The sequence below is a fragment of the Capra hircus genome, chromosome 5 (assembly GCF_001704415.2).
Source record: "Capra hircus breed San Clemente chromosome 5, ASM170441v1, whole genome shotgun sequence".
NCBI classification, from domain to species: Eukaryota; Metazoa; Chordata; class Mammalia; order Artiodactyla; family Bovidae; genus Capra; species Capra hircus.
Genome location: NC_030812.1, coordinates 110,182,773 through 110,617,853, shown reverse-complemented (window position 1 = coordinate 110,617,853; position 435,081 = coordinate 110,182,773). Strand labels below are relative to the sequence as shown.

The 435,081-nt window shown below is 44.3% G+C and overlaps 4 protein-coding genes across 8 annotated transcripts; all 4 read right to left on the bottom strand.

Moving 5' to 3' along the window:
* ADSL (adenylosuccinate lyase) lies at positions 7,499-23,004 on the bottom strand. The gene is made up of 13 exons (XM_005681096.2): positions 22,780-23,004; positions 19,554-19,757; positions 17,907-17,951; positions 17,330-17,409; positions 14,362-14,533; positions 14,101-14,147; positions 13,187-13,277; positions 12,765-12,834; positions 12,473-12,620; positions 11,089-11,179; positions 10,183-10,272; positions 9,601-9,777; positions 7,499-7,724 (listed from the first exon to the last, which is right to left on the bottom strand). The coding sequence occupies exons 1-13, from the start codon at positions 22,948-22,950 to the stop codon at positions 7,638-7,640; spliced, it is 1,473 nt and encodes a 490-aa protein (XP_005681153.2). The 5' UTR covers positions 22,951-23,004; the 3' UTR covers positions 7,499-7,637.
* On the bottom strand, positions 28,961-290,191 carry TNRC6B (trinucleotide repeat containing 6B). Of its 5 annotated transcripts, none has more exons than XM_018048800.1 (25): positions 289,898-290,140; positions 223,453-223,526; positions 216,953-217,043; positions 196,338-196,405; positions 107,997-108,084; positions 102,796-102,817; positions 95,264-95,605; positions 90,567-92,915; positions 87,966-88,124; positions 84,378-84,553; positions 81,950-82,024; positions 80,754-80,799; positions 77,503-77,651; positions 71,797-71,922; positions 60,678-60,809; positions 60,342-60,437; positions 59,999-60,191; positions 53,685-53,819; positions 51,209-51,385; positions 49,750-49,896; positions 49,403-49,498; positions 46,148-46,372; positions 45,203-45,273; positions 42,293-42,432; positions 28,961-41,394 (listed from the first exon to the last, which is right to left on the bottom strand). In XM_018048800.1, exons 3-25 carry the CDS (start codon positions 216,995-216,997, stop codon positions 41,007-41,009), a joined length of 5,445 nt encoding a protein of 1,814 aa, XP_017904289.1. In that variant the 5' UTR covers positions 216,998-217,043; positions 223,453-223,526; positions 289,898-290,140; the 3' UTR covers positions 28,961-41,006. The 5 variants fall into 5 exon arrangements, with proteins under 5 accessions (XP_017904289.1, XP_017904288.1, XP_017904291.1 ...); XM_018048799.1 differs by lacking the exon at positions 289,898-290,140 and adding an exon at positions 289,760-289,889 and having other exon boundaries at positions 41,007-41,394; XM_018048802.1 differs by lacking the exon at positions 223,453-223,526 and having other exon boundaries at positions 41,007-41,394; positions 289,898-290,191.
* FAM83F (family with sequence similarity 83 member F) lies at positions 303,786-340,599 on the bottom strand. The gene is made up of 5 exons (XM_018048797.1): positions 340,077-340,599; positions 315,795-315,962; positions 315,174-315,295; positions 313,654-314,345; positions 303,786-305,575 (listed from the first exon to the last, which is right to left on the bottom strand). The coding sequence occupies exons 1-5, from the start codon at positions 340,563-340,565 to the stop codon at positions 305,526-305,528; spliced, it is 1,521 nt and encodes a 506-aa protein (XP_017904286.1). The 5' UTR covers positions 340,566-340,599; the 3' UTR covers positions 303,786-305,525.
* GRAP2 (GRB2-related adaptor protein 2) lies at positions 364,123-434,754 on the bottom strand. Its single transcript, XM_018048796.1, has 8 exons — positions 434,536-434,754; positions 387,057-387,148; positions 380,097-380,188; positions 376,930-377,049; positions 373,134-373,302; positions 370,879-371,073; positions 367,093-367,215; positions 364,123-366,473 (listed from the first exon to the last, which is right to left on the bottom strand). Exons 2-8 carry the CDS (start codon positions 387,132-387,134, stop codon positions 366,294-366,296), a joined length of 957 nt encoding a protein of 318 aa, XP_017904285.1. The 5' UTR covers positions 387,135-387,148; positions 434,536-434,754; the 3' UTR covers positions 364,123-366,293.

The following is a 435,081-nucleotide window of genomic DNA, read 5'->3' as shown; positions in this document are numbered from 1 at the left end:
TTGATGAAAGTGAAAGACGACAGCGAAAAAGTTGGCTTAAAGCTCAACATTCAGAAAACTAAGATCATGGCATCCGGTCCCATCACTTCATGGGAAATAGATGAGGAAACAGTGGAAACAGTGGCTGACTTTATTTTGGGGGGCTCCAAAATCACTGCAGATGGTGATTGCAGCCATGAAATGAAAAGATGCTTACTCCTTGGAAGGAAAGTTATGACCAACCTAGATAGCATATTCAAAAGCAGAGACATTACTTTGCCAACAAAGGTCCGTCTACTCAAGGCTGTAGTTTTTCCACTGGTCATGTATGGATGTGAGAGTTGGACTATAAAGAAAGCTGAGCACCGAAGAACTGATCCTTTTGAACTGTGGTGTTGGAGAAGACTCTTGAGAGTCCCTTGGACTGCAAGGAGATCCGACCAGTCCATCCTAAAGATCAATCCTGGGTGTTCATTGAAAGAACTGATGTTGAAGCTGAAACTCCAATACTTGGCCACCTGATGTGAAGAGCTGACTCATTTGAAAAGACCCTGATGCTGGGAAAGAGTGAGGGCAGGAGGAGAAGGGGACGACAGAGGAGGAGACGGCTAAATGGCATCACTGACTCAATGGACATGGGTTTGGGTGGACTCCGGGAGTTGGTGATGGACAGGGAGGCCTGGTGTACTGCAGTTAATGGGGTCGCAGAGTTGTACACGACTGAGCGACTGAACTGAACTGAAACCAGTCCTAGACCAGTCTGACCCACTCTTAACATAATTCACAAGCCTTGGAAGGAGCCACAAATCGTAACAAATTGGTTGAGGTCTTTTGGGCATAATACAGTGAGGGTGTAGTCAGAGGTCTGCATTTCAGTCTATGAACCACGCTAACTTTTGGCTCACCCATAAAATGAGAAGGTGAATCTATGGTTGTTGTGAGAACTACTTGCTGTTTGAGAAAATGTTAAAGTACAGTATGACTGAACAGTCCATGAAGGTAGCCGGGCCCATCTCCATTTGATATCTAGGTCCCAGCTGACATCAGGCTCTAGTTTTAAAAAAAATAAAACACTTCCCATGTTTTACAAAGGTCACCAAAAGCTACAACAGAATTACAGGAATATTTTTCTAGAAACTTCACCCTACTCGGAAGAGAAAGACTACAATTTAGCTTGAGAGCTGATTATTAACCTAAGCTCAAATTCCTAAGGGTATTTCAAGGTGGGAATGATGCAGTGAATTAATGGGAACCACACATGAAGTTTACAAAACACAAGGCATTCTCAGTCATGACCTCATAGTATTATGCTCACTTTACAAAGCACTTTCATGTTATTCACAACACTCCTGTGGTCAAAGTGGGGCAAATTTTATGCTTACAATTTTACAGAGAACTTGGCTAAAATCATGAGAAGTGATAAGTGGCTGAAGAACTGCAGAAACAAGAGGGTCAACTTTAAAGTTATATGTGGATTTTCAACCACACAGAGGTCAGTGTCCCATGTGGTTCAAGGGTCAACTGTCCTTGGCCCTGGCACTATCCTTGTTAAAGCTTTATGAAGCCCTGTCTGAGGGGTAACACTTTACCATAGTTTTAAACTTCTCAGTGCCCTAGAGCCATATCAATGAAAGGCTACATCATTTGTGGATGGAAACTTGACTTTTGAAGCATTCGTGGCTCCAGGTTCCCTCTCAACTTCATCTGCATCTCCTTTGATAGGAACTTATTATTTCCTAGGAAACTCCTATGGGGAAAGTCCTGTCCTTACAAGAGGGGTCTGCAGTAGCTTCCAAATACTCCTTTGAGCCCCTCCTGCCACACCAGCTTGCTCTGGGAGTCATTCACCTGGCCACAACTTCTGGCCCACTATGGAGGAGGAATGCCAACTACCACCACAATATAAGAGAACTTTCAGTACAAAATAAGGCATTAGAATCTGAAAGGGCAGCTCTAACTGACTTTTCTAAGGCCAGAGGACCTTGTTACACAAGAAGATATAGAGGGCCTCCTGTTTCGTGCCACCCAAAGGTCTCATTTGACCTTTTGTTCAATAGTCACCAACACATCATCTCATCCTCTGAAGTGCTCATGTTGAAATCGGGGCCAGAAATCCAGCTCAGTTCCTTCTTGAGTTTGTACATTTCATGATTGTACTTACCACCAGGGCAAATTACCACCCATACTTACCACTTAAACCACCCCCACTGCAACCCTCTCCAAAAAATTTGGCCTCTAAGAATCTTTCTGTACAGTACACAGCACTTAATAAAGTAAGCATAGGGTCACACCAGATCCAGAACTGATAATCCATATTTTGCTTTTACTTCTAGTTATGGTGGTGCTAGTGGTTAAGAACCCACCTGCCAATGCAGGAGACGTAAGAGATTAGGGTTCGATCCCTGGGTCGGGAAGATCCCCTGGAGGAGGAAATGGCAACCCACTCCAGTATTCATGCCTGGAGAATTTTATGGACAGAGGAGCCTGGTGGGCTATAGTCCATGGTGTCACAAAGAGTCGGACACAACTGAAGTGACAGCACACACACACATTCAGAAACAGCCAAATTTTGTGTCTTTATCTCTAATAATCATTCCAGTAGTTTTCATCTTTTTCCTTTTGGTTGCACCATGTGACTTGTGGGATCTTAGTTCCCCAACCAGGGATTGAACCTGGACCCTTAGCAGTGAGAGGGCAGAGTCCTAACTTACGGACCACTAGGGAATTATGAATTTCAGTATTTTTGAAATGTATCATGACTAAATATAATTTCTGCTCCAGATAGAGTCCTGGAACAAAAGAAGGTTATTAGATAAAAATTAAGGACTTTAATATATCAAAATTGGTTAATAACTGTAAAATGGTACATATGATATTAATAATAAGGGAAACCAATCAGTATATATGGAAACTTTCTCTATTTTATATGCAGTTTTCCTGTAAATCTAAAACTTTTCTAAAATTTAAATAAAAGCTGCATTCAAAAAAAATACACAGAAGCAAAAAGACAATATAAAACACCTAGGAATAAGTCTGATTAAGGAGGTGAAAGACCTGTTCTTGCAAAACTATGACGCTGCTGAAAGAAACGGAGGATGAAACAAACAGATGGAAGGATATACCATGTTCATGGATTGGAAGAATATTGTTAAAATGATCATACTTACCCAAGGGAATTTACAGATTCAATGTAATCCCTATCAAAATATCAGTGACATTTTCCACAGAACTAGAACAATTTGCATGGAAACACAAAACATCCTAAATAGCCAAAACAATCCTAGGAAAGAACTAAACTGGAGGTATCATACTGCCTAATTTCAAACGATACTGCACAGCTACAGTCATCAGGACAGAATAGTACTGACACAAAACCAGAGCCGTAGGCCAATGGACAGAACAGAGAGCCCAGAAATGGTCCACGCATATGGACAATTAACCTGCAACAAAGGAGGCAAGAATACAAATGGGGGAAAGCCGGCCTCTTCAATAGTGTTGGGAAAATGGGCTAGCTACATGCAAAAGCACGTGCACTGTTATGGGGAACATAAATTGGGGCAGTCACTATAGGACACAGTATGGAGTTTCCTCAAAAAATTAACAATAGAACTACCATATGATCTAGCAATTCCACTCCTAATTAGAAAAGATATATGCACCCCTATGCTCATCGCAGTATTATGTATAATGGCCCAAATATGGAAGCAACCCGAGAGCCCATCAATAGGTAGGTAATGATGATGTGGTAAAGACACACTGGGATATTACTCAGAATGAAATCTTGCCATTTGCAACAACATGGATGGATTTGGAGATTACTATACTGAGTGAAGTCAGTCAGCAGACAAATATTGTAGGGTTTCACTTATATTTGGAATCTAAAAACAAAAGAACATAATAATAGAAACAGAGTCACAGAGAATAATCAGGTGGTTGCCAGGAGGGAGGGGGTAAGGAGAGAGAAGTTAAGAGGTACAAACTTCCAGCTGCAAAATAAGTGAGTCATGGGTATGAAATGTACAGTGTGAGGAATATAGTTAATAAATGTGTAATATCTTTTATGGTGATAAATCGTAACTAGACATTGTGGCGATCACTTTGAAATGCATAAAAATATTAAGTCAATGTTGATCAACAGGAATTAACATAGTGTTGTAGGACAATTGTATTTCAAAAACAAACTCATAGGAAAAACATCAGACTTTTGGTTACCGGATGTAAGCAGTGGGAGCAAGGAGAACTGGTTGAAGGCAGTCAAAAGGTACAAACGTCTTCGGACTTCCCTGGTGGTCCAGTGGTTAAGACTGCACTTCCCCCGCATAGGGCACAGGTCCAACCCCTGGTCTGGGAAGTTCTACATGCCAACCAGTTCGCCCCTGCCCCCCCAAAATGTATAAACTTCCACTTATAAAGAAGACCGAGGGGTATATTGGAGAAATGTATAAACTTCCACTTACAAAGAAGACCGAGGGGTATATTGGAGAAGGAAATGGCAAACCACTCCAGTGTTCTTGCCTGGAGAATCTCAGGGATGGGGTCGCACAGTTGGACACGACCGAAGTGATTTAGCAGCGGCAGCAGCAGCAGCAGGGGTGTATTATACAACATGATAAATATAAACAACACTGTTTATGTGTGCACTTAGTCGTGTCTGACTCTTTGTAACCCCACAGACTGTGGCCCACCAGGCTCCTCTGTCCGTGGGATTTCCCAGGCAAGAATACTGGAGTGGGTTGCCATTTTCTTCTACAGGTGATCTTTCTGAACCAGGAATCAAAAATGAGTTTACTTCGTCTCCTGCACTAGCAGGTGAATTCTTTACCACTGCACCACCTGGGAGGCCATAATTAACACTGCTGTATGTTACATATGAAAGTTGTTAGGAGAGTAAATCCCAAGTGTTCTCACTAGAAAAATATTTTTAATTAAAAAAATTTTGTTTACTAAGCTTATTGTGAGGTCATTATGCTGTACACCTTAAAATTATACAGAGCTGTATGTCAATTATACCTCAATGAAATTGGAAGAAAATCCCCTTAAACTCATTATCCAAGAAACCACACTATTTCTTTATGTAGCATTCTAGTCTTTTTTTAAAAACTTTTTACTATCATTTTTTATGTTGACACGTTCTCCATTCTCTGATTGGTTCAAGTTTACGATGCACTCACCCCTGGTAGGCAGACCAAACCAACAGCAGCAGCGTCTCAGCCTGTTCCTCAACTAACCATCAAGAGGAAGGTTGGCAAGCTCTCCTGGGCTTGGAAAGGAAAATGACATTCTCAGAGTACTTTCTTCACGTCAGACCCTGGGTTTACATCACTATTCTGGAGGCATCTAACCTCTGTGCTTCCACTGCAGGGCCACCAGGCTCTCCTGGCTGTCATGAGATTTACCATCAGCCAGGGAAAGAGAAGGAAATGGCAACCCACTCCAGTATTCTTGCCTGGAGAATCCCATGGATGGAGGAGCTTGGTGCGCTACAGTACACGGGTCGCAGAGTTGGACACGACTGAGCGACTTCACTTTCACTTCAGGGAAAGAGGGCGGTGACTGCCCAGGTGTCTGACTGCAGCTGGCCTCATAACCTGTCCAGACCCTAATTTCTGGTGGTTCAGATCCTGGGGTTTCTTGCATCAGTGGTTAACTGAATTCAATCTAATCTTCAAGATGCCATGTTCTCTCCTCAGCCAACCTGCCACCCACCCAAATGTCTTTAATAAAAATGTTAAAATAAGAAATTGCACTTGAGAATATATCACAAGTATATAAAAATAAAACCAAAAGGGAATGAAAAAAAGGAAATCCACCCACTCCAACAGCCCAGAAAGGAAAACCAGCCAAACCACAGATCACTAGCAATCAGAATTGTCAGAACAAGACTGGCATTCTCTTTCCTTATTTGCTATGAGGAAATTTATTAACTAAAACCCATGGTGTCCAATATCCCCCCCTCCCCCGTGTGTGGTATGTACTAGAAGCTCTCAGATTACAGATGCTCTGATAGTACCTGCTTCCTCTCTGGCAGCCCGTATTGGAGAAGTCGATGGTGTGTCTGAACAGCACTCTGTGATTATTCACTTGGGTCACAGACCTAGTAGTTTCAAACATCCCTCCCAGACTCTCACAAGAGAGGACTAACAGAGAAATCAAATTGTTTCTGGAAGAACTGAAATGCCACATGGCTCCAGGTGGTCCATGCCTGCCAGTCACCCTGAACTGTACTTTAGATTTGACTTGAAGGATCACGTCTTGCTCTTCTTCCCAATAGGTCCAGCTCTTCACCTTGGGCTGCCTTTGATTTGATACACCTGGGGAGGATGCAGCCGCTCCACCCTCACAACACCCCCACTCCTGATCACTAGGTGACCTGAGGGGGAAGAGCGGGGAGAAGCACTAACTCAGAGCAGTTCCGAAGTCTGGGCCCAAACCTGCTTTAGACTCTCAACCACAGGTATGGACGGGTCTCAACTGGGTCTCTCTTCCTCATGACAATATTTGAAGCAATGGCAAGTTTTCTCTTACAAGGTCTGAGCCTTAACACTGCTTCACCACTCATATGTTCCTTGGAGGCTGGATCCCGTGTTTATCTCTGTTCCTCAGATGGGGTGTCTGACACTGAACGCAATGCCATGACCCAGGAACATGGAGACTAATGGCCTCGCCCGACACCACTACCATCAACATTCCCTAACACTCTGATCTCACTGGCAACCACTTCTGGTTCATATTGAGTTGAAGGTTAACTTGCTTACATTTACCTTAATTTTTTCCTTCTTCACTTTGGCCACAGCATATTAATCTATTTTCTTTGGGTGACATCTTAATTATCTTACCAAATAAATGCCTTGGTTAATTGTCCTACTTCTGTGTCATCTGCAAACCTGAGAAATAAGCTTTCTTCCTTTTCATCTCTGCTGGAAAAATATGCAGAATGAGGCAGGGCCCAGGACAGAAGCCTGCGGCATAACAACAGTGCTTTCCTTCCAGGGGGGTGATCGTCCACTCTCTCTCACCTCTGACAGCAGCTGGTTCAGTCAGCTGTCAGGATCAGAGACCGTCAAATGCTTCGATGAGATCAGTACACCCAGTTAGCATCTCCTTGACAGACAGCCCTACCCAAAGAGCAAATGAAGCTGGGCACGACTCCAGCTGAGTCAGCGTGAAGACCACATCAGTTTCTTTGACAATTCATCGCAGCTCTAAATTTCATTACTTATTCTCATCAAATACAACTGAAATGTAGGTAGGGGGCCATAATGAATCACTGAATCCAGATTATTTTCCAAGGCCCAGATAAAACTCACTTTCAGAAGAGAGGACCAAGAATTTGTTCACCATCTTGCAATCAAGTGAACATGTAAAAAGGATTAGACTAGTTGGAAAATGTGCCTTGAAAGAGCAGAGTGCAAGCTATGAGCTACATTTATTGTGCAAACTTGTGTAGCTGTGAAAAACAGTCCAACTACAATGCAGTTTATTTCTGCATTGCAAATGTGAGAAATGTGAAAGCACCATGGAAAGAAAAAAAGTGCTGTATTAATTTATGGTAACAGTTCCTGAAATAAAATATGGCACTAGAGTAATAGTTTTTATGACTCGGCAATAAAAGTTAACAGAGCCAACAGTGGTTTTTGTTTAATAATTCTCTTCCGACTCTACAGACATAATTCTGCCTTCACCTTCATCACACTTTCATATGGTTTTAACAGGGGACACACCTCCTCTTCTAAGAATCTCTGTACCTGTCAAAGAGGAAAGCAAATGCAAGACAGAAGAAAACGTTAAAATTTGAGAAATCTGAGAATCCTTTTTTCAATGTCACTTCATAACACAGACTTACTTGGACAAACTTTTATGCCACCGCTGAGCTTCTATTTTTCTCAACTCCCTGCAGAAATCTCTCCCTAAACACAGGCAGTTTGCCCCAGCAGGCTGCTGCTCACCCCGCCCCTCCGCCCAAACCAGCCAGCTGTATCCTTTCAGTTGGTCTCACCATTCTCCACCCATTACCAAAGCTAAAACCATCATGCTCCTTCCTTCCTCCCCCTTCAACCAGCTTCCAAGTGACTAACTTACCTTAACAGCCCTCGGACTGTGCCCTGTGTGCACCTATCTACCCCAGCCTCGGCTCAAAGCCCTCGTCACCAGCTGCTCACCCGCTGCAGCAGCCTCCTTATTGGTCTTCTCACCTCCAGTGTAAGTCCTTCAAATCCAGCACATCAGAGTGTCTCAAATATAAATGATAGGTTCCCATCCGTCTTCTACATTAATCCTAGCTACTCTGGGGGCACCTGACAATCTGGCAACTCTCTCCCATGTTGGACATCCATGCATCTGTCCTCTCTTCACCTCCTGGTGTTCCCTACAAGTAACTCCTACTTGTCCTTAAGATTCAGCTCAGATATCATGTCTTCTGAGAAGTCTTTTCCAACTTCTACTACCCTAGGATTGTCTCTTTTGTGATCCTAAAAAAGGTGTGCTTCCCTCAATTCTTGCATGAACTTGGTATCACACTGACCTATTTACAAGCGTTTACCGTTAAGTTTTGAGTTCCCTGAAGATAAGCATTATCTATTCATCTTTAAAGCACCAGAATTAAACACAGCACCCAAACACAATCTGAGCACCTAGTCTGCACTCAATAAATATTTTTGAATTGGCCCTTGTAATCTTCAAAAGGCCATGAGGAAAAGTGACAAATGTTTGCTGAATATTTACTATGCACCAAGCTAGGCCTTTCAGTCTATCCCATCGGCCAGTAAAAGCAGGAAGTCAAGACTGAACCCGGAGCTGCTACTGTGCTGTGCTTAGTTGCTCCGTCGTGTCCAACTCTTTGTGACCCCATGGACTGTAGCCTGGCAGGTTCCTCTGTCCATGGGGATTTTCCAGACAAGAATATTGGAGTGGGTTTGTATGCCCTCCTCCAGGGGATCTTCCCAACCCAGGGATGGAACCCAGGTCTCCCGCATTGCAAGTGGATTTTTTACTGTCTGAGCCACCAGGGAAGCCCAAGAATACTGGAGTGGGTAGCCTCTCCCTTCTCCAAGGGAACTTCTTGACCCAGGAATCCAACTGGGGTCTCCTGCATTGCAGGTGAAGTCTTCACCAACTGAGTTACCCAGGAAGCCTGAACCCGGAGCTACCTGACAGTAAAACCCAATCTTTGTCCATTACACCACAGGCTCCAGACCAAAGCAGAATTCAGAGAAATCCTCAGGGAGAAATGAACTTAAGGCATTCTCAAAATAACCAAATTTTTAAGTTTTAGATTGCCCTGTGGCTCAGCTGGTAAAGAATCGCCTGCAATGCAGGAGACCTGGGTTCAACCCCTGGGTTGGGAAGATCCCCTGGAGAAGGGAAAGGCTACCCCCTCCAGTATTTTGGCCTGGAGAACTCCATGGACTGTTTTGTCCATGGGGTTGCAAAGAATCGGACATAAATGAGCGACTTTCACCTTAAGTTTTAGGCAGCAACCTGCCCTGAATTCTAACTAGCCCCATTCTCATCATACCTCCTATGAAGCAGAAACAGATTGTACTCCAGGCTCTGCAGCCCAGCGGTGTAAACAGAGCGTGTTTGGGGAGGACTGCAGCCCCATGGAAACGTTCTGATGCTTACCTGCTGGGATGCACGGCCGGTGAAAGAAGAAGGATCCAGCAAATGGTCCAACTGGGAGTGGATTGGACTGAAGTAGGCATCAGCCTGGATGCGTTCGATGAGGTCATTGTCACCCCCTTCCTGCTTGACCACGGCAGCTGCCTGCTGCGAGAGCACTCTGATTTTCTCATGGCAATCCTGGGAAGACAGGAGGCACTGGGGTCTCACTAACAGCAGGCGTTTGAACGTCAATGCTGTTTATGGCTGGTGCTACAAAGGCCTCTTCTAAAGCTTCATGAACCATCTGCTCTTATGCCCTGCCCAGTTCCTGGCATTTCCCATGGAAACTAAGACCTAATTTCTTCACTGAAAGCAGACTTTTTCTACAAGTGATTGAGCAAGTCAATTTTTAATTAACTGATTTCACCACCATCACCCTCCAAAGATAAGCCTGTTCTACGACAGTCTGTTGTCACCGTTCTGCACCAATACCATGACTGAATGGAAGGACAGAAACACCTCCATCCACCCTTCTTCAGGGAGGAGAGCAGGACCAAAGGTGCAGTACTTTCAATTTATGCAGGAGCACAAGGGGCTACACACCTGGCGGTTACCCCCGGCTTTCACCATGGCCATAATGATGTTCTCTGTGGCCATGAAAGGCAGCTCCTGCCGGATGCGCCGCTCAATTACCTGGAAGAGTGAAGCGCCAAGAAGGATGCCTCAGGTTACAAAGTCATACACACAGTAAGACGTAAACTACGACCAAAATCACGCACAGTGGGGACGTGTTCCCCCATGTCCATGAAGAAAGAGGGTAGAAGAATTTGCCTTATTCTATACTGTATTTTTTAAAGTGAAAGTGAAGTCGCTCAGCCGTGTCCGACTCTTTGCGATCCCATGGACTGTAGTCTACTAGGCTTCTCTGTCCATGGGATTTTCCAGGCAAGAGTACTGGAGTAGATTGCCATTTCGTTCTCCAGGGGATCTTCCTGGCCCAGGGATCGAACCCAGGTCTCCTGCATTGCAGGCAGATGCTTTACCCTCTGAGCCACCAGGGAAGTCTTCTCATACTCCAGAGTATTATTTTGATTTTAAAAAGGGATACTGACTTCATCAGAAAAATTCCTCAAACCTCAAGTTTGCTCCAGTTCGGGGCCTGACTTCAGGAGCTGAGTACAGAATGGAAACAAACCTATCCGCCTCAGGTACCTACAAACAGGCCAGTGGAACAGTCTACCCCGCCAGCCACAGCAGAGCTGATGACTCAGGCTGGCAGACAGTTTTCAGCCAATTCAAAGTACTGCTTCCTCCCTGGTCTATAAACTGGTCTGCGAACTCCACAGACTTGTTCCTGAGAGCTTGTGTCACAACGTGGAGAGTAAGCTCTGGCTGGGAAGCGCTCCTCCAACACGTTCACTCCAGAGCACAAGGTCCCACTCTCTGCCACCCCCTCCACCCCCTCTCCAACCCCTCCTGAATGCTGTGCTTTTCAGAGAGGCCTCTTACTTTGGGGTATACCACCAATCCTTCAGAAATGTTCTGCAACGTATTCAGTACAGTATCTGCAGTGAGAAACGCCTCCGCCAAACAGATACGTCTAGAAAAACAAACAGCCAATTCAGTTATCGCTTAAAACAAATAACGATTTCCGTGAAACGCAGGGTGTGTCTCAAGGAGCTGCCCTACTGACGTCTCATGCCAGATGTGCCTCTTGGACAATTCCCTTCAACAGCCTCAATATCCTGATGACCCTTGAATCTACCACCTCTTGCCCAGACCACCTGCCTAGGCGCCAGGCCATACACCTATTTGGGGAGTTCCACCCGGCTCATCGGTAGGTCCGCAAGCCCAGGACCTAATGCAGATGCTTCTCCACTGCCTCCTGCTCTGCTCCTCACCCTACTCTTCCTCTCCTGTAGCTCCTGCCTCAGGAAAGGGCACCAGCACCCCATCACCATCTAAACCCCAACTCCAGCCAACTGCCCAGGCCAGTCCCCGTGACATCAATTTAGATCCACATCCTCTCCAGTCACACCGGCACCATGCCAGCATGGGTGTGGGTTTTTAAAGCAGTCTCCTAACTTGTTCTGACCAGCATCCTGTCTTATAACTGATTCTCCAAACTGTTGCAGGGTGTTTTAGTGGGCACAGCTGACTAGGTCACAGTTTGCTAAAATACAGCCGATGGCTGACTTCCGAATGAGTTCACATGTTTTATTTCCATAAATCCTGGATTATGAACACAATCCAGAGAGTTGGCTTTAACTACTGATCATTTCCTCTCAAGAAATTCCAGCAGAATACAAGCAAATGAGAGTGAATCTGCTTTCAATAAGTATATACATAAAGTAGAGAGTCACGTGCATGCTGGTATCTTATTAGTAACTACTTGGACCTAATCAAGAGGTCACTGTGCCAAAATACCACAGCTGACACCACCTGCCATCAGAACAACATCTACCCTCGTTTTCAGGGCCCAGAAGGCCCTTCATAAACCGGCTACTTTCCACGAGCAGTCCCACCTCATTTCTTGCCACGGACTTCATCCTCCAGGGCTACCTGACTCCAGTAACTAACTCTCCAAACCGTTCTTTCTCCTGCCTTTGTGCTTTATATGTGCTTCCAATTTCGTTTCACATGATAAATGCCTAGATTTCTTCAGTCTACGGCATTGCCTCCTTGTGAAGCTTCCCTCGACTCCTCCCAACCCTTGCCTTTGCCCCCGCAAGGATACCCTGTACATATTCTAACACACATGTTCCTGCCTCCCTGTTAAGACTCCAGGCTCCTACAGACAAGGAGGGAATACAGGGATGCCCTGTAGTCCTGTTGCTCCCAGGCCCTCTGTGCCCTCCGACAACTTGCTGTGTGTGCTGCCCCTTTCACTGACCGGTTGGCACTGTCATCGAGTGTGCGTTCAAACCACTGCACAGATGCCGTCTGCAAGGGGTCCAAGACGAGGGTCATCAGGTGCCGGGCCAGGCTGCAGCACCGCTCTGAGCGCATAGGGTTCCGCTTGTATGGCATTGCACTTGAGCCTGCCCGTGTAAAGGACAAGAAGCAAAGGCAGGAAGACCTCAGGGGACAGTGCGAGGCCGAGCAGGCTGCTGGCTGAACTGCTCACATGCGCCCACAAACCCGCTGCATCTTGCGGTGCTCCCAGGTCTCCACATGACACTCACCGATCTGCTGTTTTTCGAAGGGCTCCTCCATCTCCTTGAGGTTTGCCAGGAGTCGTATGTCCGTACAAATCTGAGGGAAGCGGGGGCACAAGTGTCACCCACATTATCAGTACTTGGGGGGTCCAGGCAGGGGCTAGACTGAAGGAGGTGAGCTCTTCAGGTGCTGCCACCGAGCTGACCGTCAGCACAGGAATGTTCTGGTGAAACACCGCTTAAGATATCACAAGCAGACCGTGGCAAGATGAACTTAAGGAGAATGCTGGAACCAATCCTTTTTCACACACTTTCACTTAAGAGGCTCCCCTGACGGACCCAAATTACTAACAGCGCTATCTGACACCTCTTGAGAGCACGATGAAGTCGGAGCCTGAGGCTGGGGGGTCAGTCTGTGGTGCCGACTACCCACCGCTGCCTCCACTTACCTTGTGCACCGATGCCCCCAAGCTGGCCAGCACAGAGAGCACCTCAATATCTACTTTTCGTGTATAGGTCTGCCCTGTGATGATAAAAGCCCTAGAAATAAACAGAAAAGAGCTTTAAGTGAAAATATTTCAAAATATAACTGTGTCAGACAAGTGAGCCAACGCAGACCCTAAGCAAAGGCTTGGTCTCACTGAGGTATTAAGTTGCACTCAGTCCAGGACTGCACTGAATAGTGGCTCCAGGAAGAAACTGCACTTCCCACCCCACTTTTACTAAACCCAAGCGGCCACCCTGACCCAAGGAGGAAACAGTCCAGCAAGCCTCTGTTCTGCTGCAGCCCAGTGAAGTGCCTGAAACAAGGAGCCAACGTGGGGCGGGGGCGGGGGGTGAGGGGTGAGGGACGACTTCCCTTGTGGTCCACTGGCTAAGACTCTGTGCTCCCAATCCAGGGGGCCAGGCTGGATCCCTGGTCAGGGAACCAGATCCCACATACCACAATTAAGAGTTCACACGACTCAAGTAAGACCCATCGCAGCCAAATAAATAAAGAAAGAAATATTTTACATAAAAACAACAACAAAAACAAGGAACCACAGGGGAGCCTGGGGGCCCCTGAAGCAAAAAGACAGACTGAGACCAACCTGTCAGAGGCCTTTAGTAAAAACAAAACCAAAACAACACAGGTAAGGCTATTCTCCTGAACTCACAACTAAACAGCTCCTTTTTTCTGAAAAATTATAAGGAATATAATAGAATCCAGGAAACAAAACCACACCAGAGATAGAAGGAAATGGGTGCAAAGACACAGAAAAGGGGAAAAAAAAAAAAAAAAAAGAACAGCTAAGGCCAAATCTGGAGGGACATTGCCTTTTATTACCTAACAGGGAGGCAGACACTTTCCCCACTCACCTACCTCTTGAATCCTGCCTTTTCTGTCACCATCTTGTCAAGCTGTTCTACCTTGGGAAGAAAAGACATCCCCATAGAAATCCAGGCATGTCTAGTATGAAAGCATCCTGACACGTCATCCTGCTCAGGTTTATGCCTTCAGTACCTTTCCAGTTGAGACTGTACCCACCCCAAGATCCATCGCTCCCACCATCCTGGGGGTCGGCTTTGTTTCTGGCGCGCCCACTGTTGGGTCTGTCTCACCCAGGTCACTCTCTAAGCACACCTTTTGGTCATCTCCCTCGAAGAGCTGCAGGAAGCTGGCCTGGGTGCCAGTGGTACCCTTCACGCCTCGGAAGCGCAGCTCATCCCGGACACGCTTCAGGTTCTGGAGATCCATGCACAGATCCTGAATCCAGAGACAGCAACGTTTCCCAACTGTGGTCAGCTGAGCAGGCCTGAACACAACCCAAGGAGAACACACAGAAGTCTCAAACCAATGACTTGTTTCATAAAACCTTCGCTGCTTCTTCTAATAATCACTTTTACCCCTGGGAAGGGAAAGAATTATAGTGAAGACATACAAGAGCTAAAAAACTTAAGCAAATACTAGTTAAGCAGATTCAATGTCATTTATAAACATTCAAAGGTTATAAAACTAAAGGGCCACTAGCATAGCTCTTGCTTCAGCATCAAGAGGCACTATAAGGGCAGAGACAATGTCTGCTTTGTTTGTCCCTAGATCTTGGCAAGAAATACACACATAACAAACACTTGCCAAGCATCTAATGTGTTGCTGGTATTGGAAATACAACAAAGAACAGAACAGACCAAGTCCCTGTCTAGTGGAGCTCATACTGTAGTGTAAAAAAGTAAACAAACAAGATAACCGCTCATTTAAAAAATGCTATCAGAAAGTAAAACGAGGACACTGGAGACTGTGGCTCTAGACCGGCAGGAAAGAAAGGAGTTTGGAAAGAGTCGAGACCCGATGAAGACTGAGCTGAGCTGCAGAGAACAACCTGGAAACACGCACAATCAGACGACTCTAACTGAACGGCTAATGGCTTTGTCTTCAGTCTAAATCAAAGCCAGCCCACAGCAGGTCTGTTTATAACATAAAACGCGATTATGAATAAACTATAGTAAAGCCAGAGTTCTAATAGATTACCTAGCCTTCTCTATTAGGCGAATGATGCTGACAGCTGGCAACAGGACGGTAGCTCACTAAGAATGTCTAAAGCAGACACAGAGTCCCAAATTGATCTTTAGGTAGTTTTCCTTAAATAGATTATTGGTATAATAAAGAAAAGAAATTTGCATAGACCTATTCACAGCAGCCTTACACATAACAGCAACAGAGTGGAAACAATCCAAATGTCCAGCAGATAAACAGATAAAAGGTGAACAGATAAAAGGTAGCATATCCATATAATGGTATGTTATTTGGCTGTAAAAGACATTAAGTAATGACACATGCTACAACATGGATGAACACTGAAAATGCTATGTTAAGTGAAATGAAGCCAGTCACAAGGAGATGAGTATTACATGATTCTACTTGACTGAAGTGTTCAAGAGACAAATCCACAAACAGAAAACAGATTTGTGGTTGCCAGGAGGGCAGGAATGGGGAGATGGGAGGGACTGCTAAAGGGTCTTTTGAGGGCAGGGTGATGGAAATATTCTGAAATTACACACTGGTAATGACTGCATAAACTCTCTAAATATACAAAAATTGGGTGAATTTTATGGTATATCAGTTGTATCTCAATAAAGCTGTTTCTTTTTAATTGCAGGTACTGATACATTCTGAGTCGAGATCTATGCATCAATACCATTTTCTGAATTCCTAACACCTGCTAACTGTGGCAGCAGACACCTCTCATTCCACCATCCCTAAAGGAATACCGGAATGGCTGTATTCCCTGAACACTCTCTAGCAGATGCTGAAGAAGAGTCACAACACAGGTGATGCCAGGTGTGGCGGGAGAAAGCACAGAGGGCAACCTTTGTCATGGCTCAGCCACACACACGGAGCAGCAACCCCCTCACATGAACAAATTCTCCTGGTTTCTGCAACCAATAATGTAGGCCCTAATTTTAAGGAAGGTTAAATTAAACTCAGTAGGCTTTCCTAAGTTACAGGAGATGATATCCTTGTTGCCATAGCAATACCTACCCCATCAAAACATAAGGCAGATGCCAATAAACCACGACTCAAATATCATCACTTGAAACCTGCCACTAGCAATCCAAAAATGACATCATCGGCTTTAAAAAAGGGTTTTACTTGGTAATCATAAAAATGCTTGCACGTTAAAAAAAAAAGCCAGAGTAGTCAGTATTTACATCTTGGTGCACCTTCCAATCTTTGTACAGTTTACATGCTGTCTTTTCCCCACATTGACCTACATGCATTCCCATGTCTTACTAATCTAACAAGCATCATTTTCCTGGCTGTGTATTATTTTAACCTATGTATATACTACAGTCTTATTTAATTATTCTCTTATTCTTGGACATTTATAGATTGTTTCCAAGGCTACCATCATAAATAATATTACAACAATGATCTTTGTACATACAGCTTTTTCCGTAATTTGGATTACTTGCATTAAATACTCAAGAATGGAATCACTGAATCAAGAACACTTTCTTGAGAGGCAGAGTGGAAACAGATCTAAGAAGGGAGCAATCAAGAGTGCCCCCTTCCTGGGGCACAAGGCTGGGAGAGCCCCTCTCCTTCCCACTCACACCACAGGAAGGTACCCACCTAAACTCTGGTCCTTCATAGTTACCCCAACTAGCTGTTTGTTATCCTGACCTGGAGAACCACCTGGGTTGATTCTACCAACCAGCACTGATTCCTGGAGTGGGAAAGGAAGGATCAGGCCCTGTGACCTAAATAGGATCTGCTTTCCAACTTCTTCCCTATCACTAAAAGATTTCCCTGTAGGCAAAGGGGATACCAGAAGTGTTAAGAGTATTAACAGCAACAACAAAAAGAGAATACTTTCTGAACACGTATCTGTAAACATAGTTTTCAGTGAAACGAACCATTAGATTTACTCTCTCAGCAGTACAGCTTTTAAGGTAGGTATAAGGTTCATTCCTCATAGGCATCCCAAGTGCTTATATTTTGAGTTTTCTTAACCTCAAGGTTACCATGGAGAAGGGAGGACTGAAAAAATAAATGGAAGCTGGATGCCCATAAATAAGCCCAATTCCCAAGAGGTAACCCTCTCACTTACTGGAAATGTGTGAAACCTAAGGTGGGGAGATCGGCTCGTTCCTTGGCAAAGTCGGCAAGCCGAGAGATCACCCTGGCAAGCTGCAAGGAAGACGGTGTGGGAGAAAGACAGTGAATTCAGGCTGAGCACTGCATAAACAGGAACTAAACTTGGAGACAAATTCATCTACAATTACACTTCAGCTCACAGAAGGCAGAGGCCACATTTTTTCATCTTTGTATCTTAAAGTACCAAACAACGTTCAAAAACTGAGCTGACTACCTAAAATGCCACAAATTATTTCTGCATAGTTTTAACACCACTGGCACGCTCATGAAGAAAAACAGACAAAATCATAATCTGACCCACACATTCCAGCAACATGCTGCTGGTTACACTTCCCTCACTTTAAAAGCACTAACTCATACAGTGTTTTAACTCAAGAAGAGACAATTAGTTCTAGAGATCAGATCTAGGATCATTCATCTGAGTACACAGTAACTTATTTAGATCTATTCTGTGCTGATTTATTCAAGGTGGTACTCATCTCCTGTCACAGGGAATCTTAGGACTGGCAGGAAATTTGTCAACTTCTTACCTTTGGCAAAAGCAGGTCAAATGCATTTCTGAGAATAATCAGGTCCTGCAAGGAAAAATGCAGTCATCTTACATTAATCAGCTTTGCCCAAACGTTATGACCTAACACTTTACGGCCGTCACATCTGGGTTTCTTAACTAGTTGCCTATCTTACTTTCAGCAATACACTGTGCAAGTCAGAAGCTGCTAACAGAACTCTTCTGATTACTGCCTTAAAAGCCTACCGACTGAGAGAGCAGTACTGCTAGGATCTATAAGCACAAAGCCTTTATACTTATAACGCCCTATTTATGGGGTATCTAACTTAACTGGAAAATGATAAGGGGCAGCCCTGTCATGAATATGACAAAGATGTCCACAGGGAAGACTCCACAGGGCACATTCCATTAGTCTCTGCTCCGTTTTCTTTCCATGTCTGTCATTGCTAACAACAAAAAAGGCATGAACTAAAGGATCTAGGTTTAGGAAATTTAACGCTGTTCTTGGGGGAGTGAGATGATCTAAGTGTTGCAAGCAACTCCAACACATGCTTGAGACGGTAACTGTTGAGCCCAACTACACGCTGGATACTTTAAAAAAAAGCATACTCCAAGTTAGAGGACTGCTCTTCTCTCATTATCTGACTAATTACACACAGATGCCTTTAATTATGTACCACTTTAGACAAAAAAAAGTTATGTGGGGGCAACTTAAAAACTACTGGCTTCTTTCTGAACTGGAAGTGTGTCTGGATTCTAACTTCTAGTCCCCCAGGTACTCTGTGACTAGGGCAGAGGTTTGGAGTCATTGTACCTAGGTCTGTAGCCTTTCCAGGTTGGGCAAGTTCTTCAGCCTCTTTAAGTTTCCTCATCTGTGGAGGTGGGGATTATAAAGCCAGAGCCAAAGACTTTATATTCTGAATCCATTTACATGAAATTTCAAGAAAAGACACAACTATAGACACAAAAGGCAGGTCTCAGCAGTTGTTTGGGACTGGAAGCAGGAGTGGGCACTGATGGCAAACAAGCAAGACAGACCGTCTTGGGGTGAGGGGTGTGTTCTAAAACTAGCGTGTGGTGAGGCTGAATGTTGCATAAATTTATTAAAGCTCACTGAACTATCCATGTAAAATGGGTGAATTTATGGTATTAAATTATACCTTAATAAAGTTATTTAAAAATGGAAACAACAGCATCTATTATGCCTGTTGTGATGAAAAAATGAATACATTTGAAGTGCTCATCTAGTAAACTCTTAGGCAAATGCCTGCTTGTTACTTTTTCATGTTTGACTATGAGACACTTTTGCTAGTTAAAGGATTTAAGAATTATAATGTAATTACCTTTTCTTTTCAGAAGTCACAGCGAAGAGTTATAAAGGACTTTGCAAAGAAAATCCCTTTGGAAAAGTACTTTAGCCACTAAAATGCTAAGCTCTCAAGCTATGTCCAGTATACTGATGTATATAGGCAGTATCTGTACATCATTTTATGGAGGTCATTAGGGGCTTACAGTTTAGACTGGAAGGATACCAAAAGCAGAAACTTCCTGAGCACTGAGATCCTAAGACCTATGGAGTCACTTCCTAAAATGGACAAAATCTATTAAAATGTATAAATGCATTATAAAGCCTGAGTCCTAGTGGACACAGAACAGCATGGGCTCCTACTGTATTGTCTCCCACATAGCAGGAGGTGGCGCCAAGATGGATAATGCCAGCAGCTTTGGGGCAGCAGCGGGCAAACGTGTGCACGTGGGCCATCACATCATGTCGTAACTGCTTCTCCTCTTCAGCTGCCATCTTGAAGTCGATGTTGTCCAGGTTAGATTTCATCTCCTGGATTTGTTCCTCTGTGACAGGCAAACCCAGTGTCTGCAGAACAGGCAAAATAAAATGAAATAACTTCTTATGTCACATTATTTGATGGGAATGACAATAAAAAACAACACTGATTCATGTTAGTGTTTATGCTCTACCTTCCAATTCTTAAACTAAAGCTTGGGGCAGTTAAACTAAAAGAACATGGGGAGGAAGAGACAACTATCTTTTTAAAAATTTTGGCTGCGCTGGGCCTCTGTTGTGGCATGTGGGCCCTTTCTGAGGGCACGGGCTCAGCAGTTGCAGTGCTTAAGCTTAGTTGCCCTGCTGCCTGTGGGATCTTACCTCCCTGACCAGGGATTGAACCTGCATCTCCTGCATTGGAAGGTGGATTCTTACCCACTGGACCACCACGGAAGTCCCCAGGAAGCTTTCTAAATGAATCATGGCAAGTCATATTCTAAGTAAACTCCAATATACACAACAGTGTAGTCCTGATTTCTATTCCTTCTGCCCCAACATCTCTGCTCACTCCCTCACAGGTTCTGGTCTCTGGGCTCAAATGCCATCTCCTCAGAGGCTTTCCTGACATCAATATGAAACACCCTTCTTTGGTGTCACTCACTATCCCTTTAACCTGGTTTTATTTAGAGCACTTACTGCCATATGACATTTTTACACATCTTTTAGCCTGTCTCTCCTCTCTAGAATGTATAGACTCCCTGAAAGGAGAGCTTTGTGGTATTTATTGCTTAGGCTCTTTAGTGCTCGGCTCTTAAGTGCCCAGAGTGTGGGATCCCGGCCACAGCTTTATATCTTATCTAGATGGATTTAGTCAGAGAAACCGAAATTAGCAACGCTGTTAGTAGCTCTGCCAACAAATTATGTGCAGCGAATTCAGTGCAACTGAAAGCAATTCCAGGAGATATTAATGAGAAAATAAACACATCAACATCTTACATTCATCCATCACTGAATAAAATCAGGCTGACAAAAAACAGCTGGCAGCCCACTGGTAGCTCAGAACCCTGGAGCCAAGTGCTAAGTATGTACACTGGTGAATTTTACCCAAACCTCACTTCAAAGTCCCAAGGCCTGGTCCTGAGAAGGAGCTCACATCTTAAGACCTATCTAGTCAGATGTGGCTATTTACATTTAAACTAGTGAAAATTCAGTTCCTTAGTCACACTACATCTGGCCAAGCTGCCTTGGATCTTTGAGCGAAGACATCGTAGGGCTCCTCCCAAAACAGAACAGCAGGGGGCAGCGTGGTCAAACTGCTACCTCCCCAAGCAACGCATCCTCAAAATCCAAGGCGGACGAATTTTTTGCGCTTGCCCTAGTTTCTCATTCCTCAAGTTTTTTTTTTTTTTTTTTTAAACTATTAAATTATTATGTACTTCATGCTGTTCATTTTGCCACCCTAGCTAATAGATAATACAGACCCAGGAGATATCAACATTGGATGCATTTCAGGCAATGTGTAGACCGGGCAGAGGCAAGGATACATACTGACTCTACGTCTCAATTCCAGCTTGAAGTTCTTACAAGCTATGGTGACTGGCACCAGCCTCATCTACACGGAATACCAAGTAAAACAGAAAACAGAGTAGATGCTGCTGCTGCTGCTAAGTCGCTGCAGTCCTGTCTGACTCTGTGCAACCCCGTAGGTAACAAACCACAACACTCTTCATGTCCTGATCTACTATTATTGTTATCCGAGCTCTGTGTTTATGAAATCTGCGCCTTCATTTTATCCTCTGTAAAACAGGAATCACATGCTTATAAAGAATTGTTTTGAGAATTAGTAAATTAATTTTTACGGTCTTCAAACTGCTGAGCACACATAGCAGGCACTGTAGAAATGTCTGCTAGCATTAAAAAAAATTTTTTTATTGGAGTACAGTTGATTTAAAAGAATGCGTTAGTTTCAGGTGAAAAGCAAAAATCAATCAGTTATCATATATCCATCCACTTTTTTAGATTCTTTTCCTATATAAGCCATTACAGAGTATTGTGTCTGCTAGTGTCATGTACTACTTTATTTCTTGAGCAAGGTGATAGGGTGTAAAATTTAGGAAGAAAGTTTCCTGTTCGGCGACCCTATACCTTGGTCCTAGGTAGGTACTCAGATTGTTTCTGAGGTTACTAAATGTCATTTCGGAGAGGACTGCCATCTTGCTTGTGTGGCATTTTCCTTGGAAACTTTATAGCTCTCTGGATCACTCTCATGCTTCCTTCAGCGCTTCTGTGAAGATCCTTCTGGGGCTATTTCTGAAACCGCTCGGCAGAATACCTCTACATGAAGCTCTCAGAACCCATAACTCGCATCTAATAACCCCCTACCCTGATTCTCTCTCCCCAGAGACAAAAAAAGGCAGTCTAGTGAAGAAGAAAAAATGGCCCAGGAAATGTGTATTTTGCAGTGACAGGTCTCTGACTACACAGAGGCATGTAGAGGGCGAGGTGGCTGGGCGTTCAGTTAGGCTTTGCATGGTCACGGGTTCACACCGGGTTCCTTTATTTATAGGAGAGTGCTAACTCGCTTCAGTCATTTCCGACTCTTGGCGACTCCATGGACTGTATAGCCCGCTAGGCTCCTCTCTCCATCGGATTCTCTAGGCAAGAATACTGGAGTGGGTTGTCATAATGGTTAGAAGTAAATATCTCACTGGCACATCATCGAGGCTTGGTCTTCTCTCCTATAACGTGGGAAACCGCGCCCTAGTTTGCAAAGTCTTTCTGGGTTAACCGGGCAAAGGTGTGCAGAAGCGAGCACAACCGCACAGAAGGAGCACTCGGCGGTGCACTCCTACAGGAACCGCCAAGACTTACTCCCGGAAACGGTAACTGCACTTCTCACCGCCCACCGTCCATCTCCAACCCTCCACCATTAAAACGTGTGAGGTAACAGGTGGCGACTGCTGGGCCTCCTGCCCTGGCCTTCCTGGGGCCGTTCCTCCGGAAAGGGAACACCTCGCCGAAAATAGCGGGGCAGCTGCCTGGGGAGGCTCAGCCCGCGCACTAAGTCCCAGCCTGGCACGTGCAGGGCGGGGCCCGCCTCCAGATGCGTTACCTGCTCGGCCTCCGCCAGCCATAGCCAGAGCTGCCGCCAGGTCCGGAATTTGTACTTGTCGCTAAACAGGAAGCACATCTCCGGGCTGGCATAACGGGAAGCAAGCGGCGAGCGATAGCTATCGTACCCACAGGCCGCCTCCCGCCCGCCACAGTCGCCCCCTGCGGCCATCCCGGACTCCGGAGCTCGCCGGAGCTGACTGGGTCAGCGAGGGCGGAAGCGGAAGTCTGTGGGCGGGACTTCTTCCATTTGGTTCCACCCCTGGGGTTTCCGGGAGACCAGAGCCTTCAGGGCTGCTGAGTTTAGGCTCTTCGCTGCTGAGGGTTAAAGCGTTTCTCTTCGTTTTACGAGAAACGTGGTCAGTGCTTCACAAGTTACCTCCGCAGCTCTGCGTTTCAGTTTTCTCATCCGAAAAAAGGTACATTAAGACCCGCCTTTAGGATTGCTCTGAGGACATCAAATTGATGTCCAAGACATTTGGAAAGCACTGTTTTTTTGCTATTATTTTTGTCTCCTCCCCTCCCCTACTCCTACCGCCTGCCGGGCCCCCAGCACGGTTCTGAGACAAGTACAAGACAGGGGAAATCGGCATTGAGTTCTCCGCCCTGGGACACGTCTTTCCCACTACATCTTACTCAAGGTCCAGGTCAGAAAATGTCACCGATGAACCCACTCTTCCCTCTGGTTGGCCACTAATAATAAACCCACTAATGTTTATGGTGGTCTCACCGGTGGCTCGGACGGTAAAGAATCTGCTTGCGATGCAGGAGACCTGGGTTCGATCCCTTGGTGGGGAAGATCCCCTGAAAAAGGGAATGGCTACCCCCGTCCAGTATTCTTGCCTGGAGAAGTCCATGGACAGAGGGAGCCTGGTGGGCTACAGTCCATGGGGTCGCAAAGAGTCCGAGGGTACTGAGGGACTAACACTTCACTTTCACTAGGTATCAGGCACTGTCCTGAGTGCTTTACACAAGTAATCTCATTAAATCCATGTGAGGGTCCTGAATTGTTCAGGTATTGTTAAATAATACAATACACTACTCTCCAGTGCGGCTACTATATTGCTTTGAAATTACCTTTTTTTGAGTGTCTCACTATAAGGGGATGTCCATTTTGAAGTTTCAGCTTGTTGGTTGAGGTGGCCCTTTTCCCAGTAACTAACTGTAAGACTTAAGGGATATTGAAAGTTCTGATTAAATCTCAAGATTTGTAAGATCTCATCTTTGACAATAACTTCTTGTCACCTTTCCATTTCTGCTTTTTTTTTCATGATTTACTACAAAAAGGATGGACCACCCTTGTAGTGTTCTCCCTTCCCACCTCAGATTTCATATAGGCCTCTCTCATAACTCTCACCAGAGTTCAGTGCTGTTGGCCTTTTCCATTGATGGCAAACTTGGTGTGGGCGGGGATCATGCCTGCCTTGGTCCCCGGTGTCCCTGGCAGGTGGATCCAGCACAGGACCTTACATAGCATAGGTGCTCAGTGAGTGAGTGCTGGGTGAATGAATGCTGTCCAGAGGCGCCTAGCCCACATAGAGAAAACAAGGCCCACAGTTACCAAGATCCAAGTTAGATCCTGACATCGCCCTTCCTCTTCCCCCAGTCTCTCACGTTCCTTCAGTGTCTTCATGCGATAGATCCTCCATGTCTCCACCTGGGCTTCAGAATTGTCAGAGTGGACCGCAACACCCATCCTGGAATGCGTTGGCCATGGAGAAGCCCATCACTCACCTGGGCTTATCACCCACATCTTCTTCACCTACCTCCCCACTGGAGCTGCGGAGTATTGGTTTCTGGGGGTGAGGACAGTTCTGGAAAGATGAAGACCACTCCCTGCAACTGACCACTCTTTGCGGAGTGCGTCAGGGCTGTCCCTGCTGGGCTCTGCCGAGTTTATTGCCCTTGCCTTCCATGGTGCCTCCTCCCAACCTCGGTCTCCCCTCGGTGTCCAGCCTCACCAGCTCTGCTTCACTCTGCTGTTGCCTCCTCCTAGAAGAGTTTCTGTTTCCAGCCTCTGTCTTCATTCAGGAAAGGATCTTGCTCTTTCAGTTATTTTATCTTGAATCTCTCCAGTTGTGCCTCCCTTTTGTGTGTGTGTGAAATGCACAGATCTCTTCCACTACAGAATCATCTTCACTTGCTCTTTTATGAAAATCTCTCTTACTGGCTGCCTCTTCACCCATCTTTCCAGAACTGCCCAGTTAGTAGCTCTGTGACTTGAGTGATAATCTTTTGGCACTTGGGTCTTCTTACCTGTAAAATATGCTCATAATCCCCAGGTGTACAGTGAGGAGCAAAGACAGGTGATACAGATTCTGACTTCCTACCTGGCTCAGTGTCTGGAGCTCCTGTATTCAACACATTTATTGTCCTCCCGACTTGACTCCTTAGTACTGATGCAGCTTCTGCTCTCTCATATTCTCTCAACTACCTTCATTCATCATCAGTCTCTTCTCTAATAAAGAAATAAAAAGGCCTTTTGCCATAATGTTTGCCTATTCGCATAGATCACTAATAAAGTCGATGTGGGGGTGGGGTTGGACATGCATGGAACAGGGTAGGCCATGTAAGAACTGGGAACAAGCTTCCCAATGTACATCTTTAAATCATTTTGATTTCGGAGTCAAAGTTTTCCATTTCCCTGTATTAAGTCATCCCCTGTGGCTGATTGAAATATTTAACCTTTTAGACAGCCCCTCCCTCCTGTTTTGAAAACTAAACTGTACTGATTCCTCTCTTTCTGACTGCTCTTTCTCTGATGATCCAACCTTCTCTCACTTCTGAAAAAGGAAGCAGTGGGAATTTCCTCAAGATTTCACCCATATTTCCTCCCCTTGGAAACTGTTCACATGTCTGCAAGTCTTACCTTCTGAGCCCACAGGTTTCTTCAGAGTTTTGGTTCTTAATCTTCAAAGGACAGCTAGACACTTGCAGCTGGTTGTCACTGTATCTAAAGGAGCATCTCTATAATTGGGAATTTTACATCTATCCTTTTATTTCAAGCTTTTAAAATACCTAGTTTCTTAAATTCTGTTACTCATGAGGATCGTTCATTTCAGTGGTGCCTAGTGTGTGCCAAGCATTGTACTAGGCACTGGGATACAGTGGTCGGCTGAGGAGGCTTGAGTGGAGAGGACAAGAGTGGAAAGAGAGGGAGGGAGATACCTTTAGAGGAGTAGATGGAAGGCAAACATGGGAACCTTGTAGGAAAGAAGGATATCTGGGATTTTCTTCTCAGCAATGGAAAACCACTAAAAGGTTTTAGGCTGGAGAATGACTTCATTAGATTTATGTGTTGAAAAACATCATCTCAGCTGTTATGTGTAGAATGGATTGGGGGCAGGGACCTGGAGTGAATGCCATGTGAGAAACAGGCTAATGCAGTGGACTAGGTGAGACCTACATGTAGGTGATCTAGCTTGGGCACAGGAAGTAATCAGCAGAGGAAATGAAGGAAAGGAAGAGATGGGTTAGTTATGGAGAGTGATGAAGGGAGTGGACTCAGTGATGCTCCTAGGTTTCTAGGTTTTGTTGCTGAAAGGGTAGCAATGCCATTCATCCTGGGGTGGGAGAAGGGCCAAGCAGGCAGGACTTTTCTTTTGGGTTTACCAAGTTTGCAAAGCCATTAATATACCCAGGTGTCTCAAAATGATGAGTAGACAATTATATATACACAAGTCTGGACCCCAACAGTAAGGGTTGGAAATATAAATTTAGAAGTCTTTAGCACACAGATGGTAACTAAAGCCATCGGGGTTTTAGATGCTCAAGCTGGAGAACACCACAGCAAAGAACTCTGCCCTTTTTTTTTTGGTGCTTACATTCCAGTGAAGGAGATGTGTAATGAAGTCTAAACAAGAACATTTAGAAAGTGCTTAAATTTTGTGAAGAAAACAGCATCGAGTAGCTTAGGGTAGGGATGGGGGTGACAGCTGATTATGTGAATACAGAATGGAGAATACAGAGTTAAAAGTAGCTGAGGAGGCAGCCTGGATGGCAAGGGGAGAATGGGCACATGTGTATGTATGGCAAAGTCCCTTTGCTGTTCACCTGGAACTGTCACAACATTGTTGATCAGCTACACTTCAATATAAAACAAAAAGTTTTTTTTTTTTAATGGTTAAAAAAAAAGAAAAAGCCAAGGTAGGGGTGAGGAAAGGATCTCAAGCACTGGTGAAACAAACACTTGACGGGAGCACCTCTCTGATTAGAGTTTGGAAGCAGGAATTTGTGAGAAATTCTTCCGATACCTCTGATCTTCTCCACACATCAAGTGGACACAGGTCAGGGTCTCATTGCTGGTTGGCTACGGTAGGTTGACAGGAGTCCTTGTTTGCTCTGCAGTGATTTTTTTTTTCCCCTCAAGAGATGCTGCTTTTGGTTGCTGGTAGAAAACAGAAAATAGGGTTTTTCCAAAGTAGGAATTTTAGCACCCTTATTAGTAAAAATATAGGCTATTATATTTAAACTGGTTTAAGAAGGATGTGGGAAAAGGGCTGATGGACTTGAAGGAAGTAAATAGGCCAGCATCCTGGAATGGCTGATGAGGCCAAACAAAGCCAAAGAGCAGCCCGGACCAGTTGGGGAGACAGGTCAAGATGCTGAAATCAGTGACTCAGGAGGGGAGCAATTTGGGGGTGAGCAGGGGGCTTCCCAGGTGGCTCAGTGGTAAAGAACCCACATGCCAATGCAGGAGACCTGGGTTCGGTCCGAGTCAGGAAGACCCCTTGAAAGGAATGGCAACCCACTGCAGTGTTCTTGCGGGAAATGCCATGGACAGAGAAGCCTGGGGGGCTGCAGTCCATGGGTTCATCAAGAGTTGGACACAACTCACGGAGTAAACAACAAGGGGAGCGTGTGGCCAGAGTGACTGGGAGAGTGCAGAAACCTGGCCATTAGGATGGATTTCCCAAGAGGATGCTAAAGTCACCTAAGGTGACAGCAGAGCTCAGAGCAGTGAGGAGGGCCAAGTCAGAGGCCAAAGTCTTGACAGCCATCTTCAATTCTACAACCCGCCCCCACACTTAGCAATTTATGCATTTTAAAAATAACCAAAATTTAAAATAAATTCGTTAGTGATAAAGCTCTTCATAGGTTTTGCAATGACCACCTCAGTTCCACAAAAACAATACTTTCTTGGCACAAGCAGGCCCGCAAGGTGTTTCTGACATCTAGTTCACCTCTCCTCCCCTCACATTTCCAGGTGTTTACATATTTTACGGTAAGAATTGAGTGCTATATGACCTACCCCTTTGTACAGCAGACTCGCTTAAGACCAACCACCTTTTCAGAATTCCAGGTGTCTGGAAGCCGAGGCATTTTGGCGTGGTAATTTTGGAATCCAGCCTTGGTTCCCTAGTATGGTGACTGAGACAGGTTTCGATTAAATGGTGAAGTCACATGGTGTCCTCAGGGCAGTGCCCAGCTAATAGGAAGCAATCAGTCAGTGCTACCTAGTTCGAGCTGATTGAATTCTGCTGAGTTGCCGTTTCCTCATGAAACAGGCTTTGCTATAGTACTATCTGTTTCACTCAGCATTCTGAGAAGTCAATCAGACACACCACCACCTGGGAATGAGACAGTGTATTTATTTCCTTCCATTCTTCCCCTTTGCTGTTCTAGCGGTATTGCACGATCACAGGTCTAACAAGTCTCCAGCAGCGAACAATAAATGAGACTGTTCAGATGGGAACAAGCTGGCCTTTAGCGTAAGGCTCTCCCATCCCTCAGTGGTGAGCGCGGCAAGCAGGGCAAAGGTGCAGGCAAGGTGGCTTCCTGTTCAGAGGTGGCACACGGGTACTTTCCCAGGCTGCGGCAGAGCCCCAAGCACGCCTTGTCCTTCCTTCAGCTCCCCTCAAGTGTCCTCCCTCCCAAAGGCACATGGGGCGAAAACGAGGCGACAAAAAGGCAGCAGAACCGAATTTCTCTCAGACTGTCTAAACCCAGCAGCGCAGCAGGTGGCAAGGAGCCTGAGCCCACCACCGACTGGTCAACCCGAGAACCCTGGCAACACAAACCACAACAAGGCGAGACAGACCAAGTGGAGGTCCTGTTCAGCTGCTGAATGTCAGTCAGCTTTTATGTGTGGACTAGGGTGATGGAGAAGAGTGGAAAAAAATATAAATATTCAACACATGAGCAAATTAAATGGGCAGAAGAAAACAGGAAACCACAATAAATGCTTAGCAGCCAAACACATTTATTAGTCTTTTTTCTTTTTTTTTTTTCCAGGAACCCAAAAATATTTTGTAGTTATAATGTAAGCAACTGAGTTGCACATAATACAATCATATCTTTCCAAAATAAAATAAAATAAAAAACTAAACAAAAACAAAAATAAGCTGTTTAAAAGCCCAAAAAAAAAAACCCTTCAGAAAACTCTTATATATGCATTACATCATCTCTCAGTTTTAATGAAATGACGACGACTTAATTCCTTATTACTCAACCTGTCACAATCCAATAAAAGACCACCCTTTAGTTTTTTTTGTTTTTGACTTTTTTTTTTGAAATCCAGCATGAGAAATACAGTACCTGCTATGGCAAAAAATACACATAAAATGCAACTTTTCAGCTTATTTGTACATTAGTAGAGTTTAACATTTTATTGTTTGTTTTTTAAGTGAACCAGTGATTTTAAGTACCACTATACTAAAAAAGTAAAATAAAATATAGAAAAGGGGGGCCCAGCCTGCCATGCAAGTGCACCTCTAAAGTGCCTAGTTTCTGTGTCCATGTAAAACCAGTCATATGAGGAGCAATTTCAACATATGGGAGTCTGATTAAACCTCTGTATTTAAGGAAAAAAAAAAAAAAGACAATGCCATATCCTCCCTTTTCTCCCCTCAAACTTCCTTAAATCCCAACATCCACTTTCTCTATCGCCCACTAGAAGAGAGAAAAGAAAGTCATCAAAACAATATTGTAAAAGCTATTTCAAGTATAAGAAAAAAACAAAACACTTCTAGGTAACTTGCAGAGAGCATCAAAATTGTGCAGCCATTTAGTCACGTTTACAGCTTTTGTTTCTGTGGACAGTGTTTCAGATGAGAGGGTTTTTGCTGTACCTTCCTGTTACCTGTTTGTGTGCAAAGTTGGAAAGCTGCCTTTTAAAGATCCAGCCTTTTTCTGATGCCCTCCTCTGCACTGTCTGTGAGAGGGGGCAAGGGGAGACACGTGGGAGGAGGGGGCACTGAGGGGCAGCGCCGCCCGCGCCACCAGGTGGTGCTTCCCCACCTCTCCTCTGCCCCCACCCCAGGCCTTCACTTCTCTCGTTCACCATCAGTGACCTAATTCTCACTGCAGAGATTCCCATTCTTCAGTTTCCTGATTTGGTAGGATGTATTTTACTATGTAAACATAGCCCCCTAGGATTATGGAACCCAAAAGCAGCATATATCTCTCCATCCACATGGAGAAAGATAAAATAGTCCAGAAACCTCTCCTCAGGTTGCTTCTCTGTCTGATTTTAGTTACTCGAAACAGGGAGGGCGTGGGGTGGGCACAGAGTAAGTCGTAAGCAAATAATGGGAGACTTAGGAGTGGGCACAGTTGAGCTGTTGCTTTTTTCCCTCCCAGAATTTTTTTTTTTTTAAAACCTGTTAAAAATGTTTCTGCACCTAAAGTCATACTGAGGTTAAGGCCAAGGGTGCAGAATCTTGTGCACGTGTCTCTGTGAGCACATTCACGGTGCATGCACCATTTTTGATATCTTCTGTGAGATCACTGGACACACTTTGGTCACTGGTGTGTGTGCAAAGGGTGGTGGGGGATGTGTCCCAGGATAGAAGTGCAGAGATCAGCAGAGCCCTTCGGGAGCGCCCCCTTGGGACATAAGGGCAGGAAAACCTCAGGAGGGACCAGAGGAAGAAATGGATAGAAAAAGGGCCATCACAGAGAAATAAAATCTGCAAGTTGACAGCGCCCAAATCAGAAGGTGGGTGGTGAATATGTGTGCATTTATTATCAAGTTTCTTCCCCTCAAAGGAAGTCGTCACTAGACAAAGATCAGGGAGCCCAACCTATAACAGGCTTCTTGACAGATACAGGGTTTATGTTTAGATGGGGGGAGCTAGGGAGGCTGTGAAGAAGCTATCTCTAATGATCTATTCTGATCCTGCCTCGTGAGTGGCCAAATCTAGGAACGCAGTAGCGGACAGATCCTTAAAAGCAGCACTTGTTTAAACTTGTTTCCCTCCACCTAATGTCAGCTTCAAGCCTCGTGGAGAGAGAACAATATGAGGGTGCGAGTGCCTTTCAGGAAGGCTGTCCGCACGTCTCGGAGGAGTTTCCTTCCAAATAAGAAATCAACTCATTTCCAGAGCATCAGTGACAAGGCTATGAATTCTACAGCACAGAACTGAAATGCCAGGGACTGACTCTCTTTATGATCTACAGTTACTCAAAGTGTGTGTGTGTGAACCAAGGAAGGTTGAGAGCTCAAGGTCTCAGGGAGAAAACGTTCTGGAGTCCCTGGAGGTGACAGATTCCAGAAGAGAGCAATCCAGACACTCCCCACCCTGGACCTAGAGCTGAAATGGATGGCCTCTATTTCAAACAGGGTTTAAACACTGGTCTGCTATCACTGTGTGTGGAAGGTGATAGAGAGAATGCCATCCCACAAACTCAAGTCCACTCCCCTGACCTGTTCTGCTCTTCTTAAATGTGAAAGAAAAAGAGCTGAAACTTCCTATGGCTTTAAAAAAAATGTGGAAAATATCATATTTTGGGGTTATTTTCACAGCAAAGAAAACATTGTAAAAGTTATCCTGCTATTTACACGTTCGTATTTTTCCAAGGATAACTCACTGATGGCCAGAAAAGAAGGGGAGTTAAAAGGTCTACACTGCAGGGGAAGTGGACCTGGAGGTATTGTTTTGTTAGCTGAAACTCAGAATTCTGTTTTTTTGTGTTTTGTTTTTTTTTTTTGTCTAAAGGCAATCTAATAGATTGGAACCCTGATAAGACCGTGCCCGTGCAGGCTCGCAGGGGCACGAGGAGACTGGTCAAGTCTGTTACTTGTTACAGTACTGTGAATGTCAACAGCAAAAGCTGCATGGAAACACTGTTTCTTGCTTTATTAGGACACTGTGTGTTGCCAAAAATGCCTAGACCAGAGCAATGCAGAGGCCACGACTCACTGCAGGCAAGATCAACGGAGGAATGCTGTCAGGACAAATAGGAGGCTGCAGGCTTTCAAACACCTCCCTGCTCACCAGCTACACACAGCATAGTAACTGCAGGGCGGCAGAGATGTCAGTATGGCGGAGTGGGAGGGGTTGGGAAAGAGAAGCCCCATTGGCCTGTCACGCAACCGTCCTCTTCTCCAGAGAGTTTCCTTACAATTAAATTCACTTAAAAACATCAAAGAAGAAAAATTAAAACAGAGCGAGGAGGTGGTTTCTGAAATTGACATAAAGATTAAGGTCAGCATGAGTGAGGCATGGTTTCCTGAGCTTGCAAGGGTTCTGAATTCAGCAAAGGGTGAGAACTTTTTCTCCAGAGAAAAGAGCAGTGGGGCAGGGTGGAGGGGCCTTCGGGGGCCTCATGCTGCACCAGGCTAACTAGCACTGCACAGCTAGGATGGAGATCCTGGGCCATGCTGGTTGGTAGGAGTGGCGCCCCCCAACCCCCAACCCCAGGAAGTGCTGGGCCGAGGCTCACAGGGCCCTGTATACCTCACTTTGCGGACCTTACGGCTTGGCTTCTCGCTCTCACTCCCCTTCCCTGCCAGCAGAGGGGTCACACCATGGACACAGAAACCGTAGAACAAGGATGCAAAGCTACGTCCGTCCCCTTTCTGCCCTCTCCCCCACCCCACGCCCCCCTTTGCAGAATGCATAGTTACAATTCACGTTACAAAATAAAGAAGCAATGATGACCACATATGGGACCCCTTTCTTTTTTTTGAAAAGAAAAAAAAAAATCCAACAACCTCTTCTTAAATTCAGTATCAAAATTCACATTTGCATAATAATACATTTCAAGGCCATGAGAGAGGACGGAGCTAGTGCAGAAGCATCGCCCCGGGTCTTCCTGAATGAAGCTGGAGGAATCTTGCGAGGGATTGCTTTCCCCTTTGGGGAGTTCTGAGGAATTATGGAAATGGCCCTTAGCATTCACTTGATATCTCTTTAGGAGGGAGTGGGGAGAAGAGGCGGAATTGTTTAAAACAAACGTGAAACAAAGGAGACGCTGTGGATTTCTAATGTTGAACTACAATGGTTCTGAAGAAATAAAACATGGTTTCTGATTTTTCACTTTTCTTTCTCAAACATGTCCAACTCATCCTTTCAAAAGCCTTTCCCTTGTGTGTAATATACCCTGTTCGCACAAACAGCAACATTATGTGATTTCCATTTGGGAAAAGAATTGCCTTCTCAGGACACAGACTCAAAGGGTGGCCACGCGCTGCCTGCACTGTGCGTGGCAGGAGCGAGAACATGCCTGCTCGACGTGCACAGATGTGCCACGAATCCGTGTCACCAGACTGCAATTCTCCAGTGCTTACAGGAAAACGAAAACTAAGACAGCCACAGCCACGCACGCACATATACACGGAGACTAGGCCATGCTGAGAGACACGTTCAACTGGCACTCCTGGACCAACCCGGTGTCCGTCATCTGTGCACCATCACCTCCTCGTTCCCTGTCCCAAGTCCCCGAACTCCTTCCCCATGACTCTGCAGTGTGCAACACTGATGCTACTGAAGACCCTCGGCCGCCACGGCGGTGGCCCAGAGAAATGCTGACTTTCCTACAGACTAAGGGGACCGTCTGTTTTATCCCAATGGGTAGGTTCTTCCTAAAACAGACGGTCTCTGAACTCACAAAGGCACATTCAGAAATACTACACTTAGGAAATTAACTCCTTGGACAAAATTTTAAAAGGAGGTGGTGTTTTAAACACATTATCTTTTAACTCAGCCCAAGATTTCTGGCGAGACGTGCCATGCTGAATGCATCACTTGGTGAAAACTACTACCTTTAAAAGGTATGTGATTTCTTTAAGGGTTCCAAAGGTTTTTTTTGCTGTTTTATATAAATACCCTATCCACCTTTTGCATTTTTGGTGGACACACCCAAGATACACTGTCTTCCTCTCCTTAAAGCTCAGCTGTCAGGCTGGTCCTGCAGCGAAGCGGCGGCTTGCCTCCCATCACCTCCCACGAGCCAGCTGCCGCTGCCCACCCAGGATTGTGCATGCCTTTCGGGAGCCCAAGGAGAAGGCCCTCCAGATGCAGTAAGAGGTCCAGGGAAGTGGGGGGCTGAAAGGGAAGGCAGGCACTCGGCTCCACAATCACACTAGAAGCCACTCCACAGTTACTCTTTAGCTGCTCACCAGCAGCAGTGAAGGAATTCCACTTTTTGAGGGGAAAAAAAAGACACAATCCCAGCTTGTTAATATTGGCTCAAAAGGGATCGATTCCAATTGGGAATTTACTTTCCAAGCAATGATTTATAGTTTGAAAATGAAATGGAGGCACAAAGTACTTTAGGGAAACACTATTTCTTTTCAATTTAAGACAGAACACTTGCCTCTTTTTGACCTTTCTCCTTCTGTGAACAAGTCAAGCATTTGTTACAAAGAAGAAACAACAGCTGAATTTTGCAGAGACTTTTTGCTCAGGGCAGTACCATTTTTCCTGGCATGCAGAGTTGTTAAAAACAAATTCAGATGCCCAGCTAGCTGAAGAGGAAACTATTTAAACTCTGTGAGGCAAACTGGCAATTTCTATCGCTTTTGCCATTTTGGTGGTGGCTGGAGGTTATTACAAGAGATTGCCAGTTTAAAAACCACTCAAATGATCAAATACTTGGGAATTACTCCAGATCTAGACCAAGTGACCATATATATGAGGATGGCATGGAGACCCAGTTGGTGGGGAGTAGAGCTGTTTCCCACCAGTGTTCCCTTTACCATCCTGTGGGTGTCCAAGGCCTCTTCCTCTGCTGGAGCGGGCAGGGTCATTGTTCAATTTTAATTATGTTATTACTGTGTTCAGAGATTCTTGAAGTTGATAATTATTCCAAATAAAGACTGTGTTGCCAGTACCTCCTTTGTCAAATTTCAGGTCAAGAAAACAATGCCATCATCAACAAATGGGGACCATCTCTGAAAATATACACACCTTTGGCACTGGCCATAAATCTACAGGCCTTATCACAGGGTGTGCACTAACTCTGGAAATAGAGGTAATATTCTATGTTCTGTAACAGACTGATGATGACCTTGATGACAGCTTATATACTTGCCTGTTTCTAGACTGTGTGGATACCCTGTACTTGTGGATAAGAAAGCAGAGAGTCTGTGGCACAGTCTGCAGCCCAGGGGGAGGGCAGCCCGTTTTCTAATTAACTGCTGAGGTCTAGAGATTGACAGTTCATTTATACACATGGGCGAGGCTATTTACATCTGCACTATCACACATAACCTTATTTGTACACTCGGGGGGGCGGAAACCAAGATTTCTCTTTGTAGTAACACTAACAAGTGTAGTTAATGCATATACATGAAGTATGGCAAAACACTGGAAGAAAGGTGATTTTTTTTTTTTTTTTTAAACCAGCTAAAAATGGATCTCTACTCCTAAGGATATAATAGAGAAGTAAAAGCAAAGAAAAAACCCAAACTCAGAACAATAACCTAGAGTGTTGCATGTTGCATTCGAACTCTGAGGATGGGGGCGAAGGGGACCTTTTCTGCATAAAGACTCAATTGTTCCCGAATCTGAGAGATGACTATTATAGCCAAATCTGCTGAAAACATCCTGTTTACATGGCAGAGAAAAGGCTAGGCCTAAACGTTCTGCTCAGCACACAGACATCTTCATTCTATTAAAGAGTCAAGATGGCAGTAGAGAGAAAAAAAATAGAATGATCACAGCATCAGAGGTCAATATGGAATCTGGCTGTTAACTTTACAAAAACTGCCCCCTCCCCCCACAAAAGTGGTGAAAGTGAATACTTGTAATTAGTTAATAGCCTGTGGAATTTTAGCTTCTGCTAGCTATATTAACAACAGCTCTCTCCCAAATTCTTAGAGATTTCTCTTTTTTTCTTTCTGCATATCCTTACACACCACATTCAACGCATAGGAACTTGGAAGAACCCATTGCTAATTTATGCTACATTCATGTCAGAAGAGGTGGGAAAGTTCTTAGAAAAGGAGTCATAGCAATCACAAATCAAGCTGCTAAAACAGACTGAATGGCAACTGAGGCGTAATGTTGACTGACTGGGGGACACTGATGAAAGACTGTGCTTTGGAACTTTAACCTGCAGAGCTAAGCTAACACCTGTGAATGCTGTAAATGAGGACGATCAAGGGCTGGGGACTGGGGAATCTGAGATGCCACATGGACCATCCATTTCGTCACAGTGACTCGGAGATCTGTACTTTTTCTTAAACACCTAAAATTAGGTCATGGCACTGGATCTCAATTGCCAGGGGAGGTCCCCAGTCTGATGGAAGACTTCCCTTCCCCTTCTAGTACTTCCTTCCTTTTGGCCACTCATGTGGTCAACAGAAACCAAGTTCATGATATTTGAGAGCTGGACACCCGGAACCTGGTAAAAACTGGAAAGCTCAAATGTACATGATCAAAATGTTCATAAAGTAAATCTGTGTAATGCGAGGTGACCAGCAAGCCCCTGAACCCATGCCAGAATGTGGTGGAAGAAAAGATGCTTCCATCGCATTTCTAAGTGTCCTGAAGCCATCTGACCTCCCAGCAGAGATGGCTCTTGCCAAGGAATACGGTGGAAAGAAAAGTTTTTCTCTTCCGTTGTATCCTCACAATGTATCCTGTTCTTAGGTCACTGCCAACCAGTAAAGCAAAGCTTCCAGCAATGCGATAAGGAAAGTGGGGCTTGGCGGGAAAGGGAAGAGACAAAGGACAAGAGCAGAAAAATAGGAACCCCTTCCTACTGGCTTGACACAAAGAGACGTTCCCAGTCACTGCAGCTGTCACTCAAGAAGCTGATGCACAGGGCCAGGAAGGCCCTTGGCATCCCACATAATCGAGATATAAAAGCGTACTCTTCATTTCCTTGATTTCTGTTGAATGAATTTGCATTTGGCCCACTGCCTCTGGGGCCCGTCCAGAACCACTCCGATCTCTGTAACGGGTGGGCATTTCACCGTCTGGAGGGACGAGACCACATGCACATACACACGCGCTCCCCCTGCTCAGGATGTCCGAGTGTGTGTACGAAGGCACTAAAGCGGTTTTAGAGAAATTGCAGGCAGCAACCCCACCCACTCCCTTTACCTGTCGAGCTGGAGTTTCTTTCCCCACCGGGAAGCTTAGATGTTTAAAAGCAGCTGTGGTCATGCTTGGGAATTCTAACCCCTGGCCCCAGGAGGGAATACAACAGGAGAATTCAACATCACCAAAAACTGACAGGAAATACTCCACATCTCTGGCTGAGGGATGGGGAAATTAAGCAGCAGATCTTCAAAACAGCAATTAAAATGAGCATAACAGTAGCTGGGAGCTAAAAAAAGTAAAATCACTTGTTCCTTATTAGATTCTTCTACTATTTTCTCCTCCCATAGCAAACGGAGGTAAGACACACATTCTTCATTAATAGAACAGTCCATAGATATTTTTCTTCTAGTAATGCCTACATTTAAAATTTGTTCCAAAAATTATTAACCTATATTTCCTAACTCTTTACATAGATTCTCAGCAATCCAACCGTAATATTTTACAGATTAGAGCTACTATTTTTTTTAAGCTGTTGTTTCTTTCTTCCTTTCTTTTGTTGCTGGAGTTGGGGGGACAGGGAGAAAGGTTCCTTTGAATAAAAATAAAAATTCCTCAGGGAGATTTTAGCTCAGTCTTAAATGGAAAGAAATAAAGTGATGGCAGTCCCATTTATATACACCAAACACTCTCCCATTAAATTATACATAATTTGAAATGAATCCATGATAGAGCTCTTATAAAGTTTAATCCTTCTCCCATATTTTTTAAGATAGTCAATTTACTTGTTGCTGCTAAATTGGTAATTTTTAAAAAATATTTCTTTCTATGTGTTTTAAAATGTGTGATCCCCAGTATGACAATAACTTTTGGAATCTTTACTTTTTACATTTTTTTAAGTAAAAATTGTTTAAACTTTCTGAAGTTTCAGGAACTTGTAAAAGTTTATTAACAGGAAAGAAACGGCCGTCTATCTAGGATAAGATACGGTTAAATAAACCATCTTCCAAAAACTGGCTTCCTACCCTAGAATTCCTGAGAATGCTTGCAAATTTTAAAGCAGGAAAATAAATGTTAAAAACAAAAACAAAAAACACTGTTAAATGCTCCCAGAGTTAGTCTTCATCTAAAATATATATTTATATGTATATATATACGCACTTTTTGGTCTTTTTTTAAGTTTTTAGTTTTTTTCCCTTTAAGCTTATGATGGAAGAACATTTTAGCTTCTCATGTTTATTTTTTTTTTTACATATTTCAAATCCCTCATTATGTCTTGTAAACAAGAGGGGCTCTAGCACCCGGCTTTCACCGTAGTATCGTAAGGAACTCAACTAACCCATAGTGCAGGTCAAGGAACCAACAGGCAGGAAGAGAGGAGGGTAGGGCAGGACACGGCAGGGGACCAAGAGCGGCAGTGGACAGTCACCACAGGCTCGTGTGAGCCTCCGGACACACACCCGGCCCAGGGACATTCAGAGTTAGCCTTCTGTGGGTATCTGAACACAGCTGCTCTTCAGCTGGAGGTCACCAGGCATGGCAGGGGTTTGCCCTCCCCCACGAAGAGAGCGGTCGGTGGGGGCTGGAAGGAGACGTTTTGTGCGTGGGCAGAAGTGGAAGGGGCGTGGTGGCGATGGAACCGGAGGGCACAGTTAGTTTTCTACAAGGCATCCAATGGGACCAAACCAACGCTGGGAACTCAAGTCTGACCACCTACCCACGAAGGGCTCAGAAAGACTTGAGTGAGCCAATGCTCACTTGAGTTAAGTGTGTCAATCTCTTTCAAGGCTAGGTTTATCAACAGAGTAAGCCGAGAGGACTACAGAATTCCCATTCTTTGTCTCACAAAACCGCTTAAATGCAAACAATTAGCTTTTGCCTTTTCCTATACACACCCACCCCCCACCCCCCACCCACAGACACAGCTATAAGTCAAACGCATTATTAGGCATTGTTGTATCCTTCACTAAAGATGCTGAAGAAAGAAAAACTCCCTTGTCCTCACTAGCAGCAAGTTACGGAGGACAGTAGAGGTCTGCTCCCACCAAGGGTTGGAATGGGCAGGTATTTGCTGGTACAGAATGTCGGCACTTTATGTTAAACAGTATAATGCAGACTGGGGTGTCCACACATGTGCTGGCACGTCACCGGCACACGACCCCCCCACCCCCCGCCAGCCATCTGCTTTGTACAAAGGGGTATCCACCCCTTCAGGTCTGCTCTAACTCTTCACAAAAAGCAGTTTGATACATTTTGATTCCAACATAAGTACATACACGTTGGTGATAACTGTGGATTAAAAGTTGCCCCCTATTCGGCCCAGAGTACTACTACATTGATGCTTAAAAAAAAAAAAAAAAAGTCTTTAAATACCGAAATAAAAAAAGCAACATTACAAGGAAAAAAAAAAAGAGGTCAAAACCAAAAAAAGGTGCAATACTTAAAAAGTCTTTGCTAAGTTATACCTGCCTAAGCAAAACCACATACACAGGAAATACACAACACAGAGAAACAAAAGGAAACGCTTGAAGTACACACTGGTTTAAGAACATTCGTTAAGTAAACGTTTCTGTCAGTGATGGCCCGGTGCTGTAACACGCCGCGGCCTGGCACAGGTAACGCTCAGCAAGAAGGGAGCAGAGAGGAGGAGCTGCAGATGCTTGCAGGAGGCTGCTCACAACCTTTTTTTTGTTTGTTTTCATAAAATAATAGAGAACCAAGAGAAATTTTAAATTCAGCATTACCTGACTTTCCGACCAATTTCTCATTCCTGATTACAAGAAAGGGGAAATAAGTTTTTTTTTTTTTGCATTTGAGACATCACAGCACTAAAAACTGTCTTATCATCTGTTCCCATTCAGACTAACAAAAAGGCCAGCATGAAATTGAATGGATATTCAGATGTGCCCAGTGGCCACTTACTTCCCAAAACAGAAATAAACACACAGTTGCTCCAAGAGGTACCTCCTGTTCTCCTGGCTTTGGGGACTTGGCAGTGCTCCACTCTACTGCTAGGTCAAAAGAAAAGCTATGGAAAACTCGCTCGGGCTACTTCGTAGATGTAAAGAACTCCCTGCTTTCGTCATTAAAAAAGCACTCTGTTCATCTCAATACAGCCCAACGGGGTGGCTTCAGCAGCAGCGGATCCCCGAGGTGCTCGTGCTCCTGTGTTCTCATAGTTAAAAAACAAAATAAAATAAAAATAAAAAGCAGATGGCCGGCCAGCCAGCCTGCGGACTGTCAGCAATGCAGCTTTCTGAGAACTCGGGGGTGGGGAGGAAGAGGAGGACACAGGCACACAACACACACACAGAGACCGAGAGAAGGATGCACGCGAATGCACATGAACACACGTGCACACACACACCAGAACGAGCATGCCTGGGCAGTTACATGTGCCAGAACACACTGGTATTTATCAACCAGCCAATCACAAAGTTTTTCCTTTTTTTTTTTTTTTAGGTTTTTTATGTTTTTGTTTTTAAAGTGAGGCTCCGTCAAGTCTTCCCTCCCCCACCCCAACAATGCTTTTGAATTCCCCTCCCTCCCAAACATGGTAGACCTAAGGACGGAAACACACCCAGTGCAAACAAAGTTAAAAAGCTATTTTTTTTTTCAGTATATATGTTTCTTAGCAACAACTTCCATATAACATGAAAAAAGTGAAAAACTAGAAACTAATTTTTTTAATTTTTTTGTGTGTTTAAATTTAAATGGTATGTGTACTTGCTTCACATTGTCTTTCTAGGTTGGCGTTCATGATTCAAGTATTTCAAGAGTGATATGTTCTCTTTTTGGATTCATATTCCAAACGAAAAAACTGAAGTTAGAAGGGAGGCAACTATGTGCTCAGACAGTCTGTCAATGACCCACCTTTTTTTTTTTCTCTCTCTCCGTTTTCTTTTTTCCTTTTAAAAATGTATTTATTGCAAGTTGAAAAAAAAAACGAAAAGGTCAAGTTAGTGCTGCTGCTGTTCCAAAAAAGGTCACGAGGTCAGAGTTGAAAGTTCTAAGTTCAGATTGAATCCGACCCTCCTCCCAGAAGGTCACCAGGTAGTAAAGGAGCAGGGCTGCCCATCCTATGAGGGTCTTCCACGGTCGGGACTCCCCACAAGCTAGAAGAGTAGTTGGGGGGGCCCCACAACGAAGCGCCGGCAAGATCGGCCCCGCTGCTGCCACCAGCACTGCTGCTCCACTGCCCGAGCCCTGTGGACCCACCGAAAAGATTCAGAGCAGGTCCGACGGGATCTGACTGCGTCTGGCCGGTCTCCAGGGACTGCCAGCCCGCGGCGGGCGCACTCGGGGTTGCTGCAGGTGTAGGGGGCTGAGCTTGTGCCAGAAAGCGGCTGACTTCGTCATCGGTGGCAAACTCAGCCAGGATGGTAGTGTTTCCCAACACACACCTGGAAAAAAAAGGGAGGGAGAAAGCTATGCATCTGAGGAAGGTCTTGAAGCAGGCATGGAGACGGAGTATCCTGAGTCCTCGCTACTCAAAGGAGCGCGTCTGTCACTGGCAGCTTCCACATCCCCAGGATTGGAGCATGTCTTTCAACCAGACCACCAGGTGACTGAGAAGTACTGATTTAGAGCAATCAAATATCACTCAATCTCAAGATACCCAAAGGCTACTGGACGACACGATGTAGCAACATCCCTTGGGATACAGAATCTGCTTGTCAAGTGAATACTGGGCCTCTTTTTTCCCTTGGAGGTAAAAGATCACAGCCCAAAGCACCAAGGTGACCCAGTTCCAGAAATCGGCAGCGCTGCTTCATCTCAGGGTGGGCTCACTGTCTAAGCCTCCCCATCACTTGCTTGTTCTCTGTGTACCTTTCTATCGTGGCACTTGCAGCCACGGGGAGTCAGCGCCTCCCTGTTCACCACCTTGATGGTGGCGGGAAGGAGGACGGTCAGAGTCTGATCCAGCCCCACCTACTGTAGGCAGAACTAAGACCATAATATTTCATCACCACCCACGAAGAGGCCAAAGCAAGCAGCGAGATTCTATTATGAAAAAGGACAGCACTTACAGTGTCTCATTTCTAAATAGTGGCTTTGTTTTATGGTATTAAAATGCACAAATCCGTTACTTTTGGAATTCTGATTCTCGGGTACACATATGACACCCGTGCTTACTTAGGCAGGTGAGATCAGCCACCTCAGTATGCAGGCAGCTGGTCATGTGACGCCGCCGCCTGTGTGCACGTCCTGTGCATCCCCGTTTCATCAAGCTCGTGCCTGGGTACTCACGTGAGCCTCCTCATGCGTGTCTGTCTCAGGGAAGGGAGGATGGGTACTCACATGTGCAGTGCAGTCTGGGCCTTGGCCGCCTCCTGTTTGGTGCTGTATCGGATCAGGGCAGTGCCCTGGGTTAGGTTCAGATGGAATGTCAGCAGTGGGCCATGCTGCATGCAGATGGTTCTCAAGGTTGACCCATCAATCTAAAGAGTAATGACAGTCATGAGATAAAAACTGGAGTGGCGTGGGAAAGGAAGTCAGGGGACCTTTCTTGTATTTGAGAGTGAGGAAGGGTTCCGGTTCGTAACTAACAGCCTCAGTCCTAAATCAGGTTTGGAGAGATGACGGAAGAACTGGAGATGGGAGTTGTACTGGACTCTCCTGAATATACTGCACTGAATACAGGGTCTTCAAAGCAAATCTCAAGACAGTCAAAGCACTGGGTTCAGATCTCCTGTGCCCATTTTGCAGATAAAGAAAATGATTGTATAAATACAGCTGAAAACAAAAAGCATACAATTCAACCTGTAGTCTATTTTCCTTAAGAGGTAAATGAGTGAACCTGTGTTGTTTGGTAGAGCCTTAAAACACAGAAATAAAATGGTTAACCAAATAAGAATTTAAGAAAACATGCAAGGTTCTGAGCAACATTATTAATGTAGTTTCTTCTTCCAATCTCACAAAAAGCTGAAGAGAAAGACACGAACAAGGAAGGCACTGCTAACCATCTGACAACAGAATGCTGATGGGTGCCCTCACTCAGACAACTCTGATGTCTTCCTCCTCCTACTCCGGCCATCCCAAGGACAGACTCCACTTCTGCCTACTTCTCTGTGCTCTCTGCTGCCCGCGGCCAAGATGACCGAAGGTTACAGGCACTCACCCTATCAGACTCTCAGCATGAGAATGTCCAGCGATTTGGGACAACTGCCCTTCCTCATCTATGACGTCAGAGAACAAAACTGTTGATTCACTCTGGTCGATGCATTTGTATTCAGATCTTCACTAGGTTTACTGGAGATGCTCAGTCCAACCTTTTGGTTCATTTTGGGGGAAGGGAAACAAATCACTACTCAAACAGCCGTAAAAAGTTGTGTTCCTGGCAGCAGTGGTGGAAGTACTCTGCGGTTTTACCATGGAAATCCTGTAGGATGAAAAACTGCCAGTCTCACCATAATTCTTAATAGAAAATGACTGAAGAAAAGCTCTCAGCATTTATAAATGACAACTGACTGTATCAGCATGTCAGTATGTGTCACAAGTGATTTCTCAAGATAGATGTCCTCTCAATAAGCTGTAGGTGATGACAATTTATCTTGGTCCCCAAAGATCTGACCCTGTAACTTTCTTTTAAGCTATGGTTGAGATTAATGTGTTATTAGATCTTTTGATTTTTAAAATGACTCAATGCTAATACAAACTCAGTCAAACCTTATATTCATTTATATACAAATATAAGTACCATTCCTCTTTTTAAATTTTATTTTTAAATTAAAAATTTAATTGTAATCAATTGGTCTAGTTGATTTACAGTATTATATTAGTTTTAAGTATGTAATAGTGATCCACAATTTATATAGATCACCCTTCACTTAAAAATATTGGCTATATTCCCTGTGTTGTACAATATATCCCTTCAGCTTATTTCTTTTATACATAGTAGTCTGTACTTTTACTATTTTTCATATAATAATACAGCCTCCTTTCAACACTGCCTCTCTCATCCTAACCATATTACACCCACCACACTGTGACGACTTAGAATAATGAGGCATATATAGTTCTGAGGATGGTTATATAAAATGTTCATACTTTAGTCAACTCTTAGCTAAATAAATAACCCAGGAACTTCAGCTGAGCTGATTAGATATGGAAATTAATCCAGACAGTTTCTCATGTTAACTGTATTTGGAAAACTGTCTATCTCAATGTGAATCTTAAAACACGAGCCCTCGACTTACCCCCACAAATAGGTTCACTGGGCAAATACAGAGGAGAATCTATATTTCCCCACAGAGGATCATAATGCATGTTAGCATATTAAAGGGTCTAAGAAGTCTTACAGTGAAGGTATCTGCTTCATTTTGTCTAATCAAGTATATATTTCAAACATATTAGACCAGAGACCTATTATCAGCCCATGGGAACAGTCTGGAAAATGCTGGCTTAGTAAGGTGTGAGTGAATCCATTTATGAATTAAATGTCAGACAATTCACTCAATGCATCAAGGGGAGGGAGGTCTAACTGACTTCTTTTTAACAAGGTGCTGTTAAAAGGTGGTGCTGGCAAGTCCAAATGAAGACCATGGACTCAGTTTCCAGGGGTTCATTTCACTGAGTACTCAACACCTGTTGCTACAAACGTGCCAGTCATCAGGCAACTCAAGTGAAAGGGAGGGTGATCTGGTGCAGATGAAGCCCCACCACTGTAACAACAACCCAGAGAGCACATCCTGGTGAGAGAGAATCAGTAATGCCATCGACACAGACGAGGACAGTGGATGGAAAAGCAAGAGCACACGTGTGACATTTCAGTCACGAAATCCACACTCCTACACAGAGCTTTATGGTGAGTCGTGTATGAATGAAGCACAGAGATGGTTGACAGGGAGCCTGAAGTCCTGTTGAATGAGCAATACAAAAACAGGTAACTTTTTTGCTTGGTTCCAGATTCTGACAGGCAGATCCACAAAGCAAGTTATCTCTGCTGAACAGAATTCATCAGATAATACCACCCTACACTCACTATTTATAAACTACCTGTGTTAACATCACCATGGAGGCAGGCATGAAGCTGAGCGGCCAACACCGTTTCCTCCCCGCCCCGGCTCAGAAGTGGGCTTTGGGCATTGGTTGGGGAGACTCACCAGGAAGTAAATGAACTCTCCCATCTGCTAAACCCCCACATCTCTGAGTGTCTCTCTCTTAATACAATCAAGTCCCAGCCAGAAAATCCCAAGAAAGCATGATTACCTGTGGAGTGAGATTGTGAAGAACCAGCCAGTAACTAGGACGAACTGAACCACCATCACTCCAGGTAGAGGCTGGAAGCAACCAGAAAGAAGGATCAGGAAGAACGAACAAAAAAATTAAGACGGCCACACGTGAGAAACATTTTCATAGAGCCTACAGACGTTTCTTCCCTCCTTTTACAAATCATCTTGTAGAACTTCCCTGGCAGTTCAGTGGTTTAAGAGTCCACCCTGCCATGCAGAGTTTGATCCCTGATGCTGGGAGGGATTGGGGACAGGAGGAGAAGCGGACGACAGAGGATGAGATGGGTGAATGGCATCATTGACTCGATGGACGTGAGTCTGAATGAACTCCGGGACTTGGTGATGGACAGGGAGGCCTGGTGTGCTGCGATTCATGGGGTCGCAAAGAGTCAGACATGACTGAGTGACTGAACTGAACTGAACTGATGGGAACTAAGATACCACATGCCCTGGGGCAACTACGCCCTTGTGCTACAACTAGAAAAAGCCCGCATGTGCAACTACGGAGCCCATACACCACAAGGAAAGATCCCGAATGACGCAACTAAGACCTGATGCAGCCAAATAAGTAAATATATTAAGAAAAAAAAAAAAATCTCCTTTCTGCTTCACTCTGACCTTCTTTATCCTGTCACTCAACAGTCAGTTCTCTTCTCCTAGACTGTGATCCTACACACTCTTATGCCTTATTTGCAAGACAACATTTTGCTCCCAAGGTTCTCATCTTTACTCCATCAAGACCTTGGGAGTTCTCGGGTCCCTGTGCCTTTATAGGCTGACTTCAGTTTTCCACTCAAGAGGTACTTTTTCCTCTACCGAACAACCATGATTTCCTCTCCTGTGAAGACGTCATGTCTTCAACTGTGTGTGAGCATGAGTCCCTTGTGCTGGAACAATGATGCTCCCTCGGGCAGCTCCTCACCGGAGGCGAGCCGTGAGTCCTGTGTCCCCCACCCCCTGACTGAGCGGGGTGCTGTGCTGCTCCAGGGAGATGATGGTTTGGGGTTGGTCAGACCGGGAGGCGGGCGGGGCAGCGGTGTAGTGTTCCTTGAGGAAATATGGTTTTTCCACATCTTGTTGGAGAGATGAGTGGGGTTGTGTCCTATGGGATCTGGGGACCATGTTGATTTGTAATCAGGAAACTTTGCTGTAAGAAGAGAACAGGAAGGAGGAAATGAGGTTAGATACATCAGTTTTGCCAACAAACACGTGTATATTTTACATATACACACAGATAAATACAGTTTTACAGTCTAAATAAGTAGATGTTTGAAGAGTAACAAAATAACATTGTTCTCTGAGCTTATCTAACATAAATTCTCAGTGACTATTACTCTGAATTGACATACGAACACATGAGCTAGAGTTAACTCTCAGACACTCAGTCTTGTCCAACTCTTTGCGACCCCATGGACTGCCAGGCTCCTCTGTCCATGGGATTTTCCTGGCAAACGTACTGGAATGGGTTGCCATTTCCTCCTCCGGGGGGGATCTTCCCGATCCAGGGACTGAACCTGGGTCTTCTGCATTGCAGGTGGACTCCTTACTGTCTGAGCTACCAGGGAAGCCCAAAGAGTTAATAAGATGACTAACTGCTGCTGCTAAGTCGCTTCAGTCGTGTCCGACTCTGTTCGACCCCACAGATGGCAGCCCACCAGGCTCCCCCGTCCCTGGGATTCTCCAGGCAAGAACACTGGAGTGGGTTGCCCCTTTCCTTCTCCAGTGCATGGAAGTGAACAGTGAAAGGGAAGTCGCTCAGTTGTGTGCAACTCTTCGTGACCCCATGGACTGCAGCCCACCAGGCTCCTCCGCTCATGGGATTCTCCAGGCAAGAACACTGGAGTGGGTTGCCATTGCCTTCTCTGAACTAACTCTCTACTGCTTCTTAACTAAATACAATCTGAAAAGGAAGATAAATTCAAGGAAATCACCCTTAAAGCCATTAGTCTTACAGATATCAAAGAATGTGAACCGGGGCAGAACTAAAGTATTTATCCTATAAATACTTATTGATTGAATGGAAACTATACTAAAAATTATACTTTTCTTGATCCAGAAGAGTAGATAGCAACATTCAAATGGATTTTAAAATTACAATCAACAAATATTCACTAAGCGCTTACTTCACTTTAAGACCCTGAATCAGTGCTATGGGTAATATAAACAGTTATTCTCAAGAACTTCAAGCTCAGATGGGAAGATGGAACAGATGAACACAGAGTTGTAACCCCAGGGAACATCATATTTGCTCAATACGTGGAGGAGAAAGACAATGCTGGGCTGTCAGCAAAGACAGTGCCAAGAAAAGTCTTGAAAGATTGACACAAATGGATGGGCTCAGCAAAACAGGAAAATACAAACCAAGGTTCAACTTAAACTCGCTCTGGACCGAATACATTTCCCTGCAATTGTGGCCAAACAATTCCTGGGGCAGAGAAGTACAGGAGGCCATATAGGACAACAGGGGCTGACCCAAGTTTTAGATACTATCAGTCTTGCAGCAGATTTAGTAAGTAGTGTTCAAATGAGGGTCAGAACCTGGGTGACAGCACAAAGAATGGAAGAGAAGAAATGGACGTGAGAGAGAAGAAAGCACTTGGGAGGCATTATCAGTGCCTGAATCCCGCGAGTGGGGGAGATGGGAAAGAGTAAGGAAGAGGCTAAAGGGAAGAGATGCTGCGACTAAGTGATGTACAACAGCACCTCTAGGCAATGAGAGGTTAGTTACGAAAGAAAGACAATTTGGGGGTGGGGAGGAGGTGTATGTTCAGTCTTAAACAAGTCCAGGTGATACCTGGGGTCACCTCTCAGGTGATCATCTGCTTGTAAAAAAGGGGCGTGGGCAGTTACAGGAATAACAGAGGTGAAAACGAAGTTTTACATGTAAAGGGAGAAGTCCTAGGTCTTCAGCCCTACACTGCTACCTCTTAAAAATTGGACACAGGGGGCTTCCCTGGCAGTCCAGTGGTTAAGACACTGAGCTTTCGCCACAGGGAGCGTGGGTTAAATCCCTAGCCAGGGAACTAAGATCCCACAAGCCACACGGTGCAGTCAAAAAGAAAAATGCAAAAACAAAACTATGAACTCTGGGTGAATGAAGTGCCACCGTAGGTTCATCAACTGTGACAAATGTACTGCTCTGGGCAAAGTCCTATGAAAGAATGATGCAGGGTGGGGTGCAGAAACATGGAACGTGGAGCTAGCTCCTTCACACACTCACTCAGACCTGCAACAGACTCTCTCAGCTCTCTGAGTCTCGGTTTCTTCATCTACAAAGTGGGATAACAGCAAGAACTTCCCCACAGATTTTGGTGAAGGTAAGGTAAGAATTTATGCTGAAGGCTTAGCATGCTGCATGGTCTGCAGGAGCATTCAATAAATGAAGTTACTGTACTGTCAGCACGACGCAGAAGTGGAAACGAAAAGAAGGCAATCTGTAAGGTCATTAACCTGCAGTGTCTTGGTAGCTAAGAATTTGTTTTACTTGCGTTTACTTGGACAAAGAGCAGAAGCCTTAATGACTTTAATGGCTTAAGGTCCAACTTTTGCAAGACCAACGTGCCAATTACTAATGACTGGTTTACCAATCTGTAAGGCGTTGTGCTAAGTAAGTGACTTCAAAGGCTTTTTTATATCCATTAAGTTTTCCATTCCCAACTATCTTCAAAAACAAAACAGAACACACACACACAAGGAACTCAGCAAATGTTGGAGAATTAACCAAGGTCCTCTTTTTTTCCCCCTTGGCCATGTGCCCTTAGCCTTTGTCTGTAAGTGGAAGAATTTTTAGAGAAAAGCAAGCTCTAATTGGCTGCCTTAGAAATAACAAGCTGAACTTAACTGGTTCTTCTCATGGCCCCTGATTTTCTTGGCAGACCGGTTAAAAGAAAAGCACTTGTGTCATCAGGATATAACCTCTGTCCTCACAACACCCACAGCTCCTTGCAATGTCACCATCTGCCTTGGTCCTAAATGGTATTTGTCTCATCCTGCCTCTGTGAGCCTGCAAGTTCCCCAGGGATGCGGCCTATATGAGAGATGTCTCTCCATCCACGCTGACCTGTGTTGTTCAGCCACTATAATTTATTCCTTAAGAAATAAACACCAATTTCCTTTGTACAATGCAACCTGATAGGAAAGTGCTAGCCAGAGGGGAAGAAATGAGTCACACGCCTACCTGAAGTGCTATGAACGTTGGTAAAGGAGTTGTCAGAGGCACTGTAGGGCCAGGCACCAGGTGAAGGCAGCGAGGTGTTGAGGGAAGAATTAGACCCTTTAGATGACAAAGAACGAGATGAAAAAACTGCAGATAAATATCAGTGGAACTAGTCAAATCTTGAAGTATTTTATTTGACCTTCGATAAAAGGAAGGATAATCTAAAAAATAAACGTGAAAAACAAAGCTACCTAGTCCTGCATTTCCTGGTGTAATTACTAGACACCAGAGAATGCAAATGAAGCCAGAGACTGCCAAACAGGAAAATACTGGGTGCTGGATAAACATGAGGGGTTTTACTTATTTACCTGTGGTGTTATCCCGCAGAAGTTGGTGGTCAGTATCTACAATGGGAGATGTGGCTGTACCCCCCAGCACACTTCCTGGAGTGACATACGGGTCAGATTCAGGGTCAATGTTTTGGATACCTTTCCATGGCACTCCTGGTTGGAATTCTGAAACAAGGAGAACAAATATTAGATTGAGGTAAGAAGTTGTTCAAAATATGGTCAAGTAATTTTTTGATACAACAAATCGGTCTAAGAAAAGTCTAAATTCTGAAGCTATTTTAGCTCAGATTTTCATCATTAAAAAAAAAAAAGTCAGCCTGAACACATGCTTTGCCAGCAGCTCTCCTGTGCTGCCACCACACGCTCACCTACTTCCTCTCTGTGCCTGTGAACTTGATGCCAGAGAGAGTGAGGGTCTGGGGAAGACCCTGCTCCTGCCCTCCCGCCTCCCAGGCCAATTCAGGCCTGAGGGCAGGGAGGCAGGCCTGAATAGTGTGGTGCTCAGGACAACTGTGGGGACATCAAGGTGAAAATTGGGAGAGTATCTGAGCTGGAGAGGAGATACTTCTGCTTTATCTCACTGGGAAACTGGCTCAGATGCACAAAAGAAAACACAGATGATTGCTACTCCTGGAATGACCAGGGAAAACCGACAGGAATCATTTGGCTTATCATCAGAAGGCCTAGAATATATGTGTTTACAATTTCTTTACATCATATTTAAAGCTTTATATCATATTTTATATATCATATATATCTTTATATATTTAAATCATATGACAGAATAAACTTTTATGTTCCAAATCATGAGGAAGAATGGTATGTAGTATACATGAATAATATGCATTAATAGAGACTATATGTATTCATAGCACAAATAATAGTATATAGAAAAAGGTTAAGGACACAGACTAAAACTCATTTTTATTTTTGGTTTAGTAAAAATTTCAAACTGTTCTACAATGAAAACAGATTACATGTATCAGAATAAAAGAGGAAAAACAGCAAATACTCTCACTGCTCTACAAGTCTACATCCCTAGAACCTGGTAATAAATACTTGGTGAATGAAAAACCAATCAATTCACTGGACATTTCAGAAGAAGTCAGGTTACAAGGCATCCTTTGCACAGATGAATGCCAAGTCCTGACTCCAAAGTCCCCTTCTTGCATCCTCAGACTGCACTCCCCTAACTCCCTTTGACCCGTCTGTGCCCATGCTGTATCTACCACTCAGTAACCTGTCTTGCAGGTGATCAGCATCCACCCTATCTTCCTGACTGAACTCTACAGAGCGAAGACCACCTCTCCCCACCCCATGAAAATCTGCTATCTTTCCAAAGAAAAGCAGAAAAATTTAACTAGATGAAAAAAATCAACGTGGGTGGCAAAAAGCAATCTGTTCAGAACCTGAAATTAACAATTACAAAACAAATGACACCCCAAACACAAAACGACCATTTTCTGGACGGTAGTACCTGGAGGCCAACTGGCATTGCTAGATTTACTTCCGATTTTATTTGTTGGTGGAGATTTGGCAGGTAACCAGCTATCACCAGCAGGACCCGTATGGCCACCCAGTGTGTCACCTGGGATGATGTCAAACTGGTTGTATGGTGACCCTCCTCGGGTCTTACCAGGGGCCACGATAGCGACTGAGAAAAAAGAGAGGTGATGAGTTCACAGCAGAAAGGACTCCTATGAACAGAACTTGCGAGCTTTCATTCAGAGGAACTCACAGTCTCCAGGATCTGGTCCTGGAACGAGGTGTTCACACTTGAGAGGCAGTGCATAATTAGGAAGTAGGATGACCATGACCATCCGTCTCACCTTCCTGGCTTCTCAGTCTGCACTTCTGCACACAGCACTGTTCTCATTTCTGAATGCCCCTTTCAGTTTAAAACTCCATGGTCTTATGAAATTAACTTGAGAAACTTTCATAAACTATGACTCATACCATCATCCCCACCACCTTTACACTAATGACTCAAGAATGAGGAGTGGGAAAAACACTAAACAATCTGCAGCACATAAAAGGGTTTTTAACTACATTTCTACTGACACCAACCCACTCAAGTCCTTAAGTGCCGATCAGGCCTAGCTTAGTGGAAGAAGCAGAGTAAACAGAGGGAGCTTGCTGGAGAGAAAAGCATCTGCAATTGCTTTAAATTCCAGAGCAGTGAGCCGGCGTTCCTGCCAACGGTCTCTGCCAGCACAAGACCAGCCATGAACTCTGCAGCGCTGAGCTCCTGGGCCCCACACACGAAGAACAGCAAATCCTTTGTAAAACTGCTCTCCTCAGAGCATTTCAGGGGTTTTGTTGGTGTCCCCCCTATGAATCTTATGTGCTTGGAGGCAAGAAAAAATAATTAAAAGCTTAGCAATTCCCTTAAACTAAAAAAAAATGAGCTTTAAATGAAAACTGTGGCCTCTGTGAGATAACATTCTACTTATTTCTCGAATGAATTTTACATGCCGTACTGTGTTGCCTGATGTATTCTAAGGATGCAGCTTATCAACAGATAAAATTGCTTCCAGGGTAAGGTATTAAAAGGTTCAGTGGTTAAGACCCTGTGCTTCCACTGCAGGGGGCATGAGTTCAACCCCTGGGTTGGGGAACTGAGATCCTGAATTCTACATGGCATGACCAAAAAAAAAAAAACCCCACCCAAAACCCTTTTTCTGTTTGTTATTGATTAAAGTAATCTGCTTGGTTTGGCCTAGCACAAGTATTCTGAAAACCATCTCCATGCTCCACTAAGGACTCATCTGCTTTCCTGGAGCCACTGGTAGGAATCTGACTCAAAGGCACGTTACAGTGAAGAAGCAGAAAACAAAAAGCTCAGTTACCTTGGGGATTGGCTCAGGAAATGGGGAAAACGTGACCTGTAAGTTCTCAAATGGCAAGCGAGTATTTTACCTTCAAGACCACTTCTCATGTGCATTTATAATCACACACCTATCATGTCTTTGGGGACAAGGGTCCTGATGAATCATAAGCCTAAGGAAGCAGCCAGAGGGTCCAACGCTAGAGATGCAGAGCTTGGATTATTCAGTTCAGAAACAGACTGGACATTTCAATAAACCATTCCTGATTCTGTAATATGAAATCAAATGACAATACTTAGGGATAGCAGGCAGACAGCTCCACGGGGCCACTTCACCAGCCTCCAGAAGTGCATGTGGAAGAGCAGGTTTAGAAAAGAACCCTGAAAGGCTCCAAGCTAATGGGGCTAAGGCTCCAGGAAGCTGCTGCAGGAGCCACTCCGACACCTATTTACACTTGGTTCTCATGGATACAGACGAGTCCAAGTAAATTACTGACAAGTGAAACAAACACTGACGCAAAGGCTGCAGGAAGGCCCCAAGACCTTTTATCCATTTCACAGGGAAATGGAGATGCTCTTACACAGAATTAAGAGAGATGAAGGGCTGACCCACTTTCACGACCAAAGCCTGCAAGACCTTCAAATGCTGTCTTGCAGACACTGCAATTCATAAAGAACAAGAAAGGTTGGTGCAAAGTCCAGACCTCATGTGCTGATCGATTAGTCATCTTCAGAGATCAAAGAGTTGAAACAGTCAACATGATACATATTTACTGTGATCTCTCTCGCAGCTCCGAAAACAGATTCTGTTCTCTCAAGCAATTTATTAGGGTTTTACCCTAAGGGGAGCTCAAGTTCACTGCTACTGCTCTTGATCCTACCGCAGGTGGGAAATTTTTCTTTCCTTAAGTACAACTAGCACTTTAAGTTTCTTACAGTTTGAAATACACATAACCCCAATCTTGCTCTCATAGGTGATCATGGCAGGGGTGGGGGTGGGGGATGCAATCAAGACTGTTTTAAGAAAAAGCTGAAGATCTGTGCTTCAGAACACGCTTATAGGACCCTGCGTCAAGGCTTCTGAGGATCAAAAGAGCTTCAGGTCACGAGGCTCTGTGTGTCTTACCATTTTTGTGCATATTGGCTTCCTGTGTGGCTACAGAGGGCACCTCCATCATGGAGGTCCACTGTTTAAAGCGAGACTCTGTTCCGGCCTCCTTCCCACCAACCATGCCGTAGTCCATGCCGCCGGAGCTGAAGCCTGAAATGGAGAAGCACATTTTAGGTCCTTTTTTTTTTTTAAATCAGTTTCTAGTATCAATAACCAAGAGATCTGAGGCAGAACCCATAAATGGCTTCATTCGTCACTAAAAGACCAATTCACATGAAGTTTTCTTCACTTAGAAACAGGTGTTTTGATTCAAAATGTTGGTCTGGGCTCCTGCCTGCTACAAAAGGGACAACTCTGTTCAGGTATGAAAACACGTATGATGTCATCTAATGAACATCTCAGGGCACATGTGCACTCACGTTATCTATTTAGCTCAGGTTTGTGGCAAACGGAGTGTGGGACCAGCAGTTCTCCAGCTGAGACAGATGTCCACACTACAAACCAACATGGTGCAACAGCTGCCCTAAAGTTATGGTAAGGTCTCTATGGGAGGAAAGGCTTTGCAGAAGGACAGCTGATCTAGGGCCTAGGGCAGGAAGGTGAGTCAAGAAAACCAAGTGCGAAGCTCTAACTGGTGACAATCATGGGTGCTTAGGGAATGACGAGGAGCCCAGTGTAACTCCAACGCCTGGCTGACTATGGATGCAGTGAGATGAGGAAAGAGGAAGAGCCGTAGCTTGTAGGGTCTTACATATGTTAGACCGAGAAGTCTAGAACTTTTTTGCCCCCCTCCCCAAAGATAGGAGATAAAAAGAATTTTTTAGCAAGTGAGATATAGAACTAAATTTATATTTTACAAAGAGAACTGACAGTCTGAGAACGGGACAGACTATGGGAGATCAATTTGAAAGAAGTTTTTATACAATGACGAAGACCCCATAGCTTGAACAAGCAACTGGTGAGAGATTCAGAGTGTGTCCTCAAGTGTTAGGCTGTTAGCAAGGGCTCTGGAAGTTAAGATTTTCCCACTGCAGAGGGCTGGACAGGTTAAAACCACACAGGAGAGGCTTGTTGATGGAGCCTCACAAGGTGCACCGTGGGTTTTAGGTTAGAATATATTAAATACTTTCCAAACTAATGCTCAAAAAAGTAAAATAAAGGACTAAAATAAATAGCTGAAACTGAGAGGGGAAGAATAATTAATAAAAAACAGAAAAGTGGGGGGACTTCCCTGGTGGCCCACTGGGAACGTGGAGTTCTCCATGTTCCCAATGCAGGGGGCCTAGGCTTGGTCCCCAGTCAGGGAACCAGATCCTAAACACTGCAACTAAAAGATTCCATATGCTACAACTAAAACCTGGCATAGCCAAATAAATAAATAAATATATTTTAAAAAGAAACAGAAAAAGGAGAACGAGCCACAGTCAGTGTAGCAATAACAGGCAAGCACGGGTAACCAAGAAGATCAGCAGGGCGCCCACCATGCCTCAGCATAGGTGTCCTGTGGAAGTTCCCTCTCCCCCTAGCGGACGTGTGGCTCCAACCAGCCCAGACTCCATACTGCATCCACTTTAACTCTCCTACTGTCTGAGGCTGTCTTGTTGGAACCCTGGGTAAAGCGGGCATCTTTCTCATTAGAAACTTGGAGATCTGATGCCACCCAGACATGGCAGCACCACAATTAAACAATAAGGTTTGGCAAGGGAAAAGGAATTAAAGATAAAGAAGGCAAAAGGAGATAAAAGTGCCTTGAAAGATTCAATCTACAAACCCAAAACTATGAGAGGAAAATCAATGCAACGTTTTATGTAACTCTGTGTCTTTCTTCAATGTCACATAGTAACTGGCTTCACGTGAGGATGGAATGTGCTTAACAAATCTGGATGAAGGGAATCCTGGGCTCTAAGGCTATCGTAGATGGCACTTCACTCATGACCTTTGTGTGGCTCATGAGCTATCACACCTCCAGATCCAAGAAAATACAGACTTGAACTTGCTATTTCATCAATGGACTTCCCTGGTGGCTCAGACAGTAAAGAATCCGCCCGTAATGTGGGAGACCTGGGTTCAATTCGTGGGTAGGGAAGATCCCCTGGAGGAGGGCATGGCAACCCCTGGAGGAGGGCATGGCAACCCCCTCAAGTATTCTTGCCTGGAGGTCCTCATGGACAGAGGAGCCTGGTAGGCTACAGTCCATGCGGCCACAAAGAGTCAGACATGACTGAGCAACTAAGCACATACTTTCTCAGTTCATCAAGTGGCCTCCATGTAATTCCCCAGCTCCCTGACACAGAACTTCTAATCAAACAAGCCATTTCATTCAGTCCAATAAGTATTTATGGAGAGCCTAATTTGTGCGAGGCTCTGTGTCAGGAGCTGAGGTGTAATCAGAGATAAGACATGCCCTTGGCTTTCCCAGGGCCTCATTTCACAGGACATGCCTTTTATCTGCTTCATCATTGCTACCTATATAAGCCCTTGACCACCTTCTCTGTCCTTGCCAGAATGACTTTCTTGGCCACACACTCTAATTCGTTGTCTATTCATCACTACCACTTGGCTCATGGCTTGGCTTAATCTCCCTGAGGAAACTCTCAAATTAACCTGTCCTTAATTTATCATTCCTGTACTCTGTCTACAGTTCTGTATTTTCCACTACTTTTTTTGTCGTAGATGAGAAAACAAATTCCTGGTTTCACAATCATTATAATAAGCACTAAGTTATAAAAGAAGTCATGCACAGCGGCCTCTTTAACACAACTGTTCCAATCCATGTCCACATGCATGTGCGTCACTGACACGTCATACCCCCAGGAAGGATACAGTTATTCTTCTGCTATTTTAATAATCTCTATAATTCATATCTCTACTTTTCACTGGATGTACCACACACAGAAATATTACATATTTTGATAAAGTTTAAAAAGTAAAATAAAAGTAAAATTTTATTGGAAGTGCATTTTCTAATAAGATGAATGGCTTTGTATCTAGATTATTCAGGTATTAGTGACTACGACTTGATCTAATTCACATTATTCTATTCCTATTTTTAAAATTTTTATAGACTTTATAAAGCACTAAGAAAGTTCATACAAATAAGTAGATGAGAAAAGTAGGAGCCTTGTAATCACATCAGTTATTTCTTTACATTACTTTTTGGATATATTTCCTTCTCCCAGCTCAATAAGATATCTAAAAATTATGTTTTAGTAATAAATACTAAAATAATAATACTAAATCATAATAAATACTAAAGCATCATAATAAATACTAAAACATAATTTTTAGATAGGTCATCATCACTTCAATTAGGTATATTTTCCATTTTGTTAAAAGCAGAAAATTAGAAACTACTTTACAAGAACAATCAGCTAAGGGTTAGTTAACAGTCATGAATGTCATTCAACTCTTTAATTCTGAGAAAATATATCAATAGACGCTTTATCAAAACATATTTAGAAAAAAACATACTATGAAATTTTTAATTATTCTTGCTAGTCTTTAGCCTACAGGTTATCTTTTTTCTTTCTTACTCTGCTATACTAGGCACTATTTATATTCATAATGTATACATTCATTTTATTACATCTTTTCCAAAAAAACTTTAATCTGTATAAATGCTTTACCTATATTTTCATCAAAACCTTACAGCTATAGGTTTAGTTTATTCAAAATAGGCAGCCAAATCAGACTTGTTTTCAGTCTCAGTTTTTCAATTCCAATAAATTGGTAATATGAATTAAGGAAAACTGTAACTGAAATAAACTGCAAAATGCATTGTGTAAGGCAGATTATAAGTGGCCATATCACAATAGGGCTTCCCTGGTGGCTCAGAGGTTAAAGCATCTGCCCCCAATGCGGGAGACCCAGGTTCAATCCCTGGGTTGGGAAGATCCCCTGGAGAAGGAAATGGCAACCCACTCCAGTATTCTTGCCTGGAGAATCCCATGGACTGAGGAGCCTGCTGGGCAGCAGTCCACGGGGGTCACAAAGAGTCGGACACGACTGAGTGACTTCACTTACTTACTTACTTATATCACAATTAATATAGACTTAATAAAACTAATGTATCCATTGTTTACTAAGTTATCAGATGAAAATGTTAAGTCAGTATATTCTTTTTCCTTAATTTGGATAATAATGCATAACTAAAATTTTAAGTTACTTATGAAATAGGAATATGGTATTAAAAAACCATGAAATGTATCTAGTAAATATATATGTATAAATACTGAACTTTGATCCTTTAGTCATTAGGAATAATTAAGTATAATAATCACAAACAATATGATTAATCTAATAAGACATAAAATTTTTCTATATATTCAATAAACAAGAGAACTATACATACACTGCTAAAAATGAACAGATTTACAGCCAACACATAATTTTCCTTTTTAATAGGGGGGTAGAAAATAGTAAAGACGTTATAAAGACTGTCAGTGAAATAAATACATTATGATTCTAGGTTTTTAACAACTAACTGACTGGTACATACCCCGTTCTAAAGGAAATCCACAGGCTTTACCTATTCGCCATGAAAACATCTGTTTCAAAGAGTCAGTCTCACTTAACCTATATTGCTCAGGCTGTTCCTAGGTGCTTTGCTTTCCAGCTAAGACAAGCCCTCAGGATGAGCACTGAGAAGGTCTGAAAAGAACTGTGTTCCTGAAACATGTCGAAAAGCCACTTGTGGCTTCCAGATAAGTTCTCTTCGCTTTATACAACTGGATTCCACTTCAAGAACTACACATCCTTTGACAAAAGGGGATGAAGAGAAGCACTACTGCCCCCACGTCACTCACATACACTGTCTAAATTCAGAACAACTCAACACACACCAGCACGTGTAGGCTCTTACATCAGGCTTCATCCCTAAGAGGACACGATTCAGAAGGTGAGGACTGGAAACCCAGGGATAAGGGCACCACTGATAGTCATCCTGGGAGGCTTCCTCTTTGTCTGGAGCTCCAGAGAACCACGCTCTGATAGGATAAGGGACGGCGGAGCGTCTGACTTTCTTTTATGTCGAATGGAATTTAAAAGTCAGTTCTCATGCAAATCATTTTTAAGAAAAAGTACAGGGGCTACCCTGGTGGTCCAGTGGCTTAAGAATCCACCTTACAATGCAAGGGACACTGGTTTGATCTCTGTTCCAGGATGATCCCAAATGACACAGAGCAACTAAGCCTGTGTGCCACAACTACTGAGTCTGCTCTAGAGCCCACCCACCACAACTACTTAAGCCCTAGAGGCCTTGCTTTGCAACGAGAAGCCACTGCGATCAGAGGCCCACACACTACGACAGAGAGTAGCCCCCGCTCGCTGCAGCTAGAGAAAGCCACGCGGCAGCAGTGAAGACCCTCCACAGCAAGAAATAAAACAAATAAATAAACGTGCAATTTTCTTTTTTTTTTCTTAAAGAAAAAGTATAGTTGGTAGAACTTAAGGATCTAGAAATTAATTCCCTTAAAACTATCCAGGATCAAGGAGTTCCTGGCCTCCCCAGTGGGCAGTGGACGTCTCACCCCAGCAGGCACCTCACAGAGCACAGACAGCAAGGCCATTTGTCCAAGGTCACTTTGTCACTTGAGTACAGCTTTCAAGTCTCCCTTAACCCTTGTTTCTGAGGTGGCAGAGAACAGTAAAGTCCTTACCAAAAGAAAATCTAAATGTTGTCAATCTGAGAAGAGATCCACTGTGGTGGGTGGTACTTTTTTAACTTTTGCATTTTATTTTTAAATACCGTTGCCTCGCTGGTTGGATTCTGCTTACAACATGTTCCCCAGTTCTTAAAGAGCTACAACTCGCCTGCCAACAAATTCCTGATGAATGTCAAAGGTATAACCTTACTTGTGCTAATTCTATTTAAATCAGATGAAATACTAACATCAGAAGAATTTTATTGGTTTGTCTGCTAATTTTAATTCATTTTTTTCAATGTAATTTTATCCATAGAGCTAGATGCCTCTCAACTTGTACGTAATTTACTCGATTATAACGTCAGACAAGTGCAGCGCTCACAGCAGGTACAAATGGGCTTTAAAAAGTTCCTGGTGGAAGGAGAGCTGATTGATTGCCACTCACAAGTAATAAAAGACTTCTTTGGACCCAGAGAAGGTGGAAGCTTGTTTCTACTGTCTGCTAACTGTGTGATGAGCTTCAGGAAACATATCAGCAAATCAGATATCTTACTTGCAAGAAAGGAATAAGAATATTTACTGACCCAGCATGGCTGGTATGAAAATAGTGTAATGGAGGTCTAACCCTTAGGCTGAGAATGTGACTGGCAGATTCTTCAACAGGCAGTTTGCATACTAACACCTTACCAGAACCATATCCAGGTATTGGCCCTTTGGTTTGAAGGTCTGGGAGCCCCACATTCAGAGCATTGGGTACCATGTTGTCCAGATGTGGCTTGGGCCCAACGGGATGAGATGGCGAATGCTTCATGCTGGGCTGCCTCTGCTGCTGCTGCTGTTGCTGCTGCTGCTGCTGGAGGGCGCTCACCATCCGAGCCAGCTGGAGGTGAGGAGGCCCAAGGGAAAACAGACACATAATAAGCCAACATCAACAGATACATGATAAGCCAACATCCGTTTCCGCCATCAGAGGTTAAGCAGAGATGTATTCCCACATCAAGCACTAGGGGGCCCTTCCAAGGCCATATACCTGCTGTTCCTGCTGCTGGCGAACGGCTTGAGAAAGCTTCCTCTGGTTTTGTAACAACTGCTGCTGTTGCTGCTGCTGCAGGAGAAGCTGACATGCCTACAAAGTAAGGGAGAGAGGACCCAAGTTTCCTAAGGTGGATTTACTAGGAAAACTGCAAGGGTTTGTGAGCCGAATCAGTGTCCATGAGGGAAGTACCACCAAGGTCCTGGCCCACTGGTCAAACTGAGTGTGCTTAAGAGTTGAGCTGACGTATCAACCCTTAAACACATGAAATGAAGCAAGTAATAATAATAATAATAAAACCTTTTGGCTATAGGAGGAAAATCTGCTACTTACCAACTGAAACTGGGGAATCTGTGGAAGCTGGCTCAGCATGGCAATTTGTTGAGGAGATAACTGGGGCCCCACGTTGAAAAGACCTGGATTCAGGCCACTGTTGGGAAACTGCTTAAGCATTGAGGCAGAAACCTAGTCAAGAAAAGGAACTTTCAGAATTTATCAAAATAAAAAAAATTTGTGTGTTGTGTGAAAAGAATCTCAATAAAGCTAAAGCAAGCACTGTTAACATTTTCCTTGAAAAATATTTATGAAAAACATTAAACAATTGGGAGAAATATACCAAAGCATTAACAGTGGTTATCTTTTGAGTGGTAAAGGTTATAGGAACTTTTTCATTCTCTTTTTAGACATTCCAACTTTTCTACAATGAAAATTATGAATTTTATAATCAGGAAAATATCTGCAAGAAAAAAAAATGAATGACAACATAACTTTCGTCTTAGAGGTTATTATTGGAAATGTGCTATAAAAACATTCACTGAGGAGGGAGGTGGGAGTGGGGAGGAGGGAGGAGTTCATGATGGGGAACACATGTACACCCATGGCTGATTCATGTGAATGTATGGCAAAATGCATCACAATACTGTAAAGTAATTAGCTTCCAAATAAAAACAAACAAACAAACCCCCAAAACAGTCACTGAACCCAATGAATCAGTGAGTACCATGGAGAACAAACTTAGTCCCTTAATATCAATAGCATTCTGGTCAAAAATTTAGTCCTACAGGCAAACTGCATGGGCCTGCCATTTCTAAGCAGTATGACTCAGAGCAAGGGACTTATTTAACTTTTCTGAGCCTCACTTTCCTTATCTGCAAAATCTGAGTAAGAATAAAATTAACTTCAGTGGCTGTTTGAGGATTTTATGAGTTAGTTCATGTCAACTGCTTAGAAATGCACTCCATACACGTTCCTATTATTCCACAGTGTGGTTCTTCAGATGTCCACAATGATTACACCTACCCCTTCATCTCATCCCAAGGCTAACTGGGGTCAGTTCTCTCACCTGTGTATCATTCAATTTCTCAACCCATTCATTTCTCATTTACAGAGAAGCCATTTTCTGAAGTTTTCTAATACTGCGTAGACCTCACCATCACTAACTCATCTTTTAAAAGCCATGCTCTCAACAGTTCCTAAGATCTCAGCTTCTCTGATCGTATCTGATCATCTCCCAATTCACACAGTCCATTAAAATCTACAATATTAAAATATGTTTTACTCTCCCATGCAATTTTTAAGCAGCTGGGTTTATAAACTATTAATTTATGTCTGAGCCTTAGGACCTTACATTTATCTTTATATGCCTGGCACACAGTAGATGCTTGATAAAACCTACAAGATGAATGAACCTCTCTTATATTTTAACTTATTAATGGTCACTTCACCAAGTTATTTTCTACCTGTTATTTCACTTATTGTCAGTTTATGTTTCCCATCTGGTCATTGATGCGAACACTGAACAGAGCTGAAGATAATCTAGTAGCATGCTATTAAAAGCGTCCTTCCGATCTGAAACTGATCAGTCCAGAAACAGTCAATCATTTCTAATCAACACAACTGTTTTAGCACTTAGCCTATATTTTTTTCATCTTATCTAAAACAAAGAGACAGCTTGTCAAGTGACTTGTCAAAATAGAGACACAACAACTTTATCATTCCTATAATCCAACGTTTTTTGACCAATCAGTGAAGAAAGTGGGTTATGTTCAAACATGTTAGCAAACTATGATTCTTGATTTTTAGTACATGTGCTCAGAAATCACATTTTTGATCATCTTGTCTAGAATCTCACTTAGAATCAGCACCAAGTTCATCAGTTCTTCAAGCCACTTTCCTTGTTCTTTCAAAAAAAAAAAATTAAAAAGAAATTGCTTCATTCTTCTTCCTTCCTGGCACAGGAGGAAAAGTTCTTTCCCATTTCTGATCTGAAGCTCCAAACAGAGGGGCCTCCACCTTTACCACAGCACTCTGGGGCCTCTTTCCCTTACTTCTTGGCAGCAAGCCCCTAGGGAGGACTGCCCTATTTCAGTTACTAAGGGGGTACCTAAAGAATTCAGTATTAGGAAGCTCGCATTCTCTAGTATCACCTTTCTTGGCAGCATAGGGAACATTCAGGCCCCTGGAGGCCTTCCCCCTTTTGTCTTAAAAATTCAGAATTTGGGCAGAAAAGAGGGAGGTGTCATTATTTAAACTCTCATCCTTGAAGACCCCCAGCATTCTTCAAAGATCACAGAGAGGGGTTCTGCGATTCTTTTCACAAATTCTTTCTCTGTTGAAGGATTTAACTAATCTTAACCCTTATTCTTAATAGAAAAGACATAAGCAGTAAAATTTTTATTTCCACTTAGTCAGCCTTATACAAAGAGTCCAAAGCAATGGTTCCTTTCCCAGTCACCACACTGCACCAAACCGAGCTCTGAGACACTTTCGACCTGCCTACTTTTTTGTAAGCCTCAGCTTATTTTGTGTTTTAACCCTCCAGCGTGACATTCACACACATTCACTCTTGCTTGCACACCCTTACTTTCTGTCTTTTAAAAATGCCCCTATAAAAACTGAGTCATCAGAAGACCCATGGGGTGGTCCCATCTTATCTTTCTTTAGCATCACAGTCAGATCCAAATTCTTCTGCTTCCTAATACTTTTGAGTCACTGGTCTCTGCTACATTCTCAAGAATACCTGCGTATCTTTTCTTTGACACTTTCCAGTCTAAAAACATCCAAGTTCAAATTTTCTATACTTGGCTCATCAACTTGTTTTCCTTCCAAGATCTCAGCACTTTCACTTAAACTATCAAGTCTCTCATTTTGGAAAGTATTTTGACTTAAAGTAATGGTTCTCCCAGATGCTTCCTTTCCATTCTCTATGAGATACTGAGTGTTGTCAAAACCTTGACACTACTATATGTAAAAAAAGATAAACAACAAGGACCTACTGTATAGCATGGGGAACTATCTTCAATACTTTGTAATAATCTATAGTGGAAAAAAATCTGAGAAAAGGACAGATATGTAGATACAGAAAACAGAACCACTTTGCTATATATCTGAAACTAACACAACACTGTAAATAAACAATATTTCAATTAAAAAGAGACTGAAAAAAAAAAAAAACCCAACTCTTTATTTGATTTTCTATTTAACAGTTAGACCCCTGCCAGACAGGAGCTCAAAGCAAGCATACCATGACTGTGCACTCTGCCTCGGCACCAGCTTAATGGCCAGCATGAGGGATCCTCCACAACTCCCGTCAAATAATAATTCTTCATCTCTCCTTTGAGTTCACCCAAATGGGCACTGCTGCTGCTGCTAAGTCGCTTCAGTCATGTGCGACTCTGTGCGACCCCATAGACGGCAGCTCACCAGGCTCCTCTGTCCCTGGGATTCTCCAGGCAAGAACACTGGAGTGGGTTGCCATTTCCTTCTCCAATGCATGAAAGTGAAAAGTGAAAGTGAAGTCGCTCAGTTGTGCCCGACTCTTTGCGACCCCATGGACTGCAGCCCACCAGGCTCTTCCGCCCATGGGATTTTCCAGGCAAGAGTACTGGAGTAGGGTGCCATGGCAAATGGGCACTAGCGTGACTTAACTTACTGTCTCTGATAGAGTAGCTCTAAGCTTATTGTATTAATAGGGTTTTTCCTTCTCTCAGGGGGAGGGGGATGTCTGGGGCAGGTAAGGAGACCATGAGTGGAGATATGGCCTACACTATTATACCATGCTGGGACGGATTGGGGGCAGGAGGAGAAGGGGACGACAGAGGATGATACGGCTGGATGGCATCACTGACTCGATGGACGTGAGTCTGCGTGAACTCCGGGAGTTGGTGATGGACAGGGAGGCCTGGTGTGCTGCGATTCATGGGATCGCAACGCAAAGAGTCGGACACGACTGAGGGACTGAACTGAACTATACAATATTCTAATCCAGAGTCTTAGACCACTATACCTCTGTGACTCATGAAACCATATTTACTACTTTCAGTGTGAATCTTAAATTCATTTGGTTTAGCAAATATACTAGGCTGAATCATGTTCCCCTAAAATTCACGAGCAATTGTGATCTGAGAATGTGGCCTTATTCAGAAGTAGAATCTTCGTAGACAAAATCAAGTTTCAGATGACAACATACTGGATTGTAAGAGGCCCTAACCCAGTGATTGGTGTCCTTAGAAGAAGAGGAAAAGACACAGAGATGGAGAAGAGAAAGTCTAGAGACACACAGGAAGAACGCCACATGAATGAGGCAGATAGGAGCAATGCATTTACAAGTCAAAACCACCGAGCCCTGCCAGCAGCCACCAGCAGCCGAGGGCATGGAATAGACTCTCCTCTGGAGCCACCAGTAGGAACCAACCAACCCTGATGACACCCTGACTTCAGATGCCTAGCCTCCTGAACTTAGGAGAGAATAAATGTGTGTTGTTTTAAGCCACCCAGTTTGTGGTCATTTGTTGCAGCAGTTTCTAGGAAAGAAACGAATACAGTAATTCTGCTGGTAGGCCTGTACCATCTGGTAAGTTAAGCAACAGTCTCGTGTGGCTATTTGAGCACTTGAAAAACATGGCTTACCTAAGTTGAGATGTGTTTTAGACTTTGTAAATTTTTTTAAAACATTTGGCTGCACAGCATGACTTGTGGGATCCTAGTTCCCTGACCAGGGATCAAACTCAGGCCCTGGCAGTGAAAGTACACAGTCCTAACCACTGGGCTGCCAGGGAATTCCCAAGATGTGTTTTAAGTATAAGATACATACCAGATTTCAAAGATGCGACTTTGAAAGTCTAAAGGCTTTAAAAAAAGAAAGTAAAAATTTTAATATAAAATGTTGATTACAGGTTGAAATGATAATAATTTAGATATACTGGACTAAAGAATATATATTGTTAAATTAATGTTACCAGTTTCTTCTTATGGTCCATGGAATTCTCCAGGCCAGAATACTGGAGTGGGTAGCCTATCCTTTCTCCAGTGGATCCTCCTGACCCACGAATCGAACCGGGGTCTCCTGCATTGCAGGTTCTTTACCAACTGAGCTATGAGGGAAGCCCTCAGGCTAAAGAATATATGTTGTCAAATTAATCTTACCAGTTTCTTATCTTTTAAATGTAGCTACTAAAAGCTTTAAATTCCATTATGTGGCTTGTGTTACCTTTCCACTCGAAGTGCTGCTTCAGGCTGTCTGCACTGATGACCATTGTTTCTAACTTCCTCTCCAAAACTTTCCTCTATGATTCACAGGGAAATCTCCTTTGCTTATTTTGTTTCCCAGCCTACTGGCTTCCAAAATAAAGAGCCATTGTCTGAATTGTTATTTCTCCTCCCTTCTCTCAGGTTTAAAAGATCTACTGGATAAATTGGCTGGTCTCTTGATCACCATTTCTCTTCAGTCTTGAGAATAGCTGACATCCCCCCAGCCATCTTACTATTCCTACTACTCACAATTAGCTAAAGAAACCACCACTCAAAGTAAAACATGCCCATGACCCAGAAATACCCCAGAGAAACTCACCTGAGGAGACAAACAGAGGAATATTTGCAGCAGCAATGCTCAAAATAGCAACAATCTGGAAACCACTCAATAGGTAAGTGAACGACGGTATATTCATACAGTAGAGTGCAATATGAACCACAATTGCCCAAATCAAAATCTTAGAAGCAATAAGAAGTTAAAAAATCAGAGAAGGTTATATACTGTATAACTTTATTACATAAAGTTCAAAAAAGGGAACATGAAACAATATAAAGACAGACACAAAAAGACTATAAAGAAAAGTAAAGAAATGCTAACGCAAAGTATTTTTATACTTTACTTTAAATGCCAGCATCTCATATGTTCTATATGTTGACAGTCATAAAGACTATCAAGGGACTTCCCTGGTGGCCCAGTGGTTAGGAATCTGCCTGCCAATGTGGGGGACACAGGTTTGATCCCTGGTCCAGGAAGGCTCCATATGCTGCAGGGCAACTACTGAGCCCATGTTCCACAACTACTGAAACCTTGCACCCTAGAGCTCGTGCTCCACAAAGAAAGAAGCCACTGCAATGAGAAGCCTGCTGCTCACCACAACTAGAGAGCGCCCACACATGCCAACAAAGCAACGTAAGAACAAATTAATTAAAATTTATAAATAAATTTAATTTATTAATGAATTGTTTTAATAAAATAAAATTTATAAATAAATAAACAAAAAATAAACAAAACAATAAATAAAATTTTTAAAAGTAAAAGATACATTGTTCATAATTTTTTTCTTTTCATTTGTAATTTTTAAGAAAAGACTATCAAGGACTTCCTGTCTAGCCTTGTTCAGCTTCTCTCTTCAGAGTCACGGTACTGTCCTCCTCCACTGAATATAAAAGGACTAGACAGATGCTTCACTGGGTTCCTGGGCAAGTGGCTATTCATACCTGGGTTGCAGAGTAATTAAAGTGCAGGTCTGCACATTTCCATATCAGGGAATTAATTTTTCTGGCTTAAAAGCCCTTCAATCTCCAGCTGGGTTGGAGCAAGTGAAGCTCGAGTTGGAGTCAATATGGCATTAAACAAAGAATTACAGGTGCAAAAAGACAGCAATTTAAAACCAAGATAAAAACCTCTAGAACAGGTTACTTTTGGAACATTTGAGAAACGGGAGGAATAAGACAAGGGAGAAAATCCATGGTCTGGAACACTTGTAAAAAATCTCCAAGATGAGTTTCGATGTTTTCTTCCCACATCTACATTAATTATTGACCATCCCTAGAAATCGGTTAGAATGGATGTGAAATTTGATAATATTCATCAATTTTAAATGTTTGTGTGCTTTGACCCAGAATTTTGTTCTGGGCAACTAAATTTAGAAATAATGTGGGCAAAGATTATGTATAAGGATTTCTCCATAGCATTAACTTACAACAGTGAAAAAATTAGAAATAATTTAACACCCAATAACGGGGAAAGGCAAACCAAAGCAAGCTTATTTGAAAGAACATTTGCCTTCTTCATTAAGAATGACTGATCCAAAGACTGTCTTAGGGATGAGAAAATATTATGACCCAGTGTTAACAAAAATAACAGGCTATCGTGACCATGAATGCAACTATGTGAAAAGTGTGCCTGAATATGAACAAAGTCTGATCTGGTGGTTGTGTAAATATAACTCTTGTCATTGCTTCCAGTGGGGTGGGAGGGTAGGTTCAGGAAGAATTTTTTCTGCACAATCCAAACTTTCAGTGTGGTTATTATATTCTCTTTACTTGATTTTTTTTTTAAAACCTACCCAACTGTTTCGTCTTTTAAAATATGTAAATGTCAGGAAAAACCCTGAAGATTCCATTGTTTAATATTTTGCCCTCCTTATCTAGATAGCATATTCAAAAGCAGAGATATTACTTTGCTAACTAAGGTCCGTCTAGTCAAGGCTATGGTTTTTCCTGTGGTCATGTATGGATGTGAGAGTTGGACTGTGAAGAAGGTTGACCGCCAAAGAATTGATGCTTCTGAACTGTGGTGTTGGAGAAGACTCTTGAGAGTCCCTTGGACTGCAAGGAGATCCAACCAGTCCATTCTGAAGGAGATCAACCCTGGGATTTCTTTGGAAGGAATGATGCTAAAGCTGAAACTCCAGTACTTTGGCCACCTCATGCCAAGAGTTGACTCACTGGAAAAGACCCTGATGCTGGGAGGGATTGGGGGCAGGAGAAGGGGACGACAGAGGATGAGATGGCTGAATGGCATCACTGACTCAATGGACCTGAGTCTGAGTGAACTCTGGGAGTTGGTGATGGACAGGGAGGCCTGGCGTGCTGTGATTCATGGGGTTGCAAAGAGTCGGACACGACTGAGCGACTGAACTGAACTGAACTGAAACACATTTTGCTAAATAAACACATTTCAAAAGTGTAGGGGAACACAAGTACTTTTCTTTTCCAAATAGAGCAGATTTGGTCATCAAGAGATTTGCAGGCCCCAAGTCTCTTAGACTAAGTTAACTGTGCTTGTCTAACAATTCCACTTTCTTGATCATTCTGAAATGCATCTTCCTGTGACTTGACATCTGCTTACTGAACTCAAAACACACACTCTGAAGGGTCTTTAGGACGCAGTAGTGAACAGAGCAGACACAGACCCTGCTACTTTGGAGCTTACTTCACTCCTGGGCTGGGGGTGGGAGGTGAGGGGTTAACAGTGGTCGTGTAATGTACACAGCCCGCGATAGCCTCCCTGAAAGTGTGGGGCTGAGGCAGAGCTCTGAAGGAAGTAGAGAAGGAGCCACGTGGCAATCTGGGAGAACAGCATTCCAGAAGGATGTACTGCACTGGGGGCTAGTTGGCTGGAGAGGCCTGAACCAACAGGAGAGCAGGTGTGGGAGGCAGGGAGGTAACCAAGAGCCTCAAAGATCACAGTGAAGAGTTGGCTTTGCAATCTCTGAGAGAGGAAGCCAGGAGAGCAGTGCCCTTAACCTTCCGTGCTGACAGCAATGTTCTACATCTGCACTGTCCGTATAGTAGTCGTTAACCTGGTGTGCCTATTTAAATTTATATCTATTAAAACTAAAAATTCAGTTCTTCCACTCCATGAGTTGCATTTTAAGCACTCACATGGCTAATGGCTACCCTGGACAGTGCAGTTTTAGAGCGTCAGTCTGAACTCTGGGTGGAAAATGGACTCGAGGCAGCAAGTAGGGGATGAAGCAGGGTGGGACCAGTCAGGAGACTGTGGCCATGGGAGGGAATGGCTGGACGCTGGATGACGTTTTGAAGGGAAGATTTGTTGCTGGACTGGTTGTGGGCTGTGAGGTCTTTGGCCAGAGCACCTGAAGGATGAAAGTGCCATGTTCCTGGAAGAAGAGGATGTTCTTGAGGGGAGAGTGGGATGAAGCTGAAGTTCTGTTTCAGGCATGTTCACTTCAGATGCCTATAAGGCATCCTAGTGAAGATGCCAGAAGTCTGTGGAGTTGCAAAGAGAGAACTAGGCTGAAGTCACAATTTTGGAACTGTCAGTATTCTAAACTCATTCCACTGGGTGAGATCACCTAGCAGTAGCTGTAGGTGGTGAGGAGAGGTTCAAATATTGAGATTGGGGTACTCTCATGCTTAAACATGGGGGAAGTGAGGAAGAGCTTGTAAAGCAGACAGAAGACAAGGCAGATGGAGAGCTAATACAGAGTGTGACCGAAAGCCAAGTGAGCAGTGTCAGAGAGGAGGACGTGATCAACTGGGTGAAAGGCTGATCATGAGGAAAAAGCAACTGGGGAACAGACCACTGGAATCCACAACACGGAGATCACAGGTGACCTTCACAAGAAGGTTTTGACTCCCTCAGCCACAGTCGTACCTAGATTCCTGCACTAGCTTCGTGGCTGAGCTCCTTTGCTTTAGTGATTCTGTCATTCACACGTGCCTTCTGTACCACCGTGCTATCTTGCCTAATACTTTAACATCTTTGGCAGGAGCAGCCAAACTCCAGTGAGCAGGTAAGAATCACCTGGGGGTAATCACCTTGGTCACCATCCCAAGACACAGTGTCTCAGTAGATGGAGGAAGACCCAGAAACTGTATTTTTAAACAGCAGCCAAAATAATGGTTACCAACCACGGTAACCAAAGGACAAAGTTCAAACTCCTTAGCAAGGCAAACAAAACTGTTCCAAATGTAGTCCCAAACTTTCTGACAAGCTCCTTCCTGTTCCCCTCTAGGCAGCACACCTCTGCTTACACAAGCCCAGATTAATAACCGTGCTTCCCCATACTGGCCGTGTTCTTCCAGATGTTACTACCCCTACATAAACTTCTCCTGTCTCCTGGAGGGCACCTTTTCTCCAGCCATGCCCAGGGAACTGACTCAGGTGTCAACGCCACTACCAGTGTGAGGCCCCACCCAGCTCCCCAACCCTGTTAAGCATTTCCATACATTAGCACATCATCTGCCAACTATGCTGCCACCATCGCCACCAACTCCAGGAGGCTGCCATGGTAGAGACGGCCTCTTCTTCATCTCGGCGCTGCCAATAGGCAGTTGACACTGGATCACCATGGCTGACTGCTGGCCTGACACCCAGGCACGCTGGCCAAGTGCTCTAAGAGTCAAAATGCTGCTGCTGTAAAGTGCTGGGAAAGTCAGGAACAGCTCGCTCTACCGGGGACTTGAAGGATGGATGGAACTCAGAGAGAGGGAAGGGGAGAAGAGGGACAAGTGGACTCCCAGACAGGACTGATGACGGAAGGGGCACAATCAACATTCCTTCTCTACTAAGACGGACAGAGACTCAGTGTTAAAAGCGACATCTGAAATCTACAAATTATGGTTCCAAATGAATATTTTTGACTTCTTTCTCAAAAGATGTATCAAAAAAAATAAATAAATAACCCAAACAGAACCTTATCCTTCACAACGTGTTGGCTGGATCTAGTAAGTACCTTACCCCCTTTGATACAACGAACAGACCCAAAGCTCTAAATCTTGATTCACACACTAAATCCTTACTCCAGCTTCTCAGCTTTTATTTTTCTCACAAAAGGGTATGACGGGCAGTATGTGGTAGACTGGCACAATTCTCTTACCTATAAACCCCCAAACAACTCAATGACCACCTCTTGCTAATGGAGGGCCCTAAAGGGTTCCCATGGTACCCAAAGGACTCTGTCCTATGCAAAGTTGCCCTGTGAACGAGTTTCTGCCACCTCACCAGTTCTAAACCCCCCAAGAGCACCCAGTCAGTATTTTAGTACGTATCTCCTCAAAAATTTTAAGAATAACCCAGAACCTGGTGCTTCCCTGAATCCTTGAGGGCAACCAACTACTGAGTATTGACGCATAAGAATTTATACGGTAGTTGTAATCATACAAACACAATTTAAAAAATCAATATAGTATTGGAAAAACATACAGGTGATCTAAAAGGCATTATAATTATAATGTTTTTCATGCAAAAACATATACTTTGTACGCATGATAAAACAAAGACAAAAAACAAGAAATGCCATCCTGTTCTAAAACTCTTGATCCTTGGCATCTGGATTTTTCACTTTAGATGGGTAACTGTTATTCCTTTTATGCCCACAAACCCAGTCAGCTGACAACTGGTAACCACCTGGACTTTACTTCTGAACTGTGGATCCATGAAGTTACTTACCTGGGGGGAAATGAACTGGGGAGGCACTTGCGCCCGGAGATTAGGAGAAGAGTTCAGTGGCTGCACGGGGGTGTGCACGCCTCTCGATTGTGCTGTGCTATTTCCAAACAAACCATGATTGCCACCCTGTGAACAGAAGAGCGGCAGTGAGGCCTTTTGTTAACACAAGGAAATGCACAAAGAAACAGTTCAGGTCTCCTATCCCTCAGAAGCAGCATCCTGTGTTCCAAGGAATCACAGAACGTTGGAACTGAAAAAAGTTCCTGACCTTGGGATAGTATTCAAATTCAATCATGGGCATACCATCACCACCCTGCAGCCTGATACAAACCAAAAGGGTTAAACTTAGTGAAATGTTAGAAAAAGCACTAATTTGTTGTTACTGAAAGGTAAAGGCAGTGTAACATTTATACAACTACTTCTTTAAGATTGGGTTTACAGAAATTATTCTCAAACTATATAATCTGAGACCCATTTTGAAAGGCACTTGAGTAAAAAATGCAGGACTGTGAATAATATCAGCTGTAAAACAATACCATGATATAACTTCTCTAAATTGGCTGATTTGATCACAAAATTAGTGCCATTCAACTGTGAGCGTGGCTCCCTGAGGACCCTACTCCCGATGTGAACACCCTTCCCTGTCTTGGGCTCTCCTTGGTCCCTTCTTTGGTAAAGGAGGAAATGTAAATCAGTCCGAGAGTGAGATAAAAGAGGAAGAAAGGGGAAAAGTGAAAAATCATTCCCGGGACACACAAAGCATTACTCACCTGTAACTTCTCATTGAAATGTATGAGTATTAGTCAAAAATTACAGCCATTCATTAGATGGACTATTATGTGGCTACTGAAATAATGGGACAGAAGTATATTTAGTTTCCTGATCTCTGAAAGCTAAGTTAAAGAAAAACAAGAAGGGCTGTATAAAAAAAAGTTTTAACTCTAAAAAACAAAAACCAGTAAAACAAGCTTAGGCCCCTGATTTCTGGAGGATCAACTCGCTGAGGCACTTCTAAGACTGTTCCAATTAGAGAGCTATAGAAAGCGGGGCTACATACGATGGCCCTTGAAATCATGTTCAGTAAGACCTGATGCTGCGTTGCCCCCATATGATGCAGTTTTCTACACCATCTTCACTCGGCCTCTGCAAGTGCCAGCTCAGAGGTCATCCTCATCAAGGACATCTTCCCCCTGACCTTTTTCCTCATTTTACATTCAAATTCATTGAGCCTACCTCTATGTTTTCAAAACACCTGAAATCTCTTTGACAGGCTCCACCATCAAATCATATTATAGTTATCTTCCACCCTGTCCTTCCACCACCAGCTTCAAATTTCCCTCTTTGTATTCCCAGAAACTCAATCAAGCCCTGGTCTGTAGGATGAGCGCATCATTTGCAAACATCCACGACCCACCAATTTCACACACTTGAAAACGAACATCCCACCGAACATCATTGGTGAAGACGGCTATACCACCACTTATACCCAGTCTCTGGGCTGAGGTTGCCACCACCATTCTTATCCCTGGAATTGTGGGGATTTAGGTAATTTTACAGAAGAATTTTATAATGGCATCATTAAGTTCTAGAGCACTAAACATATTTTGATGGCTTAATGATTCAAAACAGATTAAGGGATTGCTTCAGGGAAATTAATGAACTTAAAAGCATTAAAAATAAAAATGACTGTGAACATAAAGTAGAAATGGCAATTAAAATCTATGTATATCTCATAAAAGAAACCTGAAGATTCACCATGAATTTTTAATCTCCCAAAGGACTGTTTAAACATGAAAAGACCTTTAGTTCTAGAAACTTCAATATCTGCACCTCTCCTGTCGTACTAATCAAATCTGTCACTCTTGAGGTGAAATGGCTCAGCTCTAACTTTTCTGAGACCCTAGCAGTCAGGAGCTTAGCTCCTATAATGAAAACAGGAAACACTTATTTTGCTCAGACTATTCTGCTAAGATGGTTCTTATACTTTATTATCAAATAATGACTTAGTTAATAGATGTCAATTATTCATGGAGGGGAGGGTCTTTGGATGGTGGGGTTTCTGACAGCTAAACCCCAGACCTATGTTTTGTAAGGCTCCCAACCTGCTTTGTAGGGGTTATTTTAAATCTCAGCCTCTCTTTCTGGTAAGAGGTATTAGTTTTTTTTAGTTTTTGTAAAATCAATCCCTACTTTCCTATTCCTAGTAGAAAGAGCCCATTCTACTCCCACCAAAGGTTTTAGGTTTCCATGATCAAGTGTCTCGTAAGCCACACCAAGCACTCTGATGGATAATAACAAAGGTAAGTCAACATAAGTTTATATAAAAAAATACCTTCTCTTTCTTCTTAAAAACAAAACCCTTTTTAGATCATTTTTATTCATTATTAACTGTTAAATCTTTCTTTTTTGGGGGAGGGGGGCCACACGGCTTGTGTGATCTCAGTTCCCTAACCAAGGATTGAACCCAGGCCTCAATCATGAAAACCCAGAATTCTAACCACTAGGCAACCAGGAAACTCCCACCTTCTCTCTCTTTTTAATGAATTTATTTCCAGTACCTCTTGAAAAGAAACAAAGTCTGGCAACATAAGACCCATGTTTCTGCACAAAGTGAAGCACTGGGACCATTTTTTAATATGGAACCTTGGCATCATAAGTTGGTCACCTTCTTGGCTCAGAAGTAGCTATTTTGCACAGTAATGTATAGAATGGTAATCATACAAATTCAATCTTTTTAAAAACTATATTTTGAGATTAGGAAAACTGGCATCAAAAGCTTTATATAATATATATTTCTAAAAGTTCACTGCTGTGTGTGAGACTTTTATGATGACCTGAACCTACTAATTATTGGTGATATTTGCCCCAACTACAGTGGTTTAACTTAGAAAGGTATATAAATTAAAAACAAGGCTATTAAGCTGATCGAAATCTGTGATTTGAACAAAACTCTTAAATTTCAAATTATGCAGTATACTGCATACTTTTCATGAAACTCTTCATGAAAACAGTATTAAAAAAACATAACCTTATTTGGATAGAACATGTATATAGCAACTTGGTTTACAATGGACTTAAAAAACTGAAGAGGAATGACCTTTTTTAAGAGTCCAGTGCACAGCAAGTTTGGTCACTTACATTAAAGTTTATGTACTAAAAGTATCTGATAATCAGGTGGTCCTGGGAGGATATTTATAATCACCATTCACCAACAGTGTGAAGACTATGTTATATTTTCTATAACTCAACCCAAAGAGCCCTCCTCCCCACCAAAACTGATACAACTGCTCCTCTCTGTTTAGATAAACAATACAGAGCCACCACGTCCTCTGTGGAAATGTTAAGAAAAAGAGTGAAATATAAAGGAAGAAAACAAAAAATCACCTGTAACTCTCAACCCAGAGTTAACCAATTTGAACACATGGACATAATATGATCCATTTTTTAAAACGTGCTAAGGCAACAATCAGTGTAACGTGCTAAGGCAACAATCAGTGTATGAAAGATCTACATGGAGTCTGAGGACTATGGAGTAAGAAGTGTTTTATACCAGCTTTTCATTTATATATGAAAGTCATCATGGGAAAACAGAACGGCTACAACTGATAATTAAATGTCTTTCCATGATATCCAGAGGTGAAGGCCAGAAGGGCAGGTAAGTAGTCATGGAAATAAGGCTAGGAAAATACTGCTGGAGCCACTGTCACAAAAGAATTGTCCCCAGATTTCTGGTTTTCTCCACAAAAACTACAACAGAGCTACTGCAAGGTGACAGACAGAGGCCAGCTGCATCCGCTCAAGCCTGCAAAAGCAAAGAGGCATTACTACGCTGGTCGTGACAGGCCTGTTTCTTCTGCACAGCCTTCCTTGGAGGACTGGCAGATCCAGCTCTAGGAAAGGTGCTACTCTAGCCTGAATCAAACACTGGGCAGCATGCGGTCTTCTTAAAGCTTCATTATGTGAGATATAAATTACCTTTGTCTGAGCAATTTTATATCCGAAGACACTGCATTTCTAAGCTGCCATAACCCTCAAATATTTAATCTTATTAGTTCTGGTGCTATTTTTTAATTAGCAATTACATTAGATTGAAAAGACATCAAAGGTAGTACTTGCCATTCAATCTAATGTTCAAAATGGCAAATATGTCACTAAATTAGATAGAAGGTACCTGTACAGCCTCTTTAACATCTTCCTAAGCAAGCAACTCACTAACTTATGAAGCGTGAACTTATGACCAAAAATGGGAAGACAAAAGAAACAGATTTAAAATAAAATCCATGTTGAGAAACATGAAGAGAGATGGGTTCTATGGGCTGAAAGAGCTAAATAAAAAGCCTAGACTTAATATCATTCTGTGCATTCAGTAATCAACAAATTTCCCAAGACAGACAAATGATGCAATAAACTGCAGACCAGGGCCAAGGCGAGGCCACAGCCAAGCAGTTATAAATTTGAGAGGCCTCCTTACTTGTCTAGCAGCGAAGTTTTGGGGGTTGAGCCCTGTGCCGATTGCTCCAAGGCTGACGTTGGGTAGTGTGGAACCAGAGGGAGACAGCTTGTAGCTGGGAGAAGGGGAGAAAGGAGAGCAGGGAGCCTCATCCCCAAGGCACCCATCTTGATTGGAGAAAGGCAAAGTCAGCTGAAAAGTAGTAGCAGTTAGCCAATCGCAATGAGTGTTGGTTAGTGAAGCAACAGAATGCAAGAAGGGAAAAGAGAGACACCAGGAACAAACAAAGTTAGAGTGTATTAGCAGTAAACGAGGATAGAATTTGGATCTGATCATCACCATCATACTTTGCCCAACAGACACCATCTGTCATCCTCTCTGCTATAGATTCGTATCCTCTAAGTTAGTAACACATTCTGTCCATTGCACTATGATAAAAATTGCCAGACACTTTAGTTTCAGGGATCTAATATTGATGACTCTAACTATGTGGCTGCTGAAACAGAAGCCAAAGTCATCTTCTTATGAATATGTTTGCTGTCTGGACCAGCATCAGTGGTTTCAAAAACGTGCCAAATCTACAAATTTTGGTTTTAACTGCCTTCTGAAGACCAGGAATATCACAAGTTGGTATTCTGAAACAAGTAACGACCTCCTCCATTAGAAATGTTAAAAATCCCAACAGATAGGTATAAATGACTTGTTTAAAGCAGGTAGTTGAGAATCTGAACAGGATATGATCATAACTAAAAACAGATCATTAAGGAAATGGAGAAAGAAGACAACAGAGTTTTTTTTAGGAATAGCAAAGGAGAAAGTTTTGGGTCATCTTGACAAAACTAAAAGGCAAGGCCTTAGGAGACCTAGAGTATTTGCACAAGATTCAAAATTTAATTTGCAATTGAACAGTAGCAGGAAAAAGAATTCAGGATAACTCTGTCTCTAGAATTTCTTTTATATGTTTTCAGTGTGCATTTCCCACACTATAGTCAGACCACACCCCCCTCAAACTTCATAAACTCCCCCAAACTCAGACCTTGTTCACAGTACTTGCATTCTAAAGACAGATGGTTCTAGCTGCTGCCTAATCACCTGTCAACATCAACTATTTTCATGTCACCGTTCAAATGCAGGTGATGCTTGTGTTGTTTTTTTTCCCCCATGCAGTTCAGTAATTCTATGCTTCCTTCTGGAATTAAATATGAAAAGACAAATGGGAACCAAAGTGGTTATCTTAAACCAAGGATTCAACTCACCTTCTCAAAATAAGGCCCACTATCTGTGGTTCCCATGTCTTTGGAATTAGGTGGACGGAACCCAGATCGATCCTTCCTCATGATATCATTAAAATCCCCGAGATTCATTGCTCGCTTGTCCACATCAAATTTTTTATCTGGAAGGCTCCCTGAAAAGTAACACAGAAAGAATGAAAATGTTAATCCTCAATGTCTCCCTCATGACCAAGAGTGACCTGTCCCAACACCCTCTGTAGCGTGCAGGTATAGACCAGAAGAGTTCTCACTGTTCAGGCTGCTGATGGTCCTCCATGAAACATACAGAAAGTGAAGTTGCTCAGTTGTGTCCAGCTCTTTGCTACCCCATGGACTGTAGCTTACCAGGCTTCTCTGTCCATGGGATTTTTTAGGCAAGAGTACTGGAGTGGTTTGCCATTTCCTTCTCCAGGAGATCTTCCCAACCCAGGGATTGAACCCAGGTCTCCCACATTGTAGGCAGATGCTTTACCCTCTGAGCCACCAGGGAAGCCCATGGAAGCATACACGGATGCTTTAAAAAGAAAACAAAACAATCTCTCTAAAACCCTCAACATATATCAGCTGAAGCTGGTTTTCTATGGAAGACTCAAAGAGTCTTAGGGCTAACCTAGTCAAAATCTAATTAAAAAGATACTTAAACTAGTTATTGACATGTTTGATGAATATATCTTGCTTTTATATTCAAATGTCCTCAGTGAGAGGATGTGTATCTTGTTGCTTTTTTAGCATCTGCAAGACAAATAGTTCCAGCTGTGAAATGTAATTACTAGGACTACAAACAGCAAAGAGGCATGGTTGTTGCCCTGAAATTTAGAACTCTTGAATTGAACACGGGCAATGGTTGCTGGTACAATGTCATCTCCCAGATGCAATGACTATTCCACTTTCTTCCACATGTCTATGAATTTGCTGTTGTACAGTGACACGCAACTCATTTTTAAGTTATTCTCCTATTTAAGAGTATCACAGATCACAGGCTGTTTCTTTTATCTCCCAGGAGTGTTTTCTTTTCTTCCAGATTTGATTCTTTCTTAAGTTCTTCCAGGTGAGCAACAGCATCACTGCAAAGAGCCCCCAGATGAAGGGCTGATGCTGCACCTGCTCTATCTGCCAAGGGCAGTTGATCCCTAATATGACTCAATATGCCAGCAAATTTGGAAAACTCATCAGTGACCACAAGACTGGAAAAGGTCAGTTTTCATTCTAATCCCAAAGAAAGGCAATGCCAAAGAATGTTCAAACTATGGCACAATTGCACTCATCTCACACGCTAGCAAGGGCTTCCCTTGTGGCTCAGCTGGTAAAGAAACTGCCTGTAATGTGGGAGACCTGAGTCCAATCCCTGGGTTGAGACGATCCCCTGGTGAAGGGAAAGGCTACCCACTCCAGTATTCTAGCCTGGAGAATTCCATGGACTGTATAGTCCACGGGTTTGCAGAGTCAGACACAACTGAGTAACTTTCACTTTCACATACTAACAAAGTAATGCTCAAATTTCTTCAAGCCAGGCTTCAACAATACATGAACTGTGAATTTCCAGATGTTCAAGCTGGATTTAGAAAAGGCAGAATTGCCAACATCCTCTGGATCATTGAAAAAGCAAGAGAGTTCCAGAAAAACATCTACTTCTGCTTTAATGACTACACCAAAGCCTCTGACTGTGTGGATCACAACAGACTGTGGAACATTCTTGAAGAGATGGGAATACCAGACGACCTGATCTGCCTCCTGAGAAATCTGTATGCAGGTCAAGAAGTACCAGTTAGAACTGGACATGGAACAGACTGGTTCCAAATCGAGGAAGGATTATGTCAAGGCTGTATAGTGTCACCCTGCTTATTTAACTTCGATGCAGAGGACATCATGAGAAACGCTGGGCTGGAAGAAGCACAAGCTGGAATCAAGACTGCTGAGAGAAGTATCAACAACCTCAGATATGCAGATGACACCACCTTTATGGCAGAAAGCGAAAAAGAACTAAAAAGCCTCTTGATGAAAGTGAAAGAGGAGAGCGAAAAAGCTGGCTTAAAACTCAATGTTCAGAAAACTAACATCATGGTGTCCAGTCCCATCACTTCACGACAAATAGATGGGGAAATGGTGGAAACAGTGGCTGACTTTATTTTGGGGGGCTCCAGAATCAGTGCAGATGGTGACTGCAGCCATGAAATTAAAAGACTCTGGCTCCTTGGAAGAAAACCTATGACCAACCTAGATAGCATATTAAAAACCAGAGACATTACTTTGCCAACAAAGGTCCGTCTAGTCAAAGCTATGGTTTTTTCAGTAGTCACGTACGGATGTGACAGTTGGACCATAAAGAAAGCTGAGTGCTGAAGAACTGGTGCTTTTGAATTGTGGTACTGGAGAAGACTCTTGGAGAGTCCCTTGGACTGCAAGGAAATCCAATCAGTCCATCCTAAAGGAAATCAGTCCTGAATATTCACTGGAAGGACTGATGCTGAAGCGGAAACTCCAATACTTTGGCCGCTTTATGTGAAGAACTGACTCAATGGAAAAGACTCTGATGCTGGGAAAGATTGAAGGCGGGAGGAGAAGGGGACGACAGAGGATGAGATGGTTGGATGGCATCACCGACTTGATGGACCTGAGTTTGAGTAAGCTCTGGGAGCTGGTGATGGACAGGGAAGCATGGCATGCTGCAGTGCATGGGGTTGCAAAGAGTCGGACATGACTGAGCTGAACTGACTGAACTGATGACATCTCGGTGCAGACAGGCCTGGCCACCTGAGAATGACTCTGGCAGGGTCACAGACAGCTTGTGTTTGGCCACAATATTTTGTTTTTTTTATTTTTAAATCTGGATTAGTTCTCAATATTTAAAACTAAAAGCATAAAAGAATTTCTGGCCTCTCTTGAGAACAGTGGAGGATCCAGCAAAGCTGAGCATACACTCGTCCATGGCAACAAGTGCCAAGAGCAAAGGCCGACTCCTTCATGTGGTATACAGGTTCTCCACGGTGAACCAGTGGCTTTCAAGTCTCAACTGTTCACACCTGGCACACACCGCTCATTTACACTCATTTACACTTCTTGGTTCTTGTTGTCATTAGTTTTCAATCCCTACCTAGTGTCGAGCACAGTACCTTCCACAGTGCAAGTTGGAATATGAGTCTAGGAACTGCACCCATCCCAACTCAAAGCGAGCAGGGATCCCAAAAAAGGATCACAAATAACAACACATTCCACTCGTTTAGTGGGAGGATACACACCTACAGACAAATCCATTTTGCTACTTGGGTTATCTTCAGTTTGACTCTGGAAAAAAAAAAAAAGAATAGTGAGGGAAGATTAAAGTCTGGAATTAAACACTTTAATCAGAGAAGAAACAGCATTATTCATGCACGAACTACAGCTTACTCTAACTTTACATTTAGGACTATACCAGGTCCTTGGAAACAAATCTTCAACTGGAACGAAGACAGTAACATTTTTCATAAGAGTAATTTTCACTGCTGCTAGGGCCTCTATGGAGAAGGTGATGGCACCCTACTCCAGTACTCTTGCTTGGAAAATCCCATGGATGGAGGAGCCTGGTGGGCTGCAGTCCATGGGGTCTCTAAGACTCCGCCACGACTGAGCGACGTCACTTTCACTTTTCACTTTCATGCATTGGAGAAGGAAATGGCAACCCACTCCAGTGTTCTTGCCTGCAGAATTCCAGGGATGGCGGAACCTGGTGGGCTGCCATCTATGGGGTCATACAGAGTCAGACACGACTGAAGCAACTTAGCAGCAGCAGCAGCAACAGTGCCTCTATTCCTAAATTCAGTTTTCACATCAGATTAGCTTCAGTAAATCTATGGACAGAGTGATAGCTAAACAGCTGCTTGGAGAAATACACCCCTGTCCTCAAGTTCCAGCCAGCTCAGGATCAAATTTCATGAGTGGCAGCCAAATGATGACAACTTCTTCTCGTGACTTGTCAAGTCATCAAATCTTGCAATGTGCAGCCAAGTCATCTGTCTTTTGGCAACCAGGGACACGGCGTCCCCATATTGCTCCCCAAAGACCAAAAAATTAGAAGTTCTACAAAAATTGTCTATATAATTAATCACAAATGGTTTCCCTAGTCATTCTGCTATGGCTATTTTTTTTTTTTAATTATAATATTAAAGTGGGTACAGTAGTCAGCAAAAGTTATATACATTTTAAGTCCTTGGCTCTTTCTTCCCTAACCTTCTAAGGAAAGATACAAAGGCTACACATTTAAAAGCTGTAACCTTTAAATACTGGTATTTCATTAAGAAAAAAGGAACAGAGAAGAAACATTGCCTCATCCAAATCAGGAACGTTGCATAACCAGTTTCTAAATCTGTAATTTTGTACTATATATGGCAGTGGTCTTAAAATTTGTACTAAATGTAAAAGTTGGGATATAGTACACCTATGAAAAAAGAAAACTTACCAGCAATCCCATATTTGAAAACTGTTTGGCAAGAGGATTCATCCATGAATCACTGTTTCCTCCTTTGAGTGAGCACTACAGAAATGAAATATGTAACCTCAGAATCAAATAATTGATTTCAACTTCCTGAGTTGCAAAAAAGTACTGACTAAAAATGTAAAACCAGAGTTTACCTTTTTCAACCATAACTATTTCTCTTTAACTATAGTTATTTTGATAGATCTGTTAGTATAAAAAAGTAACAGGCCTTAGTTACATCAATGTTTTCATTCTTGTTCTATTCACTGCACTGAGTTAGAAGTAACTTGAAAAATAAATGGTCAGCTAGGGCTTTCACCCTATAAAGGGTCAACATCAGATTTTCTAAAATATAACGCTTGCAAGCTAGTACTTTCCCTCGCAGTTCCTCCTTGTAACCCAAGCCGGTTTCTATTAGGAGTCAAGAAAAAGTTTGATGCCAGTGCATGTTATTTGGAAAGGAGCCTATTTAAACTGGTCATTACTCTCTGTGTGGATACAAGGAGGAGCTCATCCACGCAGCACTTTCATCTGCTTGTTTCAGTGTTAAGGACATGGGGCTCTGTAGAAAGTGGAAAGAAGTCAGCAGAAGACACCATCACCAAGTTCACTGCAAAGGCAGGCAGGTGCGGGTTTTTGTTTGTTTCTTCAGGGGACAAACTAATTTCTCTGCTGAACAAGGAACCAATCATCAGCTCCACTTTTATTTCTATGGAGAAGGTGAGTGGGAACCTGGTAGGGGCTGGAGATGATGGGGCTTTGTGCACGTGTGCATTCTCCAGGTAAAAATTCTGTGTTCTGATGCTACTGCTCATGTCTATTTTATTTTTGAAAGTGTTAAGGTACCTCTACAGGTTTAAAGGTCAAAAAAGCCCTCCCTGGAGGGAGGAGTGGTAGTTACTGTTTAATGGGTACAAAGTTTCAGCTGGCAAGATGAGAAGGGCTTTGTGGACAGATGTCAGTGATGACAGCACCACCATGTGAATGCACGTAATGCTGCTGAACTGTACACTTATAATTGGTTAAGACGGTCGATTTTACATCATGGATCAGAAACATGCACCCGCGCACACACACACACACACACACGTCAGAAACATGCGCGCGCACACACACACATGCACACACGGGTCAGAATCATCAGTCATGGAACAGAAACATGCGCGCGTGCACACACCACACACACACACACACACACACACACACAGGTCAGAATCATCAGTCATGGAACAGAAACAGTTAATTCCCAATTAAACTCATTGAATCTTGGCAGTTCCCTCAGTGGGCTAGTACCTTTCACTTGGTTGCTTCCTCAGCAGTCTTCCTAGAATCCGGTCTCATTATTAATTTGTAAATAATAAAAAGAAAGCCACAGTAGACTAGACGGTGCAAATGTATTAAAAATGTTAGAAAGTTCACGGAATAATTTCTTTTGTGACTGAAGTAAGAAAATAAAAGTCCTTTATGGGGGAAAACTGTAAATGACTGCTTAAACAAAATGTCTCTAACAGAAACAACCTGCATTCTCAGGTTATAAAACAAAGTAATCGTATTCAGAACAAAATCCCATAGGTGAAGGGGATGAAGAAGGTACAGCCCTTGGTCAACTGAAGACCTTCTAAACTGGCGTCCAGTACCTGAAAACCAGTTTTAGTTATGAAGTCTTTCTTAGAGCGGCAAGGCTCCCGTGCTGAAATAGCATATGTGGCCGCCCAACTTTTTTCCCCTTGATGAATTTGTAGAATGAGAGGCTGGAATGAAAAAAGAGGGCTTCTACTGAGAGTCACTCAGGTTCGAGACTGAACCAAAGTCCTCATTAAACTATGAAAATCAAGAGAGAAACCAAGTTGCTCTCCAGTCCAGAAAATAAAAAGCACAGGACACGCCGGCACAGGTGAGAGGGACCACCTAGCCGCCAACGCAGGTGAGGCGCCGGCACCTCGCTCTGTTGAGAAAGGATTTGGGGCCTTGGAATTTCCCAAATCAGACAGAAATGAGTCATGGTGATTGCTGCTGGAGGAACCGTATTGCTGTGGTTTCCCTTCTACATATTCAGGGGGACCTACTTGAAGGACGGATCAGGCTTTAGAACACAAAAGCATAAAACATTTATAAAGGGTGTCCTGAAAGTTCCCAAAGAATTATTATAATATGGAAAATGAAGTAAGAAGAAAAATCTTGTTTCTTTGAAAATTTCACCTTATCTACAGAGAGAATTTTGTAGGTAAGAGACTTCAAGGTAAGGAAGATGAGGGGTAAAGAGGACGTAGTTAGGTGTTCTGAAGAAAGTATTTTCTCCATCACTGAGGACTGCAAGGACTTCAGCTATGTGGCTTCTTCCACTAAAACATTCTCAGTTCTGCCTTCTAAGAATGAATAAGCAAGTTCAGACACCTCTAAGGTGGCCTACCTTCATTTGTTTCTTTCCTCCTTGTCCCCAGCTTGCTGAGTTGTGGGAGGAAGTGCTTCCCTGAGAGCCGGCAGTGTTCCAGACTCCTCCATCATCCTCCTCTTCCCAGCTGGGATGGCGAGTTCCTGCCACTGGCCCATCATTCTCCCCCCAGCCATCTTGCATAGATTTGGAATCTTTAAGAAAAGAAAGAGCCAACTGTATGCAATGGCTATATATAACAAAACCCACAACGATCATTCCTTGTAAATGCAGCATTTTAGTGTATTTCTAATTGTATCCAGTATCTGTCTGTATGGCAAGGCAAATATTCTCCCAACTTTAGAGAGCAGAATGGAAACCCCAAAAGGGTCAAACATACACAGTAAGTTCATAAACCACAAATCAAGATTTCCTGGCTTCCAGTTCAATGATTTTTCCCCTTACACAGTGTTGACAGAAATCCCCCAACTGAAAAGAATCACTATTTACAAGAAATTTCACACTTAAATTAAGAGAAATCTGTTACTCTTAATGAGAATGTTGTACTGCACTTCTTAGTTTTACCCTCCTTGAAAGGAAATACGTGGTATACTTTGTAACGGATTTTACAAATATGGGGCAGGATAAAAAACAACTGTCAACCTTGTTTGGGGTGAAGAAAAGAATATGAAAGATGGACGGAAAAAAGAAAACTGTACTAGATTTTGAATATAAAAATTACAGTGAAAGAAGAGAAATTCAGAAATAGCCATGAAAATTTGGAAGTTACTAGATTTACACACTTGAAATGTACTGGAAACTAAGAAGATCCTAGGCAAAGACAATGTATAAGCAACGGCTTTTAAAGACGGGCAGAGGAGGGACTTCCTTGGTGGTCCAGTGGCTAGACTCCATGCTTCCAATGGAGGGGGCTTGGGTTTGATCCCTGGGGAATTAAATCCCACATGCCACAAATAAGAGTTCACATACTGTAACTAAGACCCGGTCCAGCTAAATAAATAATAAATAGTTAATAAATAAATAAAAGACAGGAGGAGGAAATGTAGGGGACAGAATGCGGAAGGGAGGACAAAGACAGGGAAACCAGTGCTCAACTGTGCAAGGAAGTAGGTCATCATCAGGCGCCAGAGTCAATTCCACCAACATCTCCCCTTAAACAAAGATCTTGAATTTGGACACTGGGATAAATCCTTAATCTCCTTCTGAAAATTCTGTATGGATACACTTTCTGGTAATGATAGAAGAAAGGAAATACACTATCCCACCTAGAAGCTCCATGATAAGGTATGAAAGCGTTATTCACTCAATCTGTGTCTGACTCTTTGTGACCCCATGAACTGTAACCTGCTGGGCTCCACTCTCCATGGGATTCTCCAGGCAAGATTACGGGAGTGGGTAGCCATTCCCTTCTCCAGGGGATCTTCCCGACCCAGGGACTGAACCTAGGTCTCCCACATTACAGGCAGATTCTTTGCCAGAATCTGAAAAGTCCAGAAGCTCCATCCAAACCTTCAATTTACAAAATGACAAGACATTTATGGAGAGAGTTACTTGATTCAGATGGCTTCACACGAAGAGTCTAGAGCCAGAAAAGTGGCTTTTCCAGGCCTTTCTGCTGCCAGGCTCCGGGACAAGGCCTATGATGCCATCTAGGCACCAATCAAGTATGCAGACAGCTAGGTAGTCAATTTCCTCATACAGTGGCATCATCTCCCAGCAACTCCCAAATGAACCTTGGCATGAACCCTCTATGGGGTTCACTAAGCACCCCCCTTTGCAGGGGCTCTGTGACTGAGCTGCAAAAGGCAGGGCCTGGGGGCTGTTCTCCCCGCTTCTGGATAACCAGGACCATTTCTCCTGCACAGGAGGTTACTCACTATTACATAAGGACAGGCTTTAAACATCCTCTGACAAGCAACAGGAATTAAAGACCCAACATAATTGGGTCTTTATTGACATATTGACCCTTTTAAAGAAGAAAGACATCCATGCAACCCTTCTTCGAGAGAAAGGAGCTGCACTTTTAACAAATGATTTCTTGTAGACAGATTAAAAAAATAGAGACCTTCAATACTGAAGTCATGGAGTCCACACAAGATTTAAGACATCTACAGTCTAGATAAGATCACAGGTTAAATTACCATGAGCATTGATTAGTAGGCTGTGACTATCTAGCCCCTTCCCCTGACTACTACATGTTCAAATTACCCAGAGTAGGGGGAAAAGTAACTACAGATTTAGCTATAGATATAGATGATCCCAGTGAGTAGAAGCCTTTTTTAAAATCTGGAGAAAAGTGATTTCTGTGATGGAAGAAAGATGATCCCGAAGTTGGGAAAGACACATAAAAATCTTCAAAGTACTGCTAAAGGGCCTCCTTGAGCCAAGGGTCTGGTTTATGCCTTTCAACAGCGTTCTGGATCTATTCCAAGTCTACAGAATGGTATTTCCCATGATAATAGAACCAGTTTTACAATGAAAATCAAGACAAGATCAAATTCTTTATCAAGCTATTTCTATGAAGTGAAGGAGATTTGTCATTTTCAAAATGCAGTCAAGTTACACAGGCACAAGAGTTTCCAGAATATAGAGAGCTAAGATGATACTCCATCCTATGGTATGGTCAGAATCATAAATATCATAAAATAAATTTGACAATGGAATTTATTCTTGTTCCAATTCAGAGAATTCAGTCTGACCACATTTTTTAATCAAAAGACAATCCCTTAACTCTGCAATATGGTAGAAAAGAGACGTTGGAATACTTCTTAAGAAAACTACAAAAAAGTGAAAACAGGCACTTGAAATTAAATTTTTCAACTGAGGATCATCCAATGGGACGTTCTGCAGCATCCGTTTATAAAGTTTTGCAAATTGAGTACACATTGCCAGCTGGATCAAGTACAGCTTAGATTGTCAGTGATTATGAATAAGTGTGACGTGCTTTGTTTAAAAAATTCAAATGAAGAAATTTTGTTGGGTTCAAGAAACCTTAAATGTCCTGTGTGGGTGGGACTATGAGAAGAGAGACAAAGGGGAAAGAAAGGAGCAGAAGGATGAAGTCACTGGGCAGCAGAGACCTAGTTCCATGTTAAATGCCAGGAATAATTATTATTTTTACCAACATGAGAGTAGAAATGCAAAATAGATATAGTGAGCAATATTTAACTTACTATGGGAGAAAAGGCACATCAAAATTTCAGTTCTGGCCAGACATTAAACTTAAGTTAAAACAAGGGATTTCCATGGTGGTCCAGTGGCTAAGACTCCATGCTCTCAATACAGGGGGCTTTGGTTTGATCCCTGGTTGGGGAACTAAGATCCCACGTGCCACAAGGAAGAGCATTCATGCCACAACTAAGACCCAGCATAGCTGAGTAAATATTTTTTTTTAAATGAAATCAATAATACTAACTTATGACTTTCAGTTCACTGTAAGCATTTTTACATATGCCAAGCCAAGTCTCCATCATTTGCTACTAACCATTTACTAAAGATCCAAGGTCCTGAACCTCGTTGAACTGATAACGTAACAACAGCCCTCCCCCAAACATGTGACTCTCCAAATTAACAGAGACTCCCTCAAAAAGAGTGCCGTATACTTACTAGGTTTCATGGCATTTGGAGCACTGGAGGGTGCAGTCCCCCAGCCTGTTGTTGACGCTCCCGTGTCATCCATCTCGCCCCACCCAGGACTGCTCTCGTTTGGCTCACCCCAAGCTGAAGTACCATTATCTGGAGCAGATGGTGTGCTTTTGCTCCAGACTGTAAAGAAAGGAGATGCATCTCAAAGAATGATTTATCAACCCTGTAGCATCCAGTGGGGGTGAAGGGAGGAGGAACAGGGCCTCCTGAATTCCATGGGTACAAACCGAAATGTGGACACCACCTACACGGAGGACACCTGGCACTGCCACTTTAACTTCTGGTCCAGTAATTCCACCGCCAGGAAATTATACCATACAGGTACTTGTAAAAGTAGCTGAAATTACATGTACAACAATGCTCATGGCATCACTGTCAGAAAACATCTGGAAGCAACCTAAGTGTCTATGAAAAAGGGACCAGTCGGACCAATTGTGAATTGCCCATCAAGTGAATACTATATACGAAGCAATGAAAAGACAGAAATGTATTAACATGAAAAGTTTTGAAGAACAACGAGGAAAGCATGGTGAAGAACAGTGTATATAGTACAATTTCCCCTACTGCACCAAAATATACCTATTTTGCTATAGGTATGAATAAAATTTCTGATTGGCACACAAAGTTCTAAAACCTGCAAGGAGAGACCCTAAGGGTTAAGATTCTTTTATTACCTTTTGCTTTTCTATATAGTTTGAAGGTTTTTACTATATGAAGAAATTCTTTTACATTTTCTAGGTAGAGAATTAATGAGCAAATATTCATTTCCTTCTTTTGTTTTCTTTTCAATATAGATTAAAAAAAAAACAGAACTAGTTAAAAGTAATCATTTCATAACTGGTTTCACTGAACATCAGACTTACTTTGGAGAGTGGAAAATTAAGTATTATGATTAATTTTAACTCAAATAATCCAAACAAATTAAGGGTTCAGTTCAGTTCAGTCGCTCAGTCGTGTCTGACTCTTTGCGACCCCATGAATTGCAGCATGCCAGGCCTCCCTGCCCATCACCAACTCCCGGAGTCTACTCAAACTCATGTCAATAGAGCCGGTGATGCCATCCAGCCATGTCATCCTCTGTTGTTCCCCTTCTCCTCCTGCCCCCAACCACTCCCAGCATCAGGGTCTTATCCAATGAGTCAACTCTTTGCATCAGGTGGCCAAAGTATTGGAGTTTCAGCTTCAGCATCAGTCCTTCCAATGAACACCGAGGACTGATCTCCTTGGGTGGACATCCTTGCAGTCCAAGGGACTCTCAAGAGCCTTCTCCAGCACCACAGTTCAAAAGCATCAATTCTTTGGCGCTCAGCTTTCTTCACAGTCCAACTCTCACATCCATACGTGACCATTGGAAAAACCATAGCCTTGACTAGACGGACCTTTGTTGGCAAAGTAACATCCCTGCTCTTGAATATGCTATCTAGGTTGGTCATAACTTTTCTTCCAAGGAGTAAGCATCTTTTAATTTCATGGATGCAAGGTGCATCCCTTTAATTTGCTGATTTACATGAGGGCATTCAAGTTGCCAATGCCAAACTAAGAACCATCACCAGGCACTACATTTTAAAAAATTGTTTAAAATCGCCTCCCTTTATAAGTTTTTATCAACACTACTTTTAATTTACTAGGCATGATGTTTCTTATCCAAAGAATGAGGGAAGCAAGTTTAATTCTGAACAACTGATTATCATGAGATAATCTCCACATGACGAAGTGCTCCACTTCCAGAGGTTAACTGTTAAAAATCATCTGGAAAGTGATGGAATACTTTGGCCACGTGATGTGAAGAGCTGACTCACTGGAAAAGATCCTGATGCCGGGAAGGACTGAGGGCAAAAGGAGAAGGGGGCGACAGAGGATGAAATGGTTGGATAGCATCACTGACTTATGGGCATGAATCTAAGCAAACTTCAGGACAGAGTGAAGGACAGGGAAGCCTGGCGTGCTGAGGTCCATGGGGTCGCAAAGAGTCAGACACAACTTAGTGACTGAACAATAACAACAATCTCCACATAATGAAGTTTGCCACTTCCAGAGGTTAACTGTTAAAAATCATCTGGAAAGTGATGGAAACCTTCCAGATGCCAGCTTGGCTCTAATGTTTTCTGATGGCCTCTGCAAGAACAAACACAGACGGCTTCCCATTGCTGGGGAAAGAGCAACACAGAAGATGTGTCCACAGGCAGAACAGGAATGGAAATTAGGTCTATTTCTGCTCCTATTTTAATTCTTTATTTTTAAATCTAGAGCAGTTTGTTTGGCAAGATTTAAATCTTTTCGATTCTGCAGACCGATACAATTACCAAAAAAATAAAAAATAAAATAGGGGGGAGACTAACCCAGGGATGCCACCTTTCCCTTTTGCCAAGAAAGAGCGTTACCATGTACCACCAGCATCTGTCGTCACCAATGTTTGATATAAAGAGAGCTTTTGTTGACAACAGCCTATAGTTAAAGCAGGAAAAAAGAACAAAGCTAAGTTCAATAAATACCTCAACAAAAATGGCTTGGTTTAGGATTGCTTTTCTTCAACAAAACCTGTAAGAAAAAGCCATCGCCTACCTGATGCTGATTTGCCGGTCATCGGGGTAGGCAGGTTTGCTTCTCGAGGTGCTGGGCCTCCTTGGGAATTCTTATCCCACAGATTCACATTCTTGTAGTTGTAACTGTTGGGGTCTCCCCATGCGGAAGTGCCATCGTCAATGTCCATCTTCCGACTGATCGACTGTGGGGATGGCTCTTCCCAACCGCTGGGTTCCTCATCCTTGGGGGTTACTGGCTGCGGCCCGCTGCTCCAGTTGGAACTGGAAGGTCGTCCGTTGCCTGGAGGTGGTGGGGCTGGGCCTCCCCAGGAGCCAGAGGCCTCGGGTTGTGGTGGTGGTAGCTGCTGCGGCGGCTGCTGCTGTTGGTGCTGTTTGTTCCAGGAACCGGGCTGTCTGCCTGTCTCCGTCCACGCCGGAGACCTTTTGCAATCTTCCCACCCGCCTTTGGAAGCCAGGCTTGCGTTCCCACCGCTCCCCCAAGTCCCGATTTCACTCTGCCCACCTTCGCCCCACCCGGACACAGGTTTACTTGCAGCATTTTCCCAATTGCTGGTTTTTGCCTGATCAACCTCCTCTCCCCAACCATTCTTTCCAGAAGTCCATCCTTGGTTGGGCTGGCGTCCACCTCCCCACCCCTGATCCTTGCTGGAGTTCTCATTCCAAGAGGAAGATGTCTTCTCGTCCGGTCGTCCCCCTCCCCAGTTGGAAGAGTTGTTTTTATAGTCATTCCAGCCTCCTGTGTTCTTGGGGTCTTTCCACTCTGCAGAGGCTGAGAGCTCTCCCCATCCAGACTTCATCTGATTGCTTTGGCTGGGCGCGTCTCCCCAGCCCCCTGAGCTCTTGGTCTGTGTGGCAGCGCTCTCCCACCCCTCAGTCCCTTTGTCAGACTTCCCCTCGGGCCTTGGCACCTCTTCAATGTCCCACACCGTGTCTTGCTTAATTTGAGTTTGGCCCCAGCCAGTGTTTGAGAGCACCCTGGGGTCCAAATCAGTTCGGCTCAAAAGAGTCTGCAAGACAGCCTGACAATCAGGATGTGTGGGCCGGTACGACCGACGGCCAGAATTGTGACTGTCACTACTTCCTGCTTTGTGGTTGCTTCCAGTGCTTTGACCTCCAACTTCACTTCCCGTGGAGCTGGAAGATCTTCCCCAACAGGGAGCCTGGGCATTGCCTTGGTTTTCAGGGAGGGGGTGGCCCTTCTGATTGTCCCATGCTCCAGTGCTAGAATTTGGTTGGTTTGGACCACTCCATTCTCCAATTTTCAACTCATCAGACCCAGTCGGCTGTTTCCATTCTCCCTGAGAGACCCCAGATGTCATTTTGTTCCCTTCACCCCATTTGTTGTCATTAGAGTCCTGAGGGCCAAAGTTCCAGGACCCACCCGTAGACCTGTTATTGTTGTCCCAAGAGTCACTTTTTGACCCGGTTGATTTCTGAACAGGAGCTCCCTTCCAGGAGTCCTCTCTCTCCTTTCCATTGTTCCCATTGTTTCCAGAATTGCTTTGTCCAGAGGCTGTGTCAGTTCCAGAAGGCCCCCTAGCTGCACCCCAAGATCCAACACTCCCAGTCTTTCGATCTCCAGTGCTTTGTGAAGGGGCATCAGTGCTCCTGGAGGCGTTCCCCAAGCCCATCCCAAAGGGCATTCCCTTATTCTCCATGGGGTTTGGTGAACTTGAGTTCAAGGAGTTAGTGTTTCCATTTTTTGGTCCATCAGTGTTATGAATTTGAGCCTGCTCTCTGCCAGAGACAACAAAATTAACACCCGCATTTTCCATCTTTGACTGCTGTTCCCTGGATGCCTGACCTACTGCGCTAACCTGTGCACTGGAATTACTAGTCTCCGTTTCCAATGCCCCTTTCCTAGAATTTCCTTCTTGGACCAGTGCTGGCCAGGCAGATGGGTTGCTATTTGGGTTAAAGTTGCTGAAGCCAGAGCCAGGTCCAATTCTCTCCTGACCACTCACATTCCTCCAGTTTCCTAGTCCATTGTTGCTCTCCGTAGTAGAATTGGAAGATTGAACAGATTTAGCCTTAGGGTCAGATTTCCAGACCCCAAGATTACATTCGTTCCCGGAACTTGCAGACTGGCACTGGCTCCCTTTTCCTTTGTTACTAGTGGTGCTTCCTGGCAGAGTGCTCTTCTCAGAGCCAGGGTTCGAGGCACTGTTGTTATCGGTGGTGTTTTCGGAAGAAGACTCAGTGTCTTTGCTGGCAATGCAAGGCCACTCTTCCATGTCAGACCCGTCTACAATCACCTTGTCCCAGATGTGAATGGGGTTGGGGGAGGCGCCGCTGTTGGAGGAGGCTCCCGGGCCCCAAGTGGAATTTGCATAATTTGAAGCAGCAGCAGCACCTCCAAGGGTTGACTCTGAGAAAGAGACGGTCTCATTAATCACAGTGGCACGTGCATCATCTCAACACCTCGAGCTCAAACCGCCCCAAAAGTGAGCTTATCACTTCCCCACAAACTAGTTCTCTGCCCACTTCCTGCCTTGCTTAACTGTGTCATGCCTGTCTGAGTTGTCTCTTCTGTCTTGCCTGGCTGGTGTATTTGCTAACTCTAACCCCCAGAGCCTCTCAAAGCTATCCTCGTGCTACTTCCAGGGACAGAAAAGGGACTTCCCGTATCCTGAGACAATGCAGTTAATAGCCTATCCTTGCTTTACAGCTACAACCCACTCTAAACACCCCTAGTGTTAATAAAGAACACCTCTGATTATATCACTGCTCTATGGAAAGCACTGGAGAGTTTCGTAGTACATTAAGAATAAAGCTAAACTCTTGGGCCTGAGGTCTGATCAAGATGCTCCACAACCTGGGACCCACTGACTTTTTCATTTTCCCTTCTCTGCTTTCTCTGATGATGCCCACACTCTACAAACTGCACCTTCTCACCTTGGCTCCATTCCCCACAGGCATCTACTGTTCTTCCCTTTGGAATTCACATGCTGAGATCTATCCATCTTCCTGGGTCTAGTGCAAGTGCCACTTCTTCTATGAAGTTTTTTTAAGCTTGCCACCTGAAAACAGCCTTTCTCTGCCTGGAGCTGTTTTGCTCCGTGTATCACACTCACCTCTTCCTTCCCTCACATGAATGCTCTCCAGGCAGAGACCTATCTTGCTAATGTTTGAATTCCATGTGGCAGCCAGGGCACGGCTGCTCAGTAAGCAGCTGCTGAATGATGAATGCCCACCCAGCTAGATGCCGGGGCAGACAAGCATGAATCAGTTTGTATGCCCAAGGAACTTGATAAAAAGAGTCTGGCTCAGAGCATATTTGATTGGCGTGGGAGGGAGGGGGAATGACCTGTTTTTAAGACCAATAATTTCCTTTAAACGTATTTCAGTTCTTTTTAACCAAACAGCTTTAAACCAATATGAAGTTAACAAAAAAAATATTACATAGCGCCATATAAAAGTAAGGAAGCGGAGAATTTCAAACTCTTGAGATCAGGGGCCTCCCAGGTTTTAAGAATGTAAACAGGAGAGTGACTCATGCTGGACCCACGTCTACGTCCAGGCCTGGCGAGACTCAGCTGCTGAAGTGCTCGACACTAACACCCCCTCACACTTCCCTTTGCAGCTGGTGACGAGGGGCCAGGAAGGAAGGGCCAGGAGGCCGTTCTCTGTCTGGGCTGGGCCTGTCCTGATGGCTACCAAAGGAAGCCTCATGAACAGGGCTTGTCTCTGTATGAAGGCCTATGTCACTGCCAGCTTTTTCTCCATCTTTACTTTGCACATAAGATGGTAAAAAAAATTCTCTAGGCAATTCTATGTTCAAATTAGAACTAGAATAAAGCATCCTACCATTAACAACCACCAATTCACTGTCCTTGTCAACACTTGATGGTCTTCAAGCTCTGAATTTTAATGTAATCTCAAAAAAATATTTGTAAGAATAAGTGGAAATCTTTTGACAAGTTTTTAAAAAATGGGGGATGATATTTGGAAGTTCTTGGCTGTTGGCTGTTTAGTTTAGTATTCATCTATTAAAAACTCTCAAAACTTCCAGGAGAGCCTTTCAGGTAAAGATTCCTTATACCTACATACAGTTTTTAACAGAGCCCCAAATCCAGGGCTCTCTACAAACACACACTGATCTTAGAAATCTACTCGAAGGATGGCATTATGTGGATTTCCCCCTAAGCTCTGCATTATAATCTAAGAGACCATTCTCTCTCTGTTCCCAGAGTTTCAGGAACATAAACACGCACGTCTTGAGATTCAGAACCAGCCTCGGCACTAATCTCACTTCTAGTCGCCCCAGTACACACCGGAAGAGGTACCTGCGGCTATGGGGGCTTGAACTGTAATGCTCTCGTCTAAGAAGGGAAAAAAGGGACGAAGAATGTGGACAAACAGCAGCGGGCCAAGAGCACACTCGCCAGACACTGAAATCCAGTTTCAGGAGAAAAATGCTGGTACACACCTCACACTGGGCTCCTCCTTCATCTCCTGAATAACCCGAAGAGTCTACAAGAAAAGTCACCCACTCCAGTGTTCTTGCCTGGAGAATCCCACGGACAGAGGGGCCTGACAGGTTACAGTCCATGGGGTCGCAAAGAGTTGGACATGACCGAGTGACTAACACTAACTAACTAAGTCTATATAATCAGCGCTTCTCGGGGACTCCAGACAGGCGACCCAGAGTGGTGCGCTGCTCCCCGCAGCCGCCCCGGCCCCCTCGCCCCGCTCACCTGCCCGAGGCGCGCTCACCTGGTGCGGCCCCACCCTCGCTCTGCAGCAGCGCTCCTGTCACTTGTGCGTTGTTGGGGTTTGCTCCGGGCGCCGTGGAGGGAGGAGGCCCTGCCCCGCCCCCGAGGAGCATGCAGGACGGTGGAGGGGGCTGCCCACGTTTTAGTAACACTTTGTGGTCCTGCTGGCAACGGAATCGCGGCGGCACCTCCCGAGGCATGTAGCGGGCGGCGCTTGGCGGTTGTCCGTTCGGCACTGCCACCCTTTTGGCATTGTTGCCACCATTGACTGGTGGCGATGGAGAGCTGCCAATCGGGCTGGCGGCCGTTGGTTGGCTTAAACTTGGTTTCGTCACTTCGGGCACTGAAAGAGAGAGATGAGGAAACAGCCTTTGAAATCCAGTGTATTTTTCTGAAGATTATTTTTTCAAAAAAGTGTCCATGAGATAGGTTCCAATAAGACAATGCTCCTTTCATCCTACTCTGAGGGACATGGTGTTTCCAGATCCCCCAGCATCTTCAGTTTACTGGAGATAGCTAAGGGTGGAGAGTGATGGTGACAAGGATTCAAATACTGCGGTATCACGGAATGACATTCCATTAACTAAGGAGGAGAAGGAAGTTAGCACCATTCACTCCCCTAAATCAATAGTGGAGCCCTCTGAAGAGCTGCCGAGCAGGTCTACGGTGCACACAGACCCCAGGCAAAACCCCTGGGGAAAGGTTCAAGGCTCTCAGCCCAACAGCCCTTTCTCTCCATCCACATTCTTAAAGAAACTTTACCCAAAGTCCCTGGACTAGGTATGCTCAGCCCCCTTCATGTGCACTCCTGGACCATGTTGTCTATCTCTGTGCCATTGAAAAAACTGTTTATATTGAGATTCTCCATTTGTAGATCCTTCTCCTCACCAGGTCAGAAAACCCTCAGTGGCAGGAACCCATCTTTCACCTTTTTTCTTAGGGCACGGCACAAAGTATACCCCTAAAGGGAAACCAGGCTTACAGAATCCCAAGATCAACATGGTTTTGATTTCTACGGCCAGCTGAACTTAAAGACACTTGCTTGGCATTCTGTGTAAACATTAGAAATGTTATAAATCTCTTTGCTTTTATTAAAAAAAATTAACTAGACTTTATGTGTATTTTTTTCAACTATTCATTTAAAATAAAAATTTCAAAATGTAGATATTTTCCCTGTTTAAATATTTACGGTTTTCCCTCCCTTGTAAAATGGCAAACAAGAAGGATGGGAACATGTGAGATGACTATGAAGCTCTGCTGGACCCTTCTGGCTTCCCTTCCACCCAGTGGAGAAAGTTCTTCTGGACTGGCAAATCCCTCGCTTCATCCTACCAAAAGACTCCACCCTTTCCAGGAAAATCTACCTGGCAGCACACTCTGGCAGCAATACAGAAACAATCAGCCTGGTAATTCCGATGACTCTGAGGCCAGACTCCCTGACCCCAGAGTCATGCGAGGGCCAGCCCTAGTGGCAGTATTGCTCTGACTGCTAAAATGATGCTGGGTCAGCAGGCTGTTCACTGAACTGGCTCCTTTATGAGAGAGATACAGCATCAGAAATCAGGGGGCCCAATCTACACCTGCTGGACACTGGGGAATATTATGAGTAACAGGAAGAAAAAGAGTAGGAGCCTGGAATAACTTCAGGGCTTAAACCCCTGGTCTAACCGTAGCCAATCATAAGGCAGTACTGTGCCTCCCAGGAAAGAAGAGAGGTGAGAGGATGAATGGATAAATAAATAAATGTATTTCTCAAGAAAATAAATAGGCCATTGCTTAATATTGTATTGACCCAAAAGTTCATTTGGGTTTTTCCATAACATCTTACAGAAAAACCTGAACTAACTTTTGGCTAACCCAGTATTATTAATATAGTGGACTTCGCATGACTTATAAAGACCAATGTGTAACTGACTGACAAATGGATGAATACAGATGAATTATTTAATGATTCATTTTCTATCTGTGTCTGGAAGATTCCATAGCACACGGCATTCCCAATCTCCTCTCTCCTTACTATGAGAATAAACAAGAAGCTGATGAAGGCCGGGGGAAATTCTTCCCAACTAGCTTTTAGGCCAGAAGGAATTATGCTTCTACAGGGCCGCCCTTCTATAAAAAGACTAGAATCTCCACTTTAAAGTAACCAGGTTTGTCACTCATTTCCCTAAAATAGAATCAGACATGGTAAGAAAAGCCTATAGAGCTGAGATCTGAACATCAGTTGGACCAACTCTGAATCACTCATAGCACAGTGGAAGAAATCTGGTAGACATCCTATACTGTATAAGATTCCCTGCAAAGCTCCCAGGGCTTTTTCCCACCATCACATCAGAGGAACAACAGCCCATAAGCAATAAAGTCATAATAAAATGGGGCCACCCCTTGACTATCCTTCCAACACAGTGCTCCCTCCTGGGAGATCAGTCATTCAAAACTTTAGGACACTGTCAGAAAAAGCCTCCCTGCAGTACAAGTTAAGAGCCAACTGTTTCAGGGCTTGAATGAGTTTCTACCCTGTTTTACTACACTCTAAGCACTAACTGGAGAGCAACGCAGGTGTTAGGCAGGATGCCCAAGCCAACTTGCATCCTGAAGTCCAACTAGAGACATCAGAATCCCTGCAGGTATCATGTCATACTCCAAAACATCAGGGGTAACCGAAGAGAGGGAATTAAGTCTGAATTAGTTTTCAGGTCCTCTCTTTTCTCTCTGAATCTTAATTTGTTTGCAGCTTGTCGTACGAATATTTCTGAAGATAAGCTGCTCAAAATAACGGCATAGTTTCTTATTTTCCAGAGAAAAGGTCTGTGGCTTAAACCTGATCTCTGCTTCAAAGGGGAATAAAGACACTGCGGAAAAAACTGGGTATCCTACTTTCTAATTTCCATTCATTTACCACCAAAAACCATTTACTTCCTCTAATGATTCAATATTCTCCCCTTCTCTGTTGCCATTATTTTATACCAATCTCATCTTACAGTATGAACTTCTAATTGCCTCTACTTCTGAAAAACTTCAATAAGATGCTTTTTCAGATAAAAGTTTTCTTAAGAAAATTCTGAGATGGGCAGGACCAATAAACTATTTCCTTTTTAAATACCTTGATGGTATCAAACATTAAAAAAACAAAACAAAACAAAACATTCCAGTAATGTTTTAAAAGTAATAGTTAAAATACAAACGTGTTCTACAGAAGACATTATTTTAGACTGAAGAATTTCTTGGTGAATAATAATCAATGCAATACAAAAAAATCTTAAAGACTGATGACACATAGAGTGGCGGATGCAAGCTCAACACTGTTCAGCAACCTCTAAGCACTGTCTCTGTTTCTTTACCTTGCACTCATTCCCCAAACTCAATACACACTGGCTTTTGCCCAAATCATCTCACTGGAAGCTTCTCTCCTCATTAAACCATTAGTGATTTTGTTCCCAGTTTAATGGGAACTGGTTGAATTTGGGGGGGGGGGGGCAGGGGTGGAGCCTGTCTTAAATATCAATAAATTAGACTAGTTGTTGATTGTTGTTTTAGTCTCTAAGTCATGTCCAACTCCTCTGTCCATGGAATTTCCCAGGCAAGAATACTGGGCTGGGTTGCCAATTCCTTCTCTAAGGGGTCTTTCCGACCCAAAGACTGAACCCCCATCTGCTGTATTGGCAAGCAGATTCTTTACCACTGAGCCACCAGGGAAGCTCAAATTAGAGTAGACCCAAGGTTAGTACATGCAGCCATGAAATTAAAAGACTCTGGCTCCTTGGAAGAAAAGCTATGACCAATCTAGACAGCATATTAAAAACCAGAGACATTACTTTGCCAACAAAGGTCCGTCTAGTCAAAGCTACGGTTTTTTCAGTAGTCATGTATGGATATGAAAGTTGGACCATAAAGAAAGCTGAGTGCCGAAGAGTCGATGCTTTTGAACTGTGGTATTGGAGAAGACTCTTGAGAGTCCCTTGGACTGCAAGGAGATCCAACCAGTCCACCCTAAAGGAAATCAGTCCTGAATATTCATTGGACGGACTGATGCTGAAGCGGAAACTCCAACAGTTTGGCCATCTGATGCGAAAAACTGACTCACTGGAAAAGACCCTGATGCTGAGAAAGATCGAAGGCAGGAGGAGAAAGGGACTAAAGAGGACGAGATGGTTGGATGGCATAACCGACTCGACGGACATGAGTCTGAGTAGGTTCCAGGAGTTGGTGATGGACAGGGAAGCCTGGCGTGCTGCGGTTCATGGGGTTGCCAAGAGTCGGATGCGACTGAACTGAACTGAAGGTTATTACAATGAGCACTATGTAGTCGCTGTAATAAGATTTCTGGAATAGACTCAAAGATAAGCGTTTAGGCCAGTGGAATAAAATGGTCCATCATCCCAGGTATGATGACGGGAAAACATTGTTTTTTCGTTGTGTCCCAGGTGGGTAAAGATTATGAATTTGCTTTGGACAACAATATTTAAAAATTTTAATTTATACTGAGCCAGAAGTTTTTCCCTGTTTCTTTGACTCACCAGCAGACATTTACCAAGGGAATGCTAAGTGTCAGGCACCAAAGTCCCTCAGATCTTTGAAGTTATCAGAGCTTCCCCATGTGGGAAGCCTTTCCTTGGGGGTTAAACATTCCCTCCCCTCTTCCAGTGTCTAGTCCTCCCAGAGGGGACACAGGTTTCAATTCCTTGAACGATCTGGCCCGAACTTCTCAAGGTCCATCCAACAGAGGTTGATCTCTGTTTCTTTCCATAGAGTGGTGCCCATTATAGGAACTGAAAATCCCTGCCGAGATACTGTATTTCTAGTAATGTAGTTTAAAGTTGTGTTTCTAGAAATCAATTATTTCATACTGGTAACTTCCATTAAGCCAACTGTCACCCTAAAACCTAATACCTTCCCAACAACACTAGATGGTTAAGTCCAAACCCTTCCATTACATAGTCTACCTCTTTAATCCTAATTGTATCCTTCATCCCTGTTAAATCTGGTCTATTACATCAACCCTACAAACGTGTCCAATTCCAAGACCAATACCCAACAAGCAAGATCAGTTGCTACCTAAGTACCTTTCAGTATCTGTTACCTGAGTAGCAGACCCAGCTCTAGCCCATGCCCATGACCTCCACTTGAAAGCCCCGTTCTGTTCTCTCCAAAAGCCTCACCCTTTTAAAAAAAAAAAAGATGGAAGATAGAAAATATATACCGAATCTACTTTTCCTCTGAAATATGGACAAATCTTACTTCAAGTCCTCTCTGTACAACCAGAGCCTTGACACCAACACAGTCTTTTCTTTTTTTCTCATAGGATCTGCTGGGGAAAGAGAGGTGGATTCAGAGTTCAGGGGAGGCTGCCCAAGGCAGGCATCATCTTTGGGAAGAGGAACAGGACCCAGAAACATCAGCTGAGGGAAGAGGAGTGGGATTCAGGCAGACTCCTGGGAACAAAGATGAAGATACGGCTGTAAAATGGGATAAAAAAAGGTAAAAAGATCAGGGTCTCCGTTCTCTTATGGTCTAACACATCTCAGGGATAATTTTTATTTTTATTCTCTGGTTTTAACAATTAAATCCATTATAAGACTCAAAACAGGTTCTCGGCTCACTTCAGAATTATTTTACTTTAATTTTTGAAGGGAATTTGGAAACTGTGAAACTGTACTCCATTTTATGGTAGGTATGAGAAAAACCCTAAACAGAGGGAAACTTTGGGTAGAAGTAAAAAAGAAAACTTAACTTTTAAGGCTTTGGCAGAGGAAAGAGGAATGTGATTCTAAGAACAGACCTGGTACAAATAAAAAAAGAAAGAAAAATCTAACGGATTTTCAGTTTTCCAATAGAAATACCACTTAACATACAGAGCAGCTTGTTTCAACAGCTCAACTGGTCCTTGGCTTCACAAGTATTAAAAATTGTGGCCAGGCCCAGGAACCCAACCACTGTGTTCCAGTAACCACAGAGTCTGGATTTTTTCAGGAAAATGCCATTTTTCTCATCTGTTGTCCCCATAAGTCATCAAAAAGTCCTATAAAAACACTTATATGCCAAAATCCTTTCCTAGACAGTAATGTTGGTTCAGAAAATATGGACACTGTTTCATGATCAATAACTCTATTTCTATATTAAAGTATAATTTATATTTCAAACAAGTATTTTACAGAGATACTTTCAAAATAATGCCTATTTCTCAGTTAGGAACTGACAAAGTACAAAGGGAGAATACTATTTAACTAATTAAAATAATTACAACTAGTAAGTTTTGCTCATTTTATAAATCAGTACAAAATTCTAGACTATTTTCTCCTTTGAAATGCCCTTCTTTCCCTTTTTTCTTTTTTTGGCAGCACCATGAGGTACGCATAATCTTAGTTCTTCAACCAGGGATCAAGCCTCTGTCCCCTGCAGTGGACGCATGCAGTCCTAACCACTGGACCACCAGGGAATTCCCTGAAATGCCTTTCGATTAGAAATATATGGCAGTAATGTCTACTCATCTGAGAATCTGTTTTCCTGAACTAAGTTTCATAAGAAACTAGTACTGCCCTTATTAGTCTTCCATCACTGTGTGACATGCTTAGTCCAACAGAACAAAACAGATCAATGAAGAAACCAGTCCTCAGTGAAGCTCTCATCAAGCCGTGGCTTCTCTATGACCCTATCTTCCCCCACGTCATCACAATTCCCTTCATCTAGGACAGTGGTTCTCAATCTGGGACATATACTGTGGTCATCTACAGAACTTCCCTAAGTACACCTATTATAGGTATGGCTTGGGACCATGAAGGTGTGGGAAGAGAACCGGGCTTGGGTGTTTTGACAGCTCTATGCAGATAATTCGAGTACATATGCTAGCAGAGAACATCATATTCAAATGGGCGAGGATAAGGGCTACAACACTGGTCTCAAGGAATGATGTCTCCCGTCCTTAACGGGACTGACGAAAGTAGGACCATCACCAGACAAGACTGCATAGTCAAACGTAACAGAGGAGAAAGAATTGAAAACACGCAGACCATTAGAGGTTGAGAATGACCTCAGGGATATCTGCTTCTGTTTACCAGATATCACTATTTTGTAAGAGGTAAAGTACATTATCTTTTCAGAAAGCATATTCCAGGCTCTAGCTCAGAAGACAGTGTGCCATCCTAAATATAACACTCGTTTCCAGACTCAATGCCTGTCATGGATCAAGATGGCTAACAACTCTGTAGTTGCAATCTGTAAAGTAGGGGCTAGTGTGCTGCTTTTGTTAAGAAAAATTCTGAAAAGGTTCTGTTCAAAATCATGACCTCCTTACTTTCAAAATGGGGAATTACTCTATCTACTCTCCTGCCTGCTAAAGAAACATGAGGCCAACTAGAAACACTAGTATAAGTACTTGTAGTTTGTCATTACTGCTCTTCAGTGACTGCAGACAACCAACCTTAATTACCCTACACCCACCCTCATGCATCAAGTGGACTGGAGGCTGAGTCAGCAAGTGTAAAATCTAAACACAAAAGAGCACAAATCGAAAAAGAAAGAAAAAGAAAATCTTACCTTTGGTTTTTTGTTCCGTGACCTGCAAAATAAACAGACATAGGTAAATGAGACTTGCTTTCTAAACCAGCATTATAAGATTACTGTAATTCTGGTACCTCAAATAATTCAAGCTGTCAGATACACAGGCAGAGCTAAAATTCAGAAAAAGTCAGCTCAGACATCCCTCTAAAGACAATGGCCATATGTCTGGCTGTAACTTATATGACCGTCATTATGAAAGAGTCCAAAAATTAAGACAAAAAGCATTCACTCTTAATAAATAATGAGGTCCCTGCACTGGGGATAGTGTTTCCCATTCTAACATCCAGAAAAGGAAATGGATGAGGCCCAGAAACAAAATTAACCACAGATACAAAAAGATTTCCCTCTGAGCATGGACCCAGACGCCTGACTTCAAATCCAGAAAGCAAAGTTTAAGGGCCCACGCTCAGAGGCATTGGAGCTCACAGTAGGAAAGTTGGATTCAAAACCAAGCTCTCCCACCTCCTGTCTGTGTGATCTCAGTTTTCTATTTATCTGTTGAATGAAGATAATAACAGCATCTCTCTGCAAAGGACTGCTGTAAAGATTAAGCCGCTTCCCTGGTGGCCCACTTCCCTGGTGGCTCAGTGGGTAAAGCGTCTGCCTACAATACAGGAGACCCAGCTTCGATCTCTGGGTCAGGAAGATCCCCTGGAGAAGGAAATGGCAACCCACTGCAGTACTCTTGCCTGGAAAATCCCATGGACTGAGAAGCCTGGTAGGCTACAGTCCGTGGGGTCGCAAAGAGTCGGACACGACTGAGCGACTTTCCCTTCCCTGGTGGCTCAGACGGTAAAGCGTCTGCCTGTAATGCGAGAGACCTGGGTTCGATTCCTGGGTCGGGAAGACCCCCTGGAGAAGGAAATGGCAATCCACTCCAGCACTCTTGCCTGGAAAATCCCATGGACGGAGGAGCCTGATAGGCTACAGTCCATGGGGTTGCAAAGAGTCGGACATGACTCAGCAACTTCACTTTTCAATGCTCAATAACTGTTTGCTATTATAATTATCAAAGTTTATAGAAAATTTAATGTGAAATAGAGCAGTAAGATTGAAATCATAATGTGGCTTCCCAGGTAGAGCACTGGTAAAGAATCTGCCTCCCAATGCAGGAGACATAAAAGACATGGGTTTGATCCCTAGAATGGGAAGAGCCCCTGGAGAAGGAAGTGGTAACCCACTCCAGTATTCTTGACTGGGAAATCCCAGGGTCAGAGGAGCCTGGCGGGCTACATCCATGGGGTTGCAAAGGGTCGGACATGACTGAGTGACTGAGCATACAGACACACATAAATTTGAACAAATATAGACTACTTTGTTGAAAGTATTCCTTTATATAGTAACTAATACATTTCTGGAAGTGATTAACCTAAAAGGTTGGGCATGCTAAATATAATAATGGGTTTTGAGAGAGTTTGGAAATGATGACTAGGAGCCACATGGAAAACTCTTCTGCTATTAAGAGGGGAAAATAAAGGAGGGCATCTAATTATCCATGCCCTATAATATTTAAACAAAACCACAAGAGGTCATGAATAAGAAAACATTCCAAAGGAAATGTACCAGAATTCCAACAGGGGTTAAATCACATTATTGAAATTATGGGTTATTTTGACCCTCTGTTCCCAATTGCTAATCTTCAAAAAAAATTTTTTTGTATTGGTCCTCCAACTTCTGGAACCAAAATATTCATATAGAAAAGAAGAGGTCTGATTATTTGTGGCTGGTAATCATACTAAGTTACTGCTCTGGATGTTCCTGAAAACATGCTCATCTTCGGAAGGTCTATCCTGTGGCTAACCAGCCCGCTTCAAAATGGATTCCAGCACACCACTGAATTAAACAATCCATCTGGATGACCTCCTGGAGTGTTTCTTACATTCTTGCATTAAAAGACAAGCTAATTTAGCTGCACTGAATTTGTGCTAGGCAGCCTCTTAAAATGAATGTTTCCCAGTACTAATTGTTACAGAGCTCAGTTCTACTGTATAATTTTTCTGTAACCCCACCTTATCCAAGAATGAACTGATTTGCAACCACATATCAATTCCTTACAGCAATTTATACCACAGTAAATAAATACTTCTTAGAATGCCATCTGGAAGATCAGTTATTACAGGAAGTCAATGTCTTCCCTAGCTGTAAGCAACAAACCCAACTAATGTCAAATATGTCTTAAAAATGTGGTTCTTTTAAAAGTGTTGTCCCCCAAGACGGTGGAAAGCTGGATGATCAAAGCATGGGTTTTGCTAATGCTAAACAATGATCCTTGAGCAGCATCAGCCTAATGAATGTGAGGCGAAATCCTTCTCAGACACCTCCCTCATAACTGGAAATCTAACACCCTTTACTCAGGGATGGTTCTAGAAAGAACAAACCACCATAACCACTGAGAACAATGGGAAAGCAGCTCATGTTTAATTTCTACGTATAAATAATTTAATTTAGCTAAATAAAAGTCAGTTCTCCATGAACATTATGTTGCTAGCATTCATTCTTGACCATTTACTTATTAAACAAACATTTTTTTGAGTAATGCTTTTGTCCTAGGCACTGTCCTAGTTACTGGAAATGTAAACATGAATAAAACCTCGAGAAACTTACAGCCAGGCTAATGGGGAAGATAGACATGAAGAGATGATTATAAAGCAATGGGGTAGCCCGCGAGAAAGATGTGGAAGCACTAAGAAGAGGCACCACACGTTCTCTGACTGAACGAGTGTGTGACCCCATTATAGGGCCCCTGGCACATTCTCTACAATTCTTTGCATCATAGCACAGTTTAAGCCTCTTAGTTGAGATGCTGTCTCTACAGTGAGGTTAAAAACCACTAAGACAGTCACATGCTGAGCTTTGTGCTTGCTCCTTAAAAGTGCTAAATCAGAATCTAATTCTGAAATTATACAATGGTTCAGGATGGTAAAACAATATCAAAGACCGCGTGTCAAGCCTAGACCCTATGCCAGCCAATCTAGAACATTTTTTAACAAATGTGACCAAATTTTTATTCTTCTTAATACCATGTGAAATTTCATTTACAGTGATATTTCTCTTGGCTGTAACTTTTAAGCCAGTTCTTAATGCAGATCAAGCACACAGGGTAGACAGTCCAGCTGTACATACGAAATTCTCTGCACAGATAATCCCAATTCACTCTAGAATGAACCCAGACCATCTTTTATTTTAAATCATTTTTCTGTTAGGGGGATCCACAACAAAAGTTTACAGATGCACATTATTATTAATCACTTCCAGCACTGATATTTCAGGTTAAAAGACATTGTTATCTATGTGAAAAACAAAGATGAACTGTACACAAGGCCCCAAACACTCTATTCGGCATTTTCCTGTTATCAGCCTTTGTTCAAGCTCCCCAGTAGAGAGCTTATAACCATGCCCTCCCACAGACTGCAAAATCCATTTCTTGTACCAATTTAGTAGATGAAATGGGAATGCCCTAAGGAAAGAAATCCTCACTGAGCTTCACTCTCCCATCACTCCCATAGGAAAGTCAGTATGTGTGGCTACAGGGGCAACACCTCTGACAACCCAGAGATGGTGGACCCACATATAACAACTTCAGTGACGTGGAAGGTGGCTTTGTCCACCAAGTATAAAACAAGCTTCTGGGTGGTGTTCTGACATTTTAATTCAGACTCCGTACTGTCATTTTAGACAGTTTCAACAAGTTCAGATTAGAAGGAGGTATCCTGACAGCATGAAGAGGCGATGGTGAGCCCGCCACTATTAACAGAGCCAGAAACACAATTAAAAGCAGACAAAACCTTAAAGAGTGCAGTAGTCTATTACGGCACCAAACAATAATGAATATTCCTTTTAATTAAACCTTGAAGATAAATTACATTTCACATGTTTAATGCAGCACGGTCACATGCAATCTAAGCCAGAAAATATTTCCAGTATTGTGTCTTATGCCGGCACTCCTATGAGATTTCAGTAATTCAGAGAACAGAATTAAGGGAAATGCTATCTAACAATGCAGGGGAAACTTGCAGTGTCCCTTGACCTTGAATGCCTTGAGTCTGCTATAAATCTAGAGTTCCCTCTGAACCCTGTTAACAGTTGCCCCCTTCCCTAAACCTAGCTTCAATAACCTGGCTCCATAGCAGGGACCCTCAAACCTGCCTCACAGTGAGGGTCTGCTTCCCAAGTGTGTCAGACAGTGGTAACAAGAACTGGAGGCGAAGTGACTCTGCCACGCACTTTGTGAAGGCAGCAAGCACCGCTGCCGAACCAGAGCCCGTCAGGTGAAGCTCTTGAAGCTAAAAGAGCAGTGAGGGCGGGTAGTCAGCTCAGACTATGGCAAGGGCACAGGGGACAGGGCAGGGAGGTCTAGCCACTCTGTTTCCCCCAGCCCTGACAGTTGACATCAGTCGGTCTTATGTCTTTTTTCCTTTTAGCATCTCTTTTTCCCTAGCAAATGCCTGAAAGCCATGAAATACTATCTCCTTCAGAGCACTAAGCAAGCCCACCAGACTGTCTTTTAATTAAAAAAAAATATGTATATATTTATTTGGCTGACCCAGGCCTTAGCTGCAACATGTGGGATTTTTAGTTGTGGCATGCAAACTCTTAGCTGCGGCATGCGGGACCTATGTCCCCTGACCAGGGATCGAGCCCAGGCCTTTGCATTGGAAGCACAGAGTCTTAGCCACTGAACCACCAGGGAAGTTGCGCTCCCCCTTCCCGACCAGATCCTCTTTGAGGGAGGATTCTTTATGGACTTTGAGGGAGATTTTTTTTAATGGAATTATAAAAAAGCAGACTCATATAAAATGACAATACAGGTGGACCAGAAGGACAATATCAAGGCAAACTCAAGCAAGCTTTGAAAAATCATTTCATAAACTTAAGAAAATGGAGACTAATTATGATACAAACAAGGAAACACAACAAGCATTTAAGTGTTGGTAACTCTCCTGCTTTTCTTGATATTACTCACTGTTGTTTTCAATAAAATCGGCTGCAGCATTACTTTAACATCTACTTTACGATAACCAGTGCAGGTTTTTAACTTTCTCCCACTTTCAAATCTTAAAACTCTCAAGTAAACTAATGCCTCAAGTGGCATTATTAAGATGTCAGGCATCCAGGCCAAAGCAATTCATTCTAGATTCGCGGCGGATGTAAAGACAGACTTAATTGATTAAACCCACCTTCTGAGTGGCTTCTTTTTTCTTTTTATCCTCTTTCTTCCTTTTCTTGTCTTCCATTAACTGTTCTTCCCTTTCTTGCTCCTTCTCTCTGTTAAAGTAATGTCATACCACAAGTTAAACACCTATGCTCACAGTCTATTTGTGCAGCAAATTAAATGCTTACAGATGGTGTGCAAGGCGACAAACATTTCATCTCTGACCGAGGAGAGCACAGTACTCCATTTAAGCTAGCAGGACACATAAAACCCATCATATTTACTTATCCTCCTTATTTTGGTCTGTAACCCCTTTTACAACATGATATTAAGTTTGGTTTTAAAGAAGTCCAGTAAAGTGAGTTTTTATAATACCTTTTCTAAACACACACATATGCATGATTATTGTATTTCCACTCAGCAAAGAACCTAATTTGAATATATGACAACATTCTGTTGGCTTCTGACAATACTCCTCACAAAGAATGCAGAATATATGACTTCAGTTACAGTATACAGGTATTTATCATAATTTAGGTGTTTTCCCATGACATCTTCAGAGCAGTGAATATAAAACCCTATGTTCTAAATTCTGTATTTTTCTTCTACATTATTAACACTGTATGTTTTACAAGTTTTCTACTTGTGTTTTTAAGGCTGTATTGAAGGTCCTGTAAATCCATGTATTCCCTGTTGGGTGATTTCACAGGATCATCAGGTTCTGCTCTCAAAATAAAAATAAGCATTCTAGTTGCAGAAATATGTACCAAATCTTAAGAAGCTAAGATCATGTAATTTATCCCTCACATTTGAAAAATAACTGCAAAATGCCAATACTTACTGTATTACATAAAATGTTCTTACACACAATCTAATATTCTAATATATATAGAAAATTGACAACTTCTATGTATCAACTGGGAAAAACGTATAAGCAACCACTGGCGTTAACTTCAAAACTCACGGCTGGAAACCTCAGGTGCCAAGCTTACTGAATTTCAGAGCTGGAAAAAGAGTTAGAAATCAAGCTCCCAATTCCAAACAACTGACGAGATGCCATCTGCAATACTTGTGGTTTTAGGGGATCCGACAACAAATCCATGGTTTCATAGATATCACTTAGATAAAGGCTAAGTTGAAAGTCAAACAAAGAAAAGCGTTAAATGTCTGCAGACATGGCAAAAACCACAATGATGGTTCCTGAAGGACTCAAGTTTGGGGACTGAAACTCCCTCAACCTACCCAGAAGGAACCAAGGGCCAGCACTGAGGCACACTCCCATGAGCAGGCAGTGACGCTTCACTTATAGAAAAGAAGAACTGAACACGCAAGCGAAGTGTTTTACCTATATATCAAGTTTTCAGTGGCCCTTTCTCCTATACTTCTGGGCATAAATATACAAAAGCCTAAAGTGCACAATTCACATTCCAACACAACGCCATGTTGCTGCTGTCCGCGTTGTTTAGTTGCTAAGTCATGTCCAACTCTTTTGCAGCCCAATGGACTGTAGCCCGCCAGGCTCCTCTTGTCCATGGGATTTCCCAGGCAAGAACACTGAAGTGGGTTGCCATTTCCTGCTCCTGGGGATCTTTCCAGCCCAGGGATCAAACACGCGACTCCTGAATTGCAGGCGGATTCTTTACCACTGAGTCAACCGGGAAGCCGAATATCCATGAAAACTTAAAAACTACAACCAAAGAAGAGATTTTATTATAATTCCCTTAGGCTTAAGGCTGCTTTCTTTGGAGTTGGATTATGTGTACATCAGCCTAAGTGTGAAGTTCCTGGTGAAAATCTACTTGCAGTCGTGTACTACTTTAAGAAAATGGATTTACAAAAATTGGCAAGATAGATGTTGACCATCTAAGGTAGGCTGGCTGCAGATCCTGTTATATTTGGCTCTTAGAGCCTCTTGCTTCCTCTGGCTGCAAATGGAAGGAGAAGATGGGGTTCCTCATGACCCAGTTACTGTAACTTGATTTCCATATTTTAAAGTATGACTGACTATAGAAAAAGAGCAACCATAGCCTGAATGAGTATCTGTTTGAATATTCAAGCTCTAAAAAGCATAATGTTGTAAAAGTTTATTTTAAAAAGGCAAGGTAAAACAAAGAAAAGCAGTTAGTCATTAATGAGACACATTCTCAAAAAAACAACTAACCTTTTCAAATATTTTTTCCTATAAACAGGTAATTCAGGGGAAGGGATTGAAACTTATGTTCACTACAAGCAGATTTATTTCCAAAACAAATATTTTTTGAAGCTTTCCAGGAGACAGACTGTGCTTTCACCCTGATCTTTTACTGTGCGTTGGTAGAATTGAGTCTTCTCTTTAAATCTCACTTTCTTAGGAAGAATTCATTTTCCCAAACCAAACCTGACTTAACCTTATCATTCACTTAATAATCAATCAAAAAGTGTGGGGGGTTCACCTTTCTTCTATTTCAGTTGTGCTGTATCCTGGCTGCACCTTAGAACCATCTGAGGAACTCTGAAATATCTCTATGCTGTGTCAGAGCCCAGCAAGGGTGAAGAGGGCACCTACCCATCTATGGTGGTAGTGATGGGAGATCAGTTACATGGGGGACTGACCAATAATACATTAAGGATGACCACAGTCAGGTTTCTCAGTATTGAAAAAAGGAGTTACCAAGATGGAAAAAGAAAACTCAAATGAACCCTGTGGAGTTGGATCAGTATTAGTTATTGGCATGAACTCATGATTTTTAATACACAGGGACAGACATAACAAAAAAAGTAGATGCAATTTTCTGCATCTGTATGTGCATATTCCTTCCTATAAGCAAACACACATACTTATTCCCTAGCTCTGTCACTGATAGGGCTTGGGAACAAGCAACATCCAAATATAGTAGCTAGGAACATACCTTGAACCCAGATTATGTCTTCTAAATACCATCCTGCACTAAGACAATCACAGTTTTTTGTTTTGTTTTGTTTTTTTGAGCAAGAACTAATTTGGGAGCTTGATGATGAAAAGCACAAAATGAGCTGAAATCCTTCTTTCCCAACAAGCAAGAAAATCTTTGACAAATGAAGGGACATGTCAAATGGTCACAGAAGCCTGAAGAGGGTCTTACAAGCTAAATCTGAGACAATATGACACTAAAAATATGTAATGACAGCAACAGATTATAAGCCATTGTATAAGATAGGAAAACGTGAGTCCCTACAGAAAGAAATAAGTGAACACCTTGAAAACACCAAGGAATGTAATATTCACATAATTTTAAAGCACCACATCATGAAACACTTATTAACTACAAAGGAGAAAATAATAATTATACAGAGGAGAAGCCGGGTGGATAGCACCTTAGTTAAGTAATCCACATGAAGATCATCAGTGATGGGACACACTGAAATTGTGAGTAACAACATGACAGGAGACTCTGAGAACACAATCCTCCGGTATGCACAGCCTGAATATCATCACAAAGAAACATCAAACAGTCCCATACTGGGAGGCATTTTAGAAAACCATGGGTTTAAAATCTGCAAAAATTTCAAGGTCACGAACACCAAGGGAAGATGGGGGAACTGTTCCAAATGGAAGGGAACTAAAGGGATACAACCACCAAACGCAAAGTGTGATCCTTCTGTTACAAAGGCCATACCGGAGCAAGTGTTAGAGCTTGGGCAGGGGCCAGAGAGTAAACCATTACCAGAGGCAACATTCCAGATCAATCATATAGGAATCTACGGGGTTTTTTTCAAAGCCCCCACCCCAAGTGGTTCTAACATGTAGATGGAGTTGAAAATCACTACTCTAAATTCTCGTGTTAAGCTTACCATTAGCCAGATGCAAGTGTAAACACCGTAATCTAGAATAAATCGAGAATGGTAAAAGCCAAAACTACTCCTAAAATGGCTAAGGTGAAGAAAATACAAGTGTTTTCTTCTTTTTTTTTAAATAAACAACTACTGGTTTCAAGAAGTATGTGCAAGGGACTTGTTTTTGAGAAAGGCCGTATTTGAATAAAGGGGGAGACTCCAATATTCATCTGAGCTGAAGCAGAGCAAGACTCCTGTCTGCAAGTTCAGGACATTAAAGAGTGACAATGCTGGCATTCCCCAAAACTGGCTGTTTCACACATCCAAAGTTCAGAGCTGGAATATCTAGATGACAATTCCCTAGAGCTGACATCCAAGGCCATTCACAGTGCAGGTCCTATTTCTACACTAACACTCACCTACTGTGCACACCTGATGCAAAAACCTTCCCCTTTTTTGGTGCTCAGTCACACCTTACCGTGTTGTCAAGTTCTAGCTCAGTATCTGTCTGCTTCAGTGAAGCCTTCCCTGACAACTTCAACCCATAAGAAACTCACCCTCATATGTACATCTCACCACCTCTGCCCTGCCTCTTGTCTGGCCCTGAGAAGGACAGGCAGTAAAGAGGGTTCCACCTTACACATGAGGGTTAGAAAAGGCCTCTCTGATAAGGGGGCCTAGGCATGGAGGCCCACTGAGGTTGAGGGAGATGCGGCTGTCTGTGCCAGAGGATTCCAGGCAGAGGGAACAGCAGTAGAAAGGAATGACACTGGTGTGTTTGGCAAGGAGGGTGGAGAAGGGAGAAGGCAGTGGATGCGATCGGAGGGGTAGCAGGGCCCTGCTGAACGTCACCGCACTTCTCAAACTCAAGGGGACACATTTGGGAACTGAATAAGGGATCAAACCGGGACTGGTGTACACACACAAACCGACACTTCCTTCACCTCTAATTCTGTCAATGAAAAGCCCATTTTCCTCCTCCCGCTTTCAGAGCTGCTGTTCCTGTCTTCACAGGGGCTGGCCTGCCCCGCTCAGAGCACTGGTCAGGGCAGAACAGGAAGCCGAGTAGGCCTGCGTTTGCCACAGTGAAGTCCACTGCTGCCCTTCCTCCTCTTCTTATCACCGAGCACAGATCCTCGGACACACGAGGTCCTCCACTGGATGTTACCAAACTGCATGATGATGGAGCGAGAGATGCTTTTCTATCTTTTCAATGGGACATGGTTCAAAAGAAAAAGCCTCAATTAAATTTAACTAGTTTTAACTCAACAAACAGACACTGAGTTACTATTATGTGCCAGGCACTGATCCAGGCATTAAGGATATAACAGTGGCCTTGGTGGCTGACAAGCTAGACACAGACAGACAGACAGACAGATGTACACACACAACATCATGAAGAAAATAAAGCTGAGAAAGGAGCTAGAGCACAACCAAGAGGGAAGGGGCAGGGAAGATGATAGGGTACTTTACACAAGATGTACATTCATGCAGGCCTCTCTGAGGCAGAGAGAGATTGGAATGAAGGAAATTATCTGGGAGAAGAGTGACCGACCAGGCAGAGAAAACATGAAGTTCAAAGATTCTGGGATGGGAGGGTGCTTGGCGTGAATCTGGGGTTTTATTTTTTGGGGGGAGGGTGCTTGGTGTGAATTTGGGGTTTTATTTTTTGGGGGGAGGGATACTCTTCTTCTTCCTCCCTCCTCCCACCGCCCCCCTTCCCCCACAGCAAAAACTCACACACATGCTTCAGTTTTCTGTGCTTATTTTATAACAGTCCTCACTCACACCAAAAAAAATTAGGCATTCTATTTCTTAAGAGCTTCCCTCTATTCCGTTCCTTTCATCTTTCCTTCCTTCCTATTTCAGTGCCTACTTGCCAAGCTCTGTGCTGGGGGCCAACAATTCCACAAGCAGTACTGCTTGCCTTCCTGGCGCTCTCAGTTCAAATTTTATTGTGGCTGCGCCTGGTCTTACTTATGGCATGTGGGATCCAGTTCCCTGACCAGGGATGGAACTCAGGCCTCCCGCATTGGGAGTGTGAAGTCTTGGCCACTGGCCCACCAGGAAATACTCCTAGGCTTAAATTTCTGAACAGCTATATCTCGCCTCACAACTCAGACAGCTCTGCCCTCCATCTTTACAGGTATTTAGCTGTTGTTGCTGTTGTCCAGTCGCTAAGTCATGTCTGACTCTTTACGACCTCACGGACTACAGTACACCAGGCTCTCTGTTGTTTACCATCTCCCCGAGTTTGTTCAAATTCATGTCCATTGAGTCGGTGATTACCAGGACATTGGGGTGCCTTTGGTATTTTGAAAGTACCAGAACTTTGGACAGGTGAATTCACAGCTTGTGATAAGCCAGGTGAGATCAACCTCTTTCCAAAAACTGGAATCATGGCCAGTGGTTCCTGAATTAATGTGCTCAAGCCCACTGAGCCTCAAGCATCAAGCAGAGGCAGGGCTGACAACTTCATACTTTGAAAGCAGCAGCCACCAATATACTGACCTGAGAGAAAAGAGTATCTGCCAGGTATGAATAACTGGCTACAACACCGTCAACATCTGATGACTTTCTGGTCAGTAAGTATTGCGGCACTTCTGGTCCCAGATCATAACCATATATAATCAAGGCCACCACTGCCTCCAAGTCGTTTCAGTTGTATGCGACCCCATAGACGGCAGCCCACCAGGCTCCCCCGTCCCTGGGATTCTCCAGGCAAGAACACTGGAGTGGGGTGCCATTGCCTTCTCCGATAATCAAGGCAGGCAGACCCAAATGGATATAACAGATCCACCCAACAGATGAAATGTGCCAGAAGCAAACCAACATTGTAAAAGAACAAGCTATCAACGACTTTGATGAATCACCAGGGAGTATGGTAAGTGACAAAAGCCAATCCCAAAGGTTACATACTGTATGAATCTATTTATAGAACACTGAAGCGACAAGTAGTTGTCAGGGGTTGCTGGGGGCTGAGGCAGGGTGATTATAAAAAAAAGGGTGGCACCAGTGGTCCTTAAGGAGACTTCTGCTTCTTGATGATAGTGGTGGTAGATAAGAGAACCTACATGTAATACAACTATAAAACTAAACACACACATACACAAATAAGCACAAGTAAAACTGGGGAAATTAAACAAGATCAGTGAGTTGTATCAATCAGTATCTTGGCTGTGATACTATACTATAGTTCCACCAGAAGAAACCACTGGCACAAACTGGGTAAAAGGTGCCTGGAATCTCAATATGTTTATTTTCTTACAAACGCATGTGAATCTACAATTATCTTAATAACAATTTTAATGGGGGGAAAAAAAAGAGCCTCAAATACTGATTCATCTTTTAGTTATCTTCTTAAAATTTTTAAGGACTTCTATTTTCAAACAAATATTTTAACAGCTCTTCATGAAAGTCACAGAAGAGTCGAAAAGAACTTTAGAAATCATTGTGGTCCTGATGTTCAAAAAATGTATTCCTCCAAATAGGCTAAAATCTACATTTCTCCCCAGTACGTCCAAATGAACTGTTTCAGTTTTATCAATCGAGGTTCCTTGCCTCTTCCGTACATTAGGTATGTGATAAATGTGGCACCGCAGGGTGTTTAAAATGTTCCTCTACCACGTGATCTGTAGCGTCACCCTTTTACTGAGGATGTTGGTGCTGTACCAGTAATAAAAGCTATCATTTCACTTTGTGGTGGAGGAATACGTCAACTCAGCCAACATCAACTCCAAGCCCCTTCTGGCCTATTTCCCAGACTCCTTTATAACTAGAGATTGCAATGTGACTTATGTTCTGCCAATAAGTTGCGCGTGTGCGTGACTTTACTAGGGAACTGACAGGGCACAGGGCACCCCTCTTCTCAGGGAGCAGACATGATGTGGTCCTGGAGCCGAAACCTCTAACAACGGTTTCCTGAATGTACAGGAAGAGGAAAAAGCTTCCGTGGGGCCCCCAGTCTGTGGTGTGACTCCCAAGGATCTGTGAGACAGTGTCACCATTTAATAAACCACTGGCAGCAGTGAACGTCCCGCTGTCTGGCACTACGAACTCTGTCCAACTCAGATTTACATAAGCTTACCACGGCACAGCTAACATACGGGACTTGTACAGACAGCTACTTCCTTAAAAGACAACTGGTAATCCTGGCAATTTATAAAATGCCAAGAAAATAACTAGACACAAAACCATTAACAGTCATAACCAATTAAGGATTAATGATACCACACACATATCTGGAGTGAGGACAATTAACAAAAGGAGTGCAATGAAAAGAGTTAAGCAAAGTGCTTGAAGTATCCATTTAGAGTGTTTTTAATTAAAAATGCACACAGAAAGACAGCATGTTGGAATAAATCCATTTCGGCAGAGGAAATTACATAGTAGGGTACTCCAAAGATCTGTGTTGGATTTGTTCTTAACGTTTTTTTCATTTGCTGGATCTGACTGAGGGAATTTAATGGGATGCTAATGTAATTTGCACATGATATTAAATTAGTAGTCAAGGCCAAACAACACTGAAGCATCGAAATCATTTTAACATTGAGTGGCTCATGGGAAGAAAATAGTAACATTAAACTAAGCAAAATAAAGGTAAATACATTTTTTATTAATTTAGAGGGATGCAGAAATTTCTCCTGCACTGAGTTGCATCATGTAATACGTGACAGGCAATTCTTCTGTACGGCGGCTTGAGAGTTCCTCTGGCTGCAAGGAGATCAAACCAGTCAATCCTAAAGGAAATCACCCTTGAATATTCATAGGAAGGACTGATACTGAAGCTCCAATACTTTGGCCACCTGACGCAAAGAGCTGACTCATTGGAAAAGACCCTGGTGCTGGGGAAGACTGAAGGCAAAAGGAGAACTGGCGGGGGGGCGGGGGGGGAGGATGGAATGTGAGCAAACTTCTGGAGACAGTGAAGGACACGGGGGCCTGTCATGCTGCAGTCCATGGGGTCGCAAAGAGTTGGACATGATTTTGCGACAGTACACTAACAACAAAATTAACACTGCTCCTTCTACATATGAGTTACCTTCCTACGTGTGGCTGTGTAAAGCAATGCTTCTCAACTTTTAATGGGAATCTTGTTAAAATGCAGAATCTTATTTAGTAGGTTTGGTGGGGACCTCCAATTCTCCTATTTTAACAAGCTCCTGGTCCTTGGACCTTACTTTGAACGGTACAGAAACAATGCACTTGGCTGTTTTTTCTAGGAAAATATGAAACTGTACTGATTTCTCCAAGGATAAATATTAACCTCATTAACATCAAGCTTATGCCCTGTTATTCCTATCTGTGTTTCAGTGCCAAATGACAGTGTAATCTTCATAAAGATATATTAAAAGTCAATTAGACAACTTGTGTAATACCAAATATGCATGAAATTTAATTGAAACATCAGGAATAGCTAGGACCACATCTGCGCAGGCAAACAAACCATGATGACAGCAAATGTAGGTATCAATAATCAAAGGGGGCCATCAACTACAGGGGAATGCAGATTTCAAGTACGTCAAGCACAAAAAGAATCTGCATTTCAGAATCAGTGAAATACGGCAACAATACTTCTGTGAACATAACCTCTGACTCCAAGTGTCTCACAAATCCCTCCACATCCCACAACTAAGGTACATGCAAGGAACAGGTTTATTTGGAATTACTCAAATCAGAAAAAGGAGGAAAAAACATTTAAAAGAATTTGTTTTCACTTTCAAAAATTCCATGTGGTAAAAGTTGTAATGAGTGATAGGGGAGGTTTTCCCCTGCAAAACCCTTCAGGGTTAGAATGGTGATTGAGAAACAGCTCATTTGAAATGACTCTTCTTATACTTTATATACTCTTGCCTCGCAGCCCAGCAGACTCTAACAAAGATCTTTATTCAGTCTTAGTGCAGCTGTATAGGAAGTTCCTTATATTGCTTCGGGAATTATCTCCTTATAGCTTCCACCCACTGGTCCTAAGCTTTCCTTTCCAGACTGCACAGAAGTCTTCTAAATCCATATTTGTAGTCACCCATCATGCATCCCAGAGGCGTTCTCAGTCTTCAAACAGTTCACCTGGTTTTCCAGCCCCTCATCATCATCCTCTAGACATATCCAGTGTGTCAACGAGCATCCAATTACTGGGTAAGGCAGGACCCAACAGAGTAGGCCTGCCACTTCCTCATACCAGATAATACCCTACTGTCAATATGGTCGCAGAGCCCATCTGCCTTCCCCAGTAATCACCTCTTTCTGAGTTACAGCCACTTCTCACCCCTATTTTTCACGGTATTGCTAAGTTACTGCTCCCTGATTGAGTAGAGGATCTTCCATGTATCTCTCCCAATGCCTTCTGTGCCTGACTGTCAGCCTAGCACTGCCACCCCCTACAGCTGGCCGGGGGAAGCCTGGCACAACATTTCCCAGAATCCCATTCTCTGTTTTAAGTTAGATACGGCCAATGAGAGCCTCCTGCTCTGGAAGACGGAAGTCACTATTCTCTGAAAATAGCTGTAAGCAGACACATAGGCAGCGGCAGACAGGACTTTCCATTTTCACAGCAGCTTCCAGATGAACTGGAGCCGCACTGGAGCTGCAGACGACCGCTGAGATCACGCTTCCCTAGGAACCTGGCATTCTAATCTCATCAATAACAACGGTCTCCTTGCATGCTACCCCCACCCACCCCCGACTTTCCAATGGTTGTGTGAGCTTTTAATTCCCTATAGAAAAACCTTTTCTTTTTGGAAAATACAATCAATTCTACCCAAAAAAGCTACCAGAATTAATAAATGACTTTAGCAAGGTTACAGGATATAAGTTCAATACATAAAACCAATTCTATTTCTGTATACTAACAATCAAAAACTGAAACTTTTAGAAATCCTACTTATAGTAGCATTGAAACCTATGAAATATTTAGGGGTAAACCTGATGATAAAGTCCTATCCTTGTACACGGAAAACTGTAAAATGTCGATAAGAGAAAAATTTTAAAACCTAAATAAGTGGAGAGAGACACTGTGTTCACAGACTGGAAGACAGCACTGTTTATATGTCAGTTCTCCCAAAATCGATTTATAGATTTGACACAATCCCTATCAAAATCTCGGCACGATTTTTAAGTAGAAACTGACAAGCTCTTTCTAAAATTCCTTAGGACCCAGAATAGGCAACAAGTGTCAAAAAGAACAGCTGGAGGACTCACAGCACCTGACACGCAGGCTTATCATAAAGATACAGTAATGAAGGCAGTGCAGTACTGACATCGACAGAAAGTTCAGTAGGATGAAACAGATGCCAGAGATAGAGCGATACAGAAACGGACAACTCATTTTCAAAAAGGTACAAAGGTAATTCAGCAGAGAAAGAATGGTCTGTTCTCCACAAACGGTGGGGCGGCAGCTGAACAGCCATACGTTAAAAAACAGAACAAAAACCCTCGACCCAGACCTCACACTACATACAAAAATCAGCTCAAAATGGATCACAGACCTGAACATAAAACTAAAAGAAAATCAGGAAAAGAAAATCTTTGTCAACTTGGGTTAGGAAAATTATTTCTTGGCCCTAACAACAAAAGGATGATCCACAAAAGAAAAAAAAAGATTGATAAATCTGATTATTGAGAATTAAGAACTTCTACTGTCCAAAAGATGCTGTTAAGAGAAAAAGAGCAGCAGACGGGGAGAACATATTCGCAAATCACTTATCTGATAAAGAATGCATCTCCAGATAGATAAAGAACCCTGGAAATCTAATAATATATTTACAAAACCCTATTTTTCAAATGGGCAAACTTTATGGCAGCTTGATTTTTTTTTAATTTTTTTAAAATTTTTTTTATTTTTTTTATTTATTCTTTTTTTCTGGCAGCTTGATTTTAAGAGCTGAAAACTGTAAATGACTCAACTGTGCATCAGCTGGTAAATGGATCAACAAATTGTGGTAGGGCATACAATGAAACGGTTCTCAGCAATAAGGGAACGATAACACAAAGTATGGATAAAACTCAAAATATTTATGTTGAATGAAAGAAGCCAGAAAAGAACTGTATGCTCCATTTGTATAATATTCTAGAAAACACAAACTAATCTGTAAGGGCAGAAAGCAGATCAGCAGTTAGCTGGGGGCTGGGAAGGGACAGGGCGGGGCCAAAAGGAAGACAGACAAGCGGGCACTAAGAGACTGGGGGGGACTTCCCTGGTGGTCCAGTGGCTAAGACGCTGCACTCTCGATGCAGGCGGCCAGGTTCAATCTCTGGTCAGGGAACCAGATCCCATGCCACAACTAGGAGTTCACACGCCACAACTAGGCCCCAGCGCAGCCAACACAGACATACACACACACACAGATGGAGGCTTTGGGAAATAGCGGGTACACTCTTCATCGTAAGCATACACAGTTCAAAACTGCATGTATTCTGAACACTTCAAATCTAAGCACTTCAATTCTAATTTAGTATTTCAATTACACCTCAATAAGGGGCTGAAAATAAAAATGAAAAAGAGAAGAAATTCTTTCCTCCATGGAATACCTGGAATGGCCTCTCTTTTCCTGGCAGAGTCCTGACTGTGCACTGGTACCTGTGAGCTCTAACAGCTGAAATTTCATCCAGGTTGGACATTCTAAGATGCCAAATCTTTAAATCGGAGCTTCTGCATTGATAACATTCCTGTGAGTGTAAAGTACCATTTTTAAATGCAATGAAGCCTCCTGTAAAAGAAATCTTAATAAGGTGAATGTTTGAACTTTTAAACTGTTACATTTCACTGCTTTAACTCTCTAGATTGCTATAAATTACCAGCCTGTTCCCTGGGATTTTCTCCTGATGTTTCCATTCAGCTGGTAACACCTATACTGTTGTTGTTGTTTAGTTGCTAAGTCGAGTCTGACTCTTTTCAACCCCACGAACTGTAGCATGCCAGGCTCCTCCGTCCAGGGGATTTCCCAGGCAAAAACACCGGAGTGGATAGCTATTTCCTTCTCCGGGGAATCTACCCAGCCCAGGGACTGAACCCACATGTCCTGCACTGGCAGGCAGGTGCACTACAACTGAACCACTAGGGAAGCCTCAGACCTTTATGATGTGTTTATACTGTAACTCTGAATCCAATCTTCTAATTTTTCAACTATTCTTTTGGTTTTGCTTGCCTCAAACTAAGGATCTTCAAGCTCAAAAGATCCCTGAGGTTTTCAAGACCTAAGATCTGGTGAATAAATCTTTGTTAACACCATCTTATGTTTTACTCCTGAAAGTACTTGCTAGGCTCCAAAAGACAGCCTGAAACTAGGAGTAGTTTACAAATATTCAATAGACTAAGAAGCAACATCCTGAGGAGAGCTTTTAATATTTATATCCTGGAACCACTAAAGACTATGTTTAAACCTTAAGGGCCAAACACACAAAGCCAGAGAAGCACTCTATCCTTAGTATTCAACAGTAAAGAAAGCGAAAAGAAACAAGGCATAGGAGTCCAAGCCAGGGTTCTGGAAGCCACAACAGAACAGCGAAGTATGGTTCCTCAGCAGAAAAGAAAGCAGCTTACCAATGAGAACCTGAAGTGCGGGGCACATGTCATCTAGAGAGGAATCATCAACTTATGAACAGTAGACAGTGGGGCTGTTTTCACAAGATGCTGAGGAGCTTTTGTTTTTACATTGTTTTTCTACCCTTCTTTGCCTGCTTCCATGCATGGGCCAACACAATTATACATTCAAGAGAAGTAATAATAATAACTGATCGTAGAAATCAAATAGATTGTTTGCAATTCAATCACAGTAAGTTAAAAACCCCTTTAGAAGGCAATTTTAAAGTAATAAAAGCATGACAAACCACCTTAAGATTGTGCTCTCCATGTTCATCCAGGAGGACTTGGTGGCTAGGACATCAAAATGCTTCAAGTGCACATGTCTACCCCCAGCAGGGCCTTGTCTCTGCAGATGCTCACTCAGCAGGCTTGGGCTGAGGTTCGGACTCCTGCAAGTGCACTCCCAGTGGTGGGGGCGGGGTGGTGGGGTGCGGGGTGGTGTCCGGAAGGTTGGAGAGATTCTTGGAGGTCTGTTGCCTCCCTACACAGGAGACGGGAGTGTGGGCCATTATCCACTCAGGCTCTGGACTCTCCTCTCTCACTGACCAAACCACTTTCTCAAGGCTGCCCGGGCACAGATAAGAAACAGGGCTAAATAGCGGGCATGAAAACCTTTAAAAGCATGACTCAGATCTAAAGGGGAGAAAAGAATGGAATTCAAACAACGATCCATGTGGTTCTCCTCCGACCAAGGTGGGAAAGGTCTTGTCATATCACAGGCCACCACAGAAAGTGACTTCTGCACGTCTTTCTAGATCTGTGCCTTAAGAGAAAGCCAAGCATTTTATTCAGAAATTAAGAGGAGGAGATTTGGGGCCTTACCGCAGAGATCACACAGTACCTTACTGCAAACAATGAGTGAGACAGGCAGGGTGCAAGCTTCCTGATTATACGGCACCACTACCACTTTATTAAGTCTATGCCTGTTATTCTAATTCTGGAAATCCTCTGAGAAAGGGTGCTATTTGTGACACTTATCTCGGTATTGAAAAATTAGCAAAGAAGGAAATCAACTCTGAATTCAGGATCCACAGGTTGACAGTCGCATCCTACTTCTCAATGCTCTTAATTTGTGCTCTATTTTCAGAATAGTAAAAATGGAAAGTCGTGTTTTTGTATGCCGGTTGTCATTTAAATTTAGCAAGTTGAATGATAAAAACTGAATTACCTTGAGGGAAATGTACATTTCTGAAAGACAAGCATGTTTGATGTTAATAAGTAACCAGCTACAGAGTACAGATAACTCCTGAACTTACATGACCCAGCTGTTCATCTAAAATCATACACAGGTGGGAAGATGACTCAAAATTTAAAATGACATTTATATACAGCCTTTTGGTAACAACTAAGCCAACATGTAACTGTGTTTGATGCTTCAAGACCACATACAGGATGCCTAATTCTAGATTATATTTAAGGCTCTATATACACAATTTTGTACCTAATTTCTACTTAGGTCATCTGAGGAAAATTTTTAGAGTCATCTACCATTGTAACCTTTAATAACACTACTCAAATCTACGGAATTTCAAATGTACACTTTTAACAATCTCAGTAATAGCCAAGTGTAAAACCATGGTTTTCTGAAAGAACACTTAAGTTTCTCTTAAACAAGAGATCGAGGTCTTTTTTCCCCTTGTAGTTAAGAATCTTGCTTTCTATATAAAATCTATATACTCTCTGAGTCTAGAGATCTGCAACCAACGCCGCAGCGGTTCTCTATTTTCCTGTGTGTGTTTCAGGACTGTTTCCAACATCTTCAAAGTTCTTTTGATTCCATCTCCCACAACCCCATATCCAAGTGCAATCAATTACAAGCAGAGCCCTCTACCAAGCTCAGGCAAAGAGAAAACACAAGCTTTGAAGTCTGACAGTTTTAAGACCAAATTACATGTATCTCGAGCCTCAGTTTCTACTCATGGCAGGAACTTGGGCAAATTATGTGGCTTCTAGGTTTCAGTTTCTGCATCTATAAAATGCGGATTATGCTGCCATGGAGAGTGGCTGTGCTGACTGGAGACAGTGCCTGAAAGCGCCTGACAGTACCCAGTCCATGGGCTGCAGCTTCTGCTTCTCTTCTGGCAGCAGCTCCCTCAGTCTTCTCCTCTCTGTCAAGCATCTATGATGCATAAACCCCAGAGGAGGGGCTTGGGTAACATACAAGGAGGTGAGACACAACATTCTGAGACACACTAAAGAGCCACCATGACTCTACTCAATTAGACCCATACCACACACCTCATGTGAAAATAAACTCTAGAGGACGGCAAGAGTTCAATATAAAGGAAAGAAGAAGTGCATATTCTTCATTAAAGCACTGAAGAAGCTGGCTGATTTCTCTTTTCATAATTACAGAGTAAACAAAGACTTTCTAATTTCTAACTATGATACAAACTCAAATCTCAAACAAATGACTGCTGTATCTATATAAAATACAGGTATTTATAAACTTTAAAACCATTATTATGATAAAACCCACCAGGAACATGACCAGTGTTTGCTGGGAAAAATATATTAGCAATTCATATCACAAAGAGTTAGGTTCCGTGATACATAAAGAGCTCCCACAAATCAGTAAGGAAAAGGTCAACGATCCAACAGAAAAGTAGGTGAAGGAAATGAACTCATTGTTGTTCACATCTAAAACATCTGGGAAGATAACCTACTGCATTCCCTGTAAGACAATAGCACTATTAAAACTGTCCTGGAACACTACTTCTCACTCACCAAACTGTCAAGGACAAAATGTGTAAAACTACAATGCTGTCCAAAGGTGCCACGGGAAAGGCATTCATGTATGTTGCTGGTGAGAACATAAACTAGTAAAATCTCTGTAGAGGACAATGTGAAAGTTTTCTATCAAAGTTGAAGTGTACACAGTCGTTGACTTAACTATCTCACTTTTAGGAACATTATCACAGGAAAATAATTATACATGTGGGAGACGACATACCTAAAGAATATGCACTGCAACACGCTTGTAATGGCAAAAGACTGGAAACAGTCCATCAATTAGGAAGCTGGTTATATAAATTATAGCTTATCCACACAAGGAAATACTATGTAATTATGAAAGGAAGCTCTTTATGTACTAATGAAAATAGATCTTCAAGATATATTGTTAAATTTAAAAAGCAAGATGCAAACAAGCGTACTTTAATTATCAGGTACATAAGGAAGAGAGGGCTTATGTGCAGCTCTTTATATATGAAGAGAGACCCCTTGGAAGAAAACATTTTAAAAAACTAGTACTACTGCTGCATCAAAGAGGAAAGGCTGGGTATGGTTGGACAGATGTATACTTTTTTCAACCAAATAAATTCAGTTTTAAAGAAGATACTTGCAAATGATATCTGATAAGGGGTTAACATGCAAAGTATACAAAGAACTCACATAACTCAACACCAAAAAATAAAACAAAAACTAAAAAATGGGCAGAGGACCCGATTAGACATTTTCCCAAAGAAGACATACAGATGGCCAAAAGGCCCCTGAAAAGATGGTCAACATCAGCAGTTACCAGGGAAATGAAAATCCAAAGTACAATGACACGTATCAGCCCATACTCATCAGAATGGCTATTATCAAAAGAACAAGTGTTGTAAGAAGTGGAGAAAATGAAACCCTGGAACACTGTTGGTGGGAATGTAAACTGATGTAGTAACTGTGGAAAACAGTATGGAAGTTTCTCAAAAAATTAAAAATAGTTACCATACAATCCAGCAATTCAACTTCTGGATATTTTTTTGAAGAAAACAAAAACACTAGTTGGAAGATGCATGTACCTCTAAGTTCACTGCAGTGCTAAACAACAGCCAAAATAACGGAAGCCACCTAAGTCCACCTAAGTGTCCACTGACAGATGAATGGATAAAGAAGATGCGATATGTGTATGTAGGTATGTGTGTGCATATCTATATATCTGTATATAGGAATATTACTTGACCATAAAAAAGAAATCCCGCATATTATGCTAAGTCAAAGAAATCAGAGAAAGACAAATATCATACAATTTCACTTACATGTGAAATCCAAAAAAAAAAAAAAAAAAACAAAAAACACCAAAAGACAAAAACAGAGCAAATAAAAAACAGAACAGACTCACAGAGAACAAACAGGTGGTTGCCAGAGAAGGGATGGGGTGGGTGGGAGATGAGTGAAACACGTAAAGGATTAAGAAACATAAACTTCCAGTTACAACATAAATGAGTCATGGGATCAAATGCACAGCATTGGGGATATAGAGTCATTAAAAAAAAAAAAGGCAAGATGTTACCACTGGGGGGAACGGTAGAGAGTACACAAGATTCTTTTTTTTAAATAATTTTTAATTTCTGATGTCTCAAAACATATTAACCGTACCTGTACAGTTCAGTGGCACTAAGTACATTCCCACCGTTGTACAACTTCACCATCATCCATCTCCCAAATGCTTCAGCTTCCTAATCTGAAACTTGGCCCCATTAAACACTGATTCTCCATCCCCCTCCCTACCCCACCAACCCCCAGTTCAGGGTATCTACCAATGTATTTTCTGATTCTATGAGTTTGACTACTCTAGGTAAAGATTATTTCATTAAAAAATATATTTTTTAAAAAACCACTGTTATTTCTTACAACTGCAGGTGAATCTACAATTATCTCAAAATAAAGAAGTTTAAATAAAAAAAACTTTTTTGTTTTATTTGAGTAAGCAATATATCATGGGTCTGGAAGTCAAATGGGCAGCCAAAGCAGTGATGCTATCCTGAGTACAGAAGAAAGATCACTGTTCAGCTTTTGCACTGGAGTCTGGATTCCACTGAGAGCACCCTCCATTCCCCAGACAAACCCCATTCCTCTCTGCCTGTCGGATCCACGCTCTTGGAATGCAAGCTTTTGGTTCCAATTAAGGCCTTCCAATCCTCCCCAAGTGGCTCAGCAGTAAAGAATCCACCTGAAATGCAGGAGCCGCAGGAGACTCCAGTTCGATCCCTGGGTCAGGAAGATCTTCTGGAGAAGGGAATGGCAACCCACTCCAGTATATTCTTGCCTGGAGAATCCCATGGACAGAGGATCCTGGCAGACTACAGTTCCTAGGGTAGCAAAGAGTCTGACACGACTGAAGCGACTTAGCACACACGCACTTAAGGCCTTCCAATAGCCAAGACGTTTCCCCTTGGTCTTCTCCCCATCCCCTACAGACCCCTTACCTCAGCATTTTGTACACTGGTACAGAGAGGGAACTGTGCAGGCCACAGACATGAAGCTACAGGCTGCGTGGATCAGCTATTACAGAATAAAAACTTCCTCAAGCAATAAGCTGCAAACGGACAACTAAGAACTTTCAAGGACTTCAGATTTTTACCTCCACGAGATGTTGTGAAGAGAGAGGAGGTCAGGGGAGACTCCAAAGAACAAGAATTTGCTGTTGTCTCCACTTCGCCTCGAGTTGAAAGTGCCCCCATTATTAGGTATGAGTCATCACCCTGCCTTCTGGCTACACCTTAAAATGGAAAAAGAGATGGATAGGCCAGGACACCTTACCTTTAGGACATCAGCCATTACACTCCTTCAGTTAGATCACCCCTTATATAGACTCCAGGCTCACCAAGCAACCGTCAAACTCTAAAAACACAGGTCACCTGGAACAAGGACAGGCTGGGCAGAATGTCCAGTGGGAGCCCTGGAGCCAGGGCAGCAAGAAGGCAGACATGAGTCAATAAAGGGGGCGAGAAGGGAGCCTATAACCTTCACCTAAGAGAAAAGGAGAAGGAAATGGCAACCCATTCCAGTACTCTTGCCTGGAAAACGCCATTAACAGAGGATCCTGGTAGGCTACAGGCCATGGGGTCGCACAAAGTCGGACACGACTGAGTGACTACTTAAGTAGTAAGTAAGCAGCACCAGAAAACTAGCATCCAAACAAATCCGCCTTTACATCTTTCCTGAGCACTCTACTGGTGCAAGACCATGGCCGTGAAACATCAGCCGGACACCCTATCTGTCCTAGGAACATGACAGGTAAGCACTACTGTGAAACAATTCATTCACCTAAAAGGAGGAAGCCACTGTCCTGACAAAAAGAAACTGCATGCCATGCTGTGTTGCAGTGGAAGAACTGGAACCTGCAACATGCTGGTGGGGCCTAAGTGTCTAGACAGAAGACAGACCACTCCAGCTATCAACAGGATCGGCTTGGGGAGGGAGGGAGGGGAGAGCCAGCTGGGATGGGCAAGAGACGGGCGGGCTGCCTCGCAGGGATTCCATCATCGTCAGGAAAGCTGACGCTTCCTGAAACAGCCAAGCCTTTTCACTAAAAGCGTGTTGGGAGGGGCTCTGGGGGTAAAATGTATAGTTGTGTGCTCTCCCCTTACATGCCTGCTTTAGCTTTACCTTTTCCACTCATTTTATTTGACATGCTCTGGGCCCTTACCAAATTAGATCAACGAGCCCAGTCTTGAAAAGCTAACAACTGCTTTCCAAACACACCAATTTCCTTTTTTCTAAAACAAAGGCTTTAAAAGGGAAAGGAAAGTGAAGAAAGAGAATGCATTCCTGCCAATTTTTCTGGCCAAGTTGGGGTTTCCAGTTAAGCTTTCCACTCTTGTATGTACAGCTTTTGCTTTAAAAAAAAAAAAAAAAGGATGAAACAAGAAGGGAAATGAAACACTGTACCAAAACTAAACCATAGAGGCGCTAACCAAAAGGCAGAAAAATTTCCTAGAAGATAAAATGATTTAAGCAAACACCTGAACAACAGTGAGCACACATGCAGACTATTTGCTGCCTCCAGCAGGGAGGATTTAAACAGCCCCTCCCTCTTCTGAGCCACTCTAACTTGGACAGAGTGACAAAGGTTCCCTGGAAGCTGGGAGAGAAGGGGGCTCAACCACCACCCCTCCCTCCAGGGGAGAGGAGCTGCACCTGGGCACACACCACCCTGCCCTCCATCCCGCTCCTGGTCGTACTGGGGATTCTGGCTCCAGGAACATGGTGGCTTGTCCATGGTCAACAAGAATCTGGGGATTAATGTAATTAACACTGCTGTATGTTATATACGAAAGTTCTTGAGATAGTAAATCCTAAGAGTTCTAAACACAAGAAAAACATATTTTTTTCTTAAAAAAAAAAAAAAAATTGTGTCCATGAGGTGATGGATCGTCACTAAACCTATTGTGGTAATCACTTCATAATGTAAGTTAAATCATTATACTGTACACCTTAAACTTAAGTAGGCTTCCCTGGCTTCCCAGATGGTAAACCGTCTGTCTATAATGCGGGAGACCTGGGTTCGATCCCTGGGTCGGGAAGGCTCCCTGGAGAAGGAAATGGCAACCCACTCCAGTACTCTTGCCTAGAAAATTCCATGGATGGAGTAGCCTGATGCAGGCTACTCCGTCCATGGGGTCACAAAGAGCCGGACACGACTGAGCAGCTTCACTTTTAAACTTAAGTAGTGCCGTTATGTCAGTTACATCTCAACAGAACCAGAAGGAAAAACAAAAAGAATCCGGGGATCCTTGGGACTTCCTGGTGGTCCAGTGGTTAAGATAACATGCTGCCAATGCAGGGGGCATAGGTTCAATCCCAGGCTGGGGAATTAAGATTCCACCTGCTGCATGGTGTCCCAAAAAACAGGTTTTAAAAAAAGAGAGAGAGAGAATCCTTTAGCACGACTTCCCCACTACACTTAGCAAACCCAGGGTTGAGGAGGCCAGAGCCTCCAGGTTAGGAATGGCTCCAAGCTCTACCGCTACCCTACAATAAGAGCCGTATTCAGCAAGACCAGCTGTGAGCTCTATCATAATCTGTTGCTAATCAAGTTCCTGCGTTTTCTAACGATTTTTTTTCCCCCCAGAAGGAAGGGCTTTCCTGTGTAATCCTGTATAATGTTTTCTTCCCCCACACAATCGTTTAGTGCCCCCATAGGCCATGCCTTGTGCCGGGTAGGTATTCAGGATAGAAAGACAAAAATGGTGCTTACATTCCAGTAAAACAGGTAGTAAGCCAAGTAAGACACGAATAACATGATTTTAGCGACCAGTGAAGAAAATAAACCAGGTAGGGTAATGGGACGGAATCCAGAGACATTGGAGAATGGGTTCTTCCAGAGAAGATGAGGAAGGCTTCCAAGGAAAGGAGGTGATATTTGAGCACTAACTGTTGAAAAAGAACCATGTGGGGATAGAATGCTCTAGAGAGAGGGAAGAACCAGTCTAAAAGGAACGGGGGGAACCACCTCGTATGTGAAAGGCACAGTAAGACCTGTATGGCCACTGTTGACACCAAAACACTTAACTGAAGTCTACAGGGTAAATGGCAGTCAGAGGCTGGCATGGGGGTGGGGAGCAGGGTCCAAGGTGAACACTCAACAGCACCAGCCATCACGTGCAGGACTGACTTGTCCTCCCGCTGCAATCAAAGGACCTCCAGACTCCTGCCTGGCCTCTTCCAGCCCACATTCCCAAGCCTGGACCCTGGCTAAGGTGCTATCTGCCTCCAGAAATGAGTCTTGCTCCTTCAAACAGCTGGCCCTCCTTATCTGCAGATGACTGGTTCCAGGACACGCCCCCAGCCCCCCACTCATGGATACCAAACCTTTTGAAGTTCAAGTCCTTTACACAAAACGATGGAGTCCAGTCGGCCCTCCGTATCCGCAGGTTCCGCATCCGTGAACTCGACCAACCTGGGATAGGGAACCCGCGGACATGGAGGGCCCACAGTGTGTGCTTTCCATCTAGCTGAAGTTCCCCGCTCAGGGCTCACCACCTCCCTGTCTTCCTGTTAGATCCAACGCAGCGATTCCTATCAGCCTGGAGCGCTTATTCACTTTTCTAAGCAAATACTGACAGTCCACATTCTAAGTGCCCAGTATTATTCTCGCCCTGGGACACAGAGGATGAACCAGACACTGGTCTATCTGGTCTCCTGGGGGAGGAACTGGTAAACAGTTTCTACACAATCGGGTAACGGGATAATAAAGGTTCATCTGACTTTGATAACTGCCTCTGACAGCAACTTGAGTCTTTTGTGGGTGATGTCATCTGTCCAGATCAGCCTGAAAACACAAGAGCCCAGTGAGCTTGCTTCCCAGAATACCCAGGAAGTTTGGTTTAAGTCTGTTGCTCCTCAAACGTGTCCTGATTTGGACACTGAACTCATCCTACCCATCAGGATCAAACCGCTGCTTCTGAGCCTGGCTCTTAGAGCCTGCCCTGCCCAAGGCTTCATTTTACTTCTCCAGGTCCTCTACCATGCCTCCTCAAACCTTCACTTCCTGTTACCAGAACCCACTGTCACCTCCTGTCTTTTCTCTGGTACATGAAAGGCCCTTTATAAATGATTGTGAATACAAAGAAATAAAAGAGGATGTCTGTCCAACTATCCCTGGGCTGGCAGGAGTCTCTCTCCTACAGAAGCCATTCGGACTGCACTTTCCCGCCTTGCTCAGAAGTCCTAGTCTTCACTATCAACTAGTCATCAATACACTACCAAGTTATAGGATTTCAGTTATTTCTAGTATTATGAAGTCATTATTTTTAAGAATATTATAAAGTGAAAGTATTAGTTGCTTAGTCATGTCTGACTCTCTGCGACTCCATGGACTCCCCACCAGGCTCCTTTGTCCATGGGATTCTCCAGGCAAGAATACTGGAGTGGGTTGCTATTCCCTTCTCCAGGGATCAAACCTGAGTTTCCCACACTACAAGCAGATTCTTTACCGTTTCAGCCACAAGAGGAACCCCAAGAATATTATAAGCACCCTGTAAATATTAGCCCTAACTCAATCAGTTCAGTTCAGTCATGTCCAACTCTTTGCAATCCCATGAATCACAGCACGCCAGGCCTCCCTGTCCATCACCAACTCTTGGAGTTCACTCAAACTCATGTCCATCGAGTCGGTGATGCCATCCAGCCATCTCATCCTCTGTCGCCCCCTTCTCCTCCTGCCCCCAATCCCTCCCAGCATCAGGGTCTCTTCCAGTGAGTCAACTCTTCGCATGAGGTAGCTAAAGTATTGGAGTTTCAGCTTCAGCATCAGTCCTTCCAATGAACACCCAGGACTGATCTCCTTTAGGATGGACTGGTTGGATCTTCTTGCAGTCCAAGGGACTCTCAAGAGTCTTCTCCAACACCACAGTGCAAAAGCATCAATTCTTCGGCGCTCAGCTTTCTTCACAGTCCAACTCTCACATCCATACATGTGTAAAGAAATAAGTCAGAGAATGTAACAATCATAAACCAGGATTTACTGTGACAAATAACTTTTGTCTTCTTCAAAGCAGTTATCTCGAAGGGTTACGTGCTTATTCCAGTAACAATTTTCTTGGCTCAAATAGTTTGCATGCACGCTCAGCTGCTCAGTGGTATCCAACTCTTTTGTGACCCCATGGACTACAGCCCACCAGGTTCCTCTGTCCATGGGATTTCCCAGGCAAAAGTACTGGAGTGGGTTGCCATTCCCCAGGGCATCTTCCAGACCCAAGGATCGAACCTGTGTCTCCTGCATTGGCAGGTGGATTGTTTACCACTGAGCCACCTGGGAAGCCCAAGCATGCCTGCATGCTTATTCCACTAACTTTTCTTGGCTCAAATAGTTTGGGAACTTATCTTTCAGATTGAACCAGTGCTAGGGCACTGTTTTCAATATCTGCACTGCCAACTTTCTGAAAGCAATGCTAACCTGGATGTGTAAATTCTAGAGGACTGGCTTAGGAAAAAACTACAAAGTCACACATTGGGTTCTTTCCCGACACTGCCTTGCACACAGCAGGTCTGCAGCTCTGTCACTGAACACATGAGGCAAGGGGTCTGGGGCTCTGGCTCTGCCTCCAACACTCACCAGCTCTGGGTCACACAGGTGAGAGAAGGAATTTGGGCAGGATGATGTCAGGCTCCTTTTAGCCCTAATGTTTTATGGTGCTTTTAGAGAGAATTAGTAAGATCCAATTTAAATCAAATAATCTGGGAATGACTATGGGGGGCAAGTATGAAGAAACAGCCTCTACCTTTTCATGATTACTAAAAGGCTGATGCCAATAACGCTGTGATGGAAAACAAAACGGTGAAGGCAGTGCTTCCAAGGTCAGAAGGAATTTCCAGAGTATGGTAAAGGGCTCAGAAGGGGTATGTGTAGGGTATACCCAGCTTGCGGCAAGGCTTTGCCCATGTGACCAAGACCTTGAGATGTCAGAGGAAAGGAGGCAAGGTTTTACACTGGGCACCAAACTGAATTAGGAGAAGTAGTTTTAGAAGTGCAGAAATCCATACAGTGTGGGTTCATGTTGTGCCAGAATCTCCAACTTGAGACTAATAGCAACTCAAAGAAAGCAAGCAGGATAACTTCTACTTCAGTCTTTTAAGGAGGAGGTGGTAATGCACAGCTAGGCTTCAGCAGGATACACAGGTTTTCATACTGTCTTTTCATCTGAATACCTCAGAAGGCAGCAATCTAATAACACACCAAGAATTCCAGTTTAATAAGTGATTTTTTTCTTGTGGTTTGGCTCCTTGTCTGTATTTTTACTGAAGTATTTTAACTCACAGCATGAGAGACTTTCTTCCCCAAATTTTTTTAGCTTATAATAAAAATTAATCTACTATCAAGATATCACCAAATGGTCCCTTCCTAGTTTTAATAAATATTTATTTTACAATATCCCTGTTCATTCAACAAATATTCGAGCACATAAACGTGTCAGGCACTGGTGATACAGCAATAAAAAAAGAAACAAACAAAAAACACTGACTTAGTCCTGCTCTTCATGAGAAGCTAACGGTGCAGCTGGGGAAAGAGACGACCGTTAAGAGAGAAACATAAACGTCCACTGAGGCTGTGATAAGCACCGAAAGGGGCTCAGATACCATGAGCGCAGCTGGAATGGGCGCACACGAGGGGTGGGGGGAGACCAGGGGAGGAGGACATTCAATAGGAGGTTACAATTAAACTGAGACGAGGGGCCTCTCTGGTGGTCCAGTGGCTAGGCCTCTGCACTCCCGACACAAGGGGCCTGGGTTTGATCCCCAGTCAGGGAATTGGATCCCACATGCTGCAACTAAAGATCCCAGGTGCTGGAACTCAGATCTGGCAGTCAAATAAATGTTTTTTAAAATTCAAAAAACCATGAAGTATCTATTTTAAAAAAAACAACCTGAGAGTAATGGAAGAAAGAGCAAACTAGGGAGAAAAGAGGTGTCCAAGCAGAGGGCACAGCCCCGGCCATGGCTTCGCAGGAAGAAGAAACCTGGCTTTTGAGGAACTGAAATGAGACCAGTGTGGCCGGGTCACGAAGGTAGAGGAAGTGGAGTGTGAGGTGAGACTGAGCTGGTCCACAGGCCCTGTAGGCCCCGCGAACGATTTTCTTTTTCCCTGGGAGCATGGGAATCCACTGCTGAGATCAGATTTCTGTTTCACAGCGGGCCCTGGTTACAGGGGAGGAAGCATGTGTGCGCGAGAGGAGCTAGGACACAGGCCCCGCACGTCCTGCTGGTTCTGCCAGTCTCCCAAGGATGGGTCACGGTCCCTGCAGGAGACAGACAGGCTTTAATGAAAAGAATCATTAACTAGGTACAGAGACATTAACTAGTCACTAAAAAGTGAAACAGAGAGACAGAGAGTGAGAGCTATCACAGAGGTATCCCAGAGGTAGCAATGGCCCTGGGGCTGGGGAAAAAGGGAAGAGGCTCTGAGCAGGGGGCTCTGAGTGCATGTCAAGGCCTGGCGGGGATGGGGGCAGTGCAAGGAAGCTGGTCCTGCAATTGTTGGAAAAACTGGAGAGTGGATTCAGCTGCTGCTACAGGAAGGCCCTGCTGCCATCGCTGGGGCAGAGCTCAAGTGAGCCTGCTGGGAAGAGGAAGCAGACAGGAAGAAGCAAGTTCCTCCTTCCGCCTCTGGAACTTAGGCAGCCTCTCACACTCCCGTCGGCACAGCCTCCCAAAGACCAAGGTGGCAAGCACACACGAGGCTGGTAGAATCCCAGCTTTTACATCACAAAACAGAACATAGGAGAGTGGGCCTGGAGCTGAGAAAGAGAATCTTAATATGAGACAAAAAATTACACACACACAAGGGTCCAGTGAAACTATCACCAGCTTCTGTTTTTTTCCAACATGGCCAAATGACTCAGGAATCAAATATCGAATCTAGGACACCAGTGATTGTAAGACACACCAATGCTGTAGGTACCACTCTGGTGAAACTGACAATGCCAAGTCTCCATGAATTGTAAGATGCATCCATATTTCAAAGATGTTAAAAGGTAAAGAAAAAAATGCCTATCAGAATTGACAAAGCAGCTAACTATTCTTTAGCAATGTGTCAAATGTAATCAAAACAAGTCACTTCTCTAGAAAATTATTACTGAAGAAACATCCAAATAACAGGAAAATATAGAAAACCAGGAGCTTTCAAAGGCATCTGCTTTTTCAGTTCTTTTGTGTCTAACTGTTTATTTTGAGGTAACTGGGAGAGTCACATGCAGTAAGAAATGACACAGATCCTGCATACGCGTCCCTCAGTCTCCTCCAAAGGTAAGTCTTACATAACCGTGGCACAATATCACAGCCAGGAAACCGACACTGATAAAATCCACCTACCTTATTAAGAATTCACCAGCTTCATAATGTACTCATTTGTGTGTGTGTGTTTCTGTGCAATCTGTCATGCGTGAATTCAAACCACCACCAACACATCATAGTCAAGATAACAGAACAGTTCCATTACAGGAATCCCTTGGGTTACCCTTTTACAGGCACACCTATCTCCTGCCCTGACCAACATCTATTTAACATGACTTTTAAAGAAAAAGACCTTATAATTTATTCTATCATTTGTCATATTGAGAGCTTTTCCCCCCATTTTTCAAGAGTGATTAAAGAACAAGATATCAGTCGGGTTTGGATGAGCTATTCCTATGCAGCAGTACAATGCAAAGTAGATAAAGAAATCTTCAATTATGGACATCGTATTTTTCAAATAAGAGACAGTGTCTTTCCTAATCCGTCACACACTCAGGCTCTCAGCATCTCCTCCCCCTGGACCACTGCAGGGCTGAGCGCTGGCCGCTGTTATCACCACTGGGATCGTCAGTGGCGTGATTTGTGCTCAGGCTCTCAGCATCTCCTCCCCCTGGACCACTGCAGGGCTGAGTGCTGGCTGCTGTTATCACCACTGGGATCGTCAGTGGCCGGATCATGCCTCCCATGGTCCAGCTCTGCCACCCTCTGAGACATTTCCCACAGAGCAGCCAGGCGACCCCTACAGAAATGAAATCCAGACATGTCATCTGCTTGCTTGCAGTCCCTCCACGGCTTTCGGGACCGGGCTCATCTCCTTAGCCTGCCGCTCAGGGCTCTTCAAGGCCTGGTACACACTTGCTAACCAGCCTCTCCGGGCCCAGGGCAGGAAGCCACTTGTCGCCGCTCTTCTCTGGGCCACTCTGGGTGCTCTCTCCTCAGCAAAAACCTCGCTGACGGCTCTTCACTGTAGACTTTACAACCCTTCACCATGTAGGCAATCTTTTTTGGGGGTAGTAAAATACACATAACATAAAATTCACCATTTTGAGGTACACAGTTCAGAGACATTAAGTACTTTATTCAATTTTAATGCAAATTTACTACTCTAGGCGCATCAGGTACTGACGTATATAACAATTTTCCAAAAAAGAGCAGAAGGAGATCAGAAGTTACAAATTATGAGAAGACGTAAAGTCTCACTTAATAGGAAGGGTTAAGTAATTACTAAAAGTCAAGACCAGAGTTGTCCCATATGGTGGCTATGAGCCACAATAAATTAACGAAAATTAAAATACCATTTTAAAATTCGTTCCTCAGTCCCATCTCAAGTGTTGAAGAGCTACGTGTGGCTCCTGGCTACCTGATGGACAGCATAGGTATAAGCACATTTCTATCATCACAGGAAGTTCTCCTGGACAGTACTGCTTCATACAACTTGAAAAAGAAATCAGAAACACCCAGCTGGAAAGGCAAGGCACACAGGAAGGAGCAAAGCCGTGGCTCCAGGAAAGCTGACACATGCTGGAAGCATGGAGAAGCCCAGTACATGGAGCCCACAGCCTTGGCCCGTGTCCACACACAAGGCCATAAAAACTCCAAGCTAATCTGCTCCCAAAGGCACGCTTTTAAAAAATAACCAATGCTGGCAGTAAGGATACTAATGAAAGTGCTAACAGCAGTAGGTGCAGAGGCCGAGAACAGAAGGTGAGGCGAGGAGAGGCCCCTGAGGGGCCGACCAGGCCGCTCCAGCCAGGCCACGTTCACAGTCCTAAAGACAGACCTCAGCTCGGGGACACGGTGGGCAGGGCGGTCCAGCCAGGGCTCCAGGTCACAGGTACTGGGGCAGCATCACAATTCTAACACAGGTCTGTATATTTCCCAGTGAGCTTGACCACTCCGTGAGACTGCAGAAACTGCAGAGGCAGGCAACTTCAAGCCGTGGGTGGCTGGGGCCGTAAGTACCCCAGGGAAAGGGCAGGAGCTAGTTCTAGGGTTAGCAGGGGCCAGTAGAAAGGCCTTCGTCTTTCAGCTAAATTTGAACTTGGTGAGGGACCACTGAAGGAGTCTACTAAGCAAAGTAAACGAAGTTTGAAATAACCAAATTGTTGTTTTAGAAAGCCAACCTTTGAAGAGAAGGAAGGGGAAGAGACAGACCAAAGGACAAATGAGTTAGGATGGAGCACATGGTCCGATAAAGAGTAAGGCTGTGGGGTCAAACCCCACACAGCACCACCCACAACGCAACCTGGGGCACAGGGTGCCCCTCCCAAAGCCTCAGCTTCCTTACATCTCAGCTGGTGGCGGGTGGGGAGGTGGGCTGGGGAGAGGAGACATCTCCCTACGGTTTTTTATGGCAGGCAAGGAACTGGCCTCTGCGCGCTGCTGCCAGAGTTCTGGTGGCCCTGTCCCACTGTCCTCTCTGGGTGGGGGGCAGTCAGGACCGCGCAGGTGAGGAGCTGCTCTGGCTGCCCCGCGGGGACAGCCTGTCACACTGAGGCACAGCACAGGCAACACAGCCCAGCGGCCCAGAGGAGGGTGCAGTCCTGGGCTTCCTAGTGACACAGGCCCTGAAGTTCCCCTTTTGGTTTAAAGCTCTGAGCTCGATTTAGGTTGTTTGCAAACTCAGAGACCGACAGCAAGTTTTGCGGTGAGGATTACATGTAAATCCACGTAAAGCATGTGAGGTGCCCAACACAGGTGGTGTTCTTAGGACGACTAAAATAGTTCAGGCAGAAGAAAAGAACCTGAACTAAAAATCTCAGAAAGATATTCAGGACACAGTATCAACAGGGTTTGGTAGCTGACTCAATGTGGGAAGTAAGAAAAAAAGTGCAAGACAGTCATTTCCAACAAGGGTGATTTTGCTCCCCTGGCAACATATGGCAGTGTGTGGAGACACATTTGATTGTCACCACTAAAGGGGCCAGGGTCCTAGTGGCATCGAGTGAGTTGAGGCCACAAACACTGCTAAACACTTACAATGCACAAGACAGCCCCCCCCACCCAAAGAGTTCTGAGGTTTAGGAACTCTGGTTGAGGGAAATTTTCAGATTGCTAGACTAGGGTAACTGGTAGAGAATGGGCCATCAATCAAGAGAGAACACGCAGGAGGAAGACTGTGGATGTTGGGCTGGGGGCAGGGAGGCAAGAGATAACGAGTTCAGTTTTGGATACGGCAGCCCAGGCGCATCCAGATAAAGATGTTGAGCTAGGACTTGGAAACTTATCAGAGCAACAGCGGAGCTGGTAACAAGGAGCAGGAGTTTTACAGGGCACAGGAGCGTGAGTCCCGGGAGTCAGGAGTCCCTCCAGTGAGCAGGAAGAGAGGATGGCAAGAAACAACCCTAATGATGATGGAAGTCTCAGCAAACCAGAGCTTATTAAAAACTATTAGCTTGGCCAAGAAGGTGGTTCAGGTTTCTCATGACATCTTACGGGAAAACCCAAATGACCTTTTTGGCCAGCCCAATACTTTCTCTTCTTTACTATTTAATTGATTTAAGGTCTAGGAAAGACGAGTAATTGAAGAATGTTACCAAGAGTGCGTTAAATCATAGTTTCTATCCTCGCCTTTATTTAAGATTCTAACATTGCCTTCCCTGAAGTGAAGAGGAATATTTAAGAAGTGGTCAGACTCTAGGCTCACCTATTCATTTTAACCACCGAAAGCACAGCATAAAAAAATGGGAGAAAATAATTTTGAGCAAAGTATCAAATAATTCTTAATGAATCTGCAAGCAGAAATCGATTCACAAACTCCCTTATCAATTTTAAGCAAAGCCTGTCCAAGCCATGTACCTTCAAAGCTATTTTATAAAGATAAAACGCTGTACATTCAACAAACATTAACCTGCTCGCCTGGAAGGGGGTGGAGGTGAGATGGACAGGTTCCCACACTGTCTATACTCACAGAGGACGTAGCATTTTCATGCCTGCTGTCTCATCTCACTTGATTTGATCTGAGCCACAAAAACGTGACACAGATATTGCAATCTGTTTTATAGTCGAAGAAGCCTTTTCAAAGATTTTATGTGACCAGCACAGGCTCAAACAACTAGTTAAATGGCAAGTAGAGATGACGTGTCCTGTGAAACCTGAGGGGCGGGAGGCAGGAGAGATGTCTGACCAAAGGACCCAACCTGTGCCTGCTTTTTGTATGAAAGTCAGGGCTGGTCCAAGAACAACAACAACAGTAACAATCACGTGTTTTCCATCTATTAGTCCTTTAACTGTTAAAACTACGGGATTGGAACCGTGAGAAAACTGAAACTCAGAGACTTGAAGTAAATGACAAAGCTTTTACACACAAGAGGCAGATCTGAGGCCTGATGCCAAGCCCACGTTCTTAAACTTTTTCTTTTGCTAAATACTGAATTTTCCCTATTACTTTGGTGAGACAAAGGTCTGGGTTTTTTCTTGCCAGACAGATGACTACATGTCCTGAGGGGCTGGAGGAAATGAAAGCTGGTTTTCTTTACTGTGCTTACTCTCTGTTCAGTATATGGTTTGAATGGAAAGGGGCAGGTGCAAGGTCTTTAAAAGCTTCTGTGCCGGAGAACTTGGTGGGGAAGTAAATGTTCCGAAGGAAGGCTGCCCGAAGAACAGGCTGCCATCAACCTTGACTAGAATAAATCGGACTCCCCTGGTCAACCACTCACATTCTGAAGTCTTATCAACAGGAGATTAGGGACAATAAAATTAAATTGTTGGTATGTTGAAAGAGAACCTAATGTGGGAAACATTTTCCATCTGGCTCAGTTACTCACATGCCAGGAAAAAATGAAATGAAGGAGATGGGCATATTGTTATTTTGTTAAAAATGTGAATATGCTTTCACATGCCCATAAAAATCCCTTCAGCAGAGGCTTGAGATACAATGTCACGTCTGCAGTGGCAGGAGCCTCCTCACTGCCAGAGACACGAGACAGACAAGGATCGCTGTGCCTGCCTTCCCTTCTCCCTGTTTCCAGCATCTCTAAGCTACAAAGAATTCAAAACATGTGCAAAAATAAGTATTTGGTGCTTGAGTTACTTTTTTGATAGACTTGACATCTTTTTCTACTCTTAAAAATGAGAAAACTTCTGAGAGTAACTTTTGAGAAGTTTTTAAATTTTTTATTATTAAACATTTAGTACACACAAAAGAATATCCATGTACCCAGTACTCAGCTGAAGACCAGAACACTGCCAGTACTCAGAGCGCCTGGTACCCTCTGTGATCTCACATTTTCCCATTCTAAGAGGTAACTATCCCTCAGTGGATGTTTACCAGCCCCTTCCCACATCACATAATGCCTAAACAATAACCTAATAAATACATTTGACTTTCAGTTCAGTTCAGTCGCTCAGTCATGTCCAACTCTTTGCGATCCCATGAATCGCAGCACGCCAGGCCTCCCTGTCCATCACCAATTCCTGGAGTCTACCCAAACCCATGTCCATCAAGTCAGTGATGCCATCCAACCATCTCATCCTCTGTCATCCCCTTCTCCTCCTGCCTTCAATCTTTCCCAGCATCAGGGTCTTTTCCAATGAGTCAACTCTTCGCATGAGGTGGCCAAAGTACTGGAGGTTCAGCTTCAGCATCAGTCCTTCCAATGAATACCAAGGACTGATCTCCTTTAGGATGGACTGGTTGGATCTCCTTGCAGTCCAAGGGACTCTCAAGAGTCTTCTCCAACACCACAGTTCAAAAGCATCAATTCTTCGGCGCTCAGCCTTCTTCACAGTCCAACTCTCACATCCATACATGACCACAGGAAAAACCATAGCCTTGACTAGATGGACCTTGTTGACAAAGTAATATCTCTGCTTTTTAATATGCTGTCTAGGTTGGTCATAACCTTCCTTCCGAGGAGTAAGCATCTTTTAATTTCATGGCTGCAAACACTATCTGCAGTGATTTTGGAGACCAAAAATATAAAGTCAGCCACTGTGTCCACTGTTTCCCCATCTATTTCCCATGAAGTGATGGGACCAAATGCCATGATCTTAGTTTTCTGAATGTTGAGCTTTAAGCCAACTTTTTCACTCTCCTCTTTCACTTTCATCAAGAGGCTCTTTAGTTCTTAATTTTCTGCCATAAGGGTGGTGTCATCTGCATATCTGAGGTTATTGATATTTCTCCCAGCAATCTTGATTCCAGCTTGTGCTTCCCCCAGCCCAGCGTTTCCCATGATGTACTCTGCACTATATACACTATCAATTTTATAAGTGGAATCATACTACTTTATTCTTTTGGGGACTTGCTTTTCCCATTCAACACTATATTCCTGAAATACCCTAACACATTTGTTACACTGTGTTACAGTTCATTCATGTAAGTATTATACAGAATTTCACTGTTAATATACCACAATGTGTTGTTGGTTTTTTTTTACATATTATCTGTTCCCCTTCTGATATTTCAGCTTTCCCAACTTTCACTGCACACAATGTTGCATAAACATCCTGCAACATGCCTCCTATACAAGCATATGCAAGAGTTCTTCAGTGGGCAGAGGTTCCTGTCCACACACTGAGGTGCGGGGTCACAGGGTATCCAGGTTTTCCAACTTCACTGGATACTGCCACACTGCTTCCAAAGTAGTTACTGAAACTTATATACCAGGAGAATAAAAAAATTCTCATTGTCCCACATCCTCACCAGTTTTGGGGTTTTAAAATCTTAATTTTTGCTAATTGGATAAGTACAAAATCTTATCACCTTGTGGTTTAACTCCCATTTCCTTGATTACTAAGTTGAATTTTCCCCTATATCTATGGTACATTTGGATTTTTCTCTATTGTGAAATTCTTATTTTTTTTTCTACTAGGTCTTATTGGTTTGTAGAAGTTCTTTATGTATTCTGAACTCAAATCCTTTGCTGATCATATGTGCTGAAGATATTTTCTCCTAGTTTCTCTCTTACTTTCACTATAATGTCATTTGATGAATGTAAGGTCTTAATTACGATTAACTCAATGAATGTATCAACTTTTTTCATTCATAATTTTTGCTTTTAGCATTGTGATTAAAACATCCCTGGTTCTAAGGTCAGAAATATTTGTTTCTAGATGTATCAAATCTTTTTATATTTAACTGAATCCATTTGGTATTTATTTTTGTATATAGAGTCTGACTTGATTCTTACACACACGGGGAAGAGGGTGATGTGAAGATGGACAGAGTGATGGGAATGACGCACCTATAAGCCAAGAAATGCCAAGGATTGCCAGGCAATACCAGAAACTCAGGAAAGGTAAGAAAAGACTTGTCCCTAATGCCTTTTAGAGGGAGCCTAAAGTGAGCTTCCTTGGTGGCTCAAAATGGTAAAGAATCCGCCTGCAATGCAGGGGATCCCATGTTCAACTCTGGGTTGGGAAGATCCTCTGGAGAAGGGGATGGCAACCCACTCCAATACTCTTGCCTGACAAATTCCATGGACAGAGGAGTCTGGCAGGCTACAGTCCATGGGGTTGCAAAGAGTCGGACACGACTGAGCGACTTCACTTTCACTTTCAACACATAATGAGCTCTGAAATATTAGCTATTAATGTGGAGCCCACCAGACTCCTCTATCCATAGGATTTTCTAGGCAAGAATACTGGAGTGGGTTGCCATTTCCTTCTCTAGGGGATCTTCCCAACCCGGGGATCGAACCTGGGTCTCCCGCATTGCGGGCAGACGCTTTACCATCTGAGCCACCAGGGAATCCTCATTATGTGTTGACACTGCCCTAAATATGTAACCATCACACTTCTGAGGTAAATTTTGTTAACTTCATCCTACACTCGAGGAAACTGGTTTAAAGTGGCAAGGACCCCCTTTGGAACCAGAAACCAGTATTTGTTTCCACTGCAAAATCTCTTAAATACTATTGTACTGTTCCTATGTATTGTAATAGATGAGAAGAATAAAATCCAACTTAACGTCAGAATCCAAAAGGAATTATTACTTCCTAATAATCAAAGTCCCGTGAGGCTGCCCAAATTCACTTGATGAGTTCTCTTAATCAGAATAGTGTTGACATTATTATAGGTTCAAAACCACTTCTCTGATTTAGAAGAAAATCCTATAGAGGATACATTTCTAACCATTTAAGATAATTATATTTAAAAAACAAATAGATAATTGGTAAACTGAAAATGTCACAAAAGCTAGTATTTCTGTTTGTTAACAATGGTAACTTTCAAATAATTATTCAATTACTTAAAAAAATTCTCAATGCTTTAATGTCAATTGTCACACTAATGAGTCACTATAAAGATTCAGTAATGAACCTTACTAGGATCCTCAAGCTTCTAGGCTGATGATCATTACCGTGGGCAAACCAACACAACTAATCTTGTGATTCTAGTAATCCCAGCAATACATTATGTGTAAATGCTGTCTTAATACATACATCACAGAATCAGCATATCTAGAGTGCCAGTAAACTTCTGGCCTCTAGTCGACACCAAAGAATCCTAGGCAGTACTGGTGCATGAAAACATGATCTCACCTAATATTAACAAATAATCTGTGAATGGTATCTATTTATTTACACTAGTTTGCCTGCTATAGTGCTACAAATATTATTCATTATTCTATCAAGCACTTGGGACCACCATGGAACAAAACAGACAAGAGACACTGACAATTTCCCCTATGCGAACAAGCCAACCAACAGAACTGGGCTTAGCACACTCCCCTGTGGCTCAGGAGTGGCTAGGAACAGCTAATCAGACTACTAAATCACATCTGTGGGATACACCTGAAATTAGTTATCATCGTCAAAATTAATCTATGCTGGGAAAAGTGCCCTCTGCTACCTGCTTGTCTACCATTTTCAGAATGGAAAAACTGAACAGTGCTGTTTTTTAAGACAGAAATGAATCCATATTTTCAAACTAACAACTGCCAAGAGTCTTCCTAATATCAATAATTTCACTGGATAAATGAAAATAAAAATTAGAAAGCAATTACATTTTTGCTATGCCCATTTCAGTGAATTATTGGTATCCCGACAAAAACAATTGGCAACTTATTAAAAATAGAAAAAAAGCAGCAGCAGTGGCTGCCGAGAACAATAGCAGGTGGTACAAATATAGCAGAGTTCCCTCATAGCCGCAGGCAGCTGGGCAGTTACCAGAGTCAATTACTCTCACAGAAGAGCATCCATGAGGCCGAGCAGCCCCCTGGTCAGTTACACATGTTACCATTCAGAGATTTAACCTGCTCACAACAATGGTGCAGGCGTTAAAACCCAAGCTCCACTAACTGCTTTGCAACACCAGCAACTTGGTAGTTTTCTGAATGCAGTGGGGCAGAAGCAGCAGAAGGGCAGGTAAACAGCCAGGAAAAAGATACATTGCTTCAGCTCTGCTTGTCCCGGGAAATCCAGAGTGGTAGTAGGCGAACCCGGAATGACTGGCCCCGGACACTGGGCACAACAAAACACACAAAGAGGAAAAGAATTGAACCTGCATGCCAAGTTTACCTTCTGACTTATGAATAAATACAGGATTGATTGAAATTTGCAAGCTCATGAAAAACGTCCTGCCCCATAACTCCTTTTCTTATAATGAAACAAAGAACTCACAGAGTCTAAACACAGTACAGATGCTCTGTACGGAAATAAGACAGACAAAATATTCATATCCTCTAAAGCTTTAAATTAAAGAGATGTGGCAAACATAAAGACACAGGGTTAAGTATTTTGCTCAAAACTTTGCATTATAATGACTCTTCCTTTCTTCTCCTTTCTCGATTCTCTTTCATTTATTGAGGGGCTGGTAGGCGTGAGAAATAAAAGGCTAAAGAAGGTGATGCTAGTTGGATGGAAGGAGGACAAGAAGGAAAAGTTGGGAAGGGAAGGAAACATGAGACAGACACTTTAAGAAGAGACAAGAGAGAGGTCCAAGTCGAGGCTGGCCACTAGACTTCCAACCCTGCAACAGCTCTTCTGGATTCTAGGTCATGGCACCCTGCAGAATGATGGGGGCAGAATTTTCAGTGATTTCTGAAGGTACTTCTCAGCTGCACAGGGCAATGGGCTCTGAAGAAATGGAAACAAAAGATAAAGCTGCAAAAGCTGAAGGCCTCAACTGCAGGAGACTGTCCTGATGACTGAACTCAAGGCTTGTATCAAGAAAGGAACAGGATATAAGTTCTCAGATTTTCATCTTAAATGTAGAATTTATTGTAATTTAAAGCTCTTCCATAAGTGGCATTTATCAGAGTAATTACTAAAGAGTTTCTGGGACTGTGGAAAACAGTATGAAAGTTACTTACAACAGTGCAATCCGGCGATCCCCTGGACATACATCCAGACAAGACTGCAATTCAAACAGACACGGCACCCTCTGTTCACAGCAGCGCCATTCACAGCAGTCAATACAAGGAAACAACCCGAATGGCCATCAACAGACAGACAAAGATGAACCGACAGAGACATGGCACAACAGCAGAATATCACTCAGCCACAAAAAAGGAATGAAATAACACCATCTGCAGCCACAAACGAACCTATCCATGAAACAGAATCACGGACACAGAGAACAGACTGGCAGCAGCCAAATGGGAGGGGCCTGCCCAGAGGGAGGCCTGGAGTGGGAGGTTGGGGCTGGCAGATATAAGCTTTTATACTCAGAATGGGTAACAACAAGATCCTACTCTACAGCACAGATAACTGTATTCAATACCCTATGATAAACCATAATGGAAAAGGATAGAAAACAAGAATGTCATATACCTGTATAACCAAATCACACTGCAGTACAGCAAAGATTAACACAACACTGTAGATCAACTGTAGTTCAATAAAAAAAATACTGAGGAAAAAAAGAGTTTTGCATCCTTATGACATACCTGGAAGAGGTTAAAGTAGAAGTAAAGAGTACTCTCATGTGGCTGACTTCTGCTATGGAAGCGCAAGTGGTGGAACATGGATCAATGGAAAGAGGAAGGTGGGGCATACAGTCAGAAGCAAGGCTGATGGGAATCCAGTAAGGGGGCGAGTCAGACCCTGGGCAGTGGGGAAAACTTAGCATGTTGTGACATGTGAGGTCTTTGTGATGCACTAAAGTGCCTTGACACAGGGCTGGGAAATACCAATGCTTAGGACCATAAATGTGTTTTGCTTGAACTATCTATGAAGTATGCTCAGTAACACTGTGAACATCACGAATCAGCTCTCTCTAAACTGACTCATTAGAAAAGACAGGAGAAGTGGATGACAGAGGATGAGATGGTTGGATGGCATCACTGACTCGATGGACATGAGTTTGAGCGTGCTCTGGGAGTTGGTGATGGACAGGGAAGCCTGGTGTGCTGCAGTCCACGGGATCGCAAAGAGTTGGACACAACTTAGTGACTGAACTGAACTGAGAACATTCAACGAGACAGGTTGATAATCAGTGGCCAGCTTTTTGGGGAAACTGTTGCTAGGCTAACATGAACCTTTAAAGCTGAAACCCATTCAACACAGACCTTGGCCTCATCAAAGTCCAAGGCAATAGGCTCTGATGTCCTCCTCACTAAATCCAGAAGTATTTCAGATCAAAATATCAGTGAAAACCTGGGCGAGGAGAGGTTAGCAAGAAAAGACAGTAAGTGTGAGGAAAGACAGGATGTCCTCCTCCCCCGGGTCCTGCAATTATTCCCCCTACTCAGTCAGTCCACTCCTGTTCCAATTCCAGCAGGCATTCTGCATACGGGCCCCTTTAACACATCTGCGAGAACTTGAGATCTGTATGGGCCAGTGACACAGAGGAAAGATTTTGGTCTTTGCAAAGCTAACACGGTGATTATCTGGCCCTGTGGGCTCTACACCTCCAAACTGAGAAATAAGTCATTTGCTATTGAAGCATTACATAAATCAGATTCATCTTTAAGAAATGGGTTTGTCTCCTTTTGAAAGACACATCTCTTCTGTCTCAGTTTTCAAGCGTATCTCCCATCCTATATGAGTTGATGAATACTCATCAGGAGCAATGGTTTACTTACATTCCTTCATGGAAGAGAGGAAAATCACAATCTATTCACAATTATAATATCCTAAAAATAAATTATTTGATTCTTTCAAACGCGAAAAGTGACAAGTGAAAACATTCTTGTTAAAACTCATAACAGAAAGTTGGTCATTTGCAAAATACGTCTGCCAGAGGCAAAAAGAAAAACAACAAAAAAAGGGTGGAGGGAGTCATTTAGTAAGTTTTAAAAGCCTATTCTAGTTTTTAAACTATCGCTTGAAGCAGAGTATAGAGAAATATAAACATCAAATTAAACTACTTTAACTAGAGCAAATAGCAATTCTCTGACTTTCAAAATCCATCAGGCAAAGTTTTCCAAACCTCATCTATAACACCACACAGCTACTACAGGAGGGGAAATGACTATGCCTTTTGATGGCTAGGAATGCAGTGTGGCCAGCATAACATATATACATTCAACGTAATCTATGTATTATACATTCATTCCTACAGAAACAAAATGCCTAGAAGAACATGCATTAGTTGTTAACAGTGGTATCTCTAGGGAATTGGATTGGGGAGGTTGGGTACATGGGAGCTAAGTCGTTTCAGTCATGTAGCCTGCCAGGCTCCTCTGTCCATGGGATTCTCCAGGCAAGAATACTGGAGTGGGTTGCCACGCCCTCCTCCAGGGGATCTTCTGGACCCAGGGATTGAACCCACGTCTCTGTCTTATGCATTGGCAGGAAGGTTCTTTACCACTAGCACCACCTGGGAAGCCCGATTGGGGAGAAGCAGTGTTTAAAATTAGAAATGGGGGACTTCTAATTCTATGTACTTCTCACAATTTAAGACAGAAGTACATAAAATTATATACTTCTAAGATTATTATTTTTTTAAAGTTCTTTTAAAATTTTTAAAATAATTTTAAAACAATCTCAAATGGATAGAAAAGTTGCATGTATCGTACGAAGAGCTCATTCTCCCAGAACCATTGAGAGTAAGTTGTCAATCTCATGCTTCATCACTTCTAGTACTTCAATGTATGTTTTTCTTAATAAAATAAAATCTCTTATGTAACTAAAATACAGCTATCAAAATCAGGAAATTAATGCTACAGGCCCCATCCAGGTTTCACTCTTATCGCAGCAATGATCTTTTAAAATAAAAGGATCCAGGTTAGCTCTTTTTAGTCTCCTTCAGTTTGAAATAGTTTCTCGTCACCTTGCTTTGACTTTCATGGACCTTGAACTTTTCAAGATGATCACAGTCCACTTAATTTATGGACTATCTCTCAAACTGGGCCTATCCAATGTTTCCTCATGATTAGATTCAGGCTATCCATCTTGGCACAAGTATCACCAACGCAATATCGCATCCTATCAGGCGACACAATCTCTATTTGCCCTACTGCTGATCATGTTCACTCAGGTCACTTGGTTAAGGCAGTATCTGCCATGCTTCTTCACTGTAAGGTTACTCTTTTTCCCCCTTTGTTTTCAGTAAGTACTTTGAGGGGAGGCACTTTAAAATTTAAATAAGCCATTTTGAATTTATTCATTAGTCCATACACAGGTTTTATTGCAAAGTATGCGAAATTGTAAGAACCTTTAGTTCTTTTATTCAATAGGTTTTAACTAATGACTATCACTTCTGAAATTCTGATGATCAATTTACTCCACATTTGGCCAGTGGGAGCTCCTTCAAACTGGTATTCGTGTCCTTCTGAAATACCTGCAGCACCCTTGAAGACTTCTTTGCACAAGATATTCCAGGTTCATTTCAAACTTCTCTGCTCTAATCCTGTAATCAGCCATTTGTCCAAGAAGCTGGGGTTTCTTGTAGTGGAAAATGGTATTAAGAAGCCAAGATCTGGGCCTGTGATGAATTCATTGCCTCTGAGGTATTGCTGTTCCCCAGCACCCTCACCCTCTTTATGGACAAAGAAACGTAGGCACATATGTATGCATATAAATACACATGCAGATATTACATGTAATATTACAGATATTACGTCTGTAATATCTCTATATATACATATCAATATTTTTTTAAGTCATGAGTTCACATTAATACATCCAATCTTAATTTCACAAGATTCATTCCAGTTTTCTCCCTTTCAATATTTGTAACTCCCTTCTCCAACAGAGTTGCTAGCTCCCATTATACTTAACATACATCTGTAGCTGATCAACCCTCCCCCTGTATATTTAACCAGTCTCCCGGGGCTGCCACCCCAACCTCACTGCATGCCCTTCTCACCTGTCTTCAGGTCCAACACACCACACCAGACCCTCCCTGCTTGTGAAGGCCTCCGCATCCTACTTGGGCTCTGACACCCTGACCAGGTCAGCTATCTTCTCTGTCTACCTAAGAGGCTTTAGAACTGAATTGTTCCAGAAGAATAAGAGGAAGAATACTTTCAAAAATTCAGTGTAAAAAAATATTTCTTAAAAAAAGTACCCATTGAGTTGGTACTTGTAATAATTCAGACAGCCAAGTTAAAGTTCATTTTACATCATCTCTTAAGAACAGGTTTGTTAAGTAAATTAATAGTGTAAACAAGCTTGTAACCCAGATGTTTAACCTACTTAAGAAAAGTAATTGTTTTCAAGCACTCTAAAATCACTGGGCATGTACTTGCCTTTAATTACTGTCTAATTACAAATGATTTCTATTTTCTTCATTATAGCTTTGATAAGTCCTCTATTTGATTACACTTTAAGAATTACTACTTAAGCTCAATACAGTTAAGATCCTTTTAAAAATGTCTCCTTATTAATCAATTTGGCTTTTCAATTAATCATGAGATAAAGTTTTTAACTACTCAGTAATTTCTCTTTCCAGTTAATGTATCATGCTGCTCAAAAAGAAAAATGCCTTTCAGTGGCCATCCAGGACTGTTCCCCCAAAGACCTCCTGCCTCGCATGCCATCAGTACTGGCCTCTTTGTCCTCGTTACTATTCATCAATGCAGTGCTGAGGATTCTCATTAAGCCATCAGTTTCCACCATTTGAGCGCGTATTTTAAGACACTTTGCTTTATAAAACAGAGGTTTACCATCAATTAACAGATTATTCTGTGCTGCTACTGAGAAGGCTTGGGGAGAGAATACACTCTGCAATCAGAGCCCGAGTTCCTCCACTTCCTTGTTTAGCTGTCTCAGATCAGACACTAAGCTTCGTGCCCACCATCTTTCTTATGAAGATCAAACTCCACTTCAGGTTGTGGTGAGGACTCAATGGGCTCATGAGAAGTACTTGCTATATAATAGGTACTTTAGTGAATGTGAGTACCCCACAAGAGACTCCTGGAAAAACTCAGTATGATTCAGTCCAGTGTTTTTCAGTTTGGTCACACAAACCTCAGAGAGAATCTACAAAAGAACATGGGTCATAAGTGCTAGTTTAACGTGTGTCTGCCTATCACTACCCCTGACCAAAACAAACATGAAAAAACACCAGCAAGAATTCCATGATTTAAAAACAAGCAATGACTTTTTATCCTTTACCCAAGAGAATAGTATCAATATTCAGAGGGAAAAGAAATGAGAAATAAATAGGCTATGTTTTCTACTTTTGACTTCCAAATAAAGCTGCCAATTAGAAACCCCAACTAATCCTGGCCTGAGAGCACTGGGGCCACTATCTCAGGGATGGGTTATTTATTTGTTTGTTCTGCCTAACCAGCTCTGTCAAGTACCAGTGACTAAATATTAGGATCTAATACCTGATGAGAGATTACATCACTAACCATGAAGTGGAGGTCGGCAGTTCGGTTCTCTGCTGTCATTTTATGCATCTATTTTTCTGTTTGCCTGCACTGGGTCTTCACTGCTGCGTGTGGGGGCTCCTCTCTAGGGGTGGTGCTCGGGCTCCTCACTGGGCTGGCTTCTCTTGTCGCAGAGCACGGGCTCTAGGACACAAGCTTAGAAGCTGTGGCACACGGGCTCAGTTGCTCCGCAGAATGTTGGATCTTCCCAGACCAGGGATTGAACCCATGTTCCTTGCACTGACAGGTAGGTTCTTAACCACTGGACCACCAGGGAAGTACAGAAGTAAGCAGTTTTAAAAACCGAAGGTGTTAATAATGTGATGCAGTATGGGCATTCTAGCAGTGTTGAAAAAAAAAACGGGGGGACAAAAATGCTTGCCTCAAACAGGGAACCAGGCAGAAGTACAGAAGTCCCTGCAAGTTAAGACATGACCTCCATAGAAAATACCAAGATAAGCTGTGAACCTAAATACTGTCTGGGGTCGGAAAGAGTCGGACACGACTGAGCGACTGAACTGAACCAAACACTGTCAGCTAACTGTGCCAAATGAGCTATCTGTCCTGTGCATTCGATATTTGAAATATCGAAGCTTCCAAGCTTTTCTGGCATGTAAAAGTTGTGGTTTTGGTGTTTTGTTTTTGTTTTTTAATCATGAAAATTTGTTTACCATGAAGGGATGGAGGATATAGTGACCTTCCTTCCAAACTGCTTTGAGAACAAAGTCAGATGTTAATGCAAACAAAATGCTGAGGTACCATGAATATACACTGCTGTCTCTACAAATGATTCTTCATACAAGAGGACAAAGTTGTCTACATGTTTCATTTGCAAAGCTTCTGTGCTTCCAAATGGCTTCCAAGCAAAGGTCAAAATGTCTCTCCCAACCCCAGGTCTGCAGAGAGCCTAGACTCTGAGTCACCTGTCACAGCCTCAGACACAGGCAGAGGGCACAGGGCCAGGGGCCTAATTCCTTACCCAACAGAAGTCCAACTCGCTCTCCAGAAGAACCCAAGTCACTGAAAACACACAGGGACTCGCCCCAGGAAGAGAACACATTCTCGTTTGTCAAACTCGGAAATATGGCCCCCCCACCGCAACCACTGTAGAAGCTGCAACGGGCAATACAGCCAGATCTCCCTCCTTTCAGCCAAGCTTCTCTTCAGTATCTCTGCCCTTCAAACGGGTGGCAGTGCCAGCTGCTCGGGCTCTTCTTCTCAGTTTAGTGGGGGGAGGACAGGTAAATTGAGAAGGTACTACAGCCCAAAGAACCTGAGACTGATCTGCATTTAGTCTTCTCGGTGAAACAGTCTTTTCTCCCTATTCAAAGATGTTTAGGCATGAGCAAGGCAGGTGGGAAAAATACAGAGTTCTATATAAAATATAATGTTGCATAAAATGTACTTAAAAGGCAGGGAACAGTTCATAGGTCCCTTTCATGCCACTTCAAAAGATTCCTGCTAGAAGGCCAGGCAGGATGGTTCAGCAACTTCAGGAAACTTCCATGAAGCCATTTGGCCTGGGAGAAGTGGTCATGTCTGGTTCCCCCCACAAGGCAGTCAGGGTTAGTGCTCAAGCACACAAACTCGGCAGCCAAGGCTGTCAGGATCCCGTCCCACCTGTGCAGCTTTGGGCACGATACTCAGCATCTCTGCAGTTAGCTCTAGCATGGTCATGAAGATTAAATGCTAACGTATATAAAGCACTTCAAAGCACAAAGAAAGTATTATCTTTCCCTTTTAAAGCATAAGTTTCTCACCTCCTCCAACCCAGACCTTTCTTTCCTTTTCAGGTCACTGGCCTGACCCTGGTCATATCTTATTCCCAGCCCCGCCCAGACTCTCATGAACATTCCCCAGGATTCCCTGAAGACTTCCAGCCCTGGCTACTCCACACTACCTACCCAGTAGCCCTCACTACTCGGTAGGTAGTAGTCCTGCCTACTCAGTCCTCACTCAGCCTCAGAAGAACCCCAACTCTCGGTGTTCTTCACCTTGCCTTGCTGAAAGGAGCCTGCATGGCTGCAGAGCACTGCAATTACAAATAAAGGATGTCTTCTCTCAGCTATAAGCCCACAGGGCTGGTAGATGGCTCTTCCTGTAGCCCTTCTCCACTCAGACTTCACCTCCTGTTTTACAGCGAGGAATGCCTCCTGGTCGGAGGTGAATGTCTCTCAGGGGGAACTTCCTCAAATATCCTGTCCATTTCCAAATTTACTTTTCCCTCTCCAAGGCTAGCCTGTCATCTATGTAGCAAATCTCTTCCCACAGCTGTTGTCTTTTCAGACCCTCTCCTCTGTTCTAGCCGACTAGCTGTAGCAAATGCATCCTGGGTACCAGGCTCAGTTCATGGATGATGAAGTTAGAGTTCATCCCGATATCTTCACTGGTTACCTCTGGACTTGTTTTTCCCCTGAGCCTTCAGATTCATACTTTAGAACATAAGCCCCACAAAGATAAGGATCTCATCTCTTTTCTCCCAGCTTTATCTCTGGAGAGGGCTTCCCAGGTGGCGCTAATGATAAAGAATTCCCCTGACAATGAAGGAGACACAAGGGACGCGGCTTCAATCCTTGGGTCGGGAATATCTTCTGGAGTAGGAAATGGCAACCCACTCCAGTGTTCTTGCCTGGAAAATCCCATGGGCAGAGGAGCCTGGTGGGCTACAGTCCATGCGGCTGCAGAGTCAAACACGACTGAGCAACTGACACAACAGTAATAACACCACCAAGAGGGGTGTGTGTGTTATGTGTGTGTGGTGCTGGGGTTACAGAAGTGGGCATAACTGGTTCCTGTCCTAGAGCTGCTCACCGTAGTAACAGAGAGAAACCGAAAACCCACAGGCAGACTTCTCAATGTGACAGACAGTGGCAAGCAGAATGAATGATGACATGCTGGACCTCAATGGAGTCCTGAACCTGTTGCACCGAGCTCCTAAAGGCCAAACCTAACTGCCCACATCTAGGGTTTATCTCGGCTGACCCAAGGTCCTAGCCCTGATAACTCTCCTTTACTTCCCTAAACGCCTTCCTGCCTGGGCTCCTCTCGCACCACCTTTTTCCTGTATTCATCCCACTCCTCTGATCATCTGCTAAGAGAGTGCTGTCACAACCACGGCCTAGAAGACCATCTCTAGATGTAAATGGACGGCTCCCAACTTCTCTCGAGCGCCAGATGCTTCTTTTCACTTGTCAGTTCAGTTCAGTCGCTCAGTCATGTCTGATTCTTTGCGACTTCATGGACCGCAGCATGCTAGGCAAGTTATACTACATGTCCAGCAAAGATCTCAAACATGTCCAAAGCACACACAAGCCTGTCAGCCCCATCGTCACCCTTTTATACATTCAACACTTCTGCTCCACCCAATGAATGCCCATTCCCACTCCTGGCATCACCCATTCCACCCTGCCGGGGGCCCGTGCACAACTCCTCCCTCCTTCTCACATCCAATGGACTTCCACCATTTAGAAATACCAAATTGTTTCTAAAATCTAGTTCTTTGCATCTGTACCGTCACTCACTTAATTTACATTTTCCAATCTCTCCTCTTGCTTTGACTGCCCCCAATGTCTCCTCACGTATCAGATCCCAACACGGAGATCAACAGAAGAAAGTTGAGATTTCTTTTAACATTGAGAACAGTTGTTTACTTATTTTTGGCTGCACTGGGTCTTTGCTGCTGTGTGAGAAATTTCTCCAGTTGTAGTGTGCGGGCTTCTCATCGTGGTGGCTGTAACTAAGACTGCTTCTTTTCTTGCGGAGCACGATCTCTAGGGCACCAGCTAAGCAGTTGTGGCCCAAGGGCTTAGCTGCTCCTAGGCGTATGGAAATTTCCGGGACCAGGGATCAAACCTGTGTCCCCTGCATTGACAGGCGGATTCTTAACCACTGGGCCACCAGGGAAGCCCTGGCAATTTGAGGTTTTAAAACTGCTTTCTACAGGATAAAATTCAGATTCCTTAGAACACAAAATCCAACCAACCCTTCCCCTCTCCTCCAGGCAGCCAACATGAACATCTCACCATTTCTCATACTCCCCCACCCTCAGCTCCTCGCCTCTGTTCAAGCCACTTCCTCTGCCCGAAATGCTGCTGCTGCTGCTGCTAAGTCACTTCAGTCGTGTCCGACTCTGTGTGACCCCATAGACGGCAGCCCACCAGGCTCCCCCGTTCCGGGGATTCTCCAGGCAAGACTGGAGTGGGTTGCCATTTCCTTCTCCAATGCATGAAAGTAAAATGAGTGAATGTGAAGTCACTCAGTCGTGTCCCAACTGTTCGCGACCCCATGGACTGCAGCCTACCAGGCTCCCCCGTCCATGGGATTTTCCAGGCAAGAGTACTGAGTGGGGTGCCATTGCCTTCTCCACCTGAAATGCTAGCAACAGAATGTATGAGAACAGTAGCTAACACTGACTCCAGGTACTGTTATTATCTCCCATTTTACAAGTGAAAAAGCTGAGGCACACAGATATTACTTGCCCAACAGTGGGTTGACCTAACCATACATTAGTTCTGACTTCAGAACCTCAGTTCTTAGCCCCTATGTTATATTACTCCTCCCCTACTCACCAACCCCTTTCCCAAACAACTCCTAACTTCCCTTAAAGACTCAGTTCAAGGAATTCACTGGTAGTCCAGAGGCTAAGACTCAGCACTCCCAATGGAGGGGACCCGGATCTGATTCCTGGTCAGGGAACTAAAGCTCACGTGCTATAACTAAGGGTACAAGTTCCACAACAAAGATCGAAGATTCTGCATGCTGCAACTAAGACCCAGCACAGCTAAATAAATATTAAAAAAAAAAAAAAAAAAAAAAAACACCGATGACGACTCAGGTCAAATGCTTCCTCTTTGGTGGAATCTTCCCTAGGGCCGTAGGCTCTGCCTCCAACCTCCCGGATCTCTTGGCATCATGCCTGTTTTTATTACAGGCAGGCTCATAGTACTGGTTGTGTTCCAAAAAGAAAAAACAGGTCTTTATATCTTTACCCTATTCCCATCAACCTACAGTGCCTGATGCACAAATATTTAGGTAGTAATTTTTTCCAAGTACACAGGACGCAGAGTATACCCTGCTCACCCAAGTTTACCAGCGCGATACTGCTTCTGAACATCCTACCTACACTGCTAACCCCAAACTCTCGCCCCTTCCTCTGTTGGCCAGAGGACTCTGAAGAAGAGAAGTCAAAGCCCTCACGGGGACGGCCACTCCCACAGCCAGCTGATAGCATTATCACAGCAGGGCAGACCAGTGAGCTGCTGGCCATGCGCCCCTTGATTACAGGACTAAAGTGCATCGGAAAAGCACTTTCTCTCGCTGAAGACAGACAGAGGGGACAGCTGATGTGTGGCTGCCAGATTTAATGTCTCTGTCGTTTAAGATGTGAGAGTGGGAGGGTGGACATAAAAATAATATGTAATATGACAGAAAATCAGCTATGGCCATTATTTACAAGTCACCAAGAGCCAACAGGCTGGCAGAAATGTACGTAAGTAATATTATTTAGTTTCGTGATCTAATGGCCTCTTTTACAAAATCACCATGACTATACAGTTGACCCTTGAACAACTAGTGTTTGTACTGTGCGTGTCCACTAACACGTGGATTTTTTTTTCAAGAGTAAATACTTAACAGTTGAATCCGGAGATGCAGAACTGTGGATATGAAGGGCTGACTGTAAATTTATACTCGGATTTTCAACCACAGAGAGGACTGTTATCCCTAACCTCAGCATTGTTCAAGGGTCAACTGTATACCTCATTAAATCAGATCAACTTTGGAACAGGCTCTGAATAGAATAGAATGTTCTAAATTCTACAACTAGAATAGACTATTCTAGATTCTACAACTGCTCAGCACCTAATGGACTTGGCTCTTTTTTTCTCTTATGTTAAAGTAGAATGGTCATCTGGTGACAGTATATTCGGAGGGAGTAATTTTTTTTTTAAAGTGCGAGTTCCTGTGACACAGCAACCATCATCACAGTCAATAAATAAGAATGAAGGAAGGCACTCTCAGAACTTGTACTCCTATGAGTGAGGCTAATAAAACCAGCGAGCACATAGTTAATTGTAATACATGCTAAGAGATGGTCTATAATTAGGGCGGTTCCCTAACGCTGAACTCCTGTACCTGTGCTGATCTACATTCCCTATGTAATAGTCTTCATAAAGCTATATTCAACTTAGTAAAATGTTTCTTATTCTGAGACTGTCCATTCTACTCTTTTGCCAAAATGCCTTTTCTTTGAAATAGTGGTAATAAATACGGTTGCCTTTTTTTTTTAATGCTGTTACTTCCAAATTTAAAACTGGTTAACTCATGTTGGACCCTACTATTGCTTTTGCAATGTTATAGTGCCCTGAAACTACATCTGGGAACTACCATGTTAAAGTGTCTGAAGAGACTTGGGAAACAGCCAAATCCAGCTTGCTTGTCTAGAATGTAGTTTTAGAAAGGAATAATTAAAATGGAAAGCACACCATGCATTACTCCAAACTGTGCCTAAAAAACAAAAATAAAAATCTGGTACTTTAAGATTTTATATATACACAACACTTTAAAGATTCTCAATACATATTAGCATCTTAAAGACTCTAAGTCCTTGTAGTAAGCAAGATCAGTTTAATTCAGGAAAGGAAACTTTTTTTTTTCCCCCCTCTTTTTTTCCCAGACAAACCTATTAGTACACTGACAGTGGGAAATGCTGAACTAATCAAACCTACTTAAGTGTATCTGAAAACAGAATGTATTAATTACTGGAAATGTGTCTTCCTGAAACCTGGAAAGAGGGCAGGGAATCACCCCTCCCAAAAGAGAGTATGACTGTTTTCTGTAGGGCTTTTTCAAGAGAAAATATATCATCTGGTAGTCTGGTTTTTCTACTTAAGTTTCTCTAAAATTTGGGGAGGGGGGGCATATGTCAATCTCTCCATTCCTCAATATGGATGGCCAACTCCTCGTGATCCAAACAGAATGCTCTGGATAGGAAGGACAACATTCTGGTCATCAAAAATTCCTATCTTCTACATGCTCAAGTAGCAAACAAACACTTCTAAAAATCACTTATGAATCTGGTTGGTGTGACAACTGAGCAGACCGACAAATCTGATTCTCAAAACCAACCAAAGTGGGGACCATGTCTGGGAAAACGGCCAACTCCTGAGTGGTTCCTTAACATTTCTTTAAACTTCAGTGAGACAACACAGAGTGGGTCATTAAGCCGTTTCAGTGGTTGAGATCAGCTTATTTGGGGTTTTGTTTTAAAAAATGGACTTGAGTAGAACCTATCAGGATAGAATATATCACATAGAAAATATTTTTGCTTTAGTGCATACTGTATGTATGGGGCTTCAAAATGGCAACCCACTCCAGTACTCTTGCCTGGAAAATCCCATGGACTGAGGAGCCTGGCAGGCTACAGCCCATGGGGTCGCAAAGAGTCGGACACGACTGTGCAACTTCACTTCACTTCCCAGGTTGTACAATGGGAAAGAATCTTCAAGCTGCCAAAGCAGGAGACTCAGGAGACTGAGGTTCCATCCCTGGGTGGGAAAGATCCCCTGGAGAAGGAAATGGTCATCCACCCTAGTATTCTTGCCTGGGAAATCCCATGGACAGAGGAGCCTGGCGGGCTATAATCCATGGGGTCACAATAAGAGTTGGAGATGATTTAGCGACTAAACAACAATACTTTATCTCAATGCAAATTATATTTCTCAGTGTTGATCCAATCAAAAAGTTTGGAAGCCACTGTTCTAAGCTACCCAATTAGCTATCTAACTTCAGCTTAAAAATAGCAACGTCTTGGTATAAAAGAGCAGCAATTATTTTCTGCAAGCAAAGGGTTAAAAAAACCACAAACAATGGCGTCTAGAGATACAAGACTCACTGCTTTGGGTTCCTGAGGTGACAGGAGACCCTGTCCTAGGTCTCTGGTCTTATTAAGCCATTAAATGACCACATGCAGGACCTTCCCTGGTAGTCCAGTGGCTAAGACTTCAAGCTCTCAATGCAGGGGCCCCAGGTTTGAAAAGCAGATCCCACATGCCCCAACTAAAGACCTTAAATGCTGCAAGGTACACTGAGGATCCCAGTGCCAGAACCAGGACCCAGCACACTCAAATAAAAACAAATAATAAATATCAAAAAATAAATGAAGGATATCACATAAGCCCACTACTACACAGTATAGTTGTTTTTAACCAAGGCACAGATAACCAAGATGCACTTCTAAAGGAAAACAAAAAGGTAAGGAATTAGTTTTCATATTGATTTTAAAAACAGGACTTCACAGAATAGCTGACACTTCAAATTCTAAAATTTCATGGAAATATGAAATTTAAGAAAATTTCATGGAAAAATGATGGAATTGTGCACCAACCCAAAACCAACGCCTTACTTTCCAGTGTGAACAAGGTTTGGTTCCAAGCATAATTCAGGATCATTTCTATCTTTACAGGTTATTATTCAGAAGTTCTAGTTAGCAACTACCTAGCAGTATAAATCAGTGAGATCACTAAATATAATAAAAATCCCTGAACCTGCTTTTTTATAAACCACTCATATTTAGCAAATATTATACTGGCCCAGATGTCAAGAAATACAAAATGAATATAATAGTCTATGGCCAAACAGCCTGTCAAAGAGAAGTGAGATTCAAGCCCAGGATAATTAGCCTTTGGCACCCTTCCCCCTCATGCACCTCTATCCACGCTAGAAGACTGGGACAGCGGACTGAAAGCTTCTGAGAACCCTGGAATCCTGATGTCACCTCCCACCGAAACCACTCATCTCACTTGCTCCACAGAGTTGGAAAAGGGGGCAGCAGTGCTTCTACCCCTCCAGCTAAACCTGCTTTTAATTACTTTTTAAAAGCTTTTTACTTTGTATTAGGGTGTAACCAATGAACAATGCTGTGAAAGTCTCAGGTGAACAGAGAAGGGACTCAGCCATACGTATCCACTGTCCCCAGAACTGCCCTCCCACCCAGGCTGCCACATAACACTGAGCAGAGTTCTCTGTGCTATACACTAGGTCTTTGTTTGTTATGCATTTGAAATATAGCAGTGTGTACATGTCCATCCTAATCTCCCTGACTATCCCTTCCTTAGGTGTAAACCTCTGTACCTAGCAATTCTAAGAGGACACAAATTGGTTATATTTTAAAACTTTTACCGATACACCATCTTGCAGACCTGAACAATTTTTTTCAATTCCTTGTTTTAAATTTTAGAACCTACACACTAAAAAAAAAAAAAAAAAAAAAAAAAAAAAAAAAGTTCATCTTCTCACAAGTAAACTTAGGATTTGACCACTCCAATCCTAAAAATTTCATAAGCATAAGCCCCCATGTGTTAACATTAATCCTATGAAATGCTTTGCCATGGGAAGAACGTTTAGTGATGACCTGGCTATTTCCAAAACGCACATTACCTGCAAGTACCTGTCTTACTTTGCATAAATGCTCTGTCTAAATTCGTAGCCACACACAGCTAGTGTGCACTTTTAATGAGGCTACTGTGACAGAGAAACTGAATTTTCAAGTGAATTTTAACTTAAATTTTAAGGGTGTTCCCTAGTTGCCTGGTGGTTAGAATTCTAGGATTTTACATCCATGGCCTGGGTTCAATCCCTTTTTAGGAAACTGAGATCTCGTACACTGCATGGCAACAGCCAAAAAAAAAATTTTTTTTTAAATTGGTAATTTATTTCCATTACCAGAAAACTTTTGTAAGTTTGGAAAAACCTGGATATGTGAATATACTTTTTCAACTGTGTATGTGTCTGTGCTCAGCTGTATCCAAGTCTGCGACCCCATGGACTATAGCCTGTCAGGCTCTTCTGTCCACAAGATTTTCCAGGCAAGAATACTGGAGTGGGTTGCCATTCCCTACCCCAGGGGATCTCCCCGACCCAGGGATCAAACCTGCGTCTCCTGTACTGGTAGGCAGATTATCGCTGCACCACCTGGGAAGCCCCAACTTTTTCAACTATAAGTTTTATCAAATCTAAATACAGATCAAGCATTTCTAATAAAATTTTATGTTCAAACTGAAATGTGCTGTAAGGATAAAACAAACACCAGATTTTGAAAAACTGAATATTAAAAAAAGAATATCAAATATCCCATTAATATTTTAAAACATATTACATGTTGAATTGATATTATTTTGCACATCTAAATATCTAAATAAAATAGATATTATTAAAATTAATCTCACCTGTGTCTGTTTTGGCCGCATGGCTTGCAGGATCTTAGTTCCCCAACCAGGGATAGAACCTGGGCCCTTGGCAGTGAAAGCACAGAGGCCTAACCACTGGCCCGCCAGGGAATTCCTACTTTTAATGTGACTCTTGGAAAATGTAAAATAACACATGACTCACATTCTATTTCCACTGAATGGTGCTGGCATAACCTAATGACTCCTAACCCTTTCCCACCAAGAACGCCTTCCATGAGCAGGTTCTGGGAGGCTGCCATAACCAAACATTGTTCTTCCTGTGTGACCCCAAAACCTGCTGACCACATCTGACACTGAGAAGTCCTTCCCTTCTCCTCACTGACTCTGACTGACTGTCCTGCACAAGCACCTTTCTTTAATCCTCTCCCAGGTCCACTTTCTCTTCCTGTCCCCAAGGCCCCATTCTCAGTTCTCTTTTCCATTCTCTGCACTTCCATGGTGACCTCATCCCCTCTCAGCTTCAATTATCACTTCTACATGGAGGACTTCCAATTCTTTATCTCTGCTTCTGAACTCTTTCTCAAGAGTCAGTTCCACATTGTCAGCTGCCTGCCAACCAGGTCCATCTGGAAGGCCTATCAACTTCTTAAATTCGCTATGTCTGACCTGGAATGTCACATCTTTTGCTGGAGATTCTAATCATTCACCTTGAACACCTGGGGTCCCTGGGAGCTCCTCTAGCCCCACAGTCTTACAGCAGGCCCTTTTGGAACAAAAAGGGCTCTTCGCCACAGCCTCCTACCTGGTCTGCCTGTCTCAATTATCCCCTCAGCTCTCCCCTCTTCCAACCCCACCACACCCATTCTCCTCTGCCCCACTGCCATACTAGTTTTCTCAAAATACCACTTAGATCACATTGCTATCAGACTTTCAACAGATCCCCACTATCTGCCGCAGCAATCCAAACTACTCGGCAGGCATCCCAGCTCTCCTACAGACAACTAACCACCCTTCAGTCCCCTCTGAACACAATCAGCCCTCCTCCAGCTGCAATACTCTGCCCTCAAGACTGCTCTTCTGCCCAATCTTCAAAGAAAGTGAAAGCTGCTCAGTCGTGTCCAACTCTTCGTGACTCCACGGACTTTACAGTCCGTAGAATTCTCTAAGCCAGAATACTGGAGTGGGTAGCCTTTCCCTTCGCCAGGGTATCTTTCCAGCCCAAGGATCGAACCCAGGTATCCGGCACTGCAGGCAGATTCTTTACCAGCTAAGCCACAAGGGAAGCCCAATCTTTAAAGTTCAGCTCAAATAAAGGGTCCTCATAAAGCCTTCTCTCATTAACCGAGCTGAAATTAGCCTTTCTCCTCCCTGAAACTCCTTTCGTATTTCTAATGGCAACCACAGTAGTAATGGGAGTGCACCTGTGGTCTTATCCTCTTTATAAAAGAGTGTCCTTTCGACAGTACCCAACAGCACTTGCACAGCACATTGCCATTTGTGGACATTTTACCAAAGAAATCAACTTTAGAAGGAAAATCTTGGTAAAGTTGGGACCATGATGATTCTCAAATTTTTATCTCCAGCCAGGTATCTAATCACTCCTCCAGGGATCTTCCCGACCCAGGGACTGAACCTGTGTCTCTTACGACTTTTGCATTGGCAGGTAGGTTCTTTACCACTAGCACCACGTGGGAAGCCCTGACCTTCACTTAGATGTCCCAAGATTCAATTACTCCAAAACTGAACTCATTTTCTTGATCCCACATCTGTCTCTTGTCTAAAGGGACCCTTCCGTGAATGGTACAACCATCTCATCAGTAGCCCAGGCCAGAGACAGAGGTGTGATCTTTTATCTCCCCAATCCTGATCCTCAATGATCAGGTTCTGTGACATCTTCTTCCTAAACGCCTCTGGATTTATCCATTTCTTCCCAACTCGCTGTCAGTCCAGGCCACCACTACCTAGGACTATTGCAATACGATCCAGTCTTATACTCAACCCTCCAGCCACTTTCTACAGGGTGGCCAGAGCATATCTTTCAACAACTCAACTTGAACAGGTGAAATTTCTGCTGAGAACCCTTTAACTGTTCTCAAGATAAAGACTTCCAAACATGACTGATAGACTCTCCCACATCTCACCAGTGTTTACCTTTCCAGATTCACCTTTCATTTCCCAGATTATCTTTTCTCTTACACACATCCTGCTCCAACCATGTCCAAGTACTATACATACAGGTCTCCAAATATGCTGAAGTCCTCTCTTGCCTCAGGGCCCTTGCACAAGCTGGTCCTTCTATGTGGGTTGCGTGTCCCTCTTTCGTAATCGTCCAACACCCTGAGGACTGACCAAGCTCCCTGCATTTATATTCTTTCTAACTTCATAATGGTACCTGGAAAACAATCTCCCTACTATAAAACACCTATGCTAGCACTTATTCCAATGCCTGGCAGGTAATAGGTATTCAATAATTATTTGCTGAAATGAATTAACAGATAAAAATGGCTTTCTTTGAAATAAATTCCAATCCAAGGTCAATGAATGAATGTTATGTGTCATCTTTATTAATTCAAAAGCATTGTATCAAGTGGGTAATTGACCTAAATTTTATCTGTCTTCTGAGTCAAAACTATCAGCAGTTTGGTTAAATAAATAAGAGTTTATATGTGCAAGCTCAGAATAATAAAAATGAAGGGAAAAAACACTGCATTTTCTGTTCTCCTTTGCCTTGTAAACTCTAAGACCAATTCATTTGAAACTGTTGAGAACCTTTTGATGCAAAACACAGAATGTATGAAAAGCAGCCAAGCAAATGTGGATACACCACAGGGGCAGAGCCTGAAGGAAACTGGAGCACATGAAGAGACGACATCAGACCATAGGAATGTAGGGACTTGAATAAAAGAAAGGGCTCAGCGCGGCTCCTATCCTCATCCAGGCGGAGGCTCCGTGCAATCAGTGCCCTGGCGTCCCCATCCTGGGAGCCGTCAGAGGACCGAGGCTTCTGTGGGGCCGTTACAGCCTTTTTGGTTTATTCAACAGAGAGAAAGAGGGAGAGCAAAGGGGAAGGAAACACTTACTACGCAAGACTAGGTGCTGGTCTTTTCGTTCCAGCATTTCCTTTATGCTTCACAACAAAGCAGTGTGTCCATTTTACCGATGAAGAAACAGGGGCTAATTTTGGTCCTGGTGACCTTATACTCAGGGCTCTTCAAAAACATTTCTCCTGAGTACTCACTTGTGCTAAGCCCTATTCTAGACCCTGAGGGCTGAGCAACACACACAACACTCAAGTCTGCTCTGGGTAGTGGGGAGTGAGGTGCCACATGCAAATAATGTGATTTCAGACACTGATACAACTGGTGGTGGTTTAATCACTCAGTCGTGTCTGACTCTTGCAACCTCATGGACTGTAGCCTGCCAGGCTCCTCTGTCCATGGGATTTCCCAGGCAAGCACACTGGAGTGGGTTGCCATTTCCTTCTCCAGGGGATCTTCCTGACCCAGGGATCGAACCTGGGTCTCCTGCACTGAGCCACCAGGGAAGACCAAGTGATACAACTGAAGGGTATTAAAAGAGGGAAACTGAGGGCTGCGCCAGAGTAACAACTGATCAAGCAGGGTTCTCAGACAATTTAAAATATAATTTTGCACAGCTAAAGAAAATAATAATGGATAAAATGACTACCTCGTCAAACCTTAAATGGAAGTCTCTAGCACAACCAGAAGCAAAAATTACCATTCATTCCCTCATTACCAGTGAGGAGACCATCAGGTGAAAGGAATTATAGCATTACCCTAGTTATAACCCAAAGCAGTAGGTTAGATAGTCATCAGATGGCAAACATTTCCACATGAACCAGTGGTTCCTGGGGGCCCTGGGCCGACCAAATTAATTCTTAGCTCTCGAAGCACCTACATACAACACCAGCATCTGGCATAAATGATGGCTGAGTATTTGAAGGAAGAAAGGAAAATGTGTTAAAATGTCACCATTATGGGCTAAATCCCTTTTCAGGCCAAGTGGCTTCAATTCACCCCACCCCACCCCACCGTACCACCAGTTCTAATCATAAGAAGCAGGCGAGGGAAGTCGGATTAGTGTAAATCCTTGAACAATACTGTACTAGGAAACAATTAGCCTAGGCTGCCCTACTCCCCAGCTAATGGTCAGAAACCCCACCTTTAAATCACAAGGTCCACTTAAAGAAAATCTAACAGCTAAACGACAACTAAAAATTAATGAGGAGTAATTATTTGGCTTCTTTAAACAAGGGTTCTCCTCACACAGATACCAGGCTACTTATGCACCAGGGACGTGCTCTACCTCTCACAGAGCACCAAGGTAAGGCCAGTGGGTCTTTCACTGAGCATCTCCCTCGCTAAAGTGGTACTCCTTAGGGTTGGGACAAAGTACATTCATCTGTGTTGCTTCAGGGTCTTGTCCAGTTTAACCGACAGAAGGTCAATGATTAATACTGAGTTGTAAAAATTAAATTTCTTGCAAACTTTTCAGTCCTGGGGCAGCTGGGTAGGGTGAGGCCTAACCCCTTACTACTGTTATTTGCTGGGGCCTACTCTGCAGAACCTGAAGGTCTCATCATCACAGATCACTCCTTCGTGTCTCTTGTAGGATTAAGAGCTGGAAAAGCCTTACAAGTCTCTGCTTTAATTTCTAGAAGCTGATTTCTAAATGACTTGTCCCAGTAGCGAAAAAGAATTAACAAATGGCCATTCAAAGCTGAACAACAGAGTTGAGTTTGCGCCGTATACCAAAGATGCCAACACTTTCTTTCTGGTATGCAGATAGAAGGGCTGAAAAACAATTTAAAAATAAGATACCACTTCTGATTAAACAGTGCTATCAATTTTTGTGATGTTTCAGTAAAATCTTAATAATGAATCTGTGACATTTCTTTCTGCAACACAGTAGCATTGTGAATAGTAACATTACTATAATATCACAAGTAGACCCAGCAAAAGGAAATAGGCATTGGGGGTGGGGAGACTTTAGTGACGATTATTTTATTTTTTCTCCAGACAGAAACTTCCTCTGCATACACTGCCTCATTTTAAAAAACCACAACATGCAAGTTCTAGTATTTCTGTGTTTTGCTCTTTGTAACATCAGCCACATCTCTAAAGTTTTTAAAGATTCATTTCACAGTGCCAACAGAAAGAAAACTTCAACAAAAGGTACAAATTAAGGACTATCCAGCTGCACGCTTGATGTGTAACTCATTTTTATTTGCTCCTGAATTACCAGAGTTTGGTGTGCCATAAGGATTGGCTCTGCAGGAACTCAGATCCAAAATGGCAGCTGAGCGTCTGAAACTCACCAGAGCCATAACGCTTAACATACGTGAAACCAGGTCTTATTTATCACACTTCTCAACCTGTCTAGAGAGAAGAATATTTACCAAAACATTTCAAAGAATCAGATGGCGTTCTGTTAGATGTTCACTGTATCATCCTCCTTCTTGCCTAAGAAAGCAGGCACCCTGCTTCTGGTCCCTCAGCTCTGCAAACTGAATTAACCTGCTATTCACATGTTCACACAGTCCAGAAAAACAAGCTAATGACAAAATGTGCAAAGCTGAGGTTCACCTCATTCTTCTTCTGTAAGGTTAATTTAGGAAATGGGCATAAAATGAATCATCTAACAAGTAAAGCCCCAAATAAGCACTTTCATTTTCAGAAAAAAACAACAACAAAAATCAGAACTCTAATTTTCCTCAGGTCTACCACAAAACAACACTCTCTATTACTATGGTAATTTCTACGTCTTTTCCTTTAAATTCAAGCTGTAAAAAATTTTTCTAAGAGACAGATTTCTTCCAGATTACCTTTTGAATGAAATGTTTCCAATCTTACACAAAAGCTGAACTTCTACCACCAAAAAAATTTACTGAATTTAAACCGTCACTTCCCCACTCATTTCCATTGCTACTAACAACATTAATTTTAGAAAAATAATAAAATACTTGCTCTTTAGAGACAGGCCTTTAATTTTCTTTATGAATTCAAATGGAACGTCTTTTTGTTAAATTAGCGTGAAAGTCCCTTCATCTACAAACAATTGGCCCAAAGAAACAGGCCATTTTCAGCACAAGAGGCCAATCTATTTTAACAGTGAATAAAGCTTTTGAAAGCATTACACACCCTCTTGCAGACTGTCAAATTTTCAAAATGGTCCAGCATTTTTCCCATTTTTTTAACACTTTCAGGCCCAGCAAGCATCTTATAATTAGATTAATTAAAAAGGAAACAAACCCAAAAAAGCCCCACTGCTCCCTTCTGATCAAAATTATCCCATTTATGCTTAATTACCTTTAATCCAAGTCTACATATTTAATGATGGGGATATGACAATTCAATTTGCATATTTTAAATGGCCTTTCTAAACTATACTTTGTAACAGCTTTAGAACAGTCTCTTTCTCATGCCAATATGCTAAGGCATAAATCAGGAGGATACAAATTAGGAGAAAAAAAAAGAAAAGAAAACAAGGCCTCTGCAAGCCAGGGATATGCTGAGGGGGGTGGGGTAGTTTCCCCAGGGGTGGGGGATATTTCCCCGCCACATCACAAACTACAATCCTTTCAGCCCACCAGACCGAGAGCATTACATCACACTCTCACAACGATCGGGGGAGGTGGCTCTGAGAAGGCAAGTTTTCAGTCCTCTTCCCTCCCCATCCCCAGGCTTTCTAGAATCCTGCATTAGGAGTAATGGAATTTAACTTCAGGGCACTCGCTGCACACAGTTTCGAGGGTAACCAACAGACATACAGGTACACCTACTTATTTAGGTGACCAAATACGACCATTTCACAATGGATACGTGGCTGAAACAGACAACTAGACGTACAGAAGCTGAATTTGTGCTGAAAAGCCCAGTTCATCCGTATAAAATTAAACAGAAATTGTAAGCCATGAGAAATGGAGAAGGCCAACCCACAGGGAGAAACAGAGAGAGAAATAATTCCTAATCGGGGTGATGAGCTGTTCTATCTTTCAAACACCATGTTTACGAGATACTCCCACCACTTGGTTCAAACCACGATCAAAATAAAAGCGCATCTGGCTGCACATTTGAGCACACACACAAGAGACCCAGCGCAAACGAGCGCGCGCCGAGGAGAGGGGTGATCCACACACTGCTTGGGAGGTTTTCAAGCGGGGAATCTACAAACCCCAAACCTCCTGGCGTTCACTCGCCCCCAGCCTGATGTTTAAAATGTATCAGGTCTTATTTTAGGTTTTACATCTCTCTAGGAAGGATGGCCAAGCTTTAAGAAAAAAAGAAAAAGGCTTTCCCGTGGTAGTGCTTGCCCTCCCAGATCCTTTGTCGGCCTTAGCAGCCGAAAGAATGCAAACCCATTTATATTTATGCAAATTTTTGCAGCAGATTTAAGGGGGTAGGGAGAGGTCTGTGTTTTTTTTTTTTTTAAAACCTCTTTCTAAATATCAAATTTTCAATTTCTCGCAGCTTCATTTATTTGCAAGACACAAACAAGGATGAAAATCTGCATATAAATTAAAAGTGCAATTAAATCACTTCAAAATTAAATATTTTACCAAGGCTTTTCCATTTCTAAAATGCCGAACCAAAAGTACATCACGGGTCTGATTTACAGATTCACGAAATGTCTGAAGCCAGTCTCCATGCTAGACAAATGTCGATTTGCAACACCACTAGTGAAAACGGTTAGACAAGATCCATATAAATCAATTGGTTTAAAAAAATTGAAAATATTTACCAACCTCATAAAGTGCAGCAGTGCTTAAATCCAGCAAATTGAGGCATACAAGGTAGAAATGGAAATGAAAAAAGGTCCAAAAAATGATTTCTTTTTGTCTATCTGTTTTTTTGTATTTTAAATATTCAGAAACCAGCAGAGACTCTGTCGGCCATTTTGGCTTGAACTAACTCTCACACTCACTCTCCCTCTTGCTCTCTCTCTCCCCCTCTGTCTCTAAAGGAAGCAGCTTTTTGTGACCTTCAAATAGAGGCGGATCATGTGACTTCGGGTAGGTTTGTCAATCAGGAAAGGGGCGGGAGCTTGGGCTGAAACTGCCTTAAAGGGAAAGCGGCCCTTTTCCACTCACTTTCATTTGTGAAACGGTGTTATCTCATACTCTCCACCTACACATACTGAATGTGAAAGTGGCAACAGCATAAGGGTAACAGATGAACAAAATAGAAAAACCTTTATTGCTTTATAGAAATATGCTCAGTTGCTAACGATTCTTACAGATCCTGGAGCTTGGCTCACTTGCTACAGTTATTCTCTGGATGTTTGGGCAAGCACAGGCTGGCAAACTGCTCTTTAAAGGGGGACTTAAACAATATTTTACCCAAACAGGAGAGACTTTAGTCTTCAAAGACTGAGGTGAAATATAGGACACACTGATCTCTAACACGCTCCTAAAATGCACAGGAAAAGACTGAAAGGAAATATACCAAAGTATGAGCTCTGAATGCCAATTCAGAGAGGTTATGTGACTTTTCTCCATCACACAGCTAGACAGCTGCATAACAGTAAGTGGTCTCCCAACTGAACTCCACATTTGTATTTTAAAAATCATTTTATTATCTTAATTGTTATTTCATTTATCTATCTATTTTTTGGCCATGCTGCACAGCATGCAGGATCTCAAGTTCCCTGACCAGGGATCGAACCTGTGCCCCCTGCACTGGAAGCACAGTCTTAACTACTGGATCACCATATTTATTGTTTCAGGTGTATGTATGTTTGGTACCTCCTCCCTCCACCCCAAACTATGCTACGGCAAACTGTCAGATGAGTCACTTTTAATGCCCTCCCCAAACTGAAGTAGCAGCTCTTCAGCTGACCGGGAGGCAGCGCTAAATTTAAAACCTACCTGGTTTCCCCCAAGCCTAAGTCCCTTCTGACTCAGTGCATCTTGTTTTCTACCCACCTAAGAAAACCACGCTGGGTTTGCATCTCTAGCCCTGGGGCTAACAAGCTGTGTAACCTAGGTCAGGCAACTCCCTTCACCTTCTGGGCCTCAGTTTTCTCATTTGTGGAATGTAAGGACTGGCCATCAGTAGATGGTATCTTTGGTTCCTTTCAGCCCTAAAAACCGTACTCTCTGTTTCTTTCTCTTTAGCAGTTCTGTTTCATCTTATCTCAAGTCATTACCCCAGGAAAGTTTTCCTTAACCCTCCCCGTCTAGACCAGGCTTTCCTGTTTAACACTCCCATAATTCCTTTACTACCTCTTCATAGCACTAGTCGTAACTGCAATTTATTAATTGTCAAAGAACTTGCTTGCAGCTGGTCATTCCCAGTATATATAAAGGACACACTACATCTTCCTTCACTGCTGTGTGGGGCCCAACACCTACCTGGCCTGCATAGTAGGGAAATGAATGAATGAATGACTTAGACTTCCATTCAGAAGTGCTGGGCTGATCTGAGGAAATGTGCCATCCAAAGACAAGGAACAAAAGTCATATAGTTTCCAGAAACTCATCTCTATTTAAGGACTGCTTAAGGAAGCAAAGTAACTAAAATGACAGAAAGCGGGCAAAAGTGCCCTGTGACCATCAGACCCCATCTATCTCTATGAACCAGAAAGGGCTGGATTCCACAGTGTGACTCCCCTAAACAACTGGGCTGACAGAGCGTAATCTGACATGCCAGCCAGCAGAGAACGGATGGATTCTCTAAGCCCCATATTCCTTGAAAACAAACCTATGAACCCTTTTAAATCCCACATGCTTGTCATCCTGGCTTCTGAGTCTTTGTAGAGTCTCCCTCCTTCACTTTTTCCACTCTGACAGAAGAGCAGGAAAGGAGCTGTTTCAGGGCAGGCAGAGGCCAATGCCCAGACAATCTGGCAGCCTGAATATTTATGGCGTAAACGCTTCCACTGTCTTTGCACAGACCAGAGTGGAGTAGGAGCCAGGACCTGGACTGACAATTGAGATGTAGGCAAAAGCAGGAAACTCCTAGGATGGAAATTTTGAACATTTAGTCTATTTTTATCCTTCCAATACCTTCCAGATGAGTTACGGAAAGCTTACTTATGTGGCGCATACTCAACATGTTAGAATGCATGGAGACTGTATGGCTGCCTTGTTTTAATTTGTGATGGACAGAATTTCTTTAGAAGACTGAATATTGCTAAGTCTCCACTCCTCAATTAAGATATTATTGTATAAAAATGTATATGTATTTCTTTCCGTTAAATAACAGGCTGCACAAGAAGTGCAGAAACAGAGACAAATTTAAAAGCAAAATATTAGTTATATTTGCATATAATATCATTGCTAACTTTCTTCAAACTCCAGGGAATTTTTCTGTTGGTGAGTTATCTCTAAACTTAAAGCAATTAATTCAATTGTTCATCTAGAAGAAAGAAGTGTAATAAAGGTATATTTTTCCTATATTCCCAGACATTTTGGACTTCCTGATATATTTGTATTTCTTGTACTTCTTTATAATAGCAATTAGTGTTTTTAAATTATATTACGAGGTGAGGATTCAGTTCAGTTCAGTTCAGCCACTCAATCCTGTCCAACTCTTTGCGACCCCATGGATCGCAGCACGCCAGGCCTCCCTGTCCATCACCAACTCCCGGACTTCACTCAGACTCATGTCCTTCGAGTCAGTGATGCCATCCAGCCATCTCATCCTCTGTCGTCCCCTTCACCTCCTGCCCCCAATCCCTCCCAGCATCAGAGTCTTTCCCAATGAGTCAACTCTTCACATGAGGTGGCCAAAGTACTGGAGTTTCAGCTTTGGCATCATTCCCTCCAAAGAAATCCCAGGGCTGATCTCCTTTAGAATGGACTGGTTGGATCTCCTTGCAGTCCAAGGGACTCTCAAGACTCTTCTCCAACACCACAGTTCAAAAGCATCAATTCTTCAGCACTCAGCCTTCTTCACAGTCCAACTCTCACATCCATACATGACCACAGGAAAAACCATAGCCTTGACTAGACGGACCTTAGTCGGCAAAGTAATGTCTCTGCTTTGAATACGCTATCTAGGTTGGTCATAACTTTCCTTCCAAGGAGTGTCTTTTAATTTCATGGCTGCAGTCACCATCTGCAGTGATTCTGGAGCTCAAAAAAATAAAGTCTGACACTGTGTCCACTGTGTCCCCATCTATTTCCCACGAAGTGATGGGACCAGATGCCATGATCTTTGTTTTCTGAATGGTGAGCTTTAAGCCAACTTTTTCCACTCTCCTCTTTCACTTTCATCAAGACGCTTTTTAGTTCCTCTTCACTTTCTGCCATAAGGGTGGTGTCATCTGCATATCTGAGGTTATTGATATTTCTCCCGGCAATCTTGATTCCAGCTTGTGTTTCTTCCAGCCCCGCGTTTCTAATGATGTACTCTGCATAGAAGTTAAATAAGCAGGGTGACAATATACAGCCTTCACATACTCCTTTTCCTATTTGGAGCGTCTGTTGTTCCATATCCAGTTCTAACTGTTGCTTCCTGACCTGCATATAGGTTTCTCAAGAGGCAGGTCAGGTGGTCTGGTATTCCCATCTCTCGAAGAATTTTCCACAGTTTATTGTGATCCACACAGTCAAAGGCTTTGGCATAGTCAAGAAAGCAGAAATACATGTTTTTCTGGAACTCTGTTGCTTCTTCCATGATCCAGCAGATGTTGGCAATTTGATCTCCGGTTCCTCTGCCTTTTCTAAAACCAGCTTGAACATCAGGAAGTTCACAGTTCACATATTGCTGAAGCCTGGCTTGTAGAATTTTGAGCGTTACTTTACTAGCATGTGAGATGAGTGCAATTGTGTGATAGTCTGAGCATTCTTTGGCATTGCCTTTCTTTGGGATTGGAATGAAAACTGACCTTTTCCAGTCCTGTGGCCACTGCTGAGTTTTCCAAATTTGCTGGCATATTGAGTGCAGCATTTTAACAGCATCATCTGTCAGGATTTGAAACAGCTCAACTGGAATTCTATCACCTCCACTAGCTTTGTTCGTAGTGATGCTTTCTAAGGCCCACTTGACTTCACATTCCAAGATGTCTGGCTCTAGATGAGTGATCACACCATCACGATTACCTGGGTCATGAAGATCTTTTTTGTACAGTTCTTCTGTGTATTCTTGCCACCTCTTCTTAATATCTTCTGCTTCTGTTAGGTCCATACCATTTCTGTCCTTTATCGAGCCCATCTTTGCATGAAATGTTCCCTTGGTATCTCTAATTTTCCTGAAGAGATCTCTAGTCTTTCCCATTCTGTTGTTTTCCTCTGTTTCTTTGCATTGATCACTGAGGAAGGCTTTCTTATTTCTTCTTGCTATTCTCTGGAACTCTGCATTCAGATGCTTATATCTTTCCTTTTCTCCTTTGCTTTTCGCCTCTCTTCTTTTCACAGCTATTTGTAAGGCCTCCCCAGACAGCCATTTTGCTTTTTTGCATTTCTTTTCTATGGGGATGGTCTTGATCCCTGTCTCCTGTACAATGTCACGAACCTCATTCCATAGTTCATCAGGCACTCTATCTATCAGATCCAGGCCCTTAAATCTATTTCTCACTTCCACTGTATAATCATAAGGGATTTGATTTAGGTCATACCTGAATGATCTAGTGGTTTTCTCTACTTTCTTCAATTTGAGTCTGAATTTGGTAATAAGGAGTTCATGATATGAGCCACAGTCAGCTCCTGGTCTTGTTTTTGTTGACTGTATAGAGCTTCCCCATCTTTGGCTGCAAAGAATATAATCAATCTGATTTCGGTGTTGCCCATCTGGTGATGTCCATGTGTAGAGTCTTCTCTTGTGTTGTTGGAAGAGGGTGTTTGCTATGACCAGTGCATTTTCTTGGCAAAACTCTATTAGCCTTTGCCCTGCTTCATTCCGCATTCCAAGGCCAAATTTGCCTGTTACTCCAGGTGTTTCTTGACTTCCTACTTTTGCATTCCAGTCTCCTATAATGAAAAGGACATCTTTTTTGGATGTTAGTTCTAAAAGGTCTTGTAGGTCTTCATAGAACCGTTCAACTTCAGCTTCTTCAGCGTTACTGGTTGGGGCATAGACTTGGATAACTGCGATAGTGAATGGTTTGCCTTGGAGATTTCTGTCGTTTTTGAGATTGCATCTAAGTACTGCATTTCGGACTCTTTTGTTGACCATGATGGCTACTCCATTTCTTCTGAGGGAATCTTGCCTGCAGTAGTAGATATAATGGTCATCTGAGTTAAATTCACCCATTCCAGTCCATTTTAGTTCGTTGATTCCTAGAATGTTGATGTTCACTCCTGCCATCTCTTGTTTGACCACTTCCAATTTGCCTTGATTCATGGACCTGACATTCCAGGTTCCTATTCAATATTGCTCTTTACAGCATCGGACCTTGCTTCTATCACCAGTCACATCCACAGCTGGGTATTGTTTTTGCTTTGGCTCCATCCCTTCATTCTTTCTGGGGTTATTTCTCCACTGATCTCCAGTAGCATATTGGGCACCTACTGACTTGGGGAGTTCCTCTTTCAGTATCCTACCATTTTGCCTTTTTATACAAGGTGAGGATACGATGTAACAAAAAATGAGCTTACTTTTAGAACTTACATACTCAAATGAGTGTTATCTTTCAGTGTTGCCATCTTTGGTGATTATATAACAACTACTAAAACATTTCTATGAGGAAACAGGATTGAAAATGACAAACTGAACATTTAACCCAAAAATCTAGAAAATGAGTGACAAACTCAAAAAAGAAAATAAAGACCAAATTATAAACATAAAGTAAAAGTCAAAAGAAGAGTAGACTGAATCTTTATTGACTCAAAAAATTTTTTTTTGTTTTAAAATGAATCTGTGAAACAAAAAGATTCACGGAGAACAGACTTGTGGTTGCCAAGGGGGCAGGGGGTATGGGGTGATGGACTGGGAATTCAGAGTTACCAGATGCAAACTATTACATACAGAATGGATAAAAAACACGTCCAACTATATAACAGGGAACTATATTCAATATCCTAAGATAATCCATAATGAAAAAGCATGTAAAAAAATATGTATGTATAACTCAATCACTTTGCCATAAGCAGAAATTAACCTACTGTAGATCAACTATACCTAAGTTAAAAACTTTGTCTTAAGAAATAAATAACTGGGCATATACCCAGAGAAAACCAAGAGATATGCACCCCAATGTTCACTTCAGCACTGTTTACAATTTCAAGACATGGAGGCAACCTAATGTCCATCCACAGATGAATGGGGTAAAAACATGTGGCATATATGTATGTAAGAATATTAGCCACAAAAGTGAAATAATGCCATCAGCAGCAACATGGACGGACCTGGAGATTATCCTACTAACTGAAGTAAACCACATAAAGAGAGTCAACTATAATGTGATATGTTTACATTTGGGATCTAAAAAAATTATATAAATGAACTTACTAATGAAACAAAAAGACACAGAAAACAAATTTATGGTTACCAAAGGTGAAAGGGGAGTGGGGGGGGGCAGTGGATAAATTAGCAGGTTGGGATTAGCAGATACACACACATATGAAATACTACTATATATGAAATAGATAAGCAACAAGGACCTACTGCATAGCACAGGGAACTATACTCACTATTCTGTAATAACCTATATGGAGAAAAGAATCTGAAAAGGAATATCTGTATCTGTATATATACACACACACACGTATATATAACTGGATATATATATAACGTGTGTGCTCAGTCACCGCTAGGCTGTTCTGTTCGTGGGATTATTCCCGCAAGAATACTGAAGTGGGCTGCCATTTCTTCCCCCAGGGGATCTTCCTGACCCAGGGATTGAGCCCATGTCTCCTGCATTGCCAGGTGGATTCTCTACCACTGAGCCACTTGGGAAGCCTATAGGAAGCCTATAAATATAAATATAAATATAAATATATACCAGAATATATAAAATATATCAGAATCATTATGCTGCACATCTGAAACTAACACAATATGATAAATTAGCTATACTTCAATAAAAAACAATAGGTTTTTAAATTAAGTTTTAAAGATTAATAAAAATAAAAAATAAAAACAAAAGTGGATAATCCTTTGGAAGGTCTCATTAACTAAAAATAAGAGAAAAGTTATAATTAACATTAGGGCTAAGAACAGGGACATTATAACTACAGATCTGAAGAGGCTTTTTTTAAATTATCAGAGAATTACATATAACTTAATGTCAATAAACCTGAAGATTAAATAAAATGGATGCTAGTCAAGAAAATAGGAAATACCAAGGTCAACTCAAGGGGCTTCCCTGATAGCTCAGCTGGTAAAGAATCCATCTGCAATCCAGGAGACCCTGACTTGATTCCTGGGTTGGGAAGATCCCCTGGAAAAGGGATAGGCTACCCACTGCAGTATTCTTGGGCTTTCCAGCTGGCTCAGATGGTAAAGAATTCACCTGCAATGCAGAAGACCTGGGCTCGATCCCTGGGATGGGAAGGTCCCCTGGCCACAGGACTGGAAAAGGTCAGCTTTCATTCCAATCACAAAGAAAGGCAATGCCAAAGGATGTTCAAACTAACGCACAATTGTACTCATCTCATTACTTTGTACTCATTACTTTGCTAGTACACGCTAGCAAAGTAATGCTCAAAATTTTCCAAGCAAGGTTTCAACAATACATGAACCAAGAACTTCCAGATGCTCAAGTTAGATTTAGAAAAGGCAGAGGAACCAGAGATCAAATTGCCAACATCCACTGGCTCACAAAAAAGCAAGAGAATTTCATGAAAACATCTACATTTGCTTCATTGACTATGCTAAAGCCTTTGTGTGGATCACAACAAACTGTTGAAAATGCCTGAAGAGATGGTAATACCAGACTACCTTACCTGCCTCCTGAGAAATCTATATGCAGGTCAAGGAGCAACAGTTAGAACTGGAACAATGGACTGGTTCCAAATTGGGAAAGGAGTATGTAAAGGCTGTATACTGTCACCTTGTTTATTTAACTCATATGCATAGTACATCATGCGAAATGCTGGACTAGATGAAGCACAAGCTGGAATCAAGACTGTAGAGGGAAATATCAATAACCTCAGGTATGTGCAGATGACATCACCCTTATGGCAGAAAGTGAAGAGGAACTAAAGAACCTCTACATAAAAGTGGAAGATGAGAGTAAAAAAGCTGGCTTAAACTCAACATTCAGAAAACTAAGATCATGGCATTCAGTCCCAACACTCCATGGCAAATAGATGGGGAAACAATGGAAACAGTGACAGACATTATTTTCCTGGGCTCCAAAATCACTGCAGATGGTAACTGCAGGCATGAAATTAAAAGATGCTTGTTCCTTAGAAGAAAAGCTATGACAAACCTAGACAACATAATAAAAAGCAGACATTACTTTACCGACAAAGGTCTGTATAGTCAAAGCTGTGGTTTTTCCAGTAGTCATGTATGGATATTGTATGTCATGTATGGAGAGTTGAATCATAAAACTGAGCACCAAAGAATTACTGCTTTTGACCTGTGGTGTTGGAGAAGACTTTTGAAAGTCCCTTGGACTGCAAGGAGATCAAACCAGTCAATCCTAAAGGAAATCAACCCTGAATATTCATTGGAAGGAATGATGCTGAAGCTGAAACTCCAATACTTTGGCCACCTGACACAAAGAACTGACTCACTGGAAAAGACCTGATGCTGGGAAAGATTGAAGGCAGGAGAAGAAGGGGATGACAGAGGATGAGATGGCTGGATGGCATCACTGACTTGATGGACATGAATTTGAGTAAGTTCTGGGAGTTGGTGATGGACAGGGAAGCCTGGCGTGCTGCAATTCATGGGGTCGCAAAGAGATGGACACAAATGAGTGACTGAACTGAACTGAAGGTCAACTCAAGAAAAGTTATGAAAATAACAAAAACCCATAGCAGAAATGTGTAAGATATTCAAAGAACTAGCCACTGAAATATCAGGCACAACAGATAATCTCTACATTATCCATACTGTTCTCAAATTTACAGAATAGAAAGAAATCTTTCTTAATTCATTCTATGAGGCTCAGTTCAGTTCAGTCGCACAGTCGTGTCCAACTCTTTGCGACCCCATGAATCGCAGCACACCAGGCCTCCCTGTCCATCACCATCTCCCAGAGTTCACCCAGACTCACGTCCATCGAGTCCGTGATGCCATCCAGCCATCTCATCCTCGGTCGTCCCCTTCTCCTCCTGCCCCCAATCCCTCCCAGGATCAGAATTTTTTCCAGTGAGTCAACTCTTCTCATGAGGTGGCCAAAGTACTGGACTTTCAGCTTTAGCATCATTCCCTCCAAAGAAATCCCAGGGCTGATCTCCTTCAGAATGCACTAATTGGATCTCCTTGCAGTCCAAGAGATTCTCAAGAATCTTCTCCAACACCACAGTTCAAAAGCATCAATTCTTCAGCACTCAGCCTTCTTCACAGTCCAACTCTCACATCCATACATGACCACAGGAAAAACCATAGCCTTGACTAGACGGACCTTAGTCGGCAAAGTAATGTCTCTGCTTTTGAATATGCTATCTAGGTTGATCATAACTTTTATTCCAAGGAGTAAGTGTCTTTTAATCTCATGGCTGCAGTCACCATCTGCAGTGACTCTGGAGCCCAAAAAAATAAAGTCTGACACTGTTTCCACTGTGTCCCCATCTATTTCCCATGAAGTCATGGGACCAGATGCCATGATCTTCGTTTTCTGAATGTTGAGCTTTAGGTCAACTTTTTTGCTCTCCTCTTTCACTTTCATCAAGACGCTTTTTAGCTCCTCTTCACTTTCTGCCATAAGGGTGGTGCCATCTGCATATCTGAGGTTATTGATATTTCTCCCGGCAATCTTGATTCCAGCTTGTGTTTCTTCCAGCCCCGCTTTTCTCATGATGTACTCTGCATAGAAGTTAAATAAGCAGGGTGACAATATACAGCCTTGACATACTCCTTTTCCTATTTGGAGCGTCTGTTGTTCCATGTCCAGTTCTAACTGTTGCTTCCTGACCTGCATATAGATTTCTCAAGAGGCAGATCAGGTGGTCTGGTATTCCTATCTCTGTCAGAATTTTCCACAGTTTATTGTGATCCACACAGTCAAAGGCTTTGGCATAGTCAAGAAAGCAGAAATAGATGTTTTTCTGGAACTCTCTTGCTTCTTCCATGATCCAGCAGATGTTGGCAATTTGATCTCCGGTTCCTCTGCCTTTTCTAAAACCAGGTTGAAAGTCAGGGAGTTCACGGTTCACGTACTGTTGAAGCCTGGCTTGTAGAATTTTGAGCGTTACTTTACTAGCATGTGAGATGAGTGCAATTGTGCGGTAGTTTGAGCATTCTTTGGCATTGCCTTTCTTTGGAATTGGAATGAAAACTGACCTTTTCCAGTCCTGTGGCCACTGCTGAGTTTTCCAAATTTGCTGGCATATTGAGTGCAGCACTTTCACAGCATCATCTTTCAGGATTTGAAACAGCTCAATTGGAATTCCATCACCTACACTAGCTTTGTTCTGAGGCCCACTTGACTTCGTAATACCCATCTGAACTAAGACATGATACAAAAAAAAAACTATAGATCAATCTTCACTTGTGAAGATGGACACAAATATCCCAAGTAAAATATCAGCAAATAGAACTTAGTGGATTAGAGCATAATTTATTATGACCATGAAAAGTTTACACCAACAATGCAAGAATTGTTAAACTACAAAATTTATTAACATAACTATTTATTCAACAAGTATATTCTAACTGCCTTATATGTGTCTGACTCTATGCTAGGTGCTGGGGATACAGCAGTACCAAATAAGGTAGGTTCATTCCCCCATGGAGCAATATCCTCATGGGAGAAAGAAACTCACTCAGAAGGAATTAAAGAGTTGGTGAAAGTGAAAGTCAGTCAGTGACGTCCAACTCTTTGCAACCCCATGAACTGTAGCCCACTGGGCTCCTCTGTCCATGGAATTCTCCAGGGAAGAATACTGGAGTGGGTTGCCATTCCCTTCTCCAGGGGATCTTCCTAACCCAGAGTTTGAACCAGGTCTCCCGCATTGCGGGTGGATTCTTTACCGTTTGAGCTACCTGGGAGACTATGGTAAAACTGAGGGAGACTCACTTTAGATCAGGTAACTAAGGAAGGCTTTTCTCAGAAGGGACATTTAAGCTGAGTTGAAAAGCAACTGCTTGGGCTTCCATAGTGACTCAGTGGGAAAGAATCTGCCTGCCAATGAGGAAGACAAGTGTTTGATCCCTGATCCAGGAAGATCCCACATGCCGCGGGGCAGCTAAGCTTGAGCACCACAACTACTGAGCTTGTGCTCCAGAGCCTGCGAGCCACGACTACTGAGTCCACAAGCCACAACTTTAGAGCCTGTGTTCCAAAACAAGAGAAACCACCACAATGAAGAAGCTCATGCACCGCAACTAGAGAAAAGCCTGTGCGAACAGCAAAGACCCAGCAGAGCCAAAAGGAAATTTAAAAAAACAGGAAATTTTAGAAAAAGAAAAGCAAATGCTTGAGTGTTCAAAGAACAAGAAGGATCATCAGGAGGCTAGGCCAGATGCCCAGGGGAGAGAGGTGGGAGAAGGTAGGAGAAGGTAGATCAAACTGGGTATTGCAGGTCACAGAAAGGAAAGGATTTTATTGTAAGAAGAATGGAAAGTCACAGAAGAATATTAAAGGAAAGTGAACAGTGCCATTTTATCCATTATTCACTCTCCACTTAATACCTAGGATCTACAAGCTGAAAATTTCAAGGGTCTAGGCAAATGTTTGGGATCTGAAAAAATATATTTACAAGTCCAAAATACAGAAAGAAAATTATAATCATAAAAATTAATAAACGCTTAAGTGTCCTCAGACTATAACACAAAGCAACTCCATTCATTAAGGTAAGCATTTCTTAAGTTTTCACTACATTTGAAAATAATTCTCACTTTGCAAAAGATGCTATGTCAATCATTAAAAAATCTTAGGGTAATTACAAATTAAGTCAGTTATTTGTAGCCAGAGAATGTCAGAAGCAAAACAATTAAAATTCTTTTAATCTATGATAGAAAAATAAATAAAACCACATAAATAAATAAAACCAACTATTTAATATGGGATGTGGATACCTTTTAAATTGTTTCCTATACAATGAGACAGAAGTCTCTAAAACTTCCCAAAGTAAGCATTCCAAGGACCCATGCTGGTCTTACAACCACTGTAGACAGGATCAGAGTTATATGTTCAAAAGTGATCCTGGCTTCCCCACAGAAAATACGCTACCGAGGACCATGAGGAGAAGTGGAGACAAGCTGGAAGGCAACCATGGCCTTCTAGGTGAGGGAAGATAGCCTGGATCAGATGGAGGCAGTAGAGGTACAGAGAGCACGCAACATATTAAAAAGTAGAAGAGCTTCTATCATAAAGTAACTGGCTACTGCTGTTAATAAGAATCCTATCTGTGACCACCAAGTATAGTAAGGCCAATCAACCCTTTTAAAAATAAGAGTCCAGGTTCTCCCCTTGCAGTCCAGGGCTAGGACCCAGCGCTTTCACTGCTGTGGCCCCAGATTCAATCCCTGGTTGGGGAACTAAGATCCGGTAAGCCAGATGGCAGAGACAAAAACAAAAAGAAAAAAATTCCAAACTCTGAAGTCACCATTCATTCATACTGTATTAGGTACTATACTAGAACCAAGCCCAGGAGGGTACAAAGAGGATTTTAACACCCTGAAGGACAGAGAAGTTCAAATTCATAATTAAAATATGGCATAGTGAGTGCCATAATTAAAATACAAATAAAGATATAAGATAGTTATGCTCTAGGAATACAAAGAACTGCTGTTAAGTCAGAAAAGGTTTCATAGAGGAGGCAAGATTTTAAACTGAGTCTCAAAGAATGAGTTGGAATTTGTCATGCAGAAAACATAGTTTCGAAGAAACTTAATACTGTTTTCCATAGAAGTTATGCCATCTTATAATCCCACCAATAGAGCACAAAGGTTCCAATTTAGCCACATCCTTGCCAACATATTATTTGTTTTTGATTTTTTTTTCGATAGTTGTCATCCTGATGGGTGTGAAATGACACCTCACTGTGGTTTTGATTTACACTTCCTTGCTGATTAGTGATGCTGAGTGTCTTTACATGTGCTTACGGGCCATTTATGTTATCATCTTTGGAGAAATGTCTATTCAAGCCCTTTGGATATTTTAAAATCATGTTATTTGATTTTTGTTGTTGTTGAGTTGTAGTTCTTTATATATTCTGAATATTAATCTCTTATTAGATACACGATTTGCATATATTTTCTCCCATTCTGTAGGACACCTTTTCACTCTATGATTGTTCTTTGATGCACACAATTTTCAAAATTTTTTAGGTTTGATGTGGTTCCATTTGTCTATTTTTGCTTTTCTGCCTATGTTTTTGGTGTCCTATCCAAAAAACCATTGCAAGGCCAATGTCATGAAGCTTTTATCATATTTTCTTTCAGGAGTTTCAAAGTCTTAGGTCTTAAGCTTACGTCTTTAATCCACTTTGACAATTTTTTGTATATGATGTAAAATAAGATAAAGGTCTAACTTGATCGTTTTGCAAATAGATACCCAAAATCACCAACACCATATGTTGAAAAAACTGTCTCCCCGACTGAATGATCTTGGCACTCACGTCAAAGATTATTCAACCTTATATACAAGGGTTTATTTCTGGGCTTTCTATCTATTCCATTGGTTTATTTGTCTGTCTTAATGCCAGTACCACACTCTTTTTGATTACTGTAGCTTTGTAATATATTTTGAAATTAGGAATGTGAATTCTCCAACTCTGTTACACATGACCTATTATTTTTATAAAATGTGCAAAGGCAATATGTTTTTCCTCACAAACTTAATATAGATCGTTAACCACAGCTTCTTTTCATTTTACCTCTTTTCACCACGATCCCCCCGTTAGTCGAATTAGTAGCTGTAGGCACTTGGGGGATTCCTAAATGGAAAGCTAAACTGATGATATATTGATTTTAAGCTTAATGGTTAATATTTATGTGGTCCTCAGTCACTTCTGTGTGTGGCTGAGTTACAATGAACTGTCCTGTGTACAAAGATGTTGCTGGGCCACTGAGCATGCTGACAGAAATGTGCAGGGTAGATCATACCACGATGTAAGTGTGTCAATTCAAAGAGCATTTCAGGGCAGTCAGTACACAAGAAAAAATGTAGCCTTGCAATCCTACAGCCCATATATGAGCAATACTTGCTGGAGTTCTCCCAAAGTTGATAACAATCTTACAAGTTTATATCATGTCACCAATAGCAGTTGTCAACCTTACTTTGCCGACCAGGGTCCGCATAGTCAAAGTTATGCTTTTTCCAGTAGTCATGCATGGATGTGAGAGTTGGACCATAAAGAAGGCTGAGCATCGAAGAATTGATGCTTTTGAACTGTGGTGTTAGAGAAGACTCTTGAGAGTCCCTTGGACTGCAAGGAGATCAAACCAGTCAATACTTGAGGAAATTAATCATGAATATTCATTCAAAGGACTGATACTGAAACTCCAATACTTTGGCCCCCTGATGCAAAGAGCTAACTCATTATAAAAGACCCTGATGCTGGGAAAGACTGAAGGCAAGAGGAAAAGGGGGCAACAGAGGATGAGATGGTTAGATGACATCACCAACTCAATGAACATGAGTTTGAGCAAACTGGGAGACGGTGAAGGACAGTGAAGACTGGAGTGCTGCAGTCCATGGGGTCACAAAGAGTCGGACACGACTGGGCAACTGAACAACAACAGCAGCAGTCGTGAAGCTGAAAGGAACTTTAAAAATCTATCAATAACAAATAGCATACTTTGGTCAACCATGTTATAGAAGACATCAAATTATCTTTTTATCTCTTTTTAGAAAACGTCACGGAATTGTTATAATATGAAGAGGTAATCAAAGTGGAAGCAGCCAAAAAATGTTGGAAAAAAAATTCACAGCAACATGTTAGGGAAATATTAATACAAATGAATATAAAATTATGTTATTTTCTGAATTTTTATCAATTCTTGAGTTGCCATTTTTGTGATTTCTTTCCTCACTGTAAATAAATAGTCACTTCTGCACCTCTAATTAGGACTTCCCAGGTGGCATTACTGGTAAAGAATCCGCCTGCCAATGCAGGAGACATAAGAGATGCAGGTTCGACCCCTGGGTCACAGGTTCGATCGCCGGGTCAGAAAGATCCTCAGAGGAGGGCATGGCAACTCACTCCTGTATTCTTGCCCAGAGAATCCCATGGACAGAGGAGCCTGGCAGGCTACAGTCCATAGGCTCACAAAGAGTCAGACACAACTGAAATGACTTAGCACACATGCACCTCTAACTATGTAAATGAAATTAATTTTTTTCTTTTATAAAAATTTTATTGGGAGTATAGTTAATTTACAATGTTGTGTTAGTTTCAGGTATATAGCAAAGTGATTCAGTTATACATATACATATATTCATTCCTTTTTAGATTCTTTTCTCATACACATTACCACAAAATACTGAGTAGAGTTCCCACTGTTGAACTGGAGGTCCCTGTTGGTTATCTAATTTTCTTTTTCTTAAAGAGCATTCCCACGTTTGTTCCTGGTCAGAAAGAAGGGTCTCTTTGCCTGAACAAAGGCATGTAAGGGGGAAGGAAACCAGATATACATGGAAGATCTTATGGAGAGACACCGGGCAGGAGTAGGAAGATCTTTTAAACAGTAAAAGAAATATGTATAAGTAGGCTAAAGGCGTCCTATGGAGGCCCTCAGAAGCAAAGAAAGACTTCAGGCTTGGATAGAAAAGCTTTTCTTTTTTTTTCATTCCAAAATAAGCAACAATCAACTGTTTTACAGGTCAGGTCAGTTCAGTTCAGTTGCTTAGTCGTGTCTGACTCTTTGCGACCCCATGAATCGCAGCACACCAGGCCTCCCTGTCCATCACCAACTCCCGGAGTTCACTCAGACTCACGTCCATCGAGTCAGTGATGCCATCCAGCCATCTCATCCTCTGTCGTCCCCTTCTCCTCCTGCCCCCAATCCCTCTCAGCATCAGAGTCTTTTCCAATGAGTCAACTCTTTGCATGAGGTGGCCAAAGTACTGGAGCTTCAGCTTTAGCATCATTCCTTCCAAAGAAATCCCAGGGTAGGGACACTTAAAAGAGAACTGTGATAAAACTGAGTCTGTTGGGATATACTTGAGAAAGCACTGAATATAAAGTCAAACATGGCAGGTTATCCCTTTACTTTTCTTCTGCTGATAATGAATACAGTATTCTGGAGTTAGGATTTTTAGTCACCCTACCTCAGATTTTCAAAGGAAGTGTATAGAAAACAGGGATTATTAATAGTCTGTGGAAACTTACTGATGTCCTCATTTATTTAATATACATTTATTGATGCTTTCTGGTGCCAACAGCAGTGACCATGTTGGCAAAAGTCTGTTCTTGTAGAGCTGAAGACAGAGCATAAACCCTTAGCCTGACCTTTCACCTTCCACCACCTGCCCTCACGCTGTGTCTACTCTTTACTACAATCTCTCCCCTAACACCCCCCAACCTCCACCCACTGCTGCCCCAGTACTTCTGCCCAAACCTCAGTTCACAGAGACTCCAGCGGAAAGGGGAAAGGTGTGGTGCTCAGGGAAGAACGTGTGTCCATACCCTCTAGTGAACATAACATTTTGGGGAAATAAACATTACCCTCTTCTCATGACACCACTGAAAATTCCTCCAACTGAACATGCACTTCTTTATCTATACTTACCTAATCCTACGTTCAAAACATTTTACAACTACATGATAAGAATAACATCTTGAAAAAGGCAGCCTTAAAACACCAGTTCCAAGGAATTGGGCAAATACATCTTGCCTTTCAAGTAATGCTTTTCCATAAAGGTATATTATCTGTCCATAAGTAAAATATAAGCAAAATAAATAAGACTTTTAGTAAATGAACTGTAGTTTTCTGAGAGACACATGTGCTACCCTATTCATTGCATTTAAAGTAGGCACCTTTGCCTATAAAGACCAGCAATCCACACAGTCTACAGTCATTTGCAATTAGGAAACACAGGAAAAACCTCATAAAATAAAGCTTAGAACTTAAAGACATTTTCAAACAATTAATTTAAGTGACTTCTATGCAAACCAGAAAATTGATTAGCAAGTGAAAAGCTTCCCAAAGACCTAGTACAAAATGTTTATGGTTATACTAAAACTTCCAGCAGCAAAAATTCCACGAGCACAAATAACTATCTATCGAACCTCTTTGCGGCATTTTCAAAATACCAAAAAACTTGAAAATAACACTCATTTCCTTTCTCCAAAAAATAATATGAAAGGATCATATAGAAACCCAACTATTTCTCTGATGCCCAATTTATGACTGAAATTACAGAGGGTTTCAATTTGTTCTCAGTAAGTTTATTTCACCATGTACATATTTTAATGGTCCAAAGGCAGGGGGAAAGCTAATGAAAACTGATGGTAGAAAACAGAAAATAAAACATTAAACAACCAAAAAACCCTTTCCTATGGCCAAATACCAAGGTCTGCATTTTGAAGATAATTATCTATAAACTGAGTAATGTGGAAATACTTTCATTTCCTCTGTATTTAGGAAATGTTACAAAGCTTCCCAAAGCCTTTATTATTTATTTTTGGCTATGCTGGGTCTTTGCGTGGTATGTGGGCTTTCTCAGTTCCCCAAACAGGGATCAAGCCTGCACTGCCTGCATTGGAAGGTGAATTCTTAACCACTGGACCAACAGAAAAGAACTTCTAAAGCCTTTAAATAAGCACCAAACAAATGGTTCTCTAAGAGTTTAGTGTTAAATTTGGTAGTCAAATACAAAACAAGGACTATCAACTGTAGAGATCTGCAAAGACTAAACTTTTAAAAGCTGCGCCACAGCGTAAGATGAATGTGAAGAGAGAACTGTAAAAGAAGGAGTTAAGAGTATGAGCAGAAATAAAGGTAAGGACTAGCTATCAGAATTTATAAAAGGTCTGTACAATAATAATTCAGAAAAATTAAAAGGATATTTTATAATAGACATTTAAGTTGCAAAGAATGTAATTAGTTAGAAGAGAATCTAATCAAGACATTGGAGTTAAGACATTTAAAAAACAGAACCTCAAGCAGAAAGGATACTGTATCACACTGGGGCATAAAGGGTAGTATTGACTCCCCAAATTATATTCCTCTCTCTGAATCAACATAAAACTGTCTTCAACATGTAATTTCCTTACAGGTCTTCCTTGCAAGAATAGATTGTCTCTTAGAAAGAGACAAAAAAAATAGTACCCTAAGAAGAGTTGAAATACACAAACTGATATAATTAATCATATCACCAACACATACAAGGGGGATAAAAAAGTAAAAGTGTTAGTTGCTCAGTGGTGTCCAACTCTTTGTGACCCCACGGACTATAGCCCACCAGGCTCCTCTGTCCACGGGATTCTCCAGGCAAGAATACTGGAATGGGTTGCCACTTCCTTACAGGGGATCTTCCCAACCCGGGGATTGAACCTGGGTCTCCTGCATTGTCCCTTCACAGATCACTGCCTTATGGTGGTGAAGGGGCTTGTATATCTCAATGAAGCTATGAGCCATGCCGTGCAGGGCCACCCAAGACAGATGGGTTATCAGAGAGTTCTGACAAAATGTGATCCACTGGAGGAGGGGATGGTAAACCACCCCAGTGTACTTGCCATGAGAATCTCATGAACTGTATAAAAGGACAAAAAGATATGACACTGAAAGATGAGTCTCCCAGGTCTGAAGGTGTCCAATATGCTACTGGGGAAGAGCGGAGGAGAACTGTTAATAGCCCCAGAAAGAATGAAGTGTCTAGGCCAAAGTGTAAACGATGCTCAGCTGTGGATGTGTCTGGTGATGAAAGTAAAATCCAATCCTGAGAAGAGCAATATTGCATAGGAACCTGGAACGTTAGGTCCATGAATCAAGGTAAATTGGACATGGTCAAGCAGGAGATGATAAGAATAAACACTGACATCTTAGGAATCAGTGAACCAAAAATGGACTGATTAAATGGGCCAGAATGGGTGAATTTAATTCGGATGATCATTGTATTGACTACTGTGGGCAAGAATCCCATAGAAAAAATGGAGTAACCCTCACAATAAACAAAAAGAGTCCAAAATGCAAACGACAAAATGATCTCAGTTCATTTCCAAGGCAAGCCATTCAACATCACAGTAAGCCAAGTCTATGCCCCTACAACCGACGCTGAAGAAGCTGAAGTTGATCAGTTCTATGAAGACCTAAAAGACCTCCTAGAACTAACACCAAAAAAAGATGTTCTATTCATCACTGGGGATTTTAATGCAAAAGCAGGAAGTCAAGCGATACCTGTAGTAGCAGGCAAGTTTGGCTTTGAATAACAAAATGAAGCTGGGCAAAGGCTAACTGAATTCTGCCAAAAGAATGCACTGATCATAGCAATACCCTTTTTCAACAACACAAGAGACCACTTTACACATGGACATCACCAAGTGGCTAATATCAAAAATAAAACTGTCCAACTGAGTGACTTTTACTTTCACTTTTGTAGTCAAATACAGAGAAGCTGTAAAGTCAGCAAAAACAAGACTTGGAGCTGACTGTGGCTCAGGTCATCAGCTTCTCATAGCAAAATTCAGGCTTAAAACTAAAGAAATTGGGGGAAACCAGTAGGCCAGCCAGGTATGACTTAAATCCCCTATGAAAATGCAGTGGAGGTAATGAACAGATTCAAGGGATTAGACCCAGAAAACAGCCTGAAGAGCTAGGGACAGAGGTCTGTAATATTGTACAGGAGGCAGCAAGCAAAACGGCCTCAAAGAAAAAGAAAAGCAAGAAGGTCAAATGGTCATCTGAGGAGGCCTTACAAATAGCTGAAGAAAGAAGAGAAAGCAAAAAGCAAGAGAGAAAGGGAAAGTTATAGCCAACTAAATGCAGAGTTCCAAAGAGCAGCACAGAGAGCGGTAAGGAGGCCTTCTTCAATAAACGGTGCCGAAGACTAGAAGAAAATACAACAGAAGGGGAAATACTAGAGATCTCTTCAGGAAAACCGGAGATATCAAGGGAACATTTCACCCAAAGGTGGTCACAATATAGGACAGAAACGGTAGAGACCTAGGAGACACTGAAGAGATCAGTAAGAGATGGGAAGAATACACAGAAGAACTATACAAAAAAGATTTCCATGAACCAGATTACTATGATGGTGTGGTCAGTCACCCAGAACCAGACATTCTGGAGAACAAAGTCAAAAGGGCCTTAGGAAGCACTGCTGTTAATAAAGCTAATGGATGTGATGGAATTCCAGTAGAACTATTCAAAACCTTAAAGGATGACGCCATCAAAGTGTTGCACTCAACATGTCTGCAAATATGGAAGACTCAGCAGTGGCCACAGGACTGGAAGAGGTCAATCCTCATCCTAACTCCCAAGAAGAGCAGTACTAAAGAATGTACTAACCATTGGACAATTGCACTTATCTCCCATGCTAGCAAGGTTATGCATAAAATTTTGTATACTAGGCTTCAGCATCATGCGAACCAAGAACTTCCAGATATCCAAGCTGCATTTAAAAAAGGAAGAGGAACCAGAGATCAAATTGCCAATATTTGCTGGATCACAGAAAAAGCTAGGGAATTTCAGAAAATATCTATCTCCGTTTCATTGACTATATTAAAGCCTCTGACTGTGTGGATCAAAATAAACTGTGGAAAGTTCTTAAAGAGATGGGAATACCAGACTGTCTTACCTGACTCCTGAGAAACACGTATGCAGATCAAGAAGCAACAGTTAGAACACCGCATAGAACAACTTATTGGTTCAAGATTGAGAAAGGAGTACAACAGAGCTGTCTGCTGTCACCCTGTTTGTTTAACCTATACGCTGAGCACATCATGAGAAATGCCAGGCAGGATGAGTTTCAAGCTGGAATCAAGATAGGTGGGAGAAACATCAATAACCTCAGATATACGGATGATACCACTCTAATGGCTGAAAGTGAAGATGAACTAAAGAGCCTCTTAAGGGTGAAGGAGGAGAGTGAAAGAACCAGCTTAAAACTAAGTATTAAAAATCTAAGACCATGGCATCTGGCCCCATTACTTCATGGCAAATAGAAGGGAAAGGTGGAAGTAGGGACAGATTTCCTCTTCTTGGGCTCTAAAATCACTGCAAATGGCGACTGCAGTCATGAAATCAGAAGACAATTGCCTCTTGGCAGGAAAGCTACAACAAACCTAGACAGTGTGTTGAAAACAGAGAAATTACTCTGCCGACAAAGGTCCATATAGTCAAGGCTATGGTCTTCCCAGTGGTCACATATAATTGTGAGAACTGGACCATAAAGAAGGCAGAGCACCAAAGAATTGATGCCTTCAAACTATGGTGCTACAGATGACTCCTGAAAGTCCCTTGGACAGCAAGATCAATCCAGTCAATCTTAAGGGAAATCAACCTTGAATACCCGTTGGAAGGACTGATGGTGAAGCTGAAGCTCCAGTATTTTGGTCACCTGATGCGAACAGGTGACTCACTGGAAATGTACCTGATGCTGGGAAAGATTGAGGGCAGAAGAAGAAGAGGGCGTCAGAGGATGAGAAGGCTGGATGGTGTCACAGATGCAATGGACACGAACTTGAGCAAACTTTAGGAAATGGTGAGGGACAGGGAGGCCTGGTGTGTTGCAGTCCACGGGGTAGCAAAGAATTGGACATGACTGAGCAACTGAACTGACTGAGCAACTTTAACACCTTTTCACTTTCACGCAAAACACTGTAGTGTGAAAATAAGGACTTTGGAGCCAAGGGCAACCTGAGCTTTCATTTCTTTTGTAACAAGGCAGTTTGGTTTAATTTATTTAACTTGAATTCTTGCTCTTGTTCGTGATTTAAGCAGTATACAGATGATTGAGAATTTGGTCTCACGTTTTCATAAAAGGGTGAGATTTTTCTGTTCAGAGTCCTTTCTCTTATTTAAAGGAATACTCTCCTAAATACCAACAAATGGCCTAATTGCTTTTGAGTACAATGAATAAATAAAACAATATAAAAGTCATTAATTTCGCATTCTTGTTTTGTACTAAGTCTTTGAAGTCCAGGCTACATTTTACATTTAAACTTCTCAATCTGGTCGCTAATTTTTTTTTATTGTGGTTAAAAAAAATAAATTTTACATCTTCACTATTTTTAAGTGTAAAGTTCAGTGGTGTTAAGTGTATCTGCTTTGTTTTGCAACAGATCACTAGAACTTTCTCATTTTGAACTCTATACCCATTAAATACTAATTCTTTCTCCTTTCTCCCCCTAGGACTTGACAACTACCACTTTCTACCTTCTATTTCTATGACTACATTAGATACACCATATGGGTTGCATACAGTACCGGTTCTTTGTGACTGGCTTATTTTGCCTGGCACAATATCCTTAAAGTTCACGCATGTTGTAGCATGTGACAAGATTTCCTTCTTTTTAAGGATTCATAATATTCCACTCTATGTATATACCACATTTTCTTTATCCATGCATCTGTTAATGGAATCTGGGTTGTTTCACCTTTTGACTATTATGAATAATGCTGCAATAAATATGAATGTGTAAATATCTCTTTGAGAGATTTGTTTGTAAACAATAACCTTTTGTAAAATGAACCAAAATAATTAAGAAAATTCAATCAATAAAAATTTACTAGAAAAATTGAGTTATTTTAGTAGGTTAAAGACAAGTATCTCTTGAGAATATGACTGAATTTCAACATGGAGATTTAAAGCTTAGATTTGTTTATAAGTTATATTAAAATTTTAAGGAAGAAATGAAAAAGAGGCCAAACTTATTAATACACCAAAACTAACATCTAATTCCAAAATAATTTATAAGAAATGACATGCCCACAGATATCTAGATCATTACTTGTATCAGAAGTAAAACCATATCAAAATCCTGCCTGTGTAGAAATATTTTACCTGAGAAAGAAAAGAAAGAAAGAAAAGTGAAATCGCTCAGTTGTGTCCTACTCTTTGTGACGCTGTGGACTGTAGCCTACCAGGCTCCTCCATCCATGGGATTCTCCAGGCAAGAATACTGGAGTGGGTTGCCATTTCCTTCTCCAAGGAATCTTCCCGATCCAGGGACTGAACCTAGGTCTCCCGCATTGCAGGCAGATGCTTTAACCTCTGAGCTACCAGGGAAGCCCTGCTATTTTATCTGAAATAGATTTTAAATAAGGATGATCAGACACAACCTATAAACAAGTATCTGCTCATGCTGAGTTTTAAAAAGTTGTAACAGTTTTGTATTTCAGTTCAGTTCAGTTCAGTCTCTCAGTCGTGTCTGACTCTTTGCGACCCCATGAACCGCAGTACGCCAGGCCTCCCTGTCCATCACCAACTTCCGGAGTCCACCCAAACCCATGTCCATTGTGTCGGTGATGCCATCCAACCATCTCATCCTCTGTCGTCCCCTTCTCCTCCTGCCCTCAATCTTTCCCAGCGTCAGGGTCTTTTCAAATGAGTCAGCTCTCCGCATCAGGTATTGGAGTTTCAGTTTCAACATCAGTCCCTCTGATGAACACCCAGGGCTGATCTTTAGGATGGACTGGCTGGATCTCCTTGCAGTCCAAGGGACTCTCAAGAGTCTTCTCCAACACCACAGTTCAAAAGCATCAATTCTTTGGCGCTCAGCTTTCTTTATAGTCCAACTCTCACATCCATACATGACCACTGGAAAAACCATAGCCTTGACTAGATGGACCTTTATTGGCAAAGTAATGTCTCTGCTTTTTAATATACTGTCTAGTTTTATATTTAACCCAGTGTAAAACATGTCATGTGATCAATATTATGTGGCAATAAACTTGGTTTGTCTGATTTTCTCCAATAGCTCATAAGTGAATATACTCAGAAAAATTATAGATATATTAATAGTAAATAAACCTCGTTAAAAAGCAAATATATTCAGGCTATATAAATAAACAAATGTTTAAAGTTGTATACTCCACTAAATCTTATTCACATGTACACCAGCAATCAGCACAATTGATCCAAACATTAACAATTTAGCACAAACATTTTCAATATCAGAAGTCAATTATTTTTTCAAGAAAGCTTTCTACATGCTTAGCTGCCTTACACTGCCTGTTGACAGAACTTATACCATTGAAATAAACATCACAGAAATAAAATTTTTTCAAGACTTCCAGAACCTATGGTAAAAATGTTAGATGAAGAAGGAAAGTGGCACAGATCAGCTAACAAATAATTTGAGACCTAATCCTTACTAGAATTTACTCTGTGACCTGCGAGTTATATAATCCCTTTGCTCCACCTGCCTCCATACGTGAAACAGGCTATCTATACACGCTAATACCAATGAACGGCAGCCATTTGGAAAACCCATTTAGAAAAAAATTACGTTAGATCGCTGCCTCTCACCATACACAAAAATGAGTACGAGTTCAGTTAAAGGTCTAAATGTGAAAAATACAGCAGAAATACTTGGGACATTTTATCATGTTAGAGTAGGAGGGACTTCTCTAGACAAACATGAAACACAGAAACCATAAAGGCTGATTTTACTACATAAAAACTTAAGTGGTTTATTAGTATGAAAGATGCCCCAATGCTGAACAATAAGGCCTGGGAGAAAATATTTAAACATCTTAAAAGACAAAGGTTAATATCTACACTTTGTAAAGGGTTCCTACAAAGCTATTAAAACAAACATTCCAAAAGAAAAGTGGGAATCATATATAAACAAGTGGTACAAGATATAAAAATCAACAGCCAAGAGACTAACAAGATATTCCATCTTATTAGTAAGAATAAAAGTGCAAATTAAAGCCATAAAATATTAGAGTGGCAAAAATTCAGAGATAAATAATTTTACTGTCATTAACAGTGTGGAGGAATGGGTACTCTCACTGCAGATGGAAATGAACGTTGACAGAGTTCTTCTGAACAGTAATTTGACAGCAGCTACCTCCTTGTAAAAAAATAGCCCATGAGCCAAACAGCTCCATATCTAGAAATCAATTCTACAGAAATGCATTTGTGTATAAAGATATAAGAATAAGGATTTTTAAAAAAGTATTAATGTTTTTCATAATCAAAGAAGTGCAAGTCACCAAAATATTTATTAGAGAATGATTATAGTATAACAGAATGTACTTCTGCAGATGTTTAAAGGAGTGAAATAGACTGCAAAAGATGTCAAACGAAAAAAGTAAGTCTCAAAGAATGTTAGGAAAAAAATCTGTTTAGCTGTTTTTCTAAATACACAGAAAAAGTTTCAGAAGATGAGGAAGAGTAGGAGGGTAGAAGAAGCAAATAATTCTAAATTCACACTTATTGTTTGAATGTTTTATGAAGACCAAATATTACTTTTATAATTAAAAAAATAAATGAACAGATGGGAATTTCATAAGTCATTCAGCAATGTGTCACCCACAGCATCCAGAACGTAGTATTCAGTTCCTAGATCCTACTATCTGGATGGAATGATCCTTTGCTAACTGCAGTTCTGAGACACAAAAAATAAAATTTTTCAATCTGTTTATTTCTGTTGCCTCAAACAAAACAACACAGCCACTTGGCTCCCAATTCCCCCAAAAGAAGTGGGCAGGTGTATGGGAGGAAGACCCAACAAGAATATTCATTTCTGCTTTATCATTTCAATATATGATAGCTGACCAAGCCCAGAAAGAAAAAAAAAGAAACTCACAAAACAAAATTAAACAAGATTGGTCTGTGAAAAGGCAGAGGCTTGTGAAGACAAAACTATCAAGGGAGAATGGTAAGTATACAAGCCCATGATGTTTCAAGTCTGCTGGAGCCATTTGAAGCTCTCCAAAAGAAGTATAGTTTGTATAATGTAAAACTTGTGGGAGAATCTGCCCCAGCAATGTTTCCTGAATACCTAAAGGAGCTGATTCAGGATAGGGGTTACTGGAGCAGGTTTTTAAAGATAAAGACTGGTTTGTCTGGGAAATGGATAGCCTTCAGAGAACAGAAACTTCACCTGTGTTTTAAAAATAAGCTTTGTGCCATTTTCATTGTTTCCCCCAACTCACTCTTACCCATGAGACTTTGATCTTGACAACTGCAGTTTTGCTGGCCACAATACTTTTCAGGAACATAGTTCCCGACGTTGGCAAAGAATTTGAGTTCAAGCGATATCATAAAACACTTTAAAGTCAGAAAGATTCAATTCAGATCCTAACTTCTGTTTCAAGGTGCATTATCACAGGCAAGTTACCCACTCCAGCATCTGAAGTGGAGACGCTGTGAAGGGTGGAGAAAACACCGGCAGCGTCTAAGCAAAGTTCTTGTGCACAGAAAACCCTTGTCAAATGGGAGCAAGGATTTTTCTATTATAAGACCTTTGACCTGAGTGTAGGAATGGAGAGTGAATAGCGGGCAGGGCACCTGAAGTGTTCCTGTAATTCTACTGGGACTAGATGTTAGGCTTTCTAATTTGCTAAAGATGAATTGATTCCATCCACCCATACAAAATACAAGTGCATTTGACAGAATACAGCGAAGTTAGGATTTATATTGTAAGCTATTTTTAAAACTGCCTGGTTAGCAAATTAAACCAGCTGTGAAAATATCCTGGTTTCCATTCACAACAAATACAAGACAAACATTCTCCTTTAATGAACCTGGCCTTGCGGCAGCATAGCATATTCTGCATAATTCATTCCCAAGGGTTTCGGAGACAAAATTTTCATAGGACGGACCAAAACTATTTTCAAAGGAAAAAAAAGATGAGAGAAAAGAGTTTCTCTCTACAGATTTTCAGTGAATTCCACAAGTCACTGTCCCATTAACTTAGAAGACTACTGTCTGAATAAAAAATGGTAGTTATGTCAGTACTTGAAGCCAGTCTTAACTGTTTTTCCTTTAAAAGGGCATATGAAACACCAGTCTGCTCTGCAACATAATTTTTCAAGTTCTGTGACAGAGGGAGGAAAAAATCTACTCACTGCCACCAGAAAGCTACCCAGAGGACTCTCAATTTCAGATTTAGAACTTATCACTCCTTAAGAAGTTAGAGGAGAGATCCTGAATTATTTTGAATGTTGGCTAAGTCATATTATTTATAATTCCTGTTCCTCTGGGGAAACAATTTGTTATTTGAACAAAGATCAGAAGTATAAATAACTAAATGGAATAGAATTTCAGGAAGTACTATTTAAATAAATTCACACTTGGAATGCAGGGGAACAGTCTATTAATTCAGTTCACTTCATAAAGACATTGCTAAGAAAAGGATATACCATTTTACACTATCTTTGGAAATCAACCAGATTGAATTAGTTCAATTTGAAACATCCTAAGCCTTAAAGCCTTTGCTAAAGCGTAACATAAATTTTAATTAGTCAAGTGTGAAAAACTACAAAGCCAACTTTCTTGCCCCTCCAGTTAGTCTGTCTATAAATAGAAGCAATGCATTAACAGCCACCAAAGCAACTGGGGAGGAGTTTCACAATGCACCCAACATATACATCCCTTGCAAACATGCTCTCAGTATGTTTAACCAAAGGGCTTCTGAAGATCTGTAATAAGACCCTTTTAAAATAAACTGTGACTCACTGTTTGCTTTCTTCACCAGGAGGTGGAGTCTTGCCATGCCCTTCCATTACAAAATCCTCCTGTTCCACCTGCAAAGTCAAGCACCACAGGTCAGCAGCAGTCAGGAACCAAGATGCAGTCACTTCCAAGTGCAGGGCCTGTGCTTACAGAGCCACACGGGATTCCACTATGTGCCTAACTAGGACAGAAGCCCCAGTCAATGGTTTTCCTCCTCCATGTTTGTATATGGCATCTCTCCTTGCGGGACCAGATTTGCAGAAAAAAAGGAAGCATGTTGATTTGCAATTCATAACTGTGATAAAAGGTCAGCATCCAGAATATAATTTTAAAAAAATGCTATGGAACAGTAAGAAAAAGACAACCTACCAGAAAACTCTACAAAATAACTGAGTATGAATTTCACTTAAGAGGATGCATACAACGCCCTGAATAAATGAAAAGATGCTCAGTTTCCTGTCAATCAGGAAAATGCAAATTAAAACCATAAAGAGATACCATTTCATCACCACCAGGCTGGCTAAAGTTTAAAAGTTGGGCAATACCAAGTGTTGACAAGGGTGTAGAGCAATAGCAACCCTCATCCACTCCAGTGGGAGGGAAAATTGGTACCACTATTTTTAAGTAGTCTGCCATTATCTACTACACTTGATTATGTACTTACTGTACTAATCAGTGACTGCACTTCTAGATATATACCCTAAAGAAACTTTTGTGCATAAATACAAAAATATTTTTAGTAGCACTATTTTTAACAGGAAAAAAATAAGCATTCATCAACACTAAAAGTAGACAAATGGGCAATGGTGTTTTAAGACAATAGAATACAATACTGCATGAAAATGAATGAACTATGGCAATACACCTCAACCTGGATGAGTTACAAAAACACAATACTAGGTGAAAGAAGCAAGTCACAGAAGAATACGAATCCAGCATAAATCTATTAACATAAATTCAAATATATAAATTTTAAAATCATACATATGTATATTTATAGTTTATAAAACTATAAAGAAAAGGGAATAACTATTACAAAATTTGGGCTAATTAGTATCTTAGGGAGCCCCATTCAATCAGGAAGGGGCACATGGTTTCTAGAGTATAGATTCTATTTCTTGGCCTATGTAGTAAGTATATGGGTGTTTATTTTATAATTATTCTTTTAACTGTGTGTTTTTCTTTTCTCTTTCATAAGTATGGTTTATTTCTGAATACAATTTTCAAAAGAAGAAAGCAAGCATTCTATTATTCCACACGGTTTATTGCTCAATAAAGGAAAATAAGTGGCAAAGACAGAGCTACTTCCACAAACTGAGATGACTAGTCCTATGAAAACTTCCCCAAAAGGCACAATTTTTTAAAAATCAATTTTTGAAAGTATTCAAGGAGAGAGATCTCAACAGACAGTATTCAAGGATTATTCCCTACTTAGAAAAATACTGCCCACTGTTGTTGTTGCTCAGCTGTGTCCGAATCTTTGCGACCCCGTGGACGGCAGCACGCTGGGCTTCCCTGTCCTTCACCATCTCCCGGAGCTCACTCAAATGTATGTCCATTGAGCCGGTGATGCCATCCAATCATTTCATTCTCTGTCGCCCCCTTCTCCTGCCCTCCATCTTTCCCAGCAATCAAGGTTAATTAATTTTTATTGGAACATAGTTGCTTTACAATGTGTTAGTTTCTACTGCACAGCAAAATGAATCAGCCATCAGTTCAGTTCAGTTGCTCAGTCGTGTCCGAATCTTTGCAACACCATGAACTGCAGCATGCCAGGCCTCCCTGTCCATCACCAACTCCTGGAGTTCACTCAGACTCACCTCCATCGAGTCAGTGACGCTATCCAGCCATCTCATCCTCTGTCGTCCCCTTCTCCTCCTGCCCCCAATCCCTCCTAGCATCAGAGTCTTTTCCAATGAGTCAACTCTTCGCATGAGGTGGCAGAAGTACTGGAGCTTCAGAATCAGCCAGACATATACTTATATGCCCTCCCTTCTGGGCTTCCTTCCCATTCAGGTCATCACATTAAGTAGGGTTCCCTGTGCTATTTCTTTTAACAGAAACTAGTAATCTGGAAGACAGACAACAGTAATACAGACACACACCATAATGAAACCCAAATAAAACAAAAGGCTTTCCAGCTCTGCAACCCTCCCTCTGCAGTCTTCATTTCTCAGAAATACTGGAGAAGATGGAATAGTATTAAGAGGCTAAGTTTCAAAAAGAACAGAAAAAATTGAGATTTTTAATGGAAAAAAATCTCCTTTCCATTAAAAGGAAAAACTGGAGGAATTGTAAGCAAGAATAATAAAAATCACATACTGCGAAATTCAAACCAGGTTTTGACTTTTACTCTACTCTGTGGACTTCCTGATCTTGCAGCCTACCAGGCTTTGCTAAGGAGAGATAGGATTCTCCCATTCTAAATTTACAGTGATCTAAATCTCTAGAAGGAAAAAAACATGGTTACAATGTTGCAAAGGGAACTTTATGAGGAGGTAGAGATGATCTTTGTCTAAGTCTTGGTTACAAGAAAGTACACATATGTGAAAAAAAAATCACTAAACTGCGCATTTCTGAACTTTACAAATAAATGTTATGCCTCAATTAGGAAAAACAGATGACAAATTCTTTAAAGTTTCCTGGAATAATTTTCTCAAAAAATGACTATTTTCTATATACTATGAAATTTTCTCAATCTTTCATCTCTAAAAATCCTCTCTAATTAAAGACCTCTACATTGTGGACTCAGCCTCTGGTTAGATGTTTTTTAAAGGCTTATCTATAACCAATTTTTAATAACCACAATAATGACAAGAAGCAATAATCAAAAGCCCACAGTTTCAACAAGCTGCCCTATTATGACTTTCAAATCTTTACCTGCAGCCCCCATAAAGTGAGTGAAAGCTGCTCAGTGGTGTCTGACTCTTTGCGACCCCAGGGATTATAGCCTGCCAGGCTCCTCAATCCCTGGAATACTCCAGGCAAGAATACTGGAGTGGGTTGTCATTCCCTTCTCCAAAGGATCTTCCTGACTCCGAGACAACCCATGTCTTCTGCATTGCAGGCAGATTCCTTACCATCTGAGCCACCAGGGAAGCCCCCATATTTTGCATATTAGTCTCCACTTGGATGATCCAATAGGTCCAAAAGGAAACACCATCTTTGTCCTTAGATTTCCTCTCTTTTTTATATCTGCTATGTCTGTAAATGGTACTATCATTCACCAAGATCCTCAAACGGGAAATTTATAATTGAGGTTACAGCCCTCCACCTTCCCTCCTTAACCCCTTAACTTCCTTATTAATCACTAAGTACAGTGGCTTCTATCTCTTACACAGCTCTCATACTCATCACCCCTTCTTTATCCTCTTTAACTGCCATAGGTAAAGACAGCTTCTCTAAATCCACTACTACAAAAGCCTTCTCACTAGTCTTTGTGCTTTGGGTCCCATCTCACTTCAACCCATCCTCCAAATCACTTCCATCAAATGCAAATTATAAAATGCAAACAAGATCACATCACTCTCCTTGAAATTCTTCACTCCATTCACCTTTCTTGAGGGATAAAAGTTCAGTTCATTTGCCTAAGTGATCTTTTTTATCGCCTCTGCCTCACTGACCCATTCTGAACCCCTGGTGGAGCACACCAACTTCTCGGCCCTTTGTGCCTTTACATATAATGTCTCTCCTTGCCTAGAAGCCCTGGGCTTCTGCCTCACATTCACTTCACATTCCTGCTCATTCTTTCAAGTACCAATTAAAATCCTTTTCCCCAGAAGACACTATCTCCTTCACCAGGGTTCTCACCTCTTCTCACTGTCCAGCATCTCAGAAGGCAACAAAAATGGTCCAGAAAGATCACTGCTCCTCACTGCCAATTCCTGTTTTTCTCAAGACCATTTCCTTCTTTATTTTCTTCCACCTCTTTATTTCTTGTCTCTTCCCATCTTTATTTCTTTTCTACAAATGTCTTGAACACTTTTGGACTTAATTTGATGATCTCTATCATTCCTCCCCCTTGACCCCTTCAGAGGCTTAAATATTTTCATTCATAAAACTTACACCATGAGGAAGGAGAGGGTGGAACAAATCGAGAGAGCAGCATTGAAACATACACATTACCATATGTAAAATTAGATAGGCAGTGGATATTTGCTGTATGACACAGGGAGCTCGAACTCTGTGCTCTGTGACAACCTAGAGGGGTGGGATGGGTGGGAGGTAGGAAGGAGACTCAAGAGAGAGGGGACATACATATACTTATGGCTGATTCATGCTGATATATGGCAGAAACCAACACAACATAGTAAAGCAATTGTGCCCCAGTTAAAAATAAAAGACAAAACAAAAAAAGAAAACTTACACCATATTCTCACCTTTCTCTCACTTCCATTCATTTGTCTAACAAGTATTTGTTGGGTACACATTACATGCTAGGTGCTGTGGTAAAGAAGATAGTCTTTGCCCCACCCCCTTGAAACTTGCAAATTGGTGGGAAAGACAAACTAGTCAATTACAAAACAGCAAGAGAATGCAATTGAACAACTTAAGGAAGAAAGGGCACTAAACTCAGTCTATAGGCATCAGATACTCTAGACCCATCCTAGGCAGCTTCATCTTCCTGCTTCAATGAGGAGGTGGGCAGGACACGAGGCTGGGTCTTGCCATCCATCCGGACCTCTCCACACTGAGGTCCATGAATTCTGAGATCCGCCTCTGACCACAAGAACCTCTTCCACTCCTTCCCTCCACTTGAATCTGTAAGGAGTTTTCACTGTCGCATCTCATTCTGTGGTTTCCCTCCACCCTCACTGCCTATTCAGAGCTTTAGCCGACAGGCATCTTGGTGACTTTTCTCCGCAATGTCCTAAATTCGCTCACCACCAACTTGTCCTTAGGACATCCCTGTCTTGCCAAACCCTTCCCCTTTTCCCCTTCAGCTTCTGGAGTGCAGAGCTGAAGAAAGTTACAAAACTGGTTCCTTTACAAATTATACCAATTAACTTGCACTCAGTGTTGACATTCAGCACCTCTGCCTGGACAGCCTGTCCTCATGCCGTCTTTCTGGTGAACTTCCACTTAACCTTCAGAGCCTGGTTGCAAAGTTACTGTTTTAGGAAGTGTTTTCTGCTATCCCCCAACACTTCCTCTTCCTCCCTCTCCCAATGCTCCTTCCCAGTAGCTTTGGAAAGGCCTAGCAAGCAGCTGTGAGCCTTGGCTCACCTGCTGGCCCCCTGCTGTTGAGCCCAGGAGGGAAACAATGTAACTTCTGTCAGTGGATCCATCCCAGACTCTAACACAGGCCTTCTGGTCCATCATTCTTCTTTCAACAAAACTTCCCAATGCCTTCTAGGTGCCCGGACTGGGCTGAATGACTGACCTGCTGTACCACATCCTTCACTCATCTATCCTGTACCTTTTCTACTCTCCTCAAAGACGTCAAATCCACCCACTAGGCGTTCTCCCTAAGCCCATCCTTTCTGAAGATGACAATGCCTAAGAATATCCTGCGATCCTATCCAATACAAAGTTCCAAAAGCCCCTCATTTTCTCTCTGGTGGTTATACCTGAAACCTCTGCATTTCCTCCCGTGACTGCTCTGCAAGGTTAACCTCACCACTTGTTGCTAAACTCGTGACCTACACCATACTGCCTCCTCTGGGATCTTATTATCTAAGGAACCCTTCTTTCTCCCTTTCTAGTAAATCCATCTCCTCAACCTACAAATATTTCATCATCTCTCCTATCTGTACTTTATGTATTTATTTGTGGCCCTGCTGGGTCTTCACTGCTGTGTGGGCTTTTTCTCCAGCTGCAGCAAGCGGGAGCTCTTCTCTAGCTGAGGCACGGGGGCTTCTCACCATGGTGACTGCTCTTGCTGTGCAGCAGAGGCTCCAGGGCAGACAGGCTTCAGTAGTTGCGGCACGTTGGCTCAGTAGTTGTGATTCCTGTACTCTAGAGCACAGGCTCAACAGTTGTGGCACACAGGCTTAGCTGCTCCTTGGCATGTGAGGTCTCCCCAGATTAGGGATCGAACCTATGTCTCCTGCATCGGCAGGTGAATTCTTTACCACTGAGCCACCAGGGAAGCCCAATCTCTTCTATTCTGAAATAATTATTTTTGGCCTTATAACCTCTCCAGATATCCTCCTATTTTCCCCTTCCCTTTACTATCCAAATTCTTAAAAGAATAAACCACACCCCATTACTTCTATGTTCTCACCACTGAGCATGCTCTTCTGCCGCCATCCCACAACACAAACATACCTCCCTTCTCCCATCCTCGCAATATAAGTCACAATTTTTGTTCAAATCAATATTCAGTTCTAACAGTGCTATTACCCAGCAAGTAACATATACAGCTGAATCATAAGGAATAGTTAAATTTCCTTTCTTGGATATTTTTTTCTTTTCCCTGGAACTAAAAATTACTACTTCCTCTTATACTTTCTATCAAATTTTTTAAACTTGATATTTATGATGTGTTTTCACTAATCCACCCGCAAACCCTCCAACAGAGTGGTGAGTCTCCTCTTAATAAGTTCAAACACTTCAGGTAATCTGTCAATTTCACTGCAGTCTTGAATACATCCCTTGGGGGTTTTCTCCTGTGCCAGCTGAGACTGTTTGCTCTCTAGACCACTAAATAGCTGACACCTTGCCAAGGATGATTCTCTCCCTTTATCTCTGGGATCCCTCCCTCTCTCCCCTTCACTGGAGCATGTTTCCTAGACCCGCTGTCCGCCTCTTTTATGGTTTATTCCTGGAGCACAGACTCCAATCATTTCCTAATAAGAGGTATACAGGAAGTGAATTTTTTGACCTTTTGAATGACTGAAATGTCCTAATTTTATCCATATATTTAACATATTTGGGCTTCCCTGGTGGCTCAGAGGTTAAAGCGTCTGCCTGCAATGTGGGAGACCTGGGTTCGATCCCTGGGTCAGGAAGATCCCCTGGAGAAGGAAATGGCAACCCACTCCAGTATTCTTGCCTGGAGAATCCCATGGACGGAGGAGCCTGGAGGGCTACAGTCCACGGGGTCGCAAAAAGTCGGACATGACTAAGCGACTTCACTTTCACTTTTCATTTAACATATAGAATATTTTTATCCACATACAGTCAGATACATAAGTTGAAGTTAGTAAACCTTCTTTCTTCTAAAAATATGAAGGCCATGCTCCATTGTCTTCTAGCACCCCAGAGTTGCTATATAGAAATTCAATAATATTATAAATCCTAATGTTTTGGATATGACCTGATTCTCCTTTGGAAACATTTAGGATCCCTTCTTTTTCCTCAGCTTCCTAAACATTTGCTGTTGTTGTTCAGTCACTAAGCTGTGTCTGACTCTGTGAGTTCATGGATTGTAGTAAGGCTCCTCTGTCCTCCACGGTCTCCTGGAGCTTGCTCAAATTCACGGCTATTCAGTCGGTGATGCTATCTAGCCATATCCTCTGCTGACACCTTCTCCTCCTGCATTCAATCTTTCCCAGCATCAGGGTCTTTTCCAATGAGTCGGCTCTTTGCACAAAGTGGCCAAAGTACTGGAGTTTCACATCAGTCCTTTCAATGAATATTCAGGGTTGATTTCCATTAGGATTGACTGGTTTAATCTCCGTGCTGTTCAAGGGACTCTCAAGAGTCTTCTCCAGCACCACAATTTGAAAGGAGCGGTTCTTCTGCACTCAGCCTTCTTTATGGTCCAACTCTCACATCCATACGTGACTAGTGGAAAAATCACAGCTTTGGGACCTTTGTTGGCAGAGTGATGTCTTTGCTCTTTAATACACTGTTTAGGTTTGTCACAGTTTTCTAAATATGCAAACCACTAAGTATGGTCCTTCTTTCATTTAGTGAGCTGGTACTGATCCAACCAGGGGTCAAACCTGAGTCCCACGCATTGCACGGAGAATTCTTGCATGCTGGGAAGGCCCCCATCTTGCCCCAGTTTTCACCCTCCCTTCTGCCCTCCCTCCCTAGGCCCACTGCTGTGCTTTCGGTCAGCGTGAGTTGGTCTGCATTTTCCAGAGCTCAGGTGCATTGAACCACGCGGTGAGTACCATTTTGGCTCCCTCCCCTCCTCTCCCACTTCTCTTGCCTCTCTTTTCTTTGCCTTTTTGCCTTGGCTAGAAATTCCAGTACAGCGTTGAAGAGAAACCTAGTAGCAGACATCCTTTTCTTTTTTTGTTGTTTTTCTTTTTCATTGTAGGAGTAAAGCATTCAGTCATTCAACATTGAGCTCAATGTTAACTGTCGAATTTTGATAAAAGTCCTTTATCAAGTTGAATAGTTCCTCTCTATTATTTTGCTGAGCGTTTTTATCAGCAATAGATATGACATCTGTCAAATGCTTTGTCTGCATCTCTTGATCATAGGATTTTTCTTTTTCACTTTGTTAATATGGTGTATTACATTGATTTTTTAATATTAAACCAACCCTACCATCCTGGGTAAACCCTACTTGTTCACATATGATCCTTTTACAGATCATTAGATTCAATATGCTAAAATAAGGCTTAGAATTGGAGAAGGCAATGGCAACCCACTCCAGTACTCTTGCCTTGAGAATCCCATGGATGGGGGAGCCTGTTAGGCTGCGGTCCATGGGGTCGCTAAGAGTCGGACATGACTGAGCGACTTCACTTTCACTTTTCACTTTCATGCATTGGAGAAGGAAATGGCAACCCACTCCAGTGTTCTTGCCTGGAGAATCCCAGGGACGAGGGAGCCTGGCGGGCTGCCATCTATAGGGTCGCACAGAGTCGGACACGACTTTAAGCGACTTAGCAGAAGCAGCAGCAGCAAGCTTAGAATTTTTGCATTTATGTTCATGGAAGATACTGATCGGTAGTTTTCTTTTCTTGCAATGTTTTTGTCTAGTTTTGTTATCAGAGTAATGCTGGCCTCACAGAATGAGTTGAGTACAGATGACCCTTGAACAACATGGGCTTCAAGTGTGCAAGTATACTTATATGTGGACTTTTTTTCAATAGTAAATACTGCACTCTCACACAATCTCCAGTTGGTTGAGTCAGAGGGTGTGGAAGAACCCCAGATATGACAACCGAGTATAGGAACAGCTGAGTGTAAGTTATATTTGGATTTTTGATTGCCCAGAGGGTCAGTGACCCTAATCCCTGCATTGTTCAAGCGTCAACTGTATTCTCTTTGCTTCAAGTGAAATTACACTAATTCAAAAAAAGAACCTTATAACAGTATTCTACCATTTTCCCTCTTTAGGTCTTTATGCCACTCTTATTGTACAGTTCACAGATACAGATGTTATAAACCCACAATGCATCTGTATAATTGTTGTTCAATCAATCAATTCTCTTTTAAAGAGATCTGAGTAACAGGAAAAAAGTCTGACATATTTAACCTGTGTAGTTTTCATTTTCTGAGCTCTTTATTCCTTTGTGTAGATTAATATTTCCATCTGGCATCATTTTCTTTCTTTCCTTAACATTACTTATAGTAAGATAAGATATAGATAAATTATTTCAGTTTTTGTATTAGTATGTCTGAAACAGTCTTTATTTAGTGTTTAATTTTGAAATAAATTTTCACTGGTTATAGAACTCAAGGTTAACAGTTTCTCTTTCAGTGCTTTCAAGATGTTGCTCCTCTGTCTTCTTGCTTGCATTGCTTCCAATGAGAAATTCTTTGTTCCTCTGTTAGTAGTGTGTCCTCTTTCCTCTGGTTTTAAGGTTTTCTTGACCACTGGCTTTGAGTAGCTTGTTTAAGGATGGGCTTTGATGTGGTTTTCTTCATTTCTTGTACTTCAAGCACATTGAGCTTTTCGGATTTACGGGTCTATAGTTTTTATCAAATTTGGAAAAACTGAGGCCATTATTTCTTAGCTATTTTTTTCTGCCCCACCATGCCTTCTTTGGGCTTCCCTGGTGGCTCAGACTGTAAAGAATCTGCCTGCAATGCGGGATTCCTGGGTTTGATCCCTGGGTTGGGAAGATCCCCTGGAGGAGGTCATGGCAACCCACTCTAGTATTCTTGCCTGGAGAATCCCATGGACAGAGGAGCCTGGCAGGCTATAGTCCATGGGGTCACCAAGAGTTAGACACGACTGAGCAGCTAAGCACAGAACAGCACGTGCCTTCTTTGGAGACTCCAATTACAGGGACATTAGGGTGACTGAAGTTGTCCACAACACACTGATACTCTTCACTTTTTGGATGTTTACTCTTTTTCTCTTTGTGTTTCATGTTGGATAGTTTCTACTGTTCTTTAAATTAACTAATCTTTTATTCTACAGTATCTAATCTGCCACAATTCCATCCAGTATATTTTTCATCTCAAACATTATAGTTTTCAGTTCTAGAAATTTGATTTGGGGCTTTTAAAACTATATATTTTCCATGTCTCTGCTTGACCTTTTGAACATCTGAAACACAGTTATTAATAATAAGTGTTTTAATATCCTTGTCTGCTAATTCTAACATCTTGGTCAACTATGAGTTGGTTTCAATTGACTTTTCTCTTCACTATGTTTGTATTTTCTGGTTTTTACATGCCTGAAAAATCTCTGCTTTGAATAACAGACACAGAATTTTTGCTGGATCCTGAATACTTTTGAATTCCTATAAATATTTTTGAGCATCGTTCTGAGATGCAGCTAAATTATTTTGAAATAGTTTGTTCCTTTCAGGTTCTGCTTTTAGGACTCTGAAGTCAGACTTCATAATTAGGTAGGACTAATTATTCCCTACTCCTAAGGTGAGAACTCTTACTAGTACTACTGCTGAGTATGCTGATAATGATCCATGAATTATGAAGGTTTCTAGTCCACAGAAATAGGCACCATTACTGACACCATTATTATTCACCATTACTGAGTGCTAGGTAGACACTGTTACTTCCAATCCTCTGCCTCAGCCTTGACCAGTCACGTACATATACCAAAATGCACTCTGCTGAATACTTAGGGGAACCCTCCACAAATCTCCAGACTTCTCCTTCTTGGCTGCTCTCTCCTCTCCAATATTCTGTCCTACAAACTTCGGCTCCCTCAGTCTCCCCAGACTCTCAGCAGTGATTCCTCAACTGACAAGGTCCACTGGGCTTTGCATGGGCTCCCCATTTCCTGCACTGTGGCCCAGAGGCTCCCTCAAGCCAGGACACAGGGGTAGTCAGAGGACTCATCTTGTTTTCCAGTTCTCACTGATCACTGTCCTTCACTATCTGATGTCCAGTGCCTTGAAAAACTGTTGTTTCAAACACATTTGTGTATTTGTAAAGTTATTATTTCTACTGGGAGGGTAAATCCTATTTCTGATACTCCATATCTTGCCCATCTCGCCTCTGAATTTCTTCTTGACTTACAAAGCTCTTCTCTTGTACTGTTACATGAAAGCTTCCTCCACATCATTTAGGCATCAGCTCAAGTGCCATGTCTTTGAAGTGATGGATGAATCCTGACCACCCAACTGAAAGAGCTTCCACACTCAGCCAGTCTCTAGCATAATGCACATCACTATCTGAAGGGATTACCTATTTATGTGTTTTGTTGTCTCCAAGAATGCAAACTCCTTGAGGCAGACTTTGAATGTCTTATTCATCATAAACCATCATAAACCAATGTCTTATTCATCATAAACTTGCTGACTCTCTAATCTGCTCATCTCTGCTTTTCCTTCTTCTACTCTCTAAACATTTATTTCTCCCGATTCTGTCCTTGGACCTCTCTCTTCACATTCTTCACAGCAATTTCATCTAATCTAACAGTTGCAACTAGTAAATTGTTAAAAATTAATCAAGTTTATTTTCGATTGTACTGGGTCTCTGTTGCTGCGCATGGGCTTTCTCTGGTTGCAGTGTGTGGGCTTACTGAGATGGCTCCTCTTGCTGTGGAGCGTGGGCTCTAGGCGTAAGGGTTCAGCAGCTGCAGTACACGAGCTCAGCACCATGGCTCTTGGGCCCTCAAGCACACAGGCTTCAGGAGTTGCAGCGCTCTGGCACAGCAGTTGTGGCACACGGACTTAGCTGCACCACAATATGTGGAATCTTCCTCAACTACGGATCAAACCTGTGTCCCTTGATTGGCAGGTGGATTCCTATCCACTGTACCACCAGTAAAGTCCCTCAACTATTAAATTTGAGTGATTCCCAATCCTGTATTTCCAGTCCCCACATATCCTGCCTCCAGTCCTGCATTTTCACCTGACTGACAGTTTGCCGGCCTCTCAAACTCTGTATGTTTGATACAGAATTAATCTCATTCCCTCCCAAAACTGTTTTCCTTATTATGTTTCCTATGAGGCAAGGGCATCCCCATCCTCCCAGTCATTTTGCTTGAAACCTTGATATTACTCTTGGTTTCTCCTTTTCCTTTTCTCTCACATCAATTGCTAAATTCCATCCACTTTATAAATGATACACTTTTCCAACCACCCACTCCATTCCAGGTACTGTAAGTGGTTTAAGAAGGAAATATATGTATTTCCTGAAATAGAAAGCTGAGAAGGACAGCTGATATTCTGCATAACAGAATCAATATTCAAAATGAGCTTAGCCAGCCAAAGAGGACAGAAATTCCCAAACTGTTTTTTGTCCTTATTGAACATCATTTACTAACAGAAAAATATACAAAACCTTAAGTGTAGAACTAACACCTAAAAAGAGGTCCTTTTCATTATAGGGGACTGGAATGCAAAAGTAGGAAGTCAAGAAACACCTAGAGTAACAGGCAAATTTGGCCTTGGAATACAGAATGAAGCAGGGCAAGTGAAGTCATTCAGTTGTGTCCAACTCTTTGCGACCCCATGGACTGTAGCCTACCACGCTCCTCCATCCATGGGATTTTCCAGGCAAGAGTATTGGAGTGGATTGCCATTTCTTTCTCCAGAGGACCTTCCTGACCCAGGGATCGAACCCAGGTCTTCTGCATTGTAGGCAGACGCTTTACCGTCTGAGCCACAAGGGAAGTCCTAAAGCAGGGCAAAGGCTAATATTATTTTGCCAAGAGAACACACTGGTCATAGCAAACACCCTCTTCCAACAACACAAGAGAAGACTCTACACATGGATATCACCAGATGGTCAACACCGAAATCAGATTGATTATATTCTTTGCAGCCAAAGATGGAGAAGCTCTATACAGTCAGCAAAAATAACACTGGGAGCTGACTGTGGCTCAGATCATGAGCTCCTTATTGCCAAATTCAGACTTAAATTGAAGAAAGTAGGGAAAACCAATAGACCATACAGGTATGACCTAAATGAAATCCCTTATGATTATAAAGTGGAAGTGAGAAATAGATTTAAGGGCCTAGATCTGATAGATAGAGTGCCTGATGAACTATGGAATGAGGTTCGTGATATTGTATAGGAGACAGGGATCAAGACCATCCCCGTGGAAAAAAAATGCAAAAAAGCAAAATGGTTGTCTGGGAGGCCTTATAAATAGCTGTGAAAAGAAGAGAAGCAAAAAGCAAAGGAGAAAAGGAAAGATATAAGCATCTGAATGCAGAGTTCCAAAGAATAGCAAGGACACATAACAAAGCCTTCCTCAGTGATCAATGCAAAGAAACAGAGGAAAACAACAGAATGGGAAAGACTAGAGATCTCTTCAGGAAAATTAGAGATACCAAGGGAACATTTCATGCAAAGATGGGCTCGATAAAGGACAGAAATGGTATGGACCTACAGAAGCAGAAGATATTAAGAAGAGGTGGCAAGAATACACAGAAGATCTGTACAAAAAAGATCTTCACGACCCAGATAATCATGATGGTGTGATCACTCATCTAGAGCCAGACATCCTGGAATGTGAAGTCAAGTGGGCCTTAGAAAGCATCACTACGAACAAAGCTAGTGGAGGTGACGGAATTCCAGTGGAGCTGTTTCAAATCCTGACAGATGATGCTGTGAAAGTGCTGCACTCAATATGCCAGCAAATTTGGAAAACTCAGCAGTGGCCACAGGACTGGAAAAGGTCAGTTTTCATTCCAGTCCCAAAGAAAGGCAATGCCAAAAAATGCTCAAACTATCACACAATTGCACTCATCTCACAAGCTACCAAAGTAATGCTCAAAATTCTCCAAGCCAGGCTTCAGCAATACGCGAACTGTGAACTTCCAAATCTTCAACCTGGTTTTAGAAAAGGCAGAGGAACCAGAGATCATATTGCCAACATCTTCTGGATCATGGAAAAAGCAAGAGAGTTCCAGAAAAACATGTATTTCTGCTTTCTTGACTATGCCAAAGCCTTTGACTGTGTGGATCACAATAAACTGGGGGAAATTCTTCAAGAGATGGGAATACCAGACCAAGTGACCTGCCTCTTGAGGAACCTATGTGCAGGTCAGGAAGCAACAGTTAGAACTGGACATGGAACAACAGACTGGTTCCAAATAGGAAAACGAGCACGTCAAGGCTGTATATTGTCACCCTGCTTATTTAACTTCTATGCAGAGTATATCATGAGAAATGCTGGGCTGGAGGAAGCACAAGCTGGAATCAAGATTGCTGGGAGAAATATCAATAACCTCAGATATGCAGATGACACCACCCTTATGGCAGAAAGTGAAGAGGAACTAAAAAGCGTCTTGATGAAAGTGAAAGAGGAGAGTGAAAAAGTTGGCTTAAAGCTCAACATTCAGAAAACTAAGATCATGACATCTGGTCCCACCACTCTATGGGAAATAGATGGGGAAACAGTGGAAACAGAGTCAGACTTTATTTTGGGGGGCTCCCAAATCACTGCAGATGGTGACTGCAGCGATGAAATTAAAAGATACTTACTCCTTGGAAGGAAAGTTATGACCAACCTAGATAGCATATTCAAAAGCAGAGACATTACTTTGCTAACAAAGGTCCGTCTAGTCAGGGCTATGGTTTTTCCAGTGGTCATGTATGGATGTGAGAGTTGGAGTGTAAAAAGAGCTGAGCGCCAAAGAATGGATGCATTTGAACTGTGGTGTTGGAGAAGACTCTTGAGAGTCCCTTGGACTGCAAGGGGATCCAACCAGTCCATTCTAAAGGAGATCGGTCCTGGGATTTCTTTGGAAGGAATGATGCTAAAGCTGAAACTCCAGTACTTTGGCCACCTCATGTGAAGAGTTGACTTATTGGAAAAGACTCTGATGCTGGGAGGGACTGGGGGCAGGAGGAGAAGGGGACGAGAGAAGATGAGATGGCTGGATGGCATCACTGACTCGATGGACATGAGTTTGAGTGATGGACAGGGAGGCCTGGCATGCTGCGATTCATGGGGTCGCAAAGAGTCAGACACGACTGAGCAACTGAACTGAACCAAGTGTAGACAGTGGAGACATCAATGAATTTTAGTATTTACTCATTTGTTTGGCTGTGCCGGGTCTTAGTTGTGGCACGTGGGGTCTTTGATCTTCATTGCGGCATGTGCCATCTTTAGTTGTGGTGTGCAAGATCTTTAAGTTGCAGCATGGAAACTCAGTTGTGGAATGTAAGATCTAGTTCCTTGACTAGGGATCGAAGCTGAGCCCCATGCATTGAGAGCACAGCCACTGGACCACCAATGAAGTCCCAACAGCCATCCTCTGGTTTTTATCTTTCTAGCAGAGATGCAGAGTCTTCTAAACTCAACAGACTGAAGTGTACACGCCTAACTCTCAAGAATATATAATCCCATCTCTGAATTTAAACATCTCTCAAAAAAAAGCCTCTAGAAGATACTGTACGATTTCAGGGAATATTTCTTTAAAAGGAACATCAATATTCTCCAAGAAGATGTCCTTTGTCAATCCTGTCCAATCATAAGGCATACCTGATTTCTGTCGGTACAATACATACATGGGTATTTTTAAAAACTGCACTGACCCTTTTATTCACTTATTAGCTATTCTTAGCACCTTCTTTACCAATGCCATTCCAAAACTGTCCTCCTTAAAAGGAAATCTAAACTTGTCATTTCAATCATGCACGCTAAACTCTTCAGTTTAACAATGACTTCTATTTCAGAGGGAACACTAAGCCGGACCGCACTCTTTCTTTCCTCCTCCAAATATCAGTCACCACCAGACGTTAGAAGAGCAGGGTTCCGGCCTGAGCTCAGGTACAGCCACAGCAGCAGGGGCCAGCCTCACTGATCCTCAGGCTCCTTCAAACTCACAAGCCTGGTGAACCTATTCCCTAAACACATTCGGCCTTCCTTCAGTCATTTCTTCACTCTTTACTCAAACATGCCTGGGCCTCCTCCATTTAAAAAAATCTTTTAAAGGACTTTCCTGGCCTGGTGGTACAGTGGTTAAGAATTTGTCTTACAATGAAGGAGATGCGGTTCTATCCCTGGTCAGGCAACTAAGATCCCACAGGCTGTGGAGCAACTATGCCCAGGGACTCTGGAGTCCATGTGCCACAGCTAGAGAATCCGTGCACCACAGTAAAAGATCCTGCATGCTGCAACGAGGATCCTGTGGGCTGCAACTAAGACCGACACAGCCAAATAAATAAATACAATTTTTTTAATCTTAAAAACATCTTTCACTTGAACTAATACCTCCTCCTGGTCAGGCAACTAGGTGGTTCAATGGTAAATAATCTGCCTGCAAATACAGGAGATGCAGGAGACTCAGGTTTGATCCCTGAGTCGGAAAGCTCCCCTGGAGCAGGAAATGGCAATCCACTCCAGTAGTCTTGCTTGGAGAATCCCACGGGCCGTGGAGACTGGTGGACTGCAGTCCATGGGGTCATAAAGAGTTGGCCGTGACTGAGCACACAGCACACACACTACTCGGTGCTCTGCTCTCTGCATTTACTTCTAGATTTCACAACTGGATAGTAGACTATAGCCACCACTCTTTATGTTTTTATCATTTCATTTCCTTTTAACCCATAAAATTGGTTTCTCATCCTCTTCCTCTTGAAGACCACTAATAAATTTCTTTTAAAAGCATTATTATGGAAAGTGTCAAGCACATACAAAGTGAATACAAATGAATCCTTATGTATTCATCACCAAGCTTCAATAGCTGTGAACATTCTGTCATTCTTGTTTCATCCATACTTCCATCCATTCTCCATCCCTATTCAATTACTATTATTTTATAGTTTTCACAGGTAAAGTGTACCTGAAAAGTTGTACTTTTTATTTTAATTGCAAATTCTAGAAGTATACTTTTGACAATTGGATATACACCTGTGTGATCCATACTCCTCTAGGACACAGAACACCTCCACCTCTCCAGAAAATTTTGTGTACCTTTTCTTTAATTAATTCTTCAAAAAATAAATCCAGATACATTTTCTCAATTACCAACCTCCTTGGCTTCTCAGCAGCATCTGACAGTACTCATTCTACCTTTTTGCTTGAAATGTACCTCTTGGTTTCTAGGAAGCAAAAGTATTCCAGTTCATCCTCAAGTCACGTCAGCTTCACCTCCAGTATACTTCCAGTCTGTCTTCCTCTACTTCAGTGCAGTATGGTAATCCACTTTCTCTCTCACCCAAGTGACTGACTAGGACTGTCTTCTTTCTCACTGGTCTTCTTGCTCCCACCCCTGCTTCAGTCCAATCCATTCTTTACATAGAAGCAAGAGTGATTTTTTAAAAATGAAATCATAGGGACTTTCCTGGTGGTCCAGTGGCCAAGACAGCACGTTCAATGCAGAGGGCCTGGGTTCGATCCCTGGTCAGGGAACTAGAGCCCTCATGCTGCAACCAAGAGTTTACATGCAGAAATTATAGGTCCTACATATTCCAACTAAGACCTGGTACAGCCAAATAAATAATAAATATACTTTTTAATGGAATCACATCACATTACTCCCTAATTTAACAGCCTTCAATGACTTCCCAGTTGACAGAAATTCTTCCCACATGAGACAGAAACCACATTCTATGCCAAGGCTGTCAAGTTCTTGCAAGGTCTCGGCCTCCCTCTGTAACTTCCTATCACCGCTCAGTGGCACGGGACTTCTGACAGTTCTTGGAAGAAGCCAAGGGCTTCTGAAGTTGTTTCTTCTGTCTGGTATACTGTTCTTCTAGCTCTTTCCACAGTTGGCTCCCTCCGTCTTCACTGTTCAGCTGAAATGCCACATGTTCAGAGAGGGCTTGCTTGACTAACCTAAGCTTGTCCTTCCAGTCAGCCTGTATTGCATTATTTTATTTTCTTCATAGTACTGATCATAACTCAGAAGCATTATCTTTATTTATGTTTGCTTCTCCCACTAAAATGTACCACCTTGAGAGTAAGAACTATGTCTTTTTCCTTTATTGTATCTGCTAATAACATATGCTCAAGAATTTTTTTAATTATTTAATTCAAAGTCTTTGTTTTACAGAAAAGTCCCCACTGTTTCTCAACACCATTTACCTTTCCTAACTTATTTCTATTAACAGAAAACCACAAATTATGTTACCATGTACTATGATAAATTCCTGCATTAACATCAAATTATTACAAATATTATAAGATTTTAAACAAAGAGAAGCATAAGAAAAAAGTCATAAAACGTAATATAAATGAAGACTGGTGAAAACAAAGTTATAATTTAATTTTAAAAACAGAAGCAGCATTTACTTATTGCAAGCGTAAAAAGAATGTTCTTTTTTTAAAAATACTGTTATTTATTTGGCTGTGCCAAGTTTAGTTGTGACACAGGGTCTTTAGCTGTGGCATGCAAAGTCTTAGCTGCAGCATGTGGGATCTAGTTCCCTAACCAGGGACTGAACCCCAGCCCCCTGCATTGGGAGTGTGGAGTCTTAGCCACTGGGCCACTAGGGAAGTTCCCCCCCAGCAAAAAAATACCTTTTACTCTTTAGCCTAATTGATTCTGAACTGATAAAATATTCAATAATTGAAAAATCAAGAAATGCAGTCCTCCTTCCTCCCCTAGGAAGAAGGTGGAGACTGAGTCTCTGGTACAACTAAGCATTCTATGTCAATCTAGTTACATGCTTGCCAAGCAATCTTCAAATTTCAACGTAGCTTTCCAGGAAGAGAATGTACTAGTCAGAGGATCCAAGAATCCAGTCTTCCTTAACACTGTGGTTTATTATAAACTGATTAATTAGGGTCTTAGGGAAGGGTCTGTGTGTACTGTAGAAATCCTGGGGTCTGTATATTTTTGGTGACCTCGGTGTACACGTCTTGGTGTGTAAGTGTTTGGGGGACATTCCTAGAATGTGTGCATATCTCACTTATTCTGACTCTCCTTAAACCAGGTTTAGGATCCAGATAACAGTGAACATGTTAGGAACTAGATGAATGTGCTCAGGCGTGTCTGACTCTTTGCAACCCCATGGACCGTAGCCCACCAGGCTCCTCTGTCCATGGGCTTCTCCAGGCAAGAATACTGGAGTGGGTTGCCATCCCTTCTCCAGGGGATCTTCCCAATGTCTCCTGCATTACAGGCAGATTCTTTTCCATCTGAGCTACCAGGGATGCCGGGATCTAGATGAGTCTGATAAAAGTCTATTGGATTCTGCTTTGGCAGAAAGAAGGAAGGGATCTGGTGATATGGGGGGGAAAACAAGGGGAGAGGATGACACCTGTCCTTCTGCCTAACACATGGACTGTAATGAGGGGAGATTCAGAAAGAAGCTGAAGAGCATCTTTCACAAGGAGCTCTGGGGTTCGGGGCGTAAACTGTGCTTCTCTATAGCCCAGCCCATGTACCCATTAAGTAGTCATTCTGCTTCCCCCAACCAATCTCTGGCAACCACCAGCCTGTGTTCTATGTAATTATCTATTCTACATATTATATATAAATGGAATCATATGTGACCTTTTGTGCCAGGCTTCTTCCAATTAGCATGATGTTTTGGAGTTTCCTGGTGACATTTGACCCCTCTCCACTTTTGCTCTAGTGAAAGCTGCTGTTCAGTTGCTCAGTGGTGTCTGACCCCATGGACATGGAGGAAGAATAAACCTTCCCAAGAGAGTATAAGCAGCAGCGGCAACAGCAAAGGACATCCCTCAGGAGGGTTCAGGGCAGACAGCTGTACAGGTGCGGGGAACTGTTCAAGACACAGTGTGGGATACCCTTGGAGCTCCCAGCAAGGATTAGAAATGATTTTGACAGGAGAAAAAGGGACGTGAAGGTGATACTGAGGGTTCTCTATGACCAAGAAGGGAAAAAGCCAAGGAGACTCAGGACATGGAGCTAGATATAGACGGTATCAACACAAACATAACTACTTCTACACAGGTGACAATGAAGTATTCATTTAAGCTTTAAAAAGCCTGAAAAACCAAACCAAATATCATTTATAAATTTATAACTAAAAATGTCTAAAAATGATCAGTGATACCTCTGTGTAGCAGGAATAAGAGACAGGCTTTTTTATTTTTTACCTTATACACTTTTGATTTGCTTTAATTTTTAAAATAAGTACATACAACTTGCATAATAAAACCTTAAAAGATAAAGTGCTAGTAGTCTACAAGTAAATCATAAATTTTTCTATGAGCTCAGTGAAATTTGTTTTAAATTTGTCACGGAATGTAACAAAAGTGGATATTGAGAAGGAAAAAATCCTTTCAATCTTAGGTGAGGTTTAATTTAAATCAATCAGATGTCTAAATTCACCTAAAACACAACACCCACTCTCCTCACTCACTGTCCCTGTTGTTTAATTTCTGCTCAGACTGTTTGCACTTTTAGTAATTCACTGACCTTGGAACTGCTTTCTTCCGATACTTCTCCCTCATTGGTCTGCATGGGAACAGACTCTGTGCAAAACTCTGCAGAAACACACAAATACTGCCTAAAAGAGGTAAGAAGAGAAAAAAAAACACACATAAGGAATTCAGTGTGCATATTTGCTTTCTCAGATTACATTGAAATTCTGTCACCAAGACTAAAAATAGTGTGAAGCGATGACCTTGAGTAATGTGTGTGTACACATGCACATATGTGTGTGTGTGTGTGTAGTATACATACACACATATCCCAGGGAGAGAGGCAGGGAGAGAGTTTTTCCCACCTTTTGGGAGCATAATTAGGAAAGGCTGAAGACACTGGAATAGTAAACAGTTCTAGATTTCTTTCCTCTTTTATTTGACTTGTGGCAGAGGTTAAGAGTAAAAATCTTTAGCAATTCATACAGTACAAACACTGACCTGTGGGAAAAGTGGCCCACCTGAGAAAAGTAGGAGACCAGTTGTTAGCTGTAGCAGGGCATATAGTCTAACTATCAGGTTAGGCTATTGCAAGTGGCTGGGTTCCTTAGGTTTATAATTTACGTTCAATATTTATGGTATTTTATAACTGAAATTCAGGTACTCTAATGGTTGATCCTACCTTTCTATTTTAAGAAAATCTCAATAAACTAAATTTCAGTTTATTTTTATATGATAACAGGACTACAGGGCAAGACAATAAAAAGTAGCAATTTTTCTTCTAAGATTAAAATGAGTCAAATAAAAGTACATTAAAATTTTATGAATGAAAATGAACCCAAAAGAAACTACTAAAAGTTTATGTAACCTTCAAATTAATTCATTAAATATGTAATTATTAAGGAATACGAACCATAAAGAAAGCTGAGTGCTGAAGAACTGATGCTTTTGAACTGTGCTGTTGGAGAAGATTCTTGACAGTCCCTTGGACTGCCAGAAATCAAACCAGTCAATTCTAAAGGAAATCAACCCTGAAGATTCACTGGAAGGATTGATGCTAAAGCTGAAGCTCCAATACTTTGGCCACCTGATGTGAAGAACTGACTTATTGGAAAAGACCTTGATGCTGGGAAAGACTGAAGGCAGGAGGAAAAGGTGACAACAGAGGATGAGATGGTTGGATGGCATCACCGACTTAATGGACATGAGTCTGAGCAAGTCTGGGAGTTGGTGATGGACAGGGAAGCCTGGCATGCTGCAGTCCATGGGGTTTGCAAAGAGTAGGACATGACTGAGTGACTGAAGTACTCAAACTGACACAAACAAACCTCCATTATAATACAGGTATGAATATTTTTTTCAAATTCTTCAAAGGGCTCAAAGCTACAAAATATGAAAGCTAAAATGATGCTTGACAGTGTACCTTTTTGGCATGAGAGATATCTTCAGAAATACAGATTTACAGATAGGAAACGTGCCAATCTGGTTCTGGCACAGGCTTCTCAATAACCATTCACAAGGTCTGAGACCAAAAGGTATTTCTGGGAATCTGTTTCTTCACCTGGTGGGTGGGAAAGGATATCAAAACACCCACTGTGCTCATCTAATAAGGCCTGTTGGGCACCAGTGTTTATGTGTATATATATATATATATAATGTAAGATGGAAAATCGGCACACTGGAAGTCCCTTGACCACCCCCACCCCATTCACTCACTCCACACAAACCAACACCATCCATTCCCTCCGTAAAACACATAGAAAGTGAAACAGGCTTTCTCTAGGCGGTTTTGTACCTCACACCTATTTGTGACAGTTGTGCCAAAGCAGACTTACTTTATGAAGACTAAATTGACAGCCCTGGAAAAACTCGATAACGTAACTAGAAAGATGTGGTATACAAACTGCCTCACAAATGTCTTTTAAGTTCCCATTCTACTTTACTGGAACAGAGATTGTATTTCATAGATGATACATTACAGCCACAGCAGACCAGGAAAGGCATCTCCATTATTTCTGTGCCATTCCCATTTGAAGAGCTTCCCTCTCCTGAGGTTTCCTGCTTGGCTCCTCTCCATCCACACACTCCACCCTAGTGGAGGGACAGGATCTTATATGAATGGAGAGTTCAGAAGGAGAAACAAGCTATGTGAGCTCAGCCCCGTCCTGTCTCTTCCCTTTTGAAGCCTCCTGTCCTTCAGGAGCACACACCGTGCTCCACTCTCAGACCCATCAATACAGGTCCCTCACGGCTACCCGTGACAGGTAAGACTGTTGAATTCTGAGCTTCACTGTTAAGACTCTGTTTCCTCCTGTAGATGTAAGCTGCATTCTTCAATACAGCTTTTTTAAAAAAATTATTTATTTATGGCTGTGCTGGGTTTTCACTGCTGCGTGGGCTTTCTCTAGTTGTAGAGAGTGGGGGCAACTCTCTAACTGCGGTGCACAGGCTTCTCATCGCAGTGGCTTCTTTTGCTGCAAAATACAGGCTCTAGGGCGCTTGGGCTTCAGTCTTTGGGGCGGGTGGGCTCAGCAGTTGTGACTCTCAGGCTTAGCTACTCTGTGGCATATGGCATCTTCCTGCTCCAGAGACTGAATCGGTGTCCCTTGCATTAAAAGGCAGATTCTTAACCACTGGGCCACCAGGGACGCTCTCCAACACAGGTTTATTAGTGTAAAGATGATTTTTTGGTCTCCCAAATCCCCTCCTCTTTGAGAAATAATATTTCTCAATTGGTAGAAAACCCAGTCAAGAGAAAAAATATTATTTATTAAGTCTCTCAAAGACTTAAATCTGGTACATGAGTCCAGTGTCTTGAGTAATAGACACCAAGCAAAATTTGAGGAGAAAGATACATGTCAAATTTTTGAGGCTTTTGTTAGGGCCAGGACTTTGGGCCTTGGTTCTTTTGTGAGGGGGCAAAGCGCTTTGACCTTATAGAGGTTTACATTAGGCCACATGAGTTTTTACAGTTATATACTAGCTTTTAACTATTGAGGCCAAATTTGAAGTTTATAAAGCATAGGCCACCCTGCATTTTAACCCTAGTGCAACTCTGTCTTCAGGTGTGTGGCTGTTTCTATAGAAACAAGGTTGTAGGCACTGGGCACAGAAGACTGAGCAAGGCTTGGGGGCTTTGCTGGGCTCAGTGAAGCAACAAGCCACAGTTGGCAGCAGCAGTGATGGTGGGGTACTGAAAGCTCACCTAATGTCAGCTGTGCAAGTGGCCCCAGCATACAACGGTCACTCTGGCCTAGCAAGCAAATGCCAGCCGTGCTGCCCTCAGCAAAGGGAAGAGGGCATTAGCAGGCTTGGGTGGCTCCAGAGTACAGAAGGCTGCTGCCTGACCTTGAATTATGCAGGCACAGCTTTTCCTAAGCAGGCATAGCTGAGGCAATGATTAGGCTTTAGGGAAGAGACATTCTTCCTACAGGCCTTGTAGATACCTAGTGAGTGTAACAGTTATTTGCTATGGATAAGCTACAAGGCAGCTGAATTTCAAAAAGCACAAGCACCATCAAACCAGTGAAGTTCTATGTTTAAACTCTTTTTGCTCAGTTTATATAGACAATTCAAAGGGAGAAGGGAAATTGAGAGGTTTCTCACTAAATGTCAGGTTGATGTCCTTTATTTAATTTGCCTTCATTTGGGGGGGGGGTTGATTTTTTACTATCTTTAATGTTTTTCAACAAGTTTTTGAGAAATCCTCGATGCCATTCTTATTTGAAGGGTTGGCTCATACTTGTGCCTCAGGGTCTAAGTCAGTTTTCCTGCCCTTTTGAAGAAAAGACAAGTGAATAAAGTAGGTTACTGATAGTCTTTCCTGGTGCATTGCAGGCCTCCGCAGATGTTAGTGAGCAAACAGGAGAAATGTCCTGCAGGCTCTGTGCTGTGTCTTCTCTAAAAGTTGACCAACATGTTCATATTTCAAAGCCCCCCAAACTCCAGACCTCGCCTGTCTCTCCAGCGTCATGGGCTGAGGCCTCTTTGGTCCCTCCTATCTAGCCACAGTGAACTACTTGTGAGCAGTGCTCAGTCGTGTCCGACTCTTTGAGACTCCATGGCTGTGGCCCACCAGACTCCTCTGTCCGTGGGATTTCCCAGGTAAGAATACTGGAGTGGGTTGCCATTTCCTCCTCCAACAGTGAACTACTTCAGTTCAGTTCAGTTCAGTCACTCAGTCGTGTCCAACTCTTTGCAACCCCATGAATCGCAGCAGGCCAGGCCTCCCTGTCCATCACCAACTCCCGGAGTTCACTCAGACTCACGTCCATCGAGTCTGTGATGCCATCCAGCCATCTCATCCTGGGTCGTCCCCTTCTCCTCCTGCCCCCAATTGCTCCCAACATCAGAGTCTTTTCCAACGAGTCAACTCTTCGCATCAGGTGGCCAAAGTACTGGAGTTTCAGCTTTAGCATCATTCCTTCCAAAGAAATCCCAGGGTTGATCTCCTTCAGAATGGACTGGGTAGATCTCCTTGCAGTCCAAGGGACTCTCAAGAGTTTTCTTCAACACCACAGTTCAAAAGCATCAATTCGTCGGCGCTCAGTCTTCTTCACAGTCCAACTCTCACATCCATACATGACCACAGGAAAAACCATAGCCTTGACTAGATGGACCTTAGTTGGCAAAGTAATGTCTCTGCTTTTGAATACGCTATCTAGGTTGGTCATCACTTTTCTTCCAAGGAGTAAGCGTCTTTTAATTTCATGGCTGCAGTCACCATCTGCAGTGAACTACTTACAGCTTCCCAAATACACCAGATTGTTTCTGGTTTCCACGCTTTTGTTCACAACACTCCCTCTGCCTTTCCCTTCCCTGCTCCTCATTCAAGATTCAGCTTTTATAAAGTAATTCCTGTCTCATCTCTAGGCAGAACTGATGACTCCTTTCCCAGTGTCTGCAAGGGATCTTGTGAGAAACTTACTAGTGGATCTGTAACCCTGCATTGGATTTATTTTCTTACACTGATGCCTCGCCTACTAGATTATCAATGCTTTGATACCAGACATTGTTTTTCAAACTATGCATTCCCAGATTACTTAAAACTGTGCACCTTGCACTTAATAAGTATCCAATAAATTCCATTGTAAGAATGACTGAATTAACCAACTGAAGTCTTTTTTACTTAAAACTGCAGTTCACGGGTCCCCACCACGTGCCAGATGGTGCTGGACTAGTATAGGAGAATGAGGTTTGGCTTTGAAGGAGTGGAACAATTATTCTTTGTCATTTCTTAGCTGTGTAATCTTGAGCAAGTTATTTAACATTATAATCTTCATTATTTTCATCTACAAAACTGATCAGGAGAAGGTATTAGCCCTACAAGGTGTCCAGGTGCAGCAAACAGGCATTACAAAAATAGTTCCTTCCTAAGAAGTCTCAGAGGGTTTATAGACCAGCAAAGGAGACAGAAAAAAAATAAGTAACTCTTAATAGAAAGTAATGTTGTTTTATTGCTGTATTAACAGGTGCCCCTGGAACACAGATAAAAAAGAAATTCTGCCAGAAGAGCCTGGGATGAAGGGATAAGAGGAAAGATATAAGCAGGAAAGTAAATAGTGGCATTCTTCTCCCCTCTTCCAAAATCTAAGCAAAGGAAAAAGCATCCATCAAGGCATAAAGTTGTGAAAAATAACTTCACATCTAGGGAACAGAACACAGTCTGGTGAGGTTTACAGACAGCCAGCGGTGCTCAGTCACTCAGTCGTGTCTGACTCTTTGTGGCTCCATGGACTGGAGCATGCCAGGCTCCTCTGCCCGTGCAATTTTCCAGGCAAGAATACTGGAGTGGGGTGCCATTTTCCTATGCCAGGGGATCTTCGCGACCCAGGGATTGAACTCAGGTGTCTACTGTGTCTCCTGCATCGGCACGTGGATTCTTTACCGCTACTGCCACCTGGGAAGCCCTTACAGATAGTGTACTGTAGTCGCTCAATCTTGTCCGACTCTTTGCAACCCCATGGACTGTCTACGGGCTTCTCCAGGCAAGAACACTAGAATGGGTTGCCATGCCCTTCTCCAGAGGATCTTCCCAACCCACAGTCCAACCTGTGTCTCCAACACTGCAGGCAGATTCTTTACCATCTGAGCCACCAGAGAAGCCTCTTACAGATAAGGGTATGAGATGACGGACATCTCTTACAGAAATGTTTGGAATTAGGTCTTGGAAGGGTTTGTAGGATGACATCTGCAGTGACCGGGAGCCATAAGAGCTGTTTAGGCAAAGGGGCAATGTGAGCAAATCTATGGCTAGACGCTGAGTCAGGCACCGGAGGCAGAGGAGCTAGGATGCGTGCATGTAACACAGTGAACTGCTAAACCTAATAGCAAATCCAGTTCCACAGAAGGATGGGACACCAAGCATCAGCATCAAACTAAATGCAGGGGTTTGTGAAGGGGAAACACAAAGGACCGGGGTGATGGCCACTCTAAGTTCCCTTCTGTAAGAACTCTGGAAAGAAGCATTAATATCAGAATGTACTTTTTTTTTTACTGTGAAGACGCTCTCATTTCATTGCCCGTACCTGGTGGATATCCATTTCTAAAACTTACCTTTGACAGTATCCTGGGGCAACACAAGCCCGTGAGGACGAGTCTAGACTACATTCAGTGCAAAAACCAAAACCCTGAAAAGAGAAGAAAATCCCAATGAGCCTCATGCTCACAGCAAGACGCCGTGGTGAGCAGCAGTCATGTATAAACCCGGGCTTCTCTGTCTACCAGCTACTGACTCTTGGGCCAGTGGCCTAACGGCTCAAGCCTCAGCTTCCTCATTCAACACCAGGAACAACAACAGTGTCTTCCTCATAGGGTTCTCTGAAAGTTTAGATGAGATACTTGTAAAACACTTTTAGCACAGGGCAGGGCACCAGCCACATGCTGGATAAAGGTGAGTGGATATTAAAAATGTGAACTGAAATATTTTCTGCAAAAAAAACATTTCAACTGATATTAAACCTTTATTATTTATTTAACCTTATTTGTTCTACCAGAAAAATACCAAACTGCTTTTTTTCCTCCATTTGACATGAGGATGTCTCATCATCACTTGAGAACTAATGCACCCCAAACTGCACTCTTCATCTCCCACCCCCATCCTGCCCCACCCCCAGACTCCGTTCTCCAGTCTCCACTGCCTCAGTCAAGGGTGTCATCCTCCACCCAGGTTCTGCGGTCAGAACTTTGGATTCACCCTGGATTTCTCACCCCACCCCAATCCTCTTACAGCCAGTCAGCAAACCCTATCATTCCTGCTTTCAAAATATGTATCTTAGATCTACCCATAATTCTTCATTTTCATTGCTATCATCATTTCCTACTTGTGGAGGCCTCTTAGCTGGTTTTCTTGGGCCTACTCCCACTCCTCCCTGAGCCATTTCTAATTAATTGCTGGAATGGCCTCTTAAGAATCAAAGCAAATGACAGCAAGCTGCTAATAAGTGCAGTGAAAATGTTATTTTGTGAAGGAATGTTTTCTCTCTATATATGTGATATATATATACATACACACACACACACACACACGAAATGACAGCCATGTATTACTAGACAGTTAAAGATCCCAGGCCAGTTCTTTCATTTTACAATGGCAGAAACAAATGCCAGAAGGATATTCTGCTCAATGTGGGGACAGTGTGGCAGAAATGTATCTGTGATTAGCATCAACACTGCTGTCAGAAAGCCCGTCACTGTTTGGAAGTTGGCCACCTAGTTTCACAGTCAAGTTAACATTTCTGTCCAAGAAAGCACATTCCACCTCCCATGGCTACAGATTATAAATTACAGCTTCAGAACAACCTTGGATCACAGCACTTGAGGTGGTGTTCTACTCAGTCTCAAAGGTATCTTACTGCCCTCTTACCTACCGTCATCTCTACTACTACTACTACTACTACTAAGTCGCTTCAGTCGTGTCCGACTCTATGTGACCCCATAGATGGTAGCCCACCAGGCTCCCCGGTCCCTGGGATTCTCCAGGCAAGAACTCCGGGGTGGGTTGCCATTTCCTTCTCCAATGCATGAAAGTGAAAAGTGAAAGTGAAGTCGTTCAGTCATGTCCGACTCTTAGCAACCCCATGGGCTGCAGCCCACCAGGCTCCTCCATCCATGGGATTTCCCAGGCAAGAGTACTAGAGTGGGGTGCTATTGCCTTCTCCAACTGTCATCTCTACCTTAGCTTATTTTCAGTGTCTAGATAAATTAATCTCAGATGGAATGGTACTATGATGAATATTTATCGTTGCTATTTAGTCGCTAAGTCGTGTCCAACTCCTGCGACATCATGGACTGTAGCCCACCAACCTCCTCTGTCCATGAGATTTCCCAGGCAAGGATACTGGAATGGGTTGCCATTTCCTTCTCTAGAGGATCTTCCTGACCCAGGGATTGAACTTGTATCTCCTGCATTGCGACAGATTCCTTATCTCTAAGCCACCTGGGAAGCCCTGTATGATGAGTATCAGTAACATTTTAATTATTAGCTTTACCCTCCTATTATACACACTGTTATCCCAACAATCTTCCTTCCTAGAAAGCCAATTTGACCTTTGGGTACATCACTGGCAATTTCTAGTCAGTAACTACCCATTGTCGTTAGGGTAAAATTCAAAATCCCTCCAGTCCTGTTTTCATGTCACATCCTGGTTGCGGGGTCGGTACAGGCGGCCTTGCTCATGGCGTGTGCTTCCGCCTCTGGGAGCCCGCTGCCTCACTCCCTTCTACTCCTCTTTTAAGATGTGCCTCAGGTGTTAGCTCCTCACAGTTTTCTGTGCCCTTCTTAGCTGAAGTGTTCCTCCTCTGAGAAAGACCATATAATATCGGTAATATCCATGGATCTGTTTTCTTCATGCAACAGAACTCCTTGACAACAAGGACTACCTACGTCTTACATTACCTTTGAACGTGGTATCAGATGGAGCTCAATAAACACAGACTGAACTGAATGTTGATGTGACCCCAATAACTCAGTACCACAGTGTGGAAGCGTCCCCATTAAATGGCACTGGGGAAGCCTGAAGAAGCCAGCCACAGCTTCCAAGATGAGCCTAGCCCTCACAAAGGATGTAAACTCTATGGTTCGATGTGACGCTCAGCACCTCAGAGAAAGACAGGACTCTTGAACTGTTTCTCAACCACAGAGTAGCAAGATAAAAGACTTAATTTTCGGTTCTCTATTGCGATTAGTTTCTGCCCAGGCTTAAACATCCTTCTCTGGGTAAACACTAAATTCTGTACCAATTTCATATAGGGGCCCATTATTACATATCTTGCTAATAGACAAGCTTAAGACACTGTGGCCAGATTGGTCCTTTGCCTGTTTGGCAGTTGGTCCCAGACACTTGCTGGCGGTCAGTGACGGAAAAGGAGTTAAAGCAGAGGAGTTGCCAGCGGGGGAAACTGGGCAGTTTTCCAAGTACTCTGGAAACCAGTTTTTACAGAACAGCTTCATTACTTTCTCTGCAGGGCCATGAACCTCTGTATCAGATGCATTCCTATTCAAGGTACACAAAAAATTTAATTCTAAAATCAACACTGAAAATTGTCTAATTGAAGTTATCTAGAGCACTGTTTTCCTTCTAAGGTATGAGTAATGGCAAATTCCTCCCAAACACCATCTGAAATGTTCAGAGCCGCCCTACAATCCTTCCACCTGATCATGCGCAGCCACGGCAGTAAACCACTTGAACTGCTCTAGTTTTCTCTCTTCTCTCACAGAGTGACTAAATTGGTCTTGAAATTCACACAGTGGGGTGGGAAGGTTCAGTGGATCTTGGACTACATCAATACCCAGGCCCTGCAAAACTTCAAGTAGGCTTAAAGAGTTTCTCCACAGCCAAGTACAGAACTAAACTCACCAGATGGAATTAGAACGGAATCCTTTACAAAGACTATGAAAAGAAGTACACATCCAATAAACTATATTTACTAATAATGCCTCTGATATGATAGAGTTTTAATTTTCAAACTTGACTGTTCAGCATGGTTCTTCTAAATATAATTTTAATTCTCATTTCAGAAACTTCAAGCAGTATAGATAAAGTCCTTGACCACTGCCCTCTCTCCCTGCCCTGGTCCTCCCAGGACTCACCACTACTGCTATATTTGATAATCAGCATAATTCTCGAGATGCAGATTATTAAGAATACACTGTAAACTTTTGAGTCACAAATAACACTGAAAACCCAGACTGTCTACATTGTTGGCGACTGGCCTAACTGCAAGCAAGATGTCTGGAAGAGCAGCAGATGTGGGGGTAGAGCAAAGCACCAGCAACGAGGCCAGGGAGGTTTTCGTGGGAGGTGAGCACAGACCAGGAGACTAGGGGCAGACAGGAGGGCACTACGAATGCAGCTCTATATGCGGGCACACAGCCCAAGAGGGCAAAAAGGAACCTGTTGAATTAAGTATCACCAATAATAAAGTCAGAGCCTAAGGGGCGCAGATAAAGGTAGCACTACTACAGGAGATGGGTTCAGTTAGCTACCAATACCCAAGGGTTGCCATTGCTCCAAGATCTGGACATGCTACTTGCAGTCTTAGGTCACTTCTGCTGCTGAATCGCTTCAGTCGTGTCTGACTCTGTGCGACCCCACAGACGGCAGCCCACCAGGCTCCCCCGTCCTGGGGATTCTTCAGGCAACAACACTGGAGTGGGTTGCCATTTCCTTCTCCCATGCATGAAAGTGAAAAGTGAAAGTGAAGTCACTCAGTCATGTCCAACCCTCAGCGACCCCATGGACTGCAGCCTTCCAGGCTCCTCCATCCATGGGATTCTCAAGGCAAGAGAACTGCAGTGGGGTGCCATTGCCTTCTCTGAACTTCAGTTCAACACTTTGGAAATTCTGTAAAAATGTTCAAGTCTGTCCATTCCTAAAATCACCCCCTTTAATCCTAAAATCTTCTCCAGATGGTGTGCCCTTCCTACCCTCTAGTCAAGCTCTATTTCCAGGGGATCTTCCCTACCGAGGGATCGAACCTGGGTCTCCTGCATTGTAGGCGGATTATGTCCTGTCTGAGCCATTAGGGAATATCCCTTACCAGGTCTTAGTTATGGCATGTAAGATCTTTCGTCATGACATTTGGGATCTAGTTTTCTGACCAGGGATCAAACCTAGGATCCCTGCATTGGGAGCCCAGAGTCTTAGCCACTGGACCACCAGGGAAGTCCCAAGCTCTTTAAAAAGAAGTTTTATTTGTGGTCTCAGTGTCCTAATCTCTCATGGACTTAATCATCAACATTTGGTTTCTTTCCCTATCACTCCCAGCTGTCAAATACAATGGCTATCATGTAATTATTTGCTGTAACCTTTCTTTGGCTTCTAAAAAATTCGAAGGATCTGAAATAACTGTCATTTGGAAGCCCCTTTGCCATCTTGATGTTAAGGATGTGAGATCTCATCACTAGGCTAGGGGCACTTTGCTTTAGTTCCTGGTCCTTGGCTGAGTCTGGGTCTCCCTGTCTCCCTAGGCTTGCAGCCAGTCCAAGGCCCTTGTCAATATTGTTGATTTTCAGATTCCCATCATGGGCAGGGGGTTGCTGGGTGAGAAGCAGCTGCTTCTGTGCATGGAGGATTGGGTAACAAAGATCATAGTGAAGAAATTCAACTCAACTCCTGGCTTAAGGATTTGAGCATAGTTCTGATGCTCAAACTGACATGGAACATATTTAGTCCCTTTATCCTGCAGAAGGGGTTTCCCTGGTGGCTCAGTAGAGAATCTGCCTGCAATGCAGCAGACCCAGGTTCAATCCCTGGGTCGGGAAGATCCCCTGGTGAAGGGCATGGCAACCCACTCCAGTACTCTTGCTTGGAGAATCCCACAGACAAAGGAGTCTGGAAGGCTACAGTCCATGGGGTGGCAAAGAGTCGGACACAACTGAGCGACTGAACAACAACATATCTCAATGACTCCCAAAGCTCTCTCTAGGGCTGACCTTTCTTACAACCTTCAAAGCCATCTGTGTAACTTCCTAATGTCAACAGACTTCTCTACCTCATGTTCCGCAGGTCCCTAAAACACAATATAATGGAACAAAATAATCCTCCCCTTAAAATAATCTGCCTCTCTTGGGAATACTAGCATCCCACTCAAAAATCTGGAACCATCACCTCCATCTTCCTCTCACCAAACTGTCAGCTCTGCTGCTGCTGCTAAGTCACTTCAGTTGTGTCCGACTCTGTGTGACCTCATAGACGGCAGCCCACTAGGCTCCCCCGTCCCTGGGATTCTCCAGGCAAGAACACTGGAGTGGGTTGCCATTTCCTTCTCCAATGCATGAAAGTGAAAAGTGAAAGTGAAGTCACTCAGTCGTCTCTGACTCTTCACGACGGCATGGACTGCAGCCTTCCAGGCTCCTCCGTCCATGGGATTTTCCAGGCAAGAGTCCTGGAGTGGGGTGCCACTGCCTTCTCCGCTGTCAGCTCTAATCCTCCAATATTTCAACAGGTACTTTCTTCCCTATTCCTATCATCTCTGCTTTTGTTCTGGCATAATTTCCACTGATTTATTCCACTTGTTTTTTAAACTGGTTTTCTTACCCTTAAGACCCAACCCACCCCCACTGCCATTAGAATTACCGTTATAAAGGGCAAAACCACAGGGCCTTTGCAATGCCTCTTATCCATCTTCAAGATGAAATCCAATTCCACTGCGTGGTATACAAGGCCCAGGATCCACTCAGCTCTCAGCTTCATCTCACAAAACCACTCTGCTTTCAGTTTCTCTTAAGCACCACAGGGTTTCACGTGTCTGTGACTTTGTACATGTTGTGTCAACTGGACTCCCTCTCTCACAGGGCAAATTCCAATTTTGATGATGCAAGAAAAGGGAAACCTTTCCTATGAACTTTGTCTTGATTCTTCTCTTTTGCTCCAGGTGCTCTGGATGGGTCCTTCCTCTGTGTTAGCAACTATACTCAGTATATATTTCCACTAGGCTTGTTTATGCTGTACAGACTACAAGGTTGTAAGTTTTCTGAAGACAGGAAGGGCTAAGTCTTTTTATCACTGTAGCACCATCACGTAAAACAGTGCCAGTGCAAAGGATATTCCAATAAACTCTACTGAAACAAAAACATGCATTTGGAGGGGGGAAATATAAAGTCAACTCAATATAATATTCTTTGTTTACTGAAATAAGGATGCTGTTCATCGCTTAGAAGAGTACATCCAGGGCCACAGTACTGATTCCAATCTTTCACTCAGCAAATGAGCCACCTGCCAGGTTTCATGTCTGTTCTAGAAATACCATGTTGAAGTCATGCTAGGCTCTCAGGGCGCTGTGCTACCCGCATGAACCCACAGATTGCCATGGAGAAGCTGTGAAGAAACTCTGGGACTGAGAACAGGACCCTGGCATAAAGATGTTAAATTTATTCTTGTAACTTTTAAGCCAGGGAAGAGTTGCCTAATAAATAAACTGAAGCAGGGATGAAGAAAAAGGCACGTGCCTCACCTTCAACTACTAATCCAGTTTGGTCAAATGGAACTAATGCTCTCTGGCTTAGTCCAGGACAACTTGTCAATTCTTTAACACAAAGGGCTTCAGAAAGTAAAGCTACCCTCTAAGACCGACACAAACTGCTAGTCACATGAAGGTGGGGGCGGGACGGTGGGGAATAACGACTGCCAGCGATAAGAACAGCAGAGGCAGCTACTGAACAGCAGATTCAACTCAACCAGCTTTCCTGAGGCTTACGAAACACCTAGCACTATGCTCGCTGGTTTCAGAACAAGGGCCTCTGACTAGGTTTTATTGCAATCATTGGCCACAAAGAATTAAAGAGATTAGGGGGCTTCCCTGGTGGTCCAGTGGCTAAGGCTCCGTGCTCCCAACACAGGGGACCAGGGTTCAATCCCTGGTCGGGGAACTAGATCCCACATGCCATAAATAAGAGCTCAACCTGCCACAACTAAAGAGCCCATATGTCACAACAAAGATGGAAGATTTGTCGTGCTTCAAATAAGACTCGTGCAGCCAAATAAAGAAATATTAAAGAAAAGGAAAATAATTAAACAGGCTAAGATGCTCAGCTTTTGCACCCAATATATTGATGATCTGTAATCAAAAAGTATTCTTTTTCCATATTGTGTATTAAATTTATGTAGCTTAAAAAAATCAAATAGGTATTTCTATGAAGGTTGTCTACAAAATTTCAAATGCATAATGGTTCTCCAATAAAACAGTAAGGGAAAATTTAACATTGATATTGAAGATGATAATATGAAACTATTTATGCTGTGTTCAGCAATATACATCATGGACATCTCATTTAAGATATGATCCCTATCCTTAGAGCTTTCCTGATGGCTGAGATGGTAAAGAATCTGCCTGCAATGCAGGAGACCCAGGTTCAGTCTCTAGGTTGGGAAGATCCCCTGGAGAAGGGAATGGCAACCCACTCCAGTATTCTTGCCTGGAGAATCCCATGGACAGAGGAGCCTGGTGGGCTACAGTCCACAGGGTTGCAAAGAGTTGGACACGACTAAGCAACAAACACTTTCTCTATCCTTAGAGGTCTTACATGATTGATAAGGAGAAGAAAATTAGCACACCAAGCAGTTCCACAAAAACTAAGCACTAAGCTGTGCGGCATAGAAGTTTCGAGGATGCAGAGAAAATGGTGGGCTGGACAATCTGTGCAGCCTTCAGGGAGAAACCAAGATCCTGGCTGGAATTGATGGGATCTAAAGCAGTGATTCTCAAACTTTTTCATCGCAGGGTCTCTTTACATTCCTAAAAATTATTAAGGATCCCCAAAAGCTTTTGTTTATGTGGGTTGTAGTTAACAATATTTATAGGTGGCTCAGTGGTAAAGAATCCGCCTGCCAATGCAGGAGACATGGGTTCAGTCCCTGAGTCAGGAAGGATCCCCTAGAGAAGGATATGGCAACTCACTCAAGTATTCTTGCCTGGGAAATCCCATGGAGAGAGGAGTCTGGCAGGCTATGATCTGTGGAGTTACAAAAGAGTTGGATACGACTTAACAACTAAACCACAACAAACACATTAAAAATGAAAACTATGAAAAATTTAAAATATTCATTCATAAATATTTAAATATATAAGTAATAAATGATTACATGTTAACATTTTTAAATTAAAAATATTTTAAAGGCTGAAAGTTTAGAGAACAGTGCCACTTTTTTACACTTTTGTAAGATCTTTGATATTTTGCAAGTGTCAAGCAAGCGCTATATCCTAGTGTCTGCTTTTGCATTCAATCTTCTGCAGCGTCGCATGCCATGTAGCCTCTGGAAAACGCCACTGTACACTCAGGAATGAGTTTAAAAGGCACATAACATCTTAATGTTGCTAAAGAGTTGTGATTTCATGGACCCCCTGGAAGGATCTAGACCTGGGGGAGTGCGAGGGATCCATGGACCACACTTGGGGGAATTGCTAATTTTAAAAGAGAAAGAAAATGCTATATGCAAGGGCTGGGAAGGAAGGAAATATGTGGCTATTGAGCCATAATTTCTAAGTACGCAATGCTTCCCTGTAAACTCTTGGCCACAACCAGGCTCACCTTCATCATGAGCCTGAGAGACCAAAATGGCCAGGCAAGGTGGGGACCAGAAGCCTCCTCTAACCCCATGGTGGTCTGTGCCCACGGAGGAGACTCTGCAGCCCCTGTAACATTCCCCGGAGGCCACGTCAGCCCTTGCTTGCTGGCACCTCCACTGCACTCTTCTCCCAGAAGCTGTAAATGGCTCACAAGAAGCTGCCTTGCCGGGGCTTCCCAAGGCTGTGTTTACTAACTGCAAAATCATCTCTCTGCTACAGTCTCAGATTCTTCAGACATTTCTTGATCTGGCTGTCTTAAAAAAACACATTTAACATCAGCCACGTAGCCAGTTTTTCCTTGCCAATAACCATGGGAGTTTGCTCTTCTGTTCTCATGCATCTTGCGACTGTAAAAACAGTTCCCGGAGCATCATATGTCATGGATCTAGTTGCCACAAACTGAAAACATTTTCTTCATATTTTGTGGCACAAACTAAAAGCATGCTGGATGTGGTTTGCATACAGTCCATCTCTGGCCAAAAAAGAGGCTTAAATATATGGATAGACGGAGAAAGGGGGTGGCCAGCACCATCATTAAACTGTTTGATCAATCAACGTTCGATAGTGTATAGCTATGGCAAAATTCTAAATGAAAATGAAACATTCTAAAATTATCCTGCAATAAGTACAGTTGTTCTTTTCATGCAGCAAACTTTAAGTTGCCTAACAGTTGTTTTATAGCTGAGAGAAGCACAGATGAAACAGAAACTTCTTTTTCAATCTTTTAAATAAAAAATATATATAATAAAAGCAATCATGAGTCTATATAGTTTTTCAGTCATTTTAATGCTATTTTTTAGTAAACATATTTATTAAGGCCCCTTTACAGAAGGGGATAGGTCATTTTGAAGCCAAAGTGAAACTGAAACTTTAAAAAGAGATTTCTGCTTCTGGGAATGCTAAACTAGATAATTCAGACCAACAAGCCTATCCTGCTAAGAAGAGCCTAGAAAATCTGGACAAAATATTAAAAATAATCTTCAAGGCAGAGGAGCACTAATAAGTTAATTAAGAATTACCATGCATAAAAATCAATTTCAAGTGAATTATGTATCCAAATGTGAAAGATAAGTAGTAAAGCTTTCGGAAAACAACGTGGGATGTTCCCATCACCGAGGCACTGGGAAGGAGCTCTTAAACAGGAAACAAGAGTAACCATGGTCAAAAAACAGATAAAAGATAATGATACCAAAATTCAGTTTTTGTTCACCAAAAGACATCCTCAGGAAAAGGAAAAAGTGGGTCATATAAAACCAATAAAGAAGGACTCATATTCAAAATAAAAAGGAGTTCTGACAAGAAACGAAAAGATAACAATAGGAAAATGGGCAAGAGGCTAGGTGAGGCACATCACCAAATAAACAAACAAACCACAAAAACAAATAAAAAGTTGTCAAACCTCAATAATAAGAAAAATACAAAAGAAAACCATAATGGAAAAAAAAGAAAAAGAAAATCACAGCGATATAACTTTGTAAACCAGAACAATTAAAAATTTTAAAGTCTGATAATAACAAGTGTGGCCAAGGGTATGGAACAATGGGAATTACCATGTATTATTACTTGTGAGAATATATAAATAAAGTGCTATATCCACTTTGAAATATAGTCTGGCATTATTCTTCTAAAGTTGAAGAGAAACATACTTCATGATCCAGCAATTCCACTCCCAGGTATATACCCCAAAGAATTCATACACAGGAGCACCAAAAGATACACAAAAATTTTCAAAGCAGCACTATTATAAGAGCCCCCAACTGGGAACAACCCAGATATTCTCAACAGTAGAATAGCATATTCATAAAATGGAATACCATACAGCAAGAAATAATAACCACACAGAACATGGATGGATTTCAAAAACATAATGACCACATAATAAAAGAATATATAGTGTGCGACTCTGTTCAAAATCAGCCAAACTTACAACGTTTAGATGTACGTGGGTGACAAAAGAAGAAAGGAAAGAAAAGAAATCAGAAGAGTGGTCACCTGCAGGTGGAAGTCGGGGTGTCACTGGAAAGCTCACCAAGGACTGCCGGCTCCTGTAATGGCCTATTCTTTGATCTCAGAACTGGTTATTTTAAAATAACTAAGTTTTACATTTGTATTTTATACATCTCTCTGGTTGTGTGATATATTTCATAAAAAAAAATGAAAGCAAAACAAAGATCAAATAAATACAAAGGAAAAAGTGGTATCTTTGCTGTAACTTTAAAAATTAGATGACAGAACCCAAATTCCTTAGCCAGCATCCCTTTATCCAGTCCTGCCTTTCTAGTCTCATCTTTTGCCACTCACCTTCTTCACAAGTAGTATAAGGAGTCTGTCACACTCGTACTCAACCCTGAGCTTTCTTTACCTTCACTCCTGATATTTGTCTAGAAAACCGTGGAGACAAAACCCAATCATCATTCTGTCAGACTAAGTACAAACATTCAAGACACAGCCTGGATGTCATCTCCAGTGAGAAAGCTTTTCAGGAGACACAGATTCTAGGGCCACACTGACTGGTTCAAATTCCAGATGGGCCATTTATTGGGCAGGGTGACCTTGGTCAATTTATCAATAATAATCTTGTAGATTCTTCATCTATAAAAATGAGTATGAAAATACAACCCACGTCACTAGGTTTTTGTAATGATTCAATGAGTAAATATATGCAAAGTATCTGGAACATGCCTGGGAGAGAATAAACACTGCTGCTGCTGCTGAGTCTCTTCAGTCGTGTCTGACTCTGTGCGACCCCATAGACGGCAGCCCACCAGGCTCCCCCGTCCCGGGGATTCTCCAGGCAAGAATTCCGGAGTGGGTTGCCATTTCCTTCTCCAATGCATGAAAGTGAAAAGTGAAAGTGAAGTGGCTCAGTCGTGTCCGACCCTCAGCGACCCCATGGACTGCAGCCTTCCAGGCTCCTCCGTCCATGGGATTTTCCAGGCAAGAGTACTGGAGTGGGGTGCCATTGCCTTCTCCGGAATAAACACTGGGTATTAGCTATTATTATTATCTAGCTACTATCAGTAGCTATTATTATCAAGTATTATTATTAACTAGGTATTAGCAGGCTGAGTGCTGAAGAATTAATGCTTTTGAATTGTGGTACTGGAGAAGACTCTTGACAAGAGTCCCTTGGACTGCAAGGAGATCAAACCAGTCAATTCTAAAGGAAATCAACCCTGAATATTTAGAAGCACTGATGCTGAAGCTGAAGTTCCAATACTTTGGCCACCTGATGAGTGAGTCGACTCACTGGAAAAGACCCTGATGCTGGGAAAGATTGAAGGCAAAACGAGGAGGCGGCAAAGGATCAGATGGTTAGATAGCAACACCAACTCAATGAACATGAATCTGAGCAAACTTCAGGAGATAGTGGAGGACAGGGGAGCCTGGCATGCTGCAGTCCATGGGGTCGCACAGTCAGACATGACTTAGCAACTGAACAACAACAATTACTAATAAACCAATATACTCTGATGATGCCCCATCCCCCAAAGCCCCTCCAGATCAGCTACTCTTCTTCTGGGTTCCCATGGCCCAGTATTTATAGCTTATTTTCCTTTATACAGCCCTCATGGTTAGTTACTTCCTCGAGAGCAGAAACCAAGTCTTTCACGCTTTAATCCCCAATATATAGCACAGTGCCTGATACACAGTAAATGCTCAATGTAGTATCTGTGGAATGAATAAGCTACAAAGGCTCCAAACATGGATCTCTATCCATGCAAGAGTGGTCCTTCAGTGCTGCTCTATTCTGTATAAACAACACAAACTGGAGCACTGTCTTAATTTTATACCTAAAATGGGAGAATTTATAGTTATGTAAATTATGCCACAATAAAGATTTAAAAAAAAAACACACAAATATTTGACATTCTTTTACAGCTAGCCAGAATCCTCATTCCAGAAGTCCTCAAACCAGTCAATCCTAAAGGAAATCAACCCTGAATATTCACTGGAAGGACTGATACTGAAAATGAAGCTCCAGTACTTTGGCCACCTGATGCAAAGAGCCAACCCATTGGAAAAGACCCCATTTTAGGAAAGACCGAAGGCAATAGGAGAAGGGGGTGGCAGAGAATGAGATGGTTAGATAGCATCACCGACTCAGTGGACAGGAACGTGAGCAAACTCCAGGAGATAGTGGAGGACAGAGGAGCCTCGAGTGCTGCAGTCCACGGGGTCACAAAGAGTCAGACACGACATAGTGACTGAACAACAAACAACAGAATTCCCACATCTTTAAAATCTCACCTACACACGGAAGAAATAACAGAAATAACAAGAAAAATCAGCTTTTAAAAATTAAAAAATAAAAATATTTCACGTACTAAGTATCTTAAAAACCCAAGGCATCATCTCTATACTTATTTTCAAATCCAGGATCAACAAAGAGTGATCTTGATATACAGGCTTTCACTGTCATTTATTTATTTCATCCCACCTGTACATACAAACACACACTCTTGGCCTCCACTGTATTTATAATTGCAAATATAAATATGTGACATAATGCCTCCCCTTTTTTTATGGCCAAACAGCAAGCATAAGAAAAAGGTAAATATGGAAAGCACAGTGTATAATGAGATAAAAATAATAACATACATACAATAAATAGGATTTCTAAATAGGGTATAAACTAACCCTTAGAAATCGATAGTCTTTATACAAGTGTACTTCAGACTGAATTCTACGCAAGTCCTAAAATGTATCCAAGTTAGTTTGCTGAACTGGAATCATTAAATTGGATATTGCTTAAAGTAGGTCACTGGCATGGGCCTGAAAGTATTTGGTAATACAGAAATTTACTTGCAAAGTCACTTGTCCTAAAGAGATCTGACTTAGACACAACAGGAAGAATCACACTGGTTGGGTCTCAAGTGTAAGTTGTATTTTATTTAAATCTCATTTTAGATGTATCGCACTGCAGATTCTTGAATAGGGAAATACCAAGATGAAAGAAGGGTTTTCAAGAGTAAATCTGGTAGCAAGGTTTAGAAGATGTCTCTTGTGCTTCCTGCTGCTTTGTCTCTCATATCTATTCAGTCCCCAAAGGCCACTCATCTTTCTTCTGCAATGTAATTCCTTTCTCTCCATGTCTACTCCCTCCACTATAATCCTAATTTGTATCAGGAGGTGTTAAAGGACAGGAAAATTGGGAAAAGAAGCCAAAACTAAAGGCCGTTTAGAATAATCTAGATGGAAAGGAAGAGGGCTCGGTCTTAAGCAGTAGTTCTCAAAGTAAAGTCCCCCAGTTCAGCAGCAGCAGCATCACTGAGGAATTGACAGAAATGTAATTTCTAGGTCTTTACTCAGACCTACTGAATCAGAAACTCAGCAGGCAGGGCCAGCAATCTGTGCTTTTTAAAGAGCCCTCCATGTGATTCTGATGGAGGCTAAATTTTTGAGAATTAGTGGTTTGGAAAGAAACAGAGAGGAAGGAATGGGCCAAGATGAGGAGAGAATTTGGGAACCTAATAAGAATTTCTATCACAAGGTCCCTCCAACCCCCAACCTAACCTATCCAAAAAAGAAATGGTCTTCTCCAAACCTGCTCTTCAAGTGTCATTCCTTTGTGATGCTTTAATCCGCTACATTGCTTACGTTCAGTCTCCCTTCCCATTAATTCTCATCCAATATACTAATCTCCTTGACTCCACAGTGGAAGCACTTGTCAATCAAGGAGAAAAGAATGTGCAATGAAAGGGAAAGTTGGCCTTCCCTGGTGGCTCAGTGGTAAAGAATCAGACTGCCAATGCAGGAGACCTAAGAGACATGGGTGCAATCCCTGGGTGGGGAAGATCCCCTGGAGGGCTTGGCAATCCACTCCAGTATTCTCACCTGGAGACTCCCGTGGACAGAGGAGCCTGCTGGGCAACAGTCCATGGGGTCACAGGAGGTGATGGGGTCACAGATAGCTGGACACGACTAAAGTGACTTTGCACAACACACAGCACACAAAGGAAATTATGATTAAAAGGACTCCTCAAATCAGTGAAGAAAAGCTGTTATTCAATAAATGATTTTCAAATAACCAGCTAGTCATTGCAGGAGTAGAGAGCAGAAAACTATATTCCTTTCACCAATTCTGAGGTACAGAATTTTTTCTTTACATGGTAACATCTCTGAAATCCAGGCAGATTTTATAATTAATGAATGCCATCTTATATCTTATAATTAACTGAGAGCATTCTTCTTTACTTAGTGGAGCATAAGATAATGGCATACCTTACAACTGATGGTACCTAAAATTCAGTATAGTACTATAATCTCTAACATTTACTGAATGCGTATTATGGGCCAGTCACAATCAGTTCAGTTTAGTTCAGTTGCTTAGTCGTGTCCGACTCTTTGCGACCCCATGGACTGCAGCACACCAGGCTTCTCTGTCCATCACCAACTCCCGGGGCTTACTCAAACTCATGTCCATCAAGTCGGTGATGCCATCCAACCGTCTCATCCTCTGTCATCCCCTTCTCCTCCTGCCTTCAATTTTTCCTAGCATCAGGGTCTTTTCCAGTGAGTGTTCTTCATATCAGGTGGTCAAAGTACTGGAGCTTCAGCTTCACAGCATCAGTCCTTCCAATTAATATTTAGGATTGATTTCCTTTAGGATTGACTGGTTTGGTCTCCCTACAGTCCAAGGGACTCTCAAGAGTCTTCTCCAACACAACATTCTCAAGAGTCTTCTCCAATACAATGCTTCAGATTTAGTAACTCATTTACTTATTTAAAACCCACCACAAAGTGTATTAATTACTGTCATTCCATTTCACAGAGAAGGAAATTGAAGCAGAGAGATTAACTCTGCTTCAAGGACAACAGAACTCAAGCTGATTCCAGAGTATTAAACTCTTTCTTAATTACTTGTTATAGCTGAAAGCTCAAAACACTCTTCTATTTCCTCCATTCATCATAAAATGGTCTTTATTTCAAAATGTTTTGATTTCATCATTTTTGAAAAATAATTATTTTTCTCTCGGCACTTTGACAACAGCATTCTGTCTCGTGGCTGCCACTCTGGCTAATGAGAAGTCAGCTATCATTCTGAGAACAGTCTGCTTTCTCTCTCTGGCCACTATTAAGATCTTATATTTGCCAAAGAATTGAGGGGATACTTCTCTTTCTTTATACTGTTTGAACTTCCTAATTCAGAGGATTCAAGTATTTCATCAATTTTGGAAAATCTCAGTCATTATTTCTTCAAATAATGACTCTCTCTCAATTTTTCTATTATCTCCTTCCAGAGTTCTGATTAGATGTTATGTCAGACCTCATTGTATCTTTCACATGCCTTAATCTTTCTTTTAGATTTTCTCTTTGTTTCTCTGGATTTCCTGTGGGCAATTTCTTTAGCTCTATCTTCTAGTTCATTAATTCTCTCTTCATGTGTCTGATCTGCTATTTAACTTGTCAATTAACTGTTAAGTTCAATAATCATGTTCTTCATTTCTGCAACAGTTCTCTTTCAAATATATCTGGTTATTAATATCTTTTAAAAATCTAGTCAGATAGCTCTACAATGATGCACAGTTCAGTTCAGTCGCTCAGTCATGTCTGACTCTTTGTGACCCCATGAATGGCAGCACGCCAGGCCTCCCTGTCCATCACCAACTCCTGGAGTTCACTCAGACTCATGTTCATCGAGTCAGTGATGCCATCCAGCCATCTCATCCTCTGTCATCCCCTTCTCCTCCTGCCCCTAATCCCTTCCAGCATCAGTCTTTTCCAATGAGTCAACTCTTTGAATGAGGTGGCCAAAGTACTGGAGTTTCAGCTTTAGCATCAAACATGGGACTTTCAATTCAGTTTTCAGATGGTCTCAGTTACCTAGTTATGCTTTTAACCTCTGCTTTTATTTCTTTAAATATATTAAAATATTTTTACTTTATTCAGTTTCCAATCATTACTATATATACATACATATATATATATATATATATATATATATATCATCTTTTCAAATCATATTGTAGCTTGTTTCCTAAGTGATTTGTGATTTTTCGTCATAGGCTTCTGTTCTCTGGAATTTTATTTGTGGGATTTCTTTGAGTTTTAAGTAGGATTTTTTTTTTTTTTTGCTTGTTTCCTAAGTGATCTGTGATTTTTTGTCATGGGTTTCTGTTCTCTGGAATTTTATTTGTGGGACTTCTTTGAGTCCTAAGTAGGATTTTTTTTCCCCCTGAGAATATTTGTGTTGTTCTGTCAGGTTCCTGGAGACACTACGAACCCAAGAACAGCTTAAAGTAAATTAGCTTGAGTTTCTCATGCTACACAGATAGTAAGAATTCAAATCTCACATTCACACACAGGCCAGTTCATGGTTATGAATTCCTAGGGGAGACTTTCCAAAAACTTCACTATGGAAAAATTTAAGCACAAAAAGTTGGCAGAATAGGAGCTTCCCTGGTGGCTCAGTGGTAAAGAATCCACCTGCCAATGCAGGAGACCTGGATTAGACCCCTGATCTGGGAAGATTTCCACGTGCCGTGAAGCAGCTAAGCCTGTGGGCCACGACTGCTGAGCCTGTGCTCTAGCGCCCAGGGGCCACAGCTACGTAAGCCTGTGTGCACTGGAGCCTGCGCGCCGTGACAAGAGCAGCCACTGCAATGAGAAGCCTGCGCACTGCAAGCAGAGAGTAGCCCTGGCACTCCCGACTAGAGAAAAGCCCGCACAGCAGCAAAGATCCCACCCAGCCAAAAAGAAAGAAAGAAACAGAATCACATTTAAAAAGTAGGCAGAGTAATATGGTGAATCTTTACGCTCTCATCATCAGCTTAAATAGCTAATTCCTGGCCAACACCATTTCATCCATATCCAGCCCACATCTGTCTCCCTCCCTCTGCATCAGTTTTAAACCAAACCTATTTCATGGATAAACACATCAGTATTTATTCTTTAAAAAAAAAACTATTTAAAAATTCACATTGTCACTATTACACTTAAAAATAATGATAATTCTAATACCAGCAGGTCCCCAGTTGGTATTCAAATTTCCAGATGTCTCATAAATGTACAAGGCTTTGTTACTTTGTCTGCTTTGATGTGTTTTTCCCTTGCAACCCATCTGTCAAAGCAGCCAGGCTATTTGTCCCGGAGGGTTTCCCATAGCCTAGACTTTTCTTATTAGACCTCCATGTTGGTATTTAATATGTTGCTCTGTCCTCTGTAATTCTTATAAATTGGGACTCAGACCTAGAAGCCAGATCAATTTGTATAGGAACAGAAAGATACAAGCTTAATGCAGCACTAACAAATGGTAATCAATAAGCTTTTATAAAGTATTACTATGAACTCATATACGTTTCAGTTAATGTTTTTATTGGTATCCAAACTATCTCATCATTGGTCAAAGAGAGTCTCTTCAGGTATACTCTTGGGTCCTCTTTTAGAAAAATTTAGTTTTAATTGGTGGATAATCTCTTTACAACGTTGTGTTACTTTCTGCCATACGTCAACAAGAATCAGCCACAGGCACACACATGCCCCTCCTCTTGAACCTCTGTTCCCCCTCCCACCCCATCTCATCCCTCTAGGTTGGCACAGAGCAGCGCCTGAGCTCCCCACATCATATAGCAAATGTCCCCTGGTTACCTCTTTCCCACATGGTAATGTACACGTCAGTGCTGCTCTCTCCCTCCGTCCCACCCTCCTCCCCCCTCCTCCCCCCTCCTCCCCCCTCTATGTCCACGAGTCTGTGCTCTACATCTGTCTCTGTTCCTGCCCTGCAAATAGGTTCATCAGTGCCATTTTTCTAGATTCCATATACATGCATTAAGATGATATTTGTTTTTCTCTAACTTGCTTCATTCTGTGTAACAGGCTGTAGGTTCATCCACCTCACTAGAACTGACTCAAATGCATTCCTTTTTATAGCTGAGTAATATTCTACGGTATATATGTACCACAACTTCTTTGTCCATTCATCTGTCAATGGCCATCTAGGTTGCTTCCATGTCCTAGCTATTATAAATAGTGCTGCAATGAACACTGGGGTACATGTGTCTTTCAGAATTGTGGTTTTCTCAGAGTATATGCCCAGTAGTGGGACTGCTGGGTTACATGGTAGTTTCATTGCTAGTTTTTAAAAGAAATCTCCATACTGTTCTCCACTGTGGCTGCAACAATTTATATTCTCTTGGGCCCTTTGGAAATGATCTACCATAATTTTTGATGACTTCCTTATAATATATTAAGAATTTCTAGGTTTAGCTTTATCTTATATGATTCCTGCTGCAGGACTGGGTAAGCTATCCAGGGAATCCTGTTTCTTTCATGATAACTGGTATTTCGAGACCATAATTTGGACACTAGGGTTGTATATTGCTACTGGGCTGATCACTGTTCCTACAGCTTTTCAGTGGAATACAGTAGCAGGTAGTTGCTGTTGTTGTTGTTTAAGATAAAATATAGCAAGAGTTTTTCCCAAAACTTCCAATTCAAAATCAAGTTAATCAAGAGAAAGAGAAGACAAGCCACAGATTGGGAGAATATATTTGCAAAAGATATATCTGATAAAGGACTGTTAACACACAATAAGAAAATGAACAACCCAATTAAAAAATGGCAAAAGACCTGAATTAGACACATCACCAAAGAAGGCACACAGATGGCAAATAAGCATATGGAAAGATGCTCACCATTATATGTCATTAAGGAGTCATGGATTAAACAATGAGATACCACTACACATCTATTAGAATGGCCAGAAACTGAAACACTGACAACAGCAAATGCTGACAAGGATGTGGAGCAACAGGAACGCTCATCCGTGGCTGGTGGGAATGCAGCAGCACAACCACTCCGGACCACGGCTTGGCAGTTTCTTACAAAACTAAACACAGGCTTACAATCCAGCAATCACACTCCCTGATACTTCAAAGGAATTGAAAACTTATGTCCACACAAAAACCTGAACACTGGTATTTATAGCAGCTTTAATTGCCAACACTTGGAAGCAAGCAAGATGTCCTTCAGTAGGTGAATGGATAAACAAACTGAAAATAGATTCAGTTCAGTTCAGTCGCTTAGTCGTGTCCGACTCTTTGCGACCCCATGAATTGCAGCATGCCAGGTCTCCCTGTCCATCACCAACTCCCGGAGTTCACTCAGACTCACATCCATCGAGTCAGTGATGCCATCCAGCCATCTCATCCTCTGTCGTTCCCTTCTCCTCCTGCCCCCAATCCCTCCCAGCATCAGGGTCTTTTCCAATGAGTCAACTCTTCGCATGAGGTGGCCAAAGTACTGGAGTTTCAACTTTAGCATCATTCCTTCCAAAGAACCCCCAGGACTGATCTCCTTCAGAATGGACTGGTTGGACCTCCTTGCAGTCCAAGGGACTCTCAAGAGTCTTCTCCAATACCACAGTTCAAAAGCATCAATTCTTCGGCGCTCAGCTTTATTCACAGTCCAACTCTCACATCCATACATGACCACAGGAAAAACTGACCACAGGAAAAACCACGGACCTTTGCTGGCAAAGTAATGTCTCTGCATTACTTTGCCAAATAGATTATGCAAAACGGATTATGCATCACCAAAAAGAGCTATCAAGTCATGAAAAGACATGGAGGAAACTTAAATGGATATTATTCAATGAAAGAAGCCAATCTGAAAAGGCTACATACATACGATTCCAACAATATGACATTCTGGAAAAGGCAAAATTATGGAGGCAGTAATAAGATCAGAGGTTTCCAGTGGCTCTTGGTTAGAGGAAGGGATGCATAGAGGGAGAACAGAGGATTTTTTGAGCAGTGAAACTTCTTTTTATGATACTGTACTGGTAGATATATGTCACGAAGCATCTGTCAAAACCTACAGAATGTACAACACCAAGAATGAATCTTAATGTAAACCGTAGACTTTGGATGACAATGATGTATATCAATGCAGGTTCTTCAACTGTAACAAGTGTACCACTCTGGGGCAGGATGCTGATAGCAGGGGAAACTGGGGGTTGGGGGTGGAGAAGGAGTTAAATGAGAACTCTGTACTTTGTGCTTAGTTTTACTGTGAACCTAAAACTGCTCTAGAAAAATAAGCTTATTAAAAAAAATCAAATTAAAGGACTGATCTCCTTTCATCTGTGTTGATAATCTGAGCGTCAACAACACTGGAAATGATAAAATGCCACATAAGCTGGTTGGTTGGTTTAGTCGCTAAGTCATGTCCAACTCTTGTGACCCCATGGACTATAGCCTGCCAGGTTTCTCTGCCCATGGGATTCTCCAGGCAAGAATACTGGAGTGGGTTGCCATTTCCTCAGTACTCATTTGCTTTATCTGGCAATACATACACAACAATCTCCAATGGCAATACTGACACCATCACAATAACGCACGGTACACCTGAAGGGTTCTGTTGTTTTGCTGTTGCCTGTGTTCTGAAGGTCTTTTTTTGTCCTTAGGGTATATACTACTAAGGATATAAGTTCAAATTACTGGGTTCTTTGCTTCTTGTTATTTTCGATTTTTAAGAATTGCTTTTTGGAAGAAAATTAATTTTGCCTTGAAAGTGTTAGTCGCTCAGTTATGTCCGACTTGACTGCAACTACTGGAGCCCGTGTGCCTAGGGTCTGCTCCACATCAAGGAAGCCACCTCAATGAGAAGCCTGTACACTGAAATGAAGAGAAGCCCCTACTCGCTGCAACTAGGGAAAGCCCACATGCAGCAATGAAGACCCCAGTGCAGCCATTAAAAAAAATAATTAATTAAAAAAAAGAAGTAGGGGAGAGAAGCTGAACTCAGAGAGTTCCCCACATTCTCCCAAGAGTGGAAAGTGGAAACTGAAGTCACTCAGTTGTGTCCAACTCTTTGAGACCCCATGGACTGCAGCCTCCCCCACTCTTCCGTCCACGGGATTTTCCAGGCAAGAGTACTAGAGTGGGTGCCATTTCCTTCTCCAGGGGATCTCCCCAACTCAGGGATTGAACCCAGGTCTCCCATATTGCAGGCGGACGCTTCACCCTCTAAGCCACCAGAAAGCCCACCAACATGTCCTGGGAAGTGTCATGTGGAAGCCTGGTCCTTGAGAGACTGGCTCACCAACAGTTAAGTGGCTGGACTTCTGGGGGAGACTAAGGCTGAGAGCGTCCTGCAAGAGCCAGGCCTGCCTACATCTCCAGCTTCTCTCCTATCACTCTGCCTTCTCTATCTCTAGCAAACCTCAGTTCCTCCAAGGGTTCAAGCTCTTTCTTCCCTTAGTACCTACACATGTTAGTGCCTTTACCTGAAGGCTCTTGCTCCAAATGATCACCCAGCCAGCTCGTACCATTCATTCCAATCTTTGCTTCAACATGACTTTCTCAGAGGGGCGTTTCCTAATCTCTCAGACCAGGTCAGATCTCCTTATTAATCAGTCTGAAAAGCTCCCTGTATTTCCTAAAAGGTACTTACCAGTTTTGGCGTTACATATGTATTAATAGTAAAGTGGCTGCTTGATTGTCTTTCTCCCACTGGATAAAAAGTTATGTGATGATCAGAAAATGCTTTCCTTATTCCTTTATCCCCCGTTCTCAGTACCATGTCTGGTGTAGAGGAGGTGCTTAATGAGTACTGGCTGAATGAATGAGTGAATAAAATATTTAATGATTCATATATAAAACTGATGAACTAGATCCTGAATACTGAGAAAGTGAGAAGGATCAAATTGTTAAATATGGGGGAAAAAATCTGTATTCCAGAGTCTTCTCAAGGGGGACAATATTTCATTCTCTTCTAACTTGATTTATAATTTAAATACATAATCATTCAACTTGTAGAATATATTTCCTCTCTTTATATATATAATGAGTTTTAGAGATCAAAATATCAAGAAACAAGGCTTCCTTATGCTTGTCACAAAAACTAAGGTTTTTTCACTAGTGATGTAGCTAGCATAAGCCAAGAGTATTATAATAAAGAAAAAAATTCAAAATAAAAATACTATATCTTCCTAAAAATGCCAGAAGACATGTGTCTGTGGGAGAAACGTGTCTGTGGGAGGGGGAATCTAGACATAAAAAGAGATGGGAAGTATATAAACCAAAAGCCATATTGATAATCTTTAAAAACTATCTAATTTTTTGTAGCCAGAAATATGAAAAGTTCTCTTCACTGGACATAATGGATAAAGTACAGCAGAAGGAGGACACACGATTTAAAAGAGAAGTTAAATCTTCATTTATTTTTTCCTAAGGCCTTCATTTTCCCATTTCCCTGCAAACAAACAAACAAAAAATACATATTTTTAGATTAAGAAAAATAGCGTATCTATCCATTTGAACCCAAAGTGAAAGAAGATCTTTTTTGAACTCCTCATACATTCTGATTAGCATCTATTAAAAAGTGTTATACGTGATCACGTATCCAAACTTCACATACAGCCTTTGCCACTGATATGAACCAAAGCTCCTCAAAGAAATAGCTGATTCAGAACTGGGACAGCAAACGTATAAGATAAGTACTAGACATCTCGCATATCAAAAAGCAAGGATGCTAGCTATAAAACATCTTCAGAAGTCAACTTGAAGAGGCTCCTCCCAGTAGTTAAGAATGGGACAATCTGAAGCATCAATAAAAATAATCATAGCAATGGTTTCACATATACCAAATATGTTAAAAATCCATGAATTCATAGTATGATTAAAAAAAAAAACTCACTGGTCTCCTTTGGATGATGCTAGGGAACCAACTTAATATTGTGAAAACTGGTAAGTAGTCTCATCAATTCATGGCACAGAGAAGGGGAAAAAGTGGAAACAGTGACAGATTTTATTTTCCTGGGCTCCAAAATCACTGTGGACAGTGATTCATGGACTGCAGCCATGAAATTAAAAGACATTTGCTCCTTGGAAGGAAAGTCATTACAAACCCAGACAGCATATTAAAAAGCAGAGACATCACTTTGCCAACAAAGGTCCATAAAGTCAAAGCTGTGATCTTTCCAGTAGTCTTGTACAGATGTGACAGATGGATTATAAAGAAAGCTGAGCACTAAAGAATTGATTCTTTTGAACTGTGGTGCTGGAGAAGATTCTTGAGAGTCCCTTCAACAGCAAGATCAAACCAGTCAATCCTAAAGGGAATCAACCCTGAATATTTACTGGAAGGACTGATGCTGAAGCTGGAGCTCCAATACTGTGACCACCTGATGCGAAGAGCCGACTCACTGGAAAAGACCTTGATGCTGGGAAAGATTGAGGGCAGCAGGAGAAGGGGGTGACAGGAGATGAGATGGTTGGATGGCATCATCAACTCAATGGACATGAGTTTGAGCAAAGTCCAGGAGATAGTGAAGGAAAGAGAAGCCTAGTGCACTGCAATCCCTGGGGTCACAGAGTCGGACACAGCTTAGCAACTGAACAACGACAAATAAAGTGAAAGAATCAAGCATTTAACCCACCTTTCCTGAAGGAAGTATACCTTAGATTAACCACAGAATAGATATGAGAAAGTTTTTCTAATTAACCAAGACAAATGACAGAGTTAGAATATCACCATTTTGCAATGGAGAGTAACAAAAATAGTGAGGTACTGCTCCTCAGTACCTGTTAACACCATAGTCAGATGAGACAACTGCTTATTACGCCTCCTAACAGAAGTAACCATCTCCCATAAAGTATTCTTGCCAAGGAAAAGAACCTGAATTAGATCAAGCCTCTAGATATAACTACCAGTTTACATGAAATACAAGATAGAGGGACGAGTCAAACACATCACAGAAATGCAATTAGCAAAATCCAGAAGGTTAGAAACTATTGGACAGATGACCAAGTTTATTTTTTTAGGTGAATTGAGGGGAAAAGGGAACTATAAACACACTCAGGAGGGAATTTCCTGGTGGTCCAATGGTTAGGACTAGGAATCTGTAGCCCCAGATTCAATCCCTGGTTGGGGAACTAAGATCCTACAAGCTGTGCAGCATGGCCAAAAACACAAAGAACTTCAGAAATGTATTATCCAAATGGTACATACATCCTTGTTCGGATCCTGATGTAAATAAATCAGATTTACAAAATCAGCGGAAACCGGAATCCATATTTTGGTGTGATACTAATTTTTCAGATGTGACAACTGCACTATGTTTATGTTAGGTTTTTTTTTTAATGAGTCCTTAACTTTCAGTGATATACACCAGGATGTTTATAAATGAAATACATGTGAGAGGCTGCAATCATCTGAAGGTCTGTCTAGGGCTGGAGGGTCCCCTTCCACAATGACCCCCTCACATGGTGGCTGCTAGCTGGAGGTTCGGTCCTCTCCATGGGAACCCTTCCACAGGCTATTTGCATGTCCCCACATATTAAAAAAGCCTAACATTGGAGAAGGAAATGGCAACCCACTCCGGTGTTCTTGCCTGGAGAATCCCAGGGACGGGGGAGCCTGGTGGGCTGCCGTCTATGGGGTCACACAGAGTCGGACACGACTGAAGCGACTTAGCAGCAGCAGCAGCAGCAACATAAACATAGCGCAGTTATCACATCTGAAAAATTAATATCACACCAAAATATGGATTCAGATTTCCTCTGATTTTATAAATTTGATTTATTTGCATCAGGATCCAAACAAGGATGTATGTACCATTTGGATAACACATTTCTGAAGTCCCTTTTGTTTCTGACCATGCTGCACAGCTTGTAGGATCTTAGTTCCCCAACCAGGGATTGAATGGATATTCATTGGAAGGACTGATGCTGAGGCTGGAACTCCAATACTCTGGCCACCTGATGCAAAGAACTGACTCCCTGGAAAAGACTTTGATGCTGTGAAAGACTGAAGGCAAGAGGATAAGGGGAAAACAGAGGTTGTCCCTCTGAGATGGCTGGATGGCATCACCAACTCAATGGACCTGAGTTTGAGCAAGCTCTGGGAGTTGATGATGGACAGGGAAGACTGGTATGCTGCAGCCCATGGGGTTGTGAAGAGTCGGACACAACTGAGCGACTGGACTGAACTGAACTGAATTGAACAATATGGCAACCTGCCTTTCCTCAGAAACTGCCATGCCTCTTATGTCCTAGCACTGGAAATCACACCAGCACCGCTTCAATATCTCATTGGTTACACAGGTTAGCCTTACTCACCCTGAGAGAGGATTACACAAAGGCAGGAACATGAGAGGATCATCAGGGTGATCCTGCAGGCAGGCTACCGCATTATGCCATGTAAGCTCTGGACTGACTTTCAAAACCCTTCACCCTCCTAATGCACACCAACCTCACTTCATTTGTTTCTTTTAAAAATAATTTTATTTATTCATTTTTGGCTGTGCTGGGCCTTCCCTGCTGTGCCGGCTTTTCTCTAGTTGCATTGTGGTGGCTTCTCTCATTGCAGAACACAGGCTCTAAAGCACAGGCTTAATAGTGGTGGCGCACAGGCTTAGTTGGTCCTCAGCATGTGGGATCTTCCTGGCCCAGGGATCGAACCCATGTCTCCTGCATCAGCAGGTGGATTCTTTCCCACTGAGCCAACTAGAGGAGCCCCTTGCCTCATTTCATTTCACTCTTTCTTGGTGGAAAAAGCTTCAGCTTTACTGGCTTCCCTTCTTCCTCAGAAGGTGAGGCGTTTATACCCAGTTTAGAGCCTTTGTACTAGCTGTTCCCTCTGCCATAAGTATTCTCTCCAATCACCATCTGATCAATCAGATTTGACCATAAATGTCACCTGCTCAGAGAGACCTTCCCTGGCCACCCAGTCTGAAGAAGCCATCTATCCCCTTTCTACCTGAGAGTTCAGTTTTAACTATTTGCAGAAACACTTATCACTCTGATATTTTAGCACATCTGGCTTAATGTTAAACTCTCTAGCACACTGGTTCATCACATTCAACATAACCTCGGCACCCAAATGGGTAACCCTGGTAAACGCCTTGCCCCCAGTTCTGTAAACTGCTCAGCTCTAAGGACCTTCTCCTTCCCTCTGCCTCAGCCACATCCTCCCACTATCACACCAAACTCAATCCACTACCTGATCCTTCTAGTTCACTTGCTCAAGAGCCCCATGAAAATGACTTTTTAATTAAAACGAGACCTTCGATTCCTCGACTCCTTCTTTCCTCCTTCAATTTTTTCTCTTCACCTAGCTTAGATTTCATAGTTATTAGAATCATTCCCTTGCAAGAACCCTCAATTCGCTCCAAAGATTTCTTTTTTTCCCCCAAGCTCCATAATTTCAGAACCAAGAAACTATATTCTCCATATCAAGAATACTGATGAAAAAGCATTCAACTAGATTATTTTTACCATAAATTCAAAGTCACTAAATGGGCACTCAGCTGGCAATCCTACTAGATATCTCTAGCAAACTGGATTTCTAATTCCTCCCCTCTCCAAGAAAGCTCTTCTTACCCACTTTCCCCTCCTTTACAGCACGGACATCCCTTTTAGCTAATGCCCTTGATTTTCCACTGAGAACCTAAACAAGCCTAAAACTGGAAATCTGTCATTTTATCATGACCAGTTGTATAAACTGACGTGAGCTGGCACCTGTTTTCCCTTCTTTCCTCTGTTTCAACAGATGTGACCCTCCTCCTCCTTCTGAAGAACAATCCCTCTGCTTACAGTCCTGATAGCTTCCCTTCTTCCCTTCCTCCCTTCTCAAAAACTCCAATCTTGTAATTATCTCTTTTTCTCCCATCAACTGTCATCCACTATTTCCTGGATCACTTCTATCTCTAGAATACATTTAAGCTCTAGTATGTTCCCTTTTAAGAAACAAACAAAATTCTTCTTTGATCCCATATTCCCCTTCAGGTACAACTCCATTTGTCTACTCTCTTCACAGTCAAATTTCGGTAAAGTGGTTAAATAAATACTATCTGCACCTTCTCACCTCCCATTCTTGTTCTGTTAAATCCATTCCAGTGTGACTTCTGCCTCCATCACAAGCAATATCCATCCTGCCAATCCAGTGAATCCCCTCATACAAGGTCTCTCAGCAGCACTAAATTTTGTTACTCTTTCCCTTCTTCTTGAAATAATCTCTTGATTTCATTCAACCAATGATGACTGAACACCAGTCCTGGCTAGACACTGTTCTAGGCACTGGCTGGGGATAAAGAGCTTCTGTGGTGTCTCTCTTCCCTGGTTTTCCTTCCATATATTTCACTCCTTTTACTTCTCATCTTCATCCTTCTCTGACCTATTCTCTAAATGTTAAGTAATTAAGAATTTAACACCAAGCCCCCTTTTACTTATTTCTCTCCTTAAACAGCATCATCCATTCCCACAGCTTTATTATCCTTACACTAAAACTTTCAAATGTATAGCTGCAGCCTGGAACTTTCTTTGGAACTCATGTTCTCCCATATTCAATAATTTACTTGACGTTTCCACTTGAACTCCTCAAAACCTCTCAAACTTAATATGATCAATTTTAACTCTTAACTTTCCTACCCAAACATTCCAGGTTTAGCAAATTTCAGTAAATAACACACTATAGCTCTCAAGCCATAAATCTTTATTCCTATCTTTCCCTCCCCTCCCACTTCTAATTCACCAGCAAGTCCCACCAAAGTCCATTTCCAAAAGAGCTCTCAAATGTGTTCCTTTTTCTCCTCTCTTGCTATTATCATCTCTTGCCTATTGCAATAGCTTCAGCTGGCATCTCTGCTCCCATCCTTGCCTCCCTCCGAACTTTCTGGTTTTCTCATTCTTTTAGGTGGTAGGTTAGATTGCTTACTTGAGATTTTTTGTGGTTTTAAAAAAGGCCTGTGTCACTATGAGCTTCCCTCCAAGGACCGCCTTTGCCGCATCTCACAGATTTTGTATGCTTGTGTTTTCCTACCATCTTTTTGACACATGCATTTTAATGAAACAGTGTTTTCCTACAATCTTTTTGACACACGCATTTTAATGAAACAGTGTTTTCCTATAATCTTTTTGATACATGCATTTTAACAAAACAGTAAATTAGGTCAGCTTATTCCATGGTTAGAAGTCTTCAATAGCATCACACAGGAAACAGGAATGAAATCTGAACTCCTCTCGGTATTTAAGGTCCTATTTAAGTGATATGGACTTCGCTTGTTGATTTTTTTCTTGTTCTGTCATGTCTGACTCTTTGCAACCCCATGGACTGTAGCCCACCAGGCTTCTCTGTCCATGGGATTTTCCAGGCAAGAATAATGGACTTTGCTTATCTGCTCGCTATCATCATCTCGCCCCATTCTTTCCCACTCTAATAACAGCTGTGCTGACCTTTCAATTTCTTGGCTATGCTAAGACTTATTCTCCTATGGCATGGTACATGCTACTCCCCTGTCAAACACCATCTCCTCTGGCTGGCTTCTTCTCAATCTCCAGTCTCAGTTTAAATATACACTCCCCAGACTGCTTTACTCTTTATAGCTGCTGCTGCTGCTAAGTCGCGTCAGCCGTGTCCGACTCTGTGTGACCCCATAGATGACAGCCTACCAGGCTCCTCAGTCCCCGGGATTCTCCAGGCAAGAACACTGGAGTGGGTTGCCATTTCCTTCTCCAATGCATGAAAGTGAAAAGTGAAAATGAAGTTACTCAGTCATGTCCGACACTCCGCAACCCCATGGACTGTAGCCTACCAGGCTCCTCCGCCCATGCGATTTTCCAGATGAGAGTACTGGAGTGGGTTCATAACATTTATTAGTTACATATTCATATATTGACTTAAAACTTATTTTGAAAATTCACAAACATAAAGGTGGAGCAAACAGTATAATGAGCTTACAGATTCTAAAAGTTTTACTTCAAACTACCTCCCTTACTAAACTGTAAGCTCCAATGGAGAGAGGCGATCTTGTTCTCTTTTTCACCCAGGACATTGCACAGTGCCTAGATTATGATAAATACCCAACAAGTTTCTTGTTTTGAGTGAGAAGGAAAGTTAAAGATGACTCTAAAGACAATGACAGCACCACTAAGAAGAGTGAAACAAGGAGGGGAGAGTTTTGAGCTGGTAATTATTTATCAGTCGACTCCCTGCCAGGTTCTGGGCTAAGTATTGGGTTTCAGAGATAAATAAGAGAAAGTCTTATACAAAGTCTAGTGGAGACAGATACAATAAGTAGCATTGATTCAGGGCTGCCTATGTTCTGAATATGGGGTAAGCGTTTCAGAGGTATTCTCTCATTTAGTCCTATAACTACCCTATAAGGTAGAAACTTTTATCTCCAAATTACACCTAAGGAAACTGAGGCTTATAAAGGTCAAATAATTGATGGCAGGTTTCAAAGCTGGAAAGTAGTAAAGTCAGGTGAAACAGTAGGTAAGAAAAAGCATGCAGGCACTGAAAGGGCCACTGAATCCCCAGGACACTTCAAAGGATCCTTCTGTTCTATTTGTTTAAACTGAGTGTAACGAATTACAAGAGATGAATCTTGTAGGATCTTGAAGGACAAATTAACCGCTTTAGAAGAAGAGGGCAGACAGAGGGAATGACTTGCACAGAGGCATGGACATTTTATAACGCAGTCAACACTTGGGGAAGTACATGGCCAGAGATGGAGTATGTTACAGGTAACAGATGAAGGTGAGGCTGGCAGCTGGAGTACAGACGTGATCTTTAATGCCATTGTCTGTTATTATAAGACTAAATAATTGCCTTACAAAAATGCTTCAAAGCCACAGTTACTAAAACAGCACTGTCCACCCACAGGAATATATTCCCAAATAGAACCAAAACACAGACCTATGTGTATGTATTGACATCCTGGAATCTGGCGTATAATAAAGATGGTACTGCAGATCAGTGGAGAAAGGATAGATTATTTAATAAATGCCACGGGGACAACTGGTTATCCATTTGGAAAAAAAAATCAGGTAAACACCCTCCTTCATATGTAAGAAAATAAAATTCATTTAGATTTGTGATTAAATGTAAATAATAAAAACCATAAAATTCTTTTTAAAACAAAATAATTTTTTTGGACTAAAAACAAATTCTAGAGACATTTCTCAGTTAAAACAAGAAATCTCAAAGGAATTTTGTTCTGGTGGCAGACTAATGCGGTTTGCTTACCCCAGTGAAGGTTATCAAGTTCTCTCTATTGGAAAAGACCAGAAGCACTGGTCCAAAGCAGTCAGAAACACCTGAGGAACTGTGTTAAAACTCTCTAGGAATATACTAGAGCTTCTAGGCTTAGGGACAGCCTTAAAAGAGAGATCTTCCTTTGACAACAGTTTTCATTTAAAAGCAATATACTATTTAAAAAGAGCAATTAATCAGTGATTAATCATAAATAATTTCATTAAGAGACTGATGAAGTCATAATAAGAAGTCTTCAAGTGGTAAAGGAGTGTGGACACTTCATGAGAGAAATTTCCACTTGCTACGTCTGACCCTTGAACAAAGCGGGAGCTAATCTGCATATAACTTATAGCGGACCCTCCACATCCGTGGATTCATCCAACTGTGGATCATGTAGTACTGCAATATTTATTATTGAAAAAATCCACATATAAATGGATCATGCAGTTAGAAGGTCAACTGTATATCTAAACTTACCTTTAGCCTGACAAAGCGTCTGTCTTTCTTTTTTAAGCATGGGGCGCTTGATCTTTTTAATCTTAGGCTGTGCTGAGCCTCTGAGGCTGCGAGGGCTTCTCTCTGGTTGCAGCCAGCGGGGGCTGCCTTTGTTGACGTGAGAAGGCGTCTCGCTGCAGTGGCTTCTCTTGTGGAGCACAGGCTCTAAAGCACGCAGGCTTCAGGAACTGCAGCACAGGGGCTCAGTAGTCGAGGCTTCTGGCCTCTAGAACACAAGCTCAACAGGTTTAGCTGCTCCTCGGCATATGGGATCTTCCCCAGCCAGGGATCAAACCTGGGTCTGCTGCCCCGGCAGGCAGACGCTTTTACCACTGAGCCATCAGGGAAGCCCTACAAACTGTCTTCGTCAAGCATTAAAAGAAAACCCACATATACCCTGTGACTCAGCAATTCTTCTTAGAAATTTAGCTATTTACGGATGTGGGCTAAGATAGACGTACAACCATATTTACAATGGTGTCGACAATAATAATAAATTGAAAATAAGCTAGACTCAGTCTGGGAAATTTTCATATAAGCATATCCTAGAATACAACACAGCCATTAAAAATGAAGTCTCCTTATTGACATGGAAAGATGTTCAAAATGTACACTGAGTGGACAGAGCAGGTCTCAATGCAGTACAAATTGTGCTACTTATTTCTGTGGGAAAAAAAATATGAAATTCATCACCAAAACATAAAGAGTGGTTACCTCAGTGTAGTGGGATGACAGTGATTATTCAGTTCAGTTCAGTTCAGTCGCTCAGTCGTGTCCGTGCTTATAGGCAATGTGTATTTTCTAGCTCTGTCTACAGTAAATATTTATTTAATAAAAATGTTCCTTTTCATTTTTTAGTTGTCTCTGTTCAATTCCCATCATACAAAGTAAAAGCAATGAAGATCTCCTGTAGCCTGGCAAATGCCAAATACTGAATCACTGTATTGTCAAAAATGAAAATTTCTAACAGCTCTTCTAGGAAAAGACACACAGGGTAAAGGGCAGCAGACTGTTAGTTTCTTAGACTGGAATAGAAAGTCTCTAGGATTAAAAAAAAAAAAGAGTAGCCTCACTTCCTGTTAGAAAAGAATTTATTCCCTTGATCTAACCTCTTGACTAGGTTCAACAAGGTCAGCAATTGAAATTGTTTAGTATTTCACTTAACTCTCAAAAAATGTATATATTCAGCAAAATGTCAGTAGTAGGCAAAGGAGGAAGAGCCCTTAATTTGGAAGGGGAAGACATAGGTTCTAGGAATAACCAGATAGTAGCTGTGTGATGGCTCAGCGGTAAAGGTGATAAAGAACCACCTGTCAATGAAGGAGACACGGCTGCTATCCTTGGGTTGAGAAGATCCCCTCGAGAAGGAAATGGTGACCTGCTTCAGTATGCCCGCCTGAGAAATCCCAAAATCCCATGGGCAGGGGAGCCTGGTCTGTTATAATCCACGAGGTCACAAAAGAATTAGACACAACTTAGCAACTGAACAACAACAACAACAAGCTGTGTGATGCCAAGCTATTCACTTAGTTATTTAACTTCTCTGAAATGCAACCTGATCACCTGGAGACTGACCATGATTATAAATACTTCTAGAATCCTCTCCCACAGGGAGCCTGCAGTGGGAACTGAATGAGATAATCTTCCTGTGTAAACCACCCAATGCACACTTATGGAATGATGAATGAAGACACCGTATACAGTAAGTGTGCCACACATCTATAGATCTATACGAACGCGGCAAAATATACCACCAATCTTTGTTACAATAGCCCGAGAACCACACAATACAGAATCACATATGAAAACCTTGAGTCCACAACCCTCCACGCTCCTAAATACACATCAAGGATGTAATGGAGCCCTCCGGGGAAGACTGCGCCACTCCTTCAGTTTCTTCTACCTCTCCCTTCTACTCGCCCTTGGCATTCAGGACCTGGTAAAAAGGGAAAGGCTGCTTCTCTCAGCATGACTCAAGTCAATGAAAGGGTCTCGTCTTTCCAAGCACCTCAAGCAAAAGCCACATTTGAAGATAAAGGTATTCACCTCTCTTCTCGACATGTGGTAGTAGAATTTCACCACCATCAATTCAAAATTTCACTCCCTCAAGTAAGTTTTTCTTTAGTAAGTATCCTTTAACATCCCAAGTGGCTATGCTCCCAAGGTTCTCTCCACCTCCATAATATTCTGTTTGGCACCCTTCATGTAGTACTTAGCACAGCCACCCTTTGTTATAAGCATCCGTATACCTCTGACCTCATTATCTCACAAGTGCCAGGGGACTATCTTTAAGTGCTTGAGGGGCTTAGTACATTACATACTAATATATCATAAATATTCAACAAAAACAGTGCATGAATGGGTGATGACAAGGTAATGCAATGTCACCCTAAGAGGTTGAAACTACAGTCAAAATAATTGGAATAGCAAAAACTAAGAAAATAAACAATTATAACTCAATCTGTTCATCCAGTAAACATTTAATAAGCATCTACTTGTGCTTGATATAGCCCAAAGTATGCCATGATGAACAAGACCCAGTCTCTAGTCTCAAGGAGTTATCTTACTGACATTTAATTGTACTGTTTTTACTATCTATTTTGATACAATTTTAGACTTGCAGAAGAGTTGCAAAGATAGTACAGAGTTTTCGTATCACCTTCACACAGCTTTCCCTAACATTGACACTTTATATAATCATGGTACAATCAGTGAAACTAGGAAATTCACATTGCTAATATTAACTACAGATTTCAATCTGATTTCCCCAGTTTTTCCAACAATGTCCTTTTTTGGTCCCTTGTTACACCTAGTTGTCTTGTCACCTTCTCTAAATTATATTTTTAATAGTCTTTTTCTTGGTTATATTAACAGTAACACATATTTTCTGAAAAGTAAAAGAACAAGAAATAAAAACAAAGAATTAAATAGCTAATAATTCCCTTATGAAATGATAAACACTCCTAACATCTATAATTTACTGGTATTTTTTCCATGTGTATATACACATAATTTTATATTTCCTTCACCCAGGAATCTATATAGCCTTTTGCATCTTCTTTTCTCTTACCATTTTATCAGGAACATTTTCTCATGTGTTTAAAAATATTATTTTCAATGACAATATAGATTCCATTGATAATGAATCATAATTAATCATTTCCTTGTTGTTGTTGGATAGGTACATTATTTCCCATTTTTTACTACTATAAATAAAGTACAGTGAATATCCTTGAAATATAAAAAACACAGTAATATATACTGTGATGGATAAGCACAGGGTATTAGTGATGTAGCCTGGAGAAACATCTAACCTAGCTTTGAGGAAAAGAAACTACTTGTTGGAGATTTTTCTGAGAGATGGGTCCTGAAGAGTGTTTTCCTTCACTTATTAGAATCCAAACAAATAACATTTACTGAGTGCTTGTTACACCCAGTTCCTACACTGGGATCCAGAGATACAAAAGGGCCTAAGGCTTTGCTGGGGAAGCTGACTGTCTAGTCAGAGAGGCAGACACTTAAATAGAAAAAGCACAATGGAATGAAGTAAAAGCTATTATCACAGTGCTGTATACGAACAAAATGCTCTGAGGGTAGAGAGAATGCATTTTAAGAATCGATTGTAAAAGTAGACACAAAGAGTTCTTCAGGGTTGATAATAACATACATGAAATGTTTTAGTGAAATATGACCTTAAATGTATATCAACCATATGAAGGAGTTCCTTAAAACAGGTAAATTATTAATAGGTATGCAAGGGATTCAAATGGAGACAAGCACTTGTTGGAAAGTACTTGTTTTATCATATTCTGTACTAGCGAAACTACAGCTATTTCTGAGAACTCTATTTTTTAAATTAATTTTACCAAGATATGTCCACAATGAAAGGTACCCTCTTATATATAGTTCGATGGAATCTGACAAGTTTATATAACCATGTTACTCCCACCACCAAGACATATAAAAGTTCCATCATCCCCAAAATTTCCTTGTGCTTCATCCCAGTCAACCCCCCTCACCCGACATCTACCCTAAAGAAGCCACTGATTTCCTTTCTGGCGCTATAGATCTGTCTTTTTTAGAGTTTCATATAAATGGAATCACATTTTATGCACTTGTTTCATCTCTGCATATTTCTGAGACTCTGCCATGTTGTTGTACACATCAGTAGTCCATTCCTTTCTACCGTGCAAACGTCATATTTATAAGCCCATGGACAGACTGAAAAAAATCTGATTATTCCTGAAAGGAAGGGCACACGAAGGACTTTCTTATGGCGAACAGGCTTGTTCTGGGTTTTTCTAGAAAGCAAGACCCAAACTTACAGGGGTTCACAGAGGCCATAAGGTACTGAAATGAAAGCAGCATGACTGACAAGGATGTTGCTGAAGGGATCTTAACTCTAGCAGGAGCCTGGACTTGACACGGTCAGTGTTTCTTCCAGCCCTGAAGGGCCGTGATTCTGTAATTCTCATCAATGAGAAAAATGTTGTGTCATCATTAACGACTAGTAGCGTGGCCTACATTTTTTTAGATATATTTGCTACCCTGTCAGTTCTAGAGGCAGTAGGGCGCATGGCTTCAAATGTTATAGGATGGGTTGTTGTTCAGTCACTCAGTCGTGTCTGACTCTGCAACCCCATGGACTGTGGCCCACCAGGCTCCACTGTCCATGGAAGGCACGAATACTGGAATGGGCGGTCATTCCCTTTTCCAGGGAATCTTTCCGACCCAGGGATCGAATCCAGGTCTCCTGCATTGCAGGAGAATTCTTTACTGTCTGAGCCACCAGGGAAGCCCTACGAAGGGGGAGGGAGTGCTTAAAATCAGACAGATTTAAGTCTAACTTAAGTCTCTATTCTGCTACTTACTATGCACCCAGAACTTAGCCTCTCTATGCCATAGTTTCTTCATTTGAAAATTGAAACAATGATGAATGTGCTTGCTCCAAACCAGAAACTGGATAAATATTTTATTCCCTAGGGAATAGGATAGCGAATACATGAAATGTGACAGACAAGGGGGACTGGGAAAGTCCAAGGTATGAAGGGAGTGTTGAGAGTTGGGAAAATAAATTATGACCCATAGGTCAAATCCTGCCATGGCCTGGTTTTGCGTGGCTCATTAGCTTTATTTTTTCCCCCAACCTTTTCCATTTTAAAAAAGTTATAGACAACAACAAAGAAGACTATGCTGCACAGACCTTATGTGACCCAGAAAGCCTGTACTATTGACTATCTGAACTTTACAGAACTACTTGGTCAAGCCCCAGGTCTAGAGCAGACAGGGTTCAATGTGGCTGCTGGTAAATTTTATGGCTTTAAACAGACAAACATAAAGACTGTCCATCTGGTTAAATGAGTGCTGCTGCTAAGTCGCTTCAGTCATGTCCGACTCTGTGGGACCCCATAGACGGCAGCCCACCAGGCTCCCCCGTCCCTGGGATTCTCCAGGCAAGAACACTGTGCAGTAGGAAGAATTTCCTTAAATATGTCTGGGCCTTGAGTTCCTTATCTGTAAAGTGAAGATAAAAACGGTATCTCTTAACTTCTGCTTCAGGCCATGATTAAGCAATTAGTACCAGACTTGCCCTCCCATTAAAAACAACTTGAAAATTGGACAAAATACATGAAACAAGAGGATGAGATGGTTAGATTACATTATGACTCAGTGGACATGAATCTGAGCAAACTCCGGGAGACAGTGAATGAGGGAGACAGGCGTGCTGCAGTCCACGGGGTCACAAAGAACTGGACACAAGTTAACAACTGAGCAACAACCATGTATGAAACCGCTGTTTCTATCTTGAACAACAGTCAGCCCTCTGACATCTGATGGAAGGGAGCCAAGGAAGTGAGTCCTGTGAAGGCTCTGGCTTTCCACGTGGAGGCCCCTTCTGACTGAGGCAACAAGAGAAAGAACGGAAGCAGAATACAGTGGGCGAAAGGACTGGGTCTCCTTGAGTCTTTGGCCGAAGGCCAACCTGTAAGGTTTGCGCAAAGACAAACTACTGGAGAAAATCCAACATTACACAGCTTAAAACTGAATTCCTAGAACTGATACCCAAGTGGGAGACATTTGAGTTTCAATCAGCCAGAGTGGAGAAACTTCAAAGACTGCTCCAAACATGCAGCAGAGGCCTTTAGGGGCTAAATTTGAAACCTAGAATAATGGCAACTCTAGATCCACCCTAAGAGTTTAAAACCTAAGCCAGGAAAAATCAATCTGATCCACAAGTGATTTAACTGCTTGCCAAAATAAAACTCAGCCCTCTTTAAAGTGAGACAACAAAATCAAGATACCAAGTGATGTAACATTCACAATATATAACGTTGGAAGAAATTACTATAAATGCAAAGATACAGACCTTAGCTAAGAGAAAAAATATCAGTCAACAGAAACAAATTCAGAAATGACCAATATGAAAGAATTAGCAGGTAAGGATTTTAAAACAGTTGTAACACTGTACAGGAGTCAGTGACCAAAACCATCCCAAAGAAAAAGAAATGGAAGAGGGCAGAGTGGTTGTCTGAGGAAGACTTACAAATAGCCTAGAAAAGAGAAGCGAAAGGCAAAGGAGAAAGAAAAAGATATACCCAACTGAATGCACAGTTTCAGAGAACAGCAAGAGAGATTTTATAAAAAAGCCTTAAGTGAACAATGCAAAGAAATAGAGGAAAACAACAGAATGGGAAAGACTAGAGATCTCTTCAAGAAAATTAGATACAAAGGGAACATTTCATGCAAAGATGGGCACAATAAAGGACAAAAACGGCAAGGATCTAACAGAGGCAGAAGAGATTAAGAAAAGGTGGCAAGAATACACAGAAGAACTACATAGAAAAGGTCTTAATGACCTGGATAACCACGATGGTGTGGTCACTCACCTAGAGCCAGACAACCTGGAGTGTGAAGTCAAGTGGGCTTTAGGAAGCATTACAATGAACAAAGCTAGTAGAGGTGATAGAATTCCAGCTGAGCTATTTAAAATCCCAAAAGATGATGCTGTTAAAGTGCTGCATTCAGCATGTCAGCAAATTTGGAAAACTCAGCAGTGGCCATAAGACTAGAAAAGGTCAGTTTTCATTTCAATCCCAAAGAAAGGCAATGCCCAAGAATATTCAGACTATTATACAACTGCGCTTATTTCACAAGCTAGCAAAGTAATGTTCAAAATCCAAGCTAGGCTTCAGCAGTACGTGAAGCGAGAATCTCTAGATGTTCAAGCTGGATTTAGGAAAGGCAGAGAAACCAAAAACCAAAATGCCAACATCCATTGGATCATAGAAAAAACAAGAGAATTCCAGAAAAACATCTACTTCTGCTTCACTGACTATGTGACAACCTTTGACTATGTGGAAACTGTGGAAGATTCTTCAGGAGATGAGAATACCAGACCACCTGACCTGCCTCCTGAGAAGCCTGTATGCAGGTCAAGAAGAAACAGTTAGAACTGGACAGTACGTCAAGACTGTATATTGTCACCCGGGCTTATTTAATTTACACACAGAGCACATCACACTAAATGCTGGATTGGATGAAACACAAGCTGGAATCAAGATAGCTGGGAGAAATATCAATAACCTCAGACATGTAGATGATACCACTTTAATGGCAGAAAGTGAACAGGAACTAAAGAGCCTCTTAATGAGGGTGAAAGAGCAGAGTGAAAAAGTTGCCTTAAAATTCAACATTCAGAAAACTAAGATCATGGCATCCAGTCCCATCCCTTCATACAAATAGATGGGGAAAAAGTAAAAACAGTGACAGACTTTATTTTCTTGGGCCTCAAAATCACTGTGGATGGTGACTGCAACCAAGAAATTAAAAGTCACTTGCTCCTTGGAAGAAAAGCTATGACAAACCTAGACAGTGTACTAAAAAGCAGAGACATGGCTTTGCCTACTAAGGTCCATATAGTTGAAGCTATGGTTTTTCCAATAGTCATGTAAAATATGAGAGACGGACCATAATGAAGGCTGAGCACCGAAGAATTGATGCTTTTGAACTACAGTCCTGGAGATGATTCTTGAGAGTGCCTTTGACAGCAAAGAGATCAAACCACTCAATCCTAAAGGAAATCAACCCTGAATATTCACTGGAAGGACTGTTGCTGAAGCTGAAGCTCCAACATTCTGGCCACCTGATGCGATGAGCAGACTCACTGGAAAAGACCCTGATGCTGGAAGAGATTGAGGGCAGGAAGAGAAGGGGACGACAGAGGGTGAAATGGCTGGATGGCATCACTAACTCAATGGACATGAGTTTGAGCAAATTCCGGGGGATAATGAAGGACAGGGAAGCCCGGAGTGCAGCAATTCATGGGGTTGCAAGAGTCAGACAATACTTAGCAACTGAACAACAATAACTATAAATGTGTTCAAGAACTTAAAAGTATGAACAAAATAAGAAATAAAAAATGAAAAATAATCAAACACAACTTTTAGAGTTGCAAAGAAAATTTTACTGGCTAAGCCAAGCCACACAGCAGACACAACTGGAAAGAAGATTTATTAACTAAAAAAAATGAGCGAAGCTTCAGTGACCTGTAGGTAAGAAAAGCATCCCAGGATGCAGTGTCATCGTCAGTGTTGACAACCATCGAGAGAAAATCTTATAAAGCAGTCAGAGAAAAACGGCAAATTACATACAGGTGAACAAAGCTGAGCATGATACCTGACTTCCTGTTAGAAATAATACAACATAGATGACAACAGAATGACACCTTTAAGTACAGAAGGATAGAAACTGCCCATCTAAAATTCGACAGTCAGTGAAAACAGTCTTCAAAAATGAAGGAGAAATAGAGATTTTTCAACAAACAAAAGAGGACAGAATTCACTGCCATCAGATCTTTTCTACAAGAAATGCTGGAGTCTTTCAAGCTAAAGAAAACTGGTAACAAACGGACAGTCAGATCCAAACAAAGGAAAGAATGATGGGCATTGGATGTGGCAAATGTGTGGGTAAATGTAAGACTTTTTCTTTTTCCCTTTTAAAAAATTTCACTAAAAGCAAAAATGGTAACAATGAACTGTGGGGTTAACAACCTATGGAGAAGTAAAAGGCATGGATGATCACAGCCTAAAGATATAAGAGGAAAATAAAAGGGTACTTCATAAAGTTCTTACACATCAATGATTAACCTAACCATTTTGAAAATGACACAAATGTAAATGGTCTAAACATTTTAATTAAAAAGCAAAAATGGGTGCTTCCCTGGTGGCCCAGCAGTTAAGAATCTGCCCGGCAATGCAGAGGACAGAGGGTCGATCCCTGGCCTGGGGAGACCCCGCACGCTTGAGCCCATGCGCCACAGCTACTGAGCCTGCGCGCCCCAGAGCCTGTGCTTCACTGGAGAAGTCGCCACGGTGAGAGCCCGTGCACAGCCACGAAGACCCCGTGCAGCCAGAAGAGCAAATAAACAAATCCTTATTTTTCAAAAAAGCAAAGAGGGTAAGACTGGATTTAAAAACAAAACACAAAACCTATCTGCTATCTAAAAGAAACTCATTTTTAAAAAAGGACAAAGATAGGCTAAAAATTAAAGAACAGAGAAAGATATACCGTGCAAACACTAGTCATAAGAAAGCTGGAGTGAAGATAGTATCACCCACTATAGACTCCAAGACAAGGGGTATGACCAGAGATAAAAGGAGACATTTTAAAGTATAAAGGGCTCAATTCATCAAGAAGACATAATAATCCTAAATGTGTATACACCTAATTACAGAAGCTCAAAATACATGAGGCAAAAATGAACAGAACTGAAAGGGGAAACAGACAAATCCATAATTAGGCGAATATTTCTATACTCCTCACAGAAATCAATGCAATAAATAGAAAGAAAATCAATAAGGATATATAAGACTGAACAAAACTATCAACCAAGCTGACTTAACTGACATTAATAGCACACTATACCTGAAGGAGAGGAGAACATGTTTTTCAGGCACACATAGAACACTCACTAAAATAGACTCTAACAAGTCTCAGCAGATCTCAAAGGACTGAAATCATATGTGTTCTACGACCACTATATAATTTTTAATCAGGAATTAGTAACAAAAAAAATTCAGAAATGCGGTGAAATTAAGAAACAAATTTATATGTAACACATGGGTCAAATAAGTATCACAGAGCAAATGGGAAAATATTTTTAAAATGATACAAAAACATGTGTGCAATATAGTTATAGAATGTAGCTAAGTAGTGCTAGGAGGGAAATTTATAGTGGTAAATGCTTCCACTAGAAAACACAGAAGGTTTAAAAATCAATGACCTGTTTCTATCCCTAAGAAGCTAGAAGAGCCAATTAAATCCAAAAGTAGTAATATGAACTAATAAAGTAGTCATGTATGGATGTGAGAGTTGAACTGTGAAGGCGGCTGAGCGCCAAAGAATTGATGCTTTTAAACTGTGGTGTTGGAGAAGACTCTTGAGAGTCCCTTGGACTGCAAGGAGATCCAACCAGTCCATTCTGAAGGAGATCAGCCCTGGGATTTCTTTGGAAGGAATGATGCTAAAGCTGAAACTCCAGTACTTTGGCCACCTCATGAGAAGAGTTGACTCATTGGAAAAGACTCTGATGCTGGGAGGGATTGGGGGCAGGAGGAGAAGGGGACGACAGAGGATGAGATGGCTGGATGGCATCACCGACTCAATGGACATAAGTCTGAGTGAACTCCGGGAGTTGGTGATGGACTGGGAGGCCTGGTGTGCTGCGATTCATGGGGTCGCAAAGAGTCGGACACAACTGAGTGACTGAACTGGACTGAACTGAACTGAACTGAACTGAACTGAAAGGTAACAAGAGCAACAAAGCCCCAGTAAAACAATACAGAAAACCAATGAGATTCAAAGTTATTTCTTTGAAAAGATCAATAGAATTGTTAAACTTGTAGCTAAAGTAAAGACTAAAAGAAAGAACACTCAAATCACCAATGTCAGAAATGAAGGAAGGGGGACTTTCCTGGTGGGCCAGCGGTTAAGAATCTGGCTTGCAATGCAGGGGACGTGGGTTCAATCCCTGGTCTGGGAACTAAAATCCCACGTGCCACAGAGCAACTACGCCTGCGCACCACCACTAGAGCCCACGAGCTGCAATGACTGAGGAGTCTGCACGCCACAACTACAGAGTCTTGCGAGCTGCAATGAAAGATCCTGCATGAAGCACCTAAGACCCAATGCAGCCAAATAAACAAACATGTATTTTTTTTAAATGAAAGAAGGAACATCAATATAAATGCTTCAGGCATTAAAATAGTAATTAAAAAATATATTATGGGGCTTCCCTGGTATCTCAGAGATACCACCTGCAGAATGAAGAAAACACAGGTTCGATCCTTGACCTAGAAGATTCCACATGCCGCTGAGCAACCGAGTCCCTGCACACAGCTACTGAGCCTGTGCTCTAGAGCCTGGGAGCTGCAGCTAATGGGCCCACATGTCACAGCTACTAAAGCCAGCGCGCCCTAGAGACATGCTCCTCAACAAGAGACGTCACCACAGTGAGGAGCCCACACCACAACTAGAGAGGAGGCCCTTCTCTGCAACGAGAGAAAAGGCCTGTGCAGCAACCAAGACCCGGCAGCACCAAAATAAATAAATAAAAGTAAAGTCATAACAGAGAATGCTATAAACAGATTTATGGCAACACCTAAATAATTCTGATGAAATATGCAATCCCTTGAAATATTGGGTTGGCCAAAAAGTTCATTCAGGTTTTTCCATAACACCTTACATAAATCACCAAAACTACTAATAATACAAGACAAAAACAGAAAATCCAAATAGTTTAACTGTGTGCATAAAATTTAGAATCTGCATTAGCTACAAAGCACTCTCAATATATGTTCATACCTTTTCTGAAATTCATAACAACAAATATGTCACCATGTTTAAATGTACTGGTTTCATACACTCTAAAGTTTCTCCATATTTATATCCTTTATTTACTCTTAAATTATTAGCTTGACTGAATTCTACCACTCTTCTGCTGTTGTTTAGTCGTTAAGTCACGTCTGACTCTTTTGTAACCCCATGGTCTGTAGCCCACCAGGCTCCTCTCTGTCCATGGGATTTCCTAGGCAGGAATAGTGGAGTGGGTAGCTATCTTCTTCTCCAGAGGGTCTTAAATGAGGGATCGAACCCGGGTCTCCTGCACTGCCGGCGGATCTTCACCAACTGAGCCAGCAGGGAAGCCCATGCTACTCTTCTAAGCTCTGCCTGCCTGCCTAAAATTATCAGTTCTATTGTAAAATTTGATATTCATTTATTCTTTAATCTGCTAATTGGTTTTTTACAACTTGAGACTATTTTCTTTGCCTGACTTTATAGCAAACTTTGACTTATTATTTTACATTGTGAAAGAAAGTAAGTCGCACAGTCATGTCCAACTCTGTGGTTCCATGGACTGCAGCCTGTCCCACTCCTCTGTCCATGGAATTCTCCAGGCAAGAGTACTGGAGAAAGTTGCCATTTCCTTCTCCAGGGGATCTTCCCAACTTGGGGATCGAACCCAGGTCTCCCGCATTGTCTGCGGATTCTTTACCAGCTGAGCCACAAGGGAATTTTACATTACTGCCATTTAATAGTGTTATTTCTACTTCATTTTATAGTCATCCCCCTTTATCAATCAGTATTTTTTCCTTTGATTAATGACTAGAGACTACTGTAAATTCACAGACCCCAGTTCCCATTCCCTGCAAAATCACACTAGAAGGAAGAGGTCTCTTACATGCTTACCAGCCAAAGCATTGCCATGAAGTACTTAGAAATCGCTAGTCATGCTCCCACAATTTACAGTCACGTCACAGAAGTTCCTATTCAGTGCAGAGTGTTAAATCCTAGCAAAGCTTCACCAAAAGAGGACAAGGGTTGAGAGAGTCCTTGACCTTAACAGAAAAAGCAGTCTATATGCACTCAACAAAAATAAGGAGTCGGAGGCTCCAAGCTGGCAAACAAGTAACCTAGGACACGAACGACTATTTTTTTCTCCTGTCCTGGCATATATATATATGGTGCCAGGCACAAAAATTGGGGAAAACAACAACAACAGCAAAAAACAGACCCTGTGTGTACATGAGTATGGGGCAACAAGGGTGGGATGGCTAGGATGAAGGAAGTGCCACTTAGGGATCTGGACCAAGCAATATCAAACTGAGTGACTTTAAGTTGAGTTTCAGCCAATACTTTTCAGGTATGCCCTCATTTACAAGGGTATACGCCTAACAGCCTCATTATGACTTAGGAAAAGTAGTTCTCAATTTTTTTTTTTTCTAATGTCTCTGGACAGTCCCCTGGAATGTCCCAGCAATTTCTATCTCGGTGCTATGAAGCCAGTTCTTGACATGATTAGTACTTCATAAATGTGTGCTGAACCAAACAACACAACAATCTGGATTCCATATAAGACATAAATCGACACTTTCCCCAGAAGGACATTCACGCTCAGATGTACTGTGTTCTTATATTTATCATGGATTAAGAACAAAGCTCCATCTAGTCAAGGCAATGGTTTTTCCAGTGGTCATGTATGGATGTGAGAGTTGGACTGTGAAGAAAGCTGAGCGCTGAAGAATTGGTGCTTTTGAACTGTGGTGTTGGAGAAGACTCTTGAGAGTCTCTTGGACTGCAAGGAGATCCAACCAGTCCATCCTAAAGGAGATCAGTCCTGGGTGTTCATTGGAAGGAATGATGTTGAAGCTGAAACTCCAATACTTTGGCTACCTGATGCAAAGAGCTGACTTATTGGAAAAGACCCTGATGCTGGGAAAGATTGAAGGCGGGAGGAAAAGGGGACGACAGAGGATGAGATGGCTGGATGGCATCACCAACTCGATGGACATGGGTTTGGGTAAACGCTGGGAGTTGGTGGACAGGGAGGCCTGGTGTGCTGTGGTTCAATTTCAATAATGTGCTCAGTAATAACTTCTGGGACCATCTGCATCCCACTGCTTAGATGCTTACCTTGAGAACCACTGACTTGGCCGATGAGCCAACATCCTCCTTCTTAAAAGTAAGGGCTCCTTAAAAGTACGTGTGCACTGTCAAATACTATGTATGCTTTTTGACTTAAAAAAAAAATACATTTGCTAAGTAATCAGTAAGTAATTGAATTTTCACTCCTATGTGTGGCTAATAGACATCCGCAATTTGGAACAATTAACATTCAAAACACGTCTAACATTTCAAAACTATGCAGTCTGAACCAACAGCTCTAGAAACAAAATTTATACAGGTCAGCCAGAACAGAAAAGGTCATCTCCATAGTTTAACATAAAAAAAGAACACAAAACTAGTCCAAATTGGGTTATAGTATCTACTATTAAAATTCTAATAATTAATTAGAATTTCCCAAACTGCCTCCTGGAAAGTCAGAACTAAAAAAAAAAAGGTTAAAAAGGATCCAAACCCCTATAGCAGCTACAAAACAAGTATTTAAAAGCTGGTTGGGTGAAGGGCACCACAGGGCAGGAGAAAACGTCTGCTTTTTCCTTATACTTCTGTACCATATGAATTTTTGTTTTACGATAAGCATGTATTTTTTTGGAAAGATTTATTGTTTAGGCTACCATTAGCTGATAATAAGAAAGGCCAGTCCTCAGAGAACAAGCTGCTCCTTCTGAAATCCGACTGTACGTGAGACAGGATAGGTATCACATGAAGCACTGCACATTTTAACTGTCTCTTCCTTACTGTTTATTACCACGAAGCACTCAGAAAGGAGACTGGAGATGAGAACTGTGAGATTCTCCACATAAAGCCAATACCATGTAGGTAGTGTCACGTGGCAGTGACAGCTGCCTAAGGTGTCGAGCTCTGTGAAGAGGTGTCCTAATTTCTATTAACTGGCCTGGAGAGAACAGATTTAATCTCATATCCTGTAGAAGAAAAAAAGGAAAGCAGGTTTCTTTTTCTGAAGGTAGCAAAAGTAACCAAATATTAGAGCTAAGAAAGAAAATACAGGTCCATAATCCCTTAGCCCACAATTCCAAAATCCACAAAAATTTCTGAGAATCAAAGATTTTCTATCACTCCTTGGTAGTAAAACTTGATCTGAACTTAATCGGAAGCAAAATCTGACCTGAACTGACATTAAACTATTTAGAGTCTATCCACTAAAATAAGAATAGTCATGGCTTTGGCTGCCGAAATATTAATGTATTTGACTATAGAGTGCCACCCTTGACTCTGCAGGGGCATTACATACAGACTGTAAACGCACCTCATAAACTTTCCAAATTTTTTTTTTTAATTCTGAATTCTAAAATACAGCTGGCCCTTAGAACTTCCAATAAGTGACTATGAACGTAAAAATGGGTTTTTATTAAAACAGTCCTGTCAATCTCTATCAAAATATGTATCTTTCTAAAAATATTCCTATAAATTTGAATGAATTAATTTTAATTAAAACTTATCACTATCAAAGTATACTACTTTGAATATCTATAATTCTATAAATGTATTATTAGTTAGAATATTTTATACCACTTCAATATTATTTTAAGTCAACTTCTCTCTGAAGGCAACGCTAAAACCAGTCTTTGACAGGAGGGTGGTGGCAGGCAATGACAAGAGTGAACATCGACATCTTTAGGAATCAGTGAGCTAAAATGGACTGGAATGGGTGAATTTAACTCAGATGACTATTAAATTTACTACAGCGGGCAAGAATCCCTTAGACGTATCAGAATGGGGTAAAGACAGTAAAACTAAAAATAAGCAGATCTCTGTCAATTTGCTTTTTTTCTTTTTATGTTTAAAAAACCCCCAAAACAAAGGGCATAGGATTTTTTTTTAATGTACCAAAGAGGAACACAGATATTAAAAGTTAACAAGTACCAATTTAAATCATTAGAAGAATCAAAATCAAAAAGAAGTCACACAATCCAAGTAGTTATCAATGAACAGAACACAAAAGTCAAGAAATCGAACATATACAAGTAAGGAAAATTAAATATTTTAGTCCAGTTATATATCAATTCTATTATAATATATGACTAAATGACAAATGATAACAAAGCTTGCAAAACTCAAAAGTCTCTATTACAGAGAGAAAACAATAAGGCCAGATTAAAACCAGAATTAAAACATAAGACTATTAAGAACCTATAGTTAATTACAATGCAGAGTAACTTAGAAGATGTCATGTGAAAACAGAGATAGAATGAACATTTTAATAAACGTAAGTACAATATTATATTTTAAACCCTGGTATCTACATGAAATAAAACTGGTTTATTTTTTAAGCATACACAAATCCTTCCTTCCTCCCCAACTCTCTCTCATATCCAGAACTAGCAAATGCTAGAAACAATGAAGGCAAGCAGGAACCTCATTTCACAACTGGTAGACACAAAAGCAGTGAGAATCCCGTTCAGTTAATGTGTGAGGTGGTGGGCGTGCTAAGTCGCTTCAGCCGAGTCTGGCTCTGTGTGACCCCATGGACGTAGCCACAGGGCTCCTCTGTCCATGGGATTCTCCAGGCAAGAATACTGGAGTGGGTTCCCATGCTCTCCTCCAGGGGATCTTCCAGGCCCAAGGATCAAACCTGCACCTCTTACATCTCTTGCATTGGCAGGTGGGTTCTTTACCACTAGCTCCACCTGGGAAGACCCAAATAAATAATCTGGGGCTTCTATCCAAAGGAAGCACTCACAAAGTTATACTACTCAAAGAAATTAAAGATTGAAAAATAACTGAAAACACTCCTTAAAGCAGTATTAGTAGCAAACATGGTCATTGCTATATCACAGAAACAAAGAATAATGCTATTCTCACAAGCATTATTTACTAAATTGTGGTTTGTACTATCTAAGAAAAATATGTGGCCATCAGAAAGAGTACATATGAGAACATCACTGATATATGGAATTTTTAATTTATTAAAATTAAAAATTTCAGGGTAAATTTGGATTTTTAGAAGTTCATCTTATATGTAAGAAAAAGAAATATTTCCCATAGTAATCTCCCTTTTATTTAAACAAAACAGAAGTGGAAGGAAAAGGAGGGGAAAAAAGAAGACAACAAAAAGATATTCAGGTACAGGAGCATCAAGGATAAAGAGCAAGCCAAGAGGACATCCTGTAAGTAAAAGAGTTTCCAAACTCACTATTAACAGATTTACTATAAAAGAAACATAAAGCTCTAAATTCAGTTAACTAAAAACACAAAGTTAAAGAATATCAAAGTTGAAAGCTAAAAACCTAAGATTTTAATCCATTAAGAATATGTTTAAAAAGTCCTTATTTCCTAATGGAGGGGTGAAGTTGGGAATAATGGGGCTTTTAGGTGCTAGAAAACAAAGACTGTGAGACAAGAAATTTTACCTCCACCCCCAAAGAATCATGCCTAGTGATTAAGGTTGCATATAATGTAGTGCGTGTACCAATCTACTAGGGTCTAAGAATATCCCTTGGTTAATTACATAACAGATCCAGATTCAAGGCATCTTTTTGAACTAGGTCATTCACATAATTCCTACAGTGTAAGAAAGATACAGATACGTGCTCATATAACTGGAATCCAACATCTGATACAAGTTACTTTAAATTTAAATCATGATGTATTAATAATGTAATAATGGTGTACCTGTATCAAAACCAAATTTTACATCCTTTTATATCATGCAATGTATTTTGACAGGGTGATCTTGGTTTCCCTACACAGAAATTAGTTTATTCTCATGATTTAAGAAGCTTCCACAGTTAGGAGTGCAGTGTACTGAAGGAATGTACAAAAGTATCCAGGTATCCTTGAGTTTATAATCAAGTTGGAGAGAGAGTATCACATAAAAACAATGTGAGAAAGCTTTAGTAAGCAATTAAGCGTCAGTTGTAAACACAGACTGATATTAAATATATACCAACCAATCTACAGAAACATTCACCTGAAAGTTACTTTTCAAGATATATACCCTGAAAAGGTTTATATTTATTTCAATCAGGTTGCCATCACTGAAAATATTTTGCAACTCCTATTTTGCTTCCAAAACAGTTTACAAACTGCACAAGGAACTTTGCCTCATTACCTCAAAATCATTTTGGACCCCAAACAGTATTACCCAGACAAATCATTTAATCAGACCTTAAAAATGACTCTTGGTTGCTCCCTAAAATCATATCCACCCTGAAAGAATGAAGATTTTCCCCTACGGAAATTCCAAAGAATATCTCATACTCTGGAAGCAACTCCGAAATAATTCCTCAAATGTTTCCAGGAAAGGCAGCACTTCCACTTCCAGAGAAGAGGGAGTAGCAGGGACCAGATGCACCCTTGCACCTGAAACAACTACAATTCTGGACAAAATATAGAAAACAATGGTTTTCAAAATATCAGACATTGGGCAAGGAAGGACAGACAGTGATTCCTGAGAGACAGTAACAAACAAGCTAATTAAGCCCTATAATTGTCCAAGTCTGCTACCTAGGGAAGGTCTCCAGCCCAAAGCACAGGGAAGGGGAACCCAGGTAGAACTCAGAGACCGCCCTTCGTTGAGGAGATGGAGCTGAGATACTGGGAAGTCCAAGGCAGCGACAGTTTGTAGCTCACAGGAGTACTGGAGAGAAGAGAGCTGCACAGACACAGAACTCCAAAGATCTGCAGGGGACTCCTCGAGTATCTGGCTGAGTAACTAGGAAAAACACACACATCACATTTAATGGCACAATGCTTTCCCTCTGAGTCTGGGGGAAAACCAAAGATGCCCATTTATATCACTTTAAAAAAAAATTGAGGTGTAGTTGAGGTATAATATATGTAACTTTCAGGGATACAACACAGTAAAATTTTAAGGTTATCCTCCATTTATAGTTATTATAAAATACTGGCTATATTCCTTTGCTGCACAATATTCTTGTAGCTTACTTATTCTATTCTATATATAGTGGTTTATAACTCTTAATCTCCTACCCCTATTTTGCCCTTCCCCTCTTCCTTCTCTCTACTGGTAACCACTAGTTCTGTGTCTGCGAATCTGCTTCTTTATGTTATATTCACTACTTTTATAAAATGCACATGTAACTGATATTATACAGTTTGTCTTTCTCTAACTTACTTCACTAAGCAGCACGTCCTCTAAGTCCATCCATGTTGTTGCAAACAGCACCATTTCATTATTTTTTTAATCCCTGAGTAGTACTGCATTGTATATACCACATCTTCATTTATTCATCTGTGGATGAACACTAAGGGTGTTTCCATATCCTGGCTATTGTAAAAACTGCTATTAGGGACACTGGGATATATATATCTTTTTAAGTTAGCGTTTTCTTTGTTTGTTTGTTTGTTTCATATATCCCAGGTGTAGAACTGCTAGGTCATATTTCTATTTTTAGTTTTTTGAGAAACTTCCATACTGTTTTCTGCAGTGGGTGTACCAATCTACACTCCCACCAACAGTGTATGAGAGTTCCCTTTTCTCAACATCCTCTCCAACATTTGTCACTTGCTTACATTACTGCCATTATAGTACTTGAGAGCTTCCCAGGTGGCACCAGCGGAAAAGAAAAGTGAAAGTAAAAGTTGCTCAGCTGTGTCCGACTCTTTGCAATCCCATTGACTATACAGTCCATGGAGTTCTCCAGGCCCAGTTACTGGAGTGGGTAGCCTTTCCCTTCTCCAGGGGATCTTTCCAACCCAGGGATTGAACCCAGGTCTCCCACATTACAGGTGGATTGTTTACCAGCTGAGCCACAAGGGAAGCCCAGCAGTAAAGCACCCACCTGCCAATGCAGGAGACATAGGAGACGTACATTCAAGTCCTGGGTCAGGAAGATCCCCTGGAGGAGCAAATGGCAACCCACTCCAGTATTCTTGCCTGGAGAATCCCATGGACAGAGGAGCCTCGTGGGGTACAGTCTATGGGGTTGCAAAGAGTCAGAAACAACCGAAAGCAACTTAGCACATAGTACTTGAGGTCCTAGCCAGTACAAGACAAGAAAGAACTCAGGGACCTTCCCTGGCAGTCCCAACCACTAATGCTGAAGAAGCTGAAGTTGAACGGTTCTATGACAATCTCCAGGACCTTCTAGAAATAACACGAAAAAAAAGATGCCCTTTTTTATCATAGGGGATTGGAATGCAAAAGTAGGAAGTCAAGTGACTATTACCTGGAGTAACAGTCAAGTTTGGCCTTGGAGTACAAAATGAAGCAGGGCAAAGGTTAACAGAGTTCTGCCAAGAGAATGCGCTGGTCATAGCAAACACTCTCTTCCAACAAACAAGAGATGACTCTACACATGGACATCACCAGATGGTCAATATAAAGTCAGACTGATTTCATTCTTTGCAGCCAAAGGTGGAGAAGCTCTATACAGTAAGCAAAAACAAGACATAGAGCTGAATGTGGCTCAGATCACAAGCTTCTTATTGCAAAATTCAGACTTAAATTGAAGAAAGTAGGGAAAACCCCTAGACCATTCAGGTATGACCTAAATCAAAACCCTTATGATTTTAGAGTGGAAGTGACAAATAGATTCAAGGGATTAGACCCTGATGCTGGGAAAGATTGAGAGCAGGAAGAGAAGAGGGTGACAGAGGATGGGATGGTTGGACGGCATCACCAACTCAATGAACTTGAGTTAGAGCAAACTCTGGGAGAGAACAGGGAAGCCTCACATGCTGCAGTTCATGGGGTTGCAAAGAGCTAGACATGACTTAGGAACTGAACAACCATCACCGGTGGTTAAGAATCCACCTTGCAATGCAAGGGACATGGGTTCAATCCCTGGTTAGTGAACTAAGATCCTACATGTCACAAAGCAACTAAAAAGCCCCCATGCCACAATTAAAGAGCCTGTGTGCTACAACTACCAAAGCCCACACACTCTGGAGCCCTCATACCAAACTACTGAGCCTGTGTGCCACAACTAGAGAATCCATGCACTGCAACAGAAGATCCAGCATGCCACAACTAACAGCCAATGCAGCCAAATAAAAAATAAATAATAAAAAAAAAGAATTAGAACTCAAAGATTAGAAAGCAAAACTGTCATTCTCAGTAAATGATATAATTGTGTATAGAAGAAAAACAAAATGATTACAAAAAAGTCACTAGAAGTAATGAATGAAATTAGCAAACTTTATCTGATTCATTAGTGTCACAATCATATCAATAAAAACAAACTGTATCTAAATGAAGAGGTCTTTAATAATGACATACTTCCAGGGAGACAGTTTAGAGAATGTTTTTTAAGAGTAAGAAGGGAAATGGTTTGGAATCCAGAAACAAAGGAGAATATTTTACATAATGCATAGCCCTTATAAAATACAGGGACAAAAAGGGAGAAAATCACATGAAATACAGAGAAAAGATTGTAGGGGAAAGGGCAAAGAACTCTAGGGAACAAGAGCTGATAGATGGAAGTATTAAAGGATCTGGGTCAGACACACAGGTTTGAACTTCACAGAATAAGAAAGGTTGATCGAGAAGGGAAAAGAAAATAGTACATAGGAAATGTTTTCTGGAGGGAAACTAGGAATAGGATGAGGCACAGGAAGCTATTTTAATAATCCACACATAGCCTGAGGATGACTCAGAAGCAAGATGGTGGCATGAAAACAAAAAATGAGCAGCTCCAAGTCCAAAACTATAGAGAAAAGAGCTACAAGACATGGCAATGTTTCAAGATGCAGCATTTCGGGGTTTCAAGATGCAGGTGTTGGGAAGATGGTTACCAACGAGGGGACTCAATCAAGAGAGCAAATCATTTAGGGAAGTGAAGCAGAGACCCATCTCCAGCCTCCAGAGTTACCTTTTGAATGGCGCCCCAAATGAAAGGCAAACAAGAGAAAATGACATTCAATACGTGTGCTTAAGCGCAGTGAATACAAGCTTGGCAGGCCTCTGCTTCAGAAGCAAACACGCTGCCTCGGTGTGGAGCCCTGGCTCTGGCAGCTTCGGGAAGCGTAGGGTGATGTCACGAAGTGCTGAGGCTGCCTCACAAGCTCTGTGTGGGGCACAGGGTCCCCTTTTTAAAGTTTTCAAACCAGCCCTTACTGGCTTGAATTGTGATGCCTTTTGCATTTTCATTCTCTTGTTTTGTTATTTCCACAAAGAGCCCTTTCACCAATTCTCTTGGTGTTTTAAAAGTAATGCTTTCCCCTGTGGGCCCATGTTTTGGCCATACATTAGGAATGTGGGGGCAGAAAGGGATCTCCTCCTGCATGGTTTAAGCAGGAATCTATAATTAGTGTGCTCTTTGGTTTACGGGTATAGAGTCACACTGCAAAATTAAAACATCATAAATGTTAAACACCTCATATAAAACTATAAAACTTTTATAGAGAAAGTAAGGTTGACAAGAGTAGCTGGTGAAACTGTTTTAAAATCTGTTGTCCATGGTACATCTAAGTAGAGTTGTTTACTTATTAATAGAAGTCTCAAAGAGATAACATATTTGGGTAAAATATCTCATGGAAAGGATATTACTGAGCATGATACACCAGTAGCAAGATTTTCACTGAAGGAAAAACACCTAGCTCCTAAGGAGACCTGGGCTTCATCTCTCACTCATTCCTTCACATTAGAACCCTGTGAAATTATCTAGCCCATAAAAACTAACCACCCCGTATCTGGGGGCAGCTTTTGCCTTCTGAGACCAAACACCCTGTGTCTGTGGAGTGCAAATCTTAGGCAAATCTACTTTCACTTCATCATGGCTCACTCTTGAATTCTTTCCTGTGTGAAGTCAAGGACTCTCACCTTGGCAGCTGATCCCAGGAACTCATCCGAGACCTGGAACATAACCAGCCTCTCGTGCCCCATTTTCCTGCAACGCACCGACCCGGGCCTAAGTCAGGGAGCTTGGACCTCTCCTACTTTTGGAGGCTCTTCCTAGGTTTGAAAAATGAAGACATGCCACGGACTTCCCTGGTGGTTCAGTGGCTAAGACTCCACATCCCCAATGCATGGGGCCCGGGTCCTTGGTCAGGGAACTAGATCCCACATGCCACACAACTCAAAGATCTTTTGTGCCACAACTAAGAAAGAAACTAAGACCTGGCACAGCCCAGTAAATATGCAAAAAATATATAAATTTAAAAAAATCTGTGGTACATTTTAAATGTATACATGTAATTAACACTTCTGGGGAAAGAAAACAATATTAACTGTACTACTCACAAAATACAGGAATAATAAACATGTTCATCTGTCATTAATACAGAGAGTATGATACAGTAACTAGAACAAGTTTAAAGCTACAATTAATAATTCCTTCCAATCTGGTGGATTTATCTCTTAGTACTGCTTACTGCATGCAAACCATTCTGTGAGTGCCACAAAAGCAACAAAGTGGATAAGCTTGTTTCAGGCTCTACGGATCCAAGAGCAGACTCCTGACTTCTCCCGCTTCTCCTGTGGAGGAACTACAAGGAACGTGTCCTAGTTATCACTCCGCTCTCCTGGGTGCTTCCTGAAATTGCACCTCACTTGGGACTCAAACCCACGATCTTCCAACTGAAACTGCGTAACTCATCTCAGGACTTAATGAAGCTCAGGTTCTTTATGTCTCAGCGCAGAAGGAATTCAGCAAGAGGCAAAGTGATAACTAAAATGATTTATCAATATCCTTTGTAAAGAGGTTGCAGGAATATGGGGCATGAGAAAATGGTCAAGATCCAGGTTGTGGGCAGGTTCCTGGGATGGGCCACCAAGCGACGGCCTGGGCTCAGCACAGAAAAGAATTCAAGAGTGAGCCACAGTAACTAAAAAGCAGGTTTATTGAAGGTGATACACGTTCCAGTTACAGAATGTAGTCCGTCTCAGAATGTGAGCAACCATGGTAGAAACACACTCCGCACACAGAGCGTGGGCTGTCTCAAAAGTCAAGAGCAGCCACAAAATATGGGGTGCTCAGTGTTTATGGGCTGGGTAAGCTAGCGGGTAGGAGGATTATTCCAACTATTTCAGGGGGAAGGGGCAGGGACTTCCAGGAATTGGGCCACCACCCACTTTTTGCCCTTTTATGGTCAGCGTCAGAACTGTCACGGTGCCTGCAGGCGTGTCGTTTATCATATGCTAGTATATTACCATGAGTGTATAATGAGGTTCAGGGTCTACTGGAAGTTGAATCTTGATGCCATTCTAGACCTAATCAGTTCTACTCAGTTTATGCCATATCCTTAACAGCTAAGTCATTCTTTTAAAGGTTCTGCCTTGCTGCTTCTCCTCCTGTCTCATTTCTACACCTTTAAATAGATTTTCTATCTTACCTCAAGACGCTGTGGCCTTCTCAGCCTCACTCTGCTTCCATTTTCTCCTTTCTTTTCACTCCAAACATCTTCAAATAAACTATATTCACTGGTGTCATTTTCCCTACCATCCATTATCTCCGTAGCTCCTTGTAATGTAGGTCAATAAACGAACACACAGAAGTTTGCAGCAATCGACTTTGTAATAGGTTAATTATCATCTTCTGAATGGGATCAGCACTACTAGAGCTTAGTCACCTCTCTTTCTGAAAACTATCAAGTTTTGAATATGAAAATCTGAGAAACACTGGTTAGCCAACAAAGCCCAGACATCTCCTAATTGTACTTAACAATGACAACAGGATGAAAGACAGTAAGAGTTGGGGTGAACTGGGGAAAAGGAGGCACTACTTAAGAATAACAGGGCTGAAAAAGAGTTATTAAACTAAACAGGTGTAAACTGAAAGAAAATGGGCTGAATTTCCATCCAATGACTCTTCCTTTCTACACTTTTAGTTGAGAATCAAATTAAGCTAATGCTGGCTCGGTGAACCACTTAAAGGTTTATGTTGTTCTTTTTGTTGTTCATTCACTGTGTCACATTCTTTGCAACGCCCATGGACTGTAGCACGCCACTCCTCTGTCCTCCACTAACTCCTGGAGCTTGCTCAAATTCACGTCCACTGAGTTGGTGAGGCTATCTGACCATCTCATCCTCTGCTGCCCTCTTCTCCTCCTGCCTTCAGTCTTTCCCAGCATCAAGGTCTTTTCCAATGAGCTGGCTTTCTGCATCAGTGGCCAAAGTATTGGAGCTTCAGCTTCCGCAGTAGTCCTTCCAATGAATATCCAGGGTTGATTTCCTTTAGGATTGACTGGTTTGATCTCCTTTACAGTCCAAGGGACTCTCCAGAGTCTTCTCCAGCACCACAGTTTGAAAGCATCAATTTTTTGGTGTTTCTTCAGTGCTCAGCCTTTTTTATGGTCCAAGTCTCACGTCTGTACATGACTAGTGGAAAAACCATAGCTCTGACTAGACTTACAGGTTAAGTAAAACTAGAATTTCAAGCTGCAGAAATCATCTTTCCCAGTACATGCACCTGGAGGCCCTTCTAGGTAATCCCTTCTGACATCATCCCTTTGACTGGTTCAGTATCTGATCCTGTGAGGTGGATCAGCACTTGTCTCAGCAATCTAGAGGTGACTTCCTTTACTCTCCGCTCTTCAGTTCAGTTCAGTTGCTCAGGCACGTCCAACTATTTGTGACCCCTTAGACTGCAGAATGCCAGGCTTCCCTGTCCATCACCAATTCCCAGATTTGCTCAAACTCATGCCCATCAAGTCGGTGATGCCATCCAACCAACTCACCCTCTGTCGTCCCCTTCTTTTCCCACCTTCAATCTTTCCCAGCATCAGAATCTTTTTCAGTGAGTCAGCTCTTTGCAGCGGGTGGCCAAAGTATTGGAGATTCAGCATCAGTTCTTCCAATGAATATTCAGGACTGATTTCCTTTAGGATGGACTGGTATGATCTCCTTGCAGTCCAAGGGACTCTCAAGAGTCTTCTCCAACACCACAGTTCAAAAGCATTAATTCTTCGGTGCTCAGCTTTCTTTATGGTCCAACTTTCACATCCATACATGACCACTGGAAAAACCATAGCTTTGACTAGATGGATCTTGTAATGTCTCTGTTTTTAATATGCTGTCTAGATTGGTGATAGTTTTTCTTCCAAGGAGCAAGTGTCTTTTAATTTCATGGCTGCACTCACCATGTACAGTGATTCTGGAGCTCAAGAAAATAAAAGTCTGTCACTGTTTCTATTGTTTCCCCATCTATTTGCCATGAAGTGATGGGACCGGATGCCATGATCTTAGTATTTTGAATGCTGAGTTTTAAGCCAGCTTTTTCACTCTCCTCTTTCACTTTCATCAAGAGGCTCTTCAGTTCCTCTTCACTTTCTGCCATAAGGGTGGTGTCATCTGCATATCTGAGGTTATTGATATTTCTCCCAGAAATCTTGATTCCAACTTATGCTTCTCTGCTCCTGCTGCTGCTAAGTCACTTCAGTCGTGTCTGACTCTGTGCGACCCCACAGATGGCAGCCCACCAGGCTCCGCTGTCCCTGGAATTCTCCAGGCAAGAACACTGGAGTGGGTTGCCATTTCCTTCTCCAATGCATGAAAGTGAAAAGTGAAAGTAAAGTTGCTCAAACGTATCGGACTCTTAGCGACCCCATGGACTGCAGCCCACCAGGCTCCTCAGTCCCCGGGATTCTCCAGGCAAGAGTACTCTGCTCCTGGATAAGCTTGAATGAGTCACAACTTTCTAACTCCACCTGAAATCATTTGCCTAGTTATAGGTGCTATATTCAAGCAAGTATATTAATTAGAAGTGACAAGCATCATTCTGGTTTATGATTAGCTTCTTTGAATGGTACTTTATAATGCCTTTATGAATTTAAATGTATGGAATCACAATTATTTCTAAGACTATCTCCACTTCTGAAATGTAGTGTAATCTGAGTCTGACATGTCACTTACAGGTCTGTAAGACAGCTGTTGGCCCTGTACCCTGACACCAGCTTTATAAAAGCACACCACTGTGCCAGCTTCTCCTTATACTAAATATGCTCCTTCGGGCCTCTGTGTAGGCTGTTTGCCCTGCCTGAAATGCCCTCTTCCTCCATGACTGAGTGTAAATGTAACCTTCCCTGGAAAGGCTTTCCTGACTTCTAATTGTGTGGACCACTTTCCTTTTCACCCCTGCCCCCTCCCCTGAATGTCTACTATAACACTTACAACACCAAATGGCACTCATCTGTGTCCGCCTTGCCCACTTGGCTGTGCGTGTCTTGGGAACAAAAATCTCTTATCCCGTCCCTGTAGTCCTAGCTCCTAACCCAGCATTCAGCACACAGTGCACATGCAAACATTCAGCGTCAACTGTAGTCAAGTAAGTACTGACCACATAAAAAAGTGTTTAAAGGAATAACCATTCTGATCATTTCTACTAATAAAGGGTTAAAAAGATACTCATTAAACTCTACAGTGGGGAGTTCCCTGGTGGTCTAGTGGTTAAGATTCCAGGTTTTCACTGCCATGGCCTGGGTTCAGTCCCTAATTGAGGAACTGGGATCCCATACACGGCCAAAAAAAAAAAAGAAAAGAAAACCCCAACTCTACAATGACTGGATAAAATTCTCATACAAATTAAAATTTATTACAATATTCTTTCTATAATAATGAAATGTTTACCTATTACAGGTAGAAACTAAGAAAAAAATAGACCCTAGAGACAACCTAAAATGGAAAGCCCCTCCCTGCCCCCATATATTTATTTAAACCATCAGAATGAGATACTTTTCTGTTTTCTTTCCTAATTTATTTGAAAATTTTTCATTCAGGACCTACTATGTGTAATTTACAGTGGGAGATGCTGTGCTGTGCCGTGCTGAGCTGCTCAGTCGTGTCCGACTCTTTGCGACCCCGTGGACTGCAGCCTGCCAAGCTCCTCTGTCTATGGGGATTCTCTAGGCAAGAATACTGCAGTGGGTGCCAGGTACTGGTGATAAAAATGTGAGCAAAACAGACAAGGCATTTTTATTCACATAGCTATTTTCTAGCAGGGAAACAATATACAAATTAAATGATTACTTAATTACAATTAAATTAAGTGCTCTGAGTGTTTAAAAGGAGCACTTCTACTGGGGGGTGCGGTGGTGTGTGCTTAATAAATAACACATAAACAGGGCTCCAAGGATTGAAGAGGCAACAACTAGGCCTGAGGTGCAAAGCTTCCAGACCATGGGAATGGCAAGCACAAAGAAGAGATCCTGAGCAGGGAGGGGATACGCATTTCAGGAGCCAGAAGGTCAGTGTGACAAGAGTATCGGTAACAAAGGAAAAAAGGAGAGGAAATGAGGCACGGTCTTCCCTGGGCATTTAGTGAACAAGACAGATCAGATGCTTATTCTTGTGAAGTTTATATTCCAGAGGGTGGATGGCAGTGTTTGGGGGACACTGTTTAAGTAGGGAGGACATGTGATTAGAGTTACACTTGTTTCTTAGTTAAATATTTTATATTTGAGGCATAACATATACAGAACAGACACATAGTCTTAAGCGATTATTCCTTCTGCAGTTTCTACAATTCTCTGAGGCAGAGAATTCCCTACTCACAAGGGAAAAAATTAAGTTCTGCAAACTAATTTATTTGAAGATACTTATTCAACAAACATTTGAGTGCCTACAATATGGCAGGCGCAGTACAGTGTGTGCATTCATTCAGAGATGAATGCAAGTCTTGCTCTTAAGAAGCTCACAATCTGATGCAAGAGAGTGCTAGAAACACTATACAGTGTAGTCCATGCTAGAAATGAGGAAAGTATACAGCAGCAAAGAGAAATTCCATATTCCTAGAAAGAATTAATCAGATCATCTTTGTGTTAAAGCCGTACTTTTTCATACTATGTTTTTGAATTTTCAATCATTCCTGTGCTTGGAACATAGTTGGCACTCAAGTATATGTCTACAACACAAACCAACCCAGGATTTTTCACTTCTAGTTCAGGTCCTTTCCAGGAACCAAACATGCCCCTAACTGGAAGAGTTTGCATTAATTCCAAGGAGCTCTTCTTTTGAAGCTGCTTTCACAGCCAGCTTACAAAACCACAAAGGAAAGTTTAAGTTTCATTAAATTAAAGTCACCCTTCATTATCTGCCCAGCCTGAAAACCCATAACAACTTCTAAACAGTTATTTTTTTTAAGTGAATTTTCATTCAAAAGAAATTCTCCTATGAAGACAATCAAGAAACTGCCATCTAGTCCTTCATAATTCATGATCTCTGTCCTCAAAGCACTTGTATTTTGGTTTCTAATTGGAAAGATAAAATGTAGCACAAAGAATAAAACAAAGTACAAGGTAGCATTTGTTCAGTGGTTTAAAATATTTATAGACTATCTACTAGGAGCAAGCTCTGACAAACCTAAATAGCACATTAAAAAGCAGAGACATTACTGAAAAGATTCGTATAGTCAAAACTATGATTTTTTCCAGTAGTCACATATGGATGTGAGAGCTGAATCATAAAGAAAGCTGAGTGCTGAAGAACTGATGCTTTTGAACTGTGGTGTTGGAGAAGACTCTTGAGAGTCCTTTGGACAGCAAGGAGATCAAACCAGACTATCCTAAAGGAGATCAGTCCTGAATATGCACTGGAAGGACTGATGCTGAAACTCCAATCCTTTGGCCACCTGATGCAAAGAACTGACTCATTGGAAAAGACCCTGATGCTGGGAAAGACTGAAGGCAGGAGAAGAAGGGGACAACAGAGGATGAGATGGTTGAATGGCATCACCAACTCAATGGACATGAGTCTGAGCAAGTCTGGGAGTTGGTGATGGACAGGGAAGCCTGGCATGCTGCTGTCCATGGGTTCACAAAGAGTTGGACACAACTAAGCAACTGGACTGAACTGATCTACTATGAGCCAGGTAAGGAGTCCTTTTAGGGAGGCAAAGTTGAGTAGGACAAAAGCCTGCCTTCAAGGAACTCAGACAATAATACACATCCCAGGACAATCAGAGCTATAATTCAGCAGGTACACACAGATGAGAACACAGCTGCCACAAGTTCTAATTCATCAGCACCTATTCCCATGTCTTATTAGTTTTTGAATATTTTAACACTACCCCTGATTATAATACAAACTGATAAATATTGTAAGTTAACTGCTACATGAAAAAATTAATGTTAAAATGGCTAAGAGATGGTGAGAACTCAATTTTCTGGGTTTCTCGGCAAGGACGGTTAACATATTTGGATAAGGACCTGATTTCAAGAAGGAGAAGAGCATTACCAAAAAGCCAGTGGTGGCAATTAGCCCAGTATAGCCCTCCAACTATGCTAAGGACACGGTTCAGAGCTGTGCTGCCCGGCATGGTAGCCATTTGCCACATGTAGCTATTGAGCACTGGAAATGTGGTGAGTCTCAACTGAGATGTATTAAGTGAAAAGTACACTCCAGATTTCAGTTTCACATGAAAAAAAGCATGTAAAGCACCTCAATATGTTTTTTTAACCGATTATGTGTTTACATAACATCTTGGATATCTCGATGTAAATAGTGTTATGAAAATCAATTTCACCCTTTCTTTCTACCTTTTTAATGTGGCTACTAGAAAATTTAAAATTACATGTGTGGTTCACATCTGCGGCTTGCATTCTATTTCTACTGCACAGTGCTGGTCCAGAGAGCTTTAAATAACAAGCTACAGAGTTTAATCCCTTGAGGCTATGAAACACTATTGAATGTTTTTAAACCTAAGTGCTTGTGGTAGATTTGGGGAGGGGGCAGGAAACATAAACGAAGCCCTGTTTCAGGAGTGTGGGGGCCATCCGTAGGGTCAAGACACTAGAGGCGGTTGTCAATGTCAAAAGGCCGGCAAATGTCAAAGGGTAAGCGGGTTCAGCTGGAAAGTGTACAAGGTCTTTAGAAGTCCCACGCTGGGTGGAGAGAGGAGGGAAAAACCAAGAGCAGGGTGAGGTGAGGGAAGAGGAACAGCTGCAAGCACTGACGTGAGCCTGGATGACCAAGGTGCACTGCTCAGCGGACTAGCGAGCCCAACTCCGGTTTAGAGTTAGGTTAGATCTCATCTGGCTCAGTGCGAAGGGCTCCCAGGCAGAGATGCCATTCTGGAGAACAAAATCGGTGTCCTCTTTAGCGATTCCAGATCTCTCTTTCTCTGTGGCAAGACCTCTGCCAGTGGGATCAAGTTCAGAGTAGGTAGGAGGCAGAAAGGAAGGCTACCAAAAGCTACAAGATAGCAATAAATTATAAAAGCAAACACCCAGACTCACAACACAGCCAACAAATATTTACTGGGAGTCTGCTGTATGCCTAGTCCTTGGTTCAGCTCTGGAGGTACAGGAAACAAAACAGACATGGTCCTGAATCAAAAACAGTGGTGAGAACTATGACAAAAGAACAGGAAGCTCTGAGAGATCTGAGGGGGAGGGGAGTGGTGGGATGAGGTCATAAAGGAAAGACTCTCTGAAGAAGTGACAATTTCATGTGAACCCTGAAGTCAGGTGGGTGAAGACCAGGGGGAGTAATGGCCCAGGCCAGGAGAGTCCTGTGCACAAAAACCTTAAGGCTAGAAAAGGCTTGGGTAATTCAGACAACTGAAAGAAAGGCTATGTAGTCAGAATGTCAAGAAGGCACGTGGGTCATAAAAAAGGTGTGAGAAGGCTGGAAAGGCAGGCGAAGGCCAGATCTTGCACAGCCTCACGGGATAGAAAATAAATCCCGAATGGATCCAAGTGCAATGGGAAGCCGTGAGGGGTTCTGATCAGGGAAGTGGTCCAATCTTGATGGGTTCCAAGTGTTCAGCCACCTGTGTTCTGTCTGCTCAGCCTCCTGAACAGAAGCTGGCTTGGGAGCAAAGGGGCAGGAGCCAGCATTTGTAGCTGAATAGCAACATACCTGGTCTGGGGTAAGAGTGTAATAATATAAGGCCATTCAAGGGACTCCCCTGGTGGGCCCGTGGTTAGGACTCCATGCTGCCTGCATTAGCAGCATGGGTTTGATCCCTGGTCAGGAAACTAAAACCTACATGCTGTGTGGCATGGCCAAAAGATAATAAGGCCCCAAGTTTTCCCTGGGGCTTCCCTGGTGGCTCAAGCAGTAAAGAATCCACCTACAATGCAGGAGACCTGTGTTCGATCCCTGGGTTGGGAAGATCCCCTGAAGAAGGGAACAGCTACCCACACTAGTATTCTGGCCTGGAGAATTCCATGGATTGTATAGTTGACGGGGTCACCAAGAGTCGAACAAGACTGAGCGACTTTCACTTTCAAGTTTTCCAGGGTTGCAAGGTTGGGAGAAGGATGGCACCACCAAAAAATATAGAAAAATCTGATGGAAGAGTTGATTTGGGAGACAGTGGCTGGGAGGCACAACCTTAAACATACTGAGTATGAAGCACTAGGGAAGAATTCCAGAAGGTAAATATGGATGTTGTTTTAGAGAATGGAAGACAGATCAGACATGGATACTGAGGTTAACACACAGAGAAGTGACAGTTTAAATCCCAAAAGTAAATAACATTTTCAAGTAGTTGAAAAGAGGGGAAAAAAAAAAGAAAAGCAAAACGAGCCTGAGTCTGATCCTCAGTGTTTCTCTCCTGGACAGAATTCAGGGCTCTCAAAAGGGACAGAACATGAGGGAGTCTTCGGAGAGTGATGGAACCATTCTGTACCCTGATTGTGGCACTGGTTATATGAATCTGTACATGTGTTAACATTCAGAATGTTACTATATTAATAACAGAAATTTTCAAAATTAAAAAATTTACTTCCCAGGCTCTATGAACTGCTCCATTTAAGTATTCTTCCAGAACATGCCTTTAGCACATGAGCTATTCTCTTTACTGTCCCATTAAACTAAAACCGCTAAAATGAACCCTAAGTCATGACATTCTAAACTGTTTCTTAAGTAAACTGACATTTACTGTGCTCCTATTATATGTATCAAGCACCCTGCTGGATACAAAACTGAATGATGCCTGGTTCCTGGAAGGATTAACTGACAAGAGCAACGTATCAAACTGTAGACCTGCGCAAAAGGCTCTGAAAGCCTTGACCCCTGAAATAAAGGCACTTTAATTTAATTAAATAGGGAAGAAATTAAAACAAAGCTTAGATGTAACAGCAGCAAAAATGCTAATCTCTAAAAAATTAAGAATGAGTTTCATTAATCTTTAAGTTAGATATGAAGAACCTCATCATCAGTCACATTTCCCTTTCCCATCCCCTTCTGCTTCTCAGTGTCCTTTCTGAATTTCTTCCTCTGGATAATTTGGGAGGGGGTGCAAAATGGAACATGCATAGTGTTTGAAATCAGACTGAAGACTAAACCGATGCCCTTTAATTCCTAGCTCAATGGCTTTTGGAGGCTGTTTTTCCCATCCATAAAACAGTAATGATACCGACCTCACAGGCTTGAGGTAAGTACTAGGTAAAAAATATAAGCAGGTTGGCATAGGCAAAGCACACCAAAAAAAAAGTTAGCTAACGTTATCATTACCATTTGAACAAATGGCACTGTTCTGATTTAAAAGATTTTTAAGTGCTTCCATTTGAATGAGGACAAAAATATTTCCCAACCCACCTCCCAAAGGGCATGACATTTATGTGCTACCTTAGAAAAGCCGCTTGGGAATTTCTTCTCCTTTAGTCCCTTCAGAAACTTTTCTGCTCAAATGTTTGGGACAAGCACTTAAAAAGAGTCAAGAACTAAAAAATTATTTTAAAGGCATCACATCATCACTGTATTCTAAGTGGAACAAACCAGTCTGATTCGTGTTCTGGATACTTGCCTTAGTGTATGGACCTACTACATTCACGACTCTTCTACTACCTACCTAGTGAGACAACGCACACGGTAGAGGTGTCAACGTGCTAAAAGTTCTGCTTTTTAAGGGCCATTTACATAACACTACCAAAAGCTAAACATAGTGCCAAAGCCACCCGAATCATTAGGAAACTATCATCCTATTGAAATTCCCCACAACTAGGAAGAAAACAGCAGCTATTGTTAAACTTGCACAAAATGCTAAAATGTAAGATTTCTATATATCTTATTTCTGTGTGCTTAACTATTGGGGGAGGGGAACAGTAATTAACAACGTTTTATTCACTGACTATGGAGAACATCTCTGGGTAATTTTGTTCTGTATTTTGCCTATATTGTAAGCAAATCGCCAACTTGAATTCACCTTATGCCTGGCTTCAACCTTTAGCACCGAGGCTAAAAAGTAAAGGTGCAGCCGGCAGATACGTGAAAAAGCAGGGAGCCTGAAAAGACCTAGACTAACTCCTGGTGTTCAAATAACCGAGGATGGGCTGGGCCTTAAGGTCACTGACAAGAGGCTACCATTATTGGGTGTCTTCAGCCACTACATAGTCCATTTCAGCCCACTGTGGAAACCCACTAGTTTGAAACCAAGGGCGCAGGACCAGGGAATGGCAGAAAACACTTTTGGCTGGTCGTCCGATGATAGTCTCCTCGCCCTCCGTTCCCTGGGGAAGAGTTAATCGACTCAGGAGGCCACACAGGCAGGGCTCCGGGGTGAGGGGTGGAGTTGGGACCCCCGGCCAGGGTTGGGCAGGGGAGCGCATTCACTCTGTCACGCAGGTCCTGCACACAGGTGGGGACAGGGAGGCTCCGAGGCCTGACGCGCAAGGGGCCCCGACGCGCCTCCGTGGGCCTCGGCTCTCCGCCGCGATGGGGACCCCTTCCCGGCCTCGAGGTGCCCCGGCGACGGGAAGCGAACTCGACTTGACCGGCCCACCCGGAAGCCCTCCCCCAGCTCACACCTGCCGGCGCGTGACGCCCGCCGCCGCCGCGTGCGCCCGCCCGCCCCGACCCGGCCATTCCGGGCGCCCCTGCCCCGAGCGCGGACCTCGCCAGCGTCCCTCCCCGCCCGGGGGTCAAACCCACCAGACGCCCGCCCCGTGGAGCGCGTGCCCAACGCCGCCGCCCCCGCCGGCCCCGCGCGCGCTCACGCCCCTCCCGGCCCTCTCCCCGCCGCGCGCGCTCACTCGCGAGGACACGCACACGCTGCACCTCAGCTTGACAGGCCGGCCCCGCGCCGCGCGCTCCCGCGGACGTCCTCGCCCACCCGGCCGCCCGGCTCTGACTGGGCGGTGAGCGGGGGGAGGGGAAGGGCGGCGGTGGCCGTCGGTCCTCACTCACCGCCGAGCCGTGCCGGCTCCGAGTGCGCGGCGTTCCGCTGTGAGGCGATGCGCTGCGATGCGCGCGGTCCCCGCTCCTTCGCAGGCTATGGAGGCGACGTAGTAGGGGTACTGAGAGGCTCGGGGGAGGGGGTCAATCCCTCCCGCTTCACCTCCGAGAAACACGGGGACCCCAGAAACTAAAAACAAAATAAACAAACTTTCCCCTCCGCCTCCCTCCCCCAAAACCACAACACAAACACTCGGGGCCCCGCCCAGAGCCCCACTCCATTGGCCGCAGGGAGGATGCTGCCGGCCCTCACTGGCTGGCTTTTGTGCCCGTCAAGCTGCCGTTCCGCCCCTCCAATGCCTCGCCGCAGCCGTCGCCCCTCATTGGTCAAATGCGTTCCGTTTGACGAGCTAGGATTGGCTGAGCTGCCTGCGCCAATCATTCGGGGACACACCCCCTCGGCATCCCAGAGGCCGCTTCCTCGGTCGCGGACGCGGAGAAGCGAAGGGGAAACTAGAGCATGATGGCGGCCGAGCTCAGTTGGCGCAACCATCGTCTTTTTCCTTTTATTAGTTCATTAGTGCCTCGCCCTCGCGCTGTTCCCCCTAAGCTCCTCTCTTCATCCAGTACTGCCTAATAACGGAATCTATACGTCCCGGCTCCTTGATTTATCCCCTCAGAAGTGCTGAGTGTGGGCTGGTTGTGAGTCATTGGACTGTCAGCATGTCACTCGTTAGTCAAATCTTCAAACTATTGGTGGAACGGCAAGAAAGCCCGTCCAACAACAAGGGCTAATGCCATTGGTTTGTCTCCACCAAGTTCTTTCCTGGTACCTTATTGGGCAGATAGGCGCGTCGGTCAGATTCGCACTGTTAATTGTTTGCTAGGCAGTTTGGATGACTGTTCATTTGGCCTGTAGTTGGTAATAACAATTACCCGCTTGCGTGCCCACTTTGTGCCAACTGTGCAGAGTTCTTTACAAGGACTATCGATTAAAGCTGTGAGTTATAGGTTCTCTAAATTTTACAGACAAGACACTAAAGCTCCAGAGTGGTTAGGATATTTGCCCAAGGTCACCTAGATAGAAAATAGTTCGTAGACCAACATTTGGTCCCAGATCTGACTCCAAAGCCTAAGCTCTTTTCACTCTACTTTAGTGTCTCCCTTAGTCTAGAATCGTTCCTGTCAGCCAACCCTGCATCTTCAAAAGGTTTCATTCAGAGCCTAAGGTCCTCAGTTTCTGGAGGTGACACTGTTGGAGACTAAAGCTATGGATAGGTTGTCATTGCCTCCACTGTATCTTCTCCAGCACGCATTCCTCCCACCCTAAACGAAACAGTCTTGGTGTTTCCTGACCGGTAGCCCATTTACCTTTATGGTCATTTTCTCCACTTTGTAAATAAATGAATACTTCTACCAGCCTTCTGTTTCAAGCCTACCTTCCCGACTCCCACCCATCCATCTCCAGCTCACTCTTTTCTGAGAGAATCTTGAAGAGCCAGAAACAAGGAGAGCGTCCAAAGAGGGAAAGAGAATAAATCGGTTTAGGAATAATTTACTGTATGCAAATAGAACAGCCCTTTCTGGAAAGCTTCCAGAGTAGCCCCTGATGCTGTGCAAGAGGTGTGTTTCTGGCTCCTGGCCATTGAATTCTTTCCTGTGGCAGCTTTCAGCAAAGTGAATCCAACATTCCAGCCAGGGGAGGGCAGAATGCTTAGGACTCACTGCCAGAGAACCAGCCCCAGGCTCTGGTACTGAAATGATCTTCAGGAGCACAGTGCTGGACTCGGGCCCACATTCCATCTCGGGTAATTAACATTTTACCATCCCAATCCCCATCCCCGTAGCTTCAGTAGGATCACTGCCCTTGTTTCGTCTCCTGATCCAAGCTGTTGTGTAACCACACTGGCACTGCTTTAATAATAAAACAACTACTGTAACACAGAAATAGTGCTCAACACTTACAGCTTTTCAGCAGAGGAAGATAAGTGTTTCACAAACATCAATAACATTAAATGGCAGGTATTCCCAGGGCAACTGCCAGCACGACAGAAGAAAAATCATGAGTCAAGGTCTAAGGTCCTAGGAACCTGAATCTTTAAAACTATATGCACATACCCCACACTAGCATTCCAATGTGAGAATAATTCTGAACCATAAAACAAAATGAGTGAGAAATGGTCAGGGTCCAAAACCTTCCTTATCTTCATGGTTGATTGTTTGAAACTCTTATTTTAACCCTTAAACTAGCACTTGATTTTATAGTTAATTGTTGGACACATCTGTCTCCCCAGCTCAGCTTTTTTGTTGTTGTTCAGTCGCTAAGTCAGGTCCGACTCTGAGACCCCACATACTACAGCATGCCAGGCTCCTGTCCTCCACTATCTCCCAAAGTTTGGTCAAATTCATGTCCATTGAGTTGACATGCTATCTAACCATCTCATCCTCTGCCACCCTCTTCTTTTGCCCTCAATCTTTCCCAGCATCAGGGTCTTTTCCAAGTCTGCTCTCTGCATCAGGTGGCCAAAGTATTGGAGCTTTAGCATCAGTCCTTCCAGTGAATATTTGGGGTTGATTTTCTTTAGGATTGACTGATTTGATCTCCTTGCTGTCCAAGGGACTCTCAAGAATCTTCTCCAGAACCACAATTCGAAGGCATCAATTCTTTGGCACTCAACCTTCTTTATAGTCCAACTGTCACATCCATACATACTACTGGGAAAACCATAGCTTTGACTATGCAGACATTTGTTAGCAAAGTGATGTCTCTGCTTTGTAACACGCTGTCTAATTTTGTCATAGCTTTCCTTCCATGAAATTAAAAGGAGCAAGCGTCTTTTAATTTCATGGCTCCCTGGTGGCTCAGTGGTAAAGAATTCTCCTGCTGTTGTTGGGAATGTGGATATGATTCCTGGGTCAGGAAAATCCCCTAGAGAAGGAAATGGCAACCCATTCCAATATTCTGGCCTGGGAAATCCCATGAACAGAGGAGCCTGGTGTGCTACAGTCTGTGGGTTTGAAAAAGAATCAGACACAACTTAGCGACTAAGTAACAACTTAGCTTTAAGTTCCTTGAAAGCAAATGGTTTCTTATTCATCTTTGTGTCTTAAATTGCCCTGGTTACAAAAGGTTCCTCTATAAATAATTATTCAGTAAATATTTATAGAATTTGTGGTCCCTTTCCTAAGGTACAGAGGCTGCACAGATGAATAAAACATGTCTGCATTCAGGGACCTCGATTGGTGGGGGTGGCCAACAGGTAAACACGTAATCGCAGCACAGATGGCTTGGAAGAACAAGGGAGGGATATGGGGTGCTATCTTTTTGTTTTCTGTTTTGCTGTGTCAGGTCTTTAGTTGCAGCGCACAGGATCTAGTTCCCTGAGCAAGGATCAAACCTGGGCCCCCCTGCATTCGGAGCCTGGAGTCTTAACCACTGGATTACCAGGGGATTCCTGGGAGTCAATCTTGAGGAGACAGAGATGGCTACCCTGAAGAAGTGACATCTACAAGAACTAAAGAATGAACTGTGATTAGCTATTCAAGAGGCTGAGGATGTGTGGTGACCTGTAACATTTGTTCTTGGGGGGCAAGGAGCATGATAGGAATATCCAGGAATGGCTAAATCCTGTTCTTCCTATAATTTTTGTCTTTGAGGGCCTTCGGGGGTCTGTCCACTCCACCTTGTTCTACTTTCCCTTCCCAGAAGAAAGCAGGAAGCCAGAAACCCTGTTGTGTTTGCCCGCCTAAGACTAGGAAAACAATTTCCAAATACAGTGGCTGTTTTCTGGATCACTGAGTAAAGATTGCAGACCATACAGAAAGTTTTAAAGTAGAAAAGGAAAGCTCTCCCAAATCCCACTACTAGAGCCAACCGCCATTAAGGAGTCTGTCTTCCCAGACTCTTTTATGAATAGACCCATGCATGGATTTCTTCCAACAAACAGTGGGGTGTGGCTCAGGGTCTCTCAGTATTTTGAGAGCTCTCATTGCTCAGAACTCAGCTATGGATGGAACCTGTTCTCACTTTCTATACTTATGGGAAGGATGCCAATAAATCCTATGTGGAGGACGATGGTTTCAAATTCCTGTCGCAGCAGATGACAAATTTCCATCTGTTACAGGACTTTGGGGCTTGCTCAGCCTAGTGTGGAATCAATGAATGGTGGGTAGGAAGGGGGCTCTACTGTGCTCACTGCCCAAGGGCTTCCAAGCTGCTTTGGTGGCTGTAGGGTCAATCCATGCCTTGAAAAGGCAGCCCAGGTCAGAGAATGACATGCTAGGGTGCTCTCTTTTGCTCTCTTTCTCATTTCTTCTCTGCATGCTATTTGGAGAAAATATTTGGGGTGTTTGTTCCAATCCACCCAGCTTTGAGAGTAAAAAGACCCGCCGAGCCCTGCACACTTGCATGCAGGCCAAGTTCAGTATGTTCTTGGAGCGCTGTACTATTCTTAGAGCTCTATATGTGGTGTTCTATACATTTGGCTTTTTGTTGGAAGGGAAGGCAAATTTAATGAGTGATGGCTGCCTTGGATGGCTACCAACAGTTCTCTAAGTCATTCCAAGCAACAGGCCTTCCTTCTTTCCCTTGAGAGGTTGTTCTGTGATCCCTGAAACACACTGCGTTGGCCTGGACAAAATCCAGTGCAACAGGAATTTCTGCAAACAATTCTGCGATGACCCACAAGCTCAGGGTGACATAGCCAGCTGGACCGGCTCCCTTCTGATTTCCATGGCTCAGGAAAACTCCCTTTACCCTTTGCACTGGCCTCTCATTGCTGCGAGACATTGGGAAGTGTTTGTAAAGCGGTCTCCGGTTCTCAAACTTATAATCATGGGAAGAGTCCCTGTAAAAAGCACTGAATTCAAAAGACAAGAGGACAGCTGGCAGCTGATACGGCTCACTTGAGCAGTGGGTGTGGCCACAGCCAAGGCCAAGCACCTAGGGGGAGGGGAAGTTTCTAGAGAGTGCTGATTATAGAGGACGTGCTCATAAACATTTATTACACATTTGGTAGCATTTATTGTGTAACAAAGCCCTTGTGACAGAAACTATGCCGCTTCTAAATCATGTCTCATTTCTTACAACCACACTTCCTGAAAAGCTTGTAGGGAAACCCTGGACACCCCCATCCCCCCTCAACGCCTTCTGGCCAAAGCATGACCCCCAGGGAGATTCATAGGAGCACCAGATGTGCTGTAAATAACAGCTGCCCTTTGGCGAACGGTTGCTATGTGTCAGACACTGTACTGAGGGCTTTACGTGGATCATGGCAGCAGTTAATCTTCACAACAACCATGGTTGTCCCCATTTTCCAGGTAGGGAAATTGAGGTTCTGAAGGGTGACTAACTTGCAGCAGGTCACCACAGTTAATAACCTCACAGCTGAACCCAGGCCCTCTGACTCCAGTGAGTCAGTTCTTTCCCCTGCTGTTACGTTGTCCTGAGGTGTCTACCCTTGGACCTGCCACAGTTCGGCTGGAGAGATAACCAGCGCCCATGAAGAGTCACCCTCGGAGCCTTTATTAGCTCAACCACATCCTCTTTTCCCTACAGACTCAGGGAAAGAGGTGCACCCCTTCCTGGCTCAGTTACTGCCTCTGGGACTTCCTTGATGGTCCAGTGATTAAGAATCTGCCTTCCAATGTCTGATCCCTGGTTGGGGAACTAAGATCCCACATGCTGCAGGGAAACTAAGCCTGTGCACCTCAACTAAGACCTGATGCAGCCAAAAATAAATAAATAATTTTTTTTAAAAGGACTTCTCTGGTGATCCAGCAGTGAAGAATCTCCCTGCCAGTGGACATGGGTTCGATCCCCGGTCCAGGCAGATTCCTCATGCTGTGGAGCAACTAAGCTCATGCATCACAACTCCTGAGCCCTCGAGCCACAACGGCTGCATCTGGCGCCTGGAGCCTCTGCCCTGCAGCAAGAGTAGCCACGGCCTGAGAAGCCCAAACGTGGCAACGAAGAATAGCAACTGCTCACCACACTAGAGAAAGCCCACGCGTAGCAGCAAAGACCCAGCACAGCCAAATAAAAATAAATAAATAAAATTTAAGAAAGAAAAGCAAAGACCAACTCTACATTAAAAAAAAAAAAAAATTACTGCCCCTGATGGTCCTTCTTCTGCATCCAGCTGGGACCTGGCTCCGCTTCCACTGCCTTCAGGATAGCCATCCTGCCTGCCTGCCTGCCCTTTCCCTTCCTTTTCCTTTCCTCGGCTTCTTTAATGCCTTGTGGCCATCTCCACCACCACCTTGCTGTCTCCCAGCTTCTAGCTCTCACTCTCCACTGAGACCCACTTCTCTAAGCTTATCTATGACCTTTTTGTGGCCAAGATCCAAGAGACATTCTCAGTCCTTGTTTCCATGGCTTCACCACTATGTTTTACTCTGAGGATCTTCTCTGGGTTCCTCAAAATAGCCAGCTCCCCTCCTACCTCTACAACTGTGCATGCTCTTTTTCATACCCGCTCTTTCTCTCAGCTCCTTCTAAGGAGTCTGTCTCTCTTTTCTCCTTATGTTGCCTTCCAGGGGCGTGGGGTGGGGGGGAGGCAGGGGCGGAGGGAATGGAGAGCAGGGTCTTTGTCCTCCCTCCACCTCAAAGATTGCAGTTTCATCTCTCCATCCCCAGCCTTCATTCTGCAGGCCGCACTGTGTGATCTTGTGCCAGTCATATAAACTGCCTGAGCTTCAGCTTCTTCATTTCTAAAATAAGGGTACTGGATCAGATTTGTTATTCTGGACTCGAAGGTAATAATAAGACCCCAAGTTTGTAAGCACATGCTACGCCAGCCGGGACTGGCCATGCAAAATGAAAACATGGGGCTCCTTGTTCCAGAATTATTAAGAATTTCAAGACAGCAAGAGCAGAGCATTACATCAAATGTGGGACCCTCTGCCTTCTGGGTGCAGGACCCTTGGGAGCCCTCAAGTTGCATGCTCATGAAGCTGGCCCCAGTGCCATGTCCTGCTGTGTAATTATATAGGTATTAACTTATTCAATCCTCATAGCAATCTTATGAGGTCAGGACGGATGAGGAAACTAAGGCAGAGAGAGGTTAAGTAACTGTCCAAGGTCACGGTTTTTAATTGGTAGGGCTGAGGAAACTTACACCTGTTGGTTGAGGTGGTTGGGAGATCCACACTGGAATGATGGTTCCCTCCTGCAGGAGGACTTCCTGGTGGCCTCTCAGCAGGGCCACACCCATTCCTTCCTCAGTGAGTTTGCCTGCGAGGGTGCTGCTGCCTCGGTTCCCCTCTCCTCCTTCCCCAGTTCTGAGGTGTACACTTCTTTCAAGGTTCAGGTCCAGCCCCTGTTCCTCTCGGGGCTTCTGGAGTAGAGAAGCCACCCACATCTGCTCTCCCTAGATTATCTCAGTTCCCTGTGTAGAGTTAGACCCAACCCAGGCCTGGCCATAGGGACTGTTCATAGCTTCAGAGCCCTGACTTAACCCTGACTGACACTCTTGAGGCTCACTGATCATACAAGGCTGGAGAGAAAACTTCTTTAAATCTCTCCCCACAACCATACAACAGCTTGTGATATGAGCCTGTCTTCCCCACCAGACTGCAGAGGACTTGAAGGCAGATATTATAACTGAAGGACATAGAAGACTGTCTTTGGTGTTTAAAAGTCTCTTGAAAGAGTTCTTTCTAGGCTCTGGACATTTTCCTGGAATGTCTTGCCTCCTTCTCCCCTCTCTCATTCACTCTTCAAGTGTTGGTTCAGAGATCACCTCCTCCTCCAGGAAGCCTTCCCTGACCTCTACCCCCAGATTGAGTTAAGTGCCTCCTTTGGGCTGCTACACCCCCTTTGCTTCTCTACCATCATGCTTGCCTTTTGTGTCCATCTTCTACACGTGGTTATCAACACCTTGACGGCAGAGACCAAGTCTCTCTTAGTACAGTGCCTGGGCCACAGGAATTTCTCAGTAAGTTTGTTTGAACTAACAGATGAACAAAAGCAAATGTTAAACACATGTTGGTTATTATGGCCCTCAGCACAGGGCTGGGCACCTTACGTAAATGTAAGGGCACTTACACGAACTTATGAAATGGGTGAAAACCAACAACCCCAGAATTTTTGTTAGGAAGGGGGCTCAGGGGCAGCAATCTTGTTGGGGGTGCGGGCTGGGGGAGTTCTCCTGGCAGAGCAGTGGCAAAGCAGTGAAGAATCGCAGGGGTGACAGCTGGCAATTAGAGCTGGGAAGTGGGAAGAAAGTGGCCAGGGGTCCACCTGGCTTGCAGGCCAGATCCAATCACTGCCTATATTTGCACAACTCTTGAGATGAGAATGATTTTTACATTTTTTAAAGAGTGGGTGGGAAAATGAAAAGATGGGTAATATTGTGACACGCAAAAATGATACAAAATTCAAATTTCACGGTCGACAAAGTTTCGCTGGAAAGCCACCCCACTCGCAATCACAGTGCTTTCAGGCTTTACTACTGCAGCGGTTGTGGTCGTCACCGACCCTCTACCCGCCACGTCCTGAAAGCCTAGAACATCTACTCTGTGGCCATTTATAGGAAGTTTGCTGAGCCCTGGCCTCTGCCTTCGTCGCCCCAGGAGGAACGCGAGGCTCTGCGAGCGGCCGCCAGGGGTCAGCATCGCCCCGCGGAGCCTCAGCCGGGCGCTCCTTCCGGACCTGCAGCCTCCGGTCCTGCGCCGCGACCCAGGCCGGCGCTGGGGCTCCTCCCGGTCCGTGCCCCGGAGACGCCGGCAGTTGTCGTGGCCGGCAAGTGCGCGGAAAGGGTTAGAAGGAAGCTGGGGAGGGTCAGGAGCGTCATGGAGGGTTCGGGACCGGCCCAGAGGTTCGGCGGCCCTGTCTGATGTGCTATTTCCTTGGTTTGGGTTTCATTTGTATTTTATATAGGAAGGAGTCGCCAAACAAACATTAAAAAAAAATCTTTACCCCAAACTAATCGGTCAAGAAAGGTTTGGGACTTTTGAACAACCAGTTAAGACGGTGGCCATCTTGCAGGCTTGCAAGTAACAAACGCCAAGAGCTGGGGTGGGGTGGGGTGAGCGGGCACCGAGGAGCTCTGGCCCTGAACAGAGGGCGCCGCGTGGCATCTCTGGAACTATTCTTCCTCTTTCTTTGAGAAACTAGACCTGGAAACTTCTTCCAGGTGGACCAGGCTTTAACCTCACGTGCCAGCTGTATACTGTGCTCACTCAGTCGTGTCTGGCTCTTTTGCAGCCCCATGGATTGTAACCCACCAGGCTCCTCTGTCCGTGGGATCTCCCAGGCACAGGGATACTGGAGTGGCTTGCCGTTTCCTCCTCCAGGGGATTTTCCAGACCCAGGGATCCACCCTCTTCTCCTGTGTTTCCTTGCCTGTCAGGCGGATTCTTTGCCGCTGAGGCACCTGGGAAAGCCTGTGTTGGGCTAACTACTCACCGTTGAAAGTGGCCATTTTCCCGGGAGGGAGCAGGGGAAAGCATCAAGAAGAGAATGTCCCAGGAGGGAAATGCTCCCCACCCCACCCCCCACCCCCCTACCCCCACCCGCCCTCCGAGTCACACCACCAGAGGCATCAGCCCTCCCGGAGCTCTCCATCTATCTTAGCCACTGAGCTGAGTGCTTCACTCCGCCTGGCCTCAGCAGAATGGTACCAAGAGTATCCCTGTTGTACTCAGATGGATGCGGAGCAGCTTGCTGGGTCATTTAGCTGATGTGTGCCAGAGTGGGGAAGCCTGCCCCCTTTGCTCTGTCCTCTCACTGCCACAAGCCTCAGTGAAGATGACAGCAAGCAGGATGGGTCCCCATGCTAAATCTGCGAGGGACTCCCTTGCTCATCATTCATCCTCAGGCCTGGCATGCGATAAATATCCACTGAATGAACAGATGAAAAAAGCCTTCCAGGTACCGCGGTGAAATGCCTTTCCTTGTCCAATCGCCTAGTTTCCAAGACTTCTAGGAGGAGATGAGCCAGGGAGTCCAACTGCTCCTCGGGAAGTGAGGGCCCCCAGGCATGGCTCTTGGCTCTTAGCATGGGATGGGATGTGCTTTTCCCATGCTTGTGCCCAGAGGACTGTGGCCTCTGCAGGCATGCAGCCTGTTCTTGCCTTTTCTCCCTTCCTCCTCTAGGCTCCCCAGGCATTTGCTGACTTCCGGAACAGGTCCCAGTGGGTCTCCTACGACATGGACATCTGTCCCTAGAGCTGCTTTCTAGTGGCTGCAGACAAGTGGCTATCACTGGAAGAGACCGTGGGATGCAGTGACAGTGTCCTAGGAGGGTCTGAATAACCAGATTCGAGCCCTTGACTTGTTGGATGGCTGTGGACACATTTCCTCACCTCAAAGCCCATCTTCTCCTCTGTTTTTGTGTCAGCCTTTGCAAGAAGCACGCAGACAGGGTCATTCCTGAGCAGCCAGAGAGGCCTGGAGACCTGGGCCATTGGGAAATGAAGACTGTCCACTGAGGACACAAGCTGAAAGGAAAAGCCTTCCCAGAGGATTTGATCAGGAAGGACTCCAAAGTCCTTAAGAAATTAAATTCTGTTTGGTTTCCCTGTCCAGTCTCAGGAGTCAGGAATAAGACTGAAAGGTCTAAGGGACTTCGCTGGTGGTCCAGTAGTTAAGACTTTGCTCTTCCAACACAGGGGACACAGGTTCAATCTCTAGTGGGGGAACTAAGATCCCACATGCCGTGCGTCAGAACCAAAAAAAAAGAAGACTGCAAGGTCATGGTCAATTCTGGAGCCTCTGACACCACCCACATGTATGAGCCTGACTTATTCTCTGTATCACATGGCTGTCAAGTGTTCAATCATCAAATGAGTCGTTACTAAGCAGATACTGCAGATACGACGGTGAGGCAGAAAGATGGCGTCCTGTCTCCAGGCACAGAATGGGTATCATTTCAGGCAGCATAGAGTGGGGGAGTGGGAGGCAGGGCCTTCCTCATTTCAGAGCCGGGAGGGCAGAAGCTTCACAGAGGAGGGTTGAGTCAGACCTGTCCAACTTTTAAAGCCTTCTGGCTGATCTAGTGATGCCCTCCTCCCTGCCTCCCCACCCCTGCGCCCCAGAGAACACGCTAGCATCCACCCCACCACTTCCTAAGGTGTGCATCCTCTCCACCCTGGCCTGGATCAGCTTCCTGAACCCAGGGTGCCTGTTCTGCACCACACCTCCTGCTGCTGCTGCAACAGCAGTGCAGACGATGCCAGTGACAGCCGCTGGGTCCTCCAGGCGGGAGGGACGGGGCGCAGAGCCAGGCAATAAACTATACGCACAGCTCATGGCAGGGCTAATTAGCTGCTAAGGGGGCTTCGTCAATGTTTACTCAGAACATGTCACGGCACCCCAAGGAGCAGTCCTCACTGGCCCGCGCGGAGGAGGGCGGATGTCTCTCTGCTGTCAGCCCTGGCTGCCTTTGGAGGTGGGGACGTGGCTGGGCAACACACAGGTAATGTCCAATGGTGCTGTCTGTGTAGGACTTTAACCAAGACTGAAGGAAGGGGAACAGACTGGGAGGAAACGTGGCAGGGCTGAGTGGAGTAAGACAGATATGGCACATAAACACACCTGTTCCGGGGAGTCCAAGGCGGGGACAAGCTTAGCTAGGTAACTAGAATGAAGATGGAAGATGCTATTATGTCAGTCACAGAAAGCAAAATCTTTGGCAAGTCAACCAGTCTCTGGGCCAAAGTGTCCTGTCAAACAAAAGGAATGGTTTTGCAGGAGATATGCCCAGGAAAGCAGCCCAGGGAGGAGGAGCACGTGGCCTTTTCAACTGAGCTCAAAGAGCTCTTTTTCAACTGGAATGATTTTAACCCCCAGGGACACTTGGCAACTTCCAGAGCTATCTTTTGGTGGTCTCACCTGAAGGGTGCTGTGGCTTCCCTGGGGACTCAGACAGTAGAGTCCGCCTGCAATGTGGGAGACCTGGGTTTGATCCCTGGGTTGGGAAGATCCCCTGGAGGAGGTCATGGCAACCCACTCCAGTATTCTTGCCTAGAGAATTCCATGGCCAGAGAAGCCAGGCAGGCTACAGTCCACGGGGTTGCAAAGAGCTGGATGTGACTGAGCAACTAACACACGCTTCTGCTGTGAAGGTGCTACCGGCAGTCAGCAGGGAGGCTGGGGCGCTGCTAGGCATTCTACCACATGTAGGACAGACCCTCTCCCAGCAGAGAATCTGGGGTCCCAAGTGTTGTAGGCAGGAAACCCTGAGCCGGAGGAGCAGACTTGGGTCCGCGGTGCTGTGGGACTGTGAACAGTGTCCTCCTGGTCTGAAAAACGCAAGCGGTTAAGAGCTGAGTGGCTCATCACACAACTTTGTGAGGCTCAGTCTCCAGAACAAGAGGCTCCAGGCTCACAACGGGAAAACTTCCTGTTCACTTTGGAAAGGGCCTTTCCCTGAATTTTTTCTTAGTTCAAAACCTGCAAAAATACATACATAAATAAAGTTGACTTGAATCTTGAAAAAAAAAAAAAACCTGCAAGTGTGGGACTTCCCTGGTGGTTCAATGGCCAAGATTCTGCCATCCCAATACAGGGGCCGGGGTTTGATCCCTGGTCAGGGAACTAGATCCTATACTGCAACTGAAGATCCTTGGGGGGGGTGGGGGTAAAATCCTGCATGCCGCAACCAAGACCTGGCACAGCCAAATAAGTAAATAAATATAAAAAAGAAACAACGAGACCCTGGGGTAACTGAAGCACCTGGCACAGTGACTGGCATATAGGAGGTGTTCATAAGTTAAAAAGAGAAAAAAAAGTCACAGCAAAAAGAAAAAACAGCCCCCACCCCACTTCTGGTCCCATTTCCTCCCTATCTCAAGGCTGCCCTCTTGGTCTAGCCTTTCTATTAGGGTCCATACAGGCACAGAGTAGTGCTGTTGGCTGAGGCCATCTCAAAAGCGCCCCTGAAGGATCAGGGCTAAACAGACCCTGAGGATGGCTGACAAGGGACACTGGGAAGTTTTGCCAAATGTCAAGGGCAAGCCCCCCACCCCCAACCCCCGTGCAGGGGTCCCACCTTCTCGCTCCAATGGGGCGAGGCCTCAGACCTCAAGGGCCTCTGCTCCTCCCACGAGGTTGGCCTCTCAGGAGGCTGTGCTGGTTGGCGGCACTCAGTTTACAGACACTGCACTCTGACAGTGGGCAGCCTGGCGATCGGGGTGAGGTGGGGGCCACGAAGCCAGGCCCCACACCCAGAGCACTGTTTCTTCCCCATTCCTCCCAGAGTCCTTCTGACATCACCAGCCTTCTGGAAGCTGCTGTAGAGGGACCAAGGGCATGATCCATCCTTGAACTTGCCGTCCAACTGGGAAGGCCAGATGTCCCCTTGAGATTTGATGACAGAGGGGATATTTCACCAAGCGAGCACAAATACTGGAACCGAGAAGCTGAGAGGCAGAATGGAAGGGCTGAAGCTCAGGCAGACAAGCTGCTTTTAGGACTCCAGGGTCCTCAGCCATGAGCCCGGCTCACCCGAACCTCTGTAAGGACGGGGAGAGGTGTTCCGTCACAGGCCAGCGTTCTTCCCAGGACACTACGCTGCGTCCTCCTCAACACGTGGTCTCCCACCCCGCTTGGCTTCTCTGAAGAGAGTGAGAACCACCCTGGGCTGGCTCAGCGAGAAGCTGGGGCAGGACGGACGGCCTGGCTCAAGGCTGCAGAGACTTGGGACTTCCAGTCTGGAGCCTTGTGCATGTCAGGGGAGGGGAGGGAACTGGGCCTGCTTTGGGTGGGAGACAGGAAAAAGATTTGGTGGGCTTAGCTCAGCTAGTAAAGAATCCGCCTGCAGTGAGAGAGGCCTGGGTTCAATCCCTGGGTTGGGAAGATCCCCTAGAGAAGGAAAAGGCTACGCACTCCAGTATTCTGGCCTGGAGAATTCCCTGCGCTGGATGGCCCACGGGGTCGCAAAGAGTCGGACACGACTGAGTGACTTTCACTTTTACTTCTTCTCGTAGGGGAGGTACGGCAGCCCTTGGCGCAATCGCTTAGGAGCCAGTCCCTTCCTCTGGCCTCCAGAGGTGTCCACTCTGCCCACCAAGGGCGCTGTCTCCCCACAGACACCTTGAGCTGAGGTGTAGCCCCCTCCCTGCTCCTTTCCTCTCTAGAACAAGCAGGGCCATGTCGTCAGGGCTTGGTGCATAAGGAAACAGTTCCCAGGAAGTGTTTAATCCTCACACAAACTCAGGGAGTGGGGGGATCAGGTCCCTTGGCCCCCTACCCACCGCGGGAACCAGGTCCTCCCTTCCTTCCCCTGCCCCTCCTCCCGCCCCCCTGGGAGGCCAGGCTCCTCTCAGAGGATGCTCGGGGCTCCCCTGCTCCCCCTGCCGGTGTCTACGCCACCCGAGCACCTGGACCCTCCCCAAGGTGCTGTCGGTGCCCAGGGTTTTGCAGAAGGAAAGAGGTGAGGACAAGAGTTTGGCTCAGAAGTAGGAAGCTGAGAGAGGCTGAGCGTGGTGCTTTCGCAGTTGCTGTAGCCCTGGGCTCTCCAGGCCCCCCAGCAACCCAGCCCGAGGTGGGGCCAGCTCAGCCCCTGTGGTCCGGCAGTTTCTCTGCTGTCCACTCCCCACTCCACTCTGGCTCTCTGCAGATCTGCTCAGTCACACATATGAAGAGAAGGCGGTATGCGATTTTCAGTTGGTCTTCCTGGCCTGGCATTGTGGCATTTAGGCCAGGGCTCTTCGAAGCCAGGGAGGCTGAGGTGCCTCAGTACAGTCTGGCTTTGGCAGGAGGCCAAGGCTGGTTTTGGCCAATGTGTAACTACAGAAGGCACGTACATCTTGGCTGGTGAGGGGGACCAAGGGCCAGCCCTGGGTTCTGGGGTGGAGGGAAGGCAAACACTCCTGAAGATGGGCCCAGTCTCCCACACCACCAGAGCATCAGCCAGGGTCTCCCTGCTTTGGGGCTGCAGATCAAGGCACAGAAGGGGAGGAGGGCCTCAGGTAAAGGCCCTTGGGGAACCACCACACCGGCTTCCAGCAGCCAAGGAGAACTGGACCATTCAGGATGGTGCTGGGGAGGAAAAGGAGACCCCAGCACCAGGGCTCTCAAAATGGCAGGGTCAAATTCTGCCCTCAATCCACGCAGAGTCTAGAGTAGGAGCCTGCAGGGACAGGCCAGGAAGGCCTCAGCCCCTAGCCCCCAGCCATCCTCGCTGAGTCTCCCACCTTGAGATCAGAAGCTTGAGTGAGACCGGGTTCCTGGCTCAGAGCCCTGTCCTCGTCCCTTCTATTCCGCCAGACCTCTTGAGGAGCCAGCAGCACCAGGAAGCCCAGGGAAGGAGAGGCTGGGGAACTGGAGCTGCCCCGGAGAGCCTATCACATTCAGGTATAAAGATGTAGGCTCACCCCACCTGGGGCCTGCAGGGCAAGGCTGGCCCAGGGGAGGCAGCGGGCTGGGCATAAGGGATAGCAGATGGTAGTGAAGTTTCCACTTCATGTAAACAAGGGGTGAGCCTGCCTGGCCACGACAGCCTTGTGGAGGCATGCAGCTGACTTGAGATGCTGTGGATCCTCACATCCAGGATGCAGGGTCCCAAGGCCAGGATGGAGGCTGCTGGGGTGGAAGAACAGAAGGCTCCAACGTGCAAACTGGCGCAGGGTTTGAGCTGTGTCTCCACAGGACAGGACAGGGCGTCCACAGGTCCTCCGACAGCTGGCTCGCGGCTCAGGAGATCACGCAATTGCTGTTCTTGGCAGGACTGGGACTGCCTTTACCTGCAGAGACAAGGGACACAGGTGAGGGGCTGTAGGCGAAGTACTCACTGGGCTGGCCTCCAGCGCCTCTCCTGTGCACCGCCCACACCTCAGATTTGGGTGCTGCGGTCACTGTCTCCCTCCCAACCTACCAAAACCAGCTCATTGGATCCTTAGGAAAGCAAAATGAAAGTCCTGTCCTGATGTCCTTATGCAGACCACCTCTGGTTGGGACATCAAGGGATCTGCCGTCTCCTGGCCTCAGCAGGGTGGTTTGTGCATGCGTGCTCAGTCATGTCCGACTCTTTGTGACCCCATGGACTGTAGCCCGCCAGGCTCCTCTGTCCATGGAATTCTCCAGGCAAGAATACTGGAGTGGGTTGCCATTTCCTACTCCAGGGGATCTTCCTGACCTAGGGATTGAACCTGCGTCTCCTGCGTTGGCAGGTGGGTTCTTCACTGCGGAGCCACTCTGGAAGCCTCAGCAAGGGGGTTCACCAGGAGCGAATACTCTACGCAGCATCGCAGTCTCACAAGCGCAACCACAGTCACTTTCGTGAATCCCTGGGGTGGCACTGCTGGGACAGGGTGTCCTCTGCCCAACCTGATAGTGGGGGCAGTGGGGCCAGCAGCCCCCAGAGCTGGCAGTGCCTATGCCAGCGCCTGGCCTGCATGGTGGCACAGACCCCAGGCTTAGGGGGCACGGGAACACCTTTCATCAGGAGGAAAGAAGAGGGAGCGAGGCACAGCTCTCCTCTTGCCAGGCCCCTTCCATGCGCTTCCACTGCCTTTACATCCCAGGAGGAGGCCAGCTGGGTTCCTGCCCTCAGACCAGCATTCTGCTGCGAGGAGCCCTCCTGGGGTGCTGACTGCCTCTGTTCTTTTTCCTCTGGTTCCTCTCCACACTGCCAGGGCCAGAGTCGTCTCCTGGGGCTCACACCACCTTCCTGTATCAGCTGTGAATTTCATGGAGGTGGCGTTGGCCTCCTCTCGTGGGCCATTAGCAAGAATGACGCTGAACAGGTCTGAGTAGAGCCCTTCCCCTGCCTAGCTGGGCGGGACCCAGCCTTGGGACTCTCTGAGGGTCCAGCTGAGCCTCCCTGGAGGCCATCTGAGAGCAGGTGGAGTACTGAGGAGGTGGGAGGGGAGCCGGACGACAGTCCACCAGCCTGTGGCTCCAAGGGGCCCGAAGCTGGGTGGTCCTCCAGTCTCCCTCCTCCTGGGTTGCTGAGGCTGCCTCTAGGGCCCTCCGTGTCGCACAGTCCCATCACTTTGTCCACTGCTGCACCAGGAACTTAGCACAGTGTCTGGCACAGAGCAGACAGTGCACAGATATACACTGGCTGAAAACAAAGAACAATCGGGTAGAGGCAAGCTACACACATTCAGTTCAGTTCAGTTCAGAGCTCAGTCGTGTCCAACTCTTTGCGACCCCATGAACCGTAGCAGCCTCCCTGTCCATCACCACCTCCCGGAGTCCATCCAAACCCATGTCCATCGAGTTGGTGATGCCATCCAACCATCTCATCCTCTGTCGTACCCTTCTCCTCCTGCCCTCAATCTTTCCCAGCATCAGGTCCTTTCAAATGAGTCAGCTTTCCACATCAGGTAGCCAAAGTATTGGAATTTCAGCCTCAACATCAGTCCTTTCAATTATTATTCAGGACTGATTTCCTTTAGGATGGACTGGTTGGATCTCCTTGCAGTCCAAGAGACTCTCAAGAGTCTTCTCCAACACCACAACTCAAAAGCATCAGTTCTTCTGTGCTCAGCTTTCTTTATAGTCCAACTCTCACATCCATACATGACCACTGGAAAAACCATAGCCTTGATTAGACGGACCTTTGTTGACAAAGCAATGTCTCTGCTTTTGAATATGCTCTCTAGGTTGGTCATAACTTTCCTTCCAAGAAGTAAGCGTCTTTTAATTTCACGGCTGCAATCACCATCTGCAGTGATTTTGGAGCCCAGAAAAATAAAGTCACCCACTGTTTCCTCATCTATTTGCCATGAAGTGATGGGACCAGATGCCATGATCTTAGTTTTCTGAATGTTGAGCTTTAAGTCAACCTTTTCACTCTCCTCTTTCACTTTCATCAAGAGGCTCTTTAGTTCTTCTTCACTTTCTGCCATAAGGGTGGTGTCATCTGCATATCTGAGGTTATTGATATTTCTCCCGGCAATCTTGATTCCAGCTTGTGCTTCTTCCAGCCCAGCGTTTCTCATGATGTACTCTGCACAGAAGTTAAATAAACAAGGTGACAATATACAGCCTTGACGTACTCCTTTTCCTATTTGGAGCCAGTCTGTTGTTCCATGTCCAGTTCTAACTGTTGCTTCCTGACCTGCATACAAAGTTTCTCAAGAGGCAGGTCAGATGTTCTGGTATGTCCATCTCTTTCAGAATTTTCCAGTTTATTGTGATCCACACAGTCAAAGGCTTTGGCATAGTCAATAAAGCAGAAATACATGTTTTTCTGGAACTCTCTTGCTTTTTCCATGATCCAGCGGATGTTGGCAATTTGATCTCTGGTTCCTCTGCCTTTTCTAAAACCAGCTTGAACATCAGGGAGTTCACGGTTCACGTATTGCTGAAGCCTGGCTTGGAGAATTTTAAGCATTACTTTACTAGTATGGGCTGCTGCTGCTGCTGCTAAGTGGCTTCAGTCGTGTCCGACTCTGTGCAACCCCATAGACGGCAGCCCACCAGGCTCCCCCGTCCCTGGGATTCTCCAGGCAAGAACACTGGGGTGGGTTGCCATTTCCTTCTCTAATGCATGAAAGTGAAAAGTGAAAGTGAAGCTACTCAGTCGGGCCGACTCTTAGTGACCCCATGGACTGCAGCCTACCAGGCTCCTCCATCCATGGGATTTTCCAGGCAAGAGTACTGGAGTGGGTTGCCATTGCCTTCTCCTACTAGCGTGTGAGATGAGAGCAATTGTGCGGTAGTTTGAGCATTCTTTGGCATTGCCTTTCTTTGGGATTAGAATGAAAACTGACCTTTCCCAGTCCTGAGGCTATTGCTGAGTTTTCCAAATTTGCTGGCATATTGAGTGCAGCACTATCATAGCATCGTCTTTCAGGATTTGAAATAGCTCAACTGGAATTCCATCACTTCCACTAGCTTTGTTCGTAATGATGCTTTCTAAGGCCCACTTGACTTCACATTCCAGGATGTCTGGCTCTAGGTGAGTGATCACACCATTGTGATTATCTGGGCCATGAAGATCTTTTTTGTACAGTTCTTCTGTGTATTCTTGCCACCTCTTCTCAATCTCTTTTGCTTCTGTTAGGTCCCTACCATTTCTGTCCTTTATTGAGCCCATCTTTGCATGAAATGTTCCCTTGGTATCTCTAATTTTCTTGAAGAGATCTCTAATCTTCCCATTCTATTGTTTTCCTCTATTTCTTTGCATTGATCACTGAGGAAGGCTTTCTTATCTCTTCTTGCTGTTCTTTGGAATTCTGCATTCAAATGGGTATATCTTTCCTTTTCTGCTTTGCTTTTCACTTCCCTTCTTTTCCCAACTATTTGTAAGGCCTCCTCAGACAGCCATTTTGCTTTTTTGCATTTCTTTTGTTTGGGGATGGTCTTGATTCCTGTCTCCTGTACAATGTCATGAACCTCCATCCATAGTTCATCAGGCATTCTGTCTATCAGATCTAGTCCTTTAAATCTATTTCTCACTTCTACTGTATAGTCATAAGGGATTTGATTTAGGTCATACCTGAATGGTCTAGTAGTCATCTCTACTTTCTTCAATTTCAGTCTGAATTTGGCAATAAGGAGTTCATGGTCCAAAGCTACGTAAGGGTTCATGCCAATACTAACAGCAAGAGCATCTATAGTGGCCTCAATGGATGGTGGCTGGGTGACGTATGTGCCTTCAGCCATGAGATGGTGACGGAAGCCCTGGCCGGGCCCAAGAGAAACCAGCAGGGCAGGAGATTCTGACATCTGCCAGCGGGACCGAGGACACCTGCTTCTTTGCTAGAGCCCAGTGGGATTAGCTCCTTGAAGGATCCTCAATCAGCTCCCCTCATCTGTGACATGTGACTGAGGCCCTGGCTGGTAACGGTGCTCAGGTTTATGGAATCAGAGTGCAGTCTGAGAACATCAGCTGAGGCCTGACCTCAGGTTTGCTGTGGTTTAGTCACTAAGTTGTATCCAACTCTTTGTGACCCCACAGACTGTAGCCCACCAGGCTCCTCTATTCATGGGATTTTTCAGGCAAGAATACTGGAGTAGGTTGCCATTTCCTTCTCCAGGGGATCTTTCTGACTCAGGGATCGAACTTGCGTCTCCTGACTTGGCAGGCGGATTCTTTACCTCTGAGCCACAGGGGAAGCCCTCCTGAGCTCAGGTCTGACACTTAGTGTTGAAACTCCATCTTGACAAGACAGCTGTTGAGGAGGCTCACCCTGGAACTGGAGGCCTGGCCCCTTAAGGATCCCTGAACCCTGGCACTCTGAAGACTGGCATTTACCCAGTCTTCCATCCCACACAGGGGACCAGACCGCCACCCAGAAAATGACCCAGGCAAATCTGAAATCTGGGAGCCCAGTGAGCACAGCCCTAGGAGCCAGCCCACACTGCCAGCCAGGGTGGCCCATCCACGCGTGAATCAGGGGACCTGGGAGAGCCCTGGAAAGGGCTGACTGCACCTGTGGCTGCAGTCACTGCAGGGAACTCTGGGAACCAAAGCCGGGCTCTGGACTTCCCTGGTGGCCCACAGGTTAATTAAAACTCTGTGCTTCCAGGGCAGGGGTTGTAGATTCGATCCCTAGTCAGGGAAGCTGGGATTCCCACATGCCGTGCAGTGCAACAACCAAAAATAATAATAAATTTAAAAGCCTGGGTTCAGGGGCCCTTGGAAGAGGGTGACCCAGAGGCACTCTCCTCTTCCTCTGCACCTCTGGGCACTTGGGGGAGAGTCAGCCATGTGTCCAGGCCTCTGGCCCTTTCAAACTGCCTTTAAAGACGGAGGGAAGATGCCTACCCTAACCTTCCAGAGACCACATGACGCTTTGTGTGAGGCCCTGGGAGGCAGGAGGCCTGCGGCCCTTTTCTCCTTCGTGGCCGTGGACACAGGGCCTCGCCTCTCTGCACCTCTGGGGTCTCGCCTGTAAAACGACGCCATCAGGCAGGGCGGCCACGCGAGGGCGCTCAGCGTCGTGTCCACCCAGCACACTCCAGGTGCCCAGCCCAAGCCTGTGCCTCCCTTCCTCCTCTTACCCTGCTGCACAAAAGTGCTGGCCGTGTCCCAGGGACTTCTCCCGGGGGACTAAGGGTGGGGGGCTTCAGGACACCACCTGGAACCTCCTCCCCCGACCCAGCAGCCCCTGAGGGCAGAGCCTTGTCACTGGATCTGCTGCTCCGAGGGCCTCTGCGTGGGACAACCCTCAGACAACACTGCTTAAAATGCAGATTTCTGAGCCCAGCCCGGCGGGACCGACTCCTCTCTCTCTTCACCAGGCTTTTCAGTGACTGCGGTCCCCTGAGGTGGGGTCTCTGCCCCAGAATCCGGAGCTCCTGGACGGGCGCAGGTGGCCGGCTCAGGGAAGATGCTGACAGGTGCCAAGCGCAGGGCCAAGGAAAGGGCGCTCGGCTTCCACCACTAGAGGGGGCTGCGGACCTTCAAACCACCTGGCCGCCCGCAGCGGGCCCGCCAGACCTGAAGGAATGGATTTCAGAAGGCTCTCCCGGGGGGCCCGCACTTGGGTGTGCAAAACCCTGCACGCTGTTTGACAACTGTATACTTCTTATCAAGCAGTTTTACAGGCTGTCAGCTCTCAGCCTTCCTGTTTTTCTCTCTTTCACCCACTCTGTCATCGGCCTGAGCTTTCTCCCTTGACAAGAGGGCAACAAAGACAGAAAGGACGGAGTCAGAACCAGAGCTCAAAAAGGGGCCTCTGGACCAGCCCCCTCCCCGACCCCACAGGCTCAACCCCTGTCTCCTCTTCTCAGCCAGGTAGCAGCCCTGGGAGGTGAGAGGATGTGCGCCGGCTTTGGGGAGCCAGGCACTGGGAGCCGAGACCCGTCCGATAGCTGTTCTGGTGATGCTCTCAGTGCTCACTGGAGGAGCGGGGTCCTTACCTTGGAGGGACCCAGGGAGCAGCTAATGTGATTTCCTCCCTGATGGCAGTTCCATACATGCTAGGATTGCTAGTTCCAACATCAGGGACCCCCGTCTGTCGGTAACCTGACCCTCTAGCACGTGAAGTCCTGCTAATAAGCTTTTGCTGCCTGACAGGAGGCACTAAGCCAGTCAAACATTTGTGAGGCTGGAGGCCACCCAAAGGGCCTTTGGGGAGAGGAGTCTGTTCTTCCTGCCCTGCCTTCCAGAGGAAAGGCCTCACGAGGGGCTTGAATTCCAGGTCCTCAGGGCTGGCTGCCTGCCAGGCGTGCAGACACTGCTGGATGAGGCCGCTCTGCGTGTCTCCTAAGGGGCGAAGCGGGACTACTGTGATCTTGCTAGACATCCCTGGTATGGGCCACTGCACTCTTGCCCTTCTCTGTCTCTGGTTCTCTCTCTGGGTTTTAGGCACTCGGGGGCGGAGCTGGTACAGGGCCTGGTCCCCGGCTGCTTGGCTGGCTCCTGGTACCCCGTGAAAACACTCAAAAGGGCAGCAGCATCAGTGACTGTCCAAGTCATCCAAGCAGGGGCACCTGATGCTGAGATTCACTAAAGGAAACAGGAAGGGAGAAGATGATGGCCTTTTGTTTCTATGGAGACAGCACTTCGGGGTGAGGGGCTGAAGGAAGAGAAAGCTTCTATTTCACCTCCAGTCAGGACGTGGCAAACGGTCCCTTTTGTGGTTGGGCCTGCCCCTCCCCTTCCCTTCCCTGCCAGGTGTTCACCATGGCAACCCTTCTTCCAAACAAGAGGTGCAGAGCAGCAGCAGCAGCATCTGGTGTCGGGGGAGCCAGGGAGCCCCGGGGGGATGGGACAGGCCCAGCTCCCCTTCCCTGGTGGGACATGGGCCCTGGCCTGGCTTTGTGTCCTGGCCCCACTACCACTTCCTGTGCCACGTCATTCACCTCTCCGAGCTTCCATCTGTCACCTCTGTGGCTGTTCTGAGAGCCAAGTCAGAGAGGCCGCGGCCCATGGAGGTGCTCAATAAATGCTTCCTGGCTGAGTGTAACTCTAGCCCTGGCACTGCTGTTGTGCCCAAATTCTCAGACTCTCCAGGCCTGTCCCAACTCTAAGAGGCACAGACTGAGTGCGTAAGGCTCTGCACCAGAGCTGGGGTGTCAATGGAGGGGAAGACCTGCACTCCAGCCAGGGTCAGGTCAAAGCCGGGGCCTCGAGGGGACCCAGGAATCCTGGAACCCAAGGCCTTGCCATCACCCGCCTGACCAGCCAGGGAGCCCAGGTTCACCGCTGCAAAGCCCCACAGCCTGGAGGGAGGGAGAAATCCCAACACGGAAACCCCTTCAATCCCAAAGATGCTGACATGAGAAAAGGAGCTGGCAGCGGCCCTGCTGTCACCACCAGCCAGGAAAGGCCACTCCGGAGACCATTCCAGAGCTCCCCCTCCACCAGAAAGATACCACCAGCAGGGACAATCTCCCCCAGAAATAAGCAGCATGGCAAACGCCACTTCTCAAATGAACAAAGGGAGGAGCCACGTCCAGCTTTTACAAAAGAAGTGAGGAAAAGTGGGTCAGGGCATTGGTGGGGTGTGTCTGTCCAGGACAACACCTGATCCGGACAGGAACAAGAAGCTGAGGAGGAGCTCTAGGTTCAGAGGCAATTTACGGTGGAGATGCTTCCCTGGCCTGTGGTATACTAGTAACAAGAGCTCCCCGAAGACTCCTGTGCCCAGCACTGTCCTGAGCACTTCATGTCCTCGGAGCAGCTGGGCCGGGCAGGCTCACTCTTCCCTGCCTTTGGAGAAGGGGAACCTGGAGCTCTGATGTGCAGTGCTGGCCCAGGCCATATGCAGGCAGAGGCCAGACCGGGACGGGGACATGAGAATAGTGGGGGCCAGAGCTCTATGCTCTCCTGCCCGGAGGCGGCTACTAGAGCAGGGTCGGAGGCATGGGGAGCCTTGGGGATGGTGGTGGGGTTGGGGGACGGCGAGACACGACTCACCTGAGATGTCGGCACTGGAGCCCTCATTGGGCCTCTTCCCTGTCATAAACTCCGCTTCGGCCAAGGCCTTGGGGGAAAGGGCGCTGGCTGTGCCGTTGGGTGCCGCGGGCCTCTTGGACCGTAGGCTGAAGATCCTGCTGCTAAAGCGCCTGCCCTCCTTGGCCAGGGTGGCCTCCCCGTTGGCAGCTTCTCCCTTGCCGTGTCGGGCAAGGGCTTCTCGGCGTCTGGACTTCAGGTCCGTGTGTAGGTGGGAGACCCCCCGGGCGTCCCTCCGACTCAGCTCTCCCAGGGGCAGCGGCTCCACGGGGGGCAGCACCTGCTCCAGGGTGGCCAGGTCGTGCAGGAAGCTCTCCAGGCGCCGGGCCGACTCGCCCTTGCCGCCCTCCTCCTGCCCCTCGGCACGGCCGCTGGCCTCCTGCTGCTGCCGGGCAGCCCAGCGCATCATCTCCCCAGGTGGGGGCCGGCTGCCCGCCACCAGGGCGTACTTGGGGTTGATCAGCTTGCGTGCCACGGTGGAGGAGTAGTGGAGGCCGGGCCTGCCAGCGCCTCCTGCCAGGCCCAGCTGCTGGTACAAGTTTACCTCCTCAGAGATGGCATACAGCTCCCGGAACTCCACGTCAAAGGGCTCCACGTGCTGCCCCGTCAGGAGGAGGAGGAGGTTCCTGTCCACGTGGGAGGAACTCCAGGTGAAGCTAGAACACGGGGATGGAAAAGCAGGACACATGATGCCTGGGGCTGCAGCCCCGCCCCGCCAGCTGCCACCTGGCTAGCCCACCTCAGCACCCCCGCCGCACGGCCCGACCCGATCCACCAGGCGATCCAGCAGACGCCTTGCTGCCTTTGTGCCAGCTGTTTTCCCTCCACAGACCCAAATACTCCCTCGGGTCCAGGTCTTGGCCTCACGTGCAGTAACGCAGGCAGTGGGTGCAGGGCGAAGGCGAGAAACGTCAGGCCTGGATCCAAACCTGCTTTCTGCCTGCCTGCCTTGTAAAACGGGGCTCGTGAGGCATGTGGTCAGAGCTGTTGTGCGGCTAAAGTCCAACAGCGTATAGAAGGTTTCTCAGTTCCTGGCACAAACATACATTTAAAAGTAGAATCTGCAGCTGCCACTACTGTTACTAGCATTTCATTTCTTATTAGTTCTTCTCTGAATTTTTAGAACACACGGCATCCGCAAAGCACCATACTTTAACCATGTAAGAGGGCTGATGCCATTTATTAATTGCTCCATCTGCCGGGGTCTTCTTCCAGCCTCAAAATGCAACCTGTTGTTGCGGACCGTGGAAGGCAGGCAGTACTGAATGGTCAACAGAAGTTGACCGTCTTTCTTGAATAGTCCATCAGCCAGGGAGTTTGAGGGAAGGGGTTGGTCGGGGGGTTATTCTTTGCCATCAGAATAGATAGTGGGTCTTAGACTTACGACACTTAGGACCGTGGAGGCTCCAGTTCAGCATCCTTCTGAACATGAACATTTCTGACCAAGAACAAAGACCACCCCCCTCAACCAGGGCCCAACTCACCTGAAGGATCCAGTGGCTACTTTGTCCCCATCTACCATGAGGAACTTTGATGACAGGGTCCCCTTGATCTTCCCCATGGGCATGTAGAAGCCCACACCTGTCACAGAGCGGACACGGATGTTCTGTCGGGAAGAGAAGGGTGCTGTCACTCAGGCTGGGAGCCTAGAAGCTCTGTGCCGAGTATCTTCTTGGGCAGAGGACCAGCCCTCTTGTCCGCAGGGTCCTGCCTGCTGGCCCCTATCTGCATTTGACTCTGCTTCCTACGGCCCGAGGAGGTCAGCAAGTCTTGCTTTGGGCATGGACGGGCCCAGGGCAGCCCTGGTCTGCTCTCAAAGCTCCTCAGCAGAGAAACACAGTCCTGACAGTGACTTTGCGGGCTGAGCACCCAGGACTGGGCCAGAGCCTCCCCACTCAGCTTCAGCAACCTTGGGATTAAGTGTTAAGCTGGGCATGCAGTTTAGGGTTATCAGTTCATGAGGCAAGGTTTCAGACAGAGGGAACGGGGCTGGCAGTGCTGCTCACCTGGACCCCTGAACTGGGGAGCAGGCCAAGGAAGGGGCAGAGGGGGTCTCCATCCCACTTCCTTCCCAAGCCCCACCCTGCCCCAGGGGCACAACTTACGCGCACACGGAAGTCAGGGAGCTCCAAGCCCTGACACATCTCCAGGAAGGAGCTCACACCCGCCTCATCCAGGATGACATATACGGGGACCCGGCGCTTGGAGGCGGCGTCCACAATGTCTTGGAAGATCTCGCCATCGGTGAAGAGGTCCATGACCACAGCAACGACCTGGGCAGGAACGGGCGCTGGTAAGGCATGAGGCGACTGCACCTCTAGAGAGTCACGCCGTGGCCTGCAGAGGACCAGTGGGGCTGGGCTAAGTGGTGCCCAAGAGTCAGAAATGCCATCTGCACCAAGCTCCCCCCACAACCTCTGAACATAACTGAGCAGGAGGGGGGCGCTCTGCTCCGGGAAATGAAGATGGTGTGGAGGGTGCTGGCCACGCGTCCTTGACAAATCCCCACTGCCTACCCTGGGGGTTTCCCAGCAGCCCTTCAGAAGCCATATCGGGGGAGATCTAGGAGGCTGAGGAGAGCTGGTCCTGACGTCCTTGGGAAACAAGCAGGCTCAATAGGCTGCAGTCACGGAGATGCGTAGGACGGACCATCTCCTCAAGCTGCAGATCTGCTCAGATACGACTTTCTCTGCAGACCTGAGTGCTTTGATGTCCCTGCAGCTGTGCAAAGCCCTGCGCTTCCCTGAGCACAGATTCGGGCAGAGCTCCAGTTGGCTCAGGCTCCCTTAGCCCCCAGGGATCCAGCCATCCTGCTCCATCCACAAAACAAGGGCCCTGCCTGTGCTGGCTGTGTAGTCACTAAATCGTGTCTGACTCTTGTGATCCCATGGACTGGAGCCCACCAGGCTCCTCTGTCCGTGGGATTCTCCAGGCAAGAATACTGGAGTGGGGTGCCACTTCCTTTGCCAGGGATCTTCCTGACACAGGGATCAAACCCAGGTCTTCTGCACTGCAGGCCGATTCTTTACCTTCTGAGCCGTGACTTCCAGAAGTCAGTCTTGATTAGTCATCCTGAGAAGGAAGGCCTTCTGCAGCTGGAGGCAGCTTTGCCTTTCTTACCTCAGCCGCCTCACCTTCCTACACAAACAAACTTTGTTCCAGGACTTCCCTGGCAGCCCAGTGGATAAGACTCTGTGCTTCCACTGCAGGGGGCACTGGTTTGATCCCTGGTCAGGGAACTAAGATCTTGCATGCCATGTGGTCAAACAAACAAACAAAAAACCCTTCTTCCACCCCAGAGGCAGGGTTTTCTTGCTGGCCCCAAGTGCTGTGTACGTGATGCAGACGAAGGGCATGCTTTGGGGTCAGAGAAATCTGATTATAACCACTTCCCATTTCTGTAACCTTAGGTAAGTCCTTTAACCTTGATGAGCCTCTGTTTCTTCATCTGCCAAGTGTAGATACTCGGTACCTGGTACACTTGGCATCAGGATTAGAAATGACATCTGTAAGCATCAAACACAATGCCTCAATAAATGGTAGCCACCGTGTGATCGAAGGAGGCTGCTCATGGTTGTAACTGAATGCCCGAACTCTGAAGTCGGGCAGACCAGGCCTGGTACACCAACGCCACTGCTGACTCATCGGTGCCCAGCTTCCTTGGCAGCAAAATGGAGCTAATAGTAGCACCTGTCTCAAAGGGCTGTTGAGAAGGCTTAGAGAAGTAAACTGTGAAAGCATTTAGCAAAGTGCCTGGCACATGTGAAACTCAGTAAGTGTTTCCTCCGTCCCCATGACCTTCACGTGTGCTCTGCCATCATCTTTCCCTCTAAAGACCACCCCCGACACCATTTATGCAATGCTAGAGAGGGCTCTTCTTAGCACCTACGTTTACTGTTTTTTAACAGTATAATTGCTTTGGGTTTCCTTGATGGCTCAGACAGTAAAGAATCTGCCTGCTAACATAGGAGACCGGGGTTCAATCCCTGGGTCAAGGAGATCCCCAGGAGCAGGGCATGGCAACCCACTCTACTATTCTTGCCTGGAGAATTCTATGGACAGAGGAGCCTGGCAGTCTACAGTCCATGGAGTTGCAGAGTCAGACATGACTGAGCAACTCACACACACACACACACAATTGCTTTGCAGTGTTGTGTTAGTTTTTGCTGTACAACAACGTGACTCAGCTACATGTATCTCTTGAGCCTTCCTCCCACCAGCCTCCCATCCCATCCCTCTAGGTCATCAGAGCACTGACCTGGGCTTCCTGCGCTAGACAGCAGCTCCTGTTAGCTGTCTATTTTACACATGGTAGTGTATATATGTGAATACTCTCTCAATTCGTCCCACCCTCTCCTTCCCCACTGTGTCCACAAGTGCTCTGCATTTAATACTCAAGCATTCATATAAGTAACATTTGCTGAGCCCCGCTGGCAGAGGGAGGACCTAAAGACAAATAAACCGTCGTCTCCAACCTCAAGGGGTTAATCCAGTTGGAATTATAAGACATCCACACAGAATAATATGACATAAGGGAAAACGAGATAAACGCCTTACAAGATGCACAAATGACACACGGTGAGAGTTTAAAGGAGGAGGGGGAGGGAGAGAAGGAGGGATTTAGGGAGGGGCAGTTGAGAGATTACTTTCAGTCAGGGGAGACAAGAAAGGTTTCCCCAAGGAAGCTGAAAACTGAAGAATGGGCAGCCTTGGGCACCATGAGAAATGAGCGGAGAATAACCAAGCTGGGAAGCGGGAAGGGCTGCCACACGTGGGCCTGCAGGCTGTGCACTGCACGCAGGGCTGAGGGGGTGGGTGGGAGCTGGGCCTGCCTGAGAAAGAGAGGCCCTTTCCTAATCTGCACACAGGTGCCACCTGGGCCACCAAGGGCCTAGGAGGCGAACATGCCAGGCAAAGGACACAGCACAAGCAAAGGCACTGAGGACAGGCACGACTGGCAAAAACAGAGGAGACACAAATAAAATCTGAAAGAAAAGAGAGAAATAGTTATAGCCATATCAGGGCTTCCCTGGTGGTTCTGATGGCAGAGTCTGCCTGCAGTGCGCAAGACCTGGGTTTAATCACTGGGTTGGGAAGATCCGCTGGAGAAGGAAAGGGCAACCCACTCCAGTATTCTTGCCTGGAGAATCCCTATGGACAGAGGAGCCTGGCGGGCTACAGTCCATGGGGTTGCAAAGAGTCAGACACGACTGAGTGACTAACACTTTCATAGACATATTCACTTTTAAAGAAATTCTTACTATTCAAGAAAGGGTAAAAATGGTAAAAAAAAAAAAAAAAGGGTAAAAAAGAATAGAACTATTTACACACCGATGAATTTGAAAATGAAAATGATATGTAAAAGTCATAAAAGTGAACTAAACATACCAACTATAGTTTAATTTTTTAAAAAGCATAATCAAGTAAGGTTTATTCTAAAAAGGTAAGGATTATTCAATATCAGAAATATATTAATTTATAACATTGATAGCGTAAAAGAGAGAAAATCATATATTACTGTAAGTTTTAAAAAAAGTATTTGATAACACTATTTATGATTAAAATTCTCAAGAAAACTAGGAATAAAAATAAACTTCCTTATCATGATAAAGGCTAGCTACTAAAAAACCCTCATGAAACATACTTAAAGTTGCATTCCCTTTGAATCCTAAGCAAGTTGAGAATATCACTACTATCACTACTGCTGTTCAACAGTGCTATTCAACGGTGTTGAACAGTTCAGCTATTGAACTGCTGTTGTACTGTAAGTCCTGAACAATGCCACAGGCCAAGAAAAAGAAATGAGCTGGAAGCATTAAAAGAGACAAAACTATGAGTATTTAGAGATGATATTTTTATTAAAAATCCAGTAGGATGCAGAGAAAAACTTTTAGAAGTAATAGGAGAATTTGGCAAAATTTCCAGATATAAGGAAAACAAAAAAAATAGCATTCTCCTAATATAGCAATGATCAATTTTTCTTAAAAAAAAAAAAGGAAAATAAGATTTATTCAAAATTATAATTTAAGCAGGTAATATTTAGGAATGAATACCTCTATGGAGAAACTTAGAAAACTCTATTAAAGGACAGTTAAAGTTATTTGGGTAAATAAAAAGATAAATCATGTTCATGGATAATATGATTCAATGTTTTAAAAATCCAGTCCTCATATTAACAAGATCTAATACAATTCTAATGAACAGGCAGTAAAATTTTTTTTTTTTTGAGGTGCTCAGATATTTCAAAGATGTGAGGAAGAATGAAGATCCACAATAGCTAAGTCAGTTTTGAATATGAAAAGCTAAAAGGGCACACTAGTCCTACCAGATAGTAAGACATACGGCAGCATCCAAGTAATAAGAACTGTGGTCCTGAGGTAGGAAGGGACTGCTAAACAGACCGTGGAACAGAATGGAGAGGCCAGAAATATACATGGGCCTACACACACGTGTAAACTTTAAGTCTGGTAGAGAGAGAATCACAGCTCAGTGGAGAAAGGATGCTTTTTAGTAAATGCTATTGGGACAATCGTCATACTGAACAGAGGAAAACAAAATGGATCCCTACCTCATACAAAATACAAAGGTGGATTTCAGGTAGGCTGTACCACCTAAAAGTGGAAGATAGAGCTAATAAAGGAATTCAGGAAATGTGGGGAAACATCTTCATGACATAGGTAAGAAAGGATTTCTTAGGATTCCAAAAGCATGAATCAATAACACAAATAAAAATTTTTAAAATGCCTTTAGCAAATTAGGGATTCTCTGTTCAAAGAAAGATGTCAGTAGACAAAGGGAACTGAAGGTGACAGAAGATACCTGCAATGTCTACAACCAAAAGAAGTTAATAACATACAAGAGATCCTTGCACATCAGCAAGAAAAAGACAGAAAATTAATTAAGGCTATGAATAGGCAGTTCCTTAAGGAGAAAATACCTGAATGGCTAATAAGTATATAAGGAGAAGCAGACATCATGAGTAATCAGAAAGATTCAAATTAAAGCCAAGAGATAGTAATAAGAGTAAATGGAACTTTTAAAAATTTTATCAGTTCAGTTGCTCAGTCACTCAGACTCTTTGCAACCCCATGGACTGCAGCATGCCAGGCTTCCCTGTCCATCACCAACTCCTGGAGCTTGCTCAAACTCATATCCATCGAGTCGGTGATGAATAAAATAAAAAAAGCAAAGAGATAAGAGAGATATGACTTTATAATATGAACTAAAAACCAGAATGCTGGACAGTTCTAAATGCTGGTGTAAGAAAAGAGCACCCTCATTCACTGTGGGTGGGATCGAACACTGGTACAGCTGTTCCTTAGGGCAATGGGCAGAGAGCTTCATGGATTTAAGATTGTGCATACCTAGAAGACTAAACATTAGAAAAAAACAAAAAATCATGGCATCCAGCCCCGTTCAGTTCAGTCGCTCAGTTGTGTCTGACTCTTTGCGACCCCATGAATCGCAGCACGCCAGGCCTCCCTGTCCATCACCAACTCCCGGAGTTCACCCAAACTCATGTCCATTGAGTCGGTGATGCCATCCAGCCATCTCATCCTCTGTCATCCCATTCTCCTTCTGCCCCCAATCCCTCCCAGCATCAGAGTCTTTTCCAATAAGTCAACTCTTCACATGAGGTGGCCAAAGTATTGGAGATTCAGCTTTAGCATCATTCCTTCCAAAGAACACCCAGGACTGATCTCCTTTAGTATGGACTGGTTGGATCTCCTTGCAGTCCAAGGGCCTCTCAAGAGTCTTCTCCAACACCACAGTTCAAACGCATCAATTCTTCGGCGCTCAGCTTTCTTCACAGTCCAGCTCTCACATCCATACATGACCACCGGAAAAACCATAGCCTTGACTAGATGGACCTTTGTTGGCAAAGTAATGTCTCTGCTTTTGAATATGTTCTCTACGTTGGTCATAACTTTCCTTCCAAGGAGTGTCTTTTAATTTCATGGCTGCAATCACCATCTGCAGTGATTTTTGGAGCCCCAAAAAATAAAGTCTGACACTGTTTCCACTGTTTCCCCATCTACTTCCCATGAAGTGATGGGACCAGATGCCATGATCTTAGTTTTCTGAATGTTGAGCTTTAAGCCCCATTACTACATGGCAAATAGAAAGGGAAAAGGTGGAAGTAGTGACAGATTTCCTCTTCTTGGGCTCCAAAATCACTGCAGATGGTGATGGTAGCCATGAAATTAAAAGATTATTGCTTCTTGGCAGGAAAGTGATGACAAACCTAGACAGTGTGTTGAAAAGCAGAGACATTACTCTGCCAACAAAGGTCCATATAGTGAAGGCTATGGTCTTCCCGGTGGTCACATATGGTTGTGAGAGCTAGACTGTAAAGAAGGCAGAACACCAAAAAATTGATGCCTTCGAACTATGGTGCTAGAGAAGACTTCTAAGAGTCCTCTGGACAGCAAGGAGATCAAACCAGTCAATCTTAAGGGAGATCAATGCTGAATATTCACTGGAAGGACTGATGCTGATGCTGAAGCTGAAGCTTCAGTATTTTGGTCATCTGATGCGAACAGCCAACTCATTGGAAAAGTCCTTGATGCTGGGAAAGATTGAGGGCAAAAGGAGAAGAGGCCACCAGAGGATGAGATGGTTGGATGGCATCACCGATGCAATGAACATGAACTTGGGCCAACTCCGGGAGATGGTGAGGGACAGGGCCTGGCAAGCTGCAGTCCATGGGGTCACAAAGAGTCAGACATGACTAGACAAACAACAACACACCTAGAAGCCAGGAGTGCACTCTTGGCCTCGCACCCAGGGGAGCCTCTTGGCTCTTTGTCCAGGTCTATCAGGGGGCAGGAACAAAGACATTCACTGTAGCTTTCTTTGGGATAGCAGAGAGTTGGCAACAACTTCGATGCGCATCTCTAGAAGAACGGGTGAATGCGCGGGATGCTCAGGACAGAGGCCTCTACGGCAGGCAGAAGCAACGGACGAGCCACACGTGCAGAACTTGGAGAGTTCTTCTAAAACGGATGCGCGTGTGCGTGACTCTTTGGCACTCCATGGACTACAGCCCGCCAGGCTCCTCTGCCCATGGGATTTCCCAGGCAAGAACATCGGGATGGGTTGCCATTTCCTATTGCAGGGGATCTTCCCAACCCAGAGGCATCTCCTACATCTCCCACATTGGCAGACAGGTTCTCTACCACTAAGCCACCTGGGAAGCCCTTAAAATGGATAGTTGGATTTAAAATGTTAGAGCAAAAAAATAAAAATAAAAAAAAAAATAAAATGTTAGAGCATGTACCGTTAATGTAAATCGAAGTACACTACATAAGATAACTCTTCATGTTTTTCAAGGGTATACACTGAATAGAGGAGAGGGGCTGCCTATGGCAGGAGAAAGTGATGGGAGGGAAGTAGAGAGCAAATTCAGAGGGGCCTTCCCTGGATTGATGACAGCAGCGGACCATGAACTGAGGTTCACAATCAGGTCTGCTCCTGAGAGCACAAACAAACGAACATACAGCCGTTGGCCTGGCACAGTTCAGGGTAGGTGTGGGGCAGGGACAGCGGGGAGCCTGGCGTGCTGCAGTCCACGGGCCGCAAAGAGCTGGGCACGACTCAGTGACCGAGCAACAGCAAGGATGACAGGGTGGGGCTGGATGGTGGTGGGGTTTGGGTTTAACAGGCCGCTTCAGGCTTCATTCCAGCAGAACACCGCTCCCAGCGTCTAGTAGGCTCAGGATATCTTATCTCCCATGTGCGGCCTGAGGTCAGAGTCCACCGTTTGCTCATTTCCAGACTCTCTGTGGTGTTCAGCTCAAGGCGGACTCTCAATATGTGGCTGGGGAGGGCTTGACTAGCTCAGGAAAGCGCGTCAGGATTCACTCGTGTTCTTGTTTAGTAATTGAAAGCGCAGGGAGCCAGCTCACCCTCGCTGGGACCCGAAGGAGGAGGTGTGGGGAGAGCATGGCAAACCAGAGGGAGAGATGCGTCCCGGGGGGGAAGGGGGGGCACCCTGCTTTGGGGAGGCTTGGTCTGCGGCGCCCTGGTGAGGGCCAGCCATCTGTGTCACTACCAATTAAGCAGTGAAATATCTGTAGTGGGAAAAAAAATCAATTGCTCGCTGACTCCTGCCATCTCGTTGTGGAGGAGAGGTGATAATTACCCTCCGCTTTGGTCTCGGAGGCCTGGCTTGACATTCCGATCCACGGGCGGCATGAAGCCCACAAAAACTAGCTCCCTACTCCCGCCCGCTGTTTAATGTGCCACGTGGTCCTCTGGGCCGAACCTGACTTCAAGGCTCCCAGTATAAATGGAAAATCAGGTTTTAAAAGAGGGACGTGGATTTCGTCAAGAGGGAAAAGTCATTCCTTCTTCCCGGCGGGCTCCCAGCCTTCTTTACCTGGTTACCCACTGATGCGCAGCACCTGGGGGGAGAGGTTAATTCGAGGCAGCAGGAGTTTCTAGACGCTGTCGCAGGCGCCGGCAAAGAGGCTCTGATGCTGTAATACTTCTCATCAGGCACTTGGTTAGCTAACTGTCTCCTCCGCAGTTATCCTGCCTCAGTGGTGGGGCGGGGAAGCAGGGTGCATTAGGGAGCCTCAGAATTCCCCTCCACGTGTCATTTACCTTTAATTAAAATGCCGGCTTTCAGATTCTCTTCCTGGACGCCTTAATTACCATTAGATTAACAAAACGAAGGGAAAGGACTCCACCTGCACTGTGCATGCCACACGGCTCTGCTCAAGACAGCGGGGACTGCGCCCCCAGGTGTGCTGGGATGAGCTGGTCTGGATGCCCACTGCATTCTGCACCACAGAGCCATGCTCACTGGCCTGCCCTGGAGGCACTTCCAAAACCAGCATCCTCTCGGCCACCCTGGCCGGAAGCCCGAGCCTACTGGCCTCGTTCCTCCTCCTCCCTGTGACCAAACCTGATCGCCACCAAGTCCAACAGGTCCTGCCTCCTCTGTGCACTTCCTCTGGGTCAGCTCCTTTCTGCTCTCACTGCTTGGTTCTCCTCACTTGGCACCCCTTGTTTTAACGTTTATTTTTATTTATTTGGCTGTGCTGGGTCTTAGTTGCCCGGCCAGGGATCGAACCTTGGGCCCTCATGGAGTCTTAGCTACCAGACCACAGGGAAGTTGTCCCCCTTCTCATTTCTTAGTGAACTTCTGGGATAGTTTCCTAATCAGTCTTGCCTTTTCCATCGCTGTGCTCCCATTCTTTCTCCATACCAGTGACAACCCGCCCCCCTCCCCCAACCTGGCCCAAGCAACAGACTGATGAAGTGGTGGGTCCCACGGTCAAACTCCTTAACTCGGTGTTGAAGGACCTTATGACGGTCCCTTTCTCCTCTCCAGCTTCATCTTGGACAGTCTCACGTCTGCCCCCTGCTTTCAGCTATGCCGGATGACCTGCAGTTACCCTAACACAGGGTTTCTCTACAGTGGCACTTCTGGGCACAGTATTTCTTGCTGGGGATGGGGAGGGGGTAGGCAGGGTGGGGAGGGTGTCAGGGCGGGAGGCGGGGCGTGCGGCCCTATGCCTTGCAGAATGGTTAGCAGCAAGCCAGTAGCATCACCCAAAATGGTGACAACCAAAAATGCCTATAGATACAGATAAATGTCTCCTGAGGACAAAACTGCCTCACCCTCTCGATCCCCCTTTGAGAACCACGACACATAACAGGTAGTTTCCAGTTCTCCAGCTCCTTCCCCTCCCGTACTCCTGTGAAACATCTATGCATCTTTCAAGACCCAGGCAAGAATTTCCTGAATGTTCCCCACTCCCTGCTTCCCGCCCACATTGTGTCCTGGGCAAACAACAGAGGTCCTTGAGATTTTATTGTAACATCTGCTCAATAGCTCTGTTCTTTACTGGGCTGTGGGCTCCCGGATGGTAGGGGCCATCTGATTTATCTTGAAATCTTCACCCTCAAGGGACATCTCAACAGTCAGTTCTCCATGACTGTGGAATGAATGTCTAAATGGAGGGTGTTTCATGTCTACTGTTTTATTTGTGGGGTGTGGACCTAGCTTTGTGGTTATCTCTTTAATTTCATTAATGAATATAGACACTGCGGTGGAGGGGAAAAAAAAAAAGAATGCTGAGCAGGATTCTTGGTTAGATCATCTTGCCGGAAGGCAGAGTTGGAGTTCCTCAAGGGCACAGAGAAGGGAAAAGAAACGGGTGCCTTCTGGGACTGCTGCCTGAACTCCGGTCCCAGGTCAGGTCTGCCTCCGCTCCACCTACCCAAGGTCTTGACGGAGCAGCCAGCCGGTAAGTGGGAACAGTACTCAACCAAGGGGTAAAAGTCCACACCAAGGACATCTGGGGGCAGAGGTGCCCCCAGCACCAACAGCCAGCACCTCTGTGCAGATTACGAAGGTACCGTCCTCCCTGCGGTGGAAGCAAGCTAGTAAACAGAGCATGACTAAAAGTCAGCCCCATAAAACCGCCGAGGCCCAGGGTGGCCCACAGGCGGCATCTCTGCCCGTGGGCCCCGCACTAAGGACATTCCAGACGTGCAGAACCTCAGAGCTAGGAGGAAACAGAACGGAGCCCAGCCCCGAGGTTAAGTTTCCCAGCTGGGTCTTTGGCAGAGGTGGGACGGAAGCCCAGGCTTCAGACCCCAGTCCAGCACTGTCACCCCCAGATGATGCAGTCAGGGCAGGCTCTGGGGAGATCTGCTCTGACTAGTACCTGAGGTCACCCCAATCATACAAAACCAGGGTGCACACCTCAAGCCAGACAATACCCCCCTCTCCACTGGTTTCCCCAGGCCTGCTGACGTGGAGCCTAGGCACTGGGGTGGGTGTGGCTGCCACCGCTGTGGCATAGATCTGCCCATCTGCTCCATAGTGGGGAAAAAGCAAGAGGCCACAGGCCAAGCATGCTCCTTGCAGGGATGTACTGGTGATGGCACTTTTTCCTGGGGAGGAAGGGAGGGAGCCCACCGAGGCACAGGGGCAGTCCCAGTCCCCACGGGCCCACTGATGACCCATGTGAGCCTGGGGCCTGACTTTTACCTCCCATGTCTGCCCTGCCTGCCTCCTAGGGCTGTTGGGAGGTTCAGATGAGATCATGCCTATAAAACTCCATGAGAAAGCTATATGGTCATGAGCAGCAATCACCAAACAGGGTTGCTATTGTCTAGTCACTCAGTCATGTCCAACTCTGCGACCCCAAGGACTGCAGCACACCAGGCCTCCCTGTCCTTCACCGTCTCCTGGAGTTTGCTCTGACTCATGTCCATTGAGTCAGTGATGCCAACCAACCATCTCATCCTCTGTCACCCCCTTCTCCTCCTGCCCTCAATCTTTCCCAGCATCAGGGCCTTTTCCAATGAATGGGGCCAGCTGCCCATACCTCCAGCCCGAAGGTGCCTTGGCGTAGGAAGGGCAGCAGGTGGGCAGACTGGCCAGCTGCTGCTTCCCGGGAGGGCCATCTGTCTGGCAGTCCAGGGGAGTCAGCTCTGAGTGGACCACCCAGCATCCGGCTCAGACAGCCCAGCTGTGTGGAGCACCTTCTCTGACCTGCCCAGGGAGCCGTCAACGTACCCAGAGCACTGGCTGTCACACTGGAGCCTGTGAAGAGCATCACCCCGTGTGGGGCTGGTGAGGTGCACCTGCTGGGTGGCCAGATTCCAGGGCCCCATCCTCAGCAGGCCCAAGCAAGCACATTTCAACAGCACCCGCCCGCCTCAGGGGATCCGAATGCAGGTGGAGGATGGATCACGCTTGGAGTAACGGCAGGTACGTGGAAGGAAATCTATTCTTTGGAAGCAGAAGGTCTCATTGGTTGTGCGATCTTGAGTGAGTCACTTAATCTAAGCCTCAGTTTCCTCATTTTACAATGGGGAGGTGGTCGCTTCACAGGGTTGCTCTGAGTTTTAAATGAGATGACGCAGCAGCACGAGGAGCACAGAGCCTGGCCTGCTGTGAGCAGAGGGTCCACGCGGCAGCCCCTTCTCTCCTCTGAAGGAACTCAGAACAAAGGGGCCTCACTTCAGAGGTGGCCGGGCCAGCGCGGGGGGCACATTCTCCCAAGGAGCCAGGCGTGCAGAGCTGCCCACCAGCCCCAGACATCATGGCGGAGATGTTTTCCTCTGCTTGATACCATGTCCAGCAGACCTGGCCCGGGGTGGTGATGAAAGCCCAGGCAGCTACACTTCCAGGAGTCAGAACCCGAACGGATCGAGGGGAAGGGCAGCTCAATCAGGGACGAGTGAGTCTGTACAGCGCACGATCCTTCGAGCGATGCTGGGAGACTGCGCTAGCTCACCGAGCAGGAAACACACCGCTAGGAAAACTGTGGGCCTGGGAGTTCCCTGCGGGCGTCCAGTGGTTAGGACTCCAAGCATTCACTGCTGGGGGTCCGCGGTTCAATTCCTGGTTGGGGAACTAGGAGTCTTCAAGGCACATGGCATGGCCAAAAAAAACCACAAAAAACCCTGCTGTCCCAGTGGAGAACACCTTCAGGTGGGGCTCGGGACCCAACCGGCCACTGCTGAGCTCACCGCAAAGGCTTTCTTTTGTCATGAAGGCTGCAACTGGCCCCATCCAATTTCTGCCTCAGTGGGATGCGAACAACTGGACAAGAAAGCTTTACCTTAAGCATTCTGGGTGGGCTCCCTGGGGTGAGAGAGGAGAGGAGAGCTCAGGAGAGGAGGTCCACACGGCCACCCAGGGGACACCCACAGACACCTTGCATCCTCCACCCCCTGGACTCTGGATTCATTTCTTGAAATCCCTACAGTCCAGGAGCAACCTGGAGCAAGTGGAGGAAGCGCAGACTAGAGTCAGGGGTCCCACAGAGGTGGTGAGACAGTGGGCGTTGCTTGTCCTCTGGGAACTCTGCCTAAAGCGAGGCTGCCTCACGGTTCTTGTGAGGCCAGGTACGAGCTGGGGTCTCAGCTCAGCTCCACGGAGAACGAGCTTCCAGAGGCCTTCCACTCTTGGCAGGTGGAGCCAACAACCCAACCCAAACTACGCTGCTGCCCGGCCTAAACCCTTGGCCTTATGTCAGCCTAGCCAAAGCCCCTCCATGTGCTTCTGGCCCACTTGTTTCCTTAATGATAACCTCCTCTGCTCTCTCCAGGCACACCCCGCTGGCTCCGGCCCTGGTGCCTTCATTCACACTGTCGCTCCCAGGAGGCCTGTCTGCTCAGGCCTGGGTCTGTGAGCACATGGCGGGGGACAGAGACCTGATGGGCTGTACTACACAGGGAGCACAGGTCTAAGCAGAGTACCTCCGCAGTAGGGAGCTTCCCTCGAGGGGCCTGACGAAGCAGACTGGACCAGAGCCCCGGCCCACCGAGAGGGCAGAGCCAAGACCTCTGGGGTGGTATCCTCCGCCTGGAGGCCGGGTGTCTGGGCTTTGTTCCCTGAGGATTCCCAGCAGTCTGCGGCCACGTTACATTGTTTCAGGCTCACTAATTAGACATCATTAAACACCAGGCTCCCTCCTGCACTGCCAGCCAGGCCTCTTCTTCTCCCAGACTCCCCGGCCTCTGGGCCAGCTCTGTTCCTGACTCTGCTGTGCGTCACTGGGGCACACTCCCCATCCATCTGAGCCTTATGAGGTGCTCTTGACACTCATTCCCCAAATGAGGTGGATAAAGGGGTGATGGAAAGGAGACTTGGGCCAGGTCTCCAGAGACAGAGAACAGACTGTGCCTGTATGAGCAAGGGCAACTAATGCAACCGCAGAGTGGCATATGTGATCCACCAGGGAGTACGCAGAGCAATTCTTTTTCAGATCCTAGGCCAGCTTTTCACTGCCCCACGGCACGCTTCTGGGATGACTTTCCCTGCTCTAAGTTGGTGTTAATTAGTGAAAATTATCTAATGCAAGCTCATTTAACATTAGCTTAAAGCTAAACATAATTAGGAAGATAAATCAGCTGCTAAAAAAAAAAATCCAATGAAGATACACATATGATTTTTAGGATCAGCTGCTGGTTTGGGTTACTGGCCTGAAGGTCTGAGCATCACACAATATGTGGGGAAGGCAGGACTCCAAGAAGTACCTTCGAGCAATTTCTTGATTGATCCATCAGGGCAAGATAATTGGAGTTGGCAGTTTGCCTGGGAGGTTCTGCGAGGTGGTCAAGCTAACCTGGTGGCCACTGGCAGGTAGTGAAGCTACCTGGGAGGGCTTCCCCAGAGAGGCAAGTGGAGGGTGTGGGGAGCAGGGGAAGGCAGTCAGGAGGAGCTGGGTGATGGGAATAGTGTGAGTCTGTGCATTCCCAGGCCTCTGGTCTTGCACCCCCTGCCCTCTGCCCACCCGCCCTTCCACACTGGCTGCTGCAGCTGGCAATTCCCAAGAGTTCTCTGTGCCCCTGGAGCTCAGTGAGACTCAGGCTCATCTCAGTTCCCATTCGGCTTCACTATTTACCCACTGCCGTGAGACAAGGGAAAGGCAGGTTCAACTCCTGGGTTGGGAAGATGTCCTGGAGGAGGAAATGGCAACCCACTCCAGTATCCTGCCTGGAAAATCCCATAGACAGAGGAGCCTGGGGAACTACAATCCAAGGTGTCGCAGAGTCAGACACAACTGAGTGACTAAGCATGTGTGACTTTATGCTCAGCCATGTCCAGCTCTTTGCAACCCTATGGACTGTAGTCCCATAGGCTCCTCTGTCCATGGGATTTTCCAGGCAAGAATGGAACTGGGTTGCCATTTCCTACTTTGTGTGTGACCTTATCATCTGTAAAATGGAAAGTTCCTGGACTGTCATGAAGGTTAAATGAAATTATATATTTCAAAAGGGCTAGTGTGGTCTGGTATTCAAGAAGTCAACAGTTTATGGCTTCCCAGGTGACTCAGTGGGTAAAGAATCTGCCTGCAATGCAGAAGTAGAAGACGAGGGTTCGATCCTTGGGCTGGGGAGATCCCCTGGAGAGTTCAGTTCAGTCGCTCAGTCGTGTCCGACTCTTTGCGACCCCATGAACTGCAACATGCCAGGCTTCCCTGTCTATCGCCAACTCCCGGATTCCACCCAAACCCATGTCCATCGAGTTGGTGATGCCATCGAACCATCTCATCCTCTGTCATCCCCTTCTCCTCCTGCCCTCAATCTTTCCCAGCATCAGGATCTTTTCCAATGAGTCAGCTCTTCTCATGAGGTGGCCAAAGTACTAGAGTTTCAGCTTTAGCATCATTCCTTCCAAAGAACACCCAGGACTGATCTCCTTTAGAATGGACTGGTTGGATCTCCTTGCAGTCCAAGGGCCTCTCAAGAGTCTTCTCCAACACCACAGTTCAAAAGCATCAATTCTTCGGCACTCAGCCTTCTTCACAGTCCAACTCTCACATCCATACATGACCACTGGAAAAACCATAGCCTTGACTAGACAGACCTCTGTTGACAAAGTAATGTCTCTGCTTTTGAATATGCTGTCTAGGTTGGTCATAACTTTCCTTCCAAGGAGTAAGGGCATGGCAAGTATTCTTGCCTGGAGAATCCCATGGCTAGAGGAGCCTGGTGGGTCCAGTCTGTGGGGTCACAGAGTCAGACAGGACTGAGACGACTGAGCAGGCACACATAGCAGTTAGTGGCTCTCAACACCCTCCTCCCCCTGCCCTGCGTTCATTTCTTTCTCAGGCCCACGTTTTATGAGTCTGTGTATTTCCGTAATGTGGTGCATGCCAGGTGCTCAGTGAAACCTGGAGAGTGAATGAGCAAAGGCAGGGAAGGGAACCCATACTCACAGTTGGTCCTCGAAGACCCACAGAGAGGTGAAGAGCCCTGGTCCCCGCCCCGCCCCCACCTTCCGCTGACTCACTGCTAGGACACAGAACAGAAAAGAGCTTTTATCTGGAGCCTCCCCCAGGCCCCACCAGCACCGTGAAAGGCCCAACAGGGTGACCACTGGACAAGCTGGGTCAGGGTGAGTTAACAGATTATTGGAAACTTGGGCCAGAGAGACCACTAACTAGAAAAGCCACTGGCTCTTTTCTTGGGCTAAGATTCTGGGGTCATTGGCAAGTTCACAGACTCCACGAATTTCAGAGGAGGAAAAGGAAAACAGGGGCAGGCAGTGGACCAGCTCCGGCTGACTGGTCATGGCCCCTGGGGAGGAGGCATGGTGGGAGGGTGGCAGAGGGGCCGGGATCACTAAGTGACTCAGCCTGGGGTGGGGGGTGACCAGAACAGAGGCAGGCAGTCAGCCAGGACCCGCCCCCACTCGTGGTCCTCTGCCCTGCTCCTCTCTCCCCCTAGACTGGAAGCCTGCCCCAAAACAGGCTCTGCCCTGTACACTCGGAGGAGAGGGTGGTGGGTTTGACCACCAGCCAAGGCGAAGCAGTGAGGTAGCATCCTGATGGGGTGGCGTGGGGGTGGGGTTGCTGGCTGGGACTCCCATCAAGGTCTCAGTTTGACTGTGAGGACCCACGTCCAGGGAGGCGGGTCAGAAAGTGGCCAGTAAGAAGTCCCTGGAGACCAGGTCTAATCTGTGGTTGGGGAACTAAGATCTCACGTGCCTCGAGGTGACTGAGCCTGCTTGCCGAAACAAAGAGCCGTATACCGCAACCAAGACCTGAATACAGCCAAAAATACATTATTAAAAAAAAAGGTCCCTGGGAGAGAACTGTCTGGTGGTCCAGTGGTGAGAACTCAGCACTCTCACTGTTAAAAAGGCGTGGGTCTGATTCCTGGTTGAGGAGTGAAGATTCCACAATCAACGCAGTTCGGCCAAACTAAATAAACAGGTCCCTGGGAGCTGCCCACACCAGCTTCCTGGCGATGTGACCTGCCCCAGTGCCACAGGCAGCAAGAATCTTCCTCTCTCCTACTCCCACCCGTTCTTATTTGTTTCCAGAACCAGTTGGTGAGCTTCTCAGAGCCTGGGTGGCAACAAACATGCTTAGTATCTGGGATTTCAGAGGGAACAGGTGGCCATGGGGACAGTCCCCAGAAGCAACTGCATGCGTAGCAGAAGGACACAAGCCTTGAGCTCAGACCTGGGTGAAGCCCAGCTAGGCTCTTAGCACCTCTACAGCCTCCCGCTTTCCCTGAGCCTCTGGGAAAAGCCCCTTTTCCGTGCCAGGTGCTGAGGACTCGATTAATTAAAGGAAGTAACACGCAGAGCACCTATCTTTCAACAATGTTAGCCCCTCTTAACATAAACCCCTTTTATCTGCATCTCTCACTCCTCTTTTTCAAAATGTTGTCTCATGGTCTTGCATTAGAGTCTCAGAGCAATCATATGACAGTAAGCAAGAAGAGTTATTCCCATTTTACAGATGCAGAGGTAGAGGCTGAGCTAATATCAAATGATTTGCCCAAGGTCAACTGGTGGCAGAGGAAAGAAACCACCAGGGCAAGAATGAGGCTGCCAACTGTGTACCTCTTCCCCTGGTGTTGCCCTGGCTTCCTGAAACCAGTGTCCAGCAAAACTGGCTATGCCACCAGAAGCCCAAGAAGTCGTGAAGAAGGCACGCCCCTATCAAGGCCCCATCTTCTACCTGGGAGACACCCATCTTCAGAGTTTCAGGGACCTAAAGCGTCAGATTTCAGAGGAACCAACCCTCTCCAAAGACAGAAACAGAGCCTGTCCCACGCCTCACCCCACCCCACCGCTGTGTCCCCATGCCACCTGTGCAGGCTCTAGCTCTTGAGAAGTCTTTACGGACTGATCTCAGGCTCCTTGAACTGGCTCTTCCAGGTAACCCTGGGAAGGGAACGCCCTCGGGGATCCCCGGTTCAGGGTACCCGTGGCAGATCTACAGAAGGACCCCGGCTGAGAACTTGGCTGCCACAGCCCTGCAGGAGAGCTGCCCTGACAAACAGCCATCAGATCACGGCCAGCAGAGAAGTGTGGCGCTAAGGGGAGGGGAGGGCCATTGGAGCTGCTCCTCTGATGAGAAGAGGAAACAGGAAGCACACCTGCCCGGGGCCTCCAACCTGAAGACAGAAGCAACCCCTGGCTGCCCGAACTCTGAGCTCCTGGCTGGCAGCCCGAGTCCTGGGAGGAAGCCCAGCCACGCTTCCCTCCCAGCTCCGAGAGGGGACTTGTACCATACTTTCTCAGTATCCTCAGCTTTCACACTGTTTCTTCCCTGTTTTTCAAAACCATCTGAAATCTAGGTAATATCTTCCAACTGTGCAGGTCAGAAGTTCCAGGGAGGCAAGTGATTCAACCCAAAGTTAGTAAGTAGACAATCAGAGCAGAAACCAAGACCGTTCAGCTTCAGAGCCCATTCTTTGTCCTTGACATGAAGCTGGATCTCTGTTGCTCCCAGGATCGGTGATGGAGCATAAAGGAGAGAGACTCAAAACTCAGTAGCCACAGCACTCAGGGCTAGGCAGAGATGCCGGACAAGCCCAGACAAGATCCTGGAAGGGCTGTGAGGTGCTTGGTCCCTGGAACTGAAGCTGTGTCATTACCAGCCTCGAGGGGGCAAAGACTCTGGAACTGCTCTGAGCCTCAGAAATAATGCCCACATGGAATGGTCCGCAGAGGGAAGAAGGGTTAGGCGGGCAGATGGTGTGTATTGGACTATAGGTCACAGGCTGCTCTGAGAGGCCTTCTCTTGTTCTGCACAGCAAATTAGGCTTTATTTTATTAACATTTATTTCTTTGGCTGTGCTGGGTCTTAATTACAGACTTTGCGAACTCTTAGTTGCCGCATGTGGGAACTAGGTCCCTGACCAGGGATGGAACCCAGGTCCCCTGACTTGGGGGGTCAGAGTCTTAGCCACTGGACCATTGGGGAAGTCCTCCCGAATCAGGCTTTTAAAAGGCAACTCAGGGGCTCTAGCTAAAACCTCTGCCACGGAAGGGAAGGAGAACAGGGAAAGGTATTAGGGAAAAATTGGGACCAGCTCTCAAACAAGGCAGCAAGGTGGCTAACGAATGTATCATCAGACCCAAATTTCACAAACCAGCAATATTTAAGTCCATATATATGTAAACTGCGTTTTTGTTTCCTCTTTCTTTTCTCTGTTCATTGTCTATATCCCAGTTCCTAGCACAGTGCCTGGTCCAAAGAAGATGCTGTGTACTATTTGCTGGAGGTACCTGAACGAGGAAGAGCTGATAGAGGCTAATGGGGGAAGACAGTGGCAAAGGCAGCCACCCACCAAGCTGAGCCTCCTGGTGAAGTCAGCCACACCCCCTGGGCACGTGTGCCCAGCAGCTCTCGCCTGTCGGCTACCCAGACCTCAAAGCAAGCCTGCTCACTTGGCGAACCTCGCCTTCTGCTCTGGGGCTCTCCCCCAAAGGCCTCTGCATCCCCTCCAGTTCAGAGCACTCTTCCCTCCGCTGCCAGGTGGCTTGTTATGAGGAAGATTAATGGAGACCCCTTAGCAATGCGCAGTTCAACGGGAGCCTCTCCAGACTTCCCTAGAGGGATGGAGAGGGGCTGGGGGCCAGTGGGAGATAGCCTCCAATCAGTTAAACAAATCACTGGTCACCTGTGCCCCTGGGGCTCCACAAAGACAATGAAGGGGGTGTAGAAAGGAAGTCCCGGCTCTTCCAAAGCTTCTGGTCTCCGAGGATCAGACGGGCTCTCCTCAAGCAAGCCCTGTGACAGGCACACAGGTGGCACAAACAAGGAGCCACGTCTGGGAACAAAAAGTCACTTTTGGATTGAAAACTTGATTGAGTGCCAAGGAAGCGGCGGCCTCTGAGCCAGGCCCTGAAGGGAGGGGACAGACCACTGACAGGCAGAGATGGGGGTACAGCCAGGCCTGCTCCCCATACCCCTCTGCCTCCCACTAACCAGGTGGGCCTGCCCCTCCCAGCTGCCACCAGAACAGAGAGGAGCGGCTTTGGTTCATCAAAGCTGCCTGGCCCTGCATCCCGCCCTCTCCGGGGTCGGGTTTATGCTTATGTGGGGTCACTGGGAGTTCTGATCACTGGACCTGGGGGAGCTGTCATCCCCTCTTCCGAAGACAAGTCATCACACCTTTCTGGACCTCAGAGGCTGCCCCTGGGAAAGGAAGATACTACTGACATGGTTGCTGATACTGATACTGACATGGTTACTGAGGTTCAGAGGAAATGCTGCAGGAGGGGCTTGTGGTGAGCAACCAGGAGCTGGGTAGCTGGTACCCTGGAGTGTGGGGCACAGGAAGGCAGGGGCCAAGGGTCAGTCTTCGAGATGGTTAAGCTTTCGTCTGCTCCTGAGACACAGGCAGGACTCTCTAAACCTGCCCGGTTGCCTCAAAAATGGGTGCCGCTGGTCGGAAGGGAGCCGGGGTGCCAAGAAGGGTGGATGCGCCACGCGGTCTCATCCTGTCTGCTGCGCCCAGACTCGCCCGCAGACGGGCGGCAGCATCAGAGGTCCTCCCCTCACACGGCTCGGGGGCTGCCTTAGGGCCCCCGCCACGCCTCCTGTCAAGCACTCATCAGTCTGTATTAAAACGATGGTTTAGAAGACTGTTAGACCATTTAAGAGCAGAGGTGTGTTTTATATGTCCGTTTTCTACTAAAGTGCTTAGCACACCTTGAAATATTTGTCCAACGACCCAACTCACTATCCTTCCAAACTGCAGTTGTTTGGTCCTCTCCGCTCTGCCCTTGTGAATAAGAATCAACCATTTCCCTGTCTTCACGTGGTCTCGCTTCAAGTCCAGGCCCCCCTCCCCGCTCCCTGGGCTACAGTGGTCATAAGCAGCCCAAGTGGCAGCAACCTCCTTGGTCCTCTCTGCCAGCGGGAAACAGGCCATGAGCTCACTTCTGGGTCCCAGAAGGCACCCTTTCCGCCTGTACTTTATTAAAAAAAAATTTTTTTTAATTAATTAATTTGACTGCACCAGATCTTAGTTGCTGCATGTGGGATCTCTAGTTGTAACATGTAGGATCTAGTTCCCTGACCAGGGATGGAACCCGGGCCCCCTGCACTGGGAGAGCAGAGTTTTAGCCACTGGACCACCAGGGAAGTCCCAGCCTGTACTTCAAGCAAAGTACATCATTCAGTGACCCTAAAAATAGCAAACCACGTAAGGGGTATTAAAGCAGCAGGAGAAACCCCCACGCCACAAGGAAACAAGGCCGAATGAATGTCTGGACGCTGGTGCAGCCAGGACGGCGTTCTGCCATTTGCAGAGGCCCGGTGAGCAGATAACTTGAGACTGACCAACTCAAAGGCCTCCTCCCATTCCACACGGTCCCCCTCCACCCCGGCTGGGCTGCTTCCCCACTGGCCACCACTTTCTGCCCCTCCTCCCCACACCCAATCATATTTTCAAAGTGTCCTTTAATCAGGATCCTTTCTCCACATCCCTGAGGCGAGGCATAGGCTTAAAACTCTTGCTGGTCTGTGCCTGTGGGCAAGTCACAGCTACTTCCCCTGAGCCTCCGTTTCCTGTTCATCCCTAAGGAATAAAAATGACAGCCCCTCATGAAGTTACTGAGGATTAAATGAAATAAAATCCTCTGGTGCCCAGTCGGACCTGTGGATTGTGCCCTTCGGCCGCTCCCCAGCCGTATCGGCAACGGTCCCCTGCATCTCTGCACATATATCATTTTGGTCCATCCCACCCGCCCTCACAGCAGCCAGACTCTCCCTGGAGACAAGGAAATTCCCTCCCTCAGGGTGAAAAGGATGGGGAGGGCTCTAGAGAAATAGTCATGGAGGGTGCCCCGTGCCAGTTGGCTGAGGGTGCGTGGGGTTGGGGGGTGGGGCAAGCAAAGGTCAGAAGGTGTAGCCTTCAGAGTAGAAACTGGGGATCTGGGTGTCTCCATGACCAACCACATGACCTTTGGGCAAGCCCCTTTCCTTCTCTGTGCCTCAGTTTCCTCGCCTGTGAAAGAGGGTCAAATTTTGCCCTGCCTACTTCACAAGATCTTTGGGAAGAAGGTGCCGCACGCAGGTGACTGGTCATGATTAAGAATCAGGGTGCAGAATCTGAGGGTTTGGGGCACAGACAGCGCCAGAAGCTGCTTCTTCCGGGGGGGGGGCGGGGGTGGTCATCTGCTTTGGACCCAGTTTTAGGACCCCTGCACCAGGCCCCCTACATACTCAGCTGTCACCACAATAGCTCTTCCCTCCTGTCATTCAAAGCTGCTTGCTGTTCTGAAGCACAAAGCGCTCTCTCCTGAGTCTCTTAAGGAGAAACAAGAGTTTCTTAACTTTCCGCTTCCTCCATTCCGGTTTCCTCTCTCCCTTTTCAACCCTGCAATTTACCTCCTTTGGGAAGCCCTCCCAGATTGGGCATAAGTAAGTAAAGTCACTCAGTCGTGTCCGACTCCTTGTGACCCCGTGGACTGCAGCCCGCCAGGCTCCTCAGTCCATGGGATTCTCCAGGCAAGAATACTGGAGTGGACTGCCATTTCCTTCTCCATATCCAGCCTCAAAATCTGTTTTCCTTACAGCATACCCCCTCGGCAGCATTTAACTCTTGGAGGGCAAAGGCCACAGCTTATATCTTTCTATGGCTAGTGCCTGGAACTCAGGAAATAATCACTGGTTTAATAGGTAAATACTGGATCAGTCCACAGTTGTTAAAAGTTTCTGTTGTTAAATATTTAAAGAGTTCAGAACACTCCACTACCTAGGAGACTCCCAACATCCCACATGGGACTGGAGGTCCCAGTGGGCAGGTCTCTGTCTCTCTCTTCTTGTAACCTGTTGCCCAGGTGTGATCAGGCTAGTTCCATTCAAGATCCTTGGTTTAATCTGTTGCATCATCAAACAGCACTGTGGTTAAGAGGAAGCACTTCGGTGTTTGAATTTTGGCTTGGCAAGTGACTTAACTGTTCTGAGTCCCAAAATAAGGAAAATACCCATCTCACTCAGTAGTTGCGAAAATCATTAGCACCGAGGCTGGCACACATTAAGTACTCATAAATCAAGGCTTATTAGTATTACATCGTAGGACTTGACCCCTGACCCCAGCTCCAGCCTGCTACACAGTATTGTCGCCCACATCCTTTCTCCTCCTCTGTTCAAACTTGCCTTTCTCTTCTGCAGAATGCGATAGACAAAGGAACTCTCAGGCAGACAAGCTGCGATTCTTTAGAGAGGGAGGGTGGAAACACAGACAGTGAAAACTTAACCCTTCCTTCTGGCAGCCAATCTAGCCAGCCACCAGCATCATGCCTTCCAGAAGAGGAGCCCCACCACTGCTGTCTCAAGTTCAGCCTCCAGGGGCAACAGGACTCCAACCACAGGCATTGAGTTGAACTAGAACAGTGAACCCAAGCCACTTTTGTCGTGTATTCTGAACTGGGTACAAAAGGCTGCTGATGTCTCTTAAGAAATTTCAATGTAGGGGAACCAGACTTAGCAAATAAAAACACAGAATGTTTTTAAACATTAAAACATTAAATCTGATTTTCAGATAAACAGTGAATAACTTTTTAATATCAGTATGTTTCATGCAATATTTGAATCATACTGTATAATGCTAAAAAATTTCTTCTTGTTATTCTGGAATTCAAATTTAATAGGACATCTCATGTTTTATCTGGAAACTCTGCCCAACAAACTACTGGCCCCACCAGTATTCTAACCAGAGGCTCTGCAAATGTCCTCTCCTTTCCCAGGCAGAGTAAGTAGATGAGATTAAGTGGGAGCTTTTCCCCTGACCTGCTGAGTTTAGGGAGCTGCCCTGTCAAAGTGCCCAGCACAGCGTCAGGCACACAGTAGGTGGTCAAGAAACATCCTTCATTTATTCCAGGCTGCTTGAGCCCTAGTGCTGGGCACAGAGCCAGTGTGAATGCCAGGGGCCAGGCCAGCTTTGACTCTAGGTGGGGGTGCCTCCTAAGAGCAATGTGGCTGGGGTGGGGGTGGGGAGGCCACACTACACTTCCTGCAATTGCCTGAGGATCAAATGAGAAAATGACCAGGGACGAGTTTTGTTAAATCCCTGGGAAGCACACAGGTTATTATCAAGACCTTTGAAAGTGAAAGTGAAGTCACTCGGTAGTGTCTGACTCTTTGCGACCCCATGGAATGTAGCCCACCAGGCTTCTCCGTCCATGGGATTTTCCAGGCAAGAATACTGGAGTGGGTTGCCATTTCCTTCTCCAGGAGATCTTCCTGACCCAGGGACTGAATCCGGGCCTCCCGCATTGTAGGGAGACGCTTTACTGTCTGAGCCACCAGGGAAGTAGTGGCCCATTTTACCGCAGGGCTCCACAGCCCCCACTCCTGCCTAGAGAGAGAAACCAGACAGGCACATAGACGCACAGAGCAGAGGAAAGCCAGCGCCGCTGGACACTGTAAAAATGACAAGCAACTGTCCAACACCTTGTCATTCGCCAAACACATCCATGCTCTCCTCTGCAGCCCCACGGTGAGCGGGAGGATTCTGCGCCCCTTTTCCTGAAGGTGGTCAGGGCTGCCAGCCCCAGGCCTTGCCTCGAAGGTGGGGGGCAGGGGCCTGGTCCTAGGGGCCGGTCGTGGGGGTCCCCATCAGTGTGCGTGGCCGGGGCAGGGGCGGGGGCCTACCTTCTGGGCCTGTTGGATCATCTGCCTGACCAGCTGCTTCAGATGGGGCGCCTTCTCGTCCTTGGGGGGGTGGGTGAAGAGGGTGACGCGGCTCACGCCGCGGTAGAAGCCGGCGTCGGTCCAGCCCAGGTCCAGCGGGGGCACCTCGGTGTCCGAGCGGTCGGGCCAGTAGGCCAGGGACTCACCCGGCTCGGCCGCGGCCTGCGCCGGGGTCTTGGCCTTGGCCTTGCTCTTGCCCCGGGCGGCGGCGGCGGCGGCGACATCCTCGTAGGGGCTCCAGGAGGCGCGGAGGGCCTGGCGCTCCTGGCTGGAGAGGAAGTCCCGCAGCCGCTCCTTCTTGACCCGCTCGCGGTAGGCCTGCTCGCCGCCGCCCAGCAGCGCCTCCAGCGCGGCCCGCCGCCGCTCGCAGTAGTAGAAGGCGGCCTGCGCCTCGGTCACCCTCTCGTTCACGTGCGTCTCGTCCAGGCAGCTCAGCTGGGACTCGGCCATGGCGCCCCGGCCCCGGCCCGGCCGCGGCCCGGTCCCACCGCCGCACCTGAAGCCGCCGAGGGGCGGGGCGCCTCACCTGGCCGCGAGGGCGGCCAATCCGGCGCGGGCCCGGGCGCGGGAGCGGCCGTCGGGCGGGGAGGGGCGGCCGCGCCCTCCGCCTCTGCAGGCGCGAGCAGCGGCGGGCGACCTCGGCGGGGCTCCGCTGGGGACGCGGCGAGGCCTAGGCCTGCGGGGGCCCAGCCCTGCGGGGGCCCGGCCCGGGGCGGGAGCTCCAGAGCCGGCAGGAACTTGGAGCCGGGCCGTACTTAGACCCACGTGCGGCCTTTGGCCAGCTTCCGCCCCCTGGCCCTGACCCTGCGGTGAGGGATCTAACCCTTCCTGCCACCGAGCCGGCCAGAGGCATCCCAGGTGCGCTTTCATTTTCCCGGCTGGTAGGGCCTGGAGCACGTGGTCTGGCCAGGGCATTTCTGGGGTGGCCGACCTGATCACTGCCCCGTTGGGGTGGAGGGGGGCGGTGCGGGTCGGGAGGCCTATGCGAGGCCATACTGTGAAGGCCGAGGAGGGGCGGTTGATGTGCAAAAGCGAAATGCTAATAAAACCCCCAGCTCCCCCCAGCAACGTGTCCCAGTTCTGAGAGTAGAGGCCTCCAGGGGCTGAATATTCATTGGAAGGACTGATGCTGAGACTGAAACTCCATCCAATACTTTGGCCACCTGATGCGAAGAACCCACTCGTTGGAAAAGACCCTGATGCTGGGAAAGATTGAAGGCGGGAGAAGGGGACGAAAGAGGATGAGATGGTTGGATGGCATCACCGACACGATGGACATGAGTTTGAGTAATGGTTAGACAGGGAAGCCTGGCCGTGCAGCAGTCCATGGGGCCGTGCAGCAGTCCAAAGAGTCGGACACGACTGAGAGACTGAACTGAACTGAGGAGCTGTCAGTCCAGCACCTTCATAAGAACAAAAATTTCTTACAAAAAAAAGCCACCCAAGCACAGCAAGAATGTAAGCACCAGCAGTGGAGCTTTCTCATTTTATTTTGAAGTGGTGTCTGAGCATGTGTGTGTGTGTGTGTGTATGTTGGGCAAGATAGGCAGCCAGAGGCCTGATTACTATATTAGCGATTTAAAATATGTTTGAGCTCAAGGAAGGAAGAGACACACACATACATGCACACTCACACACACATCACCACCACCAGCAGCAGCTCTGCTGTTTCCCACTGGATTAAGTATAATCTTCTTAGTCATTAACATATTATTTTGTTCATGCACTGCTGTACAATTTGATTCTCCACGTTCAAAATATTTTCAGATCATAGCAACCAAAGGTTCATGGTTCTCTCATTTTATAGCAAAGCATCTTAGCGCTGGAAGCAGCTTTAGAAACTAATTCAACCCTCTCATTTGACAGATGAGGAAATTGAGGCCTGGAAACCTGTAGTTTGCCCAGATCTCCCTGAAAAGTAGAAGCAGCACGTGGGGAATATTATGTTCTCTGTGTCTCGGATATCTTTGCTCTACATCACAGCCACCTTTGCCCTTTCTACTTCTCTAGTGAAATGACAGAAGGTTACTGGGGCCATGGTTTTAACCCTGGGGGTTTTGAAAAGCTCGCCTAGTATTTCTGGTTCTTCCTTTTGATGGCCTGGAAAAATGAGGGTTATATTTTCAAATATATGCAAATTTTGTGGCTAATCAATTCTAGCATGCTGTATAAGGTCAAGAATGGTGAGCAGAGACATGTCCATCATCTCACCTGTGTCCTCTGCTACTCTTGGGAATTTGAAGGTCCCACTTCTAGGAACACTGACGTAGAGACAAATTTCACCTCTAGATGGGAGAGCATTTAGTTTGTTTTCTGATAACTCGAAGCTCTACAAGATGCCAAACTTTCTGCCCTGGGGACACAGGGGAGCTCAGAGCAGTGGGAGGAACAGAAAAACACACTGGAGGATAACACAGGTGTGATGAAAGTGCCTTTAATAAACTGAGTCACCAGTGCATTGGGAGCAAACATTTGCTCAGTGCTTACTATGTGCACACAGTGGGTGCTCAGCACATATTTCTTATAAAAGAATGAGATTAGGGTCAAAAGAAAGGGTGTGGGGAGCTGGGGGGACTCTTAGGGAACAAGAAACTAATCTGCCCAATGGGATGTAGGTAAGAAGGCTTTTACCCAGCAGGAAGGGGTTTTGAATGGAACCTAAAAGGAAGAGAAGAAGTCAAGGGGTAGAAAGGGAGTGAAGACATTCCAGGGAGAGGGAGTTGGGATTGGATGTGGTCGGAGCGTCATGCTGGCATAAGGCGCATTTGGGTTCCGGCTAAGATACTTAACCCTCGGAGCCTTAAGTGTCCTCACCTGCAAAGTGGTATAACAATGCTGACTCCTGTGACCTCCCAGATTGTTTTAGGGACTAAATAAGATCACATATTTGCTTTAATTAGCACTTGTGACTGACGAGTAGAAAGTAGTTTACAACAACACTTCTAAAACTTAATTGTGCACAGTAGTCACCTTCGGGGGCGGGGGGGATCTTGCTAAAATGCAGGTTCTGATTCAGTTGGTCTGATATGAGATCTGAGAGTCTGCATTTCTAGGAAGTTCCCAGGTAATGTTCACAATGGTGGTCCATAGACCACATTTGGCATAGCAAAAGATTTCAGAAGCTAGTGAAGAAGAGTGCAAACTTTCATGTCAAAGAGTCCTGGAATGGAATCCCACTTTCCTGGTATGAGCTGTGTGTCCCTGATTAAGTTATTTCTCCGTTCTGAGCCTTGGTCTCATCAGTGGCATATGGGCAACAATAGGTCCTACCTAACAGGGCTGTAGGAGAAGGAAATCTAGTTAATCGATACTCACCACTTAGTGGAGTGTCTGGCACAGCGTAGCAGCCAGTAAAGGGTAATTAGTGTGGGAAGATGAGACTGGAAAGAGACAGACCTTGGGTCCAAATTGTGGGGACCTTGGCTTTAGATCTTATTCTATAGCTAGGGGAGCCATTGAAGGTTATTAGGAGACTAATATGGTCATAAAAAATTACAGCAATTACTATATGCCAGGCACTGTGCAAAACATATATCATTCAAATATGCTCATGTAATCCTATTAGAAAAATTATTATTATCCTCATTTTACAGATGAGAAAACTGAAACAGAGAGGTTCAGTAGCTCATTCTAGATCACCCAGCTGCTAAGTAGAAGAGCCAGGATTCAAACGCAGACCACATGACTCCTGGGCTTGCCTACCCACCCACCTTGCTGTACTGCCTCTGTTGAGAATGCTAGAAAGGGACATTTTAAAGAAATAGAATTTCCCTTGTTTAATAGTTTATCCATTTAACAAAAATTTGCAGAATGCATAGCATTGTGCTGAGGGTCAAAAACCACTCATTCATTTACCAAATCTTTATTGAGCCTTAATAGACAACAGGCTTCCCTGATAATTCAGTTGGTAAAGAATCCACCTGCAATGCAGGAGATCCCGTTCAATTCCTGGATGGGGAAGATCTGCTGGAGAAGGGATAGGCTACCCACTCCAGGATTCTTGGGCTTCCCTGGTGGCTCAGCTGGTAAAGAATCTGCCTGCAATGCGGGAGACCTGAGTTCGATCCCTAGGTTGTGAAGATCCCCTGGAGAAGGGAAAAGCTACCCACTCCAGTATTCTGGCCTAGAGAATTCCATGGCGTGTATAGTTCATGGGGCCACAAAGAGTCAGACACGACTGAATGACTTTCACTTCACTTCACAAACACCAGGCTGTTTTAGGGACTGAGGGTACAGCTATGAACAAAACCAAGTCCTGGCCCAAGTGGAGCTTACATTGAACTAAGTGATTAGATATGAGTTGTGTTCTCAAGGAGCGCAAATATCATGTGACAAAACTTGGAATTGGACAGAAGGTTAGAATCAGAATAGAATATTTTAGTAACAGTTCACATTGGGAAAAGGCTTTCCTAGATCTAACTGCTATGAAACACACAGTGGTCTTCTCAAGATATTTCTATTTGCATACTGCTAAGTCGCTTCAGTCATGTCTGTGCCAGCCTACCAGGCTCCCCTGTCCCTGGGATTCTCCAGGCAAGAACACTGAAGTGGGTTGCCATTTCCTTCTCCAATGCATGAAAGTGAAAAGTGAAAGTCAAGTTGCTCAGTCGTGTCCGACTCTTTGCCACCCCATGGACTGCAGCCTACCAGGCTCCTCTGCTCATGGGATTTTCCAGGCAAGAGTACTGGAGTGGGGTGCCATTGCCTTCTCTAATGACATTTATTCAGCCAATTTTTTTGAGCAGTCAGTGTATACTAGATAGCATGCCACTGAGAATAAACAAGAGGAATCAGATGTGATGGCTTGTTGCCCTGGTGGTTCCCTTGGTTTAGCTGGGAGTCAAATACCTACAGCCATCTTTACAAGGCAGGGTGATGTGACCCAGTGGCATTCACAAGAGAGGTTACAATGGAGGCGCTATTGAGTATAAGGTATCTTGTGAAGGAGATTACTGTGAAGTGCTGCATTGTAATAAATTGAGGCTCTGGGAGGCGAGATATCCTGTTTAAGGTTGTTGTTGTTTAATTGCTAAGTTGTGTCCGACTCTTTGCCACCCCCATGGAGTAGCCCGCCAGACTCCTCTGTCTGTGGGATTTCCCAGGAAGAAAAACTGGAGTGGGTTGCCATTTCTCTTTCCCAGGGATCTTTCTGACCAAGGGATTGAACCCATGTCTCCTGCATTACCAGGCAGATTCTTTACCACTGAGCCACCAAGGAAGCCCTTGTTCAAGGTTATCAGCCAGTAAGTGGAAATGACGGTGCGCACATCCCTGAGGCCTGATCCCCTGCAAGAGTTTTTAGACACCTTGTTTTTGTTTAGTCGCTAAGTCGTGTCCAACTTTGTGGCCCCATGGACTGCAGCATGCCAGGCTTCCCTGTCCTTCTCCATCTCCTGGAGTTTACTCAAACTCGTCCGTTGTGTTAATGATGCCATCTAGCCATCTTATCCTCTGTCATCCCCTTCTCCTCCTGCCCTCATTCTTTCCCAGCATCAGGGTCTTTTCCAGTGAGTTGGCTCTTTGCATGAGGGGACCAAAGTACTAGAGGATTAAATACCTTCCCAGCTGGTCTATGGCCATACCACCCTGAACGCACCCAGTTGCATCTGATCTCAGAAGCTAAGCAGGGTCGGGCCTGGTTAGTACTTGGATGAGAGACCTTACCAGCCAGGAAACTGATTCTTTTAGGCACAGTCCTGATCTACCTGGTGTCTGTGGACACCCCACATGACAGTGACGCCCTAGGAAAGCCCCTGCTCCTCTACCGGTCCCTCCAGACCTGTAGTGTCCGGTGTTTCCCTGAACTAGGTGGGGCCCACCATGGTTGCATTTCTTCCAATTTCGGGAGCCACCTTGCCCAAGGTGACCGCGCCTTCCTGAGAAATTATGCCTCCTCCGCCCATTCCCTGCGGGCCTCCTTCTCCTCTGGCAGCCGCTTCCCGCTCTGCCTGGGCTCCTGGCTCTCACTCGCCTTCCCTCTCCCGGCACACACTGCCGGTCGGGTGTGCAGTCGAGATCTGACACCTTGGCGTTCACATTCATTGTAGTTGCGTTCATCCCTGCTCACATCTATGTTCCCGGGCCCGCCTGTGTAATCCGAGTCCCAGAATAGCCCACTTCATGATATATTCTTAGATAAGCTTCCCAGGGCTGACTTTCCCCCACCCCGCTCTGCGGCAATTTGTGTCATGAGCACCTGTTATAAAACTTTGGGGGCTTTCTCACGCCTCTGTGAGATTCGTGCTTACTGCCTGTTCCCGGAGAGGATGAGAGAGGAAGAGGAGGCGGTTACAGCTGGGGCTGCAAGGAAGAGGCTTTAGATCCAGGGGCTGAACCAGCTGAGTGGTTTCACCTCTGGCCTACTCTGCGGACTGGAGAAGCGAATGCACCCAGGCCTCTCCCCTGCCATTTGGGACCCATCTCAGGCTTTCAACTGTTGGTTCAGGACTGATTTGTGGCGTACTGATTCTGGACCAGGCAAGTACCTGCCTTCCCCAACCTCCAGACTTGGTTGTATCTGCAACCTTGGAAACATACAGGCTCCTCTTCCCAACTGATTCGCACCTGCCCCTTCTTCCTGACTCTCTGGCCTCTCTGCACCTGCCCACCACTCCTTCTCGGCCTCCTTTGTCCATCCCTTCAATGTTGGCAGCCCTCAATGCTCAGCCTTGGCCTTCTTGGTTTAGACCTCACATGCTCCAAGAGCGCTCCCACCTTCCTAGGGCTCGGATGACTCTCCCACTCTTCTCTCACTCCAGGACTTTCTCCTCTGCTCCAGACCAGTTGGTCAGGCTGCCTGCTGTCCATCTCTGCTCAGACATCCCTCAGGCACCTTCAATGTCTCAAAGGAACCCTGCATCCTCTTCTCCTCTCCGTGTTCCCTCTACTTTTCCCCCTGGGTCCATCTCCTCCAGAAGGTCACCGCCATCTGCCTGGTGGCCTGAGTGGGACACGTGGATGCATTTGGACTCTTCCCCCATCTCAGGACCACCAGGCCAGGTGAGGCTCTTCTGGGATGTCCCCTATCAGCCCTTTTCGCTCCATCCTTGTTGTCACACCCCCACCCCCGTCCACATTGTTGTGAGAGTTTCGTAACTGATCTTCCCGACTCAATCTCCCCCTGCCACATTCTTTTAAAATGCAAGCATATATGTCATTTCCCTGCACAAAGCTCTTCCAAGGTGCTCTAGTATCCCTCCACCATAGGCCAAGCTTCCTGTTAGGTTTCTTCTGCTTCCTCAATATGTCATGGCTTTGCTTGGGGACTTCCTATAGCTGAAATGTCCAGTCCACGAGTTATTCATCTGAATCCTTTTGTCTTCTGGTCACTTCTTCCCATGGCACCTCTCCTGGCCCTGGAAGTCTGGGTGAGGGGTGCTCCCTTCATGCTCAGCCCCCGTTTAGCACTCAGGCTCTGTGTGCTGATGGCTTGTCTCCCCAGAAGGTGGTAGGTTCCTGGAGGGCACGACTGTCTTATTCAGCATAGTACTCCCAGGCATTACACCTTGAACACTGGACCTTCACCCCCATTTTTCCCTTTTCCGCCACTGTTTTACTTCAAACTGACAAGCAATTCCTTCTTTTTAAAAATAATTGTATTTATTTATTTATGCTGGAGAAGACTCTTACGAGTCTCTTGGACAGCAAAGAGACCAAACCAGTTACTCCTAAAGAAAATCAACCCTGAATATTCATTGGAAGGACTGATGCTAAGGCTGAAGCTCCAATACTTTGGCCACCTGATGTGAAGAGCCGACTCATTGGAAAAGACCTTGATGCTGGGAAATATTGAGGACAGAAGAAGGAGGTGACTGACAGAGGAAGAGAGGGTTGGGTGGCATCATCGACTCAATGGACATGAGTTTGAGCAAACTTCAGGAGATAGTGAAGGACAGAGAAGCCTGGCATGCTGTAGTCCGTGGGGTTGCAGAGTCGGACTAGACTTTGAACAACATGCTGGGTCTTTGTTGCTGGACAGTCTTCTCTCTAGTTGAGGGTGGAAGGGGATGCTCTCTAGTTGTAGTGGGAGGGCTTCTCACTACAGTGGCTTCTCTTGTTACGGAGCACAGACTGTAGGGTGTTCAGGCATCAGTAGCTGTGGTCTGTGGGCTCAATAGTTGCAGCTCCTAGGTTCTGGAGCACAGGCTCAATAGTCGTGGTTCTTGGGCTTAGCTTCTTTGTATCATGTGGGATCTTCCATGATCAGGGATCAAAGCCGTGTCTCCTGCATTGGCAGGTGGATTCTTTACCACTGAGCCACCAGGGAAGCCCAGGAATTCCTTCTTAAAAATGGGTAAGATTTTTCTCCCTTGGTATAGAAGAAGTAAGGATATAAGATTAAGGACCTGGAAAGAAAAAGTCAACTCAGTTGAATGTGAGTTGTTTCATCCATTCAGTTACACAGTGTGACCCTGTGTGTGGGCAGAGGGAGGCGGGGGCGGTGGGGGTGGGCTGGGGGATTGTATGTGAGAGAGAGACAGTCCATCCTAAAGGAAATCAGTCCTGAATTTTCATTGGAAGGACTGATGCTGAAGCTGAAACTCCAATACTTTGGCCACCTCATTCAAAGAACTGACTCATTTGAAAAGACCCTGATGCTGGGAAAGATTGAAGGCAGGAGGAGATGGGACGACAGAGGATGAGATGGTTGGATGGCATCACTGACTCAATGGACATGAGTTTCAGTAAACTCCAGGAATTGGTGATGGACAGGAGGCCTGGTGTGCTGCCATCCATGGGGTGGTAAAGAGTCGGACACAACTGAGCAACTGAACTGAACTGAAGGTGTACTTTAAAGATGAGGTCAAATTTTTGCATCCACATCCTCCTGGGAGGTGCAACTGAAGAGGAAGTGGGGTGGGGGGCGGGACCAGGAAGGGGACAGAGGGCAGAGTCCTGGAGAGGGCAGGACTTCAGCCAAAGTGCTGCCTAGGAGGAGGCCCAGGAGTTCATGCTTTTCCCCACCTGGAGACATCTCGCCTTGCCCAGGTCTTCCTGTCCCTTGTGTGAGTCAGCCCACTGTGGGTCCTGGGATGGATGCAGTGATCCAGAGCAAAAACTGGTCACCAGAGAGATCGCTGTGGTAGCTTAGCTTAAGTTCTGACTCAGAATTCAGTCCAATAAATATTTAGTGCATGCACTCTGGTGAGATACCGTGGGAAACACAAAGGTTGTCAATGCCTCATGCTCAGGCGGTTTCTGCTGGTTTAATATCGGAAGAAGATTCCTGACCATGAAGTAGGTGGACCAAGGCAACCTTAGTTTCCCAAACCAGGCTTTCACACCCTCCCCACCCCCACTCCCACTCCCACCCCCCACCCCACCCCACCCCCTGCCAGCATCTCTCCCTGCTCAGGCAGAGGCACCTAGCCTGACCAGAATGGTCTGATCCCAAGGGCTTCACACCCAGAGTCAGAGGGCGGCGCGATCACTAGCAAACATGTTGCCTCCCCTGTTAGATTAAGTTTTCAAGGTTAGGAGCTATTGTGCTTGCCTTTGTGTTTCCCACAGTATCTTGCCAGAGTGCATGCGCTAAATATTTATTAGATTGAATTCTGAGTATTGTTATCAATGAATTCAACGATTCTATCAGCAAACATACGGGGAGACTTGTGTTACAGGGGACTCAAGAAAAAAAACACACAGACCCACTCCCAGCTCAAAAGGAGCCCAGAAAATGAAGGGATTCTCAGAACCCGTCTCCCCTGCTGTCCTTGAAGCTGCGAAGGAGGTAGAAATTCTACATTATTTCAGGCTGCCTGAATATATTCAAAAGCCTTTAAAAATATTGACAAGGTTAATAGTGGGCTAGAGATCATCATCCAAATAATTATTTAATTTCTAAAGACAAAGCTTAGGATTCAGCATTTTTTCTAAGCATTTTCTAGGCACAGGCATCCATTTGTTCGTTTTGTCTTTACATTGTGTGCTTCAGCCTGTTCCTGATGTAACTGATAAAGCTGAGACTCAGAGAGGTTTAGCAACCCAATCAAGGTCACAGAGCTAAAGATTCAAACCTGAGTCTACTTGCCATCAAGTTTGTGGGACTCAAGGGCCAGTTGGGTTTTATAAGAGAACTTATAATATGGGTGTCCAATAGGGGTCTACTATTTAAATTTAAAGTAGTCAAAATTAAATCAAAGTTATCAGAAATCTGGCTGAAGAGTAATTACTCCTAGAGAAGCAGGGAAATTGTGTTCTTCTCATTTGCATCCCAGCTCTAGTATGGACCTGACACTGGGGGAATGTTGGATGGATGAGCGAATGAATGAATAAGTAAGTGAGTGAATGAATGTAATGCTCAAGACAAATACAGATGAAAGAATGAATTAGTTTGGGTCATGGTGTAAGTGTATATATATGTGTATTTATGTATGTGTATAAAGTGAGTATTTGGAAAAGACCCTGATGCTGAGAAAAGATTGAGGGCAAGAGGAGAAGGGGACGATAGAGGATGAGATGGTGGGATGGCATCATTGACTCAGAGGACATGAATTTGAGCAAATTCCGGTAGATAGTAAAGGACAAGGAAGCCTGGCGTGCTGCAGTCCATGGGGTCACAAAGAGTTGGACATGACTTAGCAACTGAACAACAACAAATACTCATGTATCACAAGCTGCAATCAAGATTGCCAGGAGAAATATCAACAACCTCAGTTATGAGGATGATACCATTCTAATGGCAGAAAGTGAAGAGGAACTAAAGAGCCTCTTGATGAGGGTCAAAAAGGAGAGTAAAAAAGCTGGCTTAAAACTCAGCATTCAAAAAACTAAGATCATGGCATCCGGTCCTATCACTTCATGGCACATAGAAGGGGAGAAAGTGGAAGCAGTGACAGATTTTATTTTCTTGTGTTCCAAAATCACTGTGGACGATGACTTCAGCCATGAAATTAAAAGATGCTTGCTCCTTGGAAGGAAAGATATGACAAAGCTAGACAGCATATTAAAAAGCAAAAACATCACTTTGCTGACAAAGGTCTGTATAGTCAAAGCTATGGTTCTTCCAGTAGTCATGTATGGATGTGGGAGTTGGACCATAAAGACTGAGCGCCAAAGAATTGATGCTTTCGAACTGTGGTGTTGGAGAAGACTCTTGAGAGTCCCTTGAACTGCAAGGAGGTCGAACCACTCAATCCTAAAAGAAACCAACCCTGAATATTCATTGGAAGGACTGACGCTGAAGCTGAAGCTCTAATACTCTGGCTACCTGCTTTGAAGACCTGACTTATTGGGAAAGACCCTTGATGCTGGGAAAGACTGAGGGCAAAAGGAGAAGAGGGCAGCAGAGGATGAGATGGTTAGGTAGCATCACCGACTCAATGGACATGAATTTGAGCAAACTCTGGGAGACAGTGAAGGACAGGCATGCTGAAGTTCATGGAGTCACAAAGAGTTGGCACGACTTAGCAACTAAATGACAGCAACATGCTCCTGTATAGATATGTGTATAAGTGTGCGTCTGTACGGGCTTCCAGGTGGCTCAGTGCAGGAGACAATGCAGGAGACACAGAAGATGCAGGTTCGATCCCTGGGTTGAGAAGATCCCCTGGAGGAGGAAATGGCAACCCACTCCAGTATTCCTGCCAGGAAAATCACATGGACAGAGGAGCCTGGCAGCTACAGTCCAGGGAGTTACAAAGAGTCTGACATAACTGAGCATACATGGGCATATGTATACATCAAGGATGGGGAGAGGGATGGGCTGGAGACGCAGATTGCCTCATGAAAGTTCTTGAATCTTTGAATTCCAAGTTGAGTTTGAATTTAACCCTTGGCAGTTGGGAGCCGAGGATGGTGCATGAGATGGGAAACGGTGGATGCAAATGATGCTTGAGATGGACATGCCTGGCAGAGGGCACAGGATGGCCGTGGTTGGCTCCAGTGACACTTGGTATTAGAGAAGGACCTCTGCTCAGAGGCTGGGGAGGCTTTATGAGGGAGGCCTCAGGAGGGACGGAGGCGCCTCTCACTTCCTCTTGGGAGCAGTTCCTGGAACAGCACACCTGGTAGGTGATGGGGGAGGGGAGCTGCCACGAAGCACTTCCAGTGCTAGGGAATTGGGGTGTGTCTGAAATATTTTTAGACAAATTTTAAGACAGCTCTGACTCCAGCTGAAGGACCTGGGCTGAAATTATTTAATCACTTAGTATCTGCTCACCCCTGTCTTTGAGGACTGGAACCCCCAAAGTCACAGGGCACAGGCTCTGAGCACACACACCCCTCTCAGGCAAGACCAGAAAAGCACGTGTCTGGAGAAGGTTCTGCAGAGAGAGAGAGAGTTACTCCAGGCTGAGAAGGGAATCAAGGAAGACTTTGTGAGGGTGGTGGCATTTTCCCTGGCGTTGCAGGCTGGCTAAGAGACAAAAGTAAATAAAAAGAAAAGGGAACTCCAGGTGGGAACCTGCAGGAGCATAGTTGTCAAAGAAAGAAATGAAGGGCAAGGTTCAGGGCAGAGTAGCCCAGATGTCCTGTCTCCACATCCCCACCCCCACCATCTCCAGAAGGCTTGAACACCAAGCCTGGCATGGCAGGGGAAAGTTTTCCAGTAGAGAAGGTGCCAGATCAGGGTAGCAGAGAGTCTGGAGGCAGGAAGACGGCCCAAAGGAAGGGATGGTGGTTGCAGGACAGTCCAGCCTGTCCTGGCCTTCTCCCTTCAAGAATCATTCCTGGGACTCCCTGGTGGTCCAGTGGTTAAGAATCTGCCTTCCAGTGAAGGGACCTCCGGTTTGATCCCGGTTGGAGAACTAAGATCCCATATGCCTCAGGGCAACAAAGCCTGCGGCGCTGCAATGAAAGATTGCAGCAACTAAGACCCAACGCCGCTAAGTAAATAAAAGTATATGTTAGAAAAAAAAAAATCACTCCTTCATTTGGCCAGCACACTCAGTACTTTGTCCCTGGTGGGCCACCATCACAGGGCAGCAAGCACCTGGGAGAGGGCAGGTGAGGCCCAGCGAGAGGTGCTCCCCCAGAGTTAATTTACTACGTCAGCAAGTTATCAGTTTGATAAGCACCAAGAGACTTACCCCGACAGGACTGAACACAGGGCAGGCAAGTCTAAAGGCAAGGAGGCCGTTGCAGCAGCATGTCTGGGAATGGGGTGAGGCGAGGAAGCCTGTCTCTACCAAGTTGGGGGGGAGGCGGTGAGGGGCTGCCCATTGTTTGCAGGGCCCTCACCAAACAGTTCCCTTTAACTTGTTTCCTTCTCATGACAACTCTGAGTTGCTCTGTTCAGTTCTCTAGAATAGCTCAGAGAGGTCAAATAAGCTGCCCAGGCTCAGGACTCGTCATAGGCAGAGTCTGGACTGGTCTGTCTGACTCAAAGCTTGTGCCTTCCCAACTTTTCCACCTTGGTACAGGAGTCCTTAGAAGGAAGGCGGGACTGGGCTGCATGACTCAAGGATGGGGCTGTCTCTGCAGGGCTGAGATGGTCTAGAGAGCCCTGGAGCAGAGCCAGCAGTCAAAAAACCACTCGCCCTGACCAACCTGGTGGTTCTCATTCTTTGTGTATAAGGTGTGAAGTCTTCATTCTGCCCCCAACCAGGGGACTCTGCAGCGTGGGGTGATCTGACTCTAGCATTCTGGGGCACATTCAGACATGACCCATTCTGCTGTGTGTGTGGTTGGAGGAGAGAAGGATCGAGGGTGGCCAAGACTTAGAACTGGACCAGGAGGCAGGGTCCGAGGAGAAAGGGAAAGACCGATCAGCTGCTGGGGGTGGGATGGGGGCACAGGAGCCACCTGTGACCACAGGCTTTGGGTGGAGGAGGTCGTGGTGGTGGCATGCAGCTGGCAGCACCAGGGGTGGAGGGAATGCCAAGGGGTGAAGCAGCCGACAGTATTTGGAGCTTCAGGCGGGCAGACCTGCAGGATGGCAGCAGGGTTAGGAAACTTCAGCTGCAGGAGCCTGGATTCTGGGAGGGGTTTTGGCATGAACAAGATGGAGTCAGCGGTAGGGGGCTGTGAAGAGCTGGGTTCTGCGGAGGTCCTGGCATCTGGGCCTGGGTGGGGAGTCTGTGGCAAGGACCAGGGAAGAGGGAGAGGCCGGGTCTCAGAATGAAGGCAAGACCCAGCAGCAGAGCCCACACTGTAGGAATCACGGTTGACCGCCGGGACTCAGGGAGGGCTGGGCGGGTGATATGGCTTCAGCAGGAACATAAGGGCCAGTAGAGCCTGGGAGTGGGACAGCATGCTTTAGCAAGCTGGGGACCCTAAGAGGACTTATTTAAGAAGTCTGATTTCAGAAAAGCACCCGGGGAGCCCCATGGACTTACGAATATTGATTCCAGAAGCTAAGTTTCTGCCAACAGAAGGAAGAACCTCTGTAACTTCTATGTGTCCTAATGGAGACCCAGGCTTGCTAGTTTCTGTTTTATTTTAAAGGCAAATAACTCAATCCACTCCTTTTCTGCACTCATCTTGAGTCACCCTTACCTAAGAGGCATCTGATGATCAGTGTTTATTTAGTTTATGTTGCCTGAATGCATCAGTCATTTAGAGCCAGGAGAGACCCAACCCCTCCTTCATTTTACTGATAAGGAAACTGTGGCTTAGAGGGGTGAAGAGACCTCCCCGAGGTCCAGTGGCCCAGAGAGAGTGAGGTGGAGTCTAGGCTGCCAACCCCTGGCCCATGCTCCCTTTCCCTTGCACGTCCCAACTCATCTGGACTTGCCATGGTAACCAGGCTTCCTCGGCGTGGGAAGAAGCAGAGGCTGAGAAGCCGTTACCTAGCAACTCCCCATAACCAGGTCAGAGCAGGGGCGAGAGGCACCCTGCGCTGCTAACCCTGGGGAGTTCAGACCTGTCAGAACAGGGCCACCCACATCAGGCCATGGCCACAGATGACCCTGGACAGAGCCACACCTGGAGGTCCCTGCCTGGGGGAGTCTCAGGACCAGAGAGTTGCTGGGGCTATGGTGCAGACCCGGGCCGGCTGGGGCCCCACCCTCACAGCTGACGCAAGGCCTTAGTATGTACAGTTCTGGTTTCTTTGAACAGCATGGAACCTGTCCCCATTGACATGCATATGGGAATCCTTAGAGGAGCGCTGATGGCAGGGTGTGTGTGTGTATACGTATGTATGTATATATGTATGTGTGTATCTGCCTGTATACATGTGTATGCATGTATGTATGTGTGTATCAGTGTATATCTATGTATACATATGTGTGTATCTGTGTGTATATATGTGTATGTATACAGGTGTATGTATACCTGTGTGCACATATGAGTGTACACGTGTTTATCTGTGTATATCTGTGTGCATACACATGTATATGTATGTGTGTATCTCTGTGTGTGCGTGTGTGTATCTATGTGTGCACATATGTGTGTATACATGTGCATGTATATATGTGTGTATGCGTGTGTATGTGTGTGTATCCGTGTGTGTGTGCATATCAATGCAGGTATTTCAACCTGGAGCGGGGAGCGAGGAAGCCATATTCCCTCATGTTGCCTTCTTGTTTCTTAATTTTAAAAAATAATAAAAAATGCATTTTAATAACATTTTACTAGACCACGATGAGTTTTTTGTTCCTTTGGCCACACTGTGCAGCATGTGGGATCTCAGTTGCCTGATCAGGGCTCAAACTTGTGCCCCCTGCAGTGGAAGCTTGAAATCTTAACCACTGGACTCCAGGTCCTTAATTATTTCAAGAAATGTTTATGAAATGGCCTGGTCATAAACCAGGTGGATCTTCTTCTAATAATCCCTGTAGTTGGGTCTTGACAACCATTGCCCTCTGCTACTCTACCCTTACCCGATTCTTCCTGTGGGCAGAGCCCTGCCTGGGTTCCCAGGTTCTGTCTCCTTTCGGGTCCCCCCAGGTGGCCTAAGCCAGTCACCATGGTCTTGTCCCTTGGAAGCAGTTGGTTTAAGAATGGCATGTGGGACTTTCCTGGTGGTCCAGTGGCTAAGACTCTGGGCTCCCAGTGCAGGGGGCCTGGGTTTGACCCCTGGATGGGGAGCTAGATCCCATGTGCCTCAGCTAAAGATCCTGTATGCTGCAGCTAAGATTCTTGATTCCTCACCCACATCTCAGACCTCGTACAGTCAAATAAATAAATAAATAGAGAAAAAAAAAAGAATGTCATGTGATCTGGTCATTTCCAGTGGGATCTGAGGAGATGGCTGCTGAAGGGCTTCCAGAAAAGGTTTTTTCTCCTTAACTAAAACTGGGAGAGAATATGTCTCTTCTTCATTGGATATTGTTGTTATGCCTGTGATGCCTGGAACTGCAACGGCCACTGAGAAGAGACACCACTGATGCTGAGAGGATGGCATCGATGAGCCGTTGAATTCCACAAGGCAGGAACTTTCCTCCCTCTGGACACCTTATATAGGACATCACAACCCTTCTGGTCAGGTCGAGGTTCCGTGTTCTTGACAGCAAACCCTCCTAAATGGTTCTCTTGCTTCCTGGCCTCAGGCTCACTCACTTTCCTCTAGTCTTACTGGGGCACTCAGTAGACACCCCGACAAGGCTTACTATTAATGGTAACAGACCCAAAGGAAACAAAAGTCTGTCTTCCCGAATAAGTCTAAGACATGATGCCTCAGTCCTTTATCTGATGGCGTGGAGCTGAAATCAGACCTGCAGCCGCAGGTCCTGCCTCTTGGAAGTCTGAACAGGCTTCTTCCTCAGGAGTCTGAAGGCATCTCTTATGTTCCCAGCATCCGGCACCTTCATCCATTCACTCATGCAGTGGTGTGCTGGGGCCGGTTCCTACATGCTCGTGCGAGTCGACTGTGTACATCTCTACCCCACTCCGAGTTCAGTGACGTCATGCTGGTAGCTCGAAGTCAGCCAAGGCGGTTTTGTTTGTTTGTTTGTCTGTTTTTAATAAACTTGAATTTTTGAAGCGTTTTTAGAGAAGAAGATAGAGATATTTATTATTTTTCCTCCACATCCCCACATATGCCTAGACTCCCCCATTATCAATATCCCCCACCAGAGTGGTCCATTTGTTCCAGCTGATGAACCTGCATTGATACATCACTATCCCCCAAAGTCGGGTTCACTCTTGGTGTGGGTTTCGACAAACGTAAAATGATGTACAACCACCATTATAGGATCAGAGGGACGAATTTCACTGTGAAGCCCTACAAATCCCCTGTTCCACCTCTTCTCCCACTCACCCTTGGCAACCTTTGATCTTTTCATTATCTCTATAGTTTCGCGTTTTCTGGAATATCAGTCGTATAGTTGGTATTGTAGCCATTTCAGATTGGTTTGTTTGCTTAGTAATATGCGTTTTGGTTTCCTTCATGTCTTTTCATGGCTTGATAGCTCATGTCTGGGTGTCCTGCAGTTTATTTATCCATTAACTTCCTGAAGGCTATCTTGGTTGCTTTCAAGCATTGACAATTATGAGTAAAGCTGCTATAAACATTCATATGCAGATTTCTGTGTGGATATAAGTTTTCAACTCTTTTGGGTAAATGCCAACAGGCATGAGTGATTGATAGATCGTATGTTAAGACTATGCTTAGCTTTGCAAGACACTGCCAAATTTTCTTTCAAAGTGGCGGTACTCTTTTGATTTCATTTCATTTGCATCAGCAGTGAGTGAGAGTTCCTGTTGCTCCACACCCTTGCCAGCATTTGGTGTTGTCAGTGCTTTAGATCTTGAGTTTTCTAAGAGGTGTGTTGTGGTATCTCACAGTTTTAATTTGCATTTCTTTAATGACATATGAGGAGCTTCCCTGGTAGCTCAGCCAGTAAAGAATCAGCCTGCAATGCAGGAGACCCTGGTTCGATTCCTGGGTTGGAAAGACCCCCATGGAGAAGGGATAGGCTACCCACTCCGGTATTCCTGCGCTTCCCTGGTGGCTCAGATGGGAAAGAATCCACCTGCAATGTGGAAGACCTGGGTTCAGCCCCTGGATTGGGTAGGTCACCCAGAGGAGGGCATGGCAATCCACTCCAGTATTCTTGCCTGGAAAATTCCCATGGACAGAGAAGACTGGTGGGCTACAGTCCATAGGATCACAAAGAGTCGGACACGCCTGAACAACTAAGCACAGCACAGCACAGTGACATGTGATACTGAGCATCTTTCATATACTTACCTGCCATCTTATATCTTCAGTGAGGTGTCTGTTCACGTCTTTTGCCCATTTTTGAATTGGGTTGTTCATTTTCTCATTGCTGGATTTTAAGAATTCTTTGTTTATTTTGGATCTCAGTCTTAGATAACATATCTATCAGATAGGATTTTTGCAAATATTTTCTCCCAGTCTGTGGTTTATCTTTTCATTCTCTGGTCACGTAGTAGGAGTATTTACATCACTGAATTTACAAACATGACAAATCAGGGCTTGTCCTCAAAGAGCCGGTTGTTAGACTTGTACCAGTGCACTGAAGCATTCTTGTTGTTGAGTGAATTGTTTGCCCTCAAAAATGTTCAGGGCAGTGGGGGAGGCAGGATGATGCAGTGAAGTTCTGAGTGTGGGGACAGAGACAGAGCAAAGAGGCTACGGGACATAAAGAAGGAGAATCCACATCAGCTGTGAAGTTGGGGTGGCTTCCCAGTGCAGAACACGAACCTTGAATGAAGTACTTTAAAGGGAGTATCAGTTGTCTAGATCCAAACAGCCCAATAAGTAGTCACTTGGCTATCTAACTCAGCTGCACTGGACACACTGCATATATGACCAGAGGCCACCACATTGGACAGAGCAAATAGAGATTTTCCCATCATTATTGCAGTATTGGACAGCACTGGTCTAGATCAAAAGTGGGAGAAAAACAATCCAGGCAGAAGGAACAGGCGGGGAAGACTCAGCGGTCTGAGATATCATGACTCATTCGGGGCAGAGGTGGGGATTTTAGCTGAATAAACAAGCAGGAGTCAGGACATCACAAAATGTCTTTAGTGAGAAGCTAAGGAGTTTATACTCTAGCTTGAAAACCATGGGGAGCCCCTGAAGGCTTTACTAGAAGCCTGATGTCATCAGGTTTGCATGTTAATCAGCTCTGGCAGTGTGGATTGAGGGGGCCAGCCAGGAGGCAGGGAGGCCAGTTCTGAGACCATGGCAGTGACCTGGGAGGGAAGCAAGGGAAGTCTGAAACAAGGCGATGACCGTGGCACAGAAGCAGAGAGAGGGCAAGGTCAAGAGATAGGAAGGACCCAATGGCTGATTGCGTGGCCCCTGGGAGTGCTTTATAAATATTTGTTGATTTCACAAATGAATTATAGCTAAGCCCAGATTGTACAGCTTGAGTGTACATCTCCTGGGACATTATTTCACAAATGAATAGGTACAGGAGCATTTTTTTAGCTGAAGGAGAAAGGGATGATAGGGAGAGAGACAGAAAAGAGACAAGGACTTCCCTGGAGGTCCAGTAGTTAAGACTCCACATTCCCAATGCAGGAGGCCCAGTTCGATCCTGGTTAGGGAACTAGGTTCAATCCCTGGGTCAGGAAGATCCTCTGGAGGAAGAAATGGCAACCCACTCCAGTATTCTTGCCTGGAAAATTCCATGGAAAGAGGAGCCTGGTGGGCTACAGTTCATGGGGTCGCAAAGAGCTGGACACGACTGAGCATGCATACGTACACAGACCTCACCTAAGAGTTCATCTGCCACAACTAAAGAACCCGCATGGCCGCGACAAAGATGGAAGTTCCTGCATGGTGCAAGTAAGACCTGATGGAGTCAAATAAATAGATTAAAAATAAATTTTAAAAAGAGTAACAATTTATTTTAAAGAAAGAAAAGAGATGAAGGAGAAGGTGGCATCACTGTCCCATCTGATGGAGAGACTCTGGTGAGGGACCCTGGACCCAGGCAGTGCCTCTCTGGGGCCCAGGGACAAGGGCTACTCAGAGTGGGGTGCAGGTCATTCTCCACCCAGCTCCTTGCCACATGGATGATGGGGCAGGTTTGTTTTCCTGAAGGACTGGGCCATTTCACCAGAGACAGATGCAATACACAGTGAATCTGCAGCATCAGGGGAGACGTTGTCAGCAGAGGGTGTCCCGGGCAATTGAACATGGCCAGAGTAGAAGATACCAGCAGACTGGTGCTTAAACACATGAGAGATACCATCCTGTGTCTCTTGGGCTTCCAGAAGTAGCTGGAGATTTTGAGGTCAGATGGCCAAGAGCCAGGTGGCTCAGTGGTGAAGAATCTGCCTGCCAATGCAGGAGTCTCTGGTTCAATCCCGGGATCAGGAAGATCCCCTGGAGGAGGAAATGCTGACCCACTCCAGTATTCTTGCCTGAAAAATCCCATGGACAGAGGAGCCTGGCGGGTACAGTCCATGGGGTCGCAAAGAGACACGTCTTAAAGAGACTGAGCACGCACACGTGGCCCAGAGCTAGTATAACTCGGGCATCAGTGTTAATATCAAGATGCTGGGGCTACAGTGGTTTACAAAACAGAGACAATTCTGCTCACAAGGAGCTTACCGTCTAATAAAGTGAAGTGAAGTTGCTCAGTCGTGTCCTACTCTTTGCAACCCCATGGACTCTAGCCTATCAGGCTCCTCCGTCCATGGGATTTTCCAGGCAAGAGTGCTGGAGTGGATTGCCATTTCCTTCTCCAGGGGGTCTTCCCGACCCAGGAATCAAACCCAGGTCTCCCGCATTACAGGCAGATGCTTTACTGTCTGAGCCACCGTCTAATGGGTCATAGTAATCATTCTGGTACCACCCTCTGTGTATGTGCTCCTCAGGAGAAGTACCAGGAACCATGAGATAGTCTAATGGGAAGGATGACGATAAGGATGATTATCTGTGGTTGTGCCACGTGGCTTGCAGGATCTTAGTTCCCCAACCAGGAATTGAACCCAGGTCCTTGGCAGTGAATTAACCACTAGACTGCCAGGGAAGTCCCAGGAAGGACTTATTTTAAATTAGGGGTCAGGAAAGGACAATTTGAGAAAGTAACATTTAAACCAAGAGCTGGAGAGGTGTAGGAGTTGAGCCAGGTGAAAAGCAGGGGATATGCATTCCAGGCAGAGAGAACAGCAGGTGTGAAAGATACAGAGACAGATCCTTGGCCTTCTGGAGGCTGAGAGAAGGCCGGGGGGCAGGGACATGAAGCAAAAGAGGCGAGATGAAACAGGAGGCTGCGGAGGGTGAAGGGGGGCCAGACCTCACAGAGCTGCGTTAAGACTTTGGATGTAAACCTAAGTGCATTGGGCGGGAAAGTGCTGCCATTAGACTTCATGTTTTACAAAGCTGGCTCTGGGATCTGTGTAGAGAATGAACAGGGGACAAGGGAGTGTACAGGGAGAAAAGGGTGGAGGTGAATTCAGTTGCCTAAGGGAGAGATGATGATAGCATTTCCAAGGTGGTAGAGGTATTTAAAAACCTGAGGGCAGCCCTTGGGGCTCAGTGGTAAAGAATCCGCTTGCCAGTGCAGGAGACACAGGTTTAATTCCTGGTCTGGGATGATCCCACATGCTGCGGAGCTGGGGTGCCACAACTAAGCCCATGTGCCGCAACTATTCAGCCTGCGCCCCAGAGCCTGGGAGCTGCAATTACGGACCCTGCCTGCCCTAGAGGCCCATTCTCTACAATGGGAGAGGCCAGGACAATGAGAGGCCCATACACTGCAGCTAGAGGATAGCACCCCCCAACCACAGCTAGAGAAAAGCCTGCACAGCAACGAAGACCTAGCACAGCCAACAATACATAATAAATAAAATAAAACGGGCTTTTCTCAGGCTCTCTCCTTGGTATTCCTGGCCAACTTTACACAAAGCAAATGGCAAATATTTGAACCACACCAGTCTGTCCCACGTGTGACCTGTTTTGCTTGGAGTTACCGGAGATCTGATGCTGTCATAGGGCCATCCCCCTGCCTCCAAGCTGGACCACACCTGACAGGAGCGTAAGGCTCTCCTGAGAAAGCTTTCACAATTTATATAATCTCTGCTTGTGTTTACAGTAATTACTGTTAGGAAATCTCTATCTGCGTTTCATCGGAATGCCTCTTGCTCTGATGTTCCTTGATTCTTGATGGAGATGAAGATGCTAAAAGAAAAAGTCTGGGCTGCCAAGCGCAAATGGTGTTCTGACAGTTCTGAATCATGTCTGTCTATTCCACAGCTGAAGTGACTTGTTAGCGACAAAGAAAAGTGCCTGAGTATCCCTAGAAGAGGGATTTGATTAGATTGTGTAGCTGTTTAGCTCGCTGCCAAGTTCTTTCCCGTTGCTACTCAAATGTGGTCCATGGACCCAGAAACATCACCTCAGAGCTTGATGCAGGATTGAATCAGCCTCTGCATTTTATACTTTCTCCATTGGGCTTCCCAGGGGATGCTAGTGGTAAAGAAAGTGAAAGTGAAGTGTATGGACAACTGAAAGCTCAGTCGTGTCTGACTCTTTGCGACCCCACGGACTCTAGCCTACCAGGATCCTCTGTCCATGGGATTTTCCAGGCAACAGTACTGGAGTGGGTTGCCATTTCCTTCTCCAGGGGATCCTCCTGACTCAGGAGTCAAGCCCAGGTTTCCCGTGTTGTAGGCAGACGCTTTACCATCTGAGCCACCAGGGAAGCCTAGTTTGGAAATCTAGTGGTAAAGAACCCACCTGCCAATGCAGGAGACAGACATAAGAGATGCAGATTCAGTTCCTGAGTCAGGAGGATCCCCTGGAGGAGGGCATGACAACCCACTCCAGTATTCTTCCTGGAGAATCCCATGGATAGAGGAGCCTGGTGGGCAACAATCCATGGGGTGGCAGAGTTGGACATGACTGAAGTGACTTAGCAAGCATGCATTGGGCATTTCTTGGTGGCTCAGTAGTAAAGAATCTGCCTGCCAATGCAGGAGACACGGGTTCCATCCCTGAGTCAGGGAGATCCCTTGGAGAAGGAAATGGCAACCTGCTCCAATGTTCTAGCCTGGAGAGTCCCATGGACAAAGGAGCCTTGTGGACCACAGTCCATCAGTCTCAAAAGGGTCGGACATGACTTAGCGACTGAAAAACAATAACCAGGCAATTCATAGGAATGCTGGTTTTGAGAAGCGCTGCCTCAGGTCACCCTAGGGCCATCTAAAAGTGGGTGGGCAGGGGCAGTCACAAGACACCTGAAATGCTGCGAGCCTCGGCAAGCGGTGAGGGAGCCCGGACTGGTCCAACAGGAACTGAATTTTCTCTGGAAGTTCCTGGTAGCTCCCAAGTCACTCAGAGCAGTTCAGAGACAATGCTGTTTCCCGGTTGTGTGACTGGTGTGAGGCCCTGCAGGGGACCCGCCCCTGGTGCTGAAATGCTGCAGGTGGAGAGAGCTGTCCCGGGTAGGGCTAGAGGGCTCCCCTCCCCGCCCACAGCGTGGAGAGAGCTTGGTCCCTGTCCTCTTAGTCTGGTCCGTGTTCTCTCTGTGGGTGGTTAGGGTGACTCTGGCCTCCTTCTGAATTGAGCTGTCCAAAGAGCAGGAGACAGGCTCTCTGAGCATCTCAGAGAGGTTAAAAGCTCTGGTGGATTATGGACACAGCTGGGATGAGGGGAGGAAAGAGAGGGTGGGATGTATGGAGAGAGTCACATGGAAACATGCATTGCCACGTAAAATGGATTGTTACTGTTTAGTCGCTCAGTCATGTCCGACTCTTTGCAGCCCCATGGACTGCAGCACGCCTGGCTTCCCTGTCCTTCACCATCTCCTGGAGCTTGCTCAAATTCATGTCCATTGAGTCGGTCATACCATCCAAAATGAATAGCCAGTGGGAATTTGCTGTGTGACTCAGGGACCTCATACCCGGGCTTGGTAATGGGCTGGAAGAGTGGGATGGGGTGGGAGATGGGAAGGATGTTCAAGTGGGAGGGAACATAGATAAAAACCTATGGCTGATTCATGTTGATGTTTGATAGAAACCAACACAATATTGTAATTCAATTATCCTTCAATTAAAAAAAAAAAAGCTTCGGTGGAACAGAAGGTCCAGATCCAGGGGTTCTGAAAGCTTTGCCCACACTGTGTGGCCAGCCTCTCCGGGTCAGTGACTCCTGCCCTCTGCCCAAGGGGTGTGTGACACAGACACCAGACCCAGCCCGGAGAAACAAAGGCATTGTGTTTTATTAATATGACCGCTCTCCTGAGGAGTGTTTCAAGGCGCAAAACCCAGGCTAAAATCAAGTTGTTTTCCTCTGTCTTCCCTGGGACTGGTCTTCTCACAGCATCAGACAAAAGGGACCCAATCTGCAGGGCGCTTAAAGCATGAGGTTTGTAAACAGTGTAGAATCAAACACTACTTTTGGCTTTTACTTACTGTAAGTTGTTCACACCGCTCAGCACTGGAACATTTATCAGGGCTCCTTGGCCTTTGTTCCTTTGCCTTTGGTCCTGCCGAGTCCTCTCTGCCCGGTCCCTCCTGCCCACCAGCCTCGGTCCCTCCTGCCTGCGCCCCGTCTGCCCCCTGACCCATCACTCCAGTGTCTTCCTCTCCTGTTCCCACTTAACCTCCCGTCCCTTCTCCTCCCCTCCTGCCTCTCACGCTGCTCCGGGATCTTTTGAAATGTCTCCGCTCCCTCCTGCCTCCCCGCACTTTCATTTCCAGAGGCCGGCTTCCTCACTCTCACCCCCTGCCTCTAGGGCTATTTTTCTCTTCCCTCCCAAGATCCACCACAGAGTTTTTTCGTTTCCCCCTTTTCTCTAAAGGCGACAGGGGGATCAGAGAACGAGGGATTTGAGCCAACAGGACACAGCCTGTGTTAACACGGACAGTTGACTTTCTGAGTCAGAAACGCTTCTTCGGCGCCTTGGGTGGCGGCTGCCACCCTCAGAGCAGGAGGGGTGGGAAGAGGACAGAGCCACAGGTCGTCCCCCCTCACCTCCCCGCCCGTGTCCCGCACCATCACTTCCGCCCCAGCCCTTTCCTTCCCGTCTCAGGACGCGCCCCCCGCCCCGCCCCGCAACCAACACACGCACCCGCCCCCTGAGTGCCCGGGGCAGACAGGTTTGCTTCAGCTCCGCTGAGACCCTGGGCCTCCTCTTGCAGTGTCCCTCCCTGCTCCCCAGCCAGCCTGCTCTGTGCTTCACGCCCCCGGGGTGAGCCCTGGGAGACAGGAGTCTATTTTGAGGTGAAGGAGAGACAGCAGCAGTGGGGTTCCTTCCCAGGTGCAGCTCGTGGGCGCCAGCAGCGGGCCCACAGGCGGAGGAACAGGAAGCTCTCTCAAAGCCCCCTGCCATCCAGGGTCACGGCCAATCGGTCCATGAGGCGCTAAACAACGTTCTTGAGGGATGGGCGTCTCTCTGTGCCGCTGGGCAAAGCGTCTTCAAAATACAGAAAACCAAGAGGGGAAAGAAACAGAGCCCTGAAGAGACACCCTGGGAACCACGAGACAGTAGTTCTAAAGTCCGCCATCTTCAGCTGGGCCTTCTCCAAGCGTCTTACAGAGGCTAAGACGCTGCTTTCTCGGTTGCAGGGGGAAAGGGAGGTTACACCCAAGAAAGTCAGTGAGGGATTTGTGAGAAACCCCTCCTTTTCCCAACTGTGCTTGGCTCTCACGGTGTTTCCACTTCTCCACGTCAGCCACAGGCAAAAGGATTAGCTGAGGAATGTTCGCTTGAGGGAGCGTTGGCCAGGGGGGCCAGCCTTGCCCAGGCTCCGGGACCCCCGGCTGCTCCAGCCCTCCACTTGCACCCTTTCCGCGCCCAGCTCAGACCTGTGCCTTCATCCTCCAGCCAGCAGTGCCCACCCTGGTGGGAGAGGAGGTCAGGGGCCCGCACACCCACCCTAGGGTGGGGGAGAAGTGGGACGTTCAGGTAAACTAGAACAAGCCCCGCCAAGCCCAGCCCCGCCCTGCTGTTCTGCCTCCAGCGCCAGATGCCGACCTGCTTGGCTCCTCTCAGCGAGCATTTCTGAGATGAGGAGGGAGCCATGCTGACTTGAGGACAGGAAGCGTTTTGATTTCTTTTCCCTGCCTCCCGCTTCCCAACGCCCCCACTGCCTTCTTTCCGCACACCGGCTGAGGGGAGTAGAAAAATCACTATAAATCTCCACCTGAGTTCCTTTCCCATCGACTAAGTAAGCAACTAACTTGCCAATAAATTACTATTTAAAAATGTGTGGACACATGGGCATATATATGCGTGTGCATATGAACATATACACACGCATATATATACATGCATGTGTGTGTAGTTCCAAGCTTTTCTTCCTTGCCCCATCCCTTGCAGGCAGGCAGCTTCAGACAAAAGCCTCCGTCCCCTCCAGAGGGCCTCATCGGATCATGGGTGCCACGTAGTTGGCAGGGAAGAGGCCCAGCTTGTTGTGCAGGCGGCCGGTCCACCAGGAGGGGTTGGAGCTGTCCAGGACCTCAACCACCTCTCCGCAGCGGAAGCCCAACTCGTCGTCCTCCAGGGCCTCGAAGTCGTACAGCGCCCGGGCCCACCGCACCCGCTGTTGGGGAAAAACACAGAGGGGCCCTGCTGAGCCCGGGCTGGCCAAGCTGGGCTCTGAGTCACTGGCACACACACGGAAGAGAATCTGCTGGCCCTGTGGTCCAGACAAAGCTCTCCGTGAGCAGCCTGCCCTGAAGGCTGATGGATGGCTCTCTAGAGTGGTACCTCAAACCCTGCTGCCACTGAAAGCAGACCCGGGTGTCTAGCCCTGAGCAACCCCTGAGCCTATCCCTCAAGGCCCCGAGAGGATCCCTACATCAATAGGTGGTCTTTTTTATCTTCTTCAAGTGACAAACAGAGCACAGCATGCCCACACTAACAGCCTCGGTGCCAGCACAGCCTCATCAGTGACAAAGGCAACAGACCTCCCCCTGCTAGAATGGCAGCCAGGAAGTACGGGCACCGGGCAAGGCCTGATGGCCAGACTGAGAGCAGCAGGCCGGATGATGCCAGCTGGGATTAGCTCTGCCGGGGAACTCTCGCCCCACCATCACTGGCTGGGTTCCCTCCACCTCTATGTGAACTCCACGCAGTGTGAGGCCTCTTCTGGAGGACCAACCGTCTCTACTTGGCCCCTCCGTCTCCTCCATTGAGCCCAGAGAGGGACGTTCACATACCCCAGCCACTTGGAGTTGCACCGGGTCAGTGTGTCTCCGGTGCATGAGGGCGGCATTCATTTCAGTGCCCATGCCCAGGCCACAGGGCCCATCGTTTATGTCCAGGCTGGTTCCACGGCGTTCCTAGAAACGGATGTGACAGATAGCCATCACCACGCTGCTGGAAGCATCCCTCATGGGCTCCCCCAGCACCTTGCTCTGATGCTGTGGACGCAGCCAGAGCTCCAAGAATACTTACTGCAGAGGACAATAAACCCCAGATAAGGGAGAGAGGGTATAGGGTGACAAACAGACCTAAGGTTGTGAAGATGATGCCAGATTTCACCTGTTCAACCAAGGACTATTTATCAGGCACCTACCATGTGTCTAGGACTGTCTTAAGTGTGGGGATGTGTATCTGGAAAGAGAAGGCCCCTGTACTCAGAGAACACAGTTCAGAGGGGGAACCGTATGCATTTATGTGATGAGTGAGCAGAGCTCTATACAGTCAACAAAAACAAGACCAGGAGCTGACTGTGGCTCAGATCATGAACTCCTTATTACCAAATTCAGACTCAAATTGAAGAAAGTAGGGAAAACCACTAGACCATTCAGGTATGACCTAAATCAAATCCCTTATGATTATACAGTGGAAGTGAGAAATAGATTTAAGGGCCTAGATCTGATAGATAAGAGTGCCTGATGAACTATGGAATGAAGTTCATGACACTGTACAGGAGACAGGGATCAAGACCATCCCCATGGAAAAGAAATGCAAAAAAGCAAAATGGCTGTCTGGGGAGGCCTTACAAATAGCTGTGAAAAGAAGAGAGGCAAAAAGCAAAGGAGAAAAGGAAAGATATAAGCATCTGAATGCAGAGTTCCAGAGAATAGCAAGAAGAGATAAGAAAGCCTTCTTCAGCAATCAATGCAAAGAAATAGAAGAAAACAACAGAATGGGAAAGACTAGAGATCTCTTCAGGAAAATTAGAGATACCAAGGGAACATTTCATGAAAAGATGGGCTCGATAAAAGACAGAAACGGTATGGACCTAACAGAAGCAGAAGATATTAAGAAGAGGTGGCAAGAATACACAGAACTGTACAAAAAAGATCTTCACGACCCAGATAATTATGATGATGTGATCACTCATCTAGAGCCAGACATCTTGGAATGTGAAGTCAAGTGGCCCTTAGAAAGCATCACTACGAAGAAAGCTAGTGGAGGTGATGGAATTCCAGTTGAGCTATTTCAAATCCTGAAAGATGATGCTGTGAAAGTGCTGCACTCAATATGCCAGCAAATTTGGAAAACTCAGCAGTGGCCACAGGACTGGAAAAGGTCAGTTTTCATTCCAATCCCAAAGAAAGGCAATGCCAAAGAATGCTCAAACTACCACACAATTGCACTCATCTCACATGCTAGTAAAGTAATGCTCAAAATTCTCCAAGCCAGGCTTCAGCAATACGTGAACTGTGAACTCCCTGATGTTCAAGCTGGTTTTAGAAAAGGCAGAGGAACCAGAGATCAAATTGCCAACATCCACTGGATCATGGAAAAAGCAAGAGAGTTCCAGAAAAACATCTATTTCTGCTTTATTGACTATGCCAAAGCCTTTGACTGTGTGGATCACAACAAACTATGGAAAATTCTGAAAGAGATGGGAATACCAGACCACCTGACCTGCCTCTTGAGAAATCTGTATGCAGGTCAGGAAGCAACAGTTAGAACTGGACATGGAACAACAGACTGGTTCCAAATAGGAAAATGAGTACGTCAAGGCTGTATATTGTCACCCCGCTTATTTAACTTATATGCAGAGTACATCATGAGAAACGCTGGACTGGAAGAAACACAAACCGGAATCAAGATTGCCGGGAGAAATATCAAAAACCTCAGATATGCAGATGACACCACCCTTATGGCAGAAAGTGAAGAGGAGCTAAAAAGCCTCTTGATGAAAGTGAAAGAGTAGAGCGAAAAAGTTGGCCTAAAGCTCAACATTCAGAAAACGAAGATCATGGCATCCAGTCCCATCACTTCATGGGAAATAGATGGGGAAACAGTGGAAACAGTGTCAGACTTTATATTTTGGGGCTCCAAAATCACTGCAGATGGTGACTGCAGCCATGAAATTAAAAGATGCTTACTCCTTGGAAGAAAAGTTATGACCAACCTAGATAGTATATTCAAAAGCAGAGACATTACTTTGCCGACTAAGGTCCGTCTAGTCAAGGCTATGGTTTTTCCAGTGGTCATGTATGGATGTGAGAGTTGGACTGTGAAGAAGGCTGAGCGCCGAATAATTGATGCGTTTGAACTGTGGTATTGGAGAAGACTCTTGAGAGTCCCTTGGTCTGCAAGGAGATCCAACCAGTCCATTCTGAAGGCGATCAACCCTGGGATTTCCTTGGAAGGAATTATGCTAAAGCTGAAGCTCCAGTACTTTGGCCACCTGATGCGAAGAGCTGACTCATTGGAAAAGACTCTGATGCTGGGAGGGATTGGGGGCAGGAGGAGAAGGGGACGACCGAGGATGAGATGGCTGGATGGCATCACTGTGAGTGAACTCTGGGAGATGGTGATGGACAGGGAGGCCTGGTGTGCTACAATTCATGGGGTCGCAAAGAGTCGGACACGACTGAGCGACTGAACTGAACTGAGCAGAGAGAACTGTCTGAGTTGGCCTGGTGATCAAGGAAGGCTTCTTAGAGCAGGTGATGCTTGAACTCCAATTTAAAGAATAGAATTGAGTAGGAAACGGCATTTCAGGCAGAAGGGACAGCAAATAAAAAGACTCAAAAGCATGAGAGAAAATGCAGTGAACCATTCTGATAACTAGAGGAAGTACAGCAGTGCCAGGATGTTTGTTCGCATGGGGAGCGAGCAGGGGATAAGGCTGGAGAGGCAGACCTGGGCAGCTCACGAAGGACTTTGTGTGCCCTGCTAAGGAATTCAGGGATGTTGTTATCTGGCTATATTGTCCATCTCAGTGAGCCACCTAAAATCCCACCTGGAACAAGGCGGGGGATAAATAAATAAATAAAGAAGTAAGGCTCCATTTCTGGCCTTAGTCTGTTTTTCCTGTAGATCTCGACAGCCAGATGGGTTAAGGGGCACAAAAAGGTTTGGAACTGTGCTGATAGGAAAAATGAAGTCATTGTTCACGGAGTCCTCAGGGTGAGTGTGTGTGTGTGTGTATGTATGTGTGTCTGAGTGTAGGTGTATATGTTTATGTGTATATGTGTGCGTATGCGTGTTTGTATGTGTGTATGGGTATGTGCACGTGTGTGTTTATATGTATATACACGTGTGTATGTGCATGTGTGTGCGTGTATGTGTGCTTGTATGTGTGTGTGTGCATGTGTGTATGGATGTGTGCACGTGTATGTGTATATGTGTGTATACATGTGTATGAGCGTATGTGCATGTGAATGTGTGAATGTGTGCATGTGTGTATATGTGTGTTTGTGTGTGTGTGTGTGTATGTGTTTAAGCAGGGACTCATTTAATTTCACAGAGACGTCTTTGCCAAAAGCAGTTTCCATGTTTCTGCCCTCTAAGGACCCAGGATATTTCCTCTGGGCTCAGCGAGACCAGACGGGACCAGGCTTGGAGCGGGACATTCCTCCCCTGACAGACAGTCCTGGGGCCTCAACTGGCCCCCAACATTTATTTGTTTCCGTTGTTTTCGGCACCGTGGGGTTTTTCACACGCTGAGTGCCGGTGGGGACAAGGTTGCTGAAGCCTGGGAGGAGAGCAGGTCCCCCTCCGCTCCCTGTGCCCGCGGTATCCTCCCCAGGTACCTGATTAAAATGATGCTGATGCTGCGGCAGGTACCGCTGCTGTGACTGCAGGGGGGCCGGGGGATACTGCGAAGCAGGGAGCAGGGGGTGATCTGACGGCTTCCTGTTCATCGAAGGCCGGATTTCTTCTCCCACAGCCCCGCTCAGGGGATGGCCTCCCTGGGACCGCCGGTCCAGGCTGTTGCCCCGCTGACCCTGGGACAGAACAGAGAGAACACAGATCCATCTTCCTCCCGCCTCTCCTGGCCCAGCCCAGCCTTTCCAGCAGCTGTTCCCAGATTTAGCTTCTGACAGCTCCAAGAAACAGCTGATGGAGGTGGGAGCAGCTTAAAGAAAATCAATGGTTCAGATCATCACATTTTCACAGTGGCCTGTGCATTCTCAGATTCTCCTGTTTTGGGGAGTTTGGGTCTCTGGTTTATACACTTTCTACCTGGTACCCATCTCGTCCCTTCTTCGTGGGCTTGTGTTTCTCTGTGTAATCAAGCTTAAATGTTCCATTTTACTGACACAATGCCACCCCTCCTTATCGCATGTTGCCACACCGCTGGACATCCTATCCTCCAGATAAGCTCTGCTATTGACTTTGCATGATTTTGAACTGTCATTTATAGCCTGGTGATAGAGACCCAAACAGCAATGCTCTCACAGCACCATGGAAACCAGGCCTGCTGCTGGGCATGTAGGGAAAAAAACAAGACCTTTCTCCTGAATGCTACCACAACCTCATGACTCAGAGACACTTTCTTGTTATTTTTATTTAACAAACAATTACACAGAGCTCTGGGCTTAGCATATGCCAGGCACTGTTCTAAGCACTTGGCAAAATGAACTCATTAAATCCAGTTTAGTGCGGTTTTATGTTTCCTCTCTCATCTCTGCATGCACATCGTAGTAAATGAGTATCTCTGTCCATTTCCTGGTTGAAAGAATTCACAAGGTCTGTATTAACCTTTGTTTTCCTTTCTGAACTTTTGTGTACATTTGGGAACACCCTTTTCTCCTTTGATTGTAACTTCTCAGGCTTAAAATCAACCTATTACTTGAAAGGGATGGTTTTCTTTACTTCTCCAAAGCACATGTTGCTTTGAAAAGTCTCAGTGCCTTTTCAGATAACCTGTCCTTGGGATTTCAACTCTTCCACTCAGTGCTGGTTCCTATAATACCCATCTCCTCCTATAACCATGATATTTCCTTTGAAATATATTTTATAGATTGCGTGTGTGTGAATTTACTTTTGGAATCAAATTAACATTTCCTTAGTGCCATCTGGGGACCAGACTCTGTGGTGAGTGCTGTGATTATATCTCACTTATCCTCACCACAGTCCAATGAAGAAGGCATTATATTCTCTCCATTCTACAGATGAGAAAAACTGATGCTCAGAAAGTTTTCTTCACTTGACTGGGTAATCAGGATAGTTAGCAATGAAATCAGTTTTTAAAGCCAGATCTGTTGGAGATGCATTTTTTAAAAGATTTTTTGATGTGGGACCATTTTTAACATCTTTGTTGAATTTATTGCAACATTGCTTCATGTTTTGACTTTTTGGCCCCAAGGCACGTGAGATCTTAGCTCCCCGACCAGGGATAGAACCCATACCTCCTGCACTGGAAGGTGAATTCTTAACCACTGGACTGCCAGGGAAGTCCCTGGAAGTATTTTCTATTAAGACAATACTTCATGTTCCAAACTGTTCCAAGAGCAAGAATTCCATCTCCGGTTTTCTCCTCCAGTGCCCCCTGCTTCTACCCTCCACACCCTCAAATCCTGTCACAAAGCTCTACTTGCTGCATTAGTCCTGGACTCGAGGTTCTAATACCCCCATGGGTAGCCCTACCGCTTCCCCCAAGTTACTTCATCCTTGGGTAGCTCCTGAGCTAGGCTGAAAACTGTGATACGGTAACGGCTGTGAATAATGAAACAACAGTGTCTATAAAAGCCCATGTATACTGAGTGCTTGGGGCTTGATTAGGAATGAAGGAAGGGATGGACTACATCCTTCTCTAACCTTCAGAACCATCCTATGAAGTAGCTGTCACTATTATCCCAATTTTGTGGATGAACAAACTGAGAATTAGAGAACTTTTCAAAGTCACATACCTAGAAAGTGTTAAGCTAGGATTTAAACTGAGATCTCTGCTTTTCAGAATATGCAGGGACCTGCCCACCAAATGCATGGTTTTAAGGGTTCACAAAGGGACCCAAACCACCCAGAATCTCTGGATTGGGGGTGATGGGGGCTAGCAGCATACCTGTTCCTCCCGGGTCCTATCCCTCAGAAAGATCTGCTTCTGTTTGGAGATGGAATTCTTCCTGTAGTAGTCCACCAGCTTGTTAAGGGATGGAAACTTCTCTGTCCACAGGAAGTAATTACCCTTGTTGTCTCTCATGACTTTGAAGTGCTGAACGTCATCCTCATGCCTAAAGAGCAAGACAAATCCAAATTATGTATCACGTGGTGAGCATGTCTCTGCCTCCAGGGCCGACTGCATCCAGGGATGCTGGAGTTCTGTTTGGGCAGGAAGCAGAGGTGAGGGTGGCTGGCCCATCCCTCGGCAGGTGGGCTGGCCTAGTCAAATTCTAGGGGTGATTTCTGGGAGAAGCCACTCAGGACTCAAGCTGAGCTAGAGGGGATTTTTTTTTTTTTTCTTTTTGCCATGCGGATCTTTGTTCCTCTACTGGCCATTGAGCCTGAGTCCACTGCAGTGAAAGCACCAAGTCCTAACCACTGGACCACCAGGAACTCCTGAGAAGAGGTGTTTTTTTTTTTTTTTTTTTTTTTAACATGAGCAGAAAGCAATCTTTCTTCTGATACTGGAATCGCCCTTTTACAAGAAAAAAATATTCCAAGTGCTTTGAAGACTACAAGGTTGAAGACTTTTTCACAATGTTTATTTGAAGCATGGCAATGCCTGAGACCTTACCAGGCTAAGAACTCTGCCAAGACTCAGAGGGGAGGAGTTTTTCAAGCCCTTCTTGTCTTTTCTGTTAACAGAAATAGTCTGAACCAGCTCCTTTAAGTTCAAAAACTACCCTGAGAACTCTTGTCACACTTTGTTCTCTACATAGCGGGTATCTCTTGTTTGGTCTTGTTTTGCATAAATAAGGTTACAAAGTATTTTGAGTTGTTGGCGAAAAAAATGTGCTGAGGCTCAGAGGTGGAGGGGCTTGGTCAAGGTCACTGTTAAGGGTAGAATTGAGGCAAGGACCCTGGTTCTCTAATTCCAGTCTAGTGAGCTGGGACTGTCACACCAAGCACACATGCTAACTTTTTTTTTCTTTCTCATGTTAATTTCTTTTAGATCAGCACTTTGACACCAGCTGAACTCAGAAGAGATGGAGCATGTTTGTACTGAGGGTGGAGAATTTGGGTTTTATTCACTGAAAGAGGAGACTGGGCCTTTACTAACAGCCCCAGCCATTTTCTATCACTAAGTCATTCTTGTTTGGATGTCAAGTTTTCTTGGTCAAATGGACACATATTTATGTCTAAAAATAAACTGATGTTATCGATATCAATTGCATGACCCAGCAGAAAGGTATAAAATTTAGACTGTTGGAGAGCAAAGATAATTCTTTCTAAGGGATGGATTTAGAGGTCTGTGTTCAGAGGGGGCAGGCATTTTGATCTTCCCCCTCATCTGATTTTCAGGGCTCTGCTCAGAGACAGGCAAACCTATGCGGTGACCTCTGCCTAACTACCTTGGGGTCATAGCCGACACTTGGCAGTCAATCATTGCTTGCCCTTCGCCTTTTAGCTTCGGTCACTCATATATGCTTTCTTCACTCCAGCACCACATGGCTCAACTCACAGTCATCACTCCCCACATCTGGGTGAGGAGGAGGGAATATTCTTGTGACACGATTATTCATCCACCATCTCTTAGTCAAAGAACTGGGAATGAGGAACATTAACTCTTTCACTCCCATGTACTGACAGGGTGCATGTCAGGACTGCGGTTGGTCATCTGGCCAACGGAGAGAGAGGGGCTGGACCACTGTCTTGAGGTCTGAGAAGGGCAGAGAAAAGGGTGTAACTCAGGGCTCCAGAGTCTCAGTCTAGTGTTTCAGACCCTCAGCTAATCCTAAGTGATAGATAATTACAATTAGCTCTTAATTATCTGTGCCAGGACAGAAAGCAGATGTATAAATAAATTAGTGATTTTGCTTTGGAATATATTAGACTACATTTCTGCAGAAGAGGTTAAACTGATCACAGTAATAATCACCATCACAAGAGCTTGCATAGCCTCAGTGGCAGGGAAGATCATGGCAGACATCAAAGCCGATTGTTTTTTATAGAATTCAATTTAATCAAAGAATGATAAACCCTAATTCCTCACTGAAAAAGCCAGCCTCAACATGCAAACCAAGGGCACGAAGAGATGCCTTTCAATCTAACAAGTTGCTTGGTGTTGCCTTTAACTGTGGCCCTGAAGAAACAGGATTGAGTTGTAAGATTTATTAATAGAAAAAAGTTCATGAATTAAGACCTAACAAGTTTAGAATTGGTGATACATTAATATTGGCCTGAGGTAAAATTTACCATCATCCAAGCTATAAAAAAGAAAGCTTTAGTTAAGAGAAATTAAGAATTTGAGTCAGCTTGCAAGGGCAATGCTTAAGAGACCAAGCTATTCTTCAGCCTACTGGGGACACAAATGCATACAAATGCTTGACCCCTTATTATTATTATTTTAAAATTTCTTTCCTTGGTTGCACCAGGTCTTGGTTGCAGGTATGAGATCTTTAGTTGTGCTATGTGGGCTCTAGTTCCCTGACCAGGGAATGAACCTGAGCCCTCTGCCTTGGTGGCGTGGAGCCTTAGCCCCTGGACCACCAGAGAAGTCCCCTTAAGCCACTCTTTCTAAGTCCTTCCTGCTTATTCCTTAAAGTACTTATCCTTAAAGTACTGCACTTTCTTTCTAAATAGTGATGTGGCCTCCATTTATTACCCGAGATTGGATTTAGGAACTTAAAGCCGCATGCCTTTCAAATCACACTGCAGAGTCCAGACAGCACCTCGGGTCAGGTGACTTGCCAGTGAGGGTTCACCGTACAGCTTGCTGTGCCGCTCCCTGCGCTGCTCTTGCCATCCTTACACTTTCACATGTGGTCACCAAGTCTGATGTGTGATTCGCCGTCCCCAGCACGCTGACCACACCGCCGTCTGTTCAGACTTGGGGCTTCTGTGCGTGGGGCTATGTCATGTTAAACTGAGTCATTTCCTCCCGAGGGGTGGGGTGCCGCACACTGGCGAGACTTTGCTGTCAGAGTGCCCCCACCCCAGGCCTCCTGGGCTCTGCTCTGTCCCTGTCAGTTTCACAGCATTACAGAGCGTGGAGGTAGGCTTTCTTTCTGTGCAGCCACCTATGATTACGGATGTGTCCTATGGCGGTGCCTGGGGGTTTTGATTTTTCTCTGCCCTTCTTCAGACAGGCATTGGTAGTAAAAGAAAATGCTAAGATTGCAACCCTGGACTTCCCGGGTGGTAGAGTAGAGAAGAGTCCGCCTGCTAACATAGGGCACATGAGTTTGATCCCTTGTCTGGGAAGACTCCAGATGCTGCAGAGCAACTAAGCCCATGAGCCACAGCTACTAAGCCCATGCACCTGGAGCTTGTGCTCCACAGGAGAAGCCCCTGCAGTGCACTGCAAAGAAGAGTAGCCCCCCTCACTGTAGCTAGAGAAAGCCCGAGTGCAGCAACGAAGACCCAGCCCAAACAAAAATAATTAATAAAAAAAAAAAGATTGCAACTCCAAGACGGATGTGGACCTCTGGAAATTCTCTGTTCCTTCTCCCTTCCCATTCCCCTTCCACAGACACTCACCCAGCACCCATGGTGCTGTAAAACACACAGAAATGAGGTTGATAAAAATCCTGTCTTTCCAGAAGCACCAGGGCTGAAAGCGGAGGCAGGTGAATGTATTGATACATTGTGCCCAGGCCCCTTGCCACCATGCTCCTGAGGGATAGGTCATGTTTAAGAGGTCACCTTGTCGTTTTAGTGCTTTAGTAGGTCAGGGCGGAGTCAGGATTGGCCAGTACCTGACGGATATGGAGAAGTCCCCTGGGGAGCTCTGGCTGGCCCGGATGATGAAGAAACCGAGCTCCTTGCCCATCAGCAAGCTCTCTGCCTGGTGTCGTGAGAGGCCTTCGTGAAACCACCTAACAGGTGAGATAAAAACAGAGGATCCTGGTGAGATGCCAGACTGATGGGGTTTGGGAGTAGGGAGGGAAGGAAGTCAGGGAGAGATGACCCAGAGGGAGAAGGGTTGAGGAGAGACCCCAAGAGGGGCCAGGCGCTTTTGAAACCAAACAAAAGCTCTAGCAGTTTCCAGGCGAGGCAAGTGAGTGTCCCCTGAGGTACCTCCTGCCCTGTCCGCCCAGGAGAAGTCTCTCTCCTGCCTGCTTGGAAATCCTGAGTCATGGAAACGTGCCACTGCACAAAACGGGACAGTATGGGAGGGACTCACTGCAGGAGTGGCCACCTGCCGGTGGCTGTGAGAGGGACATCTCCAGAAAAGGACTGCAGGGGCAGAGAGTGCGCCGGGAGGACAGGGATCCCTTCACGCTGGGACGGGCAAGGCCCTTGGGTGCTAGCTTCAGGCTGAAACCTCTGTGGCCGGGAAGAAGGGTCACAACCAAGGGCCTCTGGGTGGCATGGGGCTGGAGTGGCTGTGCCTTGTGCCTGGCAGACGCTGGGGGGCACCCAGGGAGGTCCCCATGCTAGCTTGGAAGTGAGCAAGGCTAGCAGCAGCCAGAGAGAGGCATATACCCAGCCGGCTCCCGGGCCCTCCCTAAGACACCCGGCTGGAAAATAACCTTTACTGTGGAAAGAAGGAACCGAGGAGAAACTGCTCTTTCAGGTTAGCAGTCAGGGTGGCATCCTTTGGAAGTGTTGCTGCAGGCAGTGCAGCGAATGTGAAAAAGGCTGAGCACGTGCATGCAGGCAGGACAAACAGTGGCTCCAGCCGCAGGGCAGGAGGCCAGGAACCGCTCTCACCCTCGTGGAGCAGAGCAAGTGTTCGCAGTTCCTCGGCGGCCAAGGGTGGGGTGGGGGCAGTGCCCCTTTGCTGCAGCATGGCTACCTAATCGCTGCCCCTGGAAGGCGAGCACGTGTGTCCCTTTAAGGTGAGCGTCCAACGGGCCTCTGTGAGCCATTCCCTTGTGCCCTTTGGAACTTAGGAACTGAACAGACAGGGGTGGGGAGGATTATCCTTTTTCCAGACCTGGGACTGCAGCAGAAGGTTGGTCAGGCTCTGAGGGGCCGGAAACAGAGGGTTTCTGACTGTCATTTGCCTGGAGATCCTGCCGGAGTAGGTGCTATACAAACCCACAGGACTGACGAGCGACCACCACAGCAATATAATGGGGAGGGGAAAAGAATGGGACCCCCTCCACAGCAGCCATCCTCAGAGGAAATCTCTCGAAAGAGGGAGAAACCAGAGAGGGAACTGTTTAGAAAATACACACTTGTCCTCTATCTGGGTTTTGTTGAAGTCACTTGAAAGAAGTGACTTCTTTCAAGACTTACAGAAATGTCCACACGCTACTTGTGAAATGAGTGCCAGAGTTTCATATTACACTTCGGTTCCAAAGCTATTCATTCACTGAACAGCTTTTGTTAAACATGTACTGTGTGCCGGGGGCCCTCTTCAGAGGATGTAGTGAATATAGCGGTGAGCAGAATGGACAAGCACCCTCATGGAACACACATTCTAGTGGGGTAGGGGCAGACATATCATAAACAGTGAAGTAACTAGAATATGGAGTCAGCTGATGTAATGCTATGGGGAAAGTGAACACAGAGCAGAGGTGGGGAGGGGGGAGCCTTTAAAATGTGGTGGTGGGGAGGGCTTCACTGCGAGGGTGGCGTTCCAACCCCAAAGGAGATGGGGGAGGGGAGGAGGAAACAGCAAAGGAGACGAGGAAGGAGAAGCCAGGGAGGTGGGAGGAGAACCAGGAGGAAGAATGTCCCGGAAGCCCAGTGAAGAAAGTGATGGTGCTGAGATGATGGCCAACAGTCGACCACTGGGCCCTGCAGTTCACTGGGACCTTGATAAAAAGGTTTCCAAGGAGTCGTGGGGCTTCCGGGGAGAACAGGAGGAGAGGAATTAGAGACAGCGAATATAACAATTCTTTGGGAGAAGCGGAGTCATAGCGGGAAGGGGATTTGTTGGCTGGATTCATGTTTTGTTTTTTTTTGGTAAGCCGGGAAAAATCACAGGATCTTTGTTTGCCGCCGGGTATGAGCCAGCAGAGAGGGCGGAAAGCTGATGTGGGAGAGAGGGGAGGACTTCTGCTTGAAGCACAGACGGTTCTTTCCAAACAACTGCAGGAAAGGCAGTGTCTGAGCAGTTGCGGGATGTGGGTGGAGGCAGTGAGTCAGGACGGGTGGCGTAGACGGGCTTTTCTGGGGGCCTCCACTGTCCTGGAAGCCAGGCGGTCGGTTGAGAGTGTGTGTGTCGGGGGTGGGTGGAGGAGCTGCAGGTGTACCGTGCTCACCTGGAAGGTGACAGGGCAGCCTCAAGGGCCCCCTGGCTGAGGCCAGCGGTCATTCTGTTGGTTCAGTGGTCAGTGCTGATTCCCTGTGAGTGGTATGGTTGCACCTCACCAGAGTCACCAACACCGCTTTGGTTTTCTAACAAACCTTTGCTCTTCAGCTAGACCCTGACTCTCAGACAAGATTAGATTTCTATCTAACCCTTGTGGTCAATTCTTGAGACGCACGTGACCCAATCTCAACTTTTCGTTTCCTCTTTATGGAGGGAATTTCCCTGACCTCTCTCACTGAGTGCAAACATGGTTTCGGGAAGCTCACGGTTTCAAGAGCTTCGTCATGTCATCCTGGAACTGGGATGGAAGGTGGGTTGGGAGATAGGGGAGAAGAGCTCTTGAAGCACCAGCTGTGGAGGCGGGGTGGCCGACAGCGCCCCCACTGGAATTCTTGGAAACACCATGGTTACAATCAGAGACGGCTTTGGTTTATAAATTTAAAACAGGCGATACTTGCACATGGTACCAAATTCAAAAGAGAATGCCGTGAAATGCAAATCTCCCTCCCACCCCTGGCCTTCAGCTGCGTAGTTCCCTCTCCAGAGGCAACCGTTTTTGACAGCGTCTGGGCTGTGCATGGATAATTTTAGTGGCTACTGAAAAAGTAAGGGGAGTGTGTGTGGGCAGGCCTATCTCCGCAGGCTGGAAATACTTACTCAGGAAACTCGATGTCTATAAAATTCTTGGGCACATATCCTTCTTGGCTTCCAAGCTCCGCCTTGAACCACTCCTCTTGGTTACTTAGGATCTACAAGGAGGAGAAGGAGGGATGAAGTCACTGAGGGGAGGACACCAAGAAGCAGGAGAAATGGGCTGCAGGGCAAAGAACCCATGCACCCCAATCCAAACTCCACCCAATCCAAAAGAACAAAGGCTTTTGAAGTTAGAGGAAAATAAGTCAAAGAAGGCTTCCCGGGTGGTGTAGTGGTAGAGAATCTGCCTGCCGGTGCAGGAGACATAAGAGACAAGAGTTCAGTCCCTGGGTCGGGAAGGTCCCCTGGAGGAGGAAACGGCAACCCACTCTAGTATTCTCGCCTGGAGAGTCCCACAGACAGAGAAGCCTGGAAGGCTACAGTCCACAGGGTCACAAAGAGTCGAACACGACTGAACAACTAAGTGTGTACACACACACACACACACACACACACACACACACACGCCAAAGAAACCACGGAAGCACTGGAGCGGGGAGCAGCAGGCTTATCTTTGGAGTTTGGCTTCTCTTGTCCCCAAGCTATTTTTGTACACTTGGGCCACCTCCTCATGTGACTCCACCCTGGTGTGGCCTGCCAGACTCAGTGCTCAGGGGCTTCTCTGAACCCCTCTTCTCCTGTTTTGAAGATTTGTGTCTCAGATCTTAGCACTTTAAGCTCCTTATCTAGGCAGGTGGTTTCTCCTTCTCAGCCAGGTAACCGAGAACCTTTTACAATTTTAATTTGTTCTTACTTTTTTACGTTAGCGGATTAAAACTTAAACATCAAGTGGGGGCTGGGCTAGCTTTGAAAACAGTAACTCTTTGTGTTCATATTCCATGTTTGCACAGTTTGAACATAACTCAAGATACCCAGAATACCTTTTCTAAATTTGCTTTTAGACCGTGATCATAGGCAAAACCAGAAGTTTTTTCTCGTTACTATAAGGTCTTGCCTTGACCATGACCCCAAATGTTACCACCTGCCTTGATTACTTATATGACTCTCCAGACTTGGCTCTATATGGCTTCTGGTCATTTCAGAAAATCTCCTATTATCAAAAGACAAATACTTGACTTCCTCTCCACCCTCCTCTACTCAGAATATTTCTAAAATATGTAGCGCAGACTCAAACAACAATTCAAAACGAAGATGGCAGAACAAAAGGATGGGAAGAACCTTGACGATGTCATGGAGCTACTGAATTAGCCGCTTAGGAGCCCTCCAACGCCTGGACTTTGTGAGAAATTATAAATCGTTATTATCGTTTAGGCCATTTTAAGTTTCTGTTTCTCATAGCTGAAAACGTCTTAACTGATGGAAGAGAAATGATAAAGAGGAAAGCGGAAGATGGATAGGAAAGCTTACCCGGGGCAGGGATTGCCTGGGTTGCCCAGGTGAGTTACCTAGGCGAAGTCTGATGACGAAATAACTACTTCCGGGGCGTGAGGAAGTGAGGTGTGTTCTTGGGACAGAACTCCTCAATCTGGCGAAAGTTTAGATTGTGACCCCAGGAGTAGAGAGAGGGGAAACCAGGGTTACAGGGCCTTGTAGCCCACGTTCAAAAGTCTGGATTTCTATCTTGAAATGTATGGGGAGCCATCAAAGGATTTTCATCAGGGAAACAGCACAGTGAGAATCAGTGTTAAGAAAAGCGTGCGATATCACAACTTGAAGATGGACTGGGGGGTGAAGTCAAGGGAGAGAGTGTAGGAAGAGGAGCATAGCCATCCAGGCATAGACGCAGGAGATCTGGGCTAGGTAGAAGTGAGGACAGATTTCAGAGGAATCAGGAAGCACACATGGGCGGGATTTCGTGACTGTTCGAGGAGCTGAGGGAGAAGGGGATTCTGGGATGGCTCTGGATTTCTGGCTTGGGAGACTGAGTGGGTGGTGACGCTTTTACCAAAATAGAAAAGACAGGAGGAGGAAGAGGTCTGAGGGAAAGCTCATGGACCCCAGATCGCCTGCGGGTGAATCAAGTTGCCCCTGGGACCCTCAGAGCAGGAAAGCTCAGAGAGCATTGGAGATGTCTGGGCTCAGCAGTGAGGTGGGGGCTGGAGCTGGATTTCAGAGTCATCCAAAAAGTGGGTGGACTTGAAGCCTCTGGTTTCTGCCTCCCAGAGACGGGAAGAGAATTGAAGAGAGCAATGTAACTGAGAAGCAGTGATGACCTAGTTCTAATATCACTCCTGAGTTTGGAAGGAGAAGCCCTTGGTCCTTGGGCCCTTGGTCCCCTAGATGTCTGACCTCAGGCGAGTCAATTATCATCTGCAAAATGGGGGCAATAAAAACTGGCAGCCCCTTTACGGAGCTGATGCGAGGATCAAATGCTCCCTCATCCCTGGACGTCCTCCAGAGAGTACAGGCTGTGTTTTTAAATATAATTCTGTCAAACGTAATATTCTTATGAAGGAGAACTCCAGGTCTGAAGGACATGGAGGGTTGATAAGTTCTTTAAAGTGTTCTATGTGTATGTTTTGAATGTGATCATTTGTTCTGAAGAAATAAAAGTGTGTCCCATATTTGAGTTCTAGAATTGCTGAGAAAAGGAAACTTTACAGTTTTTAACATCAAATGTGACTGGTGGTATCGCTAAGGACGTGCGGGTATGTGTGTGCTGAGGGGGGTGGCGGGGGTAGGGGAGCAGGAAATCTAGGTCAAAAGAAGAACTAGGAAACTCGGCACCAGGGCATCATCATCACATGAAAAACACAAGGGCATTTTACTCTGTGCTATCTCCCCCAAATTTCAAGGCTCTGGAATTCCTTTCTCCCATCACATGGGAAGATGTGTGGCTTCGGCAGCAAATGTCAAATACCAAGGTGAGCAGGGATGAAGTAAAAGAGGCCATTTGGAAATGGGCTCATCGCGGTAGGAACTACATTTTGCACTTAGCTCTCTGACCCAAAACTGGCTGTAATTTTAGCAATCATGGCTCATACTCATTTACACAAGTAGCCGCCGAAAGATTATCCCACAATGCCGTCCATTTTCCTCACCACCTGATGCTTGGTCTGCCTGACATCGTGTTCCCAAAGAGGCAAATTTATAGGCTTTTTATGATGTATAAAAGGCAAGGGTTTTTAAAAAAATCTCATTTTTAGCAAAGAAGAGTCTTTGGGGGGTGGTGGTGGTGGTTTCCTCCTGCCGTTGTTGGCAGGGCTGGTACTTCCTGTCCCTCTCATCTCTCCATCTCCTCCGTTTCTCTATCTCTTGTCCCCATCGTGCAAACCTGCGCAAGGAGTTCAGCCTAAACCCGTGAGGTTTTACCCTCAACTTCGCTGTAACTTAACTCTTACGATGTTGCCTGCCTTGGAATCATTTTCTGGGTTACGTGGCCTGAGAATAAGTTAGACGTGGGAAGAGGACAAAATGTACGGTTGGAAGAATTTCAAAATTGGATGAAATTATAGCTCTTAGAGGCAGAGCAGAAATCAGAAGTGTTGAAGAAGTTAATTACATAGGGCTAACTCTGGGGGCTCTTTGGTCGCTGTTTTACTGGGAAGAAATGGGGTCGTGTTAGATGAACTGCAAAAGCACATAGAGATGGCCTGGGTCAAGAGGCATTTTTTAATAACGACTGGCAGATTCGAGTGGGAAGTGTAAACTGGGTGCTATGTGCAGCTGCAGGTCGAGAGGTCGTGATACGCACCTGCAACCTTTAACTCCTGACTTTCGGAATGCTTCTCTCACAGGAGAAGTGGGATCCAGTCATTTGGCTAGAGTTCCATGTCTGCCATCTTGTTTACCATTCTGGAATCAGCATCTAGTGAGCAACTGCTGTTTGCACTTGAGTGCTGGGAATACAGAGATGAATAAGCTGGGGCCTACACCCTGGGGACCTCACAGTCTGCAGGGGGCAGCTGGTGATGAGCAAATCAGACAGTTTTTGTATCTTCTAATGACAAAGTCTGTTTGGTGTTTTAGAACTAAAGGCATAACATGAAAGAGCACTCTGGAGTGCATTGCTGGGGTAGTCAAGAACTGGCCTTGAAAACAATTTCTAAAATACCCCCAAGAAACAGAATACCAATTTCCAGGCTCCTGGGGCTTGCTACCCATATCTGGAGGAGACACTTGTACGTGGAGACCCACAGGCGGGCCCACTGACCACCACGATACAGACCTTCCATGAGGCTCAGCCAACAAGCCCCATCCCTTTTCCTCTTTACCACTATGGCTGCAATGGATAGAATTTGAAAGGAAGGAAGGGTTTTGCTTTCTGATAGAATTCTAAATGAGTGTGCAGAAACACAGTTTAACAACTCAAGAAATATGTACTGAGCCCCCATCTGGGGCTGTGACTCGTGTTAAGTGCTGGGAAGACACAAAGATGAACCCGGCAAGACTCTGCTCTCAGACCAGCGGTGGGATGACACACTCATTCAATCATTCGTTGACTCTTCCTCACCTTTCCGCAGGCCCAGCCCCCACCCCTGCGGAGCTCTGGGGAGTGAAGCAGCCACTATGAGACCAGACCATCAGGATGGCATGGGGGGAGAGCAGCAGAGGTGGTGCTCCGGTGCAGAGAGTGGAGCTCGCCTGCTTGTAAATAGGGTGTGAAAGCCTTGAGCAGACTGTGTGAAATGCCATGGAGGAGCTGAAGAGTGCGTAATGAGTTTCCTGTGGTAGTGGGGCATGGGGAGGATTCATGAGGGTTCCCTGGCAGAGGTGGTCAAACGCATGTGTGCAGAAGGACATTCAGAGTACAGGGAGAACCTGAAAAAGGACAGTGTACATACTGCAGTGTGACTTGGGCTATTTCATACACAAAGATGTGTATGTGTGTTTGTGTATGTGTGTGTATGTGTGTGTACATGTTCTTGCACTCAAGCATGATGAGGCCGGGTGGTAGCTTGAGTTCAGATGGCTTAGATTTCCATCCACTGGTCACGGGGAACCACTGAACACTTCTGAGGAAGGAAGTAATATGATCCAATTTATCTTCTAGAAAGATCCCTCTGGGTTTAGTTTTTAAAATGAAGGAGGAAGAGAGAGGAGAGAATGAGCTCAGTCAAGGGGCTGTGGCAATAGTCTGAACACTCAAGGGGAGAATGGGTGATATTGACAATATGGGATCATTTATGGATCATTCGGTTTCCTTTTGACTGGTACCAGGCTCCTCACTGATGAAGACGTGGGTTGCTTGGGAGACAGGATAAAAGGAAAATATTCAGAGTGGAGTACAGCGTTTCGAGGTGGGACAGAGCAGTTTCAAGTCCTATAGGTGTTTAGCAGGATCCTTACATTCTACACTCAGGAGGTTACTGGTGGACTTTAATGGAGTGTTGTGGGTAAGAGTCAGATTCCAGAGGGTTTCGTGGAGTGAATGCGAAGTGAGGAAGTGGAGACAGCCAGCACAGAGAATTCTTCCCAGTGTGGCCATGAAGGAGAGGAAAGAAATTAGGAGCTGAAGCAGAGTTGAGGAAAGAATTTTGCTTTTTGTTTTTCCTTTTCTGGAGAATAGGGAAAACTTAAGCCAGATGGTTTGGTTTGAAATGGGAGGTGAGGATGGGACTTGCCCCCACACCCACCTCCTAGGGGCCTCTTTTGGGTGCGAACACTGCAGAGTGGTTGATAACCGCACGGTCACAGTACCCAACAGGGAAGGGAGGGACTTCTCACGTTGTCCCAGACCCTTCAGTGACCTTGGTAAAGTCCCGAAGAAGTGAAGGTCACTTTTTCCTGGGTCAGCAGGCCAAGCAGTATTTTGACCTTGAGAAGCTCCAGCATTGAAGGCGTGCTCTTGGCAGCCACATTGCCAGATCTTGCGCAGTGGGGGCAGTTAGAAAGATAAGCACTCGGAGTGGGGAATGCATGCACGCTAAGTTGCTTTAGTCATGTCCGACTCTTCATTACCCCATCGACTGTAGCCCGCCAGGCTCCTCTGTCCATGGGATTCTCCAGGCCAGAAGACTGGAGTGGGTTGCCATGCCCTCCTCCAGTGGATCTTCCTGACCCAGGGATTGAACCTGCCTCTCTTACGTCTCCTACATTGGCAAGCAAGTTCTTTACCACTAGCACCACCTAGGAAGAGGGCAGGAAGGGGATTGTTCAAATTCCACCTGGTTTGTGCCTTACAGACACTTTCTGATTCCCCTGCTCATGTGTGACAAGGTTATTTCCATAGTAAGCTTTTATCTTAATGGAGAGACAACAGTGGCCACATGGACTGCTGAGGACTGGGATCAGGCTATCCAAGGTGCTCAGAGGCCAGGGGGCATGGGTGCCACAGACTCTCCTGTCACTTCTTTAAGGGCTTGTGCTATTTGGCACTCTGAGATGCAGAGTCCATGTAAGTGTGGCGCATGGAATGTGGAAGAAGTCCAAGGCCTCTTCAGCTCAGCAAACCGCCACTACAAGTCAAGTGCGGGTGGAAGACAGGTTTTGAGAAACCCCAGAGTGGCCAGGTGTGAGTGGTTTTCACTGACCTGAGTTTCCTCCAGCAGCCTTTCCGGGCATCCCCACCCACACCTTCCTCCTGTAAGTTCCAGCCATGCTGAGCCTTTAGCCAAAAGCCTGACTCACCTTTACTGCTTTCCCTGACAACTGACATTGCCACCCCTTCCTACAACCCCATCTTTCAAGGTGGGATCACTTGTCCCATACCTGTGCTCCTGAGCACTTAGATCAAAACATCTATGAGAAGCCCTGCACACGGATGTATTTCCCCCTCCAGACCACGAGCATCTCAGGACAGGGATAGTGGCTTATACCAATCAGATTTCCATCACCCTGCCTGGTGGCTAGTGCACGGGTGCTCAGAAGAAACCTTTTTGGTTGAGGTGAATTTCAGATTTTGAAAGAACTGTTTGTGTTTCTTGAGAAACAGTTTAAGCAGTTCAACTGTTAGATTAACTCCACGATTAGACCAGAATAACCTAAACTCACCCTGGCTCTCCTGGGCCCCATGTCACCTACCTTCAGAACATCGCCAGCGTGAAAGCTCAGTTCATCTTCTCCCGAGGCCATGAAATCGAACTTGGCAATGGCTTCCATGTTGTAACGTGAAGCTGGAAGAGAAATAATGTGGTCATTGTGTTTTCTGCCAGGAGAAGGGCAATCCTAGCGGTTGGTAGTGGAGGATCCAATGTCTCCAGGCTGGAGAGGGAGGTTCAGGCACACAGGAAGGGTTTTTGTTTTCAGAAAGAGCTGCCTGAGCCCGTAGGATCCGCTTTCCGACATCATTCTCTGAATCCCCAGATGCCAGGAGCAGGAAATGAAGGCCAGTGACTGCCTTTCCCCTCTCCTTTCATCCCCATTTGCTGTCCTGGCCTGTGATCATTTCTGGGGCATCTCTGTTTCCGGTTGATAAGGACAGAAGACTTGCTATCGTCGCTACCTTGGGGCCTGAGGGACTGGAAGGCCTGTTCTGTAAACACTGTCCCTCGGCAGCTATATTTAACCAGCCGGTGTTAATTAGACAGATGCCATTTTCTCTTTTACATCTGAATCATTTAAGAGAATTAGACAGCTTTGGTCAGTGGGGAACTTAGCCGTCTTCTACATGGTTTGAGAGTAGAAAGCATTCTCGTTTTAGAACTGGGAGACTCAGATTCCAAATTTTATTATTATTATTATGAAAGCCAACACGCTTTGGAAATTTTCATTTTCATGCCTCTGAATTGCGTGAAAATATTGGCCCCTCTTAATAATATGTGAGACCTGTATAAAGATAAATAAGTCAACTTATGAATGAAATATAGTTGGTTTTTTTTAGGAGACAGTGAGGTGTAACAGAAAGAGAGCAAAGTCCTGGTTTTGTTGATGGACAGCTGTGTGATCTTGTGCAAGTAAATAAACCTCCTAGAGTCTCAGTTTCCTTGTTTGTAAAAGGGTGATCATAATGTTCAATGAAGAAGGATGTTAAGATGAAATTAAATAACAGACACCAGATGTTATCCAAGACAAAACCGAGTGAGTAGCATTTATGTTTTTGAATAATTTTGTAGAATGAACTTATCCTCAGCAGACGCAGCCTAACCAAAAGCTGCAATAATTTTCTTCGGATTTTCCCCAACTCCTATAAAGTTTTCTCTTTGAAATTTGATGCTTATTCTCCATGACCCTCAAGTTCTTTGGTTCTCTGCTCACCATCAGGACATCGTCTTGAACGCTGCTGTTTGGCATTAATGTTTTGCAAAATTTTTCTTAAGTATGAAACCCTGTAGCTCAGAAACCTTCAAATCTAACTGACTTTCTATGACCAGTAAACTGGGACCACAGTTGTCCTTTCAGTGGGAATTTCTGCCCAAGTGAGGAGATTTAGGTAAATAAGGAAGGTGGTTGCGGGGTGGGAAGGGGTGATTCGCATAGATCAGGGGATTAAAGCTGACTGCTGCAGCAGTGATAGCAAGGGGTGCCTCCTCTGATTCTCCACATTTGCTTGGTCTTCCAAAGGCCATTTGTAGAGATGAGCATTACAAATCCCAAAGACATATTAAGCAAAAAATATTTCAGGAGCCAAAGTAAAGTGTCATAGCTCACTGCCTGAGCTTTATCACCAACCAAAACTTATTTCCAGACTCAAAATCTGTGTACTTTTTATGCACTTTCTTCAAGATCTGTCCATCTAAGGCAAATTAAAGTTTCTGTGACCTGGGATGACCCACTCAACAGGAAGGAGTACTCTGTCCTCCTGGGTGAAAGCTAAATGCTTTTGCTGATTGGATTCACCCCATTACTTTCACATGCAAAGCTTTCCCTAATTAAGGCCTTGCCTCTGGTGTGCAGGATGATGGGTTCCTGTGGGTCACCCTCATGGTATCAGCAGCAGACACTGGTCACATCAGGAGATCAAGTGTCAGGTGAATGGTCCCGAAAACCAAGATCCCATTTCTATGCAAATTTACCTTAATAAGCAGAATGGAGACAAGGGGAGGGCAAATGCTAGACATATTAGAAAATCACATACATTAGAGATGAAAAAAAGAATCTAAGGCATGCTCTAGAGATGACCTTGAGCTTAGAAAGATCTTTCCTACGTTACATATAACTCAGATCAGGCCTGGATGCTTGGTCCAGGCTGGCTCTAAGTCATTCAGTGAGAAGGCTGGAAGCAGAAGGAAAATTGCTTCTGAATGGTGGCACTTTTCTCTGCCTTCCCCCAGGAGGCAGGTGGTGTGGCAAAGCAACAGAGGCACACTGCAGAGCTCCCCAGCTTGTAATATTAATCCTGGCTCAGAAAACCCAATTAAACAGGCCCACTCTTCATGAAATCACTTTGAAAAAATTTGGTTGCATCCCATTTCCATTTGTGAAATGAAATCTGCTCAGATGCTACTTGGTGGCAGAGAGATGCCCGGGCTGGAAGGGGTGGGGGGTTGCTCTGTTTCTGTTCAAATCACAGGGCTTTGCAAGCTCTTCCCTTGAATTTGCCGTTCTCTGCTTCCCTAATAGCAGAGAATGGTAAATGTGCCAGCCCCAGGTGTTGGTCTTCCGTTTGATCATAAAAATGTGTGGAAATTGATATCCTATTCCTTGCTATCCATTAGTTTTAATTTTAAAAAGTTAAAAATTACCACCTAGGGGGAAAAAAAAAAACAGAGCTAACACAGTTTATTCAGTATTTATCCATTTTGTTTGATACTCTGTACCTACCACTACTACATACGGCATCTGCAAGAGAAAAGTAATAAATGATGGAGATAAAACATGGTAGCAACAATTCCACGAGAGAAAAGGTGGGGTGTGGGGCAGAGAGAGAAAGGGCAGCAGCCTCAAGAACTCAAGAACGCAGTAGAGCCTTCTCACTGCTGTTTCCAGTAGAGTGCTCCTGACCTCAGGGGAACATGAAGACAGACACCTCTTCAGAGAGCCGCACAGATGGGTTAAATGTGCTTTCCCTTCCAGTGATCAGTCTTAGAAACGGCTGCATTGTTACCTGCCATAGAGTGTGAATAAGAAGTGACAGCACTCAGGTGCCAAGCCGCTGTCAGCCGCTTCCCCCCATTCATCCCAGGCCCGGGGATGGTAGCATTTGTCCAGGAATCCTGCCTCTGAATTGTGCAGGGCTCCTGCCCCAGGTGCTGGCTCTGTTTCCTCACCAGCCCTCTGCATCTCTCTCCCTCTCCCACTTGACAAATGGCACAGAATGCCCATTAGAAGCCCCGAGACATAGATCACCCCACATGCCAACAGGATGCCCTCAGCACGATTTTATCTGCCCTTGTATTTCCACTTAAGTTTCTGGTACCATCCAAATCCCTGAAAAACAGTCAGGCTATAGACTATGGATGTTTATCTACTTCTAAAATATGTCACCACAGAGGATGAAAACAAAAGTTGGGAGACAGTTCTTTAAAAGAGTCTGCATTGGAAAGCCAGAGTCAGGGGATGTGTTCAGAAGAAACACATAGTTTCCATCAAAATGGTACCAGGGAAGCAACTTCTTGAACAGTTTCAGCTCCTCCTAATTTGGCTATGAACAGCCAAGTTTTCCATTTTCTGTATCTCTGAAAAAGAGCGTTTGCATAACAGCACAGAGCTGTTGGGAGATTCAGGCTCAGGACCCAGGAAAGAAGGAATCCTGTGTGTGTGTGCTCAGTCGTGTCTGGCTGTTTGTGACCCCATGGGCTGTATCCCGCCAGGCTCCTCTGTCCATGGGATTTCCCAGGCACACATGCTTGAAATCCGCACCCTTTCAATCTGCCAGGCAAAGCCCTTCTTGGAGTCAGTGGGAAGGCAGCACTTCCCCACCTGCCCACCTAGATTGACAAGGTCAGTGACTTTTCAGATGTGGGAAACCTTATGCTGCCAGGAAAAAATGATGCTCGCTAAGCCTCATTGTATGCAACAGATTTGTTCTTGAAGAGTTATTATGAAGACAGCATTTGTAAATGGAATCATATTAGCGTGCATTATGGAGACTCATTCTACAAAGGAACCCCATGGTGAATCCTTTTATAAAATGAAACGGAAAATTTGTTATGCAAATAGCTACCTTTTAATTTCTCTGTTTTAAAGGCTGGGCTTTTCGTGCACTGCGTCTTAAAATAGAGTTCACCTGTGTATCTCTTCTCCCACCTCACATGGTGGGTTAAATAAATATTAGTTTCCCCTTTTCTTAACACCCAAATGCTTTGTAAAAACCTATATATATTGATATATAACTTTTCACCTTGGAGTACAGACTTGTGTGTGTGTGTGTGTGCACACACACACATGTATGGGCTCAGTTGTGCCCAGCTCTTTGCAACCCCATGGACTGTAGCCCACCAGGCTCATCTGTCCATGGGATTTCCCAGGCAGCCAAGAATATTGGAGTGGGTTGACATTCCCTCCTCTAGGGGATCTTCCCCACCCAGGAATCGAACTCTCATCTCCTGCATTGCAGGTGGACTCTTTACCTGTTGAGCCACTGGGGAAGCCCGAGTGTAGACTAGTAATCCTCCAGACCTTTTTTGCAAAGGACCAGAGAGAAGAGATTTTCAGCTCTGGGGGCTGTACAGACTATGCCACAAGCAGGCGTCTGTCCCTTTTCAGGCAGGCAGCCCGAGAGAACGGTAAACCAGCAGGCGGAGCTGGGTTCCAGTACAGCTGGATGGCATCACCGACTCAATGGATGTGAGTCTGAGCAAACTCCAGGAGGTGGTTAAGGGAAACCTGGTATACTGCCATCCACGGGCTCGCAAAGAGTCAGACACATATTAGCGACTGAAAAACAACAAGTTTTATTTATACTCACTGAAACTTGAATTTCATATAATTTTTACATGCCAAAAGATATTATTATTATAATCTTCCTTCACTGTTCAAAAAAGTGAAAACCATCTCATTTGCGGAAAAAATACATGAGTCAGATTTGACCTACTAGCCATAGTTCACAGACCCCGCAGAGTCTTTAAAAATTTTCTTTTTGTTTTTTTAGAGAGTTTGGGAATAGGCTATTTTTATTGTATTATTTATATACTTTTTGGCCATGCCCTGAGGCATGTGATCTTAGTTTCCGGACCAGGGATCAAACCTGTGTCCCCTGCAGTGAAAGAGAGGAGTTTTAACCACTGGATAGGGAAGTCCCATGTAAATGTTTTTAGCTATATCCTATCTGCCCTGGTAGTCTGTAAACTTCCTGGGGTCTCTGAAGTAGATGAACCTGGATTTGAACCTCAGACGTGCCATTTACTTCCTAAGTGTCCTGCTTTTTCATCCCCAGCCCGATTCAGTTCAGTTCGGTCGCTCAGTCGTGTCTGACTCTTTAAGACCCCATGGTCTGCAGCATGCCTGGCTTCCCTGTCTTTCACCAACTTCCAGAGCTTGCTCAAACTCATGTTCATCAAGTCGGTGATGCCATCCAACCATCTCACCCTCTGTCATCCCCTTCTCCTTCTGCCGTCCTAACCCGGTAGCAGCCACCCTTACTTCATGGGGGTCTTGTGTGTAAATGTGTATAAAGACTCTGGCACGCAGTAGGCATCTGATGAACAGTAGTTGCAGTTGTTGTTATTTCTCCTTAATGCCTTGTGCTACCTCACCAGTGCTTAGTGGCACCTAGCAAGTGCTTGCTGAGAGACTGGCAACATGATGAACGACCTGCCATCAGAATTACAACTGTAATTGATTTCCTCAGAAGAGGGGCAGCCGACGGAGGGACCCATTTACAAGGATCGATTAATTTCCCATTCAAAGGTGCCCTGACTTCTTGGCAGACTCAGCCAGAGATAATGAAACATGCACCCACATTAAAGGTTTGATTTATTTAATCCAATAGAGGGCAATGGTGCGCCCCAAACCATGGATTTCATCTCGTAACTTTTCTATGCATCTTGAGTCCCTCACAATCTTTCTCCAGACAGGTTGGCGACTGTCTTCTTTGTCTCTGGTGCATTTTAAGGCATAAACTTTAACATTTCAAAGACTCTCAAACCCATAAAATAAAGAATTGCTTCGATGGAAAAGAATCGGAAGACACCTGCTCCCGCACATTTTCTGATGCTTCAGTTCTCCTTGAGCTCCCTGGGAAGCAGGTCCCCTTTCATCTCCAACGGACCAGCCCCTCACTCCTGCCTGTGGCTCTAGGTTGATGTGTGTTGAAACCTCAACTGTGTGTTTTCTTTTATCTTAACCTTCCAGCTGTGCTTAGAGCCCTTCTGCCTTTGTTTATCATCTCTTACTGGGCATTGCACAGAGCAACAAACCAAGAAAGGTCATAGAGGGCCCTTCTTGAAAATTCATACTCATAGAGTGGACAACGGGGCTTCTCTGGTGGCTCAGATGGTAAAAGAATCTGCCTGCAATGCAGGAGACCCGGGCTCAATCTCTGGGTCGGGAAGATTCCCTGGAGAAGAGAATGGTGACCCACTCCTGTATTCTTGCCTGGAGAATTCCATGGACAGAGGAGCCTGGTGGGCTACAGTGCACGGGGCTGCAGAGTGGGACGACTGAGTGGCTAGCAATGCACACACACAGGGTGGACGGCCCTATCACTCACCTGTTAACCTTGGCTTATCTATTCTCCCAGAGACCCAGATCAATCTGTTTTGGAAAAGAAAGTGAAAACAAAGAAAAAGGCTGAGTGTGACCAAGAGATCAAGGCTGGTCATTCCTCACTTTGGGTTCTCAAATGACAATATTTTGACTCTGTTCTAAACCAGCAGAATTCTTGCTCACAGGGTGCCTCTTAATCAGCCAGCCATGCTGGAAATAACCTTCTTGCTGAACGTCTTACAAGGCTTATAAATTCCTTTTCTGCACCTGCTCTTGAATTACTCCTAACTCATCCTCTGGAACCCTTACAATAGAGTGCCTCCAATCCTATTTTCATAAGATCCTTTTTCTCCTTTCCTTGGAGATTTGGATCTGAAGTCATGTGTGGAGGGTGAAGTGGGAATTGGAATCATGGCTGCTACCATCTACAGCAGATAGTCGTGAGCTTGGGAGCAGCCACCAGGGGCTTCTGCTTTAAACAATTTACAACCAACAGCTCCTATGCTTTGGATCTCCAAGTTAGAGATGCAGGATCATTCCTTTTTGGGTTTAGCGTCTCCAACGGCTTCTCAAGAGGATCTGGCCTGTTTCCATAGGTACTCTCTCCATGGGATATAAACATTTCTGATTTTTATTGCAACCAGAGTGAGCTAAGACAAGCAAAAGGTACCCCACCAAACCATTTCTGGCTAGCTAGCTGAGATTTTAGTGCTCTCTAAAAGCCTCCATTTAAAATGATTCTGTCCACAGGAACATTCTTATTTTCCTCTTGTCCCCAGGTGACTCATTATTTCCTCCTCCTAAGCTCCAGGAAAGACTTCCCTGGTGGCTCAGTGGTAAAGAACCTGCCTGCCAATTCAGGAGACATGAGTTCGATCCCTGGGTCAGGAAGAGCCCTTGGGGAAGGAAAAGGCCACCCACTCCAGTATTCTTGCCTGGGAAATCTCATGGACTGAGGAGCCTGCTGAGCTACAGTCTATGGGGTCACAAAAGAGTTGGACACAACTTAGTGACTAAACAACAGTGACAACAACAAGCCCCAGGAAAGGATAAATCCCCTGACATGACCACCTGGGTACACACATGCAACGAGAGGGAGTGGGGGCCTTTGAAGCTTGTCCGAGGATGGTGATTCCTTGATGGCTGACCTGCTGATGCCAGTCCTGGAGCCACTGGGAAGTGGCTTATGAACGGAAGCCTCAGGGAACACGCCATCTCCCTGCACAGGCGTGTCCCACACAGAACAATGCATCCTCTAAATGCTTCATTGAGGAAAGCAGCAACAGAGCAGTCCCTGATGTCAGGTAGCTAATGGGCAGCAGGCAGTGGGATAGGAAACATGGGCAGGGAAGGTGTGCTGCCTGGGATGGACTCAAGCTCAGCCCATAACCATCCACTGCAAGGCTGGTAGCACCCAGCCCAAGCTTCTAACATCTCTCTCCATCAGGGCCTCCTGCAGAGGCCAGCCTCTTAGTTTCAGTCCAACCTGGGATCCCCAGCCCCACCTGGACCCCTTGGCTTTGCCCTGAGATTTTTTTTTTTTTTCCTATTTTCCAAATGGGAATCATCTCCCCAGCTAGAAGGCACTTGGTTTCCAGGTTTGGAAACTAAAGAAATATATTTCAAAGACTAACAGACAAAAGTGACACAAACTAGAGAGTCCCTCTAAGCTCCTGATATCCTTATTTAATCAAATTGCTCTTCTGCTGCTGTCTGTCTGTCACTGTGGATTATGGAGATTTCACTGGTCTCAAGGATGCTTTCCTCTCTTAAAATTAACTCTTCTTTTCCGCCTTAAGGTTTTTTGTTTTGTTTTGTTTTGGGCAGAGGATGGCAAGGGGAGGGAGGTAGAAGAGGGAAGAGACAAGTCAGGAGACAGCCCCTGTGCAGGTCCCTCCCCTCCCCTGCGTTGTGAATTGAGTGATGCCCAGGAGAAGGGTCATCAGTCACGTAAGGATGTAAGCGTTCGACCATAAAGAAGGCTGAGTGCTGAAGAATTGATGCTTTTGGATTGTGGTGCTGGAGAAGACTCTTGAGAGTCCCTTGAACGGCAAGGAGCTCAAGCCAGTCAATCCTAAAGGAAATCGACCCTGAATATTCATTGGAAGGATTGATGCTGAAGCTGAAGCTGAACCTTCGCTACTTTGGCCACCTGATGCGAAGAGCTGACTTATTAGAAAAGACTCTGATGCTGGGAAAGATTGAGGGCAGGAGGGGAAGAGGGTGGCAAAGGATGAGATGGTTGGATGGCATCATCGACTCAATGGACATGAGTTTGAGCAAATTCCGGGAGATAGTGAAGGATGGGCAAGCCTGGCGTGCTGCAGTCCCTGGGGTTGCAGAGAGTCAGATACAAGTGAGTGACTGAACAACAGCAACAACACAAGAAGGGTCACTTGCTCTTCTTTCTTCCGAATATTTATTACCTTACTTTTCTTTCATCAACACCAGTGTGGCTTATAAAACACATCTTTCTCGTTAAACTCAAAGCATCCCGTATAAGGTCTCATTCAATTTCAAGCTTTTTGTAAGAAAAAGATCTCTTTCTTTAAACGTAGTGTGTATGTGCTCTCAAACTCAAGCAAATTCTTTTTTTCCTGTCTTGTCACTCTGCCAGATGAGGCTGCCAGCCACAGTGACCTGGTTTCAAAGCTCAAGTCTGTTGCTGACTTGGTAGCAGGGGAAAACAAGTTCTCTGTGCTATAGTTTCTTTATCAGGGCTTGAGAGATTTCTCACCCCGCAGCAGTGTTTTGGGAAGATAATACAGAAGGTATGGCTCATCCTTGGGAATCGACAGTTTAGTGCTTCTTTCTCCAAAGCACTTTTTGCCTCTTAGCTATCTACCGTTCTGTTTCGTAGAGAAAAAAAAAAAAAGTTTTTAACTTCAAAAATGTCAAAACTCGTAACACAAGCATAAACTCCTTTGCAGCTTTTCAAGGCCCCCATCTCTGCCCCCATCTTCCTCTGGGCAAGTGTGAGCTTCTCCCTGCTTGCTGAGGACCGCAGGCTGCAATGTCATCACAGTGCATTGTAATCAAGACAATCCAGTAAGTAACGAGAAAAGATAGCATTGACCAACGGGAAGTGGGGAAATGGAAGTTTGAGAAACACGAAAGTGATTTGGCTTCTGAACCTTATCCGTGGGCCCAGAGCTCGGTCACTGTGTTGCTATCTTGAAACAGGAAGTCCCAGCTCTTCCCTGTAGGAAGACCTCAGGGAACATGCCTCACCAATGCCTAGAAACAAGAACCAGCTAAGACTAAGTTCCATTCATCGATATGATCCATTACGTGCCAAGGGCTTCACAATGGGCCACTGTCTGCAAAATGCATAATCATAATCATTATTATTATTCACATTTTCTATATATTTTTTGTTGTGCCATGGAGCATGTAAGACCTTAGTTTCCCGACCAGGGATCAAACCCGTGGCCCCTGCACTGGAAGCACAGAGGCTTAACAGTTGGACCACCAGGGAATTCCCTCATTCACACTTTATGAATGAGAAAATGAGGTGAGAGATTAGGGTCCATGTCTGCTGGCTCCTAAGGCTGTGCTCTTTCTTCTCTGTCCTAGCAAAATACGCAAGTCCTGCACTAGTTCAGGATAATTGCTAACTAGCTTAGGGCCCCCTGAACCTTCCTGGGTTGCTGTCCTTCAGCCAAGAAATTGATGGGAACAATTCTCACATACCTTCAAAATTCAAGCACATTGCTCTTTGGCCAAAGAGCAAAGACTCTAATAAACCTGGCTGACCTTACACCAAGCAATTGTGCTTTCAGGCAATTGCAGATGTGGAAACAATCTCAGTTAATACACTTATAAGGAGCTGTTCTCTTGTTTCCTTTCTGTTCTCCCTCTCTTTCTCTCTCTCCCTCCCTGTTTCTCTCTTGTGATGCCATGTTTTTCTAACCTTTCCCACCATCACCTTTTCCTACAACATGTTCTACTTCTTCTTTTTCTTTTTTTTAATGTGGATCATTTGCAAAGTCTTCACTGAATCTGTTACAATATTTCTTCTGTCTTGTGTTTTGGGGTTTGAGCCTGAGGCATGTGGGATCTTAGGGATTGAACCAGCATCCCCTGCATTGGAAGGCAAAGTCTTAACCACTGGACCACCAAGGGAAGTCCCTGTTCTGCTTTTTTTCAACTTCTTTTTCTGTGTCTTCAAAACATCAGTGAAACTTACCATGAATCTAGTTAGAAAAAGTATATCTAAAATGTCCCTGTTTAAAAATCTTCTACACTGTTCTTGTTTAAATAGCCCCATGAAAACATCAATCCAAAACAACAGCAACAAAAATGAGACAGAAAGAGCCCACCCCGCTGAGATGTTACCTCTAGCCTGACTCTGCTGCAAGACGAATATCACTAGCCACTTCCTCATGTTATCCTGATTGTTTCCTAAAGCAATAACAATTGTCTGCAGAAACACCATGAGTCCTGCTGGCGAAACCCAACCAGGAGTGAAGCATTAAAAATACCCACGCAGAATCAGAAATGACTTAAGGAGCCCTGTACGGAGGGCTGGGGGGAATGGCGGTATATGTGAGTGGAAGACAAGAAAGAGACGGACCAACAGACATTTTACAAATCTCCAGGCTTCATTTTTTCACTTCCTATTTTCTACTCACATCATGGTTTCCTCTGGAATTTATCACCAGGATTTTATGGTGCCTTCATGTTCTCTTTCCCTTTCCCCCTTCTGTTCGCTTCGCATTTGTTTTTATTGATTTGGGCTCTGAAGCCTTCATCTTCTTACTCTGTTGTCACCGGGCTGTAACACCATTCACAAACACCACAAATACTCTCGGCCTCCCCCCTCCCTTCCCACACCATCTGTGCTCGGGGCCACCTTAACTTCACCAAAGCACAAAGGGTAGAGTGGATGACTGCGTGACCACAGCTACTTCAATCTTCTTGTCACTTTTACTTATATTCCCCAGCCCCCATTTATTATTGGAATTCGGGTCATTGTTTTAGTTCACTGGTCACAAAAGCTTGCAAAAGCGGACACGCACCCTTATGACAGCTTGCCTTCCTTCATTTCATGTCTATCCTTGAGAAATTGGAGGTAATTACATTTTTATTGATCAAGTCACCCCATAAAGGTACTAAAAAGCTGCCAACAGAAGGGAGGATATTGTGAATTGCTTCCATCAAATGAATAACTGCAATATTCTTGCTTTTTGGATATGTAGGTCTTAATTTGAGTTTGTTTGAACAGAGGAACACCTGTATGGGCCTTGTTTAAAGTCATTCTCTTTCTTTTTTAATTTCCAGCTTTATTCAAGCAGGCCCTAAAGCTCGGATTCTCAAAGCTGACAGTGATTCAGAAAGTTGGTCTTTTCCTAATTTATTAAGATGATAGAGAATGGACATGGCAGGGGTGGAGCGGGTGGACTTGAAAGGAACAGACTAACAGCTTGGTGAACTGGTTACATGAACCCAAAATGTCTGATGATAATTTTCTGTCTAAATTTTCCCCTAAGAAGAAAAGAAAATATAAGAAGATGATGCTCACAAGCCCCAAATTCTTGTGTCTAAGCTTAAATATCACCCTCCCCAATTATTCCAGGTCCTCCACCAAACTAACTCCTTGCGCTCCTGGTCACACCACAGTTTTCCAATATTCTTCTCAAAATGTGTTACCTAGAATTGGATTCAGGAGTCAAGATGTGGTTTCAGCTGGGCTGAGTAGTATGCGTGTGTGTGTGTGTGTGTGTGTGTGTGTGTGTGTGTGTGTGAAGTCGCTCAGTTGTGTCTGACACTTTGCAACCCCGTGGACTGTAGCCCACCAGGCTCCTCTGTCCATGGGATTCTCCAGGCAAGAATACTGGAGTGGGTTGCCATTCCCTTCTCCAGGGGATCTTCCCAACCCAAGGATTGAACCCGGGTCTCCTGCATTGCAAGCAGACGCTTTATCTTCTGAGCCACCAGGAAAGTAGTATAGGACTATTTAATTGTTTGATCTATACAGAAGGTCTGTGTAGTCAAAGCTACGGTTTTTCCAGTAGTTATGTGATAGTTGGACCGTAAGAAAGCTGAGTGCCGAAGAACTGCTTTCAAGCTGTGGTGCTGGCAAAGACTCTTGAGAGTTCCTTGGAAAGCCAGGAGATCAAACTAGTCAATCCTAAAGGAAATCAACCCTGAATATTCATTGGAAGGACTGATGCTGAAGCTAAAGCTCCACTACTTTGGCCACCTGATGCAAAGAGCTGACTCACTGGAAAAGACCCTGATGCTGGGAAAGTTTGAAGACAAAAGGAGAAGGGGGGAGGCAGAGGATGAAATGGTTAGATAGCATCACTGGCTCAATGGACATGAATTTGAGCAAACTCTGGGAGATAGTGGAGGACAGAGGAGTCTGGTGTGTTGCAGTCCATGGGCCTGCAGAGAGTTGGACACGACTTAGCGACTGAACAGCAACAAGATTTTTATAGTGGTGTCACACTGTTGGCTGTGAGGGATATAGCAACTACAACAAAAGTCCAAGTGTTTCTTAATGTGAAGGAGGGTCAAGCCAGGCTTGTCCACTTCTTCAGGGGATGTTTTTGGGAAAGAAAATGTGAGGTTCAACTTTAATCTCTCTGACTTTCCTCTTGTTTTTGTTCCCTGTTGGCAGGTCTTTATTTCATCGCAACTTGTCTAGGTGTGGCTTTGTATCCCTCCTCTTGGTTATCTCTTCCAACCGTTTTTTCATAAGCAAATTCGATGGCTTTTTGGTCTTTACTCCACAATAAACGGAACACGGGCTTTGGAGTCAAGCAGAGTTAGGTTTGAATCCTGGCTCCTTCATTTAATAATTGTGTGGTCATAAGCAAATTGGTTATCTCTGAACTCTTGTTTCCTTCCCTAAAAACTCCCTCCAGGTTGCCATTCACCTATTCATCTCTATTTTTTGTGTATCAACTGCAGACCTGCCAGCTTCAGTAGTTATCTCTCTACCTGTCTTTCTTATCTTGTTCTCTAGGGTGTCATGAAAAATGCAACCAGATGCCTTGCTGTGAAAACAAGCTGTGCCATGCCCGTGGTCCTTTCCAATCCTCAGGAGAAGAAAATAAACCAGAACAGGTCAACTCTTCCTTGAGGGACGGTTGGGGAAATACAAAGTGGAAGGAACTTGGCTTTCCCTCTTTTGTGTCTTCTGTTCCCCGTTCCTTGTCCTCTTTTCCAGTCTGTTGTTTCCTTTTCTTGTGTCTTGGATCAGCTGCTGTCACATTAGCTGAGGCACTCCCATCCTCCTTCCACCCTACGCTGCACGGAGCAAAGACCCCTGTGAGTTGAAGAGTCCCAACACACACACTTTCTGAGGGTCATTGTTCTATTCAGAATTTGTCAATGTCATAGGTAGGTAAATAAAATTTTTTTAAGTCAGGAACAAGACTAGTGCCTGCCTCATAGTGTGCTGCGGAAAAACAAGTGATATATCCGCCCCCCTACCCCTCCCCGACCCACTCAGCATGGGGCCTGGCATATAGTCATTGTTAGCTATTTTGACTTCTTGCATTTTCCTCAGTTATTGAGATGTGTAGCTCAAGGGGAGCATGAATGAGGAAGTGTATATCTCATGAAGTCGGGGTGTGAGATAAAAGACAGAACAGCCAGTTCAATGCGAATTTCAGATAAATAACAAATTGTTTCAAGCTACCTCCCAGATCCACTCAAGTCTCTCTTGGGACTTTCCTGGTGGTCTAGTGGTTAAGATTTCACTTTCCAAGGCAGGAGATGTGGGTTCAGTCCCTGGTTGGAAAGCTAAGATCCTACATGACTTGGGGCCAAAAAACCAAAACATCAAACAGAAGCAATATTACAGGCAAATTCACCAAAGACTTAAAAAATGGTCCACATTAAAAAAAAAAAAAAAAAAAACCTTAAAATAATAAGACTCTCCTGTTGTCATTTCAGGCCTGCAGCAATCTCTTTCCAGCCTGTCTCTCTAAGCTGACTTCAGAGCATGACCTACCCTTTGCAACTGTGCCTTAGTGAATGGCTCTTCATTGCTCTCTAAGCAGCCCATCCACATTCTTCCTCTGTACTGGTCCTCCTCCTGCCATCTAACTCAGGCTGCCTTGCATGTACAGCTGTCCAGGTTGTCTACTGTACAAGGGCCCCCAAATGGGCTTCAGTGGGGATTGAAAAAATTCACCTGGTGCCCTTCTAATCAAGCTCCCAGTCCCAGTGTGGGACTGCACGTGCCTAAAGTCATGGGCACACTCCTCTAACTTAAATAAAAGCAGCTGGTTGAACTTCAACTGCTCCTGTAAGGCCTCAGTCAGGGGATCCCTACTCATCCCCTGTGCTCTCACTCTCTCTTACTCTTCTTGGAGACTCAATGTCTCTACCCTTTGCCGGCTGTTGTCGCCTTGTCAAGTGAGATGAGCAAGTACGTAGGCTTTGCAGTCAGATTGCCAGAGTTCAAATCCTGGCTCAACTACTGGCTATATGGGTGAGCTTGAGCAAGTTATTTAACTGCTCTGAGCCTTAGTTTCCTCATCTTTAAAACAGAAACGGGGCTTTCCTGGTGATCTGGTGGTTAACAGTCCACCTGCCAATGCAGGGGACATGGTTTGACCCCTGGTCTGGATTCCGCATGCGGCAGAGCAGCTAAGTCCATGAGCCACAACCACTGAAGCCTGGGTGCCCTGGAGCCCATGCTCTGCAACAAGAGAAGCCACTGCAGGGAGAAGCTGAGCATCACAGCTAGAGAGTAGCCCCCACTCACTGCAGCTAGAGAAAGCCCACGAGCAGCAACGAAGACCAAGTACAGCCAAAAATAAGCAGGTAAATAAGATTTTTAAAAAGTCAGGAACAAGACCAGTGCCTGCCTCATGGTGTGCTGGGGAAAAACAAGGGATATATCCCCCAACCCACTCAGCATGGGGCCTGGCACATAGTCGTTAGCTAGTTTGACTTTTTGCATTTTCCCCAATTATTGAGACGTGTGGCTCAAGGGGAGCATGAATGAGGAAGTGTATATCTCGCGAAGTCGGGGTGAGAGATAAAACACAGAACAGCCAGTTCAATGTGAATTTCAGATAAACAACAAATTGTTTCTAGCATAAGTGTATCCTAAACGTTTACCTTGTCCAGAGAACTCTCAAATGGGTAGACTGGCTCACGGTCAAGAACGATGGCCAAGGACTGTTTGATCTTTTCACCCCCTCATCTCGATTCTCCCTGCTGCCCCTTCTCCCCACACAAGGCCTGTCCCATGAGATCTTTTACACGAAAAGTGTGGCGGAGGCTCTCCTGAGGGATGAGAACTGAGGTCTCCGAATGAAGCCTTTAGGCGTTCTTGTGAAGGTTGCGGTTTGTGTGTAGAAGTATGTATTTTCCCGTTCATATGCCCTGTGAGCCACAAAATGTCATACTTCCCACTTTGTCTACCTTTCTGGTGTCGTTTGCTGCTTTTGATATTGTGTGTGTGTTTAAAGACACACTATTATTGTTATGCATTCTGGAATGCCAAGTATTTTGGTGAGTGGGTTTTGTATACTGGAATTTCTCTTTTTCATAAGTGACTTTTCTTGTAATCCATGTTTGTGGTAAAGCTGGAATCCTCTAAACCTTCTTATGCATTCAGACTTTTCTCTTGTGATTATTCTGGCATTTCGCATCGTTATTCTCAAATTTACTATCTGCTCTCTCCTATCTATAACGTGTCAAAAATTTCCATGCTTGGCATTTGCACTACAGTAAAAAAAATTCCTGGGCACCGGCCCCAGTAAATTATTAGTAGTCTCATCACGTAGTCATCAGGTTGACATTTACTTGTATCACCCATGTATCTAGTCCTGATGACAAATAATCCCTGAATGGGCTGCTGATACTTCATCCTTTCTTTATAAGATTTTGCCTTCCTAGAGCCTTGTCTCTTCCTGGAATCATTGCAGAGGAAGTTACTAAACCGCCAGCAGTACCAAATGTGGTTCTGTTCTTTTCATGATCTTCTTGTTTTTTACAGTCTTTCATTTCAAATCCTTCATGACTGACTCCCTGCCCAGACTTTTCCTCTCTCTCTTCTCTGTCTGCACGACCAAGAAGCATCCATTTCTCCTCGGGTTAGTCTTCAGATTTTTTGCTGTTTGACCTCACTGCTCTTACGCTCCTTCTTCCTCTTGGGAGAATCTCCTATACTTTATCCATTCACTCAACAAGCATCAGTGAATATTTGTTGAGCAAATGGATAAAGTATAGGAGATTATTCTATAGGAGATACCCGGCATTGCGCCAGGCACCATGCTTGATGTGGAGATCTGGCATGGATCTGAGAACACATTCCACCCTCAGATGGCTCAGAGTCTTGTAGGACAGACAGACAGGTAGACCAAATAAGCGAGAGAAGTGTGACGATGGAGCCAAACCTCGAGTAGATGAGGGGCTACAGGAGTGGCTCCTAATATCTGGCTCCTGGTGTGGGTACAGGCATAGCAGCGACCAGGGGAAGCTTCCGTAAGAGGTGCCAATTGAACTGAGCCTCGTGGACAAGTAGAAGGCACATATATCACAGACAGAGGTGTGTGTCAGTAGGAGCTGGGACATCCAGCTGTTTCATGATGGCCATTGTGGATTGGCAGGAGGCGGGGTTGGTGTTTCCAGTGGGGTCAGGTCATGGAGGGCCTTGCATAGCATAGGAAGGATGTTGGGCTTTATCCCAAGGGTGATGGAGACTCACTAAATGCTTTGATACTGTTTGCGTTAGGTAATGTTTAATCTGGTGGCAGTGTGCAGGGTTAGAGGGCATGGTGGACTAGAGATGAAGAAACTATTGCAGGAGGCTTGGCCTGAGATGATGAGAGTCTGAACTATGACAGCGAGAGGGCTCTTTCTTGGCATTTCTATGCTTTTATCTCCATAGTAAGTGCTGCACATGTATCCTCTCACACTTATCCTCTTCATTTGCAAGAACCAACTGAACTGAGGAATAAGAACTATCATTTAATCCATCTGATAGATAAGGAAACTGAGACTCAAAGAGATTAGATAATGCCCCAGGTTCATGGGCATCAAAAACTAGCGGAGCTAGAATGCAAATTCAGCCCACTTTGCTCACATGGTAAACCTTGTTTTAACTCAGGTGAGTCACTGAGACTTTTTGACCAATTAGGAACGACTAAAAGGTAGAGAAGAGTCTAGAGCTGGACCATCCAATAGGAATAGAATACAGATCACAAATGCAAGCCACACATGTAATTGAAAATATTCTAGTCGCACATTAAAAGAGAAAAGGAAAAAATTTAATTTATTCTATTTAATTGTATATATCCAAAATACTATCACTTCAACAAGAAATCAGTCTAAGATATAAAAACATTTCATCTTCTTTTCTGAGCTAAGTCTGGTGCGTAATTTACACTGACAGCACATCTCGGTTTGGATCAGCCATACATGAGGTACTTAATAACATGCGTGACTGGCAGCTGCAATATTGGGTAGTGTGGTAATAGAAAGGCTTTCATCTTTCTTCTGTGGGCAATATGGCAAATAGGGATGACATTTTGGGAGGTCAGAGAATATAGGAAGAAATGATCCTTTGGAAGGAGTTTGAAATTCAAAACATCTAGATAGAAACATCTAGGTGGAGATTCCTACTCTGGGTCTTCTCTTGTCTGTAGGTGTGGATCTCAGCAAAAAGGTCTGAGTGGACTTATAAATTTGGGAGGTATTCTCATTATATGGTTGTTAAAACCCCAGGTAAGAAGGAGTCACAGGGGGAGATTATGTAGATGGATGAGCCTTTGGAAACAGCGGGAAGGCATGGATCCCTTGTACAGATGATGGAGTTTATCAGTAGCAGCAGGTGAAGTCTCTCCCCTTGAGCAGGAAGAAAGGACAAGATGAGTACGGATGCAGAGGGTAAGTCTGTGCAGGTAAAGGGTGTGGGGATGATGGCAGGGGCCCTTCTAGCTCATTCTACTTCTTTCTTCCCTTCTGTAGAGAAATGAACCGTGGCTTTTATGTCTGACTGCTCACAAAATCTGTATGTGAAAAGGAGAGCAAAAGGCAAACAAAATATAAATATTTGCCTAGCTGGGGGCCAAAACCAAGATGAGCCTGCATTACTCCTAATTATCACCCCATTTTCTTTCTCTCTCATTAAACTTTTTCTTTTGAAATCATTATGGACCCACAGGAAGTTGCAGAGTACAGAGAGTTCCCCTATTACCCTTTATCCTGCTTCCCCTGATAAAGATATCACGAAACTACAGTATCAAAACCAAGAAACCGATATTGGTACAGTACTACTAACTGGACCTCTAGCTTCCCTTTTACCACTTCCTAGCAAAAAGTAACCTGACTAAAAAGAAAAAAGTGATGTAAGATGTAATGTCCAACCTGGTCAAGAGCTTGGTGTGTGTTAAAGAGGTTTATCCCTGTAACTAAATGACCTACAAAGACACTGCAGTAAGTGCCACTGAAATGCTCAGGCCAAAAATACCTTCTTACAGCCATTTGTAATTTGCTCCAGCATTATTTGGTTAAACCAGGCTCTTCGTGTTTGTTTGGCAGTTATCTCATTCTAGAGAACAGCAAGGGATAGACTGCTGTATTAGAGATTGGTATAGATATATAGAGAAATATTCAGCAGCTCTCTGACAAGAAATGCATGGTTCAGAAGAGGGAAGCCAAGTGCCCAAGGCTGCACTGTTTTATGATCTGGGTCTCGCTGACTACAGCACTTAAGCTCAGTTTATGAGATTATACTGTCTCTTGGTATGTGGCTATTTCACGCCCTCATCAACACAGAGGAAAACTGGTGGATTAGGAAGGAGTCAGCATTCAGATAAGTGACTCCATTCAATGCTCAAACAAGGAGGATTTCAGAAGAACCCACAGCACCCAACACAATACATTCCTCGATAAACGCTAAGGGGTTAATCGAACCAGCTCACAAAACAGACTCAAAGGAGACAGGCGCATTCCTCAAAAGCAGGATCAAAGAAAGAACCAAGAATCTCTTTGCTTCAAGGAAACAAAAACCAAAGAGAGAAAATTAAGCTGACTTGAAGAGAACAGTGGCTATCCATCGACCGAGGGTTGGTCAAGGCGAGTAACACATTTATTCACAGAGTGAGAGAGTTCTGCTGTGTTTTCGCTGCAAGTGGTAATTTGTTAACGGGTAAATATGGAATGACTTTCTTTCTTCCTTGGTGATAAATGAGCTCACTTTCTCAAAAAAAAAAAAAAAAACACGAATATGTCTGGCAAGAGGTAGAAGACAGAAAAAAAAGAAATATTTCATCCATTAAGATCTGAAAAGCAAAAGAAATACATATTTCTGGTAGCTGGCTGGAAAGAGGTTAGCCTTGACAATTCCTGGGCGGCTGAAGAAGGAAAAATTTAGCAGGAACAGGCTGAATAAGGGTGGTCAGATGCCTTAAGGCTGAGTGCTCTCTATAAAATGACATTTTTCCTACGTGGGCTCCTTATTTATTCTGTGTATCTACACCTTCCCTTATATCACCAGTATTGTATGTGTGCTCCCAGTAATAAAATAGTTTTTGTCAAATCCAAGAAGACAGGCTGAAAGCAATTTGCAGCTGTGGGAGCAGGACACAGGGATGGGTTTTGTTGTCTGTTACAGCCACTGGGAAGGGTCTTCAGCCTTCAAGGCCAAGACAGCAGCACACACGTGATAAAAGCAGAGGAAACAACTGAAATCAACTCAGCTCTATAAATGTTGTTATCAAATAGTTAAGGGAGGGAAGAAGAAACAAGTCCCTCTTTTGATGGATTGGCTCTGTATCGACCCAAGTTCAAATTCAGCCAAGAGGTCAGTTTTGTCATTGATCTCCCACCAACTGTGCCACCCGACCATTCATATCGAACCCCAGCCATTGGTTTGGGGATGAAGAAATGCAGTCTGCATTTTGAAATCCGTGCAAATGCTTAAATAGACCCTGCTTTCCAGGCAGGCAACAAGAATCACCACCAGATACAACTTCAACTCACCTCACCTTCTAGCTGTTGAAACAGGACACATTCCTCCCATATCTAGTCCACTGCAGGGGAACTGTTTTTATCAGGGTCTTTCAAGACCGGCTCTGAGACATATCATAGATATTACCATCAAAGTCTCACAAGTCGACAATGAAATAAAACCAATGCCAGGCTGACAGGCACATCCAGGCAGGCAGAGAAGGTAGGAGTCTCATCACTGCCACCTTCCCCCAGATCACTTTGAACTGCAGATAAGCTAAGTGGGGGCAGCGTGGCCACCGGGGCAGAATGTAAATGTGATCAATGGGGCATCTGGTTTCCCGTCTCTCTGCAGCGTTCATGGAAATGATCATGAAAAAAAAAAAAAAATGGGAAGAAGGGAGGAGGAAAAATAAGGAGAGACAGGGCTCCTTCTGGGGAAAGCAATTCTAGTCCTGAATTCTCAACTGTGCATTCCGGGGATGGCTTCTACTGAGCGCTGGGTGACAGACACGCTGAGTTAGATCCAGGTTGGGGCCAGGCAAGGGGTGGCAGCTTCTGCCTCAATCTTTCTGCTCTCCCTTCCCCACTCCAATCATGATAAATATATTTATACTCACTTGATTATGTCAGCCAGACAATGCTCCCCTAATTGGCAGTGATCAGGGTTCCAGAATTGCTCAAGTGAACCCGCTGTCTCTATCAGGCAGATTGAGAAGGGGCCGCTAACGGCGTCCTCATTAACAGTTTCCAGTGGAATAAAAAACAATCCCCCAACTCATGCATCGTAGTGAATTTTCCTAACAGCTCCTAAAACCAGCCCTTGAGGAACTCAGGCTTATATGAACCTGCCCAGCATAGAATGCTTTTATAAATCTTCCCCACCCCCGGCTCAAGTGCACAGAAAAAAAAACCCATAGCCACTTCCTTCTGCTCTTTTGTTCTTTTATGCTTTTTCTCTTTTCTTTTAGAGGGCTTATGGAGCTAACTGTCATTTTTGGTTCTTGGTTCTTTGCAAATTTCAGAGACATCTGGCATGCACTTTACTGCATTTGCCAGCTCTGGTGTTTGTAGATACGTACACGGTCTCTGCTGCGTGTGCCTGTGAACATGCCACGTGTATAACTTACCAGTGCATAATTTGGAGCTTGAGTGTGTTGGTATATACTGACACGTAAGTGTGAATACCACAGTACTGATCATAAGTAACTGCTCAATAAATATTTGTTAAATGAATGCACTAAGGCAAATGCTATTCATTCATTCATCAGACACTTGAATGCCTCTTGGGTGCCAGGCACTGAGCTAGATGCTGAGTGTTTGGTGATGCATACAAGTCCCTGCCCTCAGGGAGCTCACAGTTGAAGGGCGGGAGGCAGGCACATGAACAGGCAATTATAAGACATCTAAGAGACACAGAGATAGAGTCTTGTGTAGGGCAGCACAGAGCTCCAGGGAGAGAGAACTCAGCCCACCTATGGGAGGAGCTGAGGCTGGGTGTTTGTGGGGGTGTCTCCTGAAGGTGGTAAGGGTTCTGGACAAAGAAGACAGCACAATCCATGGCAAGACACAAGAAACAACAGGATGTGAGCAGAGAACCAGGAGCCAGAGGATGCTGCAGGAAATCATGGAGGCAGGGGGTTGGCCGGAATGAAGAGGGGGCTCAGGCAGGGACTGGATCTGGGGGGATGGATCCTGGGGAGAGTCAAGGAAAGTAGCTTCCACTGTCTCAGTTAGGGCCCCAATTTTTTTGGATTCTGCCGAAATGTGTATACGCACACCTCAAAAAAAGAATTTGGACCAACTGCAGGAGCTTTCCTGGAGTGCAGTCAAGGAGCTCTGGTCATGCCTGGAGCCTGATATTGATGAGCTGGATGAACCTGACCAAGGGCTGGCTTCTGGATGGGTACACCGAGGGGGTGGACTCTGAGGCCTCTAAGAACCGTCCCAGCTTTTATTCTCTAAGTTACCTAGATTTTCTGAGGTTAGCAGAGAGACCATGCCTGGCTCTGGTCCATGTACACACCGTGGGGCATGAAAGGAACGAGACCTCTTCCGAGCAGCATTCAGGATCACAGAATCACTCACCATCTTTCAGTATGGAGTCAGCTAGAGAGCAGTTTCGTAGAAATCACTAAGAAGTGCTGCATGGGGGAGATGCCCTACGGTCTTCAGCCTGGGCACAGTCTCATTATCACAATTCTGAAGACCCCCAGTTAAATTTATAGCACAGATCTCTGTTTGATTTAATTTCTGTGAAGCATTGCTTAGCTCACATCCTTTCTGCTTGAAAATTCTCAAGGATTCCACTTTACTTCGAGAATCAAACCCCCGGATCTTAGAGTGGCATTCAAGACCACCCCTGATCCAGCCCCCTACCTTAGCTGCTACAACCTGCAACTCTGCCAGCTGGGACTCCTAGCAAAGGCGTCCAGGAGTGTTCCTAGCACTCTTCTCTATCTCACTGCAGCCTCCCCACTAAAGGTCCAGCTCAAATCCTAGTCCGTCTCCTCTGGGAATGCTGTCTGATGACCCCTGTCCTTTTCTGAATCCCGTGGAGCACTCACTGACCATTTAGTTCATTAGTAGCTATTCAATTTGCCTTGTGGTTCTGGTCTTCTTGCCCTTAGCTAACTTGTAAGCCCCAGAGGATATGAACCATGCCTCATTCCTCTTTGCAGGGTGTGGACCTGGCATAGTATCCAGCTCATGGAAAGTTTTTTGCTGCTGATGGGTTTTCCACATTGCAGCCTCTATGAGACTATTGAATAAAATCCACCGGAAGTGTGGTTACTATTACTGTTATCATAGTGATGTTGAAGTTTTTTTTAAAAAATATTTATTTATTTAATAAACTGTGCCAGGGCTTAGTTGTAGCATGTGGGATCTGGTTGCCTGACCAGGGATTGAAACTGGGACCCCCTGCAATGGAAGTACCTAGTCCCAGCCACTGAACCACCAGAGAAGTCCCTGTTTTTCCTTCTTCTTGGGAAAAAAGGAACCTTGGAGAGAGTGGTTTGGTGCAACTGTGCTGGAGTAATGAGAACGTGAAGCATTTCTCCCACGTTTCATAAACAGCATTTTACATGCGCTATTTGGGAGCTTAAAGTTCATCCAGGAATGAGTTATTTCACAGATCAGAAGGAGCATATGTGTAGTCCACCAGGGGCAATAAGCTCTCTGCTAAATTTAAAGAGGAAAACAATTGAACGCTTCATCCTGAACGTAGAAAGGTTTTGACATCACCTGACCAGAGAGGAACACGAGGGGCCTGTTTAATTTCTGGCCCCCACTGTTCGGGTTTTCTTGTACATGTTCCATTGAATAGCACATGGGAATTTTCACAAAAAAGGAACTGGCATGAAATCAATAAGGAAAATCACTGTTTCCTTACCGATCCAACAGCATTTAAGGAAGCTGAGCTCTGCCAATTTGTAGCTGGGCAGTTTTTTAACTGTGCAGAATTTGAAACTGGGCAGTTAAAACCACCATCTAAGCTGGCAGCTGTGATTTTCCCAGAAGCAGAGCTTCAGGAAGAAAAATATCTTTTAAACGTCAGTTCCATTTTTGCAAAATTGGATCTGTTCATGAAAAATTGCTATAAGTCCAGGTTTTTTTTTCTTTTCTTTCCTCATTAGTAAAGGATATGATGATTTCTTTTTGCCCACATGGAAATGCATTCATTTACTCAACAAATAAATATTTATTGAGCACCTACCATCAGCCAAACACTGTTTTAGGTGCTGGGGATGCAGATGTGGACAGAAGAGGCAAAGTCCTTGATCTCTGGAGCTTGTCCTCTAGTGGGGAGGGGGGTGGAGAGACTGATAATAACCAAGTAAATGAATAAGAAGATATCTTAGCAGTTATCAGGCACAGATAACTGAAACAATGCTAATATCTTATTGTACCTAGAAAATCAATTATTAAGATTCCCACATCAATATTATCTTAGCTCATGTAAGTAACATATATTAAGGGGTCTTTTGAAAAGAATAACTAGTAGGGAATATGCATATTGCTTTTTGCATATGACATTGACATTCCCTGCTGACCTTTAACAAGTCTTTGAGGAGCATTTCTAGAAGGATTTGTGCTACTTGTGTTTGCTCCTTTTGGGCACAGTATGGCACTATGGCCCGCATAGGGGTCCACCCTGGAAACCTCTACGTACTCCCGAGCGCCTCTCTCTCTTCTCCTCCTATTCCGCAAAACTGGCACCCCTCTCTACTGGGTCTTTATTTATTTTTAATTTATTTTTTAATTGGAATATGGGGATGACAGAGGATGAGATGGTTGGATGGCATCACTGACTCAATGGAACTGAGTTTGAGCAAGCTCCGGGAGTTGGTGATGGACAGGGAAGACTGGCTGCAGTCCATGGGGTCACAAACTGACACGACTGAGTGCCTGAACTGAACTGAATAATTGCTTCACGATGTTGTGTTAGTTTCTGCTGTATAGCAACATGAATCAGCTATACGTATGCATATATCCCCTCTCTCTTGAGTTTCCATCTCACCCCCCTCATTCCACCCTTCTAGGTCATCAGAGCACTGAGTTGAGTTCCCTGTGCTATATAGCAGCTTCCCACCAGCTAGCTGTTTTATACATGGTGGTGTGTGTATGTCAATTCTACTCTCTCGATTCATTCCACCCTCTGTGTTTTTAAACCCTATCTTTTAAATATGTCTAATATTTACTCCCTTCTTTCCTTCACCCTCTCCTTAGTGAGGCTTTATAGTCTGTCTCCTGAACTCAGCATCCTGCTTTTCCTCTCTTACTCTAGACTCAAAGGCCTCTAGTCTCCCCTCTTCATTATTTCCAGAGTGATTTGTTTAAAACACACCCTTCACATGCTTCCCGGGCCTGCAGGACAGAGCTCAGGCTCGGGTTGGTCACTGTGGGCCCAGCCCCAGCCAGACCTGGGCAGTTTTGTGTGTCTGCATCCTTCCTAGAGGCTGGCCCCAGGCACACCAGCACTAGGAAGTTCATGGTTGAATACACTCCTCTTTTTTCCTCCTCAATCTTTGCCATTTTAAAATACAACTCAAGCTGGGCCAGAAAGGCATGTGCGCTATCTCTGGAGTTTGCCTCAGGCACAGTGAGATCTATGCCGCCTCAGCCAGGGGCAAGGGTCAGGGGCGAGGTCCAGGACCCGCTGCTGAGAAGCCGCACCTGGGCACTGGATGACACTGCAGACGCTGCGTGGAGATCACTCCCAGTCTAACCCCAGGTCTTTATCCAGACCTAGAACGCATACTAAAAAGCAGAGACATCACTTTGCCAACAAAGTCCCTACAGTCAAAGCTATGGTTTTTCCGGTAGTCATGTATGGATGTGCGGGTTGGACCATCAAGAAGGCTGAGGGCTGAAGAATTGATATTTTGAACTGGGAGGCTGGAGAAGACTCTTGAGAGTCCGTTGGACGGCAAGGAGATCAAACCAGTCCATCCTAAAGGAAATCAATCCTGAATATTCATCGGAAGGACTGATGCTGAAGCTGAAGCTCCAATACTTTGGCCACCTGATGCAAAGAACTAAGTCATTAGAAAAGACACCTGATGCTGGGAAAGATTGAAGGCAGGAGTAGATGGGGACGATAGAGGATGAGATGGTTGGATGGCATCACTGACTCAATGGACATGAGTTTGAGCAAGCTCGGGGAGTTGGTGATGGACAGGGAAGACTGGGGTGCTGCAGTCCATGGGGTTGCAAACAGTCGGACATGACTGAGCGACTGAACGAAACTGAGCAAGATGATTAAAGAATGGAATTCTTCAATGGTAGCATGGATAACTAAAACTGGCCATGAGCTTAGGATGAAGGGGTACCACTTTATGACAAACAAACCTGAAACCTCAAGAAGTTAGGCTGTCTCACTGAGACACCTGTGTATGGGATGCCACAGCTTTTTAATAAAAGCTGAAAACACAGTGCGTGGACGGGGAAGCCTGGGGTGCTGCAGTCCATGGGGTCGCTAAGAGTCAGACACCGCTGAGCAACTGAACTGAACTGATTGAACTGAATACTAAACCAAGAAAAGGCTCAAAAGTCACCTTCTATGTGCAGACTTCCTAGACCTACCAAAGTGCTAATTGTCCGACTCTTTGCGACGCCATGGACTGTTGCCACAGACTCCTCTGTCCACGGGATTTTCCAGGCAAGAATACTAGAGTGGGTTGCCGTTTCCTACTTCAGGGGATCTTCCCAACCCAGAGGTCGAACCTGTGTCTCCTGCATTGCAGACAAACTGTTTACCATCCGAGCCACCAGGGCAGTGCTGAGTTGTTCCTCCCTTCTGCTCCGAGGTTATCCTGGCACCTTCTAACTTCAAGTACAGCATCAAATGAAAGATCCTGGCCATGCTTTGTTTACTTCTGTGTCCTCTCTTCCAAATTCTAAGCTCCTCTAAGCAGAGTGTGTCTTATTTGTAATCTGAGAGAATAGCACAGTACCCCGCAAGTGGTAGCCCCTCAACAAATATTAATATTTGATGAATGAATGAATGATTTTTCGTCTCGTCTGGTTTGGCTTCTCCTGAACTATGCATTTGAGAATTTCATGACTATTGCAATATGACATAATAAAAGCAACTGACAAATATGGTAAAGAACTTCACTTTGATCATATTAACAATAGTTTAAACACTTGAGCTAATGGACTGAAGCTGATGAGGGGTTCCAAAGCCAAATTATTCTAGACAATATTTCTGCATGTACTAAATTTGGAGATGGTTGAGAAGTTCAAATAAATGATTAACGCATGTAAAACAGAACGATTAAGTAATCTGGATCATTTACTGCAGAAAAGAAGCTTGAAGACACTTAATAATGGTTTTTAATGAAAGGAAAAATTGTACTCCAAGGATGACTAAACACCTTCATTCTGCACATACATAAAAAATAAGAAGAAATAAGAAATTAAGTGCTACAGAGATGAAAGTTATGGGAATTCCCTGGCTGTCCAGTGGTTTGGAATTCACACTTCCACTGCTGGAGGCCTGGGTTTGAACCCTGGTTGGGGAACTAAGATCCCACAAGCTGCGTGGTATGGCCAAAAAATTTAAAAAAGATTAAACTTAAAAATAAAAGAGAATTCAAGAGTTTCCTATTGGGATGTGTGAACCCATTTCAAGTTACTGTTACGAAAAACTCCCATGTCTTGAGAGCTTGAATTTTTCTCAGTGCTTCACCATTTATCATTTCATCTAATCTTTAACAAACCCAGGTGGGTTAGTTTTAGTTATATTACTTCCATTTTACAGGTGAGAAAGTAGAGGCATGGGGTGGATAAGTAACTCCCCTGGGTTGCACAGCTGGAAGACATGTGTGTGTGCTCAGTCGCTCACTTGTGTCCAACTCTTTGTGACCCCATGAACTGCAGACCATAGACCAACTGTAGGCTCTTTTGTCCATGGGGGTTCTCCAAGCAAGAATACCAGAATGGGTTGCCATGCCCTCCTCCAGCAGATCTTCCCGACCCAAGGATCGAACCCAAGCCTCTTTTGTCTCCTGCATTGGCAGGTGGGTGCCTTACCACTAGAGTGCTGTGCTGTGCTTAGTCACTCAGTCATGTCTGACTCTGCAACCCCATGGACTGCAGCCCACCAGCCTCCTCTTGTCCATGGGGATTCTCCAGGCAAGAATACTGGAGTGGGTTGCCATGTCCTCCTCCAGGGGATTTTCCCAACCCAGGGATTGAGTCCAGGTCTCCCACATTGCAAGCAGATTCCTTACTGTCTGAGCCACCAGGGAAGCCCAGCTCCTCTGCTTGCTGCCGGCTTGAGGCTGAAATCCATCTGAGGATGGATGCCTAAAGCCAAGCTCACTAAATTAATGGGACCAGTTTAAATTTAAACAAAATTGTAATTGTCCATCCTTGCCAGGGCGATTAACTGTCCTGTGGGCTGGATTACACCAATGTGTGTGTGTATATGTATGTATATATGTGTAAATTACAATATCCATTTTTCTGTTCTTCAGAACAGAGCTGGTCTACCAGACCTTGTCTTCCTGATGAAAAAGTGGTTTTGTTCTGGGGAGTGTACATGGTTTAAGGATCCGCATGTGTGCACATCTTTATCAGACCTGACATAAGTCGAATCAAATTTAGATATCATGGTTTTACTTTCAGAGTGATGGAATTTACTCTTGGGGCTGAAAAGCCAGCATCTTCCTCCTGCTACTTTTTCCCGAGGCGACCATGTTCAGTGGGCTTGGGGGACAGAAGCGATGGGGTTACCGGCAGCACAGAGCAGGGGCCACTGGTTGAGCAACCCAGCGTCTGTGCAGGAGAGAGTCAGCACTCATCTGACCTGCCGAGCTCTCCAGCACTGAGCTACTCTGGGGCTGCAGGAGCCTGGAGGCTGGCTCAGGAGAAGCCAGCGCCCGCAGAAGCCCTGTGAAAAGGGTGTGAATGAGTCACTAAATTTTTCAGGTTGACTGAGATGACTTCTGTTGATTTTCTTCGAATTTAGATGTGTTATCAGTGTTCACACGTTGGGCATAACGGGAAGATGAGTGCACATTTTCTTGATAGAGCCTGACGGTCGGCAGCGTTGTGATAAGATTTGGGGTAAGATGTGACTCTGCAAGAAAGCCCTGGTCAGCGTGAGTGGCATGTGTCCCCATGTGCCCGGGGGCCTCAAGGGGTGTTCTTAGCTGGGAGGAAACCCAGGGTGACAGGCATGAGTGTTTTGTGTCATTGTGCACAGGTCGATCTGTGTTGCTATTTACCATTTTAAGGCATCAGAAGTCACTGCTAATTTGTCCCACTGTAATTTCATGGTCAGGGAAAAGCACTTGCTTTCTAACCTCAGGTTTCCACAATAACAAGAACAATGGTTGGTCAAACGTTTGAGTGATAGAAGCTCACTTAACCTCTTCTGGCCTTAGTTTCCTCATCTTTAAGATGGATATAACCATGTACCCATCTTGGGTAGGGTTAAACAGACTAACAAGTCAAGGGCTAAGAGCGGTTCCTGGTATTCAGTTTGCACCAAAATCACTGCAGATGGTGATTGCAGCCATGAAATTAAAAGACTTACTCCTTGGAAGGAAAGTTATGACCAACCTAGATAGCATATTAAAAAGTAGAGACATTACTTTGCCAACAAAGGTCCGTCTAGTCAAGGCTATGGTTTTTCCAGTGGTTATGTATGGATGTGAGAGTTGGACTGTGAAGAAGGCTGAGAGCCGAAGACTTGATGCTTTTGAACTGTGGTGTTGGAGAAGACTCTTGAGAGGCCCTTGGACAGCAAGGCGATCCAACCAGTCCATCCTAAAGGAAATCAGTCCTGGGTGTTCATTGGAAGGACTGATGCTGAAGCTGAAACTCCAATACTTTGGCCACCTCATGCGAAGAGTTGACTCATTGGAAAAGACCCTGATGCTGGGAGGGATTGAGGGCAGGAGGAGAAGGGGACAACAGAGGATGAGATGGCTGGATGGCATCACCGACTCGATGGATATGAGTTTGGGTGAACTCCGGGAGTTGGTAATGGACAGGGAGGCCTGGCGTACCGCGATTCATGGGGTCGCAAAGAATCAGACACGACTGAGCGACTGGACTGAACTGAACTGAAGTTTATATGTATATTAATGCATGCGTTTTGTCCATACAACTTTATATTTGACAGAGAGTCACTCCACTGCTTGCACAAAATAGATTCTTGGTGAATATTTATTAGTGAAATACATATGCAGTAACCTGTTCTGACTGCTCAGTAATCTGTTATTCAGGGACAGATTGGCAAAATTGGATATTAAGATTTTTATCTCCCATAAAGAAACATATATATATATATATATATAAGCAGAGTGTTCTGCAATCAAACATCTCTGCAGAGAAGCAGGGAGACGAGTAGTTTTGCATGAAGATCATAAAGGAAATGGCCTGAAGAACTGAGCTGAGGAATATCACTTGAAGAACAAGTAGCAGGGTCCATGACTCAACCCAATCAACAGAATTCCCTAATGCAGTAAAAACAAACAATCCTCCCCAAACCACTTTAAAACTACCAAATATATGTTACTTTTGAGTCTAAAAAATAAATGAATATGAGAAACCGGAGTCAAATCCCTGACCTATATTTACTTTCTACTGATTTTCTAATAATGACAGCTTCAACTTGAATCATTTCATTTAAAGAATAGAATGAGCACTATAATGTTTTAGAAGCTGATACAGTATGACAAGAGTCCCTTAATATTAGGCTGAATCATATGAAACAGCCGCTTCTTTTGGTAAAAAAAAAAAAACAAAACAAAACTGTCAGACATTGTCAGTTTTGAAACTTAAGCTAACTAAATCAAAATTCTTATATTACCTTACCCTTTATTGCCTTTTAACTATGACTGTAAAACTAAATTGGCCAATTTCCTCCCTCTTAGTCCCTTAAAATTTGTGCACAGTAGGTACTTAACAAATGCCTTGTTAATTGAGTAGAGCTTTCCATCTTCTGTCAAAAATCAGGCCAAAATTTTGCTACCCTACCTAACGCTGAGACTACCCTAAATCATAATTGACGAAGTGTTAGCTTCATGTCATGTTTCATGATTTAGATAAATCCGCTCTGTTCCTTGTTGGGGCAGCACTGGGAAGCTAATTAATACAGTATTAATACGTTGCAGAGGCAAACAAGGCTCGGCTTGCACACACAGCCACGACAAGAATAAATTCAGGTCAGACACATTGTTGCTGGTAAAGGAAAATGTTACTATAATAATGAGAGATGATTGTTTATGAGACACAGCACTGCATATCGACACGTTATAGACTTATAAATGAAGCAGATGGTAGAATCAGGCAGGCTTGTCCCACCACTTAGGGTCCGACTTGGGCATCCAAAGTGCCCTGCGATGAACTAGAAATGATCACCTTGGGGATCCCAGGATTGAAGCGCCTCATTATTACTCATATAAGGTTTTATAACAGTTGGGATTGGTCCCAGATTTAGGAGCATTTACTGAAATAACCGAGCAGGCAGCATGAAATGATTTTCAATTCAGAAAGCAAAGAGCTCCTTCTACAGTGGAAGAGACTGGAGAGCTCAAGAAGGAGTGTGAATTACCTGCGAGTTATTGCACCTCCCTGGGCCTCAGTTTCCCCATATTTGTTAATTACCTCCCAGAGGACAGTCACTCTCTATAACATCTGTCATTGCCTGGGATTGTATCTTCAAATGCTATGTATTTCTTTGTTGGAGGGAGGCGGTGGGGAAGCAAGAGCTCTAAAATGTCTTATTTTGGTTTTGGTTGACCCAGTGCTGTGAGAGCAGCCACGTTGCATAAGCGGAGTTCTGAGAAAACAGAGTTACTTTCATTTTTCAAACAGAAGAACCACAATCCTCCCTATGTTTGGATCCTTCTACAAATTAAATATATGGGTTAGAGAGAGCCCACGAAATCAGCAATTTTAACCTTTCCCTCAATGCTGTGGATTTTTCTTAGAGATTTTTTGGAGCATGGAGTATGCACAGTTCTGCTCTGTTAGTGAGATCCCAGCCCAAGGTGACGTGCTCCTACAATAACGTCTTCACGCTAATTACCTTGTAGAATGCTTAGGGCAAGAATAGTTCCAAACATACTTGAGGTAATAACCAGTCACATACCCAGAAGGTCAACAGTTCAATCAAAGAGAGAAAAAAATTAGCATATCTTAAGAAATAGTTCAAGCGGTTTTATACAAGAACTCTCATTTAAGTCTACAAGAATACTTAAAATACTGATAAGCTAGGTAATTCTATATTTCCCTTTTTAACTCATTGAAAGCCTCCGACTTCAAGGTGCAGTCTCAGAACAAGAAGCTTCTGGCAGGTGAAGGGAGAAAGTGTGTAGTTAGGGAAATTGGCTGGAGTTTTAAGTGAGGAGTCTGTGCCAGGACTGTAGCTCACGAAGTTGGGGGGAGGGCAGTGCACTGAGCTGCTGATGAAAGAACAGAGGAATGCTGAAGAGCTGGCGTCAGATGAGGGCTCTGGGCCAATCTTCTGTTATAGTACCAACACAGCTTTAATCTGCGATAACAATGAATCCAAGTAACTGTACATTAAATCACTATAAACAAAATCACAATCTGCCCCATCGATCCAGTTTCATAACAGGTTTGATCTTTTCCCCAAATTTCCATTTTTCTATGATTTCTAATGAACACAAAAGAGCAACAGCTGGAAACTCTATCCATTGCTGTCTGTTTGAAATGACTGGAGTTATCTTTTGTTTTGAAGGGCACAGTATTTTCATTTATTTAAAAAATATTTATTGAGCACCTAATATGTACTTGGCAATAGTGACATGGTTAATCATTTTAGAGATGATTCCTAAAAATAACTTTCTGCTCTGCCAAAGGTAAAGTGTTAAAATAATAGAACAGCCCAAGGATTTTTTTAAATGTGCTAAAGGGTTGTACTTTTCATTCTCCAAGAGCCCCACACTTTGCACACCGAGTTCCTTTCAATGACGGGTGCAATGCAAGATGGAATCGTGTAGAACAGTCCATGGGCTATTGATCTGAATGGGTACCGTATTCAGTAGCTAAAATGTAGCTAAGCTGAAATGCGAAGGATGGCTTTTCTCATTTAAACTACAGGAAAACGTTGAGGCTGAAAATCAAGATAGAATGAAAATAAGTTATTCAATTCAGTAACTTTTAAATAGGGTGGGGTCTTTTATATTCCTTTAAAAATATGAACTATGCAAATGAAAAGTATGAAAAAGAGTAAGAAACCTCCATGCACCCTCCACTCACAGGGTTTTTTATAAGTCTATTTAATAGACCCTGTTTCATTGCAGAGGGTCCTACAGTTAGTTGCTCAAGTGAGGACATTTTTGTATCTGAGAACAGCCTCCAGGGATAAAGCTTTTTTGTAGGACATTTTTAGCCCGTGGAATTGTCTGCTTTATCCTCTAGACTTTGGGGAGGGGTGGGCCTGACAAACCCTAGGATGGCTGTGTTCTTTAGCAAGTCACAGGGAGATGGACACCCACATACATAATTTAAGGCTGACATAAGTGCTGGGGACAAAGAGATTAATTCTGTCTGGGGAAGAACTGGGGAGAGAGAGTGGGTTTGGGTCTCACCGTTGAAGGTTGGCTGGCATTTTGAAAGGTGACTATGGGGGATGGGGATACTCAGGTAAGAGTGAAGGCCTAGTTCCAGAATGGTGAACAGACACAGTCCTTGGACCAGAGTGTGTGTTCTCAGTGGGATGGGTGTGCTTTGTAAAAAATGTTAAAGATTTCTAGCTTACTGATGGAGGGGGTCAATGCCCCCAAATTCTCTAATTTTCTTTTCCAACTGGGTTACCAAGTCTTACTGAACTTTTATATATCATCCAGCTGCTTTTGAAACCCTCAAGTCATATAATCCAGTAATAATTTACTTTCAGAGAGCGTGTTACAGTTTACAAATGGCTTTTTTAATACACATTATTACATTTGATCCATATAACAGCCCTGTGACACCACAGGCTCATCTCCAGAAGCTATTTCCTTTTGAAAATAACTACTGGTTATAGAAGCTATTAGCTATAGAAATCAGACAGATTTCCACTGGGAGCTTTATTGTGCTAGAAGCACAAGCCAAGATAAAGTCAGCAATTTGGGAGAGATGAAAGGAGGGTCCTAAAACAGACAGAGATGGAGAATCCCAGGAGAATGGTAAGAGAGCAGTTTTGGAAATGGAGAGAGACACAGAAGAGGCAAGAGTGCAACAGAAAGCACAGGACGGAGTGAGGGGTGGTGGTCCCGTACTGGGTGGGCGGTGGTCCCTAGTGCTGCGGTGAACACCCAGCCAGTCCAAGGTCAAGACTCGTTCACCCTTGCTCACCGTGTGTTGGCTTGTGTGTATATTGAATGGTGCCATGAGAAACACAGTTCAAAAATCTAAAATGGTGGCTTTTAGAACATGGATATTTAATAATATATAAAAACATGGATAAAAATATTGAACATGGATATAGAGTGACAAATTTTTTATAACATTTTTCTCATTTTACACATCTGCACATTCTCTCATTCTACAGCATTCCCAACTATTGTGACTTTGATAAACTGGTTTTCCGTGCAGACACACTGAAATGGTGCACTTTTGCAACAACTTAATAGAAGCTAAAGCAACCAACGGACTGTGATTGCTGTAATCTAGCTGCAATAAATCTTACTGACGTAGGATGTATCAACATATCCATTTAGCTTGCTGCAAATCAGTTTACTTTTCTACTTAGAGGCATGATGTGAAATGAAATTAATCCAGTTGCAACAAGGCAAGTGCATTCAGTTGAATAAAACCCTTTATGTGGAAAGGAACTTTGTTTTGCAGCTTATTTGAAAGAAAATCCACGTGGCAGTGTAATACCTTCCCTGGAACTGAACAAATGCATTTATCCCAGCTTTATTTACAGTTAAACTCACATCAGGCCTATTTTATACGATAGTACACTCTGTTGTCCTTAGGTGAAGGTCACACTGGAAGCATTTGCAGGACAACTAACACTTTACAATGGAACTTTGCCTAAGGACTGTTGTTCCAACTAGACTATGAACTCGGCAAAGACAGACACCTTCTTGGAGAGAAAAGAGACAGATAAAAGCCAACAAAACCATGTATATCCTTTTCTATTCCGTCTCCTTTGCCTCCACTGTCAAAAGGACAATCCACACACACAGTGTATATTTAATAAATGCATTTTGGTGGTGGCTATCACAAGCAGGCAACACTTGGAGAGGGTCCAGAGAATAACAAAGGGATTAAGAGGTTGGGTAGAAACTCTCAGCGTGACACGCTAATGAAATTGAGGCAGATTGAGCTAAAGAGCTTGGAGAAGGGAAGGCTGGTTTTGGCAGCTGTGAAGGTAAGTTGGTCTTGTTTACCATTGCCGAATGTTAGAAAGCACAGCGTATGAAGGGTAGGATGAAAGAAAGTCGACTTACGTCTGGTAAGGTGGTAGAAGGTTAGGAATGCACAAGTGGTTTTGACTTAGGTGGTTTATAAGGCGTCAACACAGGTCCTTAATAAATCTTTCCTAAGGGGACTTCCCTGGTGGTCCAGTGGTTAAGAATCCAGCTTGCAATGCAGGGACACAGGTTCGGTCCCTGATGAGGGACCTAAGATCCCACGTGCCACAGAGCAACTAAGTCCACCTGCCGTAAGTGCCACAACTAGAGAGTCTGTGGGCCAAAACAAAAGATCTCGCATGATGCCATGAAGATCCTGAGTCCACAACTAAGACCCATAGCAGCCAAATAAATAAATAAATATATTTTTTAAAGCAATCTTTCTTTGAAAATGTTACAGTTGAAGAGTAGGCCATCTTTCTGAAATGAATTAGGTGCTGTGCAGTAGGGAAATGACTCAGAGGATCTCTCAAGTTCTAGCCAGTTCTTATCCTATGAATTTTCAGCAGCCAGTGTTGGGAGCCGACTTGCTTCTTGTCCACCTTACTCCATAGCTGGAAGCCCTTGACCTCTTCCTGCAAGTCAGCCACACTGTACTCTCAGCCCTAAGGCTCTTCTTGTTTGGGAGGGATTTAAAAAGCTCACTCTAGCTAAGAGCTCAGCTAACTGTCATCAGGTCATCCCCTGCTGCTAGGCTGGCTCTGAGGTGTCCAGTTCTAACAAGTAGGGTTCTGCCTTGCAACTATGTCAGTCTCTTACTGGATTTACTGGAAATCCACCCGAGTCTTCCCATGATAACACCGGAAATCCTTTCTTGCTTTCCAGGTCTAATGTGATTTTGGGATCACATTGCATATCCAGTCTAGGACTGAAGATTTGTTTCAGCCCACACCACCCCCACCCCCAGCTCAGACTCGCTGTCCAGTCTCTGAACTCCAACCCTGTCACCTGGGCAGTCTGTGCACAGAGCATTGGTTACAAGCTCTCTGAGACCTCTCCTCTCATCTGTGGCTGAATTCTCTATTCGCTGCCCGCCCCCCTCCCCCCCACCCCAGGCTCCCAGCGTCATAACTCAGGCCACTACCAGTCCCCTTGCTCTTCTCCTATCAGGTGATGACACGGCATATGGCTTCATTTTCCTGCATCCTGCTGTGAACCGTTGCACAGATGAGTCCCTCTCTACAAACCACATACCTCTACAACAGGCCTTCCCAACCTCGTTGCTATTGACATGTACGGTTGGTTTAGTCTTTATGGTGGGGGGTAGTCTGTGTATTATAGGGTCCGAAACTAGCATTGCTGGCTTCTACTCACCAGATGCCAGAGGCAGCCCCCCTCCTCCACCCCTAAACTGTGACAAACAAAAATGTCTCCAGGCATTGCCAACTGTCTCTGATGGGGAGGGTGTTTCAAAATTGCCCTTTGTAAGGACTTCCCTGGAGGTCAGGTGGTTAAAACTCTGTGCTTCCACTGCAGGGAAAATGAGTTCAATCCCTGCTTGGGGAACTGAGATCCTGTATGCCACATGACATGGCAAAAACAAAAGAAGAATGAAAATTACCCCCTTTTGAGAATTCTTACTCTACAAGAACCCAGAAAGGCAAGAGCATTTTAAAGTCAGTCGTAGATACTTTGAGGAAAAGTCAGAATGTTTAAATCTGGTAAACATTTAACAACTCTGCTCTGCTGCTATTGCTGTTGCTAAGTCGCTTCAGTCGTGTCCGACTCTGTGCGACCCCATAGACAGAAGCCCACCAGGCTCCCCCATCCCTGGGATTCTCCAGGCAAGAACACTGGAGTGGGTTGCCACTTCCTTCTCCAATGCATGAAAGTGAAAAGTGAAAGTGAAGTTGCTCAGTCATGTCTGACCCCATGGACTGCAGCCTACCAGGCTCCTCCATCCTTGGGATTTTCCAGGCAAGAGTACTGGAGTGGGTTGCCATTGCCTTCTCCGAACTCTGCTCTAAACTGGTTTAAAAAAGTTTCCCAGGTGGTTCAGTGGTAAAGAACCTGCCTGCCAACGTGGGAGACTGGGGTTCAATCCCTGGGTCAGGAAGATCCCCTGGAGGAGAAAATGGCAACCTACTCTAGTATTCTTGCCTGGGAAATCCCATGGACGGAGGAGTCTGGTGGGCTAACGTCCACAGGGTCACAAAAGAACCAGGTATGACTAAGCAACTACCAACAACACAAAACTAGTAATAAACACCAAATAGAATTTTGTTAAGGTTTGTTTAACAACATAAGGGGTAAAGTGAGATGAAATCCCTTCACTCTAGGTCAGTGTTCCTGAGATCTTATTGTGCAGGAGAATCACAAAAGGACTTTTTTAAACGTTCATATCCTGATTTGGCAAGTTTCAGGCAGGATCTGATACTCAGTCCTAACAGGTTCCCAGGTGGTATCAATATCATGGGTTCCCAGACCTTCCATTGAGCAGCAAGGCCCTAGAACAAAATCACTCATAAGAGGTAGGGGAGGGGCTATTTTAATCGTAATAGTTACAAGGTCATGAGAGCAAGATTAAAACTTGCATTAGAAGAACAGGCTAGAAAAATGTGACTGTTTCTTGCACTTTTCTGCAAAGAATAAAACAGCTCTCAGAGATGCGTTTTGAAATGTGACATTTCTATTCGCTTGAAATTATAAATATTATACAAGCTACCTGCAAAAACTGGTGAGCTGCTGTATTAGTTTGGCAGAACTTTGAAAGGTTTCCAAAACCCTGTTGCAAATCTAAACTTAAAGGTCTTCAGAGTCCTTGTTTTAGGGAGGAAGAGGCTAGGGGTGAGGAGGCCTAGAGAAAGGGATGGAGAAAAGAGGATCATTTTAAATGGGGCCTTGCAAAGAAACAGATTCGTGAACCTGCCTCAAATGACAAATTATTCCGTACTGAAATTATACTGACACCACATGAAGTTATTGCAACCTCGAATCAGATAACTCAGTTATGGCTATAAACCAGTTGCAAAAAATGAGTGCCATTTACTGTAATGTATAGCGATCAGGGTAATCAAATCTCCTGAAAGCTGCCGAAAGCCTGATATAAAAATTTCTTCTTCTTGTATATTACTGCCTCTGAGTAACTCTGACTTGGAGCTTTGCAGACATCTGAGTCACTGCTGCATATCCTCAGTAAGGAAAGGCCCGTCCACATTTGTTCCTAGTTTACAGTTAGAAAGATTTAGGCTCACTAGTTTGTCTAAAGATGTAGATGATAAAGTCCTTACCCTTATGAGATTTCTTCCAGGCCAGTGTTGAGACTAACTCTGCCCTTATGCCAGCAGATAAGTATTCACCTTGGGGAAGGAGAACTAACATTCTAGCTCTGAAATATCAATATATTGATGGGTTGTTATCAACTGGATCAAGTGTAATAGAGTTAAATATCTCTACATTTAAAATTCTGTGCCTAGGGTTTTATTTCTTTTCTTTTCTTTTTTTTAAATCAATAATGTAAGTACAGAATAAGGACGAACCGGCTTCATAGTAGAGCATGGGAACTCATGGGTATGAGTTGACCACAGTTTCAGTGTGAGTCAGCATACTAACTGAGTGCCAAAAAGACTAATGCAATCTTGGGCCATATTAATAGAAGTATAGGGTATAGATCAAGGGAGGCTACTATTCCATGGTATTCTGCACTGGTCAGACCACTCCTGGCGAGCCCTGTCCCATTCTGAGCACCATGATTTAAGAGAGGCCTCACATCATAGTCCATCAGAGGTAAACACTTAAGATGATGACAGCACATAAAACCACATCACACGAGGAATAGCTGAAAGAACAAAGGATATTTATGCTTGAAAAAGAAGACGTAAGAGGACATGATGAGAAGTAAAAGAAGAACAGGTTATCTGAGAAAAGAGTCTGAGGTAGAGTTTCCAGCAGCAGAAGTTTAACTTCTTTCTGGATCCCCAAGGAAAAAAAATTCCCAAGTGCCTTCTTGACTCTTTGTCATTTGCACGGTAAATAGGTCTTCATCAAAGAAGACTCTGTTCCTCCTACAATGTCCTTGAAGTGTGAAGAACTTTATGTCCCATTGCCAAGCCATCTTCCTCTGCCTGCAGAACCACCTCTTTCAGGAAGCCCTCTCTCCAAAGCCCCACCTTGAGTACTCTTCCTCAGGAGTTGGCACTGCGGAAGCATTTGCTTTCACTTGTCCTAGATTCCCTAATAGCTTGTTAGCTCTTTAGAGGAAAGGACCCTATTTTCTTTGTGTTTTGATTACCCTAAATGTTCCCAGTACATCTGGGTCCTGAGAATTAGGGACTGAGGGGATATCTGCTGACGGTAGCCAAAAGATGACTTAAAGTAACCAGACAAGGTGATTTCTTTTTATAGTGCCTACATGACAAAGCATTACAGTATGTTCTGTTGATGATAACAACACGTAATTGACCCTTTGCTTTAGGAAATAATATGAGCTGACAAAGTTGGCTGTATAGTAAATCTTACTTTTCCCTACATCTTGCATTTCAAAATAAAAGTTGTGTGTCCAGGGGACTTCCCTGGTGGTCCAGTGGCTAAGGCTCCATGCTCCCAGTGCAGGGGGCCTGGGTTCAATCCCTGGTCATGGAACCAGATCCTGTGTATCACAACTAGACATCCCATACTCCACAGTGGAGATCAAAAATCCAGGTGCAGCCAAAAAACAAAAGTTCTGTGTCCATGCCACTATTTAAGAGCCCCATCTTCCCTGTGTCAGGTCCTAGGAATTACTCTCGAGCTGGGAGAGTCTTCGATTTCACACATCTCCTTCTTTGTTTACTTGGATATTTGTAGGGTACCAAGGGTTGCAAAGAGTCGGACACAACCGAACACACAGTACATGTATCCAAGGGTCAAGTCACAACATCACACAGCTTCTGGTTTATAAAATGAACGAATTGTCTATTTAACAACATTGATCTCAGACAGAGAAATTCCACAAATGAGTTTAAATGAGAAAGCACCCTGTTATGCATTTTTAAAAAGAGAGATTGCACATTTCTATCATACCAAAGATAAAAACATCTTTGGGGTAACAATGCACAGCTCTTCTCAAGTCTCCTGTGTAGTGTCTTAAAGAACAGAATAGTTTCCCTCAAGGACAGAGGCATGGATGGGCACTCTGAGTCATCCACGAAGCTGAGAATAGAATGCAGAACACAGAAGCCAAGTTCATGCTCTGTCACTCGCGTCGCTGGACAGTATTACCTCCCACAGTCCAATGACCTGACATGGTACAGAGCAAATTATACACTTCTCTGCAAGAAGTTAATAGAATTCCACTTGCCAGCCTGACGTTCAGGTAGAAGATGCAGTGAGCAAAAAGACAGGGCCCCCGATTTTTTATCACTGGCTGTTAATCACAAGTAGAGACTGATACCTCCCTGGTTGCTGGGGTAGCCAGTCTGTCTGTGCTAATAGCACTTGGCTCAGATGCTTCAGAAGACTAAGAGCAGGGTGGTTCCTGTGATGCATAGAAGAATTTTGATTCTGAGTTACTACCGTTTGACAACTGATATTACAAAAGCCTGGTTTACTGACATATGAAGCATGAGAATTTTCTGCTTGTTTTATCTTCCTGGAGATAAAGTCCAAAATAAAACTGGGGCTGTATCATGGGTTTTGTATATCCATACACTGTGGACACTTTTTAGAAATCTGGAACAAAGGCTAACACACAAATTGGTCCTAATTATACTGATTCAAAGATTCTTCAACCATCTCTCAAAAGAAAGGGTTTGGTCACATCCTTTCTCGTCTCAGGGCATCTGTGTTCAGTGCTGCTAGCTCTCTCTCGACTCCAATTTCCAAGCACATTTCAGAGACGTTAAAGGAAATAACTGCTAGTGATGAAAAATCAGGGGGAAGATGTGTGTCTTTCAAGAGAAATAACCTTTTCAGAAGGATAAGTTCTATTAGCCCCAAATAAGTCCATCAGCATTCTTTATTTCCATATCATATTCTGAACTACCCAAGAGGGATCATAAAATACCGTGGTATGTCTGTCTGATGCAGAGCACAGGGTTGGAGCAAAGTTGCTGTGAGACTGCCAGCCCTGCAGGAAAAGGAGGCAACCAGCGGCACAACACACAAGCAGCCCACAAAAGCGTGATCCATGCTGCTAGTTTCTAACAGGATCTGGACATTGAAAAGGAACCCATCTGAACTGGACGCCAGCTCTTATGACCTACAGGGAAGGGTGAAAGGTCTCTCCATCTGTCACTGAAAAGGTCATTTCTCTCTGCTCAGACTGCAGAAGGATGAGATGTTTGCAACAGAGAACGGAAGGGGCTTCAGAGAACATGTGGTCTAACCTCTCACTCAATTGAGAAGGAAACTGAGGCCCAGAGAGGTTATAGTGTCACATTCAAGGTCACGCAGGTAGTTTCCAATAAAGCCAGAATTCAGATTTCCAGGACCTGCGTCAAGAGTTCCTTGATGCTGTGCCCAGACCAGTGTGGGAGAAGGAACCCTGGCTACAATTTCACAGCCTTGGTACTATGTCTTGGTAGACGTTAGCAAAATTACCTTGAGCAAGTCACTTAAACTTGCGAGCTTTGCCCTTCCCACTCTGCAACATGAGAGGCAAAATATGTGGTCTGCCTGCCTCAAAGATCATAGGCAGATCAAATGAGATAATGTGTGAAATGCTTTTTAAAACTTTATAAGGCTCAGGTTAAAAAAAAAAAAAGGTAAGGTTAAAAAAAGAAAAGAATTCCATATAAAGCATGTTTTTCCTTCTGAAGATACATGGATGGACTCTGCTGGTGGTGGTGGAGGGGGAGGCAGGGAGTGTCCATGGGCCACTGAATATTCTGTGTAAAGGTGTGTGTGAGTGAATGCTAGGCATATTTTTTCACCCCTGGGGAGTGCTTCTATAGCTTTCATCAGCTTCCTAAATGTGTCTCTGAAACTCTCTGCACCTTTAGCCTCACCACCACCAGTAAGAACCTCTGTGCTGTGGATATCAACATGTTTATGATCAATAAAAGGTTGATTTAATGTATTGAAATATGACAATTTTCTTAGATTTACTGTGTAGTTGGGATCTCCTTGCTAGCTTTACCATTCAATAATCCACATTTTTAGAATACAAATCTGTTCGGGGGAGGGGAGTTAATCTGACCTCACGCTTTGCTCCCTAAACTGCTAAAAGTCTATCTCTTATAAAATGAAGATGAAAATTCAAAAGATAAAATGATAAAGGTTTTTTTTTTCTTTTTCTACTAGTGTACTTCCTTGGTAGAATGTCCTAGGTATTTTAAAAGATTTTTCTTTAAAATTATGTTTAGCAAGAGAACTATCTACTTATTATTTACTGAGTTCCTACTGAGTTTCCAGCAGTTTGTTTCCAGTATTTTCCCATAAAGCACTAGACAACAGACACAGATCGTAAACCATTTGTAGGCTGCCACGTTAAGCCTGTGGTTCTGGAAGGCTGAGAGGTGTGGAGAAAAACAAATGAAAAAGTATTATTCATGACCAATTGATCAAGTAGCCTGCTTTTCATTAAAGAACATAAAAAGGCAGGACCAATTTAGCAATGCTTGTGTTGGAAATGTGTAAAAACATTATTAATGTTGGATTTTTTTTCTCATTTATTTTTAGTTCTCTTTAGAAAATCACACTTGAGAGCTTTCTGAGCAGCAATAGGAGTGAATAAGACAGCACTGGAATCCTTTTTTAATGCTAATGAAGGGGTAGGGACCAATACCTAGTTTGTGAGGCCTTTTCTGTGTACAGTTACGTATTTCCAAAGACACAGACTGACTTATGGAATGTCTGAGTGACCGAGATAACCAACCAGAGAAGTTACCTACTACCAAGACTCATCCATCATCCCATAAAGAAATCCAGTGTGGTCTTTTATAAATCTGACAATGGCTATAATCTTGTGTTTTAGTGGTAAAATTTTACACAGTACAGTAATGTGAAAAACGAGAGGCGGTTTCTCCCCTTGACTGTATCAAAATATCATCTTTTGCCCCAAGACTCTGAGGTCTCATAACTCCCCTCTTGTATTATTCCTTTCAGTTTTTTCCCTTCCTCTTCCTTCATATTGAATAGTTCTACATTTTCCAGTCTTAACATTAACTCTAACATTTAGACTTTCTTATATAGAGCCTGAAGCTCTAGAATTGCAATAAGCGTACTCATCTATGCTTACTAGAGTGCTATTATCAGATGAACAAAACCTAAAATATATTTTGGTAGTGAGAGTCTCAGGTTTTGAATAACTCAAAAGAACTTAAAACTTGGGCGGTGATAGGATGCCAGGGTGGGGGCCGGCTGTATCTGTTTTTCGTTCAGTTCCATTTCTGTTCCTTCTCATTCCACGTGTCAGGAGCCTTTGGAGAGAATGCTCTGGAATCAGACCACCTGGGTTCAAGTCAAGGCTCTACCGCATAGTAGTTAAGTGACCTTGTGCAAATGACCTAAACTCTCTGCACCCCAGTTTCCTCACTTACAAAAGAGGGTAATATTAGCCCTTGCTTCATTGTGCCCTTAGGAGAAGCAAAATGAGTTAACACCGGTACAGTGCTGTTGGCAAATAGCATAACAGACACTGTTTCAGAAACTTTATGTGTATAAATTACTTAATCTTCAAAACAGTATGATAAGATAGCTACCACTATCACTCTCATTTTATAGCTAAAGAAACTAAGACAGAAAGACTAAGTATCTTGTCCCAGTTGGCCTAGTTAGTAACTGAAGGATTGGCCCTCAAACCTGGACCATCTGGCTCTGCAGCCAGCACTCAGTAAATGCTACTTATTACTATCATCATCATCATCATGGTTGTTATTACCTGAACCTGGAAAAACACTCAAATATCTGCTGTGTCTGCTGATAACAATAAATGTGTATGTCTAATCCTTCTTCAAAGTATACTGAAAATGTATATAACCCCCAAACAAATAGTTGATTTAGGAAAGGATTATCACCTAAAGCCACTGAGTGAGGTTTGTTGGGAAATAGGATATCATCACAAAGCCTAAGCATTATCTTGCCAGACTACTTGTTAATTGCAAAAGGACCCCTGAACTGAGATCACTACCTTGAGCCCCGATCAAACCGAGTGTCTCAAATAGAGGGACAATCTGGAACTAAGTGTCTCCTGTTGAGATACAATATGGAGCACCGTGTAAAATGCGTTCAATTGACATGTAATCAATGCTTTATTTCTACTTTGGAGTTGATGGGAAATATTGAGGATAGAGGAACAAATTAAATGACACCGCTAGCCAAAAACAAATTAGAACATTCAACAAGACAACACGTAACCTTTTAAAAAATGCTAATGTTGAATAAAAGACATAAAGCCTTCATGTAAAAAAACGTGTTTCTTTAAAAAAAATTAGATCTTAGCTTTTTCAAGGTATGGAAGACATTTGGGGGACAAATGGCTAAGGTTAGATATGGTTTAGATACTAGATATTAATAAGTCACTGTTCATCTTCTTCGGTATAATGATGGCATTGCAGCTGTGTAGGAGAATGTTCTTATTTTTTGATGTATACTGAATTATCTAGGGGTGAAGTATCATTTTGTCTGTAACTTACAAGTAGTTAGAAAGAAATACAAATATATATAACAAATATATCAAAAAGTTAGCAACTGTTGAATCTAGGAGGTGAGTATAGAAGTATTCACTGTATAAATATTTCAACTTTTCTTTATGTTTAGACATTTTCTTCACTTTGTTCATAAGATCTAGGTCTTATATCTTCTTTAGAGGGCAGTTTAAGACTTTAATCTTCACGTACTTAGTAATAATTTCTTTTAATTCTCCAAAATGTTTGCTGTGAATGAATTTATTTTTTTAATCTGTCTTCTAAAAATTACTTACTGAATTCCCATTGGCTCATTGGTTCAAGCTTATTGAAACCTAATGTAATATTAACATTGTTGAAAAGAACTCAGTGCCTAGAACAAGGCCTGACACATAGTAAACGTACAATGTGTTAATAAACATTCATTTGTTAAATGAGGCTACATTTTCCTAAGAAATTGTACAGAGGTCAAAAAAAGATGCACGCACAGGTGGCTGCGTTGTTCCTTCATAGATCAAGACATGCTGAGTTAAGTACTTGAGATGGACAAATATGAGGGCCAGTCAGTCTCATCCTTTGATTTAAATAACTTAGGCCATAAAGATTCTTCACCAAGTTTTGAGTTTCATGACTGCACAAAAATGAAGCCTCTGTTCCTCAGACTAATCAAGCATCAACTATAACTTGTTTAAGAAATCCCGATGGAATCACACATTTTTAAATGCGTGTTTGCTCTGTTCCTTCAGCCGTGTCCGACTCTCTGTGATCCCATGGGCCACGGGCAGCCAGGCTCCTCTGTCCATGGGATTCTCCAGGCAAGAATACTGGAGTGGTTATAGACTTTTCCTGAGTGAGGAAAAGAAGCAAGCTCTGTTTCAGGAATGAACCCTGCAAATCACCAAAACCTACAGGTGTTATTCTCTGAGAATCAATAAACGTGGGAATCAGGCTCATTTTCAGCGCCTCCAGAAGGCAAAGACATAAAAGACATGGCTTCAGGCAGTAAGTCAGATATATTTTGCATAAAAGGTGGGAAGAAAATGATCAAGATTCAAAGAAATCATTAATACTGATATCACCTTGTGTTTCACAGCACCTTTTTCCTAAGCCATTTCATATCTATGTTAACTCATTTATTCTTACAATATCCCTAAGAAATAGATGTAGGACAATTGAAATTTTTAAAAAAGATAGAAGATTTTCATTAGGGCCTAAGATATAAAAGATATTCAAAAGGATATTATATTAGCAATAGAGATATTTCTTCATTTTGAACAAATCAATCACCTCCTTCCCCTATGCTTCAGTAAAGTCATTTAAAAAAAATAAAATCTATTATAATGGGAGAATCAGATTACAGTTTACTACATGGGAGACACTCTAAGTTCAATCTAAAAAGATAGTTTTATTCAATGATATAGGACTGTCTCCCTTCACCCAAAAAACCACCCCAAGTTCTCCAAAAGGGTACCAATCAAAATTTTTAAAATTTGAAATTTAAATACAGTTAGATGGTTCTAAATTTTATTGGTGCTCCTTATTTAATAATGGATCCTTTTGTAAAGAGGATCATTTTTAAATTATTTTATAAAAGTGAAGTTTTATAAACAATACTGCATTGTTAAAGTAGAATACGCTTATACTCAGTCCTTTCTGAAACTAAAATAAGAAAAAAAGAAGAGAAAAGAGGACCCACTGAAAAGGTAATAAATCTACGATAAATGCAATTGTAGGTAATGAAACATTTTTCAACCTGAGGTTTCCCACCCTCAGATGACAGAACATGAGCACGTGTAATCTTTTCTATTGGAGTTTTAGATCCTAAACATTTCTCCCTTCTCTTAATTCATCTGAGGATGTATACTTTCAGTAATGTACAGATGAAGTTATGTATACTTTATTAATAAGACTTAATTCCAGATATGTAAACATGATATTTTTAAATTGGATTAATCTTTGGTGGGTATATTCAATCCTCAGGTTCAAAGAGTAGGGTGTCAAAGAGTTGTGTTCAGATTTTATGCCTGAACTGAAGATGGTCTTGGGGACACAGTTAACTGTTAATAAAGGGATAAATATAGACAACACTCTCTCAAATCTCATTTTAAAGTAAATTTTTCTTTTTGTAAAGGAACTTAATCTGGGGTTCTTTGTAAAGGCAACATAAACACTAACAGAAGTAGAAATACAAGCCCCAAGAACAAATCCTGACCGTGCAGTACTAGCGTTCATTCATTGCCACTCTGCCCTTCACCTCCCACACCCACGCCTGACAAGTGCTGACACTGGTGAAGGGGAATTCCACCCCTGTAATCCCAGGGCCAGAGTCTTTCCCTGAGATGGCTCAGAAGCCAATTAGAGGAGTCTTCTTGGATAACGTTGGCTGAAAGGAGCAAGTCTTCTAGTTTATTCACTGGAAGTTGAATCCTATCACTACAAACACTGTTACAGAAAAAGATTTAGAGACCTTAGCTGATGAACTGAAAATTAAAACCAATATTTACAGAGCCCAGGGGATTCATTTTAATTAGATTGACTCCAAGAGAACATTCTGCAAATGGTAAAAATCTGAGACCTCTAGAGCGTGTAGACCGATGTTGCATAAAGACATACCTTTCAGAAGAGAAGAGGTTGAGTTTATGACTTTGCACCGGATGGTCAGAATCCTCTCTTGCAAGAAGGAAGCTGAATTTCGACATCAAAATGACTGCGTTTCAGAGTCCGGATCCACCTTGGGCTGTCGTCCACATACCGCACTAAACCAGGGCACAGGCTCACAGATCCATTGAGTGCTTCCTCCTCCTCCCCGACTTCTTACTCCCTCCTCCAAACTACCCCCAGTCAGCCCAGCAGTCTGTATGCAAACCACACAGGAACTAGCAGACATGGGGCTTCAGAGAGCTGGGTGTGAGCCTTAGATTATGTGGTTTTGTTTTCTTGCTGCCGGAGTTGAACTAAAATGCAGGAGGTTCACTGAAACACTTTTGCTTCTTTATGCTTGGTTTCAGTTTTAACAAGTTTGCCCCAAACGATTATGTTCACATAAGAAAATTTTTAATCCTAGAGATGGTCCATTGGCAAGTTACTGCTGGTCTTAAGGAAAATGCACTTTCTGCAAATAGGTACAAGCATCAGGAGGAACATTAGGACTTCTTAGGG

What these genes read in the sequence shown, in the direction of transcription:
- TNRC6B (XM_018048802.1), bottom strand. Translation starts at nt 216,997, where the DNA reads ATGCAGACCAATGAGGGAGAAGTATCGGAAGAAAGCAGTTCCAAG. An exon ending in CAAAATGGATTTGTCTGTAG is followed by an intron (nt 77,652 to 80,753) that starts GTGTGTATCCTC and finishes GTTACTTTTCAG; the next exon opens with GGAGCCTTCCAGATAAAAAA. An exon ending in GTGGGCCTTATTTTGAGAAG is followed by an intron (nt 71,923 to 77,502) that starts GTGAGTTGAATC and finishes TTCTGTTCACAG; the next exon opens with GGTGGCAATCATGGTTTGTT.
- GRAP2 (XM_018048796.1), bottom strand. Translation starts at nt 387,134, where the DNA reads ATGGAAGCCATTGCCAAGTTCGATTTCATGGCCTCGGGAGAAGATGAA. An exon ending in ATAGGACCCGGGAGGAACAG is followed by an intron (nt 371,074 to 373,133) that starts GTATGCTGCTAG and finishes GTTCTGTCCCAG; the next exon opens with GGTCAGCGGGGCAACAGCCT. An exon ending in TGCAACTCCAAGTGGCTGGG is followed by an intron (nt 366,474 to 367,092) that starts GTATGTGAACGT and finishes TTTCCCCAACAG; the next exon opens with CGGGTGCGGTGGGCCCGGGC.
- ADSL (XM_005681096.2), bottom strand. Translation starts at nt 22,950, where the DNA reads ATGGCCGCAGGGGGCGACTGTGGCGGGCGGGAGGCGGCCTGTGGGTAC. An exon ending in GAAAAGGCAGGATTCAAGAG is followed by an intron (nt 13,278 to 14,100) that starts GTAGGTGAGTGG and finishes GTTTATTTCTAG; the next exon opens with GGCTTTTATCATCACAGGGC. An exon ending in TGGGGGCATCGGTGCACAAG is followed by an intron (nt 12,835 to 13,186) that starts GTAAGTGGAGGC and finishes CGCTTCCCTCAG; the next exon opens with ATTTGTACGGACATACGACT.
- FAM83F (XM_018048797.1), bottom strand. Translation starts at nt 340,565, where the DNA reads ATGGCCGAGTCCCAGCTGAGCTGCCTGGACGAGACGCACGTGAACGAG. An exon ending in GTAGCCACTGGATCCTTCAG is followed by an intron (nt 314,346 to 315,173) that starts GTGAGTTGGGCC and finishes CCCGTGTTCTAG; the next exon opens with CTTCACCTGGAGTTCCTCCC. An exon ending in CTCCAGTGCCGACATCTCAG is followed by an intron (nt 305,576 to 313,653) that starts GTGAGTCGTGTC and finishes TTGTCTCTGCAG; the next exon opens with GTAAAGGCAGTCCCAGTCCT.